The 470,516-nt window shown below is 39.7% G+C and overlaps 15 protein-coding genes and 1 long non-coding RNA gene across 38 annotated transcripts in view; 10 read left to right on the forward strand and 6 right to left on the reverse strand.

Annotated features, from left to right (window-relative positions):
* The first annotated feature begins 32,518 nt into the window (after positions 1-32,518).
* LOC136758511 (rap guanine nucleotide exchange factor 1) lies at positions 32,519-108,675 on the forward strand. Of its 3 annotated transcripts, XM_066712946.1 has the most exons (27): positions 32,519-32,679; positions 69,643-69,788; positions 70,710-70,888; positions 72,472-72,628; positions 73,017-73,105; positions 74,171-74,323; positions 76,195-76,315; positions 76,901-77,081; positions 80,512-81,039; positions 83,000-83,202; positions 86,793-86,963; positions 88,916-89,257; positions 95,233-95,379; positions 96,075-96,167; positions 97,794-97,882; positions 98,210-98,312; positions 99,479-99,554; positions 100,104-100,188; positions 101,200-101,292; positions 101,458-101,643; positions 102,030-102,114; positions 102,533-102,627; positions 103,554-103,632; positions 103,985-104,086; positions 104,536-104,633; positions 104,830-104,958; positions 105,238-108,675. In XM_066712946.1, exons 1-27 carry the CDS (start codon positions 32,652-32,654, stop codon positions 105,386-105,388), a joined length of 3,909 nt encoding a protein of 1,302 aa, XP_066569043.1. In that variant the 5' UTR covers positions 32,519-32,651; the 3' UTR covers positions 105,389-108,675. The 3 variants fall into 3 exon arrangements, with proteins under 3 accessions (XP_066569043.1, XP_066569044.1, XP_066569046.1); XM_066712947.1 differs by lacking the exons at positions 86,793-86,963; positions 88,916-89,257; positions 95,233-95,379; XM_066712949.1 differs by lacking the exons at positions 86,793-86,963; positions 88,916-89,257; positions 95,233-95,379; positions 96,075-96,167.
* A 5,220-nt stretch (positions 108,676-113,895) lies between these two features.
* Positions 113,896-131,819, reverse strand: nup188 (nucleoporin 188). Of its 2 annotated transcripts, none has more exons than XM_066712951.1 (44): positions 131,753-131,819; positions 130,681-130,735; positions 130,343-130,416; positions 130,100-130,184; positions 129,601-129,681; positions 129,457-129,501; positions 129,226-129,318; positions 128,831-128,950; positions 128,441-128,652; positions 128,107-128,221; positions 127,805-128,005; positions 127,302-127,391; positions 127,136-127,201; positions 126,879-126,998; positions 126,496-126,622; positions 126,185-126,340; positions 125,409-125,535; positions 125,235-125,322; positions 124,864-124,940; positions 124,647-124,761; positions 124,294-124,414; positions 124,086-124,152; positions 123,767-123,892; positions 123,386-123,519; positions 123,120-123,226; positions 122,815-123,021; positions 122,436-122,605; positions 122,203-122,269; positions 121,811-121,878; positions 121,024-121,219; positions 120,823-120,900; positions 120,594-120,679; positions 120,280-120,425; positions 119,938-120,122; positions 119,629-119,829; positions 119,136-119,228; positions 118,739-118,897; positions 118,411-118,548; positions 118,020-118,094; positions 117,678-117,881; positions 117,028-117,159; positions 116,849-116,922; positions 116,629-116,758; positions 113,896-116,437 (listed from the first exon to the last, which is right to left on the reverse strand). In XM_066712951.1, exons 1-44 carry the CDS (start codon positions 131,776-131,778, stop codon positions 116,258-116,260), a joined length of 5,217 nt encoding a protein of 1,738 aa, XP_066569048.1. In that variant the 5' UTR covers positions 131,779-131,819; the 3' UTR covers positions 113,896-116,257. The 2 variants fall into 2 exon arrangements, with proteins under 2 accessions (XP_066569048.1, XP_066569047.1); XM_066712950.1 differs by lacking the exon at positions 131,753-131,819 and adding an exon at positions 131,545-131,708.
* A 94-nt stretch (positions 131,820-131,913) lies between these two features.
* On the forward strand, positions 131,914-139,212 carry dolk (dolichol kinase). 2 transcript variants are annotated; one of them, XM_066712953.1, is made up of 2 exons: positions 131,914-131,988; positions 132,690-139,212. In XM_066712953.1, the coding sequence occupies exon 2, from the start codon at positions 132,854-132,856 to the stop codon at positions 134,423-134,425; it is 1,572 nt and encodes a 523-aa protein (XP_066569050.1). In that variant the 5' UTR covers positions 131,914-131,988; positions 132,690-132,853; the 3' UTR covers positions 134,426-139,212. The 2 variants fall into 2 exon arrangements, with proteins under 2 accessions (XP_066569050.1, XP_066569049.1); XM_066712952.1 differs by having other exon boundaries at positions 131,936-132,054.
* Positions 139,213-139,636: 424 nt separating this feature from the next.
* On the reverse strand, positions 139,637-145,063 carry phyhd1 (phytanoyl-CoA dioxygenase domain containing 1). Of its 3 annotated transcripts, XM_066712954.1 has the most exons (11): positions 144,779-145,059; positions 143,720-143,878; positions 143,165-143,240; positions 142,930-142,977; positions 142,515-142,570; positions 142,261-142,323; positions 142,099-142,120; positions 141,506-141,634; positions 141,110-141,214; positions 140,504-140,630; positions 139,637-140,011 (listed from the first exon to the last, which is right to left on the reverse strand). In XM_066712954.1, the coding sequence occupies exons 1-11, from the start codon at positions 144,809-144,811 to the stop codon at positions 139,966-139,968; spliced, it is 864 nt and encodes a 287-aa protein (XP_066569051.1). In that variant the 5' UTR covers positions 144,812-145,059; the 3' UTR covers positions 139,637-139,965. The 3 variants fall into 3 exon arrangements, with proteins under 3 accessions (XP_066569051.1, XP_066569052.1, XP_066569053.1); XM_066712955.1 differs by lacking the exon at positions 142,261-142,323 and having other exon boundaries at positions 144,779-145,063; XM_066712956.1 differs by lacking the exon at positions 141,110-141,214 and having other exon boundaries at positions 144,779-145,061.
* Positions 145,064-145,453: 390 nt separating this feature from the next.
* lrrc8aa (leucine rich repeat containing 8 VRAC subunit Aa) lies at positions 145,454-169,371 on the reverse strand. 3 transcript variants are annotated; one of them, XM_066712958.1, is made up of 4 exons: positions 169,066-169,371; positions 167,502-167,626; positions 155,238-157,380; positions 145,454-152,595 (listed from the first exon to the last, which is right to left on the reverse strand). In XM_066712958.1, the coding sequence occupies exons 3-4, from the start codon at positions 157,371-157,373 to the stop codon at positions 152,320-152,322; spliced, it is 2,412 nt and encodes an 803-aa protein (XP_066569055.1). In that variant the 5' UTR covers positions 157,374-157,380; positions 167,502-167,626; positions 169,066-169,371; the 3' UTR covers positions 145,454-152,319. The 3 variants fall into 3 exon arrangements, with proteins under 3 accessions (XP_066569055.1, XP_066569054.1, XP_066569056.1); XM_066712957.1 differs by having other exon boundaries at positions 167,502-167,631; XM_066712959.1 differs by lacking the exons at positions 167,502-167,626; positions 169,066-169,371 and adding an exon at positions 159,687-159,790.
* A 1,007-nt stretch (positions 169,372-170,378) lies between these two features.
* Positions 170,379-174,755, forward strand: entr1 (endosome associated trafficking regulator 1). Of its 3 annotated transcripts, none has more exons than XM_066712960.1 (8): positions 170,379-170,754; positions 171,712-171,836; positions 172,001-172,411; positions 172,636-172,709; positions 173,055-173,166; positions 173,445-173,507; positions 173,910-174,049; positions 174,563-174,755. In XM_066712960.1, exons 1-8 carry the CDS (start codon positions 170,709-170,711, stop codon positions 174,654-174,656), a joined length of 1,065 nt encoding a protein of 354 aa, XP_066569057.1. In that variant the 5' UTR covers positions 170,379-170,708; the 3' UTR covers positions 174,657-174,755. The 3 variants fall into 3 exon arrangements, with proteins under 3 accessions (XP_066569057.1, XP_066569060.1, XP_066569059.1); XM_066712963.1 differs by having other exon boundaries at positions 172,001-172,339; XM_066712962.1 differs by lacking the exon at positions 173,445-173,507.
* A 2,561-nt stretch (positions 174,756-177,316) lies between these two features.
* Positions 177,317-191,086, forward strand: snapc4 (small nuclear RNA activating complex, polypeptide 4). 2 transcript variants are annotated; one of them, XM_066712964.1, is made up of 25 exons: positions 177,317-177,514; positions 177,911-178,067; positions 178,372-178,412; positions 178,501-178,606; positions 178,882-178,916; positions 179,684-179,824; positions 180,187-180,312; positions 180,486-180,564; positions 180,829-180,910; positions 181,339-181,440; positions 181,912-181,984; positions 182,186-182,350; positions 182,599-182,749; positions 182,844-182,950; positions 183,419-183,513; positions 184,091-184,185; positions 184,535-184,620; positions 185,457-185,906; positions 186,272-186,361; positions 186,624-186,834; positions 187,330-187,400; positions 187,638-187,694; positions 187,873-187,897; positions 188,003-189,753; positions 190,281-191,086. In XM_066712964.1, exons 2-25 carry the CDS (start codon positions 177,920-177,922, stop codon positions 190,386-190,388), a joined length of 4,395 nt encoding a protein of 1,464 aa, XP_066569061.1. In that variant the 5' UTR covers positions 177,317-177,514; positions 177,911-177,919; the 3' UTR covers positions 190,389-191,086. The 2 variants fall into 2 exon arrangements, with proteins under 2 accessions (XP_066569061.1, XP_066569062.1); XM_066712965.1 differs by having other exon boundaries at positions 188,006-189,753.
* A 2,395-nt stretch (positions 191,087-193,481) lies between these two features.
* On the forward strand, positions 193,482-201,004 carry card9 (caspase recruitment domain family, member 9). The gene is made up of 13 exons (XM_066712966.1): positions 193,482-193,544; positions 194,332-194,636; positions 195,198-195,335; positions 195,829-196,154; positions 196,658-196,837; positions 197,035-197,187; positions 197,414-197,539; positions 197,814-198,005; positions 198,328-198,369; positions 198,804-198,849; positions 199,229-199,335; positions 199,650-199,726; positions 200,436-201,004. The coding sequence occupies exons 2-13, from the start codon at positions 194,441-194,443 to the stop codon at positions 200,530-200,532; spliced, it is 1,680 nt and encodes a 559-aa protein (XP_066569063.1). The 5' UTR covers positions 193,482-193,544; positions 194,332-194,440; the 3' UTR covers positions 200,533-201,004.
* A 1,810-nt stretch (positions 201,005-202,814) lies between these two features.
* Positions 202,815-204,403, forward strand: dnlz (DNL-type zinc finger). The gene is made up of 3 exons (XM_066712967.1): positions 202,815-203,294; positions 203,399-203,538; positions 203,654-204,403. Exons 1-3 carry the CDS (start codon positions 202,959-202,961, stop codon positions 203,811-203,813), a joined length of 636 nt encoding a protein of 211 aa, XP_066569064.1. The 5' UTR covers positions 202,815-202,958; the 3' UTR covers positions 203,814-204,403.
* Positions 204,404-204,612: 209 nt separating this feature from the next.
* LOC136758521 (uncharacterized) lies at positions 204,613-211,180 on the forward strand. The gene is made up of 14 exons (XM_066712968.1): positions 204,613-204,765; positions 205,005-205,081; positions 205,585-205,744; positions 205,895-206,041; positions 206,172-206,375; positions 206,511-206,637; positions 206,949-207,120; positions 207,283-207,387; positions 207,619-207,721; positions 207,814-207,956; positions 208,266-208,394; positions 209,787-209,933; positions 210,319-210,517; positions 210,682-211,180. Exons 1-14 carry the CDS (start codon positions 204,747-204,749, stop codon positions 210,705-210,707), a joined length of 1,758 nt encoding a protein of 585 aa, XP_066569065.1. The 5' UTR covers positions 204,613-204,746; the 3' UTR covers positions 210,708-211,180.
* A 411-nt stretch (positions 211,181-211,591) lies between these two features.
* ccdc180 (coiled-coil domain containing 180) lies at positions 211,592-229,695 on the forward strand. Its single transcript, XM_066712969.1, has 37 exons — positions 211,592-211,645; positions 211,919-211,993; positions 212,374-212,555; positions 212,763-212,848; positions 213,341-213,450; positions 213,556-213,684; positions 213,777-213,887; positions 214,154-214,249; positions 214,347-214,510; positions 214,836-214,955; positions 215,099-215,181; positions 215,274-215,362; positions 215,663-215,782; positions 217,547-217,720; positions 219,545-219,660; positions 219,831-219,957; positions 220,214-220,285; positions 220,398-220,594; positions 220,805-220,980; positions 221,186-221,366; positions 222,358-222,504; positions 222,645-222,789; positions 222,973-223,089; positions 223,244-223,342; positions 223,706-223,792; positions 223,875-224,062; positions 224,707-224,777; positions 225,060-225,210; positions 225,646-225,723; positions 226,034-226,100; positions 226,350-226,494; positions 227,353-227,513; positions 227,720-227,857; positions 228,112-228,223; positions 228,401-228,506; positions 228,809-228,950; positions 229,224-229,695. Exons 2-37 carry the CDS (start codon positions 211,934-211,936, stop codon positions 229,353-229,355), a joined length of 4,479 nt encoding a protein of 1,492 aa, XP_066569066.1. The 5' UTR covers positions 211,592-211,645; positions 211,919-211,933; the 3' UTR covers positions 229,356-229,695.
* Positions 229,615-389,138, reverse strand: vav2 (vav 2 guanine nucleotide exchange factor). Of its 4 annotated transcripts, XM_066712971.1 has the most exons (29): positions 387,943-389,138; positions 347,625-347,741; positions 275,070-275,128; positions 268,413-268,481; positions 259,812-259,917; positions 256,746-256,844; positions 255,212-255,280; positions 254,981-255,081; positions 245,261-245,360; positions 243,931-244,026; positions 242,756-242,824; positions 241,823-241,909; positions 240,590-240,675; positions 238,995-239,127; positions 238,735-238,749; positions 238,506-238,615; positions 237,837-237,938; positions 237,431-237,519; positions 237,217-237,230; positions 236,883-236,904; positions 236,142-236,269; positions 235,652-235,723; positions 235,075-235,136; positions 234,704-234,820; positions 234,469-234,556; positions 234,244-234,367; positions 233,111-233,194; positions 232,545-232,699; positions 229,615-232,284 (listed from the first exon to the last, which is right to left on the reverse strand). In XM_066712971.1, exons 1-29 carry the CDS (start codon positions 388,144-388,146, stop codon positions 232,237-232,239), a joined length of 2,625 nt encoding a protein of 874 aa, XP_066569068.1. In that variant the 5' UTR covers positions 388,147-389,138; the 3' UTR covers positions 229,615-232,236. The 4 variants fall into 4 exon arrangements, with proteins under 4 accessions (XP_066569068.1, XP_066569069.1, XP_066569070.1 ...); XM_066712972.1 differs by lacking the exon at positions 238,735-238,749 and having other exon boundaries at positions 387,943-389,137; XM_066712973.1 differs by lacking the exon at positions 233,111-233,194 and having other exon boundaries at positions 387,943-389,137.
* Positions 389,139-396,632: 7,494 nt separating this feature from the next.
* On the reverse strand, positions 396,633-421,224 carry LOC136758524 (bromodomain-containing protein 3). Of its 7 annotated transcripts, none has more exons than XM_066712977.1 (13): positions 421,089-421,224; positions 413,326-413,657; positions 411,487-411,624; positions 410,774-410,918; positions 410,225-410,424; positions 409,411-409,782; positions 407,756-407,884; positions 406,992-407,186; positions 406,480-406,548; positions 404,924-405,159; positions 403,729-404,021; positions 403,116-403,241; positions 396,633-400,401 (listed from the first exon to the last, which is right to left on the reverse strand). In XM_066712977.1, exons 2-13 carry the CDS (start codon positions 413,524-413,526, stop codon positions 400,280-400,282), a joined length of 2,226 nt encoding a protein of 741 aa, XP_066569074.1. In that variant the 5' UTR covers positions 413,527-413,657; positions 421,089-421,224; the 3' UTR covers positions 396,633-400,279. The 7 variants fall into 7 exon arrangements, with proteins under 7 accessions (XP_066569074.1, XP_066569073.1, XP_066569072.1 ...); XM_066712976.1 differs by having other exon boundaries at positions 396,633-400,398; positions 406,977-407,186; XM_066712975.1 differs by having other exon boundaries at positions 406,977-407,186.
* Positions 421,225-424,423: 3,199 nt separating this feature from the next.
* wdr5 (WD repeat domain 5) lies at positions 424,424-434,559 on the forward strand. The gene is made up of 14 exons (XM_066712983.1): positions 424,424-424,612; positions 426,075-426,221; positions 427,282-427,390; positions 427,663-427,736; positions 427,978-428,067; positions 429,004-429,093; positions 429,375-429,458; positions 429,578-429,633; positions 429,871-429,917; positions 430,243-430,318; positions 430,596-430,629; positions 430,960-431,034; positions 431,466-431,553; positions 432,443-434,559. Exons 2-14 carry the CDS (start codon positions 426,144-426,146, stop codon positions 432,541-432,543), a joined length of 1,002 nt encoding a protein of 333 aa, XP_066569080.1. The 5' UTR covers positions 424,424-424,612; positions 426,075-426,143; the 3' UTR covers positions 432,544-434,559.
* A 4,966-nt stretch (positions 434,560-439,525) lies between these two features.
* Positions 439,526-470,516, reverse strand: part of LOC136758526 (retinoic acid receptor RXR-alpha-A) — a 121,711-nt gene continuing 90,720 nt past the window's right edge. For 2 of the 3 annotated variants that reach the window (XM_066712986.1, XM_066712984.1), the window contains 8 exons: positions 465,355-465,505; positions 464,741-464,920; positions 461,593-461,777; positions 454,026-454,155; positions 451,323-451,455; positions 449,711-449,802; positions 446,658-446,763; positions 439,526-445,971 (listed from right to left, as the gene is read on the reverse strand). In XM_066712986.1, coding sequence (XP_066569083.1) covers positions 445,824-445,971; positions 446,658-446,763; positions 449,711-449,802; positions 451,323-451,455; positions 454,026-454,155; positions 461,593-461,777; positions 464,741-464,920; positions 465,355-465,505 — 1,125 coding nt within the window. In that variant the 3' untranslated portion in view covers positions 439,526-445,823. The remainder of the gene's footprint in view (positions 445,972-446,657; positions 446,764-449,710; positions 449,803-451,322; positions 451,456-454,025; positions 454,156-461,592; positions 461,778-464,740; positions 464,921-465,354; positions 465,506-470,516) is intronic. The other variant, XM_066712985.1, reaches the window with a different exon arrangement.
* LOC136758528 (uncharacterized) lies at positions 464,017-466,182 on the forward strand. Its single transcript, XR_010819972.1, has 2 exons — positions 464,017-464,117; positions 465,268-466,182. It is a non-coding gene; the product is annotated as an uncharacterized LOC136758528 (long non-coding RNA).

The raw sequence follows: 470,516 nt of genomic DNA on the forward strand, positions 1-470,516 counted from the left end.
CAAACCTAATAAGGCTAATAGCAATTTATTTTAGGTGTGTGGAAAGTTGTGCAGGAGCCTTGTGACAATTATTTTATTTCTGAAGAAAACATAAGAAAAAACAAAAAGCAGACCACAAGGCCTGCACACCTGACTTGATATTGAAGTTGAGCAAATGTTAACAGTGTCAGGTCTATGAAATTATAAATATTACTCAAAAATGGATGCATCTGCTCTGGCTTTACATTCTAAATAATATGATATTCAACCCAAACTTGAGTCTTGTTTTGTAACGATCGAGAACCCGTTTTGACTTCAGCTGAACGCAAACCCCATGCTACATTGCGATGTCTACAGAGACTTCAAATGAATGTCTGTGGTATTTATTTGTTTTATGCTGGAGGAAAACAAAACAGCTGTATTCATCTTTAGAAAATCATGTCTGCAGTGGGGTCTCAGTGAACCGATAATATCTTTCCCCAATACATAAACTAAATAAATAAATCCTCATCTCATCCCCTTTGGTTAAACTGCTCCTGGTTTCAGCTGGACTTAGAAGCCAGGGTAATCATCTGTTACAAATGAAATCGATGACGGATCAATAGGAGTCGCCACTGGCTGCCGTCTTAGCACAGCTTAGTGCTTCTCTGCGTGAGTCGCTCTCTCCCGGTGCCGGCTGCCCGAGGAGGTCCGAGTTGAGCACTCGACCTTGTGCTCTGAGACAGGGACACAGACTGGGGTGAAACTGCCAAAATGGGGAAATATCCCACAGTTACAGCTGTGGAGGAGTGAGAAGGTCCCCAAAACTGTTTGCAAACTTTTTTTTTGGCACACATTTTCATAATTTACTATCAGTATTTCTTGATTATAATATTTGGAAGCAGGCACCCTTACTCAGGTACTGTAAATGTATACACATTTCAAGAAATCAAATTCAGTAAGAGCAAGAAAATACTTAACTTTTGTACTAATTAGAGTGAAAATAACTAAGAGAAATTAATCTATAGACAGAGATTACTGTATCTACATCTCTATAGATCCCAGAACTAGTTGTTGACAGTGTTTTAGGTGTTTTTGTTTTGTATGCAAAACATGAACTATTATGTAAAAGTTACTTTCCGTCTTTTGTCCATGAATTTAATTTGCATTAATGAACTGAATTGAATTTTGTAGGGTTTTTGGAGTGAGCTAGCAGACTGGGCAGAGTCGCCAGAAACTCTTGAGAAGTTGAAAATCGATGTCCTTGATTTAACATAGGTTTAACTAAGTACTCATACAGGGGGTGCTGGGGTTTTGTTAACAGACAACTTTGTGGGACTTTCCAGGGTGTCTCTGTCTCTCCAACTTCTCTTCCCTCCCATTCCTCCTACTGTTTGACCACCATTTTGTGGAAGAATCCAAAGAACGTTTAATCGCTCAAATCACTACCTAATGTCCGACGATTTAGTGTGTTGCTACAGGAGGGAAGTCGGGAGGGAAAGCGTTAAAGAGAAAGCGAAAGGATGACCTTGTTAAAGTCAGGAATGTATAACTGACAGCAGACGGTCTTCCCGGACTCCTCAGCAGAGATTGCTCCTGGTAGCAGCAGTAGCAGAGGTTGCGTGTCTCCCTGGTTTTGGCATCAGCTTTGCCTGTCATGTTCCTTCCCTGGTGCTTCTAAGAACCACAGGCCCGCCCTACCTGTGATTGACCCCTCCAGCTCATTAAAGATGGACATTCGGTCACAGCAGGAGCAACAGCTGGTGTTGCAGCCGGAAACTCCCTCTTTGGTTGGAAATCTGCATCACACGCAGAAGATGCGCATGGAAAGGGATGCGTTTCTTTTTGCAAAACTGCGCCCCGTGGCGTCAACGGATGGGCAAGGGAGAGAAAAACTGACTAAATGCCTCCCTCTGTTTATTTTTTTCATTAATATTCCCCCCTGACCGATTCCTTTCAGAGGCTTCATTTTCTCAAAATGCATTTTGTTGGGCACTAAGACTCTTAGCCTGTGGAACAACACTCTCTCTCTCTCTCTCTCTCTGTACCTTTGATCTGGGAAAAGAGTTCATGCTGAAAGATTGATTTGAAGGAGTTTAAAATATTCATGTTTTTTTTATGACTGTGGCCCTGAATGTGGCGGAGAAACCTGGCACATTGTGACAAAGACACCAGGATCTGTCCTTTAGAGGAGGCTGAGGCCTGTCTCTTACACCTTCGTACGCCACTTCGTCTTTGTGTTGCAACTCTTCCCAAAGTGCTTTCAGTTTTTTATGCATTTATTTGTCTTTTATTTCACTTCAACACGTTCACTTTTGATCGCCACTGACCCATGGCTGTATTTTCCATGTGCAGATATTTAAAACCGAGTTCTAAATCATAAAGTTCATAAAGATCATAATGTAAACAAGCCTGCATTTAAATAAACAAATCCCCCCCAGCCACAATTGCAAATTTCAAACACATCATTTTATGGCAACTTTTTGTCGGCCAGAAGCTGCTTACTTCTACTGGGAGCCTGCCACCACATACTGTGTTTGTAAATTGCAATTGGCAGGTGGGTTGATGGTTTTTTCTTCTTTTAATCTAATCTGGGCTTTACAAATTCACACATACTGACACCAGAGGTTATGTTGGAGGATATGTAGGTGTATTATGGGTCACGTCACAAATTTATACTGTTACCCCCTCCTAAGTTACTAGCATTTATTTTTAAATGTTGATTTTGTACTGGTTTAATAAGTACATTTTCCATTTTGCCTGCTTGTATTGATGTAAAATAGGTCTGTACACTATGCACTGCTGTGAGTCGCAAGGCAAACAAACTTGTCATCACTTCGAGGGTTTTGGGGGTGGTATTGGTGTTGAGTTGGGGGTTTGAGTTGGCTTTAATGTTCGGCCCCTCAGGGACTTCAGCTCTCGTGTTCAGTCAGAGCCCTTGTCTCTGGATTGCTCTAATTTACCCCAAAAGCAAAAGCAGGATTTTCACCCACTCTGTGATTCACAGTGATGGTGATAAAATGAGCAGCAGTATCACCAGCTAGACTTATTGGACCTCAGTGAAGACTGTAGGAAGAAAGCTTTATAAACACATATGTATTCATAATTAGACAGTAGAGAACTGTTACAATTATTCATTTTCACAGCATTGTGTTTAGCACATCCATGAAACACCCATGAATTTGTGAACCTTTTGTAGTAAGCAAAAACCCCATGCACTAACAGCTCAGGTAGAAATACAATTAAGACATGACAGCATATGGCAACATTTGTAGTTCTTTGTGGTCATAATAGGACTTAGATTTTCCTTTTTTTGTATTTATCTATAACGTTTCAGCCAAGCAGATGTTAGGTTTAGCCAAAGTGTTCAGTCTCAATCTTTCAACCTTTGTCTTGTTTTTTTAGGAGCCTAACTCCAGAGTGTTTTAAATGTGTTTCAATATAGCATTGAATATTTCTCTACCAGAGGGTGCAGGTTTAACAGATGTTTTGTTTCCTGATTCGAATATCCAGACAGCGGCGGTAATGACTTCTCCAAATGTAACTAATAAGTTCTCTTTTTACACCAGGTCACTTCGAGGCAGGTCATTTCCTCGTCTGTTCAGTTTATTTTATCAGACTGGCTCAGTCCTTTGGCTCGGAAGTGAAGCTCTCTCCGGTGCAGTCAGCCACCGCTTCCAAGAAACCGCGGCACAATTAGGCTTGGGGTTTGCGACACCGAGGCGCAAACTTCAGTGGACTTTGCCGGTGTTAAACCTCATTATTTCTGTGTTCTGTCTTATAATTTGTGCCCCCCCATTTCTCTCTCACTCATTTATTTACTTTTAGTTTTCCGTTTTTGTTCTTTTTATTTTATTTTATCATTTTTTCCTCCCTATGAACCCCCCTGCTGTGTCCTGCCGGCCTCAATGTTGCACCCCCCCGACCTCTCAGTGAGCTCATTATCCTCACCTCCGCTCCCCCAGCTCAAAGGCGCTTCCCATTTGAAAGTCTAATTATTACTCCCGACTCGCTCTAATGATAAATAATCGGGACCCACGATGCTCTTTTTCTGCGGACCCACTGTAGAGATAATGAAAACAACAGGTAATAAACACATTCGCGGCTGGCCTCCATGTCTAATTGGTAGGCATATAAATATAAAGAGGACTCACACAGGTATCTAACTGCATGCATGCGAACAGAAGTCGCTGTAACACTTTAGTGAGTATGAAGCGAGGGTGAAAACGGACATCAGTGGCCATTTACTTTGTAAAAAGAAACTAACAGTTCTCTCTCAGTTCTGATGGTTACTTTGAAAACTCCTGTAGCATGTTGGGAAAATCAACAAAGTTTTCTTGACTTCGGGGCTATCTTTGCAGTCTGCTGTAATGCCGAGCCCCTCTGGGATTTCACATGTACTACTCTTGTGTTCAATCCAAGTACTTCGCACTGAATTATTCTTATTTACCCCAGGAGCAAAATCTGGCTTGTTTTCCCCTTTGCGATTCGGCATGATCCTGATAAAATGAGCAGCGGTAACAGCACTTGTGGGTTCAGCCACTGTGAAGACCGCAGGAAGATATTTTTGGAGGGCATAAGTTGGAGGTGCTAATTTATTGGTCTATGCCTCATCTTTACTACAATCCTTGCGTCACTCCTTAGCTCAGCACCCAGGATGTGAACCAAGGCTTCAGTATTTGGTTTGTAAAAGCAGGACTGTTTGTATTATTCATATTCATAACACCTATTGATTGTGAACATTTTGCAGGCTTTAAATGCAACAACCTACGCAATTACAGCTCAGAGAGAAGCTAGCTTTGGTATTACGGTGTTCATTATCAATCCTCTATTGTGTGGTCGAAACAAGATTGCAAGATTTTAAATTGATCATCAAGTAAAATGGCTCTCTTTCTGGCAAACAGAAGATATGTAATTATATTTTTCAGTTAAATTCCGGTCAGCTCTGCTTCCCTTATCAATGCATACATTTTAAACACAATTGCAGTTTACTTTTCAGGTTGCTTTAGGCAAAATTATTTGCAAGCATTCCCAAAAACAATCTTTCAGGTTTACATTTTAAAAATCAGTTTTTTAAGGCTTGCTCATTGTGTTTAATTTATCCTAAACATTTCAAGAGAATATTTAAACTGTGTGAGAGGCCACAGGTTCTTGTGGGTCATTTTCCATGTCCTTTAAATGGTTACTGTTAATTAAAAACAGACGCTTTGTAATAAGCAATCTATATTTTTATCTTCCTTGTATGGGCGTTTGGTGACTGTGTTGAGCGGTCTCTGTCCTCTGAGACAGATGGTGACAAGCCAATATCTTGCCAGGAATAAGCTGGACATGTTCCATGTAACGGAGCTTGCATTGGTATGTAGGAGGTGCTTACAGAGATGGCGACTTCAGAATGAGAACCACAATCCACAACCCATCTGTTTAGCGACCATGTATTAAATCCACAAGACGCCCCTCTGCTTTTGAGTGGCGATTTGAAGTCATACAGTTCATTGTGAAACACCTGAACATTCCCAGGTGCACGTTTTGTGTAGTTTGAATCTCAGCTGCTTAGAAGACCTGTGGAATTCTTCATAGTAGTAGTTTGATCCCATTCATGGGGGGTGGGGAAAAGTGTGGTTATTGTAATTTGTAAAGTCTACATGTGTCATTTATCATCAACAGATCTATTTCCTTTCTTTTCTCTCTGCAATCCTGCTACAATTATGAGTTGTTGTTTTTTTAAGCAACAGTATTTTTTTTTCCTTTATCCAAGACGTGCAGCCTTTCCTTTCATATGTACTTAACGAGGTGTGATATGTTCTATTTCTATTTTCTTTCACACTTGTCTCGGTTCATCTGCACCAGATCCTGCTCCTGAATATGCAGGAAAAATCGCACTAAATAAAATGCCACTCAATCCAGACTGAATGAGCCACAAGTGTTGTTTTGCAGAATGTAGCTTGAAAGTATATTTTTAAGTGCACAAGGTGATTTTCTTGCCGTTGTCATTTTTTCCCTTAATTCCCTCTAGATTAGGATAAGCCCTGTGTTTTTATTAGTTTTAATATTCCTGTTGCATTCTGGGAAGCGCAAGCTGTTTATCTCCAATTAAGGCGTATTTGGCACCCAAAGAGGCCCCGCCACTCACTGAGGGCTTCCCACTCGCTCAGTGAGCTGAGAACAGGACTTTCTGTTTAATAGGTTACTGACAGTGCTGTGAGGCCATATCCACTAGTAACGGTGACGTCATAGCCTTATAGCATTTCTGAATTAGATCTTCTGCAGGCGATGGACAGAAATAGGGGTTGAGTTGCCATTTCTGCACAGATGGCAAAACTTTGCAAGTAGTTCCAAAGCCAAAAAAGTGTGAGTAACACAAAATCTGCACAAAATAATAATAATCATCATCATAATATTCAGAACAAAATAGAAAAATCATGTTCATTCTGATCCGCTGTCGCCAGTGCTCTATCAGCGATCTGTGCCACCGCAATCCCCTCGGCCTCACTTTGTACAGTGCATTGTGTAGTTTTGTTGACGAGTGTGTTTCCCAGCTTTGACTTTTAACTTTTTTTTTTTTTCCTTCTTTCCCAAACTGTCATGGCTCCTCTGTGTAAATACAAGTTAAAGAAACATTGGGGTTTAAATATTAATGTTTTAATATGCCATTGTTGGGATGCTGCACGGGCTGTGCTTTCCAGTCGCTGGTGGTAATTTGTCACACTCCAGCTACTCACAGACCCGGTGTCAGATTAACTCTTGAAGCGCTGGCACAGTGGACGATTGAGAGAGAGACCAGCACCAGCACCTCAGCACTCACCAGATAGGTTCATCTTCAATTAGGCTGTTGAGGAAGCCAACAATAGCCCTAGGCCACTGTCACATGTGCCTTTTCCCTCCTGTGGCAGCCCTGTGGAGGCCCCACCAGTTGTGCTGTGTTCTACAGGCCGTCTCATGTGGCCTGCTAGTCCCACTCTCCATATAGGCGAAACACACTTTACAGGGTAAACTCCCAGCATGCCCTTCTCTGACTTCAGAGAGACCTCTGCAATGATAAACAAAATGACCGGTGGTATAATACATTATAGATCGTGGGTTGCAACAACAGCTTCATCTATCTTCTGTGTTCACATACATGATACTGCTGTTATTTGTTAACTTGTATTCTGGCCAATGCACGGTACCATCCGAACAATAATTATAACAATACATTTTCTTCCTTTGCTTGCAGTGCTTCCGTGACCTTGAGTATGTTTCCGTTTGCAACCGAAAGGACACATAAATGACACTGTGTAGTCATAACCATAAAAGCAAGCATTCATATCTCTCTCTCCAGTACACCGTTCCTCTTTTCTTGAACAGTAATGATAATACTTAGTTGTCTTGGAAGAGTTCTTGCCGTGTGTGTAATTGTAGTTATGCATCACAACAATCACTCTGCAGAAGGATGAAGACAAAGTGTTTTCAATCCAGTGTGTTAAGTATGCACAACATTGCACTGTGTCTAACTGGGAATATATACATCTGCCTGCAATAAAGCCTGTGATCTCTGTCATTTTAAAGGGAGGGTAACAGACACAGAGAAACTCATTATTGTTCTTATTTGTGATAGTTATATGTGATTGAGGTTTTACATTAAAAGTGTTATTAATTAATACCAACTGACAACATTTAAACACATGATTAAATCATTCACCTCAGTACTGTTTAGGCTTTTATTTATTTTTTAGTCAGCTCCAACATTTGGTGAATTTAAAGACAAAAAAAAATGTATAAGGAATTCAATGGTACTTTGAACAAGGCATATTGTAATGCATATATTGTGTGTTGTGTATTGTTACTGACAGCTTTTTAATCCAATACCATGTCATAGTGTTACTGTCACTTGTATTACTTCACTAGTCTCCATTTGTGGCCGATCCCATTCTTCTGTCTGTGGGATACCAGACACCAGAGCCAGTCCTCCCTCCAGCCGAGCTTCGAGGTGTTTCATTTCAACATGAGCAAGGCGAGGTTTTCTACACTCAGCTGGACGAGCTTTAGAGTTTGTTCTTCTGTCCCTGTGTTTTGTAAAAAAAAAAAAAAAAAAAAAGGAAGACTAGGAGATGATAGAAGTGAAACACATTGCTCAGTTCTATCTACTCCTGGTTTTGTAGCTAGCTGCCTTCTTTATGAATTCCTTCATTGATAGCTTTTTTACATCCCTGACAGCTACTGAAACATTTTCTTGCTGTTCTTTTCTAACCATTTCTTGAATTCATGATCATACGCTAAAATCAATTATTTTCTTACCTAAGAAACATCAGTTTCACAGCACTTCATACGTAACACCCCACAAGGGAAGGTAACAGGAGAGCAATGGAGCAGTTGGGATGCAGCTGCCCCAAGTGATGGTGTCAGGAATTATGTTATGTTATTTGAACAGATCTAGGATTGTGCTCTTTGGAAATAATTGTTTTAAATGTTAATATAAACTTAATAAGTACAGGTTGGTAAGTTTTTATCTTATTCTAACTTCCGATTTTACTTGACCTTTAACCTGACTGGAAACACTTGCCAGTTTATTTTCTCTGCTAATTTATTCTCAGAGCTTCTTGCACTCAGGGATAAAATAAACTTTACGTCTTGTTGGAGAAAAATTAAATAACTTACTAAAACTGCTTACTTCATGCATTAGATTTTTTTTTTGAATGTGCAGTCTGACCATTTTATTTTTAATTTGCAATCCATATAGTAATCAGTGAAACCATGTGTATTTATTCAGACACTGAACCCTCGAACCCTTTCTCTGTAGAGCTGCAGCTCAGTCTTACATCACTGTGTGCATACTGTTCTGATTTCTGTGCAATAACTCTGTAATGAAATAAACACTGAATGAGGATGAAACTTAGACACCTCTGACCCTGCAATATTAAAACTGAGTTGATCGAATATCACCACTAATGTGCTGTACCTTTTGTATCCGTCCTTTATTAAATTCATGCAAATAATCTGAAATAAATTAGCCGTACAATCCGCAGAAAAGTGTTTAAAATCAAAATAGGTTGCTGCATAATCCCCACCCCCTCACACACTGACTGTGTTTATTCTATTATTTTTGTATTTAATTATTTCCCCTTAATCTACTTATCACCTTTCTCTTGCTCTCTCTGCTTATTTGTGAAAACGGTATTCATATACGAATGTATTTTTAGCAGACATTCTTAAATCAGAAATATAAAGGCTAGGATTATGGATGGAAGAATGCCAGACAGTTCAATTAACACAATAAGCAGGCCGATTTAACATGACTATAAGTATGAGGCTTCAAATAAACAACTGTGAATATATATTTTAATCTCTAGCTGGCTCCATATCTATCCATCCATCATTGGTGCACTCCTTGACTCTTGCTATTCTTTTATTTATTTTACAGTTCATGTACGATTTTACTACAACTTTGTATTAGTATTACAGTGTGCTTGTAAAAATAGTTTATAATGTTTTTAAATTTCAGATTTCTTCAAATCAGCCTCCAACCCAACACCTACACCTATCGAAATGAATATCATAATAATGAATAAACATAAATGAACACAATGATGAGTCAATGACAATATAAATGTAGATAATCTTATGGTCGTTTTGTTTTGTTGAACAGGCTGTGACTTCAGTTCATCAAGGAATGTGTGAAGTTATCTGAAATACAGATTTAAATTTCTTTGAAACAGATTTAAAACAGTTTTTTTTTTTAATTCTTATTATTTGAACACTTAAGGTTGTGCAAAATTTGTGATATTCAACAGATGGCGATTAGGCTTCGTATCAGACCGCTGTAACACTTTCTTCATTATTCATTTTATTATTTTTAATTCTCGCCTATTTTTCACTTAATAACAACCTCCAAATCTGGCACTAGCTAAAGCAAATCCTGATCTCTAAAACTTGTGGCTGACATTATGTTCTGATGAAAGATAGCTGAGGGTTTTCTTTGGAGCATATTAATCCGTTTTGTCAGTCAATGATAATTAATAGCGTTAAATAGTTATTTTTTTCATTTCAATTTGCCCTACATTAAAAATAACACAGATAAATTGCAGAAAGCATGTTCCTCATGTAAAGTAATCGTCAATAGACCATAATGTGCATTTCTAATAAGTACATATATAATATATCAATTAACAATCTGTACATATACAGATTCTCATTTTAAATTCACCCCAGTTACTTGTATCATTACCACACAGAATATATAATACTGTTTTGACACATTTCCATTCCTGTGTAGAGAAAAAATAATAATAATGCAGGCATAATATTTCCCCCACGCTCCTGTAAATGAATGCACATCTCTAGGATTATCCGTAACACCTTCAAATGGGAGAAAATGTTTCCCGGCGCATTGAGGCCGCACACTTTCCTGACATTCCCAGGTCAGGTGGGGGGGTCTGTGCCTTCCTCATCCTCACACACTGTACCGCACCTTGAAAACGGAAAAGTGACACAAGAGCGCCTGGGTCCTGATAAATAAGGAGTGTGACTGATTGTAAATGTAAATAAAATGCAAACATGAAATCTGTTGTGCGCATTGATGTCAGACACGAAAGTGCTGCGGCAGGTCCTCTGGGGTTAATAATGTGAAATACATTGATTTTGGGCTTTCTGACAAGTGTTCACTGATTTTCTGTCCCCGGCAGAAATATTGTGCTTGTTAATCCATTTGAGTCGCTGCACGCCGAGGGCTCGAGAGGGATAGGTCATTGCTAACAGGATGCTAATGAGCAGCTGCTAATCAATTTGTGCTTAATCAGCCAATCAATACGCAATGCAGCTGGTTCCAGGCTGGGGCTGCGAGAAGGTAACGGAGCCGTGAGAAAATTCAGGCCTGGCCTCACTTTCACTCCTCTCCGTGTGTGCTTCTCTTCTCCCATGTTTTTTTTTTCTGTTGTCTACTTGCTTGTCTCCTGCCTCCTTTCAGTCATTTTCCCCCATTTTGCTTTCATGCTCTCCTCTTTGTTTTATTTCTTCCTTTCCTCCTAGCCCCTGTCAACCAGCAAGTGCCCACTGAGAGACTTGAAACAGTAGCAAAGCATGTTACAGCTGCTCACGGCCCTTAGTAGGACTCATAAAGTAGTCTCAGTGTAGTATCAAAGAGCTATTTTATGTAGTCTGTGTTTCCCCGTTTTTTGGTGCTTAATTCATCCGTGACCTGTATGTGTTCTGTGTGATCCTGTGCTGTGTTGCTTCTCCCTTGGTTGTTACTGCCCACGGTTTCCCAGAGCTGTTCTTGCTGGAATAGTTAGCGTGGCGAGTAATTAAGCAGAAAAAACGAAAAAAACAAAACAGCAGGGAGTCACGAAAGGCATACCTACTAGGGTTTGAAATATTTAAGACTCGCAACCAAAGGGGAAGTGTAAACTGTGTTACGTATTTTGATAAAAATGAAGAAATTCCAACACCCACACCACTCAGTCCTCAGGTTAACCTTGAAATTAGCATGCAGGCCCAACGGTAATGAAAGCACTAAGACACAGTTTGTTTTGAAGTTCCTTGTTCTTTTGTTTTCTTCTGATGTTTGCACATGTGGAAAAAAGTTATAGGTTCGAACAACATCGCCCCGTGTTTTCAGGTCTTGACCTTAACGTGCCCTATCATTAAGTCTTTGACCTCTGTCACTATAGCTGATGGGACCCAGTGACCACAACCCAGTGGGGATTTAGATCAGCCAGCGTAGGTTTGCCTTATACGAAGAAAAAAAAGATTGATCTTGTTTGCTGTTCTGGATGTGAATGCAAACCTTCAAAGTTGAGAACATTTCTGCTTCCAGCGATCCATTGTTGTTTTATTAAAGTGCTTCACTGGACGAGGGATTTTGAAACCCCAGCATGTGAGTGAATCCAAGATTTCCATGTATTCCCGTTGGGTTATTTTCCCCCCTTTCTTTGTTTTCTCTCTCTCTCTCTCTCTCTCTCTCTCTCACACACACACACACACTCACTAAGGATGTGTCATCAGATTTCAGCCCTGCAGTATTTGTCCTACACTTCTGCTTCATCCTCTGAGAGATGTGCATACACAGAATCCACTTCCTCTTGTTGTCTCATGAATATATATTCGCGCTCGGCACTGAGGGCAGGTCACCTGTGTTTTGTCCACTCTGAGCTCCGCTGCCACCTTTGGAGAAATGTCACATGGCCACGGACAGAGAGTGTGGCCGGATCTCACGGGGGAAAATGGAAATCGATGCTTTTGTTTTTTGTGCTGAGGCTCTTGCAGTCTGGTTTCTCAGATCTCCCAGTCGGTCAGGCTTTTATTTGTTGTGGATCCCCCACTTAGAGACATCAACACAATTGTTTTACACACAAAACATGGTTTTGATACTGTAGACAAAGGCACAATTATGACTGATACTGGCGGGGAAAAGACTAAAGCCACAGCATGCTTCCCTTAAAAAGTGTTGGTTTCAGGTTCTTGTAGATTGAAGTCTATCTATACAAAAGGACAGGAAAAATCTTTACTCTTAACCTCACTGTTTTGTGTCTGTTTTTTCCCATATTCTTAATGGAAATGTCAAGGATTTGTACCCCAATGGGTCTCCACTGGCCATGTGTCTTTCTGTTTATCTAACTATGAACCTGTTGTTGAAAAGAACAAAAACCACAACAAAAAAAGCAAGGTTTTAATTTGGTTGTATTAGATTTTGACTATATTTCGCAATTTCCCCTGGGGGTTTAGAGAATACCAATTTCCTCCGTTCAATACTTACGGGGCATACATTGATAGTCGTAGGGGCTATACATTAATCCTTTTCTTTAACCTCTCAGGAAAATGGCACTACTTAATCTGTTTTCCTTGGAGCAACTGTTCCCTGAGAGCCGTATTTTTTAAAAAATGACTTAAATCCCCGAACTGACAGGCAAGCGAGTCAAAGCGAGGAATTAATCTTTGAGAAAGATCTAAAATAAAAACAGCCCCAGAGTTACAGATTGTGGGCAGCAGACTGTATGCCACTTTTCCTTTTTAAAAATGAAATCGCATGGATCTGTTTGCTTCAATCAGGGCCCTGTGCTAGGTGGATGAAAATGGTGCTCAGTCCATATTACTAACTAATCTGTATGAGAGAGACTGGAAATTCTGGGACTGTCAAGATTTAAACAAGTTGGTATTTATGAAGTACTGTAAATATGTGCTGAGTAGGACCTTTATAAAAAATAAAAAAGGTGTGGGTGAGGGGGTGTGTGTGTTAATATTCCCCTTTTATACAAAAACTAGGAACAAAATACTCTGGTAAGATGTTGATCCACTGTTTTTCTAATCAGATTCAATGCACCTTTTCCTGCAAGTTATGCATGGACTCATTTCTTTTTAATGAAATTCAGAAGCTATTTTGTCTCTATTTTAAATGCCTTTGTGGAAATACGCAATGCAAACATCATTTTACGGATATTTTCTTTGCGTGTCACTTAAATTATGTTTTTTTTCTCTGTAGTAGAGTCAGGTATTGTTGTACACCTCTGACCCTTGTGAAATGTGTTATGCTCTCATGCATATGTTTTTGCCACTTGAAAATAGGGTTTTGTTGTATTATGTCTGTTAAATGTTTGTACCGCTTTTTTCCCTGTAATGATTTTTCTGACATGAATGAGAGAGATGATTGATAATTACAGAGAAAAGCACGGACACATGTATCACATTAAATTACGCATGATCTTCAGCTTTAAAAAAAAATAATTGGCCACATTTTTACCAGTGAACACATTGACATCCGTACAGAAAACAGATTAAGCTAATGTATTCCAAAAATGGAGGTCATAGTCCTGAATAAGAAAAATAAGCAGAAGAAAACTATTCCACTTTAAAGTGACACGGTGCCTTTGCTAGATTGTCGCAGATTGTTCAGAGGCCGTATTTGTCTGTATTGAAATAAGACGGCGGTTTTGGCGTGTTGTTTCGTGTGGTGGCGGGAAGACTTCTTCCACTGTAGCACAAGTCCCTGAATACCTGTTGTCGTGGATCCATAATCACTGCATGAGGGACATATTGCTGAGTAGCAGTAGGTGCAAATACATGACAGATAGCAGTGTCGGAGGTGGGGGGGGGGGTGGAATCTGCTTTTCGAGACCTTAATCTGGAGCTGCCTGTCACCGGTGCTGTATGGTCCCATTGGAAAGCATTTGGGCACAAATTAATCATGATTCCTCAAGACAGGCCCACGATACTGCCGAGAGGGAGGCGCAGCACTGTAGTCAGCACAGAGGAGAGGAAGGGCTCAGGAATACTAATGGACCCTGAGCTCGGCTTATCTGCTCTAAAAACTTTATATAGTATCATCCCTCGGCCGCTTATATGTGACGTCTCTTTTTGGCTTTTTTTTTTTTGCAGACTTTTTCTTTCTTTTCAAAGATGGCATTCAGACCCTCAGGCTATTTATGCTTTGGGTTACCTGATTTCCAAACATTTTATCATGTATATTTAAAGATAGGTACTGGAGACTTTTTTTTTAATTGGGAAGGGGGCATAAACAAGCACTGTTATTTGCAGCCACACATCCTATGACAACTGTAGCCTCCTCCACTGTTGTGACACAATGAATTATAACATGAGGCTGACAATAAGTTACAGACACCAAAGACATCATATCATAGCTGCAGGCTCTCATTATCATTGTGTAGAAAGCACAGTGTCACTTGTTTTCTAGGTGGATTTATATCAATATGTATATCAAAAAGAGCATTAAGTTACCAGAATGTATGTTGGAATAGCAGAGAAAACACAAATATTAACCCTTTGATGGGCATAACTCTTGGCAACTAACAATTAATACACAAGATTTGTGTATTGTCTCATGTAGAGAGCACTGTTTCAAATGTTATTAATCACAGGCAGATTGGCGGGTCCTGTCCTGTCGCACTGTTCTGAATTTTAATTGCATGACTGCTGTTCAAGGTGCATTCTTGGGAAAAATATATAATATATATATATTTCAGTGCTAAAGCTTCAAGACTGGATTTTGTTTTAATTTCCATTTGCAACTCCAGTGGCAGAATAACCTTCATTAGCTAAGAGAGTCTTATCCTAGTCTGCTTAACTCCAGGCGCTGTGTTTTAATGATGCTTAAACGTATTTGATTTGCCTGTACGGTACTGTTTGAAGGCTTACCAGAAGCAGGCAGAGAGAAATCTTAATGCCCTGAAGTTGTATGTAACATGTAGACCAAGGACAATTAGTTGTTTGGGTAGTAATTTGATAATTAAGTAGAAAGAAGGCACGGCACACCAGAAAATATATAATGTATAATTTTCACACAAAGTGTGACTGCTACACATTCTCCCATAAAACTGAAGCATGTTTCATCTGAAAATGTTACCTAACTGGTGGTAATGAAAGTGTTGATCTATATATGTGTATTTTATTTTTACTCACAGAATGAACCTGAATTTTAGCACATGTACTGTGATCATTCTTATACAATTTACTAATTCTTTCCAGCACACATACGAGCCTAGACAAGGACAGAATCATTAAGCTAAAAACGCTTCATCATAGTTATATTTATGGGAGAATATTTCCACGTAGCCTCATTATCTCGATAACATGGATCTTTCTGTCACTTTCTGGGTAAATATGTAAGCAGAGGAGAAATCACAGAGAAGTTATCCCGTGCATCCAAATGAAGAGTAGCTATTAAAAATTCCTTTTGATGGGAAATCGAGTGGAATATCACGTTCAGTGTTTTTTCCTTCAGTGCTCAGCTTGAAAATTAGTTGTTGATTTTTAATGGCTTCAAGTACAACACTGAACGAGTGCTCACCTGATAGTGGGTCTACATAACGGAAGTGTACATTTTGGGCCCATTCAGACACTGTAATTTGCTGTGGAGAAACTCAGCACTCCTGTCAAGAGAGAGCAAGTTCCTGAGGATTTATTAACCCAGACTGACCTCTTTGAAACAGATACTCAGTTTTGTCATCAAACCATATTACAGCATATACATTTGAAAGTTCAGCCACTGCCACAGCCAAACTCAAAGCACCTGATCCACATATCCTCAGAAAGGCGAAGCAAAGAGACTGTGGACACCTAAAAAATGTGTGTTGGCTTTGGGTTAGGTTCTTCTTCTTGTTAGAACTACTAATAGGACATATCTCAGTGTAATATGATAATTCAAAACACTATATATTTGCCTTTTGCGGTGCAGTGCAGTTTGACATGGCAGGAAAAAGATTCACAACATGGTGTAGTTGTTGGGCGAATTCATTGTTATCCTAGGAGTTCATTCCAATGATTTTCAGATGATGTTGAAATGAGCAAGGCATTTTAAATTTAATTTCAATTTTTTTTTTCTTTTAGTCATTTGGAATTTAATTTCAACTACTTTACTATACGTGAATATGACTAACAGATTAAATGTGAGCTAACCCTGAGTCAAACAATTCCCTTCAAGTAGGAATTTTTCAGCTAGTCAAAAATGTCTGTAGTTCTTTCTTTGCCTTATTTGCCTTTATTTGGCCAACTTGCAAGATTTTCAAAGTTATGTTCTTATTTCTCACCAAAAGTCCAATGTTTTCAAATTGAAAGTTCAAGTCTAATATAATGCTCTGTAGGTGAAAAAGAAAAAAGCACAATAACCGGTATTTTCTGGACTTGCCCGGTCTACTCTAGATGTGAACGGTGATTATACTTCACAATCTTTTCACCGCTTACATGCTTGTTTTTGACACATTATCTCCTCAAGTGCTGCCAGGATGATTCTAAGAGAATCAAGGAGGTGTTTAAAAATTCAGATCTTTTCATCATATGTGCTGCTTTAAACCTCATTAGGACTGAAGATGAAAGAGAAAGGTTGCAGGCCTGGATGCTCAGTACTGTGGGCAATTCATTAAAGATCAGACCAAGCCCTGTTGGGCTGTGGTCAACATCTCCAGCAGCCCCCCCCCCGTACAATGTGTACCGGTAACTCATGCATTACATTTCCCAGTCAGTCAGTTTAGGACACCGGAGAACAGTCCCAAAGTAACCATCTGCCTCAAAGTTGAGTGACTGATTTCACCTGGAGCACTGAAACATTTTCCTCTTCTTTTTTTTTCCCTTTTCCAAGGAAGTGCTGAGCTAAATTTTCCATGAAGGTAATTTCATTTTGCCGCTTCTGCTTGTGCATGCTTCACGCTGACTGTTTTCCACCTCTGGCATCAAACTCTGTCATTACTTTTGACAGACACGTGCAGGAAAAGGAGACACTATCATGTAAATCATTTTCAAAAACCTACCATTTACCAGACTTCCTTTTCCTAAATGTTATCTCTTTATTTTACAGTCCAACAAGGAATCTTAATATCATCTATGAATATTTGGGGGGGGGGGGGTATTTAATTACTTATTTGCATGCATATGTCTAATTTAGCACCTCTATTTTTTAACAACACTTAATAATGGATTGTTCCCACATTGTTAAACTGTTCCGTCTCTTGACCTGGTGAGACACACTGAAGATGAAACGAGGTCCTCGGACAATTTAATTTCTGAAATTGTCAACTCTCTTAACCTTTCTGTTTTTCACTTCCTGAACCCCCTAGAGTTTTTAGGCTGTCAGAAAGACTTAACATTTAATTATTTAATCTTATTTCAGGGTGATGGTGCTGGAGTGGGGTGGGGGCATATAAATTAAAATCAAACTACAGGGATTGACCTTCTAGCAAGTAGCTTTTCCCTCTTTCTCTGAGTTGCCTTCCCCATCTGATTCAACAGCCAGTGCTTTTATTGAATGTAACAAGCTCCATCTTGGCCTGGGGCTGTGGAACAGGTCCCTCCTACCCTACCAATGTCATTCGCTTTATCACATGTGACGAGTCTTTTAACGAAGAGATGCATCCTATCTTTAAAGTGGGGAATAAATAATGGATCAGCGTGGACCTCTCTCAAAGGTCTTCATTATCACCAATTCATCAAGAGCAGAAAGTTAAACAGCAGTCTTTGAACAGGGTACCTCACTGGTTATTCTATGTGTCTGTCTTTAAACGACGGCACACAACAGACTTGCTCTTTGGAGCCCTTTTTGGAAGGCTTTTCTTCTCCCAGAAAGTGACGTACCACGGGCGGATCATCAAAGTGTCTTCGTCTTACTTTGTGTCAGGTTCGGCTTTTATCTTTTCTTCCCGTTAAGAAAGGCCCACAGAGGGCAATGATTTCCATTGTCTGGCCAAGGTTACACCAGCTAAATGGTGCTGCATTTGAATGTCCCTGGTCCAATAATGTCGTGCCGGTGCTATTGTCGGCACAGGCACTACCACATCAATGTAGCAGATACATTAAAGTATAATTGTGCAGTTAGTTTTAGCAACGGGGGTGGGACAGTGCTGTAGTGGTGACTGAAGAGGTGGGTATACTCTAATACCAACCCCCCTGGCTGACAACACTAAGTGACTAACGGATATTTGTCTGTGAAGTTAAATATTCTATTTTACGATACGGATACATTAATTCAGGCCCATCCATCCTGTACTAGTGCCTGTTTTAATCAATTACAGAAAGGTATACACAAAATCTCCCCAAATTAGGTGGGCATACACAAAACAAATCTGCATATGCCCTCAACTGCACCACTGGGATGGGCGAGAAATGCTTGCATGCAGTATTTGTTCAAATGTACCCATGTACGTACTGAGGCCTTCAATGACCTTCAGATCAGGCTTCTGTGGATCAGGCATGTGTTCTGCTCGAATAGGATGCGTCTGTGCAACTATTTCATGTTGTATAAAACCCAGGCATGGTGACATCCTTTGCTTTTGTGTTCAAGAGTATACAAATCCCCCACAGGCACTCAGAGGTGCACACCAGACAGCGTTTTGAAGCCCAGTGCCTCTGCTACAGAGCATCTTAAGGAAGGACGCCTGTCAGCTTTGGAGTATGAGTTTGAGAGACTGTAACAGAGGTCATTGTGTGTACAAGCCTGTTACAGTCCCAGCACTCCTGAATTCTCAAGAGTTTACAAATCCCCCGACATTTATCTTATCTGGACTTATAAATATACTTACATACTTCAGACACTTTGTCAAATCACTGGACTACAGCACATATCCTGGAATAAATCTATATTTCCATCATCGATCATAGGCATTTACACCTGCAAAATAAGGTCATTTAAATAGCATGCCTTTAATAAATATAGTTATACCTATCCGGGCAGAGTAGGTGCTTCGTTGCCACACAGAGAATCGCCAGAAATAAGACATGCCCTTGGGGATTTGCGTATGGGGCACCATCTGCTGATTCACTTCACAGCCTAAACTGAGGACTTGCCTGGATGAGAGAATCACAGAGATCTAAGGGAAACTGGAGATTATAATTCCAAATGGGGACACAAACAGGGAGGAAAAGACCCCACCTCAAATGGGCCCCTGGAATGTCCTCCGGCTCCAAACACAGTCGACTTCGCAAGGTGAGACGCACAAGCAGAAGTAAAGTGCACAGAGAACACTGTTTGGGATGCTTTATTGAATCACAGGGCTTGTCACCTGAAATGAAATAACTCGACCCCGCGACAGAGCACTGAAATGAGATGCTATTTCTTTTTTTTCTTCTATTTTTTTTTTGGTACACTTGTCAAGGCCCCTATCAATAATAGATAGGAGAGCATCTTTCTGGCAGGTTTCTGCCCGGGGCTGTTTTTACATTTTCCAGAGAATTTGTCAGCAATTGCCGAGCACACAGAGAGAAAGCGGGGGCTCATTAATTTTCATCGCCAATCTGCATTCTGCCTCTTAAATAATGTATTGATTTCTGAGCCTATTCCTAATTCCCTTGTTATCGGTGTGTTTAAAGTGGACCTGGCATATTTTGATGGATGAGACATTTGGGCTTCCTGTCTCCAGACTGTGACAGAGAAAGCCCAAGTGTGGTTTGAAAAAGGTGACCTTTGGTTGGGATTGTTGGAAAGGAACATTTAGCTGAGATTTTAGGAGTCTGTGAAATGTCTTCTTTTCACTAGACTTATTTAACAGTAAAACGAGCCACTCATGTATCTTTCAGTGGGCACTACGCCTTCGAACCCTCAATTAAGAAAACCAATCACAATGAAAAGTGACAACAACTTGCCATACTGTTTTTTATTTTCAATTGTTGTCCTTTAGGAAAGAATTTAAGAGCCTGGAAGAGTTTGGAAGTTAGGAAAATCCCCAATTGGTTTAATGAATTCATCCTAATTGTTCTGCAAAAGATCCTAAGAGGTCCATCAACAGGATTTGAAAGAAAAGAAAAATGTATAAGACATTTTTGAACAGCCCCAAAGTCTCATCCAGTTTCTCAGCAGAACAATGAAAGAAACTTGCTGGTGACTGACTTTAGGAGCAGGCTCTATTTGAATGCCCAATTCTCTTCTGTTGCTCTGCTTTTGCTCTATGAACGATATGCCGTATGAAACACATTGTAATTCTTGCCCTGGCAGGGGGATCGGGAGATATATGTTTCCAAATAGTTTGAGTTGCACGTCACTCTGAAGGGGTTGTTTTAAAGTAAGGAAAATAAATTAATAAATACGTCTCCTGCTGTACTCTGGGAAATTGCACACATCTTTGCAGGTGTATCCATGCTTACATAAATAATGACCTGTCAAGCTATATTTTTTCAAAGCAGCTGGAGTCACACTGAGTGCTTCAGTAGTGTAGCGTTTTTTTGTGGTTTGACATCCAGTATCGCACTTGAAATAAACTAATGGAGAACCACTGCTTTCACTTATCTGTATATTCTTCATGAATTCATAAAAGCCTGCGTTTCCCCCGACTCTGACTTGTAAATCATTCCTTTAGTAATGAACATTGGAGGGCTAAGCTGGCATCATATACTTGTGTATTATTATTTTTGACCACCCAGAAATAATGTTAATTGAATCCCAACACTTTTATTACACTGTTTCACAAAAGAGCCCACCAGAATGATGTGTTAATTGAATGGGTCCACTGACAATTGTGAGATGCTGTGGAAATCCCTGAATAATGAAGTCTGATTAATTATAACCTAAAATCTCTTCTGAATATTCTCACCTTAAATGAGTAGCTATTACAACAGCGAACAGAACATATTCCTGGGTCTTTAGCCAAAGACTGATGCCACTAGACACAACAATTCTCTCTTACTTTCCTGAAGAAGGTCTAAGCCTAATTTTCTGTCAATTTCAAAATGGAAGTTTGTTTGTTATGATGACGAATCCAATGAGGTTGAGGCCGATTACTGGGGTCTCAGGAGTGTATTTGAAGGATGTTTCAACAGATCATGTCTGTAATTGGTACTTGGAACAGAATTCTCACTTCCCCTGATGTTTGATAGGATCCGTGTTTCAAAACTCTCTCAGTATAGTTTTATTTAAGGATCCGCGGCTCCGGTGATTATAGAGTCACTATTCCGGTGGGAAGATGTTTAGCACACATCACATGTGAACATTTTGTGATGTTATTCTCGGGGCTGTCATGCAGGAAGCACACACTCACTGAAACAATGAAAGTGAGGAAAAAAATAATCCTTAGCAGACAGCTGGTCGACTCAATGACAGGGACCTGAATGAGTCTTTAATTACCTTGAAAATCATCAGTGAAAAACACTGGCTGGTCTCAATTGAAGGTGCCTGTATCAAACTCCACAATACTTTCGGCATTGTATTATGGCATCTAGGTAATATATTCAAAAACAATTGGCCAGGTGCAGTTGGACACATTTGAATACGGCTCCAAAGTTATCACAAGCAGAATCCATCACGAGAACACAGTTTAATAAATAAATAACGAATATTGAAAAGTGGACTGATTCAGTGAAAATTGAGCTTGGCACCACAGGGATATAACCTAACTGCTTTATAGCGCTGCCACTCAAGGGCAGCAGTGAATAAACAGGAGGGAAGAGCGGTCAACATATTCACCTTTAATGAGCTGGGATTCAGTGTCCTTTGGCACCCATTGAGACACCGTCTTCATGGGGGGACTACAGACTTCAAAGGCACAAAGGAGCAGCCTGTGAAACTGCAAAAGGGTGACCGATTTATCCTCCCTCACCTGCATTCATCCGCCCTCCTCTTCAGAAACTCGCAGCTGAATGGCAAATGTCAAAAGAAGTGCTATCAGTCGCCTCAGCACAGAGAGCCGGAGCCACTTGGCCTTTTCATGCCTCGGAGCCAATAAAGAGTCCCATTGAGAAGACTGCAGAGGAGCCCCCCCAAAACCAGCCCTCCAAAAGTCAAGGGCGGCGTCCTGCCGAGGATGCCTATACAACCCCGGCCCTCTCCATGGTTCAGCGTGGACAAAACGCAGATAAATAAGTAATGTGTGTTTGTTCTTTTCCCTACTCCTCCTTTCGACCTTGTGCTTCTCTCCAGCAGTCTGCCGTCACACCGTATTGACCAGGCCACCGCGGTCACTTTGCTGCCTTCTCCTCCCGTCTTGTGACTCGGAGTTGACCCCCGTAGGTGACATTTGGGCTGTCTGTCTTAATTCTGTGATGAAAAATGTGCTTAAAGCAGCAGTCGATGGCAAGTCATCGTAAAGGGCGCAAAGTAGAAAGCTCAGCTCCTGCGTTTATTCAATCATTTAAGCATTTCGGATCCACCCCCCCCACACACACGCCTCAGATCATAGATGGACAAGGAGGATTGAATTTATGTCAAGGTCACCGCTATCTGTCTACAGTGACACTGTACTGGATCTTTCTGCTGGTTACAATCACCAGGCGGATCAAAGCGTGCCCCCATTGATCTCTTTGATCTATATATGCAAGAAACTTGGTACCTGGGCACCTCACATCTTTACACGGAAGTCTTTATTCAGAGTCGTTCTCTAGCAAAAGTACATGGTAATCCCACAAGACAGAAGGAGAAGGAAGAGAAGGCATACCTGACGCTGTACATGTTAGAGGCTGCAGTGAATGTTTTTCAAGTGAATTTGAGATGAATTTACACAATTGCTCAGGAAATGTTGTGTGCAGGTTTTTCCTGTGGCCTTCTAACTCTCCTCAAGAAACGTGGAGCGAGCAGCGAGGAGTTAAACATCCTGTGGGAAAGAGGAGGGAACATGGATATTTTCTCTAATGGTGTGTATTCAGTCATTTATTTAGTTAGCAGATGCCTTTAGTAAATCAAATTATAAAATGAACCAGAACTGTAAAATGAAACATAGGTATGGTGTGTTGTAGAGGGGTTTAATGCAAAATGCAGAACATATAGTAGTGACTATAGTAAATGTGCAAATTTTTGTCATTCTCCAAAAAGTTCAGATTATCTGTAGATGTTTCTCAAAGTCCCTCAATCCATTTGATCTTACAATAGACAAACAAAAAACAGTATTGTTTGAAACCTTTCTACGGTCATGTTTTGTTTCCTGTCCCACTTTTAAATCAGTGCTGAATATTTCTTCATAGGTCACGTAGGTCACGAGCTTAATGAAGATCTTAGTCCTGTGTGAGGCACCGGTGCTTTGGCAGGAGGTGGTCCGAAAGCCATCAGAGAGGCACTTTCATTGTCATTGAATGAATTATGTTTGAACCAACAGCCCTTTGTGATATATTTATATCAGGAGAGTTTTCAGAGCGGGCCAAGAGAGAGGTGACGTTTTGCGGTAAAATGCGAACAATGTGTCTGTGTCTTCATAATGATTAAGCTGCAGGGGTTACGACAGCGGGCTAATAAGCGGGTGAGCACAAATTCATTACAGCGGAGACACTCGGAGTGGCGCGAGCAGGAACAGCTGTGGAGTCGCAGATGTTTCCGAGGCCTGTGTCTTCCCCTCGGTTTGTAATGCTTTACCTTCTTCCATAATCCCCTCTCGTATGTTTCGTGAGTGCGGTGACATCCTGCCACGGGATGGGAGAGGTCTGTGCCGTGTCACATCAGGTGATTAAGCGCCAATGTGGCAGTGTGAGGTGGCTGTGTGACTCTGCAACACCAGCGACACAAGTGATCTGAGAAACAGGACACATTGAGCCTTTTCAAAGGTACAACATATACAACCAATGAGGCCCCATTCAGGCTCTGTTCGGCCTCATGGTCCCATTGTACCAGAGTTTAATACTTTTGTGGAGGAATCCAATTTAGTGCCATCTTCATCTTGTGTAGTAGAGTTAACAGGTGATAATATTGTTACTGTTACTATTCTCATTAGCCCAAGCACAGACACATTGAGTTTTTTCACAATGAGATATTCACACTACGGTACTCGTCCCTCTGTATTGATTTAACAACCTGTGCTCTAATAGCTTCAGAGCACCCCCTAGTGGGAAACAGCATTTAAGCACTGCAAAGTTATGCGTTGGAGAGCTGCTGGAGCTTCATAATCTCCTAAAGACACGTTCTACTTGGAAATATTCAGCTATTGTGATGCTGTGATATTTAAAATATAATTTCCTGCTCCTAATTTCACAAATCCCTCATTTCCATCTGAGAAGACCTATCTAAGGCAAGGTGCTATTTAGTTTCTCATGTCAAAGAAGGCATCTCAGATATTAGGCAGTCTGTTGATAACAATGGGAGGTCATATGGACACCAGTGATAATGATTAGGCTTAAACACAGTGGCCCTCAACAGGCCCTCACCCCTGCCTGTGCTGGGGCCAATTGCCAATGTTTTACATTGCCCTGTGTCTGCCTGGGATATCAATAGTGGAGGCTTTTGCATCTCCGTGTGTAATGGAGCCAATGTGCAGTCTGAAAACCCCCCCATCTCCTCATATATTTTGGTTTTAACCTGTCTTTCTGGTTTCACACAAACATGCTGGGGCATTGTCACTGAACGTCTTCTAGGGCTGGCTGCTTAAATGAAGCGACCTTAAGGAGTGGGAGCTGGTGAATAGGACCCTGGACAAAGGACGAGTCAATCAATATTGGTTTCATCCTGAAGACATTGGCCTCTGCCCTCCCCAGGTACTGCCAGTCAAGGTGTAGGGCTTTGGTTGCCAGTAGGAGTTGTCTGAGTGTCATTATGATTATGGTAGTGGTTTTTATAGTTTTTGATGTTGGTACTTCTGCATGGCTGTCCAGTTTCTGTAACCCTGTAAAGAAGTGAAAGGTACAGCAATGGCAGTTTGATAATCACAAAGAACTTTAGATAAGAAAACAGTGGACCTTGTGTTCATTGCATACACTTCATTATTAGTAGTAGCTAGACATTATCAGGTTTTCCAGACCCTGGAAACATATTCTGCATTATAATCGATTAATAAATGCAATTTTGGGTACCCTTATCTAAACTATTACCAGTGCAAATTGTATCTATTATTATTAGTAGTAGTATTATTACATGCAACAAAACTCTTGAGAAGGTCTTAGTCTGGAGACATGTGAAGTCGGTCATAGTCTTAGGGTTTATACCACAGCTGTCTGGTTTGATTTTAAAATACAGTGTTTTGTTTTTTCTTCTTTTCTTTCAAAAGATCCTTAATTCTGGTTTCAGGGTTTGGTCCATTGGTGAGTGAATGCTGAGCTCTTCAGGGAGTAAAAGAGCTGTGAACAAGGCGTCCCAGTTGTTGCTTGTTATTGTGCAAGACAGTGGTAACGGCTAGCTTTCTGTGTACTGTGGGGCAAAGTTACCGCACAGCACTGTATATAAACTCCAATATGCCCTGTTGGATTAATTAGAATCAATATTCTAAATAAAATAAATAATGTGGAATTATTGTAATATATATATATTCATCTCTCAAGTTTTGAAGACAGGTATTTCAGAAATGAATGTATACTATAAGAGAAGATCTGCTTGTTTCTCTCCTGTCTGAGATGGGTGTCAATATAATACATTCAGTTTTTTCAGAGGCCTCATTGCTTTCAAATGAACACTTCTGGCCATGACTAGGGAGTTTGGAGGAATTCTTTTTCTCAGCCATTAATATTGAATATACTGATGGTTTATTCATTTGTAGTCTCAAATTAACAAAGAGCATCTCGCCTTATCTCGAAATTTAAATACAGCACTTGTCCAGTCCTGAGGGACAACACACTTGCCCTGCCAGCTTAATGATCCCTTAACAACAACCATTTTACCCACAGCTGTTATATCTTTGGCAATACAATACAGCGCAGTGTTGATTAATGTATTACTGTAGCTCTGAAAACTCACTTCAAAGCTGCGTTTTCAAAGCAGAAATCTTTGTAGCCATGATTTAAAAACTATGCGGATTCCCAAGTGTACGTAGGGAGGGGATATAGTAAATAAGGGGCATGAAAGCTAAAAGCAACTTTTAGGAGCGCAGTAGGGGTGATGCAGTTTTGTGAAATTAACAGCTGGGAACAGCACCAAATCAGATTCCAAATCACAGATTGTGAGAAGCTAGATGATTGATCCTGTTAATTACCATGGCTATTTCAAAGTCTGCAGCACAAGGCACAGAAGCCTGTTTGAAGTGACAGTAACTCTTCTTCGTCTCGCATCAAAAATCAGTGTGTGTATGAGCCGTACTCGTTATACTTAAAATGTGAAACAAACAAACATCCAAAAGCCATTATTATAACTGGATCAGATATCACATATATTTTAGGCAGGATTTAAATGATCACACATTATTTCTCACAACCCACGCTGCCCCCACCCCCTTATTATTTTAAGAGAACTTCTGAGCATTTCTTTACGGAGGAAATTTGGTCCAAAAGTTATAAACAAACAGACAAATAAATACGTTCCAATTTCAGTTTTGGACTTTTCACTTTCATATTGTAAACTGCCAATTGCTTTCTGCAAATGGATTGATGATATATTAATCTTTCTAAGTTTTGAGGTCAGAATCTTTGGGTGAAATCGTGTCTACTTTTGTTTTATGGAAAAACGGTCTCTCTTCTGGTTTATCTCAGAGCTCATATGGGAACTTTCGGGTTCATCAATCTAGACAATACTGAGGCAAATGGGCTTTCCTACATCTGATGATTAAGCAGTCAGCATTTGTGTTTTTGTTTTGTTTTTCTGTGTGAATTTTAAAGGCATTTTAAAACATGTAAGGGCTTAAGTCATTTGACAATTTAATCTCGTGGCTCAATCCTCAGACAGGATTTTCTAGTGTCAGCAGGGTAAGGAATAAAGCGTTTTACTTCTGTATCCTATAGTTGTTTTCTTTACTTTTCCACTATTACAAAGGCACAAGGGTGAACACTGGCACTACCAACATCTGCCAGCGAAGCCCAGACCTCAGTTACGGCCGGCCGCCACCACAGCATGCCGACTTGAAAAAGCCCCTAAAAAATAACCAAACAAAAACGTTCCAACTAGAAAACCTTTTCTGCTAGAAATGGCAGCAAATCAAAGCTGAAGTCAAGCAAGGCAGTGAGTATTGATCCACTCGCCTGATATGATACAGGAACAGCAATTTAGTGATTTGGGTGATTTCTTTCTTTTCTTTCCAGTCCGCTGCTAGAATAGTGCATTGGAGGCATCCAGTTTGAGTTAAATAATGGATGTTTGCTGGAGTGCATTAAGGCCTGCTGGATTGTGTGTGTGTGTGTGTGTGTGTGTGTGTGTGTGTGTGTGAGAGAGAGAGAGAGAGAGAGAGAGAGAGGACAAAAGGGAAGGTGTATAGCTGTATAGTACAGGCATCCCAACCCACAGCGAGGCTCCAGTGCTGGCTGGGAGCCCACTTAGGGGATTACTGAGATCTCTCTCCTGCTGGACGTGGAGCTTTATGAGGGAGCGCTTGAAAGCGGATTAGGGTAGCACTTTGACCTGCGGTTCAAAGGGTCACGGGTTCAAATATTGTTGAGGGATGTCCTGGCTTTCCTCCAGCTGCATGGAACCTGTGCATCTCGATGTGGGTGATCTTTCTGCACACTACACAAGAGCCAATACTCTGTTTGGGGGAAAAAATAGCAGTCTCTCTTCTGACCTGCTTCATAAACCTCCCGGATGATTATTTCACCCCCCATCATCTCCCTGTTATGTTTATCTGCTGGCATTCAACCCCATTACTATCTCGAGGCAGAGAATGCAGGTACATTGAATTACTGAGCTTCTATTGAAGACACAGAGGTGTGAACTATCAAACGCCGCACTAGTTTGTGTCTCAGATGACCTGCAGGAGGCTGAGCACAGAGACATGACATGCTTTTTAAACGCATCGAAAAAGAACGTTGAGAAAGTTTGAGGAATAGAGAATAATTTACTGTATTTAATAGTTGAATGTGCTAATACCTTCAGCGCAATTGAGTATTACAGTTTTATATCACCAGGCCACTGTCAGTATCTGCAGTATAGTCTATGTATATTTCTCCTGATTGCATCTCCCTTGTTTTGTTCTTTATGTATGAGATCATTTCTAGACTTGTGAGTCTCTATTGGCCTCGCTGGGGGGTGTTTCATACATTATCTGTATCCTCACTCTCTATCCCCTCATTAGAGCCCCTGACTACACTATGTCCCCCCCGGCTATACTTCTTTCTAAACTGCTCTTCTTTGAGGCCTACTGAAATGCCTGCTTGTGTTCTTGGCACCTTTCCCAAGGAAATCAATGCCCCACACTAATCCTCTTCTAAGGCATTTTTGTCTTTGACCTCAAAGTGGAAGATTATAATTGGCCTCTAATGAGCCTGTTTCAAATCTAGTGTTTCCTGGTGAAAGGTAACTTTGAGGACATTAAACGTGCTCTGGGTCAGACCGACACTAACTCCCACGTTTGTAAGGGGAAATGAACTGATATTTTGGCAGGATAAGGAAGTTGTCACTCTTCTAATTCACAAATGTGATTTACTCCTCACTTCAGAGTGCATTTTGGGGCATGGGGGGTGGTAAGTGGTCTGATTTTCACAAGAATGCTTCTCCCTGTGTTCACAGTGAATGAGAACCAAACTGACCGGGAGTTTCACTGCAGCTCAATCCACTTTCTTCCATCTAGACAGTAAGAGCTATTGAGTTAATTAGATTAAGCTGAATTATTGCTTTAAAAAAGGTGTTTTTCAGGTTCCCTCAGGAATTAATCTCTGAATCTGATACAAGACCCATTACACATATTCCTATTATTAAGCAAATACGGGTAAAAAGCACCAGTTGTGTAAATCCAGTCCTATGTAAGAATTCATAATACATTAATCATAAAGGCGTTAAAAAAGCTGATTTAACCAGTCTTTACACACGACCACCACCAGAGGGAGACAGGGAGCAGCTGCTCTATCAGGACCTAGTTTGTTCTGGCCCCGTGTTGAGTGTTTTCATGCTTTCTTTAATATGTGGACGTATTGTGCTTACTTTCATTTAGTGTGGATACTGTTTTGTACTCTGTGATGTTTCCAGCATCCTGTAAATGTCTACATATGCTGATATTAATTTTAATGAAGACTATACGACAACATAGATTTAAAGCCTTGTACTGAAAAACACATAACACTGAGCATCTGTAATAGTTTAATGATTCTTGGAATCATTGATATTGTATTAAAATTATATTGTATATTGATTGTCTACAGTTGTCAGATGCATACTGGAGTCTTCATACCTTAAGATTAGCAAATACAATTCTCTGTTATTAATCCATGACTTTAAAAATGACCGTTTGAAAATGATTGCAAAGTGACCTTGCAAGTCTAGTTCACCCTACAAAAGTGTTTTCACCACAAATAAGACGATACTTTACTTTTACCACTAGATGTCAGTGCAGCCTAATCTAATGCTCTATGGTCCTGCCCTGTGTAATGACGTATGTTTATGATCTGTATTATGTTGTACTGAATGTATTTACATCTTTATGGGAGTTTATTGTAAAGTATTTTTGCCATAACCTACAGACTAACATACATTAAATCCAGTAATGATGTTGCTGTAGTTATACTGGGCTGTACAATATAGTGATGTAAATAAATGCCATAATTTGAACAATACATTCAATTCCACTGTTTGAGCAGAAATGCTGTCAAAACAACAGAATAGCATTAATGTCTGTGCTGCTGATGACTTGATATATAAGGCAAGCAGAAAACTTTTTTTTATAGAAGAAGAATAATTTGCATTGAATTTTGCATCGTACCTGATTTGAATGCTGATAATTTTGGTTAAACGACTGCCTAGCAGGCTGGAAACAAAGTGAATTCAAGTTGAAGTCTACTGTGAAGAGGAGCCCAGAATACACTTTTTATTCATAATTTCCATGAAATCCAGATGGTTGTAAAAGCAGCCCATATGTCTGGAAGTGGCAATGCTGGCGCTCTGGGATTGTCTCGAATCCTCAGTCTTGCTCAGAGAAGGTCATCTCCTAATCTGCTCTCAGTGAGGTAGCAGTGAAACCAGTTTGTATATGTACTGGTGGATTACACTGTAACTGCAGCCCCACTACTAGGATTTGTACTTATATTCATTTATAGATCTATTTAACAGGTCAGAACAAATTAATTGGAACAAGTTTCTCACTCGAGAAGATAACAAGGGAACCAGTCCTGTAGATTAAAAAAAAGCTGTTTATATTGACATTGTCTAGCCCTCTGAACATCTCATATAGACTCTACAGATAAGAAACTGCCCACTCTGGCATACTGACAGGTTTAACACACATATCAGATTGTACCTGAGGAACATCTCTCTCTCTCTCTCTCTCTCTCTCTCTCTCTCTCTCTCTCTCTCTCTCTCTCTCTCTCTCATTTTAATATAGCCCCAGAGCACACATTTTCTAAGGCTAAAAAACCTGTTCAGTGGGGAATAATAGCCTCAGTTCAGACAGAGCCAAACGTGTGTGTGCATGGGTGGGGTCGTGCCTTGAGGCGAAGGAACACAGAAGAGCATGTTTATTTTCATACGAGGAAAGGCGTTGTGTAGCAATAAATGAGTGGATTATTTTATTTGAAACCACTAAATTGTTAACCAAACAGAAAAAAAAGAAACGTTGGTGGTACTCTAAGTGGCTCTGATAGGGCATGCTGTTTAGTAACTGTCTGTTCGTGCCATATGTACTGTCATGCTTCTGCTTCAGTTCAGGCATTGATTCCTGGCAGGGGGGCTTTAAACAGCTGATTGAAGCGGGTGTGGATCAATGCTCTGACTCTCCTGCTCAGATTCCCGAACCCCTGCGGAGCCCACAGCGGAGGACTGTGCCTGCTTGTTGCCATACTGACTAGTGCTGCTATTCCAGCTCTCACCTCTGCTGTTAATGCACTTTAAAGACAATTAAATGTGCAGTGCTGTACTGCGGCTGTGCATTAAATAGCTGGTGTATCGCTGGATCATCAGTGTGTGTGACCTCATTGGATGAAACATCACTTATTTGTGTTAGAGCTACAAAGAACAGTTATTTTCTATTAGTTTGATGCCAGATCTATATATATATATAGTGTAAATGGGATGTTATACATTCAATTGTGTCGTCTGTCTGCATGAGTATCTATGTAACTGTTCATATTGTCTGTTTAAAAGGTGTTAGTGACTGTGCCGGTCAGTGCTTCCAAACAGTCACTAACACCTTTTAAACAGACAATATGAACATTTACATAGATACTGGAGAAGTGTGTATCTTGTCTGTAGTGTTAGAGGAATGGTTCAGATTGTACTTGTCATCGTGTGAGAGTTTCTTTCTGTCAGGTCAAGCGGTGGGCACATCTGATAAGGTCAGATTTATAACACATTCAGTCTGCTCCTTCTGGCTGCAACAAATGCCCGAAGGTAAGGCTTAGCCCAGATCATTCAAATAGGAAACCAGAGAATCTCAGCTATTTGTGCATTTTTCTTCATTCTGGGATTGCATTTTCAGTATTCGCTGTGGAACATTTACTGTGCATCGCGCTTTTTACAAGCAGTGTAAAGTGTAGGCTACAATTGTTTTATAGCTTTCTGTTACTGATTTGTATTTTTCTTGTTGGAAAGCTTTCTAATTGTCTAGTGTAGATTACAGAAGATTCACATGATCTCCAGTAGAGGGCAAACAGGACTGTTTAAAAAGGGTTGAACTTGCATCCCTCTTATTTGAAAGTATTGGGTGGTCTCTGCATAATAGCTTTAATTGTAGAAATTAGTCTCATGTGCCTGTGGATTTTATTTTAAGTATATAGTGTTTGCAGAATGAATACAGTATCTTAAAGAAACTAGGAAATTAGCTTTTTTTTCAATTGCCCCTATTGGTGTCCTTCCAGAAAATAAATAGAAATTGATGCACTGATGCAACAGAAGCAAAATAAATCATACAATCCACACATTAGCTAATATATCATTGCATTGTAATGTGGCCTGGATAAGGTATATTTCGTGGCAGATCCTAGTTAGAATAAAATGCACTGGGGACGTGAACGCCAGAACACGTGTTTATTAATTATTCAATATCAATACAAGCTGAAACTGTAGGTCTGGACAATTTTATTTTATTTTATTTTGCCTCTTAATTATGGAACAGCATGGACGTGAGGCTGATCTATATAACAAAAGCACCATCTGTATTTTTAATGCGGGTGCAAGTGTTTGATCACTCAAATACATGGCCGTAGGGTATGAAGAGCAGCTTCAGCTCATATTCAGCTCCTTGTGATCCACCGCACAGAGATTCCCATTCCAGCCGCCAGAGGGCGTGGGTTTCCCGCCTGCAGAACTACTAGACCGCGGGGACTGGGTTCTGGCCTCATTGAGCACCGGAGACGGGTGAAGCTTGGCTGCTGAATTACTGTACTGTGGATGCGGGAAAACTGCCTCGAAAATCCCCAAACCGTCACATCCGCTGGGTGTACCTAAGGATGCGGGAGTAAAGACAGCCGCAGTCAGGGAGACGCAGCTGATCGCTGGGATTTTTTCTGGTCGACCGAGTCCGACGCTACTCTTGGAAATGTCGGGCAAGATCGAGAGCAAACAAGGTAAGGGAGCAGCCGAGGATTGAGCGTGGGAGACGGCGGCGGGGGATAGGCGAGTCCGGGGACTGCGGCTGGGTTCAGGCCTCGTCAGCGAGACGTTGGGTCAGGCGATCCGCACAACACTCACCGTCTTTCCTGCTGTCCGGGTTTGTTCTGGCCCCGTGTTGTGTGTTTTCATGCTTTCTATAATGTGCTGCTGTAATTTCCCGTTAGCTCCCGAGAAGGGGACATGCCGTTTGTGTTGAAACTGTTGCTCTTGTTGGCACTGTCTTATGTCTGGCTGGAGCTAGACGATTTAATTGAAGACTTCCGAAATGCATTTCTCGTTATTTGGTTTGTGTTGTAATTGGGTAGATAAAAGCTCGCGTATTTTATCTAGCTACAGCCTTGGGGGAGAAATAATAGCCTGCATGGGTTTTCTTTTCCTCGTTTCTTGAATCAATACAAATCAATCTGCGAATGGAAAGGAGGGGGTACAAAAAGCTGCCAAAGTCATTGCTGTATCCTAAATGAAATGTACCTGGTTGTAATGGATGGATGTGTAATTGTTTTTAGTGGGCAAGTTGCCCTCGAAATGAAGCCCTGTTTGCTCGCTCATTTTCTCGTCTAGACAGCATTGCCATCTCTGGGCGTCCAGCCTGTGCCATGGGGTACATGTTGACTTAGTGACTGCATCACTAATAACAGCTGGAGCCATGCATGTGCAAACATTTTTTTAAAGCTGCTTTATTAAAAGGTGCATTCAAATGTAGTTGTCCATCGCTGTGTGCTGGGAAACCTTCATTGCCAGGTGCAGCCACAGACGTATCCTCACATACATTTAAATCAAATGCATAGGCCACTATAAGGACTTGCCTGTTTAAAATACTTTCTCTTCTGCACCCTGCGTTTATTTGAGATATTATGAGGGAGTTTGCATAAGTCTGACCTGTTGTCCACCATGGCTGGGAGCCGCAGTTGTCACTTTGCTGGGGAAGCTGTCTGTGACACTGAGACGTGGGCTGAATTGAGATGATTTTCAATTAAAGTTTTGTGACACTGACATTTTAAAAATTCTCACGGCTGAGTTGACCTTGGTGTTTTCTTATTTGTGCCCACACACACACTTTTCAGGGCGTAGGACGAGAAGTAATATTCTCGTGTTGTGATTAAAAATACGAAAGCAAGGGGGAACTGAAAGAGAAATGCCAGTTGATCTCTTTTTTTTGTGTGTCAAGCCTACGATAAGAAAATGAAGCCTTGCAGAATATTTCTATAAATAACAAGGCATTGTTTCTCTTTTCTAAATGCAAACTGTGCCATCATGATTTCTATTTTAGATGGATATTGTGTGTTGTTTTGAAGTTGAGATCTTGCATTCGTAGAGCTGTACAGCCTATACAATACTGACATGTAACAATGTCTCTTGCTTTGTTTTATGTCGTGATACCTTGTGATCACTGTGGCGTGTATGACAACATACTACCCTCCTTGGTGTACCGTGGAGAAGTAGTTTTGGGTGTATTGTGCCTTTATGTTCTTGTAGGGCTTGCATATATGATCTGTCCATCGCCCTTTATGTGAGAACAAGATCAGTCTCATTTCCAGATTTTTGTTTAGATGGATAAATAACTTAATCTCATTCCACTTGCAGAGATCAGATTAATCTCTGAAATCTTGAGCTGCATTGTTCATCATATGCCAGATTAGTTTGTTAGTTACGTGCAACAAGCACTTGAGTCTCGTTGTGTTCGTAATAAATAAGTAACGAATCTGTGTAAGAGAACGCAACCTCCATAAAATTTGCAATGAAACTGCTTGACACTAGTCTGTCTTTGGGAAGTATCGGAGTTCTGAAACTTCTCGCTGACGTATCTAGACTGGGAAAGTGGGAAGAGTAGTTCAGTAAAAAACAAAAAAAGGACAGCAAGCTTTGAAGGAGGAGGGCAACAGTGAAGCAACAGAAGGGGTTGCTGCTGTTAAAGGTGAAATATGAGCCCCTCTACCACTTGCTGGTGACTGTCTTAAATATGTGCCGGCCGCAATAAAACAGTGGTCTCGGGCAGCCGCTGGCTCCTCAGCTGTTTCTGCCTTCCTTTGGCCCTGGAGTCCCTCAGTGGGGCGGTGTCGTTCGCCCTTGATTTAACTTACCCAGTTGGACTGCTTTCTGGCCATTGAATAGTGCTGCCTAGGCAGAAGGGAGATTAGTGTTTGCTCATGGTTAAAATTGGCTGCCAGGGGATCCCCCCTGCATACAGATGAGCAACATAGTGTGCCAGACCTGTTATAGGTTAAAGTTTCAAGGACCTGTGCTGTAAGCAGGTGTTTCAGAAAGATAGTGCAGAAATTCAGACATTTATATATTTGGCTGAAGTGTGAGCTATTGAATTCAACTGTAGTTAAATGTTTAAAAGTTCAAGAAATGTGAACTTGGGTTGTATTTTTGCTGAGGCTTTTCATGAGGAATGTGTTTCAAAACTGATATGCAGGAATGTTCGGATAAAAGAGAAACAGAAATAACTATTGACATTCTGCATAACTCTGAAAATAAAATGTCAGCATATCTGTTTGAATGGGATCTTGCCAAATCTTGAAACTGGTTTGGTAAACTATAGAGTCCATTTAGATTTCCTCTATGAAAATCAAATGAAATGCATTTGATGTTGAACCCTATAGCTTTTTATCAGTACAACAACCAAACATTAGAAACTTGGTATGCATTCTTTATTACAATCGACAAAGTCTGTGTGACGCTAGAATCTGGAAAAAAATAAAATATATAGGCCAGTTTTCAATTCCCTCTTTTAAATGCATCACTTTTTTCTGTCTTGAATCAGATGTCTTCTGCATAATACATTGCAGGAAAGGAAAAAGCAAATAATTAAAAAATAATAATAATAAAATGACTTTGCAACTAGACAAATTTACTTGTAGAGTTATTTGTCAGTTCTTGGTGATATCAGTGAGTTCCTGCTTGGCCCACTTTAACCATGTCTATCAGACCATTTAAACCCTGGATTGTGTACATTTACTGAACATAGAACGGACTAAATTAAATATGTACATATTAAGTTTTCCAGGTCATATCCAGGACAAGATATTCAAGCTTTGATATAGGTTTATTGTTCCCGTTTAAATAACAGGTGCACAACTTCAGTTTTACATTGTACAACAATAGAACTAGTCTATGGTCTGCTGAGCACTGTTCCTGCTAGTCCACAGACTTCACAGCAGCACACACTAAAGCATATGGTCTTATTGGAAACAGACATGGCCTCTTTTTGCTCAGTGCCCTGGACAAGGTGCTGACTCTCTCAGAAAGCCATGGAAATGCCTTGAACCAAATGACAGTTTCTGACTGGGAAATGCAACTTTGTCGGCTCATTCCAAGAGCTGTCCTTACTTTCAGCCAGCGAGCTTAACTGTGGCTTTCATCCCTGTGTTGGGTGGCGTTTTAAGACAAAGCATTTTAGTCTAGGCAGGTAGTGAAGCTTCATGGTTTGTTGGCTGTACACAATGTTCATAATGCTCTATCCCCCCCTCCCCTTTGGCTTTAGAGAAGGATATAAATAGAAATGTCATTATTTCCCTTATTCTAATGTGGATTGGTCTACAAGCCACCTGAGGGATTAAATTGTGTCACACTTGGAGAAGCCTGCGTTTACAGCACAGTGGCGCTTGTGTTAGAGCTCATCGTTGGAGGCACATTATAGTGTTGTCCATTTCTAATAACGGCAGACTTTAGAGGTCATTGGCAGCCACTGAAGAAGAAATGTATTCTTGACTGTTCCCGTAAAGTGCCAATTATATTGATCACGATTAATAACTTATTATGCCTTGGACTGAGTACAGCAGAGGGGTCGCATGCTTCTTTCTCAGTGTGTATCGTACAGAAGGACCAAGTGCAGTATGTGATGCACTAGCAGTCAGATGGATATTGTTGTCTACCTAGTATAGAAGTGACACTTTGCCATCTTGACCCACATAATTGTCACCCCCTAGCATATTTTTGAGACTACTCTCAAATACTGCAGAATGATGATGCAGGACAATAGGACTAGGATGACGTTCCAGTAGTGTATTTCGAACAGTATAGAGAGGATATCGGCCTTGGGCTGTCATCAATAATAGCAGCTCAAACCGTGTACGTGAAACTCGGACAGCGTTGCACATAGGTCAGCCTCTAGAAAAAAGGCACTGCATTCTTCAGAATTCCTTCCCCCCCCCCACGGGGCCGAGGAAAACACCAGTCAGTCATGAGGAACCCTGACAAAGAGGAGCCTAATGAAGCTGCCTGTCCTGACTTGAGGTGCTGATGACACAAGCCTTTTCTCCGCAGTGGTTGCTGCAGGCAGACGCGATCACAAGACTCTATGGCTGTCTGTGAGGCGGGGTTTTGTTTGCAGGGCTTTCAGGAGCAAAGACATTGTTCTCAGATCTAGATCATTACGCTTCTACCTAGCCAGCATGACCTGCCTCGTTAGCAGAGCTCTTTCCCCGGGGGGGCATGGGAAATGCACCACGCTAATGTTCGTTCCTTTCCTTCAGGTGGTCTTTCAGTCTGTCGCTGCACAGAGGTGATTGATTTTGACCTGTGCAGCGCATCAACTGCGCACGTTCCAGTCGTTGATTTGGGTTGTTTCGGAGAATATAATATGGTGCATGCAGTACTAACATGACACGACCATTCATTGTTGGTTTAAAGAGCCTTTCTTTGAGTCTTACTATGCTATATAGTGGTTCACATCCCGGGGTTTTGTTTCGGCTGCTTAATGACACGCCTGTCGTTTCATCAACATGGCTTCAACTTCAACATTTACAATTAAACAATTATTTGGAAAGGCAAGTTGTCAGGTAAGTTTGAAGTGGCACTGGAGACATGTATGTTTTTTAGAAACAACATTTCATACTCTGAAAATTTCATATAATTTGAGTGTTAATACTGTTTATTTGCTGATAGACTTATATAAATGGATAGACATTGATAGAAGCCTTTTTCAAGAGATCTGTCTGTGGAATCTTACCTGTCCTCCCAACTCTTGAAAAGGGACGCATACATTATCCTTCACTTTTTGCTTCTAAATGGATATCTGAAGATATTACTAGTGAGATTAAATGGAAAGGAAACAGGCAGGAGGGATTGCTGAAGTGTATTTGACACAAGCCCGCCTGGCCTCTCACTTCCGGTCCGTGCTGTTGTGAGGAGAGCCCTGATATTGTTTTCTTCAGGACAATCATGCAGCATGAATCATATATATATTTTTTTAGTACTTGTCCTTTTCTCTGTACATTTTGATTATGGCAGTGGCATCAGAAATAACCTAGTGTGCCTGAATGCAGTGAAAAGAGTATTTGTAATGTGGCAGCTTTCATATCGGATCTTTCTCTTTTCCTTGACGCTGTCCTCTATATTAATAAACTCCTTATCATCCTTAATGGAATATCATGCTGCCACAGAGAGGCCTGTTTGTCTTTTAATTCTGGTTTTGTGCCATTTATGAAGGAAAAAAAAAACCACCACAGTACAGCCTTTTCTATTTAAAATGTTTTATATACGGTGAAGGGGAGATTTTGTTTGTCATACACTACACCTTGAAGGGCATTTCCTTTCTTGGCAACAAACAGAATCACAGTAACATCTGTAACCAATACGCATTAGGCAAGTGGCATGAATTGATCTGCCTTACCAATTAAAATTAAGTCAATTTGGGGGGGTGTTCAATGGGACAGCCAAAGGACACCAAATGTTCCATCACCGATTCCAACTGAAAAATCTGTATGACTATGTAACTGTGCCTTGGTCCTTTTTGGTCACGTCAAAGGCATTTTATGACATTCTGTGGAAAAAAGACCCACTGGGGGGCCAGCAGGATATGTGTATGTGACACCCAGCCCCCTCCACCCCCAGAGTGGACCACTGGATACTGGGAGTTGTCCTCCCCAAGAATGCGTAGAACTTCTGGTGTTGCCCACCAACTAACAAAACCAGGAAATGGATATGAACTTCCATCAGTTTCTCCACACAATGTAAGTTATAACTAAGGCGTTTTCGCTCTTACTCACACACAAACACACACAGCACCTGCCCCCACCCACTGCTAGTAGAAACATAAACCCGCCTGAATTCAAACAAAGCCACCTTCCTACCTGGCGCTGTGCATAAGGAGCTGGTTAGGGCACGAATAAGTGTTTGGGGGGGAAAAAAAAAACTCGGGGTTAAAGTAGTGAGGAATAAAGCACGCAGCCCAGAAGCAGACCTGGCAGAGCTACATGTGTAATTAAAGGGATTGATGACGGAAAGGAGGACAGAAGGAAATGGCAGGGGATGAGACGAGTAGACCTGCCCGAGTTTTTTCCTTTCCCCTTCACAGTTCACAGAGCCCCACAACACAGGATTTAACAAGCTTATAAGTATATTTGTGTGGACACTCCTTTTGTTTTGGTTTGTGGTTTCTGTATAGTCTGGTGTTACGCACTAGCCTAAAATACTATTTATGGGTCTTTTTTATACCCATCTGGTCTAGTGTATGTCTTATTTTGTAGAAATTGACCATAATGTGAACTGTATCAACTTGCCACATTTCCCCCCCCCCCCCCCCCCACCCTAAACTGACTGATTGAATCCCATCGAAGCACATTTGAACTCTGAGTAGAATGAGAATTCCTTTGTGTCCCTCCTTCTGCTCAGTGATCTATAGTGGCTTTAGAGAAGGCCCTGTTATTACACTCAGGGAATTCTATTTTTTGACTGCTGCGGTTTGGCCAAAATTGTTTAAAAAAATGATACTGAAATCTCGCCTCTGCAGACCAATCTTGTACAGTTGGAGAGATCACTTGCAAGGGGTAGAGCAGAATGCTAAAGTTGATTTTATAAGGTCATAGTACTTATAAAACTAATAGGCCTGCCTCTGCAATTTAGGAGATTTAGTGTTGTTGTCATTCCCTTTTTTTATAAACACCCCCTATATTTAGAACGAATTTCTCGGCTCTAACCAAAATGACTCATTGTAGCGGTTCAAGTGAAATTACTCCATCTGTTGCTTATTGTAGCCCAATCCTCAGCTGAGCCGACTGTGCACCGTCTGTAGACACTGCTGGCTCAGGTATAAAGCAACAGGCTCCTACAGTCCCACTAGACCACTACCTAATAGCTTAAGTATTTGATCGAACCCGTTGCCTTCCTGGAACAAAATGCAGCAAACATTTATGAAGACAATTAATTTTATGTCTGTCCTGGAATTGTTCTTGGCAGAATCAAATCCCCCACTTGATCTTGTCTTTTGCCTACCATAGAAAACTGCACTAACCATAGTCCTGTGTAATTTCTCATTCTGAAGAAGGCAGCAGTTTTACTATAGTAGTGGATGGCTTTTCCCCCAGTATACTTGCAGTGTAATTTGACTAGATATCTGTAACTGACTGTTTTACTTTATTACGGTACATGTTATGAATGTATGGTTTATGAAATGAGTTTGCCAGGAATCGTGTCTGGAAAAGGCCGAGTGAGGGGCCGTGTCTCGCTATATTCAGGGCAGGATGTCGGCCTTCGCAGCAGAATTCACATTGTACTCCATAATGACCTGCCTCTTACATTAAAGAAGGCTTTAATGCATTACCTAACAAATGAAGCATTCAAGAGCAGCACTCCGACTTTTTTTTTTTCTTTCCCCATTTCCTTTTAAACCTTTAGTACTGGCAGGGCTTTTTTTGGAAATAATATGCACTATAGTCAGATACTTAGCTGGCAGTGAGCCTTTCAGCAAGCATAATGCCAGCAGTCAAAGATGCAGCAACAAGTAATAAAACATCACACAATGAATCTCCTGCTTGTTTTCTAATCCAATATCAAGCCAGACCAGACAGTACTGCTGTCGCAGGAATATTTTATTTCTTGTCTGGAGTGGGGATTTCGTATTCAGCCTACGTCCACAAATAAGCATGCACAAACCTGAAAACCAGACTTGGACAGTATGCCAACATATATCTGTTAATCTACATTTCTGTTATATATGTAAAAATTTTGGGCTGCAGCTTTTTGAGTGTCTTGCCTTGTGCATTCACACAGACCAAAGCTTTATCCAATTCTCTTTGGACACCTAGTTGTTTTGAGAGTCCACACTCCTTGGCCTCTTAATCATAAAGCTATTAACGGTTGTGTAAATGGCTTGTGCTTTTCATTGGAAAAACAACATGCAGAAACATTGGACTTGGCCTTGGACTTGGGTGTGCTGCCTACTCCTGTGCATGATAGGCTAAATATAAAGGACTGATCACCATTTGGACACTTAAAGTAAAGGAGGCAAACTTTGCAAATGTTAGTAAAAAGACTATCTGCATTTCAGTATAATTTGTTATTCAGCGCGCTCTTCCATTTAGCTCCAGTGCTGCTCATCAGTGGATTCAATCAATACTGCCAGAATGCGGTGGCTTTTCAAATGCCACAGAAATCCACATCCTTTCTGCCATTGACTATATTATCTGCTTTCTTACTGAAGTACCACATTTCAATAACCCCTTTTGTGTTAATCCTCCAATATTTGCATTTTCTGTGTCTGCATTAAAATATATGTATATTTTTTACATTTCAAGCTTCCAGTAAATGCTTTACAAGCTGCCTGACAGAATGACACACAGCTGTTCTCGGTATTAAGCCTTCACAATTCATACAGTATGAAAATTAAACAAAATCAGGAATTAATGTACCGTGGCTGATGTCTTTTAGTTATACCAATGCAAAATGGCTATAATGGAAAACTGTAGCACTCCACGTCGAAACAGGGTCCCTAAATGCAGCTTAGTGTCCAGTTTCTGTCACAAGTGGTCATACAATTAAAAACTTCTTCAAAGACGCAAGGACATATTTAAAACTGATCCAGAACCTCAATATTTTCAGTCTTATTGCAGGTGTAGATGATAGTATTCATAGGGAGCAGCAGAGAACGTCCCTGAAGCGAAGCCCTGCTGGTCTAAATGAAGACTTGAATGCTGTGCTGTAATTTTGAGGTTTAGTCAAAATGAGCTAGTAGCTTTCCCAGGAATGCGAGACATGTTTTTCCTTTTAAGAAATCTGCAAGGTGCTGTAATTAAAAAGTTCGTAAACACTCAATGTAGGCGGGGAAGCCAAGGACGTGGATTTTCTGGGAGGGCTGCCGTCAGTAAAACCAGCATCTTGGGAAAAGATGTAGGAGGGCAGATCACTTGGCTCAGCATCTTGGATGCTACATGATGTGAGAAGTATGCTGGGATAAGCCTTGTGGCACGCTCTCCTTTATAGTGCCACATCTCTGAAACAGACGAAGAACTCGGAGAAGTTATCACAATTTGGAATTGTCCGCCTGGGCTGGTTTTATTTTTATTGTGTTTTTATTTTATTTTTATTTTTGAAGTGAGCTGAATTCAATCTCCTTTTAATTTGTTGGGATGTATTCATACACCATTAAAGCAATGTTGGATTCTACAGGGGGTTTCTGATGGTTCTGAAGACAAGTTCTCCTTTCTGTTCACCAGTTGGTCATTACATTTCTTGTTGAATGGCATCGCAAATTTGGAAATGATTGATTTGGCTTTGGGAGAGGCAGATGTATCTGAAATACCTTAGCTGACTTGTTCAGGGATTGGCTGGTGTTGTGGGAACAGAATTGAAAACCTCCATTGCTCTTTAACAGCTTGGTAAAAGATGGGTTCGTCGTCAGTGCATGGAGGACCGTCATGTTTTCGAACACGTGTGTTGTGACTGTTCCTTCAGATGACAACCACCCCCACCCCATTTGATGTTGAATAATGTAAAACACTATGACACTACATCATGAGTTGTTCCATGAGTAAGCTCATGTTGATCTGTTATACTGCAGTGTCTTGATAGTGATCATGTTCCCAACAATAGGAAGGTGAACAGTGTGAAGTCTTTACTGGGGTGTGCTTAGACTGACTGGGTCTGAATGGGGAATGTAACTTGGAGGAGCCAACCTCTTCCAGGGGAGAACCTGCATACAGAGGATGAATCAGGTAAGGAGCTTGATTTTAGTGATGTGAGAGAGAGCATTTAACAGACCAGGAACTGCCTTCACTCCTCAGATTTACTCAGTCATTATACAACTGTTCACAGCTAGACGAATTTATGTTTGACACCAGGACTGGAAGAATGGGTTCTTAGTTTTACTGAATATGCTGTGTCCATTGTTACGTTGTTCACATACTTTTAAAAACTGCCCTGCCATCCCCGCCTACATGGAAGCAAGTTAAATTTTAATACAGAAGGACAAACGTTGCTACTGTTTTCTTTCTGCTTCGAAAGTGTCAGGGATATGAGCTGAGAAACCTGCAAGTCTTATTGGCTTAGTGGGATGTTTTCTGTTTGTCTAAAGTACATATTGTTTGCATGCAAAATAAAAACGCACTCCCTGCCCTGTGTAAGACATCTGATTTTTCTGTCTGCGACTATCTGTAATCCACCCTTAAAAAAGTTGAATTTGTATTGCTTAAGAAGTTAAGAAAACAAAATAGGATATTTTAGTTTTTTTTTATGTGGCTTTTACAGAAGTGGTCATTTAAAAAAAAAAAAAAAATCTAACTAGGGTGGAACCTGAATTTGGAGGAAGTTCAGTGGCAGTTGGCCAGGCATTTCTCAGATTGTGTCCGTTTATGTCTCCGTTTGGACTGAACCAAAGCTGCTGGTGGTTTTATTGGCATTGTTTTTCGAATGGGATACATGGCTTGTTTTTCAGGCTCTGATAATCAGTTGACTTCTGTATTATTTACATTGCCTTATATTGTGTCTATATTCAAATTGTTTGGATGGTGTATAGTACAATACAATTGTCCTATGCTGAAGTCTGTCTCCACCCTGACTAAAATGTTTGTTTCAATCATAGTCTCTTGGGGCACAGCACATGACCTCCAGATATTACTTAAAAGCAACATTAGAATATAAATGAGTGTTCTAATTAAATGGTAAACCCTTCTATGAAATGCAATTGCAGGATTACATTTGTGTATCTGTATCCTATACCCTGTTCCTGTCCCTGACCTTGTTCTACATGTGATTAACAACAGCAGAGCTCAGTTTAAATGCATCAGTTATTCCTGCGGTATGTTAATGCAAGCCGTTTTGGTACAGGACTGGCATTGCAGAATTGCTTTACCTGTTGTCATTGCAGGCTCACAAGTCTGTATTCCAGGTTTTTGTTTTCCATTCCCTCATCCACTGTGAACCTGAAGACAGATTTGTTGTGTTTGAAAATGGCAAATTACAAATGGCACTTGGACTTGCAACACAAATGCCAACCACTTTCTAAATGCCCCATAGTGTCCTGTTTTCTGCTCAATAGGTTATTTGCACTGAGAGTTGTGAAGAGAAGGCAAAGAGCAATTATCTCCATGATGGTGTGTTTGGATTATGTTTTTTTTAGATCGCATGACATTTGAGTGCCGATTTTCACCGCTTCAAATACGCCAGGCACGCCTCTTACTGACGAGGAATGTCTACTGAAATATGAAATAAGCAGTTCCCTTACATATCAAGGTTTTATTACTGGGTTAAAAGCCTATTTGAGTGCTGCCTAAGGTAAGACTAGAACATGGTCAAACCCAGCAACATAGTTTTTTTTTTTTAATGTCTCACGTAGGCTACATTACTTCATTTTCTTTGTCGTTTTTCCCCAATAGGGTAATTGAACGGTTACCATACAGGAGAGATTTCCAAATTCCACCTCCATTGTAGATTTGCAGTCATGTTTGGAGGACTGCTAAGGATTAGGACCATGATTAAGTGGTTGACTCTTTCATAATTAATGATTATAGTGTGGTAATATATTTTCCACAAACAAGAAACAATGCTAGCTGATGAATGCTGCAATTTAGCCCCAGGTATGAACAGGCTATTTAAATAAAATCCTGACTCAGGACACATATAATTATGTATCTGTGTTGTGTGACTAATAGTCGCAGATGTCAGGCTGCTTGTAACAATTCTCCGGCTTTTACTTCCGAAGAATCGCAGGGTTTACACAGTGATGTGAGGCTTACAACAGCCTCCTTAATAATGAGAGGTCTTCTTTTAATTGCTGTATTATACAGTAGTGCTGGCCCAATTGAGAACTATCAACTGGATAGTACCTCAGGATTTAACATTTCTTTTGAAAGAAGATTGGAGTTTGTTCCCAGTTGACCCAGTGATGGTTTGAAGCAAAGACACATACAGGGAACTAGGTCATTATTAGTGTAACTGTCTAAAGAAACTAGTTGATTGAAGTGGTGTTTGTAAAGACTGCTGTCTAAAGTTCTTCTCAGTTTAGATAGTTGGATACATAGATGACCACGGTACTAATCTGTGTCTTAAAAGTGCTGTGGAAGTACAAGTTTGCCCCTGCAGTGCTTTAGTACATCTGTGTTGAAATCTGCTGCATCAAGTCTGGTCAGCTTATACCTGTTTCCAGAGGAGTTTAAAAATAGCTATTGACCAAGTATATGGAAATATGATGAATTGGTGGAATGTGGAACTTAAAACGCCATGTGAGATGAGCGCTAATGCCATTTTAAGTGTGAGAAGCAAGACGTAAGACTTTGAGCCATCATCACAGGGTGTGGAATTGTACCTTCAACCTGCTTCCTTAGTTTTACTTTTTTTTAAACAAATTTTCCTAGCTCAATTGGAGTATGGAAAAAATAATATTTCATATCATTGCCTTTGTTAATGCCAGTATTACTGCTATTTAAAAAGTAAATAACATGCCTGCAATATTTGTGCAACAGCCTTATAAATGTAAAATCATACAGACATCTGGCTGTGCTTTGAGATCATGACAGATATCGATGTCACGTAGACCTGCCTTCACACTCCTTCGCTCTATAGCCGTCGCATGCCTCCATCTAAGAAAATAGATAAATCTTAACACATCACTTGGAGTGACCTAGTTCTGAGGCTCTGCTCATTACTGTGTGATAACGCCAAGGCTAAATCCTCAGTCAGAAAAGCTGGCGATTACTGCACCGTCTCCGAAAGAGCAGCCTCTTCTTTCCCATGAATTACCTGCCGCGCGGGTCACTGCGACTGACAGAGTATTGTTCCATTACTCAGTTACCCTACATGGATTTAGCAGCACATTAAAACACTAATGGCAGAGCTGCCACACTCGGCTGCTGGCTAGCTGTGGTGGTTGAAAAGGTTTTATATGGGCCAAGGCCGATTTGTTGTGGATAGCATTCCACAGGATATTACACGGCCTCTGGTCTTTGAAATTGGCTGGCTGTGAATGTGACTATGTAGATAGTGTAGGAGATAATGTAAGGCAGACGCTTCAGAGGTTTATACTGTTCTATGTGCTACTGTTTGGCATTCCCCCCCCCCCTAAAAAAAGGAAAAGCAGTACATGTTTTGTGCTTGTGTAAACTAAGAAGGAGGAGGAGACCTCTACAAATAGAATTCATAGCCTGAAATTGAGTGCGAGTTAATTTCCAGTTTTTGCACTGCTTTGCCCTGCTTTGCTGTATTTGAATTAACGTAGCGTAAAGACTGAGCATACGGGAGCTCATGGGGTTCTTCAGTTCAGAGCTGGGGCTCCCTGCCTCAACCGATCTCTTCTGCCCGGCCTCTTTGTCAGTCTAGCGGGTACGGATGAGTCAGGCCACCCCCCTGTGGAACGTGAGGGCCTGGCTCTGATTCAGTGGGAGAGGATGGGAGGGATGCTGAGCGAACAGGAAAGAGTGGCAATGACCTTACCATGAGAGGGGAAGGAACAGGAGGGACCACTGAAGGCAGAGCAGGGCCAGCCCAGGGGAGGGCAGTCATGTTGCTGTGGATTCGGAGAATTTTCTAACACAGCCATGATGCCATCTGGAGACGGTGGCCAGCGAGTGGTAATATGATCCGGAAGTGCAGAAGGGACCCACAGAATGATCAGAATTGGCTTCTGTGATCCCAGGGGGTCGGGGAGCAATAATACACCGGGCCTGAATCGGCACAACACCCCAAAAATCCACCCTGCAGAGATGCACCAGCTGTGGTGGAGACCTTTTGCTGCTGTAGGGCTGGTTAGTGGCTTGTTGATGAGGGATTTTGGATAAATAGATGGTCTCGGTTAGTCAGTTAGATCAGAGGGGTCCTCGTCTTTAATGTGCTTGCATGAATACTTATTTATTTTAATTAAGAATTGTGGAAATCATGACAGCACACAGTCTCTGTGCTACCTTACTCAATTAATAATTTTCTTGACAAGGATGATTAGAATTCAGTCGTGCCTAAACCTCATGAATCGTAGCTGCCCAACATGGTTTATCTGTCAAATTGTTCAACACTATCACAGTAGATTTCTCCAGAGGTTCGGGTTTTAAATCAGGCAATGCCTGCTCACTAATGTTGAGTAAAGCTCAATCGTACCAAGTAGTTGCCTCTCTCTTCCCGAGTCTATCAATTCTATAGTCCTCTTAAATGTTTCCCCATCTCAGACAGATCTTTGAAAGTCTCCGGCATAATCCTGACTCTGCAGTTTATATCACTTGGCCCTTTTCCCCTCAGGTTTTTACAATGTTCCTGATCAGCAAATGCTAATATAGAAAGGCGCAAGTCTTCAAATACAATTTTGAAAATGCTTTGGAAACTTTCTCCGGAGAATAACGGGGAACTCTGGCACTGTTCCTGCTTTATTGGGAATCCTGGTGTTGTTGTAAGGGAACTGGAGCAGTGTGACCCCAGAGCTGGATGTGGTTAAAGGGGCACTCCTGTAGTAAGAGAGCAGACGTCTCATTGTTCTCGCTCTCCCAGGTTACTCTCACCCTGTGGGGGGCTGTAATTATCTCCTGCTTGTGGCTTAGTGCTGTGCCTTCCAGCTTCAAAACCCACACTAATTGGCCCCCTGTTGAGGACAATTTTGATATGAGTGTAATATAAATACAAGAACTTCTTCTCTTTATCTCAGTAACTGCTGCTGCAGGCAAGTGTGTGCTGTTTCTGAAGATCAGCACATTTCGTTTTTTGAGTTTGCGATCTGTCCAAGGTTATTTCTTTATCTTAGGCATTCCCACTGGATGCATTTGCCAGATTCCTCAATCTGAAGAGGAATCGTGAAGAGTGAAAGTCAGAATATTACAATTTAGCGACAGCTCCCAAATTGTCGTATTTAGTTTTATGATCAAGTGTATTTTTCAGAGGGGCAGGGTTAGGTCTCCTTTACAAACAACTATAAAACTTTGCTGAATGTAAGCATTTGCTTCGGCTCTGAGGTTGCCCATTGCAATCCTTCAAGCTTTTTGGTAAAGACTTGTGAAAAGTTTTTTCGATTTTCCTGCTTCTGACTTGTGTTTTAAGGAGTTCTGTTACCACTACCTCAAAATAAGGGTTTTCAAGCAGCATCTAGCTGGCAAAAGTGCTTTGAAGGCAGTATCCTGGAGGATGTTTAGCGGTGTCCCGCCTCTCATTTTCTATAGGAATTTCATTCCCGTTGAGCATTTCGGATTGGCTTCCTGCCCTCAAAGAGTAAATAATTTGGTTTGCTGCTTCCAGTAATTCATATTATTCTTATTAATCTTACCAAGCTTTCAGCAGAGTGACGAGGGCAGTTTATAATCCACATACTCGGGAGGTTAATTACCGTGTCAGTTGTCCACATTCCATTGGGGTATGTCTTTGATAAAAACTTGACTTCCCTTCCCACAAACAATTGTTTTCTATCTCTACTCAAGTTGAATAAAAGCAGAAGAAAGTTGCGGTGATGGAATTCCAAAAAGCTAAACAGAAAATGTTAATGTCGATCCTGTCTACCATTTTAACATTGTTTTTTGAGCTCATGGAAAAAGTACCCCCCTCCCCCTTTCGTGATTTTAATTCAATTTAATATTCTTTTCACATTTTTCAAGTTCTGTTTTGTTCTGTTAAAGGTATGTCAGGCAGTGTGTGATGTAGCTTTCCAAATGTCACACACTGCAATCACCTTCACTGCATTTCTGCTTCGTTTCAGAAGGACCTCTTGCGACATACATCGAGGTCCAACGAGCTGTCGATGCTGCTGATAATGTTGATTGCAGGGCTACTGAAACCTGTAGAGGATGTGGCTCCTGTTTGATCAGTTAAGACGCTCCTGTAGACTGCTCAAAATGACTCTGCCTCTCTTGGCGAATGGAGCTAGACACGAATGTTGTGTGCGGTCTATCAGGGTTGATGGCATGCCCTTAACAGTGCAGCCTGGCACGCATATTCCTGTCTTACAGTGCCACCAGGGCCCAGTTCTGCAGAGAAACCCCCCAGAGGCCGGAGTGGCCGTGCGCCTCTCTCTCCGAATCAATTAGGGGGTCAGCTGTCAGACGAAAGGGGGCCACGTGAGCTGAGCAGCATGTGCATAAGAGATGACAACTATAGAGGGCGGGGGAGCTGCGGCCTCCCCCTGGGATTGCGGCTGTTCCAGGGGCTCTTTGTTTCACTTTAGACATCTGTAGATCATAATGGAATGAAGTTTGGCGAAGGAGATCGTTAGACGACACAAAAGAGTTTGTGTTTAGGATTCCGCCAGAAATGAGATCTCATTGACAGCAACTCCAGTCCTGGTTTTCCCATTTTGGGTGTAAGGATTAAAATTCATTCCTTTTCCATTACAGCAATAATGCCTCATCCTCTATAAACGGTAACACCTCGAGTTGATTACACAACGCCACCGCTCTCCTCGCTGCAGTATTATGTGGATCACTGAGCTCAGAGCTATAATTGAGGAAGCAGTTGTTATGAATGGAGCAGTATTCGACATTAGCCACAGTGCAGTAGGGGCTGTGTACCGTACAAGGCAGGTTTCTAACCTCCCAGCAATCATCGGGTTTCAGACGGTCCCAAGCTGTTGTCGATGGCCTGTGCGTAACGTGTCTGATCTTGGCCTGTGGAACACTTGTGTTTTATCAAAATAACCCCAGTAACATGAGAACCGAAATGCTGATGTAATCCTCCCTAATAATAAACACGATTTGCCTCACTATGACGATAGCGGAGGTGTGAATGCTCTGAATCATCGGTGTGTGCCAGCGGTTGGGCTCCTAGTTACGTCCAGGTGAGGGAGATCCTTCTGCTGAAGAAACTCAACATCAATTTGAGATTCTCTGACTTCATTCCTGCCATCAAAATCCCAACTCTTAGAGCACTGCACAGATTTTTTATCATCTTATTTGTAGTACATTTGCATAGACCGTCAGAGTTAAAAGACAATGTATTTGCCATTCATTTAGTGCAATCTGCAAGTTTGTGCGCTTGATTATGGCGATTTGTACACGTGTCGGCTATTTAAATAAATAATATTCTAAAAGACCTCAAACTAATTTGCAATAGCAGTCTGTACAGTCATTGTTGTATCCATATCTCACCTGCTGTATTATGTATGTTAGTTTACGATGTATAGAGTAGGATAGATAAGTGTAAGATAAGTGTAGTGTAGCCAAAGTTGTCCTTTTACACAACAACACAGGATAAAAGTGCTGTGATATGAAAACCAAAGCAAACCAAGCAGCATAATCTCCAAAAACATCTCTTTAAAGCCAGTCGAGGAACAGAAACCAGGTCTGTTGGTTAAGTAGGTGAGCATACTTCTGTTTGATGAAGCAGAATAATGTAAGCCTCTAAGTGTTTACTCATGGATAACTGTGAACATTTGGGTCACGTTTTCGAGAGCAAGGGTTCCTAAAATGGGTTAAAGTTGAAAGCGAAGGAAAAGAATGGATTTGTCTGTTTTTGTTTGTTCGATTGGTTTTCCGTCCCCCTCGGACAGTCTGATGCAGTTCAGGGATCTTTTCCGCTGCGCAGTGTACTGTAGAGAGAGAGAGCAAATGTGTTGAGCTTTTTTGTGGACTGTGCATTGAAAGCATTTGTGTAGACCTCCCTTCCTTGCTGTGTATGGAAATTGTTTGAAAGCTGAACAAAAATGGGATATTGTTTTTCACTCTTGTGGTGCAGAGAATACATAGCCTTGGATGACTCAATGGACTTCCCTTTGGGCGTCTTCCCTCCCATGGTGTCTTTCGAGCTTTTATCCGGCCTCTATGAATGTTGCGCTGAGCATTTGTTTTCCACAATCAGATGACTAGACCTTTCAATATTCCTCCTTAAAAATATCGTATGTATCAGTTACTTTGTGTTGTGACCTTTTCATTGATTTTATTATTTAATTTTTTTCTTGTTTGTCTTTGAATTGAACAGTAGGTACCCATTTTATTTTTCTCCTAAGAACCAGATCGTCTTCTCTGCTGAGGTCAGAGAGGTTTTCATATTAAAAAGACTGGAGTCAAGCAAAAGGAGCAATACCCCTGAAGGGGACTTGAGTCATTACGGGGACACTGCACAGGAGGACGACAGAGCTGGACAGACAGTGTTTTGAAAACAACAGCAGGCTAGGAAGGCAAGTGCAGAAATAAAGTCCTTCTGCGGTTTGAAGAAGAGGCAAAGTGACAGCCAGCGTTTTGAATGTACATGCTTATCTAAATAGATCTAACGTTTTATGACCATTCCGTTAACAATCCTGTGCTCTGTACTGAAGAATTATGTACAGAGCACAGGATTGTTAACGGAATGGTCATAAAACGTTAGAACACATACACACACGTGTGTCTGTGTAATAAAATATAAATATATATATATATATATATATAATATTTGTGTGTGTGTATATATATATATATATATATATATATATATATATATATATATGTGTATATATATATATATATATATATGTGTATATATATATGTGTGTATATATATATATATATATATATATATATATATACACATACACTCACCTAAAGGATTATTAGGAACACCTGTTCAATTTCTCATTAATGCAATTATCTAACCAACCAATCACATGGCAGTTGCTTCAATGCATTTAGGGGTGTGGTCCTGGTCAAGACAATCTCCTGAACTCCAAACTGAATGTCTGAATGGGAAAGAAAGGTGATTTAAGCAATTTTGAGCGTGGCATGGTTGTTGGTGCCAGACGGGCCGGTCTGAGTATTTCACAATCTGCTCAGTTACTGGGATTTTCACGCACAACCATTTCTAGGGTTTACAAAGAATGGTGTGAAAAGGGAAAAACATCCAGTATGCGGCAGTCCTGTGGGCGAAAATGCCTTGTTGATGCTAGAGGTCAGAGGAGAATGGGCCGACTGATTCAAGCTGATAGAAGAGCAACTTTGACTGAAATAACCACTCGTTACAACCGAGGTATGCAGCAAAGCATTTGTGAAGCCACAACACGTACAACCTTGAGGCGGATGGGCTACAACAGCAGAAGACCCCACCGGGTACCACTCATCTCCACTACAAATAGGAAAAAGAGGCTACAATTTGCACAAGCTCACCAAAATTGGACAGTTGAAGACTGGAAAAATGTTGCTTGGTCTGATGAGTCTCGATTTCTGTTGAGACATTCAGATGGTAGAGTCAGAATTTGGCGTAAACAGAATGAGAACATGGATCCATCGTGCCTTGTTACCACTGTGCAGGCTGGTGGTGGTGGTGGTGGGGGATGTTTTCTTGGCACACTTTAGGCCCCTTAGTGCCAATTGGGCATCGTTTAAATGCCACGGCCTACCTGAGCATTGTTTCTGACCATGTCCATCCCTTTATGATCACCATGTACCCATCCTCTGATGGCTACTTCCAGCAGGATAATGCACCATGTCACAAAGGTCGAATCATTTCAAACTGGTTTCTTGAACATGACAATGAGTTCACTGTACTAAACTGGCCCCCACAGTCACCAGATCTCAACCCAATAGAGCATCTTTGGGATGTGGTGGAACGGGAGCTTCGTGCCCTGGATGTGCATCCCACAAATCTCCATCATCTGCAAGATGCTATCCTATCAATATGGGCCAACATTTCTAAAGAATGCTTTCAGCACCTTGTTGAATCAATGCCACGTAGAATTAAGGCAGTTCTGAAGGCGAAAATGGGTCAAACACAGTATTAGTATGGTGTTCCTAATAATCCTTTAGGTGAGTGTATATATACACATATATATATATATATATATATGTGTGTGTGTGTATGTGTGCATGTATGCATTGCATGAATTTATTTGGGTCAGCACAGACTAGCTGTGTCTTCATAAACGTCCAAATCTAATTCGATTAAATTGTCGTTAATTTGGGCAACTCGCTGAGGTGCATTAAAACTGGCAGGCTGAAGCGATTTTACTCCTTGAGGAGCTGTGAAAAGGAAAACAGATCATATTTATTTTAAGGTCACTGACGAACAAACAATTAAGCTGCCTTAAGCACTTTAGATTGTCAAAAATGCTTTAAAGAGAAGCCATAATAGGTTTGATAAAAAAAAAAAAAACTTGGATTCTTTACAATGTGAGTAGCTATAGGCTACATCTGTGGTTGTTTTATAGTTGACACTAAAGAGTGTATCCCAGATTTGTTTTGCTGCATAAAAAGGAGATGGAGGGGGAGAAAGATTCTTAATTGAGTTCACTTTTGGCAGTGAAACCATGCACTGAATTCCCCTTATCTCCCAACACATCACATCTCTTTGGGGACAGAAACACACGGAAATGGGCTTTCATGGAAAATTGAACTTGTTTGCAGCTGGGCCTTATCTGTAAACTGAGAGGAGAAGATCCAGCTATGATCACGTGTGATTCAGGGAAAATGCTAGGAGACCAGAATGTAGGAATCCAAGCACTTAAATATATGCTGTACTCCGTTGATCAGATACTCCAGAATGTCCCAGGTTTATCGTGACTCCCCAAGCTGATCACTGACTCTCCAAGACGCTTTCATTCTCCACAGTCTAGACCATCTAGGGAAAATACAGGATGAAAGCTTAGTAAGATGAGACTGTTTCAATCCAATTCATTGTAATCACTTTCATATTTCATCACAGTTCAGGTATTTAAAAATATATAAATTAAAAACTCTGAGAAGTTGAACAATTATGTAGGGATATACAGGTCAAAGCTTCCAATGGAGGAAAGTAAGCTCACATTCCAGCTCATTGTGATATTTGAGCAGGTTTTACATTCTCGTTTCCTAAATTGCTTCCCTGGGGTGGGGCGGTTGGAGTGATTCAGTAATTCAGTAGTGTCATCTTTTTTCCAATACCTGCATGATTATAAGGCACCAGGGCTTGAATATCTTTTTTGCCCATTCAAAAAGACACAATCATAACACTGTTAGTGTGCAAAACACCGTTACAGAGTCTCCCCTACATTTAAACACAGAATTTCCTGACCAGTCCAGTGACATGTTTTTGTACATCACAGTACAGAGCGCTGCAGTCGAGGCCGAATTCCATGGATGTTTGTGGTGCAGCTTTTACTGAACCTGAGGTCTTTCCCAGGTGTTAGTTTCTGGCCATTTGTATTTCCTCTTCGCGAGTACAGAGACACTGTCATAGCAGTTTGAATCCTTTCACTCTGTAAAAGCTGCCAACTCTTGGTTTATAATCCAGTATTGAGGACTGGAGATGTTGCTTGCTTGTTGCTGGAATTGTAGCTTTATTTTTCCTGATCTCCACCTCTTGTCAGTCCATTGCTGGATGCCTGTTGTTTTGGGAGGCAGCCGTGCTTCCCCAACCTAACTAGACCATTTAGGGAGTACGTAGGAGATAATAGGGGTATAACCCCAAACACTGTTTTTATTAAATGTATACTTAAACCAGATGAGCCTCTCAGACGCTCATAGACATACACTAGTTTCATGAAAATCCGACACTGGATTAATGTGGAAATGAACTGAATTCCTTAATTAAATAGGTTATTGGATTGGATTGGCATTGGATGCCTCTTACTAATACATTGAGTAGTAGCGGATTAAACCGTATTCTTCCAGGCTGCCTACAACCTGACCTGGAGGCACCAGCACGGAGGTAACAACCTTGGCAATTTTGAGATGGAAAAATAAGCAGTTGCTGTAGGCCAAACAGACAAAAGAAAAAGGCTTTTTTTATTCTTTTGTTTAGTTTTTTCACTCTGGTTGCAGTTAAAATTTCAACCCCCAGGCCTCCAGAATGGAGAGGTTTGGCATTCACCTCTTGCAGCATCCTCTTGTTCTCCTCTCGTCCCGCTCCTCCTTTATCAGGCCTGACCTGCGGTGGGTAGGCCTGGGGGCCAATGGAGACATGGAAAGTATGGAGTGGCATTTCAGTTTCAAAACGGGGAACAAAAAGACAACATTTAGTGTTTACAAAGCCTGTTATTGTCATCATACACATCAAGCTTGATCTGATTTCAGTCCTATAGCCAAATAAAATGTCTGAAGATGGTTATTGCTAAGATGTCATAAATGAGAGCCAGTCTAACTGAAGTGGTTTGAAATTGCTTGTGAATTAAAGTCCTCCTTCAACTAGTAACACTTCAGCATTACATCTAGGGAGTTTTTTTTTATTATTGATTTACTTGGAAAAACATTGTTTCATTAGACTGCTTTACGTCCGCTAAATACCAACCTTCATTTCCTCTTTTTCATTTCAAAGTCTTGCTTCAATATGCAGTTTCCATTTCTGTTTTAAATTGTTCCATACGTTTTAAGCCATGGGTTAGAGTGCATGATTCCTTTTTCTCACCCCCTTGTTGGTCAATATGTTTTGCATTTTGTGCTCTTACAATGGAAGAGTATTGTCCTGGACGAGTAGAGTTCTTCAAGTATCCTTAAGAAGGGATTAGATTTGTAGCGTAGGATGAATAGCAGCCTGCAGACGTCGCCAGAGGTGGTCTACTCTATACATATAGATGTCTATGTAGATCTCTTGAGAGAGGTTTCTAAACATTGCTCTATTTTGGGCTTTTCTTTTTTGTTTCTTTACAAAGGAAACGCTGTGGTTTCTTTTTAGATATCTTAAAAATTCCAGTCTGCCTCTTCAGCAGCATCTCCAATCCTCTACCTGTACTCAAGCGTCTCATATCACTGTATGCATCTGGAGTTGGAGTTCCCCACGCCTCCAGCCACTGGTTCCAGACAGTAAAGATGTTCTTCTGGCTCACTGAGCTGTTGTGAGACTATTGTTCACTAGACTTTGTAAGGAATGGTGTTTTATTATGAATATGTATATATTTTAGCAAGTATATATATTGTTTTCTTCTATTCAGAAACTATATTCATATATGCGGTTATTCCAAGCCACTCAATGAATCCAGAGTGAAGGAACTGGTCCGGAGAAGGGATTTTGATCAACAAAATGTGCCTAATGGCTAGATTTACTATGTATCTGTCAGCAGTGTGAAATGTGTGTTTGTGCTGCGTATTTTTCCCTTGGGATAAAAAGGGTCATTGGGTTTTATTTCTACTACAGCACTAGCCGCAGATACACACAGCCTCTCAAATCAGGACGATTATTTAAGGAAAGGGTCTACCTTTGATTTCCATTGTTGGACTAAACTATTGAGAGCCTGCTTGACAGGATATGATATGAGACCCTTGTAGAGTAGGGCCTACCTGGTGGAAAAATGTGGTGCATCAGGATTGAACAGTAAAAACTAAAACAAATAATGAAACAAATAATGAAACAAAAAAGAACCCGGTCTCAGAGTGAATGTGTGGTTCATTTTTAAATCTGGGGAATTAACGTTTAGGTAATTCGAGATCGTTTTTTGAAAGATCACTTTTTTGTCATCAGCACTTCCACTTCACTTTTGCTGGTTTCAGAAATAAGAGCAGCGGAGCAGGATCACAGCAGAAAGAAAATAAAGTTTCAATAAAGGTCAAGTTAAAACCGGATCTTAATAATTAGTCATTTCGCAGAAGCTCTTACTCACAGCACCAAACAGGTAAACAGTGACAGCCTTGAAGTCTCCTCAGGAGCACCCTGAACAAATAACTGCAGCTTCTGGTGATGCATAGTTAGTCAGCGTCAGGGCCAGGGTCTGAACTAGGAACCTCCTGATATCACGGCTGACCACCTAGCCTCCAAAAGGGAATATACATAAATAGTCCAAACAATTAATTTTTTGTTGAATGATTACTTCAAATTATCCCACAGGACCAATCCAGAAAAACACATTTCAAAAAAGTTATAAATTGATTTGCATGTTAATGAGGGAAATAAGTATTTGACCCCTTCGACTTAGTACTTGGTGGCAAAACCCTTGTTGGCAATCACAGAGGTCAGGCGTTTCTTGTAGTTGGCCATTTTGTAGTTGGGATTTTGTCCCACTCCTCTTTGCAGATCCTCTCCAAGTCATTAAGGTTTCGAGGCTGACGTTTGGCAACTCGAACCTTCAGCTCCCTCCACAGATTTTCTATGGGATTAAGGTCTGGAGACTCCCAACACGGCGAGTTGAGTTGATGCCAAAGAGCTCGATTTTGGTCTCATCTGACCACAACACTTTCACCCAGTTCTCCTCTGAATCATTCAGATGTTCATTGGCAAACTTCAGACGGGCCTGTACATGTGCTTTCTTGAGCAGGGGGACCTTGTGGGCGCTGCAGGATTTCAGTCCTTCACGGCGTAGTGTGTTACCAATTGTTTTCTTGGTGACTATGGTCCCAGCTGCCTTGAGATCATTAACAAGGTCCTCCCGTGTAGTTCTGGTCTGATTCCTCACCGTTCTCATGATCATTGAAACTCCACGAGGTGAGATCTTGCATGGAGCCCCAGACCGAGGGAGACTGACGGTTATTTTGTGTTTCTTCCATTTGCAAATAATCGCACCAACTGTTGTCACCTTCTCACCAAGCTGCTTGGCGATGGTCTTGTAGCCCAATCCGGCCTTGTGTAGGTCTACAATCTTGTCTCTGACATCCTTGGACAGCTCTTTGGTCTTGGCCATGGTGGAGAATTTGGAATCTGATTGATTGATTGCTTCTGTGGACAGGTGTCTTTTATACAGGTAACGAGCTGAGATTAGGAGCAGTCCCTTTAAGAGAGTGCTCCTAATCTCAGCTCGTTACCTGTATAAAAGACACCTGGGAGCCGGAAATCTTGCTGATTGATAGGGGATCAAATACTTATTTCCCTCATTAATGCAAATCAATGTATAACTTTTTTGAAATGCGTTTTTCTGGATTTTGTTGTTGTTATTCTGTCTCTCACTGTTAAAATACACCTACCATTAAAATTATAGACTGATCATTTCTTTGTCAGTGGGCAAACGTACAAAATCATCAGGGGATCAAATACTTTTTTCCCTCACTGTACATCCTTCCACATTGTTGTCAGAATAGGGAGTTCACACAATTCATATGGGATGTTGTTCATCTAATAAAAACACACCAAAAAATACTTTGTACCTGATTCTTCTTTGACTATTGGACTGGCTCTGTAGATTTAATTCAAGTCAAATTGCTTGAGACCTTGAGGTAGAAATATCAACTTCTGCATTTAGAAAACCTTAATAATTGCCTTAAGATTGCCTGAGGTCTTTTTTCTCTTCACACCTCATCACCGGAAGCCTTGCAGATGTTTGCAGGGCTGTAGTTGTTTTTCTAGGTCTTGTCTCGGTTTTATTTTGTGTGTGTGAGATACCTGATGTTTTAAATTCTCATGCTCTGGTGGTGGCGTTTTATTTCAGTTGACATCCTGTACATATTTAGATGCCGATCGAGACCCCCATGCGATACAGAACCTTGATTCTATTATGGTAATGCATTATGCAATGTGTTCAGCTCTGTTTGTCACCACAGTGTGTATCTATTTTTAAGAACGAATCTTGTTTTTGTGCCATATCGTGTATCTTGAGGTGCTAAGAAAACATTTTGTTTCCTGTAGCTACAGAGCAGTTCATGAAAGTAATAGCAGGGTAGTTTTTGAAAGTGACTTTCAAGTGCACATCAGAATCGAGTTCTGAGCTACAAACCTTTACTTACAGACTCTGTAAGGCAGCATTTGCCATTGTTGATTACTGGGCAGTTAATTATCGGTTTACCATTTCAGTTTCTTGTACATCTTGGCTTTAGCTAGCTTTACTGCTAAGCAAGGGTAAAGCTTGCGGATTATCACTGACTTTTAATTTTAATTTCATTTTATAGATCTTATCCCATGTTATACTTTTGTTACAGTAGTTTTACCCAGGTTTATTGCAGGTTTACTTGGATAACCAATACTCTACGTTTAAGAAAATATCACACAAAGGCTTTTGACTGTATAGTTTAAATTATGATGAATATTAATACATTTGTAGAGTGTACTACTGGTGGGAGAGAGAGATTCTCTGCATTTTTTGTACGTTCTTGTTTGTCATGTGGGGAAAGCAGGGTTCTGAAATGTGCTCTTGTATGCTTCATCTTTTTAGTTAATTGGATTTTCAGTTTGGCTAAAAAATCTGAAGAAATTTAAGATTTTGTTATTCTTTTCTTGAAAGATGTAAGAGAATGACGTATCCTCCTCATTGACAGTACTGTCTCTGATTGTAGAGCTATACTCCGTCTTTAATAGGAAAACTTTGATTTCCCTTAAATGTAGTTTGCAGGAAATCTAATCGCTTTCTAAATCATCAATATCGTATTTCCCCCAACCCCCAGTCGTCTTTCTGTTCACAGTCTCGCTACTTTCATGTTCTGACACCTGTCAAAATGGTCCTAAACACAAAACTCTGCTCTGCCTGACATTGGCTTGGGAAAGCTAAAGCACATTTACACACAAACTCACAAAAGTGGGCTTTCCACATTTGACTTCTCAAAGTGTTACTGTTGACACTCAGCCCACAGACAAACAATATCATTGAGAGATCTGTGTTCTAGTGCAGTGGTGTGTGGGAGGGGGAGTAGCAGTGCCTTAGTAATCTTAGAAGTATCTTCAGTGGGGAACTTTTTCAAGTAAATGGCCATTTAAAAATTACAAGCTAGAAAAGGTTACATTTCAAGTGGAACATATTCAAGACTAAATGAGTATTCTGCTGATTTTTTTTTCCCCTGTGTATTTTTAGAAGATGGTTATAAAAATTGAATTAATACTTACAATAAATAGCGCCCTCTGCCCTCTTATAGGCCTGCTGTTTCTTTTCCAACAGCTGCATTCAGTAACCTTTCACTGGACATAAACTGCACGTATATTTAAATTCTTTGAATGTTAGTCAATGGCTTAACGTTTTCTTTATATATATCTCACACGTACTATATATATTCCATCATTTTTTCCATGATAGCAACTGAATATTCAAACTCTCTATTATTTTGGTCCTTTTTGTTCTGTAGCTCAGCAACAACAAGATTTACCCTCCGAGCACCTTTTCTGCTCTGACAGTTTCAAACAAACCCTGCAACACCAATTACTAGCACATGTCCTCTCTGTCTATTAATTGTGTTGTATGGGCGTATTTGTCTATATCCCACAGGACAAAGGCTGAAATCCAGTGAAAGAATCATTAAAATGCTCTGAGGCTCTCACCCGATCTAATGCGCTTCCATTGCCAACGCAACATGTCCTGTGATCGGCCTAAAATTAAAACTCCCCATTGTGCCCTTTAGTGTTATTCACGTTTCATAATGCATCTCTTTGTATCCGCTAACATTATGCTTTAGGTGAGATAAAGGGATGCAGGGTTCATTTGGCACCTGTGATTTATCTTGCCTACGTTGTGCTGTTCATCTGCAGCTGACCTATCTTAAGGCTCCAAGCAAAGCTCCTGGTCTGTTGCTGCTTCACTGCAAATGCAAAATGTGCAAATGCAAATGCAAAAAGTGCAACCAAATGTCTACATAGTGAGATTTCTCAGATTTTTACTCAAGGTATAATTATTTTGTTGTTGTCTTTATCTCTCGGCCAGTGTTAGTGTTTTGGCTTCCATTCGGGAGCATTTTGGCTCTTGAGGTTTCGTCTTTAGGGAAGTCTCGCATTGATGGTTGCCGTGCATATGGCGCAATTTCAAAATCCATAAGCCGAAGATTTATTCGCAGGGTCACACTTGTGTGGGCTTTCCTTGATTGACGTTACTTTTGTGAAATGAGGAATTGTGAATGCCAGAGAATCCTCAGATTATGCATGTGAGCACAGATGACTGTTTTGGAGAAGAAGAAACTGATTACAATTAGCATACGTTGTGTGAATTGCATCCTCTGTGTTCATAATTGTGGTACAAGCAGATGTCTGACCAGAATGTGAAAAGTGCCCTGCAATGACCGAAAACCAGACCAGTATGTTAGGGGCACTACTGGGGAGGAAACCCAGTCAGAAAATGCTGACACTTCTGCATTTTTGGCAATTTCATCATGTCCCTCAATGGTGATTTTGCAGTAGTGAAATCTGCAGTACTGACATTCTTTGCACATTTTCTTCAAGGGTGAACAGGGTATCAAAATGCACATATCAGTGATTCTGAAGGTTTATTAAAAAATATATACGAAATAATATTACTCTTAAGTACTGGCATGATGATTATTGCTATTAGTCTTGCTTCTGACATGCAGACTTTACGTGGCTGATTCCCCAGCCTGCACTAACCCCCGCCCCACACCGGCTGCAAACATTTGAAGCTAGAAAGGTGACATCATTGTGTATCCATGGCAGCAGGCATCAACAGCCAGCCCAGCTGGGAGCCGCACGCATCAGACCTCGCTCGAGAGGGAAAGCATGGCTATGATTCAATGAGTGCGGTAATTGTGGGGTGGAAATTGAAGATTAGAAAATGTATGCAGGTTGTTAAATAAACTGCCCGATGTGTTTTATATTCGAGAAGAGGAGGAAAACCTTTTTCGGAAGATTTCTGATGCACCATCATTTTGTACAGTTCATTTTGCTATCAGTCAGAGAATTGTATCCCATCTGCTTTTGCTCTCCAGTACTGCTCTGGGAGGGTTTTGTTCTTCCCTTTTTTCAGACTAGGATTAATATGCTCTAACATTTAATTCCAAAACTCTGGTCTTGACCTCACATTTGCAGACAATTCCTCTAAAACTACCTTAGAGTGATTTTATACACACTCCACTATCTAAAAAGAGGGTTTCTTTTGTAACTGTTAGAAACTACAGTTTTAATAGACTCAAGTGCCTAAGAGGACCAGATGCTCCTAACTGGCATCTAACCATTTATTGCATCCATACTCCTCTGTTTATGCAAAGTAATGACACATTGCTTGATCTAGCTTTATTTCCACCAGCAGTTGAATAAATTCTGGATGCATTCGATAGCTTGTCAGGTAGAAAGAGAATATATAAATACTCAGGAAAAAAATATGTATTACTCTGGTAATCCATATTCAAACAGTAATGTTTTCTCTTGGTGTTCAGAAATAGACTGCCCTGCAGGCTGTGTTCACAAGGCCACACTTGATGAAAGAAAGTCAAAAGATTGCCGGGGGGGAAAGAATAGAGATTAAGATTGAAAAAATAGGATGGTCCTTTTTTCCGTAACAAATGTAGTTGATGCTGACGCGTAGGGATTGCTCAAGAAACACCTGGATTAAAATCCCCAAACGGAAAGCTACCAAAAAAACAAAAAAGCAAGATAAGCTTATTGGCTTATTTTCCTAAGCTTTGTATTACTCTGCTAACCCATAGTCACTGCTCCTGTTTCAGAGTGCGCAAGGCTCAGCAGAAATGTTTGTAACAGTTTTTGCTGTATGGAAAATTCAAATGTCTTGTCAGAGCTGGGCTTTCTCTTCGGGAGCCCATAAGAGCTTATTATATTAAATGCTCCCAACACTGAATGATGCTTGAGGTTCAAAGCACGGAGCTTGTCATAAGGTTTTGTGCGTCAAATGTATTAAAATCTGCTGAATGAGTTTAAATATGCATTCCCTTTGAAGTTGTGTTTATTATTGGTAGTGTACTGCCTAGCTCCATCCAATTATTATTTTGTTTCTACCAAAGTGTTTGCTGTAAAACACACACAATGCCTTGCTTTGAGTAGGAGGGGGTGCCGTAAATTCATTTGAAGAGATAGAACATCTCCTGGTTTTGGCAATCCCTGTGTTTTAGAGCTCAGTAATTACAAGTTAACCGAACATGTCTGAGAGCAATAGGCCTAATTAGAGGCAATAGATTTTTTTGCATTCACATAGAGGCCCCTACATTGTTATATTGGGGAGAAGCTAAACACTACTTGTCAGAGATGGGAATTGACCGGATAAAAGTGAGGCCTGTCATTTTTACAGGCGGAACCGTGTTTATTCTCTTCCTCAAGTGTGCCTGTTCTTGTCAACCTCTTAAGCACTGCTCCCTGAAGTACTTTTACAATTGCCCGAAGCAACAAGTCTCTTCAAAGCTTTTCTTCTAGTGCACCTACAAGAGCTCAGGGAAAAATTGAAACAATGAGTTCTCATATCAAGTCTTCCAGGGAGATGAAATTGTCACCTGAAAAGAAAACAGCAGTGGAGCAAAAGGCAGTAAGAGGAATCACTTTCCTTACCGGTCTCAGTGGAGGCCCTTTGTAAACTGTGATTGCAATAACACCTGCCTTTTTCAGGTCTGCCACGAGCGTTAAGGGGTTTATGCTTCTGCTCTATTGAACCCAGGCTGAAGTGTCTCCGAGCAAATTAGTTTATTTATATGATGGGAGCATGATTTTTATACACTTGGCCCAGTTAGTGCACTTCAGGGGCAGTTGTAGGTAACTTGTACCCCGTTGCAATACAAAGGTGCCTTCCCTATATATAAACAGTCAGCAAATACACACCTAGCAATTCATGAGGGTACCAAAGAATATAAAAAGGAGTTTAAAATAAAATGACTGAACCGTTTTGATTCTCTGAAAGATCATAAATGAAAAGGCCTCAAAATCGGAAATGAAAACCTGTGAGATATGGAGAATCTGCAGGGGAAAGTACATTTTAATAATTTGGGGAGCCCTATTAGGAACCCTGGCTCTTGCACTCCAGGGACAGTGGGGGAAGCAGTCTGCTGCGAGACCAGCACTCGCTTTTTGCCCAGTTTTGAGTCTGTGTATAGTCTGTTGCCTGCAGTGTGACTGTAGTTCAGGGCTGATCTGACTGGAGCTGACTCTGTCACTCTGCCTATGAGCTCCAGCACAGCCTGCGTTGTCAGTAGCTCTGGGATCAGGGGCTGCCTTTGTCTTTCACTGGAGTGGAATTAACATCCTCACTGGAGAGAGAGAGCGAGAGCGAGAGCGAGAGACTTTATTTGTGCAAACAGAATACGGGAATATTATCTGCCCTTCACTCTGTCAGAACAAGCTGCACCGGAAATGTAGCATGCAGGGAATCTTCCATTGTACAAGACTCAATATGTACAATACGTGGGCATGCCAGAGCAGTATGCAGTTGGCACAAACTATATCCAGGAGTGAATGGGTTTTAATTATTAAATGTTTTTTACTTTCCATTCCCCCCCCCCCCTCTTTTTTTTCATTTTTAAGAAACCGGTTATCTTCACCGGACTCATTTCAATTTCTACTCCAGCAGTGCTGAGCTGAAGTCATAATAAGCTGTACATTTTAGCTGGCAAAAACAACTAGCTAATTTCTCCACAGCTGACAATAGATTTCAAAGGGGGACCATTTTCATTAAATGTCCAACCACAATTGTTCAGAGCCCATGTTCAAAACCACTAACTGTCTCAGAAGACCTAGGTTACTGTGTTTCTGACATAAGTGTGAGATCAAAAAGACGCAAAAAAAAAACGAAAACAAAACTGCATTCTCTTTGTATTGTTATTTTAATTCCCAGTAGAAAGGGTTCACTATCCAATTGTTTCTGTGAGCTTTCAAACGTTATGGAAAACTCATTCGTTTTTCGTAAAAAAAAATCGTATATTTGTTTTTCCTTCCCTTTTTTTTTTCTGTCAATCTGTTGTCTGCCATTGATCATACAGTAAAACTGTCAAGGTATGGAAATAACAAAGGCAAGGCCATGCTCCGTCAAGGATTGGGTACTGACTAGAAAAGATTTTATCGAAGACGGCTCTTACACTGATTGACATCTGCTGAAATGTTTCCGTCTGAGAGCTGCTGAAATAGCAGCGGGAGAATTTTCGACGACCAACTGTGCATTTTACCACACCTACGTCAATTTCTGTGGCATCCCCAGTGAGCGGTGATGGGTGTACAGACTCTGTTGCGCAAAGGTGGGGACTGGGAACTGTCTTCATGCTAAACCTACACTAAAAACCTCACCTTTGCCCTTAACATTTAACTAGCAGATGTTAAATCTGACAATCCATCTCCAAATGTTGACAGCCCACCCCCAAGCATTGGAATGGCTAAAACTGTAAACTGCCTACATTGCACTGCCCATACAGTGTTGTATTGCGTGAATTCATCACAAGGGAAGCCAGCAAGTGTCCATTTGCATTTCCATGCTGTTTGTATCACTTAAACTCGTAAACTGCCCTGACAGTGCCAGCCTTTGACCGTGCTGCTGAGTAAATTCAAGCCCTGAATGGTTTCTTGCCTCTCGCAAAGAAAGCTTCAAAATGTCTCCATCCCAGGGAAATAACCCTTTATGCTTTTTTACATCTACAAGTAGATATTTTAGAGAAGCACCATACTTTCCCACGCAGTTCTTGACGACTAATTTGTAGTCCTTAATTATTTTTTAAAACAAATATTTAGATGATCACTAGGGAAGTATGTTAGTGTTGCACAGTATGGTATTTTTAGGCAGTTTTTCTGGTGTCGTAGCTCTGTCAGTTTGGAATTTGTCTATTTGATCAGAGAAGGTTTTTGGAAGCCTCTCTACATCTGAGATTGTTGTATGACTAATAAGATGAACAGAAAAAGGAATAACTCCTTTAAGACACGGCACTTTAAAAAGTAAAACTGAAAATGTATGTCCATTCTGCACTGCTGAAATATTATAGCTTTGGGTTTACCCATTTAAGCAAGTTGGGTCAGGCACTTAGCAGCTTTTCATAAAGGATAACATCCGGCATAAAACAAATGTATTGCTTAACTAATGTTTGCAATTTAATAGTAAATCGTAAAAGTTGTCCTCTTAAACTGTTATAATACAAGCCATTTCAGCAAGAACAAACTAAAGGAAAAAGAAAGTTACACACAAGACGGTTTAAACCTTACATTCTCTCACAAAATATGATCAGTTCCTTTTTGCATAGCAGTTTAACTAGTTTGAGGCCTTAGTAAAAGTTTAATTAGTTACACTCAAGCTTGTACCCTCTAGGATGTGTGTTAAGCCCTGCTGTGACTAATTAAGCTCAGAGCCTGAAATTACTTCAGTTGCTATACAATAGAGGTGTTTTTTTTGTGTGTTGCCAAAACTAGACTCCAGAAGCTAGGAGATTGGACATATTTAACTAGCAGCATAGTGTCTATGAAATGCTACGGGTCAATTTTTTTATTTATTTGATTCTCTCTTCCTGCTTCAGTGTGCTCCTTATTGTGTTCATGCTTATATACTTTGATATCACATAGAGATTTAAGATGAAAAGTGAACAAAACACAGTCCGTTTGTAATGTATCTCAGCTTTGCAGTTCATTCTGCACTTGAAAGTGCCAATTTTGTAGTAACTTATTCTGAGAGACTGATCCATGCTTTTTTTGGGGATTTGTTTGGGAGAATTGAATGTATTTATTGATTTCGTACATCCATCTCATCCTTTTGAATAGAAAGCTTATCTCCTTCTGTCTTCGTTTTCAAGGTGAAATGACTCTCCTTAATTGCTTTTGCAACACGTAAACTACTGAAGGAATCCAGCATTATAACTTGTTTACGAGTTTGCCTCTCTTTTACATATGTTGAATAGAAGCTTGTATTTCTGCTTCTAATAAGATTGCATCAGGACTTGATTAAACTGTCTAGGTTGTAGCCTTGTGGACACATCCAGTTTCTACAAACTTGTGCAAGAACAGCTTGATTGACAGGGTAAGAAAATCACACTCAGCCCTAAAACCAGTAGACACTCATCTTTGTGATACCAAGAAAGTAGGATTGTGTGTGAGTGCCTGGTGATTACCCTGTAATGGTACTGGTGAAATGATTACTACCCCTCATGTATCTTGCTTCTTCAACAAGAGCAGGTCTCTCCATATATTCTTTGATTAGTTGCTCACCATTATTTATTTAATTCTGTTTTATGTCACCCTGCTTACTTTTATTTTATGTAGGTCAAAGGATTCTAGTAGGAAATATTAGGTTATAAGAAAAAGTTAACCGTTTACAATGTAATTTTAATGACGGCTGTTCCTATTTCCTTTAAACTCTTTCGTGTTGCATGGAAACTCATTCTGACTCAACCATTGTGGTTTCCTTGTGTTCTTATATTGTCTTTGTGACAATGTCTTGGTATCAAGAGCCTTCACTCACTTCAGCAGAACAGCCCTGTCACGGAGTTTAATAATTTCACACTTACAGTAACAGCAGAAAAACTATAGCTCGTTTGTCATTTTATTTTAAATGCCATGGAGTGATTCACAGACATGCCTTCAGTCCTTGCGCTACTCTAGGTTTATTATCCCTAAAAGGCTACATTTGCAGGGAGTGAGGTAGCCTGCAGAAGGTGTCTCTGCGGCCTTTTGGTTTGGTTTTGTTTAGTCTCTTTGTTTCTCAAAGGATGTTTTTTCCAAAATACTAGTTATCGCTGAGACTTCAGGGGCGGAAAACATTCTCCTGTGAGTTTTACAGTTTGGAGCACTTTCAGCCATGTGATAGACTCATTATCCCATGCAGAGCATCTTGATCAAGTGTTCAGAAACCAGGGTTTAATTTGCTCGTCACCTACTCTGCACTCTCAACAACTACAAAATTACTGTGAGACCATTTCAGACTTTGTGGTTTTTTGTTTTTTTCTTTCACAAAATATTTTGTAGTTAAGAATCTCTCTTGAATCACTTACAAATAATACCACAAGCCTCTGTCTCTGCCAAAACAGTGGTGTTCCTTCAGAGCACATGTTCTCGTATTGTCTAGGTAACCTTTAGAAGTAGTCTGTCTTTCCAAGTTCCATCTTGCAGATAGTTTTAATTTGGCTTTATGAAGACTATCAGAAAACAGATTCATCTTCAGATGCCAAGCCAGTCAGCCACCTGCATTGCTTTTTGTTTTTGTCTTTAACCTTAAGTAGAATGTCAGATATCCAGTCTGAAACATCAACAGGATGTACTGTCAACAGGATTAACATCTCTGAGTAATGCAGACCAATTCAGTGACTCCATACCAGCTTGGTAAAATAAATAGTTGTGGAAGAAGTTGCCCTCCTACTTGCTACATTTTTCTGTGTGGCATTTGCAGTCACCAGTGATTCCTTTGCCATTTTTTTAACTTTATTTTTCTGACATTCATCTATGCATCCATCAAAGCTTGACTTGCTTTCAATACTGCAGTAATGCCCCTGAATGAAACCGTTGCACTCCCAATCTAAGTTTAGCCATTTTCTCATCACAGACTATATGAATGTGAAGTGAATATGAAGATGTGAATGGTATAGTAAGGCAGGTTTTCATTGCCCCTGCACATACGAAGCTTTAAGCAACAAGTCTCTGTGTATGTCAAGAGAGCCGTTTGCTAGATTGGCTGCACCTATTGAACTAGACTCCGCAAGTCGTTGAAGGGGATTCATTTTTACAATGAATCCACACGTTAAGAAAAATAATCTAAAACTGCTGAATGTTAGACACAAAGCTAAGAAGGAGGAAAAAAAGAGAACAAATAACAATTACCATTTACCAAGAGACCAGCTTAAAATGCAGACATGATTGTATTTTTAGCACATAATGTAGTTTTTAAATACATAGTTAAACACTATTTTAATGACATTTAGTCAAACCACTGGGATTAAATAATCAATAAAGATAATGCAAAATTTGGGATCCAACTGGTTATTTAATAAACCCTTAAAGTCTTTTTATGCTAAAGATCAGAAGCTGAAAGTGATGACTAATTTGACAAGGTAAAAAAAAGAAAACCTTGAGCACGACGAGACTACAGCACCACACCGCTTGTACGACGAGTTTAATTTCACCCACTGGTTTTGCGGCACTCTGAGTTTCTCAGAAGCCACTGTGTGGTCTGTGACTGTGTTGTGTCCCACATTTGAATTGGCGAGGCATGTAGCTGATTACTGTGAAGACTGAGTCAGCCGGAGAGGTGGCTGTAGTGTGGATGCTAATGAGATCGGTGTCATGCATATATCTGAACTTCAGTGTCCTCACAGTCACCCAGACACACACATGCATGCTAGGGTCACAATCTAGAGTGGATCTAAAAGGTTAAGAGAGGCTTTTGGTAAACGTTTACTCTTGTTTCCTATTGATTTTATGATAATTTAACAAGGGGAAGTCTGGTGGCAGATGCCAAGTTTGTGCTCGCATAATGTTACATCTCACTTCAACCTGCAACGTTACATCTCACTTCAACCTGCAAGGGAGGAAATACCCTCTCTCCCCCTCCCCCCCTCCCCTCAGAGGATGAATGCTTTCTCTTTTCAAATTGAAAACTGAATCCAAAACTCACTTGCTGGAGATCAATGTGTCGCCTGGTTTAAGATGGAGATTACCTTAGAGATGGATAAAATTCCATTTACTTTGCAATAAAAAGTCCTGTCCCCTGTGTGGCGTTGTCTGTTTATCTTCCTGCTGTTCCATCTTGTTACTCTAATCTGCTGCGGCAAAGCAATATTCTCATGCATGCAAACGGGAGAGCTCGCTGATGTGCGCACACACATACACAGCTCCCTTTACATGACATTCTCTTAGCATCCACGGCTTTCATGTCTCCCCCCAGCTACTGAGATGGAAAATGCATGTTCAGAGTCACTGCATGCCCGTTGCATAGGAATTTTCCTTGTTGCTGCTGCTTTAACAGAATCACCATATGTATTGCATAAACCATAATCACACTGATATTCACAATATTCTTGTGTGTCACACATGAGTAAGGTATCCTCTTAGGGTTGCCATATTCTCCTGTTTTTTTCTAAATGGAGTCTGTGTAGGACATGGTTTTGTCCAAGTATGTATTTACTGATACAATCGAGACTCGGCCTCTCTAACCCTGATCAAAATGCAACATGTGCACCACCTGTTTGAAATCAAGCCATAAGGAGACATGCTGTGAATTCCGGCTCGCTGCAAACGGCTGGGATTCAACACATTGGTCTTGCGCTTCCAGTACCCCAGCTGGTTTTATAATTTTGAAGGTATAAGTTTGCCTCTTTTATTTTTTTCTTCAGATTCCCAGCGCTCCCACCTCTCCTCCTTCACCATGAAGTTGATGGACAAGTTTCACTCTCCCAAAATAAGACGCACCCCGTCCAAAAAAGGGAAGCAGCTGCAACCAGAGCCCACTGTCAAAGCAGCTGAGAAACCTGTGAACAAGGTCAGTTCATCGTGGGAATCGGGGCCACCTGGAGAGACTTCCTTCAGCTCCCGCCGTTCAGAATAGTTGTTTGTTTACCTCTATGTGGTATAGATTCACACACTGTTTTCTTCACATTCATCTTTGTGAGATTCATTGATAAGTGACTGCTCTGGCATTATTCACAAAGTCCATCAGGCACAGATAGACATTTCCCCTCATAACTCTGCCAATGCCACCCTTTTCCTAAACCTAACATCCCCTGGGGAATCAATTTGTCCACTGTGATCTGTTTAATTGCCCCATGCTTATGTAATTTGAAAGTGACCGTTGTGTGACCTGAGATTAACTGATACCCAGGCCACGTTAGGATACTGGTCAAACACCCTACAACGCAACACTCCATGACTAAAGCAGTGGTGTTGATCCAGTAATTAACCTCTTTTGAAAGAGCTCAGAATCCCTGAAAGCCCCTTTGCTTGGTCATCTGTAGAAGCAGCAGCCTCCATGTTTGCACAATCCAAGTAGTCCAGAGAGATAACTCCCTCTTTTTCCTAAACTGGCACCATTTTCTTCCCATTATTTATATTGAGAAGAAGCAGGGCAACCAATTAAATATGATACGAGACTGAAAATAAAAGCTGGAGTTCAGGTTGAGCTGACAATTCCCACAGGAAGGTGTCATGGGAGTTACACTGAGGTGTATTCAAAGACCAGGAAATAAACTTTTCTTTAAAAATAAAAAGACAGGTAAGGACACGTAGCTCTTCATCTTGTGTGCTGATTTGTTTCTTTGCTCAGTAGGTCAGACCAGCTTTGTGACGGGGAATTGTAGCAAAAATACAAACGAGAGCAGACTGCTGGTGACCATTCCTTTAGTCTTATAGGCTTATACCAGTGACCCCTGGTGCAATAAAGTCCCTTGCCTCTGTCCCTCATCAGAACGTGAGCCGTTTGGAGGAACATGAAAAGGAAGTGGTGAGCGCCCTACGTTACTTCAAGACCATAGTGGACAAGATGGTGGTGGACAAGAAAGTTCTGGAGATGCTACCAGGCTCGGCCAGCAAAGTCCTGGAAGCCATTCTCCCACTGGTGCAGGTTGAGCCGCGCATACAACAGAGGTGAGGTCCACATTGAAGGCGGCCATATTGACAAAATAAAACGTGAACTGTGAGCGGTTTGTTATGGAAGGGCATCTTGTCTTTTTTTCTCCTGAATAGTTTTTATGGTAAACATGATCACTGTTAGAAATCCATTCCTTTAGTCTGAAGGATAGCTTGTTTATTTTTTTCTTCTTTCATTTGTGTTCATAAATTAATCAAGCCTTGTTACCTTGAAATGATCTTGGCTGAGATGTGATAGTTGACAAAAGCTTAGTTACGTGCTTCCTGCTTCATCTAATTTTTGGAAACTTTTTGGAAGTCGAAAACCTACATTTCCCCTTTCTTTGAAAAGCATGTCTGCTTAAATCACACCTATGGTCTGAACTTCCCTCAAGCCCTTTTTTTTATTTTTTTATTTTGCTGAGGTTTTTTGATTTTGTGAATGAAAGTGGTTTATCAAAAAGCAAGAAGATTGGTAGGTCATGTGGAATGAGTTTCGAGAATGCTCTGCAGTGAGAAAAGAACAAATAATCTTCCGGCAGTAATGGCATAGTTTTTTTGAATATGTATATATAAACATCTCAGTTTTCATATCTTTTCAGATTCCACCAAAATAAATGTCAAATCGAAATGCACTGAATGTCAGAGAGAAGAGATTAATTCAAAATGGCAGGTTTACAAGGCAATGAAATGCTCTTTCTGTGGTTTTAAAAGTTTCAACCTTATGTTACCCTTCTCGTGATGGATACTGGTGTTGCAGTCTGCTTATTAATTGGGCAAAAGTTCCTGGTTGTTTCTACTGCCTCTTGAGAGATAATATGGATAATAGTTAGAGTAATTCCCTCCTTTTGTATTTTCTAAGCATTGATAGACTTGATCCAGTAATCTAAAGTTAAATGTTTTGGATGATGTACAAATATTCCACCTCACTGACTGAACTGGGCATGTCCAAACAGGCCTTAGGTCTTCCAGAGTCTAGTATTGTACATGTTCATTTAGCAGCGTCATCGAATATAGGTTGACTTCCCTGAACTTAGACTAAACAGTGGTTCTCATTCTTCTGTGTGCGGGTGTTTTTTTTAAGGAGACGGGGCAGATGTGGCGTGAAAAGAGATAAAGAGCAATGGTGGAGAGCGGGGCATTATGAAGATACATTTATAAATATATATTTAGTTCATCCACTGTCAGAGATGATTTTGGAGGTTGACTCATGATTGTATAAATAAAAGGTACATACTTATCAGCATCTATACTTAGGATTGAGACACCATAGTTTGATGTAAATCTCAATATAGTCAAGCAGGCTTTTTTCCTAGACTGTTTATTGAATGGTTTTGTAAACATCCTTTTATTTTAATTTTGTATTAATTATTTTTAAGTGTATTAAATGTTTAAGTGTGTGTTCAGTGGCTGTTGCTCAGGTGGAGATGCTGTTTGAAAGGAGAAGTAGAAATGGTGAAGGACTTCATATCTCTGTAGGCAAACCTCACTGAATGATTATGAACAGACGCTTGGTTTTGAGGGTAAATCTGACACACTGAGCTTCCAGTGATCCTTCAGGTTTTCATGATGTCTCTCTCCACCGCTTCTGTCCCTCCCAGTTCTGCAGTGTCGTCCTGTCACAATCGGGTTTACCAGAGCTTGGCCAACCTCATACGCTGGTCCGATCAGGTGATGCTGGAGGGCGTGAACCTCGAAGACAAAGAAATGATCCTCACGGTAACTGCAGTTATAAAAGCGGTGTTGGATGGTGTAAAGGTGAGTTGAAGATCTTGACCATATTTGTGACTCTCTCAAATACCCTCCTAGGACACTCACTCTTTGAGCTTGCGGTCGACTCTTCAAAGGTTCATAAACCCTCTTAGAAGATAAGCTTCTAGACCAAGAGTAGCTGCCTTTCGAAAGATTCAATCGGTTGCGTACTTTGTGCATGCTTCAAAATATGCTTGGGTGTTTCGCCTCATCCCCTAATGATGACAGTGTGGAGAAGGTGCCATCTTAAGTCCCAATATAACACACCAATGGTATCCCTAGCATTTGAAACTTAACTTAAGCACAGGGAGCAGAAGGAAAATCCTCTTTAACCATGTACCTTTAAAACAGGTTTCTTCTGGTGCGGAAATTAAACTCTTGTGTTTTTCTGTAGGAACTTGTGAAACTCACCATTGAGAAACAAGAGCACCCATCACCTACGTCCCCAGTGAAGCCGATGTTGCCTACCTGCAAACCGGAAAGGTGAGGGCGGAGAGAAACCAAAAGAGACAGAGGAGCTGTAACCGTGAACGCTCCAAGAATGCCAATGCCTTTAATAAACATGGCTTATTTCTCTGAAGACTTCTTTGTGAGACAGTACTAGTCTGTCCATCATTATTCTGAAGATGACTCCTTCTGATTTTATATTGTCCATAACCTCAAACTGTGTTTTGAGCTCCTGAAAATCTCTAGTTTATCTCCGATGTATTTACTTTGGGTCTTTCAGTTTCAGGATTCCTCTTCCCAACGGACTTCTCTAAAAGGGAAGCGTTCCTTTTGTTCATGACATGTGCTGTTTGCTAACTAGACAATAATGGTTTTCGTAGGTATTGGCAAGTGTGTGTTTTCTGTCAACCATCAGTCATTGCTTGACAGCTTTTGTCTTATAATGGTTTAAATAATTAGCTGATGGCTTTTTGGAGGCCCCTTGCTTCACATTACATTTTTATTTTTAAAAAGATAAATTGGGTTTGAATTTTATATTAACTGCGCAATACGTTTGAAGAGCATGAATGCCAAAAACAGGTGTTTTTTTTTTTTTTTTTTTTTTCCCTCTGGAAGTTGGAAAATGTAGAAGCGGTTCATGTGTACGTTTTGGCTTTAAAAACAGAGCAGTACCAAATGCCAAAACCATGAAAGCCTAAAGACAAGGTAGCCTTACAGGAAGCATTAATTGTAGGCAGTCGAGGTATACTGGTTGATCACATGTTCTTTAACATTGTAGCATATTTTTAAGTTTCTCCCTGACAGAGAAAAAAAAAATGAAAATCTTGCCTGTGCTTATATTTTAAAGATCATACAACTATTGCGTGTCTCAGCATTAAATCAGGAGCTAATAACAGCCCAAAGAGTTTTGAAACCTTCAGTTTAATTGCTCCAGGCAGTTGTACACTTGTCCTTGAATGATTATGGGTGGGCATCTGTGTTTCTGATTTTCTTTTGGATTTGACCTCCTCTTCCCTAATGTAGGGGCCTTTTGTTTCACGTGGCTTCTCCAAAGAATACATCAGACCAAATTGTATTAATCATGGCTGTTTTAAATCCCAGCACTACAGAGCTTCCCCTGAATGAGAGGGAGAAGGAAATCCTAACCAAGACAACCCCCATGACACAATGTACAGAGATCGTGTTAGATGCCACAGATGAGGATGTGGCCCCACCAAAACCCCCACTTCCCGGGCTGAAGATCCCCGAGCACAGGTGAGGCACAGATTCCGGGATTAACCCATTTCAGAAACTGGAAGAGTTACCTGACAGCTGTTTGCTCTGAAGTGTTATTTCTCAGTTTTGTAAAATTGCCACTATATGCAACTACCTTGCTCTAGTTGGCTTTGGCCGATTCTGAGTGACAGCTGAAGACCGTCGGGGTCACCTGAAGGAAGGACCCATCCTCACAATCATCCCTGTGTGGTGTTATGAGAGAACGTATTTGAAATTGCCACAAGCACAAATTTAAATTCACAAACTTTTTCCTGGCAATGTTTTGAAAGAGATAATACATGCAACACTATTTATCGTATCTAGATTTTTTTTCCCCTAAGATTCTTTGGAGACTTGCCAATTCAATTCGAGAGTGGTTTTCTTTACACATCAGAATTTGCTGTTTCTGTTCCTGCAGTAGTTCAGCTTTCATTGTTTCAGCAACTTCCCTCTATTCTCATCCTTTTCTGGTCTGCCTGACACTTCTTTAAAAATATTTGAGCAGGCTAATAGTGTATTTTAGTTTGAGAAGTAGCTCTCTGTCGGTCTCTCCCTCTCTCTTCTTGATAAAATACAGAAGTGCTAGTTCCTGTTATAGCCTGGCCTTCACATCTCCTGCTAGCTTTGAGGAAGCTTCTTTTAATATGGTAATGTGTCATGAGAAAAGCACCACACTATTTTTGCCTTTTTTGTAGATTTTGTTTTATATTCAAGTTGCAAGAAAACAGAATAAACAGTTATATGATAATGTTGCTGACTATCATGGGGAAAAATGTGTGTTTAAAAGCTAAAAACAAGACTATATATATCACTATATATTATATTACTATATCTATATATACATTACCTATAGATACTCTAAACCCCTTTTCAAAACTTTTTTTGCCTTATAGCCTGGAATTAAAATGCAGTAAAATATATATATTTTTTAATTTATCTACACATCATACCCTACAACTTCCAAGTGAAATAAATATTAGAATAAATGTGTAGAAAATTAATTTAAAATAAAAACTGAAATAGTTTGGTTGCATCAGTGGTGTATATACCCTTTGTATAGCAATCCTAAATTAGCCCGGGTGTCACCTTCGCACACGCCAAGTAAAGTGGTGTACATATGTGTATATAAATGTATTTGTTTATATGTATAAATATAGATGTTCTCACGTGTACAAGAGGAGGCTGCTGCTGCTCTTCAGAGCTGCTTTTTTACGCACTTGAGGAGATCGATGAAGAGCAATACAGGACTGGGTCACAGCCTGTATCTTTTCCTTTATTTCTAACCTGCACTGACGTTAACCAAGTGCTTGTTGTACTTATGCAAAAATAGTGGATCACACACTCAGAGGTCCAAATAGGCTTCTATTGTGCTTTACTAGATGCATGTCAGACATAGCAAATGCAAGTGACATCTCCAGAGCAGTAAGAGAGGTTGTGAAGCTGCCACCCATTTCCCCACCCCTGCCTCTCTGTCCACTGTCCCCTTGGTGTCTGCAATTTACTGCTCCCTTGTAGTGATGGTTGCGTGTGTAGCTACAGAACGCCAATGCCATGAGAGATGGACTGTAGCTGGCCATAGTGCATTCTTGTGGCACTGCCAACTCTGGAGTGGGATCTCTGCATTTGTCAATTATGGGTGATAAGCTGTTTTTCAGGAATTTATGTATCACTTCCTGCAATGAGAATGGAACCATGTTAGCAGAAGAATGCCGGCCTATACTTGGAGGTCACTGCTTCTTTTTTTTTTTTTCTTTTTTTTTTAATTGTTTCTACAATCACAGTTTTCCTCTTCATGTTTTGTGTTAACTTGTAAAGCAGGGAAATTTATTCTTTGCTTTAAACCCCTTTTTTATTGTTGTGGTCTCTTCCAGTCCCCCAGCTCTGCCCCCCAAAAAGAGGCAGTCCGCGCCCTCCCCCACCAGGGTAGCAGTGGTGGCCCCCATGAGTCGCACAACCAGTGGTTCCAGTCTACCCATTGGCATCAACAAACAGGTACTGAGACGAGGGGTGGAATGTATAAAAGGTCGCATGATTTTGTTCCATAGTTAGTCACTCTAAATACTCATTAGCAGTGACTTTTTCTTTTCACTCATCCTCGAAAGAACAACTCCAGGACTTCTAAAGAAATTGCAGTGCTTACTCGTGGGTATTATGGCATGAATTTTTTTGTGAGATTAATGCCTAAGATGGGTGCTTTCTATGAATAAACCCCGGGTTTTGCCCTGAGATGTATCAGTCCGGAAATTTAGAGAGCAGAGCACCTTCTGCTCACTTCCACGAGGGCCACACGCATATAGTAATGCTGCACTGGGTTAAATTGGGGAAAATACAATAATTTTGCAATATATATTGATGTATTTTTCAGATAACTAGCCTAAATATACATTTAATACTAAGTCTAATACCCACATTACAATAGTAACATTTTAAATGTATAATTGTCTATATTGACACTTTATTGGGTTGGGGGGGATAAAAAGCCAACCTTAAGTGATCTAAATACCAACATGCTAGTTCAGGATGCAGTACCTGTTCTCCGATGTATGACCAGGAGGGTTGGGTGTGCTCTGGTTTCAGGAATATGATATGGACTATCTGCACCGGCGGCTGTCCGGAGGCAGTCACTCGTACGGTGGCGAGTCCCCGCGGCTCTCGCCCTGCAATAGCATCGGGAAGCTGAGCAAGTCAGACGAGCAGCTCTCCTCTCTGGAGCAGGACAGCGGACAATGTTCACGCAACACCAGCTGTGAGACGCTGGGTAAGACAAAGACACGGGCAGCCCTGCCCAACACACAAACCCACTTCTTCATTCCCAGGCCTGGAGAGAGACATAGCTAACTGTGGGGAAAGATAGTCTTGGAAAAACAATAACAGTTTATGTGGACCGAACAACTCAGGTGTGTAGTTAGTAGTATTTCTATGTATGCTGCATAGCTTCCCATTGAAGAAGTACATTCATTTATGGCAAATGCTAAAGGTGGGAGTAGCAGTGTGTTCTTGGGGGGGGGATGACAAAATGATACAGAGGTGTGGAAAATGTTTTTGAGACTGTAATAACCAGCACCATTCACGCACAAAAAATAAGAAATCCCCAGCTACTTGTATGGAACTCCCCCATACACCCCAGAATGAAATCAAACAAAACCAAATCAAATATAGATGTGTAGTGTTCAGATCAGTCTGCAACATCCTCATTTTTATTTTGTATTTTTGGAATTTGGAAGATGACACTTGTGATTAGAGAGAGAAGGTTTACACTTACTGATATTATGTTCTTCCAGTTTCTGTTTTTGAGATGTAGCGGATGATGGGTGATGCAAAGACGGATCTCGGGGCATATTTCAGTTTCTTCAAAAAGACCCATTTTCCTCTAGGAAATTTAGAAATACTAAATCCCTTAAATAGCTTTTAAAAAAAATATATAATCACAATATAATGTGTGCATTTCAGTCCAAGAACTGGAATGAACATCTGTACTTCTGTAAATTTGAAGTCGTTCATAACTAATCATTGTCATCGACTTTCCTGTTGCAGAGTGAAATCATTCCAAGTTATGGTATAAGGTTACGAGAAGCCTACATGACAAAAATCTGTGCACTGTTCACTTAAGGTGTATTTTGTTTTATTTTTATTAGATTGTGTAGCGAATTCTCTTCAATAAGTTTGCTTTCAAGGACTGATTACATAGTAAAAACATTTAAAGTTCTGTCTAGTTTTTCGTCTCTTGACATTAATCATGTAATTGACACCCTGCTGCCCTGGTTTTGACCTTGTGATTTGCTTTTAAGAGCTGGACCTCAGGGAGGACATTTTGATTAGATGAATCAAATATTTTTGCCAGATGTCTTAAGTTTCGGTACTTTACCCCCAGGCTCCTCTCCAGACTCCTTTAGTGAATGAACTTTTCTAAATGTAGATCAAATCATTTCAAATGCAGTGAGGAAAAGACATGGATTCATTAATGGAAGCACTTTGGACTCCCTGACCTGAGAGCTTAAAATACTGTGTGTGTGGCAATGATTCTTCCGCGATCCTCTCGCATCCATATCACCTCGCTTCTGTGCGGGGGGGAAAAAAAAACTTTTCCTTTTTTGGGCGGAAAAGTGCAGCCTACTTTCTTGGTTCCATTGATTTGATCACCAGTAAAGGCAGTAAGACAAAAGCATTGAATTTGTTCCTGTTGGGAATTAAGATTACCACAAATGGTCCAGTTAATGGGGGACTCTTATTCAGTAGAGGACTGTGTGGAAGAACTGACTGAGAGTGACTAAATTTAGTAACAAACTCCAAAGATTTTAATGGGGAAAAAAAGAAAATAACTTATTACTGAAGGCAATTTCAGATCATCAGATTTGACTCTACTAATTGCGATCTCTGTAAGACTGACATTTACATTCACCGGTGTTAAATGATCAAGCCGTAGATATAAACTGATCTGACACAGAACCTGTTTGTCAGATTTAGCACGGTGTGCTTTCACCAGGTGGTTTCATATATTAAGCATTAATGTGGAACTGCAGACTGCCCTGGGAAAATTAAATTAAATGTATTCTTAGTTGAATAGGAAGGCTGTGGGACATTTTACCAATAAAACCAAATAGGCTCCCATACCATCCCCTCACCAGACATACAAATGTACTTTCATACGTAATATACACAAAGTTGTCAGAAGAGGTGCAGCAGCAGAATATTCACACTACAAGCTATAGAATAAGAATCGATTAACAATGTTTAGTATCTGCCATCGTTTCCTGTAGGCACTGCATGAGAGTGTGGGGTAAGATGTTTGATGTGTGAGTTAAGTGGTACTGGAAATGAGGTAATGGAGAAACCGGGGTTGTGCCATACCTGATCTAGAAATCTATCTGCATAAAATCAAAGAACTCTCTGTGAAAATAAATGGCCAATCGTTTGCGAAGCAGTGCAAAAATGCTCACTTACATTGTTTTTTTTGTTCGGGTGACATTGCTCACAGAATATTTTATACTGTCACATTCTGGCAATGAAAAATATAAGAATAATACAATTCATAAAAGGCCATTCATGTCACATCCCATGATGTTGTACAGGAAATGAAAACAGGCGAAACTTGGGCTGTGCTGAAAATTGTTCAATAAATTCAATGCAAGCAAGTAAAGCTTTCCTTTTGGAAATGGAATTTGTATTTCATTAGCCTTATAACCAAAATTAATTGGTTGATTGATGCTTTTTCATAAGGTATGAGTACTCCCTAAAGTCCTGTACTACACATTTCCTGTAGTGTGGAATTGCTTCTTTTAAACCACTTTTTTTTTTTTTTTAATCATGGTTTGCTTCCTGTTTATCAAAAAAGGCTCAAGGGGGATTCTTCAGCTATTACCCACTTGGTTACTTACCTCACTGTCTTATTCGGCCTGTGTTTTATGTGGTGACAGTTACTGTTCTTCAGATGTTACAGTAGAAACGTGGAAGAGTAGCTTAAGGGCGCTGGTGTCACCTCTTCTCTTCAGATCTTCTGTCTCTTTACAGCTGACTTCAAAAGGAAAGCATTCACTGTGGAGATGACGTGGTCCAAGGGTAGATTAGGGGTACACTTAAAAAAATAGTCCTGTGGAGTATTAAATTATCTTGTGTGTACTTATAAAGACGTTAATCTTTTATCTTCTTGCTCAAATTATATCAATACAACTTCTATAAAATGGAAACTACTCTTTTAAAGAAAATCTAAATTACGTTGTTGGTTAACCCATAATTCACTTGTTGTACTAGTATTTTGTTATTCCTCGAATGATAGTATGTTACAACAATAAAATCTACAATGTTAGTTTTTTAGGCTATGTTGTTTTGGTGTGTCTTATTCACACCTTGTATTTTAATCAAACGTGAACACATACATGGCACGGTGTTAATCCGTTCAATTTCTGGCTTTTGCCCCAAAGCTAAACTTGGCAGGATGTACTATGTACTAGGATGACTGAGCTCTGTTGTAGAAGAACTCTAGTCTAAACCTTAGATGCATATCTCTTACAAAAGAATAAGTCAGTAAAGATTAGAAGATTAGCGGGCAAAGAGGTAGTAGTATTTAATGGAATATAAAGCTGTTGAATTCCTCAGTCGGTGAAAATCTTAATTAATGAACAACCATTTTGTTTTGTTTCCACTGCAGTGCAGACTATATAAACCTTACCTCACACTGTTCTTTGTTACAGATAACACTGAGAGCTACGACCCAGACTACGACTTCTTGCATCAGGACCTGTCGAACACTGATCACATCCCCCAGGTGCTGGTCGGGGGCGTTTTGAGCCCTTTGCCCGAGTCTCACAGCGAGTCATCCTCTCCATGTCCCGGGCAGCAATTCAGCTCCCCCTTCAACACCGTGTCCCCACAGCCCCCGGAGTACTGGTCCCCCCCTGGGCAGCAGCCCATTCCCCAGCCCGCCTGCATCAGCGCCCCCCCCGCCCTCCCAGAAAAGAAGCGGCGCAGCGCGGCCTCCCAGTCCTCCTCGCACTCCTCCGACAGCCCGGGCTCCCGTGTCTCCTACGAACGGCACCCCTCGCAATATGACAACATTTCCGAGGAAGACCTCCAGCAGGTGCCCCCCTTCCCAGTCTACACCCCCATCTCGCCACTGCCCCCATGCGGCACCGGCGCCTTCCCCACCGAATTCAGCGCCTCCGAGTCGTCAGACATCCCCGAGAGCCCCCCTCCGCTGCCGGAGAAGAAAAGCAGACACAGTGAGTGTCGGGGTGTTGGGTTGGGTTGGAAGGGGGTGTGGGGGAACTGTCGTGTCAATTTCAGCTTTTGTTTTTTTAATTTAAGTGAATTCCTGCCAATCATGGATATCCCTTTCATTTTTGCTGAGAGGAAAGAAAAGTATTTATAATACTAAAAAGCTGTGATTAGCTTGTCCACCGCTTAAAAATGAGTAAATAGACAAAAGACAAATTCTTAGTAATGTTATATCAGGTTCCACTTCTTAAGAGATTCAATTACATTGTCAAGAATGCGGCTCCCGGCCTTTAGTGGCAAGTTTATTTCATTACCACCAGTCAAAATGGCCGGCTGGAGATTTGATCTGGTTGGAAAACCCCACAGTCAGGCATTTCTATCATAAACTCCCACTGAGGAAAAATACACTGATCTTAGTGCCTTTCAGAGGGATTTTTTTATTTTTTTTGGCTGCTAATGTAAACCATGGATTTCTCTTCAGAATTCCCTCACGTGTGTTTATGGTGTTGTCTTAAATCTCCGCCGGGCACGTTTTACGCCAAATCTTATAGCTCTAGAATGTTAATAGGAAGTGAAACAAAAATATTGAACAAGCTGCAACAGGTTCCTAAATCATGTTTGAAATGTTTTTTAACTGGTATAGGTGTTATGTTGTCTGCTGTGAAACCATCAAAATCACTTTTTTGGAAGGAAACTTTAGTTGTCATACATTGATAACCTTGATGCTGATGTCTTTATCCAAGGTGATGCACTGATGCTCGATTGTTCAATCAAATGCAAAATTATTATATATTTTATACACGACCTGTAGCAGATCATTAGTGATCTAGTGTAGGATAGTGTTATATAAACAAAAAACGTAATGCAACATAAAGTGCAGCCGAGAAATACATAAAGCGTCTGCGATAAATGAGTCAGAGGGTTAGTATATAACATGTTTACATTACAATACTTCTCAATAGCTTACAGGAATAAATCTAAATCACTACTAAATTACTAGCCACAGTTTTGAAGTCTGACTCCGGTCATTAACTCATGCTTAACCTTCATAGCTTATGTGACGCATTGCTCTTGGACTTCTTTGCTCTCCTCCTGCGTTGTGGAGAATCGCTCGGTGCCTCCACCCCACCAAAGTGGGATGGCTCTCTCCCTGCGAGGTCTCTGAGCTGCTATCAGTGAATAAATCACTGGGTTTAATCCAGTTCCACAGCTGGGTTTCCAGCCATAACTTCGGGGGTGGAGGTCTGGGAGGGAAATGGTAATATCAGCAGAGTGAGGTCATGCGGAATAATGCTTTTGTTGGTGAAATATGGGAAATCTCTCGGTGAATAGAGCGGGAGGCTCTCCCAGCTATGCAGGAAATGAACTCCAGAGTGTGCAGAATAGCTCTGGGGGCATGATGTAATTTCCTATCGGCTTATTGACTTTCTGCCGCATGAGAAGAACCAGAGGAGTTTGCGGCAGGCCGGGCAGTGGGGATGTTGAGTTTGTGCCGGCATGGGAGCTTGTATAACTTAATTGAAGTATTTCTAACTGACTGGCCTGCACCAGAACATTACACACAGTAGGCACAACATCACCCTCTTTGGCTTCCTTGTGAAGGTAACGTGTCAATCAGATCAGCCATGCTTTCACACTAGGCCCGAGTTTAATGTTACCACACCTCTGCGTTATTGGACCTTTTAATTTTGATAAGGGGATTCACAGAGCAGGTTTGCTGTTGCTGAGAGAGGCTCGTCTGAGATTTCCATAAATGTCACCGGGGTCTGTTTGCAGTATTGGGCATTTCCCTTGTCCCGTGGCACTTCATGATTCCAGGTAATTGAATGAATGAAAGCCAGTTTAGTGTTTTTTTCCTCCCATGTCTCTGTGAAAAGAAAGTCCCAACCCTGCACCAAGTGCCCCACCTGGGACAAGAATGACGTCTGCTCATTTTGGTTTGGCCTGTGTTTTACCCCTCTCCAGTCCTGAAGTACATGCAGTTCGTGGAGGACTACTCAGAGCCGCAGCCCTCAGTCTTCTACCAGACGCCGCAGAGCGAGAGCATTTACGAGCAGAGGAACAAGCGCTTCCAGGAGGTGTACGGGTTCAACGACTCCTTCAGCAGCACGGACTCCGTTCACGAGCTGCATCCCCCTCCTGCCCTCCCGCCCAAGCAGAGGCAGCTGGTGAGTGCTACACTGTGCCCCTCACCCCCAAGTGTCACACAGACACCTGCCCCTGGACAGACACACAGACTCACACACAGAGCATGGCAACTGCAAGGGTAGGGCTCTCGAGAAGCACAAGGGCTCTTTTTGTAATGTTCTGTCTCTTGTTGTTGTTGTTGTTGTTGTTGTTGTTGTTTTTAAAGATCTTCACATCAATAGCAGCTAATTTCCTGTTTTTTTTAAGAGGGTTTAAGCTACCGATTGTAAGATAGAGAGTAAAGATATTTTATCATGAGTCTCCACATGCAATGAGTGTTTGATATTTACGTTACTTTTGTTGCACCACTATGATGTGCTAGTGTGACTGTTTTTATCAATCCCAAGCAGAAGGCACGCTGTACACACGCAATAGGAATAGGGGTAGGTCATTCAAACATACCTGCCACACAGTTAGGGGATTATTATAGTTATTATTTTCAGTACGCACAGGTATAGACACTTCAAAATAAAAAGTGTGATAATTATCTACAGTAAGACAGCTTTGCATAAGAAGCACACCAGATAAATACTAGGATAATCAGGCACCAATATATTCTTTTGAAATCTGGTTATTTAAGAGTGATCCTTCCAGTGTGCTCAAATGTCCTCACCAATACCCTGGGACACTTCTCAACAGCAGTCTGTGAACCTCAGTAATGGAAAGCAGGATGACTGACCTCGACAGGAAGTGCTCTTTGGCTCGGAGATGGAAGTGTGTTATGAGATCAGAGGGTGCTGTTTCTTATTCTGTTGACAGTAGTCGACTGAATGTACATGCTGAGCGAGGGCCTGACACTATATCGGAAAGCCTTCAGATTTCTGTGCAGCTGCTTGCAATTTCAAATCGTTTTCAAGCATCATGAAGTATTTCAGTAATGTCTCAATTCCTCTCTGGCTGATGCACTAGTATGTTCACTCCCAAAACAGATTACTCACAGTTGACCACAATTATCAATTAAGGATTGAAAAGTGGATCCTTTGATAACTTTGGGGGGGACAAAAAGTGTATGTGCATATATATTTCAAGATTATTAGAAAAATGCCTCCATGTTCAACAATTATTCCTGGCTCTAAATTAGAACAAGTCTTGACTTTGAGTTTGATCTTATCTCCAATCCAGTGGGTTTGCAGCACAGAGGGGTGGATGGCTGGGCAGGCCTGTGTCTTTGGGGGTTGGGTGGTTTCTCTCTCCCAGCACAGGAGATGCACTGGCCTTATCTATTCCTTGAATTAACACCTACTTTTTATGACTTCTCAGAAGAGGCTTAACAATCATTATATTGTGCCTCAACTTCATCAGATGGATCAGGTTATGTACAGAGCTGGGTACATATGTTTATTTAAAGGCCTTCATCTCCCAGCTGCCAGTGCATTTCTTAAATGTACTATTTGTGCAGTGCCATCTTCATTTTCATTGTAGGGGACTTTTTTGGTGCCAGCTTAAGTGTTAACCTCCATGGTTGAAGTGTTGTTTGGTATATCGGAAACGTTTCACAACACAATAATCTCAGAGAGCCTTGTTTTTTGATTATATAATTAAACATTACACACAGCCTTATCTATTCTAATATTAGGCTTATTTAATATCTGTTGGCAAACATGTTTTCCAAATTAACAAGTGCAACCCGCCCCCCCTCCCTTCACGAGTTAAGGTTGTATGATCTGTTCAGGTAGCTACTGGCAACTGAATGAGAAGTAATGAATGAATATGAAAATAAAATATTTTAAAATTCTGTGGTGAATTTAAGAAAGGAAGGCATGGGAATGAGATAAGGCTTTATGAAGTTTAAAGGAAAAACCACTTACAACAGTCATGGAAAACACATGGACTGTTGTTCTTTGATGTTTCTCAAAAAATAAATATAACTACATCAAGTAATTCCTATATGTTAACGTCAATTTACTTGGATATTTGAACCAAAACGAATTACCCAATGAACTCCAAGTATGAAGACTTCTCATTATACTTCTGTGGTGACATTTGATGTTTTCATAAACTATTTCCTGGACAACTTTGCCATGAAATTCCAGTCCTCTTTCTGATTTCGTTGCTGTTTTCTGACTGAAATGCTTATTTTAAACCCCTTTCTTTTCAGCTGATGCTTGCTCCCATGGTATTTAAACCGGAGCTTTCGTGACTCATTTTCCCCCTCGGAGATGAGTCTTAATCTGAAAATCTGCGACAGACTTACAAGTTTTAGAAAAGTAATTTTAAAGAAGCATTATCCATGTTTAATGTTTTTGAGAGAAAAAAAGTTCTAACCGAAACTCCATAATCTGTCAGTTAAGGACACAGGATCATGGCGGGTTAGGTTTTATCCTAAAATAAGTGGTGTAACACTTGATCTTTTTCTGTACACATTTGGTCGGAGATGACACAACCAATAACCAATACATCTCTCCAGTCAGTTAATTGTCAATCATCTTAATAGTATGACCTTTTATATATCTATATATCTAGACTAAACATACCAACATAATACAAGTTATTTAGGATTCAAACTGCAGCTGAATTAATTTAAAATCCCATTGGGAAGACTTGTGAAAAGTGGCCAGCTTTTTAAATATATTATTGCAAACATTTTTGGGGAGCACCTTTTTGGCTTCCTCCATCTCACTTTTGTTAATTATATATATAAATATATATATAAATAGAAATAAATACATTCAGTAAAGTGCCAAGAGCATCTTTCTCAGCAACTTCAGTGTCCTCCCCGGTCCTTCCCCGAAGGTGAATGGAAAAGGTTTTAGTTTCTTCTCAGTCAGGTGACCAGCTGAGTGAGAAAACAAGTGGTTTTGACACCTTCTCATGTTGGTTAAGACTTGGCTAAGGCCCTCTTCTTATTATTTTCACCTTATTTTCCTGTCTTCTCTTCTTTCTTTCCACACTGACAGACAGATATTCATGTATCATCTAGGTAAATCAAATCCCTGCTGAGTCACCACTTCCAGGAACATTGATGCTTTGGTACCTCAGCACCTGAAACAAGGAAGAGGTTAAAGACTTGCTAGTTAGTGTTGCGATCCAATATGCCTAGATGCTAAGGCATGCAGGTTGAAAATAATTTATATTGCATAGACTTTATTGTGGTCATGATTCAAATAATTAACAGTTGCTCTTCAGTGTAGAAGAGGTTTCTGTTCAAGACATAGTGAAATCGCTAAAATCAAAACAAAAGGCTTTACACTGTAAAAGCAAGAAAGATTAAGTATTTGTTGTCTTTAAGAACTCACATGCAGGCAATCAAGTATTGTGTTGGCTTCCAAGAGTAACATTGCCCATTCTTTTGGCTTTTTGGTTTGTTTTGACACTACGCACAAGTCAATCCAGCGATGTTGCTTATATGCCATATGTGTGTGTTTATAAATGTATATGTATGAATATAGATAGATGGATATATTTAAAGAAGAATACATGAATAAAACTTGCTCTTTTTCTCTGCCCACTGCTGCTTAGAGCTCCCGGTCCTTTGCTTAGATGTACTGCTAGCTGAATAAACTTTCCCTTGCTCTCCTCCCTCTCCTTCCTCTCCCGTCCGTCTCTGCCCTTCTCTGCTTGTGTCCTGCAGGCCTCCTATACTGCTTCCTCCTCCTCTTCCTCCTCCTCCTCTTCTCTTTCATGTCATGTTCAGCCCTCTAAACCTGCTGTCGTGGTGGAGGACGCCAACTCCGCTCTCAGTCTCAGCATATCCGTCTCTAACTCCTACCTGAGCCGGCACACCTCCTTCACCGCGCCTCCGGTGAGTCTCAGCCTGTGGAGCTGTGGCTGTGTGGTGCTGTGGTGTCGTCCGTATTCTGCTGGTGGCCCAACCCTGGTCTGAGAGCTTCACAGTCAATGCTCTAGGTTTCAGCATCAACAATGTTGCCAAAACGATATCATTTTGTGTTTGTTTTTCACATTTCATTGAACGAGGGGCTTTTTTGAAATGCTCCAACAAAGCAATCTGGCAGCCCATTTATAATTTGATTCATCCCGACCATTTTGAAGTCTTATTCTTGTTTTGTTAAGTTTTTTTTTTTTTACTCATTAAGAATTAATTAATTCCCAATGGTTAATTTCCAGTTGCAGTCTCTGATAGAATAATTGGTTCTCCAAAACAACTAGGGTTTTAATTTCCCTGTTGATTAATCTTCTTCACAAAACTTAATTCTTGAACATGGCAAAACAACAAATGTATTTATTAATTTTGTTTTATTATTTTTGTTACTCATACAGAGAGAGCATTGACCAGGGTTGGCTATCAACCTTTGCTTAACTGTACTGTATATTCTTTGTTTACTTTTTTTACTTTAACTATGAGGTTACAGGTAAGCCAACTTAATAAACATGTACAAAAGCCAAACCGTTTCATGGACATTCAACAGTATGTGATCATTATAATTACTTTCCATTTAATAGTTTTTTAAGGGAAACAATGTATATGGCTGTGTTCAGAGAACTCGGAAAGCTTGTTTATTTCATCTTAATTACAAAACATTTTAGATATTCAATATGTAATTTAATATTGTAAAAGGAACTGAAAAGTTTCACTGTGTGTAGACAGCAGTAGGGCTTGCGGTTTGCTAGTTGCATTATCTTGTGTTTTTTTGAAAAAAAAGAAACGCAGTGATGACTGAGAAATTGAAATTGTGCTGGTTCAGAGTAATTTGTCAGTGATATGATTAGACTTTATGGAGCTAGAACAGGAAAACACATCAACTGACACTGGCAAGAGTTATTTTACTGTGTGTAGTGGATCAAAGATATGCTATTCTGAGTAGCTGGTGTCCTAAATTATTGTCCTGTTATGCTGCAGATGTTTCAGTATTTCAGTCCATTTTATGAGCTTCTGTTGTTCGTGTTGGTTTGTAGCTATAATTCAATGTGTCCAGTTTGGTGTTTTTTAGTCCCATCAGATTTCATATTCGTACCGGGGGTTTTTTCTTTGCCTTTTCCAACACTTACCAGACACTAGTCTAAACACCACCAGTATGCTTTTTAAGTACATTCTTTTATTTCAGTCCCACTGATGCAGTGCGGCAAGCGTCTGTTTTTTTTTTTTTTTTTTTTTTTTAATTCCCGGGTCACACAGCAATAGGTTTAATGGATTTTGTGATGAAGCGTGATGAAGCGTGATGTAGATAAGGAACCGGCTTCAAAGAGTAAGATATTTTATTTTCCTTTTTTTTTTTTTTTGTGTGCTTGTAATTGTATATCACCTTTAAACTCAATATAAGAAATCTGTGCTTATTTTTTAATTTATTTTTTAACCAGGTTAAAATGAAAAATACATCTTTGGTTTCAAACAAACCGTATTATAAGGAAACATTCTTATCGTTAAAGATGTTGGAATGTGATCATCAATGAAACTTAAATATAAAATACAAAATTGGGTATTGAGAGCTGTTTATTGATTTAAACATGTGGAAACGAGTGCTAATAATGTCACACCAAGTTGTGGACTTTTCAAACCGCAGAGAATCCTTTGGCTACTTCAGCAATGACAAGGAGTGTGATTAGGCTATATCGCAGAAATGCTTAAAAGTCTGATTAAAGACATTTAGTTTCTTGCAGAAAGAGCTTGTTGTAGGTCCATTTAATGTCCAAGGTGAAATTCATAAGATCTTATTTCTCATGGTTTTATTTTATTGCTGTTGTTTGTCTCTTTTTCCATGTGTTTCTTTAATTTTGTGTTTCTTTTCCTTTCCAAAGTTGGCGTCTCCTCCTCTTCCTCCCTCCATCTCTGAAGAGCTTCCATTCCCCCTCTACCTGCCTCCCTCTTTTCCCTCACTCAACATGGCGGCTCCTCCCTGGCCAATCCCTTTGTTGACGCCCTGGCCCACCCCCCAAATCACGCCAACTCTGCTCCACCAATCGGTATTCAGACAACCTTTCTTCGACCCCACCCTCCTCAGCCAGTGTTGGCTCAGCCACCCTTTCTACAACCAAATACTTTTGACTCAGTCCCTTCACAGCCAATCAGGCCTTAATGTTTCGGACAGTCCCGTCTGGATGCTCAGGTCTCCTCCCATTTCTGCCCATCTTGAATCACTGGTGAGATGTTCTCGGGGTGCGCTGTGCCCACCAATAGCTGTAGATACTAAAGACTGTTTTTCAGCATGTCTGATTACATCCAGCTTAACTTACGTCCAGCTTAATTGACTGAGGAGTTGAATATGGCCTGTGTACTTTGCTCAAGAATATTGGTCATTGTGCTTTTAAACTTAATTATATATCCCCAAATATAATATTGTCTCTAGTTTTATTTTAATGTAAAGCTATGTTAAGTATAATTATATCACCTTCATTATATGCACAACACGTTTGCTACACATGTGGGTATACAGGCCATATAAAATTGATCCGGCAGCACAGCTGGCATGACCTTAATCAGATATCAAGAAAAACATGGTGATCTAACCTCAACTCTCATACCTTTCCATATTTAAGAAACCATGTCTATCTTTGTCCAAGAAGACTCTCCCTTTTTTCTGTCCCTTTCAGTTGTTAGTCTCTGTGTGTTGTTGTTTAAAGACAAATTCTGCAATAAACTGCACACAAACTACTCTGACTTTTCTTTATCAGCATTATATTTTATTCTGTCACAAGCACAATTAAGTCAGAACAACTGTAACATAGAGGGAAATGGGAAAAGGTAGCCACAGTTTTGACAAATATGGAATATCATTTATGAAGTAGATCCTGCACTCATATACTTAATAGCTAGCCTTTTTCATTTGTAACCAACAAATCTGAAGTATTACAATGTTTCAGGTTAATTCGCACTACTAATATTTTCAACTTTACTGTACATGAAATAGAGGATTCTTCACCATTTTCCATCCCCTGCATTTCATGTATGACTTAACAGTGCTAGTATGAGTTCTCTTACCTTTGGGGTTTCAATTACACATGAAAGCTAGCCAATTTGTATGTTGCATAAAGAAAATGGTCATTCTTAAGGTGACTGTACACTCAGCTAATGGCATTTATGTGAAAGTAGTAGTGATGGTTTGGCTGTAGAGAGGCAGTGACTTGTCAGGAGTGGACAATTAGGTGGACAGTGTTAAGTTTTCACTACTTTTCGGGAGACTGCATGCCTGTCAACTGCAGAATGAATTGCATGGATTTCTGCTAGTTCACAGAAGGCCAGAGCTAAGGTTGTCTGCTGTAAACACTACCTCAGAGAAGAAGCCAAACCCTTCAGATGTTTACTTTGTGAGGAACACGAACTGTTTGAATTTTGACTTTTTAATAGCTGGACAGGCTGTATGAAATGGCTGTTTTTGAGTTAATGCACTGATGTTTTGTAAGTCTCTTACTTCAATACTTACCTTTTTTGGTGCTTCGGTTTTGACTGAATCAATGTAGCTTGTATCAATAGTGGTAGATTTGCCTGCTTCATTGGAGATGAGATTTGTTTTACAGTGCAAATGGGCAATACCCTGGGTAGGACAGAGCACATGTTTTATGGAGTGATCAACTGCAAGGAATTGAATTGTGTCCTCGAACTCCTGGGATCAGATATGTGTAGTCCAGAAATTATCAAGCATTCTTTGTAATGATGTGCTATGCATCATGCAAAAAATGTCTTATTCTTTCACACAGTCAGGGCAAATATTGCCAACTACAAACACTTGTCATTGTGCTATAGCTGGTCCCAGCTATTTCCTGCCTCAAGACCTGCCGCCAAACTGCCCCAATATGATTCAGACTCATATGCTAGATCTGTCTTTATATTTCTTTGCTTGCACAGGGCACCCTCTCTAAAGGAAACTGCTTTACCATTTGGTTGGTGACCCAGAAGCATTCTTGGAATAACTGAAAAGATGTCTTTCATGTCGGAGCCCTTCCCAGCAGCCCTCACTTCAAAGTGGGTTTTGTGACACTTGCTAAGATACTAGATAGTGGAGAGACCCAGTGCTTTTGTGCTGTTGCTTTAATGGTGTTATTTGACTGCTGCTGGTCTCACAAAGGGTTTGCTAATAGATGAATGTACATCAGCATTATTAGCACTAGACAAGGTACTTCCAGTTTGATTTAACAGAATTAAATTAGCAGCAGCCAGTAAGGATAACCGCATGAAAAAACTAAAAGAAAAATCGGACTCAAATCCGATCAATTCTCTTCTCTCCTTTCACCATTGTACAGTCCCAGCTGATGGCCTTTTGTTTGCACTGCACCAGATCTGGGCATCGAGCTGAGTTTTCGTGCTTTAAATGTGATTCTCGGTGGGCTAATCCAGCCTGGAGAGGCTCAATTCATAGCCACAGCTGCCCATTGTCCCAGAGCTTTGCTGTACCTTTCAGTGTGGTAACAGTGTCATTTGAGAGTCAAATCGTCTGATTTCCAATAACCTGTCAGAACTGCTGCCTGGGTGAAAGGGATATTGGATTGTTTTGCCGGCCTAAAAAGAGGATGTCTTTTGTCTCAGCAGGCAAAATGTAAAATAAATGAAAAAGCTCAACACTTTGTCTGTCACTAAGCCATGGCCGCGCATTCCCCAGCTGACTGGATACATTAGTTTAATTCCTCTTTGTGACTTAATTGCATTAATACTCTGTAATGTTTACACCCCTCTGTGCTACAGAAATTTAGGTCAGAATGCTGAGGTGTTGTTTGGTGTGTGCTGGACATGGATATTATGGCATATGTGGAGGAAAGGCTGACAAATTATCCCCTAATAAAAATGATGAACTAATAGGCTTTTCTGAATCAGTCAACATAAATGCTTTGAAATTGGTCAATCTATATCAGACAGTAACCATGCACATTTTGTCTGTTTATGGATGGAATATTGCAAAATCTCTGGCGTGTTGACTGTGTTCCAGTCCTATCACTGCCCTTTGTCATCTCGTTGTTTTGTTTTCCCCACATGCTTTATAACACAGACATGGATGTCGACTTCAAGAATAGTTTATTTGACAGCTTCTCAGGGTAATGGCTTTCTGTGATGAAACCTCTCGTTTTTCATCTGTGTTTATTGTAGCACAGGATGTCTGGGCTCCAGTGCAGTAAGAAAGCACAGATGAAAGGACACGCAGCCTCCTACCACGACCAGGAATTCTCTGACACGTCTTCTCTGACTCCCCTAATTAGTTCAAATCAGTCCAGTGTTGTCGAGAAAGGGGGAGGGGGAAATTCTCCACTAAAGCAGATTGATAGAGATCAGTTACAGTCTTAGTCGGGGTGGTGTTATATGGGACCTAAAGGAGATAATTGAGTTAATATTCTTACCACAGAGCCTTTAGTCTCTGGTCTTTCCCAATGCATGCTCCTGTGGATTGTGTGGAATGTGGCCATATGTCTGTAATTCAAACCAGATTTGTGTGTGTGCGTGCTTGAGCCCTGTACCCCCAAAAAGGGCATTTTTAACATTCTTGATTTCCTTAGGGCCTGCTTTTTGAAGAGTTGTAGGGAGGGTCGGGGGGGAAGTGTGAGGAAAGCTGTTCCGCATTTAAAACAAAAACATGTTTTATTTTTGTTTCTCAACCCTGGTTTAAAGCTTCATTTCCCCCTCCATGTCCTTGAGTGTCAGATTCATAGTCACTAATATGTGCTTTCAAAGTGCAGTGGGAACTCGCCAAGTGCTTCATGTCATCCTATAGGCATATAGGTATGACCAGGAATGTAAGGGCAAGTGTAGGCAGATCACTTACTCTTGAATTCCACTTCAATCCCGCAGCGTTACAGAGTGCAACGATGACTTAATGGATTCTCTCATTCTCCCCGGTTGCGAGACTTTTCGTGCATTTCCGATTAGTCACACTATTAAACCTCACACTTCGAGGCCACCAAATTCCGATTTATATCGATCCTGTTCTGGATTAAAACTCCAAACTAATATCTAGATCCAGCCGATGTTGATTCATTACTCTACTGGTTTTGACCTATTTTCATAATCGGTTTAGTGTTGAAGCTTTGATGTCTTGTGCTGTTGTAGTATGAATCACTATAGTTGATTGAAAAATGATGCACTGAGAGAGAGGGAGAAATAAAACCAGCTCACCAGCCTGTGTAATATATGTACTTGTCAACAGCTCCAACAAAAACATCACCAGATCTGTGTGGTGAATTTTGCTCTTAAAGCGACTGCTGTACGCGTCTTTCTGGATTGTTGGTATACGAGCGCTACAGGATTTTTTGGTTGCACAATTCCAAAGTTGAAAAGGGCGGTTTTTATAGCGGGAATTGACTTTGGCAGCTCCAGGCGTTAAGCAGCCTCTTTGTTTAGCTTTTGCGGGATGGATAGGGTGGTATTTTGGTCGGGTTTGGGACATTGGTTTTAGGAGTTATTTTGAGACGCTTCCTACCGTCTTGCTCAAGAGGCGTTTGGCATGAAGGAATGGCAGTAATCGCTGAAGTATGACATTTCTGAGAGGGAGCCAGTGTTGCTGTAATGTGGGGCAGAGGGAGTGGTGGTGGCATATGAGCTCACCGTGTGATTGGCTGCGTTGAACTGTCATCACACACTCCTGTAGAAACTGTGTACAGGGCAGTGGGATTTTTTTGGGGGGTTGTTTACCCAGTTCTGTCTGAGTGGGGGAAAGTTAAAGAGTTCGTCTGTGCCTCCTGGTGCAGATGTGATGCAGCCCAATGACACGCAGTGCCTTTAAACCCCCCCTTGACAGTGTGTTTTTATTTCACTTGGCTGTGTAAGTCTCAGTTTGGCAGCACATAGGGAACATCAAGCTTTTTCGTTCCCCAGAAATTATTGCAATAAGAAGCAAGGAGAGGACTGTCCTTTCCCAATGGCCAAGTGACTCTCATTTTATTGAGTGTGTTCTGTGCTTACATTTCCATGATAAAAATGAATAAGTCAAGTCCTTTGGGAAATTCTGAATATTGGTCCCAGATCAAAAAATCGATCCTGTATAGGGAATGGTTTGAGTGTGCTGATCCCTAGAATCAAAACGACAAAAATAAGTGGATGGAAAAAAGTCTGTTTTCTCAGCACTTTCACTAAAAACAGAAGCCATGCTTTCATGATTTTATGATGTATTAAAAGAGCAGTGACTTGATAACAATGCGTTTCCAATATAATAAGGCTGAAGTACACACACAAAATACTGTTTTCTGTACTGTGGTTGTGAAGCTTTTGTGTTTATGTATGGTATAGTATAAATACTACTTTGTTCAGAAATGTCTAATTAGTCATTGAGAGCCTCAGTAGAGACCGTCATTTCCGTTTGTGGTGGATGTTTTGCTAGATAATCATAGCGTTGTTAGCTTAGTAAGCAGCTGTCTTAATAAAACAAAACATCCTTATAGACTCGTGACCACACAGACTGAAAAACTCAACTTCCCTCATTGTTTTGTTCGTCTTTGTGTCACCAATAACATCTTCGATAATTTTTTTAGCCTTTTCTTTTCCCACCCCAAACTTACTGCACTCTTGTTAGGTAGTACAGTTATCTTGAAAGCACAGAAGTAGGTCATATGAAAACTTGTAGACTTTACTGGTACAGGGTATTTTGGGGGACTCCACTGCCTACTCATGTTTTACCAGCTCGAATGATTTCTGCTGCAATAAAAAGCTGATTGGGTAGAGTTAATAGATGTGATTCCTGTGAATTTGCTGGATTGTTGTGGTTTCTGAAATGCTTAGAAAGGGTACCAGGATGCCTGTGCAGATTTCCCTCCAGATTAGTTTTTGGTATAAAATGGCCTCAGATGTAGAGATGGTAAAAACCTGATCGGCTCAGCTCTGCAGAAAGTGGATGTCTGACCGAGAGAAGTGGACTCCATCTCGATGAATCACCTTGAATCTCATCCAGTGTTTGCTTTGCAGACCTCTGACAGTCTAGACCAGCTTCTCTCTCATCATCTTTTTCTGTTTCTCTCTCTCTGTCTCTGTCTCTGTCTTTCTTGCTCTCTCTCTCTCTCTCTCTCTCCCTGTCCCCTCTGTTTTCCAGTACAAGACTGTTTTCAGGTCCTACTCTCAGGACTTTGCACCTCACAGCCAAGCCTCCATTCCTCCTTTCCTCTCATCTGTCTCTTCCCACTTTCCCACTGTCCACCAATCGCAGAGCTCGGACCTAGCGCCGCCAGCCACCACCGGCCAATCAGCAGATCCCGGGGGCCTGGCCAACGGTTCCCTGGAAAGCTCTGGTGGCTCTCTCGCTGTCTGCCTTCCTTCTGAACCTTCTCTCACTGACTCTCTGCAGCCCCCTGTGGTGAGCTCCCGCTTGGGGATGGTGGGGACAGGGGGACTGGACAGGCTTGGGTAGTGTGGGTGCTGGGAGGGGACTGGACTGGTCAGGTGGGTCTAAAGATCCAGGGTGGAGTTCTTGATCAGCTGGAACTCAAAAGGTTTGTCGCCAGCAAGATTCCTTTTAGTTCAGTTTTGAGGGGTGGAGTGACATTATAGATGATGCAAGAATATACACTCGTATAACTCCAAATTAATCTTGTAGTGGGTTTCTCCAACACCGCAGTATCTCCTTGCATTCCAGTGTTTTTTTTGTTTGTTTTTTAAATTGGGTGCTCAGTACTAGGTCTCCAGGAGAGGGTGGGGTTTCAATGTACCCATGCAGTCCAACATCAACGACTGTGGGAAGAGCTTACAATGAGTTTTAGTATAAAGCTACAAACTCCTTTGTCAGTGATTTTCAGTGGCCTTCACATATGCATCACTCGGTCATCTCTGTTTGTTCCTGGATGGACAGTTGTAGTTGGAACACTAAACACTTCTGCACCCCCGGGTACAGCCTGCTAATGCCCTGCTGACTCCACACACTTCCACCTGCACTTCTCTTCCCACGCAAACCCAGCAGCTCTGGCTGGTGTCCTGCCAGCTGAGTGTGTGTCTCTCTGTCCAGCACCCTGCCTCGAGCTCTTGTCATTTGTGCTGTCGTCCTTTCTCCTGTAGAGCGAGAGTGCTAACGAAGAAGGCGGGGAGGGTGAATACGTCAATCTGTATTCGTCCAGCCAAGCCAATGGAGAACTCCCTCACTCCAAAGGAGTAAGTAGCTGGCATGCTGTGGCGCATTGGTGCAGCTGGAGAATGGGCTGCTTCGAGCATGTGACACGGAAGTGGTTTGAGAGGCTTACTTGGGCTTCTGTATGCTTCTGACTTGCTTGGCATGCTGCCTTGTGCTGCCGTTTTTATGTATCTTTGGGTTCCTCACCCTTCAAAACTAATGTGGTGTGTGTGTGTGTGTGTGTATGTAGATATACACATATATATAGCCAAAACAGTGAGTGATAACTGTATCTAATAGGTTTTTCACTTCCATGTCAAATCTGACCCTTACTGATAATAGACAAGTAATTCACAAGTAACAACATGGTTCCAGCGACTCAGATAAATTTGAAAAGATTGTATCAGGAGAAAGAAAGGCTTGTTTCAAATGGTGAAGAGGATGTAGGATGAAGAATCGGGTTTCTGTGAAAGCAGATGCAACAAACCCTCTAAAAAAATATAAATAAATAAATAAATAAATAAATAAAACAAATATAGTAATCAGAGTTCAAATCAACACAGAGATTAGGCCAGCATGATTGAAACAGAGCTTCTTTCAAGGCAGGACGCCAGCCTCAGCGAGTGACCAGACACTGACATGATCATAATCAAGAGATACTCTTTCCTTTTCCTATGTTGAGTAACAAATGGTTCAGGCCTCCCCAGCACTGCTTAACGGTCCTTTGTGTAATGCTCGATTTCTCTGTCCTTTGTGGCTTTTCATCTCCCACCCCATTTCCCTTCATTGTCTGCTCTCTTCCCTGGTTCTGCAGTGGCTGGTTTTGCAATACCAGCCTTGCACCGACTCGGACACTTACCCCCCTCATGACGAGGTGCTGTAATCATTGTGTGGAAATGAGCTGGCATGGTGCACCGCAGCCACCAGCTGCACAGTAGCATATCAGATTTGTGAGAAATGCAATGTGATTGTATTCAAGGTGTTCTTTATCATTTTGGTTTGTTTTCTTCGGGGGGGCGGGGTGTTGTAATATGTGACCGCTGCACAAAGCCATTGGTTATAATCTTGTAACTTGTCATTTAAAAAAACAATAGTCATATTCCAGGAATTTCTCAAATCTCTTGCAGTTAGATCTGAAATGATTTTCAGATTTAAACCTTCCAATGACTTAAGTGAGGTCTTCAGAGGTGAACCAGTCTAGTGTTAAGTATATCTAAAAAAAAAAAAAAAAAAAAAAAAAAAACACAGCATGTCTTTGTAAACCTATTATGATCCTGGACATTTGTATATCCTTTTATTTACCTTAATATATACTCTTTACAGGAAGTTTTTATTTTCATTTTAAAGATTCTCTTGTCTGCTTTTTAACAATACTGCATGCAGTTTCTTGTTTTTAATGCATATATATCTACACATGTGTGTGCATAATATAGTTTTCTAACCACCATTGTCTTGTCTTTAAATTAACAGCTCCCCGATTTATTCCCTAACTGCAATCAGTCGCCAATGTATTTTGCCATTGTTGTGTTTGCACTGCGGCCGGTAACCTAATTCAGTCTAAGATTAGCCTATTCATGGTCTCCCTGAGGACTGATACACCGGTCAGTCTGGCGTGCGCTCAGTGCGTCTGTGATGCCCCTCTTTAAGGCAGTGTTGTTCATTATCAGGAGCCCTCGGCCGTGATAGACGACGTGCTCGAAGACCCCGCCCCACCAAAGCCCTCATCCAATAGCAAGGAGAGCACCGACATAGAAAGGTAGGGCTTTGACCTGCCATTGGCCATTCCCAGTGTATTCCCTACAGCTGGCCTGTCAACTCCTAAAATCACAAGTGTCTTCTGCTTTCATCTTCCAGCTTGTGGACTGTTTGTGTGACATCTACTATTTTAAGTCAATCAGCCGCCAAACCTATCAATCAGCATTTGTTCTTCGTTTGTTTACCTTTTATTAGAATATGTATTTTCCTAATGTGAGAATGGTATCGGTATCAATGTGTTATTGGACATTACGTTTGCTCTCCAGTGCAGCCTGATGTTGGAGAGGTACCTACAGATGTTGGTGACTAATTCTGGTTTTCCAAGCAGGAGACAGAAGTCCACAGACTCAGGCCAGAGCGAAGACGAGGTGGACGAGCTGTCCCTCATCGACCACAAGGAGATCATGTCTCGCCTGACGCTAAAGCAGGAGGTAGGCTGACGGGGATATTTGAGGACGGGCTGCTGTCTGGAGTTTCACGGTCACAAACAGAAGCTTCCTTTCCCTTTTCAGCACATGCTGCTGTAATTGACTCTGATCTCATTACTGCCAAGGAAATGCGTGACATTTCCTTTCAACTCCTGTCATGATCAATTATGCTAAAGCCCACTGTGTAACATTTGAATATAAAATCAAGATATTAAAAGTTAAAAAAAAAATCCATTACCTTAAAAAAAGAAACCGTAAAAGAAAAATAACTAATCACAGCTGTACCTATTCCTATTCAGATCTTCCAAATCATGTATGACTAATGTTCTTATTTAATAGATTAATAGCCACTTAATGCCCATAGTGGACTCTTTTAAACATACTGTCTTGAGCTGGCTCTTCTTCTGGGTTAAACTGGTGTTCACTGCCAAAGTAAAGAGAAATCTTTCCAAGCTGGATATCTAAGCTCAGTGCCAACGGCCACATCCAGCGGCTCCCCAGGGAATGCCCACGTGTGACAGGGCACCACTGATTCGGTACCAGGCAGACGGGGCCCTGTTCATGGTCTGTACTCGGCTGTATCCTGCCTGGGCCTGGGCTGGATTTCGATTTTTATTTGCGCTCTCCCTCCCTCCCTGCTTCCTCCCGTCTTGCACACCACCGCCCCCTGACAGCATCCATGGGTAACTGCGCTTTTTTTTTTTTTTTTTTTTGGCGCAGCCTGACAGACAGCAGTACGTGATTGTGTTTGTACTGTCAGTCTGGACTCTTCAAGGTCAAGCCCAGCTTTCCGAAAGGGGCTGAACTGAAATCCATAAACTGCTCCCCCAACAGAGAATCTGGAGAAAGGGCCTGAGAGCACTGGATTGAGTATTTTGTTTTGGGGAAGATGTATCTCTATATATAATTTTTCCTGCCTCACCTGCAAGGCTGGCAGTTTGTGCGCTGGGTCCCTGCAGTGTGAGGGGCCGGTCTCTGAGCACGCTGCCTCACTAATGTATTCAGGTGGTGCAGGGGGGATGAGAGGCTTCAGGGCTGAGCCTGCTTTGCTGTGCCCAAGGCTGCAGGAAAAGGCATTGTGAGTGGGCCAGCTCGGGGGTGAGTGCTGCTCTGCCAGCTTGTTTTTTCCCACCCCTTCCCGTCTAATCCTCCTGTCCTCGCTCTTTCAGAATGACGATGGGCCGGACGTCCGGGCGGGATCGGGAGACATCTTATTAGTCCATGCGACTGAAACGGACCGCAAAGGTATTTATTACCTGCTCTCGAGGAAAAGCAGGTTTTATTACTCTGTTCGTGTGTGTGAGAATGGGGAAACAGATTTATTGTTGTCATTATTAAATTATACTCATCATCATCATCATCATCTGTGTTGTAAATGTAATCCAAAATATCCTTCAGAGTGTTTGAGAAATGTTGCTTAGCAGACCCTTGTCATGTCTGAACACTTTTAAATCGGTGTTTCAGTGCCTTGTGTTCAACGGAATAATATGTGGGAAAGGCTGTACAAGGATTGTTTTTATTGTCAGGTGTTTTTAACAGAAATTTGGCAAAACCAATTGCAAAATGCACCATTATTAGGTTAAAATATGATCAGATGTACTGCAAACTGATTTTTACATAATTTTGTTTTAATCAAATGTCACCCCCAATAAAATGTCTATTAAATCAAGAGGAAACCAATTAAAAGTTGTTTTTTTCTTTATTTATAGAAGGCTATTTCCTGTTTTTATTTTATTTTATCTTCCAGTTAATAAAATTATGAAAATCTCTAATCTGGTTTTCTTCTTTTTCTAGATCTAGTACTGTACTGTGAAGCTTTCCTTACAACGTATAGGACATTCATAACTCCGGAGGACCTAATAAAGAAGCTGCATTATAGATATCCTTTTCTGAACAGACCATGGGATGCCTTAGTTCCCTCAGAATTAAGCTGATATAACACTGAAGTATTTGTTGTAAATTGTCTTACACCATATGCTTTTTTGTTTTAGTTATTTGTTTGCAGTTTCCCACTGGTTGCATTGATCTGTGTGGTGATATAGGATATCAGTCCCTCTTACTGTTTTGGTGTCAATTTATTTTTGTTTTGCTTGGGAAACGGTTGATATAACTTATCTGTTGCATTATAGAGCTTGGAGATAAACAATTTAAAAATGATGTGCAGGGTCTGAAGTATACTCAAACACAGAAGAAGATGATAAAATTCTGAAAACTGAAATGAAACCTGTTAATTCAAAGACATGTAGAAATATAAAATAAAAATGCAATCTACTTTTTAAGCATGCCGCTTGACAAATACATGAGATTATTAGTCAAATGCAATATAAAGTCACTATGAATATACTTTTGAATCCCTTTGAATTTACCAGTCCGAATGTGTCAGACAGCAGACACACAGACTTCGAATAGTCTTTTTATTCCTATAGCTGCAGTTCAATAAAGCATGAGTGGTGCAAAAAAAATGGAATTCCCTTTCCTTTTCATACAAATCCTAGAGGCCTAAAACCTCAAATGAAAGCCTGCTCAGATCAAACTGAGGTTAAGCAGCATTAAACATAAACATTGTGGCATTTAAAGAGCGTTCTAACAGTTTAGTAAAGAACATTTCAATTGACCTTGATTTTGTCTGATATTACAGAGCTGCAAACCCACCATGTAAAGAATGGTTTGGAATTGTGCTTAACATTTAAGATGGCTTTGTCTTGTTGTGTTAGTTTGTTTTGCCCTCTCTTCTGATAAGGTTACTTTAAAAGGGCTGCACACCAGTCATTTTCAGCTCAAACTGTGTAACGCACATTAATGCATAAAAGGTTCCTTAAGTACTCAGATATACACATTATAGTAATTTAGTCATCAGACTGCACCATTCTATTCCTTGACCCCGCTGTACATATACGACGTTCTGTCACAGCCCGGACACCTTCAAGAAACGCGTGAGCAAAAACACGTTCTTCGTGCTTGTACGGGTCGTGGATGAGCTCTGGTGAGTTTTTAATATTCAATGTTTCCGTATTTATATTTGTGGTAAATATCTTTCCCAAACTGTAAACTTTGTAAATGAATTCAGATGTTTCTGAGCGGAGGGCGAGTTGAGCTCTAGTACAGTGACAGCTGACAAAGCCTGTTTCCTTACCCGCCTTCCCCCCAGCTTGGTGGAGCTCACAGACGACATCCTGAAGCAGCTGATGGACTTGGTGTTCAGACTGGTGTGTAACGGCGAGCTGAGCCTGGCCCGGGTGCTGCGCAACAACATCCTGGACAAGGTGGAGCAGAAGAAGCTCCTGCGCTACACCCACTCCCTCAAACCCTTGGCTGCGCGGGGGGTGGCTGCCAGGTGGGTGTCAGTGGGGTCTTGCCAGGGTTTAGGGATGAAAGGATGAAAGAGGTGTACACAGACTGTTACCTCACTGTCCCATTCCATGACCTGTGATCTAGCATTGGCTGCGTCCAGTTATCGGCTTTAGACATCCCAGTCCATTCCGTCACAGCTTGACGTTCTTTATTCCATTTCACAACCTGCTCTGTCTGTCCAGGGGGTATGTGACAGGTGGCAGCTCATCAACGGGGGATGTCTCAGCATTTGGTGTCTTGTTGATTCGACAGCAATGGAAAACTTAACATCCAAGACATGAATCGTCCACGTGTGTGGCGTTGCTTTCCCATTTGGATGCAGGTCTTCGCTCGTGTCAGATTCGTTTGTTTTCTCTCTCCTCCTCATAGGCCGGGCACTCTGCACGACTTCCGCAGTCATGAGATCGCCGACCAGCTCACCCTGCTGGATGCAGAATTGTTTTATAAAATAGAGGTAAGGCTTTGGAATAGAAAGTTAGTTTTTCTTAATGCCCACATCCTTTAACTCTTCTTTCAGTTCTCTCCTATGATACTGAAGATCTTCAAGGTCACCAGCCCTTAAAAATGAAATGTTAAATGGCAATCTTTAACAACTTTCATTTGTGTCATAACACCATTATCTGAGAGAGACATCAGAAGGGGAATGGGCCACAAGTTAGAGTAGAGGGCCCCATCAGGGATGACATCAGGATTGATTGATGTTTTTTCTCATTAATAATTATCCAGCCATGGGATATGATTTGGATTTTACCTCTGGTATTGACCTTTGATGCTCCTTTTCGGTTTGCCTTGAAGTTTGCCTTTATCTACAGATGTTCTCTCCTATATATCTTGGCTCACTGGTGTTCTGACTGCCTGCCCTCTCTTTGCAGATCCCAGAGGTGTTACTTTGGGCGAAGGAGCAAAATGAGGAGAAGAGTCCCAACCTGACTCAGTTCACAGAGCACTTTAATAATATGTCCTACTGGTACGCTTGCTTTCTGTCCATGTTAAAGAGACAACTGTTGAGATCTCTGAGGGGTAAAGAGGGGAAAATCCATTTGAAACAAACTGTAGACGTTATCATTATGCATTCAGTTTGGTGTCTTAAATGTATCCTTCAGAAAACCACAAATAACCACAAGCACCGCTGTGTTTTTACCCTTCTCAAGTTCAGCTGTGAAGAAAGTAACAATTATTATTACCTCATAAAATATAGAACACTCTGGTCTTTCAATTGAAGTACACATGCCTGTACACAGAAACCCCCACGAAGCTCAGCTTATTTATATGTGGTTTGAAAATAGTCTAAGGAAGTGGTTAACGCTATCCTGACACTGTGTGACACCAATAGCAGTTAAATACTGCCTGAGAATAAGCAGCAGAGAGCGACATTGAAAACTAGATCACTGAGCAGAGCAAAGGCTAACTGCAGGCAGTTGGGGGTGTAAAACATTGCAGGTGCAGATAAAATTAGTTATTAGTACAGCTAATCAGTGAATCAGGTCTTTCATACACATCACTTGAGCTTCTCCTAGGCCTGAGGGCACGACATTACGGGTTTAAAAGTGCATCCTTGTGGTTTAGGGTTTATCTCCAATGAATGATATGGTTACTCATGTAAACCACATGGCAGAAACATTAACATGCTATATAAAACGAAGCATGTGAATTTCGTTAATTATTCCAAGTTGTCTCCCAAGAAATGTTTTTGAAGAATGTTTGTTTCCATCCCACTCATTAAACTTCGCAAATGTCACCTCCTCCAGTGTGTTTAATGTGCTGCTCACATAGCAATAGGAAGCTTGAAAACCTTGTTGTGTTCATTGTGATACCGGCAAGATGTGCCGTGTACACCCACGTGCTGCTGTACGTTTCATTTCCATAACTTGTGTTTGTTTCTCTGCTTCTTAGGGTTCGCTCCATTATAATTCTGCAGGAGAAAGCTCAGGACCGGGAGAAGCTACTCCTTAAATTCATTAAGATTATGAAGGTATTTATTTGGTCTTATATAATGTTCTGCAACACATTAGTATCATATAGAACTGTAATGAATGAAATCACTGAAATACACAGTATGCCACAGACTAGCAAATCAGTTTTCTTTGCTTATTTTACTGAAGCCCCGAATGAGATTATTTTTTATCCTGTATTAAAATATCTGTAGAAAAGGAGGCCTGTTTGTTTTGTTGGTTTTCTGAGCTTCACTTTTTTAAGTAGACATCTGCATATGAAAGCGAATAGAAAATGGTTAGTGTCTCTGTACTATAAATAATAATAACACAAGTATGGTGGATTGTACTCTAAAGTGTTTTTTTTTATGTTTATGTATTGTTTCTGTTTAGCACTTAAGAAAGCTGAATAATTTTAACTCCTATTTGGCGATCCTGTCTGCACTGGATTCGGCACCAATCCGGAGACTGGAGTGGCAGAAACAGACGTCCGAGGTTGGTCCCGCTTGTGCAGCCTGACAGCAAGAGATTTTCTAACATGCTGGCAGATTTGTGTAGTTGGTTAATCTTCAGGGAACTCTGCTGCTCCTGCTTGTCTTTTTAAGGCTTGAAACGGTCAAACAATGCAAGTCATTCGCCGCAGCGGCCTTTGGAATAGATGATTGATGTGCTTTATTATTATTATTATTTTATTATTATTATTATTATTATTATTATTATTATTATTTTTATTTTTATTATTATTTATTTCTTAGCAGATGCCCTTATCCAGGGCGACTTACAAAATATAAGTGCAATACAAAGTGCAAAAATACAGTGAAGTTCAAGGCATAAAACATATTACAAATTCCAATTTACATAATACAGTGCAACAGTACAGTGGAAGTCCACTCAATAGCCATTCACTTCTTTTTCCATAATGCTCCGCTGTTTGCTTTCTCCAGGGCTTGGAGGAGTACTGCACCTTGATTGACAGCTCATCATCTTTTCGGGCGTATCGTGCAGCGCTGGCGGACGTTGAGCCTCCCTGTATACCCTACCTGTGAGTGCACAGATGCCATCCTGTAGCCCTGAAATGCACCCTTTTCCCTTTTCCCACAGCATTGCAAGGTCTATGTATTTTGTTTCCAGATTGTTGACACTGTGAAGAGGTCTAATAGAGGTATTTTAGTGAAGTAAATCAGGTCTTTGCAAAGGGCAGCTTGGTGTTAACGTGGGCTCTCTCCTCTCTGTCTCAGGGGTCTCATCCTGCAGGACTTGACGTTTGTTCACCTGGGGAATCCTGACCTCATCGACGGGAAGGTCAACTTCTCCAAGCGGTGGCAGCAGTTCAACATCCTGGACAGCATGCGGCGCTTCCAGCAAGTGTGAGTACAGCGAGACGGAGACCCCGTCCTCACTCGTGTGCCGGACACCCTGCTCTCTCAATCCCTGAATTTGAGGTGGATTGAACCGAGCAGTGACTGCGAGAAGAAAGACATTATTTTATTGAAATGCAACAGGAAAGTTAGTCAGTTTTGCAGGAGTTTATGAATGCAATTAAAGTACTTTTGATGTCTGTCCTATTCTGTTGCTGACCTACTCCAGATTGTACTTATTTTGTGTGTGGGCATGTGTGTAAATACATATTTTCTTTTTTATTCCAGGCATTATGATCTGAAACGCAACGACGATATTGTGTCCTTCTTCAATGACTTTAGTGACCACTTGGCGGAGGAGGCCTTGTGGGAACTCTCTTTGAAAATCAAGCCCCGCAACATCACGCGGCGCAAGACCGACCGCGAAGAGAAGACTTAGGATCTGCTAGCGGGGAGCTGAATTATCTATAAATACCACCAAACAAAAACAATCAAATCAATGAACTATACAGAAAAAACTATGTAATCTTAAACTGTGACGGCAGCTAAAGGACTGGAAACTCTGTTTTCTGTTACAGTTTACTGGGCTTTTATTTTGTTTTTTCCCCATCTGGACGTGCTCATAACCGAGGCCTAGACAGTGGGGTGGGGAGGAAGAGCAGGACAGCACAACCAGCAAGAGGGTTCAAATAGACCGGCTGTTCCCCCCCAGTTTGTGTCTCCACCTGTCCTTTCCATTTCATCGCTTGCTTGGTCCATACATTTCAGGAAAAGCACGCGGGGATCTTTTCCCACACCTGCCCCAGTCAATATTTCCTTGGCTGGTCTCCTGCAGTGTCACCCTCGGTGCCCAGGGTGAGGAATTCCTTCTTCCAGAATAGACCAGTGTCTCCTAAGGGACCCTCCTGTCACAGCAGACTGAAGGACCTTCTGAGATGGCTGAAGTTGCTCAGCTACCTTGAAGCGGGGACTTGAGTAGAAGGAGTTTATTGGGGAGTCGGGGGGTGGTGTTTTATGGCATCCTAGAATAAAGTGTCAAAAAATGACTTGGTGTTCCACCTGGAAGTTGTGAGCTTTGTAAGGTTTTTGTTTCACTAGTTCATGTCTGGTCCATAATGTTTGGCTTGGTTTTGTTGCTTCAAATATGGCCATCCGTGACAGTTGTGCTTCCTGGGGTGGGGAGTGGGAGAACTGGAACCCTGTTCTTACCCAGCATGCACCTGGGGGACCTGTCTTTTGTTTCTCTGATGTCACTAGGGGAGAAACCAAGGATACTAGTGTTGATTTTCTTCTAGACAGAGTTACACTAAACAGAAGCAAGGCTCAGGCTGCGGGACAGGTCCAAAGAAAGACTGACGCCGTGGAGGAGTTTACTTCCAAATGATTTAATTGAAATTCTACCGTTGTGCACTGTGGATAAAATCGTATGTTCAGGATATGTCTATGTTGTGCTAATATGTATTTGCAGAGAGAATTCTCCATCACCATCAGCTCCAGTATCTGTCTGACGGTGCTTCATGGAGCAGGTTCAGCATTTGGTGTTCAAAGCTATTTGCTCTGAGAAGAGTCCAGCACTGTGGACATTTTCTATGCATTTCCTTTGCATGATGGGAAACATCTATTTCATACGGATAAGAACATGAGACTCTCAGGTCGTCTTCAAGGTGATGCAGAGAGGAAAAATTTTCGGTACACTAAGTTCCTTTCACTCTTCTACAACTCTTACTCTTTACTGAGCATGCAGAATGTCTTTGAGCCAGTACTGTGCGTTTCACCTTCAGAAAGCAATCATAGCTACTCAATTCGTTGGAACAGTAGAAGGCCTGAGACATGAGGCGCGAGAGGCCTACGTTACCCCCCCACCCCACCCACCCGAGTTCAGCATTGCTTTGTAAATTGTACAGTGTGTATTTGTTTGTTACCTCTCAGCCTTGAGGAAGGTGTGTACGAGATTGTAAATTGTAAATATTGTACATTTCTCTCTCGTGTGTGTGTGTGTGTGTGTGTGTGTGTCCAGCTGTCCACTGAGCATTGTGAGATCGCTTCCATACGCCGCAAAACGCTTGGTTTAAAAGTTCACACATGGGCAGTGGGTTTTCAGTAGTCACAGTGACACAGGTACGACTGATGCGTCAATCTATTACCCTGTACTGTAGTATAGGAGAGTGGCAGTTTGTAAATACTAGAAATTTAGTTAATTCAGTTTGTTTTTGGTTTATTATTACATATATATATATATATATTTTTTTTTTTGTATTATTATTATTTTAGTACCATGTGCATGACAAGAAAAAATGTATATAATCATTCTGTTGTTTTTCAAAGACAAATATACTGCCCTGGCTTGGAGGGAGAGGGGATGGTATAAAAGGGCCTTCTTTAAAAAAAGTGTGGTGCAGAGATTCTAGGTGAAGACTATGCTTTTTTGGACTTGCCATAAAAGGTTTATTATTATTATTATTATTATTATTATTATTACAAAAAGGTGTGAATTAATGATGGTCTGTCCAGCCTTGGTTAACTGGAATTAAATGGGAGATGATCGTACATGCCTACAGACAGGTGTATATAATTGGTCTTTAAAGTCCACATTACCCAGGAGGTCTGTTGTGTCATTAAGACCTGTCTGGAAAGTTGATGCTGGGTCTCTGCTTTGGTGCCAAACAGAATCACAGCAGGGAGACCGTCTGAAGCAAGTTTGTCAGACGAGCGTTTACAATTTCAAATGCAGAACAGTGTTAAGAGATATTTCCCATGTTCTGTACGGTTTTAATTTTAGGGGTACTTGACCAGGGCATCCGTTTCAAATTGTGCAGTGTCTTTAGGGATCCAGTTGGGAAAAGCATACGGTGCCATTCCAGACCAAAGGTGAAACGAGTTTTAAATCTCAGATACTTCACACTAACTTTGTTCTTTTGGTGAATCAAATGAAAATAAAGTATTCTATTATTTGTAAGAATACAAGATTGAATCCCAAAACGATTACACTGTGGTGAACGGGGGAGGGGCTGTGCTGAACTGAGACGCACACCCTTTCCTCTCTGTGCCAAACGGAGAACCTGTTGATTACATGACCTTATAACTGATGTAGCTACCATGTGTCGTCTCCTACAAAGGCTTCTGTAGCCGCCTTCCTGAACGGGATGTTTTCAAAGTCTTCGGACTCCTTCAGTGACCTCCTGTTGCATCGGCAATTGTCAAATGGCAGATGACATCTGAACTGAACACTTCTTTGCTAAGTCTTTTTATGATTTCTGCATGCTACATAGTTCCTCTCCGCTTTTCATTCCAATTAACATATACCTTTTTTTTATGTAAAAAAAAAAACAACAAAAACTTTTACATTGATGTGCATATTGTATTTTTTGTAGTACTCTGATTGTTGCCACTGTGAACTAATTTCCCTTTTATTTATGGTGAGCTGAAAAGTGATAAAGGTAAACCCAAGCTCAGAATTGCACAGTCATTGTATTAGCGCCCAGTTGCTTCCGTACATGTTCCAATGTTTGGTGTGTGTGTGTGTGTGAAAGCTCTCCTCATCCCTCCCTCCCTCCTTGGCTGCCCCACTGTTACATTGTATTATAGAATAACAAAAACAAATCGTCACCTCCCTGGAAACATGTAAAACGTAACTTTTGTATTAAAAGAAAAAATGAAAATGAACTACAGTATCATGTTTACAGTGCATGCAGCTGACTGCAAATTAAAAATGACAATCGAAACCAAGACGACGACACTGGTTTTATTTTCATTCCTCAAAATTGCAGCTTCACATCCGTTTCAAGAGCTCTCAGATCTGAACTTCGTTTTATTAAATACATTGCAATACACATGCTTAGGTATTTCTCTAACATAACTTTGGATGGTTTGGGTTTTCAACTTCATGTCTACAGCAGAGCGAAACAAACACAAACTCAGGTGGGTGTATGCGTTGTCCACATCAGCCTTTATCAATGCACTGCCAACAAAGCCAACATGTATCATACTGTATTTAAGCACATGTAAGTATATGCACATAAAGTAAGATGCAAATGTATCTAAACATGTAATATGTAAAATATACATTGACAGATATACACATTTATATACATATCCCTTATATATACACTATAAACATGTATACATTTATTTTAATAAATGAATAGTATAATGTACATATACATTTATATACAAATACACTGCAATTCTGAATGTATGTATAGATCAATAATTTAACATGTACACAAATGACACTGATAGATATAAACATTAAAATATGTAAATCTACAATCTATTCTACATATAAATATTCATATATATATATATTAAAACTGACAGTTTTTAATTAAGCCAATTAAATTGGAATTACCATAAAATAAACCATACAAAACTGATTTAACCCAACAAATATTTCCCCCAAAAAATGCAAAATAGAAAATTGAAATATTTGGTGTAATATTCTTATTTTGATTCAGTTACAGTTAAGCCACTCTTACTCTGAAAAGATGAATGTAATAAAACTAAGAAATCCCTACTTGACGATTGGCCAGAGTGTGATGGACTTTATATGAGTTAAGTCAGTTAGAAAACAAACTGCAATATATGATGCAAGTACTTACATTCAATCACATTTATAACACAGAATTCATTAAAACAATTTAGCCTTACAGGGTAGTTCTGTGTCAAAGTCACAATATTTGAAAACCATGCAATTGCATCATCTGACTCATCCATCAAACAAGGGCAGATCATAATATACATTCGAAGACCACGGGGAACCTCTATGGTAAATGTATTTTGGGTTTAAAATTGTGCATTGTGTGCAGTAATACAGGATTTAGACAAAGACCTCGATCGCAAGAGGTGGCGCTGAAATGTCAAGCTTCCGACGCCTCTAGCTCAACTCCTCAAATATGCAGCCCTGGCCCTCTTGGACTCGGTGACAATGTCATCAGCTCTTCAGGCATGGTCTTCAGCTCGGTGGAGAGGAACTTGATAGCCTGTTCCTGGACAATATCTTCCCCTTGCAGGATCTGAGTAAACAAGCCTCCCAATGTCCCTATAGAGTACTAAAGACATGGGATAAATGTCTCCATTGCCAAGATCATCCATCCACCTGACAGGTGTGACATCACGAAGCTGATCAAGAGCATGATCATTGCACAGGTGCACCTTGTGCTGGGGACAACAAAAGGCCACTCTTAATATGTGCAGTTTTGTCACAACACAATGCCACAGATGTCTCAGGTTTAGAGGGAGTGTGTGATTGGTGTTCTGACTGCAGGAATGTGCACCAGAGCTGCTGCTGCCAGATAATTGAATGTTAGTTTCTCTACCATAAGCCGCCTCCAACATCAATATAGAGACCTTGGCAGTACAACAGATCATATGTAACCATACCAGCGACACATGTTCCAGTTCCTGCTAAAATCCAGCAAATTCACACAGGCATTGAAGAAGAGTGGGACAATATTCCACAGCCACAGTCAGCATCCTGATCAACTCTAGGAAGATGTGTCACACTGCATGAGGCAAATGATCACACCATACTGACGGGTTTTCTGATCCACACTTTTTTAAGGTGTCTGTGACAACAGATGCACATCTGTATTCCCAGTCATGTGAAATCTATAGAGTAGGGACTCATGAATTTATTTCAATTGACTGATGTATTTATATGAACTGTAACTCAGTAAGATCTTTGAAAGTGTTACATGTTGTGATCATTTTTTTAAATTTAGAATAATTTGCACATTATATTGTTCACTTTGACATTATGGTCATTTTCTGTGTTGATCAGTGTCCAAAACTCCTGATTAAATCCATTCTCATTTCATTGTGTAATACAATGATATGTGGAAAAGTCCAAGTGGGGTGAATACTTTTGAGAGCCACTGTATATATATATGCTTTATATATACACGTCTGTGTGTATTTTATCAAGGAGGGACAAACATCTATGCTATAACTGGAAAAAATATATATTTTTTCTGTACTCAAAATAAATTATATTTAGTGTTGTTTTGTCTTCTTGCCATAGGTTTCCATCATTTAACTGTTTATTTGGGAAGAATACTGTCAATTTTTGTTGACAGTATCTCACAACTGAAATAGTCTCGTTAAGCACGGAAATATGTTACAAAGAGCCGTTAATTGTCATCCTATATAACAACAATAACTATAAAAATAACATCCTTATTATAAGCACTTCTATTTAAGTTAGAGCACCAATATAAGCATGTACTGTACAGTGTGAGGTCATCAGACTGCACTATAGTTACTGTACAGTGTGAGGTCATCGGACTGCACTATAGTTACTGTACAGTGTGAGGTCATCAGACTGCACTATAGTTACTGTACAGTGTGAGGACAATAGACTGCACTATAGTTACAGTACAGTGTGAGGTCATCAGACTGCACTATAGTTACAGTACAGTGTGAGGTCATCGGACTGCACTATAGTTACTGTACAGTGTGAGGACAATAGACTGCACTATAGTTACAGTACAGTGTGAGGTCATCGGACTGCACTATAGTTACTGTACAGTGTGAGGACAATAGACTGCACTATAGTTACTGTACAGTGTGAGGTCATCGGACTGCACTATAGTTACTGTACAGTGTGAGGACAATAGACTGCACTATAGTTACTGTACAGTGTGAGATCATCGGACTGCACTATAGTTACTGTACAGTGTGAGGTCATCAGACTGCACTATAGTTACTGTACAGTGTGAGGACAATAGACTGCACTATAGTTACAGTACAGTGTGAGGTCATCAGACTGCACTATAGTTACTGTACAGTGTGAGGTCATCAGACTGCACTATAGTTACTGTACAGTGTGAGATCATCGGACTGCACTATAGTTACTGTACAGTGTGAGGTCATCGGACTGCACTATAGTTACTGTACAGTGTGAGGTCATCGGACTGCACTATAGTTACTGTACAGTGTGAGGTCATCGGACTGCACTATAGTTACTGTACAGTGTGAGGTCATCGGACTGCACTATAGTTACTGAACAGTGTGAGGTCATCGGACTGCACTATAGTTACTGAACAGTGTGAGGTCATCATACTGCACTATAGTTACAGTACAGTGTGAGATCATCGGACTGCACTATAGTTACTGTATAGTGTGAGGTCAATAGACTGCACTATAGTTACTGTACAGTGTGAGATCATCAGACTGCACTATAGTTACTGTACAGTGTGAGATCATCAGACTGCACTATAGTTACTGTACAGTGTGAGGTCATCAGACTGCACTATAGTTACAGTACAGTGTGAGGTCATCGGACTGCACTATAGTTACTGTATAGTGTGAGGTCAATAGACTGCACTATAGTTACTGTACAGTGTGAGATCATCAGACTGCACTATAGTTACTGTACAGTGTGAGATCATCAGACTGCACTATAGTTACTGTACAGTGTGAGATCATCAGACTGCACTATAGTTACAGTACAGTGTGAGGTCATCAGACTGCACTATAGTTACTGTACAGTGTGAGATTATTTTATTACATATTTTATTGTTTTATTATGTGTATTTATGGTTTTCTTTTATAATTATTATCAACTCATGTTCTTGTTCTGATGTACTGGTAGTAGTAAGGTAATTAATCAGTATTGGAGAAGTGAGTGCAATAACAAGGTTTCCACCAATCTTTGAAAAACTCCTGTATAAAACTTGAAATCAAAAATCTAATATTAAAGTTTAATTAATAAGTTCCATCTTTTATTAAAACTATTACATTTTGCAACTCATATCTATGAATGTGAATACAAAATGCAAATATTTTCTCTATTTTGCCATGTGGGCTGGTATAGTTACTGTACAGTGTGAAGTTATTAGACTACACTATAGTTACAGTACAGTGTGAGGTCATTTGACTGCACTATAGTTACTGGGCAGAGTTAGATTATTTTATTAATTTTATTTTATAGTCATCAACTCATTTTCTTTTCTTGATGTAGTGTTTTTATAGTAGTATGGTAATTCAACAATACTGGAGGACTGAGTGCAATAACAAGGTTTCCGAACAATCTTTGAAACAATCCTGTATAAAAACTTGCATTTAAACATGTGATATTAAAGTATAAGTAAGCTCAATTTTTTATTAAAACTGTTAAATTTTGCAACCATTATAAATGTGAATAAGAAATGCAAACATTTTCTTCACTTTGCTGTGTGGGGTGGAGTCCTGCCATGCCTCTCTTCAATGAGGTGGATTTTTTTCAAATTATGATGAAAAGATGAGCTATACTTTAAAACTCATTCAGTGGGGTCTTTTTTTTTTTTTTTAGAAATGTATTTTGCCTTGAAGATCTGCTTTACCAAACACAAACTGCTAAGAGTGAAGTCCATACCTCGCCAAACTCCAGTCTTTCCATCAGCCGCTGCCAATTCCACTGGTCTTGCAGAACCAGACACATTTGGGTTTCTGTCTGGTGGCGATGGATTTCACTTTGGTTTCCAGTTTCTCAGGGGTCAGTGATGAAGGAGTCAAGAACATCTGGGCTGCACTGATCGCCTCCTCTGTCGCCACCATCCAAACGGAGCTCCAACAAGAAGGGGCCGGATTAAGGAAGAGACAAATACAGAACTAAATGAATAAGTCTAACTAAATAATGGGTTTTCCATTGATGTTGTGTGTAATACACACTGGACTTAAGGTATTCGAAGTTCTGAAATAATACATAAATTAGTGGACAAACGGATGCATCAATGAAGAAATGTAAAAATGAATATATAAATGACTAGTGTATGAATACGGTATATGAATTAAAATCAGTTCTTAAATTCTGAAATAAAAATATAAACATGAATGAATGGATTATGAAAATAGAGAAACACTGTGCCATGTCTTGCTGGTATATCTACAATGACAATGTGGAAAGATACTTACTGTATATAACATTTGGAGAAGAGTAATTACAAAACTACACTCACAACCAGCACATGTTCTACAAAAGTTTTTAATAGTTGTATAAATAGAAATTATAAGAAGACAAAAAGTTGAATTTTCAGGTACAAATGTCGGCAGTTTCTTTGTCATCCAATGTATACAGTACTTTTTTTCTTTTCAATTGCATACCCATATAAAACGCACTCCCACACAAATACATACATCTGACATTGAGCACACTGTACTTGTCATTCAGAAGCAAACAACGGCATTCTCCCAAAACATTAAGAGCTCCAATGGTGCGTAAAACATACAATAAGCAAAAATGACATCATCTTGGTGTACAGAAATGATGATGGTACAAAAAAATACATTTATAAAACAAGCTTCAGTTAAAGGGGTTGCCATTTTACAATTAATAATGTTTCATGAACATGCTTATATCTCTTGGTTACATCTAACAGCACATTTATATGCGGATGACATACATATGGTTAATAACATGCATTCAAGCATGACTATAAACCACTTATTAACACAGTACTCTACTGCTAAATGTCATGTTATTAACCATTTAAATACATACTCTGAAACCACCTCAACTAAAATGTTACCTAAAACACTAGGTGGTCGATAGGCATTAAAACCAGCCACAAGTGTGAATATACAAGAGATATGCAAGGGCTGATATTGGCACCGAGATGTCAAGTATGGCTTGGGTTTTTAACCGAGAGCATCCGCAGATATGATGGTCCATATCACACATTGAAGAGGCAGCAATGCCAGCATAAAGCTAGAATTCAATAAGCTACTATAAATGCAAGCACCGATAAAACCTCCGCTCCACTTGGGCACCATTTTATCGTGTCAGTTGTGTCTGAAAGCCCATTCAGACAGACTTGTCTTGACAGTATGTTGTACAGTCGGGGTAGAACTTCCAAACCACTGACATCTCCCCGACGTCTCCGATTTGATTAGCTATATCAAAATATTTTCACCTGCTCCTTTAAGGAGAAGATATTTAAATGCAACCGACTTGAGTGTAGATTTTAACTTTTAAAATATTTCCCAAACTGTGTCAATTCACAATATGACAACACATTCACTGCAATGCACTACAGCAATCTGGTTTCATTGCCACTGTGGCACATCTTGACATACGTTACTTTTGGAACCATCTCATAAGGATTATTCTACACATCTTTACGGTATTAAGGGCACTATTTATATGTACTGGATTTAAACAGAGGAAGGCTTTCTATTAAAACAAAAATGAGGAAGATACAAATCGTTTTAGGAGAAAGTGAAAGATTCACATACTTTTTGGTATAATTTAAATGCATTTGTCCACAATGTTAGAGGGTTAGGTTTTGGCAAAAGTACCACAAAAAACAAAGGAGTTCATATAAATAAGTGTGAGCAGCACTGCAGGACGATCCAAGACTTCCAGATAAACAGTTTTGAACCAAAAAGACTGCTTGTCATTTTCATGAGGATTCTTCAAGATGTCACAAACACCACATACAACAAACTGTTTCACAAGCCCTGAGTATGGAACAGTATCACTGGCTTACACAAGTCTACCAAATTGTTTAGTTTGTACATACAAAGTCTACTGTCATTCTCCCTTGCATGCTTCCCAACAGTTATCCAGAGTAGAAATACATCTTTTTATAAAAATACTGTTGACATGACAGCACAGCTGCACATTTTCACAAATACATTTGGTTCGTTTTTGTTGGGTGTCATTACCAATTTATTTTGATATCTTTGCCTAGAAAATGCCATGATTTAAAAAGGGATCTTGTTGCAGGAGGGTGCATTCACTGATATGCTCGACATGTAATTTTAGTTTTACTGTTACTTCAAGTGATGGAACAAATAAAAATCTCTCTGGGAAAGAAAAAAAAAAAAAAAGATGGACTGAATGCATCTTATTTTGTATCTGTAAACAACTCAGCACTTAGTTGAGAACACATTTAGTATATCTGACTATTTAGAAGAACTTGGTATACAAAGAATAAACTGATTTTGCTTATTTTGAATCTTCCTCCTCAAGCAGAGGCAGCAGAAGGCAGACAGCTAATATCCAGGTAAGAATTTGTTAATAAATAAGGTAACTGTCCAACTGCTTTCCTCTCCTTTGTTTACCAAGTTAAGCAAAATTATCATTTATAAAAAGTTCTTGTTTGCAGGTCCAAAATGTGATTTAGGTTTTCGGTTCAGTTTTATACTTATAAAAATAATAATGCATTTGTTGTGTTAAATGTCAACATGTTTACTACCAGTCTTGCACTTCCTGTAGTACCGTACAGATTGTGTGATGATGGATATAGATGTCGTATCTCATTTCCTGAGAAAAGGTAGAGGAAAGAATTACACATCGAAGCAGCCACCACGGGTCGGGAGGCGGAGTCTATCTCTGGACGTGCCTGACGAAGGCCTGGACCAGCTGGACGATTGGCTCCTGCCCTTCCAGGCCCAGCTTGGTCCCCGGAGTGGGGGGCTTGGTTTGGGGGGAGGGGTGCAGGCCTGCCGCTGGTGAGGAGGGGGAGCCGCGCCTGAAGTAACGGGACAGAGTGGACAGCAGGGTGCTCTGTGGAGGGCAGACACAGGGGAACAGCACGTCACAACGGGGCTCTCACTGTCTGACAATGTGATTATGTCTCTGAATAAATGTTTTTTTAAATATTTTTCAACAGCAGCCTCTAAGGTAAATGAGAAAACATATCTATATATACAAAAGGGATTTTATCTGTGAATGTTCATGGATATTTTAAGTTATACCAGTTCTGAGCTGAGTTCTTGCTTCATCCTCTGCTTGTCTCGATTATGGACTGTGGGATCCTTCAGGTACCGCACCGCTTGAGAGATCAACACGTAAAAACAGTTCTCCATGCTAAACATCAGGAGTGATCTGAAGGGAGAGAGAGAAAAAAGCATGATCTTTGTTGTAAAACAGTGGCGAACTACGAGGTTTCACATGGATTATCCTTCAACAGCTTACTTGAGAGCTTGCGTTTCCTCGGAGGACGCGAAGGACGCCACACTCAGGGACGCGGGTTCTTTCTTCTTCTCAACCTGCGAGAAAACGCAGATTAGGTTTATTGTATAAACATCTTCAACCTGGAAGATGGACAGTGAATCATTGGTGTAAATCGAACTCTGTGAACACCCTGCCCTCACCTCTCCCAGCATGCTCAGCGCCACATTAATGGTGGCCAGCAGGGTTCCAAACGAGGGTGCCACGTCCGAGTCAAACGCAGGTGTGTTGAAGCTCAGGACAAATAGAATATTGTATTCAGCCAGGTCCAGAGACTGCAGAAAAAAGACCAGCATATGCGTGAGAAAATATCCCATTAGCTTTAATAAAAAAAATAAAAAAAAAATCACAACATAACTTGCCTGGACTAAAAGTTTATTTTTTATTTTTTATCAAATCATATGAAAAAGATAATGAAATTCAACTTCATTGTACTCATAGCTTGATCTGTATTGATTATTAACCTTGCTGGTAAAGCTAGTTACATCCCAAGGAGCAAGTATTAAATACATTTCTAAACAAAAACTTAACAGCAGACTACATTGATTTAATTTTCATTATGAAGGAATAGGAAGATTTAAAGTGTAGCAACAGATTTTGAAAATTAAAATATGCACCTGGGACCTATTGTACTACACTACGCAGTAAAACGACTCCTTATTAAAACAATCCTTCATTGGAAAGAGACTCCTGTAATTATCTTTTCATTACAGCGCTAAAATAAACCTCTAACAAGGCCCTCACACAAATCAGCGTATTGTTTCTTGGCGGTGGGGGCGTGCCGGGTGGTCACCTGGTCGAGGAGGATCTGGCAGAAGTCCGGAGTGAAGTGGCGCAGAGCCGCCAGCGTCTTGCTGAGGATCTTGAGGAGGCTGCACTGCACGGCCAGGAGAGCCCTCTGCTCGGCTTCCTCTCGCTCCGAGCTTGGCTGCTTGGAGGGGGTCTGTGGGGCACGCTGAGGCCGGGGGCCCGGGGGAACCGCATCTCCATTCTTGGCCTGCAGAGCAGCCACACACAACCCAAGATCAGCCACTGCACGTTTCAGCACAGAAACACACCGTCTCTAACATACTATACAAACTTCGAAAATGTGTCTAACTTTGGAAACAGGGAAACAAAGGCTTCCGGGAAATACCTGGAGGTAGTGATGGAGCATTTTCTTGCTGTGCAGAAGGTAAGTACATGTTTGGCAAAGGTAACATAAATTGACCTGTACGAAAAAGAAAATAAATTAATAAATACATAAATAAATATGGAAACATTGAATCACATTTTCTGAATGTGTTTTATAAAAATTGGGTTTGTAGTAAAGGTTCTGGCTCTCAAAGTTAAATAATTTGTATTATTACAAGTCTACATTAAAGTAAAGAAGGTGACATTATTTTCCTGATGTTTGTTTTGTAATGGTTTAAGACTGTGGCACCATTCAGTTATTTTACAGACGAACTCTCTCTATAGGGGGATGTGGGCTGCAGCTGGTGGCACTAAGAGATGGGAGCAGCTGCATCGTGTAGTCAGAGCCCTACCTGGACGTCCCGCAGCAGCTGGGGCAGGTGGAACTGCCACTCTTTGCAGAAATTCGAGAGCTGCAGCAGAAAGCCCACTGTGTGATCGGCTTCGTCGAGGCACGCCAAACTTTGCACTGTCCGCACGGCGTTCAAGCACTGTGAACACAGTACACACACACAGTCACTACAGGACCACAGCTACAATCGATCACAGCTGAGAGGAATTACTTGTAAGTGAACCGAACACAACTGAAACACAACAAAGCTGATCTGGAATTGATACTTCGATATTTATCCCTTAATTTTTATTCTTCTACCACAGGGAAATGAGAAGAGGCCCATTTACCTGCAGTATCCGCTCTTGATGGACACCTACGAAATCCAGCGCGTCGTTAAGGAAGTTGTAGCGCAGGGTCTTGAGCAGGCTCTCCATCAGGGACATGGAAAGGCGATACACCCCCGGCCAGGAGGGGGCGTCCTGCGACTTCCGGGAGAAACCAGAGCCCTGCGGAGTTGAGAGACGCAGTCACCGTACAGGAAATGGAGCGGCCAGGAAGTATGCCCGCTACATCAGAGCTCATGGCATCACCTACTCATATTAACTAGAGCAGAATGTCACTAAATGACTAACATTTTTTTATTATTGAAATAAGCAGCATTAAAAGAACCTAGATGTGCGACTGCTCATGAATAAAGGAGGTTTCAGTGCCGCAATAAAAACACCCTGCAGCCCAGCGACTCACCTGTGTGGCTCCATTGCTGGAGATTTCATAGACGCTGAGCAGAGGCAGGCAGGTACTCTGAATGACTCCAGCCCCCGCCACCGCTTCGGCACCCTGGGAGGGAAGAAACTCCTTAGGAAAATTCCTACACCCCCATCTTCCCCCAAATGAAAAGCAGCTCTTTAAACCTGTATCACGAAGTTTATTTGGAGTCAAATCTAAACAGATTTCCCTTGAACTTGCTTTTGAATAAGAGTATCATGGGGGAAAAAATCCCCAAATAACTTCTAACAATGCAGTAAACAAGTTAATCATTATTAATCTATCTTCCTAACGTTTCTCTTCACCGTGCCATAACGGCTGAGCGTGCGACCGATCATTCCCAGTTCCCGGAGCCTCTCTTAGGCTTATGGTTTGTAAGTCACCCTGGATAAAGGTGTCTGCCAATAAATAAATAATAATAATAATAGACCTGAAGCTGACTGAGGTCGAACCCCAGCGGCCGGGCGGTTACCTGCGGCGTCTGGGCCAGTATGAGCAGCAGGTGCAGGGCGGCCTCGCTGAAATACAGGTTCCGTTTGACCCGCAGGCTCAGCTCCAGGGCGCTCAGTATGGAGGGTAGCACAGGGATCTTGCGCATCACCTGCAGCCAGTGATCTCCGTCCGCATCCAGTTTACACAGCTCCTTGGCCAGGTGTAGAGCCAGGACGCACACCTGGGAGGAGACGGCAGAGAAGGTAAATCGTAAGAACATCATTCGGGCCGGTTCAGAATCACCAGGACAGAAGAAGGACCTTGCAGAACCTCGCAGAACCCCACTCACCCCATCCCTCTGGTCCTTGTGCAGGGCCTTGGGAGCCGCGTCTGTCTCCATGCTGTCTTTGTCCTCGGGCGTGCTGTCCCCGGTCAGGGCGGTGTGGCGCGTGCTGTCCATCAGGGCCAGCGCCTCCTCCTGGATGGTCTCACAAATGCACAGCAGGAGCTGTGGGAGCTGGGGCAGCTGACTGCCTGTATATCACACACAACAAAGTCAGGTAAGGACTCGGCAGACTACTAAGATTATAAGTACCTTCTCTGTGGAAACCCAGAGCTCATCTGATTAGCTTTCAGCCAGACAAAGACATGGGATTTTTTCAGGAGTCAACTGCCCACAGAAAAGCCTTACCATTAAGCCCCTGGATCTGAAGTACAGAAATAAGGGCAGAAAACACTTTGGCCTTGGCTCTGTCCATAAGTTGCTGGTCCGCTTGCAAGATGCTTTCCAATATCAAGGCCAGAGGCTGGAGGATTTCGGGAGCCAATCCAATAACACTACGAAGAAAAAAATCAGATGTGAAGTGTTTTTAAGGACACAGACCTGAACTTCTGCAGACACAAATTAGTTTTCATTCAGGCCTCAGTGCACAATATCCAAAACACTCCTCTAAGTTAATGGGAGTAAAGCGTAATTAAGCTTTATTTGAGGAAGACCCCACCCACCTCTTCCACTGTTTGAGCAGGATGAGAAGCAGCGTGGCCAGCATCGATCCCAGACGCAGGCAGGGCACAGACATGGGAACCAACAACTGCAGCAGGCAGAGGAGAAAACAAGAACATCACGGGTTTTATCATGAGAATAAAAAAAAGGAGTGAGGGGTTGATAAAGCACAGATATTTAAAAGCAGACCATTCAGAGCACACACATTTAAATAAATAGAGCATGACTTACGGCAGCTTTGGTCCCCTCTAAGACATCCATGAACAGCTGCAGTCTGGTATTATCCTCTGTCAAATGCATTACATCAGACTGCAGGAACCAAGAACAAAATTATAGTTAAAGATCTTACAGGAGTAATTTCAAAAGCTTGTTACCATTTTAAAAAGTGAATCTGGAACATTATAGTGAATGTATGTAAAGAAAGGCTCTTACATGACTGGTGGAGATGATGAGTAGCATCCTCCAGGCAGACACTAACATTTGGCACTCGGTGAATGTGCGACTCCCGTCCTCCTCTGTTTCAGCCATGTGGCAAACCAGGGACTTCACATAGCCTGACCAGTACTCATAGCGCTTGCTACTGGCAAACTTCTTCAGGGTGTCTTTCAGTGACTGCTCCAGAGAACCCCTGATGGGAGAGAAGACATGGTTATAGCTGTGTTGTGTGTGTGTGTTGTGTTCTACATTACTGGAATAAGAGTTCAGCCAAGTCAAGTAAAAGCTAGAGCACTAGTTAAGAGCACCATTTACAGAAGGACAGTTCAGTGACTAGTTTATTGGTAGGCCAATAAGAACAATTATCAGCTCTTGAATGAAAGAAGGAATATACATTTAATACAGATGACATTACAATCTCAAAATATTGGACATTGGTGTCTTTAACTGAACTTTTTGTGATAATTAAGTATGCACATAAGCATTAATGAGCAGTGCTATATTATTATTGTAGGAGTGTTCATGGCCAGATAAAGATACAGCTGTAATTACCATAAAGCCACCACAGACAAAATATATCAACCAGATTTTGGGTCAAAATGACACAGAAAACATGCAATACAAATGTATAGAAGCCATGTCATGCATGGTTAACTTCATAAGACAAAACATGGAGCATTCAAAAACAAAATGCATTAAAGTTTAAGATACTAGATAAAGGGACGAAAGTACAGAATTGTGGCAGGACAGGATTATTTTGAAACACAAAATAAAATTAAGTTACCTGACTACATAGTAGATTTCTAGACAAATTATTTTCATGACCAAGGCACATGTTTCAAGGACACAAGGCTGGAAAAAAAACAAAAAAAATATATATGTAGAAAGCACAAAATTATCAAAATGTTTTGTATAAATGAATAAAAAATTAATCCTGTATATATAAAAACATAACAGAGGAGTTAAACTAAACAAGGTAACACTATCAATAAAGTATAGGTAGTCAACATATTGCATTCAAATTCTTATTTTCACAAATGAACATGGCAGAAAGTTAACAAAAACATAAAAACTTAATTCAGGGAACCTGTCATCATAACATCTAAAAAGTGGGCATTGTATAGAACATTTTAACTGTCTTAAGACCTAAAACTGAGAGATAATATATTCTCTTACCTCAGTTGTCTCTGAAGAGGGGAGTGTACCAAAAAGAGGTGTTGTCAAATTCTCCCAAAAATTTTCCCTGCGTTAATAAAAATAAACAAAAAAGTAACCAGAATGTAAATAGAATGGCAAAGACAAATAATGGCCAGTTAAATAGATCGCTGTTCTGAAGCGTCAGGAGAAAAGACTGCGTGAAAGTGTATCAGCTGTGTCTTGGTAATGGGAGAGGCAGAGCAGTGACCCACTTGGTGCGCAGCACGGAGATGGCGCTGTCTCGGCGGTCCTGCCAGAGGGCGTGGAGGAAGGCCAGGGCGGAACGGTGGAGCAGGGGTGGGCACCAGTACTTTCCCTGCTGCCGGGAGTCAATGAGATCCAGCACCACCTGCAGGCAGCTCCACTCCCCCAGCAGAAACTCCTACACAGAGAGAACTACACGTTAGCAGGAGCTGAAGGTGCTTCAAACGCACACCGAGGCAAAATGGGTGTATTAAGCAAGTTAAAGGACGGATGAACACCAGGCAGCAAGCATATGTTTAAAATAATAAGAATTAAACAATATGCCACCTTCAAAGTCATTAATTTTAAGGATATTCATAAAGTGTGTTGAGAGCATGCAAGAATGACCTTTGACCCTTCTGCGCCGTTCTTCACTTCCAGGTTGAGAAAGAGCTCTATGAGACCCGGCTGGGTTTCAACAGCAACAGTCAGGAATTCCAGAATCATGACTTTGATCCTCATGTCCTCGGTCTTGCTCTGCAGGCGCGTCAGGAAGGCATCACGTATCGCAGCCGCATCGCTGCCCAGACAGGCGTACACCGACATGGGCGCCACCTGAAAGGCAGGCACAGCGGTCACAACCCAGCCACAGCCCGACTGCAATCCTCTATGGCTCAATCAGATGCCAGGCAGTAGAGACGACCGTTCTTTACCGTTGCCAATCTTTTCAGCAGCTGGATAGCCAGACGTGGCAATGCTGGGTCGTGTTTGTGGTAGATGTACTTTGCCAGGACGATAATCAGGTTATTCCCATGGCCACCTAAATATATAGATAAAATAAATGAGTATTTCCTTCATATATAAATAACTATTATAAATATGAAGACTTCACTCAAAATCAGCCTTTAACCAAGCGTGCATTAGAGCATAATATCTATCCCTGGTGTTTAATAATCCGTAAACTTTGAGAAGATCTTACCGTGCTGCGTCAAGGCCTGCTCCAAGGGAGAGACGACATCGGATGGAGGCTTAAGCCGGATGACATTGTTAGTGACTGAAAAGGCCAGCTTCACAGTCTGAATGAGCATCTGCCCCGGACCCTCCGACCCCCCGCTGCGACAGAGAAGAGCACCAACACTGTCAAGCACTCGACTACAGCACCAACATCAACACTGTTACACAAATCAGCTGAAGGATTCAATCTATATCCACGTGTGTCAACATCTTCTAAATCAGCACCGTAGCGAATATATACATGAGAAATAGGCAAGACTGATGTTAGCCACTTCAGGACATTAACATCGACTATTGAGCTTCAGAAGGCTTTTTCAAATATAAATACACATATGTCAGAACTAACCTGCTGGGCTGGGCTGCCATAACAACATCAATGGTATCCACTCCAATGCCCATGATATTGACCACAGCTTGCCCTGCTTCTGTATTAGCCAGGCTGTATATACAGAGGGACTGCAAACTTGGTGCACTTTAAAAAAAAAAAGATTAAAACAGTTTACATTAGATCAATCTTCATGTTCATCCTACAAAAAATAACTATCAGAGATATGTTGCTCTTCACCTTATACATACAATGGTTCTTTTTACTCAAAGTAAAGCACCCCCTTACAACACAGTACAAGGTACAAGCATTGATATTTGAACACAAACTTGTTTAATACCTTCCTTGGGATTCCCCTTCCGGACTCAGATTTAAAATGGCGTGAATCAGCTCTAGAATCAGGCAGCCTGCAAAGAAGATAATATATTGCTCTTACACGTACATCACTTCAGCACCGAGTAGGTCCTAAACTCTAGGGTAGACATTTACCAAACTGCCTACAATGTATTACATCAGAGTTGAAAATTGGGCTCGATATAAACACTCACCGATCCTCTCTCGCACACCATACGTGTTGTAGCGCCACTTGTGATAAGTGGGTAACATCTCTTTCAGAACTAACAGGACACAGGGAATAAGGCCTTTGTTTTGAGTGCTGCCCAACTGCCCCTGAGAGAAAATAAAGTTTAAATCTTGCCTTTTGTGGCACATTTTACCAAGATTGGCTTTCATTTAGGCCTGCCACATATATATTACCAAAAATGTGAACTGGGTGAAAAGAATAAAACTCAAATAAACATACCATAAAGTCTTCATTTAGAATATTAACTTTATAATTGAATTATTGATTAGTTATACTTCACTGAGAGAGAAGAGAGGGAGAGTGGACAGACAGGTTTACCTTGACCAGCGTGGTGACCAGGCGGAGGAAGGCAATGGTCACGGCATACTCCCCCTGGGGCTGCTCGATCAGGATGAGGAGGTTGCCATAGTTCCCCGCCTTCATGCCTTCCGCACTGGCGTCCACAGAAACACACACACAAAATTAATCAATTGCAACCATCGGAAACAGTCCAGTTTGCATTTCTGTCATCAGAGATGTACTTATGAAGCGTTACCTGATGGACTGGGCCATGTTGGTCAGAGGGGTTGAGGCAAAGGGCAGAAAGCCTGTGTGAAGTAAGGCTGCCCAAACCTAATGGAAAAGACCAATTAAAAGCAGTAATCAAGTTATTTTATAAGTGATAATTTCATCAGCTTCTGACGATCTCTTTACATGGATGTTGAACCCTAAATTAACTAGATGCCACAATCTAAAATAATTAATACATTATAAATCCCATAAAACGCATAGAAGAGGCAAAATCTAGGTCGCTTTTTCCATTTCATGTTTCACAACTGTAGGCATCAACAATGCATCACTAAATGTAAAATCAATTTTTCGGTGTCAGGTCAGACAGCCTTCATAAACACTGAACAAACCACTTACCTTCGCAGGCAATCGTGCAGCCAACACCGTGAGGCAATTCACACAGGAAGCGATCACATCGACTGGGGGGTTTATAACTGATGTCAGTCTGAAAAAAATTATAATAATTTTGAAGGAAATACTCAGAAATATTCCCGTTTTCAGATCCCGGGTTTACGAGGCTCACATACGTACCGCTGAAGAAGCATGTAAATACGGGATGTGATCGGGAGCAGGCAGTCCGAAATGGACCAGTCTGTGCTGATGACTTTGTGGACCAGGTCCAGGATGGGTTTGACTATTTGGCAGTGCTGGATGACATCTAGGGGCAAGAAAAAGGAAGGTCATGTGAAGGGTTAATATGAATGATCAATGCTTCTCTATATATGTATAATCTATTTATAATAGATTAATTCTATTTACGTGCAAGGAAAACACTGCCTTTTGTCTTGTGAACATTTGTTACTGCCAAGTTTCTAGTTTAAGAAACTAGATTCCATGTTGTGTAATTGTCCCAGACCGTCCCACTATTATGCAAACTATATACTTTTATTATTGGCTGTTTTCCCTCTGTATCACTGCCTACTCCATTGTAGAGTGCCTATCTGGTGGGTAATAGAGGTAACTGCTTGTAATCAGAAAATCAACAGGCCCTAAGGTCCAGATGCTGTGTGAATTCATTCGAAAATAAAGCTGATTGACAAACTCCTATACCAAGAAATTCTTTCCAAAATGATGTTTCTCAAAAATTGACAAATTAACACAGTCTACGGTCCTCTTCGAGTTTTCCTCAAGAGTATTTTAGGTCAGAGAGTATCAAATCAACTTTAAAGAAAGAATGTTAAACAGTTAGACAGTAAACACTGGATAACGCAAACAGTATTGACATAACATGATAAATGCACAGGAGGGGGCATGGCCTATACAACACGCACGGGCGCCATCAACAAGGACACAAGGCCGTCACTCACCCGCGGTGGAGACAACGTGCAGCAGCATCTCGATCTCACAGGTGAAGAGAGTCCAGGAGCTGTAGGAGTAGTCCCAGCGCACCATGTAGCCCTGCTCACCTGGTATCACCTGACCCAGCGTGCCCAGGGGCATGCGCAGATTCGTCTGGCCTAGTCCTGCAAACCAGCAGATAGACACTTACAGACCACCATTCGAACTGCGTTAAGAAGAAACTGTCACTATTCCTGTATAACAAATAACAAAAGAACACCCACAAAAATATATATAAAGTCAAAATATAAACCCCTCCCCTAATCTCGCTATGTCTTACCGAGTGGATAAAGCAGTTTGGGAGCCTGTCTCCTCCACAGCGTCTCATCTTCACGCGAGAGGATGTCATTGGGCTTGTGTTTGTACAGCTCGGTGTAAAATGACATCTTATCCAGAAAGCTGTAGACCTGAACAAGAGTGGAAAATAATGTGTTACTGTACTTGCACTTCACACGGTGTTGAAAACATCAGGCTTGTAACAAACATGCAACACTTATTACTATGATAATGTGCACAGAACCAGTGACACCGAGATATTAGCACAATAAAAGTTGCATAGATTAAAAGTACTTCAGTCCTGTAACCTTGGAAGACCAGTTTATTTGTATATTATTTCTCTCTTCCAGTATAATGCTCTGTAACTGCTCTTGAAGAGCTCCATACCTTTTTAGCGGTGGATTTGTCCGACAACAAGGCAGTAAGAAGCTGAAGAAGAGGACCAATTTTCTGAGGAAACATCCCCACTGCACTGTCCAAAATCATTCCAAGGCCGACGTTTGGTTTCTGAAAAGCAAGGAAAAAAAAAGTTATGAAGTTCATGAACAAGAAAAAAGAAAAAACAAAGATAAACAGTTAAATGTATTCTATTGTGCTCATGCCTCTCTCCTTAGACTACCAGGTTTTGGTTCCAGTCAACTTACAGTTTCCCAGAAAAGTTCAGCAAGGCTTGGTGCAGTAAGGACTTCACAAGCAACGTCTATCAAATGCTAAAGGGGAAAATAAAAGAAGAATCGGCGTTAGCCATGTTGGGTCTGATTCTACACGGAGAATGCATGTAAATGTTGCAATGAGTGATTGCCTTCCTACCTGTTGGCTTCCTAACGTTTCTTCCTCAAATGACGTGATGACAAAGGAGATAAGCCCATAGATACACATCCGCGCTGTACTGGCTGTGCACTGCAAAACCATACAATAAGAATGGTAAAAAGTGTGCAAATGGGCAGACAACAATAATAATGTATATATATTTAACACTGACATATAAAATGCTATTTTAGAACAGATGCATCATCCAAGTGTAAAACTGATGACAATTACAAAACTAGGATATCCTACACTGTGCCATTAATTACTAAGCAGGTTTTTGCTCAAAAATAAGGACTTGGCTGAGGCACATAAATAAAAAAGACGTGATTATTATTCCAACTGGTGACAGAGTAGGAAAAACTAACACAGCAATCAATGAGTATGAGTTGAACTGCATTGAATTTAAGATCAGCAAAAGGACGGTGTGCCAGGGACCTCTGTGGTGGTGATATTCCTAGCATCATATTAGTCTCTGATAGGGAAGTTTTGTTAGGCAGGCTCACATTGTTGCCACTGCTGCCCAGGGCTCGGAGCATGCGGGTCAGGTACTGGAAAACTCCCAGCTGCAGCGACGTGTTTCCTATCCTTCTGATCACTGGGCTGGACTCGTCCGGGCTGAGAGTGTGGCGCAGCAGCACCCACGCCAACAGCACAGGTGCATGATGGGGAATGTCTCCAAAGTTGAGCAACATCTGGTCCATTTCCTAGGAAGACAAAGAAAATGCATTATGGATTATGTTTATAATTAAAAAAAAAACATCCCAGTGATGTTTTAAACTTGTTGGTTTGTTAAATAATAGCTTACCTTGCAGAGTTCAGGAGTGTTTGAAAACTGATGCTGTTCAGTCCTATCCTCAATGGCACACTTGTGTAGGAAATCAATGTCCATTCCTTCCACCAGGATAAGAGAACTGAAGTACCTGCAGCCAGGAAAGGTTTTATTTTAGTTACGGTTAGGTTAGAACAGATTCTCTGCTTGTTATAGGAAATCGAACCATAAATGGAAGAATGTTCAGGGACTGAGAAAGCAAATCGTAAAACTGTATGACATTCAACACACGGACACTATTTTTAACTATTCAAATAGTGATACTCGTACCAAATAAAATATATCTGGAAAAACAAGCAGTGCTCCTTACCCAATTCGATCAACGAGTGCGTCCATACTCTTGTCCACCAGATGCCTGTTGGTCTGTCTGTGTCCAAACCCTTGCTCTTTGAATATCTTGGTGAAAGCCACGAGGTCATTGGGTGCCATTTCAAAGTATGCATAGTACAAAAATATGATCTCCAGCAGCAGGGCCTGCTCCCGAAGACACTGCAGGAACCAGCGGGACACCTGCCTCTCCGTCTGCCAGGAAACGACACACACACATACAGAGTAAGTTTCCAACACAACACAACATCGAAAAGTCATGTTTTAAAAGAACCAAAACTGATATTAGTGAACTAACTGAAAAGCATGTTTTTAAACTAAAACACGGACACATAGCACATTGTTCATTTACTACATGGCTGCTGAAACCCACCATGAGGTTTCCATGAGTTTCCCATGTTGGTGCCTCAGCTCTGAACAGGTCTTCAAACTGCGCTCTGTATTTTGAAACCAGGTCTTTCTCCAGTTTATTCACACAGTTAGAATATTCGGCCTACATGGTGAGGAAAAGAAAAAAAGAGAAATCAAAAAGGGCAATTTATTAGACATATTTTAAGGTGTTTTCTGGGAAACAGTTAAGAGAATCCAGAAGAGACTTTTCATTCAAAACTTACTTTCCTTTCTCAGAGACTGAACATTTTAATGTTTTCCTAGCAAATAAATTAGTTTGTAGCAGTAACACACACACATAATTAAAAAATAAATATCACTTTATTAACAAAAAATATAATAAAAAAATACACTTCCTTCCTCAAAAAACATGCTTACCCTGTACGGATGTCTTTCATCCTGGAAGTACGTCAGGAGCAAAAGCACACAGCGCAGCAAGCAGATCCTCTCCTCATAGTAATAGTCTGCAATCTAAAGAATATGACACATCCATTTACACTTTCTATATATAAATCAAGACACGGAGATTGTTCCCTGGAGAAGTGGCGAGACAAACGGACTGCTCTGAAAGTAACATTTGTAACAAAATCATGTGGAATTCAAACTGACCTTTATCAGCAGGGCTTGGCTCTGTCTTTCATCTTGCAACACAGACTGAGGAGACAAAACCAAATGTAAAAAGTGGGAAGGAAGGAAGACAGTGTGTGATTCAGCCTTCTGATGGAAGGGTTGTCATGCAATATATTTCCCTACCTTCAAGGCATCCCTGGTCCCTCTGTAGTCTTCTTGCAGGTAACACTGCAATATCTGGACACTTTGCTGTTCATCAAGACCCTGGAACAACAATAAATACACCACTGAGGATAAAGAAAGATCAGCAATACAGATCCAGATATGTCAGAGGTAGACATGTGAATAATTAAGATCTAATGGAAATATTTTAGAATTGCTAAAGATTGCACATCCCCTCAGTTTAAGCACATACGTTCACCAAAACAGAAAATCTATTTCTGATTAGCAGGTCCTCGTCTTATACTGTGTAAATACATTTACATTGAGATATATGGAAAATGTCAATCAAAGGGGAGGTAAAAATATCCAATAGCCAATAAAAGCACGTGCTTATGTGAAGGTTGGTACAGAAAGATTCAAATACATGATGTCAGTTAATGGAATAATTATTATTAACTACACTTAATAACTTGCACATTACCTGAAATCCACACTTATAAAGGATCTCAGATTTACTTACTAATACTTTACTGATCCTGAGACCAAAGTCTTTCATTGACTGGGCAACATCTTTTTCTGACTTTAGTTTCTCTGCAGAAGATGAACTGCCAAACACAAAAAACAAACAAATGCATAAGATAATGTATCTTTATTACATTGCTTCAAACAACACAAGAACGCTTTTGCAAAACTTTGTTACACCATGATATGTAATTTAACATGTTATGGTTTCCAAATAAGAAAAGGTTGACTAGTATCATACCTAGGTGGCTTGTAGTAACATAAGCCTGAAAGCAGTCTCTCCCAGTTTCTGTCCAGCTCTGCCTCAACCTGGGCCTATTAAGAGTGGAAAGGAAAAACAAATGTAGATATTACCATAAGCACACTAATATAATCAATATCTGTAAACCAAGAATTACAAAACTATATTTCTGGATAATGGAAATAGGTAACCACATTAAAAACAATATTTTGATAAAGATTTATCACCACTCACTAAAAATGAATGTTGGGAACAGCCATTTAAAATGATTTACTGTACATCTTCATGCAAAGAGAAGTATAGAAAAAAAAGGGGGATAGAAGGACAAAGTGACTCACTGGTTCCCTCAGTGCAGATCTTCCCAACAAGATGGTCCATAGCTCTCTACTGCTCCTAAAAAGTAATAAAACCACGAGTATCCATTAGTGACAGCAATGGAGGCCATAATAAACATTTTTCTATTAATCAAAGGCAGTTTCCCCGAGCCTGGGGGGTCCCAATGTCCTGCAGATTTATAAACTCTGAATGAATGAACGAACAGAAACCTAAATTGAACTAATAATTTGCTTTAGTTGATTTTTAAAAGGTTTTAAATTACAAAAAGTGGGAGAATATATATACTTTTATATTTAACCTGGGGTCTCCAAGGGTTTACAAATTATGAATAAACTCTGATCAGGCTAATCAGAACCAATTATTGGATTCCCTGGATCAGGACTGGGAACCACAGATCTTGGTAAACATGGAAAGATGATTAAAACCCCAGGGCGAATTAAGATTACGGATACAGAAACACTATTCAGTGACTCTTCTGTCAATAGTACTTGAATGGGACGAACTGTTTGAATATAAAGTCAAATCAGCACTACCGTGGCAATGAATGACAAGCTTGGCTTTCTTCACACTACATCCGTTTTTCACCGCATTTTATGAGCATTGATAGGATGTACAGAGTAGTATTATAAATCATTGTAGGAGATAAAAAAAAAACTGAAAGTAAAGTTGTGATAATGACAAACAGAAGGCGCTACAACCCGGTTACACTTCACTACACACTAACACACAAGGTACAACAAGTCATCAGTGGACACGACATCATAGTTCAATGTTTTACATTTTCATCACCGCTTACTTTCATTTAAAAAAAGATAATGTTATGTATTTTATTTTGTTGAATTAAATAAAAACAATGAGTTACATACGAACTGAATGCTAACATGCGGCATCCACCGAACTCGTTCCCTCCACATACGGAGCCCCCTTCATAAACGCTCATCTTTAATGCGTTGTGTTACACTAAGTATGGTTTCAATTGACTCTCCTCTCCCCATGGACACTTTCCATTCAGGCAAATCACACTTTCGTCAACACTACACATTATTAGAGCACTTTTGTTTTTCTTTCAACTACCTGACACACATCTCCGTGTCCGCCATCTTCTCCCCCGGCACGTGACCCCGCCAGGGCGCACACCCCGCTCACGTGACGCAGGCTGGGGGCGGGCCGAGACGAGCGGGAAGTGACGTCTGAAGTCCAGAAGCGGCATGAATGACGAATCTACCCTTATCACGTGGAGCAGGAGCGCTACCGCGTATCACGTGATCGGGATGGTAACATGGCGGCCTGCTAAGGGTTAATGACGTGAGGTAAAAAATAATCCACTTCAACACATACACACACAATATTGGTCTCGGTTTGGGTGAATTTGTGAGGTGAGTCAACATTTAATGACACTTTCCGCGATGGTATTAGTTCTGCTTTACGAAATCAACCAGCGACCTAACGTAGCTCGCAACCAATAGGCTTTATTTGTTCATTTATTTATTTTACCTTGTACCCAAATGCCGTTGTGCTGAAATGTCATATCATCAGTTTACTGCTGACTGGTTTGGTTTGAGCAATACTAGAAGGAGGCCGGGTGAGCGGACACATCAAGCAGACATATTCAAATAGGAGAGTACGAGCTATTCCCCCACGTGTTATTATGTTGGGTTTGCACGGTTTATTTATTTGACTGAGCGCTGTAGCGTCATTAAGGGATTTAATATGTAGCTACCTCACAATTGGATTAATTTATTTATCGTGCATCAATCTTTACTGCATGAGTGCTTTCACCTACTACTTTCTGCCCATTTTGTTTTTTGTATCTGAAGATTACTGTTAAGGTAAGAAATCAAGACACATAGTTTAATTTGAGAGTATAGAGTGTGCCACCAGCAGAGATGAATGTCAGCCGATCGAGACAAATACGCTGTGTAAATAACGATGTTATTAAGTATAATCAATATCATAAGGCAATGTATGAATATTGGAAACAAAGGCTAACGCTGTCATGTATTATTCACAGGTATCTAAAGCTACACTTGTGCGCAGAGCGACGTAAAGACAATGACGGTATTTGGAAGAAAGTGAAAGTGACGGCGCTGGAGGGTAACGCACGCCCACAGAAGAAGATTCAATTAGGAAGATTGATATTTGGAAGAAAAGGCTGAGCTCGGACCATCTGCAGTCATGTCCACCAACCCCGTGATCGTGGAGTCGCTCGTGGTGTTCACCATTGTTCTCTGTGTCCACTCGGTGGTGTGGAGCCAACTCTCCTGGTGCACCATCGCCTTGGCCATCCAAGCCTTCTACGTGCAGCACAAATGGGACCGGTTACTGCTATCCGGCGGTGCTGTATTTCAGTTCAGGCCTTCAGCCAACAGCGGGATTGTGCCAGCATGTATGGTTATGCCTCTGCTGGGCTTGGCTTTGAAGGAGCGCTGCGGAGCCTCGGGGAACGTGTACTTTGAGCGCTTTTCCATGGTGGTCACAGCAACCGGCATGATGCTAGCTCTGTTCCTCTCCCTGATAGCCCTTGGCATCACCAGGCCGGTTCCCACCAACACCTGCGTCATTTCCGGCATTGCTGGCAGTGCGGTGATGTACACCATCAAGCAGACCTTGACGGTGTCCGAAGTCATTGAAGTGCTGGAGGTCCTCCTCATCTTCGTCTACCTAAGCCTGATCATGCTGTATCTGCTGCCTCGCTGCTTCACCCCAGGAGAAGCCCTCATCATCGTGGGCGGCGTGAGCTTCGTCATCAACCAGCTCATCAAGCGTTCTCTGAATGTCGCCGAGGCCAAAGGGGACCCAGTGAACTACTTCCTGTTAGTGGTGGTGGTGGGTTCTCTCCTGCTGGGAATCTTCTTCGCTCTGCTCTTCTGCTTCATGGAGTCGGAGACCTGGGTATCCTCCCTGTTCTTTCACATGATGACGGCTGTGCTCGGCCTGGGGATCATCATGCCCTGGCTTGCCCTCCTCATTCGCAGGCACCCCTTAATGTGGCTCATTGACTTCCTGCTCCTGGGTCAGAACAGGCTCTACCTGATGGCTTATTGGGTCCTGCTGGTGGCCCTGGCCTCTGTGGTGGTCCTGCATCAGAATTACAAGAGGTCTTCGGGCTCCAAGAAACACCAGGCCTCCACGGTGGTTAGGAAGTACTTCCACCTCATCGTGGTGGCTACCTACGTCCCAGGACTGATCTACGACCGCCAGCTTCTGCACGTGGCCTCAGTGGCCTGCCTGGCCGTGTTCCTCCTCCTGGAGTACGTCCGTTATTTCAGAATCAGACCCCTGGGCCAGCTCCTCCGGAAGCTGCTGACTCTCTTCCTGGATGAACGTGACTCCGGACCCCTTATCCTCACACACATCTACCTTCTCCTAGGCATGTCCCTTCCTATATGGCTTTTCCCTGGGTCATGTGCTCCCAAAGGGACCCTCCCCGGAGCAGGGGGCCTGGTGCCCTACGCCGGAGTGCTGGCGGTGGGAGTGGGTGACACCATGGCCTCCGTTTTCGGCAGCACTCTGGGAGAGATCCGCTGGCCTGGGACCAAGAAGACCATGGAAGGGACGGCCACTTCTATCTTTGCCCAGATCATAGCGGTTGCTCTATTCCTCATTTTCGATGGGTCCATTAACCTGAACACCAGCTACACCTGGATTGTAGGATCGGTCACGCTTGTTTCTTTATTAGAAGCCTACACGGCGCAAATAGACAACCTCATTTTACCCCTGTACCTTTTCACACTGTTGATGCTATGAAGGTGACTTAGAATAATCCTTTACTACTGTATCTCTTTTCAGTAATGAAAGTGAAGGTTGTAGTGCTACATACGATTGCTTTTTTTTAAGGGATCTGGAAAAAAATCTAATTCAGAGTGTTTAATATAAAATGAAGAGAATCAAAGTTTGTAAGTGAAACACCGTGAGACCCATTTTAAAGCACCAGTATTAGTTGCTTCATGGCAGTTTGGCACTACAGCAAAAGTGATAATTTGTGACAAATGTCTAATTTCAATAGCATTAATGATTTTTGGAAGGAAGTGGAAACAACATGATTTTATACATTTGTATTTAAATCAATTTTGGGATTTTCAATGTTAATTTTACATATGTTAAGAATTTAGAAATTGAGGTAATACACAGCAAATTAGGTTTATCAGTCTAATATATGAAACACAATGCACTGATAAGAGGATACAGTACTATACAGTAGTATGTGAGTTCAAACAACACCTCCTGTCATTGTTAAAATGGAGAGCTGCTGCACAAGATCATTTATGGTTTCTGTGATCAAAATTTAATTACTATTTATTTCCCCATATAGTTGTAGAATAATACCAAGTCTAATAAGAGACAGCAGTAAATGAACTGCCTGATAAGTTATTAAAGATGTTTTGTTATTAATCTAGCAAAGAAACATTTTTTTTCTGAGTAAGGCTGATATCTCAGGGGGGTTCCTGAGCTCAGAAATCCTTGGCTACTGAAATATTGAAGTGCAGATTCAGTTTCTCATTTATGCTCCATAGGCCCTCTTGTGTTTCACAGTGCTCTTGTGAAATATCCAGGAATGGTGTTGGCGATCAAACATAGGAAAACAACACATATCTATAGTGAATTAGCAATGTATTTTAAGGCTGCACATTTTTTTTTTTTTATTACAGTATTACTATTATAATTGAAATGTCGAGGGAGGGGTCGGAACCTAATCTTGCCCTCAGCACATAAATACGGGGCACAAATGCCACTTTCCCAGCATCTTTTGCATAATTCGGGTTTGACCCAAGTCCCGGGACATATTTATTTTGATTTGAAAAAGGTACTACTGATATTTGCACTTCGTAGAAGGTATACCGTAAAAATACACGGATTATCTGTAAATTTAAAGAAATGGAAGACTAAGCTGTGTATTTTGATGAGATTTATATGAAGGCCTTAAGGTAACTGAATGCTCTTGCGCTATAGGTTTAAACACGGTTTAAGTTGTCCATTGTAACTATGGAGTAATTTGTACAATTATACTGTTTTTTTTCGTCTATATTTAGGGTGCAGCCAAGTGGACTTCGACTTTTGAAATGTGTGTATATATATATATATATATATATATATATATATATATATTCCTTTTTTCATGTCCACTAGGTGGTGATAAACTACATCAAAAGACCAGCCTGTTAATGGTGAATCCCTTACCAGCAAGATTTCAGGAATTATGGGCACCGTGAAATTCAGTTTGCCAGTGTAAGGATACACTGTTATAGATTAAGAAAAGATTGATTATTAAATTGGTGTCATGTACAGACTTCTTATAACAAGGGGAAAAATGTAATATGTGTAAAATTCATATTCTTGTAAAATTCGGAAGATTGCAATACATTAGTAGTGCCGACGTGTTGAAGTTTCTCTATTCTCTCCATATTTTCCTTTTGGTTGATGCAGTTATTTTTGTGTATGTGTGTTATTCGTTAAATTATGTAATTTATCTTTGATTTCTGTTGAAGTCTGCTGCTATGTTGATGCTGGATTCTTTATTGAAGTAAACTGGGTGTGGAGGAGAGTTATGGTGCTGCGCCTTAATGGCGAGAGAATAGACTGAATCTTATTTGAGATGCTCCATGTTCTGTCTCTTGAAAGGTAACCACAAAGTACCAATACCAGGGGATCAAACCACTCTTTCTAGACTCCTAGCCTGTGGCTTTAGTGTATTATTTTATTGAAGTATTTCTTTGGGTCGCTGTTGACAAGACAGACAATCTTACAAGACGTTGAAGTTCAAAGCTCAAGTCATTGTGCGAGACCTTGCTTAATGGGACACATGCTCATTTTCTCATTCCTGAGATGTAGTAGTTAGTGAAGGGTAATTTTGTTACTGACAGAATAAATTTGTATTTTAAGTAATGGATGTCCACCAATGTTTCATCGAAATATGCATGCATCAATTATCAGCTATTAAAACTGTTGTAGAATAATGGCTGCACTCCAGGCTGAGTCCCAGCACAATGTGTTTCTGTGAAGAGGGACCGATGACTGAGTACGTTTCTTCATTCTGCATTCCTATTCATTTCTGAAACCACCCTCGTTTGTTTCATAATTAGGATAGATAATTGCTTGCCACAAAATTGCATGTGACCGTACAATAACATAATGGGATGCAATCATTTCTGCAGGGCACTGTACATTTATGCAAGTGGCTTTTGTACTGCATTAACCTCTGAAAATGACTTTGCTCTTTTGATTTATTTCAATTGTATCATGTGATACACATTTCATTCTACCAAGTGACATGTTCTGAGATGTTTTTATTGCTATCATCAATGTTTTTATGTGTACTGATTTAACTTTATATACAGCTATGGCAAAAGGCAATATAGAAACAGAAAACTGTTTTCACTTGCTGTTGTTCTTTGATCCTGGTGCAGATGGTATCCTAATGATGTAACAGGGTTCTCCATGTACTCAGCTTAGATCATGTAGGAGATTTGGAGAGATGAAAGGGACTCACTCTCCACTACAGCAGCCTGTTGCCTCAGCATCACTTACTCAACAAGGCTTTATGAAATAGATTATCAACAATCTTAATTCTGAATAGGAATGCATGCATATAATTAACACTGTAAGCTCTCTGCTTGTGATTATTAGTATAGATATGGGCTCCTACATTGTTTTGGAGTCTATGGAGAACCCTTTAATAAGATGGGTGTGTTATTGAAATGGTTCACACTTGTAAACTGTTGACCATATAATTGGTAACCTATAGAAAAGCATGTATGTTCACAGCACACACCATTCCCTATATCATGTTAAATAATGTAAAACATATGTATTGCTGCCTTAATTTGTATATGCTAATGCATTGCTTTTTTAGTTTTTTTTGTTTTGTTTTTTTTTCTTTTGTGTCTTGTACTGGAGTCCTGTCTCCCTGAATAGTTCACATGTATCGACTTAATGAAAATGATCTGACATTTATTTTGATTCCTCTGCTGACCTGCCGTGCTCTTTGTTGTCTGGTCTGCTGAGCTTGTTGAGACGGTTCATGCCTTAATGAAACATCTGTGCAGCCTGAGCACATATTGCTTCTATGGGGCGATTGTGTATGGTTTCCTTCAAGACTGGTTTTAAGTGCCTGAAATGCATTATGGTGATTGAGATTGAGATGTCAATACATTGTGGCTTGCTTACTGGTTCAAGCAGTCGGTTTAGTTTCCCTAAAGGGCATAAGTAAGAAGTCTGCATACGCCTAAAACAAAGGAAATTGCTACAAAGTCAGATGGGCAAGACATGATTCCCACCGAAGGCAATTATGCTCTTAAGTGCTCATAACAGAAATAACAGATTGGTAGGTCTTTGTATCATTTTACAACATCATCTGAATCTATAATATCTAGGACTGCTTCCACAATGCACAAGACTTAACTAATTTATTTTTATGATTTTACCATTTAAAGTTCCCTGGTACCATATAAACTAGGTCTTTCTTATCAAGTGTGACAATATGTGCATGAAAAGAATGAGTGAAGGTGTTGTGGGTTCTCCCTTGATACTCATTCTTTTGTATTTTTACCTTGCTTTGCTTGCTTTTTTATTTTTAACTCAAACGTTTTGCCTTGGCACTGAATTCCTGTTTTGCATTAAAACATCATTGATTGTAGGCTATCCTATGGTTGATTGGGTTTCATTTTGAAAACCCACAGTGGCTCGGTTTCAGGAGTGTCTTTACAGGCAGCTTCTGGGACACGGAGAGTACCATGACCTCGGTCACTCACAGAATGGATTATAATAATGAAATCGGTACTCATATTACTTTCACTCTGAATAATTGGAGGTCATCCCTTACTGGGGAATGGCAGTGTACAAACTGAAGGGTGATCCCCTGATCACAGTGCTGGCTGATGTTCAGTTTTGTGGGTCTTCTAAACAGGGTAGATGTTGACCTTTAAAAGCCCAGGAGAAAGGCTTGTTTGCTAGAGACAAACATATTTCACAAATTATGAGTAGTACGTATAGCTTCACTGTGCAGCCTCCATGATCAAAAAAAAAATCTCAGCATATCATCTTCATGGGAAATTTGCTGCTAAGCGACAGAGGAAGTAGCAGAGAAACAATTATCGTTTGATTAGGGTATTTACAAAGAACAAGATCTTTAAATCCAATAAAAATAATTGCACTATAAAGACAAAAAGCCATAGCTATCCATTAATTATATCAGGATGCCATTTAATATCAACACACTGTTTGAATGCACTTTTCATAGTGCCTTTTGCCTCCAACATGGTTTCTGACATGTAATCCAATCTGCCATATCAGGAAGAAGCTGTAACATAAACTGAAACCTCCCCTCTGATCAGTATTATATTTATTTACCTCCCCGTACACGCAGGATGTTTTGTCCAAGTTCTCAATGCATATTGAAGAGAAGTGAACTTTTAATCCAAATGGCATGTTGTGTTTTTTATACTCTGTAAGTTGTCTTCTTTCCCCCCAAAATGTAGTTTAAAGAGAATGGAAAAACACGGATCTGTGTTACAAAATAAACAGCAGGATTTGTATGATCTGTCTCCTGTGTGGATTGCGTTCATTAGTTGGATTGTGTGTTTTCCTTAATGTACCCCTTTCAAAGTCTAAAGTAAGGTCCACTGAGAGCATATGCTGGGTAACCTTTTAAAGCAATCAAATAGATAAAAACTTGATATTTTACAATAATTAATAACACACTCTCTGCATTCGTCAATCGACATACCCACAGACCTTTTGATAGAGTGGTGTATTTATGTATTTTTTAGAAGGATTTGTTTGTTCTTTATAGCAACTGATATTTTATGTATTCCCAGCACAACTTGGTCACAATTAGCATGTAAGCCTTACACCTCATAATCACAGCATGGCCTTGTCTTATGAATGTGTAATGTTTCCCAAACCATATTGTATTGCTTCCTTATATAACAAGTGCAGAAGTTCATGCACAAGTCAAACTACTTGGGTACATTTTTTTTATTCAATTGAAAACGTTCTGAACTCTTTGTTTTTTATTTCTTTGTTACATTCATGGTATATTCGGTTTGGTCCAAGAACAGAGTTTAAAAAAATGTAAGGAATTAATAAATCAATTGTACAATTTATTTTTGGTCGGTCCATTGTGAGGAATGCTGCATCTGTGAAGCACCACTTAAGACAGTAGATAACTGGTGGTTTTCACTATGAAGTACCTCTCCCCTTCCTCACGTCCTGTCTTCGCCTGTAATCAGGATCCCCCCCCACACTGTATGCAGAGGAAGGGGTCGTGCGCCAGCTTTTTTCATGGTAGTTTAAGTATAGAGCGATGGGAAGGGCAGCTCGGGGGTGGGCTGTAACCTGGGAAAACAAGCTGTATTAGACTGCATGCTGTCCACAGATTTCTAAATAATGATGCATTTTAGTGCATGGCAAAGACTGATTCAGTTACCAAGGTTAATGCTTATGCAATAACCTTTAAAGACAATGAGTTTAAAAGGAAACATTGGTGTTGAACAGTGAAAGTAGAATCCTGTAAACATTTTCTTTCACGGTTTACTTTGACCATGCATTTCTAATAATTCAAGACCTTCTGGAATACAAGCCTTGACATAGTGAAGAAAATCCTACTTACTGGGTTCAGTAGCACAGTAAATCAAGAATATACTGTGAATGCAGGGCTTGCATTGCTGAAGTGTGTCAAAGAAAGACTAGCCGGTACTGCAATTTATAATTAAAATCACCCTTATCTGAAGAATAAGAAATATACTACCAAGCAAAACAATCATAATAAAAAAAGATATTTCCATGATGAAAGTGTATGTAGGTGTGAATGGGTTTCGGTGCACAAACCAGTTCTCTGGGTTCCAGCGTGTGTCCTCAGCCTCCATGACATGAAAGGTGTAGACGTGGCGGGACCGTTGGGATGTGTTCTGTCCACTTCGATGCACCACTTCCCCGTGGATCAGCACAAGGCCACCTGTGCGAATGACAGCGTTGGCACAGCTGCTATGCCACATTTCACGACTAATGCACCTACATTCGAAGTGTCTTCCTTTAAATCTCAGATCAGTTTAAGCTGCTAGTCAGTCTGCCTTTCCTTACTGATTAACATAACCAGTGTTCTCTGACCTCAGCTGTCTAACCATGACTGTGCTCAATCTGAGAGGTGCAAACAAAAAATGAAAATAAAATTACAATGAGCCCTCACCAGTGTCTTATTCTAGTTGTTTTAATCACTATTTCTTTCCAGAAACTGTGTGGAAAGTATTACCTACTCGTGATGTACAAGGCCAGCAAATAAAACACTAATCTGTCAGTAATATAGTTTCAACTGGAAGGACATTTGTGTCAAGCTAAGGCTCTAAACTCAGGGATTAAATTATTTCATAGTTTTCTGAATGAATGAACTCCACTAAGCACTCTCTCTCTCGACTCTTTCTATCACAGAGTGTTTACCTTTCTTAACCGGAGCCGGGAGAAACTGGTTATCTTCATAGGTATTATCTCTACCGATGAAATCTGTCCCTTTGGGTGTGCGAACCATTCTTCTTGTAATCCCATCTGAAGTTTGATAGTAAAACTAATTTAATTTTAAAAAGCCCTGATAATTTCACACACACGAGGGTCACATCATAGGAAGGTGTGTACAGTTTTAAACCACCATTACAAACTTGTTCGGAACATAGTAAGAAATGACAGAATAGCATGTAAAAAAAAAATGAAACTAAAACAAACCAGTTACAGACCTTTTCATTTTCACACTCGCATGACTGGAATGAAAATAAAGTAAAATAATTGAATTCTTTGAGTTTTGCACAGTTTACGATAATAGGGTCTGCAGGTATGCCTTACTCTGGTGAGACCCTGGGATGAACCACAGGCAGCCATTGTCCAGGGTGGCATCTTCAAGAGCAATCCAGAAACCCATCACTCTGCCCAGGGGCTCCGTGTGCAGGAAGGTGGCATCCTGATGGGGCATCACTAAGGATATCAACAGAGGAAACAAATGACACCCTAGCACTGTTCTCTTATCATCCTCATCAAAGAAGAATACAAACACAGCACTGTTGATCACCACGTGTAACTACACCTGCTCAAGTCACAGATTAGAAAGACACAATCATGTATAACTCTACATTTCTGTGAGGTCTGCTAGCTGCTCTTTAAATCACACCACACACTGGGTGGTTGTTATCTGATTCACAGTTATTCTGTATGTCTCAATATGGTCCTGAAAAGAGTATCATTGTACACGGCATTCAGCATTTCTCAGTCTGAAATTTGGGCGTTCTCTAAAGTTTCTGAAAGGTTAGATTCATGTCACATGTATAATGTAGATCAGAGTAAATAAGCATGTCATATTATCAATAGTTAAACATTTGCTCTTCAACCTAACTCAACCTCAACATAAAAATGCACAGATCCTAGAAGGGAACATGTCTTACCTTCACCACCAATCTCAGGTTGCTGAAAATAAATAAACAGATAGATAAATCAAGTGTGCAGTATCTTTAAATCTCCCTTTTACAGACATGCAGAAAATCAATCAATTTAAACGCTACTTAATAGAAACTATTAAATCAACTACAACCCATACCATACCACACCTTAAAAATGAACATGCTTTGCAAAACGACTGGTTGCTTGAGACCCAGCTTCTTGGCCACATTCTGGTAAATATAAAAAAACATCAGAAATTAGCCTTATTAGTCTTCTATATCAGCAGTCTAGTCAGACTAATAATTCTGCTGAGACAGAATGAAGGTTGAAGCTAAAACTATATGTTATATTAAACTCAGCTTCATGCAAATGTCAAGGTCACTGAAGTTGCGTATAAAATACCCCTTTTCTTTCCTCTTACCTGGACATTAGGAGAATGTGTGATGTTTTTATAAAGAGGTTCATAAGCATGTAGTGCTGTGGGACAAGAAAAAAAAATATATATTTAGTTATTTTTTCTTTAGTGCCCCAGACTCTCTCTCTGACAATGGAAGTCTATTTCCAATCTTTAAACATTAGCACAATCACCTTTAACACTTACTTATTCGGTGTGTCACAGGATTTCTGAGATTAGACTTTGTTTGGTTTGAAATAGCCCTTTGTATCAGAAAGCTGTTGTTTTTTGCAATTCGTTTGGTACAAAAACTTGCAGAGCTGTGTCAATGCCCCTGTAATGCAAACATGCTTTGAAATTGTGTAAGCTACAGTATGGGGATAAGGCAGAGAGATTTTGTTTTACAGGACATACAGAACAGAATATTACACTCCCCACTCACCGTGTCCAATTTTGTTCAGAGAGCGTTCCTTTTTCAAAATAAAGTCTCCTAGACAACAAAAAATAACAGAATAACTATGGTTTTCAGTTAAATCTGAATTATAACTCTTACCGACAATAAAAACTATACATTGCATGAACATCCATTTAAAAAAAAGTACAATTATACCCTATAAATAACAATACGTTTTTTTCAATATTACTTTTATAATATAAGAAACTCAATTAAAGTGTACCTTTATCATCAAAAACTCCTTTCTCAAAGAAGAATCGGATTTTGTCTCCACTGGTTAAGAAATAGTCTGCACTCCCCTTGGATGACACAAGAGAAATTACTTTCACCACATTATCCTTCCTACAAACACACAAATATGGAGAATTCATATGGAGAATATAGCAAGTCCATCAATAGTGAAGGTACACAAATAAGCTGAATTACATTAAAAATGGAGAACAAAATAAAATCTAAAGTTTGTAAAAGTTGTTTAATGCATATTTTGACACAGTTGGGTTTACCAAACGTCTTCAATGTTTTAGCTATGAATTAGTTTCATCCTCTAGTATGTTTTAAACCTTAATGCAGTGAAGAAAAATAGGAATAGCAATGAGCAGAGAGACAGACAGAAGTTGAGAGGCTGAGAGAAAATCTTACCTGCATCTTCAAGGTAAGCATGAAAGAGAAACAATCACGAGGATCAATAATGAGCCCGGTGCCAAAACATTCAAGTCTCAATACAGTTTCAGCACTCCCCTTGTTGATCCTCTCCTCTTACAAGTCATGCCGTGTTTACCTGGGACTTGATCTGTTCATCGTGGTCAGTGGAGAACTCCAACCTGCAGTGTTGAGGCACATCCATCCCCTCCACGATGTCCGCCATCCTCTCCCGCAGAGCATCGCACTCCTCTGGGCTCAGGAAGCCGTCCAGCACCAGGTAGCCGTCCTCTCTGTACTGCAGCACAACACATCATCATAGGCCTAGGCTACACCCTGAGTGTGGGTGGGAAGCCATATTCACATTTAGAGACATCTTGATTTACATTTTAACATATATTCAACTATTTTAATATATCTTTAAATTGTTTACATTAATTTAACTATATACAGATATTTCAAATTCATTACAAGATATCTCAGATTAATTTCAAAGAAATACATTGGGATCTCAAAATGTGGAATGAATTCAAGAGATCTTGAATTTGGAGATATCCTAAAGCAAATTTGCAGGTATCTTGAAAACATTTGAAGATATCTGAAGTTCAAGTGTAGATATCTCGAATTCATTCAAAGATATCTCAAAGGCATCCCAAGATAGCTTGGAATATTTCAAGTGCTCTTGAAATAATCGCCAGATATCTTCATTTATCTAGTGCACTACTACACAAACATCTAATCCAACACCATGTTTAAACCCGCTGGTTTCATTCCATTCAGGCATTTTCCATTCTGGTGATGGATGTGTTTATTTATCAAGCTTAAAAACATCTCAGCCCAAGCCTGATGAGAAAAAGATGACACTGAAACTCATCCACTCCACCAGGGCGTTAACATAGCGCAAAGAAAAGCGATTGAGGATAAGAGAAAATGTCGTAGAAACGTGTTCAAAATATACGCATTTAAAAAACACACCTAAATGCCACTGTTGACAGATTTCTGGGAAATCGCACGTTTGTAACAGTAGTTTTGCAGTAACTGATAGTTGGATGATTCACTTTCACCGTTCAAATGTAAAGCCAGAAAACAGACTCCAGCATTGCGCATGAACGACGACATTGCGTCTCGCCATTTGAAATGGATTCACAACATTGGTTTCAAAGTTAGATGATTAAAGGCTACACCGCACTCAGCTCACCTTGTGAACCTGCTCGTCTGTGACGAAATCCATGGCTGAAAAGCTCAGAGATGCGTCTCACCTGGTCTGTCTCCCCGCACAGCCCACAAGCAGGCGCTTTCAAACCAGCTTATCTAGCTCAGCTAATGAGCTTTGAACATTTAACTCCTTCGGTGAATTCTGGAAACCCAGGTCTAAGTAAGACTAAGTCATTTCTTATTCAATATTGGTAGGGTCGCATTTATCTATATTAGATATGCGTGAAACACATTTTAACCTAATATAGATTTATTTGAACTTATATGTGTTTTATTTCTATAACTCACTCCTGTTGATCTGAACACTAGATGCCTGTGTACTGAAAGCCCCCTTGTGGTTGAGAACAGCAGAGTAAATATTAAAGGATGTTTTTTCTATTTTAAGGCTACAATAAAAGTAACCTTTCCTTTGAGGCAAATATGCAGCTTTGAAGCGCAACGGCACAATGTTTTACTTGCAATTGACAAGACTTTAATGTCTGTCTATGACTCTATGTATGTATGTATGTATGAATGTGTATTTTAGAAAATAAGTAACTAGTAATTGCTGTGGATTTAAGCAGAACGCCAATAGCTTAGGGTAACAGAAAGTGAATTATTTTAATAATCTATGAACATCATACTCACTTCTACCAGAATTAAATACACAATAACCAGCTAGGTGTTTATATGTTTTAGTTTATTATAATTTAATATCAGAAACATTAAAGAAAAAAAAGATAGAAAGGATTCATAAAATACCAAGGGCATTCACTCAAGGGCATTTTACAACAATGAAGATTGTATTATGGGGCTTATTGTCAGCTATTGCCATGTTCAGGTATGGTAATTGAAGCTGAGTAAGCAATCCCAAGTCAAACACATAACAAGGATACATTTTTCCATTTAGATACCCATTTTCCACTCATTAGACAGTTTTTGGCAACATAAATAAAATACTGTATGAAGAAAAACATAATAAAAAGGATACCTTTTTTTAAAAAATGAACCTGATTATAAAAGAACAGGCCACCGGTTTGGCTTTTCAACTAGCCCCCTATGTACGGGCCCCTAAAGTGACAAGCAACAGTGTTTAAAAATTGGTCACTTAAGATTCCTCACCCTTAACAGAGACAGTTAAATGAAATACTGATAGCAATAGAGGGTAAAAATCACCAAAAAACAAATGCTTTTCAAAACATTCACGTGAAAAGGATGACCACAAGTGAGAAAAGTAGTATATTTTCAGAGGGACAACAAGCCATGTAGAGAGATCTTGAGATACAATAAACAAAGGCCAGCAAAGCAGACAAAGCAACAATAAAAATATATTTTTGTATTTTCCTACTTGAAACATAATGGGCACAGATATTACAGAATAATGGGGAGACAATGATGTGGTGAAAAAAAATGTATGCAATGTTTAAAATATTTGATGTTACCACATATTTCCTGTTTATTGTTGATTAGTATTCAATGTCTGCATTTTTCTTGTAAACACAGCCACATCCAAAGATGAGGTGTCATTAAATTTGAAACATGGATTTTTGTGATCATTTATATTGTAGCAGAAATTAAAAACAGATCAGGGCAGTATATGCACAAATGCTGTTGTTTATTCAGAAGACATGGCCTTCGTAAAACTATGCAGGGACAAAAATGGGATAGGGGATTACAAGCAAGTTCTTAAAAAAAAAAAAAAAAAAAGAAAATGCTATTAAATGAGCGATTTAAGTCCTAACTATTGGACTGATTATGTAGAAGCTACAGATTAATACAAACATGAATAGATAATACTGGATAAGGATGAGGTGTTACACTGACGTTCTATGGCTACCCCCTATGATAAACACATTAATTTATGTATTTGGTGTAATTAACGTGAATGAAAGGCAATAAACAGGCAGGATACTCCCTTAAGCATCCATACAGCAGGTTTACAGAGACCAGCACAATGTGACCTTTCCCAACATGCATTGCAAGTAGCCCTGATTTGGGCATGCCACTAACTTCAAAATGAGAGGGCATTCTACGTCATTGACCTTTTAATTTCTCTTATCTAAATCAATCATGAAACCCCACCTTTAAAACTTAAATCCTGCAATCATAACCCCTCCCCCACCCCCCCAACACACACACACAAACAAGCACGCCATCTCCCGACTGCAACTACTCACCCCATTTGCACAATTGTTGTTAAAGCCAGCAGATTTTTTTCCTAGTGTAAAACAGTAGTTCCTTTTAACCTAGCATTAAAAATCTATAGATCTATATATGATCAACGTTATACCAGTACAACAGCACCATCTGTTTTTGTCGTTTTGCTTGGTTTCTTTATGGTTGGTGGTTTATGGAAACATTGGAAATATCTGAAAGTGAACTGCAGATATCAAAAGCAGTTCATAATCCACTGTTTTTGGTGCAAGCTTGAGTTTAATACAAGAACAGATAAGTGCTGTAGGTATTGCCTAAGTGTTACAGCAGCCCTGAATGTCTCCGGAGTGTTGCAATACAGCAGTAAACTAGGCTCGGCCTATTCAGTATATATATGTATGAAAATACACACTCACACACACTCAGAAGACGCACACAGCTGCAGAAATGAGCAATAACAATTCAAAAGTTAAAATACAAAATAAAGAGAAACACATGAAACACAGAAAGGTCTAACTAAGCAACACTTTAAACTGCATTTTTGCAAGTTCTTTGCAGTTCAAAGCCAGATTTACCTGAGCAGAGGACACATCTGTCTCAAACGTGTGTTTGTTATGTTTGTTACAGGATTATTAGCAGAGGAAAGCCGTGCCCTTCTTATCATTTGATCTTTAAAACAAACGTACCAATGAACAAACAAAAAGTCACATTTTTGTCTCTATAGCCTTGCCAAAAAAGATTGCATTTTCTTGTGTGCTTGTTCATCTACATTCTTACATATACACACACAAAAAAATCACTTGAAATCCATATTTTGCTCAGAACAGAAAACCTAAGGAATTACTATAAGGTATAAAGTAATCTGGAATAAGGGAGTCTGCTAAGAAATAAATAAAAGAATAAAACCTTATGATATGTATAAATACAACCCTATATATTGTTTTGTTGAATAATACGATTTAGAAGTTTCTAGTGTATTTTGTATGTTCTACCGTCAGCCATAACTAAACCATCGATATAGCCACATTGTCTAGAAGACTTGACCAGTTGCAACTGAAGGAAGATATATGGCTTTGTAAATAAAAACAGACAATTACTGATCCACCATTCATTTCAGTGCATTGATCTACATTTCTGTTTGACAGTGTAGCTTATTTAATTAACTAGATAAAATTTAAATCAGTATCCACCTATAAATGTAATTAAATTGCCTTTGATTACATACCAATATTTGAGCATGTAGTTAAGACTTCATTTTCAATGCAAAAGAGTTTTGCAATTCGAGCCATCATGGCTGGATCATACGTGGTCTTCATTTAGTAATGGTGTCTGCGTCTATATACATTTTTTTTTAACCCTCCCATTTTTAGCCCCAACAAATCTTTCATAACCAAACTACAAGCTAATTCAGAGAAATACATTCTACTGAATTAACATTAATTGGGCTCTCTGATAAACAAGCCTGCATGTTCTGGGGCATCCCATTTTTATGACAAACTATTTTTTCCATCAGCAAAATTAAATATCAGCAAGTATGTGTTCCTCCATTCAGGGTAATTCTCTTCTTATTTGCTCAATTCACATGATAGTGTACGTGAAGCAGACATTTTCTGGAAAGAACTTGCACTGGAGATTACATTTTATCCAGTTCTGAAAAAGTGGGCATAATATTAGTTACAAAAGAAATGTCCCAATTCATTGATTTAAGTAGTAGTAGGGAGTTATGGAAACAAATGGAGGCAGTTACACAATGTTTAGCTGTGGATTTATCTGCACCAGGGACTCTTCTAATCTGTTGGACAGATCAAAGTTCAAAACCGGCTGTGATTGTAATCATTAAGAGGCCAACACTTTCGGCAGTGTTTCCAAAAATTACAGACACTCAAATGCACGTTGCTTTGAGCAGAATGGGGAACACAGACAATACAGAGGGACATTAAAGGTTTCATTGCAGATATGCAAATTAATTTCAGTTTGTTCGTATGGTTATACAGTTCAGAGACACTGGCTCTGACAAGAATCAGTGCTTTTGATATACAGTTACTCGTATAAACCAGTGTAATCTGCATATAGAACAAGTAAGAAGACTTATTTAAAGTTTCTCACACAAATCTGGGGCAACAAATATTGGTTAAGAGATCAATGTATGGCTTTTATTACAAATTTACAGATTATTATACAGACCTCCTTATAACCTTTTTGGATTAAACCAAATGTGTAACAATATAAATCGTTTATATATACACACAGACACACACTTTTAAAGACATAAAACATACTTTTGGGTTTCTTGTTTGTTATGTATTGCCAGTCTAGCAAGTTACATAGTGCACTACTGAGAATGTGCTTGGTAGTGCGTCAATACTACACAGATCTCATCGCTATATATGAGTGTAATTCACATCTCAATAACAATTTTAATTAGAAATGGTGTGTAACTTTTACAGGTTACAGAGTACATATGTGATGCAGTTTATAGGTTTATAATATGGTTTAAGTTGAATTGTTCATGTTGGCATTTACTTTAGTTCTAAAATCTTTATTACCCGACAACATTTTTCACAGGTGACATATATCAGATATCTGTAATTTTGTTGCACTTGGCCTTACAATTAATACAATTCTGAAGTCTAGATTTGTTCACTCCCTAAAGCATTTAGGTAGTGTACAGGGTTACAAAAGCTAGTAAATCGATTAAAAAGAAGAGATGATACCACGTTTTCATGAAAGAAAGACCAGTCAGATGTGTGAACAGAGAAATACTAGTGTTTCTTCTTGTTTAGAAAAATAATAACAATTATGATGTGAAAATTTGAAAAACAACTGCTCATTAAACCCATCTCTCAACCAGAACAAAAAATGCTGTTTTCTTGTTTGTTTTTAATGAAAGTTTACAATAAATAGTTGACATCTGCACTCAAACAACCCATTTATGAATTCTGGAGTTCGAGGATGGGATCTAAATGCAAATCAACATGCTTAGAGCAGTTGATACGTCATTAAAGGGCTACATTTCACATGAAATCTACAAGTCGTTCCAGTTATTGGACCCTTGCACATCTTACATCTTGTAATTACCTTGAATTTCTAAGAAAGGCCACCCTGGTCTCAAATATTGACTGACACTCTGGCACTGAGTACAGCCTTTGAATCTGGTCTAGACAACCAAGGGAGAAGGTCATAGAACATGTTCCCTTCAGCTATGTATTAAAAAGAAATCTAAATTTAAATATTCATTCAAACATATTTCAACCTCCACACACTGTTTGAAGGGAACATTCTGTAGTTTGTTCTTTTGCTCAATGAACAGCTTCTGTTCTTTGCCCACAAAGGAGGGTCTTTGTTTGTTCTTAGTGCACGTAAAACTGTTCGAAGCCTTAGCTGGGAACTTCTGACCACTCAAAGGTTTGTTGGAAGTAGAATGCAACCTGATGAAGATTTGTAATATTAGGAAGAAAAAGGAAGAAAACAGAGAGGTTTACCTACATATAGTGTTTAATTACTGTTTGTACACCACATAAACAGTTTTGATTGGTTTAAGGGCATGGTATTTTTTTTAAACCTGTATCATTTTAACTAAAGTCTTTCACCAAGAATGAAGAAAGCATCACTTCCATGATTTTTTCCTTCACCTTACAGCGGAGTGCTGGTATGACAGGGTATTGATAGAAAAAAATAAAAACCTTTAAAATAAAATAAAAGCACCAACCACAAAGAAAAACGCATTCAAATGATTTTCTCCCCAAACACACTTCATTTACAGAGCGCTTCTGTTAAGGCAAATCTTAGTTACTGGAGATGTCCGCTGATCTTCAAAACCACCACACTTTTTAAATATACTGATCAGTGAAAGCAGCTAAGTGAGAAACATGACTCAGTCAATGATGAAACAGAATATATTGCACATCCTTTACATATTTGTTTTAATCTGTGTGCACCCTGTATCTTTTACACATTACATTTATATACCCAAATTCCTTAAGGAGGAGTTTTTTTTTTTTTTTTTTTAGTGTGTCCATATTTAGAAGATCGCTACAGATGAAGTCCTGGGCAAAACGACATTATATGTATCACTAGAGATCCAAAGAAGACTTTGTACGTCTTGCACAAGTGACAGCTTCTCTACATTATCTAGCTTATGGTGTAAATGGCACATACCATATTCTCCTTCGTTACCAACAGTTGTTGTTTAAGCCTAAATATATATACACAGGGTAGGTGGTTTAATTATGCATGCTGGTTAAGTCCTGTATACACCACAAGAGTGAAGTCAGGAAGTAGGGTAGGAGCACATTGTATTGTAGCTTACCCAGATACATTTTGGATCACTTACTACAAAATAACTCAGACAGAAGCAAGGTGGTGAGGCATCCGGAAACCTGAAATGCAATAGACTCGAACTATGAAGGGCAGGAATCCCACTTACTGTACATACGTGTATATAGTGGAAATATGATAATTCCAACTACCCTGGGTACATACATTCCTTGCCTAAGAAGGCAGGAAGAGGAATGATCTAACGGAAATAAACTTCCCCCATCCATGTTCGCCAGTTCCACTCCTCCCGTCGCTCCAGCTCCTCCACACAGCTGCGAGATCGCTGCCCCATCCCTCCTGCTGATGCTCGTGGGTGTCGTGGAGATGGTGGAATATTAGTGTTCTGTAGATCGAATGTGGTTTTGACGCTGCCGTACGTCTGCCTCCCACCCTGCCCACGAGACAGAGCGTCGTGTGATTATATACAGGATTGTCCTGCCGCTGCTTATTAAACGTGAATGCCCCCGGGGACAGTGTCCACACACCAGCACATCAAAAAAAAGCATGTTCCCCCCTTGGGTATACTTGTACCACTAAAAATCAATCTCCTCCCTCAAAATAACATTAGTAATTATCCTTTCTCCTCAAAATCTGCTGCAGGTGAAAGCAGACACCTGTGTATCGCCAAGCCCTCTGTTCAAGGAAAGGATGAGCAAGGGGCGTGCATTTAGTGTGAATGCGTGAACTGCTGATTGACACGCAGGGTAGGGTGACTGAAATCCCAGGCAGAAAGGAGTTGTTTTATTCAGTATCACAAACTCATCTTTCACAGTCCTTCCCTCACGGAAATATTTCCAAAAGTCCCTTTTTATCCAAAGTAGACTTCCTGTCATGCCTCCGAGTCCGGTGTGCTTAAAAGTATTCAAGGATTACTACTTCCATGTAAGAAGAGAAAAAGAAAAGAAAAAAGTACATTAAATTAAAATCTGCAGGGCCAGGTTTTCAGTTGTAATGCCTCTTTCAGCACCTTGTGCTCGTCTGAAAGCCGCCATGCTTTTTCACGGCGGCTCCCCGTGCTCTTGACACCAGGCTGGCCCGGTCCCTGTGTTCTCCACGTATGTCCGGTGGTGGGGCTCAGGCCTGTTCCTTGTCAGCCCTCCAGAGCTGCTCCTTGACCTCGGAGGGCAGCGTGTTGAAGAGGTCCTCCTCCACGATCACCCCACTGCGTTTCAGCAGCCGGCACTCCCCCAGCTCCACCGGCAGGCACTCCAGCCGGTTCCCACGCAGCTCCAGTTGGGTCAGACTGGTGAGCTCCCCGAAGCGTGAGGGCAGGGACTGCAGACAGTTGTTCCCCAGGTTGAGGGTTCGCAGCTTCTTGCACTGGAAGAGCTCCGGTGGGAGAGTCTCAATCTGCAGAAGAGAAAGCACGTACACATTAACACCCATCTTAGAAACACTTACAAACATGTCAACCCCCCTGCCTTTTATTTTTAATGGACCATTTCTCTTCATCAGACTTAATTAGCCTTGCAGAAATTCAAAAATATCTACGGCTGCCTCAAATACATGGAATCTAATGGGACTTTTGTTTCCCAAATCCAGTAGAGGCTCGACAAATTGGATATGTTACAAGTCATAGGCTATAGGAATCAAACTACAAGTGCAGGAATACACGTGGGTGTAATGTTCAGAAAAACAAAAGAACCAAGATTAAACACAGCTGAGACGAGGGACAAACAACCGCAAACTTACCCATTTTAAACAATCACATTTTCCAAACAAAAAGGAACTATTGATAAACAGGAAAACTGATACATTCTGGTCAACTTCGTCATGTAGTGTTTCCTGACTTTCCTGCATGGCAGTTTCAGCAGGTTCAGATTTTAGGAGCTGGAGGCTCTTGTAAACATGGGTGTTGGATTATTAATGCATGTCACTGTATTTTTAGTAAATCTGCACAGACGTGGAATTATGCAAGGCTATATATATTTGCTTTTATGCTTTGTTGGTACAAATGTGAAGCGTGCAACTTGTAAAGCTTCAAATGGACCTAACGCAGTCTTACTTCCACCACTGGATACTTTCATTGACTGCACTGTTTTACCCTGCAAATTCACTAACAATATTAAAGAGCTGGATGCTGGCTATCACTAAGATATGTACAGCTCGTCAACTTCAGTTAGGTGGGGTTACATCCAAAGGGCATTTAATTTTGGAGATAATTATAGGCTAACAAATTGACTAATGATATGTGCTAAAAAAGCTTTGTACTTTGAAATTTGAAACCTTGTCTCCAATCTATTTACCAATCCAAAATGGCCTATAATATAATTCCTAAAAATTACAAGCAGCAAAGAAAATTCAGACCTTTGACATCCTGTTATCTCGGCATAATTAGATAAAAGCTGTGAAATTTTCCACAACAGCTATCTGCGCTTCTAACTGCCATTAACAAATGAGGGATATCCAGAATGTGGAGATGATTCTGTGTTAAGTTTCAATGGATGAATGCAGCTAATTTTCTGAAAGATAAATTCTCCCCTGCTTGTACCTAATGCAGTACAAAGGAGGAAGCAGGGAATGTGAGTAGTTCTTCACAAAAGGCTAGTCACCATCCATCTTTCCGCAGTGACAGCATAAAGATGCACTCGAGTGGAATTCCCAGCACGAGCTCAAAAAATACTGCCAGAAAAGCAAGAGATAGGCTATACTGTAAACACTGAGTATACTGCCCCACAAACTCCCACTGCCTTTTACCTCACTAGTTGTTCACTTACTGGAAGTCTGAACACATAACAGCTGCTTGCTGACAGAACTTTAACCTAAAAGGATGCAATCAAACAGAATGACTTGAGACAGATTCTTTGAAATCGAGGCAAAGTTCTCACTAAAGCTGACTTGATGCAACTTTGACTGTGAACCTTTAATCTTGTAGAATATGGACTGAGATTAATCTTTTGCTCAACTTTATGTGTAGCTTTTGCTTCCACTAATTGTAAGGTTTGGCCAGTCTACAAACAAAGTAAAATTAGAGTTTAATAGCTCCTGCACTTCTAAGATTAAATCAAGATTTGATTAAGGTTTTTTTTTTTTTTTTTATGAAGAAAGGCTTGGGAAAATGTCAGTTTGAAAGGTTTGTGGCTGCTAAGCAAACATCAACTGTACAATTATCTACAGACTATTGTATTTTATTCATATGTTTACCAAAATAGAGATCAGAATAGCACCCTTTTTTAAGCAGTAAAAAATAAAAAGGAAAAACACGACAGGCATTCCTTACTTGCTTATTACTTTCTGCTTAAAACTGATGTTTTCAAACATGGAGAGCAACAAGTTTAATTTCAACAGTGTATTTGTAGCATACACATCTATTTCAAGTATTTCAAGCAGCAGCTTTGGTATCTATATCAGAATTTGTTCAACCTTGGCACCATCATGTGTAGAGAATATATTTACCCATTGGGCTTCAGTAAAAGTCATAGGTCAGATGGCAACACAGTAGGGACAGCTGTAGATGCACGGGGGCCTATGTATAATTTTCTAATTGCGGAGGTGGTTCCTGTAATGTGAACTTGCATAGCTAAGAGTCCAGCTAAGAGCACAGACATGCTTTGGGTTAAACCTGTTGCTGGAAATGAATTGACCTATTAATTTACAATTTAATTCTGCCACCTGTAATGTAACAGAAAGGCAAACACACCAAGCACACAGAAGTTTAGTCAAGTGTGGAACAATTTCAAGTCAATGCACATCTTCAGGTCCTGAAAGCTGTATCAGCTTTATTAGCTGTATTGATGTATGATTACAGGTTCCACTGAAATTAACTAGGTTCATGGGTAAATCAGAATGCACAAGAAATGTTTTACAAATTGGGCTTGTGAACCCTAAAATTAAAAAATATTTAAAACACTGTATGTCAGGATGAATGCTGCTTGTTATTCCTTCTTTTTCATACAATTCTCTGTGGTTTTATTTGTGAAAGAAAGAAATCGGTCTCTCCCACATCACAGGACTAGAATGAAAAGAAACATCATGAATAGATTAGTTCTTACCCTGTTGGCTGTGACTGCAAAATACTGCAGGTTCTGCAAGAAGCCAATGTCTGCTGGTATGTAGGTAAGGTTGTTGTGACTCAGGTCCAGAAACCGCAGCTTGCGACAGAAAAACAGTTGGCTGGGAATCTTCTCAATCTTGTTCCGGTTCAGGTAAAGCCGCTCCAAGTTGGTGAGGGTGCCAATCTGGATGGGGATGTAGGCAATTTGGTTGTACCACAGTTTAAGGCAAACAAGACGGTGGAGATGCTGGAAACTGATGATCTCCTCAATGGTCTTCAGGTTGTTGTCCTTCAGGTCGATCTCCTGGAGGTTGTGAAGACTGAAGATGGAATGGGGAATGCGTTCCAGATCACAGCGGATTAACTCCAGCTCGGTCAGGTTGACCATCTTCTTCAGGCTGTTGAGCACCATGAGCTTGGTGCCCTCGTTATTGATGGACAGCTTTTGAAGGTGGACCCCAACATCAGTCACCACTTGAGGAAGCTTGGTCAGGTTGCTCTTCAGCCTCAAGACCTTGAGCCTCTTTAGTTCCCTCAGGCCATCAATGACAATGTAGCGATTGTTCTCTGCGCTCAAGTTTCCGGTCAGGTGCAGCTCGCTCAGGTTCTTCAGGCTGTAGATCCAAAGTGGTATCTCTTTGATGTCTGTAAACTTGATATGCAAGGACTTCAGGTTTTCCCTCAGGAAGGCCAAAGCAGGGGCCTCAATTTTAGCTGGCGTATGATAAAGCCACATCTCTTTTAGGTTTGTGAGCTGGGCGATAATGGGAGGAATGGTGACATCCGGGATCAGCTCCAACTTGAGGACTTCCAGCTCAAGGAGGTCAAAGACTGTGTCGGGAATTCCACTGAGCATGAAGAGATGAAGCTCCAGTTTTTCTTGGGAGTTCTTGGTAATCCTCTGACGCAGCTTGTCTAATGTCCATTCATTGTTGAGGTTTAGCTGGCGCAGCTTGTTTTCGCTCACCTCAGAGAGGAAGACGGCAAAACGCTTGGAGTATAGGGGGTCATACTGGTCAATCATGTGCAGCATAAAAGCAAAGTCATTTTTAACATCAGGAATGTCGCTGTAGCTGCTCTCCTCTCTGATTGATTCAAACGAATATTTCTTCAAGGAACGACGCAACATCCAGCAAAGGGTGTACATACAAATTAAGCCATAGACAACTACAAGACTGATGTAGAAGGATGCAAGGATTTTAAAGAGGGTGGCCAAAGGATGGGCACAGCGATACAAACGGTAACCCGTGAGGTTCTCGATGTCAACACTGCAGTCCACATCAAATTGGATATTGTTCACATAGTAACCAGTATAGCAAATTATGAGAATAAACTTGATGACTTTAATAATAGTTTGCCTAATGTATAGTCGATAAACAATATCTCCCTCCTCCACGTGCGTACGGAACTTCTTCACCTTCTCAAACAGTGCTTTGGCTTGTTCGCCCTCCTTCTTGTCCAGGACTCCAGTATCCGAGCGGTCCACGATCCCTTGCTCAAGGCGGGATTTAGTCCTCTGGAGCATTGGCACGCTGGCTTCCACATCTTCACTGACAAAGGAAGCCTTCTTGTCCATGGAACCGTTCATTTTCCCCAGGGCGGGTTTGGGGTCGCTCTCCTCCACCACAGTCTCAGAGAGGGCACGTGTCGTCCAAGGAGAGTCAAAGCACTTCAGCAAGATGGACACAAAATGCTCCAACTTGGAGCTAGTCCTGGGGAACTTGAACCAGAAGTTGCTACAAGCCAGAAAGATGAGTGTGTGAAGTAGGACCAAATAAGGGAAGTACTTTGCAAACCAGTGCAGTTTGTTCTCGTAACACACCGCATCCACATAGTTGTACTGATGACGGTCCAGGTCGTACTGGATCCCTTTGGGCTCAATGATGTGAGGGACTGGAGGGAGGGTGGCGTTGGAGTACTTCTGGTGCAATAAGGGGTCACAGGTCTTATTGACCACCCACTTACACGGCAGGCAGATCATCTTGTCCTGAGTCACCTGCAGCGTCCCCCCAAAGACGGCGATCATCAGCATGACGATGGAGATGTAGTCGGTAAAGACGTCCCACCATGGCTTAAGGATTCGGTAGGCCGGCTGGGTGTCGGCAAAGTAGCGGAGCTCAGTGATGGGAATCATGGTTTACCTGGAAACAGAAAGTCAACACGTCAAATCCTCAGGCACGGCTAATGATTCTTGTATGTTCATGGTTTTGGATTGGCTGTAATAACCCACAAACATGAGTTTCTGTTCTGAATTACAGAAATACATTTAGCTGGTAAAAAAGGTCAGAGCAACAATCTGTTGTGTAAAATTGCAGACCTACAAAACAATGGTTAATCCTTGTGAGGAATTCTACACTGACTAAATAACTACTGTAAGAAACTAGTAGATTCTTAGAGATTTTTGTATTTTTAACAGGCACAAATATTCCTTTCACTGTTCAAATCCATGAAAATCCAGCTTTTAATAATTATTTTGAGTTAAGTAAAAACATTTGGATGCTGCTTCTATCTGTTGCTCCTTTCTATGTTTTTTCTTTTGTAAGACAACTGTATTATATATTTTCATATAATTCACTATATCTGCCTATATCTTATACCCACATTTTTGTATTTATTTATTGCACAATTATACCAGAACTATGAGCTTTCTTACTTAATTGCTTCCGTTATAGCTTAAGGGTAGGCAGAACGACAGGAAGCTATTACCAGTCAGAAACGTGCTCTAATAATATCCTCCATTGTTACCAACATAATTAACATGTTGCTTCTCAAATACTATTTTTCACAGTTTTTTGAGTTCTGTCCTAAATTATAAGGAGTATTAACCATGTCAAATTTGAGGACCCCTTTCAATATCAACAATGACAAAGACCCAGACACACTCAGACAGACAGCTGGGGAAAAAACTTCCATGCCATTTTTCTGAAGCCAGCTCACTGGGATCATTCACAAATAGACTGGATGCAATTCTCGGATCACCAAGTTACTAGCGATCAGACAAGTATGAAGGGTTGACTGGCATCCTCTTAATTAAAAACCTTTATGTTCTTTCTTATTGTATTAATGTACGACAGACATCCTTTTACAAAATAATTCCTGACACTATATATAGTGGTTATAATGTAAATATCATATATTAAATACATCACTCGTGTGTTTACAAACTGAGAACACAGAACATCTGACTATCACATCGAAGCTCAGAGAGGTGTCTTATAAGGCTGTAAGACCAAACAAGTTAATTTGGCTGCATTAAAATTGTATAGAATAAGAGAGGAAAACCCATTTGTTTCATAACATTGCTATCACACATAAAACACACTTTTATGGTCATTTCATAAGCACAAATAATTGCTTTTCAAAATATCAAAGCAGATCTCATTTATTAGGAAGCTCATCTCAGGAATAATAACTTTAAACAGAAAGGGTTCAGTTTTAATATTCCACAAACAAGATACTGATTTAGAAGCAGACAGGCTGCCACACTTTCAGATAGGGCTGCTCAAGTGTACTTTGTTGTTACATGTCTGGTATGCAGGCATGGCATCGCCTGTCATCCAAGGGCACAAGTAGAATGGCCTTGTGCAATCACAACGATGTAAAACATTCAGACTGTCGCTAAGTGACACAAAAGCTTCACTCGTTTCAAGTAGTGCTACAAAGTATCAGCTACTGCATGCCGTTGTGTATTTTCTATGTAAGCCATCTGTGAAAGTTAATGCAATACAAAGGAACTATATAAAATAAATGCATAAATAACAAAGGTAAATAAATACCAGGACATGAAAAAGAGCAGCTCGTTTGTATCAAAGAACCTGTACCATCTGTTTTTTTTTCAAAAAGAATACGTGCGTCTGCCTCTACAACTGTACGAAGATTATGTGTTAGTTTACATTTATTTTTAAATTCTCCATTTGTTTTCCATTACTATTACCTCAGTACAGGGTAAGATGAACATCACAGGGCTAGTAGTTAAATTCTCACCTTTCACAGAAAGTATCATTCTTAAAATGTTAAATTCACACAGCACAGCGAGGAATGGTCATCAATATTTAACCAGTAACATTTTCAAGTCTCTTATACAGCTGCTTTATTGCTGACTATTAAGTGAACAATTTGCACAGCTTTGGCCGTTTGCTAAACTTATATACTGATCTGAAGAAAGAAAGCTTACTGGCAGTAAATAGGACCATACTTATAGACTTGTACATTTTACAAGAAGATAGAAGCATTGTAGCTCACACACACACAGTGTATTTTCTACAATAGATGTAATACTTTTTTGTAAAACAGATTATCAGGAAATTTTTCTTTCCAAATATTTGCATTATTATAAGAAATCCCCCCCCCCCCCCCACAAAATACAAACATTTATGCATGGTTTTACAAAGCCAATTAAGAACTTGACTGATGGCTTCTGAAATCCTGAGACACAACAAAGACTTACCACATAAGCTGACATCTTAGTTTTTGTCTTTTCTCCCTTCCTTGTTGTAAGATGGCTTATGCAACAGTTCCCCATTGATTTAAACTGTCAGCTCCATGCGTCTCTGCTCCCTTTAAAGTGGAAGGACAGCTAAAAAAAAAACTTTCCTCAGATATGCCCAGCCTTTATCAAGTTGGCGAGGCAGTACTATACAACTGTGCACTTTACAGCTGGGGCCTTCTAATTATAATCAACCCCACCTCTTTCCGCTACCAAACATCCTCTGCTGCAAAAGGGCACTCCTTCAACTTCATTCCCCCAGAAAGGATTCTGTTGAAATACAGCCACTATGAACCCTGTTGCCGGTTTTTGTCCCTTTTCTTTTGTTTTAGTTTGTTCGGGTAATAACGGAGCAGGAACCCAACAATTAAATGAGAAGAATAAGGAAAACTACTTCACTTAATTCACAGAAGTCTCCAAGGCTATTATCTCACTGCAGTCCCCCTGAGAGGAAACCGACAGAAACGAGACGAGGCCCATTCCTTGCACGTTGCTCCTCTGACTGCGGTTCTCACCCTGGGGGTGATGGTAAAAGCAGAGTGTGAGGTGGCAGCGCTCCACCTCAAACATATTCCTCCTGCTAATGCCAACACATTTTCCATTGATCCATGTACCTTCCAAAGCTGACAAAATCCAGAATATTTAAATGTAGCCTTCTACAAAAATGAGAATCAAACACCCACGAGTTTAACATAATACAGCCTAATAAATTCAGAGTACTAGAACTAGAACATTTTTTTTAAGCTTTACGGCCAAAGTTAGGAGTAGGCTTGGCTGTACAGAAATCCATAAGCTTGTTATGATGTTATCGCTGTTGTTGTTCTAGTGGAAAAAAATCTTCCAATGTCCCAGCAAAAAGTAATTCTTTAGACAACTGTTTGTACCAGTAAAGAGCATACTCCACACAAAACCAGCAAGCAATGCTACTCTGAATATTAGTGGTATTCTTACTAACTCAATTTGTCTTTTTAAAGCAATTAGCTGGAAATGAATCCTTATCATACCCTTACAAACTCAGTAATCAAATCATTAATTCATCAGGAAAAATATATAGTTACACTACCCATTGCTTGAAAAATACTACTACTCTCCAAGTAGTATGTACAATCTTGCAACTGCTGTAGCATTAAACTACTTAAATTATGAAAGTCTTCATCTACTTTAATCAGTTGCATCAGTGAAATGTGTGTGGGATTAAACCATTATTTGTAGCTTAGTTAAATGTAATTATCATGTTCTTCACTGGCAGAAGGAATTTGCATATGCACATACATTTTCAGAAATAACTACTAATTGCAAAGTTCAAAACATATAAACGATGCATTAACAAAATTGATATTGTTTTTCACTATGAATAGTAAGTGAAAAGGTTCCAAGTAAGTTTATGATTTTATAAAAGTTGTTATACTTTTTAATTTACATGTTAAAAATACTTCCTGACTGTTGTTGGGGAAGCAGAAGCATTTGTAAACATGCCTATGCAGTCTATTGCAATCTTCACTTAGTATGCATTATTTAATCCACATTAGTTTAAACTTTACTTTTTCATAACTTTAAGTGTTTTTATAATGAGGCATGTAGGTAACAATAGGCCATAAAGCAGAAGCGTTACACAGAAAGTACAATGGAGTGACCAACAAGTCTAAAAAATAATTGCCTTACAGTTCACAAATGATAGAACTCAGTGTTCCCTTGGAATGAATATATACACATTCCAAGAACAGCATTCATATATTCATATATAATTATATATTATATATATATATATATATATATATATATATATACACACACTCACCTAAAGGATTATTAGGAACACCATACTAATACTGTGTTTGACCCCCTTTCGCCTTCAGAACTGCCTTAATTCTACGTGGCATTGATTCAACAAGGTGCTGAAAGCATTCTTTAGAAATGTTGGCCCATATTGATAGGATAGCATCTTGCAGTTGATGGAGATTTGTGGGATGCACATCCAGGGCACGAAGCTCCCGTTCCACCACATCCCAAAGATGCTGTATTGGGTTGAGATCTGGTGACTGTGGGGGCCAGTTTAGTACAGTGAACTCATTGTCATGTTCAAGAAACCAATTTGAAACGATTCGACCTTTGTGACATGGTGCATTATCCTGCTGGAAGTAGCCATCAGAGGATGGGTACATGGTGGTCTTAAAGGGATGGTCAGAAACAATGCTCAGGTAGGCCGTGGCATTTAAACGATGCCCAATTGGCACTAAAGGGCCTAAAGTGTGCCAAGAAAACATCCCCCCACACCATTACACCACCACCACCAGCCTGCACAGTGGTAACAAGGCATGATGGATCCATGTTCTCATTCTGTTTACGCCAAATTCTGACTCTACCATCTGAATGTCTCAACAGAAATCGAGACCAGGCAAAATTTTTCCAGTCTTCAACTGTCCAATTTTGGTGAGCTTGTGCAAATTGTAGCCTCTTTTTCCTATTTGTAGTGGAGATGAGTGGTACCCGGTGGGGTCTTCTGCTGATGTAGCCCATCCGCCTCAAGGTTGTACGTGTTGTGGCTTCACAAATGCTTTGCTGCATACCTCGGTTGTAACGAGTGGTTATTTCAGTCAAAGTTGCTCTTCTATCAGCTTGAATCAGTCGGCCCATTCTCCTCTGGCCTCTAGCATCAACAAGGCATTTTTGTAAACCCTAGAAATGGTTGTGCGTGAAAATCCCAGTAACTGAGCAGATTGTGAAATACTCAGACCGGCCCGTCTGGCACCAACAACCATGCCACGCTCAAAATTGCTTAAATCACCTTTCTTTCCCATTCAGACATTCAGTTTGGAGTTCAGGAGATTGTCTTGACCAGGACCACACCCCTAAATGCATTGAAGCAACTGCCATGTGATTGGCAACTAATTTGGATAGCCGCAAATCCCTCTGCCAGCCAGTACACCAGGGCCTTGGTTGGCCTGGCAATCATTTCACTATCAAACACCAATCCTGTTGCGAATCTACAAGTACAAATACAGACCAACTGGATATTCCATACAGAGGACACACAGAGATTAGATACTTACCAAACATAAATGTGGATGATACAGAAGAGCAGAATAGTGCACAGGATTGTTACAAGAAAAATCAGTTAAGATTGCCTGTACCATACATATTGCAGTAGGGCTAAAAGCAGGAGAAAACAGAGCTCCTACTGCATTAATTTACCAGTAGTTACAATTCCCTCCCAGAACTCAAAGGGTACAAGTTCACTAAATAAAACCAAATACATAAACCATCCTATTGCCTTTGTGCCAGTGCTTGACCAGTACAGCATCATTGAAGATCCTTAAATTCCCTATAAACACTCATTTGTCCATGTGGGGGTGAACTGAGTTTTTCCCCCAGCAACTACAGAACCAATAAACAAGGTTTGTCACATGGACAAATGAGTGTTTGCACAGTTCAATCAACTTCCACGATGCTAAGGAGTCTGATATTGGACATCGACCGGTGCCGTTATAAAGGTGTTTTGAAGCATTCAATTATACTATTAAATACTGTGACAGGTCAGCCCTGTTGAGGCACAGTGATCATGGGGCGGGGCTGCTTCTCATCAGCTATTCTGCACCCAGTATTGGACGAAGCTGTGGCACTGATGGAAACTGCAATCTGCGCTTTCATCACAGCTGGGCCTCACCTTATTTAACCTACCTGTTGTTTTCTTTCAGCCCCAGACCCCATTGCAACATGGACCAGTTTCTGCCTTGGAGCATCGCCAAGACATCCCCCTTGTCTGTTTAGTTAAAATTCACTTTCTATTGTTAGTTTAATACTTTAGAATTCCTACACGGGAGTTTGAATACTTTATTTTTCGCTGTCCTTCAGTTAATATTCATTAATAAAAATGCCTCACAGCTAACCCTGAACCCTCCATGTCCTCCACTCCCTTATAACAAATACGTTTGGAAATGTGAGGTGGGATTGTTTTTGTTTAAGTCCAGACTTATTATTGAATGTTACAAAACATCTACACTGTCAATAACTTGGGGGGAAAACTTCTGCCTTTTCCGCTGTAGATAATGGGTTTCCATCTTACATATTCATTCTCTTTAATAACAGCACATTTACAGACATGTAATAAATTATTACCAAAAGTACCTCGCACTCTTTGACAACTTCAAAAATATGGCTGATCCAGTACACCTAAGACCTTGAAACAACCCTCACCTGGGATTCTTGAAATGTGACCTGTTATTAAAAAAAAAAAAAAAAAAATCTTCAGCTGGGCAAAATCTAAAATCTGTAAACTCAGCAGTAACTGTGTGCTTTTCTACCGTGAGTAAAATGGCTTCTTTGTGCAGTTAAAACCTTATAGGAGCTCCAAGACCTTGTAAAAATGTTTTGCTTCGTTTTTTTCTCTCCCCCTTTCCCTCTTGATCTTTAGCACAATCCCCCCACTGTGGCCCCACAATCATCCTGAACATTAAATAGCCAGGACAGGAAAAGGGACTCCAGCCACATACGACAAAACCTGTCCGGTCCAAACCGGAATGTCAGCCTCATTGTCTGGGCATCTCAGTTACTCCCCAGGATTTAACTGGATCATCTATCTTCACATAAACACTCCTCCACACACAAAACAAGCTCTGCTGATGACCTTGTCTATGGGACACACTAATACACAGTGAGCTGTCAGCTTCCTCAACAGGAAACCACTATAAACTGTGCAAGAACTCCCTGTCTGGATGCCTATTTCTGTCCACGGGAATGAGGGTTACAGTGTAAATACGGCAAATGTATACAGATTCTATTTTTTTAAGATTTTCTTATACACAACACATCACTCTACCTACAGGGTTGTAAATTGTCTTGTAATTTCCAGCCCTAATAAATTGATGGCTACACATCTGTCTTTCCCTCCTGTACTTGACATATTGCAATAAGAGGATTTTTTTTTTTCAGTCAAACAAAAGACCCCTACCAGAGTATTACAATATAAACCGGTGGACAATATCATGCAAGACAATAAGGTATAAATCAATCTGTATAAACAACACTTTACAATTGCCTGTACTTTTCACCTACAGTTATACGATTATCGCTAAAGGAGATTTATCCGTTTCTGCTTGTTCATTTCAGGAGCTTATAACACAAAATAACAAACAGGGAAAACAGATTAATTATAAACAACTATCTGGTACGTCAGCCAAAACCTGATATATCCTGTTTACATGTTCCAATTGCAGATTATGCAGGATTAACCAAAATGCCTTCTTTTCTGGAAGCCTACCAATAACACTTATTTCAAAAACCAATAACAGAACATTTATCTATAAACTACATATACAATACCATTATATTAACAGCTATACAATTAGTAGTACACATGCAATGTTGAAAAGTATGAATTGATAATGTAAATCTTGTGCCTAAACTGAAGATTTTAGAAAGACTTAGGTCTTAATAATATATATTAAATGAGTGATACCAGTTACACACCTCAGTTTATCAGCATTCTGTTCATACACCGCTCTTCATCTCAGACATTTACAGTGCAAACCCTTATGGACAAATTCACCTTGTGTTACTCTTAATTAACCACGCTCCCTTTTGAGTTAGAAACCCGATCAGATGGGCACTTTTGTAATGCTAGCTCAACAACAATCCCAGCAGACTTTCATTAAATTTAACAGTAGCCTTTCTTGTGTAAATAATGAACAATGATAGGAAGAATGCCCTGGCGATCTGGCTGCCAGTTTGTCCCAGGTGAATTTACATGCTCTCAATATTTACAACAAAGCTCCCGTTTGTACTGGGAACCCTTTGTCAGCAGTCCGGGTTACACTTGTGGGTTTGCTAAGTGTATCCCGTCTGAAACCCCTTATTAAACAGCGGCGTCAAGGACAAGTCAGCCCCCTCCAAAGGCATTTTTCTAACCTGGACCCTACTCTTTTCATTTCCTTCAAAGACTTCCATTGTCTCTGCCAACAACACCACGCTCCTCCACCACAATGTAACCTCAAAAGTAATCCTCAACGAACCTATAAACCTGAACATGAATATTCAAACTATGCAAGATAGTCATCATACAAGATTTGAAGTAAAAGCATTAAGGATGCCATATACATAATGAATTCATACTGACCAATGAAAACATAAGGACTGTTTCAGACACAAAGGCACCAATTCATTTAATGGAAAACCAGTCATATTTCAAGTGAGATGACAAGGAAAATGTGTTGATTATAAAAGAGATATTTAATGATTAAGTAAGCTATATTCTGTGGTTGGAGAAATAAAAATCAATATTCTTCAGAAGTCAGAGATCTGTGTTTGATTGCACAGCACTGGACACAAGATCTAGATCTGACCATAGAGCCAGGGAAACACCAGACCTCAATATACCCCACTGTTGCTCTTTAAGTCTTTCCCTTGGGTGCAGCTTTAGAGATTTAGCCTACACCTAGTCTCAAAACTGAAAAATATTATGATTAAACCCAAAAATTACCAGCCTATTATATTTATCTTGAAATCACTGTGTGAGTGAAACATAAGGACCAAAGGTAATTAAACAGCTCTTATGAATAATGTATAAGGTGTGGGGACATAAGCAGCACTTATAGATCAATAGAAAACAATGTGCACAAAACTGGAGATGAGAACCTGCTGTTCCTTTTAAGTAACCAGGCACAAACATTGAATACAGCATTATCATTCTGCTATAATTCCCAAAAAATACATTCCATGTTTCTCACATTACATGAGAAATAACTCATGGTCAATTCACACCAGCTTCTCCCTGCAAGCAACACCAGGCTGTAAACTCCACATGGCTGAGCTCTGAGAAAGGGTTGCAGATCCCTTAATGCTTTACTTAGAAATCAGTTTCTTTGACCTCAGGCAGAATCAGGAAAATTCCAGAGCAGTGAGTTAAGATTAAACTTAAGTTTTGGATGAGAAACAGACTTTATTATTTTAAACGTAAGGAACATTCGGTTATATAGGAATGTTTTGGTGCAAGCAGAACAATGTCTATTGTTCTTGAGCGCAGTGAACACCTTTTGTCTAGGGCTATTTGGTACAACAATAGAAGTAGTTGGTTATGGATTTGTATGATTAAGCACCTACTCAGAGTGTTCAAATCATTAGGATTAGCATAATCGTGAACAGTGTCTCTAAGTAAAATGCAAATAAGACCAATGGGGCCCCTGCCTCCTAGACTTGAGGTGTGAAGTATTCTAAGAGATGGGGAAATTTGAACTAGAATGGCTGCATATATTGGTGGCTAGACCTTGGTCTATGCTTTATATTTTAATGAACATGGTCCTCATTATTAGTGTACAATTGATGCACATGGGAGGATAAATGTTAATTAAATTGAATGTAACAGTATACATTTATGAAAGTTTGATATGAAATTTGAGAAACAATCATCATAAAGACCATTCATTTATTTTACTTTACGGACCATTCCACAGAACAGAACACATTGCCAATTTTTTTCTGACTGGGTTCAATGGCTTGAGGACATGCTGAGGAGTGATCACAAAGATGATCAGAAAGACAGGTAAATAACATGATATCCTTAGCTTCCAACTTTTACCCAGCTTATCTTGTGGTTGATGCACAAGTTGAATGGAGAATACAGTGAATACAGGAGAAAAACCAAAACATCTTGGCAATTGTTACATTTCAAATATAAATCTATCCTTGTACATGATTTTAATCTGACTGACCCAAACAATTCCTACTGTAGCCCTGAGGCTTTTCAAATACAGGAGATATGGTATTAAGGCAACGAAGACTCACCTGAGGGCTGGTGGCAGTTATCTATTCTCCAGTACCCGGTGTTGCATGCGGGGGAAGCCGCAGTATTTGTGAACCCCACAATCTCCAGGTACCCAGCTCTGCCTCTGCTCCATGGGGGCCGATACCTGCACTACACCAACAGAAAGAAGACTGTTCTTTGTTTTGCAGGGAAATACATTTCTGAGTTTGAGAATCAATGCAATGCCTAATGCCTGTTTTCAGCCAAATTAAATCATGAGCATTTTAACAAGTACAGCATGTTTTTACTGTAGAAGTCTGCGGACAGACCCTCGGGAAGGTGCCAAAGAAAGATTCAAACTGAGCTGGAATGACTCTCACATCCCTTAAGTGTGAGGTTCTTGCATGGGGGGTGGGTGGGGTGTTGGAGAGGAAAAATGTAAAACTGCATTAAAAACTACAGTAAGAAGTACAATCTAACTCAAGACTAATTTCCAAATATTTATCATAAATACCAATGGACTGCTTGAAGAGGCTTCAAATAGCTGTACTCAATAGATAAGCAACCCCAACAGTGTATACAGCGCTGGAGGGCCCTTTGAAAGCTTCCTTTGTACAACAAGCATTCACTATAGCAGTTTAGCAAATATCAATCCTTCAAAGAAACCGAGGGCCGTGTTATTTCTACTTTTAAAACTGCAATTGAAGAACAAAAGGCGAGCGCAGTGCCTTATATTTTGGATCTGGGGATATGCTGCAGCGAGATTTTCTCCCTCTCAGGCAAAATAGATTGCATCATACGGTGTTTCGTACAGGCACCTAACTTGTTATCCATTAAAAGCTTCAATGCAGTACTATGACACGGTGAGAGATTACTACACAGTAGTCCCGTTAGCCAAAAAGACCCCAAAATAGCATATCCAGTCCTGTGTCCTTCGACAAGTCATGATCATGGACAGATATATCATGATGTATATAATTAAGAAGCAACAAACGAAGACATACAAACATACATAGCATGTGTTATTTTGCAACGCCAACTTTACATCTCTGCAATGCACATATCAAGAATCAATGCTTCTGCAGCTCTAATTTCATTCTTGGCCATTACGTCAACACAAACCTTTAAAAATTACATCAGTACAGATGAACACATCGAAGTTCAACAGATAGTCATTCCAACCTTCAAAATATTAAAAAGGTGCGATGTAAGTGTAACGGTGGGTTATATCTCCGTCCGCCCAAAAACAAATTAGACATCATTAAACTAAAGAGAAACAAAGAAAAACGAAAGAAAAGAAAAAAAATCACGTATACACTTCATACAGCGAATGCTTTCCTAACATTGTCTGCTTACACAGTATCCATGAGTGGTTTTAAGATCAATATCAGCTCCTACTTAAAACAAGAAAAAAAAAAAACACCAATGACTAGAGCAGGATCATAAAATTGTTAGACCCAAATTCAGCACCACCCCATTCATACTTGTACACAACCCGAAACAATGTATCCGAATGAGATCCATTGAATCCGATTCGATTTATAAAACAGAAATCTAGTCCAAAAACACACACACCTTGATTAAAAAAAAAAATCCACAACTCACCCAGTTATTAGAGTACTTATTCGCCATAGACACCATAATAGAAATACATTTACTTTGTCTCACGGTGGTGCAGTGTTTCATCCGTCCACTATCCTCACCGCTGCACCTCCACCCAGGAAGTTGAGTCACGAAAACATGGCTCAACGCCACAGCCCATTGCCTGGCTTCACACACATGAACTTTATTTAGTGCAATGCGAGGCTGATTCAATACAAAAGTTAAATCAACCGAGCGCTTTGTGCAAAAAAAAACAACAACAACAACGACGACGACCGGCTGAAACGTTATTCATTTATTTCTGCAAAGTCTTATATAAGACAACATGTTAATGGGTGCAGACATATTTACTTGGGGCTACGAACCACTGCCAGAGTGGAAGAGAGGCAATGACTACGATTGGTGGCCATCTTTGTTGGTGGCATGTCACCATATATGGCTGATATGTATGTTTACATACCTATACATGCAACACCCGAGACGCATATCTATATTCCATACATAGCCACAATATAACCAACATTAATACCATAACTAAATATACACTGTGCTAAACTTATGTTCTTATGTTCTCATAATCTGCTGTCTAAGAGATACGTCTCCTATACATTGAATCAGCTTGTATTCAAAGATACAGCATTCGAAAGCATATTCTTATTATTATTTCACAAAATCAATAATAAATATTTGACAAAATATGTTCATTTCAAAAACAACGTGTTTAATGCATAGAACATGGCTCGCGTTCTTGTAGCGTAGATTCCCGCAGTTCTGGGCAGATCTGCACAATCCCTCTGATCCCATTGGTGGAGCTGCGCAGACCTGCGGACATCTGCGCTACACGTCCGCGACCATGCTTTCATTTGTGTAACAGTTACACGTACGTAACTAAACACATTAAATAAAAGTATGCAGTGTAAAGCCAGTTTAAATCTCACAGACATTTCCCAACATTTGGGGGACACCCCCTTCATAACGTTAATAATTACATAATTTGCAGCTTTTGATTATTCATTATTTTATACGTGTGAGGGTATTATCCGATGTATTAACGGGGCCTAATAATAAGACAAAAAACATGTTTAATAAAAGTTGAACATTATTATTAGGCTGTGCTTTTTATAAAACTGGCTATATCGTCTACAAGGAAAGAAGATGGCTTAGCTTACCAACATACATTTTAATTTGGTTGACAGAGTCTTTCTGCAACATGAAAGTTGCATCTTAAATGTAAGATATGATTATTTCGCGTGATTGGTTCACTCCACCACATCCGGCAGGACCGGAAGTCGTTGTGCGAATCACGTGATCTCATTTCGCTCACGTGATTCAAATCTGACAACATTATTGACAGGTTTTCGCAAAATAATTCTGCTAATCTTTTATGCCAACATTTATGGAATCGGCTTCTTTAGAATTGATCGAATCTTAATGCAGAGGCCATAGCATTTAATTCGCTATTATTGTTTACAAGCAATCAAGTGTGATCATGAATGATTTTAATAACTTAGGTCCAGTTATGTGCTGTATCACTTGAGTGACACCTTATATTTTCCAAATTAAAGCAAATGAACAGGTTATCATAGCTTTCATCGGCTTTACTACTGAGATTAGCTGTGCGTCGCAGGGTGTAACTTTAGCTCAGCATGTCAAAACACACCGGCTCCGCAAAATCTCTCGTAATCGAGGATGGTAAGTCGAGTGGTCTTTCTTTGGTCAACTTACACAGAAGATGCAGACACTTGTGTTGTATCTTTTTCGTCGTGGACGGGGGGGGGGTTTAACGGTAAAGGGAATTAGCCATTGAGACCGGGCAGATGTTGTATTATTACTATTTGCTTCGGCTCGTCTTGTGCTGAATCATGCTTGGTGAACTTGCGGTAGAGCTGCGGTGCAAACGTGTGTCAAATGCAGAAGAGTCTTCGTTTAGAGCAGAGGGTCGTTTCAACTAGACGTCTCAATTAATTAATTAACCTGCTTATTTGACCAATTAAACAGTTTAGTAGGCGTGCAGTGATACAACTAAAAGGGAGAACAGCGCGATTAAGTTTGAAAACCCTGCTTTTGTGTGTAGAGCGATATCATGCCATTACAGTTTTCTGACAAATATCAACAGTAATATTATTAATAATAATATTTAAAAATGTATGAATACTCTTGCTACAAAGTCTCCGAGCTTTTGTAGTTTTTATCTTGTAGGTCCCCTCCCTCTAGTGGTCGAATGGATGCAAGTAATGTATAGCCTATATGACTTAGTCAGCCAATGCTGGGGTTGTGTAAAGTAGCACACAATGTAGTACAGTATGTTGTACATCTGAATTGGATGTAACATTGAAAATAACAGAAGTTTTAAACTTTAGCCTACTTTATTTATATCAGCATAGAATAGATTTAGTAAAATGTTGACATTTTTATTTTGCTTCGGTTGGAAAAGTCTGTTTCCCACTTACACAGCTTTTCAACTACAAGCAGCTTTCTTTAAAATATTGGCCAATTGTTTTATATTTAAAAAAGAAAGAAAATTATGTATATTATGCAGTATTTTACCTGGTCAAATAAAAACTGCTTTTGGCTGCATAACTTATATTTGTTCTGGTTCTTAATAGCTCTGAAGATGCGTAACATGACATTTTAATTGTGTTGATTTAGATGACCCTGAAGAAGATACCGATGAGCTGAACCCTTTCTCTTTCAAGGAGTTTATCCGAAGTAAGAACCAATGCTCTGACCTTAAACAAGACACAGAAGATAAGAAAAGTTACCCATCAAGAAAGGTATAATATGAAATTCTTGATGTGCAGTGCAACGTTTTTATAGTTATAGTTATCATTTATTATATATTATAGTAATCTTAAAAGTACAATACACAGGGTTTATCAATGTATGAGTGGATTATGGATTAGCATTTTAGTTCACAAAACCTTTTCTATTCCTGCAGAAAAACTTTGGCAATGCATTTGTAGTGGAAGAAGGATATGCTTCTCCCAAGGGCTATGACCTCAGCCTGGACATACAGGGGCCCTTTTTCCCAGATCCCAGTCTGCTTTCCCAAGCTCTGGAAGATGACCAGGACGATGAGGAAGACTGGAGTGGGAGCTACCAGCCCTCTGTCATTGAAGAGGCCCATGAGTTTGGACTTTGCAGCACTTTGGATAACACAGCTAGCTATGCACCCTTGTCCTCGGCGTGTGTAGAACAGTCCAAGGCAGATGACTCGTTTGCCTCCTGGGAGCTGGACAGCACTTATTTAGAAGAGACAAAACACTCCAGGAAAAGTGTGGGTAATTATGAGGAGGAGGCATCTGCTGAAGATATCTCGTACCGATCACCGCAGCAAAACTGTGAGAAAGTGAGCATAGCCCATCTAAAGGGAAATGCATGATAAACCTGGAGAGTGAAAATAGTTTGCTTTAGAGTGATTATCACTGATTGGGGGACTTTCACTTAGTAGACCTTTCCATTTACTTTCTTGCTTAACTGTTGCTGAATCAGAGGCTGAGTTTGCTCTGTACTTTTAATGTCATTCTCATCAATTGGGTTAGTTTTAATGAATGTATTTCTGCTCCTTTTAAGCTTAAAGACGAGAACATGCAGCTGCGAAAACAGATTAATGATCTGCAAAAAAAGTCGACATCTGAAAGCCAAAGGTGAGCAACAAAGATGGACTTCATAATCCTAAATGACATGCTTAGAACTTTATAAAAGCATCTGATATGAACACAAAAATGTGGTAGGTCTATATCTTCTATTTCTTGTTGAGGTGATTGTATGGTTCTGAGGGAAAAAATAAATGAAATCAAACCTGTCACAAAAATAATAATACAGAAATGTAATAGCTTTGTTAATACATTAAGTATGTTTTGGGTTGCTTTTGTAACTAACATCACCTCTAAGAAGCCAGTCTCATAAGCCAGATACTGACACGTCTTTCATAATGGGTGTCCAGTTTTGAAGATGCCAATCCAGTCTTAAATCTGTACTTCTTGTGCCAGGGTTATACACCTGATGGATGAGCTGCATAAGAGAACAATCAAAGAAGAAAAAGAAGCACAGGCTCTGGAATCTATGGTCCAGTCAGTGGAACAGAATCTCCAGCTAATGACGGTATCTAGGCTGCTGATCTGAATGTCACGTGAATGCAGTTTTAAGAAAGTTGTAGTTCTCTTGGTCTTACAGGTGCCCAAGGAAGTAAACCACTGGAAAAAAGTATGTAATGCAGGGGGTATTAAACTTATGTGTAGCTCCATTACATCTTGAATGCAGTAGTATACATATAATCATGTTGCTGTCTATAATCATGCCTTTTTGATGCTGAAGAAAATGTATCACTCATTTACTGTGACTCTGTTTGATATGTCACTCACATTTCTCTTTCTTGCCAGAAACGGGCAGTTAAAGCAGAAAACAGTGTTGCCAAATTAAAACAAGAAATTGTACAGCTACAGGTATGACAGAACATGATTTGAAATTATTTTAATTATGCCAATTTGAATTATCCTTAAACATAAGCATACAAAATGTACACGTGCTTCATCGTGGAACACATCATTTGCTCTGAATAAAGGGGTTAAATTACTTGATTGCTCAAGCCATTCCTTTATAATATTTTTGACATAAACATAACTTTTTCTTAATTGTTAACTGAGATATTTCATTATGTAATTTGATGAAACATTGGAATAGACTGGAAAGTACAGAATACACATTGGAACCAAGCTAGAATTAAGAGACATACAACTTTCCTAATTAATTTTGTCTAAACAACTCCCGGGGCAGGGTTTGGATGAAGTGCATGATGGGATATTAATTATGTTAAAATTAATTTTCACATTTTGTGTATTCTGCAGAGTCAATTAGAAGTGTACAGGTCTGAAAATGAGAGGCTACGAGCTGGAGAAACAGCTACATTGAATACAATGAAGCAAAATGCCCATATGGCTTCAGAATATCTCGGCAAAGCTGCCAACAACGTAGAGACATCTATGAAGTAAGGTTAAGTACAATTCTTAAGCTGATGTGTGACAATTTCTTAGTATTTGAAATTCTTTTAACTGCTTACAGTGCTGGAAATTTACAACTGACTTGTTAAAACTTGAAAGATGATTTCACAGTGTGCCAGGACAATCGGCACAGCAATGAGCAAAGGCACGGATTGCAGACAGCTTTGTCAGGTGGACAGGTGTATCCAGGGCCCATTTGAGTGACCCCAGGATATGAATGAGAACAATTAAACGACAGAGTCTAGTGCAATCGGAGGCACTGCCTGAATACAGATGTGGAATTGATTGTCAACCCCTTTTTCCTTACAGTCTTTATATCTATAACTGATATCACTATAGTTTACAGTAAAAACAAAGTAATCCTTTACTCAGATTAATGAGATGGTCTGTCTCTTTTATTACATTTCTGACTAAACATTTGAACATTTTAATGAAAGGAATGAATGGATTTCAGTTTCTTATTATGTAGATAACTTGTTCTGTTTATTTATTTTCCACAGGCAGTTAATGTCTGGAGTAGAAACGCTGTGCCTGGTATCACAACTAGTCAAATCCCTTGATAAGATTTCGGAAATGCAAAGTGAAGACGGGTAAATTCAATTAACAGACTACAAGGAGAAGTCCTACTATGCACCATGAAATAAAGCAATGAAGACCAAGAGAACTGAAAATAAATATTTTTTTAAAGGAGCACTTACAGATTCGATTCCGTTTATTACTAGTTACCACTTGAAACATTTGTCCTAGATTTGCACCTTTTAATATTTGTTTTATTTTTATTTAATGATCCTTTAAAAAAAATACATTGTTGATCTAAATTGTGCATGTTTAAAAATAATAATAATAATAATAATAATAATAATTTATGGTCAATAATTTTACACACACTCTTTCAGTCTAACTCCCCACCGATTTGTGGTAGAAGCTGAAAATTTGGGAACATTTAAAGTCAGACTGGATAGGATCCTAGGATCATTCAGTTATTAATGGACACCAAACGAGCACGATGGGTCGAATGGCCTCTCGTTTGTAAACTTTAATATGTTCTTAAAATAATAAAGCAATGTTCTGTTTTGTTCATTGGGGTGGTTTTGGTAAATTCCTTTATAAATGTATGTGTACATATTTTCTGTCATGTTATTTTACCACACTTTCTACTTATTAAGTGATGAAAAGCTGATGTGAAAAGCATCCTGTTTGTATATACACCAATCAGCCATAACATTATGACCACCTGCCTAATATTGTGTAGGTCCCGTTTTGCCGCCAAAACAGCCCTGACCCGTCGAGGCATGGACTCCACTAGACCTCTGAAGGTGTGCTGTGGTATCTGGCACCAAGACGTTAGCAGCAGATCCTTTAAATCCTGTAAGTTGCCAGGTGGGGCCTCCATGGATCGGACTTGTTTGTTCAGCACATCCCACAGATGCTCGATTGGATTGAGATCTGGGGAATTTGGAGGCCAAGTCAACACCTTGAACTCGTGATTCATCAGACCAGGCCACCTTCCTCCATTGCTCCGTGGTCCAGTTCTGATGCTCACGTGTCCATTGTAGGCTCTTTCGGCAGTGGACAGGGGTCAGCATGGGCACCCTGACTGGTCTGCGGCTACGCAGCCCCATACACAACAAACTGCGATGCACTGGGTGTTGTGACACCTTTCTATCAGAATCAGCATTAACTTTTTCAGCAACTTGAGCTACAGTAGCTCGTCTGTTGGATCGGACCACACGGACCAGCCTTCGCTCCCCATGTGCCTCAGTGAGCCTTGGCCGCCCATGACCCTGTCGCCGGTTCACCACTTTTCCTTCCTTGGACCACTTTTGATAGGTACTGACCACTGCAGACCGGGAACACCCCACAACAGCTGCAGTTTTGGAGATGCTCTGACCCAGTCCTCTAGCCATCACAATTTGGCCCTTGTCAAAGTCGCTCAGATCCTTACGCTTGCCCATTTTTCCTGCTTCTAACACATCAACTTTGAGGACAAAATGTTCACTTGCTGCCTAATATATCCCACCAACTGACAAGTGCCATGATAACGAGATTATCAGTGTTATTCACTTCACCTATCAGTGGTCATAATCTTATGGCTGATCGGTGTATATATGGGCATTTCAATTTATCCCTCAGGAACTTTGTGGAATGAATGGCAACATGTCACACATAAAATATATTTTGGACAGTATACTACCATGTTTAGCATCATGAAAAAGTGGGTCACAGTGCCTCCAGCTATATTGTATATGGCGTCTAATGTCTAAAATTACATACCGTAACAAATTGGCTTAAAAAATGAGGCCAGGGGATCTTTAAGCATTAATTACTCCCACAAATAAGATGCAGGAATGTGAACAAAGCGGGTCACTGGAGCATTATGAAGTTTATAATGCACATTTTGCCACACAGAACCTTTTCTAAACATAGAAAAATAAAAACATGGATTGTGTGACAAAGTAAGTATAATAAAAATAACTTGGTAACTACACGAAGGTTGAAGTATTCTTAGGACATTCAAGGCAATAATAACTATGCATAGTGTTAATAAGAGCAGGGAAAAGCCTTGTTTAATCATTACTGCAAATTCACCAGGGTTCAACAGTGTGGAATCTGGAGGTAAAATAAATCAGGAACACATTCCAGTGATCGCCAAATATGCCAAATCAGTTCTCAGTTGTGTGTCTCAACTTAAAATGATGTAGGAAAACACCTGTGACCATTGGCCTAAGAAGGCTCTTTATTTTAGCTTGGAACTTGTAAAAATGTAAGGGTGTTAAATAAAGTAGGATAATTTCTGTAGGGCATATTCAAATGATAAAAATCTAAATAATAAATGAAGCTAAAAGTTAATATTTAAGTTATTCAATAATTCATGGGCTTTATGCAATTTCACCCGCAGACATTAGCATTACACACAACCGGTTTTCTCGATCCCACAACCCTTTGCGCGCACTGCGTTGAACGTAAAGGCGGCGTTCGGCATCGTTACGTATCGAATACGTTTGTTGTGAGGACTTTTAGAGCAGTTCCACCTTAAAAAGGTCAACTAAATCAAGCCAATCACAAAAGAGAAAATTAGTATACGCAATGCATTGTGGGTTGAAAATTATGTACTATCTTTACCAATGTCCTTGTTATTTTATCCGAATGCAGGGCGAATCATGACAATATATTTAAAATAGTGTTTTTTTAATATTCAAATTCCAACCCAATAGACTGACAGGATAATAAAATGTTGGTTTCCCCCCCCCACCCGCCGCTATTGCATTGTGGGTAATATGCTAATACACGGACTCGGTCCTCTTCTGTAACAAAATATACGATATTATAATACCCAGTCACAAATAAAGTAAACTTGAATTGTTCTGTTGCATATACATTTTGTAAAATTTTCTAATTCGACGGATTCATTTAATGCATTGAGCGGATTCACAGTCCTGGGGAAATTAAATGTGAGTACTTCTACTTGAATGAGAGATGGTGTCAAAAGTGATGGTTTTGATTATAATTGGAAAGTAAAATAAATGTAGTCGCTTGAATTAAACGGTAGCTGCGACTAAAGTGTCACGACATTGTTATCCACCAGTATAATGTGTATTTACATGCCGCATACACAGATATGTCCTACGGTAGCAGCGCTCACATTTGCTCAAGTTGTACCTCAGGTTCTGCCGCAAAGCCAGGTTGTTTATAATGCCAGTGTCGATGTCCATGTGCAGTTTGCAGTTACTGTCATTGTGTGCACTAGCTAATCTCAGAGACAATTCCCTACCAATAAACAGATCGATACCGTAGACACACTGCAGCCTGTTGATATATTTATATTGAACATAAAACATGCATTACAGGTGGGTGCTATGGCCTCCAGAGATCTGCTCACGGAAAGGGAAAGGATCCGGCGAGAAATCGAGGAGTTGGAGAGGAATTTGCGTCCCGGAGCAGAAAGCGCTGAGCTGCTCTCGTCAGACTGGGAGGACTCGGAGGATGAGTTAGAGTCGGAGAAAGGCATTGACCCCTTTTATATTTCTTCATCAACAAAAGCGTTTATAAACATAATGTTGGTCACACAGAACTGCAATATTAAAGGGCACTGGGGGAATTGCAACACAGCATGTGAAATACTTGCCACTCAGTAAAATCAGTAACATTGATCAGTTTATAGAATGATATTGGAGCACTTCACCTTTCTTTAAAACTTTAAAACAACCCATTAAAAAATGTATGTGTTTACTGTCAAAATATCTGATGCTCATTTGTGTTTGTGTCCTGAATTTGCATTTATTGTCACATTGTAACATTCTTCTCTCAGATGAAGATTCCGAAGGCAGTGGACAGCAGTTGACAGGCCTGGTAAATATTCTGAAAATGTATATTCATTAAAATATTCTCTTTGAATATTCGCACAAGGTGCTAGACATCTTTTTATTTCACCCCCCAGTCTAGCACATTGCTGTCTGCTAAGCGGGAGAAGATCCAGCAAGAGATTGAGGAGTTGGAACGCACCCTGGGCCCGGCAGTGACTTCTGCTGAAGTTGTTTTAGAAGGTGATGTGGATACTTACGCTTCTGATAACAGCCTGATCTGCTATTATGTAGCTACTATGAAGCATGAATCTTGTACTCTCAAATGGACTTTCTTGGAAAACCTGTGTATTCAAATAATCGTTTAATGATCATGACTTGTTCATGATTGGGGTGGTTATTCTCTTCAGTTTAAACAAGGACATAGGATGAGTGCTAAGATTTCTGTTCAGTGAAACAGTTTTTTCATAATCCATGCAGGTCATAACTGGTGCCATTTTTATGTGCTTTTCAAACAGATGAAGAAGGTGATGACAAAAGGCAGGTGGAAACAGTAAGTGGACATTTCAGTTGGTGAATGAATGGAAAGTGGTTGTTGTCATGTATGATATGCAATGGGTAACTTGAAATGCATCTCGTGAATCAAACAAGTTGAACAAAAACAAAAGGTTTTTTAATGTAAATATAATTTTGTGTTGTACTTTAAATATATTTATACTTATTTAATCTTCAAATATGTACACTGTCACTGATCAAATACTTAGTGAAATAGATGATGCTCAAAGCTTTTAACATCCGTCCAATACCATGAAATCCATTATTTTATGATACCTGTACAAAATAAAATAAATTAACCTGGAAATGTATTTCATGTTTGGGACTGGAGAGATGATGACCACAACATGTGTAAAGATTTTTTGTGACAGATATCACTCATACATAATATTACAGCAACCAAGAAAATCCCCACATTGCAGCACTGATGTCACACACAGATTATTGTTGTGTGAAAAATTACTTCACTGTCTTCAACTGCCTTCTAAAGTAATTAATAATTACATATTATTATTATTATTATTATTAGTAGTAGTAGTAGTAGTAGTAGTAGTAGTAGTAGTAGTAGTAGTAGTATTATTAATGTTAATAATAATAATAATAATAATAATAATACAAGTATTAACTAAACATGTAGATTGTACATTTACGAAAACCCCAAAGTCTGCTTCAGAGCAGTAGTATAACACCATGTGATGTTCTTGATGTTTTGAAGTGTACTGTTGGTGGCTTATTAGGGAGTTCATGGCATATTTCTGATATCAGAGTGGAGAGGACAGTGATGACAACCTCGGCCTGCCCGAGGACGCGGAGACCTGCCTGCAGATGAACCTGGTCTACCAGGAGGTGATCGAGGAGAAGCTCCTGGAACTGGAGAGATTGCTGGCTGACAACAAAGAGCAGCAGGTTAGAGGCTGAGTGAGGAAGAGAGAGACAACTGGGACAGGTAGACTATGTCCGACAACAATGTGAGGATGAGGGAAGTTTGATTGTGATGAACACAGAATCCGAGGAAATTATTTTTGACTTATTATGAGTTATTGGGGAAGTACAATTTCCTGAACTACAAAGGGTTCACGTGATTGTGGCATGTCTGTGTTGTTTAAGGAATAGATGTAGCAGAAATTTAAACATGTCCCAGATGGGTGGAGTGCCAAGCTCAAAAGAAACCGTGAGATCCAGTATGGGGGTAAATGCAATTAAGTATTTAAGTCTTGCCTCTGTATAAAAAAGCACACCAACTGTAATATCTATATTCCTCCCCACAGAAAGAAATCCTCTCGTATGTCTCTGGACCGCCAGCACCAAAGCCTACTTCACCTGACCTGCCTCCACTGAAACTGTTTCTGGGAAACTTCCTCAAGCCATACTTCAAAGATAAGAGCACTGGACTTGTAAGTAAATAGAAGCTGAACACAGTTATTCTCAGTGATTTCTGACTTATGTGTGCCCAGGAACAATTCAACCCTCTCGCAACTTACTCCGATATTGTTTTTAATTTTTGTATATAGACATTTTGTCCACTGCTGCATGTTCATATGTCAGATCTGTCTTCCTTTAATTGAAGGGTCCCCCTGCCAACCCAGAGACCAGAGAGAAAATGTCACAGGGGGTTAAACCTTTTGAGGATTTGGTAGTAAAAAAATGTAAGTTTTCACAAAACATCTGTTTTTCTTTCTTTGGCAAGCCAGCATTTGTGTGTAACTAGTTCTTTCAAATGGGGATTTGTGTTACTAAGGAAAAATCTAAGGAAGACCTGTGTCTAATTAGATTAGAATGGAATTAGAATGGGGACGTTAATCAGTTGGTTGTGCAGATTTAAAGAATAACTGGATTGGTCCTGAGAAAGACTCTTCGAGGGACTGTGCTTAGTCTGAGTACGGAAGTCATTTCTTTACTGTGTTTTTCAGGGGAGGGCTGGCAAAAATCCCTGCTGCATTCAGCTGTCGTGAGAGACCGAATGAAGCGCTTGCTGCAGCCCAAACTCCTGAAGTAAGTACACAGGAATGGTATTCAATACATCTGAACAGGTCAAGAGGCTTAATTGAACCCTCTCAGTGGAGAGAGTGAGATTAAGGTACAGTGAGGGCCAGGGAGCCTAGAGGCATTGAGAGGTTAGTTGAGATTCCCAAACAATACATTTAAGAGTAAGCCATAATTATTCAGTTGGTGGGTGTGTTATTGTAAATCTACATTTTAATGTGAAGAACAGTCATGATGGATAGAAAAACAATGTTAATGTGTTTTTCCAACATATAGCACTAATTAGTAGGTCTTTCCTGCAAAGCTACACCCGCTTAAGTGCAAGTCAGCATTGTTTATCTACTCCTTAGTACAAAATGGATTTTGTAGGTAAAAAGACAGACAAGGATGGATATTTGGATTTTCAAAGACCTCAGTATGTGTTGTTTGTGTTGAAGGGTTGAGTACATGACCCAGAAAATGTCACATGCCAAGGACATGGAGAAGCAAATTCTGGAAAAGCAAATCACCCAGACGGAACGGGAGATTGAGGATATCAGGTAAACGTGTGCGGCTTGTACTAATTCTGTGATAAATGATACATTCCAGATCTCATAAATACTTTATAGATTTTATACAATAATATAGATGGCTATGAGTGTTCAGCATGCATTGTGTTGTGTACTGGCCTGAACAGTTTTAACATAAAATTACAAAGCATGATGTAGTAACTTAATTAAGCCGTCAAAAATATGCCACTGAAACAGTGTGACGGTCATTGGCTGTTGTAGTTAAATCTAGGGAACATACAGTCTTCTACCTCTGTGAGGTAAAATATTGTTTACTATAATTACAGTCTGTCAATATAGAAAATATTGTGTGTGTATATATACATATACATATACATATTGAAGTTTCAGGCTTTTATTTCCTCCTGCTTAATAAAAGTTGTTCCTGATACATAGTTCTCCTTTTCCACTTGGCCTGTAATGATGAGGCCACAGATCTAGTGTTTTATTTTTTCTTGGCAGTGCAATGTCAGAAGAGCAGCTGTTAGTGGATCGAACTGAAGAACATGACTGGGATAAGATCTCAAATATTGATGTGAGGATTTTGATTTTGGCTGCGTCCACCTGTTGCAGTTCTGTAGCTACATTTCAAGTGCTTTGGTATATTGTAGTGCAGCATAGAACTGATCAGTCATTTAAAATGTCTGTCAACGCACACATGGTTGTGCTTTAGATCCAAGTTTGATCCCAGGGTACTTTTCCATGAATTGTGACTTGCCTTTCCCTGTAACTGCAGTTTGAGGGGACACGTAATGCAGAAGACATTAAGAGATACTGGCAGAACTATGAGCATCCAGGCATCAACAAGAAAGCATGGAAAGAAGATGAGATTGAGAGACTGAAGGAGATCGCAGCCAAACATGACCACTGGGACTGGGAGAGCATTGCGGAGGAGCTGGGGGTAAGCACTTGAGATACATGATGTTATAAGAGGTTTCATCCTATCACTTTTTATTGCACATCTAAACTTGCCTGCTTCAGCTGAGTTCTGTTCATGATCAAATAGGTCTGATCTTCAGTGGAATTATCTTCTAACTGAGGTTTAATTGGTTATGATTTGAGATGAGGAGAAAACTCAAGAGAACATTAACTTGAAGCTCATAGACCGCCAGTGCAGGCTTTTGACCATATTGTTGATTGTCATTGCAGACCAACAGGACGGCCTTCATGTGCCTGCAGACGTACCAACGGTATATTAACAAAGGGCTGAGGAAGAAGTTCTGGACCAAGGAGGAGGATCAGATGCTGAAAGACCTGGTGGAGAAAATGAGGATTGGAAACTACATCCCATACACACAGAGTAAGATTGCAAGACTTGGAATAGTTCTGGAGATCTCGCTTAGCCCTGTACCTACACATACATTTCAGTACTGATCATTTTCTTTGCCTTTCAGTATCATACTTCATGGAAGGGAGGGAAGCAACGCAGCTTGTTTATCGCTGGACACAGTGTCTGGATCCCTCCTTGAAGAAAGGCCACTGGTCAAAGGAGGAAGACGAGGTGTGTAACGCTTTCTGTGTAATGGGGAGAAAAAATCTCGAACATATTATTGGCTTTGAAGAGGAACACCTAGTCTAGTCACTTGCCACTGTCTTAGTGATAAAGTGGATTTTTTCCGATTGAATTTAGACATTGTCTTTCAAATACAGATAACTGTGAATTTGCTCATCTCAGATGGTGTTCGGCAATGCCAGTTACCACTGACTAAAAGGTCTCAAACTTGAAAGTAGTGTCTTCTCCTTTACATTGACAACAGCAGTTGCTTACGTGCTTATTCCTGTCACGCTTCTCTGTCCACTCGCTGGATGTTCCTGTGCTGTGGTTACTGTCATGTGTGAGACGGGTGCTCTGGGTGGTTGCAGAGCACTGTTCTCGAGCTGGCTGTTCATCATCGGTTTGTTTTTGTTTCGGTTGGGGCAGCATGGGGATGGGAAAGTGTAAATGTGTATCACTGCTTTTCTCTTGTAGATGTTGTTGAAAGCTGTGGCTAAATACGGCACTCGAGACTGGTGGAAGATTCGAGATGAAGTACCTGGAAGAAGTGATTCTCAGTGTCGTGACAGGTAGGATCTGAAACAGGTCTACCCTCATGCTGAATAGGACAAAATGGTTCCCTTTGCTTCAGGCATTGACGCAAACTATTAAACAGTATTTCCCTGTGCTGGCTGGCTGTATCACACTGTCAGACATGTGCAGATTCTCAGCCCTGATACTTCCTGTTATCCAGCAGATGAATGTGTGGATTTTGCTTTAAGATACAGCTTCCCTTTCTGGAGCCGAGACAGGATCATATTCCGTAAACCTGACTGAGATGTCTCTAATAGAAATTAAACATTTCAGTATGAACAGTACAAAATAGACAGCTGTGTATTGTTTTAAGATAAACCACCATCTACATCTCTGTCACTACAATCTCAGGGACAATAATAGTGCTATGTATCTCTAGGTCTACAGTGATATACATATGTTTTCACTTTAAGTAAATTAGGCCATCAGGAAATTGATTAGGTTCTCCGGTAGGAAAAGTTTTATCTCTTGCCCCTGAAGAGTAAACTAGAATGTGGGTTTTGTATCAGGAACCTGGATGAAGTGGTTTTTAAGTATGGACAGATGGTTGGATTCTGGCACTATTTGTTTAAGGTACGTCGACTGTCTGAGTGAAGATGTGAAGAAAGGCAAGTGGAGCCCAGAGGAGGAAACAAAGCTCATAATGCTGGTGCAGAAATATGGTGCTGGTAAGTACATGCTGCTAAACCTGTTCAAAAAGGCAATAGAGGTCGATCATCATCTTTTGCAGTCTGATTTATGTAAATAAATCATTACATTTATATTTGTAGCGGCACAGAGACTGGAAACATCATACATTTATGTTAACCACTTAATTCCTTTGCAACCAACGTCTTACGTGACCCCCTGTTGAAATTCAGGCTGTTAGTGTGTTTTTCTGATGCGCTCATTTTACTTTGTGCATTCCTTCACTGCTGGTGTGTTTTGATTAATTTGTCACATCCTTTTGCACATGGCTATGCTTCTGTGCCATACATTTGCGGTGGTGTTTTATCAATGGTTTGCTCTTCTTTGCAGGACGCTGGGCTAAAATTGCATCAGAGATGGAAAACAGGGTAGATTCCCAGTGTATGCAGAAATGGAAAAGCTTAAGAGGCCCCAAGGTGAGGCTGTTTGCAATGTTATAGCCTTTATAGATCCTGAAGGATAAGATTGAATGGAAAACATATTTCCAGTTCATAGCTATCTTAATATGTAGTAGCATGCCTTAAGGATGGATAAGACTGTACAATGGCTGTCATTGACAAGGCTGTTGTTGTGCACTGTGGTGACATGTCGAAGGATTGTCAGTCTCATTCTCAACAGTGACTGGATTACACCACTGAATTAAGATGTTTTCACACTACACCATCTAATCCAGGGTTGAGTGGACTGTTTCACACTACATGTTATCAACCCAAGTCCAACACAGTGGCTTGGAGAAAACAGGTTTTACACTCTCCGCCCGATTGATCACGATTGTAATCTTTAACTTTTTAATAACGATTCTGTTTTCTCATGGCACTGAGACACACTTATGTCATACCCGCACTCTGCATGGCAGCCGACAATTGTGTGAACACTTTTAAATTGTGAACCTTGCCGCTGATGTTTGTTTTTTTGAGTAACCCTGTTGCATTTGCATTATCGTGTTTCAACCCGTTCAACCCAATGTGAGCGCTTTGTGTCAGGTAGGAAATCTCAACCCTGGTCCCTAGCAGGGGCGAGTTCACCCCGGCTTCAGAGTCTCATGAAAATCTGTGAGTCTGTGAGTCTGTGAAAATGGCAGTGTGAAAGCACTTGATTTCTGAGTCTCCCCAAGTTCAACTGTTTAGTGTGAAAGCAGCTTTAGATGCTCACAATTTGTGTGGCAAACATGTCTAACTTTCTTCCATCCTAACCTAGAAGAAAGTATCCCAAGGTTGATTTGACAGGTGTTTTGTTTTCCTGTTGACTAAAGAGAATCAGGAAGAGGAAGCCCAGAATCCGGAAGAGGAGGAAGAAGCTGCCACCGGTGCCAAAGGAGGAGCCGCTAAGCTCCGAGTCCGAGGATCTGGAGATGGAGCTGATGAGTAGCGGGGAGGAGAAGGAGCCAGACAGTGACCCGGACGGAGAGAGTGAGGTCAGCGATGAGAAGGACGACTACACCATGCCCAACATCGACCTGTGGATCCCCAAGGGCTCTGTCGCCCCTCCTCATGCTGCGGCCCTCTGCGGCCCCGCCAATAAGTGCAACCCAGCAGATGCCAAGAAACAGCCTCGTTGGACTTCTCTGGGCCGCCTACAGTCCGGGAATAGCAGAGTCCCAGGCCCTTCCCCCGGGATTCAGCACAGTATGGTTATCGGGGGGGCGGGATGTCCGTCTGGAAAGAGCCACAGCACCACCACTCCTGTTGAGCTGCTGGAGAAGGTAACCGCACTGGTCATTCACGGTCCATGTTGTAAAACCATTCGGGACCATGTGTCTTAGGACCTTTTAGTAAGTATAATAATCCAGCAGTAGCAAATACATGTGGCTTTAATAACTGGAGTACTACTACATTTTAAAAGTGTGTTAATATCCATATTAGTGACAAGAAAAGACAGCAGACTCATGCAAAATATGTTAAGCATGGCAACAAAACTGTCTCTGTAAAAGCCAGGCAGTGTTGTTTTGCGGGGAAAGTATCTAGTGCGGCCCAGCACCTCCTATGTGATTGGACAGTGGTGATTTTGACAGGATGGAGTTTGCAATGTTGTGATTAAAACCTGCTCTTCTACTTTTGTTTGTCACAGGCATCCCAATCTGGAAAAAAGATACTCAAAGTCACCTATAATCAACTGAAGGGCCTCTTGAGGCCTAAAACAGCAGCTCGTCTCAAGACAGTAAGTACTTGCTATACGGTAAACAGTGTAATTTTTTCAGTGAATGTTTGTGTGTGCATAGTTGTGTTCCCAGAGATGCATTTGTAAGCCCAGTATATACTCATAATAAAAGAGGATGACCATTACAAATATATCTAAGTAAATCAAAGTATTCAGTTTCATTTGAACCCAGTGTATCAAATAAGTGTCCTTTTCTGGGGCAGAGTTCTGACTAGGAATAGTAGTGATGGCTGCCGTTTGACTGTAGCATGTGTGTCTGCAGCGGATCAAAGAGAAGGAGAGAGAGAAAGAGAAGGAGACGATGGCAGGGAGCACAGATTCCCCCGAGCAGCAGAAGAGGGCCGAGAGGAGAACATTAAGCTCCCATCTCCAGAACTGCAAACTGAACGAGAGCTTGCTGATGGCAGTCACTCCGTGGGTGGGCAGCGTGCTGATGCCCCTGGGCTCGGAGCGCCAGCGCAGGCGCAGAGAGGGTACTGGGCTGGACCGTGACCGGGCACTATGAGCACATGATCCACTTAGTGTATTTCCACTGCCTTTAAGGAAAGTGCATGGCTTCAGTCACATGACTCGCTTCATGTATTGCAAACGCAGAACATACAGCTTACAAACATTCAATGACCAGGATATTTTTAATAACACAAATGCACTGTTCTATATAGAATCATTTGTCTCACTTCACACTTTTTTTTTTTTTTTTTTTTTAAGTGTGGTAAAAGTGGCTTAGAAGTATAAATTACTGTTAAATGCAGTTAAACATTTCACACTATTAAACTTGATATTCCACTTCTTCTAGTTAGGGCTGAAACCAAATGAATAGAGAGAGGCCTGTTTCGAAAAATGTCTTCTGTCTTTAGCTTTGTTTTGTCCGATTTCTCATTTCCCTCCTTTTTCCGTTCCGCCTGGAATTAGTGACTATGCAGCTGGTAACATTGACATGGCAACTGAATGTCTGTTTTTCACGGCAGCTGATGTCATCAGAGAGAAGGCAGAGGAGATCAGCCTCACCAGTACGCCAGTCTTCATGCTGCTTATTAAAGTGAGTAATGTTTTTGTTTATGCGTATAATAGCAAACCCCGTTTTCTGAGAAATGGGTCCACTGGGCCAGTGCTGAGCCCTGGTCTCAGGAGCTGGGAGGCAGCAGTCCTAACCAACGTTTATGTATCTGCCTATTAAAGAAGCCAGTACTGGTAGATGTCACAAAGCAGTGCCAGGATAGGCAAGACACCAGTGTGCTGTAGAGAGCTGAATCCTTTCTCTTCTGTGCCACACCAGGTTTTTAACATTGACGTAGAGGGCTGTAGAAGGGTAATCGAGGAGCGAAAGAAAATGGTAAGCGGTGTCGAAATCACTATGACAGTTTGGAACACAAAATCATTCTTCGAAATGTAAATGAATGTTTCACCAAATATAAAATAATACCAAACTTTAAGAAGGGAGAACTCTTTTAGTATGTTTGTTCATATAAATGTGATTGTAAAACTGATTTTGTTTTTTAAATCTGTTTCAGGAATCCGCCATCTGTAATAAGCCAGGTATGTTTTTGAACATTAAAATTAAAGGCTAAATCTGTGTCAGTATGGTGCAGCTTCGGACATTTTGTTCACTTCCTTTCAAATTGTATTTTTGTTTTCCTGTAGTAGCTCCTGTCGTTCGACCCGTGCAGACCAGAACTCTGCCAACTCCTCAGAGCCGCAGCTGCTCAGCACCCCCCCCTATAAGCAATGTGAAAACAGTGGCCCAAATACTATACGAAAAGCGATCAAGAGAGGCTAGGATGAAGAGTGCTGCTCAGAAAAAGAACATGATAATGTATCCCAGCATTATGATGCCCCAGACCTTCATGATACCACAGCCGTTGCGGCCGTTGTTGCCTTCCCCAGTGGTCACCCCAGGTCCACCTGCGTCGACACCCAGCAACACTTCAGCTGGGGAGGCAAAAAGTGCAGAGGGAAACAAACGATCCATAAAACGATCGCAGCGACTGAGAGAAAAGGCCCAGGTCCCAAAAGGTCCCTCATCTGCTGGATCATCAGGACAGGAGATGCCTACGAAAAATGCACCGGATCCGCCGCCCGTTTGTGTCACGTCTGCTTCTGTAACAGGAAGTGGGCCAAACCCCAGCCAAGTGACTCCAGCTTTAGCTCAGGGCCCCATGTTTCTGTCACCCATTACCTGGATAATGACACCTCAAGGCCTGTTTCCACTGGGGCCCCAGACTGTGATAGGAGTACAGGCAGCCAATTATGCCCAGACTCCTGTCCTCGTCAACCAAAACGGCCCTATGACAGTCTCTCCCAGTTTTGGTCAAACAGGAGTTTCATTTTCAAACATGCCACAGGTCACTGGCAGCTCTGTAAGCCAAGCAGTGTCCACTCCCAGTTCTCTATCCGCCCCCTCACTTTTGCCTGTAGGGCCTTTTCAATCAGCTGGTATTCTTTCCCCTTTTGTTTGCACCCCCACAAGCAGTCCAGCAGGGACAACTTCCATGTCTCCTGTAACCTCCAATCACACGCTGCCTAACCCAACTACCTCAGCAACAAGCACGCTGCCTTCTCCAGCTACCAGCATGGTCTCATCTGCAGCGGTTCCCATGAACGTCCTGCCTCAGGCTGGAAGTCCAGCAGTTAGACCTATCGTGCAGAGCCAAAATGTGATTAATGTAGGCCAGACCACCATCCCAAAAGCTTCTGCTAAGCCTCCTGCGGGTCCGGTACCATCGACTCTTCAGCTGGTGTCTACAGGCCCACACAAGAGAATACTGCTCAGGAAGCTGGAGCCAACCCAGCCCAGTTCCCCGGCCACAGCGACCCCCGAGTCAGCCCCAAAACCACAACCCCCCACCGGCTCCTCGGCTTCCAAAGCAGACAAGACTGCCGTGGACCTCAATCTGATGTTTGTCGAAGAAGTCTCTCAGGTGAAAGAGTGGCTAAAGGGGAAGGGAGGCGTGCAGCTCCCCAACCTGAATGTTGCGCTTCCCTATCTGCCTCCATTCACCTGCAACTTGAAGACGCTCTCCGGTCTTCTCGTGCGCAAGGAGTGCTTGGAGAGGAGCGCCTCGGCCTTGGTCTCCGCAGAGGGAGGCCAGGACGGGAGCCAAGCCGTGGAGGTGGAAGCTATCAGACGCGTGGTGGCCGAGAACCTTGGAAACAACCCCGCCTACCTCCTCCTCAAAGCCCGCTTCCTGTCATGTTTCACACTGCCGGCGTTCCTCGCCACCGTCCCCCCGCCCAAGGGCCAGTCCGAGTGCCCCTTCACGTTCAATTCGGACAGCAGCGACTTGGAAGAGTGTGCCACAGTCCTGAGGGGTGAGGAGAACAAACGCAAGTCTCCAACGACAGAGGACCCCACGGACGAAAACCGGGAATCTGACCTGCGCTGCGAGAATGAGGTAAATTGTTGTAAATGAAAGTCGCTATTCACAGCTGGGAAAGGGAAACAAAAGGTCAGGATCAGTCAAGCAGTGAAAGAAAATTTACTTTTCCTAAAAAAATATAAAGTAGAACAATATAGCCAGAGATTAACATTGTTAAATGACATTCCCCTTCTCCAATTACATGTAAGTAAAATGATATGCATAGTTGGGTACCTTCATTCAATACACTTCAATTAAAAAAGCTACTTTGTGGTAATTTGTGGTTATTATTGTATATAAATAATGCCAGACAATCAAGTTTCTAATCAGTGACTTCCTATATTTAAGTTGTGTTCACTCTGTCAGCTTGGGTACTTGCTTTTTCCAAAACAAAAGGCTAATTTCTCTATAATTATAGCTAAATACGATGGGGTTTGCAGTTTATGAAACCTTATTTCTAAATAGAACTACTCACATTATGTTTTTTTGCTGTTATTTGACAATGTGAGGATTGTCCTTTTGTCACTTTCACCAGCAAAGAGCCTCTGTGTGTTTTTTTCCAGGGGAGACCTGAAGAAGCCTCTACACTCCTGTGCACTGAAGGAGCCATTGCCCACGAGTTCACGGGGATGAGAACGAGAAGAAGGAGCCGTTTCCTTAAAGTTGTGTAAAAAAAAAAGAATAGAAAGAATGAAAAAAGTTGCCACTAATCTTTTTTGCGTTTGTCATTTCCTATCACAGACTTCTGCTTTGTGAACACATGACCAGTGCTCATGTCTGTGAAACAAGAAGTTGACTAGATAGAATTCACAAGTCATCTGGATCAAAGAGGGGTAGAAGTTTCTGACTGAAAAAAATTGAGCGATGATAATGTTACAAAATGCTATGTGAGGCAGCAGTCTTCCAAGATAAACTGGGTGCACTTCAAAATATTTAGTTTTTCCAGTTGAATATATTGGATATATCCAATGCAGAGAGAGTCTACTGCAGTCTCACGACTTTAGCTCTTAAGCGGTGTAATCTATTAGTTGAACACTGTAAATTCATAAGCACTCTTCTGGGATACTGGCATGTTGTATCTACTTATTTGTGTATGTTAAAAGAAACCATATGAAAGCACTTTTGATATTCTAAATGCACTTCACAAAACTGATTGTGTTTGTTGTGGTCGTTCATATTAAAACTGAATAGTACAATTAAGTATGTTCTGCAATTGTGAGGACTATTTCTGTACATGCTTGCAACTTCTGAGTTTCTTACTGCTGTATGTTCAAAGCTTTTATACTGTATCAGTAACAGTCATCACATATGTGTATTGAAAAAGGAAATTATAAGATATTTTTGGAATAAACACCTTTTTTCAGTTGAATTCTGATCTGTGTTAATACTGAAAAACTAGGTATTATTTATACAAAAGAATATATATAAGCATGCATAGTGATGTTTTATATATATATATATATATATATATATATATATATATATAGAAAGCCCTTTCATTTCCAAATTGAGATGTAATTGTCTGTATTTGAGGCTTTGGTTAACTAAAGATTCAGATGTTACATTAAATAGATTCTACGTCCAGGAAGAGGTCTGGTAATAACCTCTTCCTGTGGTGACACCACAGGCTACATTCTATGTGTTGAATTAGCTTTCAGTTTTTGGAAATATACATTTAGGAGATATACACTCACCTAAAGGATTATTAGGAACACCTGTTCAATTTCTCATTAATGCAATTATCTAACCAACCAATCACATGGGAGTTGCTTCAATGCATTTAGGGGTGTGGTCCTGGTCAAGACAATCTCCTGAACTCCAAACTGAATGTCTGAATGGGAAAGAAAGGTGATTTAAGCAATTTTGAGCGTGGCATGGTTGTTGGTGCCAGACGGGCCGGTCTGAGTATTTCACAATCTGCTCAGTTACTGGGATTTTCACGCACAACCATTTCTAGGGTTTACAAAGAATGGTGTGAAAAGGGAAAAACATCCAGTATGCGGCAGTCCTGTGGGCGAAAATGCCTTGTTGATGCTAGAGGTCAGAGGAGAATGGGCCGACTGATTCAAGCTGATAGAAGAGCAACTTTGACTGAAATAACCACTCGTTACAACCGAGGTATGCAGCAAAGCATTTGTGAAGCCACAACACGTACAACCTTGAGGCGGATGGGCTACAACAGCAGAAGACCCCACCGGGTACCACTCATCTCCACTACAAATAGGAAAAAGAGGCTACAATTTGCACAAGCTCACCAAACTTGGACAGTTGAAGACTGGAAAAATGTTGCCTGGTCTGATGAGTCTCGATTTCTGTTGAGACATTCAGATGGTAGAGTCAGAATTTGGCGTAAACAGAATGAGAACATGGATCCATCATGCCTTGTTACCACTGTGCAGGCTGGTGGTGGTGGTGTAATGGTGTGGGGGATGTTTTCTTGGCACACTTTAGGCCCCTTAGTGCCAATTGGGCATCGTTTAAATGCCACGGCCTACCTGAGCATTGTTTCTGACCATGTCCATCCCTTTACGACCACCATGTACCCATCCTCTGATGGCTACTTCCAGCAGGATAATGCACCATGTCACAAAGGTCGAATCATTTCAAATTGGTTTCTTGAACATGACAATGAGTTCACTGTACTAAACTGGCCCCCACAGTCACCAGATCTCAACCCAATAGAGCATCTTTGGGATGTGGTGGAACGGGAGCTTCGTGCCCTGGATGTGCATCCCACAAATCTCCATCAACTGCAAGATGCTATCCTATCAATATGGGCCAACATTTCTAAAAAATGCTTTCAGCACCTTGTTGAATCAATGCCACGTAGAATTAAGGCAGTTCTGAAGGCGAAAGGGGGTCAAACACAATATTAGTATGGTGTTCCTAATAATCCTTTAGGTGAGTGTGTATATATATATATATATATATATAATATATATAAGGGAAAATATATTTAGTCACATTGACTAAAAACAACCAATGCCTCAGCATCTGAAAATGAAATGCACTGGTTTGTGGCTGGTTTTCCATTTTCTTATTGAAGGCTGAATCATACATAATTCATGACTAAGGGTTCGATTACAGCTCGCAACAAAAGGTACACTCCACAAGTTATTTAATATGATTATATAAGCATGCGTTATTGAAACACTTGAAACACTGTTCAAGCTTTAAGGATGTTGTCACTGAGTAAAAACAAAACTGTTATGAACCCTTTTTAGCACAGTATTTGCAGTCTAGGATAGCTCTTCAGGTGTGACCAAAACAATTATGTTAGTATTCATAAGGTAATAAAGGTAAGGGACTTAACAAGTCCCAGATCATAAATGTTCTATATTGCTCCACTGATTGCTTCTCGGGTCATAAATCCATAATGGGTAATAATAATGGTATAAACCAATATCTTATCACTACATTCCCATAGATTGGGTATTATGACTCCCAAGCTGCTATTATAATATAAGAAGATTTGTTTTTAGGTTTCTGTGTGTCATTTAAAAAGAGTAATAATCAGTCCCAAAAGCAAAAAAAATACAGATTTGTATAAGAATCAGTTAATATATTTCACAGGTGTATTTTTGTCAAATTTATATTATAAAACCCATTTGAAACCTGTGCCGAGTGCATTTTACCCCTTGTATGGCAGACATCCCAAAAACTGTCAAAGGGTAGCTTCATTAACTCAGGAGACACCCATAGTTGTAAATCCCTCCTACTCAGCCTATTACAGTATTAGCTTCCTCTTTTCCTTACTTCATACTGAATTACTCGTAAATGCAGCCTCAGTACAGCTGGCTTTGTGAATCTGGGCTGTGTCATTTAAGGTAAGGATGAGTTGTTGCTTATTCAGAGTTACACATATTGAATGTTACTTCTTTGCTCTTGAGGAAAGTTCTGTAGTGCCTTGAGTTGCCTGTGTTTGGTGTTCAGAGTTTATGTGACCTACGTGTCTCCTATCCTCTGTCCTCCTGTGCAGGGTGAGTGACGGCTGCGTGGTAACTCCTATTTGCCTGGGCACTTTTGTACATGATACTTTGAACCTCTCTTTTCCTGGGCTCGCTTTTTGTGCGTGCTATGAATCATTAAAAAAAAATAAAAATGATAGGGTGTGGGTGGAGAAAATGCATGACTATATCTATAGGTTTAATGATTTTTCGGTAGAAGTTTTAGCTTCTCACAGAACTGAACAGAATATTTTCAGTTTGATTTTCTCCTGCATTTCCTGTAATGTTCAGGTATGGATGGGGCTAATCTATTAACTCATCAAGTCTAATGGTAAAAAAAAAACAGAATTGCGTGTTGTGTAACAGCAGGGAAAGAACAATGCTAAAATATAGACTAAAAAGGGAACTCTCTGTGTATTGCATAACAAAAGCTCCTGCCAAACTTTCCCTGAGGTCAGGCTTTTCATTTTAATATTTTTCTATAGGTGATAGCAGAGAGGGCCTTGTGGTCATGAAGAGCCATCAAAGTATGAAAAATTAGATCTTAGTCCAGGAAATTGATCATTTGCAATTAATATTTTTGTGATATCAAACAACATAGACCATTGCCCATGTGCGTCAGTAGTGCTGTGCTATTTTAATGGTTCAAATATGGCTGCTTTTTCAGAAAACCCTAGACTGAGAGTGGGTGCACGAGGGGGAGACCTCATTAGGCAGGAAGGCGGCTCTGAAACAGCACCAGAGATAACCACCAGAAACCGTACCACACCACAAAGATGGAGGGCCTCAGCATGTCTGATATGGAAGACGATGAGTGCTGGAACACGCTGGAGAACTACCGGCTGCTCCTGATTAAGACCATCGAGCCGTCTCGCATCACCCCGTACCTACGCCAGTGCAAGGTCCTCAGCACGGAGGATGAAGAGCAGATTTTTAACGACCCCAACCTTGTCATCCGCCGCCGGAAAGTAGGTGAGGGTGTTCTTCTGAGCTGGCAACCTGACAACGGGGAAGTGCTTCATAATTAACCAATTTTATCGACAGGTCTAGAAAAATCCCAAGTGCTGCATTCCTGTGAGTTTTACAGCTATCTTGTAATTAACAAGTTCCTAATGACTGTTAAAACTGACCAGTAATTCAAAGTAATTTGTTCCCTGCAGTACAATAATTAAAATCTGAGATGGAATAAGAAATCCACAAACCCTGTGGGAGTTTCCATCATGCTCTTGCACAAGAAGCCTTGCATGCAATTTCCTCTCGCATTTATGCCTTCCAGCTGTTAACCATAAATCATTATGATCAAAAGGTTATTGTTGACAAATGTGTTTCAGTTCCATCTCAGCTTTGATTCCAATTTAATGAAACAATCCAGATTTGCTTTTATTTTTTATTTTATTAACATCTATTAACAGCTTCACATGTATCCTGCCCCATGCTTGATTAGAGTTCCTCCAGAGAAAGAGGGAAGCGTGCTTGTATTCTGCTAGTATGTATGGTGGATGGAGTTGGTGATTGCCATGTTTTGTCTGTAAGGTGTGTTGCTGGACATCCTGCAGAGAACTGGATGCAAGGGTTACGTGGCCTTCTTGGAGAGCCTGGAGCTGGACTACCCAGAGCTGTACCGTAAGATAACGGGAAAAGAGCCTGCCAGGGTCTTCTCCATCTTAGTCGGTGAGCCTTTATTTAAATGTTGACTTCCTGTAACAGTATCGTACCACCGATCTGTATCTTATCACTACCCAAATCTTAGGATAACCTGATAGTAAGTCATGAAAGTGACAATGACCCAGGATTGAATGTTATGAACAACCTGCAACATGATGAATAATAAACTATTGATACATTGACCTGGTCTAACTTGTGGGCTTTGGTCTCCATAAAGAACTCAGCTGACAGATGAACACCATATATGATGAGAGCAGCAGTAATAAAGCTGAAAGAACATGGAGGCAAGCATAGTGTGTAAAAGTCAAGCAGACAGGCAGATAAAAAATCATAATTTGTAAGAGACATGACTGTTGGTGGATACCACTTGGGGCATGTACGTCAAGGCTGTGCTCAAAACAGAAAGAGCTCTGAGCTTATACAAGGCACAGGCACCCATTTACACAGAATAAGAGCCCATCGCCACGTGGCTGGTGTTGAGCATGGCGCTCTCCCTCAGACACAGCGGGCGAGTCCGGGCTGACTCAGTTCCTGATGAGCGAGGTGAGTAGGCTGCAGAAGGCTGTGCAGGAGGAGAAGAGGCGCAGCCACGAGTTGGGAGCCCAGCTGACGGCGCACGAGGACACCATCAGGCAGCTGCATGTGAAGGACAGCGAGCTGCGCAAGCAGCAGGAGAGGGTGCGCCGGATGAGGGACGAACGTGACAGCTTCAGTGACGAGGCCCGCAAGCTCAAGGATGAGAACTACAGCCTGATGCGCGAGTTCGCCAAGCTGAGCGAGGAGAAGAACTCTGTGGTCATGAGGAACAGGGACCTGCAGCTGGAGGTGAGGAACAGCCTGCAGAGAACTGAAGGGGATCTTTTATCTCCGTTGAAATATTGCACACTGTCCTGTTGAATTCATACTGAATGCGTGTGGAGCAGGCTTTGCCACATTCGTTCATATTCCTTCCTGTGACTCCACCCAAATCAAAATAACAGCACCAAGATCTGCCCGGGGCCACTTTATTTTAACTGTAGTGAATGCTAAATGTGAAGCAGAAAATGTTATGGAGTCTTTAAAGGACCATCTGCATCTCATTCTGTCGGAGCACATGTCAGGGAACAGTGGGAGACGTGTTAGGTCCAAATATAGAAGATAGTGTTGTTGGTGAAGGGAAACATTGATTCAAATAGAAACTATTAAGAAGGAGACAGCAGGCAGCCTTAATGTCCTTTTAAAAAAGCAGTAGTGTTAATGCAACTACTCAATGCTACTAATACTACTACTACTAATTGTAATAAAACTTAAGCTCTAAACTAAACTATATGTTTGTTCCATGTGCTCAGATTGAGAAGCTCAAGCACAGTCTGATGAACGCTGAAAATGATTCCAAAATCCAGAGGAAGCAGACGATGACCCTGAAGAATGCTATGGAGCAGAGACCCAGCCAGGACATGATCTGGCAGGTCCAGAGACAGAACGATCTGCTCAAAGCCACAATCCAGGAGCTGGAGAATTCCGTTCAGGTAGTCCACTAGCGCTGAGAGCCGGTCAGTTGTATTGTCCATGATGTGAATGCAGATTAAACCTGGGTGATACATGGATCAAGCCGTGTGGTTAATTATCCCATCTCAGCCGTAGAACCAGCTGCTATCAATGCCTTTGTGTAAGTGTTGTGTTTTTGTACAAGCAGTACCAAAGACTTTTGATTTTGGGAATGCAGGTAGGAAGTCCAGGAAAAGCAGAGAAGGACAAGCTTTACATCCAGACACTGGAAGACTTCAAGCAGCAGTCTGTGGCGAAGCACCAGGAGCTGGTGAACAATATCTACAACCTGCGGAAGGAGCTGCGCTATGCTGAGGAGCTCAGTGACAGGGTACGACCTAACCTTGTAACCTTAGTTTCAACAACAAACCTTAACCTCAACCCTAACCCTAACCCTAACCCGAGGAGCTGCTTCTAGGTCAGGCTTCTTTCAGCTTCCTCTCTGTGTCAATAACTAGTTTGTTCTGTTGCATTGAGACCAAATTACAAACCATTTGTAATTGACTCTTGGGGTAGTGTTCTTTTCTAAGTTACAAGTATATTATCTCCTTATAAAGTACAAGGAGGAGAGAGAAGTCTTTGAACTGCAGTGCACGACCCTCAAAAAAGACTCCAAGATGTACAAAGATCGGATCGAGGCCATCCTGAAGCAAATGGACGAGGTGATATCTGAGAGAGACCAGGTGAGGATACCTTTTAGGCGTATTTATATCTGTACGAATAGCTCTGCAGTTAAGAGGATATCTTATACCTTTGGGAGTACCAGTGCCAACCAAACAGTCTTGTGTTTGATAACAACAGTCTTGACTTGACTGAAATAAGCTCCAAACTTAGCACAGAGAAACACGTCTGAATCTGGTAGCTTAGCAAACGGGACTTTTGGTGGGTGCCAATTTTAACAGTTCTCCGTTTGTGACTTTATACTTCTGTGCTGTGGCACTTTGCTGTTCCCTGCAGGCTATCCATACCAGAGAAGAATACCACCAGGAATACTCCAAGAGTCTGATGGATAAAGACCTGTACAGGAAGCAGATCCGGGAGCTGGGGGAACGCTGTGACGAGCTGCAGGTCCAGTTGTTCAGGAGAGAAGGAGAAGTGCTGTCCATGGAGACCAAACTCCGCCGGCTTACCCACAAGCCTGCATCCCCTGTAAGAGATTGTCAGTCTTTGGGTCTTTATTTTATGTAGCTACTTGTGGGAGAAGCTAACAAATCAGCATGCTGCCCACTGACCCAGCTAACAGACACACATCTGCATAATTTCTGAGACGAATCTCTGTTATGATTTAAAAGTGAATAAATTCTAGAAATTATTATTATTATTATGCTTTATGTTGTACTTTTGTGTTTTCAACCAATGATTAAAGTTTACTCTGGGCTTTAAAACATTGAGAGCTGTCACTATGTGGTGGAAGGGAAGATCCTTGTTTTGTGCAAACATTAACAGTGACAAAAACTGTGCATCCCAACAGACTTCGGATTTCGAGGAATGTGTGCCACAAAGTTTGCAGAATGTAAGTTTTATTTCCCTATTTTTCATTAACAGATGCTCTTACCCAAGTTTGTCATGCGATGTGATTATTTGATGTCCTTGTGTCACTGATAGTTCCAGGAAGACAAAGGGAGTCAGTTGAAAACCTTGTTAGAACATTTAGATGTTTTTCCCTTTATGAGACCATTTAATTCCTATTAAATAATTTTCAACTTCCTTTTGACTGCAGTCTTTTTTCCCCTTTTATGAATGGTTCTCTGAAAGGCATTGTTTGTTTATTCAAAACATCTTTCCCTTTGCTTAACATGGCTGTTTCATATGTTAACTGGTCATGCTAAGAGTGTCTCTTATTGTATTTGAGAGGTATAGGGATGTTTGGAAATGCTGCTCTGTGATTTGCTGGTTTCTCAAATGTGATACATAATTCTTATTGAAACTGTATCTTCTCTCCAAAAGCTGATGAGCCCAGAATGCCCCATTGAAGATAAGCAGTTCAACAAATGTGAGCAATATTTATTGATATTCTTGAAAGCTTTTTCTCTGATTTTCATGAGCCCTGATGTGCTACGAGAGGTAATTTACACAGGGATGTCATTCATTCACCAGTCCTGCCTAAAATATGTATGTAGTTTTTACGATAAAAAATAAAACATTTACTATATAATTGTATAAATTGTATAACCATGAGATAAGCTGGAGAAAATGAAAATATTAAATTAAACTATACTCTAAAGTGGTTGCAGGAAAAAGAAGCACAACAAGAGAAACCATACATATCAGGTAGAGGGATCTCCTGTCTATAACTGTATAGCTGTGTGAGGTTTGTGTTGTGCACTTGGTGACCAACCAGGGACATTTTGTTTCCTATTCCTTTGCCATAGTGAGCAACAACCCTCCGCCCGTTTTATTTGAGGAGCATAACATCTGTGTCTCCATTGAAGACCAGCATCATCCCTCCCAAGAGTCCAGTGACAACAGCATTTCAGCTGTAAGCATTGATGAAATTCAGTGCTGTCCTTGAAAGTCGTAACTACACTGTCTTATAATGTCTGCTATCATTTACATTGTATTATAAGCTTTTGAGGATGTCAGAACTAGAATAGTAAAAAAAAAATGTATCCTATGATTAGGAAAGTACAAGGCAGTTTGATGAAGAACTGTAAAATGATGGTAACAGCTACTCAAATTAAATGTATTGATAAAATGATGAAGTAAACTTAACTTGAGTAAGCCTTAAAATACAAATACTTTTCAGTCTATCAATTCCTGGTCATTTATGTAACTCAACTTTTTCTTTGGCAGGACAAAAGTCCCACACATGGGGAACCACCTGAAAAGGAAAGGCGACGAATGAAGCATGTTTTTAAGGATTATAGGAGGTTTGTTGTTTAACCCTTTGAGGACTAACTTCCCAGACTCAAGCAATTTAGCATGTGGGAGAGGAGACTTTCAAATGTGACGGGAAAACGAACTCTTACTGGGTGCATTGCACTGAATTCTAACCTGAAGTTATGCTGCTGTCCTCATCCTCAAAGGGTTAAGGAGTGAGTGGGGTGTGTCAGCTCTCATTTCTGACTGATTAAATAATCAAATGAACCTACAAATTCCAAATCAAATGGGGCTGATTGAGTAATCGTGCATGCATTGTGTGCAGACTTTAATATCTGAATACTCACCATTGCTATTGATTGAATACATTAAAAATATATATATACAATTGTTTTAATTCACTTGTAGAACAACAGATGATAGAATAGGGAACTGGGCCAATGTAGGATTTTAATAATTTATGGTGTTCATCGTTAGACTGGTAGTTAGTTATTTGACTGGCACCTTTATCCAACCTGTTTTACATGCAAGGACATTGTATAGACCAATTTGATAATAAATGTAGAATACTACAAAATGCAATAAATTATACAGCTTATCAAAATGCACTTTGATCATACAAAAACTATAATAAATTGGGTGAAAGGTTAATACAATGTGCTTGCAATGCAGGTTGTGGGAGGTATATTATGATTAATAATAATAATAATTTTGCTGTTTGAATTTAAAGATAACCATCAGTTTACCTTTGTCCAACAGGCAGAGGGCGCTACGGACAAAGCTTGTAAATGACCAGCAAGGACTTGATTTGGAGAACACGACCGGCAGTGACAATACAGACACAGACGGCACATGACATCAGGAAAAACAGAAGTCATCTCAACATAAAGTACAGTGGCAGGCACTGTGAAATACACTGCATCCCCTGGAAGTTGCAAAGAAAAAACTTAACATATTTATATTTTTAGGGATCAATACAATTATTGTGCTGGGACCTTCTTAAATGTCAACATATTAGAAGCACCGTGCACAGAGAGATCTAAGTTAGAAAATATCTTTGTCCAGATGCAAGGGGGCAGTTGGATGCAGAGTAATTCACAACACTTGAACCACAAAATCCATGAAGCTTCGACAACACACACTGCCAGGCGAAAGCCATGTTTAACTATTAGTTGTTCTGGTGCTAAACCAATTTTTTAAATCTCAAAACAATACAACTTTTAGACTGGAAATGTTACACACACCTCAGACATGTAACATGCTTTTAGTAAGGATTTGCTGTGATGTTCTCAAGGGTTTCTACATAAAAAAATAAAAATTGAACTGTAGCAAGTCTCTTGTTATAATTATAATATTTGGGGGGGGTTCATTACATTTTCATATATATTTTATTGGCTCAGGATTAGACTGAAAAGTTGATCAAATTTACGCTTTCAATAGCATTAGTGTTCTTCTGATCGAATGAAGCAAATATACATTCACACAGAGAGAGAGAGAGACACTAGGATATGTAGAAATCTTTGCAGGATATTATAGAACTGACACACTGCTAAAATTGAGAGCACTGCAAAATTATCCGTTTCTCTGGTTTTACTACTTATAAAACTGATAACATTTCTCCCAAATTCCAAATAGAAATATTGTCATTTAGAGCATTTATTTGCAGAAAATGACAACTGGTCAAAATTACAACAATATGCAGTATTGTCAGACCTCAAATAATGCAAAGAATATAAGTTCATATTCATTTGTAAACACAATACTTATGTTTTAACTTCGGAAGAGTTCAGAAATCAATATTTGGTGGAATAACCCTGATTTAATGCATCTTGGCATGCTCTCCACCAGTCTTTCACATTGATGTTGGGTGACTTTATGAAACTCCTCGTGCAAAAATTCAAGCAGCTCCGCTTTGTTTGATGGCTTGTGACCATCTTCCTCTTGATCACATTCCAGGGGTTTTCAATGGGGTTCAGGTCTGGACATTGGGCTGGCCATGACAGGGTCTTGATCTGGTGGTCCTCCATCCACACTTTGATTGACCTGGCTGTGTGGCATGGAGCATTGTCTTGCTGGAAAAACCAATCCTCAGAGTTGGGGAACATTGTCAGAGCAGAAGAAAGCAAGTTTTGTGGTTTGATTCATGCGACATTCACAAAGACAAATCTGCCCAATTCCAGCCTTGCTGAAGCACCCCCAGATCATCACTGATCCTCCACCAAATTCCACAGTGGGTGCGAGACATTAGACGAACAGGTGTCGGACAAAGCTGAAAACTGGACTCGGAGAAGATGACCTTACTCCAGTCCTCTATGGTCCAATCCTTATGGTCTTTTGCAAACCTCAGCCTGGCTCTTCTTTGCTTCTCATTGATGAAGGGCTTTTTTCTAGCTTTGCACGACTTCAGCCCTGCCCCTAGGAGCCCGTTTCGAACCCTCCTCGCCGTGCACTTCACTCCAGTTGCCATTCTTTTTGTAGATCACTTGATGTCATCCTACGGTTGTTGAGTGACATTCAAATGAGTTGGCGGTCATCCCGGTCAGTGGAGAGTCGTTTTCGCCATCTGCTGGTCTGTAGCTTTGTTGTCCCCAATGTCTGCTGCTTGACTTTGTTCTTATGAACTGCTGTCTTTGAAATTTTAAGGATGAAAGCAACCAGACACTCACTGTATCCCTCTGCCAGTAAAGCCAGAATTGAACCCTTCTTTTCCTCACTCAACTCTTTCCTTTTCAACACTTTAGTCATGGTCTATAGATATTTTTTTATTTCAATTACTTTTGAGGTACTACTAGCACTGTTTTTTGCCATCCAGCTGGTCCTATTGCAAGAGGATAGTAATGACCACAGCAGTGGTTTTTATACTTTTCCTCATTAAATAAGTTTTGGTTCAGGTGATTATCTAATCAGTACCTCAATCAGTAGAATGAGGTGTGTCTGTGTTGGAATTCAGCAGACACTGGAATGAAATGACTGCCATACATGTGGATGCTAATTTAAGAAAAAATTGCAGTGGTCTCTTAATTTTTTCCAGAGCTGTATATTACTATAGGAGCCTATTTAGATTGCTGTGCACAGGTAATCAGACATTGAAAGGTGTCATAAAGGTGTAGTATCACCGCCGCAACAGCAGGGCGGCGCTAGTCATTCATTTATCGTCATTTTTACATAAACAAGCACTCGGAACACGGAAGTGCTGAAGTGCTGCATTCCGCATTGCATTGTTTTTAATTTTACAACGTGCATTTCTTTTGGGATTCCCAACCTGAATATTTGAATGAAAATATGATGAATCTGGCTATGCTGTGTTTGAGGAGCCAAGAAAACAAAGGACTGTTGTGGGCTCGGCTTTCTGGGACTGTCAGGGAAAAGCAAGCATGCAAACTCGTGTGTACAAACACAGTGCGGACAATCGGACAGGCTGGACCCGAGCATGCACGGCATGTTTCTCCAGACAGGGGGAGATTGTGTATTTTCAGTGGGAAGACATGGCCTGCGTTGACCCAAGCGAAGACCAGGGGCTTGCCTTTCTCCAGACATTTCTCCACCTCCCCCCTGGCCAGAAACGAGCCCATTGGAAAGATACAGTCAACTCATTACCATCTGGGGTACACGTGTAAGGTACAAACAACGACATTGTGTAGTCTTTGCTGTTTAAAACGCTCCTTGATTTAAAGTATATCCAAACAGGTGAACACTTCTGTTTGATTTCCTACTTGTTTTAGGTCTGCTGGACCAGATCCACGAAAAGGATTTCCAAGGTGGCTTATCATAACGGGGTGGTGATAGTGACCTGTCCCAGCTGTGAGAACCATCACATCATCGCAGATAACCTGGGCTGGTTCTCCGACCTCGAAGGGAAAAAGTCAGTCTCCTTTGGACTTGATCAGAATTATTCCCCACAGCCTGGAGGGGGTCGGATTTTAGTTCAATCGTTTATTAATCCGTTTTTATCTTGATGTGTCTTCCACCCCCTGAAGGAACATTGAAGAGATCTTGGCGTCCAAGGGGGAGACGGTGAGGAGGGTAGAGGGAGCCGGGGCTCTGGAGGTCCTGGCAGAAGGGGCTGGAGACACACCTGCCCAGGAGCTCCAGGAAGAAACGCAAAACCCACCCACTGAAGACAAGGGGAACACCTGAAGAACTGGCTGGACCACAAAGCACATGTGCTTTCTATATAAATAAATCAACATTTCCATACCCACGACTGTTGAAGCCTGCATTGACTGATGTGAAGTGAATTGAATTGGTGTGAATGGTGTTCTCTTAAGTAATGATGTTAATGTGAATTAATTTGATGCATGACAACTGCAAATATAATTGGAACTCAGATGTATTTCTACTATCTAGTTACATAAAACTACTGGTGTAGTTGATGTCTTGGTCTTCAAACCGATACCGGTAATACACAACATTATCAAAGTCAGACACTTCAAATTGAAGCTTGGTTCATATATGGAAAGTTTGTACTGTATTACAAACTTGAATGTGCTAGTGGTATGAGATGATAGTGTTTCTTGCAAAGAGAAGGAAAAAAAAACCACATATGGAATCTACCTACATGCTTTGAAATTTCAAATGTGTTTTGGGAAATTGCAAATAATTAGTATATTAAAATGCTTAAAAGAAATAGAATTTTATTGCCAGCAAAATGTTGTAAAACTGTAATTTTTTTTATACATTCAAGGCGATGGTTGTATTTATTTTCTATTAAAATATTTAGAATCTCAGTTGTGGGCGGGTTCTGAGTGTTTATTATGGGGGGGGATTCTTAAAGGAAAATATATTTAAATTGTTTATCAATATATATATAACAAGTAGGGGTGGGAGTATGTATTTTTTAAGCGAATCGGTTAATTTGAAATCTACATTTTAGGGAAGGGAATATTAAGTTGAGAAGCTGTATTTGCACGCTTCCTCTCCTCCCCTCCCTGTGCTGAAGTGTGGGCCCTTCCTTCCCGAAGGAGCTACAACTGCAAATGGAGATGGGGAGAAGAGTGTGAGGAGTGTGTGCTCCGCGTCAGGAAAACGCTTCCCTTGTCACGACGGAAATATATCGATGGTCTCGTTTAGATGAATGAAAACATTGCAGGTGGGCTGTAACACCATCTCCACATCTCTCCTTCGATTTTCTTTTCTTGTACTTTTCAGCAGAAGTGGACTCCATTTTCTCCTTACTTACGAAAGAGCCTACGCGAGTCGGTGGTCAATATGGTAGAATAGCGCCCTCTTATGTCACAGTATGGGATTTCATTGAAGCGGGAGTTTTGACATCTGATTTGAATGTTGATTGTGATAACCAACATGCCTTCTTGTTCGTGCGTGTTATAGTTGATTGCAGAAGTGGAACTCATGTCGAGGAATGTTCTTCCAAGAAATACGATGGCTGTTCTTTAACCATTACTAAGGTAATATTGTATTGAAAGTATGTGTGTACTGGTTTGGGGTCTCCAGGATTTAATTTGAATTCCACAACATCTCAGACTAGTGCAGTTAGTTAGAGGAATCATGCAGAGAAGAAATCTAAATGTGTATTCAATAGAGACTTAGATGGATCTATAAGATGGATCTATGTGCTATAAGCTTCACTTTAGTTTTACACATGGGCTTGGAAGTCAAAATTACATTGGGCTTGACCTCATTGACCAAAACATTGGTTGTTGCTTAGTCTTAAGATAATTTGGTCTTGACAGTTAAGTTTAGGATCATGCTTTGGGTTGGGCTACAGTTACAGTTAGCTTTTCCAATAAAATTACACTATCACAATTAAGGTTTTATGTATGCTGTATCCTGATAATCTCCTAAAACAGCCCAATAAGTACTGAACTGACAGCCAGAACATGGCGCTGGACCATTTCCACAGAAAATACATACACAGAAAATGTGTTTTTGTGATTTGCCTGCTGAGTAGGAGGATGCAGACTGTGGACCCAGCTCACCTGACATAAGTAGCAAGGGCAGAGTTCGAAAGAAGAGGATGACCTCTCCTGGGGAGGACATGTCTCCCAAGAGAAGAAAAAGCACTAGAAAGAAAGCAATACAAGTGGGTAAACTGACCCCTGCTTATAAAGGTAAGGGTTTGCACTTAGCACACGTACTGACATTGAAAACAATTCCAACAAGAAACAGTCCCTTTCAGGCCGGCATTCAGATTTGTCTATTTGTTTTAAGGAAAGGGGTTAATGCTTCATTAATTAATTTATTTTTCACTCCAAATACAGACTTCTTTTGCGACCGGTGCAATTCTCCTTTTGTCACGAACCCCACCCGTCGCGGGAGCAGGCCCAAAGCCTCCCGCTCGACTCCAGCCCCACGCCGTAGAACAGACCCACAAACCGGGCAGACCCTCACGCTGTGCAATGCCTGTGGTGTGTATCTTCAGCATGGCTGGGGAAACTTGTAAATCATTGAATGATAGGTAACAATGTTTAGTTTAAAGTGTCAAGCATTTGGCAATTTCTTGAACTAGATTCCTCTGGGCTTATTATTTTTCCCCAGGTATTTCTTTTGGAAAGCTGAAGCGCTCCACAGCTCCAGGCCTGGTCGTGGAGCCCGGTGATCGTGCCAGGCATGAGGAGCAGCTGGAGGCCTTCTCTCGGTCCATGGTTGAGCTGCTGGGGGACCAGGATGCCGAGAAGCTCGTCTGTCCGGTGTTCAGGAAGAAGCCCTGTCAGTGCCTGCAGAACTATATTAAAAGGACAGGTTAGTGGCCTTTTGAAGCTTTAATGCCACAATGTAGCAGTGAAAGGATGAATTTTCTACTCTGCTACTATGGCTCATGAATGTTTTGGAGAATTGTTAGCAATCCTGGCTCAGGAAGTTCTCTCTCTTTCACAGGAGACACGCTAGACGCCTGCCACAGTCGTGCCCTACAAATGCTGGCTCTGTTAAAGGAAGCTCTGGTTCTTGGCGCACAGAAGTGTTACAACACGAGCTCCCTGCCGCAGGAAGGCAAAGCCAAAAAGCAAGTACTGGCTGTCTTAGGGGATCACTGACTTTTCAGTGAATACATATTGAATATATCATCACTCAGAGGTAGAAGAAAATATGTTTTTTTCATTGCACAATTGCTGGGGAACTCCAGTTATATATATATCAGATGTAGAAATTAACGGAAAAGTGGGAAGTGGACTGAAAGTCTTCCGCAAAAGTTGACATAACGTAACCTTTTGTGTTGTTGTTTCAAGCTTGTATGACTGCAGGCCTTGGGAACTGAAGCTGCTCTCCGCTGCGATAAGGCATTAATCTCCTTTTTAATTGAATACGCTCTTCCAGACCAGTGATCGGACTGGGAAATGGCCAGAGAAAGTCTAAGGAGTTCGAAGAGTTTGTGATGACCAACAGAAAGACACTGCGGGAGGAATACAAACTCTGTGAGCGCGCCTGCCAGAGGATTCTGGGATATTCCAATAACTTTCTCCACAAAAGGCTCAAAACAGATCCTCAGGTTAACCTTTCTGTTCTGTCTTTTACAGTTCCTTGTTCATTCATGTGTATGTTAATTGATTACAATAATCTCGGTATCTTTTTTTCCCATTATTATTACTTTGTTGAAAGCTTTGTAAGATAAAAAATATACAATTTCTTCTAGAATACTGTTTTATTCTAGAAGCGAGAGAGAATTGTGAGAACCAAAGGGAAAAGGACGCTGGGCCTTCTCAAACCGATCTGTGAGCTCAGGAAGGAGCGCTGTTGCCTGGACAACTGTGTCGTGGTAAGTACAATAACTCAACACAAAGTCTTATCACTAAAATAAGAGCGACAACAGTATGACCTTTGTATGACATTGTAACCTTAAACGTTGGAATTTTATTCATTCGTATTGAGGGTAAAACTATCCAGTTTCTATCTTTTTCTATGATTTGCCATCTATTCGAACACCCTCAATATAAACAAGCAAAGGTCTGGGCCCAGTTACACCCTCATCCCATCTTGCTCCCTCCAGATGGCACATACCCACCCGCACCTGCTCCAGCAGTGGAGGGAGAGGGCACAGTCGGGGCAGACGGAGGCACGCAGAGTCCTGGCAGAGATGCTGACACCATCAGGTCAGGCTTTTTACCCCAGCAACACAGATAAGCTTCGGACCGAGAGTATAACTATAAACAGAGTAACCTGGCTGTGTGGATTTTGCTTTTAGGTGGTGGTAGGTGCAATTGTTACAAGTTTATTATGTGGGTGTCGGGCTGCAGTCAAAGCACCATCAGCAAAGTCAGTGAGCAGATGAGGAGGACAGGGGGCGACAGAGAGCCTCCTCCGCATGGCATGAAGAAGTGGATCAAGGTGAGCACGCAGCTCTTCTGTGGCACTGTGATTCTCCTTGTGCACCTTCGCTGAACCCACAAAGGGCTTGGACTAAAATGCCAATGTACAGTTTTGCAATTAGTATGGCATTTTCTGATATAATGCTTAATTTTATTTTAATCTTTGTTTCAAAACAAATGTATTTATATGTTTAAATCATTAGCATAAAGTTAATAGCAACTGTAGGTGTAGACGTGTTGTACGTCATATATGAGTAAAGCCCACAAAAACAACAATTGTTAAGCATAAAACCTTATGTGAAAGTAAATATATAATTCACCTTTCAAGGATCACCCACGGCCCAAGAAGAAAACAACCAAGCCAGCACCAGTCATTCTGCTGCCCAATCTCCCACAAGCCAGTGCGGTCCCATCAGCCACCGGTGCAGCACAGGGTGTGGTCTCGGCTTCTGGCGCTGTAAGTGAACTGGAACAGCCCACAGGAAAGACAGCAGTCGCCAGTTTTTCTTACACAAACAGAAACACGTTCAGGCTGTGATTCATGCTAAGAATACACAGTGTGAATTAAACGTAAAACATAGAACATAAGAACATAAGAAAGTTTACAAATGAGAGGAGGCCATTCGACCCATCGTGCTCGTTTGGTGTCCATTAATATCTAAGTGATCCAAGGATCCTATCCGGTCTCTTTTTAAATGTTCCCAAACTTTCAGCATCTACCACATCGCTGGGGAGTTTGTTCCAGATTGTGACGCCTCTCTGTGTGAAGAAGTGTCTCCTATTTTCCGTTTTGAATGCCTTGAAGCCCAATTTCCATTTGTGTCCCCGGGTGCGTGTGTCCCTGCTGATCTGGAAAAGCTCCTCTGGTTTGATGTGGTCGATGCCTTTCATGATTTTGAAGACTTGGATCAAGTCCCCACGTAGTCTCCTCTGTTCCAGGGTGAAAAGGTTCAGGTCCTCAGTCTCTCAGTAGGACATTCCCTTCAGACCTGGAATAAGTCTGGTTGCTCTCCTCTGAACTGCCTCTAGAGCAGCGATATCGTTCTTGAAGTGTGGAGCCCAGAACTGTCCACAGTATCCAGATGAGCTCTAACTAGCGCATTGTACAGTCTGAACATTACTGCCCTTGTTCTCAGGTCTACATGCATTGCGTGTAATGCTGCAGATGCTTTAAAAAGAAATGATTCAGTCTTCGATTTGTACTGTGGAAACAGAACTTTCTCAGACTATCACAGTCTACTGCGTTCGTCCTGGCAATCCCATAGACAGCAGTGCTCAGCCTGAGACACACACACACACACACACACAACCACAACAGACTGCCCTGTCCCTTTAACAGACTACATTCAGGCTGTGTTTCACTAGCCCTCCCTTTAACCAGATATACAGAAACACAGACAAGAAATATGCATTGTGGTTCTAATACATGGTGTTGCAGAACACTAGAGTGGAACACACACAGGCCTCACTGTCAGCTCCTGTAACCCACAACAGAATCCTGTCTCTGAACATACATTTTTACCAGACAATTTTCACTTTGAATCTGGTGTTTTATGGATGATTTACAGTAGTTGTGACTCTAGTCAGCTCGAGTAGATGCTTTCGTGTGCTCACAGCTTAGGTCTGTATACCTGACATATGCAAACCTATCGAATGTGACATGCTCAGTATTAAATCTGGCACTTTGACATGTTGGACATTTTTATTTAGATGCTGATACACTAGGAAACTTGTATTCTGTGTTCCTTCAGCCTGACAGGAACAGCAAGTGTTCAGATAAGTAAAGTCAGATAAGAAAAGAAAGTAATTTGATAGTGTTGTGTATACTCTCTGTTGTCTCTTTTTGAAGTCTCTGAGCCAGCCCTTGGTTGTCACCTCTGAGCCCCCCTCACTCCTGACTCCGACCGGACCCTCCATCCACACAGCCCCCTCCCACACTCTCACTCCCCTGGCAACCTGCGGTCTGATTAGCGGAGCTGCACAGCTGATCCTGCAGGTTTGGGCACTGGATCTGAGCCACCGAGGGCCAGGGCTGCACACAGCTAGAGTAGACTGGTTTCATAGTTAGCACTGTTGAATAATGTTTATTTGCTGTAGCTTTCAAAAATGTCATTTCAAACATCACATTAGACAAACTATTGAATGTATAAATCTGTGCACCAACAGAAGGAGATATTATAGTATACTACTATATAGGAGAAAAAGTATGCAGTGGTTTATTTACAAATATATTTGATATTAACAATGTGGGTCGTATTTGTTGCAAAACAAGGTTTAGACCTTTGGGATTTAACAGGACTATTTTTGAATTCTAACTTTAAGGGATTCAATTGATTATTAAATGTTTATCTGATGCTATTTTGAAAAAATGTTCTGTATAGGGGATAGAGCAGAGCAACAATGAAGGAGGTGAAAAGATAATGCCCGGGAGTCTCATGTCCAGCACTGTCCTACACTGTCCAGGAGTGGGCATCTCCGAGCTGCCCACCAGCACTCTACCACTGACTGCACAGAGTGTTGCTCTAAAGGGATCAATAAAACCACCAATAGAGAATGAATACCTCATGTCTTCAGAAGAAGGTATATTATTTTATTAATTAAAGTTGTTGAAATAAACCCAATATATGGATACAAATAAATGCATTTATTTTTCGTGCCATGTTAAATTATTATTCAATTAAATAAATACCTAGTTTTGCGTTAGTAGTAAATTACTACTATTTTTCTCTCTCTATCTCAATTAGATCATGCAGTTCTCTGGGCACCTTGATATCCTCCGGGAGATACAAGATGGACTGGAGGGATTCTGGGTATTCTCCATCTGGTCTCCAAGCACCAAGAATCAATACTGGAGCAAAATATGATACCATTTGGCATTTGTATTAATGAAAAGTATTTGCGATTCGTGCCTCCAGAGAGAATGCAGATACTGGAAGTGGAGTTGGGTAAACAGGTGTTTGGAGAGAAGAGGCTCCGTAATGACTTGCTGCTGCCTGGACATTTTCTCAGTGTCAGAACTCTGGCCATGTGACCACTGAAGACCTCAAACTGTGGTTTAAGAACAAGCGAAGCAAAGAACTGTACATAGGCCCACAATGACAGACATGTTAGTGCTTTTCTCATAGCCTAATAGGTTTCAGTTTATGAAAAAAATCAATGTTATTTTTTTAATGTCATAAGTAATAGGTCAAGCCTACTGTTTTTTTGTTATGCAGGCCTACATTAAAAACTCTATTGTTCTCACTTTTTAGTTTTGTTTTAATTTTCATTAATTTACACATAATACATATATATTTTTTTAACTTACTTGATTTATCCCCCCCCCTCCCCCCACCCAACTTAGAGTATGTTTTATTTTAAAATATATTTTTGATAGACTACCTTTCTTACATAATAAACCATGGTAAGGAAGGCAAGTATAATTCATAGACACTACATTAGATGATCCAATCAACAGCTATCAATATTGAAAACAAATTGGAAAGAGTTTAGAAAATAATTGATTTGAGAAAAACGACATAACGGTATATGTTTTATTTTTATAACGCTTAAGTTATATGAAAAAAACTATAAAGACTGCATTTCCCACAATGCATCAGCAAATCTCGCGTTTTATCGCGGAAGTAGCTGTGCGTTGCTCCAGCAACCGAAAGACGCTGTGGAGGGTAGATAAAATGGAGTGAAAGACAAACTGCAGCCAACTTTCCGGTAATTATAATTAGCATAACGATCAAGACGAGATTTTCGTTTTAAGATTCATGACTTTAGAAGATTTTACGAAAAAGCATGACGTTAAGTTGCCGCATTGAATACCTTTATTTGGGCTGCACCAGAATTCATCTCCAAATCAATAATTACTGCTGCCTGTGGTGCTTGTTTGTTTTTAATGGTATTTTTATTTTTGTAATTAAAATAACAATGGCCAACTTGCTGTGATAATTAATAGGATATCATGCTGTGATTTTCTTTTTGCTTAAAAAGAAGGTCTAAGGAAACATGGCAGACGTACACGTGGTTCCCAGTGGGAAGGTGTACCGGCAGATCTTCGACGCTGAGGTACTGCACCCTGTCAGACGCATCATTATCCACCCGCACTGTTAATATACACTTACTGGTACAGCTATTGTTAGGTACTGGATCTTGCTGAAATAAATCTAACAAGTTTGTCAAAGTTAATCTGTCTTTTTAAATCCATGCTGACTGTTCCTAAGAATACTGTATATAAAATAAAACACTGCTGTGCGGTCTCCATCTTGAGCCTGAGGCATATTATTATTAATGTATTTTTCAGTGAATACCAGATCTGTGAAATAATAAGCCTTCAGTGATTAAAATAGCTGTGCATCCAGCGTGGATAACGTTTTAGTCTTGTAAAGAATCACAGCAGTGCTTGTCCTGCTTTTCGTATGATTGGGCTCTTTTGGTTTTCCTGTCAGGTTCAACTGGTCAGGTCCCTGGGCGAGGCGAGGAGAAAGCACATTCCCTATGACGTGTCTCTGGACAGTGGGAAGGACCCCCTCCTGAGGGGCGCAGACACTGCTGGGGCAGCTGGTCAGTGGCAGGGCGTCTGGCCCCAGGAAATGACGCACCTTTCTTCAGGGGTCCCAGGTGTTTCCAGGTGAATGGGTTGCACTTACAGCAGCTGCACTTACAGAAGCTGCACTGCGTAGATGTACAGAAGAGTTGCACGCAAATCCATGAATTATTATTATTTTAGAAGTGGTCATATGAAAAACAGATATCTTTCACTTTGTTTACTTTGATATGTAACTTGAATTTGATGACAAATGCTGCGTGCGGTTAACAACTGTGCTTGCAACTACAGGGAACTGTCGTCATGTGTTAGACGCAATGAGGACAACGAAGACCAGATTGCGGCTGAGGAAGTCAGGGGTCTTTCTGATGTCATTGGTAAATTATTACTGTTAAAATAAATGTTAAGTAGAAAGTTTATAAGAATTGTCACACACTTTGAAAGTTAATCAATTAATTGTTCCTATAACAAATGTGCAACAAAGCCATAGTGTATTATTACTGCAAATCTCTTTTTCTTATTTTAGGCATTTGTGCAATTAAAGCACACACAAGAAAAGAAACATTGATTTGTTGGCAATTTTGTTCACTGATATAGAAATTTAGAACAACAAATGGAAAGGTGTTTACTCAAAAGATGTGGGTTAAAACATTCGTATGTGTAATAAGGCCACTAGGGGTACATAAATCACAAAGTACAAATCTGTACCCTATCATGGTTTAATTTACTGTTAGAAGCCATTTTATACTATTTTTAAATCAAAACAAGACAGGGTACACCTCGTTATTTGCAATTCGTGGGTGGGTCAGAGTTTTGCTGTGGTCTAGCCCTAGGTATTAATACACACATCCTTCTGTTTATGAGTGCAGTTGCAGACAAAGGCAGTTCAGATATTATCGAGAGACTTGCAGAGAGCAAGCGACAGAGACACACCGAGGCAATGACTCAGCTACACCAGGAGCTTGTTACGCTCAGTGAGGTATGTACAGAGAGCAAGACTGTATGTGTCACTTGTGAGTGCGGCTTGGTAGTGGGTGTTTCTATAGTTATAAGAAGTAAGGAACCTATTGCTTGATTTATACAGGATTTTGAACCCCGATTTAAAGAGACTGGAGAAAGCCTCCTGCGAACGCTGGCCCAATCTGATAAAGAAATTGAGCAGCTGTTGCGGAGGATTGACAGTTACCCTGATCTGGAGACCTTCACATTGCAGGTCAGCGAATCCCTAGGAATGCAATGTATATATATTTTTTTCTAGAAAAACTCTCACTAGCATTGTTTTTATTTATTGATTTGGTTTTTCAGAGTCTGCACAAGTTGTGGGACAGTGTTAACGGAGAGTCACTGCAGAGGAGAAAGCACATTCAAGATCTTGATGAAACTTACCAAAAATATGAATCAGAGAGAGCTGTGATGGTGAGAGGAATGCAAACTATATCACACCGGACAAGCAAACTAAAAATCATTTAGAAGCCTGGTTGATTAAACCTCAATCTTAAGCCATATCATAATCCTTATAAAAAAAAAAGTTTTTGTCTATATAACACCCCCCCAAAAGTATTCATGATAGATATATATATTAGGGAACAAATCAATCTACAGACTCATTACTAAACTTATATAAGACCTTAGCTTATACAAATTGAAGTAATTGCTACATGCTGGTCTTTCTTGCTAAGCAGATTGGAGGAATACTGAAGAGATATACCAAGATGCTTGAGAGAATCAGCTACCTGATGCCTGCTGATATCCACCGGCTTATTGATAAAGAGGCCATGGTAAGATTTGTTTTTAAACTGTGCCTACTACCAGCAGTGGTCAAACACAGTAATAATGATGTTATGGCTTTTTGGAACTCCTATTCATCCCCCCCAGATGATTAACCAGGCGCTCTTGGCGAATCGGCGGGCCGTGGGGCGGCTGTTTGTCAATCTGGTGGAGAGCAATTTACAGAAGGAGCTCTCTCGGAGGCTGAGCTGGGAAGGCAGGCTACAGGACTGGAAGAAAATCAAGATACAAGCCTCAATCGACCAGTTCAAGTAAGCAGTCACAGATTTAACACAAGTGATATGATTAGGGATGTACTTCAAATAGTTTTTCACAAAATCCGTGCTAGGCCTGTTGAGCCAGATGTTATGCTGCAAATCTAGACCAAATTAAAACTTTGACCCACTCACAAATCTTAGATTTTTAAATAGTATTAAGTGACATCTAACAATAAATTAAACAGATTTGTACCATGTGATTTATGGGTGGGCCAGAGTTTTTATTTGGTCTAGCCCTTGGTTTCTTTATTGTACAGCTTTAATTCTATTCTGCACACACACATTTGGGTTTAGTCTCTTTCCACTATCAATGTTGCAGAGTGTTCATGAACAGCCAGCGGGTCCAGAACCCCGAGGCGGTGCAGAGGACCTTGGCCTCAGTGAGGAAGGCACAGCAATCTCTCACAGAGCGACGCATGAGCACGCTGCAGTCCCTCAGGTAGGTAAACCGAAGCCCTTTAAAGCACTGGATTGTCAATATGATTTATTAATTTTCACACACCAGCAGGATTTTAGTACAGATGAGCAATGAGAAGGGAGGGGCACTAGGGCTATAAGGTCTTTATGTTTGTTTCTTCCCAGTAGTTCAATCAAACCCCCAGTGTGCACTAAAGCAGTGGTATCAGAATGGTACTCATCTCTGTCAGCTGTTAATGAACAAATAGGTATGTCTGTCTGCTTTCTATACTTACATACATGAAACATGTGTAATGGCATATTGAATTACTGACACTTTGCATCGAAAATTAATTTTCAGATACCCTGCATGTTGATACTGTGACTGCACTACGTTCTTCTTATGAACGTGTTTGGCAGGACTGCTTGGCAGAGATTGAGAAATTCAAGGTACACAAACTAAAATGGGTTTAATGCTGCACAATATGCTCATATTTCAGGTAGTGTATTTAAGGCTTACAGGTGATTGTATAGAAGCTGCTCTTTATGCTATTTATTAAGATGGGGTTTCTTGTTTGTCTTGGGAGGTGGGGGGTCAATAAGTGAAAGTAAGTAAGGACAGAATCTCTAGCATCTCAGCTGGTCTGTATGATGCACTTGGATATGAAATGAAGCTTGCACTGGGAATCTCAGCCTGTGTGTGAGAACAAGCTTCCGACAGATCCGTGCTCTGTCTTCTGTTCTCTGCAGGAGGAAGTGAGTGCTTGTGCCCTGACTGAGCTCGAGATCCAGAGCATTGTGACCAGGGAGCTCCTGCCCCTGGTGGGAGCCTCTCAGAGCCAAGAAGAGGCACGGCTGGAAGACATGGATGTAAGACTGGCTTGATACAAAATTAAAAAAACAGCGGCTAACTTTTGAGTTTAAGTTTTGATCCACTGTTACAGTGAGGGAAAAAAGTATTTGATCCCCTGCTGATTTTGTACGTTTGCCCACTGACAAAGAAATGATCAGTCTATAATTTTAATGGTAGGTGTATTTTAACAGTGAGAGACAGAATAACAGCAACAAAATCCAGAAAAACGCATTTCAAAAAAGTTATAAATTGATTTGCATGTTAATGAGGGAAATAAGTATTTGATCCCCTATCAATCAGCAAGATTTCTGGCTCCCAGGTGTCTTTTATACAGGTAACGAGCTGAGATTAGGAGCACTCTCTTAAAGGGAGAGCTCCTAATCTCAGCTCGTTACCTGTATAAAAGACACCTGTCCACAGAAGCAATCAATCAATCAGATTCCAAACTCTCCACCATGGCCAAGACCAAAGAGCTGTCCAAGGATGTCAGGGACAAGATTGTAGACCTACACAAGGCTGGAATGGGCTACAAGACCATCGCCAAGCAGCTTGGTGAGAAGGTGACAACAGTTGGTGCGATTATTCGCAAATGGAAGAAACACAAAATAACTGTCAGTCTCCCTCGGTCTGGGGCTCCATGCAAGATCTCACCTTGTGGAGTTTCAATGATTATGAGAACGGTGAGGAATCAGCCCAGAACTACACGGGAGGATCTTGTTAATGATCTCACGGCAGCTGGGACCGTAGTCACCAAGAAAACAATTGGTAAAACACTACGCCATGAAGGACTGAAATCCTGCAGCGCCCGCAAGGTCCCCCTGCTCAAGAAAGCACATGTACAGGCCCGTCTGAAGTTTGCCAATGAACATCTGAATGATTCAGAGGAGAACTGGGTGAAAGTGTTGTGGTCAGATGAGACCAAAATCGATTTCTTTGGCATCAACTCAACTCGCCGTGTTTGGAGGAGGAGGAATGACCCCAAGAACACCATCCCCATCGTCAAACATGGAGGTGGAAACATTATGCTTTGGGGGTGTTTTTCTGCTAAGGGGACAGGACAACTGCACCGCATCAAAGGGACGATGGACGGGGCCATGTACCGTCAAATCTTGGGTGAGAACCTCCTTCCCTCAGCCAGGGCATTGAAAATGGGTCGTGGATGGTATTCCAGCATGACAATGACCCAAAACACACAGCCAAGGCAACAAAGGAGTGGCTCAAGAAGAAGCACATTAAGGTCCTGGAGTGGCCTAGCCAGTCTCCAGACCTTAATCCCATAGAAAATCTGTGGAGGGAGCTGAAGGTTCGAGTTGCCAAACGTCAGCCTCGAAACCTTAATGACTTGGAGAGGATCTGCAAAGAGGAGTGGGACAAAATCCCTCCTGAGATGTGTGCAAACCTGGTGGCCAACTACAAGAAACGTCTGACCTCTGTGATTGCCAACAAGGGTTTTGCCACCAAGTACTAAGTCGAAGGGGTCAAATACTTATTTCCCTCATTAACATGCAAATCAATTTATAACTTTTTTGAAATGCATTTTTCTGGATTTTTTTGTTGTTATTCTGTCCCTCACTATTAAAATACACCTACCATTAAAATTATAGACTGATCATTTCTTTGTCAGTGGGCAAACGTACAAAATCAGCAGGGGATCAAATACTTTTTCCCCCCACTGTATGAGGATTGGCTAAATCAGTGCTTCTGTAAATCAAATCAATTTTATAAACCGAATTCACAGTGGAATATATTTTGCAAGTGATCTTTTATTCTTCTGTATTAAGAAAGCGTTTGAGGAGCAGGCGCAGAGGGCTCGTGCCCAGAGCAAAGCCCTGTTTAAGTTCACCCAGGGGGCCGCCCACCTGTGGGAGCTGCACAGCGCCAGGCTACAGAGACAGGAGCAGCTGCTGCAGTACCAGCTGGATGAGGTCCGCCACGCCCATGACCAGGACAACCAGGTGACAACACCCACAAAACCACCGGCAACACCGGGGCAGGGCCAATAGACACTTATTAAGATATATATTTAAATGATTCCACGCCTCCTTCACTGCTCGATGTAGTGTAGAACCCCCCTCCAGAGCCACGTTTCATGTTTCCTGGACACTTGGATGGACACCTATCCTGTACATCCCACCTGGAGGACCCAGAGACGCATGCCTCTCCCTCATTCTGTCACCGCCTTCTCTTATTCTTATTATGGTTATATTATGCTAATCCAATTGCCTATTTTTGCATTACGCTGTCTCTCTGTATCAGGATTTCAGAAGGGGCTGCGCTGGCTCAGTAATGAACTCAAACAATGGGCCACAATACTGCATTTTCATCCCATTGTCTTCTTATCGCAGTAAAACTAGGTTCAAGGTTTTTAGTCACGTCAAAAGAAACATGGCATTCGCTTCTTAAAGCATTGAAAACATACACTCACCTAAAGGATTATTAGGAACACCATACTAATACTGTGTTTGACCCCCTTTCGCCTTCAGAACTGCCTTAATTCTACGTGGCATTGATTCAACAAGGTGCTGAAAGCATTCTTTAGAAATGTTGGCCCATATTGATAGGATAGCATCTTGCAGTTGATGGAGATTTGTGGGATGCACATCCAGGGCACGAAGCTCCCGTTCCACCACATCCCAAAGATGCTCTATTGGGTTGAGATCTGGTGACTGTGGGGGCCAGTTTAGTACAGTGAACTCATTGTCATGTTCAAGAAACCAATTTGAAATGATTCGACCTTTGTGACATGGTGCATTATCCTGCTGGAAGTAGCCATCAGAGGATGGGTACATGGTGGTCATAAAGGGATGGACATGGTCAGAAACAATGCTCAGGTAGGCCGTGGCATTTAAACGATGCCCAATTGGCACTAAGGGGCCTAAAGTGTGCCAAGAAAACATCCCCCACACCATTACACCACCACCACCAGCCTGCACAGTGGTAACAAGGCATGATGGATCCATGTTCTCATTCTGTTTACGCCAAATTCTGACTCTACCATCTGAATGTCTCAACAGAAATCGAGACTCATCAGACCAGGCAACATTTTTCCAGTCTTCAACTGTCCAATTTTGGTGAGCTTGTGCAAATTGTAGCCTCTTTTTCCTATTTGTAGTGGAGATGAGTGGTACCCGGTGGGGTCTTCTGCTGTTGTAGCCCATCCGCCTCAAGGTTGTACGTGTTGTGGCTTCACAAATGCTTTGCTGCATACCTCGGTTGTAACGAGTGGTTATTTCAGTCAAAGTTGCTCTTCTATCAGTTTGAATCAGTCAGCCCATTCTCCTCTGACCTCTAGCATCAACAAGGCATTTTCGCCCACAGGACTGCCGCATACTGGATGTTTTTCCCTTTTCACACCATTCTTTGTAAACCCTAGAAATGGTTGTGCGTGAAAATCCCAGTAACTGAGCAGATTGTGAAATACTCAGACCGGCCCGTCTGGCACCAACAACCATGCCACGCTCAAAATTGCTTAAATCACCTTTCTTTCCCATTCAGACATTCAGTTTGGAGTTCAGGAGATTGTCTTGACCAGGACCACACCCCTAAATGCATTGAAGCAACTGCCATGTGATTGGTTGGTTAGATAATTGCATTAATGAGAAATTGAACAGGTGTTCCTAATAATCCTTTAGGTGAGTGTATATTAAAACAACAGAAACAATCAAACATGGTAACATTAAAGAACAGAAGTAGCAGGTTTTAAACGATTAATGGCGGCTGAGTTCTATAAAATATACAACTTCATCGGTGCCTGTTTCTGTGTGGTATCCCCTCTGCAGGGAAAAGAAGCTAGTCTGGATATCATTATGGACAAATTGAGGCAGGAGAGCACAGAGGAGGCCCTGAAGACTGCTTTGGAAAAGGCACTGAACTTTCTGGAGGAAATTAAAAAGGGGTAAATGAAACTATGATGTAGCTAGTTTAAATATATTGAATATTTCCTGTGTAGTGTATATAGTCTTTGATCAGGGCCCAGGTTAAAAAAAAAATAGTTTCAAGTTAAAAAATATATATACACTGATTATAGCACATATATTTCATTTAACATGACCCCCTCTCCTCCAGGTATGTCAGTTTCTACAGAGATCAGGTTGATAAAGTCGAGTCATACCCTGCTATGGTGCTAGAGGATCTGCATAAGTACAGCACGGCTGTCAGTAAATTCTTCCATGTGAAGGAAATCTACAAGCAGGTAAACCAATCTTTATTTTCTTGGGGGGGGTGAAAGAATTAACACGAGGGGGCAAAATTAATTATGAGCATTTGTTAGGTTTAATCTACAGTAAGTAACTGCCGTCATGGTAAAGGTCGACTGTGTGGTATAATATGCATGTCTGTGGCAAAATTACAGCACTTTCCTTTCAGCTCTTACACATCATTAGTTACTTACCCACAATCATCTAACACAATTATTTTGCATCTAGCCTACATTTATTTCTCATCCTTAGGAAACTGAAGGACACATCAAAAAAAGTCACATGTCACAGGAGCGCGCGGATCTCCTCATCCCGTCCCTTGAGGTAGAGTCTGAAAGTATCATCAAAACCCACATTATGTTTTCTGGACCCCCTGAAAATGTATAATCATTTTTTAGTTTTTAGTTTAATGCCATTTTGCTCTATTCAAATTTAGGATTCGTCAGAATCCCAGAATGACCCCCACAATCCTTCTCAAATAAGCGAGACATTTACAACATCCAGAGGCAATGTCTACAGTGTCTGCAGCTCGTGTGTGCAGGTGTCTGAGGATGTGGCACGTGAGAAGTCCACTTCATACATGGAATTGGCGCTGTTCCCTGGCAGTGCCCAGCTTACAGAGCTACAGAACAGGTGTCGTACCACTACTGCCACTACGACACTCATAGACGTCTGTACTGTTCACGTTAAGAACTTCTGTAATGAAAAACAAAGTATAATCTGTTCTGAACCAAGATGAACGTTTCCACTTCTACTTATTCTTCGGGTCTAGCGGTTGCATGTTGAAGCCAGGGGGTTTTCTTTGGTGTAATCAGTGATGAAATGCCCTGTGTCTCCCACTAGTGTGAGGCTGGCATTCTTTGAGCACTTGGAGGACAGATATGAAACCATCCCGACCAACAGCGTGAACATCGTGGCGGCCAAGAAAGACGAGCTGAAATCTGAGCTGGAGCTGCGCTTGCATCTCCACCAGCCACGGGCCAAGAGGATCGAGATGGACATTCACAATGTTAGATCGGGTGAGAGTCGTAAGAAAGGGAACTGTTTCCAGTGCTGAACAGGTATAACTGACTACAGTTGAACATATGGGGAGGTGCTCTCTTATATTGAATATGGTCATTTTTATTTCATTTTGTGGCCATCCCCTTAGTTAATTTTCAACATTAATGAGTCAAGCGTATCTCTTACTCATCTTTTTCTGTGCATCTTGTCTGTGTCTCACAGCGGAGCTAGTGCTTCACAGGGACAGAGTGGAGAGGCACTGTAAGGGCATCACAGAGGCGTTGAATGCTTTAAAGACGGAGTTTGTTGCGCTCCGTGATGAGCAGAAGAAGCTGACTGAGGATTTCCGGACACACATCTACAGCATGGAAAACGTCTTCATAAATGCGTCCAAGTCTAGCGTGTGAGTAAATCAGACTGCTAACATGACTGATTTTAAAACATTTTAAAAGATGTTATTTTACATTTAAATATATGGATATATTATGTTCGATTTTAGTTTTATAAAGTCCTATGTCCTTGTATATTTTCATTTATTTCTATCTATATTATTGGCACCCTTGATAAAAGCACAAAAGGCAATCAAATATATGAGCTATATTGTATATATGAGCTATATAATTTTCCAAAATGTGAAATACAGTTAGGTCCATAAATATTTGGACAGTGATACAATTGTCATAATTTTGGCTCTGTACGCCACCACAACGCATTTGAAAGGAAACAATTTAGGTGCTTTAGGTGTAGACTTTCATCTTTAATTTGATTGTAGTTACATCCAAATTCAGTGTAGGAATTACACCCATTTACACCCATTACACCATGTGGTCCCCCCAATTTTAGGAGCTTAAAAGTACAGAGCCAAAATGATGACAATTGTGTCACTGTCCAAATATTTATGGACCTAATAGTCTACTAGTTGATTCAAGGGAATCAACCAAAATTACACATATTATACTAGTCTGGACACTGAGATGGCTGCAAGTGGATCTTCCAGGAAGACAATGGCCCAAGCACACATCAACATCCACAAATAAATGCTTAATTGACCACAAAATCAACATGTTGCAGTCAATTAACCATTGCTTTGTTGATTTTGATGTGTGCTTGAGTCCATTGTCTTGCTGGAAAATCCATTTGCGCCCAAATTTTTGCCAATAATTTGACACCTATCTTTAAAAAAAAACAAAAAAATAACCTTGTACTGAACTGAGAGCAGTTGTATTATCATAACATAATATAGTCTTCCCATATGTTTGACTATAAAATATAGCTCATTACCAGTGATTTTATTTTGCTCATCTTTATCAAGGGTATTCATGTACTCATACATGCTTTTAAGCTTTTGCAGAGGGAACTGTTTGCTATGCAAAATTGTGTCTCTTCCCCTCTAGCCTGGTTGGTCTCTGCAGCTCTCTGCACACAGACCTGGATAAACATCTGGGCCTGATCCAGACGTCCCTGCGTCAGTACAGACAGAAACTGGAATCCACACTCGGACGTCTCAGAGAATCAAATGCAGAGTTTATCAAGTCCTTCAGGTATAACAGTGGAGACTTGAACCTATTTCCACCTATTCCACCTATTTTGTTATGCATTAACTCTGGGATTAAATTAAATGTATAAGAACAACAGTGCTGGGTTCTCAGGCGGCGGTGGACTTATTTGTCTTTGATTGCAGGTTGTTTTCTGAAGGGGGGAATTTTACACCCGAAGAGATCGAAGTGTTCCAGAGGCGACTGGAGAAAACATCCAGTCATATTGATTCCACTGATGAGCTGATCATGTTGGATATGGAAGGAATGGAGTCAAAATGCCTGGAACAGGTAAAGGAACATTTCTGTATAAAGCTTTCATTTTTTTTTTATACATATGTAACTTTCTTACAGTTTTTTCAGTAATACTCCATTAGAACTCTCCTTAGAGAATCTAATAAATGTCTGATAGTGTTTCAGCTGAATACAATTTTTTGTGTGTTTTTCCTCCCCTCCCCCCATATGATACCAAAGGCAACAGAAGTGATCAATAAGTTTGAAGACAAATTCCACCATCTCACAGTAGACCTGAACTTCATGGAGAAGATCCAGAGATTGCTGACCAACACTCAGGTTGAGATTAAATCGGAGGTAAGCCTTGATGTTACTTTCCATACCCGTAGTAACCTAGGTTGTCGGTTTCGTTGTTTATTTTAAATAGCTTTGATTATTGTGTTTTAAAACTCCAGTGATTTCATGGTGAATATTTGTGTTTTTGTTTACATCTGTTTAATATTGGCTGCAGGTGACTAAAAGTAACAAGCAGATGGAAACCTTGAACACCTATTTGTCACAGTTCGAGAGCAAGATAGACGCATGTGCCAAGCTCAATATTGACAAGGAGGTAATGGGTTGCTATGGAGGCTTTTAGATACTAAATAAATTCACATTAGTAGTAATAATGTTTTTATTAGTACACTCTGAATGTTGGGGGGGTGTAGATGATGTGTGAGTGAATAGAAACATTGAATATGAACACACGTGAGGTACAGGATGTGATATAAACTAAACTCTCAGTGTGTACATTAAGTGCAGCAATAATGTTGCGGTGATGGGAAACTGCAAAATTTAGTATTTGCAAAAACAAAAAACCTTGCTCGTCTATGAGACAAACCTTTTGTTTTTGTTGTTCAGGGGTCCTCTCTATAACTGGTCATGTAGGCTGCCTACTTTCATTACAGTGCAGGTCTTCTGTCCCTTGTTTCAGGCTGTAACTCCTGACGATCTTCATGTTTTTACCCAGTTCATCATGGAAGAACTGAAGAAAAGATGCCAGTATCTGGAATGCTTGACAGTTAGTACAAAATAAAAGTTAATTTACCAGTTTATATTTTCCTCAGATACTGTGTCTATGATCATGTGTGTCTGGGCTGCAGGATCTCTTCTCCACAGCCCTGGCCCCCGAGGCTCCTCTGCAAGGCCCTATCGCTGCAGCTGCCCGCACCGAGACCCTGAAACTGGAGAAGCTGGGGGCCCACAGCACAGACAGTCTGCTGCAGCCCAGCAAGATGGGCCGGCCAGCCACCGAGGACGTGGCCGTGGGTGTCATCCAGCATATATTACAGTAAGTCAGGAAAGGCCATTGAGAAATCCCCTTCGACCTCTGTGTGTGCATTGTGAACATCTCCTCTGTCAGGCATGAATGCTAATAACGTGTCTGGAGGGGTTATTCTCTACAGCTGTGATTGCTCTTCACCAGTGATTTTTGGAAAAATAAAGAAGATGACGTTATTGGCTTACACATAAAACTGAGCAATTTTTTTTGCATCCTTTCCTTACATTTATTTCTGCTTCATTTACTTCTGTCCGTTTTTATTTTATGGTGCTTGTTTGTAGAGATTTCAGCAGACTGCTGCTCCACTCTTTGATTAAGGACAATCCAATGCAGCTGCATTCAATTCAGCCCAGTGAACCACAAGTGGTTTTCACATGTGGACTGATGACAGGCGCTCAGAGGAGGCTGCTAGAGCAGAAAGGAGAGCAAACAGTGGCCTTTCGACGATTCAGAAACGTTATTCATTTGCTTTGGGGGATGTTAAAATTTTGTGGTGGCTCTTGTAATGATATCCAGAAACACTGACACTGTAAATTACCTGCAAAAGGAAGAAAAGAGTCTATGGACAAGGTGTTGACAGTTTTCAGGAATTGACTTGTTAGCTGACTGAATAAATGTAAAGGTATCATAAGTTTTCCCTTTCTTCAATTTAGAATACAGAAATACAAAGACAGTCCTGATTTCCAAGGAGAGCCAGTGGAGAGAAGTCAGACAGTAACAGCAGGTAATATTTACTTATCTATAAATATCACTAGTCCTTGAATTACAGGCATTTTTCAACTTGGGTTTTCCAAATTATATTATTATAAATCTACTTAATAGATCCATGTATCATTAAACCTAATAGTAATAATAGTATGTGGTCCTGTTCATGATATACTCTTGGAACAGCCATGATTGGTTTCCTCTGGCATTGACCAGTTTGTACTATATTAGTTTAACAAGCCAATGAAAAATAATTACAGCAAGCCTAATGCCAAGTTTCTCTTTTATGTCTTTGCACTAGGAACCTGGCAGGCCTCTCCGGCAGCCGGGACCCAGGGTGCAGGCCTGTCCCCGAGCCGGCCGCCCAGCGAGGGGGCTGCCGGCCTCAGATCCACAGGCTCAGCCACTGGCCTGCGAACAGAGGCCCCTCTCAAAAGAGTTTCTTCCACGTGGTAAATAATAAAGACTGCAGGAAATGACTGTGAAGGGATGTGTGTTAAAATGCTTGCTTTATAGCTAGTGTTTAAAATACGTATTCATCCGATCTGCCTATGGCCCTGCTTCGAGGTTTTAAAATCCAACAATATCCTTATCCAATAAGTAAAACGTTTGGCTTCCTCTTTACCTACTTAAACCACTAAGGTTAAACTGGAACTAGACATTCCAAGCCAGGCAGATAATCCAAACAGGAGTTAGGATTCAATTGAAACCAAAAAAAACATGTATTTCTCTCTGACATCTCATAAAACTCAATTTTGCATTTGCACTTTGAAAGCTTTATTGTTCAAATCTTTTGGTGTGCGATTACTTTGCCTTAAACCTGATAAACCTGGAAGGCAGTGTAATGCAGGTATATTATTTCTCATATTCTCCTTGGTTTGTCTCAGTGTCAAAAGATTTTCCAAACCAACTCGGTTTGATAAGAGATTCCAAGTGTTTGGACCCAAGCCGGAGCAGCAGCCTGTGTAAGTCAGTTTAATTGTTAAATGTTTTTTACCTTTACATGTTTTTGCTACACTGTCTTTTAGAGAATTAACATAATATTGTCTCTTTATGTTTGCGTGGAGTCAAATATGGTTTTCTTCAGAACTCACTTAATCCAGAAGTGAGACTAATTTAGTTTTAGCATGTAAAAAAAGTGATATATTTTTTATGGAGGCCTGCCTATTGAAAATGATCCCTTACCCTGAAGGATTTATTATTCGTGCACTAATTATCTACTGAACCAAATTTATCAAAAGAACAGACATAACTAACTATGCTTTCTTTTGGCAGTACATTCAAAGGGGTTATCAACAGTGTTTTATGGAAAGCTAATGATGTTTTACTGGCAGTAGCCGAGGTAAGTACGAAAACCTTAATAGCAGTTTCTTTCAAACATTTAATTGTGATCGTTATTTGTTTTTTTGGCTCCTGTGCAAAGCTTGCAGCTCGGGGACTGAGTTAAAGAGTTTTTCACAACGTGCAGAATAAAGATACTCACTTTATTTCCTATAACAATACACACTCTCTTTTTGAGAGAGAGGGATTAAATGGATTTACTGTAGGCATCGGAAAAGTGGTTTCATTGTAATCTCTTGGTTTTGACTAGGATTTCTACAAAAAGAAAGAGAGACGGGCCATCACTCGACCCCAGTACCTGCAGGAGACCTTTGAACATTGCGCAGAGGTGCTGAACAGCAAGCTGTTGTCTTACCAGAGCCAAACCCTGGCCTATCACAACGCTTGCCTCCAAGGTCAGCCTCAACCTGCCATTGGTCCAAACCAGGGTCCGGCAGCGCTGCATTCAAATATCGTGGCCAGGATTCAATCAAATCCTGGAACCACCTGCCATTGCAAATTACAAACCCAGAGCTTGGTGGAAACTTTCCATTGGGAACAGGCAAGAAGCCCCTGGCAAACAACAGGCTGTCATCAATTACTGGTCTAACGTTTTGATTTAGTCTATTCCCACGCCTTTGCCTTGAACAAGCCAACCAAAGCAGTCCTTTACCGAGGTCTGACACGTTTTTATATTGACTTGTGAACTGGTAAACGTAAAGCACATTGGATAAGGATTCAGGTCACTGGGCTAAACAAACTCTTTTGTCCCTGGTGATCAAGCCTATCTATCAAACCCAACAATGTCTCTCATTATTCGCATATCTGACCATTGACTTGTTTTATTTTCTTCAGTTTTGCAGATATCACAATCTCTACTGCATGTAACCTGTTCTTTTGTGTGTGTGTGCTTGTTATTGCTGGCATACATCTTCCAACGCTTCTCTGTTTTTTCTTTTGTTATTTCTATGTTCGGAGTCAGTTTCATGTCCATGCATTGCCATGGCAGCAAACAAAGACGCCATTTTAGGCATAAAGGCTGTTTTCCATCATACTGTCTGATGTCTTCGACCTTGATGAAATGTATTTAAATGTACTTTGGAAGAGTGTATTTGCAACTATATACATCGCTCAAATTGGTCTGAGCAATTAACAGTAATGAGATTTCTTTACACACAAAAAGGACCAGTTTTAATGACCTTTTGTGAATCATAATTACACTTGGTCTGGGTTGATGCCTGTGGACTGACGCTGTGTTTCTCTGTTTGTGTCAGAGTTCAGAGAGCAGCTGCGGCAGGCCGAGCGTTGTCTGTCTGCGGTGCCGGGCCGGCTCATCGGACACCTGTTGGAGCAGCACCTCCATGAGCTGGGCCAGGCCACCGGCCGCATACGCCACCACTTCCGCCTGGCACAGCAACAGAGCGAAGACAGACAGGTGCGACTGGGCGAAGAAACGCAGCACTTCGGTTTCACACAGCGTAGCCTTGCTGCTTCACACTGTTTTATATGACTGTGACACGCCTGTTGTGTTCTGACCGTGGCTGTTTTCAGCATTTATTAATAATCTACTTTCAGTTGCATTTCGGGGGTGGTGGTTAATCCTGCATTCCAGTTACCAGTTTAATTTGAATTTGTGCACAGAATGATCACTGGAATAAACTGCGACCATCTCTCGGACACCCGGACAACGTGAGCAATCTTCAGAGCTTGTGTAGCCTGGAGGAGGAGAGACAGGAACAACAGGGGCATCTGATTGACTCCACCAAAGGAGAGCTACAGGTGTGCATTATTTCCAACAGTAATTGGCTACTGTTCATTTTATTTTAAATAGTTACTGCAGCTGAAGATTGTACCTTCGATGTACCTACTGTAATATTAACTATTTTATTTGTCACAATCGTTTATTGCTGTACTGTGGATAGCAGTCAATCCTGTAACCGGTGATGCCTGTGATCTTGAGCATATTAACAATATGCCAGTGTGCTAAACCTGATTGTGTATAATGAATTCCCATCTGTCTCTCGTCAATGCAGAAGTGTGTGGAGCAGCGGGCTGAGGAGTTTGTGGCAGTGCTCGCTGCCCTCACTGAGCGCCTGCTGCTCCTGCTCGACGACTTTCTGACTGTCGATGACGTCCAGACTGGCCGTAAGTCTATCCTATTCACTTCGGCCTGTTGGCTTTTTTCAATCAGGATTGTAATTTGTTTTTCAGCGATCTATATTGTTGTCATACTTCAGGGTCAAGTACAGTGTGTAGATTCTGTTGATGATCTGTGTCAGTCCAGCTTTGAGTTTGAAACTGGGATTGTTTTATTTGTTTTAGAAACTGAAGCCGTGAAAGAAAAGACCAGCACTCTCATCCGCCGAAAACAAGCTGGTCTCCCTCTGGAGGAGAAACACCAGATGCCTTTAATACAGAGGGACAGCAGGTAAACAGATTTGAAGGCTGTGGAACAATATTCCTGAGTACTGCCGGTTTTAAGGTTTCTTTGGCGGACAAATTACAAATGTTTTGCAAAATAATACCCACTGTCAATCTAACAGAGGTATGTTTTAAAATGGAAGTTGTATTCATTGATGACATAATACAGTATCTAAATTGTCCGTTTCATATGCCATTCCAAGAGGGAGAACTTCTGAGTAAAATGCCTGCTGCCTTTTTGTCCTCCTTTATATTCCGGTCTTCCAAACTTACTATTCACTTCACATTATCTTTTATTTATTTTGACAGAACTTGGCCCGGAATTCCTTACTTTGAATCCAGAGCCAAAACCAATGGTGGGGATCCCCGCAGAGAAACAGCCTCAGTTAAAACAGCAAAGACAACTCTGGGCCACTTGTCAGCAGTGGAAGCAAGAGACGCGGCACATCAGGTACAGTGTAACACGCACACGCTGAGAATCATGGGATGCGTCTCCTTCCAGCCATAATTGCAACACACTTTTCATGGACTGCACTTGAACACAACTATTTATATTTGTATAGATTAAAATGTGTACCTGCAAACTACTTACACTTCAAAGATAACTAATCAAAGCCGACATTAATACTAATAGTGGTCAGCTGGGGTGCTAATTCTTGAGGGAGAGCAAACGCAGCCGAGGCTGGGAAGCTCTGACTGCACCTTGACATTATCTTCAATGCAGAGATTTCAGGGGGAGTATAACAAAGAAACCCTGCAAACGGAGGAGGAGAGCGAAGCCCAGTGGAGACGTGCAAGGCGGTGGGAGGCCAGCTGGAGAGAGGCAGTGATGAAAATCAAACAGCTGTATTTGTGAAGGTGTGTTTAGTTGTTTCAATCAATTCTAAGAGAACAGCTGTATTTCCCAATGCAATATTGAATACATTCAATATTTTTCCGCTTCACTTAAACAGCTTACAAATGTACCAAACCATGCCTGCAGGAACTATTGCAGAGCACTGAGCAGAACCTTGCATTGTGATGGAAACCTTACTCGGCTATAACTGGCTGTAATGGTGGGCTCAATATTAGTGACATAATGATATTGAAGCAAACGAAATAACCAAACTGTCAAGTACGCAAAAAAAGAATGTTTATTTGCTGTAAAAACCTCCATTGATCAAAATTGATCATTCAATAAAAGTACACATAATTAAGATTGTTTTTGTTTAAAGGTTTTAATGACAGGACTTAAAATATCTATAACCACATGCAATGGGTTACCAATATGCAACCAGCCACTAAACCCCCTTTTCCAGCATCAAACCACCCCGACATGGTCTTGCTCTTAGCACTAACCGACCCAGGGAGACTTGTTGGGGGGATTTCAGGATTTGCCCATTCATACACCCGCTCTGTATGGCCTAGGCAACTCTCAGTCTGCACTCGCACATCACACAGTTGTCACCAGTGCTGACTGGACATTGTGTAGGGACAGTGAACAGGGTGGTTATAAGGGCCTCCCCTCTGTACTGTGGTCAAGATCCAGATTAAAGGTGCGGCGTGCCTCTGGAGTCACATTCCGAAACAGGAACACACTGCGGTTGGGAGTTTCTCTTAAATATAAAAAAATAAACTTAAATTAAATAATTTGGTGTCCACAACCAGTAAACACTTAGAAAAATCAGAGCACCAGACGTTGGTAGATAAATAAGGCAAAACCACACAAAGGACCTTTGCACCTTGCACAAAAAAATAATAAAACGGATGACTGCGAGATGGGATTGAAGTCTGGAAACCAAAGTCAAATTTGGCATTGATTACAGTCCGCTTGTTTTTCAAGCACTGAACTAGAGTTCCAGTCCAGTGCTCCTCTTTCTAATCAGGGGGTTTTACTTGTTATCTCAGTGCAAAAAAAAAATTAAACAAAAAATACATATTGCGCCAATTTCAACCATATATCTCACAATGGACAAAAGTACACAAAAATAATGAAATGGTCACCTGAAACCAGTTAGATCCAAATGAAAAATGGTCAGCAATATGGGGAATCCAAGGATATCAAGTGTGCCGAAAAACTCACACCCCGGAACTATGGCTAAAGGAATAGCAGCCATGTCTGACCCTTGCATTCACCCCAAGGCACACCTTAAGCCCACAAAGGGAAGGCATGCGCTGAATCACAGAGTTGGCTGCTGGATGAACTCTCCTCCACTCAGGACTGAAAAAGATTGAGACCTCACTCAGCATTTTCAAAGCACGATGTATCAAGTGCATCAGGCACAGGTCAAATTCTTGAGTTTTGTGATTCTGTACATTAGTAATTGCATCCCTTGCCATTTCATCACATAGATCATAGACTCAAATTCCCTGCTGACCCTTCAGTTATTTTTATGCATGTATACACACGTTTTCTATGCTCTTACACTTTGTCCCTTATATATTCATATACATTGTGGCATTGCATCAGCGTACGTGACACACAACAGATATTTGTTTCAACCATTGAACAAAACACTCAGATTACCCAAATACGGGGAAGATCTACGTATGCATGAAGTCATGATTGAAATCTCCAGAGCGGCATAATTTCTGAATTCAAGAAGGAATCTAATATTTCCATTTCATAATAGTAGATCTAATCTTTTCTATTCTTCATATAAAGTCTGAATATATAAAATACATATATATATATATATGTTTTTTTATCTTGTTCTTGATGGTTTTGAAATTTCTTATTTAGGATTCCTAAAAAAAATGTTTTCAGCAACAATATTTGCACTGATCGTCTGTCTATTTCCAAGTGCAGGGATCGGGACTTTGGTTTGGAAATGTGTTCATTGCAGAGTCCTCATGCATACCTAGACCTTCTCCTGACCGCAGACACAGGATGGCAGATGCAGTACCCCTCGGCCGATCCCAGCTGAATTTGACTGTTCGGGTTCTCCTGGCATCGAAGGACTGGTGTCAAGAGGTGAAGTCAGACCGATGCTCTTTAAATATCGCGAAAGGCTGCCAATCGTACGGACCCGTGACAGTTGTGCAAATTAAATGACTGAGGACCGATAACTGAGTTTAAAGAGTTTTGACTACTTTCAAGGCACCATTTTTTTTTTTTTAGAGCATTCCTCTGGAAGTTAAAAAAAAACAACAACCTCCCGGGTCTACCTCACACCAGGCCACAAGGCAATACCATGACTACTAAGGCATATTCGCTCAGCAAAGACATACAACGTCCCTTTTTTGATCTAGCACTGTTTTTGTAGAATTTGTAACATTATTTTCAGTATTATTCTCTACTACAAATCAATTTTTAAATAAATTATGAATAATTACAATACCCTTCCTGCAGAGATCCTGCATATATCAAGGACACGATTACTGTACAGCAAAGTGAAATTACACTTTCATAGCATGCTGGGGATTCCTGGCCAAAGCATGGTGGTTTCTCTCATTTGTTTAAAGGGAGAATTTCCTTCTCCACAATTCCCCCCCGCCCCCTTTTTCTTTGCAAAGGGGTAGTGCATCTTCAAATCCAGTTTTCTTGACAGAGCTCATTTGAAAAAATAAAGCAGATTCATACACAACCAAAAACAGAAGTACAAATGTTCACTTTAAAATGCGTCTGCTGATGCAAGTCCAGCGAGGTGTTTTTCCGCAGACAGCTTCCTTTGAATCTCAGGAGTTCCCTCGGAGAGCTGTGAAAGGAATGGCTTTTGTTGGAAATGAAAGAATGACATCACAGCCACCGTGTCCAATCATTGCACTCCTTCTTCGTCTACGTAGGTCGAGGGAAACCAGCCAATCTAGGAAGAAGAGGGCAAAACACGAATATGAAACAAGAATGTGAAGTCACACTTGAAGGTCAGCTGCTGCGACAGCCTGACATTTAAGTGTCTTTTTCCTAAATCCATCTCTTAGGTTTTAATTTCTGTGGGACAGAATGCCACCCAGGACTGCCCTCAATCTATTCACGCCATCTCAAAGAGCGATGATCAAAATTAATTACAAATCAAACAAGTACATTCAAAACTGCACAGAGTTCTATAAGAAGGGAGAGACTTACGCGGCCATTGGCTTCTCCTTTCCACCAGCCCTGGTCTCCCCCAATCTTACTGTAGATTTTCACAATGTCTCCCTCCCTCAGTGAGAGTTCCCTCATGTCTCGGGCCGCAAAGTTGTACCTGGCTACGGCTGTTCCTATGACTCTTGGAGTAAACACTGCAAGAAGGGTTTCAGAAAAAACACATTAAAATGTCATTCCTGTTATGCTTTGTTTGGTCATTTTAATATTCTACTCCTGCACGCTATTTCAGTCACGTTTCGGTCGTACCTATTTGTCTCAGAACACACCTGTTGAGTATGGAGGGGAGGTGAGCAGATTGTAAAACAGAGACACTCATATTTTATTTCTAATTCGTATGTCCAGGTTGACCTTATCCACTGTGGAATGATCTGAAGAGAGCTTTTTTGTCTTATATGCCTCCTCAAACACATTTTCCTCACACTTAATGGTGACAAGAAAAGGAATGTGATTTAATAATAATAATAAATACCAATACTAGAAGTAGCAGAATTGAAGGCTACAGGAAGATATTTCAGAGCAGATGAGAGAGAAAGAGAGAAGAGTACCTGACCAAAAGGGAGCAGAGGTCTGAGAAGAGAAGTTGAGACCCTGAGGACTGAGAAAAGAAAAGTTGTAGGAAGCACAGGAAGCTGCTGAGTCAGAAAGAGAGAGAGAGAGAGAGAGAGAAAGGAAACAAAGGACAGTATACATTCAGGGTCAGTGCCTTCTCATGGACAAAAGTTCAGACAAAAAAGAAAACCTCAGAAAATAATTTCCTGTGGGTGTGGGGTGGGGTGGAGGAAATATATATACATATGAATATATTTTATGTTATTAAAACAATTAGAAAGCTATTAATTTATAATACTTAGATTCTGATCATTAACGTTTGTCATACTAAATGCTAATCTTAGACGATTACCCGTATTATTTTTTTTCCAGTTTGTTGAAATCAGGAACACTATTGCTCAATTATAAAATTATAAAAAAATGATGACTGTATATTTAAATAAAAGCAGTATGCTCTTGAGTTAATTAAGTTTAATTTCGAAGACGCTAGATACAATTATTCTAGGTTGCAGCAGTCGTGGCCGGGCTCAGACCTCTGTGGGCCTGATAATTTAATTCAAAGATTCACAGTCGGCTCTCCTGGGAGAGGAGTACATGCCTTGAATGCAGATTATCCCGAATTGTCGTCTGTAAATACATTTTGATAAGTAAATTAATAATTCTGCAATAGCAGAGCCAATTGGATGCTTCTGGAAGCTGAACAAAGTCAGTCATGGTTCACAGGCCAGCCAGGGAAAATAATTTATTAAACATCTAATGATACACAAGATGAATAGAACCAATGAGCTGGACTCAAATTCAGGCTTTATGCTCCGACAGCTGCCAAGAAATACAATGTTTCTGGTGTTCCAGGCAGCAGTTCTTGGCCTGAAAATACATGCTAATTAAACTGTCTTCTGACCCTAGTAAAGAGAGTCAGGGGCAGAGATTGAGTGGGAGCATGTCTTTGCATGCTCGTCGTCTTAACGAATGACCTATGAGTTAACCTGCAACTGCATCTTCTCATTGCTCCACAAAGCTGTCTACAAAGGATTAAGGCAGCAAAACATCAGCAGCCTATCACACATTCCACTCAGCTGGAAGGAACCACCGCAAACACAACAGAAGAACAGAAAGATGGAGGCTTTACCTGGGGAGCGAGTGTTGGCACGGGAGGTAGACCGCTCTCGAGATTTGTAGGGGTACCGTAATGTCGTGTCTAACAGTTTGAAGCTCTCTTTCAGTGAATGCGTTTGATAATACTCAACCAACTCCTGAGGGTGGAAAAGAAGGAATGATAAACGTTGTAAATACATGGCAGCATTTATCATAATTTAGCAAAAAATTGAAAAATAAAGGGCTTGTGAATTCTTACCAAGAGGCTTTCAAACTTTTTGGCTTCTGTGATGTGGATCCAGTTGTCTTTTTCTACGACTTTAATATGTTTCACTTCGTCATTGAACCTTTTGAAAGAGAGAGTTTCAGAGCTGTGGTCATGAGACAAAGTGGTTTCAAAACGTTCAGTGAAGAAGATGCAAACAAGTAATGGTAAAAAGACACTGATGAAGAATTATTATTTGGCACAGTTTTACCCTTTGGCCCATTCTTACTTGATGCTGATGGCAAAGCGCTCTGCCTCCGCTGTCCTCTCCCGGATCAGGTACGTTCCACTTGTGTGGGACTTCAGCAGGTTGTCGGCTTGCTGTCTCTCCATGTTCCCAGCAAACCTGGGAGAACGACAGAGTTTACAGCCCCTTGTTTGTTTTGTCATTTGCCTTTCAAAGTCTTCCTCATTCTATATGATAAGCGCCAACTTATCACATGCTTAACATTGCAGCTAACAGCTTGTCAAAAACAGATGCACAACTTGTTTAAGGCATATCATGCCTGGAGAACACGCAGGAATCAGGAGATGCTTTGAGGGTATTTGAAAAGAGGAACATCAGCTGTTATATTTGACACACATTATAAAGACACGTACCATGGGTATGCAAAGTAATCGTGTTCTCTAGACGACTGCCGATTGGGAAAGGGCTGAAAGGGCTGGGCAAAGAACAAAAAGTCCATCACGATATAATACAAGCAGTTTCTTCCTTACATGCAGTTCACAGAGCATGACAGTTCATTAAAACACACAATGTTGAATGTTAATGGCAATGTATTCCCCTTACTAGCGGGATGGAACTGGTGAGTTAAACCTTCTAACATTTTCTCCTTGTTCAGCACTAATCTGATCTGGACTCTTCTTATCTTTGGCATCTGCTCTGAATCTGGACTGGTGATGGGTGCAATTTTCCTCTGCAGGGACAATGGTTGGCTACACATTTATAATCATGTAAGTACTTGCCTGAACGAAAACACATCGGAGATCTGGGGTCATGGCAGCTTGTTATTCCAATTTTCCTTTCTAATTTACAGCTACTACATTCAACAGTGTATTCATTGGGGAGGTTCATTGTGAAATTGATGGTTTGTGTGTGTTTGGTAAGCAAACCTAAACTGATGTGCTGTCATTTTCACTCTCAGCTATACACAATGTTTTATTTTGAAGACCCTACCTTTGGATCTAGACAGGGCTTCACACAAGAGCTAGGGAAGAAGCCGTTCTTCTGCGTCTGCACTAGCCTTCCCTGTAACAGATGAACGTGCTTTTCACAAAACACACTAGGATAGTATTTCATTCATTTCATTTGTTCTGCCCACTGACTGGACAACTGCTGAATTTAGGTTCAGAATACACATCTACAATGTAAACACTGCTACCACATTTAGTTTTGTACGGACACAATATTTTATCCCATAGGACTGGGTAAGGCTTCTATACTTTGAAGCACTTTGTTAGACTCAGCTTTGCTTTAATTACTATTATTAGTAGTATAATTATGACTATTAATCGTAATATTATGAATAATGTCATTAGTAACAAGATGAACTCAAAGGCCTGGGTAAGTGGAGGCGTTTCGTTTTGACAATATTACCTCTGGTGTTCATGTCCTGCTATTCAAGAAGCAGATTAATACACGTTTAACGAGTGTCTGTGAGGTTTACCTCCCACCAGGACGAGTCAGGGTCGCCCTTCAACAGCTCAATGACATCTCCTGTCTGGAAGGATAAAATGGGCTTCCCTGGGGGGGGTGGGGTCCCGTGGTAATTACGAACAGCCACCATCTTAGGGCCTTCAGGGTGAAAACAAACAAACAAGTAAAAACAGATGTCATGAACCAAGCATAAATGATATAAAAAGTCTCTAAAAAGTTAACATAGCACTTGCATCGGCGTGTGTTATTTTAGGATAAATGTGTAATAAAAGCATGTCAAAAACTTGCCAGACACTTGGCTTTCACAAGATCTCTCTGATGTACCTGGACTCACACATACCAATACATTTAAAAACTATTCCTTAATCTATGTAAATACAAACATGTATTATACTATTAACCAAGATGCTTAAACACATTTAAACAGAATATGTAGTTAATGTAGAATCTGTAGTTTTTGTTAAATTATTATTATTATTATTATTATTTATTTCAGAATCAAAAACGGTTTTCCATACATCTATTTGTCTTTATGTCTAAGCCCATGTACCCCAGGTGGCAGTAGAGAGCCACACAGCACAGCATATCTGACTGAATGGTCTCTTTGACAAAGACATACAGTGAAAATACAAATCAGTGCATCAAACCTCTTGCTGTAAACTCCTGAATCAATTCACGTTTCAGATGCATAATTCTTCAGAACAAATACTGCCCTTTACATTTACACATTACTATTAAACAAGCATTATACCTGATGCAGGGGGTCCAGGCTCCTGTAAAAAAATACAGAAACAAAAATACTTTACTTTTCTTATTTAAAATTATTTTACAGTATCTTGACATGTTGTCCTACGTTCTATTACTACAAATGTCTGGAGTTTCTTGGTTTCCGTTTGTCATAATATAGATTCTATGGGAAGACTGCTGACACAGCACAAGATAGCTTGAGTGCCAATTAATCTAAAACTAATGTAGGTTTATTAGCTTAAACATGAAGAATGTTCATAATGGCAGATTGACAGCTACGTTCATGTGAACTGGCAATCAGAGCCAGTTCAGGATTCACAAAGTGGCGGAGAACTCACCGAATCATGGGGATCTGAAAACGGAAAGAGAGCGGACAGGAGTTAGTGTTGTACAGCAAGTGTAGCGAAGAATTTAACACTTACAGACATTTCATACTTTTAAACAGGTAAATAGGATAAGAACAGATTTCATATATTGGAAATGGCCAAACACAACTCCACTATTTGTTTAGGTAAGATCCTGAACAAGAGACAGGTTTCATACCACACTTACTTATTTTGCATATTGTAATGACTTCCAAGCACTCCTTGTGAGCTCCAGTCCCACATTTTGAACAGTAGTAACCCTGGTAGAAAATTCCTCTGTGAAGAAAGATGACAAGGGACAAATTGTAGCTTTGCATCTCCGTATTTAACACCTGCACAGTTAAAATTCTGTCACTTCTGGAATCATACTTATACAGCATTTCTGGAGAAACAGTGGTTATAATTACTGAGCAACAATTAAACACTGTGCTTCATATGCCAGGCATATACATCATCTACTACATGGTGACCAGCAGTAACAGCTGATTTCCAATCAAATGTCTCGTTTTAAAAGCAATAAAGGCATCCATCCAATACATAATGTTCAAATACTTCAGTAAATAAGGGTTGAAAGTGTTGTCTCTGCCCCTCACCTGAGCAGCATTTTGCAGGCCCTACAATTGGTGTTTTTGTCAAATGTGTGCATCTGGAAGTTGTGGTGGTTTGCATTGGCTCTCTCTGGCTTGATGTTGGACCTGGGAGATGACAAGATAATCAGTAAAGACTCTCCTTACATAAGCAATATATGTTTACAGGGCTTTTAAATGTAAAGATCAATGCAGGAGTTGCATTGTTAGGCCAATAGCTGACAGGCTCCTATTCTACCAGTACTCCACTATAGAACAGCTCCAGAAAATGCCTTGCAGTCCAATCTGGAAGCACAGCTGTTTGTTTTGGTTTCCAGATGAGATATTGATCAACATTCTGCAGTTCTGACATCGTGCGAGACAATACGTGGACAACATGTTTTTACACAAAGGAACCTATATGCAATAAAAGGCATTGGCTTCGTTCCTTACTTTAAAATATATGAAAAAAGGAAGCAGAAACATGAGCTCATTACAGTGAAAAATTTGCAATCTTTCCAAAACTGTAAAGGAATGAAAAGAAAACGAAAAAAGTGTGACATTTGGTAAGAAAATGATTAACCCAATAAAATACATTTCTCTAAAGAACTAATTGTGAAAGTTATCTAGACCCCTTTACATTAATTCTACTGTATGAAATAATAAAACAATTAGCAGTCCCCCTCACAGACTTACATCGCCATTTCAAACTGCTCCATCCACTTCCTCTTGGTGTCCTCGGTCTTGCAGAAGAACTGGAAGCCTTGCTTTCCCTGGAGGTGGATCAGGTAGAACCCATAGGACCACTGAGGGGCAAGGACACTGAGACTGAGAGAGACAGCCATGCGGACGGCCACACATCATGGCTCAACACACCATGGCGTTCATTCTTTAGTTTTATAGGAAAGGTTTTATAACAGCTTACCATTTTTCCACTTGACTGGCGAGCATGAAAAAAATAACATTTAGCATGAAAAAAACCTCTGATACCCATCAATACATACACAGCGCTAACTAAGGGTTGTGAGCAAGTCCAGAAACATGTCCTGTAGACTGCTTCATGACCGTCCTCTAAGGATGGGAATCCAAAGTGGTGCCTTTTGGTCACTGAGTCTCATTTATAATGTCCTAAACAGCTTAATGAAGATGGTGCAGCACATATGATTCCCAGATCCACACTCTTACCTTTTTAATATCCCTGTTGTTCATGGGATCGTCGGTCATTTTATAACTCTGTAGTTCAATGATCTCCTTCAGCTCATAGCTGTACCCTCTCCGCTTGCAGACAATCACCACTTTATCGAAGAGGAATATATACCTAAGGGCAGCACAGCAACAAAGACAGGAATTGGTTAATCTGTTTCAACCAAAATACTCCCTGCATGGATCTGGTTTTGTTTTTGTTTTAATGTGGTTTAGGAGCTCTAACACCTGGAAAAACTAGGTTGCCTCATAGAAAACAAGAACATATTTATTTCATTGACTAATTACTCTCATGGCTTTAGTTGAACCACTTTACGTCTGAACACAGAATCCATTAGTGTTGCTTGGAGGACTTTCCCTCATCATCTTTGGGAATCATTCTAAACGAACTGAATATAAATCAGGTTTTTCATCTTCATATAAAAAGGTTTTTCATTTTAATTGTCGCAACAGGGAAATTTGTATAAAACCACTGTCAAGTCTTGGATAAATCTGATTCCATTATATATGTCTATTATTCATAGATATATATAAAAAAATATTTTTCTAGTGGAAATTTCCACTTTTTGTCAAATTAACCCTGCTACCATATCCACCTGGGTTTTTAAAGCAGAGGCATTACTTTGCATATATAGTTACTCTGTTCTCACCTTTTCTTCAAGAGCAGCTATCTGCTAAAGCCTGGATTAAATACAAAATCTGACCCACCTGCAAATTGTAAGGCTCGGCCTAATAAGTGCCATCAGATCTATTACACCACAGGCGGTCAAAACATGCTGGTGAATACTGTACTGTTAATATGTATGATTTTTCCATCTAGACATCTTGTCAGTTACTTTTGTTCCTTAAAGATGATCTTAATCTTTCAGGAGCCAAGATCATATCACTAAAACTGAAAAAAAAAACTGAATCCATCAAATGACAAAATATGTTAATTTTTAAATAATAAACTAAGACTCTACACAGAGGTCATCGAGAGTTTCAACGTGATTACTCATTAATTACTGTCACATTGTACAAAGCAGCACCATTGCTTATAAATGCATCTCCCTGATACACAAGTGTTCGTAAGGCTGCACTCCAGCGTGACACTGATGAGCCTGTTGTATCCGAGATCGCATGTCATAAAACTGCACCTCCTTTAACATGGACACAAAGGGCAGTGTTTGTCAAAACTGTCCAGGAACTAAATGATTGAACAGTTTTTACTTTGGAGACCTGCCATCTTTCGAGTTCAAGAGTCTTCCATTATTCTATAAATCATGTAACTGTATCACCTACACAGCACATCACGCACTAGTTGAAGTCTGAAAAGTCGGTTTCAAATGAATGTGAAATCTGACCACTAAATGCTCGGGCACAAGTTTCTAGACAAGAGAAATGAACTAGGCCTAATTTTTTACAAGGTGGAGTACCACCAGCAAGACTTGATATACTTGACAACTTCATGTGGATGAAGTACCATGCACTGTTGAGTGTTAAACAAAAATGAACACTCTTTTGGGGAGAATGATACACAATTGATTTAATTGAGATGTCACTGTGTAAACAGAGAACTGACGGACGGTTCCAGTTACCTGTCTTGTTTTGTTCTGTTCACTATGGAGCACACCTTCAGCTCCCCGTCGATCTTGGGCCGCCCATACTCTTCCAGTTTCACTTGCTGTGTGAACAGAAAGAAAATGTTCTGATTTACCGTTCAGGTAAATTTAGTGTAGCGGTGCAGTGAGGTGAACACAGACACAGAATCCTGCCCAGAATATCCCCTTATAAATTAGAAGCTGAAAATCAAAACACTGTGGGGCTTTCTGCTGCTCTTCTCATTCCAAAAAACAATCAAAAAGCATTTCAGAAATCTTTTAATGCCAGACAGGAAAACAGGAAATGAAAACAATTCACCCAGTGTGAATAACAGACACTGGCATATTCAAACCTCAAGTCTCATTTTCAATTCAAAGCCATTTAAAAAATGCCCTTCCACAGTGTTATTTATTATACTGGGACTGTAAATTATTCATTACAATGCAGACAATTGCACACAGTGGTGACTGCAGCGAATAGTAATCATAATATAATGTGGGTAATGTGCCCAGGAGATATGCTCCGATGCAACACAGGTGTTGTCTAAGTACAGTCCCAGTCATACATACAACTATACAACTTATCATCACATATCACATGTAAGAAAACAAGCCAATCACAGAACTGCATTTCCAAACATGACTACCTCTCATTTTGTGTACAAATTTCATCGCGTGCAGATATTTATTTATACTTTTCAGAAAACTTAAATGCTAGTGGTACAAGTTTCACAGTACATCCATTCGTTTAAAATAAATAAATAAATAATAAAATCTAGTTTTGTTATGTGTCACTTATTGTATAAGAGATACATGAGATGAGATCTAAATAAGAGACCTTCACATGATGTATTAACTTATCAAATAGGGGTCTGAAGTTTGCTACATTACCACCATTACACAGAGACTGCTGTGGATGTGATAAAGTTCTTGTGCAAGTTGGCTGGAGTTAGTCTGACTGTCTGGAGCTGCAGAGAGCTGCCAGGAAATAATAAGGCAAGCAGTTCGTGAGCCAAGGAACACCCACGCGAAAGGAGACTCGACAACGGAAATAAGCGCAACACTTTGCACACAAAAGGCTTTCTGATCACAAGCCTTGCAACATTTTCACACCTATTTCAACAAAAGCCGAAGAATGTTCGACGTCACTCAGTGTGAGCTGCTGAGTAACAGTGAAATCTTCCAGTAAGCACTAGGAGGGATGAATACAGTCTTGTCAGTATTGCTTACCAAGTTTTCGATAGAGCTCTGAAATTCACTTATTTTCTTTAAGGTTTCGTTGTCCCTTTTCACTTCATTAATATACATCGCCAAGTCCTGGAGGAGGGGGGGGAAGACAAAGACAAAGCAATCAATATCACTTTAACAAAATCCCGGTTTCCTACAATTCATATTCATATTAGTGAAGATACGCTATGACCATAAATACGTTATCACACACACGGGTCTCCACCAGACTAATTAACACACATTAACAGCATGCGTGTCTTTCTATTTTCTTTTAATCATTTTTGTCCCAGACTGCAGATGTACAAATACAGCAATAGCAACTGTGCACCACAGTGATAAGAGAAGTAAATATATCCGTTACACATGAAGCGAGTCCAAGCGAACAGTGCTGTTGGCTTTAGGCATTTGCATCCTCTATATAAACTACTTATTGGTTGCACATATTCTGCCTCTTTCAAAGAAGGAAATACTGCCTTCGAGCATTCAAGGGGCCGCCTACTCTGATCCTTGAGGGTCTCCTGTTTTTTTCTTCTTCTTCTTCCAACAGTGAACTTAATCACCCAGCTGAACTTATTATTCGCTTCAATGGACCGATTTAACATTTCTCCCCGGTGTTAATCAGTTTTGATATGGAGAGGGAGCTCCAAAACCTGCTGGGCTGCAGTGTTCAAGGTGGAGAGCTGGCCATGAGATATATTATTAAACAATTCACAGGAGTGCCTTTGGACAGATGGTAAAAGAGAAAAATCCACAGTAGGAGAGAAGGACACGCTTTCCCAAATATGGACAGCACCGTATAAGTGACTGACTTCAATAGCCCCCTGTTCCTGCAGCTCTTCTGTGTCTAAGGGAGTGATTATGAATTATTAAGTGCATATAGTATATACAGGCATACTGGGTCAGATTGGGTCGGTGGCATCCCTGTGCCCTCACCTGCATCGCCTCCAACGCCTCCTTGAGCTGCTGTCGCTCAGGTCTGTCTGCTGAGTGACTCACCAGCTCCTGCAGGAAGAGGAAGGGGGCTGCTAAGCAACACAACTCAACACACCGACGATGGCGTTAAAGACCAGGCAGGATTGTCTCAGAAGATTTTTTTTTATTTAACAATGTCAACTAAAGGTTGTCAGTGCTACATTCTTCACGTAGGCTGCTTCTTAATTCCATGTATAAACTTTGAAGGACTCTAGTGTGTGTAAGACAATATAAATGACCTGAGAAGCAAGAGCTAATGTTAATATTAATAAGCCATTAATATCACAGCAGAAAATGTTCTGAGCTAAGTATCCTTATCCTAAATTATAACCCCTGTCCATTTAAACTGCAAAAGCCGTGCCTTAGTAAAATATACACCATTATATAGGGCCAGTATAAAAGGAAGCCAATGCCAAAAACATTGAATAATTTCTGTGACATAATATTACACTTAATATAGGAGCTTCATATTTTGGTCATTAATTAGTTCAAACACACATAATATATATTTTTTAAATGATATTTGAATTAAAAACAATTAGTGTTGGTATTAGTGTCACATCTGGATCAGATCAGATCAGATCAGAGATCGGATCAGAGTTCCACCATACAGATGTTCCCACAGTTGGTGGCTCTAGAGGGCACTGACTGTCACATTGTCGGGATATTGGCAATGTCCACTTGGATAGATAGCTCTTTAAGAATGGAATTAAATGCAAGCAATATGATTTAGCTATGGGTGATTTAAACAGAATATGTATTGATTTTCCAAGGGGAGGCCTGGAATTATGGCGAGGGCCTTTCCCAGCCTCCCAGCCCTACTGACATTGTGACCTCAGGGGTCTTGCTGGATCCCTTGATTGATGGAAAGGAAGTCATTAGAATCCATCCATTTCTCTGCATTTTCATTATTCAAGCCCATGGTAAATTAATAATCAGCTGTATCATGTGGGCCGGTTGTTTTATACATGAGTAATATTACAAAGTTACTAAAATGAATAAATCCCAGTGGAATTCATTCTATTAATGTGGCAAAACTACATGAATGTAGGCGCAGAGGGCGATGGATTCTCTGGGTACAATTTTTTTTAAAGTCTGCAGGTGACCTATTAAATGAGATGGAAAAAAAAACTTACTTTCAACAAAAGGTGGTATTTTAGGACCCTTTGCATCGGAACCACGAGGAGGTCTTGCAGTTTAAATTTCCCCTCCTGAACCTTGACAGTGCATTCCTGCAGGAAGAGATGCATTACTTCACCATTAAGAGTAAATATTGTTGTAAATATTATCATCATTAGGTTTCTGGTTAATTTGTCAGCTGCATTTGTTTCATTTGTTGTTTTGGAGGCTGTTGTTTTACAGTGAATTAAATCTAACTGTGATGTGTTTGTGCTATATTTTTCCAGATTTTAATCATTTAGAAATGTCGCATTTAATTTATTTTTTATTTTAGCTTGAAACCCTAAATGCAGTCAGAAATAACGATTATTTTTTAAATTAAATACCTTCTCTGGGATTCAGGTAGTCCTTGGATCAATGCTTTGATTTAGTAAACCCTTAGCAGTAATATAAACTCTCAGCTGCAAAGGAAGATATTTGACTGCATTGCCTGGGGATAAGATACCGTGGATACATTTTTGGAGGGAAGTGTCAACTGAAATGCTGCAAAGCAACATAGTTCCAGTGACTAGACAAACGTAGAGGGAAGTCTGACATTACGCTCCAGTCTTGTGTAGAAACAGACTTCAAGAGAATACCGATAAAAAAAGTGGAAATAATTCAATTACTTGAATTGCAGACGGTCTTTCAAACAGTTACCATGAATCGTTTTCCATTACATTGGAAGGTACATTATGGGAAGAGACCACAATCCAGATTTAATTAAAACTTTGACTGAGTCACCAAAACAAAATAAAAAATTAAACATGATGTGATGGAGGCTTTTCATTGGATAGATGCAAGAAGCCTCTGGCAAACAGAAAGCTACCATGCAGAGACGTTGTTTTTTATGGGCAAATTGCTTGAAGTTGAATTGTGAAAAAGAATATTGAATATTGAGTTTTTCTTTTACTCCTACTGTGTCTGAGCAGGGAACGTATCATATCTAACTACTTCTAACTATTTAACAAAGTCATCAATCCTTAACAGGCTCTTTTAGATAAAATGACATGATTAAAGTAGACTACTGTACTGTAGAGCCCTCCCAGAGACATTCAACATTAGCTCTCTTCATGTAACAAGGTACCTTTGATCTGATTTTCAATACACAGGCCTGCTATGCTTAGTGTTTCATGAACAGACTGTATTCCTGCTCAGTTATGTACTTGCTGCGTACGCATGCATTTACAACAACACAATGACAACAGATACAAATTAGACTTCAACTTCTGAGCTGCATTGGAAAAAGACCAAGGCGGTTTTATTACGGCTTCGATAAGGACAGTTAAGATGCATTTCTCTCAGTACCTCCACTTTTGTCTTGACGTCTTCACGCGTGGCTATCAGATTGTCTAGAGTCTTCTGAGCATTTTCCATGTGGCTGCAATACTGACCATAAATCAGGAGCCTGCAGGAAGAACAATAAAGACATTAATGAAAAACATTTGTCTGGAATCTTGCCCTCTCCTAGACAAACGGGGACTTCATGATAAAGTGAAAAAAAAGAACAGAAAAGAAAATAATGATAGGTGGAACCATACTAAGAGCCAACATCACAATTTACAAATTAAACCATTAGTCTGAAATTACTTCCAAGATTATTCTTTACTCTTTATGCTCTATTGATTTTCCTCCTATGGAGTACAAGGACATGAGGCGCAGGGGCATGGACACTAACTGGAGTGAATTTGGACAACAGTTTTAAGGGCTGTTGCAACTTTCATAACAGCAACACCGGCAAATGATATCTACCTCCCGATTAAAGCAGAACTCAGACATAGGTGAGCACTTTAAACTGTAATATAAAAGAAACCTGTAACATTTATTTTAAATCTGTATTACAATGTAATATAAAAGATCCTTTACAGCAGAGTCACCAAAAAGAACATGATTAAAAAAATAATAATAACCCACTAAAAGACAACTTGGAGAAGTAGACATCAAGTCAATACAATCATGGATAAATGGTGAAGCAGAAAGATGTAGTTTTGGAAATAAGGCCCTGCAGCTCTTTCACCGTAAAGTCTTATTTTATATTCTCTGGGGCAGATCCTCAACTGATAATAGACTGATGTGAATTAAAGAAAGCCAACAAAGCATGGTGGAGCAAGGTCGATTAGACCTTCCCGGAGAAGCACAGGACTTTGACATTCATCTCAAAGCAGGCTAGCAGGACCACAAACCTGCAGATTTCAAATCTGTAATATTTAGGTAGATTAATGACTATCCCCTGGAAAACTCACACGGTTGAGAACTAGAAATCGACAGCCTTGACTTTCCCCCCTGCAGCTTTCTAGCTTTACACACTCCACTAAGCATTGCCTGTACCAGACAGACTAATGAGGGGCTAATTAAAGGCTAATAATTATTAAGATATTCTCCCCACCCCCACCTCTCTCTTCAAGGAGAATTTGATGAAGATTGATGGAAATTCCTTGGACCAATGTTTAATGTGCATTCATATGTAGCCTAGATTAGAAAACCAGTGAAAAAGTAAGTCAAAAGCTATATTATGCGCGGCAGAGACGCACAGTATTTGAATATAATACTTTTGAAATGGTGAATGTGACCGTTTAGGAATTTCTGCTCGGTTGGACTGAAAGACAAATCTGTGGACCAAATATTGTGGATGTTTGAAGCCAGAAGCATTATGAAAAAAATACGTACACAGAATGAGGATGGAATTTAAAATAAATGGTTGACATATTCTTTAAATATACATCCTCCCATTAGTCACTAAAGAAGAAGTATGCTTATGTGCATTTGTGTGTATAGACGGTTTGAGTATTTCAAATATTCCTTCCCACAAAGAAGCATAAGACATATACCATACAGCTATAGATAGCACAGGTTTTTAATGTTGGATCTGCCTTAATAAGAACCCCGATTTTGAACTTTCTAGGGCAGTTTTTATTTTAACAAACTGCACACAACTTCTCAGCATGATTTTACACTACTATGCATGTAGAGCATACCCTGCCAGGCCTACCCATGACACAAGTGTGATGATGGGACCATTAATATTGTACTGAAAGGAGTGCAGAAGCATTTTAATGGAATTCATAGCGCTGAGCAGACAGCTGGATCATTAACCTTTAGCCCGTGGAAGTATTCATTCTCTGCCCAAGATGTATTTTAATAATACTTAAAAAAAAAAATAGACCAACAGAAAGCAGGGACTTGATGCAATTTTCTTATATTGACAGCATTTATACACAGGATTGTATTGTACATACATATTAGTGAAACATTTGACCATGATATGTATTACCTGGAAAAGCTGGATAACTGTCTTGTCGATTAGCTTGCATTTGGAGACATTTGATTAAACCTCTAGAAAATGTTACAAAACCGAGCTTTGCTGTGATTTGATGCTGAAAGGAGGCTCACAAGACAGGGTGTAATCCTCATTTCCAATAAACACCTCTTCCCTAGGCAGCTGCATTATGTGAATGAGCGACAGCAATCAATGGGCTTAAAACTCGACTCTGAAGAGACACGTGTCTGCTTCACATCACTGGCAATGACGGGTTCAGACAAGTGTTTATTTTCCAGCACCTGCCGATAAGTAAACAGTGTCTGAGATGTTGGTGCTGTGGAGCCGATGAGATCCCCGTTTCGCACTCAGAGCAATCACGGCACACAAAGATTTATTGAATGATCCTTCAACCCTGAATGTGTCAGTCAGTATGAATTGCTCTCCTGGCTTTCTTAGCTTGAATTCTGGAATGAGCAAATGACTGCTGGTGTTCTGGGTACTTCTGCCCACACAGTGGGGGTGCAGAAAAGCAACAGTGGGTGAACAATAGTCTTTTTTTCCCCCTCGATCTGAGTGCCATTGACATACAAGAAAAGAAAAACTCTAGTGCACTTTGAACAAACATACAGAGGCTGATTTCAAAATCTTCCATTTACGCCTGTCTGATTAACTTTAAGGTGCATTAAACAGTAGTTGTCATAACATCCATCTTCCTACACAGTGTGAAACAAAACAAATAACCAACAACACAACAACTGAAACACAGCCAGACGGAGACAAAGATTCTCCTCCTCAAACGCTCTTTTTTATTGTCGACTCTCTGAAACGGAGAACAAAGATTTGAAGATCACCTCCTTTAATGTTGTTGTTGTCTTCCTCGCTCTCTCAATCCCCAAGGAATATCTTTGCCTTTTGTACTCCTTACAGTAACAGGCTGGGAACAAAAGAGATAATTATATACATGCCACGGAGAGTCACAAATAATTACCGAGCGTGCAGTGAATCAGAGCCTGTGTTGCAGAAGTCGGAACAAATCCGAGCTGAAAGCTGATTATCATTTTCAGCTTACAATACAGGCAAACCACTTGTGTGATTAAAATGCTTTTAGCCCCTTTGTTTCAAATGAAGCAGAGTTGCAGAAAATCTACATAATAAGAGGATAAAAGGAGTGTTTTGAAAATGTTTGCAGCAGGTCAAAAAGATTAAAAAAGGCCAAAAATGATACTGCTGATACCACAATCTTTCCTCCTCCTTTTTAGGACGAGAATGTTTTGCAGCTCAGATCAAGGTAATTGGAAGTCATTCGGCTGTTCAAAGCCATCTACTAAATTACAAACTCACTGTATAAATCTCCTGGTAAAGACAATATAAACTCGCTCAGGTAGGATTGTGCGTTTCGCTCCTATAACTAAACTCCACTGCTCAATATGTGCTGGTCCCACACATTTTATCTAACAATGCCTGACACAATGACATGGAATATCGTATTTGGCGTAAACAACCTCTAATCGGATTTACCGTTTGTCAAGAGGCATTAACTTGTGCTTCTTCTGTAACATAGCAAGACATGCCGTAAAAGACTAATTTGAGTTATTTAGTCACAAGCTAGCGTACTGTTTCATATTCCTAGATGGAGCGAGAATTGTAGAGGACACATTAGACTGTGGAGAGAGTTGTGTGCTCTTCTACACAACACAGACTACAACGTTTACAAGCCCCTTGACATACAACTGTGATTCCCTATTTGAGATGCGTAGATGCTAAATCCCTCTTTGGTGCCCTGGAAAAAGGAGTTGGTGGATCCTCAAGGGGGCTGCTCTAGTGTGAGAGATTTATAATCATGATAAAGAAATAAATAACAACAACAACAAAAAAGCTAACAACAACAGATGTGCAGCTGCGATTTATGATAAACCATTGCAGCAAAGGGAAGAAACTGGGACTCAGCTCCCTGAAGCCTCCCTGGCACAGGAATTAATGCAAAACCATTAATATTAATGAGCCGCTCACTGCATACCGAGTTGGACTCGGAGGTGAACCTGTGCGACACGATCGCGCCTCCCTGGCCCTGTGGATCCCCGTGAATCAGCCTGGCTTCTAATGCAGGGTATTACACTGTCGTGGTGCATGTGCCTCCGTGTGGGTACGCCTAGAATACATATTCATTCATATGTGTATAAAAAAAACTACAACAAGCACAATTTGCAGTATGTGATTTAAATACTCAAAATAGTGACATGAGAACTGTTGCCTCTTCCTGAGGTGTTGGGGAGCTTCTTTGTAGGCGAATCTTCAAAAAGCACATATGTGGTAAAATGGTTAGAAAAAACAGCAGCCTAAATTTCCTGGGCTGCTCGGCACGCTTGCTCTCAAGCACTTTCTTATTCAACTATGCTTCCTTATGCTCCTTTCTCCTGCTTACTTATGTATTGTCAGCACTTTTCACATTTTACTGCAACTTCTCCTATGCCTACCCTTCACCTTAACTGACTTAACTGTATTATGTCTGCACGTTAGTTCATTGTACTACGATGTATGCTTATTGTATTGTATTATTACACTTTGTTTAAATGACACTAAGGGTGTCTGCTAATACATGAATGAATACATAAATAATAATAATAATAATAATAATAATAATAATAATAAAAGCTGATATTGTAGGAGAAATCATGTTGAGAAGCCTGCAGAGACAACCTTCTGATTTCCTTTCTGTCTCCCCGTCTTGCCGTTCTGAGGAGTGAAACTGTCTGTCAGTTGTGTATTTATAATTAATCTCAATCCAACAAAGACTCAATGGCAGCCTGTATGATATGGCAGGTCAACACGTGTGAAAAGCACTGCGAGATCCACTAAGTGCGAATAATCCCTGGGGCCTAGCCATGTGCCACCGAGATGCACATACTCTAATGCCTTCTCTTCCTCTGAAAGTTCAAGTGGATCGGGTGTCTCATTATGAGAACTCGTTCATGCATATTATTTTTACAATTTAAAATTAATGCTGCCGATCTGCCCTAGAAATAATTTAAACAGTCGCCAATCTCCCAGCCCAACCGAAATGACAGCACACAAAGACTTGCCATTAGCGTTGACGCACATCAAGGTGTTGTGTGCTCTGTCAGTAAAGACACTTACATTGTCAGTTGGCCAATGACCAGAATAAAAACAAATTCACAATATCCGATTGGTAAATAGTTTATGAATGTTACACATTTTTGCACTTCAGTAACATTCATATACTTTTATTTTTCCCTTTAATTTATACATCTGTGATTAAGTAGTGCTAGCACATGTTTCTACTTTCTGAAAAGTGCATCTTTCTTTTTCCCCAAGCCGGATTTAAAAATACACGTGTTACCAAGAGCTGGAATTTCATAATGTCATAAAATGTGGAGGAGAGAGGGGGGCTAACTGGTTCAAATACAGTGCGTATTTGAGAGAAGCAAATATCATGTAAAATAAACTGGTCACAGCTTGACCCACAAAAACCTTTCAGATCTAAATAGCTGAATACTGTATCTGTTCCATAATGTGGTGAACCACAATTTATTATTACATAATACATACCATATAGGATGAAATCAGATTGTCAATACAAAACAGAATGACTGTGTGTTGAAATAATTAATGTGTGCGTTGAAAGGTTGACATTTCCAGGCACGTTCAGCTTTCAACATTTTGAGTTTTGAAGGACGGTGGGGGATTTTATTCATTTATACAAAAAAAAGAACCCATTGACAGAAAGGTCAGCAGGATTGAAATCTCAAGGTAATGAAATGAATTAAAAAGTGAACTCTGGGTTTGGAGCTTCTTCAGATTAATCCAATTCTGCTTTTATTAAATAAATTGGAATTTGAAAATATTATTATTATTAATAATACATCCCATCATTACAAAGCCAAAACCCAGTCTCCCTCAGGAAGCCTGCTTACCATATTAAATATGCATAGTACTCTCACACATGTTGCCATATTGTAGTATAGACTTGCTTCTCCTTGCCTTGGTGCTCCATAGATTTTGTAAAGGTTTCCCCTGCCTCTCTACTCCCACCATTACACTGTGCTTTACTCAGCTGTAGTGTTTTTTTCACTTAAGAGAACAAGACAACAAATAACACGGGGAAGACTGGATGATTGTCCAGAAAATACACCAGAGAGTATCCATTAACTCAAAAGATACATATTATATCAATTAAAATGTATTCTATTGCCTGATTCAGAACAAAATACTGTATCCTATAGTTAGTATTTTCATTTTCAATCCTTCAATGTCGGGTATGATTTCTTTCTCTGGACTATTACAGCGCCGTCAATGGGTAACTAAGGATTAAATGCATTCCAGTAAAGCAAGACTCAAAACTGGGAGCCCAAGGTTACATTCGAAACAGACCCGCCCGTTACTGAAGCTCCGGCTGGCACCACTGTGAGCAGCCATGCAGCTTGGCAGGCGACAATGACGGAATTAACAGAATTAACGGATATTTCAATCAGATCACAAATGCCTCTTTTGTAGAGGGAACAGAAAGATTAGTCTTGCCAGACCCATTTGTTTAGAGAGACTGTCCCAGGATGATGTTTCGAACGAGTTGTGAATGATGACAATTCATCTGAATGCAAATAAACACGGGGGCGTCTTTTCATTCAATATGCCACCCACACCCACACATGGCGCTGCTTATCTTTTAGGAATCTAGCCAGCTTTTCAGTGTCCCCCCAGGAGACAGGTGAGGTAGAGACCCAGCTCAGACTGAGACAAGAGCAGGCACAGCTCCACAGCTGACACAGGGCAGCCATTTGAACCACATCGGCCTGGTTTGGCTAGGCCTGCAGACTCTGTGGTCAGACATGCTGGATGAGTCGAGCATTCCAAGTCTAATACATATTATTAGTAGGGAAGCAAAACCTATCATTAGCATTACTTATGCTAAGAAATAGCAAGACGCTAATTTAAAGTAGTCCGAATTTCAAAATCTTGAATATGATGTAGCGTGGGTATTAACTAACAAGGTTATATAGGGAGATGTTTATCACCTCTGTACTTGCAATTTGTATGTAAAAAGAAAAAGACCCAGAACTATAACGTTTTATACAATAAAACAATGTTTCTTTGCTGAATTAAAGTTCTTATGCAAATTTGGAAGCTGACTTGTTTCAAAAAGCCAATAAAAACGAATAATGAAGGATTATCACATTATTTCCAAATATGAATTTCAATTAAATCACAAAATTGTGACAATCAAAATGCCATGGGCATTCAATCATAAAAATATGCACTCTGAAAAAAATGTAAGCTTTGTGTATTCCAGGTTTCTGCTTCAACCAATTAAAGATGCATTACTTAAACATTATTTAAATTTCTTGGTTATTATTAAATAAACAGGTCGAGGAGACTTTGGCATCGAGTGATGCCACAGGCTGGTGCTGGCATGTGAGGCTGAGATTCCTGACAGGAACCCATTCAGCAGACTGTAGCTCAGTCCAGCCACAGAGTGCAGCTAATCTTCACAGTGAAAAGAAGGGCATGTGTCCCCCAAGGCCGGGGAGCAGAAAGTGAGCTAGCAGCAGCGGTTTCAGCAAACTCATGGTGCTGTTCTATTGAGACACACACACAGACACACACACGCACATGTAATGGCTTTTTTCTGGAGTTGCTCCAGGCCTATCACTCTCTGTGTATAATTGGCTTTTCTTTTCCAGCCTGTTTTCCCCCGTCTTCTGTCTTACCCTAGGTGAATGAATGCTACCTCACATCTGTGGCACAGACACAATCAGACCCGGACACTACTGTCCACAAGGTGCCACAGACTTGGCTCTGAAGGCATCCGTCATGTCATAATAATTACATTCATACAGCAGGTTATGGGAAGAAATACTGCCACAAACTTCACAAACAACAAACACAAAGCTCCTAAAGATTTAAAAGCCTGAACAAAAATAGCATGCATTTAGCCTACCCTCAGAACACCTCCCCCCTGAGTGACTTAGAAACCTTCATATACAAGTTCTATATACAGCTTGGGCCCTAGGTGTATAACTGGCAGTGCACTGCATTTCTCAGAAGGAAAACTGTGCAGCAGAAAGACCAGCCAGATTTGACCGGAGCTCAGGGTCTGGTAGAGGACACAGGCAGTCAGTAACTGGCCGAGGCACACAGAGGATATTTAAGTGAGTAGCAGTTTTGTGGCAGAGTAAAGTAGCTTTTGAGAGGTGATGGACAATGAGATGAGACACACACACAATATACCCTTTGGTCCTCTGCCAATACTGCAGTTGTATCTACTGCGATGCACTCGATAGTACTGGTGAGTGCACAAAACAGCTTCTACTCTCTTCCCCTCGCCTTCAGGGAACATCACAGAGAATATCACTATCTCCTTCATGCTGAGCCCTTTCTCCAAATTCTCTCCTACAGCAATCATCTGTCTAACAGACCCTCTACTCCTCTGTGAAATGCAGTTTGTCTATGGCACAGATTACGTGAAAGCTGGTTGTTAAAAGGCCACATCCCCGCCTCATTTCCCTGAAAGCACAGGTCAAATAAAGAGGGCGGACGCTTGCTCGGCCACAGCGCAGGACAGACAATAGACAGTAGAGATCAAAACGGGTGCACTGAATGATTTTTCCATAGCCACGGCTGGTCTTAACATTTCCCAGTATCACTTAGATAACTGTGTTAATTACTGTAAGAGTTATTGTTTGTTGTTGTGGTTTTGGCTTTTGTAATGTATTGTACTGATTTGATTCCCAGTAGGAGGGTGCTGCTGAAAATAGAGCAGTAAGACAAAAGACACCTTTCCTATCCTTCTCCTGCTGAGAGTTGCTCCTCTACCGTGTCTCAGCAGTGGTCATAGCCTGACAACACAGTCCAACACAAACAGAACGGTACTTTATACACCAAGTGACTTATTTTAACCACGTCTTGTGGTTTCACAAGTGTCATAAAGTAGCCGCTGACCATAGAAGAGGTCGATATCCTATAGGATAATGATAAGAAAATGCTTGGCTGAAGAACAAGTTTAATTTTTCATGTGATCAATGAATGCAGTACAGAAGCAAGGAGGACCCTTTTGTGTTTTCCTGTTTCTTTACCTCTGACCTGCTTTAAAGAGAACACAACAAAACTGCAAAAGTAAAATCAGTTTCCTTCAGTCGAAATTACATGACTGCTGTAGGTTTCATTTTAAATGTTAAAAGCTTAGTAGGTGCCTAAGGACTGTATCCTTATTTCCATTAATCTTTTCATTGAGACTTTTATACCTATTGCGAAACAGAGACCCAGATGTATTCATTATTAAATTAACACACTTACGATCATTCCTCTAACCATATTAATTATGAATGTCTCCTCCTGGTTAATGTAATAATTTACTGCACCATCATGTTCCTCTCCAAGAGAGGATTTTTTTTCTTCTTTTGTGAAAACCTCTGTAGTAGGTCATGAATTTCAACAATTATTTTAAGTGATTGACAGTTCTTTTGCCAGACTGCCTTTGTGAAAATGTTTTAGTAACTTTCTGAGTCTGCAGAACACTGATGCAAACACTGCACTGAGACACAGTATATTCTTACATCTTCACAGAATCCTTTAAGAAAATGTACAAAGTAGGGATTAAACACATTCAAACAGTATATGAGTGGATGAATGCAAATTTTACCTCCAAAATATGTAACCTTTATAATGCGTTTCCCATCTTTCATTAGCAGAGAATGCAAAAGTCATTTTGTGTATGATTTTAAAATACATGTCTATGTGCGAAATATATATTTTACCTTTCCTTGAAGTCCAGGAATATTTTAGCAAGTCCGTTTCCTCCGCCCATCATTGTCATGTCAATGGCTCTCAGTAGGGAGAAGTGGACTTTGATCAATTCCTGCATTTCCAGAAAAATAACTTGTTTGTTATGTGGAAAGACATGGATCCAACACTTCAAAAGTTTCTCATTTGGCACAAATATAAACAATATTACAAAAGAAAAAAAAATGTATTAAGGTAATACTTGCCTCAAGATTAACAAAAATTGCTTCCATCTCTTGAGGGCATAGAACTTGTTTCAGTGGATTCATGTAATTCTGGAAAAAAGGAGATACAGGTCAAAGCAGGCAAATGCAAGAAGTCCAAAGCAAACTGCTTGACACGAGGAATGAAGCTCCGTACAGCAGCCATGGCCTGATCTTTCATAGCCAGGCTCATGCACACAGCTGTTACTTGAGCACATGAAAGGCGTTAAGAGGAGAGCATCTCAAACGACTCTTGGGAGGCAAAGCTTTGACAGCAGCTCTGCTTGTGGGTTTCATTCATTCAGCTCATCACTAAAGAACTGTCTCAGCCCTGATGTAAAATATATCTTCCACCTCTGGACAGTCATTGACAACCTCTCTCTTTATCCACCTACACTCCTGTTATGGAAACTGGGAATCACCGGACTCCCACAGTTGACAAATATAAAGCCGTAATCTGACAATTTTACCACAAAATTTTGTGCAGTGGATAAAGGTTTAAGAGGTAATATAACATATATAAGTTATTATGAGCCTTTTGCAAAGTTGAATATTTGCATTTTTTATTTGAGACACGCAAAGAATGCACCAAGGAACACTGAAAATCCTTCCTTAAAATACGCGTTTCTTTTGGCATTGTGCCCTAGCTACCTACCAAAGAGTTTCACAGTTATCTTTGGTGAAATTATCTGGCTTCGTTCTCACTGTTCAGAAGACAGATTCTCCCTATCAAGTAACTGGGAAATCACAGTTCAGGATGGCTAGTTACTCTACAGGCACATCATGAAAACACTGACTCCAGCTGATAGGAAAATCGTACTAGAGAGATGCATGCAATTAATCTTTGTGAAGAGAATGCTTTCTGTTTTCCAGGGATAATTCTGTGTTTCAGAGATAAGTTCAAAGGATATGATTTATCTTGGCTCTGTGCTTGAAGCATGCTTTCTTTTCATGCTGGAAATACTCTTTAATTTTCAGTCTCCATTTTTAACCTGTACCACCATGATCGTGAAACACATTTATTGCTCATTTGCCCCTACACTTAGAATGCAGAAGTGGTTCAATGCACAGAAGAAAATGTTTGGAAATCAATCTTCCAGAGCTCTGCGTAAGATCAATAACAATTCTCCTCTATCACCTCAATATGCGCAGTATGTCACAATTTTTTTCAAACTTTTACTATCAAATTAAATGCAAATTTAGAGTGTAATGCCCATAGTTAATCAGTGATTTCACAATCCTGGGAGGACATGTCCATTAAATGTGGTCTTTGTGGCATTTGTGTGGCAGGGGGTGTGTATTTCTGAAGCCCTGAGGATTCAGGCTATTTCACAGAATCACACTTTCCAATTGATTTTGTTCCTCTTTCATTTTTTTCCTCTCGAATGAAACTGCAAACATCTGAAAGGCAGCACTGTGACCCACCAGCAACAAGGAATCAATTGAACTCATCTCTTGTCAGCTCTGGGGCCGGTGGTATGAAGTTAGCAGCCCTGTTTCAATCCATGAACCAATCCCTTCACGGGGCCAGGCCTACCTTTTCAATGTCTTCCAGAGTTTTGTAGTATTTCGCCTCCGTTTCTTGAATCTCTAACAAGCAGCAGTTTCTTTTGTCATCTTCTGTCATTCCCATTTTCTGCTCAAGGGATTTAAAATGAATATAAGTTTCTTATATAAAAGGGCATTTTAAAGAATCTAAACCCTAAAGCTAAAGTAAGAACCAACAAAAGGATATTTCATCTGTTTGCATTAGGCAATGGGTGGCATCACAATATTGCCAACAGCTATATTTTTACTTCAAATGACCCCAGAATAATCTCTTTCAAAATGTGTCTAGTTTACTCTGCATATAGTATAAAGGACTATTAATCACTGTGTTTCAGAAATACAGTGAAACATTGGAGTGAAAAATTTCCTCAATCACAGTCCGGATCTAATAAACATCTATGTACGTATTCCTCCAAACATCTGGGTCCTGAATGAGCCAAGCCGATTTTGAACTGGCCTGCATATATATATATATATATATATATATACACACACACACACACACACACACACAATAAGGACATAAAGCCGCTTGCTATGTTATTAAACTGGGCAAAAATCACCAAAGGAAATATTGGATTTCTTCAAGGAGCTCCTGCTATTGTTTAACTGAAGTTGCATGATTGCTTGAACATTTAATATTCACTATTTGTTTTTCTTTATGGGAAATCAAAATATTTGAGCTGCTCCATATGGAAGTATATAATTTCTCACTCAAGATCTATAACAGACCCTCTGCTGCCTGGAATCTAAAAACAATCAAGAAATCCAGGACATTGTAATTAGAGTTACTGAAGAGGTCATTCAATCTTTTTGGTTTAATAAACGCAAACACTTGCAATAGCACTTGTTTTTCTAATTATAAAAAAGGGAGAAGAAAAACACGTTACCAAAGCAGAACATAAAAAATACCTAAAAAGATACCAAGTTAAACATCCATTTAAAACTTGTTTCCATAATTATTAAGAAAAAACAAAGACCTGACAAGACTTTGAAGTACATGGCTTTGTGACTAGCATTATAGCATCTTCTTCACCTGGGACAGTTGTAATATAATCCTCAACAATGCCTGTGGACTGAAGCCTAACGCTCATGCTAACAAGTGGATGAGATATAATTATCTATTCCTGTGAACCCAGGTGGAGAAATAAAAATTGGAGAAAGATGTATTGTGACACGTAAATTGTTTTGCTGAACCAAATGCCTATTCCAAAGCACGACAGACCTCGGACTTGCGGCTAACAAATACAACTTTATTTATAGAGTTTTTATGCTCTGCACACATGAGTTCATCTTCAGATACCCGGAGAATGAAAGTGAGTTCATTGCGTGCTTTGTTTGTTTGGTGTGATTTTTTTTTTCTGTATAAACAAATTTAGAATGAATGACTGTACCAAATGCAGATTATACAACAACCATGCATGCCATGTAACAAGACTGCCATGCGAATCAATAAGTCTGGCATGGAAGATCTTTGTGGAATGGAAGGTCTTCTGTAATTTTGAAACTGTAATTGTATTATGCCTGATATGTAAATTTGTACAGTATTTTGCTTTGCTCTTGTATCCTGTAAGTCACCCTGGATACCCTGCTAATAAGATAGCACCTTGGACCAGGAATCCATAGCATTTATATAGACAAGGTATTTTCCCTTCTGTATGTAGTGAAATGTCTAACATATCTGTATTGTGTGTAAATTTTGTATATGTAATTTAGGGAAAACTAAACACTTGAATTCTTCAGGATGTACACAATCTATTATCTGTCTATAGTCTGTTGCTATAGCAGTACTAACTTTTTCAGACAGACTCTTTGCAAAGAAAGAGAGTAAATGCCCTATCTTGATGGCACCATTATTGTAACAGTTGGCATTAGGCACTACATACATGCATTTGATATTTATTTTCAAACCAAGACTGACTACTTACCTGCATATACCTTATCTGCGGCATTAAGAAACCAAAGACAGTTGAAAAAAGACATGAAGTTCAGGGAGAACAAATGGTTTAATATTTATTTATTGTACTTACACTCACCTAAAGGATTATTAGGAACACCATACTAATACTGTGTTTGACCCCCATTCGCCTTCAGAACTGCCTTAATTCTACGCAAATTGTAGCCTCTTTTTCCTATTTGTAGTGGAGATGAGTGGTACCCGGTGGTGTCTTCTGCTGTTGTAGCCCATCCGCCTCAAAGTTGTACGTGTTGTGGCTTCACAAATGCTTGCTGCATACCTCGGTTGTAACGAGTGGTTATTTCAGTCAAAGTTGCTCTTCTATCAGCTTGAATCAGTCGGCCCATTCTCCTCTGACCTCTAGCGTCAACAAGGCATTTTCGCCCACAGGACTGCCGCATACTGGATGTTTTTCCCTTTTCACACCATTCTTTGTAAACCCTAGAAATGGTTGTGCGTGAAAATCCCAGTAACTGAGCAGATTGTGAAATACTCAGACCGGCCCGTCTGGCACCAACAACCATGCCACGCTCAAAATTGCTTAAATCGCCTTTCTTTCCCATTCAGACATTCAGTTTGGAGTTCAGGAGATTGTCTTGACCAGGACCACACCCCTAAATGCATTGAAGCAACTGCCATGTGATTGGTTGGTTATATAATTGCATTAATGAGAAATTGAACAGGTGTTCCTAATAATCCTTTAGGGGAGTGTATTTCTTGATAAAAGAAAAAAAAAAATCAAACCAGGTAAGGGCATTGAGAACGAGTTCTCATTTAAAATGCCGACCTGGCCAAGAAAAAAAACAATCATTGCTTTCCAGGTTTCAGTCAGTATGTATGATGTAACTTTAAGGAGCCAGAGATTTGTATCATCAAGGAGAGAGTTGGCTAAGTTGTGATCCTGGGAAAGGACTAGAGCACTATAACTTCTTCCAGGTGTCACAGAATAAAAAAAAGGCCCCGTCTCTGGTTTCGTTGCAGTACAATCTTAGCTAACATTTCCCTTCCATAACAACTTGTCATTATATATATAATGTACTGGGAATAAGAAGTATTCTTTCTGTGTAAGACTGGTAATGATTACAGGGGGATTCTCACCATGGGCTGCCGCACCTCCACCTTAATGATATCCTCATAGATATCATCTCCATCGTCCTCGCACGGCACGCAGTCGTAGATGTCATCCTCGCCAACATCATGTTCACTGCAAAAGAGAGCATGTCAGAAAAAGTCTGAGTCATAGGATGAAAAGCTGGTGCTGTACATCCTCTAGAGGTCCAAACAATGAAGGGGATTGTATTTCTTCTGCCCTGTAACTCCAGTTTTTATGGAAGCCAAGCTCTCAACCCAGACCTCCCTTAACCACATTTGGATTTCAATTTTAAATTGGTCAAAGACTTTCAAAGTTGCTTTCCTCTGCTTGGCTTGTACGATATTGTACTGTATACCGTACAGAAAGTAACTGTTTTAGTCACATGGAAAGAGTAATTTAGATTTTAAAACAAGACAAGGAACTTGTTGCCAGGATACCGAAGCTGACAATGTGCCCAAGGCCTCCACATCTACAGCAGGGTTTTGAAATCAGGAAAGCTGGATGAGATCATACAAATCTGTCATCAGCAAGGGCTGCATAGCACTTGTTGCAATTGTGTTTGACAGTTGGGTATGATGTTTCAACTGGCTCACCTATAACCAACTTCTGTACTGCTCGTTAAAATAGCTGACAATCAGAGTGGCCCCCGCTGATCCGTCTCAACTCTGAATCAATAGCTTAGAGCAACTTCGGATCCTTTTTCCAATTACATGGCCTTGATGTAAAGAGACAACCTGACACTCTTTTTTCCATTGATTTCACCAAAGCTGCTGAAAGACCAAGACTTGTGATTGACTATGTTTTGTCAGCTTTAAACACAATGTCAGTCTTTGCTAAAGCGGGGTTTTCAAAGACCTCTGGCCAGAGCTGGGGCATTAGCCACTGCAGAAATAGAAGTGTGTTTATCCATGTCAGAAACACACTATTCATTCCACAGTTACCAGGAAAAGATGCAATGGCTTAAGGGACGTCCCTACATAGACCATAAACCACCAGAAAGGGATATGACAAAATAATGTTTTTTTTTTATTTATAAGCCAGCAATCACATCTCATTTTCTGTATCTCTCTTCATGGTAATAAAGTAACAGAATTCCCTGGGAAAGAGCAAAGGGATTGGTGATCATATTTTACTGCATCATTAAAACCAACATTGATGGCTAAAATCAATGTGAGGGCCAAGATGACAACCTGGGCTTGATCCTTTCTAAATACATAATTTTACTTATTGATTTCCATTAGGTTATGTTTTCCTCTGCACTATCTCTACTTACTCATTTATTTCCCTCCCACACTCATAATGGGTGCCTGTAGCAGAAAGCAATCAAACTATATTCTGGAAGTGGATTGCCTTAGATCCTTAAAGTAACAACTTGGATCAATAGTCTACTGGCAATCATTTTCTTTTTGTTCTTGCCTTTTTAATTTTCATAAAAGTTTTCATTGTGATGGGGGAAGTGCGTTCAAGCTTTAGTCAGACCTTGTCTCTTCTTGTTAACTCTGAAAAGTGAAGCATGATAGAGGGGGAAAAGAAGAGAGTAAACAAATGTAAGTTTGACAATTTCAGTATTTTAAACCCCTATCTGAATGGCCCCTGTAATGAGCAGTTACTCTAATTCAATGAGACTCACCATTCGTCTGCAGCACTCCCCCTGACCTTAAGCTGCAGATGTGGAAATTGTCCATGTCACTTCATAGCCATCATATCAATACAGAAAAAATAAATAAAAAAACATCCCCCCATTTTGTTTCCTAGGCCAGCGAAAGTTGACTTATTATATACATTGTTTATTTTATGATGTCTATTTTTGAAAGCAGCCGATCTTTTTATTGACGGTTTGAATAGCAAAATATGTAGCCAAAGCATACGTTTAGTAATCATCTGAAATATGATGCATCTCCTGTTGGCATTAGCCACACAGGTTCCTCGAATGAAAGGTGGCTGAACATCCTGAGACCATTGGTTGTGGAAGGTGTGTTATTGTATACCAACAACGTACGGTGTTGTTTTCAGTGTGCATTTATGGTATCTTATTTAAGTGTTCCCTGACCAAAAAAAACAACAACAAAAAACAATACAAAACCAAAAACAACATACAGGAAAAGGGCAGGCAATACCATTTGTTTTTCAGCTGTTCATGCTCATCCGCCTTACCGAACCAAATGCCAACTTTTTGTACTAAATTGCTGGACTGCCGCTTGACTTTCAAACTGGTTTAGTTTTGTGCCACTTGAGTTCTGATCTCAAGCCAATCATGAATTCAACCGTTTTTGTCCTGCTTGTCAGTCTCTTATCAGATGGTGGTTTTGCGTTTTCTTGTTGTTTTTTTCCCCCAAATCACAGGGAACATTCTGTCTAATCGGAGCAAATCAAGGTTTTCTAAGGCTGTCTGCTCCAAAAAATAACCGTTAAGCTCCTGGAACTGCAGTGCAGAGAGAAAGTGGCAACTCGAATCAGGAGCGCAGGCCGTGAAAGTGGCTTCGGGGGGTCCTGCTGGCTCCTCCACCACGGCCTTGATGAACAGGAGCTATAGGAGACAGCCTTTCAGCGTGTCTGATGCTATCAGCACTCAAATGCTTATTAGCTGTTAATGAAATACATCCTAAGTGCTTCGTGTGTGGTAGAAGACATCCATAATAGTAGATGGGTAACGGTCCATAAGAAGGCTTGTGTCCCATCAAGTCACGTGAAGCCAAGCATTTGAATGCCAGTTCTTCTTTCCTGTGATACACTTTTTGAAGCGTGTCAGTTTGTGTCAGGGGCTCCAGGGGATATGAATATCTAAAGCTGTTATGATGTCAGAACCACTCAAAAATGGCTACTGACCATAATAATGTTATCTGAATAGAAAATCTATATACAACCATGTATAGACACACTTAAAATGTTTTTGGAATAAATTGCCACATGCTTTCCATTTTGTGAAAGTCTCCCTCACTGTATCTCCCTCTGTCACACATATATAAAGCACTGAATCCTTTTTTCTTATACAAAACTATTTCCCTCGATATATTCAACCTTTCCATTTTCCTGTCTGCACTCTGCATGTTCTAAACGTTACCTATCTAAACTATAAGCGGCTATGCAAGTATAAATTACTGGGGAAAAGGTTTGCAGACAGATGTATTCATGTGCAAAGATGGTGTAAACTTTTCCACTCAAAGCTTACTGTGTCCAGTGGTTAGATAAAAAGCAAGTTCCCAGAGGTGGGCTTGTATTTCAACTTACTGAATATGATACTCGCCCATGAGTCACAAACACGTCTGTCTGTACTATCACACATGTTTTGCTGTAATGACAAGTAGACATAACCAGGGGAGAAGGGAGGAGCTACATTTTTAATTTGAACATTTTCTGCATGTCTTGTGCTTTAGAACGATAGAAAAAAAAATCAGAAGGATAAAAAAACAAACAAAAAAAACACTATTTGAAACACACCTCTCTGAAGTTCACATTTCAAGCTCACTGCCCGAGAGATAGCCTTGAGTCGGCAGACTTTCCCAGCCAGCAGATGTGAGAACAAAGACAAACTGAAAAAGCTATCTGACAAGAAACGGGTCTTCTTCTGTTGGACACACAGGAGAAGAGAATCTGTGTTGCAGGATACCGAATGCCCTTGTTATACAAGTATGTACAGGCATTTTAGAATCATGTTAATGTTCAGTCTTTTTCTGTTGTTGTTGTTGTTTTACAAGCATATTTCATTTTTTTTTCTTCACAGGTATAATATGTTAAGAAATGCCTTCCTGTTTATTACTTTGTTTGATTTGTAAACATAATCTCCAAGGCTTCAAATGCCATACAACATATTTTAATATTTAATTTGTAATCGGGAAACCGTGACAGGAAACCTGAATGCCTGCCAACAAGCTCAACATTTATATTCCTTATTCTGTACAATCACATTTGGTAAAAAGTCAGTTCTAGCTTTCGTTATGATATAAATACACACATTCATATTTAATTATAACCAAAGAACTAGCGCTTAATGACCACTGCAAAGATGCATTCACGCAATGTTATTTGCAATTTGCATCAGTTTTCATATCCCAGGAAGTTATTCATATTATTTTCTATGCATATAGACAATTAGATCTCTGTATAACACATTTGGCACTAACAGGATGACAGCTGTAGGTGAATATTCAAACTAATGTTTTTCTTTCTCGAAACAACTGGAAAAGAACATTTACATAAACGAATGGTGTAGGTGGAATGCAAACTATGTCTTAAAGCGATGAAGACTGTCTGTAACCAGTTTGTGTTGTGTTGCAGTGTACAGAATATAATCTTTCTTCTAAATGATCTATATAAAAAAATATGAACATCGCTTTACATTTATCCGAACTGACCCTGAACATTTTATGAAGCATAATTAAAAGGACACAGGCTTGATTTTGACCAGTTTCACGGTCCACTCAAGGGCCACTCAAAGGGCTGTATGGAAGAGAGATTGATGGAAAGGTGTCCAGGTATTTAAGTTTTGTCGTTTCATATTAATTATCTTACAATTTGGGAAAAAAGGTATCCCTTCAACCCAGGTGCTGCTCTCTTGTTGCCTGGGGTCGGCCGGCAGGGCGCGTAGAGCTGGGACGACTGGGCGAGAAAGCAGGGAGACAGCACATGTCCGTCTCACTGAGGCTGCCCGTGCCCAATGCATCATGACATTGAGATTCACAAGCTCCGCGTTTCCGTTTGATTTAACACTGCATGGCCAAGAGAAGTTTGTTCCCAGTCTGACACGCAACTGAAAGGCACATCTGGGGCAGCCCTGCTGTTCTGTGACTTCTCCTCCGCACAGCTGTATTGTTTTTGGGGGAAGGACTGTCTGATCTGAAATGCATACAAAACCCGGGACGACACCAAGGACTCCGGACAGACACACCAGCTTCTGAACCTCAGTGCAAGAAAGAGCTTGGTGGCTGGTCAAGTCAGTTTCAACATCCAGACCCGGATATCCTTTTTACTCAGTGATCTGTTCCGAAGTCAATGTGCCTAGTTGACCCTGTCTTGTTGAATCACACATTTAACTTATGAGTGCTCTAGATTTTGAGGTAGACAACTAAACATCACCCAGATAAGACTGCATCAATCAAAGCACAAGTAACATGACAATCCTGTGTCAGGAGGAGGATATGAACTTAGATGATCAGGACAACTGCGAGAGGAAAGGAGAAAATACTGACTCAGAACTACACTTTTCTGCTTTTCTTATGACATAAAAATCAGACAGACACCCCAAAAAACAAAAACAAAAAGGTTTGGGGACCAGCCCACTGCACATCTCTCAGAAGAGCATAGTTCAACAGAAGCTGGGAAGACACCACAGAATTAAGTTATGAATTCAGTTAGCTGACAGAAGTTTTTTATAGTACTTTACAAAAAGCCTTCTCCCAGACCAAAAGAGACAAAACGCTGACTGGGCAGGCAGGTATTTGCGGAGATGTCCTGAGGGACACAACTCATTGTATTAAGGTGTTTTGGAATCCATTCTCAACACAGACCTTGGCCTACTATATTCTCAGGACCATCGACCGAGCCCCCGAGTAATTCTCACCTGTCAGATTTGTTTTTAAGAAGGCTTACCTTTTTTATACAGTTCTGTTGCCATTGATTTTGAGTAGATGCCAAAACAGGGATAAAGCCTTTCAGGGTTACACACAGCTTAAACAATCTCTCCTGTCCAGAATATAGATTTCTGAAAATAAGTGGGGGTTTTGTCATTCGCACAGACCACTTTTATTCTTTGAAAGTTTGTCTCTACCAAGTAAAAAAAAAAATGGCTTAAAGGAAAATGGGAAACCAATACAAAAAACATGAAAAGATCTTGGCCAATATGTTTTTTCCACTCTATGAGTAGTTAAATGTCACATGATTATATAGGGAAAGCATGCATAACATTAGCAAATGCTGTCCACACATACATACAAATCAAGTTGTTAGATTACACTAATACCATGCAATTAATGGTGCTTCTGTATCTTCTGGTCATATAATTTCTAATTATAAATTACAAAAACAACCACCTGCCATGTTGTACATTTTAGTTTCTTTTCCAGATACCATTATACTGTTGAACTAAGGAGAACCAATTAATTTTGCCAAATAAATGATTTGAGTTCCCAGCTAATTACCAGCAGGAGTTGGGGTCCGGATTAATGTGTGTGTGTGCGTGTGTGTCTGCGTGTGTGTCTGCGTGTCTGTGTGCGCCCACAGGAAAATAAATGTGTGAAACTCATTACAGGTTAACTACTTGCAACACTGGGACTAAAATTGACTACAACACATCTTTGTATTTTTTCTAGACTTACATGATAATGTGTCTTTTATTACATTTAGAAGAAAATAAGCTGAACATAAAAAGATATGCAGCTAAAATGAAAAAGCAATGTAAGGAGCAGTTAAAGGCCATACATTTAAAATATATACATTATTATTTTGTGCATGCATGTGTGTGTATGAAGATATGTCTGTGTATAAGCTTTATTACTACTCCTTTGAAATGCTTGCTTATGAGGGGATTTAATAATAAAAAATACTATTCCCCCAAGGAGTGACTTGCCTGAACTGCATAATATTACTTTTACATTTTCATATTGGCTTGATATGTACATCATGACACCTACATGCCTGACTGCTCCACTATTGTCCCAGGTTTTATTAGAAAATAGGCAACTACAGGAAACAGAGCAAAGGATAATCTTAAAAGGGATTTGCTATCACGAGCCCACGCAGGGCAGACAATAAAGTCCAACTTCCACTTATTGTACTCACCAATTATCAGTATTTTCCCCCTTTGAGACCCTTTAGGTTTCCCCAGGAGATTTATTTATGTATTCCACAGTAACTCTAGTGTGTCTACTCTGGTGTCACTATTCTCAGTTCTCTAGGGAAGGTGCTGTGTCAAAAATACCCAGTGGGTTTTCTTCCCTGCTCTTTCATTTGGTTCTTGGATTCCAGGGATGAGATTCGAAGCCCTTGATGAGTGCTAGCCCATTATGACTGGGCTAATGAATTATAAATCAAACACATATGTAAATAAATACAGATGTGGGGATAGGTAAAGCACTTTGAAAATGCTGAAGAAAATGTTGGATTTCTTTCTCCCCTCTAAGCCATATTGTTTTATCTTTTTCTTTCTCTTGTGGAGTTCAGTCAAAACTACAGAATTCCCCGCGATATAGCGGTTCTTCTTCTTCTTCTTATAGTTATAGCTTTATTTGAAAATAACTTAATGTAAGGTGCTGCAGAACTCAAACAATGTCACATACAGCTTATTTAGACTACTTTGATGTTGGGCCGATCCGGTGTGATGAAAAGGTTCACCGTAAAGAGTAAAGCGTTATTCTGAACGGAAAGGATTCTAGTAAATCAAAACCCAAAAATACTGATGAAAGATTCCATCTGGACAACAGGATTTAAATTAATCTGGTAACAGGTTATGATCTCCACCCATCTGTCAGATGTTTACCTTGAATCTTACATTATAACTCAGCCGCGTTCAACAAGTCCCTCTGTAAAATCACTGCTGGTCATACAGTCAACAGAAGACAAAACACTTGATGGAAAACAAAGTGCAGGATACAACCGATGACAGATTAGGGTTGTTTAAAAAGATCCAAATGGTTTGATACTGGATTTGCACCTGATTACTTTCTGAAATTGACTTTTGGCAAAATAGCTTGATTGGTGCATTTCATCCTCTGATGCAGAGCTATTCTTACACGGAAGTATTGAATAATTCAAATGAATTAAACAACCTCTATGAGCACATACATATATTTTACTACTGGTCATAGGCATTTAATTGTAGGTACTCAAAGTTGTGTAATAAGAGGGGTTTTTTTTTTATTAGCTTGGATTAATATGTAATGTACAATAATTGGTGATTATACAATGGGGAAATCTGTGGGAACTCATTTCCCAATTAAGACTCTGCAGGAGAAACGAGCTCTGATGATTCTTTGCCATCTTACAGCAATAATGCCTAACTTCCATTTTGAAACACTTCCCTCTTAATTAATCATTTCTCATGAACTGAGCAGGTGCCAGAGAGAAGCACCATTATCAATGCCAGTGCTTTCCTCTGCTTCAGAAAAACTTGCACAGCACTGATTCCATGTAAGATACGCATGATCTACTTCCCACATTTGTCTTTTTTTAAGATCTACACTTTCAAATTGCTTTAATCATTTTAATGTGTTATATGGAATCATTTATTCATAAGGCAGTCAGGGAATGGAGTTTCTCATCCTGCCTAACAGTTCTTAGAGTTTATGATGATAAATGACACCTATCACAGCACACAGCATAATGATTTTACATTAATCACCAGCCGAGTATCCTCTGTCACATCTAACGCCTCTATCTTTCATTTGATAGCTCTTTATTATCAACCGGCCTGCCATTGTTTTGATACTGTACTACAGTGAGCTAAAGATGTGTAGCCATGGAAACCACAGAAGTGACTAAACTGCCATTGCCGGAGAAGAAAAGGTTTCAAATTATCACAGAATGACTTTTAATATGGTGTATACACATATTATTTATATCTATCTTGTTTTGTAATGTAGCATTGTAAGCAAAAGAGGGAGTTTGACACCTACTCTGCCAACTCTTCCAAACTCCTGTAGACATCATCTTCGTTCAGGGCAGTATCCTCCGATGGAAAAGGCCTGTAAGACACAAACACAGTGATTCAGACCCATAAGCAGCATTCAGGGGATGAACAACCGATCCCATAATGACATCAACTGCAGTGGACAATTAAAAAAAAGTCATCATGTTAATAATAATAATGATAATATACCACAATATTTGTGAAGACACTGTACATTTCCCTTGAATCTAAATGACTACATTGTAACATTCAAAGCTTTTAAGATGTTAAGACTTAAGAAGCACTTCTGCGACATGTTTTAAACAAATATGGAAGTGCGCTTTGGACAGATTATTTTAATTAGCTCTAAAGGACTTTGGTGGCTATTGCTTCTGAACTCGGCTAAGGAAACATTTGATTATGTTCCCTAAAATAAAAAAATAAAAAGATTGAATATGCACTCAATAAAAATACAGATTTCTCCCCCTTATATTAGTAACCCTCATGAAATATATCACTTAATTACTTGCAGCAGAGACTGCTTAAGAGGATAAGTAGAACAAAGTGCTAAATAGTTTTAAATAACTGTGGATATTAACAGACCATATATAGTATTAGAACCCTTTGGGAATTAAAAAAGATATATATATATATATATATATATATATATATATATATATCACGAGTTTAAAAAATCCAGTGGTTTATGTATTATAAGTTTGCAATCTAAAAGTGTTTTTAAAGTGTTATTTGAAAAACTGAAGGCAAGTGAAACTAACATGGCATTAATTAAAAGGGTGCACCGAAGATGATTGAAAGGATTTTCTGAAGTTTAATGGGAGGTTAGACCAAGAGCTCCCTTATGATCTTAAATCGATGTCATAGTATATTCTATAGATGATGACAAAGTATGATGTCTTTTAAACAAATCAAAAAATCTCTTCTTGTGGATGGAAAAGTGCCCCCTGACGCTGGTGCCTGACGACAGACAGATTTTAGGGATTTTAAAGGCACAGGTTTAACAAATTATCTTAAACTGATGTCACGTCACATCAAAGTTTCCACAGAGGGCTTCTGGGGTTCATTAAAATAAACCTGGGCTTGTCATCATTTCTGAAGATTAGCAAAGAAAAAATATATCAGAAACCTATGAAAAAGTATTTGGTACGATACTGGAATGTCATTATATCCGTATGAAGCATTACATAATCCCAAAACCTAGCACACCAACCCGATAAAGGCTTTAGGATTTGTTTTTCATTTTTTGCATTAATGTGTCTGTATTTTTTTTAATGTAAATAAAATGACATGCATCTAAAACTGCCCTGGATTATAATTTAAAAGCCTTGTAGTACAACAGGAATTAAACTGTTTTTAGTGAATTAGGAAAAAGGAAATGAAAAAGCATATATTACCATCGTATTATGATTCAAGACTCAGCTCAATAGATATTTTACTTCTGTTCTGCCTCAAAATGCCTTTATAAACAGGATTCTGAAGATGCAACAGATCAGAATTAAAATCTAATCAAAAGCAAAGACCTAATTTTGGTCTTGATTTGCTCCACTAAGCTGTTTAAACTTGCTTCACTGCTACAGAAAAATAAACAGAAAAACACTCACTATCTCTATAGGATGTTCTGATGTAACAGCCTTTTGGATCCAGGAACACCCTGAGACAGCTGGGTTCCCTCTACATTACGATGTGACTTTTCATCAGGGAGAGTACAATTTGCAAGTCTAAGTGAATTCTTGTTAAAGGCCTCTCAAGTCATTATTTACTTTATAGGTATGGGAGTACCCATTGTGAGACTTCAGTTTCCTGGACTAATATTAATTGGATTTAACTGTAATTACTTCGAGGTATTCAACAAAGCTTGTATACTATAGGCTTTGCAATTCAGAAATTCAATTAGATTTTGACAGCTTTTAGGACATGCAGAAGTAGGCAATTCTCCAGCCATTATTTAAAAACAACTGGCAAACACTTTGCGGAAATTGATTAGTTTAATGGATAGTGAAACGATGGATCTAGAATCTGTCATCTGTCCTTGGGCTTTACATCTAAATATGTCACAAAGTTACAGCACATAAGAATCGATTAAAACAATACACACTGTTTTTCAAATACTTCTGTTGAGCTTTAAAACAAGCCAAACAGCATTTTAGTTTGTCTCTTCATTCCCTCAATTTTTGCAATGGCTACTTGGCTTTCAGCTTGATTCATTAGACACATGCATCTTTCCTTAAGGAATCAATCAATAAGTGCTCCATTTACTAAAACAAGATCCAAAGGCAGGGGAAGTGGCAGTGATGTACTACATTTGGTTTTGAAAAGGAAATATTAATTGTGACTACACTCCTCAGACCTCATCAGTTTAGAATAATAGCAGCCTTGAGCCATGTTCAACATGTATTCATCAACCGGTCCCTGCCACCAGAATAGCTTATTGGGATTCATTTAAAACTAGTGGCTGTGGTTCAACGATTCGAATACAGACACTAGAATTAAATGTCACAACAAAATTAATCTGATTAGACCCAGAGCTGGAAACCGTGACCAAAGGATATACCAGCAGTGTAAGAGGTAAGCTTCATACCCAGCAGCACAATTATACCCAAGGTAAGAACTGTGTCGTCTCTGTGTCAGGTGTTGTTTGGTAGAGGATGCAAAGGGATAATGAAAATGACATTTATTAAAGAGCGCTACCGAGGGCAGAACCCTGCGCTCTTTCTCCTAGAAGATATTAAGGTCACATATGTCAAAGGAATTGCTAAGACCTGTAGAACCTGTGAAATTAATCTCTTCATTCTGCCAACCAGTCATTCAGTGTTCGTTCGAGGTGGAGGTTTTGCACGACTGCAGCCCGTGTTTTTACCTGTTAAACTCTAAGAAATTTAACTCAGCCTTCTCTAAATTTAAGAAGTCAGCCTCATCCCTTGGGTAGTTGAATGCCTCTGCTCGTGGACAGTGTGTGAGGGAAAGTGTTCGTGAGCATTAAAATCAACACAACCGGCCGTGAGTACCACTGTGAGAAGTGACAAGTGTGTGCAGGTGAACAGGAAATGGACTGGGATGTATCTGTCTTCTTTCTTCTCCATTCTCATGAGCGACTGCTAGCAGAACGACTGTGTTGTTCTGTTCATAATCTCAGCACATGAAACCAGTCTCGGTAGTGAGTGATGAGTAGAAGTCAGGGAAAATATTGATGATGTTTATGTTTTGGTTGCTGACTAAATCACTAAAACAATTTTTGTTTTGGTTTTAATTTGATTCATCTGATAATTATGTTGATTATATTACTTCACCTTTGGGGAATGTATTGCATTTTAAATTAAAACTATTTTTATATATATATATACAATGAATGGAATTCTAAATCAATGCTGAAGACATTAGCTATTGATGTGTTAATTACAGAAAAATAAAGTAAATCAATCTTTATTTACTCTGTGCATGTTTATATTTTTTAATTTGTACATTTCTTGTATATTGGTCCCTGGGTATCAGCTAAATTAATTTGATATCATACATCATCATAATTAATTAAAAAAACAAATGTCTCCTTTTTAAACTAGAAAAGATTGAACTGGATATGACTGACGACTTATTTGGGATTATGGTTTCACCCACCCAACCCTGCTGCAGAGCTAGGATTAGTTAAGCATAATTCCAGGGAGCAGCAATTTCGTTTTCTCAGAAAAGCCTTTAAGTCATTAAGAATAAACATTGACATTAACCTGAGACATGAAAAAGCTAATGGGTCTGTGTTAATTAGACGTATCACCCTCACACACCGAACTACACTAATTTAATGCTTGCAGACCACAATCAGAAGGCAGACTGAGCAGGAAAATTACATAAAAAACAAAACATTACTTTTGGAAGCACATCTCCAGCGAGTTTGGTAGTGTTTTCATTGGTATACTATCTGCAGGAAATAAGACTGGAAACCCTGATAGGTAAATAAATAAAAAAATCCTGAAGGCACATTCTTATAAATACAGATATATTTATTTTATATAAATACAGATATATTTATTTTTTATATTATATATATATATATATATATATATATATATACAGCGAACCTTTGAACCGGCAGATTTTACTGTGTAAAGGAAGACATAACAAAGGCCCTTCTTCCGGTGTTGTATTGCCGTATGTGTTCCAGTAACACAGATGATTAATAAAGGCCTTCAGCATTCAGGATTTCACTGCGTTTCCCCTGGCAGGGGAGCAAGAGCAGAGACCAGAAGAGATGAGAAGAGTAGGCAGGACAGCTCTCTCCTCTACTCCTAAAGCCGGGCCCCTTAGCATGGCCATTAATGACCTTCTACACCCACTGCCAATCATCTGAGCTCCCCCTCCTCCCTAATTAAGTTAAAGTGCTTTTCAATTCTGAAAGATGCCTGCACACCATAAAGATAATCAATACGGTGGATGCAGAGACTGGAACGTCTATCGAGCTACAGGCCTATTCAATCCATAAAAGCAGTGTTTGCATACAGTCATAAATAACGATGTAGTTGTCAGGGGTGCTGCGAGTCTTGATGCCTGCGGGCGCTTTGCTCCCAAACATAAAACCACCTCCTATTGAAATCAATATTTCCCTCAAAGTCAAGCTTCCCCGTTGCTCCTTGTTCCGACACCTCTGAATCGCTGCCTTACTGAGGGAGGCCTACTTTACCTGAGATTTCACATGCAACTGAAAATGCAGTGAGGAATCACATCAGGCTGGCATGACGTTTTTGTCCTGCAGTGTGTTGTAAGCGACTACGTATTTAGTCATGGCAAGATGAATCAGCACCACCTCTCCACAGACATTTCTGTTATTAACTGTAGCAGCTCTGCAGAAGCACAATTTTTGTTAGAGGCGTCTGAGGATTCATGTTTCTCTGCCTTCTATCTAGTCCAATGCCAATTGCTTTCGTTCAGGTTTTTGTCAGTCAAGCTGTGGACTGGACTCCCCCACTAAAGATTTTCCTGATGAATCGTCATTTTAAGGTGAGGACACACATCTGTCAGTAATGTGGCAATCGAAACAGCTGTTCCTGTACAATAACACTAACAAAAAATCTGCACTTGTGTATGAGACAGGCTGATTAATGGAATTGGGAGAAATCAGTGTTTTTTTATGCTTTTGTTTTTTTTAAGTCAATTGAAAATGCCTTGCCCCCCCCCCATAACAACAGAGGTCCTCCAAGGATACATGGGAACAATACTTTAAGCTGAAAGCCTGCCAATTTTTCGCAATGGAAATTTGGAAAAAATTCTAGTTTCCATTTCAGTTTTAAGTCTTCTATGAACAGGGTTGAGTCAGGCATCTGAACACGGGTTTTGTTACTGCAATTAAATGTAAAAATGTATGAATACATTATAATGATACAAGAAAGAAAACAAAAAGTCAAATTACACTGTTATCCATTTAGCGCCTTCCATTTTTCAAGGCTTCATGGATGTGTAACGAAAGCCTTGTACTGAAGGAAAGTCATAAGGACTCTAAACTTTGATCTCAGCTCCCATCATACCCCTGGTATCAGGACACACTTGGTGCGTTTCATCACTGCAGGTCACACAGACATCCCCTCCAGTCTTAGTCTGGCATTTCATAGGGGCGTTATTATGCTAGCAGCATCAGGACAACACTTCACGACTTTTCACGTGCCCTACAGTTCAGGCTATAAGACTGAAAACAGACATGACAAAAGGATTGTGAAGCCCATTAACCTAAGTTAAACTAAAATTGTGAGAACAGAAGCTGCCGTTGGGTTCAGAGTACGGGAAAACTGCAACAAAGATCAAGTGTGACTGGATGTCACACTAAGACGCATTAAGACTCATCCACTAAACCACACGAGGCCAGCTAGGGACACAATCCAATGTTTGTATGTCTTTTAAGGACAGAAAACTGAGTAGTATATAAGTCAATATTAGCAATTTTTTATTAGATCATTAAGTAGTTGAAATCCTCTCCCGTTATGCTAAATTATGAAATAAATATTTGCCTAAATTACTCATACCGCTTAGAGTACTTGAACAAGGTGATGTCCAACTGTTCTGAAACATAATGGAGAGCAACAAATAGACCTGCCTTCAGAGACTAACACACACACAGGTTACAGAGAGATGGATGAAGTGTCTTCTCCCCCAGTGTTTGTGGGGTGCAGCTGTGGTGGTGTGGCTGAGACCTGGATCTGATTGTGCAGTGTGCACACCACAAAAGCACGAACTAAGCCTGCCTGGCCAGTCTCATCATTTCAGTGCACGCTGACTACACATTTGTAATGGGAATGTCACCGTCCAGCACTGAGCATGGCAATCTGGCAGGGTTGGCAGATTTGCATAATAGACTGATGAACTCTTGCACAAATGTTACATCTGTCCAGTTAAGCAGATAATTAGTTCAGTGAAGTTGCTGAACACTCACACACTGTAGATTAAAAAAAAAAAAAAAAAAAAAGAGCTAGTGGCTCCCAAGGATTGTGAACCTTCGCATGGATTGATGAAACTTAGATACACAAATGAATTAAGTTTCCTTGCTGAGTTAAGGGTTTGAGATGAATTTGCTGCTCCTGGAGGGCCAGTTCCCTTTATTAAAATATTACAATGGAGCATTTTAACACGGTCATTAATAAAGCAGGGATTACATTTCGACACATACCTGATCCCTTTAATCTGTGCAATGCTGTGATGGGAGATTCTTGAAAGTGCAGAAATGACCTGAAACACAACAGAAACACTTGATCAGAAGGTGTCATTTTAATACACTGAACATGTCTTTATGAGAAAGATTCGATCTGTAGACCTGCGGGACAGGGAGGCACTTGACATAAGCATTTTATAAGTGACAGTCGCCTTTTCCATTTCATTTCAGCTTCTCCATGGATTTGAACAGTATCCCAGGGTTAAAACAATGCTGTAAGGAAACCTCTGCAAAGATGTCGCCTTTCGGTGCCTGTTCGGAGGTTTGTGGTTCACCATTTTCAGAAACATATTTCCCCCATTCGGATTACAACATTGTTACAAGGTTAAAATCTTCTGGTATTTTAATTGATTTAATATAGCTATAAGTCACACATGAGTAAGCTTATAGCGTACTTAGATGAGATCCAGATGGCATTATGTTGATGTGGAACGATTCATGTACTCGGGTGTATAATGAAACTTGGATAGCTTACTAGTTTGAATCATCACCACTTTGAACAATTTGATCCTGAATTGCTGTTGCGATCAGTCTGTTGCCTGAATCTGCTCTGTACCTATGGTGAAAAGCCATAATATTCCTCTAATCCATCTCAAAGCACAGAAGGATCCTCAGGCTACATTTTTAAGATTAACAGCTCTTGCTAGAATGTACAGAAAATGTGTCTGGTGACAAAGATTTGAAATGTGTTTACGTATTCTTGGAGAAGGCTTCTTAGGCGTTTGCTTCGCTCTTCAGAATGATCATACAAGACACTGTCAGTACAAAGCACAAAAAGCCTGGAGGTTTTCAGTTTCTTTTTTTTTTAAGATATGAGAACGATTTTGAAAAAACATGATATTAATATTTTACAATCCAGAAAATTAGGCCAAGGAGTAATTTTGACAATGTTCACATCATTAAAAGTGACCAGATTTCTGTGGGAGGGCTGTAATACAAGAAAGCAAGACAGCAAGGACCATATGGTAGGTCTTCTCTCGGCCCTAATGTACTTCACCAATCTGACTGGAAACAGCACTGACTTCATAATAATCCCTTTTCACTAACACACTGAAAATACCAGTCAGTTGCAATGCAAAGCAGCCTACCCCAGAGGGAGCTCTTCTGCTACCGTCTCGAACAACAACAACAGCAGCAAACAAAAAACACCTCAATCATATGAAATATTATAAACCTTTAAAGCATAAACTTGTGAACATCATTTATAGACTAGTTATCGGATTTATAGCATGGACCATTTCCTGTATGGTTACTACAACTCAAAGTAAATAGGCAGATCGGAAGACTTCGCATCGCTGATTTGAACATAATTTAATTACCGTAATGCCGATGTGTGGGCACTGACCTTATTTGCTGATCATTTGCAACACTAAGACTTTTCCAATCTATTTCTGCACAGAATGAATAATTCAAACCTTAACAATCCCAACCTGCCAACTCCAGAGTTTTCATTTCGTGACTGCTGTACGCCACAACATGCAGAGAATCCACAATCTGCAATAGATATACTATAAAGCAATAATAACGTGAAAAATCGGCCTGGCATTGAATAAACACTTTGAAATACGCCACGCTTTGTTTTTTATTTCTTCTTCAAATTGTAATGCAGCTCATCATGTTATTTTCTCAAGTCATCAAAAAGAGTCAGGTTTTGCGTCGCTCTGTTTATGGTCTGTACTTTTCATGCACCAGTGCTTTATGTTTATGAATATTTATGGCATATAAATATAGACAAATCCAGTGCTGTGTTATCAGAGGAAGCCTGAATATTAAGCAAGACTTGTAATCTTTGCCTCAACGCCATCCATTATTTTCTCCTTTTAATCAGACATTAAACCTATATTGTCTGCCTCTAAAGCCTATTGATTTTTCTCTTTTCTTTTCTACCCATTAGTTACTTGACTTACCACATCCTTTGGTAAGACAATAACTGAGGGATAAGCAGCTGCTTATTATGAGTGCAAAAAAAAAACCTTTCAACAAATGCCATGCGATTAAAACAAGTCTTCAGTCTTTCAATTTTCAGATCACTGCTGAATTAAAACTTAAAAGGGGCGAACACATGAACAAAAAAACTATTATGTACACAAACAGAGTCTACTGAGTGTTACATAATATCAGTATGATGTATGTTTTCCTTCATTTTTTATTTTTTGGCTCAGGGCAATCAATATCAACAGATGGTGGTACTGATCTGAACAGCAAACCAATGTCTTTAAGTGTGTCTCCATATCAGGAGTGGCAGGGTTTTGAATCTAGTGATTTTTTAGAACTTTAGAACTTATCTTTTCCTGTCTAAACGGCCTGTCTGTCTCATATTTCACTGCTCCAGTCTCCCCCGCTTCACCCAGACAGCGATGCTTCCATTATTCAAATGCTCTCCTGCATCTTTAATGCAGTCCCCCAAGATTCCCAGCATAGGCGAACCTTAAAAGTTTTCAATACACAATCGGTTTTAGTTTAATGCACATTATAGCAGGACATGAGCCATCCATAAATTATTAATGAGCCATTTGTTGGAAGCAGTTTTGGTGGGGGGGATGGGGGGTTTATTTTGACATTTCAACTGTAAGGTGTGGGATCAGTTTGCACACATGTGTCAAATCCCATCTCTTTACAGAAGCGCATGTGGTGTGAATTTTGCAGCTGGGCACCTGAAACTGAAATCTGTTATATTTCAGCTAAACAGGACAAATGATTCACCGTGCACAGTGCCAGAAACAACAAGCTGTTTCTGTCTCTCCCCAGAACACCAGTGACGCTGTTTTACAGTACATCGAGACTGCAGCGGTGGAGGGAGCCGGTTCACAGATCGGCAGAAAAGAGGGTACAGGCCGTGGAGAACTGGAAGCCTGTATGTAGCAACATAAGAGCGTAGGGAAAGGGCATTTTAGCTCATGTCATAGTTAAAAGGCAGTAGCAAATGTGCTGAACATCAAAAGACACTTTAAATAATGCAGTGACCCCCCTGAGAGAGAGTGAGATTTATGAAGGCTTTCGTATTAAAGTTCAATTCACACCTTGCCTTTTCGGACTGACTGGTACACATTAAGCCGTACTAACAGATCTGACTTTTCCTTTCCTGAGAACAGAAGTGTGAATGTATTCTTGATGAAGCCCAAACCACATAACTCTCATCGTCTGCTGTAGTTGTGATTTCTCTCAAGATTTAACTTGACTAGTTTATGACCAATGGCTTTTGAAACATCACTCTTTGCAACACACAGGAAAGCCGCGCCATACTTCATCACAGGTACGGCACCCAGGAAAAGTCTGCCAGTTTACAATCAATTAAATAGTCTTCAAACTAGAAAATACTCTAGGTTAATTTCCAATTCAAACAGAAATAGGTCTATCATCTTTCTCTTTCACAGCTGGATCCCAAATGGTCTGAAGGGAACAGGGTTGGAAATAGTCTGCGAACGTATGGCAGGGTGGAGTGACCAGCTTAAACATCAGCTGTAGTCTGCCAGAGCCAGCGTTCTATAATTTACAATATTTATGTAGATTGGAGTGGGCTTTTCTGGGATTTGTAACCCGAAACCGATGTCCCACCTCCCTGGGATACAGTTACCAGACTGCCGCTCTCATCCTATCGCTGGAGACTCTGTGGGAGGAAGGCGGCAGATGGCTGTGAGAGCCAAATTCCCCGTTCTCATGAATTATTGACAGCGTAGAGTCCGGCCGGCTCAACTCATGGAACATTCCCACTTGAAATGGCATGGCATCACCACATGGAAAACCATACCGGCCTCACTGCAGCTATCACACACAGATCAACGCTGTCATGGTAAACAGACACCACACTGCAGTATATAATGCCACTCTATCTTAACAGCCTCCATATTGGTGCCATGTTGGCTCATGACAGCTAATGAACTGAATGTTTCATAACTAACTGCAGTCCCTTCAAAGCATTGCCAGGCATAAACAGCTGGCATTTTATTTAAAGTCTTTTTTTCGGAATTATTCTGGCGGTTGCTAAGGGTGAAGCCCACAATTGTTTCTATACAGTACAAGCTCCAGACCAGGAGCAGTTAATTGTTCTGAAAATAAGTCATTAGTGACATGCTGTTCGAGTCACGTTTTCATCTCTTCTGCTGTGATTTCATAAGAAAAACAACTGGGAATAATTATTTGTGTAGGATCCACAATTTGAATTTCTTTGTTGGTTATAATGTATTACTGTTTGACTGTTCTTTGTTGCATGTGCAGCCCAGGTCTCGTGCCTAGTCTTCAGTGAGATTTTATACCAGTTCTTCTGAATTCAAGGGCAAGATTTATTTTTCAGCTGATCGGCACACTACCATAAATCCCTTAAAGGCACTTTTGACAACGTGATTATGTGGATTTCCAAATGTGCTTCCTGGCATGCAAACTTTAAAATTAATACTGAAATCCTATCGCTGGCAGTCACCCTAGAACCAAGTTAAATTCTGTATCAGAGATCCCCGCGCTTGTGCCATTAAACCTCACAGTAAGAGAACTCATATCTCAGCTTTGGAATTTGTGTGTATGTCTTCCCATAGTGAGACGATTTCAAAGCCACGCTCTCTCTCTTAATAGAGTTCCCAGTCTTTGTATTCCAGTTTACAGTACCAGCTGCTACCATTCTGATTACTTGGAAAGAAATGGAATGTAAAACGATGCCCTCGTTACAGAATACACTTTCATTACAAATCTGTGAAACACCTGTTTATCATTGTTACATTTAAAGGGATTTCACGGATTATCCTTTTTGTTGCGTTTTTTCCAGCAGACCTGTGTATTTGTTCATGTTCACTCTGTGTATTTGTTCATGTTCGCTGTGACACTCATAAGAAAGGACTGGTTGAAGATCAGACAGCGGGATTTTAATTTTAGTTTTGCTCAAAGTGACAGACAGCATGAAAGAAAATGCATTCAAATCCACAACAACACGATCAAAGAACAAAAAATATGATTTCAAATTACAACGCTGTAGTTTAAAAAACGAACACCTCTCCGAATTATGCAAATTTTGTTATTTTCTCGTGTGACCTCTAGCATTCTAGCTCTCGCTTTCTCTCAGTTGCCAAAAATCATTTTATTTATAAAGGAATAATGCCTTTTCTTCTAGGATCATTATCTGAGCACAGAAAAGAAGCCACTGGCATTGCATTACAAATCAGGCATTAGGGAGAGAAAAAAGATATGTAGCTTTATCCATTTTTATTAGGGATACTGGATTTCCATTTCAGGGTAACAGAATTGAAAATTGAGGAGCAATCAATTTTTCTAAATACATAAAACATGCTAAAACCACCCCCAGGGTTCTCTAGCACAATTACAATCCAACCATTTCTGAAGCGAACCTGAGCAATACATTAAATTGCTTCACAAATTTAAGAAAACATTCGTAAGACTCTTTGTTACTCAATAAGCTTAAATGCAAAGCACTGCTTTTCAGAAATGTTGCTCGCTAAAATCCCAGGCCTTTAATCTTCAAATCTGATGTTAGATGTTCAACTGCATAATTTACCAGCGTGTTCAGGACAGATGATGACGGCTTTAAAAGACATCTTGAAAATCATGTGAAATGGCCTTCATTTTTTCTTAAAAGAAGTCAGGAAGTTAGTTAGGGAACAGAAAAGGAAAGTTATGAATATCTAAAGAAAAATAAGTGGAAGTATTAAGGCCTATATATGCCACTGTTTGTGCGTGACACTCCACCTTCATGTGAGTATGAATGCTCACAGTATTTATTTACACTTATACTATACCATGGCTTATACAAATCCAGCACTCAGGAGAAGCCCTTCATGAGATCCAGTTAAGCACACTACTGTGAGAAGAGGGGAGTGTCTTATGTGACGATCCACACGCACACTTCAAACTTGACCTGAATATGGTCCGCTGCTGAATCCTGCATGAGCCAAAACCAAGGACGTCATATTACAGCGAAACTGCGCCGAGTTATGCGATGCTTTTAATAACTCACTGATTAATTCCTGCCGGGGACTAAGCCAGTGACCTCACTGAGCCGATGACCCGAGTTGGCTCTGAGCATGGGGAACAGCAGTATAAAAGCATCTTCAATTATACTATACCATTTTATTCGCCCTTCAGTGTTTCAAGTTAAAGGGTGTTTGTACATACACAGGAGTTAAAATCCATTGCCGAGGTGAAATAGTGTCCATCAATGCTATATTTAATACTTTAGGTGTGCAATGCAGCCACAGCCAGGCCTGCAGGGTGTGAATGGCTGGGGAAGAGAATCACGCAGCTAAGCCACTGACACCATGAATTTGGCACTGACTCAAGTGATGAAAGTAGGCATGAGCCAGTACAGTTTACTGCAAATACTGAGACTTGTGAAACACATTCTGTTTGCAGAGGCTGGGAATGTGGGAGGGGCAACAATGCAACCTGTTTGAGAAAAAGCCTTTCCCTGCTGTGTCACAAGCCCAAGTTAAAGTATAAGGATTTTCAATGTCCTCGGAGTACTGTACTGATAAGTGCTGGGCTTTCGACAGCTGGCTAGTCTGAGCCTCCAGAGGTACTGAAAGCTTACAGAAATTGACACCTTTGAATGTTCTCTCTTGAAGAATAAAAAAGCCCTGGGAACGTTGTCCAGATTTGCGAATTCTGCCAGTGCTGCCGGCGAGGTGTCATCGAGGCAGGGTTCCCAGAGCGTGAGAGAAGGCCCGGCACGCTGCAGTTGAGTGTGACAACAGCTGTGAACTGCAGAAAACCTTCTCCACAATCTCATTCACATGACTGGTTACCACATGCCATGCTACCTAGAGCATATCCCGAGTCGATGTCCCCCATCGTTGTGTGCCATCGTGTTCGTGGATCAAGAGCACCCAACAGCTTCACACACGTCTCAGCACTGACCTTTTATGCGTGGTTCCTTTAGGAAAACTATACATTGTAAGATTGAGTTGGAAGTTAAATCAAACGTTATATGAAGATTCTCCAACAGTACGCCTTCGAAACAAATTCACTCCGCCTGAGAAATCATGCTCCTCATTGCATGTGTGTTGAACAACCCTCAACTGTGATGCCCACCAGAGGGCAGTGTTCACTGAAATCCTCATGCTCTGAAACACCTGGATGGGCAACAAGTGTTTGCTTTCAGATGCAGACATGTATTGTTTCTGTCTATAAGATACTTTGGATGCTTCCAGTGTTGAAAGTCATTCAAGTGCTTGGGTAGTCTCTATGCTGATTGAGGCACTGAGTAACCAAACCAAGGGAATAGAAAGAAAAAATACATTTTCCAAGCTGTAAATCTTGTACACGTCCCCGTTTCAATAAAAATAAATAGTAATAATAATATCAAATAAGTAAACATTGCTTTTGGATGAGAAATCAATATAGTGAAAAGTGAAGTGTAGTGAAAAGGCATTTTATATAACAAATCAATATAACGTAGCATTTGGCTTATTTAGTCCCTTGCTTGCGAACGTCCTCTTTATAAATTGACCTCAATTTAGCCATTAGTTATACAATGTCTCGCTTAAAACCAAAGAAAAATCCATTACAACAGCTCTGCGATTTCCACATGACTTTTCATGTTTTATAGTCAATTAAAAGTCCAACGACACCGCTTGTCATTTAGAAAGCGTATAGCAATCCATGTCAGGTAGATATCGAGCAATACTTAAACTGCCTCCAAAATATACTCATGATTGAACAAAATGCTACAGTCCACCTGAGCCCAGTAGCTAATCGAGTGAAAGAAAATCAATGAACACCTCAGAGTAAGAGAGATGACATCAATCGCATGCAGTGTTCCCAATTGTACAGAATGTACCTGGGAGTTCATAGGCAAATGTTTTGGGAATTAGCACAGAAGTGCTGAAAATAAAAAAAGTCAGCGCTAGAAGCAAAACAGTTTAAAAAACAAAATTGAATTTCCTGAAACTCCAGCCAGCGCTTCAAGGCAGTCAGTTTCCATGTAATAGCTGACCTATTTACACCAAATGCTGCTGCAGTAGATTTAGACATCACTTTGGTGCTTTGTTTAGCAGCGATGACCATCAAAGCTTAACTCTGTCATCTGCCCAGGTGAAACCACTTCTGCCTGTTCTTCAAACCACAACAGACAACAGCTCCCAATGAAAGAAACTGTAAATGCCCGTGAGTCTTTTGGCAGATCATCAAGCACCTGGTTTGCATGGAATTGGAGTTACCTAACCATCACAGTAATGTCTCAAATTAAATTTCAGGGACAGTAATTCACCTTATTTCCTGAGAATCATGACTATTCATTCCCAATCAGATGTGCCATTCAATTAATGAGTCCCCCCTCTTTAAGTTTGGATGTATTTCTGCATGTCACATGGGTTTTACTGCTTCTTTGAGTGTGATGCGTCTAGTATCAAGCAGTTGCTACAGTGTTCAGTAACTGCGTAGGCCCTGCCCTCAGGACGTGGCTCAGTACTGACCCACTCAGAAGAGTCATTCACTCTCAGCTCCTTTTGCAAATGCTTTTTCTCCAAAGTGATCCATCCTTTTGCTCTCCTTGGCCAGACTTACTCCATCCTGGAGATACGGAAAGCTGAGAAGTGCAGAAGCTAAGCCGTACATTAAAATGTAGCTTGCTATAAGATATCAGTATACAATATTGAGTAACAACAAAGAAACACCTTTTTTTATATTTTTTATAAGTTTGCTCATGGCTCATAGTTCTGACATAAATCATTTGCAAAATGTGTTGACAGTTGTATTAAACCACACAATGCAGCCAGCAAAGGTTTTGAAAAATGCACCTAGTCAGAAGAATCCAAAAAGCTTCATCCCGTCAAAGATTACAAGAGTTTGCGTTTCAACAGCTCTGGTTACAATAAGGAATATGAATGGAGGGCATTTGTGAGCGAATACAACCAAAACAGAATGATGAAATAAGCAATCTAATACCGCTGTAGCAACCTAATATTACACTGCAGACTGTGGTGACTCAGCACTAAGCATTGTGCGCTGACAAGACCCAAGCCAATTCCAAGAGCCACACGCACCTACTCTCAAAGGGTCGCAGTGAAGGCATGACCTTGGTTCACTCACCATTTTTGCTCCCCAGAATCAGAACCACAATGCGGTCTCCTGAACAGCCAATCAGATTACACACTCAGTGAGAGTCTTTCATTCTGATATATTAGATTGATACTGGAGAAAAGGGGTAGAAAAAAAGAAGCAAAATTAATCCTTTTAAGAAGTCTTCCCTGTCATATTCCACAGAGAACACCTGTTCAGGAATAGTTTATGGCCAACAAAGCCAAGAGTTTTATAGATTTTGGAGTTTTATTTCCTGACAAATCAGTTTAAACACAAGTCTCTCAAATATGCGGCCTTTAACTTAACATAAACAGAAAAGGCCTTATCTGTCAGTCACTACAGATAGCATCATTAACTATATTTTTTATTCACAGCAGCTTTTTCCTTTTACTCATAAAAAAATACAAGGAATTCCATTTATAAGCCAGAATAAGAAATATCTAGAAGCTGGTAGAAACACAACAAGACACGGTGCTTTATAACGTAAAGCCAGGCGGTGGTAATCTTTTGCGTCTGTCTCGGCTGTAGCCATTACAATCAATCAGTTTTTGTTGTGCTCTGGTGGAGGGAAAATATCTCTTGCTAAAACACACAGCGCTGGCGTTTTGATTAAAAGTGCATACATTAGTTGAGATTAATAGTCATTGAAGTTTTGTTAATAATAAAAAAACAACAAACACTTGGTAACACTGACACAGCAAGACAGAAATCTAGATATTCAATTTATTTATTACATCTTCTTGTTAAAGATTTTCTGTTTGATATACGTGACTGAATTTAATTTATATAAGGGATTCATATTTTCTCTAACATCTACAGGAAGACGCTGTTTCAGAATCTAAAGTGGCAGTACAAACAATGCTCAGATAAACCCAGTTTTTAAATTACACTTCAGTCTTCATTGTGATAGTTACATTCAGCAAATTAAGTATGACAATGCACCTGACACGCAGGGTTTGTTTTACACTGACCCAGAACAGACGAGGTCATGCACGGTGCCTTGGAAATCCCAACATAAACCAGCTGATTTTGCTTACATGTCAGTGGCGGATTATTGTGTAATGTTTCTTCATGTTTCAGCACATAGACATTGTTAAAACCAGGTTGAGTGTTAACACTTATTAGGGGAATAAAGCACAAACAATGTGGCCTTTTATTTTTCATCCCAAAGCAACTCTATATAATTGACCTTCCATTTTCTAGCTGTGGGAAATAAAGGAATGATTGATTATGGCGGGAACTCTATTTATAGTTCCCACACAAACAGTGAATCTCCACCTTCAGACCAAAACATCAAGGCAGGGGAGACAAGGATTCCAGTTTTGTGTGAAGTGGAAGATAATCTCTTCCAAAAGTCAGAGCTCACCTCAGGCTCTCAAGGGACACCGCCACAACATTAGAAAAGCAAGAAAATAGACAAGCAGACACAGAAAGCTGACAGATGAATGCAAAATGTACATCTAATTATTTAGAAGATGTATGAAATTACATTTTTCAGTTTGCACTGACTCACAAAGGGACATCCACATAAAAATAAATAAATGTATACACCATTTTTTCTTCTGTTGCAAACACTGGTGAAATAAGTGGAATCATAACCTACATTTTTTATTTTAAAGGAAATGATCAAAAGAGAAATTGGACCTTTCTCTAAAGTGAAATGAATTAAACTCTATACTACTGCATGAAATCTGTCTTGTAATGAAACCTTTGATGTAGCCATACAAAAACCGGTATGTAGCCTAGTCAATGAACCTCCATGCGCAACCACTGCTTGCTACGCTTCTATGGCACTGAAGTACATCAAACACAGATGGTACATGGCACTTAACTCTTTCTTCACCTATCCAATGCAATCATTATTTGAGTGTCAAAGGTTGTGTTACCTAGGCATGTGTGGTTATTAAAGTAGAGAGAAATTTCAAATTGCTTATGGCGTTCTCTGTAAAGACTCAGATACACAATGATGGTGTCTTCAATCCAGTATTGCTATACTGTCGCAGAGACCCAACAATTTCAGTTTCAACACTTTCAATAAACATGCTTCCAGGCATACAGCATAATTCATTGTCATAGCACAATTGACTAATTACTTGGTGCACCATATCACTTTCAACATGCTCACATTTCTAGCTCACATGGTACTGTATATTCTTGTAGATGTAGTTGCTAATAACAGTCTTCCCGTCTTCAAGAACTGATAGAAAGTATATTATAGTGGAACAAAAGGTGTTTTATCAACCCAACCCAACCCAACTCTGAAATCCAATGATACTGTGTTTTTCCACGTCTCCGTCTAATGTAGCATTTCTGATTTTAACTGCAAGGCCTCAGATGTTCCTAAACCTTCTGTCTAGCAACAGCTTATCCTTTTCAAATATATAAGAATGAACAATTAAACTATTACACTTATTGGAAAGCACCACATTCCACAATTAGCAAAATGTGTATTCTGTTGTCTGTCCAAGTGTAAGCTATTAAAATCTCCTGGCAACAGAAACAGATCAACTGTTATGTTGATCGTTGTGTGCCTTAGGAGAGAGCTAATTAGATTGAGAACTATATTTGCTTGTGGTTTCTTGCAGGAAAACTCTTACCAACATGATTACCATATATTCTAAGAGGAAATGAACAGAGAATACCCAGTTTATAATCACTAATAGCCCTCTGGGATGCTCGGTAAGCTCATCTTATTTCAGATGACAGAAACATTGCTCAAGCGGCTTCTCGAGGAGGTGCACTGTGGCAGTCTTCGTCTCAAGGTGAAGAGGAAAGACTGTGCAGTGCGCTACCTTCATACATTTAGACTAACAGGCTCAATGTGGGCCATCTGGACATCTTTCTGAAACACAATAGAATAAACTGCTAAATTGTACGATTTTTCATCCTTTCAGTACAGTTAATCTCCCACAGATTCTTGTATGTTGGATGCTCTCCTTTTCACTTTCCTGTCCAGCTCATGTCATAAGAATCCACAGGCTGGGGGACTGGGAAGCCAGCACACTCATTTCCCAAACTTTGTGGTGTAAGTGATTTATGCTGCTGTCTGGCTGTGTGGATACGGAAGATAACAAATCTTTAAGCCACAAGTGACTTTCCCAGCACACACTATAGCGTGGCCATCTCTTGAATCAGGTAGCACCACAGAAACATTTAATCAATAGGTTAACCACAGATACCTCCAGATGACAAAGTAAAATTAAAAAAAAAATAATAATAATAATAATTTTGCAAAACGTGGAAGTGCTTACAAACAAACACATACGCAGATATTTTTCCCTGGAAAAAAGCATAATTATAAAACCAACTGTGTACCAAATCATAAGGTGTACTGCCATGAAATAAAAAACAAAGGTCACAAGGTAGTTCTGCGGGCATTAGCAATTGGAGGACTGGGACGTGATGGCCTGCTGTGTATTATACAGTCATCTTAGCCAGAAGGCAACTTGCACAAGTGTGCAAGTTCACCCTCATTGAGGTGTTTGTATTACTTTAAATGGCACCATAACAGCCACTTGACATGCCTGTTCTCATGTCACCTTCAGACACATCCTCTCACTGCCCACAGCTACTCCTCTGAGCAGCCCATGACTACATTTTGTCAGGTGGGGAAACTTCTTCTCGAGGACTGTGTGTTAACTAAGCTACAGGTCAGTATTTTCCTAGATGACACACATGCATAAGTGGCCTTTAGGTTTCGCATCGAGAGAATGTCCATCCTTATTGCACTACGAGAGGAACATATTTTGGATTTTTGGATTACAGGAAGTTAAGATTGCTCCAACATGTTTTATTACATCGGCGGTATTTTTTTGTATAGTACTCATAGGCCTTCCTCCTCTGCTTAAATGATACACCAAAGCTGGGTTCAAAGCCTTGTAAAAGCTGTGCAGGCTCAATGATAGAGGACACAATGGCTTCATGGGTAAGAGAATGGTTTAATTACATTTTTTAAATTTTAAAATTCTCAAAAACCAGTCACTTGTCCTCATCAGAAGAAGGTATTAAAACATTGACCAAACCCGTAAACACAATGAGCAGCGAAGGATCCAGTTGTTTGGAAGTGCTCCAGCTGTTAAAGAGAAGGAAGTTCTTTTGAATGGGTTAAGAAAATCTGTGACGCTGGTTTGGGCCTCTCTGAATGGGATTACTTTAGTGTGAAATTGCAGTATTCATTCATGCTGTATTCCTCACAAAAGTGGGGAGTATGATCGTCTATTTGGTGCAGATTTACAGTGACAGGAGTGATATTCTGTCGAGAGAGATAAAGAGTTGAGTTTGCAAATCCTCTTTAAGCCTCAGTTGTCCAGGGACACACTGTGTTGTGTCTGGCAGACTCCAGCATCCAGAGCCAATGGGGCTTCTATGCTAGATCATTTACTTCCTTATTTATTTTTATGTAACAGCAAGAATATCTATGGCAAATATGAGAAACGTTTAGTGAGAAAAAGAGTAAAGACCCCTGCATACGAGGGAATTGGCGTTCTCGTTCAGTGTGCAGGGAGTTCCATACCTTGCAGTGAACTTTTTTTTTTAAGATTTCTAACCTTTATTTATCCAGGAAAAGAACTCACTGAGATTAAAAATCTATTTTACAGGAGTGTCCTGGCCATTGATAATGGAGATAATGATAATGAATTGAAGATTGATAATGATTTTGAGTTTAAAAGCAGTGATAATATCTTGTTCAAAAATGGCTTATTGTATTATGTATGGGTAATCAAGAAAAGGCTAATGGCAAGACTTGTAAAAAATGTAATATAAATTTCACACATTAGTCTATACATGATGTCCACATAATGTAATAGTGTCTCAAGTAAAAATAACGCCCTAAACAGAGTATATGTTATATATTTCTGATTCATTTCAACCTTTGCTTTGAAGGAGTTTTGAATGACATTTCCTGTACGTGTTTAATAAAGTCAGGTAAACAATAAGCTAGCATTTTACAAAATCAAAGCATTACCACAAGAGTCACAGCAAATGGTTATGATACATTGCAAAACACAAAGTCTAAAAGCTTCTAAAATAAGATTATTATGACAAGGTCCTTATATTTCAATTTAACATCCAAACAGATTATCACCTTGAGGCTAAAGGTACTGTAGTACGCCCTGCAATTTAATGTCTTGAAACAAAACAGAGCAGAAATGAGCAAAAGAGAAAGCAGAGACCAGAGGAGTGGAAAACATCATCTCTGCGCTGGTTCTGAGCTGTGAAAGTCTGTGGTGTAATACTGTGCTTTATGAGAGCTGCTTGGCCCTAATTAAAGCCAAACACTGGCAGATTCTTCTATGGATGAGCACTCCCACACAATATCTACTTAATCAAAGCTTTTCTCGATTCTCTGTTACGAACATGAGAGAGAATGAGTAAGAAATGGCAACTAAAAGAAGAGCATTCTCTGGAAGCAAGGTTTTTAAATGCCCATCTTGTCTTTGAGCAGTTTTCTAGTCTCCATCAGTCTCAGTGCTCCCAAACACACATGCACATACACACACGTACACCCAGACCCAAAAAACGTAATCTGCTGTCGTTAATCAAATGTTTTAAATGTCCTTAAATGTAGTTTTAAGTCTAGGGGTAATGCACAACATTGCTGCCTAGTGGCCATTTCTGATTTACCTGAGAGACATTCACAAATGGGTAGAAAACAAAAGAGCATGAAGCATAGAAAACTAGCAGGGTTTTCCTATATTCAGGGCACAGCCAACAATGTTGATTTCAAGAGATTAATTGCAAATAGGATAATTTCAGTGTCCACACAACTGAATGGTTTAAGATTATTTCAAGCAAGTGTTTGCTGATGACAAATTATTCATGAAGTAAAAGTAAGACATTCATATCATGGACTTCTGAATCCCAGAACAGTTCCACTCAGAACTGATCTTGAACCCAAGCTTTGGCATAAAATCAATGATGCTGGTGCCAAGAAAAATATCCCAGTGACAAAATACAACTTCCATCTGTTTAATTTCCTGTGACTGGCAATAAAGTACAGTCCAGTGATTACTGATCATTCAACTTTTTTTAACGCAGAAGTTTACTACACTTTGAACTCCAGTGACAGTTGCTGCAGTGTGTCATACCAGCTTAGTTTCACGATTTAGACCCGCTCACGAACTTTTATGAGTAAACGGTTTCAAATCGTATGCCCTTTTTCTGCATAAAATATGAAGTTTAACAGCTACACAACCATTTCCAAGAAATGTTTATGAATATGATTATTATTGTAGTGCTAAAATATAAGGGACAGCAGAAGAAAGAGGCTCCAGTTGAAGATCTGTTTCCGTCACTAGTGTTATTAATTGCACAGATGAGAGCTGTGAGCCGGCACTATAAATACATATCGGGGGAGCAATCATAGGTTGTCTTGCAGACCATACGGCCCTGTGACAGATTCCCTGTATTGATTGGCATTTTCCTCTGTGCCAGGTGCAGGTAATGGATTTTTTTTTTTTTTTTTTTACTTCCTTTACCCAGCTTTAGAAACTGTAGATTCAATATCAGATTAAAGGTTTGGGATTCACAATTCTGAAATGACACGATTTGACACTTGGCACTTATTGGTCTTTAACACTCGGTATTGATCATCTCTCCGTTTTGGGCTAGTTTATCACCATAGTAAGGACAACAAACTAAATCCATTTCCAATTATTATAGTGGTTATTTGTCAGAACAATATAACAGCTTCTGAATGGGCCTTAAATAAGTCCTATTTAAATCTTATAGCATTGCAGTTCTGAGCGCAGAATGGTTTTCTTCATTGTCATACATGCAGTAGGTTGCGGTGTGAGCAATCTAGATGTACACTCACCTAAAGGATTATTAGGAACACCATACTAATACTGTGTTTGACCCCCTTTCGCCTTCAGAACTGCCTTAATTCTACGTGGCATTGATTCAACAAGGTGCTGAAAGCATTCTTTAGAAATGTTGGCCCATATTGATAGGATAGCATCTTGCAGTTGATGGAGATTTGTGGGATGCACATCCAAGGCACGAAGCTCCCGTTCCACCACATCCCAAAGATGCTCTATTGGGTTGAGATCTGGTGACTGTGGGGGCCAGTTTAGTACAGTGAACTCATTGTCATGTTCAAGAAACCAATTTGAAATGATTCGACCTTTGTGACATGGTGCATTATCCTGCTGGAAGTAGCCATCAGAGGATGGGTACATGGTGGTCATAAAGGGATGGACATGGTCAGAAACAATGCTCAGGTAGGCCGTGGCATTTAAACGATGCCCAATTGACACTAAGGGGCCTAAAGTGTGCCAAGAAAACATCCCCCACACCATTACACCACCACCACCAGCCTGCACAGTGGTAACAAGGCATGATGGATCCATGTTCTCATTCTGTTTACGACAAATTCTGACTCTACCATCTGAATGTCTCAACAGAAATCTAGACTCATCAGACCAGGCAACATTTTTCCAGTCTTCAACTGTCCAATTTGGTGAGCTTGTGCAAATTGTAGCCTCTTTTTCCTATTTGTAGTGGAGATGAGTGGTACCCGGTGGGGTCTTCTGCTGTTGTAGCCCATCCGCCTCAAGGTTGTACGTGTTGTGGCTTCACAAATGCTTTGCTGCATACCTCGGTTGTAACGAGTGGTTATTTCAGTCAAAGTTGCTCTTCTATCAGCTTGAATCAGTCGGCCCATTCTCCTCTGACCTCTAGCATCAACAAGGCATTTTTGCCCACAGGACTGCCGCATACTGGATGTTTTTCCCTTTTCACACCATTCTTTGTAAACCCTAGAAATGGTTGTGTGTGAAAATCCCAGTAACTGAGCAGATTGTGAAATACTCAGACCGGCCCGTCTGGCACCAACAACCATGCCACGCTCAAAATTGCTTAAATCACCTTTCTTTCCCATTCAGACATTCAGTTTGGAGTTCAGGAGATTGTCTTGACCAGGACCACACCCCTAAATGCATTGAAGCAACTGCCATGTGATTGGTTGGTTAGATAATTGCATTAATGAGAAATTGAACAGGTGTTCCTAATAATCCTTTAGGTGAGTGTACATTGTTGTGGGAATGTCTATAAAGTTCCCCAAGTCATTATGCTTATGAGTCTATTTTCAGATTAATTTCAAGGACATAACTTTTACAAATTACAGTGAGGGAAAAAAGTATTTGATCCCCTGCTGATTTTGTATGTTTGCCCACTGACAAAGAAATGATCAGTCTATAATTTTAATGGTAGGTGTATTTTAACAGTGAGAGAAAGAATAACAACAAATAAATCCCGACAAAAGCATTTCAAAAAAGTTATAAATTGATTTACATGTTAATGAGGGAAATAAGTATTTGATCCCCTATCAATCAGCAAGATTTCTGGCTCCCAGGTGTCTTTTATACAGGTAACGAGCTGAGATTAGGAGCACTCTCTTAAAGGGACTCTCCTAATCTCAGCTCGTTACCTGTATAAAAGACACCTGTCCACAGAAGCAATCAATCAATCAGATTCCAAACTCTCCACCATGGCCAAGACCAAAGAGCTGTCCAAGGATGTCAGGGACAATATTGTAGACCTACACAAGGCTGGAATGGGCTACAAGAGCATCGCCAAGCAGCTTGGTGAGAAGGTGACAACAGTTGGTGCGATTATTCGCAAATGGAAGAAACACAAAATAACTGTCAGTCTCCCTCGGTCTGGGGCTCCATGCAAGATCTCACCTCGTGGAGTTTCAATGATCATGAGAACGGTGAGGAATCAGCCCAGAACTACACGGGAGGATCTTGTTAATGATCTCAAGGCAGCTGGGACCATAGTCACCAAGAAAACAATTGGTAACACACTATGCCGTGAAGGACTGAAATCCTGCAGCGCCCGCAAGGTCCCCCTGCTCAAGAAAGCACATGTCCAGGCCCGTCTGAAGTTTGCCAATGAACATCTGAATGATTCAGAGGAGAACTGGGTGAAAGTGTTGTGGTCAGATGAGACCAAATTCGAGCTCTTTGGCATCAACTCAACTCGCCGTGTTTGGAGGAGGAGGAATGACCCCAAGAACACCATCCCCACCGTCAAACATGGAGGTGGAAACATTATGCTTTGGGGGTGTTTTTCTGCTAAGGGGACAGGACAACAGCACCGCATCAAAGGGACAATGGACGGGGCCATGTACCGTCAAATCTTGGGTGAGAACCTCCTTCCCTCAGCCAGGGCATTGAAAATGGGTCGTGGATGGGTATTCCAGCATGACAATGACCCAAAACACACAGCCAAGGCAACAAAGGAGTGGCTGAAGAAGAAGCACATTAAGGTCCTGGAGTGGCCTAGCCAGTCTCCAGACCTTAATCCCCTAGAAAATCTGTGGAGGGAGCTGAAGGTTCGAGTTGCCAAACGTCAGCCTCGAAACCTTAATGACTTGGAGAGGATCTGCAAAGAGGAGTGGGACAAAATCCCTCCTGAGATGTGTGCACACCTGGTGGCCAACTACAAGAAACGTCTGACCTCTGTGACTGCCAACAAGGGTTTTGCCACCAAGTACTAAGTCGAAGGGGTCAAATACTTATTTCCCTCATTAACATGCAAATCAATTGATAACATTTCTTTGTCAGTGGGCAAACGTACAAAATCAGCAGGGGATCAAATATTTTTTCCCTCACTGTACTTATTTCCAAACCAACCATGGATTTACAGTTTTGTCCATGAATGGCCCACATTCTAGAATACTGTAACTCATTCTGAATTGTTTGTTCCTCTCTCAGTTTTTACATGCATTGTTTAAAAGAGAGAGGGAGAACGAGAGAGAGAAATGATCAATTAAATTAACTTGAACGCAAGTCTTAAAATCATACCAAAAAATAATAAATCTTTATTTTAGCTTGGAAATGTTAGCAGTGTAAGAGTCGGCAGCCTTGAATGTCTTTGAAAACTTCTCATGTCACACGTCTTCCAGTTCTTGAGAAGAAAATTAGAAAAACCTTTTATTTATTTTTTATTAAACTTGTGAAGCTTTATCTACATATTTAAAATCCCTGAAAACCACTAAATAAAGTACTTAATCAACCCCAAATGCACATTTGACTATTAATCTAGGGTTTATCTGATTGGATTGATTAGAGCTGAAAGCTCCCTGCTGAACACAAGAATATATGAAGGGACTATTATGGGCTAATTGAACGCTGAGCGAGCGCAGTGAAGTCATACCGGGGTTCTCGGCTCTGTGATAACATTATTTCCCTCTGTCATCTCAGAGGACATCTCTCTGGGAAAGCTCCAGAAGGCTTTCATTGGATTAAACTCCAAGTTTCAGATTTCATTACCATTGATTTCTCAAAGAAGGAACCTGTCGTGGAGCTCCATTTGTGTGGCACTCATTTCATTAGGAGACAGAAGAAGAGTCTTCCAGACAAAGAGTTGTGGAGGAAAGAAAGGCTGAAGTTTCCCAAGTGTCCCTGGGGCTGGCACAGTACAGGAGGAAATGGGATCGAGACGAGAGTCTGATGTGTTGAGGTCTTCCATCCATCACACACACTAACACAAAAATGGGATTTTGAAAAGTGCATAATTCACATAAAAGTCCTACCTGAGGGATTGATACAGTTTCGTATATGCCTATAGCACATCCACTGGCACAGGTAAATTAGTTTATTGAAAAAGGTGCCAGTTGGATGGAATTAAAGCCCTGGGTCAAATAGGTGAACCAAATATATCAGAAGTAAAGGAAAATAACGGATAGACAGAGACGGCCCGAAGCGCTCATCCATCAATCGAAAAGGAGAAGGAAGCAAAAGCGAAATAAGTGTGGATGACAGATGTAAGCTCCTGACTAATACAGAGAACATCAGAACCATGGGGAAGCAGTGTGTTAGTCTAAAGCGCTACATGCAAACCGTCTCACCAAGGGAAAGCAATCTGATGAGCGAGAAGGGACACATGTTTACGGGAAGGGATTAATTTTGAAAAGCAACTTTTGGAAAGCAGTTGGAAGGGAACTGGCAGAGTAGATACAGCGTGCTGCAAAAAGCTTGTTTCTATGTTACAGGTTGTCTGCTATCAGCCTGCTTCTTTGTTAGCAGGAGATGCACAGACACATAGTCATCTGCCAAACAAGAGCTGAGCCAGACCGTTGTCTGAAACCCTTTTATAAAGCAGGGAATCCTCTCTGGAAAGGATGTTAGTTAGAGAAAATGCCTCGGCAGCATCTCCTGAGCTGGGCCACGGGTTGACGCAAGGGCATTTGTCCAGACACATTAACGCCTCACTCTTTGGAGGCGAACAACATAAAAGGCCTTCAGCCTACAAGAAAAAAATTGATTTGAGAAATGCCCCAGTAGTGCGATGTCACAGCTCCCACCCTAATCACGGGCAAGAGGAAGGCGGGCTGAAATACGAGAAGGATAAATTGCAGAAACTGTAATGCACACTATAGGAAATACATTCAAAGAGGCACCGCACATATTTCAAGCTAACAACAGCTCAATTCACTTTAAAAGAATTAAATCCCTAGGTGTTTGTGAACCAGCTACAAATGATTAAGCCGTGTCCTGCAGAGATCTTCACAGAGAAGCGTGCTGAGCCTTTGTTTGGCACGAGACTGAGATGCACGCTCCACATCCATAGAGACATCAGGCCACAGCATCTGCAGTGAGAGGGTGCCTTGACACCTCCTGTAGCACGCAAAATTCCCCCTAGGTATTAATAGCCAGTTGCGGTGTCTGCATCTGTTGAAAATGTTCATATCCGCTGCATTATTACAGTGTACACGACACAGAAGACTGCAGTGGAAGCAACAGCCCATAACATGTATTGAGCAAGTTGTCATGAATCACATAGCTACCGGGTATGCTGTTCAGAAGTCAAGATAGGAATCTCAGAGATACTGACAGTCATTTGGAGATTAAATTTTTATGTTGGCTAGAACATATAAAATCTTGCGTGAGTCTCTTCTTGTTGAATACAATAGAACTTTTAATTGAAGATAAAGCAAATATTCTGAATGGATGAAGAAGCCCAGTATACACAATGTATGTTGGTTTTATTGTTGTTGTTTTAAGAATTGATCCAGAGAGTCAGTTCTCCATTGCAATACACAGCAGGCGAGTTTTCCAGTCCTTTCAACCACTGCTCTATCAACACTGTTACTGATGCTGTGGTACCCTTTCCCATAAGCTTTTCATTGTTTGACACTTATTATGACAGATTTTTGTGAATTAGGAGGACTAATTGAACCTAATCTGTTTATTACAATATTGTTATGCAAACGGAAGTCACAGTGAAGCTTAATATTCCATATGCTTCACAGGCACTGAAAGACCACTCAAAACTATAATGGTGCCACACAGAGATTGGGGGATTTTCTGACCTTCAATTCATGGCTTCTTAGTTTGTATGCAAACAGTTACTTCTATAACACCATGAACGGTATGGGCTAAAATCTCTCCAAGGGCTTTGTCTTGTTAATGTGGAATGCCTTGAGCTTTCTATTCTCTTTATTTGTTTTAAGTTTGAACATTTTACTTGTTCTGAAATGACATTTGTGTTCTCTTACTAAGGCTATTATTTAAGCATTTAAAGAATGTTTAGACAAAGCAAATATTAATTAAGTACACCATCCAAAAAAACTAACAAATAGACAATATTTATTGGTCTCTGTGGCACACCCTCATTGCAACCATTCATACAGCAAATCGAGGTCAGCCAGTCCAAATTTGTGTAATAAACACAGAAAGAAGTCAAAATGGCTTTGTATTCAGGCTTGTGCCACTGAAGACAGTTTTTTTTTTTTTTTTCTAATTATGTCAGCTTAGATTTTACTTTACAGGCCCTTGTATCACAGGACTCATCACTTATTAATGTTCTTGTTGCAACAAACCACAGGTTTGGCCTTGGGGAAGGCAGGCAGGGGGGCAGAAGGAGGCAGATTGGTGATTTAGGATTTATTGCAGTTGTCAGCTGAATAGCCCAAATATGAAAAGAAAACACTGGTCTAATTTTAAAACTGCGAAGAAAAACGTGTCAACCTGGAGGACCACATTATTCTACATCAGTGGATGGTTAGGTTAAGTGTCATTTAACCTTTCAGAGAATATAGAAAAACGTTGGGAATTCCGGTACAATGAATACAGGAGAACAATTAAAACCCTTACGATGGGTTTGGGGTGTTTTTAATTCTGCATGTAGCAGCTAAAGGAAAAAAGACAAATGAGATGAATTGGGGGTGAATACATATTTATAAGCACAGAAACGGCGCAATGTCTGGCTGGCATCAAAGTTGGATGCCCAAGGCTCTGATGGCCCATAACGATGGTACGCTTTTGTGAAAAATCAGTTCAGAAGCATCACCAAAACCTGCAGCTGCCAGTGGTCTCAAAACCAACAAGAACAACGAAACTATAGGGCCGTTACAGTAGGTAAAGGAAACCAGGTTTCATTTGTGAATGTTTAACGGAAGAAATTTGCATTTTACAGCTCTCTCACACTCTTGGTTTGCATTACCGTTTTTCAATTTGTTTCAAAATTTGACTATGCAAAAAAAAAAAAGAAAAAGAAAGAAAAACTTCCCAGAATAAGTAAAATCCAATCAAAACAAAACCTTCTCACACAGGGAGATTTGTAGAAGCAGCCAAGTAAACGATGAACACAGTATGTTCCTTAACCATTTCCTGCAAAAACCAAAAGTGCTGAAGAGTACATAGATTTGATCAGATAATATATGACAGAACAGGGCTGTTTGTATGCTTTAATATTTTACAACAACATGGATACCTTATGAAAACATCAGCACTCTATAAACCCCAAAACAGGTTGGGAAAAATACATACTTCAATGTCTTGACTTGCTTATTATGTAGTATGTATAACCTTCAAATGAAAGGGTGCTTCACTTGACTTCCGCAACGTTTTGCATCACTGCACAGGGCCCTCCAATAAATCTGGACTCAGTCTGATGGCTTCAGTCTTTCAGAGGCCCGCCAAAGGCTTGTCAGTAGAATATAAATCTTCCTCACAGATCTGGAGGCAATTGCACATAAAACAAGATACAGTGCTAAACAATGCTCCACAACAGGGTTGCACATAAAAGCAATGAGAAGAGATGTATGTTTGCAGAGGTGACTGCAGGTGCCCATTTCCAGCTTCCCATTTCAAATTTCAAAGATTCAAGCTCCTTCTAAAAGCTTCATCCTGCTTGAAGAAGGCTGGGTAAAAGGGGTTAACCAAATATATTTAAGCAGGGTTTCTTCACTGCTGTTATATCACAGTTCTGCTTCTCTGAGTGTTGTGGCTGACTTAATGCAAGTGGAAAGCTTTAAATCTCATACCTTCTGCCTCACCCAGAGGAAGTAGCCCAGAAAGTAGTCACATCAACAGCTATATATCCTGTGTCTTCCTTTCATTCTTTGGAATAGGGATTCAGCTACCAGTGAAATTAAATATTCATTCAGAATCAAAACAAAAAACAGTTTGTTCTTAAAATGCCCTCCCATTCCAGATAGTTATTTGGAAAAATAAAGTTTTTAAATCCACTGATTCAGAAACAAAGGGGTAAGTTGCTGAGGGCTGTCTACCCAACATTGTTGGTTTAGCTAAAGTACTGCCTTCAGCATTTCACTAAAATTACATTCTGGGTGAGAGGTACTGTAAACAAAAATTAAACCATTCAAATGTATTACAATCGGCTCAGCAGAAGGTGGTTTTACACCAGACAGTCTGCTCCGGGTTCAGACATTTTGCAGCCACGTGTGACAAAACCAGTCTTTTCCATATGCCCAGATTTCCAGAAAAAGAGTTCCCATATGAATCAGATCAATTTGGAGTCTATTTAACAGAATCCATATAGCTTTTCCATTCCCTTCTGTAATCAGCACTTCTTCACAGGGTATTACAACTTAGTGTGTTTTACAAATCACTGTGTGTTAAAACACATACTAACAAAAGACATTAAAACAACTTGCAAGAACAATGTGCTGAAGCAAGTCATGACAAACCCTTCTGAACTGCCAAATATTACCCTACAAGAATAAGATGTGAAAAAAGCATCATACTTGCCTTATTATGGGCAGCATAAGGCATTAATGAATTAAGATATGGCTACCAGCCGAGCTTTGGCTGGTGTTTTGGCTGGTGGGATATGTTTTTGCTGGTTCATTTCACAAGGTTTAAATCTCATTTCCATTCTTGGAATACACATGGCCCTCTTGCAACACAATCTCGATTTCACATCGTGGCTCTCAATTAAAATGGTTGTGCCCTTCTGTGGAGCACAGGACAAAGCCACTTAACCTCCAAAACCAGGGCACCGTGGCCAGACCTGCACTGCTGTGACACACTGACAGATCCAGCCGTCAGTCTGTTGCTGAAAGTCTGAAGAACTCTCCCAAAAATGCCATAATACGATCTAGGCTGCCATTCTTGCTGATGTGATGTACACCTTTGCCTCTATCTAAAGTATCTGTGACATCCCTTCAGTGCTGGCGATGGAAGCTGCCTCTCTCTAGAAAAAAACCCCCATCTCATTATAGCACAGAGAGCTGCCCAGGTCCTGTGAGGAGGAAACTGGGATGCGGCTGCTGGTGTAATAACCCCACAAAAACAGCCTTTCCTTCCTTGGGTTCAAGCTCACGAGGGGCCTATCAGCCAACAATGCTGGGTCTGCATTATTAATCAAACGCTGCTCTGTGTGGAGGTGAAAGAGTAGCCTCTCTCTGCACCGCATTACAACAGCCAGGCTGATGGCCAGCAGCAGTTCTGCTAGAGCATGCAGGCTCCCATCCCCGAGCTAATGAGCAGTTTACAACACTGACGTGATTAAATCGACTCGGCTTCTTGCTCCCATCTCATCAAAGAGCAAGCCGAGACTGTCTGAGGGGGCAGGAGGCGGCAGTTACTCCACAGACAGCCATAGTCGGTTATAAAAGGAGGCGACTGCAGACCCAGCGTGTCATAAGGGGGATGAGTGGCTAGGTGAACAGCGGGCGGGATATCGCTTCTGGTCAGAGAGGTCCCACTCTCAAAGCCTGCTGGTACTTCCTGCTTCCAGAAGCACTACACCATGTGGCAAGAGGGGCTGACCCACCGTAATCCAATCATTTAGCATTGCACAGGATCCCATCGAGTCACTCAACTCACTTTTCACATTAACGCTGATCTCATGTGCTCAGCATTGATACGCTCATCCCAGAATGAACACTTTTTAATGTAAAACACAGTGCTGCCTCTGGGGAATATTAGATTCGAGACTGCAAATTGACGTAACCTTTGGCTCTGGGGTCCGACATCCTTGACCTGCATGAGTACAACAGCCGCCAAAAAGTGAATACAAAATAATGCCCCATGATTAACCACAAGGAGAGAAGCTTGCCAGCCATGGCAGTGCTCTTATATCTTAAACTCACATCTTTAAAGTGCATACAAAGGAAAATCCACTGGGGCACAGCTAAAACCCAGCCAAATCCTACACACAAAATTAAAGCACAATCTTGAAAAATCAAACCGGCTGGTCTGAATTCCTATCTTCACAGATCTAACCTTTTGCAGCCTTTAAGTGATAATAGTCATTTTAGATTAATAATGCTATTTACTCCGTATACTCTGCATGTGTTTGCTTTGCTGAACTGTTCCCCCCTCAGAAAAAGGAACAAGCAACAATGTAGCACTTAAATAAATGCTTAGAGCTTTCCTCAGTGTATCCAAAGCTGCAGTTTTCGACACACATTGTGCCTCAAATTGTGGTTTTGTTTAACAAACCCCATCATATGTATGCTCCTGTTTTAGCACAGAACATCATTCAGGAATTAATAATTCAATACCATGCATTACCGCAGCTGTGATGAAAAGGCTTGTTGTGTATATTCTCATGCTATATGTATACATAATTTACCTATACAGGATATTCACAAACAGACACATCACAGTAAGGATGCTGTGAGGTATTTTTACTGCATGTCCACTTTCATTTCGTTTTCTTGTGACAATACTTACAGGCTGACAATGACTGGCTTTTTACTCACACTCACAACTAAGGTTTTGCTCCCAACTTTTCCTTGACAGCAGTAAGGGGAATTTCTACACGCAGCCTGTAACTGGACGGAAATGCAGGCAAACGGACAATCAGCCCCAAGTTATGATTTTACAGTTTTGATGAATGTCTCAAATGTCAGGGCACTGACTATTGTCAACTGGGGGATCAAATATGACTCGTATGACATTTAATAGTAAAGTTTCCAATTTCATTGTGATCTCTTCCATAAAAACTTGGTATGCTTCTCTACCGCACGCTTGCATGCGCGCACACACACGCACACGGGCACATACATGGGCACGCACACACACAGGCACACACACGCACACCCCTTCCCTTGTTCCTTAATGACCTCAGGACACAGAGTCAAAGGACTGGAATGACATGATCTTTTCATCTTCGGTGTTTGTCAAGGCTGACCACGCTGAGGAGGGCTGGATTACAGTGAAGGCTATTTTTAATTTGCTTATTAAGGTAATACGGAGTGACACTCATTGAGAGGCAGCAGAATGCACTTTGATTTTCAGGGTGCAATGTGCCGGGGGCTGATATAGTACGGCCGAGCATGAAGGCAATTGAAGGAGAAAGTTCTTCAGATTCTTCCTACACTTGGCAGCCCTTAAATATCTATAATGCAATAAAGCAAAGCATCTCGGTAGCAATCCATTCTAGTCTATTACAGGACTTCACTAACAAAGGTGAATTTCCTCAACAACTAAGGGATGAATTAGCTGAGCTTAAGGTCGAAAATAGTTTTGCAACCCGAGCAAGTTTAAAAAAAATTAAAGCATACTAAAATGTAAGTTTTTTAAGTTTGGTAAGATGCAGTTATATGTATCTTGAAAATAAAATAAATGGGGCTTAAAATATCAGACTGCCATGTAAACAATTAATCATTTTTACCAATGCTGTTGCAGATACATTTCTGTTCCTTTGGTTATGCTTGACAATTCTAAAGTGCTCACATCGATTGAATGATGGCATTTCAGTTTACTTTAGCAATCTACACATTTTCATATACCGTGCAAGATTCAATACATAAAATATGAATTACATTACGTTGCACTTGATCTGTTAGCCATAACCCGGAAATAATCAATTTCTCCAGTCTCTCAAGCACCCAGCATGAACATCTCGGGTTCCAACGAGCAACTTAAAATCTCTGACAAGCTTTCAGTTTTTTTACCAAGAATGCTGGCAACTTATCCTGCACCAAAGCTGCACTCAGCGGGCCGCTCACTACATCCCTGAAGGCATAACCTTAAAGAAGGTTGTGATCTGTTGACTTGTACTAAAGAGGTGCCAATCATAACCCCCAAAAGCTTAAAGTTCTGCCAATGAAGATCCCTCCAGCACATACCGGACTTTGAACTCTTCATCTACCTCAGAAATAATGAATTTCAAAGGCTACCAGAGTTCAAACAAAGAAACCCAAAAGAACAGCATTTTATAGAGAATCATCATATTATAATTAATATGAACCAGTTGTGGGTCCTTAAAGCAGGCAGCTTAAACACACAGACCGGTGTCTCTCCATTTACAGTCCAATAAGTGCAGTTTGAGAGTAGAGAAACAACAGAGACGCTTTCCAGCAGCATCATTGCACCTGCATCTCAGGAAGGGATGGAAGAGTTTTTCTGGAGATTTAACAACCACACAAACAACAATAGGTTTATATCCTGGTTTCCCAGCAGGGTTTCTGTACAGAGCCAATTAAACAAATATACCATTGCAATGTGCTGGTGAAGAAAACAGCGCTTTCACAATTGGGACATATAAGCACACTGTCAATTTTAGATTGATGCAAAGAAGGCTGGGTAGAGACAAGCTCTAGCAAATGTCAAGAAAGTACCACTATGAAATACTACGCACAGGCAATTGCCAGTAACTATTTAATAACCATAGTGTTTAGCACAGACAACATCTCCGGCTGGAAACAATGCGTGCAATACTTTGCTGTCTTTAAGTGATGTCTTCACTTGACAGGGGTTTGCTCTTCGTAGTCCTATTTAAACTCCTCACATATTCTCTCTGGGGTCTCCTGCCCTGACTTCATCAGATCAAGGCCACAGTCACATCAGACTTTCTCATCACATCACATCACTTGTGCAGGGTTTCAGTCCGTGGACAGGGTGACGCACTACTTCAGCAGGATGAGAACAGAACCCCCCTCTTCTAATGAACTGGCTCGCAATGGCTCGACTTAGGACATAACTAGGATGCACTTAATTCTAATTCTGATATTCAAAGACACTTCCTTATAGTTATTTTAATTTTAGCAAGGGCCAATCTTGCAGATTATTTATGTTCCCATGTATTAGAATTTCATCATCACAGAGCATTCAGATGATCTCAGATTACATTGACAGTGTTTGTAGTTTTTTTTTTTATAAAGCACCAGAAATTCTGTTCACTAAATGCTCCAGCTGGTTGTCCTGTCATATCTTTCTTAAAGAGAAGACCACTTTACTGAGTGCCCAATTAGTCTAATGCACTTTTATAATACTATTGTCAAGCAAACCTCTGGCAAGCTGGCTGCTGACTACAGCCCAGCAACTGTCCTTTCTCTGAGCTCTTCTTAAAGTAGGCCAGCTTACTCAACCCTAGCTGTAGATGATGCCAGCCAACGGTCACCTGATATTTAGGCACCTTTCCTAAAGGCAGCCTTCACACATGACCAGAATACTGATGTGTTCATACACGTGTGCTTCTACCCCACTCCCCCTGCTGCTAAGTCATATCCACCTCATCACTCAAATACCTGACATATGACCTTCCATCACATCACACCAGAGTCACCTGACTACCGAAGAGAAGGTTTAAAGGCAACTCGGGGTCAGATGCATACATTAAGAATCTACTAGATTCTAGGCGTTTTATTTATTATTCTCATGCCATTTAAAGCTACATTTGTATTTGCATACCTGATAAACGTACGACACTGCAGCAATAAGGCAAATGGGTCTCAGCACAGCAGCAATATGGAAATGTTTCTGGTTCACTGGCTCACATGTTGACTAAATTACATTCTACAGGGAAGCAAATATGTTGGTAATGAATATTTTGATTTATAAATATCTAAAACCAAAACGTATATTTCCTGTTCTGCAACATCCCACTTGAGAGAAAACAATTCATATACAGTATTAGCTGGGAAAGCAGAGAGAGCGTTCATTACAATCTGTGATCTTGCTCACAACACTACAAGATATATTTATCATTTTAATATTAAGCCTGTCAAATTATTTCCAGGTTTTGTTCCTTCATGCATCATAAGATAAAGAATACCCAGCAAGAGAAAGGGCTTATTTTTAAACACGGCTCTGAGATGTAGTTTCTGTTGAATTATCAATGCCAAATGTGACAAAAATATGTATTCATCCCTCCAATGCTTCTTTGTGACAGATCTGTTTATTGACATTTTCGTTTGAACCAAATGATCCCGAGGAAATTTCCAAGCCCTCCGTAAACAAGAAAACCTCGTTCTGTTGGCTTTCCCCTCAGATGAAACAAAGGTTTACTTCCTCTCCTGTTGGCTTTTGAAGTATGTTTTTAGATTCTGGTCTTAGTGGTTTCTCGTAAAAGAAAGGATGTTTTTTTTTTTTTTTTTTTAATACAGGCCTCATGTTACCAGTGATTAGTCCACAGGCCACTTTGATATGGAATTTCTCGACTGCTTTTTTATATTCTTTCCTCCAATTATTAAGAAAAAGGCCTGTGGCTGCAGGCAGATATAGACAGCGGCGGTCCTCCTTAGACAGGCTTAGGTAATAGATGTTCAATCTACTGAAGGCAGTGTGTGTGTGTGTGTGTGGGGGGGGTGACTGATCCTGCTTTGCTTTATAGGATTGAACATTACATTAACAGAGCAGTTGTTTCAAATTTAAGCAGTGGGCTTAACTGCCAGGATCCCTACTGTTTTGTTCCTATGGCAACAAATAGACAAGCCCTACCTCCCTTTAAGTTCATAAAAAATAATGGGCTCGAATTGGTGATAGCAACACTTGACAAACTTGGTTATTTGTTGTTCGGGCTTGTCTCCTGTCATTGCCTCGATCCTCTGGTATTTTCTTCAAGACATGCAGTGCTAAATTCTTGCTGTGTTTGTCATTTTTAATTGTGTCTCATACCCACTCTTCAAAACGCCCCTCTTTTGACACCCCTGGGAGTACCCTTGATTATTCAGAAGTATTGAGGGACACATGCATCTGAAGGTGATTTGGGACACAGAAAAATTAGGGGGGCATACTTCGGTTAAATTGCAACTAAAACACAAACAAAATCACAACATTTCCATTTCCCAATTATAGGTGTTTTTTCTGGGGGGAAGGGGGGAGAGAGCAGGGAACAGACATTTGATTGTTGCACATAATACATGTTCTCTTTAAAAAAAAAAAAAAAAAAAAAATTGCACAATTGCCACAGTTCAAGCAAAGCAACGCCGATTCACTTATTTGGCTTGTGTGCGTCTCTCCCTCTCTAAAAAAATAAAATAAAATAAACATTGTATTACATTTTCATTCTTTGAACAGGAAATAGGAGTCGGGCCTCAGATAATCGCACAGCTTTGCAGCTGAAATGAGAAATTGCTAACTTGCCGTTTAGTACTATGTAAATCTGTTTTATTCAGGTCAATTTTTTTTTCTCCTTTATACAATGCCTTAAATGCTTCAATTATTTGATTAGGACTACAAAGCACAGCTGCTTTATAAGGATGATGAGCCCAAAGTACTTTATTAAAACCTAATCAGAATGTTTCATATAGAACAGGACTACTCCTATTATGTGCTTAGCTTGGCCCTGTGATTAAATCTTGCCTGGATCTGAATAGAATGGCTCATCATCCAAAATGGATCCCAGACCTTGAGCACAGATGTACACAGACGTATTCTCTCCAAGTCACACTCAGCAAGCACTCAGGCAATTGCCTTTCTGATGGATTAGAAAGGCCGGGGTTGTTAATGCTGTGAAACTGCCTAAAGCTGCCAGCATGATAAAACAGAGGGAGGATTTGGGAGGCCAGTGACTTCTGTTCCTGAGTGCTGCACTGTCATTTAAACCAGGACTCCCCTCATGCAGTTCTCCAGTTGGGAGGGGGAAAGAGCGAGAGAGAGAGAGAGAAAGAGAGGGAGGGAGAGAGAGAGAAAATCGCCACCACGGTGGGATCTCTGTGGGTTTCACAGCTGTTCAGAGTACAGTAAACACAGCGCTGAGAGAAAATCAACTTCCAAACATCTGGCCTGTGCAATGACATCACTCCGAATCACTTCTCCCAGTACCTCTGACCAGCATCCAAAAAACCCAATAGGAGGACACGAGGGTTGAAAGAGAGTTTGCTAGGGTGGGGAGTTACCTATACACAAGGTCTAATTGGCTCAATGTTACACTAGACTAAAAACCCCTCACACTTCCTGATTGGATTACACACTCTAACCAATGGCAGACAGGGTTTCCTGCTAAGTTAACAAGCCCCCACCTCCGCCCCACTACCAGAGGGAAACTGCATTTCCTGGCTGAGTGCAACGTGGCAAAGGGGAAAGGGGGTGTGGGGCTTCTCTATCTGAGACAAACGCACTCATCACTATGGATAATCACAGCCGCAGAGGACACTGTCTCCAAGTAGCCAAACACTATACTGAGTCTTTATTTTTAGAAGCAGGACAAAGCCTGTATTCTGGCTCCATCGAGTTCCTAGCTGTACACAGTCTGATGACACCAAGTATTGTAGGAGATTAATTTGCTGCCTCTGGGGATGAACTGCCACTTGTACAGACATTTCCTATGATTGTGGATTTTGCATTTTATTTTGTTATGTTGTAGACACAATTACGCAATACCAGTGGTTTGTAAATTATGTAGCGCCACCCCCACCCCCCAAGGGAATGCATCTCTGGATCTTCGGGAATTTAACCCACCAGAATAAACAGCCCCTCTCTTGGAAAGAACATTTAAAACGGAAGCACAACCTCAATTTAACCTCCATTCCGATTTTGTTTGCTCCAGGATCACACCCCACCAGCAGGGCAAACACCTGCACTGGGAAATCACGGCTACTGCCCCAGCGGGTTCCTATTAGCTAGAAATCAAAAGTACACACTGAGGCCATTCTCTTGTTTAGCTCCTATCTGAACAATTCATGTGCACAAAAAAAGGTATCATGCAGGGTAAGTTTGCTTTTCTTAATAGTACCAGGAATGGATGTGTGTGGTAAAAAAAAATAAAAAATTCTGGACTCAGTAGTGCAATCGTAAATAAGGGCCTTCTGTTCTCCCTTGACACCGACAGCAAGTACAGACAGTGGGCGTCTGACTCCAGCCTGGTACTGATACCCGTTGGAGGATTAACTTGACGCTGCAGAACCTAGCTGCCCAACATGCCTTGGCAAGTAATTAAGGCAAATATAATTAAAAACGAACCTTAATTTGAAATTGCACTGGCCTCAAATTTATCGTTGTTGCTTAAAACAGCCTTTTAAGCAAAGCCAGGCAAAATAAAGCAGTCCTGCTACGCCCTTTTGTGCTCTGACACCCCTGGACATAACCCTCCTGCACTGCACTCCAATGCAATTGTTTCATGCGAGATCTTGTTTGCAGGGGGTCTTGGAGGATAAGTGGATTAGCTCTTGGAGATGCAACACATTCGTATTTTTGGATGCCAAGATGCTAAGCTGCATTAACCAAACCCATCTGATGGCTGTGTCTGAGTTCCAAGTGTTATTAAGACCAAGTGGGGAGGACCCTTCATAGCCAAACCCTGACAGCATCGGGGTGAACAAGACGCTATGCTACACTGTGCCAAGTACACCTGGTAGTTAAGATAAAACTGGGGAGTAAGAGACTATAAAACCATATCCACCTCACACTAAAAATGCCTGTATATTGAACAGCTCTTAATTCTTTAAGTACTATTTTAAAATATGATTTTCATTACCAGGATCTTTTATTTTCTTGTGCATGAATACAAAGCCCAATGCAGCTTCATTAGAGTTGGGTTCATTGCAAGAAGGGTATAATATCCTTCCAGAATGTTAAAAAGAATCCCTTCTGCCCTATTTACCAAGCAGTATCACTCTGTGTACAGTAAAACAGACTTTTACAGACAATTATGTTTTTATAGCCTTGATATAAAGATTTGTGTTTAAGTAATAGAAGGAAAATAATATCTACATATGTGTGACTCACTGAAATTATAGCCAATCATATCCATGTCACACACACTTCCATTTTAAACATGTAAATCTAGCTCGATTACTAAAACATCTATTTCTTTTCACATTATCTTTCGCGGGTCAAATGGCAATTATGCCTTTGGAATCCCAGAATAGTCTTGGCCCAGTGCCAGCCTCTTGTTTATTCAACATTCAGTTTGGATAGCTTTCCCCAGTAGGAAACAACATTGGGGATTTAATAGACTGCTAGTCTGACATGTTTGCTTTGCCGCGTTAGAAAGGGGTGGTCCTTCAAACACTCTGAAGGGGCTCAATGGATTACCAGCCAGTGCACATAATTGAAGACTAACACAATCACACATTATTTCTTTCCCTGGACCCACTCCCCAGTCTATTAAGGTATTAAGGCTTTGTTTGATTTACGTAAGTAGCTAAATTGCAGAGTGACAAGTGCTTGAATTGCGCTGACAAACAACGAGAAGAGCTGCAACACCATCCAAGCTGGTCATATGGACGGGGGGGCTGACTGGAAAGGAACAGATGGAGAGACTTGGCATTTCATACCAATCATGGTCAAACAAAATTAAGGGAATGGAAGGTTGAGACCCTCAAAGCAATTTAAATTCTGCACCTAAACCCCCAGTCAACAAGGTAGGAAGTTCCGACTCATTGGCTGCTCCTGGTTCCACCTCTTGCACTGTGATTAAAATCCTGTAGCCTGTTACCTGTAATGCAATACGTAGAAAGTTGGCTGTAGAAGACCCCTGACAATGAATTTAATACAACAGGAGCAAAAAAGCTACAACAAAAAACAAACAAACATAGAAAACATATTTTTTTCTACATTAGGTAATACATGACCTTGTTAATTATAATAGCAAGACTCTTTAAAAAATGATAATCTATGCAATGTTCTGTATTGGATTATAGCAGACACATACTGGAAGTAGAATGTACAATGTTATTCAATTCAAACTCTACTCTGTTTTTGCACAGTGAACACGCTTGCATGCTAATAAGTTCCACTTCATTATATAGTTAAAATTAGAAGGATGCTGTAGTCTTGCCTGGCAATTAATTTCATATTGTGTATAACAATTGGACAAACACACGTAGGGTGTTAGAACTGCTAGCAGGCATTGAGAGGAGGCAGTCATTACAAGACAGCTGGTTGGACACCCACACACTGCCAGGAAAACTGAAGATGTATTAAAAGAAAGAAAGAACAAAGTTATTTAAAATAATTTGATTTGTTGAGCTAAACTACGAAGACTTCAGAAAATGAAAGAGGAATTTCACATATGCTCAGTTAAATGAGATAGAAAAAGCTTACAATGAAATGACAGGTGTTCTACAGCAGTGAACAATGTTCATGGAGGATATGTGACTGCTATTGTGTCAGTAAGATTCATGTATTCAAGGAATTCTGTTTCAGATTGCTAACAGTGCCCTTTGAAACCCTGTAACAGCTATCACAGATCTGTATGTATGACAAAGCTTCAGTTCATTCTAAGAGGGTTGTTGCCATTCTTTCCTTCAGACACAACAATGTTCCTGAAGGAAACTAAAACTAAAAAGGTCCACTTTAGGAGCAAGCTCTATTAAATTAAGAAAGCATTAATTACCCCACCTCATCACTAACAATAACCACCACAGTATGTGGTCAGTTAAGAAGTCCTCTGAGATATTAAATGTTGCTGACTCTGTATATATATATATATATACACACACACACACACAGACAAAGAATAATACAAGTTTTGTGTTCCTTTAATAAATTACAGCATGTAAAAAAACAATAGTTGGAAACATGTGGTCTTTCTAGTTAATATATTTTCATCCATGTAATAAACTCCAATTTTTAATCCAGGTGTTCAGTTGTGAAATCACTTAAGCAACACTTATTTTAAAAACAACCACAGTCATTAGAACAGGAGAATCGGCAGACATGCTGTTAGCATATGCTTCATTAGCTCCCTTTCATAAAAAAAAAAAAAAACAGCCAGCAAAGAATTAATTATAATGAGGTTAATATGGTCAATAAATATCAAGGCCCCAAGCCTGTGGCATAGATAGAATTAGGACCTAATGAAAACCTATTAAACTCCCAGTACTCAGCATCTGACTAATATGTGGCATAGAAACAAGTTGATTTACAGTAAATCACTCAATTATTCAAATAGAGGACACTCTTTTATTCATGAATGCTATGCAGCAGCAAGTTGGCTTCCAATGGCTGTGTACCAAGGACATCCTACTGCCAGAAGAGTGACAGCCCTACAGACGCTCAGCAAAACCTGTGGATTTGAGAAAGGTACTCTTATCTTCCCCCTTGTTGTCATCCATCTTTTCCCCTCTGTTTCAGTCCAATCTCATACTCTGTCGGTAGAAAGTGTTCATGACTCTTGATCTACAACTTGTTGGGATCTTTCGTATTTAATTACATCACCATGAACATCCAATTTTAATAAAATGGTATTCATTCAATTTCCACTAATTTCATCACCATGTCTGAAGTTCTCAAATTTACTATGAACGAGTCACATGGTAATTGTGGGATTAGGTGTATATGAATGCATCTGGGATGAACAGTTAATTTCTTCACATTACAAAAGGTATAAACTGGCTCTATAGTGGCCTTCCAGCACACAGCAGAAGAGGAGGTTCAGCTGTCAGTACAAATCTACCGGCATTTTCCTGAAGCAGCAACAATCTGCCATCTCTCTCCCCAAACCAGGGCGAACGATAATAACCTCAGACAACATGAGCTTTAAAGAACTTCCGAAGTGACAGCTGTTCCCCATCACTGTCACCCAAGGAGGACTGCTCTTACACTTTCATTTGGAGTTCATAATTAGGAAAGCCAAAACAAAACAAAAATACGTTGTGAGCATTTAGGATTATTTCCCCTCTAGAGATCAATTTGACATACCTAAAAGGTCACTGACATTTTAGAGACTGGGTGCTTCATCTAGCTCCATCCAATTATAAACCACGTACAACAAAAGAATAAATACAAAATATTTATAAAAATGTCCTGCTTTGCAATGCAGGGAAAAGAAATATTCAAGATGAGCATCTAAGATGTACAAATACCAATGTTTAAAGTAAAAAGGCACTGGCATATCACACACATAAAACATACAATAAATAAATAAATAAATAAATAAATAAATAAATAGATGTTACTTTCCTCCTGCTAAATTTTTAATAGCTTGTTACACTAGCTGGATTCTTGGAGTGTGAGTCTTTGCAGAAATTAAGCTAACATTTCAACCAAGCGTTCCCTAATTTATATGTGAAGTTTATTTTTCCCCCCCAAAAAATCAACTGACATTTAAAATAAAATAAAAAGGAAAATTTAGGTCACAGAGTTGAACAGTGCTATAAAACCAAAGATAAGAAGCAGCTTTTTCACCCCCCTGTCATTCTCAAAGAGGATTTGCATACTTTTTTTTTTCCCCAAACGGACTACCAGATTGCCCAGCATCGACACTAACAGGAGGTTTGAACACATGACCTCCTGACCAGAAGGCATCTATACTCATGATTATGTCAGTCCCTTGTTAGTGTCTAATCAATTAACAGCTATTAGAACATGAGTATGGTTCTTATGCAAGGCATGAATGCATGGATTTCCCTAAAGGCTGCTTATTAGCAGTCCTAGCCTTGGGGTACAAAAGTGGTCTCTGTGGAATCATATTACTCTTTTCCAAATAATACTGAAACAGATTCCAGTGCTGTATGTATGATTTTTCCTTTTTGAATTAGCAATAGGAAAAGGAAAAGGAGGACATTTCTCTATTAGCAAGATTTAAATTCACCCAAGAATAAATTCTGCTTGGTTTTCATTTGTATATATATGTGTGTGCGTGTGTGTGTGTTTTAGTGGGGATAACCTTCACAAAATCCTCACTAAAGGATGTTAATAGCGAAAGGGAAGAACAGAGCAGAGAGTTGAGCATCTCCAGGGTGTTATACATGTTGATTTGATCCATTCTGTTGGTCAATTCTATTCTTGTAGTTCGTAGAGGACAGTGACCTGGCAACCAATGATTCAGACAAAAATGGAGTTTTTTTTTAGCAACTTTACGTCAACCCCAACTGTTGAGAAATATAATAATAATAATAATAATAATAATAATAATAATAATAATAAAGAAGAACTGTAAAGTGCAAAACTCTAAGTTACTCTAGAAGTATTGACTGGGCCTATACATTTTTCATACAGGAACTGCATTAAATCAGACAGCAGCCACGTTAAATGATTATTTATAGGTAGTGAAGCACAGAAATGGTGAAAATCACACTGTGGTTGTTACCGTCAGCACTTTGTTTGCGAGCTATATTCAGAAATGCCAGCATCACTTTTAAATTAAACCTTGTTTGGCAAGCCAAGTGTAACGAGAAACTTATAATGTACCATCAAAACCCCTAAGCTTTAGCATTATTCAGCTAATCATTGGAGAAAATCAAATGCAGTGACCCCTGCCTAAAGACAGTGACCTTCTGGTGAGAAATAACACACTAGGCAGAGTAGAGATAGGGAGGCGATGAGGCTGGGTACACACAGCATGTTAAGAAGCTGCTGGTGAATCACAGGCAGCACCTGTCCTTCATATTCAGGACCCACAGGCATTCATGTACATACATAATGAAAATGGCATTTGCATGGCATTTCCCCTAATGTGTCTACTTTGTTGTCTATCAGATTTAATTATAACAGACTGATAAATAAAAAACCACATATTACTAAGCACTTCCTCCGTCCCTCATTGCAGGTTAAAACATAAATGAAAAAAACAACAGAAGAATGTGATGTAGGTTTAAATTATATATTTTATCAACTATTTCCACAACAACAAAGAGATCCTGTTATTTTGAAACATACCCCCAAGACAATCATCTCTGTGGCAAGATATGAATGTTTTAGGGCTACAAACACTAAGGCAAGAAATAAGTGCTTCCTAATCAATATAGTTTGCGGTTATACTTAATTTTAGTCTGCACCAGTCTTTAGGAGCTGCCAGGTAATTAGGATAGCTTGAGACTCTTACCATTGATTTGTTCTCTGCCCTGCTAGGCTCTGCTTCAACTGATAAAACACTCTTGCTTTCCGTCGCTGGGTGTAAATGAACGGAAGAGAGGGGCTCGCCCAGCACAGATCAATACACCTCCCGAACAGGAGGCCATTATGTGCTGTAATTACTCAGGCACAGCAGCAAAACACATGGCATCACGCTGCGTTTATTCAGCATTACAGTATCGGGATATACAGTTAGAAAGAAGAACCTAAGAACAGGTGAGTTTGAAACTAGCTTGAAAAGTCAATCTTCAAATCTTCAAAACAATAAATTCGTTAAAAGATGCTAATTCTCCTTCAGACCACAGCACTTAAACTCAAAGCGCGGACTGCAGATAAATCTCCTCAAAGGATGGGCGGGGGGAATGGGGGAGGCCGAACCTCAGGAATGTGAGGCGTATTCATTCATGCTCCTGCCAGAGCTTTGCAATAGTGTACAAACACACTGACAGCTATACCAGAGACTGGGTGCAGACAGCATAATGGGAAATTAAATCTGAGCTAATTTAATTTCACACTGAATCTCCCTCTGCTGCGTTTGGTAAAATAATGTACCATGGCACAGCAAATAAACGACAGAGGACACAATCAGAAGTTAAAATGTATTGCTTGGGGTGGGGGATTGGGGGCGGTGTTAGCCGAGATGAAGTGAAAACTGTTATTGATATCCCATACTGTCTCTAAGAGGTAGTGTCCAAATGTGAATGCACTGCATCATGGCTGTGTCCATTCAATGCCAGTATTCATCATTTAGATAATACCCCCATGAATCTACCTACTAATGAGCTGTCATCACAGCATCATGGAGGGAAGAAAGCATTCTTATCACAACACATCGATCCTGCACTGCAGCACAGGAAACAGAGTCCTGTCTCGATGATCGGACTTGTATGATGAATCAATGTGGTGTCTGTTTAGTTCGTTTCTCTGCTAACATGCATACATATCAAACATGTGAACAGAAAGATATCTGTATGTAAACATGAGGTAATAAAATGAAGTGAGTCCGAATAGTGTGTGTATAGATTGTTTTTTCCTTCAGACCTAAAACAGAAAAACCTTGACAGGGCACTGCAGATTTCTGTGCCCGTGCCAGCTTTACAGCGCAACATAAAATGCTCATTGTAGTGTACCTTCCTTTCTCACAAAGTACTAGTTCATTTGAGTGAGGCCTCTGGTAATCCTTGCTCACATTTGTAGACTGATACCCTGTAATGAGTATGTATGAGGAGGCCTGGTCTGTCTTCATTTAAAATGCTTTAAATAATAAAGAAAGCTGTTATAGGTTATTGTTCAGAGCAGAGTGCCAGGAGCTGGGGATGATACTTATTGGATGGGGGGAATCTTAATGTGATCTGACAGAAGTGTTCGTGAACCGTGGAATGGGCGTGTTCCCAGCCCTAGATTAATTATTTCCTCCGAAGGACAAGTGCAGAAATATAAAAATATGGAGAATACAAATATAAATGTGTAGAATCTAGAGACAGAAGTCACTGAACACAACACTAAATGTCCTTTCTTCCCTATAAGATTTGAGAGATGCAATATCTTGTATCGAGCATCTAGTACACAAATGGTACATTTTACTGTGAAGTTCTGTGTCTGCTCAGCTATTCTACATGATGTGAAGTAGATAGGTACACATTCAAGTGCAGCTGCATGTTATATTTCTGTAAACAAAAACAAAAAAGAAAGAAGAGAAAAGAAAAGGCAAAAAAAAAGGTGAAGGAGCATGCCATCCTGGGCCACTATCAACTTAAACTCTGTTAACCTCTCTGGCAGTGGGAAGCAATGATGACCAGGCGATTTTTCGAGCACTTTGCAATAATGACAATATGTCAGAAGACAGGTTTATGTAAATAACAGTTGTGATCCAGGAGGCCCGTCACACACCATCAAGACTTGCAAACTCTCACCGAGTGCACTACTTCCCCAGCCTCGTAACCTTTTGATCCAGAGTAAAGTAAAACCTCTGCATTGCCTGTCATACATATCCCCTTTTCATGTGAAATGATGCCCTGACCCTGTATGCTAAGAATGCAGAAGTCTTTAAATACAATTAAATGGTTTACAGGGAAATTTTACCCAAGACAGATGTTTGCCTTCACTGCAGTTTAGACAAAACAGCTGTGACATGAGATCATTAGAGACATAAGTACCCAAAAGAGGATCGTAGCCTTACTGGTGCTGACAAATCATCATCTCTTATTACTATTCAGTATAATAACTGGCAATCACTTCATCTGAGTCAGCCACACTGCCTTACACAGCGTTGTGAATATTCAGAGACAATTGGATATTTGAACACAGTCCTGGTCAAATGTTTGCCTTCCTTCCTGTTTGTTCATTCCTAAATGTTTACTACAGACTGGCTGGAACTACAGCTTAGATATGGATAGGTATTTAACATGCAACAATTGGCCTCCCTGGCTTGGGTTTTCAATAAGGATAAGAACTAATGTATCAGTATCAAGTACAGACCAGACATTAAGCTGCAACACAATATCACTGAAAGGGGTTTTTGAATAACCATCAATTGAACATTAAGAGAAACAAAGAAGCCAAACCAAAAAGCAGGCCTAAAATTCCAGGGAGCTTTCTATGTATTGAATGGAACAGAGGACAGTCCTTGATTACGTAACTCCGTTTTAGAAATATTTCATTCTGCCTGGCGTGCTCGGCAACCCAATCCCCACCCTGTCACAGGACAGCTTGTCACTTTAGATACAGAATGGGAGGATTGGAAGGCCTCAAATAAGCAAAGCCTCCTAATGACTGACGCATGGTCACAGTCCTTTACTGGTGGTGCTTTGTGTGTCAGAATCGAGACAAATTCATTTCCATAATCTCTTGGAATGATTGATTGGAAAAGTCCAGTTTTACAGAGAAAGTCACCAATTCATTATCATTATTTTTATTTTATTTTAAGTCTGTCTGCTTTGTACTGGAGCCAGAAGCATTCAACATGACAGCTGTACATAAATGCCATTACTGTCTATATTACAAAACAATTTAGGGTTATTTAAGCTGTAACTTAAACATACACTGATCCTTTTATAGTGGCAAAACACTTTAAATGCACAATTCTGGATTCTGAAGTAGTTTTTTCTACTGTCTATTTAGTTGTAAAACAGCACTATGAATAGAGAAATCATTTTGGCTTTTCTATCAAAGTTGACTCACTTTATGTACCAACGCTCACAAGTGCAGTCAGATAGCATTCTCCAGGCTATCTTTATTCTTCGATCATTCATTTATAATGAGATAATAACTGGTGTTTTATTTACTGGAAGACACGGTTTAAAGAAATGAAAGGGCAGTGAACCTCACTAAGCGAAAGCACTGTGTATGGTCTCCAATCCAGTTTGTGTTGTATTCCTTACAATATGATACCAGAGAGAATCTTACAAATTTATCGGTCTCCTAGGGCACTGCTTTCAGACAAAAAAAGGTTAAATATGACTCTCTGAGTTGCAAAAAGTTAGCAGTAAAACTAGGTTTCAGCATCTGCACTAATGAAGACAGTTGTCAGAAAGTATGTTAACACCGAGTTTCGTTCATGATCATGAGCTATTCTTTGACCATCCGAACTATTCAAAAGAGACAGCTAATGATACTTCCACAGCACATAAAAATAAACATCTTTGAAACAGAAAAAAATATATATACCAGCTCATTATCTGTATTTTCAGAGTGATATCTTATTGTGCTGGGAGTTAAATGAGAGAGTCAGTCGATATTAGATGGCTAATATTTTTTCAGTCAAATAAAATGGTTAGTGTTATGCTTCAACACAAACTCCATCAGGGATTTTTTTTCTGAAATTAGTTGGAAACGTTAGTCTAGAGAGGTAAACAGAGACCATACAGTTCTGAAACCAGGACAACCGCAAAGCTCTGAGCAAATGAAAAATGAAACTGTGACATTTCATTTCAGCAACGGAAAATCAACTTCTCCAAGAAAAAATCTTTAAAGTTAATGATTTGTTTTTGGGTGAGCATTTTTCTTTTCTCAAATTAAAAAAGGTTGTTTTCCCAGGTCCAGCAAGACAGAATTGCTGTTGAAGTGATTTCATACCAAGCCATTTTTCTGTTTTGCTTTCCTCATATTTCACCCCAGTGATATATTAAAGAGCTATGGGAGTTTACAGATTAACATCATCCATGTCTCAAATGCTTTCAGAGGCTCCGGAATTGGAGAACACCAGCTTTCTCAGTTAAAATGCTAAGGCCTCATTACTGCCCAAACCAACAGAGACCTGACAAGGAGAATCCGGCCAGCTAGCAGTGATGGCTGCACACAAAATGACTAGGAGCCAGCGAGGCTCAAATAAAACCACAATTGATCCTCTTTTGTTGGGTCTAAGAACAAATTGTATGTTTATTTATGGAGATGTATAAAGGACATGAGAATGACTGTAACAGTGACAGACTATGCCCTTTTGGCAGAGTTTTACAGGAAAAGGAGAAGACTACAAATATACTGTACAGGTCAGACATTAACCTCGACTTTTCACAAACCTGGCCCCCAGCGCTGCAAACACAGAGCTCTCGCAGCCTGTCAGTACATCAGTCACTTCAGCCGATAGATTAGATTTGTGTTGCTTAATGCTCTCTCCTTAGGGGTTAGTATTCCAGCCACAGCCCCCTCGCCGAGCAAAGGCACAGGAAATGAAAAAAGGGCTTTTCAGATACTGCCAGATGACTTTGCTACGGAGTAATACAATTGCTGGTAAATGATTAGCAAATCCTCTTGTGTGTCTGGTGTGTGGGATATCACTGTGCAGGATCTCTAAACAGTGGAGGATTGAGTATATCATACTATTTACAATGTCTTGGCAAGTGAGATCTTTCAGAGTTGGTTTTGAGTTTAATGATCTTTCTCTCAACTCCACGTCACAGGTACGAATCATTGTCCAGTTTCTTACTAAAGCAAACAAATAAACATCATAAGAAGGCCGGTCATAATATCATATGGCCCGTTAAAATAATCCCAGTGCTGCAGCTTAGTTCAGTTTCTTCCCAAATCCCTGTTAACGGAACGAGACTGATAAATTCATAGCGATCAGGCTTGTTTCATTCTCCTACATCTGATACAGACCAATAACAATTTGAAAGAGATTACCTTTCAAAAGAATATGCCACCGGAATTTGACTCTGGACTCGTGATCTCACTTTCGCCCAAACCTCTCTCACTATAAGGGGGAGAAAAGCGGTCGGATTTTCACGAGATAAAGCTTTTCTAAACCCACGGCGCTATTAGTGAAATCTTCTAAAGCCACTGTGTATCAAACCCTTCATGATATTAATAAAAATAATAACAATAATACAATAGCCACAGTGAAGCACCCTGCTAGGGAGGCTTATAGAATTCATTTGTTGTAACCCAGCTGTTTAGCAGGTATTAATTACATGGGCTGACAGTTCAGAATTGATGTTTCATTTATTTTCCTTCTTTTTTCTTTTCTCTTTTTTCCATCCTCTCATTTCCATTAAATTAATTATACTAAATGTTTCCTCCACAAAAATATACAGGATAAAAGTGTCAGTTTGAAATAATTTGCTTCATTTAAAGCAAGGATCTACTGTTCCGGTACATGCAGAACATCTTTTCTAATTAATAAGTTCTAATGAGAGGAAATTAAAATGGACACCTCCACTGTTTAATGGAAAGCGCTAAAAATAAAAGTCCCCCCCACCCTCCTACACCTACAGAGGAAACCGAGAGCCCCTTCACAAATTTGTGCCTGGGAAATTTTGGTTAACAGGAAAGTTACAGTACTGCACCTCTCAGAAGAAGCACTAATGAGTTTGGTCGCACAGAACTGGGGTCTGGCTTTGCATTCGTGTTTATTTCAGATTCAAGACAGAATGTTTTAAGTTATGGATCATTAATATGCCATATACTGCAAATATGTTAAGTGTACTGCTCTGAGAATACTGGGCATTCCTCATACTGGGCATGCTCAGCTCCATAGATTAATAATTTATCAAAAGCACGACGCCATACCACCACCTCTGAAAGTTTGAGATCTGTGCCGAATGAGCAACCTCCCCTCCCTTTTATATATAAAACTATTCAACCCTTTCCCTAGTTTTCCTCCAATTAAACATTTTAAGGCAGACTCTGTGGGGGCTTTGCAAGGGAAGTAACAAACAAATGAGGGGAGGGGGTCCCTTCACATTCCACCGATAAAGATCTATCGCTTTTTAGAATGCAGGGCAGAGAAGTATCTCAAGGGAGAAAGGGACGTGATACAGTTTAAGGAGGGTACCGGGGTTAATATTCACTTGCATTCTCACTGGAGCTCATTAAATCAAAGTCCCATGGCAGCAGATCCTAGCTACCAGATTACCAAATAAGCAATAATTTAACTGTCAGTTTTTTTACGGTTTTTGCTGTTCTTCTGGCTTCCAAAAGATCAGTGGTGTTAACCATAAATCTCTCATGAACAGCTCCAGCAGGCCATGTGTGCCACATTGCTGTTCAGCCAAGCCCTAATAATTCAGGAACTTGAGTATATTAATAAACCTGACAGTTTCTGCTCAGGTTCTCTTAACCCCTCTGATCTTACGGTCATGGTAAAACTAAATATTAAATGTATTGGCTAGATAGACTGAGAAGATAACATGCTACGAGATAATGTGTGCTCTTCATACGTCATATTATTAAAACACGATAAACATACACAAACAAATACATGTATTAAAATGATTGATTAAATGCCTTTCTGGTTCTGAAACAAATCATTTCCAGTTTCCTATAAACCATTCCGAACCCAGGCCCTTTAATGACCTGAGACCTCACTCACTCTGCTGTGGCAGTCAATTAATCTATGAAGACAGAAACATAACAAAAATAAAAATAAAGGTGTAAAAGTTTCTCCTTATCATTTCAATTAAAATGTATTATTAGCAGTGTTTCTAAAGCAATGCACAACAGAAGAAACATCTAGCAAAAGCAAAGTCATATATTAACCATGTAGTAGCTATTCATGTAGAAATGATTTAATAAAGTTATCTGCGGTTACTTAATAGTTGTCAATATACAGGAATGTCAGCGTTTGGTCCCTCTCACCAGTAGCGCAAAGTAATTTAGAAATCTTTTATATAAGAAAGTTACACAGCATAAGCACTTAGGTGGTGCCTAACAACACAAACAAGCTAAGTTTCATCACGCTTGCTTGCAATTTCCCAGAATATCTCCAGCCTTAATTCTCTTTGAACTTTCGACTTTCACATGCCATCACACCGGCTCATTCAGCAAACCTAACCTGCAGTGCCAGGCAACGCAGGAATAAATACCGAGAGAAAAACAAACCGTGATATCAGGAGGCACTCGGGCCTGACGAAGCACAGTCACAAGACCGAAAGGGGAGGCCTTGGTCATTCTTGTAGATCATCCATGCAGAATCTGGGAAGGACACTTTTGGTTCTATTTTAAGGATTGCATTAGACAGGGAACCAGTGCGACCAGGATGATAAAAGGGACTCACACATAAAGGCATATTATGATATTGGCTGCTATGTAAAACATTAGGTGGCGAGTGCAACCCTCTAAATGTGATGAAGAGCATATTACCCAAAGGGGGAGGGGCCTATGATGGAAGGTGCCTAATAAAGCTGCCTATAGGCCACTGTACTCTGTCACTCAAGCAGCCCGCTCCTAGTTGTTATATAAAGGGATGTAGACAGTGACTCAATGGAGAGGAGATTTGCTACTGTGTTGGAGGTGCAGTTTGAGGAACAATATAAGGATATGAGCCCATCCTGTCCAACACAGCAGAAGATGATCTCTCCATTGGTGTAGGTAGCTTTGTTTTGATAGCTTTCGTTCACAGATCTCATAGTAAAGACATAGAGCCCTCTCCCTTTGGGTAATATGCTTGACTTGCCCCCTCCCTCTCCCCAGCAATGTGGCCAAGCAGGTGGACGCGCTGAGCAGTGGCCAACAAGATTAGAGAACTGCCATCACAGGTCACCAGGGGTCAGCATAGCCAGTGCATATACGTATAATTACATTAGCTGCATACAGAATGAATATCTGAATCAGCATGTAGATTTCACTGTACATCTGCTCTTGTAGCATTACCCAGTTTCCACTAATTCTCTTGTGTCTGTGGGTTTCCGTGCTCTTGTGTTAAGGTCAGATCAATCAGAGACACCTCCAGGAGGCCTGTCTCAGTTTAATATTTGTTCTATTCAATTTTATTTAAGAGCAGCGGGGTCTCATTTATATCCCTTTCCCTGTTGAAACAGAAAGAGAGCCCAGATTAACAGCTCTGCTGAATGTATGTTGCAGATAAATTTGCCTGCATTTAAAATGAGTGTGAATGACCTGGAAAAATTGAGAACAATTTGTTCAGTTATACCTAATCTTTAATCATTAATGTACAGATTTTCCTCACACATGAAGGTACAATATGACAGAGCTGCCCAAATTCAAATTCCAACTAATCTCCACCTGAAAAAATAGAACGGCAAATGCACTGTTTTAAGATAGGGAGGAATTAAGGTAATGCGGCTATACCTAGAATATACTCAGAGAGGGATTACACTGTGAGGAATTTCTATTAACAGTAACATTATAATGTCCTATTTCCAACTGTATTTGTTATAGACTTAATGGTTACATTACAGTACCTCTAAATGTCAATCTTTCTTAGATTCTTAATAACAAAGCATTGTACCTATAAAGCAAAAAAACAACAACAATAAGGTCTACAGAACAATTTCTTGAATGGATGACACACAGAGTTCCAGGGTTTGGACATCATCGGGTCAGCCCAACATTTGAATTGTACACTGTGTAGACAGGCCAGGGCCAGAGCAGATCGTCGGCCCAGCCCTTCAGAGAGTGCACTGAAAGTTGGGCCAAGCCTCCCTCTTCCAGCTGCTGCAAATAGATCTCTGTCCTGCATTTGCTGGAGCAAGGAGGGACAGCAGTTGTTTTTTTGTTTTTTTAGACTAGCTACACTTCTTTTTCGAAGGTAAAATCCGGTATTGCAAATAAACCTTGTGAAGTGTGTCTTCTAATACAGATGTAGATTGCATTCTGCATACATCAATACAAACCCTCCCACATGAGATGCAGGGGAGCTGTAATGCTTGGAGAAGCCCATCGTTTAACATTTTGTGACTTTCATATTAATCGGTTTTCAGTTAGCTCCTTCCCCACTGGAAACACCACCCACCACAAACAACCGGCTTCACCGTGCCATCTGCAAATGTCTGCACACAGGAGCCATATGCTCACTCATGGGTTTGAGGAGAAAATAAAAACACGAGTTCAAACTACAATAATGAGAAACACCTCCAAAATCGAATTGCTTGCTTTGCCACAAATAAGACTATTCAGCGGAGGTCTATCCCCTGGAGATTACCACTCCCCCATGCAGTCAAAAGTCTTCAAACGTGATTCATTTCTTACATCAACCACTCTACTGCGGTGATATACGGCTATCTTTTTTTTCATTGTGTATCTTTAATATGCTGGCTGGAGATATGACTAACACGCCATCATATCTGATCCTCCTTTTGGCAGTTTCTCGTTTAGGATAGTTGGACGAAATCCCAGTGGCAGATTTTTTCTAATAAAAATCTGCTGCTTATCAAATATATCCAACTGTCTGCTTTTTACTGAGTTTTCGTTTTCCATTCAACTTGAGCACATGTGGATGCAGAGATTTAAACACTTAAGCATTAAGGGTGCCAAGTATATAACCAAAGAAAGGATATGAAACAAAATAGCAATTTAATTTAAGCCATGTAAGTCCTATTGTATGAAAACTTGCAGACTGACTGCCCTGTTAACACTAATTTAGTTGAAGTCTTATCTGTAATCCCTTGTCAACAACAACACAAAAGGAATCATGCATCAATGAACAGAATTCAGATATCATATTTCAGACCAGTATGCCAGTATACGGTTTAGGTTTGGGTGTTCCCAGGAGTTTCAGTACCTAAAACAGTTTGCTGTGAAAGTACCATGGTTACAGGCTGCTTCACACTAATGAAATCCCTTCTTGTGTAACAAGCACATTTACTTTCAGGTGCTGTAAATAGGTTTCCTAACACAGAGATATGCCAGTACTACAGTTGCAACACAACATCAGTAACAGATGAAAGACTGCTGAAGGAAGGGCAGGTTATATTTTAGAAGCACAAATTAAATTAACGAATCCACATTTAATCAAAGGCAGGAATGAGGCTCAAATGAGACTGCAGGGGACAAAGCATAGCTCCTGCATGTGAAATATTTTTTTTTGTAAATGGGCCTCTACTTAAAGACCAAGAAATGCAGCCATGCCTGAGTTGGCAAATCCTCTGTAAAGGAACTAAATGATGCATTCACAAAGCAATTAAGTTTCATTCTTCAATTTAAAGCAGGACAGATACACTTGGCTATTGATGCTTCAGTAGAAGATCTTTCAAAGCCAGTCTTAGATTATCCCAGCTAAAATAGCATTGGCTAGTCCAAGATTAGTACTAACCTTGGTCTGTGAAACAAGCGCAAGAAGAACCTATATATTTAATGAAAGGAATGTCATCCATACTGTAGGTCCTGAAATGTACGAACTATTCAAATACTATACAAATTACTACAAAACTCAGAACAACTTTCAAAGTAAAAATTGAAATTATTCTTTGAGCTGAACATATCCTCTATACTTCTATATTCTAAGTCAACAGTCTTCAAGTGTTGGAGAGCACTTCTCTATGATATGTTTGGTATGGTTTGGTATGCACATGATTATTGAACTTGACCGACACACAGTGATGAGTCTTCCTAGTCCAAATCCGAGATAATTTCTTATACATAGTGACAATGCAGAGATGAAAAGGTAAGCATGCCTTACACATGCATTCAATGTCAACAAATCCAAATGATGTTCCTGTACTTGGCACTAAGTTTAGCTACTGTAACATTTGCTACCATTTTCATAGACTGGAGAATTGAACCAAATCCACTAATGACAGGGGGAACAGCAGATTATTTACATGGTAATCATACTTTTGCAGTCTGAAGTGCCACTGGATTTTGCCATTTCAGAAAAGCAATTGTGTTATATCTGTGCTCTCACAAGCACACCTGTTCCATACAGTTGGGCCTGTCTAACAATCTAAGCTCTCTCATTTCTAGCATTCATGCCTGGAAAATATTTAATTCGGCTCTCAGGTTGACAAGAGCTGTTTGATCTACTATTCATTGCCACAGATTCATTTGGCAAACCCAAACTGAAGTGACAAGCCAAGATACAAAAAGTAATAAATATCATTCTTGGCAGTAATATTCCACTTCTTTAATATAATCATATAACTGCAGCAATTCTGTGGAATCAGTAAAACCAATTTCCATGAGTTATTTTTGGGGGAAGGGGGTGTTGCACTTACTTCATCTTAGGAGTACCATTGATTTCCATTATATGCTGCAAATTCAGATTGACTTTCCTTTCAAGAAAACAAATTCACCATGCAATATAGCAAGCAATGATTACTTTATCAGGGACTTATTTTACAGCAGCATCAAGTATTACTATATTGTGAAACATTAAATAAAATCATGGACTTAACAAAGCACTGTATTGTAACTGCAAATATGTATGTATCAGAAGATAACGTTATGGTAAAAACTAAACTCCAACAAAAAAATATACACAGGCAGTTTATTTTCAAGCACATGTCTCCAGATAAAGAGTTACTCTCTGGAAAAAGGAAAAGATGATCAGAGAAATGCAACATCAGGCTACAGTCACTATACATATGATATGCTCAATTTTATTACTGTAGCTTTCACCTGACAACGATTTGTTTTCAAAACCCAATGTCTCCAAAGTCACGGGACAAGACACATCTTGCTGTTTGTCGTTGCCCCAGGGACAAAAAAAACTAACAAATTCCTGTTACCCCTCTTTCTTTTCCAAAAGTGCAGTGAACTTCACATGACCTCGGCTAGAAAAGAACAACAAAGGTAAGCACTAGGTGATTCCGAGTTGGATACAACTTGATGCAAAGTGACACGAGCAGAAAAGCGAACAAAACTCCCTTAAAGATTTAGAAGACAATGTGAGACGTCACTAGTGTGGCTGGTGAGTGGGCTCAGGCAGCCTGTATCGCTGTGTATTCCCAGGGACCTTGTCTCGGTGTTCCAGGCTCAGATCCACGATGAGAAAACCTTGCTCTTTAGCCAAAGGCAATTAGACTAAATAAACAAATATGTATTAAAGAGATTTGAGGGTTTATGTGAATTAGATCATCTTATGCATAGGCTGAGAAGAAAAATTCGATTTTGTATGTTTTATTTTTTGTTCTTGTATACGAGATGTAGGCAGTGTAATGGGATTTGTGGTTGCTGGAATTATCAAGTCCAATTATTTAGGGGGAAAAAAAAAACCTTTCCACCAATATAACAAGATTTGATCATTCCAGACTTCAAGCTACAATCTACCAGCTGAGATTTCATAAAGGAGGTCAATTATTCACAGGCCATGTGGCAATTATAGTGGTTCATCAAACTTGTGCTTATGTAAATCCATCTGTTCGGCCGCACTTCTTCGAGATAGTCTAATTGCTTTATAGAATCAAGAAGAGAAATCATAATTGCTGTATTAGCTAGATAGAAGGGTTTATAAAAAAAATACTGATGAATATAATACAAGTATACGCGTGTAGCCTTAAATATGATTAGGTTATATAAAGTGTCGACACCAGCTATGACACAGCAGACAATTAACTAAATTTTTGCATTACCTTATAGTACTGAAACAAGATTTGTATCATGCCACTCATTGGGTACCTTTTGTGGATATTCTGCAATCAATGTACACAAGCAAAAGTTACTGTGGCGACATTTGAGAACACCTGCAGCCCTCCTAATGAGACAGAACTTGTAATTTCACACCATGTGTAAAATGGGCTGGAAATAAAAAAGGAAGGGCAAAAGAAAGTTAAATATCAGATAAAGGCAAGGAAAAAGAACATCATCAATAGGACCTTATGATTATGCATAGAAAACGCTGCCTTTATTTTAAGAGCACTATAAGAATTTGCCTCTGGATTTATTTATATATAAATAAAAGTCTTGATGTCAAAAAGACCTGGATGAGTGAAAATCCAGTGCTACTCTCTGACAGCTACCAATAGTTGAAGTTAAAGATCAAAATGCTTAATTAAAACTTATTTTAATAATTAAAAATTAATTATTTCACAGGAAACCCTGAGAGGCCCTTTAGGTGAAAAAGATTGATTGGCAAGGGTTAAGACCTTATTCATCTAAAGCTGTAGGCTGAGTGAAAGAAAGCTTCAATTTGACCTGCATGACCTTTACTTTGTATGATTGATTTGGCCATACGGGACACAACTTGTAGGACTCCAGAAAGCTGACAAGCAGCCCCATAATGGTCCAGGGCTTCTAAGCTTATTTATATTGCTCGTTTGTAGTTGCAGAGATTCGGCGAGAAATAAAGTAGAAATTCAACACCAACGTTACCAGCAGTAACAGTTTACAGTTATATACTGGTTTTAAATCAAAATCAAGATCCTACAACTTAAACTAAAGAAAAAGCTACTGTACTGCTAAGGTGGAACATGGCAGACATTTGTAAATCACTGCACTGGAAAAAAAAAACATGGATTCAAGTCTTGTAAATGATCAACTACAAATGTATGCAAAGCCACTGGAGTGACCTTCAAAGTGAATACTATAAATTAATATTAAGTTTTATTTGGAAAAAATATATATATAGAATAGTAGTGGGGGAGAAGGAGGTTGGTATAAATGTATACATACATTTATTTTTAATTCTGCGGTTCCCAGCTATAGAAATCTTGCTTTACCAATGTGTGTCTGTATTCCATGCAACAACACAACCAAATACAGCATGGTACCCTGGTGGCACATCAAGCCCCCTGGTGAGCACTGGTAATACTGTATGTACAGTGGGCACTTTTGGGGCACCCCTTTACTTGGAGCAGAAAAGCAGGGTTGCATTGGCAATTGACTGACATGCTGTACATTAGATGGAGAGATCCTCTGACACAAGATATTATGACCTAGGGAGGCTGTGTAGATTACAGAAGTTAGGGAATTGATGAAATGCCTGAGAAGGAGATTCTACCAGGGACAATTGCTAGAATCGGACATGCTCCAGGAATATACGGTTCACAATCTCTGGGTTATAGCTCTCAAAAGATCTTCTTGGCAGTTGGAGTAACTGCTGGAAAGTGACAGGGGACTCTCTCGCTCTCACATCAGAGACCAGTCATAAAGGCTGTAGAGCTATGAACTAATACAGCTGACATGTTTGCATTACACTAATGTACTAATGTGACCACAGGGAAAAGCCCACACTGCTGCAGCACATCTGGGATTATAAAGCATTTCTAAACTCTAATACCATGCATCATAAGCATGATACTGCATGATATTTATGCCAATAGTACCAAATACAAATGCATATTTTATTGAGGTAATATCTAGCATATTCATATTTAATATTCTGCCAGGGAACTTTAAATTATTACAAATTCACTGAATATTGAGCAGAAGGTGAACCCTCTATCCACTGACTGTGGCTTTTGATCTGGTCTGTTCCAAAATTATCCTAAACAATGACAACACGAGGTTTGAGAAATAGTTGATGTATTAAATTAATACTAGACCCAGAGCGAAAAAGTCTGTCCAATGCATTGTCTGTGTTTATCTATTTTTAATTGAAATGTATTGACATTTACAGAGTTTAATGTAGCCTTAAACAGAGACCTGATGAGTTCAGTTATCTAACCCTAATTGAACAGGCTGAAAACTTCATCATTAGTGTTGATGGTGAAGCTTAATAGCATTAATTAAGTTAAATTGGTTTAATGCTGCAACAAAATGAAACAATACATATATATTGCATATATTTCTATCAAGCTTGTCCTAGCATCTTACAGACTGTTCAGTTCACTAGGTTTTTATTTTGTTGTAGTTTTCTGAGAAGTGTACCACTGTGCCCCGAGGAAAGTGAGACCCTTAGCTCTGACGCATGTTTTAAATCTAACCAAAGACAAGAAAGCCTCCTTTACATTTTAGCAAATAGATAAAAGCTGTGACATTGCCTTCAAAGGAAGTGAGAGGAAGTGTTTGAGCTAATTTCCTCTTTAAATCACATCCATCGAGGAGGAAAGACACTCTTCCAAGGTTCCAGCTCAAATGCCAGAGACTCAGAAGGCGTCTGCAGGCATCTGCACCTTAGACAGGAAGGCAGACTATTCCCACTGCATCAACCCAACAGGAAACAGCAAATCTGTTTGCAGAGCAGGAATTCATTTTTATTTCCAAGGCAGGTTTGTCATATGAGCATCTAATACTCTCTGACATTGAGCTGAGGCATCTTCAAAGGAGATAAAATCACATCTGGAGAGCAAGGGTCCATTTATAAATGAAATATGAACAAAATGTCCTCCAAGCCACTAGGACTTAATACACTTAATACACTGCAGTAGTGCTACTGAAGGGACATCAGAATATTAAACCCCCCAAAATAATAATCTTGAGCTCAATAAAAATGGGTTTATAATGTACATGGCAAAGGGAATCTTACAAATGCTTGATTTTAAGTTTCTTCAAAGGAAAAACAAGTGTGTACTTGGGAGAAGAACCTTCGAGCAGATTTTGTTTCAAGATCTCAATTCCTTAATCAAACTAATAACTGCCGTAATCAGAGCTTATTAATAATGTTAAACCATGGGAGACAATATTCATATTAAAGTACATAAGGAACCTGTATTCTCCACGTTTTTGGAAGATAGACCATTTTGAAAGTCAAATGAAGTAAATTATAAGTTCAATTAAGGTTTCAATTAATACATTGAGACTGCAGTTGGATCAGCAACCAGCAGGACAGTGGGTCCCTGGAACCAGGGTTTGGAACCACTGTACTAGAGGTTAAAATCACATCTTCACTCAGTGTTGGATGCAATCGACTTTAATAATATACTCCGTAAATTATGTTTAATTTGTTTAGGCAAGATGCATAAGTCATTGACGAATTCCTACAAATAATGGCAGATTATACACCCCAAACAGGGAAACACTTAAGGTCTGTCAGAGTCTGATAGATGATCTTCTGCTAAATATCTCTATTAAATCTCTCTTATCTGGAGGAAGACAAGTACAGTACCTTCATTAGCATAGCAATTTGCAACTTGCCTGGGGCCACAGTTAATCAATTTGGAGGGGACCAGCCAATTCATATAAACGAGCTAATATTGTGCAAATGTGTGTAATTGCTGTACGTGATAATCATCCACCATAAAGATTTAATTTGCACTTGCTTTCAACACAATGCTCTGCTGTATTACCCATGTAAACAACATGTCTCAACATGCATTTCCATGTAGCTACAAACACAGAAAATAAAGGCCAAAAATGTACTCGCAATGAATAAAGGCCGATACCTAATTTGAAAGGTCTGTAGGGCAATGGGAATCAGATTAATCAGCTTCACACCTGTTATAACAATATTTGCAGGGATCTGTGTAATCATATTAATAGAGGATTGTTTATACAGATATTGCAACGGGTGTTCCAATTCTTTAGCTGGACTAATGTATCTGAAAACTCTGTCAGTCTGTTATTTCATTTGGTCAATGAATGCTTGAATCATAATTACTATAATGACATCAGACATCAGGCCTCATTCACAAACCAGTTGTAAAAAAACAACTTGGAAATATGGGGAAGACGCAACAAGCATGGTAATGAATTATACTCAAACTGACTCAATTAGTTAATTCCATTAATTATTGAGGGCTAAACATGGTATAACACCTTTATATGGTATTAACATGTTGTATAACGCGCACTGGAATGCAAACACCCAGTAACCGAAAAAACCTTGACTAAGAGAACAAGCACAGGTGACGGACCAGTGAGATGTTTTAAAGGTCAAAGACTAGCACACTGCAGGATGTCAGCACATGTATATAATATATACATATAGAAAGACCAGATCAGGCATAAACCTCTGCCTCTTGGTCCGTCACAGCAGTCCAAGCAGAGGTCGAACAGCTGCACATATTCGTGGAAGAGATAAAGGGCGGGAAAAATGTCAACAAATAAAATCCTTGTCAGAAAATGGGTCAAGTAAAGGTTGCTGCCTACTGTAAATGTGACAGATTACGGAGAGAAACAACTCTTTTTGGTTAAAATGCATTCCAAATACTCAATTTCAGAAATGTATGTTTGGTCTCTTGCTTCTTTAAAAGCTGTGTAAGACTTGGTTGGATGACAAGGCCAATGCTTTCAGACAACAGTAAGGCAAATGTTAGTGTTTTAACCACAGTAACGTTGCTATGTTTGGCAATACACCAGATGGAAGTCAGAAGCAGAATCATTTCACTTTCTCTCTACTGCATGATATATTTGTTTGGTGCTCCTCTAGTCTCTTAAATCTGACCGTGTGATTCGGAGAGACATCTGGGTCCCTTTTCATTTTGGTCTATTCTCAAAAGAGACAAAAGGGAATGCCTTCCTTAGACTTCAGACTGAGTGTGTCTTTGTAATTGCTGTTTTCTGCAGGCATAAGCGCTCATAAAACAAGGCCCAATACTGACAATTGAATTGGTTATACTGTACATGTGGACATAATTATATTTTAAATAAAATTAAAAGGTTGTGCACGTTTAATGTAGCGACAGCAGGAGCATCACAGTCAATCTTTATTATTATTCAGGAGTTTGGTTGAACCCCAATAACACTTTGATGGATGGAGTGTAAAAATGTATTTAGATTTGGCTTGAACTCACTTGGCTGAGGATCCAGGGCCTGGGCTTGTGGAGGAGGCACTGAAACCCCCACACCCCAAGGTGGTGCTTGGGGAAGATGGATAGATGCAAGACTTTCCAGTACAGGGAAAGTACTGTTTGAGCCCTGTATTTATATGAGGGGTGGGTGGGATTAGGGTCCGTTCCAAATACTGTTGTTGTTGTTGTTGTTGTTTTAAAAATCTCTCAGTTGGTGCAGTGAAGTAAGCAGGTCGAGTCAGGTCCCATTTAAACACCTTACATTATTTATTTTGTTTGCCTTTCATAATGGAATAGAAAAAAAAAACTTTACTAAAGGTTTGAATGCATATGTCATGCTCTCAAACACTTCATTTTTCAAGTGTGGTTTTATTAACAATATTGGCAGAGGAAGCAAACCACAACATGAGATAACAGAGACTATAAAGAACTTTTAAATAATTACACAATTTAAAATAACCCTAAGTACTATGCACATTCAAATGTGACCAAACTGGAAACAGGCTAGAACTTTTCTCTCTCTCAATCTCTCTCTCTCTCCCCCTCTCTCTTCTAAGGCTACTCTTTCATCCTCTCTCCTGCCATATTATTCAAAGCAGCCTAATCACTTTCATATCTGTGAACATCTTCAGGATATATAGAGGACTTACTTCCATCCAAAAAACACAGAGAAAGAGATATAGAACAGACCTCTATAACAAAAACAGCTGAGTAAAAAACAACAAAACAAATGATTTACATAGCCTATCTGACCTCCTGCTGCTTTCTCAACTGTTTAGACAAAATGAGCACCACAAGGAGAATTGACTAGACCTCACAACACACAGACGGCATTGGACATGAGACATACATGACAACAATCAAAGGCACTGTGGCTGGAATAAATAGTCTTCTAACGATCCTACTACTGTATTCAGCAAACGTCATTCACAGAGCTCATCCAAAATGGTGTGACAGAAGGTGCTGCTTTAACTTATATTCTGCTTAATCAGGGGGCTTTTGATTTTGAGCACAAACCTGCTGAACCACTGGGAATTGAAAACACACAAAAAAGAAGAGCAACAAAGATCACTTCAAGTCTGATCCCTGAAAAGAGGCTTCCCACTCACATTATCTCTACACCCGCACCTCCGGAAACCCACTGGACGCCATCGATTATTTCTTTTTATTCATTTATGTCTCTCCGAGCAGCATTCAGCACTGTTTGTAATTACTTAGTTTGCAAACGGGGTGCAAGGAGGGAGTGTGATAAGACCGAATAATTTCACAAAAGCCGGCGAACACTGCGGGACTGCATTTCCATTCAAACCTCATTATCCTTGCAGTGAGTGACATTTGGGAAGATTACACATTAATTCACATCCAGCAGCAGCAAGGCAGAGATAACTTGCAAAACATGGGTTAGCACTATGTTGCACCAATGAGGCAGATACACTGGCAGAGAGGGAGGGGGGTCGACACCCGGGGCCTTAAAGAGACACGGCTTGTGTTTAGCGGGACAATTCAGGGGGGGATTTCATAGAAAGCTTTTCCAGGACAAGGATTTCTTTTCATTAAGCTATACTGCATGACTGGCTCGAGCTAAAGAGACTTTTCCCATCTCAGATCATAGGTCAGTGAACCAGCTTGGCTAGTCCATTGCCCCCCCTTACCCTAGTGTCACATACTAGCAAGAACAGTTGAAATGTTTGCAATCCAAATTTTAGGATGCATCTTTGTTTGGCATTATCTGCTTGTAATTGTAATCAAAAAGTAATCCTAATCCAGATTTCCGGAAGAATGCTCTACAACACTACACTACAACAGATACCAGACAGAGGTGATATGTTTTTGGGTGGCATTCAGATCAGTCTTAAGACATTACTGCATTTCAGTAATAAGCTCCTAAAACTTACATCCATTGCTTCACATGAACTGATAATGCACAGGACGTGTGACGAGGGACTGGCCATTTAGGAGAAAACTAAGTAGGGTAGTTCTTTTTTAGGAGCCTCCTAATGTAATGTTTGTGTCTCACTGCAGGGGGTTTCTGCACTGAGTTATGTAAAAAAAAAAATATTTACCCAACACTCTGGTAGGGATGACAACCCAATGAACACACAACCGGTTCCCTTTAACAGGAGGTGAACGACTCCCATACAGGGACCATATACCTCACATTGTAATTTACTTATATAGATATGCAATTTAAATATAAACCATTTACAGAAATAACACTAATGATGAAAGGGTCTTAAAACCATTTAAGCATAGCTGTAGGATTTATTGAACCAGTCAGGTTTAGTTATTGGAGGTAATTCAGCCATAATAATAAAATGTAATAAAATGTTAAAATCATTACACAGACGCCAAAATGTCCAGACACATCAGACACATCTGGCCCAGGTAAACGAGTGACTTTTCAAAGGATCTGTGACCATGTCTGCTTTATCCTACACTTGAGAATATCTCAATGAAAAGGCTATTAAGGTCAAATCCATTGGAGCAAAACTCAAAATGTAATATATATATACACTCACCTAAAGGATTATTAGGAACACCTGTTCAATTTCTCATTAATGCAATTATCTAACCAACCAATCACATGGCAGTTGCTTCAATGCATTTAGGGGTGTGGTCCTGGTCAAGACAATCTCCTGAACTCCAAACTGAATGTCTGAATGGGAAAGAAAGGTGATTTAAGCAATTTTGAGCGTGGCATGGTTGTTGGTGCCAGACGGGCCGGTCTGAGTATTTCACAATCTGCTCAGTTACTGGGATTTTCACGCACAACCATTTCTAGGGTTTACAAAGAATGGTGTGAAAAGGGAAAAACATCCAGTATGCAGCAGTCCTGTGGGTGAAAATGCCTTGTTGATGCTAGAGGTCAGAGGAAAATGGGCCGACTGATTCAAGCTGATAGAAGAGCAACTTTGACTGAAATAACCACTCGTTACAACCGAGGTATGCAGCAAAGCATTTGTGAAGCCACAACACGTACAACCTTGAGGCGGATGGGCTACAACAGCAGAAGACCCCACCGGGTACCACTCATCTCCACTACAAATAGGAAAAAGAGGCTACAATTTGCACAAGCTCACCAAAATTGGACAGTTGAAGACTGGAAAAATGTTGCCTGGTCTGATGAGTCTCGATTTCTGTTGAGACATTCAGATGGTAGAGTCAGAATTTGGCGTAAACAGAATGAGAACATGGATCCATCATGCCTTGTTACCACTGTGCAGGCTGGTGGTGGTGGTGTAATGGTGTGGGGGATGTTTTCTTGGCACACTTTAGGCCCCTTAGTGCCAATTGGGCATTGTTTAAATGCCATGGCCTACCTGAGCATTGTCTCTGACCATGTCCATCCCTTTATGACCACCATGTACCCATCCTCTGATGGCTACTTCCAGCAGGATAATGCACCATGTCACAAAGGTCGAATCATTTCAAATTGGTTTCTTGAACATGACAATGAGTTCACTGTACTAAACTGGCCCCCACAGTCACCAGATCTCAACCCAATAGAGCATCTTTGGGATGTAGTGGAACGGGAGCTTCGTGCCCTGGATGTGCATCCCACAAATCTCCATCAACTGCAAGATGCTATCCTATCAATATGGGCCAACATTTCTAAAGAATGCTTTCAGCACCTTGTTGAATCAATGCCACGTAGAATTAAGGCAGTTCTGAAGGCGAAAGGGGGTCAAACACAGTATTAGTATGGTGTTCCTAATAATCCTTTAGGTGAGTGTGTATATATATATATATATATATATATATATATATATATATATATATATATATATATATATATATATATATATATATATATATAAATAATCACATCATCACATCAGCCTAAATCAATCAAAGTTTATGATTTCATCTTCCCATCTTTTATGTGGTCATCTTCAAGGTCTTTTTCCATCCCTTGGTATACATTCGATATCTTCCTTTGGCCATCCTTGATCTGTTCTCCTTCCAATGTATCTGGCCCATTGCCAAAGTAACATTTACACTGTCAATTATGTCACATATTTGTGTCTGTGTTAAATCCATAAAATCAATTTCTCTCTCTCTCTCTTGTTATTCCAAGCATACATTTTTCCATGCTCCTTATAACGATTGCACCATCATAATGAGGGCAGGGTGTCAGGAAGGCTCATATCAGAACATGGAAGAGTGGACTGTTATTATTAGGAGCAGAATGAGGCAAAGGTTACTCATAAATGCTTTGGCTGTTGATCGAACCAAATCCAGAGTGGGAAGTGGGAAGTATTTCACAATTCACCAGTATGTTAATCGAAAAATAGTATACATGTAGAAAGCAACCATCTGTAAAAACTGCACATAACATAGTAGAAACAGTAGAAACATTCAAGACTCTAGATTTTAATTCCCACCATTCTCAGTTTTAATTTCTGGGGGTATGCCTCTTTATATTTGACAATATTTTCAGAGAAACCAATGTTATAACAGCAATTGCTTGTGGCACAGAGTAAGTGCAGTTGAAGTAACCACAAACTCATTGCTAGCCTTTTCCAAAATACCACAGTTTCCACAAGGCAGCCCAAGTGCCTCATATTTTGTTCAGGCAATCAACTACAACATACGGTTCAGCACAGACCAGTTCCCACTCTCTCTCTCTCCCTGCTGGAATACTAATGCTGTAAAATAACGAGGGGACCACAGAGTGAAATGAGGAAAACAGTATGGAAACTCAACCCTTTTTAAATTAACATTTCCCACACCCTGTGCACAATAACACAGACTTCCTGTGTTCCTCTAACCTGCTTCTCCCAAAAAATATCTGGATCTATTTAATGCAGACCCAAGTCTTTATCTTAAAGTACTGAGAAATAATTAAATATTGCTATATTGATCGTATCAACAATAGCAAACCTTACTTAAACCTTAAAGGCCTCCAACATACATGGTAAAAGTACATTTGAAATCCATGTTCCATTTTCATTGGTCGTTTTTTATATACAGAACACAGGGGTTATAACATATTTATAAGACGTGTTGACAGTTATAGTTGTTATAACTGCCTGCAGACCACCTACAACAATATGGGCCAATTGAAAAATAATTAATGTTCAAAACTTCTTACAGCAGTAAGAAAACTGACTTAATTTATAGTATACTTATAATATAGAGATTAAATATATTAGGGGCGAAAAAAAAAACTAAATGTGTGGTAATGGAGTTAAGTATTTACAACTACAGAACAGTTCAGTTGCAATATATCCTAAGTAGAGATGTAAAGAATTTTAGGTGACCGAACTGATGGAGGAAAACAAACACTTTTCATTCCGAGTCATTGACTTAATTCAGGCTTCACTGTGAGTCACAGACTGTCAAAATGAATGTATGTCTTTCAACCGTAATTAGAAGACTCCCTAAATGCCACACTCATGGGAGCGTGGATAACTTTCATATAACTTGGCCTTAACTGTGTATTGGATAACATTTGCTTGCTTTCTCGTCATGGATTTCAATGTGTTTTAATCAAATCTTAATGTCCTGCTCTCGCTCTTCATTTCCGATTAGAAAAGATCGCCTAATTTACATTCCCACATTGTTTACACAATGTTCCGAAGACATCAAATCACTCCATAGGCAGCCATGTAGAAGAAAAGGTCTATATTTCGTTTCCATGGATAGTCATTACAGTTGTTGTAAACAAAATTTTGTCCATCTGTCCTTTATTTATCACTTGATTCAATTTCATGACGTTTTCATGGAGTCGTACCAGTTGGAAAGCCAGACTTTGACTGAGCTATATGGTGTAATTGCTGTGGGTATAACGACTTATTTTGCATTGCAGGTGTTTTTCCCCATTTCCTCTGCTAAACAGGCACCAAGACCTACCCAGCACTAGTCTCAAGGACCCAAGGCTTACTTTCCAGCTCTGGCCTTTGCTAGCGAGATGTCAGATTATGCAGCATTAGCAGGCTACGTATGGCAACTGTAATTTAACTGTATAATTAATTATTTTGATACAACGCCAAGATTCATTACTTCAAGTATACTTACTGTACATCCCGGTGGTGCACCGGATATAGGAGCATATCTGCAACCTAATGCTTTTCTACAAAAAAATAAATAAAAGGGCATTAAGCAGAATATTTAGGTTCTCTTTAAATGATGAAAACACATTTTGAATTAAGTTCACAAGAGAAAACTAAAACTTTAAACAAGAGGAATTCTCTGAGGTTGATTTTAATTTTCTGGTAATGTAAAAAAAAAAAAATCTCACAGCACTAAATATTAAAATTAAACTGTAACCGCAAACACATCTGCAGTATTTAAAAGAACTGCTGCGTATTAATACAAGTTTTTCTTTACATGTAATAACAAGGTTATTCCTGCTGATTCCAGCTCTGGAATTTTAATATTACTTATGATAAAATCCAACAGTGAAATTGGTTGGATATTATTTAATTTAAATATGCTGCTCAGCAGGATTCGGTTTTGATATTGGAGGGCAGGCCATTATAAAACTCAAGCAAAGTGACATGTCTGATTCCAGTTGCTTCAGTCATGTGAACCTTTAGGCTGGGAGCTCTCGTGCCGTTTTAGAAATTTCCCCGGCTCAAAATCAAAACTGCCAGCTGGGATTGCCTGGGATCCTTTAGCTAATCCACTATCCCTGGTTTGTACATTCACATATAATCATTATTGACACAACACAAGTGTAGATTGTAATACATTATGGAAAAAAATGTTTTCTGACCTGCTAGTAACCAGACAAACATTTGGTGCTGTAATCACAACTTTATATAAAGGACAAAATTTTTATGAGAGTCAGTGTACTTTAATGACCTTCAGGACAATGGAGGTACTGGCCATCATGCTTTTTGTTACACGTTGTTGTTGTTGCAATACAGGAAGCCATTTCAGATATGTTGTTATTCTATTTACCTCATTGTCCCTTCATTAAGGGAGGATATATATATATATATATATATATATATATATATATTTTTTTTTAATAAAATGTATTGTTTCTTTAAAAGTTTCAGAAAGGGATTAAATGGGACTAAACCAGAAGCCACAAACTTGAATTCACCTTGAATTTTTACTCTTTTCAACTGCAACAGTGTCAAGAGCATTTCTAACAATATTGCACAACAACAATGAACACAAACAACTGGAAGAATATGAACTCTGGTTTTAACAAATCAGTATACAGTAGACCCTGGTAAAGCTTTTGCCTTATACTGAACTGTACACATTAAACCACATTGTACCAATTAAACATTTTATATAAGCTTGAACAAAGAAACTTTCGGGAAGGTGAATTTTATGAGATATTTCAATGTTAGCAATAAATCACTGAAAGCATTTATATATGAAGGTGAGAAAGTAGTGGTCACAGTCTACATAAGAAAAAAAAAAGGTTTTCATTTTCTGTGCCACTAATTACTCTAAAGAGTTCAACAGAGCACCATATTCTCATATATTTATAGAAATATATTTCATCACTTCAGACACGTGCCAAAATACAGGAAGGTCAATTAAAATGATTACTCCAAAATGCTTTCAAGAGAACGTAGAAAGATTCAGCCCGCCGTGTGGTGTGAAATGTGTCAAACATGAACATCGTGTGAGGTCTGATTTGTAAGAACCTGGCAAAAAAGAAGAGGGGAGAATCAATATGGAAGAAACAAGAGGAAAAATCATATTTAAGTGTGGATTTATACATTAAAGAATAATTTGCTTTCTGTGAACTGCATCCTTTGCTGTGAAGAGGCATTAGTCACTGATAAATGTTTCACAAAGGTTCTTGTGCCAATTTGTTTTTTTCATGTCCTACATAGAAAACATTAATTGGATGTACTATCAATTTTAAGGCCTTGATTAAATCAAACAAAGTCCCAAAGGGGCAGGGCATAGTGGTCTTAAAGTTTATCTTATTGTAAACCCTAAGGACTTAAAGGGTGCATAATAATAACCACACTTTTAGCTGCAAAAATGTTTGTGCAATCTGTATAACTATGAATGAATATTGCACCCAGTACCATTAGTCTGACAAATACTTAAAATTGTACCTTGTTTGACATTGGAAACTCAGGAATAGACTAATGAGAATTAGCTATCAGGAATAATCTTTCACAAATCAGCCGACTTCTCTATAATAGCCGAGTGTAAAGAACCGTGATTTCAAGATATAGGCTATACTATATCACAAGATCTCCGATTTTGGAGGTGTCCTTGAAAAACCTCTAAGAAAAGGAACAAACGGTGCCTGGGAGAGGATTTTAAATCTCTGACTTTTGCCAATTTATTACGCAAGAGGACAGCGATGTTTAAAAAAAAAAAAAAAGGAAAGCATCCAATATGATTTACAGTAAGATGGACATATCTAACCTGAGGTCCTCCTGTCAGGGCAGAAAAACAACCAGAGCACATGAAACGAACCATTAGGGGTTTGTGCCAATGTATCTTAACAAAGCACTGACCCACTCTCTGTTTTCTCTCGCAGTTCGCCTCCGAACTCCTGTTGGCTCAGGCTCTAGCCGGAAGAGAGGGCCGGTCCATTGTGTGAGGAGCTCGGGACAAGGTCAAGATTAGAGGCCCAAACCTCCAATGGTGGAGTCTGTAGTGTGGGATAGTTACTGGCTCAGAGTCAGCCAGCAGTCTGACACACAGGACCAAGGAACACCCCCTGGGCCCCCTGTCAGAGCTGTGCCGTCGAGTGTCACTCTCATGTCTCTCAGCCTAGCCGGCCCAGGAACCCGCTGGGTCCTCAAACCTTGCAGAGAAGTGGGAGTATGTTTTTCTTCTTCTCTTTCCACGTCACTTTACTCTTAACAGGTGCCACTCCAAACAGGCAGTCCAGTATTGCATCTACCATAGCCTGACCGATGATCAAGATACAATAGAAAATGGCAGTAATCTGTGACGATGGGCGCTTTAGCCAATGATTTGTGCCATGTTTGGGGTATATTAAATGGCAAGATGCAACAGAAAGGGGTTAGAGATAATGAGCCTTATGGTGCTTTTAAATACAGCAATCTGTTCAATGACAAGGGGGTTTTAATGTATTTATTTACGTTATTTATCAGCTGCCTCCTTTCATTCAGTAGGTTCTCTTACAGGCTAGGCCGATTTAGCTCACAAATGGAACTGAAGGTTAAATGGACAAAGTGGCTGTTTTACAAATGGGTTATAATGTACGGGGGGGACAGAAAAGGCCTGTAAGAATGAAGTCCAAACCAGCGGCATGCACAGTGGTTATGGGTCAGACTAGGTCAAACTAGAAACCAGAACATGATGGTACACAGACAGAAGAAAGTGTAGCGGAGTGGGGAGGTTGTAAGGACTGGATTGCTGCCAAGTGAACATCCAAATGTAAAGTTCAGGGACGAGTTCAGAAATGATTTCACTTTGTAAAATGCTCTGAAATGTAGAACTATCATCCAGCAAAGTACCTGATATTCAAATGCAATTCCTTTAATATCCGCCAGGAAGGTTCTTTGTTGAGATAATACCTTTGATGACACTGTAGGACCCCTGTAGATACCATTCAACACAGTCTGGCTCAGAGAAAACTTCAAAATATTCTACAGTGCAGGAAATTTTATTGTAAGATGGCAAGCAGTGTAAGGGAACAGGTTATAGTTGAATATATAATCCCATTTTAATGAGACATGCTTTTACAATGGCTCAGCTGGACCTGTGGTATTTTATGATTTTGTTTTGTGGAAAGGACTTAAATCTAACCGTGCACATGTGACAGCAGTTAACAATGAAGCTGACCACGGCAAGCCATAGCAGACAGGCACGGATACTAAACAATAGCTGACAAGGCTAGGAGCAGATCCTGACAAGATTAAAGAAGTACAGTACGGCCCTGCACAAAAGGGAGGCCTCTTTGCACAGACCAGCAGGTTGTGACGAGTCTAAAAGGCAAGAAACTGCAAGGCAAAAACCCAGTGCATTATTCATAATTAACTTGAAAAAATGCTACACAAATTTTACTTGCATGGTACTCTACATTGCTGTGTTTGAAAGTAATCCCTAGCATCTCCAATATGACAGGGTTGTGTGCATGATGTCAAGGCAGGGATCTGTGCCAAAAGGACACAGGCCTTTAGGTTATACCTTCCCCTGTCTCATGTCTCGACAGGCAGGGATGTAATTGATTGTTTGGAAGTGAGCAGACACAATCTTTCCATTAGATGCTGCTTCCCCCCACCCCCAACCCCCACTGACACGGAAGGGGGGCGGAAGTTTTGTGCGAGAGGGACGTATTGTGCTCACTAGCAGTCAATTTCCACAATAAAACAAAGCCCTGCACATCTCCCCAGCCGCTAGGAAAGGTGCTTTTGAATTGGTACTAATTGTACTCAGTCTCACTATGCACCTACCTCATTAAAAAGAATTACATTAGCACATTTCGGCTTCTGTTATTTACAAACCTGCTTTACATTCATGATTGAATAGCAGCTTAAGGCTACATATCTCCAACGAATTGTAATTATGAACGGGGAAGGTTTGCAAGCAGTTAAACTTGACAGCGGGAGAACAGCACATGAATAAGGTTAAAAAACGTAAATTGTGAATTCTGTCAACCACTGATATGATCTATATGGAAGATTTTGGGGTGGTTTTCGCTGGTGTCGGTGGCAAACATTATCCGGTTCAGCCTTAAAAAATGAATGAATGCCTGGAATTGTTTGAGTAGCACGGCAGCACTGTGTTTGACTGAAAGATTATAAAGTGAGCCGTTTCTGTGAAGGGGAAGGAGGCAGGGTAAAAACTACAGCTGAGCAAACTCACTAGAGATGATGCAAGTCATTTGTACAGAAATGTTCAAGATAACTGGCTGACAAAAAATACATATATCCATTTCTAAAGCAAACATAACAAGCAAAGCCTACATAGCAGAGGCAGTGTTAGAGCTGGCTGGCATTTCGTCCATTAAGAGTCTCTTAAAAATATCTTATACCATGAATTCCGTTTCATTGCAGCCTGAGTTCTCTGTGGATTAATGAAACCACAAATGAAGTGCTAACTTTACAGCATCTACAGGTGTGCATTTAGGGCACAGATCCTAAACATATTATCATTATACATTGTACTGGATCATATGCTGCATGATTAAGAAAGATGTTGTGGTCTGATAGTGTAAATTTACATTTTTGCGGAACAATATCACAAGTCTCTCTGGATATTGGAAAAGTACACAATCAGGAAAAGTCCTAGGTTGTTGCTTTGTTTTGCAGCCCTGAATGTTTCCTCTTCAGCCACTGCCATAAATTAGTATATTAAATGTGTTTTATTGCGTGGGTAAGTTCTATTGCGTAAGTTCACAACTTAACATTTTGAAAGCCAAACAGTCACAAAATGTTTAAGCTTAAAAGCCTTGGATATTTCAATGGCTAATTGAATCTATTAAATCACATTTCCTTAATGGTGGACTATTACGGTCAGTGGGCCAGTAACACTCGAAACACAGCCATCCTCAGAAAGAGCAGAACAAGGGAGAAGACATAAATCAGGGAAAAGACTTTCACCATCCTAACCCTATTGATTCCGGAGTTCTAATAAGACAGCTTTCTGGCTGTTACTTAATTGTTTTATTTTTAAATAGGTTTGTTTCACTGCTGCTTAACAAATTAAGTAAACCATACAAATTGGGGCTACCGTGCTTTCATGTTTTCTGCACTGTGAGAAACATAACTCTCTCGTTATTTCAAGCAATGAAGATACATCGGTTAGGCAAACTTCAGACAGTATAATTGAGAGTAAACAAGCTGGTCAGTGCCTGCGGTGCTCCTGGATTCAGACCCATCTTCAAGGTATAAAAGGCTAATTAGAAAAGTCAGCGAGACAGCAGCTGCAGGAGGCCAGCAACTGCTCCCAACCTACCCGTCTCCCCAGACGTGGCCATACCGGAGTGATGTTTAATGACTGACACGGAAGAAAAGAGGAATAAACTGGGCAGAAAGCAATGATTAATAATTAAATCGGAAACTAAATTAACATCGCAGTGAACCGATCCGAATTAATAATGGATCTGGGCTTGCCAGCTAATGGTAAAACATGTATAGTTTCTGACAAATTGAAAATCGGGGTGAGGGGGGCGGGGAAAGAAATTAAAGGGTATGACAGTTTCAGAAGCATCCAAGAAGAGAATATCCCATTACCTGTGGTGATGACAGGAAGTAGGCCTACTAAAAGAAGAAGAGTAATTAGAATGGGGGGCAGGTCAGTTGCTAGTAATTGCGTGGTGAAAGTCACCACCATTACACCACTACATAAACATCATGAGAAATGCTGGTCTCTGGACACTGAATCCTTTGCTTATTTCCCTCCCTAAGGACTAACATGTGGCCAAAAGCAGATAATTAATTTTCCAGGACTGCTCTCCTGGCCTTGTTAGACAGAATAAGCTAGTTGCAGAAGTCTGTGCATGTTTTTGTTTTGTCTTGTAACCTAGAGAGGTTGTCCCTCATACACTTGCTACAGATAGTACATATTCAACAAGATTAAGGTCGTAACAGAGGCGCTGGTGAGAAAGGGGAAGCCTGCTCCACAGAGAGAGTTCTACTATTAACACTTTGACTGACTCGAAGACTCTCACTGCTCCTGTCCCGTCTGTTGCCCATTGATTCATGAAACAGCATTTCATAACAACTCCGATCTACCACTTCAAAAAGATCACCACAGCAGTCGGCCCATTTGGGGAAAACCAAAATAATGACCGTGGTCTGCCTACATACAGATAAGAGTTACAGATATAAGGCTTTTCAAGCTATTTTCAGTTAATATAATTAAGCAAATGCAATGAAGTGTGCTTCCTGTGACTAAGCTTAATGCAAAAAAAAGGAAAAACCATAGCATCTGTTTTAATAACGGCAGCACCTGCTCCTAACCACTCCTGCAGCACAAAACCCATAATTAACTGCTCGGGTTCTTCTATAAAAAAGCATGAGACTTGACACAGACCGTATTATATTTATTTCTGTTGTGATGAGGTCTGTTGGTAACAATATTTCAAGTGCTCAGAAGCACATTTTCCCTCAACCCGCATGCACAGAGCCCAGCTGCAGCAGCAGGGCCACATTGATTAGGGCAATTGAGCTCCTCTGACGGATGCTTCAGCATGCGCCTGTGTCAGAGTCGGCCTCGTCAAAGACACTTTGTTACAATCGGCACCTACTCCGAGAGGAGACAGTTTCACACGCTTTATCCTCTTCAGGTCCCATTGCACATGTGTGACATGGACTTCATGAGATCAGTACTGCCTGCTACCAGTAAACTTGCATCACGTTAATAAGTATCACATTCAAAACCAACTTTTAATCTGCGTAAGGTGATTTAAGAAACCGGTATTGGACAGATTACTATAATGTTTAAAATAACAGAACAAGTCTTAAATGTAAATCAACAGTTCCATTCCTATCCAACTAGAAGCAAAATGACATGTGTACACACACTATCTAGTATCTACACTTGATATATACAAACATACACACAGAATATCAAAATCTGAAATAATTATTGCCAAAATGGTTGTTCCAGCTGGCAACAGAGGAGGTTTAAAACAAACATAAAATCAGCAAAGTTAAGTTGTCATTAGCCTCTTATCTCTGCTGTAAACAGAGATATAAGAGAAGGAAAGGAGAAAGTATTTGCATTTCCATTTAATCTCTATAAAGCACACGTGAAAGTTGGCAAGTAGCATCATGCTTGAATAGCGATATTAAACTCCAAAAATGTAATACACATTGTACATTCTTTATTATATAATAAGGTACTACTCTGTTCCCATTCCAATAATAGCATTGCTCTTATCTACATCGGATTGTTTAATTATTGGTGTGCATACAATGGCATATTGATGAAGAATTATGTTGGCATATTTGTAACAATACATTTATTTTAGTACACCATTGCTGAACAAACACTTTGATGTACAGATGCAGCAATGTCAGTCCAATTCTGACACACAAAGAAAATAAGGTCAGTAAGTATGCAAACAAAAACGTGAAAAAAAAATAAAAGACAACAAATTGAATATGAGGACCTCCAAGGGGAAAATTACATATTTGGCATTAAATATGTTACATGATAAATATCTGGTCAAGAAAATTAAAACAACTCCAGTCTGTCAAAGTATACCACATAGCATCTGTGCTAACCCCAGGGTCTGGGAGGGAGAGAGATTCTGTTTACAGGCTGTCAGTGTAAAAATTTAGCAGTTAACTGCATAGGAAGAAAGTGCTTGTAGTTCAGATATTAAGGGAATAGAAAAAATTGTTAACTAAAAACAAATAAAGTATTTCAATGAACAAATGAATAAAGAAACAAAGGAATAAAATGGGAAGGCACAAGCTATCCATTTTTTGGAATGTGTCTATGTCCTGAGCCATCATTTCTGAAACACCAGACTCTGCATATAGAAAGAAGCAGGATGATCCCGAGTCCAGTGTGCACTGACCCGTTCTGTCACCTGCTCTGCTTGGCCCCGAGCCAGGACACACGAGTGTTTAGCAGGGCTAATTACTGGCCATAGCAACCTGGGATGGCAGGTGCCTCTTCTTCTGCCGCACCGGATCCGAAAGTGAATAATCACAGAGGACGAGATGCTGCGTTATGAAAATTTCATCCCAGCTTCACAGATTACTGACAGCTAGGGTGAGGAGCAAGGCCCAGCTGATTAATGTTAATGCCAACATCTGCTATTTTTCAAGAACTCCCTTCACACCAAGAGCTGCAATAATTCATGCGCTGGGATATCACCGCACTTTCTAAGGAAAGCATGATATGATCGTCGTCTATTTGTCTGTTTGGAAGCAGCTATCACCGCACAGCCCCACTCCCATGTGTTCACGCCTCAGTCTCAGGCACTTAAGTGGTGTAAAAAAGGGCAGTTAAACCCAACACTGCCATTGTTTTATCACAGTGTGCACTTACCTCCTCTCAATCAACTGCACAACTACATAGCCATAAAAAGAGAGCTAGGTTTGGCAAGGGTGAGGCAATTATTAGTTGAATTATAAATTATGTATTATAAGTCCTTGCTCTTTTTACTGTTATTAGTTAACAAGTAATTAAAAGCATATTTTAATAGTGATGCACATGCACATCTTTATATTTTAGTAGTGCTTTGCTGGTGTCCTAAATATTAGTATTCAGACAAGTCACTAGATTTATCTTCTATTTACTGACAGGTTGGAAAATTAAATTTGTGCTGCATTAGTGGAGTGCTGTGTATTTTAATTAAATTTAATACAAGGCAATATTTTGACCTTAATGGAAAATCAATGACAGCACAAATTTTGCACTTTGCATTTGCAATTCACCAATTGACACACAAGGTCTACCTGATTCATTTAAACAGCAGTGGATTGTAATACCATTGCTGCTGAAGTCACAGAAAAAGCGTACGCTTGATCTCCAAAAATTCTGTTAGAAAACATGACGGCAGATCACCAAATCAGTGGAATAAACAAATATTTCTGATATTGCAGAGCTGATTTGCATTGCTAAAAATAGTCTGACATATGATACCTGAGTGGCAGAAAGTCAACTGCAGCCATTTTGTGAGATAAAACGAGGACTGACAAAAGACACTGGATGGTAAATAATATTCCCAATGAAGCTCTTGTGCAGAAATGTCAAAAGCTCTTGTGCATTAGACTGAGTTATTGGTGTATATTTGACAAACCTTGGAATGTGATACCACATGTTCTACCACACGGACTACTAGAAATGCAATAACTCCTGGTAAATTGAACATAGGAACACAATACAATATTATCCTAAAAGCTGCAGACAAGTAGATTTCTATTTATTAAAATCTTTTCTGGTCAGAATGCTGATGCCGAACTTAGATTTTCCATGTGCTGCAAAAAGCCAAGCACTTAAAAACTTCTGACCATTATATTGGTTAATTCAGCCTTGAAGGCAAACTCTACAAAGTAGTTATTTTTGATTGTGTGCAGCCAATGCAAATTACCTCCTCTGTAACTGTGCAATGAACCATTCAGGAGTTGTTGTTTTTTTAAATATCTGCATTCAAACTAAATGCCAAATAAGATGTGACCAGCCTTCTATTCTTCCCAAAAGATTTTGCAGATCAACACTAAGGTTAAATGCCTGAGGAAGATTATTATGAGTATTAATTATAATACTAATTATATATATATATATATATATATATATATATATATATATATATATATATATATATATATATATATATATATATGCACACACACATATATACACACACATATATATATTATTTATATTTACATATTTAGTTATTTTAAAACCACAATGTAGTGTGTCATATGCAGATAGCAGTTACATAAGTCAATAAAAGCAAGCAGACAAGTCTCAATTAAGGCATTCAAACAAGTAATGGCCCTCATTAAGTGTGTACGGCACTCATGGTCAGCCTGAGACAATAATTGCATCCCCTGCACCCAAAGCACAGGCAAAGTGATTTCCACAAAACCTTGGCTTCTTACCTTCCCAAAATCCCGGACATCAAAGAGGTCAAAGGGGTCAAAGAGCTCACTGTTGCGTAGTCCAAATTTGTCATGACAGACCTTCAGAAACGTGCGGATATTCTTCAGGCACAGAAACTGGAAGAGAACAACAAAAAATACACAGCGATTTAAAATAAGGGACTCGTCCTGCAATATAAAACGTATTGCACTGTTAAATGTGGATTATTGTATATTCTGATTACACTTGGAAATAACTGAAAAACAACAAGGAAACACTTATTTATATATATTAGGCCCCAAAAGTGGCATGGAAGATTATGGCTTGTAAAGTCTTTTGATAATTTATGATATATATTCCTCCTTCTATCTGATTCACTGTGTAAATAACATATTGCCCATAATAGGATTTTAATCATTTTCATTTCCATGCAGAACTAGGCAAAGCACTTTTGCGCTCTTGACAAAATCCAATCTTAAAACTGGAGAACTGCATGTGATGTGAACATCTACCCTCTGTAGGCAGAGAATTTGCCTCCGTCTGTTTTGGAGACAGTTCAGATAATCCAGAGAGCTGAATAATTGAGGTTCCCGTTATCTGTCTTCTTTAGTAATTGAAAAAAAACACTGCACGAGTTCCAGAAGAGATCAATAGCATATATATATATACACACACACACACACACATATATATATATGAAAGGTGTCAGAACACACAGTGCATCGCAGTTTGTTGCGTATAGGCCTGCATAGCCGCAGACCAGTCAGGGTGCCCATGCTGACCCCTGTCCACTGTCGAAAGTGCCTACAATGGGCACGTGAGCATCAGAACTGGACCACGGAGCAATGGAAGAAGGTGGCCTGGTCTGATGAATCACGAGTTCAAGGTGTTGACTTGGCCGCCAAATTCCCCAGATCTCAATCCAATCGAGCATCTGTGGGATGTGCTGGACAAACAAGTCCGATCCATGGAGGCCCCACCTCGCAACTTGCAGGACTTAAAGGATCTGCTGCTAATGTCTTGGTGCCAGATACCACAGCACACCTTCAGAGGTCTAGTGGAGTCCATGCCTCGACGGGTCAGGGCTGTTTTGGCGGCAAAAGGGGGACCTACACAATATTAGGCAGGTGGTCATAATGTTACGGCTGATCAGTGTATATATACACATATATATATATACACACACACATATATATATATATATATACATATACATATACATAGATACATACATGAGCCCAAGTAACTGTAACTGCTTCCATAAAGACTACATTAGGCAAAGTGTGGATGCATACTAATGTATTGTTGTGACTCATTAGGATAATCATGTTCTGCAAAAAAACATTTCAATTTCTCTATTTATAAATCTATAGTCACATGCATGCTGCAAGAAAAAAAAAGAAAAAAAAACACGGGTAATTTCACAGAGCTGACCTGATCAAAAGTACTGTTATTTTATTATTATGTTTATTTTATTTTATTTTTGGCTGTTCGGGCACAAAAATAAATGTACTGACTATTGTATTTCATTATCTTTGGCATCAGGGAGAGGGAGCTGTTGAACCTTTGATCGGGGAAATAAAATACAATAATTAAAAATCACCCCTAGACATGTGCAGCTTCCATCTTAGAAAGCTGTGCACTATATGGAGATTTACCAACCATAGGGGTCCTTTATTTGGGCTCTTTGTCTCTGCTTTCTCCATTAAGCTGTGTGTGACACTTACCATTTAGTAGCAAACATTCTTAGTTAATATGTATAAACATTTATTTTTCCACCAGAGGCTTAAAATAACTGGGAAAAAAACAAATATGAAAAACTATACGTGTATAAATAATTGAGTATACAGATTGGACACTTCAGCTCTTGTTGGTCCGTTTCTGTTAACTACCCAGGTGTTTCCCATATCAAGTAGACCAGTTACCGTCTAATTGTCTTTATTTCGCTTTCTCTCTCTTCCTGACTTGACCTTTGACCTAGAGCCTGCACCCTTTCCCTCTCTGAATTCTGGGATGCTCAGATACATGAACAAATCAATGGCTCAGAAGCTCTCCCCACCGCACCACGTGGGTCACCTGCCTCGTCCTGTCTGAGTTTTATGGAAATGAGCGCTTCTCTGCCGTGCATCTCCCCCCCAGACACCCAGCAAAGTGCATCCTAGATCAGTGATCCAACCCTCTGCTGAAGAGCAAACCACGCACCACCTCCTGACCTGCGCTCGCTGCTTCTAACAGAAGACATTTTCTTCCACGAACACCCTCAGCGCAGTTATTTTCTCTCTGGTCTTAAAAGTTCAGCCTGTGCCTGCAAATTATTTACCATGAAAAGATTAACTTGCTGGGAGACCTTTCCTGTGTGTTTTAATAAAGACATGGGCACCTCATTTGTCTTGCAATTAAGGTTTTTATCCACTGAGCAAAAAGGATTTTTATTCAACAGCTGAGAAAGCCAACACTTGGCCCTTCTTCACAACAATCCTGCAGGTTCCTTAATAAGCTTTAAAACCACTACAACCCAAATTGTCAATTCAGGGGGTGCTGAAGTGACATGTTTTTACAAGAATGTAAAGAAGAAAAAAGAGAGAAAATATATCTTTTTAAAAGAACCATGAATAAATAATAATATGAAAGCCATTACCGCAGGTAACAAAGGATTTAAAATGGAGGTGTCTTGACAGGACTTCCCTGGTCTCAGACACAGGGAATATTATATTACCTTACTCTCAGAGGGCTGTCTAATTGATCAGTGTGGCTTCCAGTTGGATTTTTAATAGAGCGTCCAAATTAAACCAAAGATGAAAGTTTAATAATAAACCTTGCTTCCAGTAATAAAAGGGGTAATATTAGGTCTGAGACACACTGACAGAGCTATGAAGTGTAAGAAGTAGCGAAGGCGCTCTGCGGGAGAGAAGCCCTCTCCTCCTCTTTGGTGTCAATCTCACAGCACTCACTCCCCCCAAATTAAAGGAAACGGGGGAAAAAAAGGAAATCCTTTGAGGTTTTTATGTCTGTGGATTATTAAAACCCCAGGGCTGAGCAAAAGATGCCCCCCCACCCCCTGCCCAGAGAGCAGTGAAATCAGCGCACAGTCAGTCACCAGGCCTACTTGATCTTGGATCTTTAGCTGTGATTCACTTCATACCTTTAAAGCAGCGCGAAGAAACACTGCAGGTGGTAATGCACAGTCATGCTTTCACTAGACAAGATAAGGGATGTTATTCTTCTGACAGACAGGTGAATACAATGGGGGAAGGCATGTGTGAGGAAGAAACAGGGCCTTAGATCACAGACACAAACAAATACCAGCCCTTAGCAGACTTAAAGACAAGCGAGTCATTGGGCTTAAATTCCATATTAAAAGAAAGACACTGCTGTACTAGCCCTGATGTCTCTATAAAACGGTCCCCAGCTTCCATATTTCATTGTGGTCTTGTGGCCATGCCTAAATTTGTCACTTTACTGTCTGTATTAATCACAACATGTGTTACCTGGAATCACTAATGAGAGCTGTGTTCATAATAGGGTTTTCACAGAAAACCAAAAATGGCAGTGTAAAATTGACATATATATATATATATATATATATATATATATATATATATATATATATATATATAGCTTTTCCGCGTAATTAGGTCCAATCTTTCCAGATTTAGATGGTTATTTCACCTTGTCGAGAAAAAGCGACAAGAGGAGCAATTAAGAGAGAAAAAAAACATTGAATGCATAATGCATGAGAGAAAAATGTCATAGTCTGGAAATATTCTCCAGCAAGTAAATCATTACAAAGACTCTAAAGACATGAAATGAAATAGGCTTTGTGGGTATCATTCATCAGACTTTACCTCACTCCTCAGAAATGCCCAAGTTCTTTCATCGTCTCCATCTCTCCAAAGACTGAAGGGATTCTTTTAAAAACTGTCTGTGTGAATCACCTGTGACTTATGTTTATTTTTCTGTATAATATTTTTAAAACCTGTGTGATTTTTGCTACCCTTCCTTATAAAAATGAGATCTGAATTATATTAGGCATCATTAAAATTAAACTTGGGTACACTGGGATTAGTACTATTTTAAAGTAAAATGAGAAAAATAAGGACAGCTGAAATTCATTTAAAAAAATACTCAGCAATTTAAAACAAATGAGTGCAAGATCATTTCATACTAGACATAACCTTAGTGTTGCAGGTAGACTGTATATGCTACATAGTCTTACATATATACATTCCCAAAGGAGATTTCTGGAAGTAAGGCAACACCAATGTTTTGTAGTCGGCAAAAAAATAAATAAACATAAATTTCCTGTAGCACACTCTTTTATTCCCTCCCCTAGTGTTTCACTGTTCTCTGTAATGTAAATGATCCCTCCTCTATCCACAACAGAGTAAAATATCACTCAGCAACAGATGAACAAGACTCACAGGAAATCCAACCAAAGTATATTGCTAAAAAAAAAATCAGAAGCACAGTGGAAGAAAGGAGATGTCTTTAAGGTACTGTGGCTGGTGAACCAAAAGAATGCTTTGCTGGCTACAAAAATGTACTCCTTTCAAGACTGATATTGAACGCTTTCTTCTACTCGAGAGGTTCTCTGCAGAGCTCTGTGGGCACCTGAGCCGATCCCCGGCCTGAATGAAAGAGAAGCCTTCAACAATGACTCAGACACTTAAAGGAATGTTCTCACTAAGTGTGATGTCATCATCATGCCAGAGAATTAATATCTGACCTCCCATGTTAAGCCTTTGGGAACAACGCTTGCTTGTATCATTCTCTGGTGACTGTTGGCTAAGGCACTGCCTTGGACTTCCTTTTCCTCAATGGATGATGAATCTCTGGGCAGGCAGATTCACATACAGATGAAACCAAAGAAAACATATTACAAATGCAACAGATTATTGTAGGTTTTTCTGCTTTGGTTGAATTGTCACTGTTACTCCAGTCAACGCAGACTGTTAAGTACATCTGTTTTTAAATATCCTGTTCCCCTTCTCACATGATAAAAATATAGCATAATCTAATGGGATCAATAGAAGAATTACAGGGGGATTCAAAATCTGTAATTCATATTTTCATATTTGTGAATGAGTGTATAGATAGATGTGTTTTGGTCATATAACACACACACATCTATAAAGATATATTCATCCAGACAGGCTGATAAATATACATAAGTGTTTGGAATAACATGTAAAATTCACAGCATCGCTTAAGTAACTTGTCTCGTTTGTGAACTCATGTGCATATTTTCATATCTATTATATGTCTATTATATCCGACAGGATGTCTATTATATCCAAATTCAAATTTCTCAGACCTGAGCCCAATGTGGAATGAAATGCCATCATTTCCACCTTTGAGAGACTCATCTCCCCTACTGTGCACTTAAGCCCTGGATCTCAATGGCATTTATCCTCATTAGTGTGACTGTCATTTTAAATATAATGCAAATATAATCTACATTACAAATGAAAAGAAAGACAGAGGAAAAACATATTTGCTTCGACAACAACAGAATCAATCTGGCATTTAATTTCTCCATCAGTTTCAATGCACTGTTTTTTAAACACATGAGCTGATGAAAGTGTGAAAGGTGAATCACATGGTGTGAGGTGCAAATAAGACAAAAACACTCTGAGGAACACACTGCCAGGGTCAGTACAGGACATTAATTATTATTAATTAAAAGAAGCATAACACAACTTGTTTGAAGAAGCTATTAGACTTCAACTACTTCAAGGAATTATATTTTGTGGTTTGGATGTAGGGAACATTTTCTCCAAACTTTTTATATAATTTAAACAAACTTTGGGAATTCGGCCAGAAAGGGACAATATTTAGTTTCATTTTTGTATTATTGCTCTGAGGAGGGAATTAAACCCACTTAAGAGGGATGAGAAACTTTCTCTGAGAGCAAAGGCTGATTAAAATCAAGTTTTACAAGGGCAGAACCAGTCGATGAACGTGGAATGGAAACGTGTGCGTGAGGAACTACAGAGACTCCCCAAATAAACTAAATCGATGGGGAAATCATTAGTGTCAGGAGACAAAAGACCCCCATTGTATTCACTGACTTTATATAGTTGCCTTGTGCTTGTACCAGCCTGAACTCCTAATGTCTTGAAAACAAAAGGCCCATCTAGCGTAAGTGATGGTGTGGAGTTATTTCTGTTGTTGCACTGAAAAGGGATTTGCTTATTTCTAGAGAGTGACTAAACCATTTTTTTTGTGTGGATAAAGGAATATAGAGGGCTGGATTTAACCACTGCTTTGACCCGCCCACCAATCACTTTTTACAAACCCAATGCATGATGGGGGATTTCTGTGAGGCAGAGGTTTTTTGTTTCTACCCAATTGGAACCTGCCAGGCGAAAGAAGGTGATGACAAGAAAAATATATATTTTAAAAGCACTCTTATTATAAAATATATGACTATATATGACACTATATCTGCATCTGACAAAAAAACTAAACAGAAACTACTTGTTTTCCTCTTCCATTACGCCTGTTGCAATGCTGAGCACATAGTTCAAATGATTAATCCTGAGCCGCCTGACACATTTAATTAAAATGGAAAACGACTTGTTAATTGCACAATAAGAGTCACTGTCTGTGTGTTCAGTTATAAAGTAATCATCACCTCCAAATACTAAAAGCAATAAACCAGGTAATCATAGCACAGATTAATACAAGAGTGGCTGGCTGGTTAAATCAATTACATTTTTTAATCAAGAAATACACAGAAAAATATATGTTTTTTTTTTCTTCCAATTTACAGCGGTTTGTAGAATTTGAAATAAGATTCAGAAATATAATTAGATTACATTCTACATGAGTGTGCATTAGAGAGAAAAAGATCAAGTTTTTTTTTGGTTGTGTTCATCCACGTAACAGTCCTAAAATAAGCTTTATTGTGCAATTAGCAAGGCTGTTTATGTATCATTTTTCATCATCACTGCAGAAATTATAAATTGCACACTAAAGGTCAAAGTATTATCATTAGTGCTTCTCTGTGCATTAGATTAACAAAGAAATGTATTAATTCGACACAATGGAAGCTTTACAGTAGAATAAAAGGTTGTTAAAATTATCAAAACCAATGCTAAGGTTACAGCAAACATTGAAGTGTTAATTGCGGTTTTATACTATACAACATGCCCAAAATGAATTGACAGTACTGTCTGCCTTTTTTATCTCTAAGATCAAACTCACTTTTTACATTTCAGGACAAAAGTTGTCTCAAATCTTTGAAAAAAAATCCATGGATGAAGTACTCTTTGAAGGAAAAAAAGAATAAATAATTAACCAGTGATCTTTATCACACATTTCTGTTGAAGTCCACAGATGACCGAGCTGAGAATGCAAAATCATAGCCTGATCAACTACTTCTAAGAATAACCTTCCTTTAATTATTCCAATATACACTGATTTTCTCTCCCAAAAAGATCAAACCAGAAAGCAAACTATTTACTTTTATATACCGACTGCAGCATTGTGAAACAGAAGCCGTGACTCTGAAGCAAACTTTGGAAGAAACAGGAGATAACAGACTAATCCCTGTGTAGGGGCACATTATGAAAAAGATAAAGCAAATAGGAGAACTTGAAATGAGACCTTCTACAATAAAAGGAGTATATAGTGAGGCTATTTCTAAGATTGTGACTCAGCAGAAGGTGGATGAACTGTATCTGCTGGCCCTACCACACGAAGGTTGATCAATAGACGCTCATGGGAAATAGTGACCAGAGCGAGTTCATAGGCTCCTTCTACCTTAGAATATGAGGCTCAAGAAAGCATTCAATTATGAATAGCGCATCTACTTAGCAGCTATTTTAAGACATTCAATTCATAAGAATCCAGCCATTGCTAGTTTTGCAGAAGCCAGATCTCTTGTACATGTTGGTTGTTTCTTATAACAGGCAGTACAAGGTTAAAATCCGACAGCATCTTCTAATCCTTCCTCTAAATTCAGAAGCACACAATATACAAGCAAGCCAGTACATACTATACATGGATGGAATCACACATTAAAGATTTAAAAAGAAAAAAACTTAACAGCTACTAAATGCAAAAAGGCGAATATTATCACATACTGTAATAAGTGAAGCAGAACAGGCCTCACCTCCACGAGTCTTAAAAAGAAGCTGTCACTCTGGATTTAGCGCGATTTCCAACATGGTCATTAATTTTCAAACAGATGGCCAAGGATCGCTTAGCTTAAACCACTGGAATAACCGCCCCCCCCCCCGGCTTCTACTCTGCAACTGGCAAGAGCAACTCCAGCAAGGAACATAACCAGCAACCAAATACATTTTAGATATGTTAAAACATCTAAACCTACTGCTTGAGCATGATTTAGGATTCTGAGAAAATGGGTGCAAGATCCAATGAACAGCCACACGTTTAATTATTTAAATTTAATCCAGGAACTGACTTGCTGAGAGACTTCTGGGCAGATTAAGTGATAGTTCTTGGATTTTGTTTCTTATGTTGAAAAAACATAAAACATCTCACGAAACCACTTAAAGTGCACAGTCCAGAATGACTCAATCTAAAAGCTGGTGATGGATTACATGATTGTTTTCATATCTATTTTTAGTCTACACTCTTATTTGGAATCAGATTTCAAATACAACACTAACTAAAAATGTGAATGTGGTTTCATGATGACTTACTCAAGCCCAAAGGATGTTCCTTGAATGCCTGAACAAAAAACAATTGTAGATGCAGGCCCTTGTGAACACATGGATGGTGGACTATTTCTGGGACAGCACTTTAATGGACCGGCACTTGATGGTACTTTTGAGAAGCTGTCAAGTGCCTGAACTCATGGTGATTGATGACATACGAGGAAAAAGAACTCAGAATGAGAACAAGCATCATCGCCCTCCTTGCTCTTAAAGCAAACATAAATCATTTCATAATTCACGGCATGCTTTTTTTTCCAGCTATGAGAAGGTGCAGCCCCCAAGGATGTCATTATCTGAAAAACTTCCTGAAGGAGGGCTCTCGAGCAGCTTTATCCCCACTGTGTATAAAGTGTCTGAGTGGCACAGTCAGTGATCTCAGCAGAGGGACTTGTAAGTGTTCATCAGGTCCACAGAGCACTGAAAACCAGGATCAAGAACTCTCAGAAGGGCCGATACCACAGCCTGTTTATTTAGCAGAGTTTTCCATGAGATTTTATGTTTATTCTCTTTTTGGTTTCAGACTAGCAACTCAAATTATAACAGTTTTCTAATAAGTCTAATTACGGCAAAGATCCAATCGCCATTCGAGAAATGACTCTCCAATGTGGTTCCTGACCCTTGTTTGCCTGTACAAAGCAAATATGAATGCAACAAGAAAATACATAAAAATCAAGCTTTTATGCAAATCATACTTCAGGTCCATCTACCAAAATCACAAACGAGTTAAAATGGAGAAATCTCTAGCGGTGTTCCCTCAGTGGGACTATATTGGCTCAAGTTCTGGGTCTTTTTGTTCAGTTTGCTACATTTAACACTTTGGAGAGCTAATCTGATCCTCTGTAGGCAGTGGATCAGCACAAGAATGGAATAAAACTAAAAGAAAATGCCATTACCACTGGTTTGCTTTAATGTGCTTTGCAAATGACTGCAATATACCTAATATTCTTTATCTCCCTGCTGCAGCAAATTGCTCTTGGCTCTGCTAAATTACCCAATAACACACTCAGATAAAAATAACAGCAGACTTTAAAATGAGAAAAATCTCTCAATTTAACTTTGCACAGTTTGAAATGATTCCTGGGCCGTAAACACTGCCGAGTACAAGAAGTCGCTTTATAATGGTGCCGGAGTTTGACATATGATGCACTCACTCTGTAAAACAATTAAGGGCAAATACATTGAAATTCATACGTGGAAGGATCCCGATCCTCTCATAAAAGCCTCTACGAGTGTAGGACAAATCCTTTAATCTGGAGGTTGCTGGTTCCAATCTAGCCTGCACTATTTGCAGAAGAAAGCCAGAAGCCACTGACCCCTGACACTGACCAGCCACCTGTAATCCGTCAGTTCACTCTGACAGAGCTGTGGGTCTGTCCTTTGGCTGGCATCAAAGCCCTCTCTTTACGCTGCAGGTAAGATTTGACGATGCACAAGTCTTGGAGAACGTGAAAGTGTTATCTGGACCACTCTTAGGTTGGCATGGCCTTTAGTGGCATCTCTCTGAATAAAAACTGTATATTCCAAACTGGTGTATAAAAAGTGAAGGGAGAAAAAAATAAGACATAGAAAATAAGACAAAACACTTGCCTCCCATGTTAAAGAATCAGCATGGATTTTCTTCAATTAAAAAAAAAAAAAAAGGCAACATGGACAGCAGATTTATGATAACTGCTCATCAGATTTATTTAATACGCTATGAGCGGTTTCCTCAATGTTGGGCCATAGTTGAAAATGAAGACCTTGAAAGTTACAGGACAGCAGTAATTAAAAATCTGTAGTAGGAAACTTACTTTATCTCAAACATCTCGCAGTGAACTCCCTACTTAATTATATTTTAATAAGAAAACACGTATTAGCAAAACCATTTGCAAAAACACATTTGGGCTCAAAACCAACAAAACGGTTTTCTTCTCTTCGTAGAAAATACCCCAAGGCCTCAAATGTGCGAGGAAATTTGATGAGGCATGGAGAACACAAGCAGGAAATTACAGCAATGGGTGACATGCTGTATAATTAGTACAAATGACTTTTCTCCATGCATTTATATGCAAGGTTATGAATATGGAGAGGAGAGTTGATGTGTCAGCGGGTTAGCACACTGTTTAAAGAAACAGAAGGAGGCACCACCCCCAACAATCATCGGCATGCAGTGTTAGGAACGAACACAGACACCACCTATGAAGAGACCCCTTACTAAATGTCTAATTTTATTACCATACGCATGTTTGACAAGGAAACCTGTCAGGTGGGGTGACGGAAAGCAATTGGACCCTTCACACCTCTGTGGTTTCGGGACCCCAGTAAAACATTTGATTGCAGCAGGCCACTATTAACTTATTATATTATAATTATATCTAAACCTGTAACGTGTATCTTTTTTCTGCTGATTCTGCACGGCTCTAGTGGAGCACACTAAGTTTTCCAGTGAATGCTTTCTATAGGCATTTAAAATTAGTGAGCCCTTTCAGCAGTGTGGGGGTGTGGAGGCTATGAACATAAGATTTAAAGCAAAACACACCTTTTTTTCCAGACTTACATGTTGTACAAAATCTTGGCTTTTAACCTTTGCCAAAGAAAAGACATCAGCGAACAGTTCTATCCTTACATGATGGTGATGTTCATAGATATGTGGAATTGGTTTGGAAACTGAAAAAATACAGACATGCTGAAACGGTTCTCGCTGGGATGGAGTGTATCGAGTTTGATATTCAAAACATGACTTAAAATAAACATCAAAATGAAGCACTCCAGCTCAGTGTTTAGAAAGCCTAGAATAGATCTTTGGCCACTGCTTAGTTCAAACTGTAAATTATTGAAGTAACACCTATATTGCTTTGTAATTCTGAAAAAAATATATTAAATAAAAGGTATTGGCAAAGACATTGGTTTGTAGGGAAACCTTAACTGCTATTTTGGTTTACTGTATTACACTGGATTGAGGAAGTGTCACATTATATGATTATATGTTGACAGATTTTTGCATGGTTCAACAGCTGCAACAGAAGTACAGTTAACAGCAGCTCTCATGTATTCCAGCTATTCTGACGTCCCATTTTGTTCGGACAGAGATCTGGTCCTGTCAAAGTACACACCATTTTATTAATCCTTTATTTCCATGCCACTGATACGGCAAGTCAATTCCGTTTCCTGCTCAGGGCAGAGTCAATCTGGAGCTCCAATCTTTTCATTTTGCTGCAGGCTTTGTCTGGGAAGATCACACAGAAGACAAAACTGCCCATTTTCTTGTATTAGCACCACGTCTTGCTGACTCAGACATATTCGCCAAAGAGAAAAAAAAAAAGGCATATATAAACTCTGCCAGTTCTGTTTTTTGCAAACGTACGTACATATAGGCTTGACATTGACAACTCAATTTTGAAGCTCATGCAGTCCAGTATGACAAAAAGAGGAATCAAGCTAGGGTAAGGTACACGTATAGGAGGCTGAATATATTACCACAAGACCTATAGGCCATATTTAAACATTGCCACTTTTGTATTTTTAGTTAAAGGTTTTTTAACTCCACTAATCATTGACCTCTGTCTATTTTAGCCAGTATACATAACAGGGAAGAATGCAACGCATTGTACACACGAACCACAACAGCTGCAGCACTACTGGAAACAGCAGGGCTGTCTTGTCTCGGTGCTGTGCGATGTGGGGGGGATGCAGTACAGTATTCAGTAACTTTGTAGCACTTGTGGGACCCATCTGCTAATTCCAGCAGATAATGCAGATTGAAAATCTAATCATAGCAGGAAATAATAAATGCACCAACAGGTAACTCCTTCCTACCACCATATTTCTGTTACATGTTTAACTAGAAATGTATTAAATACTGCTGTTCACAAATCTTTTTACACTGTAAATACATGACCATATGTTTAAATTCCACTTGATGAGTGAAAAAGAAAGGAGAGTAAACATAAACCTAAAATAAATTCACATCTATGTAGATCTCTCTTTATAAGGGTATTCATATGCTTATCACATCCATAAATCATCCTAGGCAGTAGCAGATTTTACTGTCTCTCTCTTTCCCAGGCATACTGGCAAATACAATAACTTCTGAAAAAGCCATTGTATTGCAGCTCACAAAAAGGGGAAGCAAGTCTGATAATTCGTATTCAAGCTGGAATTCTTCTTTCTACTAAAATTAAATTAACTTTCATTCACACATATTGAAATAACTAGGAAATGCATCATCATTTACTTCCTCTGAGCCTCTGACAGAAGACTACAGTTTTTACTGGGATTACAGCCAAGGCCGTTGTTTCTTCTGTGAAGCTCCTGAGGTGACAGTGGCTGGGAGCCAGTGGGGAAGATAGAGGAAGGGCCCTGGGTCACACAAAGTTAATGTCCTTAAACGTGCCGTCCCATCACCACCCTCCTGCTGTGAGGATTATGTTGAGAACTGCCTGGATGACTACGTGCGTTACTTCAAATATGGAAGCTTTCTTCAAGGCAAGTTGTTTTTGTTTATAAAAACTATTTGTAAGAACTTCAAATGTCGTTATTTTAGATTACAGGGTATTACTTCAATAAGATGGAAATACGTGCTTATGAAAGGAGTTTTTTTTTTTTTTTTTTTTTAATAAACAAAACCTGCATTTACTCATCTAAATCACACGGACAGATTATTTCCCAGAACACTAAAAAACAGCCCATACGTCTATTAAACACACTGCTGACAAACTAATTAAGTCCCCAATAACTAAGCATAGTGTCTCCCGAGAGGTTTTTCCACTGAAGTCCAGTTAGTTGGGACGGTTCTCTAACAGTCTAAGTCCCGAATTCAACGCATTCCTGTCCTGCCAAGCTTGAAATTCATCCATGGCGAGAAAAGCTGATGTTCAGAAGCTGTGCGCCAACTGTAGCTCGTCGCTGAGTGCATCAGGCAGGAAACGCCAGTGATTCTTAATGAGCTGCATATTGCTGAAGGACAGGAAGCTGAAAGCAGATGAGAGTGAAAGGGACAGCCCAGAGTCCACACAGGCCAGTGTCTCTGCAGGGCCATAACTCTGACCTTGACTGTGGCATTGCTAGGTGGCCAAAATTATAAAGAAAGAAAAAAAAAACAGCCAGTCATTGCCTGCTCCTTGTTGTAGTCCAGTCACCCTTTATTAAGACAGATTATTTAAGAAGGCAAGCTCTGTATGTGCATCTTCTTTTTGTTCATACTCCAAGCAGAGGAATCTGATCGTGTCACCCTATCTGTTGCTATTGGCTTGATCTCTATAAGTGCACCAGAAGTAAATGTAAAATTGGATTTTGGGAGGTATTTGCTAAAAGGTAAAAGAAAGTGCTGGTTAAGGCTAAATTCATTCATTCATTCTTGGGGTGATTTATGTTGAAAGATGACAAGCAGGTTATGAGATAATACTATAGATAGCCAATAAATAAAAAGTCATGGTAATTTTCTTCCTGTATCATCATCTAGAAAATGCTGAGCCTTAATGACCTTCTTTGACCGCTGGCACTCTGAAATTTCATCCTTGCTAGCTAGACTTTTTACCCGACTGCTACTGCAAAATATTAAGATGACAGTTTAATGGCATAGGAAAAAATATAACTTTGCCTTGACTCGACAGAAAAGGACAAGTAAAAGGATCCGTTTAGTAAACACAGCACACTATTCAGGGACTGCGAGGGGTAAAACATTAGGCTGTATATTCTTACTGTCAGCGTGTTTAAAACACATTCGGCATATAACACATACAACTGACAGAAACAACTCTGCACACTGCACAGGGTGCTACTAATTGCCTTCTTGCCTAATACAATTGTAAACTAACTGAACTCTTAACCGGCCATTAAGACTGAAGTGGTATTTTAATTTTCTGTTATTACAGCCCATAAGCAGATATCAAACAAAACTGATGCATTATTTTGTTTGTGCTTTTAGCATACTTCCTGCTGGGTAATGTATAATACGATAACAGATAACTAGATATTTCAACATAGTGAAACATAATCCTTGGCAAAACGGTGGGGGGAAGAAGTCTTTGTAAATGTATTTCATTTTCTTCCCCAAAAACTAGGGCATTGTTCAGAAATCTGAGTCATCACTCAGATGCCCTTACAATATTGGCACCACAATGACTGAACACTAGGAAATCTGGGCTGTTGTGCTGTTCGAACTCAGTGCATTTGCCTAGAGGACATGTTCATGTGGCAAGAAATTGTAACTTAGAGAATGACTAGATTGGGCAACAGGCATCCATTGTTACAGCTTCTCACAGAACTAAATATAGTATCAGAAATTATTTTTTAAAAAGCCAAGCAAGACCTTCTCCCTTGCCAGGGGAACAGGAATCTTCCGATGAATGCCTACTAGTCAGTCTGAATCAGTACTATAGTTTGTATTCAGTGAAAGACAATGGACTGAGAGCATAGCAAAATGTAGTCTCCTTGTTCAATTAAATTGGATTTTGGTAAAAAACTAAATGTTTAATTATTTACCTATGTATTGGCACTTACAAAACATAAGAGCAATACATTAATACAATTAATGTTCCCCAAAAATCCATAATACACCCACAATTCAAAAAATGTTACAAGATTGAATGCAAGAGCAGTAGTTACAAATGGTTAGGTCAGTTTCCCATAAAAATTAAAATACATTAGTGATCAAAGCTTTTCACAGGTGACTGAGAATATTACATAATGCGACATGATATAGATTAGTTTAACAAAACCGCAGGATCCAGTGTGAGGCTAATGCAGTACCTAACAAAGCAAAAAACACAGTGCAAGATACTGGATGGACAAATGCAGCAAATTCAATTCACAGGATACTTGAACACGTAGCATGTAGCAGAACATTGCTTCCCTGCACCCCCATCAGGTATCTAGTTTTTATGTATTTATAATTAAAACCGTCATCCTTCCCACAATTCCATTCAGTTTTACATTGAGGTGTAATGGTAACCTATAACAGAACAAGGCCTCTGCCAATTTCTGCTCCCCCTCTACATGCAAAATGCAGATATTTGCATCCCCACTGTTCATTGTGTGCAGGCATATTCACTTTTACACTGATCTATTGTTAAACTTGTAAAACACCACAAATGGTGTCTTTTAAAGCATTGATGGGAAAGAGCTAATGTTCGCATGGAAGATGATTTTTGACTGCTGACGACTTCCTCTCTCTGCAACTCTTATCAAAGGCTTTCCACAGTAATCAAAATGCCTAGAGGAATTTCAATTAAAAGTTATCAACCTGTTACACTACAGTGAGCAGATAAGCCAGAACAATTAACATGTAAATTGCTGTTGTGGTTGGCATTTTATTATTATTAATTTTATTATTTAATTTTGGTCTCCTCTTCTGCATACCCTCCCCCATCAGCCTTACTTTGAGCCACTGGTATGTTAGTACAGAAATCGTGCAAGTTACACAAAACAGCATGAAGACCGGAGGGGGTGAATACAGGGTTTGTCATTCACTGTCATTTAATCTCTAAGAGCACTGCTAGACAGCTATTTGGACTGAGGACTTTCACCAGTTTTTAAAACTTTTAACGTTTGTTACATTTGCCAGTTAATTGTAGGTGAGGGAATGTTGAATCCAAAGATAAGGCTGATCAAGTTCTTTGAATGGGTGGCTCAAGGACTCCCGACTAGCTGGCAGTGAGATATGCAAGTACATCTACATTGGCTCTCTCAGAATACCACTTACTGGATGTAAAAGGCACCATCTGAAAGGTATATTAAAATAGACTTTTGAAACATTTATCAGAATTTGAAGTACTAATATGTTGACCTCATAAAACTAATTTTTGGATTCGGTGAAATTCCACTTTCTAGCAGTCCCCAAAGTAATAAGCTTCTCAGATATGCACCGTGATTGGGGAAGACAGCCAAATATGATATTAACATAAGTACATGTTAATATTTCAGACCCTTAGGTAAGCAGCTGCAGTTTGGATTTCTGAAAGCACTGGTAAGAAATATAATTTGATGGAGGTCTCCCACATTCACACCAGAAAATGATAAGGTACGGTGTCGGGCATAGATGTGAACCTAGGCGAAACCACTGACACAGCAAGCAAGAACAAAATAAAAGGTGCTCTAAGGTTTGTCTAGTGAACGAGTTGCCTAGTTTTATAAGGTTCAACTCACAAAGTGCTGGTTCAATGCAAAACCCATATGCCGTTCAGGTACATTTGGTAGGCAAAACCTCCTTTGAGGGTTTTGAAAAGGACAGGAGAAAGTTATCAACTGGTTGAACAATAGTATAATTAAACAATGATTATTTTTCCCTTCACAGTTAATTTTTAAAAGTCCACATTTTTATGCAGGGTGTTTTGAACAGCAGCAGGAAACCCAAGGCAGAATTGAGAAATGATCAGTCTGGCTGCACTTCCATTAAAGAGGGACAGAAAGGTAAATAAAGCATGCGGTTTTAAATCATTACTGTACAAGATAAACAAACAAACAAAAACCTGTGTGCATACTGCAGAGTGCATTTAATTCAGACTTGTAATTCTCATCACAGACAGCAACAGCTCTGTATGTGCTTTATGAAATCTGACAACACATAAAAAAAACATACATGGTCAAAACAAAATTAAATGTGCGCAGGTTTTTTTAACTATATATATATATATATATACACATATACATATATACACACCAATCAGCCTTAACATTATGACCACCTGCCTAATATTGTGTAGGTCCCAAAACAGCCCTGACCCGTCGAGGCATGGACTCCACTAGACCTCTGAAGGTGTGCTGTGGTATGTGGCACCAAGACGTTAGCAGCAGATCCTTTAAGTCCTGGATGTTGTGAGGTGGGGCCTCCATGGATCGGACTTGTTTGACCCGGTTCACCGCTTTTCCTTCCTTGGACCACTTTTGATAGGTACTGACCACTGCAGACCAGGAACACCCCACAAGAGCTGCAGTTTTGGAGATGCACTGACCCAGTTGTCTAGCCATCACAATTTGGCCCGTGTCAAAGTCGCTCAGATCCTTACGCTTCCCATTTTTCCTGCTTCTATCACATCAACTTTGAGGACAAAATGTTCACTTTCTGCCTAATATATCCCACCAACTGACAGGTGCCATGATAATGAGATTATCAGTGTTATTCACTTCACCTGTCAGTCGTCATAATGTTATGGCTGATCGGTGTATATATATACACACACACACACACATTTTCAACTACATGACCTTCATGCAACCACTTTCCTGCTAAGTATTGGTAGAATTGCCCAGAACATGTTGCCGGTATCTGCAAGCTTATGACTTTTTAAAATCAGCAGATGCATTAAGTATTTTTCAATATACTCACACACGCATTTTTAAAATAAAAAATAACACTTTGCTTTCTTTTCCAAGCTGCCTACTAAGCAGCTTGAAATTTTCCAGTTTTGTTTCTCTAAAACAGACATTGTTTAACACTATATTCCTATGCATTTCCATACAATCCTAATATTGTTGAACTGAGTGAGTGATGGGCTTCAAATTTTGTTTAGCAGAAAAGCCTACAGCTAATTAGCAGCCAGTATGCGAAATTATCTAGGGAGAAAAGTTATCTATGTAATTACTGTTGTTTTTAAAGGAAGCCTTTATAAATAACAGTTAAATACCAAACCATTTCACTCATCCCTCTGCCGTGGTTTACTTTTGCTTCCAGATTTGCAGGGTTTTGACACTAAATATAAATTAGTTGGGGATCTAGCAAGCTTATAAGAATGTGTTATGATCAATTTGATGACACTGGTTGCCACAGCTAAGCATTCAGTACGCTACTTGGCAACTTTAATGGATATGAAATCAGAGTGAAATGTACTTTCAGAATTTCAATACATAAAAATTAAATGCCTTTGTGTTTACCAAAAATCCCCAGGGTGGAGAAAAGTATACAAGAGGAAGCAGTGAGGGAAAATACCTGTTTCTAAACACATTAAAGCTCTTTGTGTGGAATTGCTCTGGGGAAGCTTAGCACCAGGAATAATCACATTTCTGTCTATCCACGTCCAGCTGGGTATGACTACCAGAGATAAATATTAACAGGCTGATTTAGCTCAATGCTGCATTCTGTATTGGGGAGAGGTACCTTATTCTGTTCTAAGAAGTAGGCTATTTTTCTGCTTACTGAAAATGCATCTGTTCACAACATCTCCTCTTCTGGGGCTTTCATTTTCAGGGAGAGCCGAGCAGAAACGCAAATGAACTCCCCAACCTTGCCCCTGCGGACACACCCCTTCAAACAGCTTAACTTTTCTGGTTTTCTTCATCACTTATTTACGCTGTTTAACGTAAGCATTCCTGAACATCAGGACATCCATTGCATGAGAACATCAGGGATTCTCTTGAGAACTTTGCTTGATCACAACATAGGGTTAGCTAAAGATGAAAATTCAAACAAGATGGGAAACCACAAGAAGCTGAACACAGTTATTATATATTTATGGGGTTTAAGAACCACACTCTAATAGTTTTTTAACCCTGTAATGGCCCTACTCAGACACAGAGATTAGGGAAACCACACAGCCTAACCTTCCAGCTGCTCAAAGGAATGCTTTCCATGCTCTCAATAATATTGTTCTCTAAACTGTGAAATATCAAATTTCTCAGAACCCAAAGAGTAATGTGCCATTGTTCGCCCCAGTAGTAATCCAAGGAGCATGGAATTCCAATCCTGAATCCTGTTAAAATCAATCTCTATTATAGGAAAATAATGGCAGCATTACCAGCAATCCCCCTACTACTGCCCCAGGTATGCTCATCCTATGGAGAGGAGATTATAATAAAGAAAATGCAAATAAGTACAACACTAATCCTTTGATAGAAGGTATGTTTCCAGAAGGAAGTCGTCCGCCATAATAACTAACTGGTGTGATGTGGCAAAAACACTGCCCATCTGCCTGCTTGAGCGAGCAGGTAAAGGGTTAACGAACCCCAGCTTTCTTAAATCAACATGTACAGAGGAGAAAACCTCAGCATACTCATAGTACTGTATTGAAAGTAATGTTATGGGTGTGAATGGAAAATCCAGAAAAACAGCCTCTACAGCATTTTCACTGTGCCCCATAATGGAAAAAACATGAACAAAAACGGCTGTAATAAACAACATAATATTTTGTTAATCATAACCCAGAAGGCCTTTAAAGGCCCAGAAGGTATTTAAAAACAAATTCATCTTGTTCACGAGACTCCACTTTATAATGGCTGGGACAGTGATGTTAAACCTGCATTGGATTAAAAAAAAAAAAAGACGTATATCCCGGCTCATTTAATGTTCTATTGTTGGTCATTAAAAATACATTACCAATTCAGAGTTGAGCAAAACATTTATCCAGTTAATAAAGACTTTGAAATAATAGTGTAATTCTGTGACAGTGTCTCTAATGTATACTATAGAAGCGGAAATAATGGCACTAGTTTACCAGTAACCGATTGTACCAGAGGTTATGTATGAGCCTACTTTGAAGCTGTTTTGGCAGCAGTACCCTATTGTGATACTACCTTCATGAATGCAATATTTATGACCGTGGTCTGTACATGTTTACAACATTAGGCTTATGTTACAAAGCTGGATCATGGTGGGTCTAGGACAAAAGCGTTGAAAAGATTTAATTGTCTCTCCTGACCACAAAGACCCTACTAATGTATGAGATAACACGTTGCAGGAGGTAAAGCTTTCCTCCAGCCATGTATCAGAGCGATTACAGCAGTCACTAAGGATGAGGTTGGACCTACACTTTATTACCTGCATCATGAGCAGCTGTCTTGGTATGTGTCTGTTTGCCAGTACATTTTAGTGGTATTTTCTGGGGGAAAAACAAGTTTTCATGTTTTAAGCACATCACATGGCTACTGCTCCAATGTCAGTGACTACACTCTTAAATGTAAACAGGCACTTTAAATGACAAATGAGATGTGCATAATTTATAAGCATATAAAGCCTCAAGCATCTTGCCCAAGCCAGGGAATAGTTTTCAATCATCAGACAGTCAGTCAGTCAGGCCTTTTTTTCTCATTGCGTTTTTTAAGGTTAGAGAAAGAACATTCTGGGTGAAATTATTTTCATCTTAGAAAAGCAAAAACATCCCTGGGTTTTTCAAACCTGTCTCAGAACAGGTATTATTCATGCTGAAGTCACAAAGAAATTTGAGCTAGGCCACTCGTTTCAAAGACGATTCCTTCCTAGATTTACAAAAACATTCTGTTAAAGGAATTGAGGTGTGAGATGGTTCAATTGTAGTACAAACTCTTAATTTAATGCATGATTTGATTTTGAAATATATTTGGCTTACTGTTACTTTTTAAAATGTCCTTCCATTATTTCTAACCTGTTGAAGTTCGAGATTTAAGCTGAAAGAGTTTCAAGACCTAGAATTCAGGAAAGCTGATATTCCGATACAGTACAGGTATACATTTTAATAACTGGTTGAATAGCAATAACGTCTCCTGGTTTGTTGACCAGTAAATCCGATAGAGTATTTTTCAGACCCAATACAGACGTAATCTGGGAAGCAACAAACATTAAAGCACTTCAAAACAATTGGTAAATGGAGGAGGGGAGGTGTATTGGATTCAGAGCATGTAGGCCTACATTCAAGGCATGTGTGCTGTGGTTTATTCATAATTAAATAAAGGAAGACTTCAGAAAATTCACTTTCTGGCAAACAGACTGCTGGTTACGTAACAAAACCAAATATACAACCGGCACAATCGGTACAACTGCTCGGATCAAATCTTAAATACTGGGATTTGTACATAATACACACCACAACGTTTAAAGGATAAAACCCCTGACAGGGGGCAGAACCATGCAGGCATCTCATTAGTGGCAAGAAAAGTTCTGATGTGAGCGTTGACCAGCGGTGCGAAAGAAGCCGATTTTAATGATAAAAAATGAGAGGCAAGGTTGCACTTCATCACCTCAGCATGGTTAAAAATAAATCTTCCACAAGCAGGAGAAGAACGACTGGTTGGCAGAGAGCGTTTCGCACAGAGACTGACTTTGTGGTTACCAGGGTGACCAAGAAATCTTCTGCATCTCGAACTGCCGCATGGTGTTACATTTATATATCGGGAGGTTGAGCCGAACTTCTCCACCGTGGCCTGGAGCCACATCTCCTCAGACCCACCTGTAACTCCCCTGAAGCTTTTGCTTTATTAGCCTTTCAAACCAGTTTTAATCAGCGCAGCTACACAGCTTCAGTTCGGCGCAGATCACCTTTTACCTCGTCTTCCTGCAGCCTCCCATTGTGCGAGCTACTGCTGGCCCTCTCCATGCTTTCATTAGGCCAAGTTTTAATCAGCATCCCATACAGTTTTCAGCCCCCCCCCCCACCTCCCTGCCTCTCAATGCCACTTTCTTATTCCTGTGCATCGTATACCAAGTAGTTCTGAGGTGAAATGTGGAGCAGGGCCGTTAACAAGCATTGTGGGCTGCACTTTCCATCCATTATTACAAAAGAAAAAAACTCTGCTATTTAACTTTTCTGAAATTCCACAAGCATTCCATGCAGGATTCATAATGAATGATCCTTAATAGAACAAGAATATCAAGTTTTAAAAATGGAAAGTGCCGATCTTGAGTCGTCTTTAGTATCTGCCCTGTTTATAGTAATTAACCAAGCACACATCCTGTATCCAGGTGTCTTATACTGTGACGGCGCATTAATAAAACAAACCTATTTTTCCACGCGTACCATGATTAATTTTTAATTTGCACTGTAATTGTGAAAGAGGCCTCCCTAGCCTCAAAAATGTTTTCCAATTTCATGCACACATCCTAACTCACATTTACAGTTAGACTCAGTTGACACTACTGTGCACATTACGAACATGTTCTCACGCCCAGAGTTCAAAGTGAAATTCAGAGCTTTAAAAAGGACTCGTGCCATTAACTTTATTTGAAGTGGTTTTGCAGAAAGCAGAACTGTGTTGAACCACAACTGACCCAAAATAAAGCTTTACTGTTATTTACTAGCACCACAAGCTATCCCAGTAGGAATGTGACTGTATTGAAATAGCATTTTCCAAAATCCAATAAATCAATCATTAAAGGAAAACGTTTCAGAGGGATTCTCGGGGCGGAGCACCTGCTCTCGTTTCCTGATCGATTTCATGCTATAATGGGGCTCTAATAAGGCCACTTAATCCCTCATGTAAAGCAGCGTATCTTACTTTTACTGCCTAATCTGGCAGCCATCAATCAAGCAATGACAACCTGCATTGAGAAATAAGTGGTAAAGGATTCTTGTCAAATGGAAAAGACAGGTATGTACACGGACCCTCCAGCTTCCTTTTTGATTAACAAAATCAAAACATGTTTCAATTTTAGGGATTTTACAGCCCCAAGCTCTGATTTAATCATTTTACATTATTTTTAATGAGAAAGAATTAGAATGACAAGATTCAAAATTAGAATGACAAGATTAGAATGAAAATATCCAGTCTTGCTATGCTACATTTTATCTCATCCAACCTGGGAAACAATCACCTCAAATCATGTCAACTTAATATCCACTGAAAAACATATCTTTACCTACAATTCTCTTGAACAACAGTGCACGATCAGTCATGGTCTGCTGATTTGTACTTGTATTGTTTGCATCTCTCTTAATTCAGAGACAATGACACTGCAGTATTTTGCAAGACATCTGCTAAGTCATAGGCTAAGTTGTTTTCCAATGCTGTCAGTGCATCATAAAACGTATGTATTTGGAGCAGATTACATAGACCAGCTCAGAGGTCTGGAAAATTAGTGCTACAGGAGGAAAGATTTTATGTGGGGTTTCACTCATCAAATATTGAGCTCTAAATGTAGAGAAATACGGTCTTTCATCCGTACCTGTACATTGAAACCTTAGCAGTGAATTTTGAATGTCTTTGATTGAATGCTCATGCCATCTTTTCATCAATTATTTATAAGCAATCAAATCCCCAAGTGTAAAGATACACCCATCCAAACTCGCATTCATCGACATATATATATTTTTTTCTAAAGCATTCAAGTACTAGAGAGGAAAATCTATATTACTATACAATACAAATACACTTGAATTCTGAATATCCTGATTGGGTATAAACTCAACATTCATTATTTCTTAACAGACCAGTTGAGGGTAATATATTGTTCCCCTGGAATGTTCTGGAGATTCTGGAGTCTCTGCCGAGTTCCTGACATACTTGGCAACTGACACCTGCTTCCTCCAAGCCTTTCATCACGGTGCTTACAGAAACACTGCTGTGGGGAGGGGTACAGGAAACTTATCAGGGGCACAGCGGTTCTACGGGCTTGATTCTTCCCGTGCTCTGCTCTAAATTAAGCCACAGCAGACCCCGCTTTCGAGTTATTTTCCAATGGATTCCAGTAGCGCAGTCGAACAATCACTGGCAGTGTTTGAAAGCCCACTGCGTCCTGACAGCACCCCACCTCCCCCCGGCTCTGAGGACAACATCACAGTGTTTGCACAGCAGGGGATTTGGGGGTTGCCCCGGCTAAACACGAACATTTGGAGAACTTTTAGGAAACTGATCTGTTGACTTGCCGTGGGCCAGCCAGGTCAAGAAGGAGCTAAATATCTTTTTATCCCATTGGAATGAACTGAATCATGCACAGTACCACAGATAGGGTAATGCTTTGGCCTACACTTCCCTCCCAAGTTAGAAGTGGATATGGCCCATTACATCTGAAACCAATAAACAGATCTGAACATTAATATCTTGCACCGTGCAGTGTTACCATACTACTTCCTCAGAACAGAAAAAGTATTTGTGGAGTCAGGAGATTTAATACTGGACAGGTAAAGTACTTCCCATATAACTATCATAATAAAATAATAATAATAATCATGGAAGTAAATATCAAACTGATGGTCTAGTGAGTTAGCAGGCAAGTAAAATGTTTGTACAAGCAGTCATTCAAATTAAACAACCTTACATAACAACAATTACAGTGATTACAGTAAATATATATTATGTGCAAAATACACATATTTTTCAAGATGCTGCAAAATTCAAGAGGCATATCTTACCAAAGTCATTTTCACTACTTGATCAATTTGTAACAGCCACCATTAAAACACAGTTCATCGCACTTTTTCCACAACATTCTTATTTTCTTTATATAGTTTGATGTTCACGGGCATGGAAAAGCTGCCATTAAGCAGAAAGATTTTGTTTGCCTGATCTCTTCCTTGCTCACTGGTCTTTAATTAAGCGAGCAATGCTTTTCAAGGTTAAAAACTGCTCAAACCATCTGCTTTCCCACAGCCTACCTGCTTTTCAATCCTGACTGATAATGAAGCTGCTTCCCTCGAGGGTGTGTGAGGGAGTCCACATCCAGCAGCTCTCTATTGGCTTCACAGTGCGAGATATATAGGCCTATATGTATACACATACACACTTATTCATATACTGTATATGTGAACATAGTTCAATAGTTCATAGAAGCACTTTGAAAATCCTGAGTTCAGCAAAATTAGCTGAAAATGATAAAAACGTGAATGAATTTGAATGACTAAATAAATCTATAAAAGCTACCATTAAAAATACAGTACAGGCAGAAAGGAGGTCAAAGATGAGACTAGCATGATTGGAATAGAAAGGGTAAGATTGCATAAGACATTTCTCTCTTTCTCAAGCATCTTGTGTCTCGTGGGGGGGGGGGGAATAAATAAATAAATACATACAAAGTTTTTATAATATTCCGGAAAGAAAAAATGCATTTTAAACTGCAAATTAAGAAGCTAACTTTCTTTCAGTTTCTAAGTATCTCATACACTTACCTCTTTTTAGCCATTTAAACTCAACAATCAAAAATTACACAACATTTGAGTAGCAGCAGTAAAAATAAATGGTGGTTTGGAAAAACATTCCTGCCTATAGCTTTAGGGTGTCAACCTGTGCCTTAAAACGCACATTCGTACACAAGTACATTTAAGCATATGTGCCTATGGAAGAATTACACTTACAACAATACTATGTGGCGCTAATGATGCTAATGTCGTCTTTTTTGGAAATACACCAACCGAGAAAAAGTGGTTATGTGTAAAACGTGCCCAGCATGCACATTACCTTCTTTGGGTCCTCTTTTAACAGCGCTTCAAAGCCAGAGCAAACAGTAGAAAATTCTGTTTCACTCGGCATTTCAAAGGTTGTTTTTAAATTGGTCTGTCATCTTGGTTATTATTAAATCTTTAGAACACGAAACAACTCTCTTACAAGTCTGAGACAAATCTCTCTGGTAACAAAGAATATATATTTATGAGGTGGTAACTAACCACAAAATAAATGTTTTCACTCGCCTGAAGCAGTTTGGATCCTAATCTGTTTATGACACTGTGTCCCTGGTGGGCCTTCTTGGACTCAGATTGGTCATTGAAAAAGTAGTAGTACCAAAAGCAGGTATGAATGTCCAAGTGTGATTTTACATACTGAAATGCCCAAAACGTATTATAGGATCACGCCGAGAATCTACCACACAAAGACCTTGAATCCAATTACACAGTGAACAATGAAACACTACACAGTTCTTTCTGGTAATGCATAAATAAAGTGGTTATAGACATGCTAAACTGGTCTCCCAACTACTAATAATAACTTTGCTCAGTTTTGACCTGAATACCATCTATCATGGTAAAGTAAAGGCGCCTTTATGGACTGATCCCTCTTAAATACATTTCAATGATAATGTTAGTGGAGGCAAAGAATCAAGGATGTTCTTAATAAAAGGTCATAGAATTGAGGGAATAAAATGTTTGGATTGTGGACTGTGTTCCACCGGAAAGGACAATTCAGCTGTGATGTTTAAATAAGAAAAGAGATTTTAATAAGGCGGTGTCCGTATCTGCAATGAGGAATACCACTACCAAGTCTTCCTTTAACTTACATTCACTTTTGTCTACAAGGATTCGAAAGCTCTGCACACTGCAGCTGACCTCTTCAGGTCTCAGATAAGAAGAGAAAAATGACTGGGATGAGAACATCAGGCGATCTGGTCAGGCTTTCACTTCATTTTTATTTTAGGAACGCATCCTGAAAACCACATTCTCAGTACCTCGAGTGTATGTCGTAGATACATAAAAAATTAAAAAATTAAAATATTCAGTACATAAGTGCACATACAAGACTAGACATCTAAATTATTTTGCATCTCTCATCAACTGAAAACTCCTTTATTTAGTCCAACAATACCCCCGAAAACTGTTGGAAATATAGAAAATGCTATAAAATGTGTTCCTTGACAGAAGGACAGTCTGAAACATCTTGCTGATAGAGTGGATACTTTTCTAGATAAACACCAAGGGCTACTTTCACAGACCCAAAGTAGCAATAGTTATGGACTACCTCCTGTAATTGTAGGAAGAGTAGTCCTAGACTAGTGATAATCAAGGTGTGTGATAAATCACTTTAGCATAGATCAGTCATAAATCACTTTAAAAATAACGCATCTTTCCAGAAAGTAGAGCAGATGTTGTAGCGAACCGACCGGAAGCCCCAGAAAAAATAAAAACTTAATTAAGAGTCAAGGAAATGGAGACGATAGAAGCATCAGGAAGGGCATTAGTGCATGAAGGCTAGAACATCTGCTTGTGATGATTGCCAAGCACTGTGCCTGCGAGTCAAAGCATCTTCCCCTGGTTATATGCCCGAAGGCCACAGCAAAGATACAAGCTGACAAGGGAGCAAGGCAAGTCTCCCACTCAACTATCCACTACCAGAATCTTCTTCAGATTAGGGAGCTCAGGGTGTGTAGACAGAATGGACAAGTTCAGACGGTAACATGGAATGGCATTCACAGGAAAGGATACGGCCAACTAATATCACTGATTTGGTTAGTATACCCACAAGTTTTCTGGGTCTTAAATATAATGATTCATACTTTATGTTTATGAATACAATGAATACCTAGAGGTTAACAATGACCTAATGAGAATAATTCCATATCAATATTGGTATTTAGTTCATAACATGCCCAAAAAACAAAACAAAAAACAAAAAAAAACAGAAAAAACATGTTTATAACAAAATGAACTGACTAGGACTTTGTTAATGGCAGTTCCTTGGTGTCATCAAAGAACCTGCATTCTTGTAAAGGAAGGGAATACAGTATCTGACTGCATGTTAGCAACCCATCGAGTTTAGAGACAGCCTGGGGCCGCTCAACTGATGATGGATTCGGCTCATTTTGCATGCAATGACTCAAGTGATTCTCATCACTAATTTATTAAACACCCATACATCAGTTCAGCCTCACTTGAAAGAAACACGGTAATATTTCTGATGGCATTAACATTTTGAATATCTCTATCAGTGAAAATTATCATATCTTTGGGACAGGGCCAAAGAGAGGGACAAATTACAAATCATACCAAAAACCCTGCAGCCCTCACATACAAATATGATGTTTTCACACATTAGAAAAAACATGGACACATAATCTGGCCAAACAATATCTAAATCTCAAATGGCTGTACTTTTTCTCCAAACTAAATGCTTAAGGAATATAAGGGCTACTTTCCTCCTTTCTTTAAGAACAGAGTTTAACCACCTCACAAGGTTCACTGCTTAGCTACCCCAAAGACAAAGGAAAGATTTTACACTTAGATGGTTTTAATTTTGATTTAGATAAAAAAGGTACCCGTTTGAGAGATGTTGGATGAAGGACTGAAGGTCAAGGTAAGTCAGGCATTTTTGTAATAAAAATACAATGAGCAGAAAGCAGATCCTGGTAGAATAGAGAATTTCAAAGGCATGGTGTGATGCCTGCTTAAAATCAGATAAGTGTTTATGTGCACAGAATATATGAGGGCTTGACCAACTGTAATTTAGATGTAGGCACAGATTAAGTTTACACGGTACCAAATTCTGCAAAAATAGCAGCCCTTTGTTCGAAGCCGTATTCCAACAATCTCTAAGTGAGTTGACAGCTTCCTTTAGTTTAGTTTAGAAACACCAATTTACTTATTAGCAATGTTGGAGTCATTACAAACAAATACCTAGTTAAGCAATCTTAGTTTAATTCCTTGTATTTTTCAACCCTGCTGCCTCTGGCCCTATGGCACTACAATTGCTATCATTATTTCTCTGGATGCAACAAGGTTTTCATACAGTGCAGGTTCTGGAAAGAAAAATGTTCCCAGTCACAGAGAGAGGCTTACATCCTGAATTTCTCTGTCTCTTTAATTTGCTCCTGAGCATTGGTAACCTAGACTAAAGGATAAATGCCCTAATAGTTCATCCAAGTACAAACAGAACGAACATGACACCAAAAATTACTCCAAAAACTGCAGTGTTCCACAAAAGCCTTTATATTCCAAGAATGAGAATGTATGTATTATAAGGAAGGATATACTCAGACTTGTGCATCCAGTTCTTCAAATGGTCTTCATCGCTGTTCAATGTTGAATTAATGCAATTCTACTGTATTAAGCCTAAACTTTTAAATTGTGTTGTCATACAAAGGACAAAATAAACTTCTACAATAAAACATGTCATTCAAAAGTGGGTATTAAACTGAAGTGATATTTTCCGAGGCTTCTATATCAAGAAATGGAAAAACTGGACTTTTTAGCGTCTCTACTCATAATAATAATAATAATAATAATAATAATTGCTGCATTATTTATTTCTTAGCAGATGTCCTTATCCAGGGCGACTTAAATCACACATACCACAAGGGAGACAGATTTATTCCAGGCTTGTTAAACGCTTATTGTTAAGGGTATCTTTCCAATACCGAATGTTGAAAACTGTAAATAACAATGAACAGCAGATCTCTCTGTTCCAATTAAACACACCCCTAAAGCCAGGAAAGAGTGCAAAATCAATACACACGATTACTCAATAATAATAATAATAATAATAATAATAATAACAACTTAAAAATGTTAAATTAGCCATTAATAAAAAAGTATAACGGCTTACTTAGGAATAGAACACCCAAGCAATAAAATGTTTTGAAATGGAAAACAGGAAAAAAAAACTAAAATTGTGTGAAGTCAATTCGCAACTTGATCACCTGGATGCGCCACATTTAAAAATGCCACTCCTTGAACCTTTGGGGAGAGATTGTGAGAATGGCATACACAATTCAGTGGATGCCGTTTTCAGGAACCCCAAAGAAAGATTCTTTAGTTTTGGGTCGACTCTTGATCTGACAGCTTGCCCATGTGCTTTTCTGGGAGTATGAATCTCTCAGTCTGGTCTTTTTAAAGCTCCCTCACCTGCTGGTTCTGACCTTGGGAATTCTGAAGCTATGATGCAAAAGGAGACTCCAACAAAACACAGGAGCATTTGTCAGATGAGCAGCCTCTCACCATGTCCTACATATGATGAACAGCTTTGCTCTGAAAACATAAATCTTGCGATTCCAGCACTTCATCATCTAGTTAGACGACACCAAGACCGAGTACGGCCCATGTGCTCAGCTGTGAAATATGGATTGTGTATTAAATACACAAAACACATATTTGCGAAAGAAGACTGATGATGCATACAAGACAGTGGGATGGAAAAGAAAAACATCTTAAATGAAAAGAGTAAACAATAAAATAAATATTTTATTTTTTGTTGTACTCAGTCCCAGAGTTATGGTTTCCAGAAAACAACAGAATGGATCATGAAGAATTACAATTTATGAGAGACAGATTTTGCAGGAATAAAAAGGATCAATCTCTTTTGACAGAGAAAATCTTTTATTTGTCTTGCTTCTTTGTTTGGACTTCACCCAAAGATGTCATGAAAAACTGTGCTACAATAAGGACATTTTATAGGCCAAAGTCATAACCATTTCGCATCTTGGGATTTGACCATAAAAAAGGATACTCCCTCAATAAGTTAAGTACATTACACTGAAACTGTACCAACATAAAGCCAGATCCAGTCTTGTTTGATATAACTTCAAATCCTTGTACAATACAACCAGTGTATGGGTAACATTTTTAATTCCAGTCACGTTGAAAAACAGTTTCTTGTGCAAAATTCAGGTTTCCATGATAAATGATTTAAACTCAAACAATAAACAACAAAAATATCCAGAAAATATCTAAGCTTACCCAGAAACATTTACAGAATCACAAATTTTAAATATTTATTGTACACTCATGTCAATTCTCAAGGTGATTCTACAATTCTTAATATCTCCAAAATTTATTTTTATTTTTTATCCACTTGCTAACTAACATGTAAATACTAGAAAACAATCCTCCTAAAGTCTCCAAATGAGACGTCTCTTACCCCAGTGGAGTGTGAAATGGTTTTATTTATTTAAAAAAGGATAAAGAAATACTTTTAGAACTGCGTTAAGAAATACGTTTTTCACTTCAGCATATCAACTAAGAAGAATTATTTAACATTCAGGGGGAAAATGGGAAGTCAAATACTGAAACACGGTAATGAGAAAGTGTGTGTGTGTGTGTGTGTGAACTTGTTACTGCTTATTTCTTATAAAATACAATACAGAGCTCAAACATGACTGACTCAGTGATAAGATCCATTACATTAAATATGAATATGATACAGAAATGCATCAGTGGTGGAAACAAATTTCTTCGCCCCATTTCGAAATCCATCTGCCCTGAATTTCCCTGAAGAGGATGGCATCACGTCCCTGTGACTAATACCAAATTCTTGTCTTTGTGAAAGTGAGACTGAAAGAAGGAAATTAACGTGGAAGAGAATATGAAACAAAACTACTCATGGTAGCATGGCTAGATAACCATGCTGTACACTTTTAAAACTAAAAGTACCACGGTAGAAATTAATGTGACTTGGCAAGAGACGATGCATTTCCAGAAATTACACAAGTACATTTTCCCGGTGCCATTGTTTAGCTCTTTTGACTGACCCCTGAACTTAACTTTCTTGTTCCAGATGTTTCACTGTGTCTGGTGGACAGGGGGATTAAGCAACGTTGCTTTGTCTCCACTGAGAAGCAAAGAGACATCGTAGCTTGGCTGGGACTGAAGAATGTAGCAGCAAGGGAGGAAGAATACATTCATATCAAAACCTTGCCTTGCTAAAAAAAATTAAGAATCACAAGAGCAACAGTAAAACAGACAGCTGTGGTGGACGTAGCAAAAAGACAACACTGGGCAACTTTACACTGGTTTCTGTTCAACCAGCCAGGAGCACTTGGCTAATTCACGAGGAATTTAGAAGCAGCAGCATTGTCATTTTTCAATGTACCGCAGCAGGTCTGTACCTGTCGAGAAGCAGGATTTAAGCCCCGTGTCAACAAAGGATGTGTGGCTATGCTCAGGAATGCTAAAAATGCAGCCGTCCATCAAGGTGTTATTTTCAAGGCCCAGCTTTCCATTCACGGCTGACATGGTTCTGGTTTCAGCCCTTGTCCCCTGATAGCTCTCATTAAAACAAAACAAACCCAGACAAATGCTCTACGGGTGGATATTCCAGAGATTTATGAAGCCACTCGAGCACCCTCCCACCTCCAAAAAATGCCACTTTACTGTACATTTTCTTTAATGAGGTCTACGCTGAAGCTTCGGCACATGAACTGTAACCACCCCCGTTTTATTTTTTTTATTTGCCACAATTCAGAATTATCTTATCTTAAGTCCATGATAAAATGTTAGTAGGTCATCCATAACTTCTGCATACGGCCCCTGCCAAACACCGATTTGCCCAGATCTAAGCTCAGATCGGATCCTACAGACTATAGCACTACAGAAAAGGTATCGCCACCACACTGAATGAACTGGAGACCACATTCGTCTTCCTGTGAAATGGACGATTACTCCCCATTGATTTTGCAGTCTGAAACCTGCGGAGCCAAATTGCTTCACTAATCAGTGGAAACCCCCACATTTGTATATCCTTCTAAAGTTGAACATCATTAATTTTCTTCAGATGGGATAACAAGCATCTGACTCGAAATGAAAGTAAAAGTACCGGTAAGTATTTCATCATTTGTTTCAAGTCATTCCGTTTCCACATATTTTAATCGGAGTTATTAACGCTCGTAAACTACAAACATGCACAGTACATTTTACTGGATTACAAATTTACCCCCAAGTATCTATCCTTCTATGGATATACTAAATAAATTGCTGAAGTTATTGAACACTGAAATCTGAAATAATTGTAGAAAAGCTGCAACAGAGGGCGCTGTTAATAAGCATTAAATCATATGGTGGTGGTGGGGGGGCGGTGTAAATTTTACATAAGCCTTTGCTGGCAGGATATTCACAAGAGCTAATGAACTTAACTAGTCTGATTAATGCTTTCAATTTGTACAGTGCCAAGCAGTGTGCCAATCAGGTCTGGACTGAGAGAAAATGTGACACTCTTATCATATCCTAGAGTACACAACATAATCTGATTTGTCCATCAGCATTGCTTAGCTCTTTAGCTACACTACACCTGTGTGGAAAAGGAAGAGCTTTTTATGAGGCAAAACATAAACAGGCATATACAAATTACAAGCAGCACAAAACACTAACAGCTAATGGAGTAACCATTGTATCAGAATGCATATTTGGCGATTCCACACATAAAACATCTTGAAAAGTACACATTTCTTATACAGACTTATTCTCAAGACCTTAATAAAGCCGCGGCCGTTATAAATGTATAAGAAGTCGGTTTGTGTAACTACTCGCAGAGGCTTAATAAAGCTTCTTCATACTGTAAATCTTAAAGGCATATGCTTTCTCCCCTTCCCTTGTGGATTCCCCTCTCACTCGCCTGATGTGCTCAGTTCTGGGCTGATGGGTTTGACAGGATAGTCTTGGGGTGCCACTTCCAGACAAGGGATTGTATGCTTTAAAAGAGGGCTAATAAACACGGTGGATTGTGGAGATACTGCAGAATGTGTTTTAACACGGATGCCGAGCTGGTCGGCTCCTCATGATGGGTAGATGCCTGCTATACCTGCTTTCATGTGATTTGATTAAGAAAACAAAGAAACATTCCAGTGTAAATCTTGCCCATTGGCTAGAGCCTGTCAGTTCAGCAAACCTATTTTGTGCACTGTCTATACAGCACAGGGTCAAACTTGCAGCCTGCCTAGGATTATTACAGTATGTTCCATCTTATCAATATCATACTTCAGGAGTATAACCAGGCTTTAGCAACACAGGGGATGGTAGCAAACATACCAAAATCTATTCTTGAATGTGATCAAGGTTGGCCCAATCCTCTGCATGCTGAAAAGACTAGAGGTTGTTTTCACGAATTAGATTACCTTCCTTCAATATCTGTCTATAAAATGGGAGAACACTTCTGACCTTGCAGCACATCAGTCTATGGGATGTGTTGAATGCAGATCCTCTTTTGATTAGCTTGCAACGTAAGACAAAGTGCTCTTTTCTACAAGTACATAAAGAGACGAAGGCTAATATTCTCAGAGGATACTTTGTTTCATGAGAAAACGTGGTTGTAAATTCTAAGATCATTACTTACTCTCTAAATGTTACCCAATTGTATGAAACAGAAATAAATATGCTACTTTGTCCTTGAAGGAGATCAGTGAATTAAAAAGAGAAAGAGATAGATCATCATACACACCATTATTATATAACACGTGAGATTAGTTTGAATATAATTTACTGACCTCAGATGTTCAGATTACTGCAATATATTTTCCACTTCCTCTTAAGGGACATATGCAAGAGATCTAAAGGGAAGGTACGGTAGTGAGGGAAATAACCTGTTACAGTAATGTGTAGTTGCTGGTCTAAACTGCAATTCTTTTTTAACAGATGTGAGCTCACAACGTTATTAATCTAGAATCATGATAATGAGGACAGTGAATGCTGTGTGACCTTCTGTTAAAACAGAAAGCATGTATTAAACTGTAAAACGTTTGCATAATCCAAGAAGCCAAAACGGTCAATCCTATATCACTCCTTGATGACACAATATGTTTCCAAGGGAGGAAAAAACTAGAGGACTCTCCTGTGATCCAGTAGTTGAGAAAAACTTCACTGTATAATATTGTATTGCCTTTGGATACACTAGCATCTCAAATGTGCCCCTCATTTTGCGGAAAACAGCTAATGCGCTCAGTTCAATTTTCCAAAGCACAATAATTCCACAGAGAATAATACACATCACTGATAACACCCAGCTTTCAGAGATGCAAGCCAGCTGACAGTTTCCACTGCTGGAAAGGTGTAGAAAAATGGAGAGCTGATAAAAGAAAAAAAACTCCCGTTAACAGAAAAGGCTTTGACTAATAAAATGACACAGCCTTCACAGACACTGAAGCTGGGTAGGTACTGAGGGAATCCTATGAACCATGTTCGGACGAAATCAAGCCTCATTCCCACACTTGTCCCTGTTAATATCGTGCAACACAAGCCAGACGGAAGCTCACTTCTGAGTTCACTCTTCAGCTATTACTGCCCCATCACTCTCTACTTGTGTCTGGGATTGCTAGCATTATTGTCAACATTTCCACTGACCATGTTTAAATGGCCATCTGGGGGTGACACAGAACAAAAGGATTACCTCTCGCTGGGCCTGCTCTCAAAGATTGTGTACTTATTAAAGGACTGGAGGGACAGGATGGTTTTGTAACATTAAACAGTATACTGCACCACAAGAGAGCTTGGCTGAGACAGAGGTGTGTTTCAGGCTGCAAGAGACTTGAGCCGAAATAAGGGCTGAAAAAGGCAGAGGCCCTATGGCTTCTGTACTTCTCTATCTCAATAATCCATAGGGGAAAGTCTAGGGAAAGCAAATCCACCAAACCTGTGACCTAAGTGCACATGAGAACCTGAAGTCATTATAAAACTCCCTGCTGCCACCGATCTTTGGATCTTTGAACCCAGAAGTAAAATCTGAGCTTGACGCAATGATGCAAGACTTTGTGAAGCACAGACAAGTTCTAATGTCGCTATTTACAAGCGGTGTCCAAAGGCTGTGAATTCACTTGTAGTTCTTTAGATTCAATATAGATATATGACCAAAGGCATAGTATATGGTATATGACAATTCTGTAAAATCCTGACTGAGCAAACACCAGTCGAGTCCATGCGATCATTAACTGAGAAAAACCTAACTGCAATCTTGTCCTCTTTCAAAATGTGGCACTTCAGACACGCTCATCTACATAACATTCATATTCCAAGTTTAGAATCTTAAATCTCCCTTTTTTAATGCAACCAATTATAAGCAGTTAAATAAGATATATGCGCACGTCTCTGTAAGCAGTTGAAATATTCTTAAGCCCTGGAGAGGATTACAGTCCCGTCCACCTGGTCTCATTGTAATACGATACACACACAGAAAGGTACTTACATCGCCACATCTGAGACAAAGAGCTTTAGACAGATTAACTCATTCATTTCTCTTTGGCACCTTTGGCTCCACACAGTGACATGGTGGTATCTCTCTCAATATTACAACCACCAGGAGTTAAGATTTTAAACTTAAAAAAAAGGTCAGATGTTGATCATGACCTGAAGACACTTTAGAGTTCTAATCCACTGAAAACCCACCTTCAATAGTCAAAATTGTATTGGTGTTTAAAAATATAAAAATCACACTAACAATAATTCTGCTAAAATATTTCAAATGCATTGAAATGAGATAAGCATGGCCATTAAAATAAAGTTAACTTAAGGTGAAGACCACGAAAAAGTAATGACAGAAGTGTAAAGATGCATCAAAGCGTACAGTAATTGGATATGAAACTTAGTCCCTTCAATGCAGCAGTATGATTTTCAAAACTGATTAGTTTATTGCAAGATTAGAAAGCAGCTCATAATAAACCTGACATGACAGAAGAATGAAATGACTTAATCAGCTTTGGAAGCTTATCAGCGCCCAAAAGGAACATGATGGTGCTGATTGCAGAGGTTTTATCATCTGTGATCCACAGGCTTGTGTGGGAATCCTACAGCGTGGTTCAAATTCCTGGCTATGTTTCGATGGTAAGAACCTACATACATAGCTGGAGGGTTATACATTGAGCTGTGGGAGTCTGGAAAATAAAGTTTCTAGAAATACTCTAGCTGTTAAACACCTATGCGAGTCAATTCTCTAGCCATTGTTAAAGCCAGGTCCCTCTTTCTGGGACTTTCCAGTATTCTGGATATCTCCCACAGATCAGTTTCCCCTCATTTTGGAACAAGTCGGACCTTGGGGTGTGCCAATGTAAGCCATTCACATTTCCAACTGCCTCAGCACCTCAGTACGAATTGTGAAATATTCTCAAATTTGCTTCTGCACAAAGACTTATTTCATTTGAAAGTCAGAGATACTGGGATCAGATCTGACAGAACAAATAGCCATTATTGAAAAGACCCGAGTTGACTACCTTTTTAGAAAACCAAAGCACTTTGAAATAACATGTTATTTATTAAATTTCAACAGCAGTTTCCACGCATTAAGGATTAAGTACATGAATAGCAACATTTGCATGCCGGTTTCTTTTTTCATTCCTCTGCACTACAGGAACAGTAGTTAATATCCCACAAATCACACCCATTTTTTTTGTTTTGGAATCTGAAACTCAAAAGTTCAAAGTGGAAACTCAGAGTGGAAAATATTTTTCAACAGATGAGAGAACACAACTGCATTCAAGCCCACAACTATCAACTAAGCGTTGTTCTGAGACCAGAGATTGTGAAATGCAGTGTATGGCAGATTCAGAAAGTATAATTTATAATACTAAATAAAAACTCACTATTTTAACACACAAACATGGATATAATCAGATAGCATTGACAATTTAGTGTCTGTGTCCTTGATATACACTTATTCACTTTCTTATTTAAAGGAAAGTAATCAATTAAAAGGGTCTAATGTGTTGCACTAAGAATTGATGCATTTTACATACAAACAAATTACCATTGTCGTATTGAATGATGCTTCTAATCCAGTTCTTTCTGTTAGAGAATAAAACTGCATCTCATCCAATGAAAGAACAGTTCCAGTGTTAACTCAGTTGTCATCAAAACCCTGTTATTATGAAAGACAGAAAAGGCTGCTTCATGGAGCCAGTCAGTGGTTACTGCTTTTTAAATACAGGTATAGAAACACAGCTGTAACTGTCATCAGAGAAGAATCCAGTTGTAATAGACTGGAGCAGTCGACACTCTCCCATTCTATGAGTACATGACTCTCCGAGACACAGAACTTAAGTACATTTAAAGTTAAGCCAGATGGAGTTGGGGGGTGGGGGGGGGGGTTAGGAAGCTTAACTTTTCAGAGATAAATAAAACAAACATACAGCATATTCCTGTGGAATGCTTAAAATTACATTTTAAATCCTTCAGAACAGCCCTACATTCTTCGATTGTATTTTATCTATTAAGACTCCACAATAAAGGCAAGTTGAGGCTGCCACTCAGAAACAAAAGAAAACTAGCCTGCGAACAAAGGCTGCATTGAAAGTTCTACTTTAGAAAGAACGTAGCAAACATTCGCACAAAGGAATAGTTTAGAATTAATATAAATGGTACAGTGGTATAGTGAGATACATTTTGGGGCTGGGAGCAGAGTGCCATGATGAAGCTTTAATCAGTACAAGGTATTGAAAGCTGGAGGAGAAAGGAAAAAACTGCTCTTGAGCAATTTGTATCAAAAGTGTAGCTATTGGAGTAACAAGTCTACTACAGCCTAACAACAAGCATGTTTCCATTACAGTATTAAGATTCCCAGGATGGCATGAACATATTGCCACCTATCATAAACGGCAAAATCAGGAACACTCATTCATTAATCACCGACTTGTGCTGTGAAACCAATTATTGCATGACTAAAGCGTAGGCTAATGTTTGTCTATTGGGATTCTACGTTTTTTACCCAGCTCTTCTGCATTTAAAAAAAGACTGTGTAGCTTCTTCAGCACCCCCGTCCCCCTGACTTATAAAACCCTGAACTATCCTAATAGCTCATGCCTTGTCACTGATATTAAAGAACAGGTGCTTCAATTAGTATTGATTTCCCTGTGCATTAGCAGCATGCTTATTCCAGTTATGTAAACAGGTGAGAATTACTATTTCAATTAAAAATGGTTTTGCATTTGATTAGGATCCACAGAGAAAATCTGAATACATGGTTATGGGTAAAATATAAATAATCCATCTGTTCATTTCCCCCCACCTGGGTGCTTATTGACAAAACTCCAACCTTCTGATTGGTAGAATAGGTAGAAAGTATCTGATGTTGTCAGTGGGGGAAAAAAGTAAGTGTGACTCAGTATGTGTGTTAATATTTGTCCCAAATCCTCCTGATCACCCACGACTCTGACAAAATTATAAACTGTGTAGAAAACCAGAAACAGCACAGTCAAATCCATACATAGCAGTCAAAGTTTGCCTCATCCCTTGAGCGACAACACAATTGCAAATCAATTAAATTCATCCTAGTAAAGTGTAGAGGCTGAACAGCAGTCATTAGTTTGGGGGAGCTTGTTGGCCTCCAATTAATTTGATGCAATCTTCTGTATGGATCAATTCATTCATTTGCTTATTTCAGTGACCTAGAAATATTTCAGTATGGTCGATTGACATTCTGCATGGGGGCAGGCACAAAGAATCACAGTTTTACCCAATGAAGTAAAATATAATTTGACCCATTTAGCTGCCATGGTATGGTGCTGTGCCAACGTTAAAGGCGATGGGAATGATAGTATATAATATTTCTAATTCTAGAGAGTGTACAAGAATCCTTTCCTCCTAACAGTTTGTTTTATTCACAAATGTGTTTTTATTTGCAGGTTTCTTTGGTAGGTTGGTTGGTTGGTTCGTTTTAAAACAAGCATTGCTGTATTATTAAATAATGATTGCAAGATAATACATGCTAACAGTCTGCAAATCTGAGACACACACAGATACTTGATACAATCTCCATTCAAACATATGATCCACTGAGGGAATATGTAAAGCATGCTCAAATGTAGCAGACAAGTCTCTTCTAAAAGCAAACAAGATCATTCCCCAGGTGACCATTTCAGATTCTGATGAAGAAAATAAATCCATAAATACCTTTTATAAGTAGAATAACCCTGTAAATAATCACCACCCTATTGCAAATATTTGTGGAAGTATAGCCTTCTAAAATGAGTTTGATATTATTATTAACCAATCTGGTTTCTTGTTTCTACATAAATAAATTAAGATGAAACTTGGCATCCTAACCAATTGAGATCAGATTTGTACCCAAATATAGTTACATTTAAATGTAATAAAACCTCTATATAAGATGCATCAAAGCACATTTGCCCTAATAAGAAGACATTTTAAAAAGAAAAGGTAGGCTATATAATGTCTTCAGAAAATTATTCTTCCGACGTGCCAAAATATTGAAATAAGCTGCTTCATTGCACCGTCCCTTTCATGCCATTTCAGACCAAATCAATGATTGCTCTGTAGTGCCCCTTACTGGAATTTGGGAATGGTGGTGATCAGTTCAATACTGGCACACCAAAGCCCAGAGTACCACTCTCCTGAATAGCTCTGCTGGCACAGTGAACACTTTGCAATTCTTGCATCTCTCTGCCTTCAATGCATCGGGAAAATGTGTTTAAACAGTGTGACAGTTTTCACCTAATACATCTAAGCGCACCTTTATCATCTGACATCTCTTAAACAATTCACTTTTAAATTTTAAGACATTTCAAGGACGGTAAGAATCTAATCCAAACGAGAACCATCTCTCTCTATATCCTGCATTGCCCATGATGGGGCATCCTGCTTACCTGTGACATCTGTGGCCTGAAATTGATTTCCTTCAGATCCACAGATCCCGGGGAGAGATTGTGCAGCATCTGACACAAGAGCACCCCATCCCTCAGAGCCTGGGCCAGGTCGAAGACGGCAGCCGAGGGCCACACAACCCTGTGGTTAGGAGGCAACACTTTGCAGTCTATGAGCCAGCGTCCACACTGCCTCCATTCCTCCATGCTGCCGAGAACTACACTTCCACCCAACAAGGACCGGCGAGGGGACTGAGCTGTCCCTGACCGCACAACTGTACTGTTCTCCGCCACCGAGCAGCAATGCAATCCTTTCACTTCAGCAGAGGGGAGTTGCTTTCTTCTTTATGAAATCAGACATTGAAAAGTTTGCTGCTTCCCTTTCCTGGAGATCTGGTGTAGATCTTGAGGTATTCCCCCCGTGTCTGTTTTACAACAGAGAGATCTTACACTTTTGCCGTGTTTCGGCACTGCGGGCGCAAGGACACTGTTACCGCCTTCGGGAAACCGAAACCCTTGGATCCCCCTATTCCTCGCGTCCTCGCAAAGGTGGCCCTGAATTGGACCCAGTTAGTTTCAGCATATCCTTATGATGTAATCCTGCGATGGATGGTTTAAAACCCCACAGACACAACGCGCCACGTGTTTTGTGTAGGTATTAGTTTTCCAAAAAAGCAACAAAGTGATTGTTTTCTCCAGATAGAAGCCGACTTTTTACGCGTCCAAACACCCGGGCATTGCGTAAAAAACCCACCTATTGAATAACTTTCCCAGATCAATGAAAACACCTTCTCTTTCTACGGTTTGCCTATTTCACTAATTCAAACATGCACGCAGAGAAGTGCACACACCAGTTACTGCGCTCTGCACCTCGCATGTCGGGCAGCCAGCGGAGGCTTTCTGGCTACAGTTTCTCGCCGAAACCCGTCTTCCTATGAAACTCCAGCTTTGTGGTCTGAAGTGCAACAGACAGTTACTTTGCTTCTTCTCTTCGTCCTAAAGAAGCACACAAACGCTCTGGCATCGCCGCCGACCACCCTGCGCCGGGACAGAAGAGAAACAAATCTGCCGCAATGTATCCTGCCCGGCCGGGGAAACAGTGTTGCTGCGCTGGCGCGCCGGTCTGTGCCCGGGGGGCAGCGGGGGCAGCGGGGGCAGCGGTTGCGCGGTGTTGCGGGCGGTGTTGCGGGCTGCGTGTCTGCGCTGCGCGGCTCCTCTCCGGCGGCGGGTGTCGCTGCTCCGGGGCGCGCTCCCGCTCAATCTCAGCCTCGGCCGGGACGCGGGGGCGCGCTCGTCGGGAGGGAGGAGGGCGGGGGCGCGCGTGGAAGTGTCACGGAGAAAGTCGGGAGGCCGCGCCGGCCCGGGGGCGCAGGGAGCCGGGGGTCCTCCGCAGCGCACGCCGGCGCCGGGGGGAGACGGACACCCCCAGTCCAGCGCCCCCCCCCAGCGGGCGGGACAGGCACGGGCACGGCGCAGGGGCAGCGAGGGGGTCGCGGGAACGCGCAGCTCCATTTTTTGGTGGGTAGTGCAGCTATGGGACCCCACGACTATGAAAAGTATAGGACTGCACCGGAATCTGAGGAATGCATGTATTTATTCCTGTAGTGGTAAATGTGTATTTGTCTCCGCATGCTTTGTCTGCCATCAAATAAACACACATATTAGGGAAGCGGGCGGGATGAAGGACAGGTCCGGCTGGTCGAGTCAGGGGTGTCCTCGGACATGCACTCTGACATGAGCTCTGTTTCTCAGGCTGGCCGAGCAAATTCTGAAATAGGTTTGATTACACATTCCTGACCACAATATTTAAAAAAGAAAAACGTTTTGAAACAAGGACCACATTTCTTACACTCGTATCATAATATATGCACATATATATAATCATTTTTTGTCTGTATTCATATTAGAAATAGTAGTAGTATTGCTCTTAGTCTTTAATTATTTATTTTATTCTTATATTTTTTTCACACACACACAGAAAATAAATAACACGTAACAGACAGGCATACACACATCCAGCACAGTGTATTACACAGTGCAATACAGTACATTATACTACAATAAAATGTATAAGAGTACAGTACAGTGTATTACCCTACAATACAATACTAATACAATAATAATATTATTATTTCCAGATTAACTCACCCCTCCCCCGCACTAACAGTTGCATGTTTAATTAAGAAACATAAATATGGCTATGACAGTTTTTTGCATGGTTGCTGTAGTTCGTGTAAAATGGTCTGTGGCACCGAATATATCCCCTTGCTGATCAAGGTCATTCATTCCCTGTATCTTCAGCACATAGACAACCAGCCATTGATTTTGAAGTGCTTGGCTTCCAATAAAATCATGGGTCTAAGCTCAGATAATCCTGCATTAAAATGAGTCTTAAAATCTTGTTAAACAAGGCTTAATTGTGATATTCTGATCAATGTTGTCTATGGGGAAGCAGTCACCATAAATGTTACAACTTAAGGGAGTCTCTTTACAGTTACTAAAAGTCCTTCAGGTTTTGTAGGTGTCTGCTATCAGTTGCAAATTACTTTTATTTACTTACATTCATATTAGTTAAGCAAGATTGTGGCATGTGAGACATCACCATTAAGAAACAAAAACAACAAATATAACTAATAACCAAAAAAAAGGGGTGGGCAAAAGTATTATTCTGTTTTCTGAAAATCCATGAAAAGTGTTATTTTCCTAGACAGAAATATTGAAGACTACATGACTACTTGATCCTGAGATCAGTGAGGAAGCCCTTTCTGTGTGTCACAATATGAAGGGACAAAGTGAAAAGATAGACTCCCAGCATGTAACACAGTGGCCCTGCTCTCTGCTCTCGATACAATGTGACAGCAGACCCATTTCTGAATACAAAACAGTGGGGCATGATTTAATTATACAGTTCTCTCCGATCCTGTTGTGTATTAGTTAAATATGAATTCTGAAAGCCATAGACAGGGGCTATTTGTGATTCAAACTTAAGTTGTCCTCGATAAAGAGCATATGCATTAGAAAATAAAATAATTGATCTGTATTCCAAGCTATCTTCATAATTTGTATGTGACGGGCACTTGTCTGACAGGGACATGAAATCCTATTCTTATCAGGTTACCTGGAAAGAGAATGTGCTTGCGTCTCACATTTCCTCTTCACCCGAAAGTAAGAAGCAGCTTTATGTAGTGGTCGACTAGTTACAGGACAATTTAATGCTCTATTTTTATTATTAGCATTATATTATGAAAGTCAACATAGAATAAAACATATATGGCTTCTGGTTTGGATTGTAGCTGAGTACTAAATGAATACTGATAACATAAATATAGCTATATCAATATTGACATTTTATATATCATATATATTGGTGAGCTATTTTTCAATGAACATATTCTTTATATGAACATTGATTTTCTGGTTCTGGCACATTTGGAGAAAACAGAATAACTTTATTCTTTCTTTCTGAACTAGCCTTACAGCTACTTCCAATCTGTTAATATAAAGAAAACCAAACTGTTGTGTGTTTAATCAACACCAATGTGAAATAAGCATTACCTAGTAGGAGTTAAAGCACAACAACACAGAAACAGAAAGCCATCCCATTCACAATACTAAACCACACAGCAGAGGTCCCCAACCAACAGACATGCAAAGATTAACAGCCAGGCACTCGGAGTCAGTCACGTTTCTGTAACATGTAATCCTGCTTTTTCAGACTCCCTTAGCGTTCACCGATCTTTGACTGTAACCCCTATTGTTATCTGCAAGGAATTTCCACTTGATAAACACAATCTGAGTCACTCCCTTTATCAGTTCCTGCTAGGCTCTGTCTGACACTGCTGAGAGTAGTCACCTGTGTGGAGCAGCAGATATCTTGTCTGACAGACTGATTTCATCTTCCTATGCATGACTATTAAGCATAGGCAGCACCTGATGTGTGGCAAGATGAGATGTCACAGCTATAGAGGAGTCATAGGCATTCATGAAACACGTTAGCACTAATAACTCTCTGGGTCTCAGGCCTGCCAACGTTTGGGTTTTAACAGGCAGCACATTTGAAGCACAAAGAGAGGAACAGCATGCAATGGAGATCGCCACCTGAACCCAATTTCAGTATGCTGTAAAACGAACAGTGCTGAAAATGTCACTAACTGAGTCCATATCAATTTGATTATTTGCTAAGGTATACACGCACCTGAATATTTCACACACTTTGATAAAGGGGTTCTCTTTCATTGAATTTTGCATGACAAAGCACTTTTCCCAGCACATTTATGGCAAAGCTGCAAATACTGCATACAAATCTTTCAGGCTGCTGTTTATGAAGTGGGAAATGTAGTATTCTCGGATATTGAAAAGTTCTTAAAAGCAGCTTTGGAATTTATTCTATGCTTCATTGAGCTGAACTTAATATTTTATGAAAAGGCAAGCACAGAAAGAACAGAGGCACTGCATCTGTGGTTCAATATATCCTTATGTGTTTATCTTGTTTCAGTAATTTGGTGATATATTAAATCCAAAGTATACAACTTAATGAAGGGGTTATTTTCCTTGTCTAAGTAAATGATTAACTAAAATGTAGTTAGGTTTGTATTGTCACTAAGGGGAAAGATAAGAGGTTACATAACACAAACTCCAATAATCTCCATGGAGCTCTTTGTCAAGGTACTACAAACCATACACATAGATTGTCATCTTTGTCATGCTGTGTTCCAGGCTTCATTATTAAATAAGGTGTGAGCATTGGTAGAATATGACATAAAACAAATAGCTATAATATAATCTTGGGAGTATATCAATTACTTTTTGTTCTGATGCTGTGCTCACACAGGCTCCATAACAGCGGGAGAACTATATATATATATATATATATATATATATATATATATATATATATATATATATATATATATAACAATTAGGGCAATTATAATTGTGAGAAAATATAAATATAAATGTATTCATTGTGTTCTGGTGCAGGTTATTGTTTCTGTAATACACTCAGCACATGGATCCTGATTATTTTGTACTCCCTCCCAGTGACACCCCCAAACCCGCTTATTAGACATTGTTAGTGTGTAATGAAATTGCATGTGATTGACAATGGAAATCCACTCATCTTTCAGTCTGTGTTGAAAAGCGATTTGCGTTATTCTTCGTACAAGTCCTCCATCTAGTGATCATTTCGAAAAACACAGCCCTAGCCATGACGTTTCCAGATGTGAGGACCCACATTCATGGGAGCACTATGACTGGATTTCAAATGCATTTTCTGTTATGAAATGTTATACATTTAAAATACACATTTAGGATACATCAGATATACAACAACAAACTACATAATTGCAATCATTTTAAGTAGCATGCATGCTTTCAAACAACATCAACACACTCAGTTTATATATGCATGGTGTATTGATACCACATTTGCCTTTCGGTAGCACAGTCAACTTTGTCGTAGTGTCAGGGCCCCGGCACAACGCATTATTGTTTTACCAAGCTGGATGTGTGCTGGTCAACACATCATTACTGGCCTGCTTCATGAGCAGTGTGGGAGAGGTAATGAAAGGGTACCTCTCTGGAAGAAGTGACTCATGGGACCGGAAAGGTCTTTCAAGCGGGGTCAGGTCTGAGAAAGCTGCTGCTGACACTTCAATCCTGTTGTTCGCTCTCTTTGCTGGCTAGCCATTCAATTATGCAGCGTGGGTAAATACATTAATCATAATGCAATTTCTGAAGCACGGAGTTGTTGATATGTTTTCTATAGAGTTATATATAAAATAATACTAGTGTGCTGATTCCTCTGCGTTTTAGGCTACCACTGAGGCCCTGACAGCCAGGCCCTCTTGTGCGCGGCGCGTTGTTTCCGCGGGGACGGTGGCCGAGGTGGGACACTGTTGCCACAGGCAGCAACATTGTTACAGACATGATCGAAAACCAGGGCGAAGCACAGCTGAGACACAGCAATGGACGCAGCAAAGCGGTGCAGTTTCTGTGTGGATTAAATATATGACCCGGCAGGGGGGAAACAATTCGTACTCTTATTCGGAACAGTAAAGACACGATGAAAACAAATCGGATTATCAGATCTGTCATCGTCGCAAGATTATACTCGTTGCCACGACGGAAGATAGCGACCACTTTGGATCATGTTTATTGACATGTCTCTCAACAATAATAATCATTTGGAAAGTTATCGTCTCTTTGTTAACGCCTGCTGGGTGTTTCAGTGCAGGACCTGACCCAGGCGGTTCTGTATAGTTATTTTCTTCAATTGAATTGTGCTGTTCATATTGAAGTCTCCTGCTGACAAAGATACAGCATGAAATGCATATTGCTCCCGCGATCAACCTGGAGGTGGTGTTAGGCTATTTGTTATTAATATCTGCATCAGAAAACAGTTGGATATCATACAGCTCCTTGGATTTGGGGCTTTAAATGAAGATGATCCTTGTTATGTAAAAACAAACAGGTAGCATATTGTATCCTATTTTAGGGCAGAGGATGAATTTGGGTTTGGCTATAGATACAGAAATAAAATGGCACTGAACTGATTTTGCACCACACAAGAAAAAGGAAATTAGTCAAGAAAGGTGACTAACCTTTTTATGAACCATTCAAGAGGACAAATCCAACACTGAGCAAGTTGGGGGTCCAGCGTCATTTCAATGACTGAAGACCATTGACAGAGACTGAGAGGATGGAAGTGCAGTAACATGAGTGGCAGAGTGCCATTGGCAGAAAAAGCCCTTTCAGAGGGATATGCAAGACTGAGGTACCAAGACACCTCACTGCTCATCTGGCAGCAACAGCAACAAGAAATGGAGCGGGCACCGCCCAGTACCTATCTCAGCCGAAGTCAGAGCACCTGGTATACTCGGTATGGGAACCAGGCAATCTTGATTAAGGATAAAACCAAGCTGGATGCCCCCAGTGACACGGGGCAATCGAGGATCTGCTCAGTAATGTGATGGGGACACATCCCACAATGCTGGCTTCAAGGATGCAAATGCTAAGAAAGATAGTTGTCATGCCTGAAAATAAACATTTCATTCACAAGCTTAATTATACAAATATGACCACAGAATCATAGGTTTATTGTATTTAAATTCTAGATGTTTTGGATTGTTTTGGTGTTATATATTTAATTAAATGGGAGTTATAGACTGCATTTTAGTTTCCTTACAAGAGAAAATATAATTTATTTCAGCATTATGATTTTTCCAAAATCTTTCAACAGAACATCAAGTGCTGATGTTGAAGAGCAAATAGTGGGGTTTGGTTTCTATAGATAATATCGTTTCTCAGAGGGAAGGGCTTGCAGTCAGTCTGACTCGCTTTTTTAATCTCCCAATACTGTTATAGTCCCTTCACTCTACACAAAAAACAAACAAACAAATGTTATTAAATTGATAAATAAAATTACTCTGTACCAGTATAAAAAACTTGTCAATTTTACAAATAATTCTTAGTGTAATATTTTCTAGCAATTCCTAGTAATGTAAAATGTAAATATTTTGATGTACAGTAAACAAAACAAATACTTGGTTTAATAAGTGAAGTTACTTAAAAAAACAATGCCCACAATTAATTGTATTTAATACCTGATAAATTCAAGTAATCCAGTTTCTTCAAGCAATCCTGATAGAGCAAGTACATCCAAGTACATTTGCAGTAATGAAAAGTAAATAGTAATTCATTGTAATATGCAAGTCAATGTTTTGTTAGAAGTAAAAATACAAAGTCATTTATTTTTGAGAGTGTACCTGATGACCCAATCCAGAAGGATGATCTAAAACTGACAAATTGAAAAAGCCTTGTAGCGTTTCTCTCCCCTATGACACCATAGGTTACCAGTTCATGAATGTGGACAAAATAATTTTCAGAACCTCACTACCTTCTCTCTAACCAAGAGAAACAGTATTACATGCATTTCAAACTAGGTGGAATGACTGAAAGACAGTAGTGGTTTGAATGTTAAAAACTTTTGAAAAATCACATTTTGTAAATGTAGTTTGTTACACAGGTTTATTATTTATAAGTATTAAAAGCAAATGTTTAAGCCATTTTAACACTATATTGCAAAGTTCTACTTTAATAAAATGTCAAAATGAATTGTTGGCTGCTGTTAAACCTTGTTGTAGTCACACAATATATTCAAAAAGTGTGAACAAAATAAATTGAGTTTTACACTAAAAGCATTTCTGTATACATTCCAAGGGTTTGTACAGTGAGATATTGTATTCCATGTGTTCCATGCGTTATTAGCATTGCCTCCAGAATATTTATACTTTTCTGAATCATAATTATGTGATAATGAGCCTTATGGTGACTACTTTTCTGCAGTGTCTTTGCTAACTACTAAGTTATCACTGGCATTTGCCAAGAAAAAATAATAATTGGCGCATTACATCTGAATTTCCTATATTAACAATCAGTTTTGAAAGAAAGTAATTTATTTTACATCACCAAACATGACTAAAGAGCTGCCTCAGCGATTCAAAGACTCTGAAGTAGAAGAGAATAGAGGGGGCTTAGTGCTGTGCAACGTCTGTTGGTACGACCTGCAAAAATGTGCATGTGTATTAGTGCTTAATAATAAGAGAAAACTAACAGAAAGCTAATTGAAGGAGTTAGGAAGTGCAGCACCCTTTTCACGTTTCTTCATGACACATTTATTGAACAGACATTGGTTCAGGTTTTCTGTTGTTTATTTACGAAAAACGAAACAAGCCCCATGTGAGGTACAGGGACCCTGGTTAGCAGTTACATCAAATATTAGCTTCTAATTCTCCCCCCACGACCCTCCCTAATTGTGGCTCAGAGGCCAGTGTTGCAATAAACAAGCCTAAAACTACTTACATTGAATCCTTGATTTTTTTTTTTCCCCAATGACTTGACATTTACAGGAAGATACTATAAACAGCTCAAAAAAAAGGTATAAGAAAGTTACAATAAACCTGCATGCACATCATACATAAAAAGTAAACTTTGTTTTTTAAAATATAAAAAAAACTATTATATCTTGATCAGGGCCTAAAAATCAACAAAAAAGTGGCGAATATATATATATTTATATATAATTTGTTTTTTTTTCTTCAGTCTTTCAACTCTAGTGACATCACTCGCTAAGGAAACCCAAAAGGGTTTGTATAAGTGAGCATTGCTTTAAGTAGAGAAAATGAGTATAAAGTTTTTTTGGGACTTACATGCCAGATAAGACATAGAACAGCACAAAAATCAACTATTTTTTCATGGTTTCGCATTTCAGTGGACTTTTGTTACGTTTGCAAGTCAAAGAAAGCATTAATGCTATACAGAAGGAAAAATCAGCTTAAGTTACATGAAACAATATAAAACAATCCAGTCAGATGCATCTTGGAATATATCCACTAACAATTATCACACAAGTCAAGCAGGGAAAGAAAAATATGTCCAGAAACCAATATTTCATGTTATTGGAGCAAAAATATGAAGTATGCCTTTTGGTCATGATTGCTTTATGATGCAGACTGACAGTGTATTCTGTGCCAATGGATAGGGTACAGAAACAAAATCATACTGAAGTTTACAGTTTCAGATTTTCTCATTGTAAAATAAGTTGAATGTTTAAGTGTTAAACATCTTAGAACATACTGATCAGATCTGGGGGTAGCCAACAGTATATTCCATTTTGCTTTTTTAATGGAAAGAAACTAAACACTGGTTTCAATGTACTACTATATTAGTCTTTCCCTGTTGAATAAAGGGAATTGTGTTGATAAACAGGTTTTACTATTGCAAGCACAATAGCAAAATCATTCTGGGTGTCTTACATTCATTAATGATTACAGTTTCCCAGCTGTACAGAAATACAGGGCTTGACAACACACACACCCTTAGCAAGAAGTTTACCGTTCTGTAGCTGCTGTCTCTTCCACTGGGAGACAATGCGGTGCAGGACAAGGACATATAGTTTATGAAAAGGAGGTACAACTTAAAACCCATTTAAAAAAGAATTTTAAAGCAACAGAGAGCATATCAAATGGAAATATATTACAAACATTAAAGTAGTGGATAGTCTAAAATGTAACAAGACAGAACAGGGACCCTGGGAGCTTAAATTGTAGTTTGTTTTTCTTATTAAAAAAATAAAATAAATGCAAGCTTAACAAATATAATATATCATACTGAAAAACTGCACAACGAGGCAGTCTGAGTCAGTCACAATTCACAGTGGCCTTTCCATCTGATTTGGCAAAGGTTTTGCATGTGATATTTCAGGCTGGATTTTTTTTTTTTTAATTATTATTTGTAATTCTTCTTTTTCATGAGAAAATGAGTGCTGGGGCTAAAATATATAAATACTGCATTTTCTAAACAATCAAAACAAAACATTTTTTCCAGTACAGCAATGTTTTTGTCACAATCAAATAGGAAACAGGTCTTTAAAAATCAGGATAGCCCAAGAATATATTTTCCAGTCTCACTCAGAGGTTATTACTGCTACTGCTGCTTTTTTCTTCTCAGTTCAGCTCTTTCCTTTTTTACATTTCAGTCTGGAAATGCTGGATAAATTCAAATTCTGTACAGAACATACCTACATGTATGTAATGTAAAGGTTCTAGTTTCCCAGATTGAAAGATAAAAGCCCACAATGTACATTTGAATTCTCTAGCATTCTAATAAGTGATATCTGTCAGTTTCCTACAAACTACTTTGAAAAAAATCTAAAAATAAAAAAAACTGACTTCACACCTAGATATATCCATTTTCACAGACTGGACTAAATGTTGGAAGTAACCTTAACAAATCGTTTTTTAAAAAGGGGATAATATATACACTATGGAAAATTGTAAAAATCTGCGCGAAACACACCGGTGCTCAAATCACATGAAAGAACTGCCTTGAATAGTTACAAATGCATACCTTTTACAGTTTATAACTGCCTCAGGTGTTACATTAGAAGTCAACTGTTTGAAACATTCTCATTTGTAATCAATTCTGCAGTCTGAAAATGGCATCGACAAAAAAAACTGAACACATAAAAGCCATCTGTCCGTTGAAAGGACAGTTGACAAGATTACCCCCTTGATTGTCCTACAGAGTGGCTCTCAACAGGAAATTAAACTTCCAAACGAAATCATTGAATAAAGGGGTGAATTTCTAGGTGCTGCCAAAGTATATATGGAAGTTCAATATGTTTTTAAAGACACCCGCTATATTTGTCAGAAAACAAAAACAAAAATCTCAGCTTGGTTTTGTCACAATCGGGGTTGTAGAAAATGCCAGGAAAGCAAAGACAAATACATTTTAAAACTGATCTGGCAGTCAGTCAACAGAAATGGAGAACATGAATAAGGGGGGAAAGGGAAGCAAAGTTATTGTGTCTCACAAAATTGTATCTTTCACTTGAAGCCATGTATATGCTAACGACGTACATGTTCAGACAGACAGGGATAACCCCTCCAATACAGGCAGTGTAGACACAGCTGACAGCTTTGGCAGCCATTGGTTGATTTATACCCATAACCTTTCTGAAACCCTTAAAAAAAGAAAAAGAAAAAAAAAAAAGTCATGATGTACCTCAAGAATTCAAAAAATAAAATAAGCTGGTGATATTTTCTGGTGAAAAACTATATCTGCTTTTAGATTTTGCTCCATGCACAGAATGAAACCATGTTTTCTTAAGATGTCAAATAAATAAAAAGGTAGATATTTATATATAAATATACACACAGGCAGATGCTCATGTTTATGGAATGTGATACGGGTGCACAGGGCGAATTCAAGGCCGTAAGTTTTGCATTTTCCCCACAGAAGCCTGTACACTATCCAATGATGTCGCGTTCAAACCGAGGCAAAGACCCTTCAACAGAGCTGTCACTTGTCATAGAATTTCTTTTTAAAAGTTGACAAATACTTAACTGTACTAGGTACGCTTTTTTGTTTTAAACAGACGTAAGTCACTGAAAGGGCCCCCCAAAAGTCAGACCGTGACTCCGTTCCATGTGTCCAATTCAAAACAATAACAAAATTAATTTGAAGGATTTTGTTCTGGTAATATCGGACATTTCCCTTTGTTGGGCGGTGACAGAAAATACCACCCTATGTACGCTATATACTCTAATTTTATTTTTTTGCCTTTTTTTTCTCTCCATATTTATAAAAATTTTAAATGTTCTCTGACATCTTGTTGCTTTTTTTTTTTTTTTTTTTTATTTCTTATAAAATGTAAGTCTTAGAGGGAAACAACCATGACTGCATACAAGGTATTTTTTTGTTTTGTTTTTGTTAAAAAAAAAAAAAAAAAAAAAAAAATGAACAAAAAAGTAAAATGAGAAAAAGTTCCAGGTGTGTTTCAGTCGGAGTCGCTGCTGTCGGAGCTGGAGCCGCTGGAGCTGCTGCTGCCCGAGTCGGAGGAGCTGCTGCTGCCGCTGAGCCTGGAGGGGCCTCCGGAGGGCGCCGAGCCGGCCTTCTCTGCTGGGGGATAAGAGACTGTGTTACTGCCACTGCCCCGCCGTCATGAGCCTAACTCTGAGGTGAACGACTAGCTCTCTGACGGAGGACGCATCCCAACCACCACCACCCCCCCAACTCGAGAGATTTTTTTTATTCCCCTGCTTTCCTTGACTGTGACACGGCACTGGCTTCCAAGACTCCCCAGGCCAAGCTGCCCTGAGGCCGGCTGCTTACGATCCATCATGTCTAGTGAATTATTATTTTTAAACTTGCCCGAGTGAGTCTAAACCCATTTTGTTTAGATCACATTTTTCTCTCCAGCTCTTTTCTCTAATGAGAGAAAGTCACGGGTTCCCTAATTCACCATGTCGTGTAAATAGAATGCAGATGTTTTCGGTGGACAGGGCATTAACTGAATTGGACAGGAAAAGCAGGGAAATAACCCGTCCTTAAAATAAACAGACAGGCTGGTTCACTTTTTCATATGCATGGAACAACTACTTTGAAAATGTCACACTCTACATCTGCAGAGCCCTGTTGGTTGCTAACCTGCCCTGGCATTTGTGTCCTGTGCAGTTTTCTCAGGTTCTGTGAATGCCATTATAAACCTCTGTGACAAACTATTGTAGAAAAGAAAGCTCAAATACAGATTTGCCTAACCGCAAAGATGAATTGATGTTGGGTTGACATCAGTGTGGCTTCCTTAAGCTTCACCACTGGATGAAGAGGCACAACCCAGAGCAAATTTGGCTTCTCTGATCACTCCCTGACAAGCTTATAGAGTTCTGTTTGTTTGTTTTTAGTCCACCTCCCGAAGCTTTGTTTTTGCGCACCTAGTTCATTATTATGACCAAAGCTAAACACAAAATCACACACTACACAAGACATGTGACAAGAAAGAAATTAAACTGGCAAATGCAGACATCATAAACTACTGTAAAAGGACACAGCACATAGTAACTAAGACTACGTGCTGGTATCAGGCATCACAGCACCTTTTCTAGTGACTTTTATTATAATGTTCTTTGCAGTTGATCGTTAATGTTTAAAATAAGATGTAAATAATTCACACATCAAAAGGTAAGAAAAAGGCTTGGGAAGGGAGTTCAATGAACTAAATGCCTTGAAGAAACAGTGATTTAAGCCAAAACATGATACAGAGATTTTTGGGACTGTTTCCAAGGGAATGTAGATTTATTTGTATTCGTCTTCAAGGTCAGAAATTATTCTTTTTGCAGTGAAGCACAGCAGCAGATGAACGGTATCCAGTCCTCACAGTTCCTCTGAGGCCTGCTGGAGCTACGTCAGGATCACACTACTGCTTCAATGCAAGTGCCAGGGAACCGATTACATGAACACAGACATGGACAGATGACGGCTGTCTGTGCATTCTGAGACGCAATACTGGGCATGACAAGATCTGTCTGCTTATAATACAAATTGGCCCAATATGCTATGGAGTCTCCACTCATGGATACTGTATCATTGAGATGACCATTGTTCACATTTTCCTTTCATTATATGACGTCGTTCTTATGTAACCCTCTCAGAATTGTTTTGATGTGTGTATTAAGACAGCTCATTTTATGACACAATAAGTATATTTCTCAAATGTCTCCAGTTTCAGTATAGTGACACATATTGCTTACTTACTCACCCCTCTGGATTTCCATTCAACACTTTATCAAGTGACAAATTGAATTATTTTCATAAGGTAATGAACCAGGCACGTGTGTGTAAATATGTACAAATTTTATGTAATTCATAATAGGAAATCCAAACCGCTGTAACTTGAGCACAGATTTCCAGCTTTAGAAGTCCAATTGTGGCCTTAAGTCTTCAAAACTGTAACCTGCCAACATTAATAACTAATCATGGATTAATCTGCAGAAAAAGTTATGAAAACAGAAACATGCAAACACACAGACACATGAACACTGGAAAAGGAAACGCGCAATGAAATGACAGGAGATTAACGCAGAAAGGCCCCCTTCCTAGCAATCTTAAGAATAAAGATTACAGAAATAAAAACTTCCCTCAGGCACGTCTGGTAACCCACTAATACTCCACAAAATAAATGCAATAAAAAGAAAAACATAAAATAATAAAACGCTGATCACAAAAACTCCACAAACAACATCCTACTGACGCTTTCCTCTGTCAGGCAATTATAAATCATCTCCCTACTGCGATGAACCCTATCACCTGTGACAAAACACCACAACAAATAAAGCCGCTATACACTTGATCGGCCCGGGGCTGGCAGCAGTTGCATAGCAGCCCTGACTTGCTACTGGACAGGGTGGGAGAGGGTGCATCTAAATGAACACATTCGACAATGTCAATGAGTGGGGAAAGGGTTAAACAAACAACACCACAACGACTAAACGTTGATTTTGACCTCAGACTAACAGCCGCGGCAAACGACGCGCACGTTCCCCTGATGCAACTGACGTAAAATCACCCGAATTTACTTCATTGCACTCCGTAACGGGAAGAAGTTCAGAATTCAAAGAAAAACGAGATGCTTCTACCAACGCAGCACATGGTTTTCCAGTTGGCCAAATCGATCCGTTGAAAAAATAAAAACCGTCAAAACGAAACGTCCTTCTCCAGTATTGTATTCTTGTTTGAAATGCAATCTCTCTACCCTGCCTGCTCTCTCTCTCTCTAAATCCAAAAGCCCATTTGGCAGCCTGTAAATCAGACCGAGTTCAACCCTGAAACACAGGTACCTTTTTTGGGCGGTTTCTTGTTGTTGTTCAGCTGTCCGCTCACGTCCTGCAGCCTCTTTTCTAACTCTTTCTTCTTTTCCTGAGCGAGTTCCTCCTTAGACTTCGCACTTTTTTTCCCTGTGCCAGCTGCGGATGAAACACACAGCCGTGTACAGTAAGTACAGGGATCGATCTAGGACCGCACAGCTGTGTTAACAATGAGCACAGGGAATCTTCTTCTTCTTTTTTTTTTTTTTTTTCTCCTCCTAATTTTAACAAAATAATAAAATAAATCAATAAAATAAAAATGATAAAAAAATAACTAAGCACCGCCAGGCAATGCACAAAACTTCACTGCCTTGGACTCTGGGTGCAGAGCTTTCTAACACAATCGTAGGCCCCAAAAAAACTAAAAATAAAATAAAAAGCAAACTAAAGAAACAACCAACAGACGTGCACAGGGGGTAGGGAGGGGGAGAAACTTAGCTCTAGCAAAACGCCTACGGAGATCTCTTTCCTCTACAGCCAGAGAGAGGCTCCTTTCGTGAAGCAGACCTCAGTCTTTAAAGAGCCGGGGGAATTCGTTCCCCCTGGAAGGAAGACGAGCGATCGGAGCAGCGCACGCCCTACTTACGTAAAGGTTTCCTCTGCTTTTTCTGTAAACAAGACTTGACGTATCGCTCAAGCTCGCGGAGTGTGGAAGGTTTGAGCGTCTCAAAGTCGATCTCGATCTCGTCCGGGTTGGAGTCCCGGAGAGAGGGCTCTCGGGACTGGATGATGTGCACCACGCGGCCCAGCTTCTCCCCCGGCAGCCGGTTGATGTCGAGGCTGAGCTGCCTCTTCTCGTCATATGTCATGGGCAACGAGTCCTCCTCCTCGTCAGACTCGTAGGTGGCAGCTGGTGGCTTAGCCCCCTTCTTCGGTTGCCTGTAAGTTTCAGTCAGAGCTGCATTACAGCTTTTTGTTTGTTGTGTGCTGAATTGTACACTAAAAGGAAGCTTAGTTAACATTAATGTTTTTGGCAAAGCTGACATTTGTAGCCGGATATGTACCAGGCTAGTGTAAGAAGATTTAAGATGGCCATTGTATTCTGTTTTGTACTGACCATCTCAGACATACCTTCATCTCTCTTAAATGCACTGGTATGTTTATACCCTGCACTTCATTTTATAAAGGAATGCACAAGCTTTCTCCACCTGAACAAGCAGGCGTTTGAGTGGATGTGTAAAACCTTCTGACCGTTGGGTCAGAAAGGAAAAGATTCTAGTTTTACAGGCAATTTTGCAGTGTCAATATCATCTTAAAAAGAATAAAACCGAGGCTGTGACTCTCTTACAAAGCAGACTGCTTCTTAAGAGCATCCTACAGTCCTACAATAAAACTTGACCTGATCATCTACCTTTTGGACTGGGTAGATACCAAAAGACAATTTTCTTCAGTGTTTAGCATCATAAACAACAGCTATCAAATCAATACTGTTGGATGGAAGATGGCATTTTCTTAATCAAGAGTTCATAGGTAGTGCACTCAGTAGGGAGTTTGATTCACTGACCTGAAACAAATTTATTTTTTCTTCAATTAAATAACTTATGTCTAAAAACATATAAAATAGAATAAAACAACTTTCTGAACTGTGTACAAGATTACAAGCTTTCCCAATATATAAACAATGGCTCATCGGCTCTGATAAAATGGACTATGGAGCCGTAGATCAGGCTATTCAACATTATGTTAATGACAATCAGGACTCAAGCTGATGTGGAAACTGTGGCATACTGGAAACTGATATGCCCAGCCATGCGCTAACCAGGGACGAAGAGCAGTTGTACCTAGTTGCTGTAGTTGTGCTGTTGGCCTTCTTGGTCGGCGCCTTCTTCTGCTGGGCCTGCTTCGCCGGCTGTGTCGACTTGGCCTTCTTCTCCTCTTCCACCTTCCCCTTGTTGTGTTTTTCCTTGTCCTTCTCCTTGTCTTTCTTCTTTTTCTCTTTCTCCTTCTCCTTCTTCTTCTTTGGTTTACTTACCGGCGCTTGGGAGAGGGCGGCCAGCTGCTCGTGGACTGCCTTCAGCTGCAGAGAGAGGTAGAGGCACAGTTAGCCACCAGGCAGAGAGAGACCGGGGCTCTGTTCTAGCTTCGGAAAGGAGGGAATCAGGGGTCTGGGGGCAGATCTTATTGAATGGCTGTACAGCATTTTCTAAAAACAGGGACAACTTTTTCTATCAAGTTGCACCATTTTCTCACCATGGAAGTGCTTTATTATTCTCAAACATCTACAATTGTCTTTGTTTCCCTGGCACAGAATAGTATTAATTTATTATGTATTAAATTTAGATGCAGGATGCTTTAAAAGGTATAGGTCAATTCATGACTTGCTTAGCTAGGGTCATACTAAAAATTTGATTTATATCCTAAAGATGTTTACAGCGGATTATCCAATTAATGATCATTTTACGTGGTTAAAGGTTGTCTCTAATGCTCAATTTAACAAACATGTTGTGAAACTGTCCTCAACTAACATTTCTGCCACTTTTAGAGCACATTTTAAAATACCAAGTAATTTAAAAAAAAAATACAGGACTTACCACAGTTTGAAGTCTAGTAAAACACCCAATTCTTTTTTTTGGCAGACATATTTAAATTAAATATATAAACCACTTTGAAACATGAATCACTTACTCCTAACAGAAGATACACAAAGCCTCACAATGGTTTTACTACCCTAAATCTCAAGTATATCTGCACAGCCTGTTTGTTTTATTCATAAATATTTACATTTGTTTATTTTTGTATATATGTATATACACTGTGCAGCAGCGGGTAAGCAAATCAAGAAGTTTCTAACACATCGAGAGGCAGATCATGAGGAATTAGTGAAGTGAATGAAAATGAATAAAGATCATAAGGAGAGTTTGCAGGGGGAGATTCATAAAGCACAGCTAAGGTTAGAAAACATGATTCAGTCATAACAGTCGTAAATAGGGCCTTTCATTTTGCATGACCGAAATAGTTTAACAAGCCAAGTCGTGCAAAACGTAGGGACCTAGTCATAATGAGATTTGTATTCATTTTTTTCATTCTATTACCATTAGAAACCAGTTTTGCACCATTGTTTAACTTCACCATAAATTTAACAACAGTCTCGGAGTATAGAAGTAGAAAAGGTACATTTGAGCGCAGCACAGCAAGCTATCTCAAGGAACAGAGGGAAAGGGTTTCGACCAAAGCAGCATCTGAGCAACCCTGCCTTTTTAACTACTCTTGACTGTGGCGGACAATTCAAAAATCACTCGCCTCCCATTTTAACCCTCTACCGCTTATGATAAGGTGCAACAAAAATGATCATTTAAATAAGGAGTTAGTGGGGACCTGGAAATAAAAAGTAAATCACCTGAAAATGTTTGGCACACCCGTTTTTTTTTCCTGCCCTGTTACCATTGGGGCGCTCCAGAGTGATTTGCTGGTAAAAAAGTTAAAGTGAAATCAGGGGACAAGATATAATACGCCAAAGATCATGTTAAAATGAGTTAGACAACAATTTTATTTTGATTTTTTTTTTTTTTTTGAAAGATAAAACAATAAGCTTAATCTTCTACTGTACTGTACCAATATGAAATAAAAAAAAAAAAACTAAAAAAAAAAAAAAAAACTTAAAATCATAGCTTAGTTAACAATTACAGCATGCAAGTGTTTAACTAGAAAGGAGACTGTTGTACCAGCTAAAACTGGAGGCGGTAGAGGGTTAGATTTCAGTCCTCTCAGGGGTTAAGGATCAGCTTGTTTTACAGTACTTGGCATGGCTGTAAAAGGAGGAGTCCTGAGTAGAGGACAGAAGAGGGATCTGACGGAGTGCAGCCCCCCTGTCCGGTCTTCCGTGCTGACACCCACCTGTTTTGAACCCACCTGTTCCTGCAGCTCGGCGAGCCGGGTGGCCCGCTCCTCCTCGGAGTCGGAGCTGTCGGAGTCGGAGGAGGTGTCCCCACTACTCTCGCTGCTCTCCGTGCTCTTGCTGACCACGGGGGCGGCCGGCGGCGCGGCGGGGGGCGTCGGCTCGGCCGGCTCATCGGGCATCTTGGCGAAGCGCATCTCGAAAACATCCTGGAAGGAGAGGAGGGAGACGGGGATGGGGGTGGGGGAGGGCGGCATTTGTCATAGTGTCTGGAGCTCAGCGGCTTCGGAAATGAGGCTCAGAAGAGGGTACATAGGTGGCATGTGGAGGGTTGATTCTGTGGCGATTTAACAGTCAAACAATCCTCAAAGTAATGAAGTCTCAACTTTTTGTGAGATGTATTCATTCCAGATCTTCATATTCAAAGAAATATAGCCATTTTAACATGGAAAGCAATACTTCTTCAACAGGAACATTTGAAAACCACCACAAGGGCACATTTCACAACTGACCAGCTGACACAAGCAACTGCACCAATAAGGCAAAGGATGTCTTTGTGCATCGTCAAAGCACGTTCTAGCAAAAGTGACTCATCTCAAGACAAAAACAACAATCTTTTGTCAGGAGTGTCTACCGATTGGCCAGTGCTTGCCTTTAAAATATGATGACACTTATGCCGTGACCTGAGGACTGAAATTAAGTGTTGAAATTCCTGACCCACTTGGAATCTGGACCCCTCACAGCAGGCCTCCAGGACACAGTGAAGCCGAACACGTACCTGCAGTTTCCTTGCCATGGCTACGACCTCGTGATCTGGTGGGTTGTACTTGTAACAATTTGAGAACATTAACCGGATGTCTGCTGCGAAACCCTGGGCGTCCTGGTAATCCCGGCCATCCATCTTTTTCTGCAGACAAGAAAACATACCTCAGCTTAACCCCTGCAGACGGCGGCAGTAGATATGATGAAACTGGGCACCACGGCAGGCAGTTTATCCTCTAGGTGTAAAAAATATGTCCAACATTGCATGAGAAACATACCGCTTTGAAAAAGAAACTGCTATGTGTTCTACCCACCACCGTTCGAGGACTACCAAGCTCGTGATGTGCTTTTGGGCAATTGATAAATGTCTCCTGCCCCCCAACCTAAATACGACAAAGATCACAAACAAAAACCCTCTACAAAATACACACACCTTGCAGGCATTCTTTTATATTGTTGCTTTATACAGTTGCATCAAGCTCAAGTATTCCTCTTCCTACTGAATATTTCCTGTCAACAGAGAGCCTGATAGTACTGCAAGTCTTCCAATTTCAGCCTGCCAGATTACACTTCGAAGATATTTCATACGGGGTGGAGGTTAAAAAGGTCCTGGGGTTTGATTACCAACCATAATTTCACTTAAACTTAAGAAAATAATACTGAACTTTTCCAAATCGTGGATTGTAATCATTAAAAATATATATATATATTAAAAAAAACAAAAACAATGATCGCTTGCTCATCCCTATTCAACATAGGAATAGGGATGTGGGGGGGTACTAGTGGATTGTTGACCAGGGTGGGGGAGGGGGGTGGAGGAATGCGAGCGGATTGATGGATGGGTTTGTGGTGAATGAAAGACGGGGAGTTGTGAACGAGAGCAGGGGGCGAAGCATGTGCACTTGTGTTAAGTTTTTTTTTTGGTTGTTCAAGGGAGCGGCTCGTGAGCTTCAGGGGGTGTGTTAGGGTTAAATTAAGATCAGAGTGACTTTGTACGGGTAACGTCTAAGATGGCAAATCTAGTACACCTCAAAAAAGTAAATACATTTAATCAAAATTTAGAATCGATATATTAATAAATAGTAGTATGAAAATACAGGCAGCTCTTGACTAGGAATTTGCGAAGGATTGCAGAACTAGAATTCACAGATCTCAAGGTTCAGGATGGATTTGCTTCATTGCAGCACAAGGACCCCTGGCATGCAGGCATCTGGGAAGGCCAGGTGGAAGACGCCCAGTTTGAGATCAATCTTCTAGAGCTCAGAGGCTTGGCAACTTCACCGGCTTAGTTTGGCAGGGAAAAGGGAACAGAGGACGAATGTCTGTCACCTACCTCCTACACACTTTTACACTCAAAGATAAAGGTGTACCTGGAATCACATTTATGTATACACAGACAGACACACAAACTTCTCTGTAGGTAACAGAGATCCCTTCTTGAAATTTCTATATTGACAGTGAGCACACCCACAGCCAACGGTTTGGCAAAACGAGGGATGTTTTGGGGACACTTCCGGAAAGAGTTCAATGCTACGGATTCATGAAGAAGCCACACAAAACACAATTCTAGACTGAGCAGTCGTGGAACGTATACGTAATCCATAGGCGCTGCATCCGACTCCCTGCAGGAACAGGGGAGCCGTTTCAGGACCAGAGGGGTGGGGGACGTACTTTGACGGTACTGAGGTCCATAGGGTGCTTGATGATTTCGTGGTAGTCGTGCAGCTCTAGGGCTTCGGCATCCACCGGTTTGTAGAAGGGCCAGGCGTAGGCAGCATGCTTTTTGGAGAGCATCTCCTTCAGGATGCTGTCGCAGTACTTTAGGTGCTCGTTCAGCTTGCCCTTCTTGCCCGCATGCTGGGGCACCTCCCCGTCCTCCAGGTCCTTCTTGGGGGGCTTGATGGGCCGGCCCGTGCTCTCTCTCCGCGAGACCACCTTCGCCTGCTTGGGATCCAGCAGTGGGGTGGGCGACTCTGCGCGGCTGGCGGTGATGGCCGAGGTGGTGGGCGTCGTGGTGTCTGCTTTCCGCTTCACCCCCTTCTTCTGTGGAGGAGTGGAGAGAGAGCGCACACACTGAAATGAGCGGGCAGAACCTTCCCTACCCAGGCCTGGTGCGAGTTCACATTTGAACACACCATTACATCACTTTGCACTGTTTTAGTGTGATGGAAATCTTTAAAATGGAAAGCTCATTTAACCAAGATCAAGCAATTAATTTTTTTCCCCCCAATATTTTATCGCTGAGGCAAAATTCACTCTCTAAGAAAACTTAATCATGCATTTCAGCAGGTGATGCTACTCCTTAAGGCAGAATAACTTAAAGGTACTTAAAAATACAGGTCCAATTCATCAAAGGCAATAAAGTTAGACTACTATGGTGGTTTATGGTGGAAATCTTGAGAAAGCTCGGACAGTAATTTCCTTGCTTCCATGTCACCTGCTCCCCAGGTGAGTGCGAGACATTTGCCTCTACCACAGGACTTACTTTGACAACTGGCTGTGCTGGAGGACCAACGGGCATCATGGGAGCCGCAGGGGGTGGTGGTGGCTGAACAGGCGCGACGTTGGGGGTTATTGTTGGCACTGGAGTTGCTGCAATAACTGGTGTCTGTGAGACAGTGGGAGAGGTGTTGGGGAAAGACGCAGGCGGCGAGACTGAAGACACTGCTGCCACCTGCTGGCTTCCTAGAAAACAGACAAGGACAGGAAAGGACTTCAAAACAGAATACAAAGGTCCGAACACACACCCCTTCATGCATCAGGGTCTTTGCATTCAAGAGCAATAGGTACTGCTTACAAACTCACATCTCAACAGGGTAAAATAAGGAGTGTCTAAAACAAATTGAAGAAAAAAAGCTTAAATTAGAACAATTCTAGTTAAAAAGAATAAAAGAACAACAAATCAATAAGAAGTCCTTAATAAATAAGACTTAATCTCTGTGATTCTGCATCACAATTGTCCAAAAATGAATCGTTGAACCATCTTATCCTTCTGATAGGTATGTTTGCATCTTAATTGGTGCGTCTGCCTTACCAGTGCTAGGTGCACCTCCTGGCTTCCGACCTTTGCCCTTGGGAGCTGGTGGAAGGAGCTCCACTTCTTCCTGTGGTATCTGGGCCACTTTCTGGAGAAAGATCTTCTCTAGTGCTTGAGCCATCAGGACAATGTCATCAGTGGGCTAGAGGAGAAAACAGACAGCGAGGTGCAGTGTGAATAGAGGACGGCTATTTACCAACAGTTTCAGAAAGATTGTTGTTGTTATTGTACTATGTTTCTTGAAATGTGTATATTTTATGACAACTATGTTACCCTGGCTTAAGGCAACTTACAAATGCAAATTTTAACAACTTATGCCTCGTCTTTAATAAGGATAGAAGCAGGGGTAAATTAAAACAAACAAACCCTCACACAAATCTGCCCTGCGTGGATAAAAAGACCAACTGGAGTGACGTTATCATTTCAAATTCTAAATCAGCATCACCCATCCATAGAGAGTGATCAAGCAGCAGGAGTTTAGGGTATAACAATCAAAACAATCAACAAAGCTGGCATGGGTCGTAGATTGTGGCTGAGACAGCAGTCATGAGAAGCCACTTAACTGTACAGCTCACTGAGGCAGCTGTTTGTATGGTTGCAGATTTTCCATTCTTATCCAAACAGCATCTCAACATGCACCTGTTGGCTTTCAAGCCCAGCTGAACACCAAAACTACAGTGTAAACTTAATGGGTTTATTCCACTGCTTACCTTGTTATAAATGTAACAGTTAGTAAACATGGTGTTGAAGTCTTGCATACATTCACTGGCACTCCAGTAGTAGTTGTTCTCCAGTCTCTTCTTAATAGTCCCCATATCCATAGGATTCTTGATTATTTTATGATAATCCTGTTTGACAAAATGCAGAAATCAATTGATTTTCTAAGGATGATTTGAAATAAACAACGTGAAACTGCTCATGTCTGAGATGGTTGGAACACAATGGTGGCACTTTGGTTTGGCAAGCAACAATCGGGAATACTCAACAGGGACTCGTTTTAACAGCATATAACTGCATTCCTGTGCCGATTCTCAACTAAGGGGCATTTAAACTAGGTGTCAGACAAATAACCTACATGGTAACAACAGCAGCTTGCAGACACTACACCTTTGTGAGAAATACTTGAGCTTTGTGCCTCAAAGCTCCAAAACAGTGCAGATAAATCCCAGAATGCACTTTTAGAATATACACTTTTGCTGGCTTATACATTAGTAGAATCAATTTCAATATATACTAAAGTATTAAGCTAAACACTTTCTTGGTGGCATTGGCCTATGTTGCATAGGCAGTAGACACTCCTGCCAACAGCTGGCAACAGGCATCTATTGGTTAACTTCCTACACTTTGATACATCTAATGCAATTGACCTATCTTCTTGTTCCCAAGACATGTATTGCTATTACTTCAACATATCTCAGTTTTGTTATTCTCCTACCCAAATTGATAAGCTCGGCCTTGTTGAATTAAAAATTATATTTTTGCTTAGTATGAATTTAAATAAAGATAAATGGAGGAACAAAAGAAAGGGACAGTTACATAATGTAACTAAACAGGTGTCTTTCTGAACCTGTGCAACTTAGGGTTGTAAGATATTGACTTAGTTTTAGACAGTTTGCCAGAATTTAAATAGAGGATAAAAAGAAGCGTTATCAGACAAAGAATGATAAAGACACAAGCTGTACCTTTGTTTCCATATAATGGTATTCAAGGTGGCTCAATAAATTTAATCACTGAATGTTAATGAATAAATTTATAAAAGCTTTAAAATAGATTTAAGTTTAATTTGATTAAATGGAAAATATTAGTGTACATGAAGTGGGATAAGGGGATAGAAAAAAACATTAATTCCAGTTGTGGGAGTTTGTGAACTCTGTAGATTTCAATCCACAATGAAACTATGAAATTTCAAGGCTTTAAATGTTGTGGTTTGCCACTGTCAGAAGATAAGCCTGGTTAATTGAAAGGAGAGCAAAAGTAGGATTTGTTTTTGAGTAACTGTTCAGAGTAATACATTATCCATTTAACCATATGCACAAAATCTCCACTGCTAAAAGACTAAATCTGTATTTGTACCAGTTTGTCCACAGCATTCCTTTGAGGAATTATGCTGGGTTTTTTTGTTTTGTTTTTTTAACATGTTGACCACAATAAAATCCAGTATTATAAATGAGGCATTACTAGTTTATAGTGTTATTGTTAAATAAAAAAAATAAAAAAATAAAAAACATACAGAAATAAATACCACAAACAATTTCATAGATTAATTCTACATAATATGGAAGCTACCTCCAACCCATAAAAAGTTGTTTAAAAACAATATATAGATGAATTAATAATAAATTATGACAGCCTCTGATCAATAGCCCAGAAGAAGAACTGCAACAAAATCTTTTTGATTTCTTGATGAGGGTCCTAACAGGTGTTCAGAGTGATTCATGCATATTGTATTGGGGGGGGGGGGGGGGGGGATTTTAATGTTGTTAAATATAAATAAATAGAGGGGGGGAATAAGAAATTAGAGGATGAATGAACGAATATGCATAACATACCGGGAGGCTTAACTTAATGGCATCCACAGGCTGGTAAAAAGGCCAAGCAAACTGATGCTTCCACAGCGTCTTCACCACCACGTTCTGCATGTACTGCAGCTGATTGGTCTTCCGGCCCGGCTTGTTGGGGTTCGTGAACTCAGGTGGTGGGGGGTTGACACCGGACTGCGGAGCCTGGATGGCTGAGGTGACGGCCGACATCCTTCCGGGGATTGCTGTCGCTCTCTTTGTCTGTGATTTCCCGTGTCTTCAATGGGCTCTGTATTCCTCTTTGTGCTCTTTACTCCCCAAAGGGGACCCACATCCCATCTCAGGGCCAGACCTCGTGACCTCTGCAAGAGAAACAGTTGGCAGAATGCTTCAGTCAATCAAAGGGATGTGAGATGGGCACTGGCTCAGTCCTGTGGTGACAACAGAGAACTGCATCTTCTCCTGCATTATTCCCTGCACTGACAGCATCCTCAGGAGGCTACAATAACAATAGCATATTGAAATGAGGGAATAATGCAAATTAAACTGCAATGATATCCTCTCTGGCTTTTTAATCTTTTGACATTATATAAATTTCATATCTTTTCCCTCAAAACATTGTCTCTAGCAAAAAAATAACTTGGGTGACAGTCACTATAAGCTAAAGATTTAAAGTAACAGAATAAATAAATGTGTCTTATTTACTGCCTAATAACAACCTATACTTCATACTGGGAATTCAGTCTATTATATAAGCATTACTATTAAAGTAAGCTGAGAAAGATAAGAGTCACAGTATTTTAAAGGTTGGCATTAGCGATGCACTGGCAGCAGTGGTAGCATTCACACATGTTTACAATAGCTGTAAATGTAATGGACAGAAGGACCACCAAACAAATAGCACAGCATGCAAATAAGAGCTATACTGTACATTATTGTCAGGTACAACAAACTGATGAAGCCCCTATTATGATTTTGTTTCCCAGTCCAAATACTTTACTTGGCGAAAAAGTCAATCGGAGGACTTTGCAGAACCAGCGAAGGATCTAATTTTGGATCATACTTCTGCTGGGGGGAAGCATAGGGCCTAGGCCAGACAAAATACATCCAATTCAATGTTCTAAGTAACGCTGCCAGTGCATGCTAACAAAATGTATTTCATATTTGTTTTTCCATGGCAAAGAGGAGGTCTAGTATATTAGAGGTACCGCTTCAGTCAGTGAGGCCTTCCAAACCAGAATGAAACAGACTGCCCTCAAACCTCCACATTGAAGCTAGTATTATATATCTATCAAGGCCCAAGAATAACCGGTTGCATGGATCCATCAAGAAAACTCCTAACTCACATTTCAGAATAACTGGCTTGTTAAACTACAAAGCCATAAAACATAACCCAGCATGGAAAAAAAACATGTATAGTGTCAGAGAACAGATCATAGATTCATGTCAAAAACACCTTGTTTGGACGGTTCATTCCTCAATTTTACATTTTATTTACATCTTTAAATATTTTCAAATGATTCTGAGTGAGTTTTGGACTCTTTCCTGTCCCTACCAAAGTATATGTCCACTTAAATTATACAAGTATTTGGAATGTTTTCAGGCATACAAACGTCTGGTTTCTACTGAATTAATTTGACATCCCAAATGTTTAACCTCTGAGAACAAGTGTTACCTGTCATGAGAAATCCAGGTCACTGAACCACAAACAATACCACACTTAGGGCTTAAGTCACATCTATTAACCCAGTGTTAGGATTGAAGATGTTTATTAAACCTTACTCAGGTGAAAGATTTGTAGATTCAGCAAGGCTGGACGTGAAAGCTCTTGAGGTTTAATGATAATCTCTTCAGAAAATGGTCCTCCATTTCAATGGATTGTTTCAATTTACACTTGTAATACTTAATGAGGATGTGAAGTACATCATGTCCTTTTTACAATATTTTAAGCTGATTTACTCTCCTCAATTTGGAAAAAGTTTTTAATGAATAAAACATATTGCTTCTTTTTACCTTAATGTATTGAATGTGATTGTATTTGACCTTATTTGTCATTCAGTTAACTGATAACATTAGTCACTTGCCCGATCCTGTTTTATCTGGCATTGTTTTTACACGTTGCACACGTTAGCTTCCAATGGGCCCATTTCTTCTGGTTTGTGTGTTGTTCCTGAGTGCAAATTAAACAGACTGCTCACATAATTAGAATGCAGATGCATCTTAACAACAATAACAATTAAAGAATAATAACCAAAACATTCAAGCCTTACATTTAAATTCACTTTTTAGACAACTAGGAAGTAGCAGTACAATTAAGCTACTCCACTTCTTCAATAGGTATTCTTCAAAGTAAGACCTTGCCATACCAGTTTGGAATTTGAAAGGGGCCTTCTGGCACATGGGCATTATAAAAAACTAAACACATAGCCTGCACCTTCATGTAACATGAGCTAATGAGATGCACTCTAAATGTTTGTCAGGTTAAACTTGATGGTTTAACGTAAATTAATTTAAAACTGAAAGCTAGAGCTGTTAGTTCTAGGGGTAATAACATACAAACTGAAAATAAATTAAAATATAATGCATTAAATTCTACAACAACAACAACAAGATTTGTATTGCTTCCGACAAGGGAAACAAGATTCACTGACACTTCAGCCACAAGTGGCTAATAAGGGTTCCTGGGACTGCCTGAGTTCTCTGCATTCGAAAGCATCACCGGGGGCTGTGATGCACGTTAGACTATGAATGCAGACTATCTGTTTTCAATGTAGACGTAGTGTAAGCCTCAAATTAAAACAAAAAGAACAATACGTCCACAATGTAGAGACCATGTAAACAAAAGATCTCTTTTCAGGATCTGTGGTGCAGGACCCCATGGAAAGTGATTTGACTGTGGTTTTAATATAATGACTGTTTTGCTGAACTGAATGACAGTGGGAAGAACTCATTACAACAAAACCAATTCAAGGCCTGCATAACATTTGCTAGCATACTCTGACTACTATTCTTCACTAAAGAATATCAGACATTAGCCAGATTAAAGAAAGCCCTGTAATGGTATAGTGCACAGACAGTTCAGTGAATTTGTACAATTAAGGTTTATTTAGGTATTTGTGTGACCATATAGGCAGATATAGCACATAGATTAAAATAACATTTAAAAAAAAATATATATATATATATATATATATATATACACACACACACACATACCAAAAAAGGACAATAGTATGGGGGTAGGTTGTAGGTCCACTGCAATAAACCCACTGATAACAGGCACAGCATTTAGCCTACAGCTCTTAATTCTGCCAAGGGAGAGTTATACAAGACACAATGACAGAACATATAAAAAGTGAAACCACAATAGAGGAAAAGGAAGACAATTATCCCCAAAACTGAAACTTCCTAACTCTAGTAAGTACTTAAGCTGGAATAACAACCTAGTCCCAAAAGACACAGAGTGCTTCATCCACCAAGTATTTAACCTGCACATCCCTTCATAAAAAAAAAAAAAAAACTAAAAAAACAATGGCATACTCTCATGGACCACTGTTTCAGAGGATACTGTCTAAATAGGGAGGCTGTCTGTTCTGCTTCAGGGATAACCATTCAAGTCTAACTCTCACAGCAGGTTGCCTGGGACACTACATTAGCACTGGCCTGCTCTGTTCATGGGAATACACCAACAGCACCCTTGTTTTAACGGCTCTGCAAAAAATGCTAAAAAGGCTGGAAAGTAATTTTAAAAGTATGTCCTTAGGCCAAATGTTTTCATAGTTCATGCTATACACTGAATCACTATGGCAAGGTTATTTTCCTATAGAATACACCTTACAGTAAATTAGTTACATTGCTGAAGAATACTGTGAAATGCAACAATACACCAACTAGGAAAAAAATGTGAAAGTCGCTGTTACTTTTTCTTTTTTTAATTATAGTAGTTTGGCAAAAAATAGAAAAATCTTCCAGCAACAAAATACCAAAATGGTTTAATCTGAATTGAAAATGCAACAGGTCAAAAAGAATAGGAAGAATATACAAACAGCTTTAGTAAATCATTCTGAACTAACTTTTCACAGTGTATAAAGCACAGTGTGATTGTAACTGCTATGAAAAAGATCAAATCAATAAAAGCTTGCTAGTATCACCTGATTCCAAAGTGAGTAATCTGCAATAGAAAATCTAACTAAAAGAATACCAATGTGGTTAACATATTATAGTCAATAAAACATGCTGGAGTTATAAACATTTGATTACACATCTGATTGACTGAATCAAATGTTTAATGAAAGGTATCTTACAGGTAAAATATTACTCCTGATACAGTCAAAACAACACAATATGTCATCTGCAGAAGTACAGACGAAAAATCTGTACTAGCAGACAGTTACCAGAGAAACACAAGCAGGATGTAAAAGGTACTTCAAAAACATAAAACTGACATAACTTCTAAAAGTAGTGTCATAATAATTAATGACTACATATAAGCTACTGTTTCTACTATGCTGGCTTACTGGTAAGATTCTGTACCTGCTATGGAAAATATCATCATACCTGGAAATTAGTTATTTCATTTATAAGTAATTTAATTGCACGATTAACAGGAATTATGCTGATTAATTGATAAAGACTGACATTTCCCTAGAAACTCAATTTGCTCTTCAAGGAAAGACAGGATTAGCAGTGGATCGATCGCTCAATTTCTAATGACAGCGGTTTAATCTCTCCCTGCTGCTGCCTTCAGTGTGAACTTAGATTTTGCATAAGCAATATGAAATATTGATGCAGCATCAACTCAATGATTCAGTTCTGTGTGTATATATGTATACATTCTCTTCGGCAATATCAGATTGATTGGACAAAAAATAGTCAAAATATACCCACAGACAAACAGTCAAATTATATCAAATTTGCGACTTATTATGCAATGTAGTTTGTATACTTCTGTGGGTACTGTAAATTATTTATCCTGAAACATGGTTGTGGTAATGAAATGTCCACCCATACTGGTCATATAGACAATATTAATATAAGAATCTTAATATTTTAATATCTATATTTTTTTAGTTTAAAGACTATTTTTATGCAAAGTCTGTATAATTAGAAAGGCACAGTCATGCTTCCAGTTACAAAAATAAAAGATATAGCCTAGTCTGCATGTTTAAATGTACTCAAAGTAACAGAATGGTCCAAAAGACAATAAACAGGAAATATACAGAGCTCCAGAATTATGAAAATACAATGTAACTATCACCAAGATAAAGCAGATAAGGTAAGAGAACATATTTATCAACTACCTTATCCTTACAATAAAGGTTGAAGCTTGCATTATATTAGGGAAACGATTAAGAGTGGGAAATGTCTAATTTATATCAACTTGAATAAACCTTGAGAGGGAAGCACATGGCTAGCTCACTACCAAGTTTGCAAATCCCGTTTCCTCGGTTTCCTTATTAGTCCAATTACATTGTTGCTAATTGGCAATGGCATGCTTTATCTCCATGTTCATCTTTTTATGTGATCAGAAATCCACCATAAGGATTAATTAACAGACTGGACACTGTTCTACGGGCCAACCCTGTGCTTGTCAACACTGCTTAGCAGAGCCTCCTCTATATACTATATAATTGCTCATACATGCACTTCTGCAACGAGTCTGTCAAACTTTACAAACATTTCTACAATCTGAATTAGTATAACACACTGGTTACTCAAGGAAAGGTAACTGAATTATAAATGCAGCTGAATTGTTTATGGATGGCACAATGTATCTTGAACTTGGGTATACAGATCAACCAGTACATTTATCTTATGGTATAAATAAATAGAATTAAAAAAAAACAGCAGGCATTAAACCATGTAGATCTCATAACATCACACAAGGCCTATGTCACGTGCCTGACTATATTATTTTATTAGATCAATATCACAAACTCCATGGGTGTCGGAAAAGAATGGTGTTCTTTTAGGTAAGTAGCTGCCATTCAATGCAGAAAAACTAAAATCTGTGATTGAATTTACTTTCATATATTTAAAATACATATATCCTACCTTCTTTCCAATATATCTACAGAATACTCTGATTAATACATTAATGCAGAGCTTTTACTTTATTGCAATACTCATCTAGATTATAATTAAAAATAGTTATTTGGCAGCAGATTAAATCTATGATTATTAACACATGCACTCAATCATACAGATCATCCAAACATTAATGCTTCATATTCTCCAGTGAATGAAAGTACAAGTTTTGTCCTGTATAAATTAAATGACCAATCAAAAAGTATTATCTGTATTAATTTGGGAACCCCTGAAATATATCTAATATGTGCAGAACCTATAAAAAAGCTTGGATGATATGGTTTACATTGAAGACCCTCAATTGACAGCTTCTGGCACAGGCCAGTCAGGTGCTTGGCAATGGGCCACAACATAACAGTTTAGACTCATGATGACTACTGCTGTGTTTACTACTGTTTGAAAAGATGTTTGCGATCCGCAGTTTAGACTTCAGACCGACAAAACACAAAAACATGACAAATAAGAGTAAGAGGTATAAACACAAACTCCAGAATCTGAAAGCAATTCAAAGTTGATAAAATGGTCTTCCATTCCCCTGGCCCCTTGCATTTCTGTTAAGAAACTATTTTCTTTATTTAGAGTACCTAATCTAACTTACTTATAAATACTGTAAACTATTATAACTTTGGTAGCTATACCAGACTTGCGATACATTCTGACCCAACTTCCGACGTTTATTAAAATGGTTTGCTAAACATACTACTACATGGGGCAACAACCCCTATAAAAATGGGCGTATATTTATTGGTTATAGTAACATTGCATCATTTGTTGTATGTTTGTCTTCTGAATAACTTGTAATTTCATTCGATTTAATCAATATCGGACAAGACAGCCAAGAGATGCAGCAAAAACGCTCACAACTTAGATGGATGTCATAATATCAGGCTGTGTAATGTATCCACTTAATTCGCGGGGTCGGCTGCACGAATCTGCTCATCATTTTATACTAACACTGGCGATTTGCACAATTCTAAGACCAGAATCATTGTTGCCATTTCGGATGCGCTTTTTCGAACAAAAACAAACAAACGATAAAACAAGATCTCTAGCACTGCAATCCGAAAACCACACAGAGAGGGAATAACACTGTGAAGCGGTTACAATGATTTCAGTTTTGGTCTGTAAATAAAAACACCCGGAAACATAAATTGCATGAGATCAGACGGATGCTTCCGTTTGCATTTTTAAGTCGGTGTGTGCATTCAATAGACGAAGAAAAAAATACCGATCTATATTTCGACACAGGATGCACACAAGGTACAAGCTCGGTCCTATCCTTTTTGGAATCGGTTCTCCACACATTCTCCTTTAAAAGATGGCGGGCAGGGGAAAGATTCCGTGTGAAATGCAGTCGATCTTAGATTTACTCCGTCCCTCTCCCAGTATCCCGTACCATTTTGTTGGATTAAAAACCCGCCTTCAACTGTAGGCCAGTAACACATTGCTCAAAATACAACCGGCTAACCAACACTTTCTATTTTTGAAGGATCAGAAGTTCACACACAATCTATTAACCCTCTAAACGAAGCCAGGCTTTGTTACATTGTTGCAATGCACAGAGACAGCTTTGTTGAAAAGGGTAGCAGTTTTAGAGGTTTAATGCATTTTTTCTCCGTCTACTACTCAGCTCCATCAGAGCGGCAATCCACAATCTTACAACGAGTCATAATGAGATAAAAAATACGAATATTTTAATTTATTACTTTTCCCCTCAGCGGCTCCAACAGCGTTTTGCTTGCAGTCGTCCTAGCAGCTCTTCTTTTATTTCAGCAAAGCAGCATAATAGATGAGCCACTGGGAGTCCCCTGCCCATGCGCTGCTTCGCACGGCATTGTGGGACTCGCAGTTCATTGGCTCAGATTCTGCCCCTGAAACGGGATGTTTTGGAAGCGCAGGACTACAGCTCCCAACATGCAGCGAGGGGTAGCGTTGGTGTTTTCGGCCCAGTCAGCACAACGCCGACCTGGCTTGGGGGGAATGCAAAGGTTTAATTTTATTTAACTGCAGCAATCCGAAGCAGTTGCTATCACGTTTGATTACATTACGGCCGTTGTAAATACTCCATAAACTATTCGGTTATTTTGTATTTAGGGAAATTAGATTAATTGTATAACTCGTGCCGTGCGCTGTTTCCCTCCTCCAGCTATTGCAAAAGTAACCATGCGCCATTCCATGGTGCTGTGCTTCTCTTGGCCAGTACATACAAAAAAAGTCCACTTTTTGGGATACGTGACATTGAACCTTTTTTCATATTATAAACAAGGACATAGTGTTTATGAGATTTCTTAGGCGCTCGTTTACAGTCGTACGATTAAGAGATGGCCGTATTTCATTTCAGATGAAGTAAGGGTGAACACAATAAGAAAGCATCAGAGCATGTTGACTTTGTACTGAAAACTATATTAAAATGAAATGTAGTTGTCCTGCCCTCACCCCAAGTCAAAAATATTGATCAGGATAGCATAGAATGTGTATCTGTTTTGAATTCTCACTTGTTGGTGTAAAATAAACCAACCTTAAATAATACAATTATTATTATTATTATTATTATTATTATTATTGGAAAAGCTGTAGACGTCAGTGCTTTGACACAGGTGGGGAGCCTGTTTGAAATATTGGCTTTGCCTAGCTTGAAAGCAGGGTTTCCAATAGCAGATGGTTTACTGCTCACAGTGCAGCCAGCTGTTCTTCATCCTGTTTGTTATGCTCCCAACTTCTTCAATTCTCTTTGTAAGTGGCTAATTGAAAAATAATTACTGTTTGGCTTCTAGTGCCAGTTGCGTGGATATGAATCAGGAGAGGTCTAATTAGTGGCATTTTAATCTTTATGGTATGTATTATATTTATTTCTCCATTGTTCACAAAACTTTAAATTAACCAGATATGAATGCTGTGGATACATGAAAAATATGTTTTTAAATTCTGCATGCTGTAGAACCAATGATGAACAGTATGGGTTCTCAGTTTCAATGCAGAAAAGGATTGCATTTTTTGCTGATATCATGAAATTCACTAAGCCGATTAATCTTATATATATATATATATATATATATATATATATATATATATATATATATATATGGCAGCTATATAAGTTTTTGCAGTTGTATTTCTTATTGCAATCTTTGGTATTATACTCATATTCATTATATTTGCAAGCATCTTATTATTATTTTTCTATACAATGACTTAACAGTGAATACAGATGTTACAATGTGGTTACGCTTTCATTGAACTACTTGCAAGCTGCATGAAAGTGGCTTGAAGCATCATAGTCAATTAGTAAAATTGTAAGTCAGTAACTAAATATGGTTTTAACGGTTTACCACCGAGCCTTTTTCTTTTAGAACAAAAGTATACTTTTCCAGTAAAGAATTTAACAGAAATATTATATTCTTAATTTATGTCTGTGACTTCAGTAACATACAATAACTAGCTTCAAAATCAATACTTCAGAACCAAAAGGCGGCCATTTGTTAAACATCCCAATGCATCCCCTGCACTAATATCCTAATAATGAACCACATGACAATACTGAATCCAGGTCTAGATTAGGACTCTGCAGCTGAGTCCCTTGTTCAGTCCCTAATGTGAGAAATATCAGCTTCTGCACCCCATCCTAATGGACCCATGGAAATATCTACAGTGCAAGTATCTTGCCAGGTTAAGGAATCAGCTCCAGTAAAATAGTTTAATGAATATAAAAGTTCCCCAAAACACTTGAAAATAATGCATTTCTCCAAATAAGGATACACTACCCTTCTTTGGAAACTGTTTCTCCAAGTTCCCTTTTAAACACTTCAAGGTCAATATGAAATGCAATGCATTTTAGGTTAAAGAGAACATGCAGACACCACTTGTGAGGATTTTTTCAATTTCTCAGTCTATAATTATGTGTGTGTGTAGATATATCTATATCTATATATATCTATATATATATTCACACACAATTATATACATTAGATACACATTATAAATATATACATAAATGAAAGCATCACATTGTAACTGGTTATCACATAGGGAATATACATTGTTTTGCTGCACATCCACTTAAAAGTATCCCTGCTTCTGGGAGACAGAGGAAATACCTCCAAGACTCCAGGAAATAGTTATCCAGGTCATCAAGGTATTTGTGTATAAATGGGACTTCTTTAAAGCTTATAAACCTTTACCCTGGTACACATATATTCTAGTTTTACCAGTGTGGTTAGGGGTTCATATTTCCCTCTCTATGCTTTTAAAAAGGAGCATGAAAACAAATAAAACATTGAAAAGTTTGTCCCTATAATTATATACAGATCTAGTTGCTGAGACTCTATGGGTATTCACATGGTAAATACCCCCACATGCAATTCAAAATATTTTATTTTAATCAGGGCTAAATGTACCATTTTGTTCAAGTATGTGAACAAACCCAGTAATGAAATGTATTTATTTATAACTACTACTGCAGCTGTTTACCTTACCTTATATTACCCTTATTATGCATGCCCATTGCCCTTATATTGTACAATCAAATACAACATCTGTGAGTATAAAATAAAATAACAATTTACCATCCTTTTGCCAGTTGTTTGTCTTCCTATGCTGTTATTTATGATAGTCCATGCTGATGCTGGTAGGCCTCAAAACATCAGGAATTTCTCAAAGGCTTACAAACTTTATGGATATCACCATAACCTGTGTATCTAAATAACTGTTTTATACAAAACACTAATTATACAAAACACAGTTAAGTAATAAGTATGACTTGTTCATTTAACAGGAACTGCCTCCCTCTTATTCAACCTTCACAATGGTTGAATAAAATTATAATATATTCTCATTGTTCCTGTCCAAAGTAAACGTTAAACAATGCAGGAAAACTTTATTTTCTGTAAAGAGTTTGAACGTATCGAGCAGCCTGCCCAGACACTTTCCTGTGTTCCTGCATTTGAGCACTGCAACACATTTACCCACGGATGCACTTTTCCACCGTATGTCCCTTCTTGTTTGCCGTATGTATTGTAGCTGTTCATGCCGTCGCGCATGCGCATTGGGCGTCTGTCGCCACATTCCCCGCCTGAGCTCTAAAGCCAAGAAGAGCTGCTACCTCCTTCATCGCAATAGAAAGAGAAGAGGGATAATTTCCTAGTTATTGTCCGAAAGGGAACATCCACCCCGCCGAAAAGCTCGGTGATCCCGACGGCAAAGCGACGCAGATCGACAGACCGACCCATAGGCGGTGAGTAAATGCGCGTTTTTATTGTTTGAATGGCAGGAATAAAAGATGCATGTGCAAGAAAAAAAGGAAAGCAAAAGATCAAGCATCAATCAATTGCGTTTAACGCAGACGGGGGGGATGGGTCTTCGACGTGGAAATTCGCTCGACAGTACGACTGAGATCCGAAATAAAACGCACAGTGTTTCAGTGGGTCTGAGTGGTGTAAACACGATTGAACTGGAAGCATGTCTGGTCTGGAGTGATGCTTTAGCCTTTTCCGAGCCCAGGCCTCAGTCGGCAATTAATCGGTTTAACCCCTTAAACCCCCTTAAACCCTTAACACCGAGTGCTTCCTATGAAGTCGCGATTCTCTGCAAGATATATGATCGTCGCTGGTGTTGACCTCTGTACAAATAGAGAAATAATAATAATAAATGTACACGTCGTGTGTTGTTGCAACGGCCAGGTGCATGATGAGTACGACGACTCTCTCTGTCATACTCCAGTACTGCAGTCTGAAAGATGGACTGAAAGCGATTAGCATGGAGGGCCAGGTGACAGATTGTCCAGCAAATATTCAATTTACTGCAAAACAGCACTTTTAGAAGTGTTTCAGGTAACCTTAAAATGAAAGGCCTTGGTGTAAACGACTCGGTACGTTTATCTATTGTGAAAAAAATGCATTGTCGTGAATGTAACCCCCCCCACCACCGCATATATTTATATAAAATGATATATGTAATTCATAGCATCATAACTAAGATACAATAATGAAATAGACATAGTGCTTCCTATCACCCTTCATCAATTATTTTTTTAATAGTGTCATTAATCATTTTAATAATTAATAATATTGTCTACTAAACTATTTTGATTGATTCATGATCTATTACACATATTCAGTCCTGGGGTTCAGACCTGCATTCTTTAGCCACAGCATGGGAATCAGTGCAGCTGCAGTCCAAAGTTTACACAGCCTGTGTTAACTATGGGTGTTGTGAGATAATTAATACAAATCACATGTGATACCCTGGCATTGCTGTGGCTTACAGTTTAATTGTCATAAGCACAGTTTTCCTCTTACTTCTGTTCTGTTAAAACTAGTTAAATATGCAAAATGTTGCTAGCAGCTGCCTTTTAAAATAATTAATAATCCACACATGTGTAACAAAGAAGGAGACCAGTACAGTGTGTGTGTGTGTGTGTGTGTGTATATATCATAAGCGATACATAAATCTAACATTCATTACCAACAAATAAATAAGTTAAACAGATATTTAGTTACTTTGAAAATATGAACAATGTGATTAATTTGATCAGGAAAATAAAGTTTAGTATAAACCCCAAATACAAAACAAAGTAAAACATTACAATTATTGTGAAATAGATTTAGGTGTCCATCTCTGTTGGCTTTGTTCTGCTGTATATTTCAGTTTCTGTTTTTTTTTTTTTTTGTAAATAAGCAATTCTGTATCCTATCCAGGTTCCTCTGTTTGATACCCTGGCTGTGCTGCCACCTTTTCCGAAGATCTGAATCACTTGCTTTGTAACCATGGCAACAGAGGAGAAGAAACCAGAGACCGAAGCCACTAAAACACAGTCTGCATCAGCATCTGCCAGTCAGAGCAAGGTAAGAGTGTGCATGCTTACTGGGGGGGTGGTGGGTCATTTTTATTTAAGTCAACATATGTGCTTCTTTCTTAATTTTTTAATTTAACTCTGCATGCCGTATCGTTAGCAGCATACTATAGATCTGCAGTGCAGTGGGTTTCAAGATTCTGTTCTGTATACATGATGTTTAAAACATTAAAGACAAGGAATCTTCAGCAAGAGTCCCAAAACAGCGCTCTTGTAGTTCCAAGTGGAAAAGAATAAGTAAAGAATTGATGAACGTGTGGCGGGACATCTGCTTATTTAAATGCAGTCTTCAGTACTGTCGGTTGGGATGTCCTTGAAGGTTTTCGGAATGAGAGGGTTCTAGTCGATGGCTGCTTTATAAGATGCAGATTACTGTGATGTATCTTGCAGATGCTTCTGTTATGTTTATTTTTTAATTAAAAAATGAAGAAAACCCAAGGACTTCAAGTTAATCGGTTCTTTTTAAAACAGAGGCAAATATAAATGGAATATTGTGGGTTAATGACAGAAAAATTATGATTTCATACACATTAGCATTAATCAGACTGAGAAGAATAAGCCTATGTTTTTTTTCTTGTGCTTAACAAGGAGTGTACATTTAATCATGGTCAAAATTAAAACCGCTTTTTTCTGCACGTCTCTTTATCTAGAGCAAAGACCATGTGTATGCCATAGCATTCAGCTTGTACTGCATTGTAGTTATTCAATCTTTATTTCCCCTTCTGGTGTTTAAACCAAAAAATTACATTTCATATTAAGCACCTATACATGTACTTTGTTACTGTGCCATGTTATATTGTATTGTTCAAAGACTTAAAGAGGTCTGAAAACAAGATATTCCTACACAAAGATGGATGCAGTCTTGAACAGAGTACCCAGAGCCAGTTGGCCGAAGGTGACCCTTAAGCTTTGCAGGCAGTTGAAATTCTGGAATTGATTAGTAACTAGTAACCAAAGGAGCACTTTTTCTTTTTTTTTTTTATATTTAAACTCTATGCTTGAGAATGAGTTCTGGTAGTTTGTGTACCTTATGGTATTTCCTCACCCTGCAGTCAGCACCAGTGAAGCCAAACTACACCCTCAAGTTCACATTAGCCGGCCACACGAAAGCGGTCTCCTCTGTGAAGTTCAGTCCAAGTGGGGAGTGGCTGGCCAGCTCCTGTAAGTACAGCTGTGTGTCATTTATGATTGCCTTTTGTATAGTTGCAGGATATTTTAGCTACTTAAGAATGAGGCATGAAACCAATTAAAAAGAAACAAAACTGTTGCTAACATTATTACATTTGGAAATCGCTATGAAAGACCAGACGAAGGGAAGTTAATTATTGTTCACCTGTGATTTCAGTTGTTGAACCCTAGCTTTATTGTACACTTCTAAATGCTAACAACATGTCAGTATGGATTTATGAGTACAGTTATTTGTATCTTCACAGCTGCTGATAAACTGATCAAAATTTGGGGAGCATATGATGGAAAATTTGAGAAAACAATATCTGGACATAAACTTGTAAGTGAAGGCTTTAAGGTTGTGGATACTTTTGCTTTGCATCACCTGTTTATAATTTAGCTGACTTTCTGAGTTTGTAATAGTTCATTTTAAGTGCATGTGTTCTGCATTACCATCCTAGAGGATATGGATTTTGCTGAAGGTATTATGATTGTCTAGAAAGAGTAAACATTTAAAATACAAAATAGCAGTCTAGCTATGTGGATTTGCCTGTCTAATGTTTTAACGTTTTCTGCTTTAGGGGATCTCAGATGTGGCCTGGTCCTCAGACTCCAACCTCCTCGTATCTGCCTCAGACGACAAGACTCTCAAAATCTGGGATGTGAGCTCGGTACGTTCAAGGTTGCTCTCGGGGTTAGTGTACAGTTGTGCAGCTCGAGTCTTGCATCCTTTTCTAGAAAATGTTGTAAAAGTTCATCCTGTTTCTGCCTTTTAGCTTATTTGTAAACTGCACTGCTAATAAACCACGCATTGCGTAAGTGCACCTGTCTCTGGGTTATAATCAATGCAGAAAAACTGCAGAAATCATTGAAACTCAAAAGGAATCAAAACGGGCGTTGCTTTTCAAACCCAGCAGCCGTGTCTGGCTGCATTAGCACCATCACCATAGTAACTGCTGGGTAGAAATCTGTAGATGTGGGATACTATGGTTACTACAGTGTCGTATTGTAAAGCCACCTCAAGTATTCCCTTTGTCACCCTCACATATTTTAGGAATTATACAATTATTCTAGTAGTTGTTTAAATCTAGATCCGATGGTTCATTTGTGTACACTGCAGAAAATTCCTGTGAAAAAATACATGCTAAATTACCATCGGCCCATATCGATCCAATGCTGGTTGATGGCCTCCCCAAGATTTTTCCTCTTGCTTCCATCTACGGCTTTTCTTTTCCGTGTCACGCCTCGCACCTGGCAGTGTATGATTTCATCTTCCCATCTTCCATGTGATCAACTCTTGGTATCCATTCAGTAGCTTCCTTTGTCCATCTTTGATCTGTTCTAGTAAATAACTATATACACACGTTAACATTAAAGAAATGAAGAATATGGGTTAGGTGTTAGATGGGTTAAGTTTTGAAGGATATCGCTGACCATGTATTTAAACTGCTGAATTGGTTTTCTGCAGCTTGACTTTTGTAATATTAATATACAAAAAGAATTAACATATTGGTTTTTCATTAACTGATTCATTTCTGATGTATGAAGACAATCTCTTACACTGTTTATGTTCTGTGTATTAATGGAGTTGAACTGTTCTCTTGCAGGGTAAATGTCTGAAGACTTTGAAAGGGCACAGTAACTATGTGTTCTGCTGTAACTTCAATCCCCAGTCCAACCTTATTGTTTCAGGATCAGTAAGTTAACTTTAAAATCACTTGACTGCCATAACTGTTTATGTAATTTTATATTTGCATTTTTTTCATCACTGCAGAATTTCTACTACCTGTTTGATTGAGCCTCAATTATTCCCTCCCATTCATATCACCTTTCTCATAATCCTCACAAAATAATAAACTTTATTATATAATTATTCTCTAAAGAGTGGCTGATATTTGCTGTTTTGTTTCATGTGTTTCAGGTGTTTTTAATGTTTAAAGTGTAGGGTCTTACTAACAGAAATCCCTTGTCTTTGCAGTTTGATGAAAGTGTGCGGATATGGGATGTGAAAACAGGGAAATGCCTGAAGACGCTGCCGGCGCATTCAGACCCCGTCTCTGCTGTAAGTCTTTCAGTCTTTCCTCGATGTAAAAGCCTGTGTGAAAACTGATGCTTTTTCCTGTGTTGCTCAGGGATAACTTTTTTTGTTTGTTGCTTTGCTCCTTTAAAAAAACAAAACAGGTACATTTCAACAGAGATGGATCTCTGATCGTCTCCAGCAGTTACGATGGTCTTTGGTAAGTGTATATTCATGTCATGTAGCTTTTTAAAAAGATATGTTTCTCTGAGACTGTGAACAATATATTAATATGAATCTGTCAAAGGATTGGTAAACCAAGATTATTTTTTTTTATTAAATAATCTTGTCATCTCGCAGTTTGTAATTGGAGTAATCTGTCTGTTTGCAATAGTGCACCTTTTATAACGCTCCACAGCAAAAACCACCGAGATCTTACCGTGTTTTGTATTTGCAGTCGAATCTGGGACACCGCCTCTGGACAGTGTCTGAAAACACTTATCGGTAAGACTGACTGTTTCTGTGTAATTACTTTTAATTATCAGTAGCCACAGATTCTCCAAGGTTGATTACACAAATGTCAGATTTAATATCGACTTGGAAAGCAGCTGCATCTGATGACAACTGGATCTTAAACAGTTTTACAAGCTGAAGTACTTAAAAAGCACAAGTCTTGAATTTGCAAGGAGTTCTTAGAGAAGACTAGCAAGTAAACAGAATTACTCTGAAGTCCGTATTTCTATAATTATATCGTTGTCAGGGTTTAAAGTTGAGAGGGAAATGCCTGTGTCGTTCTCTTATCTAATCTGTATTCCTCCTTCTGTAACAGATGATGACAATCCCCCTGTGTCTTTTGTGAAGTTTTCTCCCAATGGCAAGTACATCCTGGCAGCCACTCTGGACAAGTAAGTGAAAACCTTCACAACTGTTCAAGATTAATTAGAAATGGTAATCCATTTAATGCTCGTCTCAGAGGACGTGGTGGTAGCGGCTGTAGCTGATTGCCACAGTAATCTTCAGTACTTTAATCATGAGTAACACTATTAGACCGAGTATATGAAACAGGTTCCTTGAAAAGCCTCCAATTAGTGACAGTCTCGTGATCATTCAAAATAAATAATATAGTTCTCCGCATTGAAATAGTAGACCTGGCTAAAGTTGTTGTTTCTGGTTTCTTTGTAGTACTCTGAAACTTTGGGACTACAGCAAAGGAAAAGTAAGTATTGCCTTATTCTGAGTTTCAGGGGCAGCAGACGAGCAGTGCTCTGCCAGAATAAAGACAAGGCTTCAGTGTATACAAGACATGTTTGGGATGTTACATGCATGTCTTTATGGAATACATACAGTTAACTGATTTCCATGTGGTCAGCAAATATTTGAATTGTATGTTTACCACAGATTTGGGATTTTAAATACTTTTGTTGTTTCTGTTTCATAGAGCTTACAAACCGATCGTGGTATTTTCAATTATGTGTGTTTTTAAAGTCTTTAGAATTGTTGTATAAGTACTTCACACTAAATGTTTCAAACAAATTTTCTTTTCCAGTGCTTGAAAACGTATACTGGCCATAAAAACGAGAAGTACTGTATATTTGCAAATTTCTCTGTCACCGGTGGAAAGGTAAGTTGAGTTAATTATACTGCTCTGTGTGAGAAGTTCACATAGTAAACAAATGAAAATGCAGATATGGAAACAGCCTCTGGTGCAGGACACTGTAGATTTGGAAATGTGACTAAGCTTTCATCGGTTTTAAGGCTGGTTCCAATTTAGCAATTTTTTGTAAGGCATAAGAGAAGCAATAACAAGTACTTGGATGTCTACATCTATCATGTGCGGTGGAATTAATGTTTAACGTCTCACGAGTGAGGGGAGGGTCTGGCCAAAGGACTTGCTTTCAAACTGGAAAATGCTTGTTGACTTGATTTGGGAGTTATGTTCTGACTGTCTATGCGTGCCCCCTTGTGGCTTGATGTCGCCCTGTCCTGTAGTGCTTCCTCACAGGAGTTGCCTCTGAATCCTCAACTTTATGTTTTGTCTTTCCTTCTTTGCAGTGGATAGTCTCTGGCTCAGAGGACAACATGGTGTACATCTGGAATTTACAGACCAAGGAGATAGTACAGAAATTACAGGGCCATACAGGTAAGAGGGGTTTTGCACAGATCCTTAGTAGGGCTAGACAGAAAACAAACTGGAGGAATCCTGGTTTGAGAACGGCACACAGGTAGTAGAGAGTGTGGCAACTACAGCACAAATCTAACCTTAAAAATGCAAATGTCAATCATAATTTTATAATTGAATTGTTACCCTTCTGGTATTCCTTCAACCTGTAGATCGTTAACATTTCATAACATTACATTTGATGTTTGTGATTGGTCCATTGTGATGCATGGCGAGAACAGAAAACAAAACATTTTACTTCTGTATTTGCTTCTTCACTGTGTGTGTATTCAGTTTAAATCAAGTTTAATCCTTTTTTGTGAATTAAATTGTTATTGGTTAGGCTGCGTCTTTTGCATCACGTTTGTGTTACCCTTTAAATGCTCAATAAAAACCACGGGCAGTGCATATGAAAGGCCAGAGTCTCTCTCTAGTGAGGCCCCCAGCCAACGCAGCTGCCCCAGAACAAAGCAGACGGTTTCTGCCGCACCCCTGGGAGAGACCAGAGGCACGGTCGTTCCCTGTCTTACAAATCAACAAGACACTTTTGTTTTGTTCTGCATATAGTTCCACCTCAGTAGGGTCAGTTTCTCAAAGCACATCTTCGTCCCTCTTTTAAACCAGTCTGTATGTTTCCCTCTCTTTCCCCTCCTCTGTAATGTTCTCAGTCTGTCCCCTCATCCCAAACATATTTGCAGAGTGAGGTCATATAATTAATTCAGCTTTTTACAAAGACAGTTTTAACCTGAGCCTCAGTTTAAATTGATTTACTGTTTTACTAAGAGTGCCTGCTTGTCAGAGGTAGCTGTAATTAATGGGGGAAACTATTGCACCTGGGTAAACTGATTATTTTATTTTCTGGGTTGTGAAGACGTGGTGATCTCTACAGCCTGCCATCCAACAGAAAACATCATTGCATCCGCAGCGCTAGAAAACGACAAAACCATTAAACTCTGGAAGAGCGACTGTTAAGTCGCGGAGACATTTTTTTCAAAGAGGACTTTTTGCAGGAAGATGGTGCTTTACCCATGTTCCACTGGGGCTGGAGGCTTTGAGAGGAGAAGCTGAAATCTACAGTCGGGAGGCAGCCGTGACAGGGCTATTGAGAACATGGTCAAATCCACTTTTCTAACAGGAGTAAACCCCACCCCCCATCCTTAAACCACATGTCCTAAGATCTCTCTCTTTCTCTTTCTTTTTAAGGCCTTATTTTAAGTGTGAATTGCATTTTTGTGTTTAATTAAAAAGAATTCTAGTTGTAAACAACTGCTTGCTGAACATGGGTTAGCTTCATTCTAGACCTTATACACATTGCTGGTTGTATTCATAGTGGCAGCTTGGTCAAACATAAGTAGCTTTAGCAGTGCTAAGACTTTTACCTGCAAATATTAATTCGTTGTATCATTTCCCTTAACCAAGGAAGGCAGGATATCCATCTGCAACACTAATTAATGTAGAGCTACTATGATTTCTACAGTTTAGTATTTCTGAATCAAGAGGGTTTTGTGAAACCTCTGTCTGACACTTTCCTTGGCATTAAACTAAAATATGCAAAGACTTATTTGATTTTTCTGAGCATAAGTCTCGGTAGAGGTCTCCCATATTGTATATTTGATTTGAAACGACTCAGTGTAATTACTAATAACTGTTAAAAATGGTAACTGTTTACAAAGATTCTGTAAAGCATCATTTTTTTAAATGTAAAGAACCAGCAAGCAATCCAGATAAATCCTATTCTCAGTCTGCCACCTACATTTACAGTTAACCAGGCATTGCGGACTACATTTGGGTCCCAATTTCAATTTTGTTTTGATGGTGAAAAAATATCAGACTTCCTTAGTAGCTTCAGTAAAGATCTGTTAAGGTTTCAGTTTCAGTGAAAAATACTAATTAAATAAACAAAGGATGGTTAGAAATGTTATTTTGGTGCTAAAACAATAGCTTATACAACTAAGTACAGTCATTCAGTTCCCAAGAGATAAATCCCAAACCACTATATAGCTAATTTAAATGACGCATTAAGGTCAAGTGCCTGGACACATGCAGTTAGAATTTGGATAGTTTGTTTTCAGTCTTGCAAAAATATTTGGATCAGGCTTCACAAAACGTGAGTGAGTTTAAAATAGTCCTGCAAAGTTAATTCCAACAGTGCACAAGTGAAGGACAGTTATCAAATCCCAACATGAGACTCACTCAAACCCACTAACGTAGATCTTCGGAACAGAATGTATAGGGCAGTGCACTTAATTTTGTTACTTCCTGTGCCTAGACTACAGTATAAAAATCAAATGGTTTGCAGTTTTAGTCTGCCTCGATGCTAAATTGTAGCACATAGTTTATTCTTACGTGTATCTCCTGAAGCGCTAATAAGAGGGAAGTTTGGTAAAAAGTTATATCTAAATGATTTGGAAGGTAAGCAGTTGTTTCGCTGGCTGAGAAATTCCGGTTGAGACTAACATTGTGCATTTCTAGCAGCTAATCTCTGAATCTCTCTGAATCTCTGAAGTTAAATGCACAGTATTACCTTCTGACCAACTTGCTACTGGATTCAGTGGGAAAGGGGTTCTGGTGTGCCACTCAACAGGTTATACCATTCTTGTTTCAACAGACCTTTAGTGCTGTGCAGTTCTACCATGGTTACAAAATCCTCTTTTGCAGCTATTTTGATTATTAGTTTCTGCCTATTTCAGAGTATTATGTAACTGAAAGAACAACAAGCAGTATTTCAGTGATTTAAAAGTAGCGCATCAATACTATGAACAGTTTTATTAATATCACTTAAGCAATGTTGTAGCTGATTTCTCACCCAGTTATGGACTCCCTGTCAGTGGCACAAAACAGTAAGAACTTTACGACTTTGACAATGTTGCAGTTTTGAGAAATTGTTTTTTGGTCTGATTCCTCTGCATATACTTTGTTTTTGGTGTAAAAATTGGTCGTCGTCCCCCACCCCCACCTTCCTTTTTATAAACTGTCTACAAACTCTTACCTGTTGTTTGGCTAACGTCTGTGGTTTTGAGGTGGAGTCTTGGTTTCGCTTGCAAACCTTTACAAAATGTCAAGCGTGTATAAATGATTAATAAAAGGTACTGCTTTTTATAAGAAAAGTGAAATGATTTTAGATCTTGATGAGAATAGAATGTATTTCTGAAGGATTATCTGCAAATGACCTAAATAGTGTGGACTAGATGCAGACATGTGAAAGGAATTTACCCCCATTTTCCTCATGTTCCCATCTTATTGCCTGTACAGAACCAACAGAAAAGCACAAGCTTAATTTTACCTTCATTTGAATTGCATGAGATCTTTCTTAGAAAACTTCTAAATGCCACCCAAACCATTCCTCCCCTTTTGACGTGTAATTATTGTATACTTGTTTTTCTTAAACAATACTAATTTCAGTCCAAACCAATCAAAGATACCACAGATATAATTCTAAGGGATAGGTTTCATCAGTTAGCCTGGATGAAATTAAAAAAAGTTGGATCTACTTGCAAAAGGCAACTCACATTCTACGCCTTCCAAATAAAAACATGATATGGTACAGGGTTGTAATTTGAGAACTGTGGGTAGGTCAATGTTTTGTTCTGTTATAGACTTTGTTGGCATATTTCTGTATGCTGATTGATTGGGTAAACCGCCTTGAATTGTCTACTCGTGAGTAGATTCTGATCTTTGTCTTCTGTAAGAATGTGCATGTTTTCTGTTGCTGTTCTTGAATACCAATGAGACACGGCGTCTGAACATCTCTACCAAATCCATCCTGGTTAATTCTTGAAAGCACTGCTTGACACGCAGTCTCTTGATGCCTGATTCTGTGTTTTGTGGTAACCTTGAGTTGGGATAATGAAAAAGATCATCATATGGCCTACTGAAGACCTGCCCATGCCTGACCTGCTCAGTGCTTGTGAGTCAATTGATTTAACTGCTCATGTTTACAGTAACTTTACAGGCAGTAGTAATGGTTGTTTAAAAAAAAAAAAAAAAAGTGAAGGTAAAACTAGCTTTAGAAATCCGTCTATCTCAACAGATGGGTAAGAGGTTGTACAGCTTTAGCAGGACCCTTTTAACCATTTTACATCTCCATATATTTACAAAATTGACATTATATCATTATAATATGGTTATACAGGAAAATACATACAAATGGATTTGTATAAATGTTGTCCATTGAACAGATTCTGTGTTAATTGTATAATTTGTATGTATCCTTTTCATTTATGACAAATTACCTGTTTTAACATCTGATTTAAGGTCTCCTACCTGCATGTGTACTGGCATTTTGTGGTCATGGTTTCTGTTGAATGTTAATTAATAACAATTTTAGAATTGTGTTTTTTTTTTTTTAAACAATAGCATTGCACAATCCTAAATTCCAGATAGTGACTGTCAGAGCACCTGGGAAAAGTAGGTCATCATATTAGGAGTTAAACCAAAGGTAGGTCTTAAAGGTAAACTCTCAGGCCGTTATACTTTGTAGTGACATGACAGACTGATCTCAAGGATGTACAAAACAACAGACGCACTAGCTGTCCTCTCAGCGATGCCTCCAATACCCTTTAAACTGCCTCCCTGGAATCCTTGATTGACTGCTCGTCATTCTTCTCCCGTCTTTTCATTCCAAACCTCTTTGAATTGCCATTCTTAAAGCAGCATGAAATGCAGGTTTTTCCTGTGCACGGCATGTAGGCTGCTCCTCATTTCAATGCTGTGCGATCTGTGTTTGAGCCATCCTCAAAATTGAAGACATCTACTAGTTCCCAAGTTACAGCGGATGCCACTAGAAAGAGAAACACCCCACCAGACTGTCAATTATTGTGGATTAAATGCAAAGTATTAACGTGGCCTGCTGTCAGACTCCAAGGCTGAATATGAGTCCTCTCCAAACTTATGAAAATACCACTATTGGTATTTTAAGTTTATTTTAGAGGTAAACAAGAATTTCTATTGTCAAATCTGACTTCAAAATAACTTCCTACATCACAGAATGTTGCTATATTTACAAAAAACAAGGTCAATTTTACCCAGATAAATTAACTCCACCAGTGGTATTGTCTGCCTCCGTATTGGCTTTTGGCTATGTGTAACAAGTTGTTTCTGTCACATAATTTCCACAGATTGCTCTTTCATAAAGACTTAACCATTTAATATAACACAGAATGGTTTCTCAGAATATTAAAATAAAAATCGTATTGTATTTCATTAAATGGAACATGACTATCACTTTTTAATATTAAACCAGTGTAAACATAAGGAATAGCAAAAGAAATTAACCTTGTTTACTAAGCCAGTGTGTCCCAGTCCTGGGGCCCCAGTGTCCTGCACGTTTGTGTTCCAACTGCAACCTGACTTAATTAACTGAAACCTAAATTGAACTAATTTACTTGAGATTCCAAATGATTTAAGTTACAAAATGTTTGGAGTATCTGGGTGCCTTGTATACTTCTATATTCAACCTGATGTCTCCAATGGTTTAATATGATTAATAAGTTCTAATTAGGCCAATTATTAGTTCAATTAAAGATAACAAAAACTTGCAGGACATTGGGTGCCCAGGACCAGGATTAGAAACCACTGTACTAAGGTGGATGTGAGAGTCTATTATGTTTATATTAGTCTGTTGTATATGCATGGTTGCCACCGTTTCTCTTGTCCCATCATTACATGCCCTGTACAACAAAATACTAGGGAAAATGTAATTTGTGCATCTGTTTTCCCTCAGTTAAGAAACACATTATTGCTTCAGACCACCAACTTGATCAAATAAATGAAAAGTGAGGCAGTGAAATCGCTCTGCAGTAATTGCAACTAACTGCTGCAAATTACTCTCATGCTGTTTTGGTCTTAGGCTTCTGTTATAGCTTGTGCTGAATGACGGGACTGCAAATTGTTTCTTTACTTTCTAAATTGACTTAAACTAGTCTACGGCAGAAGTAACAGAACTGAACACGTTTAAACTAAATAGCGTGAAGAGAACAACTCCAGAATACCTCCTGCTAGACGCTTCAGTAAATTATTCTCATTTCAAAATGCATGAAAACTCATTAACAGTATCGGGAATAAAGACTCTTCAGTAAGTTTAAACGACTATTTCATAACTGCAAACGTGCACCGTGTTCCGCTTTCCCAACTTACAAATTTGTTGATGTTATCTTGCACTAAAGGCATCAACCAACAGATACCATTATATTTATATATATATATATATATATATATATATATTTCTTATTAAACCACAGCATTATTTAAACTTTACACCTGCAATGCAGTTTTCTTCTCCATTTCAAACTAATCATGCCCATCTGCAGATGTCAAATGTTACTTTTAAGCTTCTTTCAGAAGAGCGGAAGACACGTCAGCCACAGTATGTCTGAGCATTTCTACAGATGGTCAAGTCCAATATAACTAGTCTACATCGACATATGATATTAGGATTCTTCTCTTTGGGAATCGACCACACCACTCCCCTAGCATTTTCATCCTCATGTTCCTAAAATCCGAATCCTTACTTATTGCAGCCTGAACAGAAACTGTGTGATTTAAGATTTAAGGTGACTTAAAGTTGTCCTGTGACCAAATACATTTTAAGGCCTTGTCTATGCTTAGACATCGTATCTGTATATATATGCTTACATTTCTTGCTTATGTATTGGTATACAAGCAATATTCTTATAATGGAATTGTATTTTTTATTATTATTATTTGGCTTGTACATAATGTGAAAATTCTTGTTTCAAAATACTGTGAAGAGGAACTTTAAAAGTAACCCGTTTCATGTGTTCATTTCCTCAAAGGATTTCTAATATTCTGCTGTGTAACCGAGGACAGCATGAAGCAATTCAGACTTTGTGAATACTCATTTTGACAGCTGTAACCTATAATTTCATACAACTATGTATTTGTTTGTATTTAAATCTCAAAAAATCAAAGGAGGGATGTAATTTTCTAGGAGCGGCACATTAACTATAATAAAACAATGCTTTCTTTATGGATCCCAAGTAATCAGCTTCAGTAACGTGTGGGTAGTTTATACACCCATTGGATATTTATAATGGTGCATGTATTTGTGCTAGCTTCATAATGTACCTTCAAGTGGTCTACATTTCATTTTACAGTTCTGTATTGTTTAAATCTGTTTGTCTTTCCTGTTTCCTGTTCAGGTGTTGCAACCCCCCTGTTCCCTATTGATGGCAATGTCTGAGGGTAGTTAAATAATATTGTGTAATACAATATCACATTTCTATCTAAATATTTATGTAGGTGCTGTGAAATAATCTGTCATCTCAATCAAATTCATCAGATCTGTTTTGCTATCTTTGAAGTCAATACATACACTTTAGTAAACATGGGTTATTTCTTATGCAGTTCCTATGTTTTTATTCATATTTATATTTTTTATTGAGTTACAGCTTTCTGAGAATCTGGGTTCTACTCTGGTGCTAGACAAAGACTACTTGGTTAATAGTAACTATTAATAGGATTTTCCTTAAAAAAAGAAAATATGCATTATTTTACTTACTTTTCTATTTTGTAGTTCCACAATGTGTTGTTCACATGATGGTTGAGTGAGTTGAGAGGCACTGCCAGGTCCTCCCCTTAATTTCACCCCAAACTGGGCCAAAACCCATATTTTCCGCAAAAAAGATTTAAACAAATGTTGGTACTGAAACCTGGTTTTGTTACAAAATATATACTGACTTGTCTATAATTTATATATATATATATATATATATATATATATATATATATATATATATATATATATATATATATATATATATATATATATAAGAGTCTAATCACACACAACTCCTTTCAATCTGAATCTCCCCTGGTTAAAAAAAAAAAAGATATCCCTCAAGAATTCCTCCCATACAAATGTTGCCCTTGACATACACACAATTACCATTTTCCTGTAAAACAAATATTTGTCTAAAGAAGAACAGCAAGCAAATTGCTTTCTGATTTTTTTAATAAGCTTTTCATGAAAGATAAACAGAACATCAGAGAACACCCACGAAGAACAGAGAACTCTTTTTTTTTTTTCATTATCTTAAAAAAAGAAAAACATGACATGTCTAAAATTGCGGGGATACTGATTTGTTTGCAGGGGTGAACAGAACTCTTCCTCTATCTCTAGAGAAAACAGAAAAACGAATGTCAAAATACAGGGGGTGGGGGGGGGGTACCAATTTACCCTTCTCAACTCCCCTCATGTTGTTCAAGGTTTTGTTTTTTTATTTCTATTTAAGATCAACATTTACACAAATAATGTATACAACAGTCCATAGAAGGAAAGGAAAGAAACATTAGGAATATATAGGCAAGGGATAAAATTACATTTGTACAAAAATAGATTATTATTTTTTTCTTCTTAGATGTATCCTTTCTTGTCGTTTTTGTTTCCGACTGCTAAGGCGATAACTACACACTGGGTTAGACTAAATTTACTGCAAAAACAAACAAAACAAAAAACAAACAAGAAAACCTTTCTGGATGTCAAGCATCTGAAAATAGATGCACAGGCCACAAGCAATAGGTATCTAATACCTGTCTTTGATCTGCCTCTCCCTTCGGTGTACATTTTATGTAGAAGCAAGGATGACAATTGGCAGTAAGCCCCAATTTGAACAAGAATTTACAAGTGAAGATCATGTTTTATTCAATTCTAAACATACTGGACAATTTGGGATTGAAATGCTGTAAAAGTAAGTATTGACCATCAGCATAAAACACATCTCCACTAACTCATCCGAAAGAAATATTAATGATTTTATAGTTTCCACAACTATATTTGGGATTGTATATTATTGAATGGATCATGAATATTATTTTTTTTGTTTAATAGCAATGCAAGGAGTATAGTCAGGTCTTGGTGAGAGAGAATTTTGAACATTGTTTTTATTACCTGTGGCTAATTGAAAACCTTTTAATCTCAAGATTTGTGGACCACAGGCAAAAAGTATGTGAACACATGCATGCAATGCTTGGTATGATCTGGAACAGCTGCTAGTCCCAGCAAGTCATGAGGTGTTCCATTCAAAAACAAACTGATACATAGCTGTCACTTAAGAGTCATTTCTGTTCGGTGAACCAACAATGATGGTCACTCGGTTAATGGTCTCTCGTTAGATTTTCTTTTTAATCTGCGTTTGTTTTCTGCTACATTGATCTCCGTATTTCCCCTCCATCACGGAGTCCGTTAGAAAGGTTTTTGTTCAAAATAAAAACTTAAAAGCTGGTGTATGATCATTTATTGGGGTTCAAAGCTGCTGGTAAAACATTTGCTGGCAATTTTTTGGAGCAGAAAGTACAAAGATAGGCTGGTCCGCAATATTAAGCCGATACGTCTCATCAGTAATTGCTCCAATTTATCTGAGTGGAGGTCTGACCTAGCCTTGTTTTTAATTACTTACTCCTCTCATTGTTGCTAGATAAAATCAGTAACATTAAACAAACGATTATATTTATATTTAAATATACACACATATACATATAGACAAAATATAGCTTTATAGTATATATAAAGCATTTTTCTCATTTATTTGAATGACACTTCTGACCTCTGAGCAAGACTGATTCTCCAGTCAATCAGAATTTCAAGTCTGTTTCTTGCAGGAGAGAATTCCTCCTTTTATTACACATCTTGATTATTTAAAATATCTGCATATGGCTTTTTACTTCAGGGCGTTTATTAGAAATCTGTGCTAAAGCCTTTTTTGTGTTCTAATGTCTAAAAATGCAGTTGAACATGATCTACACTCACCTAAAGGATTATTAGGAACACCTGTTCAATTTCTCATTAATGCAATTATCTAACCAACCAATCACATGGCAGTTGCTTCAATGCATTTAGGGGTGTGGTCCTGGTCAAGACAATCTCCTGAACTCCAAACTGAATGTCTGAATGGGAAAGAAAGGTGATTTAAGCAATTTTGAGCGTGGCATGGTTGTTGGTGCCAGACAGGCCGGTCTGAGTATTTCACAATCTGCTCAGTTACTGGGATTTTCACGCACAACCATTTCTAGGGTTTACAAAGAATGGTGTGAAAAGGGAAAAACATCCAGTATGCGGTAGTCCTGTGGGCGAAAATGCCTTGTTGATGCTAGAGGTCAGAGGAGAATGGGCCGACTGGTTCAAGCTGATAGAAGAGCAACTTTGACTGAAATAACCACTCGTTACAACCGAGGTATGCAGCAAAGCATTTGTGAACCACAACACGTACAACCTTGAGGTGGATGGGCTACAACAGCAGAAGACCCCACCGGGTACCACTCATCTCCACTACAAATAGGAAAAAGAGGCTACAATTTGCACAAGCTCACCAAAATTGGACAGTTGAAGACTGGAAAAATGTTGCCTGGTCTGATGAGTCTCGATTTCTGTTGAGACATTCAGATTGGAGAGTCAGAATTTGGCGTATACAGAATGAGAACATGGATCCATCATGCCTTGTTACCACTGTGCTGGCTGGTGGTGGTGGTGTAATGGTGTGGGGGATGTTTTCTTGGCACACTTTAGGCCCCTTAGTGCCAATTGGGCATCGTTTAAATGCCACGGCCTACCTGAGCATTGTTTCTGACCATGTCCATCCCTTTATGACCACCATGTACCCATCCTCTGATGGCTACTTCCAGCAGGATAATGCACCATGTCACAAAGGTCGAATCATTTCAAATTGGTTTCTTGAACATGACAATGAGTTCACTGTACTAAACTGGCCCCCACAGTCACCAGATCTCAACCCAATAGAGCATCTTTGGCACGTGGTGGAACGGGAGCTTCGTGCCCTGGATGTGCATCCCACAAATCTCCATCAACTGCAAGATGCTATCCTATCAATATGGGCCAACATTTCTAAAGAATGCTTTCAGCACCTTGTTGAATCAATGCCATGTAGAATTAAGGCAGTTCTGAAGGCGAAAGGGGGTCAAACACAGTATTAGTATGGTGTTCCTAATAATCCTTTAGGTGAGTGTATATAGATAATGCACAGATTTGTCAAGGAAATTACACATTAGTACTCTCTAACTGGTTACCACTTCATTTCCAGAGACAAATCATTCAATCTTAGGGACTACTGCCGAGAAAACCCCCAAAACATTCAGCAAAATTGTGTCACCATCAGAGACGCACAAAAGTCTGTTCAATCAAACCGAAAAAGACAAAGGTACAAAACATCCTGACATCTGGTTCACTGTAACAGGGCCTTGGGTGTGTAAAAGGAGGAAACCTACAGTCTTTATTAGTATACGCAAGTGTTTTGTGTAATTTGGTATTTGAAATGAAGGAGAGCAAAAAAAAAACATTTTTTTTAATGCTTTTAACCTCTGCCAGATTTAGACTGTGTTACACTTAACATCAACAGAATAAACCACCTAGTTGTATAAAGAAAAAAATATACATATTTCAGTGATTTCAGTCCTGTTCGTTCCAATGTTGTCAGTCGATTATTGCATAGCGACCAGGTGGGGAAAGCTGTCTTTGCATAGAGTGCTGTGGATCAACTTTGGAAAATAAAAACGAGTCTGACAGCGCATAGTGTTTTTTTTTTTTTTTAAGTATGAAATAGCTAGATTCATGCATTAATGTTTTTAGTTTTTTCTCAAAAAGGGGAATTTTCACCTAAAGATCCATAGATGATAGTTTAAAAACATATTCCACTAGTACACAATAAACTAGAACTACACCCGTATGATAATAGTATTGTATCTTGTTATTATGGTGAAAACATTGTAGTTTATTAAGTTTAAGGAAAAACAGCAGTAAAATAAAATGTTTGTATATTACTGTATAGTATAATTCAATGACTGAGCTAAAACAAACTCTTTTCTGCAGCAGTCAAGTGTTTCCAGTCTGTTTCTTTTAACACTCCTGTCAAAACCATGCACAGTAATTACGGCAACACAAAATGTGATAGGATTTTTTTAGCAGTAGTTACAAGGGCTGTTCCTAATTGATGATGAAACTGTACATTAACTGTAACAAAGGGAATTGATTCTGGACGAAACCAGTATGACTCGAGAGAAAAGTATTCTAACCATTCCTTAAATTCAGAGCTTCAAAACTGCTATTCAGTTAACCCACTAATTACATATTCTAACTCCCATCAACTGATGAATAATACCAGTTATTTTATTAAAAATACTGCAGATTTGGAATGGCTCAAAGTCAGCAATATTTGAGTGTGCTATATAACACAGCCGAGAAAGTGAACAAAACTGCACAAGCCACTTATACTCTTTTTGATGATAAAAGACATTTGTAAAAACTCTATGTACAGTCAAACTAACTTACAAAATCATAAAAATACAGACAAACTACGTTTTTGAAAGTAATTTGCCATCTTTAAGGTCACAACATTCAAAATCTTTCTAGCACTGTTATTATTTGGATCCCTTCCTGAATTGAAGACGCCCAAATCCAGAACTCTTTCAGTACCTAAAGAGTTGTACTTAAATCGTTAAACTTGTCTGAATCAGTATATTTAGACATGATGGTTTTAACTACAAAACCATTCATAGTGTCTTGAAGAAAGTGCCTTTTTACTGATTAAATAAATTTTAAAAATTCAAGTAAAATTGATTTCTCTTTTCCTGCCACAAGAGGGCAGCTAAAGCTATTCCAACAGCTCTCTCTGTTTGTTGTCTGTATTTAATGAAGTCTGCCGATCTCTTTTAGAGGACATGGTTTGCTGCACTGAAACATTTCAATCAGGCTGAGTTTTCATATGTTTGGATAGTAAGGAGTTCCTCCAGCTTAGTACTGTAGAACAAATATTCTACATCGGAAAATCTTTGGAAATGCTAAAATGCATAGTATTGCAACAGCAAAAAACATACATATTTAAAAAACAAAATAGGATACATAGACTGAAAACAATTACTGAAAAACTCCGAAGCAGGCTTTTTAAAAAGGGCTGTGTTGTGCATTGAACTGTGATGATTTGTGTTTGTTGATTATAGCTGATGCTCTTTTTCTTACTTTTCTGGTTCCTAAAAGATACTCCATAGCTCTCACAAGGGTTTCTATTGCATACAACATGAAGGGGCTGACGTCTAGGCAGAAGTGTGCCCACTAATTTCCATGTTGTGAATTCCTTATTTGTGCACTAGTAGGGCTGATTTGCTTCCAGGCTAGCCCATTAACAAAGCCAAGTGCTCCCATTCTGGGCCATGCGATATCCATCCAGAAAACATCTGTTAACTGAGCCAACTGTATTGTTATTTCATTAATAAGCTTGATAATTAAATATTCAATAAGTGCCACGAATGAGAAAAAGGTCACTTTCTCATAAGAAGAGGTTCTACACCATAACTGCTTATGTGAGAGAAGTCACAAAACAACATATCTGTATACAGGGATCTATTCAAAGATGCGGGAAGGAGATTGTGTTATTTTAAGACAAGACTGACGTATGGCTTCAATACTTTATCTGGTTCTGTTGAAGTATAACCAGGACTACCTGACTAATAAAGCTTTACTGTATTAGGATATGAAAAACATCCAGGATAATTCAGAATTGAATATTGATGTCGACAATATTGAGCACACATCTTGTGTAAGGAAAAACACAACTGTGACAACAGCCATGTACAATCAATACTTAACAACAGGTGAAAGGTTTAAGTCTGTGCCATTACAATTAGTCATTTTTCTTCCACAAATAATAGAGCAGTGCTAAACCGTCTTTACCTCTTTCTGTGAAATTCTGACACAATCGGGCGGGAAAGGAAATCCGAATGAGCAAGTAAATGTGGTAAACAGAAACACATCTCCCATGATCCTGCATGTATTCTGGTTCCTGCAGATGTGGTGACATGAATCAATGCTGAGGATAATTGGTTTGCAATTATTTCCAGAAAGAAAAAGAAAAAAAAGATTCCCCCACCCCCCAAAACCTTTGAATATCCTATGATGAGATCGGAATCACAGCATATAATATATATGTAAATATATTTATGCATATTATTTGTATATTTTATATAATCTTTTGAAAGTCCTAAAATACTTTTACATACATCCTCTGTCCCATATTTTTTTCTTCGTTGTTTTCTCTCTCTCATAGATATATATTTATACAATATATAAAAGAGACCCATAGACTTTATGAAATTGACTCCTTTAACACACGCAAAAGAAACAAACAGGGAGGTCCAGCTTTCTGTGTTGCGTTCATCCAATAGTCTGTGTCTGTGTTTGGGAGGTACCAGTCCTGTCCACAGCTCGGGGTCAGCGAGCCGGACTCTCATTAGGTCATTTGGTGTGGTGCTTCCAGCATTTCCATAAGAAAGGTGTCAATGGGTGTGTCTCCTATTAGTTTGAAGAAGAAGAGGTGTTCCAGGCATTTGAGGCCGATTGAACGGAGGGCGGGTAACCGTAATAACAGTTTGGCAAACCTGGTGTCGACAGAGGAGAAAAAACAAAACAGATTGATACGTTTCAATATTACACTTGGACTAGAGCATCTGCGGTCTGGTCAACAGGCTGCTCCTCTTGGAGGGGACATTAAGGACTTTATCAATGACAGCGAGAGCCTCTGGAGGACTGTTTTGAAAAGCTGTGGACAGGCTGTGGACAATTTTGCCTTTTAAAGGTCACGGATTGAAGTGTGTGGATGCTTTGTGGAAGAATGTCTAACAGGCCTTGAATTAGAGACCATTGCACAAAACCTGTCAATCTATTTTTTCTGCACATTAACATTATTTCTGTATTTGGTAATAATTATTTGAAATTATGTTTATACGTCTTTACAGAAGACATGCTGCTATCTGCGTAGGTTTGTTTATCTATTTCTGAAGTGTCATAATATTAGAAAATCAACCATCTGCAACGGAAAGAAGCGGTCAAGACATCATATTCAAGTAAAGACGTTTGGACAAAAACACGACTTGAGATACAGATTTTGGAATGCGTATGTAATCCAGCTGTGTATTTCTGTACTGTACAAGGTGGTTAGCTATGCTTTTAAATATATGTCTTACTTTGTAAATACATTTATAAACAGCATTATATATAATGTATAATTAATTTAATTTGAATATAATTCAGTAGAAAAACTAAGGAATAAATTGTGAATACTCACCTTCCAGGCTGCTCGGGGTACTTCTGTTTGCAGTAGGCCTCTAGTGAAGCGTACACTTTCTCACGCAGAGCTTCTACCTCACCAGGGTTCGAAAGTCCTTTGGAGTCTGTGTAGACAACAAAGACAGCATTCAACACACAATAATCAGCCTTTAACATCCATCGAGAGACACTGGCCCATCTGGAGTGAATATCTGTAATACAACTGTCACAGCAGACACACATCATATTTATTTTCCAACCTCATGGCATGAATTTAGTCTTATTAACTCCACACTGTATTTACAACAGCCCTGACAATTGATGGTATTGAACCGCAAATGACACGAGGAGTCATCCAGAAACTCGACTCACATACATGTTAAAGAATTCCCGTGACGAAGTCAAGGAGGATTAACGTGAAGATCCACTGTGGATTGTGGATGATTGTGGAAACAGATCTGGTAATGAATGCAAACCATTGATTCTGAAGGGGCTTGACGTTAAGGGTGCGATGGGATAAATGAACAATGAGAAATGCTGTGAAATATGCCAGGTGTCAGACTGAAGATGGGAAGACTGAAAATGGCATTAAAGCACAGATAGACACCTGATTTCAAAGCTGGTGTCTTCAGATGTCTGGGTTCAAAGCTCTCTGACAGCTGAGATGTGGGATTTTAACAAAGGCTTTAACAGCATATTTTTTTATCATTCACCCCCCCACACACACTCCCTTCTGGGATATGCAGGCTGCTCTGCATTATTCAGCACACACTGAGGAGCCCACCAGATTAACACCCCAGCTCCCTTGGATGCACTGACTCGATGGTGTACTGCAGTGGATTTATCATTGACCACTGATCATACGATTAACTTAAAACATACTGCCACTAATCATTAGTCTCAGAATGACCCTTCAAGCCAAAACAAATATGTAAAAAAAAGAAGAGTACAGCATATTTTCATATCATTTACCAGACACACTAATTCATTCTGGGCTAATTGTTTCCAGGACCCTTCCATGGTACCTGGCTGTGTTATGGGTGGCATGACAGAACAGACATGTAAAGCGGCATTGAAGACAGGAACATAGACAGAACCGCACAGCCAACCCATCTTCTGAGAGACTAAGCCACTGAGGCACTGCTGACACTATTAGTATTGATTTCAATTGCAGACGTTAACCTGCTTTCGCTGGCAGGCTTTATCTGAACAAAATAGCTTGCAAGGTACACATGTGCTTTGTTGTGACACAACTGGTATCTGTGAAGTCAAGGCGAAGGACGTTAAACAGCAAAGGACAACCGGAAACCCTTGGGGCGACGATCTGTACTGTACCATCTAAGTTTTGAACACAAGGATAGAAAACCATGCATTTGTTTCATGGCAAGGAAAGATTTTCATTTCCTGGAGCAAATGACTAGCACCCAGCCACGCTTTTTGTAGTAAATGTGTCAGGACAAGAGACTGCCTTTCTAGTCAGAGAGAGGAAGTGAATGTGAGGCGGATAGGACCAGTTGGTGATGCTCAGATCCCACTGTGTTTCAAAAGGAGAATGGACAAATTTGGAGTGAGTTAAAATAAACAAAAAACGATCCAAACTAGGGTTACCATCAACCCAATCCCGTGTTTTACCCAATCACCGATAGAGCCAGGCCCAGGCACCGAAACAATGCAGTAATGGTCTGTTAAGTGCATTTGTTGGACTTGCTCCAAGACTGTGAACATTAAAATATAAATGCGGTCTCGCATATGAACGAAATATTTCAGCAGTAACATAAAAAGATTTATTAAGTGCCTAGTCTGTGCCGTTAAGGGGAATATATTAAAATGTGAATAATTTTGCTTCCCATCATCATCAATAAAGACATTTCCCCTCTGGACTTTTTCAAATGTAAATGTGCTTCGGCAGGAAGGGACGCTCAATGGCAACGAGAGGCGCGCGCGGCATCTTCTCAAAGGTCCGTTTCCGACTATACTTTTCCGGAATTATTCATCATTAGAAACTGAACCACAGTGTTGAAATTTTCAATTAAAAACCAGATATACTGAAACCAGCTGGGATCCTTGTAGATAGGTAATGTTATTTTATATAAGCTCATGGGGTTTATAGCAGCCCTTTATTATGCAGCTTAGGTTCAAACCACATAGTTGAAGCCAGTAGCAGACTCTTTGTTCTCCTTTGTTCTCCCCTGCTGGCTAAAAAGGACTGAGCTCCCAGCACAGATTTGAACAAGCAGTTTCTCTCCACTCCTTTGCCTAGTTTTCAGTTAGTGTAAACTGCTGGGACCCAATACGGCCTAATCTTGTGTGGCACAACTTGCTATTGAGATGATATTTAGAGTGCATCACATTTCTGTATTTCACTTCCATACAAAATCTTTTCAATTTGCTTAACATACTGTATGTAAAGAGGACACTTAAGTGTTCCAGCACACAGGTATAAAGTGTTCTCTCTCTCCATATCACATGTCCCATTAGGATGACACCCCCCCACCATGGAGAGATGCAGCAGACATTACAATGACTGAAGTCTTGTGTGCTTCTTCACACTTTAAATGACTACTGTGTGTTAGTGTTCCCAGTTCTCTCACATGAACACATTGCGCAGCCAAAGCTTATGTAGTATTAAAATGGTCTTTGAATAAATAACTAAATTTGGAAACTAGGCCACTGAAATCAATTGAAGGCAGATTGAAATCTCCAGTACAGAAAAGCCCGCCTTCTAAGGATGTACCTCACATAATGATGAATTTACCACATGTGACTTCCCAAAACAGGACTTTGTTTGAGGTTTTCAAAATCCATGGGAAAAGATTTCCCTGTAGTCTGCATGCGTCAAGAATGGTTATTTACTGCACTCTGATTCAAGTCCACAGCATTTAAAATGTTGAAGCTCTAACTACACAGTGCTAATGGCATTCTCTCATATTCGCTCATGTTGTCCCTATATTTCTTTTCTTGGTTTTCAGACGACAGCACAGGACTGTGGGTGGGCCTCCTCTCTGGCTAACGAAGGGGAGCAGATTGATATCATTCTCTTCGGTCGAGTACCCTGAGGAGGGGAGTCTGTACCTGGGTTGAACAACACGATGGCTCTCAAGCAGCCCAGTTCTGTCTTATCCATCTGCATGTCTCGCATCTTCGATACCAGCTCTGTCAGCACTCTGCACAGTCCGGGAGATGGAAAAAACACGAACAGGAGAAATAAATTATGAGGCCGGGCGATGATGAGCACAAACATGGTGATTTATACAATTAAAAACAAGCTCACAATGAAATATTTACCAAGACTTCACCTTCATCAAACAGAGATGAAAATAAATGAACACATGAAAAACGGTGGGAATTCTGTTGCTCTTATGATACAATACCTTAGTATGATAACTACAAAAGGTTAATGTTTTTTCTTGTGTCAGAGATACACAAATTCTAATAAGAAAGGCATGATTCTCCACCAATTCACTCTCTAATTCATTGTCTATGGAGTGGGCAGTGTGTGGCGAATGACAGCAGTGCTTGAAGTGGAGATGCTACATCTATACTTTAAAAACCATTGACAAAACACAAAATAATTTCCCCATCTTTTATCTACTCTTCTGTTTTGTGTCCTGTTTATAGTAGTTTCAGTTTGCACCTATTAGGTTGTACTCACTGGAGCCACTGTAACTACAATATAACCACAGACATTATCAGTGGTATTTCTGAGCTCTTTTAAAATGTATTTACGATTAAAGAATTTGAATAATATTCACTGAATGTATTAATACAAAATGAACCATACATATGCCCACAATAACCAGTATAAAACAAATGTCCTCCTTCTATCCCAGTGAATGTAATTGGGCCTTAAAAAATACTTTCTACAAGCGTTGCCACAGTGGCTCCTAGCTTTTCCCAGTGCATTTACACTGGTGATGCTATGGGACACCACCTCTGTGTTCAACGCTCTCCAATTTCTTTGCTTAAATTATGGCATAAATGATGCTAAGTTGTCACCCTTCTATTTCAAATACATTTAATGTTCTTTTTAAGTGAGGCTCATTTTCAAGAGATATGACACTTTGATTAATTTAATTTACCCCAAGGACCACTGGAAATTGAATGATTAAAGTCTTTAAGTTATTCTATCTATTTCATTTGCCATATGCTGTCTAATGCCGGCTCTCCAGAGAACTGGATAATGTTCTATTATCACTGTTTTACAGCGAAAGGTTCCTCGGTTTAATAGTTCAAGGTTCTTACTGCTATCTGCAAGAGACTGTAACAACGTCCTCTGAGCTTTTGGATTTAAAATTAAAAAATGTGTACATGCTTTAGGATTCCTTTAGAAATCAACATTTGATCAGAGGCGGTTTGGAATAATCCAATTTATGGTCCATGACAAAGCTTTCACTTCTAGTGAGTTAATGAGATCTGTACATCTGAACACTGCACTTCCATGTGATTTGTTAACCCATGTTTTGTGGTTCAAAGTCACAGTTTGTCTGATCTGGTAGCACCCTCTTGATATACACCAGTGACCTGGGCTATACGGGTGCTATATGAGGTCCTAATGCAAGGGAGAGAGAAAATGGAAAGACAATTTAAATAAAATACTTTTGTCACCAGGCCTCTCTGAACAGTAAACCTGACTTCACTGTCTCCCTTAAAACACATACACAGCTTTGTTGTACGGAAAACAGACCTGTCAAAAATGGCCCCGACTCCCGCACTGTGTGCGCTGTTGCGATGGACATGAAGCCCCGTCGCTAGAAGAATTCCATCTTTCACTGCTATCGAACGGTGCGAGAATGAGGCGATTAGAAGTTCGTTCCACCCTGTTTAAATACACACACAAAAGGAAAAAAACCTACTTATATATGTGACGACATTGAAAGTGTGAAAATGTTAAATTGGCAATGGGCTGGACACAGTGCAAGAAGAACAGATCAAAGAAGGACAAAGGATCGAATGGATCCCAAGAGATGGAAAAACACCTAAAAGACAACCACATAAAAGATAGGAAGATTAAATAATAAACTTTGCAGGGGTGACATAGAAAAGGGAGGCTAATAGATCAAAGCAAGTGGAAACATCTTTGGGAGGCCTTCATCCAGCAGCAGATCGATATAGGATGATATATATACATAAATAAAGAGAAATTGGAGAGGATGGCATTGTTTTAAGACCCATATAGTAACCTGAGAAGGGCATTTATACAGCAGACATTTACTTTTTCTATAGGCTGTCATAATTTATGTTGTACAGTCTTACTTTTGAATAATTGTACATGGTCTACAATAATGAATGCAATCAAATGCATTGGAGTTGCCCTGTGGGCAGTGAGTGATAGTGACATCAGATATGGATCACAAATATGGATAAAGCCCACACTTCCCCAATGGCTGCTATTAACACCTATGGTACTAAAACAATCTTAAGAATTTTCTTACTGTGTGCTTAAAAACAATGCCGGCTTGTTTTGCCTATAATGACCAGGCTCCTTTAAATGTTCTGCCTAGCAACACTTTCTATTTCCCCCTGTGTTCTGAAAAGTGCTTGTGATGCTTTCATCTTGTGGGACTGCAGAACTAAAGAATTTATTAAAAGACAGCTCAGGGGCTTTGCTAAGACTCAATGTCACAAAAGAAAAAAAAATCAGGCTTTTGTTTCAATGATGCATATAGTAAAGAAAGGAAGCAAAATAATGCTGGTCGATCACAGATAATCAGATCCTTGAAAATATGGCTATAGTTCTATGTATTTTTAAAGAATAATCATCCTTAGATGTATATCCTTCCAGACCCTCCCTCTTCACCAGTCCATTTGGAACTGATCAATCAAATTAACGGTTTTCCAGATATTTTATCATCATCATCATCATCATCATCAGAGGCTGTGGTCACCTGGGTCTCTTATCTACATCACAGACAGAGCGAGTTGGCAGTGCACACACACTCCTCCACATTCATTGCATCTCTCTCCCCGGCCGAGCATGTGCCAGCCCTCCCGTCTAGTCTAGCTGTTAGCTAGATTTTAAGATGTAAATTTTTCATTTTCAGATGTTAGCCGAAGAGATGCTGGTGGCTTTCAATAATGGATCAGGCGAGAAGTTAAAATACTAGAGGGAGACTGAATTATGGAGCCTTCCACACGTCAAGGAACATTTCAGAACTCAATTGGGCACTCAGAGGCGCTGGCTCTGCTGGAAGTGCTGACATGACAGGGGCTCTCAAGCTCCCGTGGCAACCCCTCCCCCCTGCTCCTGCACACCCGGACCCCCCCGTTCCACACCAGCCCTCAGGGACAGAGACAGATGCTTGAGAGAAAATAAGGACATTTCAAAAACTTATTCTCTGTTTCACTTGTAACACACAGACATTTGGCTGGATTACTTGAACCTAAACTCTCTCTAAAACTCCCCTGTACCACTGGTGAATCAATCTTCGTTAAATTAATTTAGCATTTAATACTCGGATTATCAGAATGCATTCTCAAAGGCAATAAAAGATTTGTTTACAGCCTGATGTTTTGTAAAATTCCACAGGCAGCTGAAGTACAGAGCAGGAAGCTACAATATTAAAACACACGTGCCGTAAACTTAATTTAACTTGAAACCACGTGAGGAGAATCTTCTCTCCGAGTTATGGCCAAACTCTCGGATCATGACAGATTTAAATTAGTCAACAGAACGCTTAAATAAAAAACTGTCCTTGAGTGATGTGAAATACAGCTTTTGTTAGAAGATCATAATGCTGAGGTAAATTATTAAACAGAAATGACAGAAAATATTTTTAGGTGTACCACAATAATGTGTCCCTGAAGGTCGCATTGTACAGTTCCCTTATCTGCTGATTATGTATGGGTTTCCAAGGGAATAAGGATTTGCAATGTGATTCAAGAACATTTCTAATAAAATAATAAAACGCAAAAGAATAAAAAGTGCTGAAGTTACTCTGTTCATTGGTATTACAAAAAAAACACTTATTGTTAATACCTTCTGTTTAAAAGCAGGGTGAAGAGTACATACATTCAGCTAGAAAAGGTAAATGTATTTTATTAATTGTAAAAGCAGCTGATTTTTCTTTAGAGCATGACAGGGGTAAAACAGCTGGAGCACTTATGTTTCCATAGTGACGTGGGTTGAGGGTAAAGGGTTACTGCGCAGGTTTGGGTAGCTATGGAAGCAGGTAGGACTGAGCTCTCAAGACAGTATTGATAGGGAAGGTAAGATGAATATAACTATTGCCCTTCTGGGGCTGCCAGACAAAATTAACATTCTTTTCAAAATCTCTCTAAGAGGAAGGGAGAATCACACGGCGCACTTGCTGGACAAACTCGCATGCGTGAGGTTTTTGGAGCCGAAACGTCTTTTAGACGGGGAGGAAGTTGAGCTGCTCATGCCTACCTGCCCGTAGAAGAATGACCTGGTCATCAAGTGGCAGTTCCGAGAAGTGAGGGATCCGTTTTGCCCACTCGACCAGTGTGAAGAGCTGCTTGTCTGCTGCTTGGCAAATGTTGGTGACGGGGTCATTCGGCTGCACAGGGAAGAGAGCAGCGAGTGATTAGTGGTGGGTTGATGCATTAGAAAGGATAATCCAGTTTGCATCTAGGTGAAATCAAAGAGTATAGAAATAGGGATACAAATGTCGCAGATGTATGCAAAACAAGGGATCTTTAAATGTATCTTTGACTGGATAATTAAACTTCTCTGTTCTTCATCTAAAATGTCTTGCAGTAATATCTCATACATATACCAAGAACAGCAGCATGGATTTGAAAGAACACCAAGTTTGGTCATTGGTTTACCAGGCAATAGCAACATGAAACCTTTTCACATACGAAAAAAGGATGCTTTCATTAATCACCTCAATTATATAGTGACCTTGTTCAAGGAGCATTCTTATACTTCTATTACGATACAAAAAAACGAACAGAATAATTCTCAAGACTGATCTCACATCTGCATTCTGGAACGTGCCCTGGAGGCCCGAGAGGTGACCCCTACCCCTCCCATCTCGCAACGCTCCATGGCAACAGTGTTACAGGCAAGGTGACCTTAGAGAATTGCAGAAATACTATATTTTTTAGCACTGAAAAAAGAACACTTTAAATAGATGATACAACATGAGGTAGGTGAGAAGTGAGATGTTTCTAATTCCTTCTAAGCATGAAAGCCCCCATTGTTCTAAAAGCTTCTGAGCAAACGAGTCGTCTGCACTCGGACTCGGGCTCTGGGCCCAGCCAGCCACACATACTCCCCTTCCTTTTGACATTCAAGTCTAAAACAAACTCAGACATTAAAAATACACACAGAGGAGGAAGAGAACAAGGTAAAACAAATAATGATTTTGTCTTGGCTTTTACAGGAAATACCTGTGGAGAGTGTAGAAAAATTTGACAGTATTTTTTTTTGTCTCCTTTGGTATTTCCTGAAGGAGACCCAAAGGATAGAGAGTCTTTCCAACTAGTCCGAGAATGGGCTCAAGGCCCGAATGATGTAAACTGAACCCAGAAGATTCTGTGGTCTCTGTCTTACAAATGCCTGGCTGGGCCAGCGTGCTTATCTAACTAACCTTAATAAACAGATTTCTTTAACATTTGTATTTAGTAGGCAAGTCAAGTAAAATGCTCTGTAGCTTTTCATAATTGTTTTCCTGTATTGATGTATCTGGTCTAGAATCGAAATACACAAATAGAGAGCTGTTCACAATAAGGAAAGAAAATTAGTCTTAGCTTCTGATTACCGGTATCAATACAGTTGCTGTAACCTGATTTCAAATAATGAAAAACACATCACTGTATAACGAAACAATCCCAGCTGGCATAGTCCAAATCAACCACTATAAAATGATGGTGCAATAAAAGAAAATATAAAGCTTAAAACCTCAACTACTTATTATTCAGCCTGCATGAAGACAAGAAAAAAAGAAAAAAAAAAGTCTGGCAACTTTCTTTTCCCACTGCATACTACACCAGCTCTGAAATCTTCACGGATCAGAACTTCAAATGAGCTTCCCAAGAGAAGATTAGTCTAAGATAAGGGGAGTTTATCCAATGTATACACTTTCTTTCTAGTCCCTGATAGGTATTCATCAGCTGTCAATACCAGCCTGTTTGAATCACACACTGACATCCGCAGAGGAAGAAAGCAAGTTGCTTGAATGTTAAGTAGGCTCTATCCCTTATTTCCACTGTGGAACTCACATTTCCATAGCATCCTTCACAAGAACAGGCCATGGTTTAATTTAGGCTGAAACAACAATAAGCATTGTAACAGGGCGCTTAGAATATCTTGCGTTTTGGATGAGCGAGACGTCATAAGGTAAAAATAATTACATACTGATGGCCGTAGCTTCAGATGAAAAATGTGTATTTTGCAGCAAATTTCACTCAGACACCCTATACATTTTGTTAGACTGCAGAAAGTCTGCAGATTAAAAAACAAATGACAATGTGCCAATATGAAAAGGTCAAATGTCTTTTCATTTTCAACTCTTCTACTAATGACCACAAAGTCTTATACTCTATATTATATATTGCCTCTCCTACAGGTTAAATCAAATCAAACAACAAAAGGGATGTAGTCCAGGAATGCACTGCAATCTTCTCAGTGATGGACTACATCTCCCTGAGTCCTGGTTAACATGGTGGCTTTATTAAATAATACATTCATGTCTTCTCAGTTGTGTTTACAGTCTCACTGACCTAATTTCACTGAGTTTGTGAGATTCAGGGTTAGTGGCAACAGGAATTTCACCTTTCTATGCCACTCCAACTCGTTTTACTAGCTAATGCCTATTTGAGTAGTAATTAAAACAGCTAAAGTTGATTTAGTATATAAATTAAACTTCAAACACTAATACAAACATTTCTGAGCAAATCTTCAAAACCAGAGGATAACTCTGCTAACTGAACTTCCTCCTACTTAACTTTACTTTCGCTAACTAACTTGTTTCTAGACCACTTTACTGTTTAGGGACTGAATGAAAAAAAAAACATACAGAAAATACTTATTTCAGAAGATTGCCTTTTAAATGTAAGAGCATATGTTTGAAAATAGAAATGCATCTCCTCAGAGTAAAAAAAAAACCCTCTTGAAATTCTGAAAGAAAAGCCCCAGACAATGGGATTTGTTTTCCTTTGCGATGTAAGGGGTCTGTGCATTATTTAAAACAGATACAGATTCAAACCCTCATCTATTAAAGTCTTGCTTGAATATTGTCCTATAAAATTTTCATCACTTGCAGCCCAGAAATAAAAGAGCAGTCTACTTAATTTTTAATACTTTTTACTTAAGCTGTATTACAGCTGTGTAGGTCGAAAGAAAAACTGGTGCACACTGTGGAATGTGTACGTAAATAGACTCGACTTAAAATGTAATAAATAAACGGTTATGATTTGATCACATTTTATCCTGTGTATGAAAACTCCTACCACAGAGTTGCAGCCCATGCATCGGATACAATCTGTGTGCAAAGAGAATTTTTAAGTTCCTTTGTTCACAGGGTCCAGCAACAGACATGTTGAAGTAATGAATCTCACTGGCCTGAAATGTCTATAAAGGAAGCAGCTAAACTCTCTGAGGAAATTTGTTTTTGGAAATACAGGCAATCTGCACTGAATGATTTCTGCAGTTGGCTTTGGCTTCCTTTCCCTCCATTGTACTTGTGTTTCATTCAGCCTGAATTCTCCGATGAACAACTCTGCACCTTCCCACCTCAGTGTGCAAGTTCCAAGAAGATTATTCGATAGATTTCTTATCCTCAAAGGCTTGCCGATGTTTTTGTAAGCTCACGCGTATTACAGCTCAAAAGAAACACTTTAAATAACCATGTTTTAAGCATATTCTACAATCACACAGGCAAAATGCAAAAAACCCTTTGATGCTCTTTAGAACATCAAGCTCTTATGATAGATCATCCAAGCTCTCGCCCTGGATAAGGGCATCTGTTATGAGATGAAATAATAATAGAATAATGGATTGATAGGAACATCAATACGTTTTGTACTGGGGGGAAATCCATAACTAATGGAAAAAGGGAGATGAGTAAAAGGGATAATAGTAATACAGCCAAGGGAAGGCATGATTCAATTGTCAAATTAGAGTTGCTACAGGAGGTAAGGAAAAAAAAAAGTGTTTAGCTCTTAAAATCAGACAGAACCAAACATCACATTGAAGAAAGAGCACTGACTGACCATGACAGCTAGCTATACACTATACTAACCTCTCTGTCTGTTCACATCTAAGCTTTTTAACTTATGCTAATTTCATTTACAATTTATCCTCTGTTGAAACACGACTGATATTTCTCGTGATGTCCCCATATGGCAGTAATATGATCAGAGTTGTGCTCTAGCTGTACTCAAGAAGGCACACAGATCAGCGAGCTCGAAAACACTAAGTAACCTAGATGAAGAGAGAAGGAGGGAGGGAGGGAGGGAGAGAAAGAAAGAGAGAAAGAGAGAGAGAGAGAGAGAGAGAGAGAGAGGTCTTCAAATGAAGGCATTTCCTTGTCTGACTTGAGGCTTATTACTAACGCCTGCTTAACTCCTGTTCTAGGTCACCATGAGATAAATACACTTTATTCAGCTTGACCAACCCCCAGCTATTAAACAACACTGCTGTATTATTCATGAGTGCAGCTTAAGGGCTAAACTACTGCTATTAATTAACACAGGGAGCGCTGAGTTTTAAAAGACAGGGAAAGAGGAGTGACAGTGCAAAGGGATGTGTGTTTAATCACTTTTGCTCAGCTGTGTCCCCATTAAGGAACAAGTCTCAGTTGCACTCATATACATTACTTCTAATTCCTGTATAGTGGTCAAAACGTGATTCTATTTTTATATATGATTCATGAAATACAATGATTTGTTAGTCAGAGTGTTCATTCTTGGATAACTCTTTTGGAAATGTCTGCTCCAGCTGAAGACAGTGGTTCGCAGACCTAATGTCCTAACTCTCCTCTCAGGTGGTCCACTGAATGGTCACATGGTCAAGACGAGAGAAGCAGCTTGGGGAGGTTTATTATTGGAGACAGAGCAAGGGAGGTTTGTTTTTTCTGGTTACAAGTAGCTATGTAGGTAGGTTTCTAACTGGTGTAAAAGAATGGTGTAAAGCGATACAATAAATACAACAATTGATATACCCAAACGAAACTTGAACTTTAACCCATTCACAATTTCATTTAATGTATGAAGCCACTTTCTATTACTTAAAAATAAATACTGAATAGATTCCAAGTTTGTAATTTGTGATTTGCAGGCAGGTAAAAGTTTTGATTGGGTGTAGGCCATAGTTTGTTAGCTTTGGCACTACCATGCAGCATCTCAGTTCAGCATAAAGATTTGGTACATTGAGTTGTGAGGCTAATTAAATATTTACCCTTGTGTTAACTGCTGACTTGGACATTTAAAAAAAATGTATAGCTCAGAAGAGACCGATTAAGTTCAATATCAAAAAAAAAAAACATCAGCGGAAGATCGATCATTTGAAAATGACCTAAACAAAATAAAGCTGTTATTTTTGGTCGAGCCTTAAAAACTGTGGAAAACATCTAGCTGTCAACCCTTTAAAAAGCTATTCCTTTAATTAAGTCTGTCTAGAAATGCTTTACTCTCCACTCTTTACAGGATGTTTCAAACTCCTAAATGAACCCCTCTTTGCCCACGATTGCCCTTGTGCGTGGCGGAATGCTCCCCTCTCTCCGCCAGGCTCCCCGAGATGCGAGACGCACTTGGTTCTCATCAACAGTTCTTACATCTCCTGCTGTGGCTCAATCTCCCTGCGTCGGAGAGCTCGGAGCTGACAAAAGCATAGTGCTTTAGTGTGTACAGCCACTAGGCTAGCCCACTGGGACCCTGTTAGCGCCAGTGCATGCAATGTACATTTCCATCCCCTTAAAAGTAGCCCCCCATTTACTCAGATATCAGCCATCGGATTTTTTACTTCACTTCCAAGGCATTTAACTTCTCGAGAAACACGTCCCCCGAGCCCTCTCTCCTCACAATCACTATCTGCAAAGAGCACTCTTTTCCCAGGCATCTTTTAAACCAGGATGGGCAGCATAACAGCGGCTTCTTTTTCAGTCGAGGAGCTTTCTTCAACAAGAACTAAAAGCTGCCGTAATTTTGGAATCACCAGACCAAATTGAAAATAGCCACCAAAAATACTTAAAAACTTAAAAAATGTATCTTTTGTGGTGGCAGGAGCTAGTCTAAACATTTGACAGAATTGCAAATAACATAGAAATAATGGCATGTCTAATCGAAATAATAAAACACATGATAATGGAGAACAATATATGAAAGGTTATTTATTTTCTGGATCTTTTAGACATTTGAACGATAAATGTCAAGTGTTTATTGATTATATAATCATTCCAAATAATTAAAGGTATACAACACCTGTCACAAGATTAGCAGATTCGGGTCTATGAAATGACACAGAAACGTTCACCGTCAACAGTATTCGCCTCTAGGCTAAATCCCGCCCCCCCCACCCCCACCTTCTATTTCTTATTTCTAGGGTATGATCACCAATGGCTATAAACCTGAATATTTTAAATTCAACTTCATTAATATTCAAGCATTCCAGGTGAAGCATGATAAAGCAAGATTGTTGTGATTATTATTCTGTTTTTTTTTTTTTTGCTCAAACATACTCCTCTAACAAGTGAACACAGAAACTGGAATTAGGAAAAACCTGTGCACATAGATGAGCTATAATTGCTGTGACACACAGGACACACAGATGGTAGCTTATCTTGTCAGTTAATAAGGTGCAGCCAATCTCAAAAATGTTATTATGTATTTATATTTATAGCATTTTCCCTCAGTGGACAAAAATGATACTTAACTTTGCAGGGGGTCACTCTCTCGTACTACAGCAATCTGACACCACTACTTGTCAGTCTGGTGTCAGTTTATGCAAAAGTCAGTGTGACATCTTTAAATTATATTTCAAGCTTTCCGAGAGACTATTAAATGAGCCATAAATTTGATATGAAAAGGGATCAACCGTCAGGATGCGTTTTGTTTCCGCAAGGCCAGCTATACTGAGATACTGCTACGGAGAGTGCATTTCACACCTATTCCAGCAGGTGTCACTGTCACACAGCATCAATAACAAGGATAAAGTGAAGGACAAACAGCAGGAAATATTTTCTTAAAAAACAGAACAAAAACCTAGTGGACTCTAGTAGAGTCGAGTCATATTGGTGATGGAATCAGACAAGCTCATGCATCATTAACAGCTGTGACACTTTTCTCCCTTGTTGTTATTCATTTATTTACCAAGAGGGGGTGATCTATAGTCCTGCCTACTGGCCAATGGGAAAGGGCCTGTGCAAGATGACAGTGAGAAAAATGGGGAGATTTGTTACATAACCACCCCTGCTTACTAAACATTGTGTTTTGCATGGTAAATTAAACAGGCTGCCAATTCAGCCTGGCTGTAGATCACTGGCTGGCCTAATCTTAAAAGAGTTACCATTAATCTTGGCTTCATTAGCCCAAAAGACATGTATATAGGTTACACCTTGGAGAAATAAAGAGATGTGGCTAGTGCACCTTCCCTATTATACAACTGGGTCTTTAAGAGAGAATTGCAGTTCTTAAGCAAAACCTTCCCAATAAACCACTTTGCTAATGACAGTCTATGGCCGGCCTGGCAACGCAATGACAGGCTGGGATCAGAGCTTTTTCTTGGTCAAGATCTTGTCAGCAATCACCAAAGCCACAGTCCAACCTAAACTTGCCCATTATAAAGTGACCCTTCACATCGACCCAAGTCAGAGTGAAGTGACATCTCGGGGTGTCATTTTGATTCTCTCTGACAAGACCTGACGAGAAACAAAACCCAAAAGAAACTGGTAGCCAACATGTCAAAACACTGTTATTTCCTTGTGGCTGCCTATGGACAAGGGGAGGGAGCATGTGAGGGTGTGAGAGAGAGAGTGAGGAGGCCTTCATACCGAGTTGGAGGGCATCCCAAGGTTCGTCTCGATGTAGGTCTCTGTCTTTGGCTCCACCGCCAGCTCGGCCTCCAGGATCTTCTCCACAGGCATGTCTTCATTGGCACTGCTCGTGGACTCCACCTCGTTCTCGTTGCGGTCTTTGCTCCTCTGCCTCTCCTCCTGGACGGCTGCATTTAACAACACTGGTTCCGGTCACTACTGCTGCTTTCAGGCAGCTCTCAGCGGTAGCGCTCTGAGATGCTGCGTGTCTTGGAGAATACCTCCTCTCTCTGGTTGCCACAGTCCAATCTATCAATCAATATTTACTGTAAAACTAGTGGCCAAACATACTGGCCCTTTAAAATGAAATACTTCCCTTTTATGTTGTTTCTTTTTAAGATAAGAACATAGAAATAATAATTATTCAGAAATCAATGTTTTTTTTTTAAGCTTTGCATCAATTTGTCATGCTTTATTAAAATGGTTACAATAAAAAAAAGCATGGGTTGAACTAGCCCTAAATATACAGTAAACGTTTTATGATAGAATGGACCATTTTAAGATCATAAAACAGTAGATGTCAAAACGCGGACCCACCTGCCTATGCAAATAACAGCCCAAATTGCTGGTTTTAGATTTCCATTGGGAAACAGGAAGAAGCCTCCCGCAAACAAAAGAACGCCATCAAAATACAAATTTTGTCGTTTCTGTGTAGCAGGTGAGCCAACATTTTGACTGATAACACTTTTTCACACATCACCAACTAGAACATTAAGACTGTAGTATAAATCTGCACAGTTCAAGCAACACAACTTTTCATAACATGAATAAGAATAAATTCCTGGTCAAACACCTTTCCTAAGCAGCAGGAAAGAACAGATTTGAATTAACTGATTTTTCTTTTTATATCAAAGCAACATAATGACTTTAAATTGATACCATCATCCCCATAATATCTGTAACCAGGATTGCAATGCTGCAGTACATGCCTATTTGATAGATGGCAAAAACACAGAGCTAAGTGCATGGTGCCAGTGCAGTGGGAGACTTTACATAGCAGCCCTTATGAACTGGAGTTGCAGTGCATTAAAATAAAAATGATCATACTGGGCCATAACAGCTTTCCAGCCTAAAGCTAAAGATCTCCCCAGCTAGGGCACACTGTGTCGGGGGAATGGAGCGGAGCAGAACAGACCACGTGGGCAGAGCAGCCAGCAATCCAGTGCAAATCTCACCCGCTCCTTTAACGCCTCAGCACACTGCTTTAATCGCACTATTCCCCTGCATGAAATTTATTTTCCATGCAAGCAGATTATTATAAAGAAATACACTGCCTTAATAAAGTCTATTTATTTAGTAAAATAAATAAATCCAATGGGGGAAAAGAACAACAACTAATGATTGCAAAATAGCCACCTCATAATTTTTTTTCTGTACTAGCTATCAATTCTGAACAGGAAGTGGTTGGAGAATTCGACAGAGACGATCTGTCGGGCGCCTGGCTCACTGTGGTGAAGTCTGTAGTAACCACACTTCCGGCAGTGGTGTTTTAGTGAGGTAGCATGCCTCTGATTCAGAGACCCTTCCTCTCTCTGTTTCAACACATTTTTACTGTGGATTTCAGATTCACTTGTTTTGTAATTTGTTACGTTTTATCTCTGTGCTCGAGTGTGTGCGCTGAATCATAGAACTTGAGGAACAGAAAATATGTCTCTAGTCAGGGGGCCCCTTTTGGGGGATTTTTTAAAATAAAAATTCTTATAGCTGTAACATGGGAAGCCACTTCTTGGACAAATGTATAAAACTGAAAGGAAATCAACTTTTGACACATTTCTCTTTACTTCTGCTCAGGTTTTGTCAACTGAAAAGTCGAAAGGACGATTATAACAGAAGACTTAGGCCTAAGTGTTATTCAAACAAAAACACAGTCTATATTCTGAAATATGTAAGACCTCATACAGGCCAGAGACCCACAGAAACAGCTGACATGACATTACTCTCTTTTGCTCACTTTCGGCTGGACAAAGGTACGAAAGTGAAACTTGCCTATTCACAAATGTACATACTTAAAAAACAACAACAACAACAACAACAGGCCCCTAGAAGAGAAGCGAATGCAGATAAAATAAAGTGCTGAGTTCAGAACAAATTGTTCTAAAAAGAAATCACTTGTTCAGGAAAAAAAATAATCTAATGTCCTTTCTATGTTGTTTTGATTTGTTTTCAGACCACTGTGAAAAGCAAGCACTCAGGGCTCTCCTGGGGAACAAAGGGAAGTCCTTTTCTTGTTGTGAACCCCAAAGGGAAACGAGCCTAATGGATGTCATGGGCCATTATAAATCTTAGCTGTTTTCATCTCTGCCCGACTGCTGCCTGTTCTGGGCAGGCGCTCGTCGGGCGGCTGAGTGGAGGGGTCCTGAGGGAGCACTGGGAGAGGGCAGGCCTAGCAGGACACTCGCACCTCTGACGGATGGACAGGAGCAGGATGTGGCTTCCTCTGCACATTTCTGGGATATGATGTGTTAGCTGGAACCAGCTAGGGGGTAGGAAGAGGAAATTGACCCTTCTCTTTACAAGCTGGCGGACAGAACAGGATGGTGTGCTTTTAGTGTGTATGTGTGTGGGGTGGGGGGGTTGTTTTGTTCTTAAAGATTGGTTTTCAATTAGAGAAGCTGCTCCTATCAGGACTCATGAAAAATGCTTGGTTGCTTAAAATGGGCTTTATGTCTGGGAGTAGGAACTGAAAGGATCTAAAACCGTTTCATTTACTTTTATTTTATGTGCCTATGGGGCAATACTTCCTATGTGTTTCTCAGAATGAAAATTAGAAGAGGACGCCAATTTTAGGGTTTACTAAAATCTCAAAAGTCATCCTCGGTTGCTCCATGCACCTGTAATCTCCTTTAAACCATGGAGATTTGAGATCTGTGATCTACACATTATTGAACCCGCATTTTGAACCAAAACCAATTTAACTGGGATGTTTCCACCACCTGTTGATTCCAAGACAACAGTCCTTTTTTGACTGGCTCTGTTATTCAGATTCCTATATCAGGTTCATGAGCAGTAGGCACACCAGGTTTTCAGCAGCTGGATTGGTTATCTCAGAAAATAAAAGACTCAAGTTAACAGTAGGTATTGCTATCCTATATGGCATGTGCTATACCTTCTCTCTTCATGCCCATGGCGAGACACTTTTGGTAGCGGCAGTACTGGCACCGGTTGCGCTGGCGCTTGTCAATCAAGCAGTCCTTGTTGTCCCGACAGGTGTAGGTCAGGTCCTTCCGCACTGTCCTTTTGAAGAAGCCTTTGCACCCTTCACAACTGTACACGCCATAATGTTTACCTGCGGGAAAACAGACTTAGTGACAACCCTGCAGGCATTGCTGGAGGCTCAACCTGGAGTCCAGAGAAGGTCAGTCCTGGCCCCTGGGTTAGCCCAGGGCCAGAGACTCTGCTGACACTACTCCATGTGTGTCTGTGTAAGGAGTTGTGTACAGTGAGTGTGGGGTTAAGAGGATTCACAACTCGGAAAAACGCACAGCAGGAGAAAATGAAGGAATGAGGTATAGAACAATTTAATTATATTACACTAAAGCTAGAGCATGACTGTGGGTCAGTGCAGTGTCTACTTCTGTTTTTTTTTTTTTTGTTCCAGTCACCAAATCACCCCACCCCTTCCCTATTTTCTAGTGAAAGTGAATCACGAGGCCCATGCCCGGCCTCCGTCGTCGCCACTCAAGCAAGAGGGGAAGTTCAACGACCTTGTGGAGGACTCACCCGACGATCTGTCCCCACAGATGGCACAGATGTGTTTGGTGAGGGAAAGCGGGGTGCCCGAGGGTTGTGCTGGTACTTTCATCACCCCGTTCAGTCCCAGTGGAGGCTTGATGTCTTCTGAGCTGCTCACAGGGTTCATTGGGGAATTGAGCTGCAGAACCAAAGAGAAAGAAGAGGATGAGTCAAATTCTGGGTGACTCCCATGAGATGACCTCACAAAACGACTGCAATTATCAATATGAAATTATTTTGGATCAAGACACATAACTTCCTGTACAGCTTTCACCCAAAATATATATACACACACACACTTGCAAACACATACATAATTACACTTAAAGTTCCTACGAAGTGAAAAACAAAAACCAATGTGATGCTGTAAACATAGCATGCACACAAGTTAAAATCAATTCTACTATTCAAATCACAGCAGAATAATGTTTATTGACCTCCCTTCAAAATCACTGCACAGTCCTAACTGTTTCAGCTACCATAATATTGCCCACAGTGCTTATTGCTGAAACTTTTAAATTGTTCTCAAATAGTTCCTGTTGACACAAAGATTGTAGTTGTACTTAAACTATTTTTTATAGGTTTAAAAACACATCTGACTGATAAAAAATAAGGGTTAGGTTATTTTTAAATGGAAATGTAGTTATAAGATTAATACAAATATAAAGATTTTGTCTGCAGTGCACTAAAGCCAAGGGATGGTGTGTATATGTCTTTCCCCGCTGTAAGATTACATTTAAATGGTGTACTTCACTCTCTTTTTCTTCCACACATCTGTACTATGGTTTTCAAAATAAACTTGGAAGTGGAAATGAATGTTTCAAGCAGCGCACACTTTTCATTTTTCCCTCCGTTTATTTGGTCCGAAGATAGGCCTGGATACACAGGACGTTCTTTTTTTAATCACACAACACTGTTTTCAATTTCAGTTTCTTTTAACAATGTTTATATTAGATGACTATGACCTTATCCTAGTGAAAATATGAAAAAAGTGTCCAATTACTGAGTTAAAGTGTAGAAGACTTCCAGATGTTTGAGACTTTCCAAGCAAAGAATGCTATTTTTTTTTAATCAATTGAAGACACAGCTTTTCGCTGTCTGTACACCCCTCCCTCTGTATCATAGTTTACTGTACTGCACACAGCTTAAGCTAACCCACAAGAGTAGTCTTCCCCTGCTAACACAGTTGCAATATATGTCAGTACCTCATGACCTTTTAGGAAAATAAATATGGCCTGCGGTTCATGCCAACACTGTGGAGGTCTGAAGGATAAAGCTATATATACACATCGTCACGGTCTTCAATTCAACAGTTGGCTTCCGTAGTACCAGAGACTGTCAAGGGGGATCAAATGAGCTGGCTTATAGTTTTACCCATTTGTTTCTACTCATCCAGTTCTGTATATAGAAACTTGATTTTATTTATTTACTCATCACATGACAGTGTTTTGTAATTGCTTTCTAAAGTAAATTAAACTTTGAGAGGTTTTGCACCTTTCATGCTTTATCTCTGCAGACTTTTATAGTCAAGTCACAGTATGTTTTCACATGAAACACAACACGATTTAAATTGGATGACATTTTTTTCAAAGAACCTGATCACAGAGAAGGTTACAAAACAGAAACATGTTTTGGAAGATTTCTTTTATAGGGATTGTTCTAAAGTGTAACATGTAACAAAACTGGTTTTATGTTTCCATGTGTGTTGTAAGGTTGATGACAGGACAACTCAGTCCACATTGAAATGGTGGTTGTTTCCTCTGAAGTAATAATTCAAATATATTTTAATGGAAAAGCGCCACACAACAACATATAAAGGGTTAATGAAACATTTCTTGCTTTTGCTTTGTATAGTAGCTGTACTTCCTCATTCATTATTGAGCCATTTACTGTATGCTGGTAAGAGCCACATAAATCAAATGCTGGCCAATATGTTCCGTTCCAAGCCTATTCCAACCTGGCTATCCTCTGGACACTTTGCTAAGAAAGCTACCAATTTACTTTTCAGTCTAGCAGAAAGGTAAATACAAACCATTAGACTCCAATAAATGCAAAAACATTCAGGGGAACATTCAGCGAGTCATCCTGCGTTTAGTGGTTATTTTAGGTATACTTAACTGAAGATGAATGCTTCTGATTTTAGAGATGCATAATTTACTAACACAGAATAACCTCTGGGCAAAACTGTACCCTGGCTCTATCCATTGTCTTCTTACCCTGCCTTGCGTGAACATGACACACAACAAAACGATGCATTCATTTTAGTGCTGCATTTTGTGTCAATTTGGTGTGAAATTAGGATTTTGTGTTGATTATGATTATTACTGAGTAGGTCCCCTGCAGTTACAGAAACATAAGATCCCATACTGGACAGATGGCGACGTATACTGACCTGACCTAAATTGCATTAATGAGACTATTATTATTATTATTATTATTATTATTATTTTTACCCTACTAAGGAAATGTTTGATTATCCATTTTAGAAACCTATCATAACATTTTGCTTCAGGTAGGAACTCAACCGCTCACTGCAGTGAATGCAACACCAAGTGATTAGGCAAATTACTTAATGTAGGTGCTTTCAAAATGATTACTTACTACACTACAAATTGAATGTGCTTTTACCAGTGTGTACATAAGGAAAATTATCACAGTTTTCCCGGTATTAATCAGCTACATTACAAAATCGCATAAAAACCGAGTCAAGTGCATATAGGTGGAACCAATTAAATCATCTTCATGGAACAAAATGACTTCATTTTCGAGAACACAAACAATAAAAGCAAAAAAAGAACAAAAAAGAAAATATATTGAAAATGTTAAGGTTGTGAGATGCTCTGGCTCTTAATAAAATGCCACTTTTCAACACATCAGTGAATCTCCACAGAGCAACAGGCGCTTTCTGGCTACTCATTAGGTGTCAGAGCATATTAATGTAACTTAAGGCAGACAAGAAATAGTGCTTGACTAATAGAAAGAAGGGAGGTCAGAAAGGGCACCGGGGTCAACGCGAATCAGGTTAGTGGGTCAGGAGTTCAAGTTGATGGCAAGATTTACTCATTCACTGCAATCCAAAGCTAAATCTTGCATGAATCTGACCTCAAGCATATCAGTCAGAAGGAATTGTGAGAAATTAACTTGACTATCTGTTTTCCATTCTCCATTTCCTATCTTCCCCCACTTGCCTCCCCACCCAAAGCAAAAGACAATTCGACCTTCTCTTAAGAGACACCTCATTCCAGACACAACAGCAACATCCTATAATCTTCATTAGGTACAATAACACCTCTTATGGGAGAAACATGCAGTGCTTTTTAATAACAGCGAAGGACAATCTGACCCAGATTCCGTATGCGGGCTGACAATCCATTAGGCACGCACTTCCACAATTCATGAAAATTGTAAGATTAAAACCACAGTACTTCCTGGGATCTATTATAAAATACATCAGTGTTTCCGTGTATAGGAAATAACCAATACAACACATTCTGGAACTGAGGTTAGATTTGAAACATTAAAAATAATAAAGAGGTTATTAGTATCATCAGCAAAAGATGGTGTTTTGAAAGAGGATGTGTAAAGCTTCAATTGTATACCGGTTTGCCTGAACACCCCTTATTTATTTTCAAAGAGAAAAAAACAACAACCAGAGAGCAGAACCAAGCAAGTGTTTCATATTAAGTTTCCCAGAGTTATCCAAAGATGTAGACATAGATACCCCAAAACAAAACATTTTCATAGAAACACACTGCGATATCAACGTTCTTAACAGTACATTTCAAGACATACTATTTATTACAAGACAACTTTTGATGTTCCCTAAGGAATTTCCTCACTATCGCTTGAGGGGACAAATACCCATGATCATATTTCAAAGGCCTCTTGTTCCCGCCACACTGAAGAAAGATTTTAAAGAGACAAGTTGTGCACTTTAACTCACAGCACTCACACGGCATACAAAGGAGCTTGAGACATTTGGGCAACATTCACCGGCGTGCATCCATGTGATGACAAACGTCTTCACAACCGTTCCACCGTTTCTCTACGCAGGTCTTCACAACCAGGGATATTTATGAAAACAATACACCCATTTCTTTATTTGTTCTCTCTTTTAATTGTTGGAGATGCTCATCAACCCATAATATATATCTATTGCAAAATATGAAAACCAAAGCAGTAAAAATTAAAAAAACTGCTAGAACAATACGGTTTATTGTTCTGTACTGAAGGAAACACATTAGCAGATAATAGACAGTGATGAATTTGGCCAAACTTAGTTATTTCCTAGTATGTTTTATAGGGGCTGTTAGAGTTTATGAGGGAAAACACTTTCATTTTTGAGAACCGGCTTCCTTCAGCCCTCTTTCTTTTATTGCGTAGTTAATTTTACTGTCTGAATCATGCAGGCAGTCTTACCTTTTTGTTATAGCTCAGGCCTGTCTTCTGAGAGCCTACGGTCCTTTTTCGAGCAGGCGACTCTGAAGCACCCTTATTTCTCAATGGAAAAATTGCTTCTCTGAAATCTTATTTGCACCAACTGAAAGTGCTTTCCTCCTGCAAATCTATTTTCAGTAAATTTGCAACTCAATATGCCCCCGTGGCACTATCCTCTCTAGTAAGACGGGCATTCATTCTTGATTTTGGCTGCCAGTATGAGGAAGATTAAGGGAGCTCAACTCCATGCCTCTAAATAGAATTGCTCTAACCCCCCCCCCGTAATGCACCTCTGTACCTCCAAGTGAATGGTAGCGGAACCGACTTTGAAAATAAGAGTAAGTTTGAATTGGGATTCTTGGACAACAGACACTCTTTTGCTGACACTTTGGCCATGGTGGGGGCTGCTGATAGTCCTTTCAGTCCCTGCTACTGAGTGAAATATTCTGACTACATAAGCAAAGAATCCATTTCTCAGAAAGGTTGGAAACGTCTGCTCTGAGATCCAGAGAAAGGGGAACACTGGACTGTGAACCATCCCATTGAATCACTAGGACTGAAACGATATAACTGTGTTGGTCGGACCCCCGACACACTCCACTTCCCGTTCGTTGATTTATTTTAAGTATAACTGTAGACGTCTGCTCTTGGAATCTCATCTGCATTTATTACATTCTCAAAAATAGGCAAAGAAAAGCCAGCTTGGTGAAAAA

Source organism: Amia ocellicauda, chromosome 9 (genome assembly GCF_036373705.1).
Source record: "Amia ocellicauda isolate fAmiCal2 chromosome 9, fAmiCal2.hap1, whole genome shotgun sequence".
NCBI lineage: Eukaryota > Metazoa > Chordata > Actinopteri > Amiiformes > Amiidae > Amia > Amia ocellicauda.

Excerpts from the sequence above, each read along its gene's own strand:
- LOC136758511 (XM_066712946.1), top strand. The coding sequence starts at position 32,652 with ATGTCGGGCAAGATCGAGAGCAAACAAG. Across the intron at positions 72,629-73,016 it reads CGGTGTTGGATGGTGTAAAG|GAACTTGTGAAACTCACCAT; the intron begins GTGAGTTGAAGA and ends GTTTTTCTGTAG. Across the intron at positions 104,959-105,237 it reads ATGCGGCGCTTCCAGCAAGT|GCATTATGATCTGAAACGCA; the intron begins GTGAGTACAGCG and ends TTTTTATTCCAG.
- nup188 (XM_066712950.1), bottom strand. The coding sequence starts at position 131,618 with ATGAGCGTTTATGAAGGGGGCTCCGTATGTGGAGGGAACGAGTTCGGT. Across the intron at positions 130,185-130,342 it reads TGTTACTACAAGCCACCTAG|TTCATCTTCTGCAGAGAAAC; the intron begins GTATGATACTAG and ends TGTGTTTGGCAG. Across the intron at positions 129,682-130,099 it reads TCAGGATCAGTAAAGTATTA|GGTCTTGATGAACAGCAAAG; the intron begins GTAAGTAAATCT and ends TTGTTGTTCCAG.
- dolk (XM_066712953.1), top strand. The coding sequence starts at position 132,854 with ATGTCCACCAACCCCGTGATCGTGGAGTCGCTCGTGGTGTTCACCATT.
- phyhd1 (XM_066712954.1), bottom strand. The coding sequence starts at position 144,811 with ATGGATTTCGTCACAGACGAGCAGGTTCACAAG. Across the intron at positions 142,571-142,929 it reads TCTGAACAAAATTGGACACG|CACTACATGCTTATGAACCT; the intron begins GTGAGTGGGGAG and ends CTTGTCCCACAG. Across the intron at positions 141,215-141,505 it reads CATCCCAGGGTCTCACCAGA|ATGGGATTACAAGAAGAATG; the intron begins GTAAGGCATACC and ends ATCAAACTTCAG.
- lrrc8aa (XM_066712958.1), bottom strand. The coding sequence starts at position 157,373 with ATGATTCCCATCACTGAGCTCCGCTACTTTGCCGACACCCAGCCGGCC. Across the intron at positions 152,596-155,237 it reads TTGCAGTCACAGCCAACAGG|ATTGAGACTCTCCCACCGGA; the intron begins GTAAGAACTAAT and ends TCTCTTCTGCAG.
- entr1 (XM_066712960.1), top strand. The coding sequence starts at position 170,709 with ATGTCAAAACACACCGGCTCCGCAAAATCTCTCGTAATCGAGGATG. Across the intron at positions 173,167-173,444 it reads AGAATCTCCAGCTAATGACG|AAACGGGCAGTTAAAGCAGA; the intron begins GTATCTAGGCTG and ends CTTTCTTGCCAG. Across the intron at positions 174,050-174,562 it reads AACGTAGAGACATCTATGAA|GCAGTTAATGTCTGGAGTAG; the intron begins GTAAGGTTAAGT and ends TATTTTCCACAG.
- snapc4 (XM_066712964.1), top strand. The coding sequence starts at position 177,920 with ATGGCCTCCAGAGATCTGCTCACGGAAAGGGAAAGGATCCGGCGAGAA. Across the intron at positions 178,607-178,881 it reads TGCTGAAGTTGTTTTAGAAG|ATGAAGAAGGTGATGACAAA; the intron begins GTGATGTGGATA and ends CTTTTCAAACAG. Across the intron at positions 185,907-186,271 it reads CTGTTGAGCTGCTGGAGAAG|GCATCCCAATCTGGAAAAAA; the intron begins GTAACCGCACTG and ends TGTTTGTCACAG.
- card9 (XM_066712966.1), top strand. The coding sequence starts at position 194,441 with ATGGAGGGCCTCAGCATGTCTGATATGGAAGACGATGAGTGCTGGAAC. Across the intron at positions 194,637-195,197 it reads CATCCGCCGCCGGAAAGTAG|GTGTGTTGCTGGACATCCTG; the intron begins GTGAGGGTGTTC and ends TTTGTCTGTAAG. Across the intron at positions 196,155-196,657 it reads ACAGGGACCTGCAGCTGGAG|ATTGAGAAGCTCAAGCACAG; the intron begins GTGAGGAACAGC and ends CCATGTGCTCAG.
- dnlz (XM_066712967.1), top strand. The coding sequence starts at position 202,959 with ATGATGAATCTGGCTATGCTGTGTTTGAGGAGCCAAGAAAACAAAGGA. Across the intron at positions 203,295-203,398 it reads ATCTGGGGTACACGTGTAAG|GTCTGCTGGACCAGATCCAC; the intron begins GTACAAACAACG and ends TACTTGTTTTAG. Across the intron at positions 203,539-203,653 it reads TCCGACCTCGAAGGGAAAAA|GAACATTGAAGAGATCTTGG; the intron begins GTCAGTCTCCTT and ends CACCCCCTGAAG.
- LOC136758521 (XM_066712968.1), top strand. Across the intron at positions 206,376-206,510 it reads GAACTATATTAAAAGGACAG|GAGACACGCTAGACGCCTGC; the intron begins GTTAGTGGCCTT and ends TCTCTTTCACAG. Across the intron at positions 207,957-208,265 it reads GCATGAAGAAGTGGATCAAG|GATCACCCACGGCCCAAGAA; the intron begins GTGAGCACGCAG and ends TCACCTTTCAAG.
- ccdc180 (XM_066712969.1), top strand. The coding sequence starts at position 211,934 with ATGGCAGACGTACACGTGGTTCCCAGTGGGAAGGTGTACCGGCAGATC. Across the intron at positions 219,661-219,830 it reads CTGGAGGAAATTAAAAAGGG|GTATGTCAGTTTCTACAGAG; the intron begins GTAAATGAAACT and ends CCTCTCCTCCAG. Across the intron at positions 222,505-222,644 it reads GAGTTTATCAAGTCCTTCAG|GTTGTTTTCTGAAGGGGGGA; the intron begins GTATAACAGTGG and ends CTTTGATTGCAG.
- vav2 (XM_066712971.1), bottom strand. The coding sequence starts at position 388,146 with ATGGAGGAATGGAGGCAGTGTGGACGCTGGCTCATAGACTGCAAAGTG. Across the intron at positions 347,742-387,942 it reads TCAGGCCACAGATGTCACAG|TTTCTGTGCCTGAAGAATAT; the intron begins GTAAGCAGGATG and ends GTTCTCTTCCAG. Across the intron at positions 235,137-235,651 it reads AGCCCTGTCTAGATCCAAAG|CCCTTTCAGCCCTTTCCCAA; the intron begins GTAGGGTCTTCA and ends TTCTTTGCCCAG.
- LOC136758524 (XM_066712975.1), bottom strand. The coding sequence starts at position 413,526 with ATGTCGGCCGTCACCTCAGCCATCCAGGCTCCGCAGTCCGGTGTCAAC. Across the intron at positions 407,187-407,755 it reads CCATGGCAAGGAAACTGCAG|GATGTTTTCGAGATGCGCTT; the intron begins GTACGTGTTCGG and ends CTCTCCTTCCAG. Across the intron at positions 404,022-404,923 it reads AGCACAACTACAGCAACTAG|GCAACCGAAGAAGGGGGCTA; the intron begins GTACAACTGCTC and ends TGAAACTTACAG.
- wdr5 (XM_066712983.1), top strand. The coding sequence starts at position 426,144 with ATGGCAACAGAGGAGAAGAAACCAGAGACCGAAGCCACTAAAACACAG. Across the intron at positions 427,391-427,662 it reads GGAGTGGCTGGCCAGCTCCT|CTGCTGATAAACTGATCAAA; the intron begins GTAAGTACAGCT and ends GTATCTTCACAG. Across the intron at positions 430,319-430,595 it reads CTGGCAGCCACTCTGGACAA|TACTCTGAAACTTTGGGACT; the intron begins GTAAGTGAAAAC and ends GTTTCTTTGTAG.